This window comes from Podarcis melisellensis (assembly GCF_964234715.1).
Source record: "Podarcis melisellensis genome assembly, chromosome: 4".
Taxonomy (NCBI): domain Eukaryota; kingdom Metazoa; phylum Chordata; class Lepidosauria; order Squamata; family Lacertidae; genus Podarcis; species Podarcis melisellensis.
In genome coordinates, this window is record NC_138531.1 from 99,746,763 (window position 1) to 100,216,923 (window position 470,161).

A 470,161-nucleotide genomic window follows, 5' to 3' on the forward strand; every position below is an offset into this window, starting at 1 on the left:
TCAAATGACCCAGAAGCGTCAGGAAGGAGGTCTGCTGTCAACGAAAGGGTGGCAGGCAAGATTTTTGTCTATCCCAAAGAATGATGTGCTTTTACTAATCTGGCACGCAGAGCCTCTTCCGCTGTCATTTGTCAGCAGAGGACTGGGGACCGGTTCCCTGAATTTCCCCAGGGGATGAATCATAGCATTGCAGAGTTGGAAGGGCCCCCCAAAAGCCATCTAGCCCAACCCTGCTAGGGAAGATTTGGAGACCGTTCTGCAAAGCAGCCTTCTTTCCCCAAGGAGCTGAGGAAAAGGGGAAAGCAGAATGGATCTTCTTCGCAAAAAAATGTCTTCCAAGATGTTTTGGCTCAGCTGCACCAAAGCAGCTTCTGTGTGCCTCGAACACTTGCAGAAATCATGGAAAAGCTTCATGTACTCCTCGTTCCATTTACAAGGGCTAGATTTCAGTTTTGCACGCAGAACAGATATTACCACTGCAGTCGTAGTTACTATTATTAGAGTATGAGAAATCGGTAGAAACAATTGGCCAAGTATGTATATTATTCATTATTAAATTTGCACGCCACCCTTCATCTGAAGACCTCAAGGCGGTTCGCAACGTAAAAAATACAAGAGAAAAGCACAAAACACGTAGTAATATGTAGAATGCAGTATGCTCAAACTGTCTTCCTCCAGTGGACAACCTAGTGAGGTTGCCCTCTGACCAAGAGGGAAAAAATCAGGTCCTTCCTACTTCTGTGCTTTTAGAAAAAGTTTGATGGGCAGAATCGTGCCACTGAAGTGTGGAGGGAAATCGAACCAATCTGCCGGTTAATGGAATTCCCTTTAGGGTCAGTCTTAGGCAAGAGAGGCCATCTCAAGAAAGTGGAGGAGGAGTTTTCACAAAACCGCTTTCCAATGGCTTTCTTTTCTTCTCGCGAAAAGCACTCTATTAAATACCCCCAATAAATATTCCTGCATAGCGAGGGGGTTGGACTAAATGGCTCCACAGTTCCCCTTCCCAAGCTTTCTACAAAAGCAGCAGCAGCAGCAGCGACAACTGGGCCTGCCCAGGTTTTGTGTTCAGTCCCACCCGCGATTGTGTTTCACGTTGCTGTGTTGACTTTTTGCAGCTTCCACATTTGCTAGAACCGTTTTGGGTCTTGCAGGCCCCTGCTAATAAGTGTGCATTTGGGGGGGTTGAGAGGCAAGCAGGGCACAGTTACGGCCGCCCCTTTCCCTGGGAGGGAGGGGGAGGAAGGCTGAAGGCATCCCGGACGAAGGGAGCCCTTTGCAAACTCTAGCTAAGCAAACCAGGCGGTCCGTTTTGTAACGTGGTTCCTTTGTACTGTTCTTTAAAGGGGGGGGGGGTAGGAAATCACCTTGGCTTCCTCCACTGTATCCGTGACGTTTTCTGTGTTTTTGTCAAATAAATTATTCTAGTTTATTAATCTTCGAAAAATACAAAGTACTCTCGCAGGGTCCCTGACTTCCTTTGTGTCTCTCTTACTTGAACCGGAGTTGTTTTGCCAGAAATGCCCACGACAGACAGGTATGACTAAAGCAGCCTCCCCCCCCCCCGGCCTGGTGTCTTCCAGATGTTTCTCCCCAACCTCAACTTCCTATCGAATATTTTGTTGCATGTAGTGTCAGCGCTGAAAAAAAAAGAGAAAAGTCCCCATGGAAAACAGTAATGCGGAGCGGCGGGGTGAAATAAAAGCTGCAAACCGTTGAACCAAATTACAGGTATTTTTGACTACAATTCCCATCATCCACAGTATGGCAGCGCTGAATGATGGAGTTTGTAGTCCAAAACTTCTAAAAGGCTCCTGGCTGACTATGAAGTCCACACTTCCCTTATCTCAGTCCATGGAAGGATAGATTCCGAAAGCAAAATGATACTAGCGTTTTGGGAAAAAAACAAAACTTCTTGCAGGTTACATGTACACACACATCACAGGAAACAATAGGAGCAGAGTGTTGTTGCCCCAAATCCCATTCCCTCCATTGAGTTCTCCTGTTTCCCCCTCCATGGTTATTCGTTGCTTCCATGGCAGAGCGCCACAAATTCAAACATCCGTCTCAGCAAACGTCTTCTTCCCTGATGTGGCATCTTGAGTTGGTGGTGTCTGTTGCAATGCGACATCTCCTCATCAATCGCCTCCCTCCAGAGTCCAATTTGTTGCTGTTATTATTGCATTTATATCCCTCCCACCTTTTCCTCCCAGGAGTTCAAGGGGGCGTACACACTGCTCCCCATTTAATCCTCAGAATAACAACCCTGCAAGGTAGGATTAGGCTGAGAGGCAGCGGCTGGCCCAATTTCACCCAGGGAACTTCATAGCTGCGTTGGGATTTGAACCCCTGTCTCCTGTGTCCTTGTCCAGCACTCTAACCACTACTCCACACTGGCTGCCCAGCGTGCCAAAAACATCACGTTTCCCCCCTCCCTCCTCATTGAGTCTGGCAGCTTTCTCTGCTCTAAAGACGGTACGGAGAGAGTGGTTTATTCCTGGCTCAATGACAAAAAACGGGGGGGGGGGACACTTTTTGCATGTTTTGCTAATGGTGAACACTCACTTGGGGGTAGCCCTAGAAGGTGCCACATTCAAAAGGCTTCAGGAAGAAAATTAAAACCTCCCAGCTTAGGAAAACTCATTTATTGTTAAACTTAAGTACGGCATTCCAACTGCCAGGGCTTCACTGATAAGTTGGTCTTTTGTTTTATTCACTGCTTCGGATTGTATGAACAAATAGAGCCATAAAATGGGTACCTAGTGATAAGGGAGGTCTTCAGGAAAAAAGAGTGACGAGGGGGGGGTCTACACCCCATTTTACAGGGCTCTGTGTAGTTTGCACTAGCCCAACGGGCAAAGCTTAAAAACCATCCTGCAAGCAGCCCATAAAACTGTTTGAAGGTGACGTCCTAAGGGCAGGCAAGGACCCTCTGAGACCCCTTCCCCTCTTCCTCTGCTCCTAAGGGGGAAGAACAGAACAGCCCATTTGCGTCCTGGAGGGTCACTAATCTCACGTTGATCTTAGCCACCCCTGAAAGCCAGAATGCAAAGATGACTTCTACTGAACAACTTTGACCGTACCTACAATCTCTTTAAAGGGGGGGGGAGCAAATCCACTGCAGCAATACTTAAGAAGCAGAAGGGGAGGCAGCCCACAAACGGCTTTTCCCCTTTGCTGATGTCAGCAGCTGAGACCTACAGAGCCTAATTCTCTCCCCTGCACAATGCCTGCACCACCAATTTATTTAACTCCTATATTGAGCCACCACCGGATGAAAAATGTCCTCTGGGCGCGTAGGAGCCAACTTCTAGGGGCTGAGGGGTCTTCGCACCTCCATAAAATATTTGAGGGGACCAAGCCCTTCCTAAGTTACTGGGTAATGCCATTCAAATGGGGGGGGGCTGCATGCTACACATTGCAATTGATTAAGGGGGAGTAGGGCTTACCTACTGCCCTCCCCAATATTATAGTCAAGTTGGCACACCTGTCCAGGCGGGTCAGAAGTAAAAACCAGAAACATAAAACAGGACACCGAAATGTAACGCAGGATAAAATCAGAACGACACCGGTACAACAACTGTAAAAAGAAGGACAAACCTGGTACCTTAAAAGGTCATTGTGTGGGCATCAGGTTCTCTTTTGGGGGGGGGCAAGACTAAAAAGACCCCCAGTTTTGTAGCCAGCCTCATTTGCTTCATTTTGCCCACTCTGTCCTGCGTTCCTATGTGACACAACTGGCAGAGGTTTGCAGCCACAAGAGTACTGAAGGTATTGGGTTTGGACCTTCTCTCAAAAGACAAATCTTTAGGAAGAACTGCCGCGCAGGGCGAGCTCCAGAAAGATGCAACCCCCCCCCCAAACCCTTCCTTTGCAAGATATCCAATTACTTCCAGGGGGTGCGACTGGACCCCTTCATTTCTCCAATGTGCAGTGTAGAGAACTGGGCTAGCTGGCCACGCAGAGCTCAGACCAGTCCCACACATGCAGCGACCCATCGCTTGCCGCCGACAGCAACGTCCGGGGCTTGGAGGGGTGCCAGGCATGGGTTGTGACGACCGGGGCTGCGACTCCAGCTTTGCCCGCCCCGCTGAAGACGTGCCCTTTGTGGACGAAGGCTGGTTTGGCGTCCTGCACGGACGGGACCCAGTTGTGTGTGTCGTAGACCCGCACAGTTCCGTCGAAGCCTGCAAGGGGGGGGAGGGGAGAGGTGAGCACTTCCCAGCACAGAGGAGGGAGAAGAGGGAAGGAGCATGGAAGGTACCTAACAGGATCAGGGCCCTGGCAAGGGCAGCATCCTGCTCTCTCACAAGCAGGGCGCCTCCATCGCCTGCGGTTCCCACCTGCTGGTAAAGGTAAAAAGGTAAAGTACCCCTGGATGGTTAAGTCCAGTCAAAGGCAACTACGGGGTTGCGGCACTCATCTCAATTTCAGGCCGAGGGAGCTGGCGTTTGTCCACAGACAGCTTTCCGGGTCATGTGGCCAGCAGGACTAAACCACTTCTGGCGCAACAGAACACCGTGATGGAAACCAGAGCACAAGGAAACGCCGTTTACCTTCCCGCCGCAGTGGTACCTATTTATCTACTTGCACTTTGACATGCTTTTGAACTGCTAGGTTGGCAGGAGCTGGCACAGAGCAGCGGGAGCTCACTTCGTCGTGGGGATTCGAACCACCGACCTTGTGATCGGCAAGCCCCAGAGGCTCGGGTTCAGACCACAACCTACCAGCTGGTATTTGGAGGTGAAACTGCACCCCAAATGCGGAGGCTGAACAGGAGAAGGGGTGCAGGCCCCTGCGGCTGCACCTGAGCATGCGACAATTGGAGAAATGTTGCTCCAGCCATGCTCAGAGATTGTGGACCTGCAGAATTGGAAAGGACCCCGAGGGTTGTCCAAATTCCACCCTCCCTACACATTTTAAAAGGGCATAGGATCCTCACAACATTTAAAATGTTTCTCAGCTTGGAAGCAGCTGCTCTGGAGAATGAAGTGAGGTTTTGCTGCAGAGCATGGCAGCTGGGCAAGAGGCTACTGTAACCCATCCCAAAAGGCGCCTCTCCACTGGATAGGATTCCCATTTTACAGAAGCGGAGAACCGTGGCTGTTTTGCCCAAAGCTCCCCTGTCAAGTCAAAAGTTGTGTCTCCAACCAGATAGGGCCCCTGAGGTGGTTGACTTGCCCCCACACCCCATTCCCTCGGGCTTTCTGTAGCCCTTGAGCCAAGACTAGGACACCGGTGGGGACTTCCGGAGGCGGCGCAAAACAGCAATGGCGGTCCTCTTTACCTAGTGAAGAGGGGCTCCGCGAAAAAGGGTTTTCCGCTACGGCGAAGCGGAGACCCATCCAGATAAACCGCAGGCAGAGTGAGCCTGTGGCCGTGGGACTCGGCGGGTGCCAGAAGCCCCCCCAGAAGCGAGGAAGGGACCTTGTAAGAGGCTCCGGATCGTGAACGGGGGAGCGGCGCTGTGAGTTCATCGCTCTTTTCGCGGAAGTGAAGCCGCGCTGCTGTTGCTGATGAGCGCCGACCTTTCTTCTTGAAAAACATCGAGATTGGCTGCAATTTACCCGTGAGTAAGGGGTACCAAAGAACTGATCAAGGATCAACTTAAATTTGTTTATTTTGGCTGAAAACGGGAGGCGAGTAACAGGAAGTCCGCCTTCCGGTCCTGCTAATCGGAGCAAAGCAAAGAACCCGATGCGGGCTGAAGTGTTAAAAAGAGACTTTGAAAGAAATAAGAAGGGGCATTAATAGACTGTGTGTTTTTAGAAAATCGAAAAAGGGTGAAGAAATAAATGTTTTAATCCAGTGTGTTAGAGAATCTTCCTCCTATTGTGAAGAGACGTGGAATTGAAGGGGACAACCGAGTTATTGGACTGCCAGTGTTGCAAATGAGTACTGTCAGGCTGCAGAAACTTTTCTTTTAACATAAACTGTTGCACTGATGGATACACTATCGCTTTAATACTGTTACTGAAACCTCTCTGTTACCTTGTGGCACTAATTCGAAACAGAACTCTCTGAAATCCTCCTTTCTGAACTTGGGGATTTCAGTCGAAATAGGAGCTTTGATGGTGGAAAAGAAACTTTCTTTCTTTTGAAAACCCCCCCTAGTGGATTTGCGGAGACATAGTAGCCTGGGAACTGTATCTTATTGGGATTTTTTGTGGTTTAATTGTTTATATTCTGGACTTGCCTTTCTCATGGACTGAAAGACTATTTGACCTTGAACAGCAGCTGGGGAATGAGTGGCCCAGCGAAAACAAGAGCAGCTAAAGCTAAGGAAGCTTTAGCTGAGGAAGTTAAAGAAAAGAAAAAAGACAAGAGAGCTGGGCAGCTGGTCCAAACAACCTTGATTCACCATCGTAGATCCTCGGTGCCTACTGTGTTGACGGCGCAAGAGGAGGAAGTTGAAACGCCTGCTACAGAAGAAATGGCAGCTGGAGGAACTGATCCAGTCTTGAAACAAATTTTGGAACAACTGGCACTTTTGAATAAGAAGGTGGACGATCAGTCATCTAAAATTGATAGAGCTACATCTACTATCAGCAAGTTAACAGATCAGGTTTCGCAGCACACCCAGGCTATTGAGAAACTGCAAGGAGCTACGGCGGAGAACTACAAATTAGCTGCGGAAGCCAATCAAAAAGCAGAGCAAGCGTGCAAGAAGGTGGAAGAGATCAAAGGGGAAGTAAGACCTCTGAGAAGACAGGTAGGAGAACAGCAAGCCTACCTGTCAATGGTGGAACTGAAAAGTAAGGAATGTAATCTTAGGCTGAGGGCTGTCCCAGAGTTGGAACAGGGCAACCTAGAGAAATTCTTGACGGAGCTGTTTTCTAAATTTTGGGGGGTTGAAGAAGATAAAGACTTCAAGATCGTGACGGCCTTCAGACTGGGAAGATCGGTTAAAAAAGATAAGTCCAGAGACTGTTTGGTTTGTTTGAGAACAAGAGAGGAAAGAGACAAGATATTAGGCCAACACTTTAAAAAATCCCTGGAAGTCGAAGGTAAAAGGGCAGAAATTTATAGAGATATTCCTAAATATTTGTTGGACCTTAGAGCCACATATACAGACTTGGCCAAATTGTTAAGATACAACGCAATCCCATACAGGTGGGAATTTCCTCAAGGTCTGTCATTTACCTATAAAGGAAAGAAGGTAAGAATCAAAACGCCAGAAGACCACCAGAAGTTCCTACACGATAACGAGGAGGACCTCCAAAAGAGAGCCGCAGATTCTTGGCCTCCACCACCGGGATTACCACCAGGATCCATACCATCTGGAGGCGGCCCGGCACCACAGCTTCCGGAAAAGGAAGACAAATTAGATACCCAACTGTGATATCCAAGAAGTAGACCGGGATGTCTCTGCAGCTTCTTAGCTGGAATATAAATGGCGGGAATTCTCCAGAAAAACGCAGAAAAGTATTTCATATTTTGAAAAAAGAACAATTGGACATTATTTGCCTGCAAGAAACACATGTGACAAGACTCCATAGAAAAGTGCTAATTAATAAAAGGTTAGGCCAAGAATTTATTTCATCGGATAAAGTTAAGAAAAGAGGAGTGGTGATCTATGCAAAGGAGAACTTGTCCCCAAAATTTGTATTTAAAGACGAACAGGGCAGAATTTTGGCAATTGAAATCCAGACACAAGGAGAAAAGTTTTTAATTCTAGGAATCTACGCCCCAAATGATGGAAAATCGGAATTTTTTAAGAAGCTGCATGAGATTATGCTGGACTATTTGGACTATAACAACATTATCATGTTGGGAGATATGAACGGTGTCGCCTCAGTGAATATGGATAAGTCACAAAGTGCTAATATAACGAAAGATGGCAGACTTCCAAAAACCTTTTTTGAAATGACTGACAATTTGGATTTGATCGACATATGGAGGATCAAGAACCCTCTAGGGAAAGAAGGAACTTTCTTTTCTGAGGCCCATATGACATGGACGCGAATCGACCAAATATGGATAACTAGAGGGCTGGCACCTAAGACCAGAAAAGTGGAAATCTGCCCAAAAACCTGCTCCGACCACAACGCCTTGAGAATGGAATTGAGACTAAATACAACCGGATCGTTCAGATGGAGAATGAATGACGCCTTGTTAAGAGATCAGGAGATTGTTAAGAAGGCCCAAAAAGTTTTAAAGGACTATTTTGAAATAAACTTAAAGACAAATGTGGAAAAAAGAATAATTTGGGACGCAAGCAAAGCAGTGATAAGAGGGTTTCTAATACAACAGAACACGATTAAAAAAAGACTCTGGAATGAAAAGAAGGAGAAGATCTTGGAGAAAATAAGAGAAGGAGAGAGAAAACTGAGATCCAGGCCCAAATCGAAGGAAGTATTGAGAGAAGTGAAGTTTTTCCAGGCTCAATATTCGAAACTGATAAATCAAGAGGTGGAATGGAAAATTAAACAAATGAAACAAAGATCCTTTGAATCTGCAAACAAATGTGGAAAATTGTTAGCCTGGCAGTTGAAAAAGAGACAAAAACTTAACACAGTTACAAATCTAGAGATTGAAGGGAAAATGGTTCAGAAACCCGAAGAAATCAGAAGGTCCTTCCAGAAATATTTTAAAGAACTCTATTCTCAAAGGCCACAAAAAAGCTCAGAGGTGGACCAATTTGTCATAACTAATGGATTACAAAAAATACCCCAGGAAATGAGAGCAACCCTGAACTGTAATATTACAACCCAAGAAATTGAATGCGCCATTCAGAACCTCCAACTGGGCAAATCTCCGGGACCTGATGGGCTTACTTCCAAATATTATAAGGTACTGAAGGACTCATTGACACAACCATTGTTGGAAGTTTGCAATCAGATTATGGAGGGGAGGAAGGCACCGGAAACGTGGAAAGAAGCCTTCATCACGTTGATCCCGAAACTAGAATCTGAAAAAACTCAACTTAAAAACTACCGTCCTATCTCACTCCTAAATGTGGATTATAAAATTTTTGCAGACATTTTGGCAAGTAGGTTTAAGAAAGTCTTAAATGAAGTTATTCATAAGGACCAAGCAGGCTTTCTCCCTGGTAGGCATTTATTTGACAACACAAGAAACATCATTGACATTTTGGAGTTTTTACAGATTAATTCAAACACAAGAGCGGTGTTGATTTTTATTGATGCGGAGAAGGCCTTTGACAACATTTCTTGGCGGTTTATGAAGAAAAATTTGGAAAGGATGGGAGTAGGGCGGGGGTTTGAAAATGGAATAGAAGCAATTTATTCAGAACAAAAGGCTAAATTGATAGTAAACAACGTGGTGACAGAGGAGTTTAAAATTGAAAAAGGGACACGACAGGGGTGCCCTCTATCTCCTCTGCTGTTTATTTCAGTTCTGGAGGTGTTACTGAATATGATCAGAAACGACCAGTTGACACAGGGAATTGTGGTCGGAGAGAAACAATATAAACTGAAAGCTTTCGCAGACGATTTGGTATTAACATTACAGGAGCCAGCCTCTAGTACTAAAAGAGCGTTAGAATTAATTTCTGATTTTGGTCGGGTGGCGGGATTCAAGCTGAATAAACAAAAAACTAAAGTTTTAGCAAAAAACTTGACAACTACTGAAATAGAGGAGTTCAGAAAAGAAACAGAACTAAATGTGGTTAAAAAAGTAAAGTACCTAGGGGTCCATTTGACCTCCAAAAATTTGAATTTATTTAAGGACAACTATGAGAAATGTTGGTCAGAGATAAAAAGAGATCTGGAAACATGGTCAAGATTAAAACTTTCCTTGTTGGGCAGAATAGCTGCTATAAAGATGAATGTATTGCCGAAAATGCTATTTTTGTTTCAGTCCCTCCAGGTCGTGGATAAGGTGGAATGTTTTGGAAAATGGCAGAGGGATTTATCCAAATTTGTCTGGCAGGGCAAAAAGCCCCGAATAAAGTTTAAAATACTAACAGATGCGAAAGAAAGAGGGGGGTTTGCCCTGCCGGACTTGAGGTTATATTACGAAGCTGCAGCCCTCTGCTGGTTGAAGGATTGGATCTTATTGGAGAACACCGATGTCCTTGACCTGGAGGGATTTGATAATGCTTTTGGGTGGCATGCATATTTGTGGTATGACAAGGTTAAAGTTCATAAATTGTTCAAAAACCATATTGTCAGAAGGGCAATTTTCATGGTCTGGTCAAAATATAAAGACTTATTGGAGAGTAAAACTCCGAGGTGGCTCTCACCGATGGAGGCCAAAGCACGTAAAAGACTCAATATGGAGGCCCACTGGCCTAAATATTGGGAAATAATTGAAAAAATTGGAGATAAATGGAGGTTACAGAGTATGGAAAAGTTAAAAAACAAGGTGCGAGATTGGTTGCATTATGCTCAAATTCAGGAAGTTTTTAAAGCAGACAAAAAAGTGGGTTTTCAGGAGGAAAAATCGAAACTAGAAACAGAGTTGCTTGAGCCAAAATCCAAGCTAATTTCGAGAATGTATAACTTGCTGCTTAAATGGAACACACAGGATGAGATTGTCAAATCCTCTATGATAAAGTGGGCACAGGATTTGGGGCATAACATTATGTTTGAAGACTGGGAAAGGTTATGGAACACCGGAATGAAATTCACGGCATGTACTGCCTTGAAGGAAAACATTATGAAAATGATATACCGGTGGTACATGACCCCAGTCAAGCTTGCAAAGATATATCACCTGTCTGACAATAAATGCTGGAAATGTAAGGAAGAGGAAGGGACATTTTTACACCTCTGGTGGACCTGCCCGAAAGTGAAGGCCTTCTGGGAAATGATACATAATGAACTAAAAAAGGTGCTGAGATTCACCCTACCTAAGAAACCGGAGGCCTTCCTTCTGGGCATGGTAGACCAGAGGATGGTCAAGAAAGATAGAACTTTCTTTATGTACGCTACTACAGCAGCGAGGATTCTGTTGGCAAAGCACTGGAAGACACAAAATCTACCCACATTGGAAGAATGGCAGACGCAGCTGATGGACTATATGGAGTTGGCTGAAATGACTGGCAGAATTCGAGACTCGGGAGAAGAAGAAACGGAGGAAGTTTGGAAAAATTTTAAGGACTATTTGAAAAAGCATTATAAGTTGTATGAATGTTAAAAAATGCTCCTTTCTAGGAAGGTATAGCTTCAGTATCGGCAAATTTTTGAATTGATAAATAAGACATTATAAGACAGAAGTGAGGTAACGAAATATTTTTATTGTGTGGAAATTAAAAATTAATGCAATTGTATCGAAATGTTTACATCAGATAACACGATAAAATGGAAGATATATTGTTATGTACAAAACAAGTTAACAATTTGCTGAGGTTTTGGTTACACAGGGAATGCAGTGCTCGGGAGATGGGGGAAGTCCATTGGATTCATGGAAGTATGTATTTGAAAGTGGAAATTTGTTTATTAAAAACCTAATAAAATATTTAAAAAAAAAAAAAGACTAGGACACCGGTGGCACTGTGGTCTAAACCACTGAGCCTCTTGGGCTTGCTGATTGGAAGGTCGGTGGTTCAAATCCCCGCGATGGGGTGAGCTCCCGTTGCTCTGTCCCAGCTCCTGCCAACCTTGCAATTCGAAAGCACACCAGTGCGAGTAGATAAATAGGTACCACTGCAGTGGGAAGGTAAATGGTGTTTCTGTGCGCTCTGGCACTCGCCATGGTCCTCCGTGCGGCAGTAGCAGTGTAGTCCTGCTGGCCACATGACCCAGAAAACTGTCTGTGGACAAACGCTGGCTCTCTCGGCCTGAAAGCGAGATGAGCACAACCCCCGAGTTCCCTTTGACTGGAGTTAACCGTCCAAGAGTCCTTTACCTTTAAAGCCTAGGCAGCATGACACCAGCAGCTAAATTTCTCCCCACCCTCCAAATTCTGGCACAAACAGGACCAAAGAATTACCGCGATCTCTGCCCCGCAGGCTTACCTGAGACGGCCAGGTGTTCTCCAAGCAGAGGGGCAAAGGAGACCGAGAGGAACCCTGCCCCACACAGGCCACCCGTGGGCACACAGCACTGAGCCATCTTCACAGCTCTCGCGGGGTTTCTGAGGTCGGTCAGCATGACACGGCCGGCAGAGGAGAGGCGGGCCACCAGCCGCCTGTCCCCAGAGGATGGCAGGGGACCGCAGCAAACTCCAGCACACCAGCTCTGCCCAGGCAGCGCCTCAGAGACCTGGGCATCCTCAGCGACCCGCAGGAGACCCTGCGGCTGCCTGGTGTCAGCCAGGAACAGCTGCCCCGTCATGCCGCAGGCCAGGACGGCGGCTTCGTCCAGGAACTCCAGGGTGGCAACCTCATCGGTGTTTGTGGAGCCTACAGAAGGAAACAAGAGCACAAGGGGATCGTGGAATTGTAGGCTTGGAAGGGACCCCCAAAGGTCATCCAGTCCCACCCCCAGCAATGCAGGAATCTCAGCTAAAGCATCCAGGACAGATGGCCGTCCAAACTCTGCTAAAAACCTCCAAAGAAGGACAGAGCACCATCTCAAATGGCTCTTCCCGTCAGAAAGTTCTTCCTGATGGTGATTCGGAATCTCTTGTAACGGCTTCAGGCCAACTTTTGAGGGTCGGATCAGTAGCTGGGGCATGGGACTCTTAAGATTAAAAGGAGACTTTTTTAAAAAAAAAAAATATTGATTTTCCAATAAAAAAAAATCCAATTAATACCGTATTTTTCGTCCCATAGGACGCACCTAGTTTTTTTGGGGGGAAATAAAGGGGGGGGGAAATTCCTTTATTTCCCCCCCAAAAGCAGGTCGGGGAAACCGAACCAGGTCGAGGAACAGCGGGATGGCGGCGCTGCGCCTCCCTGCTGCCCCCCGAGCTTGTGGGGCTGGCCGATGTATGTCCGGCGCGCGGGGCGCTCTGCTTCAGGGTGCCCTGCGCGCCGGGCGGCAGGCTGCTATTCGCAGCGTGGGGAGCCCTGCGGGGAACTCCTGCAGGGCTCCCCACACTTCCGATGTCTGTCCGGCGGGCGGGGCGCTCTGCTTCAGGGCGACCCACCCACTGGGCGGCAGGCTGCTATCTGCAGCGTGGGGAGCCCTGCGGGGAACTCCTGCAGGGCTCCCCATGCTGCGGGTGTCTGTCCGGCGGGCGGGGCGCTCTGCTTCAGGGTGCCCTGCGCGCCGGGTGGCAGGCTGCTATCCGCAGCGTGGGGAGCCTTGCGGGACCTCTCACAGGGCTGCCTAGGCTGCGGATGTGTTCCCGAAGCGCCGGGCGCCCTGAAAGCAGAGCGCCTGGCGCTCCGGGAAGCAGGCTACTATCCGCAGCCTAGACAGCCCTGCAGGAACTCCCGCAGGGCTGCCTAGGCTGCAGATGTCTTCCTGAAGCCTAGAGAGCAAGAGGGGTCGGTGCGCACTGACCCCTCTCGCTCTCCAAGCTTCAGCGAAAGCCTGCATTCGCCCCATAGGACGCACCCAGATTTCCCCTTCATTTTTGGAGGGGAAAAAGTGTGTCCTATAGGGCGAAAAAAACGGTATATCCAATCATAATTCTCCAATTAAAATAAAAAACTAAAATAAAAAAGACCAAATTATAGTCCAGATTATAATTATTAATTTTTCGGGGCTCTCCGCGGTCTCCGAAGCGTATCTCTGCATCTCAGTGCTGCCTCTCCTCACTGTTTCCATATTTTCCACATCTGCTTTTTAATTCTCTGTCCCTGAGTCCAGGATTCTCGATCACGTCAAACATCATCTAGAGGGGGGGAGAGTGCGATCTCCAAAGGCTGATCGATCTCCAAATGACTGATATTTGTGGAATACGATTTATCTATATTGCAAACAGCTTTGCCTAACATTCAGACCGTGGGAAGTCAAAAATATTAAGATTACAATTTGGAAGACAACTGGACTTTTTATTTTTGTTTTTATTGCGTCTCCACCCCCATCGTTCAGCCCAGACACTGAGGTCCAGCTCCGAGGGCCTTCTGGCGGTTCCCTCATTGCAATAAGTGAGGTTACAGGGAACCAGACAGAGGGCCTTCTCGGTAGGAACACCCTCCCTTAAGAAGTGAAGGAAATAAGCAGCTATCTTATTTTCAAAAGACATCTGAAGGCAGCCCTGTTTAGGGAAGTTCTTAATATTTAATGCTGCATTGTTTTTAACACTCGATTGGGAGCCGCCCAGAGTGGCTGGGGAAACTCAGCCAGATGGGCGGAGTATAAATAATAAATTATTATTATTATTATTGAGGGTTTTATCCCGCAAGACCGAAGGCTACCTGCCACGAAGATGGTTCTCCTGGATTCCATCTCAGTCACCTGAACATCGCTGACCCGCAGGCCATGAAGGACCCACGCCGATTTGGAGAAAGCGGTTGCAATCTTTGCCCAGCAGTGCGCCTCTCCTCGTGTGGTGCAGACAGTGTAGAGCGGCTTAATAACATCTAGTGGGGAGGAAGGGAAAATACAGTTATCCTCAAGATATGGCTGCGTGTGTCTCTACGCTCTCTACAACCCCCACAATCCCTGAGCACTATCTGTGCTGGCTGGCGCAGGTGGGAATTGAAGTCCATCAATATTGGGGCAGGGTCTCTATACAATCACCAGCAAACTGGAATCTGGAACCCAGAAGCGCCAGCTAAGGCCGAGCGAAGACGGTCGGGTGCGAACTGGAAACTCACCGCTCTTGCGGTGCGCGTTTAAGGAATCCCGATTTAACGGCTGCAGAAAGGGAGATGTAATTGTGGATTGGAGAATCTTATGACATGGAGGAATTGGATAGAGGAAAGCTCTCCTGTAGGGGTGCAAATATCCAGAGTGTGGGGGTCAGGTGGGATTACTATGAGGGATTGTGAAATATGGAGCAAGCCATTGTGTCCGCGATGACTGGGTTTGATTCATTGACAATAGTTTCTGATCGAATCCCACAAGCCCCCGCACCTCTGCCATTTGCTTTCTCGATGCCTGACAGGCACGTATAAGCATTCTAAATACACAGACCAGTTGCCGGTTGCTTCATCAGGCATCCTGGGTCATAAAGATAGAAGGCAGCTTCCTTGACGTAGCTATTGTTAGTTTTGTTAATCTTAGGGCCAGGAAGAGAGTTCACAAAGAGAAGTTAAACTCTACCCATCCTTCCTCTCCTGTTTACTGCTGTTTATGACCTCTGGAGTTTGCTAAAAGCATTCCTCCTTCCTTCCTATTTTATTTACTTTGAACTACATATGCATGCTCAAGTAGGAAATAAGTTTCTTTGTAGTTAAAAGAATTTCTTCTGATCTGACTTTGTCCCACGTGGGTTTTTTTGAAATCCTCAGAGGAAATCTGAACACTGTGTAAAAAGTTCTTTTGTGAATAAAATGACCTGGGCCAAGGGGTGGAGAGAGAATTATACACACTCCTCCCAGAGTCTTGCTGGTCAAGCCCCGTATGTATTTTATTAATCCTTCCTTGCTTTGGGAATGCTACACTCTCCTCCCTCCTTTTATAACACATGACCTCGCAGACATTCGGTGAATGTCAGAGAACTCAGGGCATGCAGCAGAAAGCTGTTCTTCAAGAGTTAAACTGTGGAACTCCCTGCCACAGGAGGCAGCCATGGCCACCTGCTTGGGTGGGTTTAAAAGAGGATTAGGCAAATTCAAGGAGGAGGAGAGGGCAATCGAAGGCTACTACTCAGGATGGCTCTGCTCTGTTTCCAGAGTCAGAGGCAGCAATGTTGCTGAATCCTAGTTGGCCGAAGCCACAGGAGGGGAGAGTTGTTCTTGTGCTCAGATCCCACTTGTGGGTTTCCCAGAAGAGGCATATGGTTGGCCCCTGTGAGAGCAGGAGGGCTGGACTAGATGGTCCTTTGGCCTCATCCAGCAGCCTGGCTTTTGTCACATTATCATGCATCAGAGACCCCCTTATGTTAATTATAAAGTAGAAAATATTAGTTTCAGCCTTTCAGGCACGTGGCAAGCCTCACGGTGCAGTGAAAGGAAAATAAACTATGTAGGTTTTCTTTTGAATTAGGGTTTTTTGTACTGGAAACTGCCCTGCAATCTTCAGATGCAAGGCACTATACAGGTGAATTTAATTAATAAATAATAATAATAATACATCAAGCAGTGACTTGCTGATTGACGCACCTGTTTCATCCTGCCCCACGTGCCACACCTGCAGGGAGCCGTCTGATGGGCCACTTGTCACCAGCAAGCTACAGCCCCAGCAAAAAAGAGTTAGGAATGCTTGGGAAAGGCGCAGGACCACTCACACACAAACCCTAGAAAGAGGCATCCCTGACATATTGTCAATAGAGAACCCCAGTTCAGGATGACCAAGGCTCCAGGCTCCCAAGGCTGTCTGCACAGTCCGCTCTGCACTGCAAGGACACTAGAACTATGTTTCCGTGTATAAGACAAGTATTTAATACATGTTACGGAAAAATCTAGGTGCGAGGTTGCTCAGTCCCCCAGCTGGTTGGGCAGAGCCCGCGAGTCCCTGCGGAATAAAAGAAGGAGTCCAGCCACCAACCGGAGCAAATAGCTGTAGACCAAAGTTTATTGCGCAACAGGTTCAAATACAAGATGGGTGACACCTGGCTTGAGAGCAGTACATGTGAAAAGGATCTAGGAGTCTTGGTTGACCACAAACTTGACATGAGCCAACAATGTGACGCGGCAGCTAAAAAAGCCAATGCAATTCTGGGCTGCATCAATAGGAGTATAGCATCTAGATCAAGGGAAGTAATAGTGCCACTGTATTCTGCTCTGGTCAGACCTCACCTGGAGTACTGTGTCCAGTTCTGGGCACCACAGTTCAAGAAGGACACGGACAAACTGGAACGTGTCCAGAGGAGGGCAACCAAAATGGTCAAAGGCCTGGAAACAATGCCTTATGAGGAACGGCTAAGGGAGCTGAGCATGTTTAGCCTGGAGAAGAGGAGGTTAAGGGGTGATATGTTCAAATATATAAAAGGATGTCACATAGAGGAGGGAGAAAGGTTGTTTTCTGCTGCTCCAGAGAAGCGGACACGGAGCAATGGATCCAAACTACAAGAAAGAAGATTCCACCTCAACATTAGGAAGAACTTCCTGACAGTAAGAGCTGTTCGACAGTGGAATTTGCTGCCAAGGAGTGTGATGGAGTCTCCTTCTTTGGAGGTCTTTAAGCAGAGGCTTGACAACCATATGTCAGGAGTGCTCTGATGGTGTTTCCTGCTTGGCAGGGGGTTGGACTCGATGGCCCTTGGGGTCTCTTCCAACTCTATGATTCTAGGTTCAAAGAGGAATTTTGAACCCCGAGGATGGGGTGACAAGGACTTTTAAAGCTTTCCCACCATATCCCAGAATACAGTTCGTACAGCATCATTGCTAGATCACTGACATGTCACCAAAGGGGAGGGGTAGACAGGGGTTACACTAGTTTAACCTTGGCAAACATGTCCAGACAAGTCCTTGGTACAAGATTAGCATAAGCAGACATGGCAGGGCAAGACCCAGGTATAAGATCAGCATAGGCAAACACCTCTGAAGTCCCACCACCCAAAGTCCAATAGAACTTCCTTTGCATGTCTGGACCCCCTGGCAGGTCTGGTGATGGGATTAGGCTTCCCTTGGAGAACAATTAGCTCAGCTCTGGGAACTTCCTGGGGTAGGAGGTATGGGCAAAACAGGTCCGCTGGTTATTGGCTACTGTGGCAATTGGGTGGGTGATTGGCGATTACGTTTTGCAAGCGTGCAGATGATTGGTGGCTTTGCCGATGTGTGTGTGATTGGCTGTTGCGGTCCTGCAGGAGAGGGATTTTTGGCAACCCCCCCCCCCAAGAAAGCTCAACAACTCTGTGCAATTTCTCCCCCCCCCATTTTCTCTATTTTGAGTCTTATACATGGGGGCGTGTTATACACGGAAAAATACGGTAATTTAGGTACCACTTCTGTACCGAATGCTCTAGGCAGGCTTTGCACATCTAGATAACCAACAATCAGAAAATAAGGATTTTCTTAATCTTATTTTTCTTTCTCTTTTAACCTATTTTTGTTCTCTTTATTTCTACCCCCCCCCCCGGCTTTTTGTGCTTTTATTGTATCTAGATAATATTCCTTTAAGAAAAGGAAAGGATATTAAGTTCTGTATTTTTCTCTATAAACCTTAATAAAATTAATATATTAACCAGCAACCGAGAGGCCAAGTCCTTTTAGCACCACTGACCTGGTCTTTGGCACGTGCTTCAGCATGTACACCGGGTGATCGGAAAATCCACCATGTTCAACCTTGAAATCTCTTTCTGGACATAAGCCCTGTTTAAAAATAAATAAATTAAGGGTTCCACCCGAAAACCACCCTGCAGCTAAGGATCCATGCCTGGGCCTCAGCAGAAAAGAGACCCAGGAGAGCATTTGCACAAACATCTATCTCTTCTGAAGTTGGGGTGTGGGCCCAAATGGGGAAGGGAATCGCCAAAGTATTATCATTAACATTACCTGGTTCTCCTTTGCGTAAAGCCTCTGAGGCAGGAGAAGCTGGAGGATTTCATTCCTTCTTCCATTTTCATACCCGGCCACACATATACCTAAAGAAATCAGACCAACATTGTTCCTTTTTAAAACATTAAGTTTTTTTTAAAAAAAAAATATGGGGCATCAAGAAAAATATGGGGCATCGTGCCCAAGTGTCAGCTGGTAAAAGCTAAAGGTAAAGGACCCCTGAAGCTGGTAATTGATCAAATTACTAGGAATCTGAATTCGTAGAAAACAAAACAAAAAGTGGGAGCAAAAAAATGCCAAAGAGAAAGAAAACAAAAACCTCACTTTTTTCTCCCGTCCACTCAATGACTCTGGTGGGATCGTGAAGCTCAAACAGGTGGAGATCGTTGTACCTGGAAAGACGGGAAAAGAGACGTGGGAGAGAAATGCAATGAATGGGTGGATGGACAGACGGATGGACACTGAGTGACTGGCATGGCTCAAAGGGGCAGGGCAGCCCTTGCTCCCCAGTGGCCACGGAGGCAAAGTGGGGGCCCAAAGGAGGAGCCACCTCTTCTACCCTCCCAATCTCCCCTCCCTTTCTCTTCCCCCTCCCCTCCCCCTCCCCTCTTCTTCTCCCCCCTCCCCTCCTCCCTCCCCTCCCTTTCTCTTTCCTTCTCCCTCCTCTTCCCCCCTCCCCTCCCTCTCCTTTCCCCTGCCTCTCTCCCCTCCCCTCTTTTTCTCCCCCATCTCCTCCCCGATCTCCCCTCCCCCTCTTCTTCTCCCCCTCCCCTCCTCCCTCCCCTCCCTTTCTCTTTCCTCCTCCCCCCTCCCCTCCCTCTCTCCCTCTCCCCTCTTCTTCTCCCCCTCCCCTCCTCCCTCCCTTTCTCTTTCCTTCTCCCTCCCCCCCCCCTCCTCTCCCTCTCCTCTCTTTCCCCAGTCTCTCTCCCCTCCCTCTCCCCCTCCCTCTCTCCCTCTCCCCTCTTTTTCTCCCCCTCCCCTCCTCCCTCCCCTCCCTTTCTCTTTCCTCCTCCCCCTCCCCTCCCTCTCCTCTCTTTCCCCTGCCTCTCTCCCCTCCCCTCTTTTTCTCCCCGATCTCCCCTCCCTCCCCTCCCTCTCCTCTCTTTCCCCTGCCTCTCTCCCCTCCCCTCTTTTTCTCCCCGATCTCCCCTCCCTCTCCCCTCCCCTTTCTCTCCCCCCCCCCGCTGACTCACAGTTTCAAGGACTCCAGCAGCCACTCCTCCTCTCCCTCTTCTTCCTGTTCTCCTTCTCCCTCCATCCTCCTTTCCTCCCAAAACTTGCAACCGGCGCGGAGCCAGGGCGGCCCGTCACGTGAGAGCGCCCCGTCACGTGAACCGGCCTCCTCCACGTGTCCGCCCGCTTCCCTCCAATCGCCGGGCGCGCGGGGTGGGCGGGGCCTCGCTTGGGGAAAGCCCCTCCCCTCCCGGCCAGCTGCCAGCGAAGGAGCCGCTCGACCCAGGCGGGACCTCCGCGCTGTCCTCTGGGGGCCCCGCGGCTTTCGTGGCCTTTGGGGAATCGGGGGGGGGGGGCTCGCGTGACTCTCCCTCCCCCGCCCTATTTCATCCATCACAACAACCCTGCAAGGTAGGCTAGGCAGAGAGGCGGCGACTGGACCCCCAGGTCTCGCCTCCTGGGGGGATTCGAACCCGGGTCTTTCCCAGAACCGCTGCTCCACACTGGCTCTCGGTGGGCTGGGTGGGCCTTTGCCTCTTCTCGGGGTCCTGGGTTCAAGGTGTTGCAGGAATTTATGTATAGGTTGGGGGGGGGTTGCCCCTCCAGCAGATCTCATGCACATGCAGCCCACTACCAAAACCAGCACAATCGCTTTTGTGACTTTTGTGATTTGTCCCCACAAAACAATTCATCAGTTTCTTCCTATCGATTCAAAGGGCCTCTGCTGCAGAATATCAAATGTAAGAATTCACTGATCAATGTACCTGTGTACTGGCTCACTGGGAAAACTTCAGAAATTCATATAGACATAGCAAAATAAAAAAATTCCTTCCAGTAGCACCTTAAAGACCAACTAAGTTAGTTCTTGGTATGAGCTTTCGTGTGCATGCACACTTCTTCAGGAAGGAATTATTTTATTTTGCTTTGACTATGGCAGACCAACACAGCTACCTATCTGTAACTGGTCTTCTAGACATGTGAGCTCATCTACTCAGCAGCCCCTCTGCCTGAGTGATAATCCCTGGCATCCTGATACCTGAGTGCCAGACAGGTAGCCATTCCAGAAATAACAAACCCAGATGAAGACAAAAGGGTGTGATGAACTTGGCTGGGAAAGAGGGAAATGTAAATATCTCTTTTGTTACACTTGATGGGTGTTTGGTGGAGGGCAAGGGGAACCATGGGGCAGGGTCCAGGATGCTCAGATTACGGCCACCAGACCTCCCCTTTCATGATGTCACCATGATGTATAAGTGATGTAGTTAGGGGGGTGTAACATGGGGATGCAGGTGGCGCTGTGGGTTAAAGCCTCAGCGCCTAGGACTTGCCGATCGAAAGGTTGGCGGTTCGAATCCCTGCGGCGGGGTGCGCTCCCGCTGCTCGGTCCCAGCGCCTGCCAACCTAGCAGTTCGAAAGCACCTCCGGGTGCAAGTAGATAAATAGGGACCGCTTACCAGCGGGAAGGTAAACGGTGTTTCCGTGTGCGGCTCTGGCTCGCCAGAGCAGCGATGTCACGCTGGCCACGTGACCTGGAAGGGTCTCCGGACAGCGCTGGCCCCTGGCCTCTTAAGTGAGATGGGCGCACAACCCCAGAGTCTGTCAAGACTGGCCCGTACGGCCAGGGGTACCTTTACCTTTACCTTTAACATGGGGATGAGCAGCTAATAAAAAATTGGGGGCTCTTTTGTTTGGGGCTTCCATCTTGTTCCACCTTGTGGCAGGTGGAAGTCCTGTTGCGACAGTCTTCAATCAAGACAAGCCAACTGGCTGCTGTTTTGCTCTGGTATTCCTGGCTGGTGTCCTTGTTTTTTTGTCCAAGGGAGCCTTCAGATTTCTCCGTTAACAAAGGGAAAGTGTTCCAGTTACAGATAGGTAGCTGTATTGGTCTGCCATAGTCAAAACAAAATAAAAAAATTCCTTCCAGTAGCACCTTAAAGACCAACTAAGTTAGTTCTTGGTATGAGCTTTTCGTGTGTATCTGAAGAAGTGATGGTGCCCACCGTGGGTGAGAAGAATTTAAAACCATATGTTTTTAAAAAGTACAACAATTTAAAATGCCGAAGCAGATTGAAATTCACATCAAGAGTCTCAGCATCTGGGTGGTTGTTGTTGTTTAGTCGTTTAGTCGTGTCCGACTCTTCGTGACCCCCTGGACCAGAGCACGCCAGGCCCTCCTGTCTTCCACTGCCTCCCGCAGTTTGGTCAGACTCATGCTGGTAGCTTCCAGAGCACTGTCCCACCATCTCCTCCTCTGTCATCCTCTTTCCCAACATCAGGGTCTTTTCCAGGGAGTCTTCTCTTCTCATGAGGTGGCCAAAGTCTTGGAGCCTCAGCTTCAGGATCTGTCCTTCCAGTGAGCACTCAGAGCTGATTTCCTTCAGAATGGATCAGTTTTTTCTTCTTGCAGTCCATGGGACTCTCAAGAGTCTCCTCCAGACCATAATTCAAAAGAATCCATTCTTTGGCGATCAGCCTTCTTTATGGTCCAGCTCCCACTTCCATACATCACTACTGGGAAAACCAGAGCTTTAACTATCGGACCTTCTTAGCGTGGGAGACGTTAAGAGGGGCAAATTCTTGGAGGAGGCGGCGGACATTCGGTGGCTCCTCGCCAGGGCGGCTGTGATCTGCGGCAGTGCTTCTGGCTGTTGGGAATCCCAAGCAGGGAAAGGGCAGCTGAGATCACGTCTCGCTGCAGGCTTCCCACCATTATTATTTCATTTACTAATTTGCACACCGCCCACACTGTGAGAACAAGAAGCTGGACTAATGATTCATCAGTATTGCATTCAGGTGTCTTTTGCACAACAGCCCTGCAAGGTAGATGCAGCCGAGAGATTGACTTTATACCTACTGATGTGACTCAGTTGTTTGCCAACCTGGTGCCCCCTCCAAATTCTGATGGGGGACTGTCCCGAAGTGTCTGCAGTCCTTTCCTGACCCAGCACCTCTCCCCACCTGCCCCCATGCCCCTTTTCTCCCCGCCATTGCAGCCACTTGCCAGCATTTAAAACAAAAATGGAGAAAGCGGGAGCAGGTACAATGCAGGGGGTTGGTCTAGATGACCGTCAGGGTCCCTTCCAGCTCCACAATTCAATGGTTCTTTGTGCATGGGGGAAAGGGCAAAGATGCACTCATGTACCAGCTAAACCAGCTTTCTTCTTCCTCTTCTGTGGGATAGCTCAGTTGGCAAAGCATGAGACTCTTGATCTCAAGGTCATGGGTTCGAGCACATTGGGCAAAAAATAATAATCCTGCATTGCAGCGGGTTGGGCTAGATGACCCTCAGGGTCCCTCCCGATTCTATTATTCTTTCCTTGGGTTCTGCTTCAAGTGGCGCTTGGGAGCAGGGTTTGTCTCTTCGTAGGCTTTGCACCACCGTGATCTGAATGTACACCCTGCCTATTTTTCAAATCCGTCTGAAGCAGTAAAACGACGAAATAATATATAAAGTGTCTGCGGTACATAAAAAGTAATGGTGTGAAACTTTGGTTAACGTAGCAAGCCCAGAAATCAATTAAGCAAACGGAAACAGCAGTTCATAAAGCAGCGATTTAGAAAGAGAGGGAGAGCGAAAACAGACAAAGGAGCACAAAACACTCCTCTAGAGGTCTTTCTTAAACAACCAAATGCCTGGCGATGGGTTTCATGCGGAAGGGCATTGCACAAGGCAGGCGCCATCACCGAGAAGACCCTGTTGCTTATCATTGCCTGCCGTCCCTCTCACCTGGAGCCAGGCCTCAGATACTGGATGGAGCAAGCAGATAAAAATGGATGAAATAAGGTGGGCTGCAGGGTCCTCAGCTCCTAAGCTGTTTGGGGCTTTAAAGACACCATTTGAAATAAATGACACACATCTATTTGGTCCTGCCTTCCAGCATAGGGTTGGGGCATGTGGTCTTTTTGGCCAGGACTCAGGCAGAAGCCTAGAACCAGTTCACTTTCCTGGCAATTCTCAGGGCCTGGGAAAACAAAGAGTGACCTTTGAGCAGTAGGGTTAGAACCTTTTGACCCCCCCCCCCCAAAAAAGATGATTTCCTGTATCATAAAGGGATAAATTTATGCTTAAAAGGGGACTGATTCCTCTCAGTTGTGAAAAAAGGGCACCCCAAAATGAAAAGTTGGAATCACCATATAGGTAACATTACTACTCATAAGTATAAGCACTGCAAAAAACAACAACAACAACTTAATGGATCTGTTTAGAACTTTTACATCTGTCTGGAACTTCCTAAAACTGTATTGGAGCATTGCCGGATCCATCCATCCAGATCGCAGGAAGTAATCCGTGTGCATCACACAATCAAAGCAAATTTTATTGCAGCAGAAGCAAAGGCCAACTGCAACCTCGGTTTATTCTAAGCAACAATGTACAAAACGTTGTGCGAGTATTAGAGAATTAGCCAGCTCTATTTTTCCTGTATTATAAGACGCGCTCTGCATATTACACAACACGTTGTACAGTTACATATACAAACACCGATTGATTTCGAAGTGAGCTTTTTCCAAGAGATTTGGAAATGACAGTTCATTCCTTTGTTTTTTTAGGCAAAAGTGCACAGAGGAAGTGTGCCGGCCTCCAAAAGGCTACACAATAGCCATAAATTTCGCCAAAGGTTATGGGGGTATCAGCAAACGCTTTGAAGCTGATGCCCAGACGTGCCGGTGTGTGTTGAAGCCAGCCGAACAGAAGCTGGAGCCAGCTGGAGGTCCTGCCTGACGGTTCGGAGGCAGAGGAACTCGCTGGGAGAAACTGGTCTGCTGAGTCGGGTGCCGGAGAGCTACTACTGGTTACGTGAGTACTCTGGGCCCCGGGGGAGAAGATGGCAGACGGCCATGAATCGTACGCAGTGCCCTTCGAAAAATTGGACGGAAAAAATTGGGGGAAATGGAGCCGGAAGCTGAAGGCCTGGCTGATAGCCAAGGGCTTGTGGGAGGCAGTCCTAGGGCCTCCACTACCCCCACCAGCGGCCGGTGCTTCGGCAGCAGACATTGCATCTGCTCACGCTTCGCAGAGAAAAAATCAGAAAGCCCTGGGAGCTATTGTGCTCAGTTTGGAGGGTTCGCAGCTGCCTTTGGTGGAAGGGCTGGACACTGCTCATGAAGCTTACCGAGCATTGGAAAGAGTGCACCACAGGACCACAGCTGGGGCAAAGATACACACTACCAGGCGCCTGTTTGAGATGAAGCTGCGTCCTGGTGACAGCATTAGAAAGCATGTGACTGAGATGCTCTCTGTGTTCAACCAGCTGAGGTTGTTGCAAGTGAACTTTTCTGAGGAGCTGAAGGTTTATATTTTGCTCAGCTTTCTGGACAAAAGTTATGACAATTTGTGTCTAACTTTGGAATCGATGGATCCTCAAGCGCTGACGCTTTCTTACATCACAGGACGTTTGGGGGACGAGGAGGAACGCCGGATCAGAGAGGGCAGGGCTGGCACGGGGGGCTCTTCCAGTTGGAGGGGGGCCAGGCCAGCGGAATGCACGGTTCAGGCTTTTTCCACTCGTCGATGCTTTGTTTGCAATTCTCCTGACCATCTGCGTCGCTCCTGCCCCCAGAGAGCCAGAGAGGCTGTGCAGGATGTTTCCAAGGTTGTTTCCCATGGGAACCAGCCATGGCAGCCAGTCCAGGAGGGGAGGCAAGCGTGGGAAGGTGCAAGGAGGACGTGACTCAGGGAGCGAAGACGGTCCTTATCACTTAACAGCCTCCATGGCAATATTACGGGACAACTCCAGTGAGGAGAGAGTGCTGCGCTGGGTCATAGACTCTGGAGCCAGCCGGCACCTGATAACAGAGACACCTGCTGTCGAGATGTGGAACTGCAGGGCTGTTTCAGCAGGGAAAAGAATGGAACTCGCTGATGGGACGCAAAGTCGTTATCTAATGTGGCAAATGTTTATTTTTCTGTCTTGCAGGCGGAGTTGGAAGTCTACGTGGCACCTGGGATGAAACATTGTCTTTTATCTGTCCCTTGTCTCTTACAGGAGGGGTATAAGGTGTGCTTCGAAAACAATGTCTGTACAATTTTCAGAGGGGGGAAGCAACTGGTCAGTGTTGCAAAAGGGGAGAACAACCTCTTTGTTCTGGAAATGCCTCTGAAGGGTGAGGAAAATGCTGGGAAAGCACAAGCAAAGTGTGCAACCGATCCCACTCATGTTTCATGTGCTTGTGTATGGCACAAGAAAACGTCACATGGTTCTTTAGAAGAGATCCAGATGTTGCAAGAGTGCACTAAAGGGTGCAAAATAGTGGAATGTGGCAGATCCCTAAATTGTAGGGCATGCAAAATGGCAAAGGTAAAAGGGTGCAGTTATCCCAGGGTGGAGAGGGTAACCACAAAACCTTTTGAGCTTGTGCACACAGACCTTTTTGGTCCCATGCCAAAGCCAAGTCTGGGAGGGGCCAGGTTTCTGCTGACGCTGCAGGATGATTTCAGCCAAGTTACTTGGTCTTATGCGCTGAAATTGAAAGAAGATGCACCACAACTGATCAAAGACTGGGTTGCAGAGGTGGAACTAAGGTTCTCCACCAAGGTGAAGGGGTTCAAGAGTGACCAATGTGCAGAGTTTACTGGGTCTGCTCTGCAGGAGTTCTTTCGCCAGAAAGGGATACGTCACAAGGTGACGGCTCCTCAGGAGAGGGGCGTGGCAGAGCTCAGATGTGAAGCTCTGGTTCAAGCAACAGAGGTTCTACTGTGTGACTCTGGTTTGCCTCAAAGTTTTTGGTGGGAGGCGATGAGGACGGTGACCTTTACGACTAACAGGTCCTACAATTCAGTGGTAGGTGAAACCCCACATTTTGTGCTCTACGGAGAGAAGCCGCAGGTGCATTTCTTCCGTGTGTTTGGGTCACCAGCCTTGGTGCCGGTGCCAAAAGCTCAACAAAAGCAGGGTGGCCCTAAGTTCCAGAAGATGATTTTCTGTGGCTATGAACCTGCGACAAAGGGGTGGAGGTTTGCATATCCAGAAGGTGATCAGACCAAGCTTCTGATCAGCAAACGTGCTGAGTTCTGTGAGCAGGATGGTTGGTCAAAGCGCAATGCTAGTCCTAAAGTTCTCTCAGAATGTCTGTCCGATTCTGAGGATGAGGGAGAGCCAGAGGCTGAACCTGTTGATGAGGACCAGGTCGATGACCAGGATCAAGAACAGGGTTGGGCATCTCCACAGGTTGTTAAAAGAGAGCCCAAGAGTGAGCCTTCGTCTCCTGTTAGCATAATGCAGAAAGCCCGAAGACGCACTAAGTCAGAGGGGGAGTCCTGTGATGTAGAGGACACACTTGCTGGCCCCAGCGGGTCAGAAGAAACACCTGAATTTGTGCTCAGACGGTCCACTCGAGCAACGAAGGGAATTCCACCTGAGAGGTATCAGGCTACCGGTGTGTGGGTTGGTTTCGCACAGTGCGAACCTGGGAGTTTTGAGGAGGTTCAACAGTTGCCTGACAAAGACGCCAGGAAGGGGCGAAAGGCAGTGGGAAAGGGATTGAACTCTCAGAGGTCTGTACATGTATGTTCACAGTTTCCCTCAGGATGCGATACGAGAGGGGGTGTGGAGAGAATCAGAACTTACAGGGTTAAGAAGTTCTGAGTGACGTCTCACATTCCTGAGGCGTGGCCAGTTTTCACAGAGGGGAGTGTTTTCTCTGTGTGTTCAGTTTGTTCTTCCGTTCTCTGACGGTGAACAGCAAAACGTCAGCGCGTTCACCGGGTCTGATCTATGTCTGATTTATGTTGTTTTTCTACACGATTAAAGACTGAGAAGAGATAAGCCAGAACGCTCGTCTGCAGTCTGATTGATCACACACGCACCGCATCAGTTTCTACGCTGCGTTAACTCTGCTACACGTAGCTGACGGTAATCAGAGCTGCACAGAGGAGGTGTGCCGGGCTTAGAAGGCTTCACAACAGCCATAAATTTCATCTAGCTAAGCTACAGGAACACGAGGTTGTTAAAAGTTGCAACCCTAGTGGGCAGCTTGTGGGGCAGATGTGGGTCGGTAGACTGAGGAGCCAGACTTCAGCTCTGGGAAGGAGTGTTGCGAAAGGACCTTGTTGTTGTCCCAGCCTTCATGCTGCAAGAAGGCCACTTTGGAGTGATATAAGACCATAGCGAGAAGCCAAAATCTCCAAAGAGGAAAGTTAAATTTAACGTTAGAAGAAAACGGACATGCGGGGCACTTGAGTGAGGTTGATGTGTGATTTATTTCTCAGAACTGAAGTGTCGATTTGTGCCTGGAGCAGACCAGTGACAAATATATACAGCATTGGAAGACAGCATTGTTCAAAGGCAAATGATGAGATTGGGCAAAGAAACAAGAGATTCAGTAGCGGAAGAGGATGCTGGGTGAGCAGCCGGGAAAGCAGCAGGCAGAGGGAGCGCCTTCCCTTCTCCACCACAGGCTCCTCTGCAATCTTCAGGTATAAGAAATGTTAGCCAGACTCAAGTCCGCAGCAGAGCAACATGCCCTCTGTTGATTGTTGGCTCTCCGTTGACCCCTAAAAGATGAGAAAGGAGGGGTTATCCTGGACTAGGTGGCTTTCTGTCACAGGGGAGTTCCGAGTTCTTTACAACAACAACAACAACAACAACAACAACAACGCATATCTAACTCTTCTTGGGGACGCGGGTGGCGCTGTGGGTTAAACCACAGAGCCTAGGGCTTGCCGATCAGAAGGTCGGCGGTTCGGATCCCCGCAATGGGGTGAGCTCCAGTTGCTCGGTCCCTGCTCCTGCCAACCTAGCAGTTCGAAAGCACATCAAAGTGCAAGTAGATAAATAGGTACCGCTCTGGCGGGAATGTAAATGGCATTTCCGTGCGCTCTGGTTTCGGTCATGGTATTCCATTGCGCCAGAAGCAGTTTAGTCCTGCTGGCCACATGACCCGGAAAGCTGTCTGTGGACAAACACCAGCTCCCTCGGCCTGAAAGCGAGATGAGTGCCGCAACCCCATACAATGGTACCTCGGGTTACAGACGCTTCAGGTTTCAGACTACCCACTAACCCGGAAGTAGTACCTCGGGTTAAGAACGTTGCTTCAGGATGAGAACAGAAATCGCGTGGCGGCAGCAGCGGGAGGCCCCATTAGCTAAAGTGGTGCTTCAGGTTCAGAACAGTTTCAGGTTAAGAACAGACCTCCAGAATTAATTAAATTCTTAACCCGAGGTACCACTGTAGTCGCCTTTGACTGGACTTAACCATCCAGTGGTCCTTTCCCTTTACCTTACGAGGCCCTGAAATTTGCCTGACCTTCCGATGCAAGCCACGATTTGCAGGATACGCAGAAGTCCCTGTGGCCCCCTTCCCCCCCTGCTGCCTTGGTTCCTTCCTGGGTACTGACCTGGGCAGCGTCCTCCGCAAGGTTATAGAGGGATGGTGTGTCAGTCGCTCTGTTCCTCCTCATCGCTGAGCTGCTCCTGGAATGAGGAAAGTGGGCATGAAAATCAAAACACGCCCCCCCCCCCATGTGGGATGCCACACTCCACAACTCCCCATTTCGCCCCTAGTATAGGCTAGGTAGTCCTTCAGCTCGGATGTAGTTTTCACTGTGCCCCCCCCCCCAGCAGACCCATACAAGGGACTGAAAACCACACGCCAGACCTCCAGTAATTTGACTCTGCAAAGTGATGCAAGCCGTGAGAACAGGAAGCTGGACCAGTTGGGCCCTTGGCCTGATCCAGCCGGCGCTTCTTATGTTCTTAAGCCATTGTTTGCCCAGATGCGCCTGAAAGTAGTGATCTGGGAAGGGGGGAGGGACCTGACCTCCAGGGTAATGATGGACAGATGCTGTGTCTCTCCAACTCCCATCACCCCTAGTCAGCAGGATGAGTGGTCAGGGATGATGGGAGTTGTAGTCCTGCAACAGCTGGGACCCCAAGTTTGAGAAACACTGGAAGGGCTTATTCACACATACGTTTTTCATTTTGGCCCTGTGCTTCCCTCGTGGAACAGCCCTCTTTAAAGCTGAATCGGAGCAATTTGGGTTTTCCGCAGATGGAGGTTTGCTCCGATTCAGCTTTAAAGCACTGGTTTTTATAGGGAGAAAGCATGCCTGGCCAGAGAGCTTTGAATCGTGAACTGTGCCTGGAAAAAGCAAAGGGAAGTGTGGCCAGGCCCTTAGTCCGCTCCATCCCTTTTCCGCATATACCCAAACTTAATTCATTGCACCCCACTTCTGCATTTAATGTGCAGCTTAATAATAATCATAAGATTAAGATTTTAACATTTTACATAACAGGAGACCTGGAAAAACACAATTGTCACTTGCTCTGGCTGCACCCAGTGAAAATGGGGCTGGGAATGCCCCCGGGAAGCAACAGGATGTGACCATGTCCCATTGCTCACATGGACACCCTACAGCAAAAAAGACGACTAAACCCATTTGGGGGATATTTTTTGAATTAGGTGGGCGCTGTATGGCAAGGAAAGGGAAGGGGGTAGGTATTTGCCCAGGCAAGTGACAGGGTGCCATCCTATCCAGTCACTTTTGGGGCAGCATTTGTGACCCCCATTTAACAGCGCATGGCAGTAACCAGTATGCAGTCATGGTGTGGTTTTAAAAGAGGATTAGGCAAATTCATGGAGGAGGTGAGGGCTACCAATGGCTCCTAGTCACAGAGGCTCTACTCTGCCTCCACAGTCAGAGGCAGCTATGCTTCTGAACACCACTTGGTGGAAACCACAGGAGAGGAGAGTATTGCTCTAGTGTGGTCCTGCTCCGAGGGTCTTCTGGCGGTTCCCTCCCTGTGAGAAGCCAAGTTACAGGGAACCAGGCAGAGGGCCTTCTCAGTAGTGGCGCCTTCCCTGTGGAACGCCCTCCCACCAGATGTCAAGGAAATAAACAACTAACAAACATTTAGAAGACATCTGAAGGCAGCCCTGTTTAGGGAAGTTTTTAATGTGAGACATTTTAATGTATTCTTAATCTTTGTTGGAAGCCGCCCAGAATGGCTGGGGAAACCCAGCCAGATGGGCGGGGTACAAATTATTATTAATAATAATAATAATAATAATAATAATAATAATAATAATAATTGTGCAGGCGTCAGCAAACTTTTTCAGCAGGGGGCTGGTCCACTGTCCCTCAGACCTTGTGGGGGCCAGACTATACTTTTTTGGGGGGGGGATGAACCAATTCCTATGCCCCACAAATAACCCAGAGATGCATTTTCAATAAAAGGACACATTCTATTCATGTAAAAACACACTGATTCCTGGACCCTCTGCGGGCCGCAGTTAAAAGGCAATTGGGCCAGATCTGGCCCCCGGGTCTTAGTTAGCCTACCCATGCTCTAGTGCTTAGATGCTCTTCCATTATATATTTTTTTAAAAAAAGAAAAGAAAATGGAAAGCCCAGCGAGAAGACCTTCTGCTCTCGAAGCTTCTAGGAACTTACAGTACTTTCCGAAGCAGAATCGATAGGTTTCGGAGATATTCTATCACTGACTAGTCTTCCAAACCTGTTGTGGCGAAACAAGAAGAGTTGAATGGCCATTGTGACTGTTAATCAGTTAATCCCTGCAACAACCCTGTGAGCTCTTTAAGAGACTGGTGACGGACTCCAAGGTCTCCAGTGAGCTTCATGATGGAGTGGGGATTCGAACCCTGATCTCCCACATCCTAGCCCCACACTCTAACCACTACTCCACACTGGCTTCCTAGAGGACTTCTGCTGTGGGGCAGCACTATAAATTAAGTAGGCAAGTAAATGTGGGGACAGCAAAGTGTCACTTAGAGAAGGATCTGAAATATTTTCCTTGAAGATGGAAATTGCTTTTTTTCTGGATTGTTTTATTGGATGCTTTATGCTTTTTTCTTCTTCTTTGAAATATAAGGCAGTACAGAAGTGAAAATAATACTAATAACAACAACAAAACCCCACTGGAAAAAAGGCACCTAGACCAGTGTTTTTCAACCTTTTTTGGGCAAAGCCACACTTGTTTCATGAAAAAAATCACGAGGCACGCCAACATTAGAAAATGTTAAAAAATTTAACTCTGTGCCTATATTGACTATATATAAAGTAATTCTCTTGAATAGGAATCAAATAAACACAAAGAAAGTATTTTATAATTACTTTATTATGAAATAGTAAGTAAACAGAAATATGAAAAATTATAAAATACTTTATTTTTAAATCTTTCCAATTTTTCCCACGGCACACCAGGCAACATCTCACGGCACACTAGTGCCGCGGAACAGTGGTTGAAAAACACTGACCTAGACATTTGTTGTGGCAACCATAACCCAGGTTTAAGGCGCCATTTGGCGACTATCTTACATATCTGAGTTTCTAACATTGGCGGCGCAGACATGTTTTTATCCCATGGAGAAAGAATGGAGGAGGCTTTTCTTACCAGGTCTGTATAGAGTTCCTGAACATTATAACAGTAGCCAGGAAAAGCACACCAATCCCAAGCATAGAGCTCAGCATTACAACTCTCCTAGTGTCTGAGAGAAAGAGGAAGAAGAGAGGGAATTAGTATTCTGCACTTCAGTGCTAAAGGACAGATCACACACACACACACTTAAGCCATCAGCAATCCTGGATCTCCTTCGTGTACTTCCAAAGTGGAAGGGCTCATCCCTCTTCCCTTCCACTTTCTTCCCGGAAAACCCACTCTTTAGCACTTGAAAAGGTAAAGGGACCCCTGACAGTTAGGTCCAGTTGTGGATGACTCTGGGGTTGTGGCGCTCATCTCGCTTTACTGGCCGAGGGAGCTGGCGTTTGTCCGCAGACTGTTTTTCTGGGTAATGTGGCCAGCATGACTAAGCCGCTTCTGGCGAACCAGAGCAGCGCAAGGAAACGCTGTCTACCTTCCCGCCAGAGCGGTCCCTATTTATCTACTTGCACTTTGACGCGCTTTGGAACTGCTAGGTTGGCAGGAGCAGGGACCGAGCAACGGGAGCTCATCCTGTCATGGGGATTCGAACCGCCGACCTTCTGATCGGCAAGTCCTAGGCTAAGTGGTTTGGACCACAGCGCCACCCGTGCCCTCTTTAGCACTTAAAGGGTAAAGGGACCCCTGACCATTAGGTCCAGTCGCAGACGACTCTGGGGTTGCAGTGCTCATCTCGCTTTACTGGTCGAGGGAGCCAGCATACAGCTTCCAGGTCATGTGGCCAGCATGACAAAGCCGCTTCTGGCGAACCAGAGCAGCGCAAGGAAACGCCGCTTACCTTCCCACTGGAGCAGTACCTATTTATCTACTTGCACTGGTGTGCTTTCAAACTGCTAGGTGGGCAGGAGCTGGGACAGAGCAACAGGAGCTCACTCCGTCGTGGGGATTCGAACCGCTGACCTTCTGATTGACAAGCGCAAGAGGCTCAGTGGTTTAGACCACAGCACCACCTGTGCCCTCTTTGGCACTTAAGTTGCAGCAAATGCCATTCCGGAGAAAACCCAATTGACGTTTGCTCTGATTCAGCAGTAAGCTGCATTCACTTGTGCTTTATCTTGTATTTTATTCTGTGAACTGCTCTGATACCTTTGGATGACGAGGGGTATATAAGCCTAACAAATAAAATAAGCTGGGGGGGGGGTGTCTTGGGGGCAAGCGAAAGTGCAGAGGAGCCCACTGTATCACCTGCGAGCGTCTCATGGAGACAACGAATTTCAAAAGCCCCAAGATGGATGGAACATGTTGCATCCAGCAGGACACCAACTGTAATGTAATTTATATAACTGAATGCAAAAAAGGGGGTGTTGTTCCAGTGCACAGGCAAAGCTGCAACTGACCTACGGGCATTTTATTAGGAACCGCAAATCGGCATTTTAGACAAAAAATATATATCAGAGGAATCTGTTTCCTTCGATTCTGAGAGCTGCAGCTTGCGAAAGAGATACCAATGGATCCAGCAATGTTTGCAGAAAGGGAGAACTTCTGGAGAAAGTTTGGGAACCACTCCTTTAGGAATCTAGGATGGGTCTGATGCAAGATGTGTCAGCGGTCCAGAGATTTATTTGGACTGTTCAGGGAAACAGCACAGGTGCGAACCTCTCTGCCGTAAGAGCTGCAGCCAGTCCCTGGGGATGACCACAGGAAGAAGATACTCACTCGATAGTTCCGGAGCGGGACCGCTGTCCAGGCTTCCCCCAAATCCCTTGCCAGCACAATAGGGAGGGGCCCATCCGTAACTGCAGTGGCAATTCTTGTTGCTGTTGCAGAACTGAAATACATCAGGCATTTGAGCAGCAAACAAAGGATTTATTTCCGAGGTGTTTTCCATGTTCTACAGCTCCGACGCAGGAGGCTGCCTTCTCCTGAGTCAGACCGCTGGGTAGCTCAGTATTACCACAGCGATGGGGATCACTGGGGTTTCAGGCAGGGGGCCTCTTCCCCAGCTCTACCTGGGTTTGCCGTTGGGGAATTGGAACCCAGGACCTTCTGCTTGCAAAGCAGCTGCTCTGCCACTTAGCTACAGACCTTCCACAGCATCCTATCTCAGGTGGTGCAATGGGACAGAGTGTCTGGCTGTTGACCGAGGATTCCCTGGTCCTGAATGGGGTAACTGTGCCTCTGAAGGACCAGGTGTGCATTCTGGGAATCATTTTGAACTCACAGCTGCCCATGGAGGCGCAGGTCAGTTCTGTGTCCAGATCAGCTGTTTACCAGCTCCATCTGGTACGCAGGATGAGACCCTCCCTGCCCGCGGACTGTCTCGCCAGAGTGGTGCATGCTCTGGTTATCTCCCGCTTGGACTACTGCAATGCGCTCTCTGTGGGGCTACCTTTGAAGGTGATTCGGAAACAGCCATTAATCCAGGATGTGGCAGCTAGACCTGGTGAGTGGGAGCGGCCGCTGAGACCACATAACACTGGCCTTGAAAGACCTACACTGGCTCCCAGTATGTCTCCGAGCACAATACTAAGTCTTGGGGCTGACGTTGAAAGCCCTAAACAGCCTCGGTCCAGTAGACCTGAAGGAGCGTCTCCACCCCCATCGTTCTGCCCGGACACTGAGGTCCAGCTCTGAGGGCCTTCTGGCGGTTCCCTCACTGCGAGAGGTGAGGTTACAGCCAGGCAGAGGGCCTTGTCACTGGTGGTGTCCACCCTGTGGAACACCATCCCATCAGATATCAAGGAAATAAACAGCTGTCTGACTTTTAGAAGACATCTGAATGCAGCCCTGGTTAGGGAAGTTTTTAATGTTTGATGAATTATTGTATTTTAATATTATGCTGGAAGCCGCGGCGTATAAGTAAATTATTATTATTATTATTATTATTATTATTATTATTATTATTATTATTAGGTTGGTGGTTTGAGCCCACCCAGGGACAGCTGTGGGCATCATTCCTGCATTGCAGGGGGTTGGACAAGATTACCCTCTGGGTGCCTTCCAATTCTATGATTCTATAATCCACTTCACTGCTGTTTGTGAAATTCTGTATCCCAACGCAATACGTTACATTTAAAAATTGTATAATGTATTTACATATGCCTATTTCCCCCTGTTGTTTTAAAAAATGCTTTGTTATTACTTTCGTGCTACATCCTTCCTCCCAAAGAGGCCCAGGGCACCAAGCGCACAAAAACAAGGAAACGATGAAAACATCGAAAAGCAATTCCGCAGAAGCAGGCTGGGAAAGACCACCGCGTAAAACGCTTGTTGGAGGAGGAGGAGGAGGAAGGTCAAAACACAACACTGCTACTGCGATTCTACTTATATATAATGCAATCATCTGCTATGATACCAAACATATGGTATGGGCGCTTTATTTCCTGTAAGCATGAGCATTCAACTTTTAGCCTGCCGCTTCTCAAGACATTACAGCCTTCTTCGTATCTTTACATTTCGGCAGCAAAAAAGAACTAGATATTTCTACATGTAACTTCTGTTTCATGTGCGTTGTAAGAGGGGATCCTGTTGATATTCCTGCCTTGCAGGGGGCAGAGTAAATAACCCTGGGGGTCCCTTCCAATTGTTTGATTCTATGTGTCCCCTGCCCCAAAACTGTTCAGGGGTGTTTTTTTTGTTTGGGTCACGCTTCTCTTTGAATGCCACCCATTGCCTTGGGTAAGGAATCGCCGGTTTGGAAGGCAACTCACAAATGCCATCATCTAACTCTGGAAAGTCAGCTTATTTGGAACGGACTCCCTCCGAAGGTTGTGGACTCTCCTTCCTTGGAGGTTTTTAAGCGGAGGCTAGATGGTCATTGGTGCTCTGGTCCAGGGGGTCACGAAGAGTCGGACACGACTAAACGACTAAACAACAAGGTGGCCATCTGTCATGGATACTTTAGCTGAGATTCCTGCATTGGTTTCCCTTCCAATTCTATGATTCTGTGCTCCTATGATACTTACCCCCTGGTTGTTACATCTTGTGAAATTGCAATCATAATTCAGAACTTTCAGATCAACGCATTCTCTTTTTATGCATATCTAGGAAAAAGGATATTTCAATGTGTTAATAGGCAGCAGGAAAGCCTGATTTCTTCTACTTTTGCAGACATCCAGAAAACTGCTGAGGAGATGCATCCTGTGGCAGATGGTTGTGTTGACATTTCCATTCCACCTTAAGGAACAGGCATGAGATTGTTGTGTGTCTGTTTACATTCCAGCATAGTATGCTGGGAACTTCCGCTTGTGTATAGCTTTTGCTTTTGCTGTTCTCTCTGAGACAACATGAGGGAGAGACGACATGTTTCTTTGTTCTGATTTATGTTTAATAAATCTGTAGTTAAAGTATGACTTCACAAGCCTCAGGCCAATTCTGTGTGCGCAGTACACTCGGCTAATAGCGTGCCCTGGCTTCTGAAGTCCGGGTCGCTGATTTACGTCGGAGCATGGGCCCTCAGACCTTGTGGGGGGCCGGACTATATTTTGGGGGAAAAATATGAACGAATTCCTATACCCCACAAATAACCCAGAGATGCATTTTAAATAAAAGCACACATTCTACACATATAAAAACACCAGGCAGGCCCCACAAATAACCCAGACATGCATTTTAAATAAAAGGACACATTCTGCTCATTTAAAACACGCTGATTCCCGGACTGTCCGCAGGCCAGATTGAGAAGGCGATTGGGCTGGATCCAACCCCTGGCCCTTAGTTTGCCTACCCATGCCCTAAACCCTTCAGCCCTGCTCAGAGGTAACCGACGTCACCTTGTTGTCCCCACACACTGATCCGTCTGCTATCGCTCCAGCGTCATGCATGTCATCCCCTTTGTGGGAAACTATGCCCCAACACAATAGATTGTCCGTGGGAGTCTGAACTACAGATTGTTCGGCTGCAAATCTTGGGATTTTGTTGATATTGATGCACTGGACCCTTCCGCAAAGAACATCTCTGCAATGAAAAGTGAGAAGGGAAAGAGAGAGTACATGCAGCTCCTTCTCCACTCAGAGGGACCGTCCCGGGATGCCTTGTCGCCAAATTCAACCTGGCTTGTTAATCTCACTAAGGGCAAAACACAAACAGTGAACCCCCCCAGGCGGCTGATACATTGGGTATACATAATCAATAATAACATATTCAAATCAACCATATGTACAATTCTGTATACGTTAACACTCCTCCCTCCACAAGGTTTATTTAACTTTTAACATTTTAATTGCCCCTAATTGTTCAAACCTACCCAAATAATTCAATATCTTCTCGAACCAATCCTCTTTCTCACTGACCTTAAACCCTTTCATTTTATGTATCTTCACAGTTAGATATTCTAAAATTATAATATTATTCCATTTTTTCCTCCATTGGTTCAACCCTAGCTCTTCTGCATTTTTCCAATTACTCGCTATAACCTGTCTGGCTGCAGTTACCATCAATTTTACCCATTTACTTTCCTCTTTTGTTTTTAGCTCGGTGCTACTCAGGTTAATAAGAACCACTAATTTAGATATTCTTTTATCAGCTCTTCAGGGACAGCGCTGGCTCTGTACCAGGAGAAATGGACCCTGAACTTTCAAGGTCACCCTAAGGAAAGGGAGCTTTAGGCTGGCTATTTTTACCAAGGCCCAACAAGATATCCCTCCTGCCTCCAGTGTCGATGACGATGATGTGTTTTTAAAGGTTAATGACTTATTTTCAGAATGGTTCCATCTTCATGGTTTAAGTGGAAAAATCCAGTCCCCTTAAGATGGATATATCTGTTGCCAAGAATCTGGGTCCTAAAACTGAGTAAAAACATGAAATTCCAAAAAACGATAAGCAGCTACAGTTAGATTTCTCTAGGAAACTTCCTAAAGGAGTCGTGCCTTAATTTAAGACCACTGGCCACTTGGAGTCAATATTTTCCATGCACCATCTTCCTAGTAACTTCCTCCACCCCTTATTTCATACGCTGTATAACTTAAATGTATGAGTATGCCTTTTTCTTGCTAACTGTATTAAATCCGAGAGGGGATTAAAAAAAGTTCTCATGTATATATTTGTTTTTACCCCTCCTTTTTTCCCCGACAGGGACTCAGGCAGCTAACAGATAAAACTAAGAACAGCTAAAAAAGAATCTTTCAGAAAATAAACTCTGATAAAATGGAAGCTATATGCATATCTGCCACAGCTGCAGCTGCCCACCAAGGAGAACCAGCCAGGAGCTTGCCGAGCTGAGAGGGCGAACACAGCGACTGGCAGGCGACCACCACAGGGGCACAGCAAAGTCTACCTGTTGCCTCGCACGTGACGCCCCCAAGAAGGTTAGGGGGCACAATCCTTGTCTCGCCCTGGGCACTGGCAACACACGCTATGCCACTGATCAATCGCCCCCTTTGCATCGGACTCATCAGGTTGGACCCCTGCCCCCAGGTAGAACCTACTCTTCTTCGCATTTCTTGTACCCAAATTTATTCCTGCCGCAGTTGCCAATCCGATCTCCTCTCACGTTGACTTTTTTGTAGCAACTCAGCGGAGCACTTTTTGCACCTTTGGATTTGGGAGAGAGAGGAGACAGAGAAAAGAGGGGGGGGAAAGGGCATCTGTCAGGAGCAGAGTGTGTGTACGTTCACAAATAAGACAAGGAAAGCATTCCCCACCCCCACCCCATCCAAATAATCTGAATTTATTAAAATGGCTAGCTCTTAAAATGGTTGGCCTCTCTTCTTTCGCATCACATCTCTAGCAGGTAAACGGTGATAGCCAAAAGCAGACCCACCAAAATCAACAAACTTAAGATATTGAAATTTGGGACATAATTGCAGCTTGACCTCCTGAACATCAGATTGAAGTCCCAAACAACCCTGCTTGGGCAATAGCCTCCAACGTAGGGTTGCCATACATCCAGACATAGCCGATATTTGGACCTTGCAAACAGCATCCGGCCGGAAAGTGTAGGGTTTTTTTGGTGAATTTCATTAAAAATAGCTCAAGAACTTTTGAGATTTTGCAGGAAAAGTGCAACAACATTCACCTTCTGAAATATGGCAATGCAGGTGGCGCTGTGGTCTAAACCACTGAGCCTAGGGCTTTCTAATCAGAAGGTTGGGGGTTCGAATCCCTGTGACGGGGTGAGCTTCCATTGCTCGGTCCCTGCTCCTGCCAACCTAGCAGTTCAAAAGCACGTCAAAGTGCAAGTAGATAAATAGGTACCACTCTGGCGGGAAGGTAAACGGCATTTCTGTGAACTGCTCTGGTTCGCCAGAAGTGGCTTAGTCATGCTGGCCACATGACCCAGAAGCTGTACGCCGGCTCCCTCGGCCAGTAAAGCGAGATGAGCACCGCAACCCCAGAGTCGGGGTCCCTAATGGTCAGGGGTCCCTTTACTTTTACCTTTTTACCATGGAAGAGCATTGGTCATCATGTGCATAGGAGGTGCATATGGTTCTATACCACTTGCATGATTTGGGTAAGTTACAACCAGATTCCTTTAAGGACTTGGGTGGAATGTCTCTCTCCCTTCCATAACAATTTAAGAAACTCCAAAGCTCCTCCCCAAAGCATAGCCAAGTTAGCTGAAAGTTCTACTGCGGCAGTTTCCTCCATGCAGCTAGAATAGTATGTGTACAATCTGTGTCATCGCAGCAGCTCAGCCCGTGGCTGAAGGAGCTGGTAAGCACAAAGGCTGTTTCAGTATTTGTTGATTTGTGCACGAGAGGGAAAGATTCGCGAGCAAGAAATTCAGTGTGAGGTTGCCAGAGGGAACCTTATCGATACAGCATTTGTCCCTCCTAGGAGAAGACTCACAAATTCCTGATCACAGAGGTGGAGATGGGGTAGAAGTTCCTTAAAGTCCAGTTCGCCCTTAAATGTGAACCTACCTAAATCACACTTTCTGAAATGAGGGGCAAACAGAAACACAACCATCCATCAAAACACACACCTCTCTGGAGGTTGCAATGCACTTTTCCCACCAAGGAGGAGAAAATGCATGTGCTCTGGCAAAGTGTGCATAAAAATTAGCCAAAATATGCAAAACTGTATTATGCTAAGGGAAATTACTTTGCAAAAATGTATATTAGGAGAAAGTCGCTCTGAAATGCTGATTAAGTTTTGTGAGGACCTGGAAGAAATAATAATAATAACAACAACAATTATTATTATTCTTCACAAGCTGAAGTGGAAATGTGGAGACCCGAAGATTGGAAAACTGAGAAACCAACAAGGCACATTTAGGGACACTCTGTACAGGACGACACAAAGCTGCTAGCTATTTTGTATTAAATCATGCCAGCCTTGCCTTTGCCAAAGATCTCTTCGCACTGCTGGTGAGCATTGAAGCATTTCCCCGAATAGCAGATGTCATTGGTGCCGCACGGCATCCCGTTTTGCTTGTACACATCCGGGGGGCATTTGGAGGAAACCCCATTGCAGTATTCGGGGAAATCACATTCAGAAGCCGCTTCCCTGCATTCTTTCCCTTCGGTGACAATCTGTTGGAAAGAAGAACCAAACCCCACAATGTGGCTGCTTTCTCAGAGGATGCAGAAACATTTATTATTGTTACTATTACTGTTCAAATTATTGACTGCCTACATACAACAGGCTCTGGCTTTGTAACACCACATGGAAATATGCACATAACAGACAAGATGTGGAATAAAATGTTCCTGGCATCTGTCTGCCTTGAGAGACAATGGAGTGCGCCTCGGGAGGGGAAGCCAAACTGCTGGGGAATCACAGCGTCTGCTGTGGCCGCAGAGGCCAGTAACTTGTAGCTGCGGCCTCCCGCTTTGTTTTTGCTGCCTGGGCTGTGTGTCTGGAGGTCCTGGGCTGCCCAGTTGACAAGACCCCCCTGTTCGCTTCGCTGATGGGGTCCAAAGGAAAGCGGACGTTTGGCACCAGCTGGGCAGCAGCTGGGCAGCAGGGGTTGCTGGAAGGAGGCGTACAAGGTGCCATCCAGCTGTCTCAGGGACTCTCAAAGGACCTGTTGATGGCATTTTACCACTGTATTGTGGAGAGTGTATTAACTTATGGTGTGTGTGTGTGGTTTGGGAGCTGCATAGTCAGGGAAAAAACAATGCTGTCCAGGGTTGTAAAGGCTGCGGAGAGAATAATTGGGTGCACTCTTCCCACCTTGGATCAAATCAATGCTTCCAGGTGCCGTAAGAAAGCTGCAGAGATAGCGCAGGATAGTGCACACCCCGGAAATTATCTCTTTCAGCTTCTGCCTTCTGGAAGAAGGTCCAGGGTTATAAAGACTAGGACTAGCCGCTTGAGAAACAATTTCTACCCAAATGCAATTTTGGTTTTAAACGCAGTGTAAGGTAGTCCATAATTAAATACAATATACTCCCATAGGGAGTATCAGAGTTTTTAGGGGGCTAACCAGGCTGGGATAGCAGGCTTGTGGGTTTTTGAATGTCTGGTGTAGATTTTTTCAATTTTGTTGTTCTGTATGGGACAATGACAATAAAGATTATCGTATCGTATCATTCTGGATTTGTGTAGGGTTTGTTCCTTAGCCTTTTCTTCTCCTGACGATGTCCCGCAAGGCAGCGGAGGTTTAGGATCAGAGTTTTCCTTCTTGGCCTTCCTTCCCAGGCGGACGAGCCCCATCTGCCCCCGTCTTCCCTCTTCATCTTGTACAGAAACTGCCTTCTTGGCTGTAGGACCCACTAATGGTCTAGTCCGCTCAATCTGCCAGAGCCCAACTTTGCAAATAAATATAAATAATCATGCAAATAAAAGAAAGTGCATCAGTGTGGGATCTATGCAAACCTGGGTTCTCTAGCTCAGCAAGTTCCTTCCTGGCTGACAGCGTTGGAAAACAAGGCTCTTAAAAATTATATTGCCTACGATGAGCGCATTTTGTCTGTAAAATGGTGCTGTGGTGGATGTAAACACAAAATAAAACGAGGATGGGTAAGTATTGAGGGGTGCTAAAGAAGAAAGGCATAAAAACAGATAATGCAGCGTATGTTTGGCCTTCCCCAACTTGAGATGGAGAAGAAATTCGACCCGAAGAAAGAGACCACATGCATTATCTAATGCAAATAAGCAGCGAAAGGCATCATGAGGTTAAGAGAACTATCTGCACAAGGATGTCACCAAAGCATTTGTTGGAGATTTCGACAGACCCAGAGTAAGGATTTTAAGCACCAAACCAGAGGCTAATGGCAGCTGCTGTGGCAATCTTACCTTGCAGTTGTCACAGCAGAGTCCATGAGTACACACTGCGTTTGGTTTCCGCCTGCAATCCTCTTGGCAGCAATCATTTTTCTGGCACTCCTGTCAGAAAAGATTGTAGGCTAGTTAACAGCTTCTTGGACCTAAAGCACCTTCCAGATCTGTTCCTTTCCTCCTTCTCCTTCGCCACCCCCCCCCCCTGGGAGTGTGAAGGAGCTGTCACTCCCAGTGGGCCACTCGTCATACAACAAGGGGAAGATCTACATTAGACTTTGCAGGATCTGTGCAGTGCTCTTGAATGACAGCGACAAAGGGCAGTTGGTTTTAGCCACAACTTACCTCCAGCCTCTTCAGTTCTTGTACTCTGCTTTCTGATAGCGAAGCAATGTCCCGCAGTTCTTTTAGGTCCTTTTCCAAGAAAAGAAAAAGAAAATTAAAGAGTCTCCCGTTTCACCCACGCTTTCATCCTGCCAGTTTTTAAATACAGTGGTACCTTGGTTCTCAAATGCCTTGGTACTCAAACGCCTTGGTTCCCAAACGCCAAAAACCTGGAAGTCAGTGTTCCGGTTTTCAAATGTTTTTCGGAAGCCGAGCATCCGATGCGGCTGTCGGCTATTGTTTCCGGGGCGCCGGCACCAATCGGAAGCCATGACTTGGTTTTCGAACATTTCAGAAGTCAAACAGACTCCCGGAATGGATTAAGTTCGAGAACCAAGGTATGACTGTATTCTGCGCTTTTGTTTTTTATATTTATTTTGCGTTTTTGTTTTTTAGGCTTTTTTGGTTAATTTGTTCTTGTGACTGTGTGGAACCCAGTTCAGCTGACTGACTGATTGTGTGACTGCAGAAATGGATAAAAGCCCCCCCCCCATACAAAACATGAATATCATCAGTGCAAGTAAGGGGGGGGGAAATAATTTAAATTTTTATCATCTACAATACTGTCTTATTTATTTTATAGTACAGTACATTGATTATTGCTTTCATTTTATGGATCAATGGTCTCGTTGGGTAGTAAAATTCATGTTAAATTGCTGTTTTAGGGGTTGTTTTTAAAAGTCTGGAACGGATTAATCCGTTTTGCATTACTTTCTATAGGAAAGCACGCCTTGGTTTTGGAACGCTTTGGTTTTGGAACGGACTTCCGGAACGGATTAAGTTTGAGAACCAAGGTACCACTCTCTATATTTATTTTTAAAAACCTTGATCATTCTGTACATCGGTTTGTGAAACAGAAAAACAGGAGATACTTGTGATCATTCATCTCGGTTGGTTTGGATAAAGTTTGTAGGGAGATTCTACTACGTTTGCTGTTTAATGGGCATTCATTCTGATTTGTGGATGTGGAGATCATTTTACAAAATTTATTATACTGCTTGATTGTAAATGAACAACTCCTCCTTGCCAAAAATATAAAACGAAGCATTAATATTCCAAAGATGATTAAAATCAACAGTAGCCAAAACGTATTCCAAGTTCTTATCTGCCATCAAGTCACCAGAGGATTCTCAACCAGAGAAGACACATTCAATCTATATGCTCCCCCTGGAATATATTCCAGGATTTGGGATTTTAAAATGGAAATTAAACTGGAGATAATGTGCCTGGGAAGCAAAGTTAAGTTCATGTTTTAACGAAAGGAGTTGTTAATTTGCTAACAAAACAGGATGCAAGAACCTTAGGGCAGATTAAAAAGCAAGGAAACTCCATGCCCGTCAAGGCAGAAAACATATATATTTAATAACACCCTCTGCTCACATATGCTCTAACCTCAGGCCTACCACAGTCACATTCTTCCTCGCCTTCCACCACTCCGTTTCCGCACATCTTTATGTTAAATGTATTATCAGAGTAGCTTTCAAATGAGTCCCTAGGCAGATTCAGCAAACAAAATTTCCCCCGGTTTGCTAGGAATTCGTAATATGCATTTTTGCTGCAGTTACTGAATCGGTGACACCCTCTGCAATAAAAGACAACAAACTGTTAGCAGAACAGCAGTCCTTTTATTTTACTTTTTATTTCCACACTGCTCGTTAACAAACAAAAAGGCTTCCTGGGTGCTTGACAAATGAAAGTTAAAATTGCAGCATGTAAAATGGAACGCGGCCATAAAATCCAAAATGATTAAAAGAGCCTGAGAATAAATCAGGCAACGGAAAAAGAATGGTGCAAAGGGCATAAAAATAACTAAAGCCTGGGGAAATGAAAAGGACACTTGCCTGCTCCTGAAAATACCTTGTTGGGGAGGGAATTCCACAACCTGGGGGCCACCACCGAAAAGGACCCTCGGCCTAGGACCCTCGTACCTACAGGACCGCCTCTCCCAGTATGCCCCATGGAGGACCTTAAGGTCCATAATTAGCAACACCCTGGAGGTCCCGGGCCCTAAGGAAGTCAAATTAGCCTCAACCAGGGCCAGGGCCTTTTCAACACTGGCTCCAGCCTGGTCGAACTCTCTTGTTCTTAAGTTGAACTTTAATCAATTGTTTTTATACCTGGTGTTAGCTGCCTGGAGCCCGGTCTTGTCTTGGCTGGGGAAGGCGGGGTATAAATAATTTTATTATTATTATTATTATTATTATTATTATTATTATTATTATTATTATCTGGTGGAGAAGAGGCTCTGGAGGTGATCTTGAGACTCAAGCAGGTATATACAGTATGGGACAATCCTTCAGGGAATGTGGACCCAAAACGTTCAAGGTTAAGACCAGCTTTGGAAACAGACTGGTGTGATATGATCATATTGGTCAGTCCCAGTTACCAATCAGTTCAACTGAAATCATTGGGTCGTGCTCCCCCCCCCAAATAAATATGTCTGAGGGGGCGTTGACTGGTCAAGTTAAAGGACCCCTGGACATTTACGTCCAGTCTAATTCGGCTATAGGGTGTGGCGCTCGTCTCCGCTTTCTGGCCAAGGGAGCCAGTGTTTGTCTGCCGGCAGCTTTTCAAGGCTGACTGGAGAATATAACCAACAAAGATGCTGTATTTCCAGGGTCAAAACTACAGCGGTCGAAAGAGCGCTGACCCCCTACTTACGCAACAGCTGAATGCATGATGCAGCGGCCACGCTCCGAGATGCAGGTGCAGTCACACCTTCTGCCTTTAAGCTCTGGAAGGTCGTCATGGACAAAGCCAAAGACCGCGTGGCCCAGCTGGTGGGCGGCTGATACGCCGTCATTTGTCAAAGACAAGGATGTCTGTATGCAGGGAAGGAAAAAGAAGGTCAGGGAATTGTGTTGCTATCAAAGGGTTAAAAGAGTAGCAGAAACGCTCTAATCACTGAGCAGCTGGAGGTCATTAGGCTTCCAGGAACATGAGTCTGTATAAATAGTCCCCCTGTTTGTTTGTTCTTTCCCCTTCTCCTTTTGGGTGTGTGTTTTGCTGAGATGTGTGATTCGTCGCCAGGATTGTTTTTTGGTGTTTTGTAAATAAACCTTTTTTTTTGATTTACAAACCGCATGCTCCAGGACTCTTTTTTGGGAAGCTGCTGCCTCTCCTGCCCTTCTTAGCTGCTGCGCGAAATCCTCTGCCGTGGTGAGACTTTTAAAGAAGGAAGTGCACTGGGCATTTACATTAAACTAATTAAAGTTTAATGGGACAGGTTATGGATGTTTGTACGTCAAGAAGGAGATAAGGAGAGCAGTTCAGAGTGATTTATGCAAGGACTGGAGTGAAGACAGAAGCGGTTGCCGACAACGAAAGCCTCCAAAGCAGCTTGAGTCCTGCAACGTGCCTAGAAAAGTTTTAAAGAGGCACTGCGCAGTTTGTACTCGCTGGAAGACGTCTGATTCCTCAAGGAGCCACCTCAGCAGCTGGGAGACGGTCTACAGGTGTGTGAGTATCGTTCCTAAGCCCCAGGGAGGATGGCAGAGTCCCAGGAAAGTTTTACTGTCCCGTTTACGCGACTCAATGGGAAAAATTGGCAAGATTGGAAGGCTAGAGTAAGGGTTTGGTTGCAAGCAAAAGAGTTGTGGAGCTGTACTGAAGCACCGCCTTTACAGGCAGCTGCAGACGCGTCTGCAGAAGCCAAAGCAGCAGCAGCAGCTTCACAGAAACACGACAGGAAAGCCCAAGGTCTACTAGTTTTGGCAGTGGGACCAGAGCAAATGCCTTATGTTTCTGAGTTAAAGAACACGCATGAGGTCTGGACGGTTCTGCAGCGGTTAAATTCCAGAAACACTGCGGGGGCCAAGATCCATGCTACAAGATGTTTGTTTGATTTACGTCTCCAACCGGGAGCGTGTGTGAAAGAACATATTGCCAAAATGGTGTCTGCCTTTAATCAACTAAGACAGCTGGGCATTCCTTTCTCTATGGAGCAGCAGTCATACATATTGTTGTCTTCTCTTGATAAAAGCTATGAGACTCTAGCTCTAACTTTGGAAGCTATGCCTTCAACTGAATTAACCCTTGAATACATTTCTTCTCGGCTTGCGGATGAACAGGATAAAAGGCAAAGAGAAAGAGGTTTGTCTTTAAAGGGGAGTTATGCTGTGCCTAAGAGTGTTGATGCTGAGTTTGAGCACACAGTAAATGCTTTTGCAGCTAGACACTGTTTTCGCTGTGGTTCCCCTTCCCATCTAATCAGGAATTGCACACGTGAACCTGGTCAAGACAGCAACAAGGCCGTTACCCCTAGTTACCAGACAAGGAGTTCCAGGGGACGTCGAAGAAGAGGAGGAGGTCGTGGCTACTCCCACAGCACCCAGCACATGGCTTCAGCAATGGCGTTGATGCAAGGGCGTGGCCAAGGCAGCAATCTACGCTGGTTGATCGACAGTGGTGCATCTCACCACCTGGTGGCGCCATCTAGTGTCCGTTTGCAGAATTGCAGACATTTGCAAACCCCTAAAGTTGTGACAATGGCAGATTCAACTAAACGTTCCTTAGAGACTGTAGGCACAGTGTTCTTGAATTGTTTGCAAACAGAAATTGATGCCTACGTGCTAAAGGGACTGAAGGGATGTATTTTGTCTGTGTCAGAACTTGATAGAAATGGGTTTAAAACTGTGTTTGAAAATGGGGTTTGCACTATTTCAAAGAATAACGTATCTCTTTTGCAGGTGGAAAGCAGAAATGGGTTATATTATTTTGAGACAAGTCCAGATGAAGTTGAACAGGTTCATGCTGGTTGTGTGAACACGCCTACCCATAATTCTTGTGTTCATTTATGGCACCGCCGTTTAGGGCATATTAATTTTCAGTATGTTAAAAGGCAACCTGAATTATCAGAAGGGTGCAAATTGAACAAATGTACTAAGTATTTGGATTGTACTGCATGCAAAAGTGCGAAGGTTCATAGATGCAGCTATCCCAGTTCAGATAGGAAATCTGACAAAGTATTCGAACTTGTGCATATGGACCTATGTGGCCCAATGCCTGTTGCTAGCATGGGAGGTTCAAAGTATGCACTGTGTCTCTCGGATGACAAAACAAAGGTTACATGGTTTTTTCCTCTCAAAACAAAAGCAGATACTGCAGAAACAGTTAAAAATTGGGTTCATGCGGTAGAACTTGAATTCGGTACTAGAGTACTTGCTTTTCAGACAGACAGAGGGTCAGAATTTACCGGGTCTGTGTTGCAGAATTTCTTTAAGAAAAAGGGAATTAAGCATCGTCTGTCTACACCTTATTCCCCCCAAGAAGGAGGCGTGGCCGAACGTAAAAATAGGGTTCTGCAAGAGTTGGCAAACTCTATGTTGTTTGATGCTAAACTTCCTCAGAGTTACTGGGCGGAAGCCTGGCAGGCGGCTACTCATATTCTGAACCGAGTATATAATTCGGTAATTGATACTACGCCTTATTTTGCTTTATATGGGAAGAAGCCCAAAGTTAATTACTTTCGGGTGTTTGGATCTCAAGCCTATGTACTTATCCCAAAAGCGTTAAGGAAAAAGGGAAGTCCAAGGGCTAGGAAACTCATCTTTTGCGGGTACGAACCACATGCCAAATCTTGGAGGTTTGTGGACCCAGATGGGGATACTACAAGAGTGGTCCTCAGTAGGAGCGCTGATTTTTGTGAGCAGTCCGGATGGACTCACTTACACGCTAACCCTGACATTTTGAGAGATGATTTAGGCATTCATGCTGAGAAAGAAAGTCCAGAGAGTGATGAGCCAGAAAGGGATGGTGCACATGGTTCAGATGCAGATTCTGATCAGGCACGAGGTTCTTCTCCTAAGGTAGAAAAGCCAGAATCTAGGAGTGCTCCAACTTCGCCAGTCAGTAGGCCTAGCAGACAGCAAAAGCAAAGCAGGTCACCTGCAACACCAAGCCCAAGGGAGGTATCTAAACGGAGGTCTTTATCCCTAGGGGCGCGTCCAGACATAAAGTCTGAGACAGATTCTGACAGCCAACGGTCAGAGGGGGCACAAGAGGAGCAATTGCGCAGGTCAAGTCGTGCAACGAAGGGCAAGCCGCCAGAGCGGTTTAAGGTGACAAGTGTATACGTAAATATGGCACAGTGTGAGCCAGAAAGCTATATGGAAGTACAACAGCTTCCAAGCTCAGAAGCCGTAAAGTGGCAGGAAGCAATGGAAAAAGAGATGGCTTCAATGAAGTCTCTCGGTGTGTTTACAAGTACAGAGCTTCCGAAAGGGCAACAAGCTGTAGGTTGTCGATGGGTATATCGTTTAAAGCCCACAACTACTGAAGAGTTGCAATATAAAGCCCGACTAGTTGCAAAAGGGTTTTCGCAGCGCAAAGGTGTTCACTATTCTCAAATCTATGCCCCTACTTCAAGATCGGAGTCATTAAGAATGCTTCTAGCCTCTTCAGCTAAGAAGGGAAATAAGCTGTTTCATTTTGATGTCAATGTGGCTTATTTAAATGCAGACTTACAGGAGGAAGTCTATATGACACCACCACCAGGTTTTGAAGGAGACAAGCCAAACCAGGTCTGGCGCCTACACAAATCCATTTATGGGTTGAAACAGTCCGCCCGTAATTGGAATTCCTGCTTAAACGATGCTCTAGAGAGCATGGGGTTCAGAAAGAGCGCAGCAGATGCGTGTCTTTATCTAAAAGGCTCGGGATGTGAACAAGAAGCAGTTTTGATATTTGTTGACGATTTATTATACAGTGGAAAGGATGATAAACTTGCACAACAATTTGCCACAAAGCTTGGAGAAAGGTTTCAGTTAAAATCACTAGGCAATGTATCTGTTTATCTAGGAGTTAAAATTCAGCAAGATGAAAATGGTAACTATTGGCTTAGCCAAGAAGCTAAAATCCAGCAGTTGCTGGAAAGGTTTAAAATGAACAACTGTGCTGGTGTTAAAACCCCAATGGAGTTAAGTTACACAAAGGATGCTCAAACTGAGCAAAAGGCAGAGTTCTGTAATCCCGGGGTTTACCAGTCAGCGATAGGCAGTCTACTCCACATTGCACAGTGGACTCGGCCCGATATAACATATGCTGTCAACATGCTGTGTAGACAAGCTGAAAAACCATCAATGCATGCTTGGCAAGGAGTAAAAAGAGTTTTAAGGTATCTCCAAACTACCAAAAGCTTTCGCTTAAAACTATCAGCAGAGGGCAGCACACAACTTGAATGTTGGGCCGACAGCAGTTGGGCAGATGCTGGACCAGATAGAAAATCAGTGTCAGGAATGGCGATAAAATTTGGAAATGCACTAATTGGTTGGAGATCAAGAAAGCAATCACTTATAGCTTTAAGTTCAATTGAATCTGAGTTCAATGCGTTATCAGATATATGTAGAGAACTGGAATTTTATAAGCAACTGGTACAAGAATTGTTTGGAGAATGTTCCCTACCTATCAGAGTGTGGGAAGACAATCAACCTTGTATTAAACTAGCTAAATCAGGTCAATTCAAGGCGCACACAAAACACTTGGATATCCGTTATCAAAATGTATGCCAAAGTGTAAAACAAGGTTTAATTGAACTAAAGTATTGTCCAAGCCAAGAAAATCTCGCAGACGGTTTTACAAAAGCTTTGAGTCCGCAATCTCATAAATGTTTCTGTTCAGGTTTAAATTTGTATTAAGGTTGGTACAGCTCAGTGTTACGAGCGAGAGGGGGTGTTGCTATCAAAGGGTTAAAAGAGTAGCAGAAACGCTCTAATCACTGAGCAGCTGGAGGTCATTAGGCTTCCAGGAACATGAGTCTGTATAAATAGTCCCCCTGTTTGTTTGTTCTTTCCCCTTCTCCTTTTGGGTGTGTGTTTTGCTGAGATGTGTGATTCGTCGCCAGGATTGTTTTTTGGTGTTTTGTAAATAAACCTTTTTTTTTTGATTTACAAACCGCATGCTCCAGGACTCTTTTTTGGGAAGATGCTGCCTCTCCTGCCCTTCTTAGCTGCTGCGCGAAATCCTCTGCCGTGGTGAGACTTTTAAAGAAGGAAGTGCACTGGGCATTTACATTAAACTAATTAAAGTTTAATGGGACAAATTGAGCCCAAAGGCGACTGAAACCTTTCTGAGAGTGCGCGGCATTTGAGGAACTTCAGTAACAGTTGCAAGTTAGACATAAGAGCTAAGATATAGTAAGAAAAAGTTAAATGGTGATAAAAGTGTGTATTGGCAATAAGTAATATGAAACTGAAATAAGGAATAGACGGGAGGTCGGGTCTATAGTGTTTTATTGTTTGTTAAGAAAATTTTGTGTTTATTGTTATTCCTGTGTGTAATTCTGTATCTGTGTTTTCTTTTCTTGCTGTATTCAATAAAAAATAAAATAAGGAAACCTTTTTGAGAATGCAGGAGTGCACAGGATTGCCTGCGAATTGTGGTTCCGCAGGGGGAGCAGATTATCCAAAGCTTTTTGCAAAAAAAACACAACCTATTTTGGGTTGCACGATAAAGCAGCAAAACAGCAGCTCCAGGTTTGTGCAGGTTTAACTCTTGAGCCCTTTCTTCTCCCCGGGATGTTCTGCAAGGCAGCCAGTATAAAGAACAGCCGCAGGAAGCAGAGAGTGTTGTTGTACTCGGGTCCTACTTATGGGTAGAAATATGGTTGACCCTCGTGAGAACAGAATGCTGGACTAGATGGGCCATTGGCCTGATCCAGCAGGGCTTTTCTTACATTGTCGATATAAATGTTATCGCAGGGAAAATCAAAGAAGTTTATCACCATGTTGTGACTTGTACACAGAAATTGGAGGAAATAGATAAAATGGTGAGTCGTAAAACAAAGGTCTGATTTTTCAGTATCTAATGGTCATACGGTTTCATTCTGTTCAGTTGGTATTTTGTACTGTTGGACTTGTCATTATTATTATTATTATTATCATTATTATTATTATTATCATTATTATTTCAGACTACTATGGAACATCACTGAAAACCTATTAATTTAAAAAGTAGTATACAGTGGTACCTCGGGTTACAGACACTTCAGGTTTCAGACTCCGCTAACCCAGAAATAGTACCTCAGGTTAAGAACTTTGCTTCAGGATGAGAACAGAAATCGTGCTCTAGTGCAGTATTTTTCAACCACTAGTGTGCTGTGAGATGTTGTCTGGTGTGCCGTGGGAAAAATTGAAAAATTCGAAAGATTTAAAAATAAAGTATTTTATAATTTTTCACATTTCTGTTTACTTACTATTTCATAATAAAGTAATTATAAAATACTTTCTTTGTGTTTATTTTATTCCTATTCAAGAGAATTACTTTGTATACAGTCAATATAGGCACAGAGTTAAATTTTTTAACATTTTCTAATGTTGGCGTGCCTCGTGATTTTTTTCATGAAACAAGTGTGCCTTTGCCCAAAAAAGGTTGAAAAACACTGCTCTAGTGGCACGGCAGCAGCGGGAGGCCCCATTAGCTAAAGTGATGCTTCAGGTTAAGAACAGTTTCAGGTTAAGTACGGACCTCAGGAACGAATTAAGTTCTTAACCTGAAGTACCACTGTACAGAGAAGCCGCAAGCAGCATATGTTAGCAGCTGGTCAATATAGGAACAACTGTCTAGAAACTGGTGCTGGAATTTTGAATTTAATTTCCCCCTTCCCTCCTTGTCCCCTTTGCCTTGTGTATTGTGTTTTTATTAATTTCATTCTTTGTTTATTAGAATGTAAGCCTGTCTTGTTTGGATTTCACGTAAACTGCTCTGGAGGGAGTCTTTTTGGCTGAAAAGTGGGGTACAAATAAATGTGCATCATAGCTTAACGCTAGTGTATAAAAACATGGAACTGGCAAGGTCACATCAAATACTGTGCCACACCACTTACTCTGACAGAAGAAACTGAGACATGATCCTGAAGACAAAAACGTTCTTCCCACGAGTTCCCAAAGGAATTATGTTGACCCACAGCCCTAGAAAAGAGAAGATGTCGAAATTCAGGGCACAACTGGATCCTTAAATTATAGGCGCAAGGATGGGTACAATCAGCACCAAAACCACTTGAACCAGCATCATCTGATGCTGTGCTTCTGCCGTGACACTTATAGCATGGCATTAGTGCGCCAAACGCAGCCAAATTACAACCATGAAGTCAACCGGGCGTTGTTAGACTGTGGCACTCCCTGCTACAGGAGGCAAAGATGGCCACCAACTTGGATGGCTTGAAAAGAGGAGTGAGGAGATGCGTGGAGAAGAGTTCTTTCGATGGCTACCAGCCTTGATGGCTACTCTCTGCCTTTACTGTCGGGGGCAGGAGTACTTCTGAATGCTGGTTGCTGGGAACCGCAGAAGGGGAGAGGGCTCTTGTGTTCGAATCCTGCTTGCGGGTTTCCCATTGAGGCATCTGGCTGGCCCCTGCAAGAGGAGGATGCTGGAAGAGAGGGGCCATTGGCCAGATCCAGCAGGCTCCCATTTTTTAAATTTTATTTTTGAACAGTTTTATTTGAGTTTGGGATTTTTACATACAGTATATTATCTCCTTCCAATTTTTGAATTTCCCATACAATTTTTGAATTTCCCTCCCTTCCACACCACCACCACCCATATGCATTGGAAGGGTTCAAACAATTATCCCCAGCCACGGGCATAGTGTCTTTAGTTTCCACCGAATGTCTTTTGTTCTAGTAGTTTCTATCCATTGAAGATAGAGGTTCCATCTGTTCCTTATCGTGGTGGGCTTGACCTCCCACGTTGTTTCTTGTGACACGACTGAGACAATGTCAGACTGAATAAGTTCAAACCAATAACTATTCCATGCCTCTTCTGTCCATTTTTCTCTCTCTTTCCAACCTAAAGCTATCGTTGCCTTTCCCACTAATATAGCTTTGAAAATAAACTGGTCCCCTTTCTCTATAGCCGTGTTTCCAAGAATACCCATTGTCATGAAATCAAAGTCTATTGAAAGCTTCACTTTAAACAGTTCATTAATAACCTTTAGGATTTTATTCCAGAATTCCTTTACCTCTGGGCATTCCCAGTAGGCTGTCATTATGCACCTAGACAGCAGGGAGCATTGCGCTTAGCGGCACTGCTAGCCAAACACCCAGACTGTCAGGAGTTCATCCTACACTGGAGTAGGACCCTGGCGGAGACGCATGCCCGACTGGCATGTTCCCTCCCCTCCTGACTGATCGTTCGGGAGCTTCCAAAGCTTTCTTCAGCCCGAACATCACAGCGACCGATGCCAACCGACACCGGCACACTTCGGGATCTGCAGAGTTTGTGCGTCATGCGTGGCAGACCTCAGCAACTCAGCATTTTGGCTAATCTACTTTATTTACATATAAACACACACGGAGCACTGCAACATGGCTCCCTCTCTCTCTAGCATCAGACAGCAAAGAGAAAAAGAACAAAGGACAATAGTCCCAATTCACAGAACACAGGAACACAAATATCCTGTCTCCGTCACTTCCCACTCTGTGGAATTAAAACATACACCGTCATGTGAAAGACAACAATCCCATGACTGCAATCACAGAGCAGGAATTCTAACACAGACTGCATCCCCTCCAACACTTTCCCCAGCGAAAACAGGGGAGTCCTATTCTGTTAGATTTGACCAGCTCTGGCCCATCCAGAGCTGGTACAGGCTCATCTTATCTTGAGCCCAAGCAGAATATAGTCCCGCAGACGAAAGGATAAGCAGGTAATGTGCTACATGCTGAAGTTTATTTACAAGCTATGCTGAGAGCAGAGAAGCAACTTCCCTCTCGACACAAACCAAGAGAACACTGAAAAACAGGAAACCAGTGTACGTCACATCCAGTCTCCCATTCCCGTGGGAACCCAACAGTAACTTGAACTGTGGAATGTAAACATTGTCTTGTGACATGCAGTTGCTGCTCAGTGAGGGAAATAGAAACCAACATATTCCTCCCCTCCACCATTATTCCAGCGAAGGGAAAGTGGGACCAATTCCGGGATCCAGTCAGAAAAGGCAGGTTGGGGGAGAGATGATGGATGTTGTGCATGGAGATGGCTAGAGAAAAGTGTGTCTCCCTCTCATAATAGTGAAGCCCAATGGGACCATCCTGTGAAGTGAAACGGCTGGGGCTGGATTAGATGACTCTTGGGACCCTTCCAGCTCAACAATTTTCTATGCTTTGTAGGAAGGTTCAGAACAGGCCAATGAGTACTTCACACAGGGCATAGTTGTTGTTGTTGTTCAAAAATGTATTATTAAATATAGTGCCCATAATCTATAATATACTATACATTCAGATATTGAATTACTAACAGAAATGGGGGAAATGTTGATATTTCTTGGGGCACAGGAGGCGGGTGGGTGTGGAGGACTCCCTGGTCCTGAATGGGGTAACTGTGCCCCTGAAGGACCAGGTGCGCAGCCTGGGAGTCATTTTGGACTCACAGCCATCCATGGAGGCGAAGGTCAATTCTATGTCCAGGGCAGCCTCCATCTGGTATGCAGGCTGAGACACTGTCTGCCCACAGACTGTCTCGCCAGAGTGGTGCATGCTCTGGTTATCTCTCGCTACTGTAATGCGCTCTCCGTGGGGCTACCTTTGATCGGGACCAGGAAACTGCAATTAATCCAGAACACGGCAGGTAGACTGGTGACTGGGAGTGGCTGCCGAGACCACATAACACCAGTCTTGAAAGACCTACATTGGCTCCCAATACATTTCTGGGCACAATTCAAAGTCTTGGTGTTGACCTTTAAAGCCCTAAACAGCCTCGGTCCAGTATCCCTGAAGGATCCCATCGTTCTGCCCGGACACTGAGGTCCAACGCCAAGGGCCTTCTGGTGGTTCCCTCATTGCGAGAAGCCAAGTTACAGGGAACCAGGCAGAGGGCCTTCTCGGTAGTGGCGCCTGCCCTGTGGAATGCCCTCCCACCAGATGTGAAGGAAATAAGCAGCTACCTTATCTTTAAAAGACATCGGAAGGCAGCCCTGTTTAGGGAATTTTTTAATGTGTGACATTTTGATGTATTTTTAATCCTTGTTGGAAGCTTCCCAGAGTGGCTGGGGAAACCCTGCCAGATGGGCGGGGTACAAATAAATTATTATTATTATTATTATTATTATTATTATTATTATTATTATTGATATTAGCAGCAGAAGGGCAGGCAACGCAGGGTGACCAAACACTCCCAGCAACGCAAATGGGGAAGAGTCTCACGTGAACAGAGAGGCGTGGTCGAAATGGACTTGGGTCCGAAGCTCAGAGGTGACGTAGTCGTGAAACGCTTGCAAACCGGCATCGCTGCCTGCCAGATCTTGCGTTGTCCACACCTCTATTCCTGTCAAAACAACGTGAAGACCTATGTCGTCATATATCTGAAAACAGAAAATAGGAAACCGTGTGCTTATAAAAACATACTGATAATATATATATAGAAAGAGAGATGTGCATAAGACAGCGTGAGACTCTTAATCTCAGGGTCATGGGGTTCAAGACCCGTGTGGCGCAAAAGACCCAGCCCCCAGGGTCTCCTTCCAGCTCTATGGTTCTATAGGCAGACACAGTTATAATAATGCTGATCTACCTTACAGGGTTGTTGTAAGACAAAGCATGTCTTAAGTGCTTTGAACACATTACCATCAATCAGATGTTCATTATTAATAATATTTATTTACAGTGGTACCTCTGGTTGCGAACGGGATCCGTTCCAGAGGCCCGTTCACAACATGAGCAGAATGCAACCCGCGCCTGCACATACGTGGATCGCGATTCGACGCTTCTGCGCATGCGTGTGACGTCATTTTGCACGTCTGCGCATGCATGAACGGTGAAACCCAGAAGTAACCCTTTCCAGTACTTCTGGGTTGCCGCGGGACACAACCTGAAAACGCGCAACCTGAATCAAACGTAACATGAGGTATGACTGTATTTATTTATTGTTATTATTATTAAATACATTTCTATGCCTGATGCCCTGGCAGTTCACACCAAAGTAATCAATTTATGTGTTGAGAGTCTCTCCCACCTGCTACGCTGCAGAGCTCAGTCTTCTTGTAGTTTGACTACAGAAAGTCCCCAAGCTACAGGAAAGTGGTGTATCGAGTCAAGGCTTGAGACACGCAAGGCAACTTGTTAAATCTTAGACTCATAGAATTGTAGGGACCCCAAGGGTCATCTAGTCCAACCCCCTGCAAGGCAGCAATAACTGCTTACTACTTACCCTATGCATTAGGAGAGACTCTCACCCATTATGCAAAAGGTGTGGCAGGAGTCTAACCCAGGTCACACCAGGGACATTTTATTTGATTTAATTCACACAGAAATGGGGAACTACTTCCTTATTAATGAAGGTTTAAAATCGAAAATGCTTAAATGGTGTATCGCTAACACTGGGTTTGCCCCACAGTAGAAAACTACTGTGGACTCTGAGCTCTTGCCGAGCTGATAATTAACTGTTGCTTGCTGCTAGCTAACAGGTGAGTGTTGTAACCTTAAATCAGCTGAAAAAGGCATTGAGCTGCAAATTTGCCTTCTTGAAAGGGTTGTGACTGTTAGTTTTTCTCTGAAAGCAACAGAGAACAGAAGTATGTGATAATGGCTCTCCAAGAAACTGGAATGAGGGAGAGAGACACATTTTGATTTCTGGAGTTATCTTTTATTATAACATGCTGAGCCTGTGCTGGACAGCACAGTACATCATAGGGATGTTTTGGGTGTATATTTGATGTTTTAATTCTGTTATGAAGAAAGTTCTGAAAGTTCTGCAAGTGAAAGTTTGGATAATGTTTTTATGGGCCAGGACAATGATTTCTTCCAAAAGGAGCCAGTTCTTATGCTTCCAGTTCCTTCAAACTGCACAGTATTAATACCTGCAATATGTTCAGCTTATCACCCTTTTCATTTGACTATTACGGCAAGAAAGTTTCGCTCCCGCTAACACATAAATCCCCCTTCTCCCTCTTTGCAAAAGGGAAACTCTTCCCCAAAGACCAGAGCCTCTTACAGTGCCTTTGCATGCAATGTGCCCTTTGTCCTCCGTTCTTGAAGTTAAGATTGTGCTTTTCACCTCTTTTCTCTCCCAGGCAAAACAAAGAACATTATTGAGAAACTTCCAATAAACATACTTACATTGTGAAGGACAGATAGAATCTGAAGCACCATCAATATCACCTGAGTCACGTTTTTCTTTTTCTGCTGATACTAAAATAAAAGAAGTTCTTTATAAGCTAGGGCGGACATCTTTCTTTATTGCGTTTGACCCCCCTCCAACCCCAGGCGACACCCAAGTGGAATAATGACTCAAGGCAGCGTGTTATGGGATTAAAATTTTGGCCACAACTTTATTAAAAATTCAGATGTAGGAAGACCTTGGCTTAGGCATTGGGCGTTTATTCCTCCCAGTCCCTGGCTGGAGATCTGGGGAACATCAGGGCTATCCAGAATGTGTGGGGATTGGGTTGGCTCTGGAGAAAGTCTGTTCAAGCAGAGAGCCCATCCCCCAATTTGCCGCTACATGGGGGAGACCAATGACAGCCTCTCGGCTTATGGCCAGTGACTCCCCTCAAAACAACCACTTTAACGGGGAACCCTGGGATCGATGCCACAGGGGGGGCGTGGATCACCGCTTCACGCCCCCCCCCATTTAGGGGAGATAAAGCAGGCACATCCAACAGGTAGATCGTGATCTACCGGTAGATCACTGGACGTCTGTGGTAGATCACTGGTAGATCACTGGCTCCCCCCAAAGAAGCTCAACAAGTTTGACTCCCCTAAAAAAAGCTCAACATTTTTGCCCTGCATGGCTTTCCCCCTCTCTAAAAAAAAGGAGGTCAACAACCTTGACTTGAACCCCCCAAAAGGGGGTAGATCACTGTCAGTCTCTTGGGAGTTGCCACCCCTGGACTAAAGGATTCCGCCCAAGGCCTGAAACCACCAAAGTTGTGACGTTTTGCTACGGGGAAGGCAAAACCTGCTAATGCAGGAAAATCCCTTTCCGGCCCTTCAACAGCGACCATAGCGGAGCAGTACCTGCGTACCTGTGAAGAAGAGGTTAACCTGCGAAAGAAGGCTTTACTGAGGAAGGGCAGGGTGGGAGAAGCTCGACTGGGAACTCCCAGGTAAGTTCCGCCCACTATTGTGTGGGCAGGGCGATCCCTCCCCTTGCCAACTCTCTCCTGGCAACACCTCCCCAGCTGGGATTGGGTAACTGGCAGAGTGTCCAGCCTGGGGTGGGGCGCAAATCCAGGCTGTACTGCCGGGAGCCATATGGGGTCGTGGGGACTGTGCACAACCACGCAAAAGGTGTCCCCCCATTTGATGTGGGGAGCGGTCATTCTATTGCATTTTATCTTGAAATGCTTTTGAAGACTGCCAAAACATGCCACACCACAGGGCATTCCAGGCAGGTGCTGTCTTTCGATAAAATTCCACTGTCAGGGTAAGTAATTAGGCTCTCTTCAGCCAGTGTGGTGTGGTGGTTAAGAGCGGTAGTCTCGTAATCTGGGGAACCGGGTTCACGTCTCCGCTCCTCCACCTGCAGCTGCTGGGTGACCTTGGGCCAGTCACACTTCTCTGAAGTCTCTCAGCCCCACTCACCTCACAGAGTGATTGTTGTGGGGGAGGAAGGGAAAGGAGAATGTGAGCCGCTTTGAGACTCCTTAAAGGGAGTGAAAGGCAGGATATCAAATCCAAACTCTTCTTCTTCTTCTTATATTAATTTTTCAATCCGCTAATCAGTGAGAAGAATTGCTTGTCCTCTAATCTGAAAGTCGATATCCCTCTTTCTTAAGCCTATGATGTTGAGTGGACTTAAGCACTGCAAGGAAGCTGCTATGCTGGCAGACAGACATGCATCATCATCATCATCATCATCATCATCATCATATACGCCCATCTGGCTGGGTTTCCCCAGCCAGTCTGGGCGGCTTCCAACACAATATTAAAATACAGTAATGCCTCAAACATTAAAAGCTTCCCTAAACAGGGCTGCCTTCAGATGTCATCTAAAAGTCTGGTAGTTGTTGTTCTCTTTGACATCTGGTGGGAGGGCGTTCCACAGGGCAGGTGCCACTACCGAGAAGGCCCTCTGCCTGGTTCTCTGCAACCTTGCTTCTCGCAGGGAGGGAACCGCCAGAGGGCCCTCGGAGCTGGACCTCAGTGTCCGGGCAGAACGATGGGGGTGGAGACGCTCCTTCAGATATACTGGACCGAGGCCGTTTAGGGCTTTAAAGGTCAGCACCAACACTCTTTGAATTTTTGCATAACTCTCACAGGCGGAAAATACAGGTTATCGCCACTTACGATGGAATTGTCGCAAACAGCAAAATACTCTAGGTATCTGGACGGTGCATCAGCTCCGGGGAACTCTGTCTGAAATGAAATGCACACAGCTCTGGGTTTGTGGGAGGCAAATCAAAGCAATGTAGAGCTGCAGACATTGTACCTCTTCCACAGGCAATTCATTGGGCTGGAAGCGGAAGATGCAGCTGGCAAATCTGATGGATCTAATGTTGGGTCCACCCCAGTCAAGTCCATCAGGAAAGAGTAATGATACACTGGGTGTAATATACAACTTATAGCATGGGAGAAGTTATGGAACTGGGATTTAAAATTCACAGCGTGTTACACGTTGAAAGAAAATTATATGAAAAGGATGTATCCAAACATCCTTCACGTTAGAGAGGCATAAATGTTACTTCATGTACCTGAGGCTCCTTAGACCATTGTTTCCCAAACTTGGGTCTCCAGCTGTTTGTGGACTACAACTCCCATCATCCCTAGCTATCAGGACCAGTGATGGGATTTGTAGTCCAAAACTGCTGGATGCTCAAGTTTGGGAAGCCCTGTCTTAGAACATGGACCCCCCCCCCCCCCCGGTGGAATAGAGTTTCCACTGACTCCTCAGGTTTCGTGGACGAAAGCTTACCTTCTCCTCGGTGGACACTGTGGCTGGAGTAAATTCTATCTCATGCCTTGGCAGCTGCTTCTGGGGATCAGGGATCCCTCTGCATGGCTCCTGCTGCTCTGGGGCCATGCGGTAGAGAAAGTGTTGGTGCGTAGAGGAACCCTCAAAAGGATGTATCTCATACTGCAGTTGTCCAATCTGTATATGTCCCCTGAAAACCAAAATGAAAGGATAATTAGGAGTGGTTCGGCAAGCTCTACAGTCGTACCTTAGATCCCGCGTGCCCTAGAACTCAGATGTTTTGGCTCCCAAATGCCGCAAACCCAGAAGTGCTTGTTCCGGTTTGTGAATGTTGGAACCAGAATGTCCGACAGGGCTTCTGCGGCTTCTGATTGGCTGCAGGAGCTTCCTGCAGCCAATCAGAAGCTGCAATTTGGTTCTTGAATGTTTTGGAAGTTGAAACGGACTTCCGGAACAGATTCTGTTTGACTTCCAAGGTATGACTGTACAAGGAATCTAATAATTATAATAATAATAATAATAGCTTATTTTATTATTATTGTACTTTTTCATGCAATGGATAAGGGAGAAGCTTTTGTGAGACCTTGAGCTCCGCTGAGGAAAGGTGGGATACATAATAAAAGCCTGGTCGGTCTACATAAAAGCACAACAACATTCAATACAATGAGATGTGAGACAGAAAACAGATACAGGCTTGTTGGCAGGCGGAAACTGTATGTGGAAGTTTTGGTTCCCACCTCAAAAACAAGTTCCAAAGGACTTTCTTAGAGAGACGAAAGATGCTCTGCCCATTAGCCGCAATGTGGGAAGCATCTTCCCCCTAAGTACTGGTACTTAATGCCTCCTTTATCCTAATTCCCCCCCCCCCCCATCAGCCGCAATATTTTCAACGCCTTGGGGAAATGGACATTACCAAAGCCCATGGCAGGTAGACAGGATGACGTTGGAGTCTGGCAGGGATTCCACATATCCTCCATAATAACAGTCAACCTGCAAGGTTCAAAAACAGCACTTTGGAACGGGTCGGAACAGAACTGAATTGACCAGGGTTCCTTCTACGCAAAGGAGCCACTTAATAATAATAATAATAATAATAATAATAATAATAATAATAATAATAATTTATTATTTATTTATACCCCACCCATCTGGCTGGGTTTCCCCAGCCACTCTGGGCAGCTTCCAACAGAATATTAAAATACAATAATCTATTAAACATTAAAAGCTTCCCTGAACAGGGCTGCCTTCAGATGTCTTCTAAAAGTCTGGTAGTTGTTTTTCTCTTTGACATCTGGTGGAAGGACATTCCACAGGGCAGGTGCCACCACTGAGAAGGCCCTCTGCCTGGTTCCCTGCAACTAGGCTTCTCGCAGCGAGGGAACCACCACTGGACCTCAGTGTCCGGGCAGAACAATGGGGGTGGAGATGCTCCTTCAGGTATACTGGACCAAGGCCATTTAGGGCTTTCAAGGTCAGCACCAACACTTTGAATTGTGCTCAGTAACATACTGGGAGCCAGTGTAAGTCTTTCAAGAGTGGTGTTATGTGGTCTTGGTGGCTCCCAGTCACCAGTCTAGCTGCCGCATTTTGGATTAGTTGTAGTTTCCGGGTCACATTCAAAGGTAGCTCCACATAGAGCGCATTGCAGTAGTCCAAGCGAGAGATAACCAGAGCATGCACCACTCTGGTAAGACAGTTCGCGGGCAGGTAGGGTCTCATCCTGCGTACCAGATGGAGGTGATAAACAGCCGCCCTGGACACAGAATTGACCTGCACCTCCATGGACAGCTGTGAGTCCAGAATGACTCCCAGGCTGTGCACCTGGTCCTTCAGGGGCACAGTTGCCCCATTCAGGACCAGGGAGTCTTCCACACCAGCCTGCCTCCTGTCCCCCAAGAACAGTACTTCTGTCTTGTCAGGATTCAACCTCAATCTGTTAGCCACCATCCATCCTCCAACCGCCTCCAGACACTCACACAGGACCTTCACCGCCTTCGCTGGTTCTGATTTGAAAGAGAGGTAGAATCAGAGCTCAGGGCTAAAGGACAGGAATTTTGGCTAAGTGACACACATTGTGGTTCATAACTAACCTACAAACTGTAAAGGGAAAGGGTCCCCTGACCATTAAGTCCAGTCGTGAATGACTCTGGGGTTGCGGCGCTCATCTCGCTTTACCCTTTAATACAGGTTGAAAGCTGCGCAGAATGGCTGGGGCAATCCAGTCATATGGATGGGGTATAAATCACGCAGTAGTAGTAGTAATAAAACTAGGAGGTCACTATTTTCATTGGAGAGGGACTACCTGAAAAGACTGTGAGGGACACTATGATCCCATCTTCCACAGTGGTTACATCTTACACAGATGGCGCATATAAGCGCATTGAACCTGCACAAGCATTCTCACCCTTCTGGAACCAGCGCACTGCATGGGCTCTGGGCTGCTCTTGCGAGATCTCGCCAGAGATTTTGCGGGCCAGTCCCAGGCTCCCAGAGCCAACACGCTGAGAGGGCTCTTTCCATGCTGGAAAAAAACTTTGCATGCATTTAATTTGCACAATTCCAATCACACAAGGTTGAAATGGCACAGGTCAAATGCGTGTAAGACGTGATCGTGCTGCGTTGCATTTTGACTACTGCAAGCTACATGGGGAGATCACCCTTTCCCGGAAGAAAAGAATGCATGAGCCATTGGGAAAGGTAAAGGCCAGTGACACCGACTTGGGCCCCAGACTCCAGATATTAAATCTCTCTCTCTCTATATATATATATATATATAAATAATCCATGTTTAATGTCATCTTTGCCCTTCTAAAAATATGAATAAAATGAACCTGAATATATGGGTTCTGCACTTGACGTTTTCCTTCTGTATTAAAGGAGTAAACAGGCATATTTCGAAATATAAAGAATCTGCAAATAGAAAGCTTGCATTAGAAACGCTGGGTGTACTTGCAAAATGCTGCGTCTAGACTCAGCACACGATTTCTGATTATTGCCACTTCTGCTTGTCATTCCAACAGAATGTTCCTATTGACATTTTGCTATGAAAAAAGCAACCACTTACTTCTGTCGAAGGTGAATAGTTCTGTCAGATCCTTCAATTCTAATTACATAAGACACTTCTCTCTAAAGGATTCAAATGAAATATATATATATATATAGTTAAAATCTGAGACAATTTACCTCTATGTATATAATGAGTCTATTCTGTATACTTCCACAATAGATTTGCTACTATTCTTTAGTTCCCTCTCTTAGTCTTAAAAAAGCAGTAATACACACTCAAAAACTGTTCTTCATTTTGGATTGAGGTTTTTCTTTTTTTCTTTCTTTAAGGGGTTTGTATTGCAGATATTGGGAATGTTATTAATTGCTGTCTTCCCCCATCTGGGCATTGTGTGATACCGCCCCCTTGAGTCCATATTTAGAACTGCTGCTTTTAACAACTGATGAAGTCTTAGCATCTAGAAGCAGGGCATTGGTTGGTCGGCCCAGTACAGAATATCGAATGCTATTTAGATCACCTTCCTCAGAAAAAAAGAAAATAAAAGCCTCCTTCTGGCTTTGTCGTCTGTTTGCTGCCAGGAACTGTATTCTGGAGGGCAGGGCAGGATCGTGCTGGGGGCAGTGCTGGATTTAAGTATAAGCTAAACAAGCTCTAGGCTTGCGGGTGGCACTATGGGTTAAACCACAGAGCCTAGCAGTTGCCGATCAGAAGGTCGGCAGTTTGAACCCCGCAATGGAGTGAGCTCCCATTGCTCTGTCCCTGATCCTGCCAACCTAGCAGTTCGAAAGCAGTTCAAAGTCCAAGTAGATAAATAGGTACCGCTCCAGCGGGAAGGTAAATGGCGTTTCTATGCACTGCTCTGGTTCTCCAGAAGTGGCTTAGTCATGCTGGCCACATGATCTGGAAGCTGTACGCCAGCTCCCTCAGCCAATAAAGTGAGATGAGCGCTGCAACCCCAGAGTCGGTCACGACTGGACCTAATGTTCAGGGGTCCCTTTATCTTTAAACAAGCTCTAGTTTAGGGCCCCACTGTCTTGGGGACCCCAAAAAAATTTAAAGGAAAAAGCAACTGGATGTACATTTCCAAAATATAAGATATAAAACAAATAAAATAAAACCTACATAGAGCAACAGTGCTTTGTGTTGTGTAGGCTCCTACAATGTCATGGGACACGCCTGCTAGCCTGCTCCCTAAAGTATCTCTGCTTTGCTCCTTTCTATATATAGGGTGCCTACATTCTGCATGGACTGGTTGCAGGGCAACATGTCCAAATGGTTTGAGATACCTATTAGGTCCATAAATTACCATCTAGCATATATATTCAACACATCACCTTGCCAACAAAGGTCCATATAGTTAAAGCTCTGGTTTTCCCAGTAGTGATGTATGGAAGTGAGAGCTGGACCATAAAGAAGGCTGATCGCCGAAGAATGGATGCTTTTGAATTATGGTGCTGGAGGAGACTCTTGAGAGTCCCATGGACTGCAAGAAGATCAAACCTATCCATTCTTAGGGAAATCAGCCCTGAGTGCTCACTGGAAGGACAGATCCTGAAGCTGAGGCTCCAAGACTTTGGCCACCTCATGAGAAGAGAAGACTCCCTGGAAAAGACCCTGATGTTGGGAAAGATGGAGGGCACAAGGAGAAGATTACGACAGAGGACGAGATGGTGGGACAGTGTTCTTGAAGCTATGAACATGATTTTGACCAGACTGCGGGAGGCAGTGGAAGACAGGAGTGCCTGGCGTGCTCTGGTCCAGGGGGTCACGAAGAGTGGGGCACGACTAAACAATAACAATATATATTCAACACAAAAAACAGCGACCATTTGTTGTTGACAAAGGACAGCTGGACATATAAATGGCGCTGTTACCTTCAGTAGCTTAGGGCCTCATCAAACCTCAATCCGGCCCTGCCCGCAAGGGAGCCATCCTTCCAATACAGGGGCTTGGAGTTGTATGCCCACAACTCTACTGGTACCCTCCCTCATCCCTGTCTCGCAAAGATGTTGGGAGCAGGGCTCCCCCCAAATCACACCTGCTGCTCCTACTTTTCACCTCAAAATCATCACGGCCTCAAAATGTGAAGGGAGCATAGCCATAGCGGCTAGTCACCCTCGATAGCCCTCCCCTCACCCCTTGAATTTGCCTAATCCCCTTTTAAAGCCATCCAAGTCGGTGGCCATCCCTGTCTCCAGTGGCAGGGAGTTCCGCAGATTACACGCCGCCCAAAAAAGCAGTCAGTCACCCCTGGGGTATTACGAGGTCAGGTAGGCTATCGATCGATGAGTTCGGACAGGTGGCGTGTCAGCAAAATTACCTTAGTGGAGAAGCCAGACTTCGGATCGAGCGTTTGTGGGATCACCACTTCAGAGTAAAGGTATTTAGAGGCTTCCATCAGTCCTGGGAAGAAAAGCAGTTTTTCAAAGGGCAAAAAGTGTGTTGAGAGACTTGCCATAAGCACACTGCCTTCGGAGCCAGAGAGCCAGGGCAGATGATGCTGAAAATTGCTCGGAACGCCCTTCCTGATTGGCCGGGAGCTCTGGACCAGTTCACCCCTATTTCTTAATTATATAACGCTCTGTAGTTGCTCAGAGACACTCTTGGGTTTCTTATTTTATCTGCTCCAGAGTCAACACAAGCTAGCAGTGGTGTGGTGGTTAGAAGTGTTGGGCTAGGACCTGAAAGACCAGGGTTCAAATCTTCCCACTTGGCCGTCATGAAGCTCTCTGGGTGTGACGTTGGGGGCCAGCGACTGCCTCTTAACCTAGCCTTTTTTTGGGGGGGGTATTAATATTTTATTGAAAATGGTTCAATTTTAAAGAAATAAAGTGATACAAAGAGAAGAGAAGAAAGATTAAATGGCACAAAAATGTGTAGAAATATATATATATGAATACAAATGAAAAATACCCTAATCCATACATTATTTTATAAATTTGATATTATTATCCTAATACACACGTAAATTAAGGTTACCAGATTTTTTTCAATTAATCCACGGACACTTTTCAACGTCAATGAATTTTGTACGGGGACTGATTTGTAAATCTGGGGACTGTCCCTGGGAAACGGGGACGTCTGGTAACCTTAATGTAAACATTAATAGCCTACTACATTTTGTATAAACTCATTCCAAATACTGTCACATTTATCCAAACAAAGTCTAGCCCGGTAAGCAGTCTAATTATTGTTGTTGTTATTTTGTTGTTTATACCCCACCCATCTGGCTTTGTTTCCCCAGGCCACTCTGGGAGGCTTTCAGCAAAATATAAAAAATAATAATGAAATGTCAGAGATTAAAGACATAAACTGCAAGTATCAGCAGATTGTTGATCCATTTATTGAGGGGGATCCTATCTAGGCCTATCTGCCTAGCCTAGCTCACAGGGCTTTGTGTGGGGATTACCGTGTTTTTTGCTCTATAAGACTCACTTTTCCACTCCTAAAAAGTCAGGGGAAATGTGTGTGCGTCTTATGGAGCGAATGCAGGCTGCGCAGCTATCCTAGAAGCCAGAACAACAAGAGGGATCGCTGCTTTCACTTCTGGGATTCAGAATATTTTTTTTCTTGTTTTACTCCTCCAAAAACTAGGTGCGTCTTGTGGTCTGGTGCGTCTTATAGAGCGAAAAATACGCTAAATGTTGAGCTCGTTGGGGAGGAAAAGGTGGCGCATATAAATGCAATGCATAGGGCAGGGGACAAATAAACAAACAAACTGGATTCGGGGACCTGAGCATGTATGGACCCCTGGAGGCCACATCTGCTGGGACCCACAGAGACAGGGGAGGGGAGGGGTCTCCCCCTTGAACCCCCCCACTTTTTACCCACCTGTGCCAAGGAGGAGAAGGAGCAGGGGCAGCACCCCCGGGACCGACATGCCCTGCCCTGGCCGAGGCAAAGGGGGCCACATTCCCGGCCTCCAGCGGCTTTTGCCCCCCTCGGGCGTCTCCCGGCAACGGGCCCCTCCCCAGAGCTCCAACTGTCACTCGGTTCCGATTCCGAACCCTCCGCCGCCAATCAACCCCCCACAAGCCCCGCCTCTGGTCCCAGGGACCGTCCCCTGAAGCTGCCGCCAGCCACTCAGGCTGTGTGCCTCTTGGGACGTCTGGCTGCCCATTAGCCCAAACTCCTGCCCCATCCCTCAAGCCCCAACCCTCTGACAGCCAACAGCTGCCAATCAGTGTCAAGCCCCGCCCTGTACGTACTGTGGGGTGTATAACCTATAGCAGTCAAGTACAACATTCCTACAGTGGACATGTTAGGGGATGTTTTGTACGACAGGTGGATATGTCGAAATAGATGAAGAAATAAAAAAATTGTCAAGTAGCAGCTTAGAGACTAAGTTTGTTCTTGGTATAAGCCAATGGGCAGGCAAACTAAGGCCCGGGGGGGCCGGATCTGGCCCAATCACCTTCTCAATCCGACCCGCGGATGTTCCGGGAATCAGTGTGTTTTTACATGAGTAGAATGTGTGCTTTTATTTCAAATGCATCTCTGGGTTATTTGTGGGGCATAGGAATTCGTTCTTTTTTCTTTCTTTCCCCAAAATATAGTCTGGTCCTCCACAAGTTCTGAAGCACAGTGGACTGACCCCCTCCTGAAATTTTTTTGTGAGCCCTGGTATAAGCTTTCGTGTGCATGCACACTTCTTCAGATACACACAAAAGCTTATACCAGGGTCAGCAAACTTTTTCAGCAAGGGGCCAGTCCACTGTCCCTCAGACCTTGTGGGGAGCCAGACTATATATTTTTTGGGGGTGGGATGAATGAATCCCTATACCCCACAAATAACCCAGAGATGCATTTTAAATAAAAAGCACACATTCTACTCATGTAAAAACACCAGGCAGGCCCCACAAATAACCCAGAGATGCATTTGAAATAAAAGGACACATTCTACTCATGTAAAAACAAGCTGATTCCCGGACCATCCGCGGGTCGGATTGAGAAGGTGATTGGGCCAGATCCGGCCCCCCGGGCCTTAGTTTGCCTGCCCATTGGCTTATACCAAGAACAAACTTAGTTCCCATAGCTTGTACCGAGAACAAACTTAGTTGGTCTCATTGGTGCTACTGGACATATTTTATTTTTTTTATATCTATTTCGACTGCGTCAGAGCAACACAGCTACCTGCCTGAAGGTGGATAAGTGTTTATGTTTTGGGATGGACCTGTTGCATGGGGTAGTTATAAACAGAACTGTGTAGCATTGTTTTCCACAGAAGCAGAGTATGTCGCAGCTACAAAAGCATCCCGAGAGGTTGCCTGGCTGGATCAACTCGTGAAGGACTTTGGGTTGGTGAGCAAGGGACCTGTTAAGCTGCTAGAGGACAATCAGAGTTGCACGAAGCTGTCTCTGACTGAGACGTTCCGTGCAAGGATGGAACATATTGGGCTGAAGTAGCACGACATGCTCTCCTTCTGGGAATCTTGATACAATACAGTTCATTGCAGTCTAGATCTCTTGCCCTGATGAATGAAGCTCGCAATCTTTTTTCCTTTTTTGCCTTTTCTTGAGGGTCTTTGCTGAAATACATATGGGTACAGTTTGGAACGAAAATAATTTTTTGGGCAATATCATTTTGACTGACTCTGCCTAACTCACCCAAGGGATAGAAATCTTTTGACCATCTTTCAAGATCCCCTTTAACACTTTTCAGCACGGGTAAAAAGTTAACTTGAAATAATTCTGCCCATGATTTTGTGATGTTGATTCCCAAATATTTACTATATTGTGGGCAGAGTTTAAAACTCATATCAGTTTGTTTCTCGGCTTGTGCTTCTGAGGGGACATTCAAAGAGCTGTTTGACAGTGGAATTTGCTGCCAAGGAGTGTGGTGGAGTCTCCTTCTTTGGAGGTCTTTAAGCAGAGGCTTGACAACCATATGTCAGGAGTGCTCTGATGGTGTTTCCTGCTTGGCAGGGGGTTGGACTCGATGGCCCTTGGGGTCTCTTCCAACTCTATGATTCTATGATTCTATGAAACCTACCTCACTGTACTGGTCCCGTGGGTTACGCAAGAGGTGAGGTCCAAGTCCAGTCCATGGTCAAAGGTGCAACGTGGAGGCAGTCCATAGTAGCTGAAGCTGGGTGCGGGGCAGGGAGTTGGGTGAAGTCAGGATCAGGCTTCCAAGCTGGGAGCTAGGGCGGGTCAGGAGCTCAGGCAGGAACTAGCAACCAACAATATTGCTCTCGCAACTTGGGACTGGAGGTGGTCGGCTTTTATCTGCCCCGAGGCACAGTGCGGCCCCGATCCTCTGGTGACTCGCCTCTCTATCCCTGAGCCTCTGCAGCTCAGGAGAGGCTGGAGGGTTACCGGACCCAGAGGCAACCTCAGCTTCCTCTGACAGGAATGAGAGTGGAGCACCTGCAGACAATGGGTCCTCCATCACCTCAGGAGCCAGAGCAGACTCAGCTGGTGCCTGCACCTGAGGGTCCAGCACAGGTGAGGACCCTTCAGGCTCCAGCCCCAGCCCTGGCTCAGCTGGTTCTGGAGGCGGGGAATCCTGTGCAGGCTGGGATCCCTCAGGTTCAGCATCTGAGTCCGAATCCCAGGCCATCACACTCGCAGAGTTGTTGTAGGGATTAAATTAGGAGAGTGGGAGGCCCATGCACAGTAAGTTGAGCTCCTTGGGAAAAGGGGCAAGACGTGAATGCACTGAATAAATAAGGACCAGAGACTCCAGAGATCTGCATATGAAATTTATTAGGAAAAGAGAATCTTCGTTTTTGCCCCTTCACATCTATTCAGGGGAGGAAAAGGAGGCAGCCCAGCCCCCCCTCCCAAAAAACCCAGAATGAATCAACTATCATTAAGAAAAGACAGGAAAGCAAATTGGAAATATTTTTTAACACGGTCACCCCCGCCCCACGCAAAGAGAATATCCCTACTGACCTGACTCTCTCAAACAGTATCTACATGTTGGGATATATATTGTGTATATATATATCTGCAGATACACACACACACACACACACACACACACGTGACAACACACCCACCCACATTAAAACCAGTAAGGATATGGCCGCAATGGGCAAACACCAGTGTCACACAGGACACCTCGGTGTTCCTCTTTGTGTTGTTGTTATTAAATACAGGACAACTATGCAGCAGGATTCTCACAGACACTCCTGTCACTCGCGGGGAGGCAGGGAGGGGCAGCGGATCTCCATTTTTATTATTATTTTTATTTTGTAATAAATGTGTAACACTTGAATGGTTCTCGGGAGCCCTTGCGTTGTTGTTTGAGTGAGAGAGGACTGATACCGAAAAAGACCCGTTTTTTCCCAAAGATAGAAACTGGCAGTGATGACGGGAACCAGCCGATGCAGAAAGCCAAGGGAATCTCGGCAAAGATTCGTGTGAGCCGCGGTGCAAAAGGGACCGTGCGCGAGTGCGAAATGAAACCGGACAGAGAGAAAACGTGGAACTAGGGCAGCCATTGCCAACCAGGCGCCCTCCAGGTGTTATGTACTACAAAGCCCATCAGCCCCTGCCAGCGCAGAGGGGATGGCTGAGGACGATGGTCATGGTAGTCCCAAACTCCTGGTGGGCAAAGACTGGTCTAGCGTGTCAATGCTCGAGGCTGTAAAGATGACGTTGTCAATGGACAGAGATCAAATATCCGATTGAGAAGGTAAACTTTGACATTCCTGCACTGCAGGGGGTCGGACTACGTGGCCTCTGGAGGTCCCATCCAGCTCTACAATTCTGTGATTCAGAATGTCCAGAGTTACAAACAGGATGGGTATGGAAGGGGGCTTTCTCTTCTTCAAGCGAAGGAGGAGACCCCACTCTCTAACTTTGATACCCTTTTTGAAAACAGCTCATTTGAAAGTAGCTCGTTCCTGCTTTGCATGGGGTACGACTAGATGAGCATTAGGGGGCCCTTCCAAGTAGACAAATTCTATGACGCTGCCAAAAAACTCCACCGGTGCCCATTTATGCTCCTTCTCCGTGCCATGTCCCCCCCTCTTTGCCCTCGAGGTGGTTCTCGGCCTCATATTCCCACACTGCGATCGAACCTCCATGGCCCAGGTAAGCCACGGGACTTTCTTTGCAAACGCCTCGGCAAAAAAAAGACACGTGGACCGCCGTATCACCAGCAGGCAGAGAGGAGCCCGCGGGGAGAAGGGAGGTGGTTTGGAGAAGTGCCAACATCTTTGGCGCAGAGAGATGCAAAGAAAGCAGGGGAGACAGGGATGGGGAGGCGGTTTTCAAAACTTTCCCAAAGCAAGGCCAGTTTCAGCGGAGACCTGGTTTTTAAAATTTGGTATTTTGAAGGGAACCCCCCGCCCATGTGCTTTGGGCACTCGCACAGCCACCAGCTGCTGGCAAATGCAGGAGGGGAGGGAATTGCTCTTGAGTTCGAATCCTGCCTGCAGGCACCCGGCTGGCCACTGTGAGAAGAGGGTGCTGGACTAGATGGGCCATCGGCCTGGTCCAGCAAGTTCATCTTAGGTTCTTAAACAAGTTTTCAGGAGTGGCACCCTACAGCTATCATTTCCAGCTATTCATCACTCTGTTCTTGTGTTTGGTCCAGAGTGGAGACTCAAGCAAGGAATCATCCCTCTGCCCATCACTTTTAAGAGAAAGAGGGGAGAGGGTGGGAATCGCGCTGCCTTAGCACTGCTGCAACACGCCTCTCTGGCTTTGCTCCTCGTCCTGAGATTCTCTGCCAAGCGGCTTTCAAAATGGCAATTTAGTGAGCGCAAAAGGACTTCAGCAGCATCAGGAATGCAAATCACACCCTTCTTCTTTTAGCCTGGCATCCTTCAACCCAGAAGTCCCAGCCGTACTTGGGTGCTGGATAGTTAAACTATGGAACTCTCTGCCACTGGAGGCAGCGATGGCCACTAACCTAGATGGCTTTAAAAGAGGACCAGACAAATTCATCGGTTCTGTTGGTGCTATTCTAGGCTGCATCAACAGAAATCTAGTGTCCAGCTCAAACAAAGTCATAGTCCAACTCTATTCTGCCTTGGTCAGATCACACCTGGAATACTGTGTCCAATTTGGGGCACCACAACTTAAGAATGATGTTGACAAGCTGGAACGGGTGCAGAGGAGGGCGACCAAGATGATCAAGAGTCTGGAAACCAAGCCTGATTAGGAACGGTCGAAGGAGCTGGGGATGTTTAGCCTGGAAAAGAGGAGACTGATATGACAACCATCTTCACATATCTCAAGGGCTGTCGCATGGAAGATGGAGCAAGTTTGTTTTTTCCTGATCTGGAGGGTAGGACTCGAACCCACAGCTTCAGGTTACAAGAAAGGAGAGTCCGACTCAACATCAGGAAGAACTTTCTGATGGCAAGAGCTGTTCGACAGTGGAACTGTCTCCCACAAGACCTGGTGGCCATCTCCTTCCTGGGAGGTTTTTAAGCACAGGTTGGAGGGCCATCTGTCATGAACGATCCAGTTGAAATTCCTGCGTTGGAGGGGTTGGACTAGATGGCCCTGGGGGGTCCCCTCCTGCATTCACAGTTCTATGTTTCTATGAAATCGAGCCTGACATCCCTCAACCCAGAAGTCCCAGCCATATTTGGGTGTTGGATAGCTATCTATGGAACTCCCTGCCACAGGAGGCAACAATGACCACTATCCTAGATGGCTTTAAAAGAGGATTGGACAAATTTGTGGAGACAGCTATCAATAACCACTAGCCTCGATGGATGTGGTCTGCCTGCAAGGTTAGAGGCAGTGATGTTTCTGAACACCAGTTGCCTTTGCAGTTGGCTTAGTGTGTCATCTGAAGCTGGGACAATAGTTTAGATCTCTCCACCTTAACAACCTGTAACCATCGGTCAAACCTTGGCTACAGATTGTGGTTATGGATGAGTAGGGGTGAGGGAGAAATTCAATTCACATTGCAAGGTGAATCTACTTAATTTACAGTTTCCAAAGCAATACCTAAACTGAAGCACAGCTGCCTTTCGAAATCTGCACTTCTCTGAATTTTGCAGATCCACTCTCCAGCCAAGCGTTGCATACAAAGATCCCCACGCTCAGCCGGCATGCGCTTCAAACTGTGTATATCGGTGAAAATAATTTGCAAAAGTGCACGATAGGCAAAATCACGTACAAAAATATTCACACGGGGGGGGGGGAATCTGCGCTGAAATGGCGATGGCTTTTCACGAGGACGATATTGCAAACTGATGTGAAAATGCGAGGAATTGAAGATTGGGGGAAATGAGAAATTAAGAGAAGCTGGAATTGTCAGACTCGCCCATCCCCAGGGAAGAAATGCCTTAATCAAGATCCTGGGTTTGGATGGCATGCTAAGCCAAACCATGGTTTAGTTTTTATGCACCTAGCAAGTTTCCTGCATTGATTTCCCGATAACCTGCTAACACCCTGCCCCACAAGCACCCGCAGCCCAGTCCATAAAGGTTTCAAATTGTCAACGGGACCCCAGCTACTGCTCCCACGGAGTCGTGCAATTCAGGGCCTGCCAGGCGCCGGAGGCTTGTTCCGGACCCAATCCAGGAACAGCAATACCTTTCTGGGGGTGAAGGAGATGCCCGGGGAATTAACCTCAGAACTCCAAATTATTTCGAGACTATCTAGGGTGGAAGAGACGGCAGCCCACCACTGACTCGACTGTTTGGGCCCTGTACTCCAAATGGCTTAGCAACCTGAAGGTTCAATGCCAGGAACGAGAACACGATATTTCAAAAGAAGAGGGAGAAGAAACTGGAAGCCTGAACTCAGTGAACCACAATTTGCTAAAGGGGGATGAATGGATCTCCTTCGACTACAGACCTGGCTGGTTCGGTTCAGAATGCCGAAAGAGAAAGGTGTCCCTTCAAGCCTAGAATTGGGCCAGAACAGGATTTCCCAAACTTGGATCTCCAGCCGTTTTTGGACTACAGTTCCCATCATCCCTGACCACTGGTCCTGCTTAGCTAGGGATGATGGGAGTTGTAGTCCAAAAAAGATGGAGACCCAAATTTGGGAAACTCTGGACTAGATAGTCCTTGGGGTCTCTTCCAACTCTGCAATTCTGTGGTTCTCCTTTGGCAGCGGGTGGCAAGTGCCAGGTTCAACCCTGGCATCTCTAGGTAGACCCCTGGGTAGGTCACTGCCAGCCAGTGTGGGCATTACTGAGTGTGTGGGACCAGAGGCGCAAGACAGTAGTTCCATGTGAAAGAGCTCTCAGCCCTGACTATGAGAAGGAATTGCATTTCTGGGTATAGGAGAGAGGGGTGAGGTGGGCTGCATTCTGCCAGGGCAGTTTTACCTGTTGCTGATCACATTTAGCAATTAAAGCCCTAAAGGACTCTGCTACCAGAGCTGGGGAACACACGCACATCTCACCAGGCTACCCAAAGATGACTTTGCCTGACCAGATGCTGACGACGAGTGGGTGAGTCAAGTGGGTTGGAGTGTGTGGGGCGGGGCGGGGGGTTCGTGCATTCATCCCACTCAACTGCGCGAGGAAGCTTAGAAACGACAGCAAGCTGGCAGGCTCCTAGTCCTCATGGAGGAAGCGGGTCTGCGAGGTGTTGAGGGGTGAGGTGGGGTGAGGCGTAGGTGTCTGACAGGAGGAGCATGGAGAGTGGGGAGAGGGAGGTGGGTGGCGATGGAAGGAGATGCCTGCGGCGGGGAGAGCACATTGTATATATAAATAAGAACCCCCCCTTTTTTTTTGTTTCCAAAATCAGCCCCGTTGTTTTTCCCGGAAGGGAACAGGGTTGCAAAGTTGCACTTGTGTGTGTCCGGATTCCTCCCCAAGCGGGGAGGTGCCTGGGGGCGTCATTCTGCCTCCATGTGCCCGTCTTCCGAGTCCAGGCACCCGTTCATCTTGAGGCCGTTGTTCTCGCCCATCGTTTGCAGGTCGTATTCCTCGTCCAGAAAGTCCAGGGAGTTGTTGCTGGGAAGGCCCCGGATGGTGAACTTGTGCGAGACCTTCATCCAGTGCTCCCGGTTGCTGGCCACCCTCTCGTACAGCTCGGCCGATTTGGGGAAGAGGTCGTTGAGGACCCTGGGGAGGGCGGGGGAGAAAGAGAGACACAGAAGGTCCAACAACATCCATGTCGATGAACGGACACTCTGGAGTTGTAGCTATGAGCTGATAATAATAATAATAATAATAATAATAATAATAATAATAATAATAATAATAATACAGTCATAAAGGTAAAGGGACCCCTGACCATTAGGTCCAGTCGCGGACGACTCTGGGGTTGCGGCGCTCATCTCGCTTTATTGGCTGCGGGAGCCGGCGTACAGCTTCCGGGTCATGTGGCCACCATGACTAAGCCGCTTCTGGCGAACCAGAGCAGTGCATGGAAACACCGTTTACCTTCCCGCCGGAGCGGTACCTATTTATCTACTTGCACTTTGATGTGCTTTCAAACTGCTAGGTTGGCAGGAGCAGGGACCGAGCAACGGGAGCTCACCCCGTCGCGGGGATTCGAACCGCCGACCTTCTGATCAGCAAGTCCTAGGCTCTGTGGTTTAACCCACAGCGACACCCGCGTCCCTTAATACAGTCATACCTCAGGATAAATGTGCTTCAAGTTAAGTATTTTCGGGTTGTGCTCTGCGGCAACCGGGAAGTAACGGAGCGTGTTACTTCTGGGTTTTGCCACATGCGCATGTGCAGATGGTCAAAATGACGTCACGCGCATGCGCAGAAGCGGTGAAACGCGACCCACACACACGCAGGCGTGGGTTGCGTTCGCTTCAGGAAGTGAACGGGGCTCTGGAACAGATCCTGTTTGCATCCCAAGGTACCACTGTAATAATAAATTTTATTTATACCCCACCCTCCCCAGCCAAGACCGGGCTCAGGGCGGCTAACAGCCAATATAAAAACAAATTGATTGATGCTTTAAAACAACATTAAAATGCAGCCTCATCTCAGCAGAAACTCAAATCAAAAATTTTTTTGGGGATGAAAACGTCAAGTCTTCACCAAGGCCAGCTATCCAGACTGGTCCTACGTGGGCCAGAAAAAAGCCAGGGAAGTCCCCAGATAGGAGTTCCATCACAGAAGGAGAAAGGAAAAAGGAAAGTGGGGAAGGGGATAAAGTTGATTCCAAGCCAAAGGCCAGGTGGAACAACTCTGTCTTACAGGCCCTGCGGAAAGAAATCAGATCCCACAGAGAGAACCAGAGCATGCACCACTCTGGCCAGACAGAGCTTTACTTCAGATTGCAGCCCCTCTCCCTCCACGATCCTCTCCCGCCCCCCAAGGACTCACTTGTAGATGGGCATGGCAATGTGCTCCATGAAGCTGATCTGCAGCTCCGGGATGTAGGCTTTCTCCCGGTCCATCATCTCCATCGGCCGGTTGCCCATGGCCTTCTCCTGCAGAGAAATCGGGGTGTTCAAATTGACAAGGCACAGCTCATTTCCCTGCTTTCCTGTGAGCCCAGAGAGCTGAGGAATGACACCCCCTGACTTTCCACACTCTCGGGGAGAAACAGAGAGCCTACCACCTCCATTTGTTGAACCCTAGCACCCACCAGCCCCGGCCAGAATGGAAGTTGTAGTCCAGCGACAACTGGATGACAAAAGGCTCCCCTTTCTTGCACCATGGAATAACCAACGGACTCCCTTGGAAGATCATGAAGTCTCCTTCATTGGAGGTTTTTAAGCAGAGCTTGGGTGTCCATCTGTCCAGGATGCATTAGCCATGATTCCTGCATTGCAGCAGGTTGGGCTAGATGACCCCTGAGGTCCCACCCAACTCTAGAATTCTGTGACCCTCCGATCTTTCCAAAGCCAGCCCAGAGCAGGAGATAATTCTCAGTCGTTTTTGAATGTGGAGACATCATTGCAATGTTTCCACGTGATGCTGCAATGCAGGAGAACTCTTGTGAGCATGGATGAGTTGAGATCGTAACTCATCAAACGCCCTGGTCTGGATGTGCTGAACTAAATTCAGATGAATCCCAAGTTGGGGGGGATTTTGTCTAAGCAGAAGAGAGCCCTGCCTTAGCAACAGTCTTCAAAAAACGCTAAGCATCTCCTGTGAGTGAAATGATGTCTCTAATTTCACCGTCCGTGGAAAACCTAAGGCTGTACATACTGCTCTGTAACCAGTGGCGTAGCGTGGGTTGTCAGCACCCGGGGCAAGGCAAGTATTTTGCGCCCCCTAACCCATGGATTTGCGCCCCCTATCCCTAACCCCCAGATGTTGCACCCGGTGCGGCCGGCCCCCCCTGCACCCCCCACGCTACGCCACTGTCTGTAACCAAATGTCTGTGAGAAGTTTGTAATAATAATAATAATAATAATAATAATAATGATGATGATAATAATAATAATAATTTATTTATACCCTGCCCATCTGGCTGGGTTTCCCCAGCCACTCTGGACGGCTTCCAATCGAATATTAAAAACAATACAGCATCAGACATTAAAAACTTCCCTAAACAGGGCCTTTCAGCTGTCTTTTAAAGTAAAATAGTTGCTTATTGCCTTGACATCTGATGGGAGGGTGTTCCACAGGGCGGGCGCCACCACAAGAAGGCCCTCTGCCTGGTTCCCTGTAACCTCAATTCGGGCAGCGAGGGAACCGCCAGAAGACCCTCGAAGCTGGACCTCAGTGTCCGGGCTGGATGATGGGGGTGGAGATGCTCCTTCAGGTATACTGGACCAAGGCCGTTTAGGGCTTTAAAGGTCAGCACCAACGTTTTGAATTGTGCTTGGAAATGTACTTGTAAAACCCTGAAAGTTAAACTTCCTGGAAAGAATACAAGCTCAGAGGCACAGAGAGATCTGCTATCATCCAGTGTTGAATCAGGAGTTTACTGTTGCGATGCACAGTCAGGGAGGTGTATCTGGTGGCAATGAGCCTCCTGGTTGCCTGGTTTGGAATCCAAACCTTTGCAACTCAGAAAGCCTCCAACTGGAGAGGTGCAGGAGGACCCAAGAGTTCTCTCCTGGTTCAGATTGCCATCTAATTCATTCCCTCTCATTTACCCATCTAGGATCTGCATCAGCAGGAGAAGTGGGAGCAGGCAAGGTCTTTTCCCCATCTCTCCATGTCAGCTTAGATGATGCTTAGCAAGATTCTGGGCACCCTGGGAAATCTGATTTTCCCAGGGCACCCGATGTTCTTTCTACGAGGGAGACCTGGGATCTGCAGCAGCAGCAGGAAAAGTGGAAGCAGGGAAGATGGTTTCCTCCTCAGCACACTCTCCCTCTCTCCTTGACAGCTTGGATGAGGTTTAGCAAGATCCCGGGCACCCTGGGAAATCTGATTTTCCCAGGGCACCCAATGATCTTCCTACAAGGGAGACCTCCCCACCACCGTTCCTAGCTCTGTCAGGCCTGGTAAGGGTCAGCAAGGATTTGGGCAAGGGGCTTATGGGGGAGAGGTTTACATACGTTGTCTTAGGAGAGTTTTCTTACGTACCAGATCTCCTTGGGAGAAGAACTCCTTGTAGATCAACTCCTGGAAAGCAAAAGTCACGGTTTAGGCAAGTTTTAATTAATTTCCTCAATGTGAAGTCATCTGGCCACCTTCTTCCCTGCTCAGGCGAGCCAGCACCCTTGGCGGCATGTGCCCTCGACTGTTTGCCCAAATTTCAGCCTCCGACTCTGACCGTTGGTACACGCAACCCACAACTGTTTCCTCTGCCGGGAAGTGGAGCCCCAGAGTCTTGGGAAGGGTTTTTTAATAATAATAATAATAATAATAATAATAATAATAATAATAATAATAATAATAATTTTTTATTTATACCCTGCCATTCCTGGTTCAGAAAACCGGGCTCAGGGCAGCTAACAACAAATTTAAAACACTTAATTGATGCAACAAAAAACAGCATAAAATACAGTATAAAACGTGAATAGCAATAAATTCAGAATTCAAAAATCAATTTAGGGGGAAATCCATCCAATAAACATTAGATGATCACCAGGGCTAGCTGGCTAAATTAGTCCTATTTGGGCCAGCGAGGAGATCAGGGGAGAATTAGCTGTGGGATCCCAGAGTAGGGAATCTTCATAAAAAGGGGAGGGAAGGAAGGGGAATAAAAGATCAGGTTGAATTCAAATTGAAAGCCAGGTGGAATAGCTCTGTCTTACACTTGTTGGAAAGTAAAACTCCCAGGTGGTTGTCACCAATGGAAGCTAAGGCGGTGAAAAAACTTAATATGGATTCTAAATGGCCAAAATACTGTGAAATCCTAGAACAAGATGGTGAGAAGTTTAAACTTCAGAGTTTTGAGAGACTAAAGTTCAAAGTTAGAGACTGGTTACACTACCGTCAGATAAATGAGACATTTAAGCAGGACAGGAAAATAGGATTTCAGAAGGAGAGGTCAAAGTTAGAAACAGAACTGTTAGAACCCAATACTAAGAATTTGTCTAGAATGTACAATTTGCTGTTGAAATGGAATACACAGGATGAAACGGTGAAGTCAGCCATGATTAAATGGGCACAGGATATTGGTCATGACATTATGTTTGCTGACTGGGAACAGTTATGGACCACTGGTGTCAAATTTACGGCATGTAATGCCTTAAAAGAAAACATAATGAAAATGATTTACAGGTGGTACATGACCCCAGTCAAGCTTGCAAAAATTTACCATTTGCCCAATAACAAATGCTGGAAATGTAATGAGACTGAAGGTACCTTTTATCACCTTTGGTGGACCTGCCCAAAGGTTAAAGCCTTTTGGGAGATGATTTATAATGAAATTAAGAAGGTCCTTAAGTGGACTTTTCCTAAGAAACCTGAGGCTTTTCTCCTGGGCATGGTTGGCCAACTGGTGCCAAAGAAGGATAGGACTTTTTTCATGTATGCTACTACAGCAGCAAGAATTCTTCTGGCAAAGTATTGGGAAGACGCAAGAACTACCTACTCTGGAAGAATGGCAGATAAAGGTGACAGACTTCATGGGACTAGCAGAGATGACCGGCAGAATCCGAGATCAGGGGAAAGAGACAGTGGAAGAGGACTGGAAGAAGTTTAAACTATACCTTAAAAACTGTTGTAAAATTGAGGAGTGTTGAGATGTCAAGGGGCAAGAAGTAGAGAAATACAGTTGTAATTATTAAGTTTAAAGAAATTTCATAAAGGGGAATCAATAGATAAACTGATCGAAGGGTTGCTAAAGAACTTTGGAATAAGGATGCAGCGAAAGGGAGGTATGGGGAAGTCGGTATATGTTTAATGTTGTGTATGTCTTTGTTTTGTAATGTGTTTGTCTTTTATTATGTGTTTGGAAAATCAATAAAAATTTCTTTTTTAAAAAAAAAAATAGCTCTGTCTTACAGGCCCTGTGGAAGGAAGTTAAATCCTGAAGGGCCCTGATCTCCTGGGACAGAGCATTCCACCAGGTCGGAGCCCTTTAAAAACAGAGACGCCGTGATTTACCCTGGCACATTCTGCATGCAAAATTCAGGCTACTAGTAGAGTGTCAATGTGGTTCAAACAATAGCCAAAGATCCCTAAGCAATTAGGGTAACTCCTTTTCTAACCTCCTGGCAGCAGTGCAACAGGTAAATATTTTCTAGGCATGGAGAAACAGGCACCCAGATGTCTGTGGGAAGTTCACGGTCCAACAGCACCCTACCCTCTTCTAAGCTTTCCAGCAAAATTAAATTAAACAGCAAAATGAAAGTATGACTGCCTCTGACTGTACAGGCAGAGCATAGCCTCTCTCATGGCTTGCAGCCACCAACAGCCTGGTCCTCCTTCAATAATTTGTCCAATCTTCTTTTAAAGCTTTCCATGGTGGTGGCTGTCACTGCTTCCTGTGGCAGGGAGTTCCACAGTTTCGTTTCGTTTTGCTTTTAATGTGCATGCCGCCTTTCTATATTGCTACACACAAGGCGGTTTACAAGCTGCAAAAAAACCACAACAAAATGGGCAGCAAAGAACACACACCTAATAACAATACAGTGGTACAGTACAAACGCTTTGGTTCTCAAACTCCGAAAACCCAAAGTAAGTGTTCCGGTTTTCAAACAACTTTTGGAAGCCGAATGTCTGATGCGGCTGTCGGCTATTGTTTCCGGGGCGCTTCACCAATCAGAAGCTGCACCTTGGTTTTCGAACATTTTGGAAGTCAAACGGACTTCCACAACGGATTAAGTCTGGTGCTTTTGTTTTTGGTATTTATTTTGCGTTTTTGTTTTTCAGGCTTTTTCGGTTAATTTGTTTTTGTGACTGTGTGGAACCCAGTTCAGCTACTGATTGATTGATTGATTGATTGATTGATTGTGTGACTGCGGAAATGGATAAAAGCCCCCCAACCAACCAATGACTGTCATCAGTGAAGCGAAGGGGAAAAATTTTTCCCTCACTTTTATCATCTACAATACTGTCTAATTTATATTCTTGGCCAATAAAGTGAGCTGAGCACCACAACCGCAGAGTCGTCCATGACTGGACCTAATGGTCAGGGGTCCCTTTAACTTTATCTTACATTGATTATTGCTTTCATTTTATGGATCAGTGGTCTCATTAGGTAGCAAAATTCATGTTAAATTGCTGTTTTAGGGGTTGTTTTTAAAAGTCTGGGACGGATTAATCCATTTTGCATTACTTTCTATGGGAAAGCACACCTTGGTACTGGAACGCTTTGGTTTTGGAATGGATTTCCGGAGCGGATTAAGTTTGAGAACCAAGGTACCACTGTACAAAAAAGCCACAATAACTTTAAAATAAACGACTTATATCAAATAAAGCAATATTCAACAATCCATTAGAACATAATGGTAAGCAGCGAAATTACATATCAGCAAATAATAATGAAACAGTTTACAGTTTACAATAAATTATAATCAATAAGAATATTGGCAAGTCACAATGCATAAAATACCACAAAACATATAGAAAGAAATCCTGAATCTTCCAACATTCCCCGAGTTCTTGTGCAGGCATAGGCAAACTCGGCCCTCCCGATGTTTTTGGGACTACAACTCCCATCATCCCTGACCACTGGTCCTGTTAGCTAGGGATGATGGGAGTTGTAGTCCCAAAAACATTGGGAGGGCCGAATTTGCCTATGCCTGTTCTAGTGTTATGAGAGAGGCAGAAAAACCCTTCTGTTCCTTACATGGCACGTGTGATTTTACGCACCTCTGACTTGCCTTTCCCCAGAACAGAAAAACCCTGGAGGTGGCGACCATTCCTCATGAGGATGTAGAGGTGAGAAGGCTACCTTGTCATGTATGATCTGGTCGAGATTCCTGCATTTCAGGGGGCTGGACTGGATGACCCTGGGCCCCCCTTCCAACTCTACAGCTCTAGGATTCCCTCACTCACCGCGATCTTGCGGGTGGTCTTCCAGCCTTTGGTCTGGTCCGAGAGGTCGCATGAGGTCATGAGAAGGCAGAGCAGGAGGCTGTGGTGCTGCTTGTTTTGGGGGTCGTAGCCAACTGGAAAGGGCGAGAGATGGAGGAGGTCTCCTTTTTTGGACTCCGCAGAGACAGCACAAAGCCAGCAAGACACTCTCCCCAAAGAAACAAGGCCTGGAAGGTGTGGGGTCTCTGTTCTATCCCCCCCCCATGGCCCTTAGGAGAATCACACCTTGGTTTTAAATGCAGTGTAAGGTAGTCTCAGGGATGTGGGTGGTGCTGTGGGTTAAATCACAGAGCCTAGGACTTGCCGATCAGAAGGTCGGCGGTTCGAATCCCCACGAGGGGGTGAGCTCCCATTGCTCAGTCCCAGCTCCTGCCCACCTAGCAGTTCGAAAGCACGTCAAAGTGCAAGTAGATAAATAGGTACCACTCTGGCGGGAAGGTAAACGGCGTTTCCGTGCGCTGCTCTGGTTTGCCAGAAGCGGCTTAGTCATGCTGGCCACATGACCCGGAAGCTGGCTCCCTTGGCCAGTAAAGTGAGATGAGCGTCACAACCCCAGAGTTGGCCACGACTGGACCTAATGGTCAGGGGTCCCTTTACCTTTTAAGGTAGTCTCTATGGGAGTATATTTAATTATGGAAGTATCAGAGTTTTTAGGGGGTTAACCATGCTGGGATAGCTGGGATAGTAGGCTGCTTGGTTTTTGAATGTTTTATGTAGATTTTTCAATTTCGTTGTTCTGTATGGACAATGACAATAAAGATTATTGTATCGTAAGGGATTCAGAATCACACTCCATTGCCTGTGATTGAATCCCCACCCCCCAAAAAACAGAACTGGGTAAAAATAAGTACTTGGAAAAGTAATCACTTTTTGGAAGAGGGCCATGAAGATTTCTAATGCAGAAAGACTGGAAATCTAAACAAAATATACCGTATTTTTCGTCCCATAGGACACACCTGGTTTTTTTGGGGGGAAATAAAGGAAAAAAATTCCCTTTATTTGCCCCCCAAAAGCAGGTCGGGGAAACCGAACCAGGTTGAGGAACAGCGGGATGGTGGCGCTGTGCCTCCCTGTTGTCCCCCGAGCTTGTGGGGCTGGCCGATGTCTGCCTGGCGTGAGGGCGCTCTGCTTCAGGGCGCCCCGCCCGCCGGGGGGCAGGCTGCTATCCGCAGTGTGGGGAGCCCTGCGGGGAACTCCTGCAGGGCTCCCCACGCTGCGGATGTCTGTCCGGCGCGCGGGGCGCTCTGCTTCAGCGCGTCCGGCGCTCCGGGAAGCAGGCTACTATCCGCAGCCTAGACAGCCCTGCCTAGGCTACAGATGTCTTCCTGAAGCCTGCATCCGCCCCATAGGACGCACCCAGATTTCCCCTTCATTTTTGGAGGGGAAAAAGTGCGGCCTACAGGGTGAAAAATACGGTAAGCCATTGTAGGAACTTTTGTTACTTCTGATTAGATGTTATTTTTATTAGATTCTTTTGTGATTTTCTCTCTCTTTTGTCTCAATAAATGGTTTTTAATGTTGCATTTCAAATTGTTGCAAGCTGCCCCGGGTCCTTAGCACAAAGGGCAGGTAATAATTAATAATATTATTAATAGCACGAGACTCTGAATCCCAAGGTTGTGGGTTCAAGCGCCACATTGGGTGAAATATTCCTGCATGGATGACCCCCAGGGTCTCTTCCAACTCTACAATATTTTTTTTATTTCGTGATTCGGCGCTTCAAAATCTGGTTTCTTTAGGACTTTGCCTTTTTTTCTTTCTAGCTCTCATACCCTTAGGGATCATAGTTTTCAACTTTTTTCCCTTTTCTTGCGAGGAATCCTATTCGGAATAAGGGAATTTCCCTTAAAAAAAGGGAAACGTTGACAGCTATGCTAGGGATGTGTCTGAAAAGACAAAGGAGGAGAGAGCAGTGTGTTTTCAATTTTTGTGGGTCACTGGAAAACCAAACTAACTTCTTCTATGGTTCATACCTAATATTTCCTGTGGGCTAGACTGAATTGTGTATTCGAGGAAGATATTTCAACACAAGAAAGCCAATAGATCCCAGCCCCGGATTCTGCTTCCTTGACATAAGACAGGAAGAAGTTGTTTGTGTGTGAGAGTTTGTAGCTTTTATGTAAGGAGACTCCAGTCCAACTTTAGAAATCTGGTGGCCATGCCCTTCACATCTGGCTCCACCTGGTGGACTGGTGGACCCCTGGTTACCTTCTGCCATTTTCTGGAGGTCTTTGAAGATCCTCAAGTGGTGAGCAAGGTCTGTAGCCAGGATAATGTCTCTCATCAAGTCCAGCATCCTTTGGTAATCCTATTGGGGCAACAAGACTGGAAGTTGTGGGGTGTAACATCACCAAAGCAGTCAAGTACAGCATTCCCTGTTTGCCTAGAGTGGAAACACAGGGGAATGTTGCTCCAGCCAGGAGGACTTCCTGTCACACCTGGGCCAGAGCATCCTCCCCCTCCGTGTGACCAGGTAGATGGGCGTGGCCCTGGCAGACCCTATAAAGCTGTCTGCTGTCTCTGAAAAATTTCACACATCACTTGGGAAGACAGGCAAACTAATGCCAGTGTACTGGAAGAAGCAAAGATCACCAGCGTTGAAGCAATGATTCTTCAACATCAACTTCGTTGGGCTGGTTCTATATGACAACCTCCTGAAATGATGTCATCTGCTGGTGACACGCGAGACAGCTGCCAGTCATGCTGGTTGATGCTGATGGGAGTCGTGGTCCTGGAGTGCACCAGTGTTGAGAAATGACCGGCTTTAACCATCAATGCTTTTTGCTATGAGACCCCGGGAACTCTTGGCCGTCTCCTGACTCACCTTCCGAGAGAAATGATCGAAGATGTTGCAGCCGTGGGTGTTTAAGATGGCGATGGCCTGAGCAAAATGGTGCCTCTGTGCAGAGAGAAAAACATGCTCCTTTAGTGTCCCAGCTCCAGCCCTCTGGAATCAGTTGCCAGCTGAAATTAGACAGGCACCCCGCATCATGGGGTTTAGGGGCATACTGAAGATATTTTTGTTTGAAGGAGCATCTCCACCCCCATCGTTCTGCCCGGACACTGAGGTCCAGCGCCGAGGGCCTTCTGGTGGTTCTCTCGCTGTGAGAAGCCAAGTTACAGGGAACCAGGCAGAGGGCCTTCTCGGTAGTGGCACCCACCCTGTGGAACGCCCTTCCACCAGATGTCAAAGAAAAAAACAACTACCAGATTTTTAGAAGTTTTTAGGGAAGTTTTTAATGTTTGACGGACTATTTTATTTTAATATTTTGTTGGAAGCCATCCAGAGTGGCTAGGGAAACCCAGCCAGATGGCAGGGTATAAATATATTATTATTATTATTATTATTATTATTATTATTATTATTATTATTAATGCAGCCAGTTTGCTTTCTGCTGCTCCAGAGGGCAGGAACCTCGACACGGTTTTATTTTTCAAGAAGGAGCCAGTTCACATGCATCCAGCCGCTTCAAACTGCACAACATTGATATCTGTAATAGTTTTACCTCCATCACTGAACCTTCTGAGCTGTACAGGGCAGCCAAGACCGATTTCTGAAAAGAGAAAATAAAGAGACATCACGCCAGGGAACCCAAGCTGCTGTCTTAATCCAGGACGATACGAGACCCCAAACCTCTCCCTCCCTTTCTTGAAGACGGTTTCTGCTTGAATATTTTTGTTTCCCCTTCACATGGTTGCAAGGAATGTTCTTTTCGGCAGGGACACCGGCGCGTTTGGTTTGGAAAGACTGCAGAAACATTTTGAATTGGCGCCATCTGCATTGTTATTTTGCATTTGCAATATTGCATTTGTACATTTGTTCTCGGGAGCCTTTTGGGCTGAAAGGTGACATATAAATAAACCGTAATGCGGGATAAATAAATAAAAAGTCGTACCGAAGCCACCTGGAAGGAGTTGTTGGTGCCTCTGTGGTCCAGGTCGTGACACATACAGGAGATGAACAAAGCAAAGATTTCAATGTCTCTATCGAAGAGAGAAAAAAAAAGGAAAAACCACGCATGAGCTGCGGAAGGGCTCTGAGATGCCTGGGCTGCTCCCAAATTTGGCACTAGAGGAGGCACCCCATATGCAAACCAGCCCCAGGGGAGTTGGAGGTGGCGTCTTTGCTCAGCCTCCCCAACCTGGTGCCCCCCTGCCAGCCAAGAACACCCTCAGATCCGAAGTATTTAATTTTCTTAAAGCAGAGGGGGAGGGGACCTTGGCAAGTAGCCAGGGAACATGGGAGCAGGGAGGGTCAAAGAGCAAGAGGTCAGTACTGGATCCGGAGTCAGGATGTGGGTCCTTAGCTCAGCTGGTAGAGCTTGAGATTCTTAATCTCAGGGTTGTGGGTTTGAGCCCCATGACTGGTCATGTTGTGTGGTTGCCTGATGATCGTCTTCCAAAGGAACTACTCCATTCCAAACTTAAAAATGGAAAGCGTAATGCTGGTGGTCAGCAGAAGAGGTTTAAAGATTGTCTTAAGGCAAATCTTTAAAAATGTAGTATAAACACCAACAACTGGGAAACAGTGGCCTGCGAGCGCTCCAGTTGGAGAACAGCCTTTCCCAAAGGTGTCATGGGCTTTGAAGACACTCGAACTCAGGACTCAAGGGAGAAACGTGCTAAGAGGAAGGCACGCTTGGCAAATCCACACCGTGATCAACTCCCGCCCGGAAACCTATGTCCCCACTATGGAAAGACGTGTGGATCCAGAATTGGCCTTCACAGGCCTTTACGGACTCATTGATAAAACCATGTTTATGGAAGACAATCTTGCTTGGCTACGAGGGATCGCCAAAGAAGAAGATACCCCACCAAGCTCTGCATCGCCTGGACACCCTCCCCTGTCCCTGCCTCCATGCGCTCTGCGGCTGATCCCCGGCGTACACTCGGCCCCCCCTCCCTTTGGCGAGCAAAGCATCGTTAACCTACTCCAAGTAATTGACCAGCTCCAGATTTTTGTAGAGCAGGTAGCAGAAGTGGGAGACCGAGAAGGCATGGGTCCAGTTGTGGTATGGGGGGTCCCTGTATCCCTTTTTCACCATCAGGCAGAACCTGTGAGGAAACCCCCCCAAAAGAAGCCCATTGGTGAGAATGACACTGGCTATTTTCATTTTCATTTAATAGATTTTGTACTTCATTTGGTCATAACAAGAAGCCAACTACTAAGTAGTTTACATTAAAATTCAGGATAAATTCAAACATTAAAAAAACACCAAAGTTAGTCTATTCCTCTCCGCCCCCCCCCCCTCAAAATATTCACGATAAAATGAAGTAGCATATTAATCACGTGTCTGGGTAGGCATGTTTAAACAAAAAGTTTTTTTTGGTTTTTTTAGCCAACGCTGAAAATACACCGGCAAAAGGCCCTGATATCAATCGACAGGGAGTTGCAAAGTGGGGGTGCTGCCACACTGACATACCAATTTTGTGCCACCCTTGGCTCCTTCGGAGGAAATGTGCGGGATTTAAATGTATAATGGATTTATACATTTGTAATAATGGTGATAAGTCTGGAGTGAAAATTATGTGCCACTCTAAAACGCTTGGCGAGTGAAACCCAGCCATTTGCAAGACTGTTGTTCCTTTAAAAGTGGGCACCTCTTGAATTGCTCTTTCCAAATAACTGAGTCTGCACAGCCAGTTTGGGGCGTCTGGTTTAGGCGCTCTCGGTCGCAACATAGGGGCCAGGCAAGCCCCAGCCTTCCTCCTCCCAGTGGCGGACTGGAGAGTGGAGGGGCAGCCACTGGAGAGAGACCCAGGGCCGTCTTACCTATAGGCACCACGGGTGTGGGGCACCCGGGCGCTGGGCTCTCAAGGGTGCCAGGCTGAGAGTCTGGGGCCCGAGAGTTGAGTCCGGGGAAGAACCCGTGCGTTGGCCGCAGCAGGCTCTTCTGCTGTGGGCAGCTCTGCGCCGTGAGTTCGGGGGCAACTGAGCCAGCGAGATGCTGAGGGACCTTGCTAGCTCAGCCCTCCTGCATGCCTGGGAATGGGCCACCTGGGGGGGGGGGCGCCAGGTGGATCTTTGCACCCCGGCGCCACATATGCTTAAGACAGCTCTGGACAGACCCTTGCTCCTTCTGCAGCTCCGAGGTTGTGGGGATGGCTGGGGCTCATTGGGGCTGCCAGGCGTGGCCACAGGTGTGGCAAGTGAAAACACGGACCCTCCTGGCTCTGACTTTGTTCCCAGCGATTGAGTTCAATGGCTCAGCTTCGTCGTGGCCCCGGCTCACGCTAAGCCTGGTGTGCCACAATGGAAGGGCCTTCTCTGTGGTGGCTGCTCCCAGGCAACTTTGGAACTCCCTGCCTAGTGAAGCCAGACCCTGTCCTTCCGCCAGCAGATAGTTATATTCCTGCAGGCAGGGCCGGGTTGATGTTTGATGAGGCCCTAAGCACCTGAAGGTAGTGGGGACCTTTCTATGTCCAGCTGTCCTTTGTCAGCAACAAACGGTCACTGTTTTTTTGTGTTGAATATATGCTATATGGTAATTGATGGACCTAATAGGTATCTCAAGCCATTTGCACGTGTTGCCATGCAAATGGAGGTACCCTATATATAGAAAGGAGCAAACCAGTGATATTTTAGGGAGCAGGCTAGCAGGCGGGACCCATGACTTACATCCTAGGAGCCTACACAACACAAAACACTGTTGCTGTAGGTAGGTTTTATTTTATTTGTTTTTTATCCTATGTTTTAGAAATGTACATCCAGGGGGGTTTTTTTATTTATTTTTTTGGGGGGCCCCAAGAGAGTGGGGCCCTAAGCTATAGCTTGTTTAGCTTATATGTAAATCCGGCACCGCCTGCAGGTCTTTGGGATCTGGCTGGTTTTTGTTTTTAAGGAAAGTGCTTTTAATAGCACTGTGCTGTTTCTGTTTTTTGATGCTAACTGAGTTCAATTACCTTTTAATAAATATCTTGTACATTTCTGGTCTTTTGTATTTTATCTGTGTTGTTTTATTATCAAGTCCCAGTCTGGGGGAAAAGCCGGGTGCAAGCAGCAGCTCAGTCGGCAGAGCACGAGACGCTTAATCTCGGGGTTGTGGGTTTGAGCTTTACGTTGGGCAAAAATATTGCAGAGGGTTGGACCAGATGACCCTTAGGGGTCCCTTCCAGCTCTACAATTCTATGATTCTAATGTGTGAGTCTATGAAAGGGAGAGAAAAAAAAGACAGCCCTCTTGACATCCTACCTGACAAGGGTCTGGCGGTTGATTTTGTAGCTGCTGATGAAATTCATGTCCTGCAACATGCTCAGAATGGCCTGTGGAGAAGAGAGAGAAAGAGGGTGTGCATTCAGGAGGTGTGCAGAAGCAGCCAAACCCAACTTGATGCCCTCCTTTGGACTACAACTTCCATCAGCCTAAGAGGTAAAGGTAAAAAGGTAAAGGACCCCTGGAAGGTTAAGTCCGGTCAAAGGCGACTATGGGATTGCAAAAAAAATTCCTTCCAGTAGCACCTTAAAGACCAACTAAGTTAGTTCTTGGTATGAGCTTTCGTGTGCATGCACACTTCTTCAAAAAAATTTTTTGTTTTGACTATGGCAGACCAACACGGCTACCTATCTGTTATGGGATCGCAGTGCTCATCTGGCTCTCAGGCCGAGGGAGCCGGCGTTTGTCCACAGACAGCTTTCCGGGTCATGTGGCCAGCAGGACTAAGCTGCTTCTGGAGCAACAGGACACCGTGATGGAAACCAGAGTGAATGGAAACTCCATTTACCTTCCTGCTGGAATGGTACCTATTTATCTACTTGCACTGGTGTGCCTTCTAACTGCTAAGTTGGCAGGTGCTGGGACAGAGCAACGGGAGCTCACCCTGTCACAGGGATTCAAACCACCGAACTTCTGACTGGCAAGCCCAAGAGGCTCAGTGGTTTAGACCACATCACCACCTTTGGACTACAATTCCCATCAGCCTAAGAAAGCACAGAGGGCATATGCTGTATGGGTGGAGATCTCCCTCACAAAATCTGGAGCCAATTTCTAAGGATCCCTGTGTTTTGCCTTGTTTTGGAAAGTACAAAATAGGTTCATCTCTCATTAAAATGCAAACCCAACCGAATTTCTCCTCTGCCCGCCAATGCTCACCATAGACGTGTCATCCTCCGGAAGGGAACGCGGGGTGTAGGTGAATTTGGCAAAGTTTGGGTCAATTTCTGAGACGGGCACGATCCCTTCGTCGAGGAGCTTGGTGTATTCATCATCTGAAACCTGGAAGAAGAAGCAGCGCTTAGCTTTTCAAAAGGTAAAATAGCTGGTGTTATTATTATTATGTGGAGCAAGCTGTTTTGAGGAGGAGAAATGGTGACGATCAAGACTGCTGGGGGTTAGACTAGATGACACTTGGAGTCCCTTTTCGACTCCGCATGAAGATGTACCTGCAAACTGGCCACATTCCCAACTTTAAGCTAAACTGCCAATACTAAGTCACTTGTGTTAGCATATTCATTTACCTGTTTACCAACACATATGCAACCTGGTGTCCGCCGGAGGTTGTTGGAGCACAACTCCCCTCAGCCCCAGCCACGGTGGGAGCTGTAGTTCAACAATGCAGGGTGCCAGGTTGCAAAGGCTGCCATAAACTGAAATAGGGTGACAGGAACCTAGGCAGCCGGCAGGTACAGAGTCAGAGTCTAAGTATTTCCTAGTATGACTGGCAGCAGATTTCTGCCTTGCAGGGGGTTGGACTCGATGACCCTTGGGGTCCCTTCCAAGCCTAAGATTCTAACTCTCCGAGGCCTTCCACAGCCCTACCTGGGCGGTTGGAGGATGGATGGTGGATAACGGATTGAGGTTGAATCCTTACAAGACAAAAGTACTGTTTTGGGGGGACAGGGGGCAGGCAGGTGTGGGGGACTCCCTGGTCCTGAATGGGGTAACTGTGCCCCTGAAGGACCAGGTGCGCAGCCTGGGAGTCATTCTGGACTCACGGCTGTTCATGGAGGCACAGGTCAAGTCCGTGTCCAGGGCAGCTGTGTACCAGCTCCATCTGGTACACAGGATGAGACCCCACCTGCCTGCAGACTCTCTCACCAGAGTGGTGCATGCTCTAGTTATCTCCCACTTGGACTAGTGCAATGCGCTCTACGTGGGGCTACCTTTGAAGGTGACTTGGAAGCTGCAATTAATCCAGAATGCGGCAGCCAGACTGGGGGCGGCCGCCGAGACCACATAACACTGGTCCTGAAAGATTTGCATTGGCTCCCAGTATGTTTCTGAGCACAATTCAAAGTGTTGGTGCTGATCTTGAAAGCCCTAAACGGCCTCGGCTCAGTATACTTGAACCCCCATCGTTCAGCCCAGACACTGAGGTCCAGCTCCGAGAGCCTTCTTTGGGTTCATCCCTGCGAGAAGTGAGGATACAGGGAACCAGGCAGAGGGCCTTCTCGGTGGTGGCGCCTGCCCTGTGGAACGCCCTTCCACCAGATGTCAAGGCAATAAGCAACTATTTTACTTTTAAAAGACATCTGAAGGCTTAGGGAAGTTTTTAATGTTTAATGCTGTATTGTGTTTTTAATATTCTGTTGGGAGCTGCCCAGAGTGGCTGGGGAAACCCAGCCAGATGGGCGGGGTATGAATAAATAAATAAATAAATATTATTAATATTATTATTATTATTATACCTGAAGATGCTGCCTGGGTTCGAACTCAGAACCTCCTGCATGCCAAGCAGATACTCTGCCTCAGAGCTATGCTATCAGTATATTGATGCTGGAGATAGCTCAGGTCTACCCCCCTCACACGCCCCCAAGAGGAAGGTGATGCAGCAAGAGGGAGTCAGCTTGTTATCTGGCGCTCTATAGGGAAGGACTTGGACCAATGGATTCAATTAACCAGAAATGCAACTGAACATTAGCAAGAACCTTCTGAATGTAAGAGCTGCTCAACAGTGCAATGGTCTCCCTCGGAAGGCGCTAGACTCCAATGGAGGTTTCTAAACAGAGGCTGGATGGCCACCTGCCAGCGATTCTGGAGCTGAGATTCCTGCATGGCAGGGGGTTGGACTGGATGACCCTTGGGGTCCCTTCCAACTCTACAGTTCTATGATTCCATGATGCAAAGGCAAGCCGGCCTTACCTTCATATGGTACATCATCATCTCGTTGGCCAGGTGGCTCCGATACTGGGCTTCGTGGACCTTCTTGTAGAGCAGAGACTGGAGTGAAGGAAAACAAGAGGTGGGTAGGGAATATGTTAATGCAGGGGTCGCCAACCCGGTGCCCACGGGCACCAAAGCACCCATGAAGGCTTCCAGTGGTGCCCCCTGTTAGAATTCCTGCTCCGTGATTGCAGTCATGGGATTGTTGTCTACCACGTGATGGTGTATGTTTTCATCCACAGAGTGGGAAGTGATGGAGACAGGATGTTGGTGTTCCTGTGTTCCATGAAGTGGGACTATTGTCCTTCCTTCTTTCTCTCTTTGCTGTCTGAGGCTAGAGAGAGAGGGAGCCATGTTGCTGTGCTCCGTGTGTGTTTCTATGTAAATAAAGTAGATTAGCCAAAATGCTGAGTTGCTGAGGTCTGTTACACAAACTGCGAAGACTCTGTGGATCCCTAAGTGTGCCAATGTCGGTTGGCATCAGTCGCTGTGATGTTTGGGCTGAAGAAAGCTTTTGAAGCTCCCGAATGAACGACCAGGAGGGAGAGAACATGTCAGTTGGGCATGTGTCTCTGCCAGGGTCCTACTGGACCCTGAATGGATTTTTTTGACGTATCTTGGATGCTTTTGTTTTGTTTTGTTTCTCAAGAAAGCTCTGCAGGTAAAAGCTTAAAAAACGCATCTCTGTGTTAATGGATCAAAATCTAGTGATCTTCAGCAAGACGGCTGGCTTTGCACCCTCTTTCCTGGAAAGAATACAGTCCATTGCAGTCTTCCCCAACCTGGTGCCCTCCCAGCTGGCGCAGTCATGGAAGCTGCATCCAAGGCTTCTGGAGAGCACTAGGTTGGAGAAGGCTGGCCCACTGCGCAAGGGAGGTGTACAGCTCTACCTTGAGTGGAGAAAAGAGCCAGGGGAACCCAAAGGATCCTGCTTACGTGGGCGATGCTGATGCCGCAGTAGATGGAGAAGGCGGTGGCCAGATCCTCGTCAAATTTGCTGAACCAAGGCCCGTTTATTTTGTTCACCAGCTCAGCCACTCCAATGACCTCTGGAAAAAGTGGAGAAGAAGACAACAGGTGAGTTCTTGCATTAGAAGGGCAGGAGAAGGCGCACACCCGATTGCTGTGGGATGCGATACACAGATAGCAGTCAAGTACAACATTCCTTGTTTTCCTAGAGTGGACATGCAAGGGGATGTTTGGTCCCACCAGTCGGAACTTCCTCTTTCCTCCTGGGCTGGGACATACTTCCTTTGCATGTGACTAGAGGTGGGCGTGACTTTACCTGTCCAGGTAACAAAAGCACAAGGCACACAACACTCTTTTCCTCTTTCCTCTCTTTGACTTCCTCCGTCGTTGGAGCAGCTTTTTAGCTAGAGATGCTCTGTTGGCTTTCAGCCACCAGAGGACACTGGGATTATCCCCATATGGAATAGATCCACATGTAATTAAGTCTGCCTTCGGGGATTCAACTGTGAACTGATGATGTGAGTAAACTTCTTTTATATACTTTAAACAAGATTGTGGTGTGTTTATTCTTTTAAGAGGGATATAAGGGAACTTAGGTAAAGGTAAAGGGACCCCTGACCATTAGGTCCAGTCGTGGCTGACTCTGGGGTTGCGGCACTCATCTCACTTTACTGGCCGAGGGAGCTGGTGTACAGCTTCCGGGTCATGTGACCAGCAGGACTAAGCCGCTTCTGGCGAACCAGAGCAATGCACGGAGACGCCGTTTACCTTCCCACCAGAGCAGTACCTATTCATCTACTTGCACTTTGACGTGCTTTCGAACTGCTAGGTTGGCAGGAGCAGGGACCGAGCAACGGGAGCTCACCCCGTCGCGGGGATTCGAACCGCCGACCTTCTGATCGGCAAGTCCTAGGCTCTGTGGTTTAACCCACAGCGCCACCCGTGTCCCTTATAAGGGAACTTACCAGGAACTTAATAGTGAAAGGCTTACACAAGCCTGCAACCAGCTATCTGCTGTGTGTTTAAAAGGGGAATGTAAAACTACAATTGCACTGCATAGTTAGACTATGGAACTCTCTCCCACCAGAGTGAGTGGCTTTCAAAGAGGATTAGATAAATTCATGGAGAAGGAGAGGGCTATCAGCTGCTACTAGCTAGGAGGGCTCTGCTTCTGAATGCCAGTTGCTGGAAAAGAGCAGGAGGGGAGAGGGATCTTGTGTTCGAATCCTGCTTGCGGTATTCCCATAATGGGCATGTTGTTGGTCTGATCCAGCAAGCTCTCCTTATGTTTGCCTTTCTTTCTCCCTTCCAAAGGATGCTCCAACGATGTGCCGCCTTTTTGGCACGTCAAGAGGCAAGGGAGCTGTCAGTTACTCTCGAGTAAGTCGGTGAGCCCAGGTGGAGGCGAAAGGGGAAGGGACGTAGATCCTTCTCCCACTTGGGGGAGCATGGAAGATGGGGCACGAGGGGCTTCTCAAACATCTCACCCGCGTGGGGCATTGCGCACACCTGGCGTTGCGCTTCTTCCACACACTCACCCTGGTTCTCGTCCTTGATGGGGAAGCAGAGGATGTTCCGGGTGCGAAAGCCGGTGCTGTCATCCACCCCGCGGTAGAAGAGCGGGTGTGAATAGGCGTCCTTGATGTTGAGGATCTTCCCCGTGGTCGCCACATGGCCCGCGATGCCCTGATCGGCCGGAATCCGGAATTCGTGGCTCTGAGAAAGGATGCACAGCAGAAGGAAGGCGGGTTACTCCACAGTCTTGTGTGTGTGTGGAACTACCCGCCACCAACCAGCCTTGTTACTGGAAGGGCATCGTTGAGGACTGAGAGGAAGGCCAGCCAATACTCGGCCTTCGGCTCGAAGACAACAGACATTCTGCCTCAACAGGAAGGAAAGGAGGGGATGGAAGCACAAACTGGTTGGGAGGAGAAGGGGGGAAATTGATAGAATAAAAATAACAGACGTTCAAAAAAAGCAGTGTGGTTTATCTGGAAAACACGTAATATTAACCAGGAGCAGACTATTAAAAGATACTGAAAATTTATCTGCTTGAAATCTAAAGGGATAAATATCTTAAACCAGTGACTTCACCACTGCTTACTTTTCTAATAAAGTGTTATCAGTCGGTAGAGCATGAGACTCTTAGGTTTGTGGGTTTGAGCCCCACGTTGTGCAAAAGATTTCTGCATTGCAGAGGGTTGGACTAGATGACCCTCGGGGTCCCTTCCAACTCTGCAGTTCTACGATTAGGCTGGTAGACTGCATAAGACCATCAGGAAAGCCAAATTTCATGTTGCCCTGTGGGGAGGGAGTCCTGGGTGTCTGTATTTGCTGTTACAGATAGGTAGCCGTGTTGGTCTGCCATAGTCAAAACAAAAAAATTTCCTTCCAGTAGCCTACAGACAGCCACCCAATCTTAAACAACTCCTAACCCACAATAATACTACAACCAGACTTAACACGGACACTGGCACCAGAGCCTGCAATAAACCCAGATGCCAACTTTGCTGCCACATACAGCTGGACAACACCATTACTGCCCCCAACAACATCACACATACCATCTCGGGACTATTTAATTGCTCATCGTCTAACATTGTGTATGCCATCAAATGCCAACAGTGTCCTTCAGCTCTCTATATTGGACAAACAGGCCAGACCTTACGCCAAAGAATAAACGGACATAAATCGGACATCAGGAATCACAAGACAGAGAAACCAGTAGGAGAACACTTCAATCTCCCAGGACATTCTATACAAGATCTCAAAGTAGCTGTTTTACTACAAAGGAATTTCAGAAATAGACTGGAAAGAGAAGCTGCTGAATTGCAACTTATTACCAAACTTAAAACCATGGAGAGACCTGGTCTGAACAAAGACATTGGATTCTTATCTCATTATACATGACAAAGCCATTTTTCACCTTCTCACCCCTTGCTTTTTCCTGTAAGACCTATTGCGGTCGTTAAGAGTCGTCAACAGGCTCATCACAGCTATCTGCCAATCACCCATTCCCACCACCCTTCTGAGTAATACCCCTCCCCACCTTCTCACTATATAGGAGGGTCTGGAAACTTCTGTTTCAGTGTATCTGAAGAAGTGTGCATGCACACGAAAGCTCACACCAAGAACTAACTTAGTTGGTCTTTAAGGTGCTACTGGAAGGAATTTTTTTTGTTTTGTATTTGCTGTATTTAAGATAAAATCCCACCAAACAGCTTAGAATTTATCAGGGTCCTCCAAGCCTTTGGCAACATGCAATATATGACTTGTTATCTTTCAGCTAGTGCTAAATGTCACCTACTTTTGCACCAAAGCGAAAGTCACAAGTGAGGTTTTCAAGTTAGGGGGCAACTGAGGCTCTCACAGCCACCAGAAATTTGGAGAATTCCTGCGCAGCATTTCTTTCCATTTTTCCAAAGCGTTGGTGCAAAATTGACTTCTAGCTTCCACCCAAAGGTCAGCTACTGCCAAAAGCTTGGCTTGAATGTGCTGGGATTTGAAATGAATTCAAATTCTCCCAATTCTTTTTATTTCATTTTTGCAAGAATCTCTCCGGATTCAGACGGTGTAAGAATAAGAGAAGGGATGGGAATTGAGTTTGGCAAAAGATACCTGGAGCCTTAAAAAGCACACCGGTGCCAAATTCTCGAGACAACCAAGAAACGAAATATTAAGAGCAGTTTAAAAGAAGTTACATGGATAAAAATAAGGTGGGCTCCCACAATTATACCCCCATTCCTTTAGTTCAGGGGTGTCTAACCTGCTGCCTTCCAAATATTGTTAGACCCCCCCATCTCCCAGTAGTCCCAGTGTGGCCACTGGTCAGGGATGAGGATGGTTGGAATTCTGATACAACTATATCTGGGGGACCAGAGATAGAGATATGAAGCGGGGGTGGGGACTTGGGGGGGAGTTTCCCTTCCCCATTTTTCCTCCCCCCCCTTTAATTTGTCCCTAAAAAACTGGAAAAAAGAATGGGAGAAACTGGAGAAAAATGACCCCCATTTCTCCACTCCCACTCTCACAGTAGTCCCCCCAACTTTCCTTCTGGCGTCCAGGGCCAGATTTAGGTTTGATGAGGCCCTCAGCTCCTGAAGGTCATGGGGCCCTTTATATGTCCGGCTGTCCTTTGTCAACAACAAATGGTCGCTGTTTTTTTGTGTGGAATATATGCTATATGGTAATTTATGGACCTAATAGGTATCTCAAGCCATAACAAAAGATGTATTTTATCAAAGGAATTGTTGAACTGAAATACAATTAAAAAGTATATTAATGGTGAAATACAATTAAGAAGAAGTATATCAATAGTGAAATAATTATTAAGCTCTAACTTAAAATGATTTTTTTTATGCATAACAAACACATTGGCATTTGGCAATAACAAAAGTTCCTTTAGAAACACAATTTACAGCGACTCATAATCTAGTCTCTAAAAACCAGTCTCTGTGCAACCAGTCCATGCAGAATGTCGGCACCCTCTATATAGAAAGGAGCAAACCAGTGATATTTGAGGGAGCAGGCTAGCAGGCGGGGCTCATGACCTACATCACAGGAGCCTACACAACACAAAACACTGTTGCTGTAGGTAGGTCTTATTCTATTTGTTGTTTATCTTACATTTTGGAAATGTACATCCAGGTGTTTTTTATTCCCTTTAATTTTTTTGGGGGGGGGGCCCCCAAGAGAGTGGGGCCCTGAGCTAGAGCTTGCTTAGCTTACACGTAAATCTGGCACCGCCGGTGGCCCTTACCTCATCATCGACCACGCCCCCGTCAAAAACCTTGGCCACCAGTTCGTGGCTGCTTCTGTCCAGCAGGAATACAGAGCATCTGCAAAAGAACAAGCCAAGGTGAGATACGGGCCCGATAAACCACCGTCGCCGGGATCCTGACCGTTCTCTGGGACAAGCGAGGGGGAACGCAACCTCTGGGCTTGCGCACGGGTCAAAGTGGTGGTGGTGTGAGAAACGGCGAGGTCCCAGAAGCATAATGAGACAACCACGTATCTGATAAAGGATGAGATAATTGCCCCCATAGCAGGGACACCCAAGGGTGGCACTTTAGGGATGGAATGAGGGCGTGAGTCAGCCCCACCGTGTGCTAAAATTATAGTTTCGATGGGGGTGGGGTTGGTAACTTGGGTGTTGTTTATTTGGGGTGGTTTTAAATTGTTCTCTTGTATTTGTGATTTGTACCTTTTGGTTTTGTAAGGTTGGTTGATATTCTACAGCCTTTTAAATGTGTTGCGGGAGAGGGTGTTATTGCCTCATTGTTTTTGCTTTCACCGTTTACTGGAATGTGTTTTTTTAACCTTGTATTATTATCCTGAAATCTTGTGACAATATATACCGTATTTTTCGCTCTATAAGACATACTTTTCCCCTCCTTAAAAAGTAAGGGGAAATGTGTGTGCGTCTTATGGAGCGAATGAAGGCTGCGCAGCTATCGCTGAAGCCATAACAGCAAGAGGGATTGCTTTCACTGAAGTTTTGCCTTGCTTTCTTCAACAACATTTGATTCAGAATATTTTTCCCTCTTGTTTTCCTCCTCTAAAAACTAGGTGCGTCTTATGGTCGGGTGTGTCTTATAGAGCGAAAAAACCTCTAAAGATAAATACAAAAATCTAAATAACTGGGCTGCAGCCGTAAGCTGTTTATTCCAGTTTCCCCGAAAGGTTTCCCTAACTGTTCATTTCCGCATTCTGCCTGAGCCTTTGCATCGCATGAGTGCCACTTCCGGAAATATAGCAGAATACAGTCGGGGCCAGAGTTTGGTCTTTCAAATTCTAGCAGAGCCCTGTGCAAGCCCAACATTTGGTGCCTCTCGCTTTCTGTTCTGCTCAGTTCCCTACATCATAGTTGCAATGCCCTGTGCAGGGGAACACATCTTGCCGCCCTAAATCCGTTTCTGATACAATACGATCACAACTTACCGTATTTTTTCTGTGTATTAGACGATGTTTTTTGACTAGTACGAAAGTGGCTGCCCAGCATTCTCACAGGCCCATATAAGATCAGCGTACACAGTTAGACCTGGTGAGCATTTACGGTTCCCTGCGGAAAGCCATCTAATTCAGATTTTAATTTTATCCTGTCTTATTTTTAAGAGGTGATTTAATTATTGTTTGATTTTATATCAGTGTTTATATTTGATGTTAGCCGCCCTGAGCCCGGTCTCAGCCGCAGAGGGTGGGGTACAAATAGAAGTTTATGATGATGATATCAAAAAAACTGGGGTCATCCTATACATGGGGGAGGAATCTGTGCACCCACCAGCCAGCTGTTTGGTGGGCACGCAACCCCCCCCATGCCGCTGCAGGAGGCGCATGCCAGCAGTGGCGAGGGGAGAGCAGCTGCCCACTTTGCCAACCCCCAGCAACGGCCCTGCTGGAGTGATGGCGTGCATGCAATTCCCCCTAAAAGCTCAGCGACTTTGGGCCCCCTCCCCTCATTTTCTTTAAATTTAGTTTCCCCAAATAGGGGGCGTCTTATACATGGGGCGTCTTATACACGGAAAAATATGGTATGCGGTGGTTCGGCTGCAGCGGTTCCATGCCGTCACAAATACTGTGTATACCCAAACCGTTAGATCTGCCTTGTGGCTAGAAGCTGAGGAGGAGGAGGCGGAAGGAGGAAGAATCCCCTGAACCTCCAGAGTCCACATGCTGAGTGGACCTTGCCCACCAAGCAAGGTGGAGAACTTAAAAGCTCATTTTGCACCAGGTAACCCAAGAAGACCTGGCAGAAAAAACACACACCTGCTGAGCCACCTGCAGGGCTGGATTTAGGTTTGATGAGGCCCTAAGTCAGGCATCCCCAAACTCAGCCCTCCAGATGTTTTGGGACTACAATTCCTACCATCCCTGACCACTGATGATGATGGGAGTTGTAGTCCCAAAACATCTGGGGGGCCCGAGTTTGGGGGTGCCTGCCCTCAGCTCCTGAAGGTAATGGGGCCCTTTATATGTCCAGCTGTCCTTTGTCAACAACAAATTGTTGCTGTTTTTGTGTGTTGAATATATGCTATACAGTACTGTAGTATCTTGGGTTACAGATGCTTCAGGTTCCGGACGCTTTAGGTTACAGACTCCCCTAACCCAGAAATAGTACCTCGGGTTAAGAACTTTGCTTCAGGATGAGAACAGAAATCGTGCTCCGGCAGCGCAGCGGCAGCAGGAGGCCCAATTAGCTAAAGTGGTGCTTCAGGTTAAGAATAGTTTCAGGTTAAGAACGGACCTCTGGAACGAATTAAGTTCTTAACCCAAGGCAGTGGCGGGTGGGGCGCGGCCGCACCGGGCGCAACATCTGGGGGTTAGGGGGCGCAAATCCACGGGTTAGGGGGTGCAAATCCATGGGTTAGGGGGCACAAATTACTTGCCTTGCCCCGGGTGCTGACAACCCACGCTACGCCACTGACCCAAGGTGCTACTGTAAGGTATTTATGGACTTAATAGGTATCTAAAGTCAATTGCCCATAACAAAATATGTATTTTATCAAAGTAATTGTTGAACTGAAATACAATTAAGAAGAAGTATATTAATAGTGATTTTTTGGGGGGGCCTCAAGAGAGAGGGGCCTTAAGCTATAGCTTGTTTAGCTTAAATGTAAATCCAGCACTGGCCATCTGCCTTGCTTGTGGAGCAAGCCTCCTCAGGATCCCAGCTTTGGGAGGCTAGGGATCTCGTGCAAAGTCTTGTGGGAATCCAGTTTGTCCTGTGGGATCTTGCACGAACATCCCAGGGTTGGTGCTGTGAGCAAGCCAGGCTTCGCAAGTGAGGCATAGAGCTTTTAAGCTCTTTAAATGCCCCGTAACCCCGAGTGTGGCTGGAGCAACCCAGCTAGATGGTCAGGGTATAACTAATACAATTATTATTATAAGCAGAACCGGAGCAAAAGGAGCTTTTAATCTCTCTGTCTTGCTTGGATTTAATTTGTGTGGTTTCAACCACCCTGCCTTCAGCTGTGTATGGTTGATATAGCGCAAGTTACACGGGTGCAAGAGGTGACTGTGCTGCCTGGTGCAGGTTAAGCGCTCATTTCCACGTTATTTAGAAATGGATTTTTGCCGGAAGCAAATAGCGCAGAAATGCATGCCAAACTTGTGCTATATTCCACTTGATTTCCAGAAGCAACTTCTGCATCACGTGAAAGTTGGAACAGGATGCGGAAACTAAGAGATAGGGGAATATGGGTGCACTAAAGCCTCCTTTAAAATGCAGGTGGCGCTGTGGGTTAAACCACTGTGCCTAGGACTTCCTATCAGAAGGTCGGTGGTTCGAATCCCCGCGACGGGGTGAGCTGCTGTTGCTCAGTCCCTGCTCCTGCCAACCTAGCAGTTCGAAAGCACGTGAAAGTGCAAGTAGATAAATAGGTACCACTCTGGCGGGAAGGTAAACGGCGTTTCCATGCGCTGCTCTGGTTCGCCAGAAGCGGCTCAGTCCTGCTGGCCACATGACCCGGAAGCTATACACCAGCTCCCTTGGCCAGTAAAACGAGACGAGTGCTGCAACCCCAGAGTCGGCCACGACTGGACCTAACGGTCAGGGGTCCCTTTACCTTTACCTAAAGCTTCCTCTAGCTCATTTCTCCAAAACAACCCCAAATTCATTTAAAAATAAACAAAAAAACAGGGAGAGGGAACAAATTCCTTGTGGGGGTGAGGCATTGGGAATCCAAAGTCAGTCCAAACCCGCACGGCTAAATTCAGAAATGTATTTGTCCCGCTGTTCCCAAACCATCTTGGAGGCAATTTTCCGGGGTGGTGTGTGTCTGTTCTAAATATACCGACCCATGAAAAGACCCGCCTGGGATCCGTCCCTTGGCCAGAGGGTCTGGTGTCTCAGGGCGGGGGCTTGCTTTCAGGAATGTCAGCCCCCCTGGCTTCACGTTGCACCAGAGGGAGCTCTGTGCGTCACCGTCGCAGCGGGAGACTCACATTTCGGCGTTGCTGAGATTCCGGGCCTCTGTGATGATCTCTTGCAGCAGCACCGAGACGTCATCTGCGAAGGGTCAGAGAAGCAGTCGGTTAGGAGACCCAAAGGCTACCGAGTGGCTTGTGGAAGATTGTTCTTATTCCTGGTAACGGCTAATCTTAATTATATACCGGCCGGGACTCAAGGAGGGTTGTAGAAATTAAAAGTAAGTCAGAATACAAAAAAGCTGGAAGCATATCGAAGGTGATTGTCGAAAAACAACTGGACTGCCTTAGAGCTAAAGCAATATAAAGATCTGTGAAAATACAGTGGTGCCTCGCAAGACGAAATTAATTCGTTCCATGAGCTGTTTTGTCTTGCGATTTTTTCGTCTTGCAGAGCGCGGATTCGCTGGGTATTAACAGCATTGATTTATTTATTGGAGATAAGAATAGGACTGGGATAAATTGTGTTCGCTGAGCCCGTATTTTATACAGTCTGTATATGATGTTTGATTGTTAATGTGTGGTGTGCTATAAAGGATTCTTGAATTTAAAGAAAAAGGAAGCAAACTCGCAAGACATTTTCGTCTTGCAAAGCAAGCCCATAGGGAAAATCGTCTTGTGAAGCAACGCAAAAAACGAAAAACCCTTTCATTTTGCGAGTTTTTCGTCTTGCGAGGTATTCGTCTTGCGAGGTACCACTGTAGAGTGAAAACGGCTCAGCGCTGTTGAAAAGCCTTTGGAAAACAGGCAGTTTTCCAGGCCTGCCAGAATAAAACAGTCTCCCCTGGCTGTTCGCACGACAGCAAGGAAGGAGCCAGTCTGGCTTCTCCAGGGAGGGAATTCCAAAGTTGTCTGGGAGCAGAAACCACCGAGACGGCATAACCTGCCAAGCGCCCCAGAAAAAAATGGGGTTTTTTGCACAAGAGCACTGTGGCCATTTTGGGTGCTCTGATTTTGCACAGTGCCCCAAAATGCATATTTTGGGGCACCATGTGAGATTTTGCCCTGAAAAAGGCATTTTTTTGGGAGGGAGGGAGCAAGAGTGAGGCATGGGTCACATGACTCGCCTGGGAAGATGTCCTGGAAGACAGGCATCCTGGTTTTGGGAAGGTATGAGACGGCCCTCTGCCACGTCCCCACCAAGCGGGGATTCAGAGCTTCTCTGAATATCTCAGAGCCCAGGAAGGAGAAGGCACATCTTGGACCTAAGCCATACAGGACTTCCCTGGAGGGGGGAGAGTGCGGTCTCCAAAGGCCAAATGACTGATATTTGTGGAATACAGTTTATCTACATTGCAATATTGCAAACAGTTTTGCCTAACAATTTAACTTGGAAGGTACTGGTTCAATAAAGCTCAAAAGGAAGGTTTGGACAATTAATGATTGGGAGTTGCTGCGCCATTAAACTCCAGATAACAGACTTGGACAACATCCCAGATTGGAACGGAGTCAGAGGAAGCTGCGCTGATAAAAAGACAGTTGGAAAAATATACACTAACAAAGCTGTCGTCGACGGATGAAAGTACATGATGTTTGACATGATTGAGAATCGTGGACTCAGGGACGGAGAATCATAAAGCATCAAAATCGAGATGTGGAAAATATGGAAACAATGAGGAGAGGGAGGACTGAGATGCGGAGATATGCTTCAGAGATCCGGACCGTGGGGAGCTCTGAAAAATTAATAATTATAATTTGGTCTTTTTTATTTTAGTTTTTTTTTAATTTTATGATTGGATATATTAATTGGATGTGGTTTTTTATTGGAAAATCAATTAAAAATGATTAAAATAAATAAATAAGCCGTGTAGGACTTCCATCACATCTGCTGGATACTCCAGGCTCAGTTTCTATCCCATCATCTTCCTTCGCTCAGCACAAGAGAGTGCGTCAAGCTGTGGCGAGTCTCAAATGCGGAGAGAATTCTGGGGTCCAGAAAGGCACCCCTTTTCCCCATTTTACCCTCCCGACAACCCTGTGAGGTAGGAACAGTGGATGGCTCAAGGGCACCTGCAGAGGTCAATGGCTCAGCGATGGCCTGACATGGTCCATTGAAAATGTTACTCATTGAATATCATGACTGCAGGGGCACACAGAGGCCTTTTTGGCCCTTCAGGATTTCATTGCAAAGCTCCCCCATTGTTTGTTGTTGTTGCCGTTATTCCCATTTTACAGATGGGGACTGAGTCCCAAGGCTACACTGGGGGCAGCTATGGAGGAGGATACCTACCGAGGTGTGTGAAGAGATTCTTGGCTACTTGCAAAAGAGCCTACGGGGGAGGAGAGAGAGAGAAGGAGAGAGAGAGATGAAATATATAAATCTTGCTCCATAATTCTGAAATGAAAAGCAGGTGATACCTCCCTTCTTCATTATTCATACGACGCAACATCAAAATGACAATGTAATTAGAGTTACAACAGTATGTAATATATAAGGTCCTCTCGACCTTATATATTTATATATACCACAGTTCAAGAAGGACACTGACAAACCGGAACGTGTCCAGAAGAGGGCAACCAAAACGGTCAAAGGCCTGGAAACGATGCCTTATGAGGAACGGCTAAGGGAGCTGGGCATGTTTAGCCTGGAGAAGAGGAGGTTAAGGGATGATATGATAGCCATGTTCAAATATATAAAAGGATGTCACATAGAGGAGGGAGAAAGGTTGTTTTCTGCTGCTCCAGAGAAGCGGACACGGAGCAATGGATCCAAACTACAAGAAAGAAGATTCCACCTAAACATTAGGAAGAACTTCCTGACAGTAAGAGCTGTTTGACAGTGGAATTGGCTGCCAAGGAGTGTGGTGGAGTCTCCTTCTTTGGAGGTCTTTAAGCAGAGGCTTGACAACCATATGTCAGGAGTGCTCTGATGGTGTTTCCTGCTTGGCAGGGGGTTGGACTCGATAGCCCTTGTGGTCTCTTCCAACTCTATGATTCTATGATTCTATGACCTTGCTGGCGTGGTCCAAAGGAATGCAGAACAATACGTTTGGTACCAGCTTGGCTGCCTGACAGGGCCGGATTGAGGTTTGATGAGGCCCTCAGCTCCTGAAGGCAATGGGGCACTTTCTATGTCCAGCTGTCCTTTGTCAACAACAAATAGTCGCTGTTTTTTGTGTTGAATATATATGCTTGATGGTATTTTATGGACCTAATAGGTATCTCAAGCCATTTGCACAGGTTGACCTGCAACCCGTCCATGAAGAATGTAGGAACCCTATATATAGAAATGAGCAAACCAGTAACATTTTAGGGCAGAGGTCAGCAAACTTTTTCAGCAGGGGGCCGGTCCACTGTCCCTCAGCCCTTGTGGGGGGCCAGACTATATTTTGAAAAAAATAATAATGAAAGAATTCCTATGCCCCACAAATAACCCAGACATGCATTTTATGTGTGGAGGTTTTATTTTATTTATTTTTTATCTTATATTTTGGAAATGTACACCCAGTTTTCCCCCCTTCAAATTTCAAGAGAGTGGGGCCCTAACCTATAGCTTGTTTAGCTTATATGTAAATCTGGCACTTCTGCTGGAGTTGCTGGAAAGAGGAGTATAAAATACGCCATCCCACCGTCTTTGGGACGCCACTCCAGATTTGCGTAGGGTTTACTCCTGAGCCTTTTCTTCTCCCGAAGATGTCCCTCAAGGCAGAAGACATCTAGCACCAGAGTTTTCCTTCTCCCAGATGGGTCCCCTTCCAGGTGGATGAGCCCCACCTGCCCCTCACTCTATAGCACTTGCAGAAACAGCTTTCTTCACCATTGGACCCACTCTTGGTCTTGTCCCATCAATCTGCAAGAACCTGTCTTCTCATTCAGGGGAGGTCCCCAACTCCCTGAGGGTTAGAGACCCAGCGGCTGCCTTCACCTGGTTTAGCTGACAGCTTCTAGGAGACACAGGTGACAGCTGAGTTCAGGATAGGAACCAAAGGTGGACAAACCACCCCAGAAGGAACACAATGGTTTTTTAAATCCAGCAATCGGTGTATAAATTTTATGAACCAAACAACAAATAAATCCTTCCACGCCAAATCAATTTCCATGTGTAGCAGTATTAGCAATAAATCAGCTTTGCTTCTCAGCCAGTGCTATTTATTGCCCTGCAGCACCAGCTGGTGCCACAAGAGGGTGCTCTTTGCACGCAGCTGGCACAGAAATATTTTAGAGTTGAGAAAGCCGTCCTTTAATATTTTCCTTGATTTTTGCCACCTGTTTGCTCCAAGCGACAGTGAATGGTTCTCCTCCACCCCTCGCTTTATCTCCACAACAACCCTGCAAGGTGACTGGGCCCAAGGTCATGCCCAATGAGCTTCATGGCTGAGTGGGGGAGGGATTCGAACCCAGATCTCTTCCTGGTGCACTCTAACCACTGCACCACTGCAGCGGGTTGGACTAGATGATCCTCAGGGTCCCTTCCACCTCTGCAATTCTGCGTTCCCATGTCCTTGCTGTATCTATGCTCCTTGGAACCTAACTTGGAAAAACTTTCAAACCAGAGGTTTCCAAACAGAGGTTGAGCTGTGATTCGAGCATAGCGCGTGGGGGGGGGTAGGACTGGATGACCTCTGGGGAACCCTCCCAGCTCTAAGGTTCTAGGATTCCTCGATTCCTGCCCCCTCTTCCGCAGCAGCCTCCCAGGCTCTTTTCATCTCAGCTTGCTTCCCGGAACCTGCTTCCGTCCTTCCCTTTCATATCGTCACCTGGCTGGCTCTAATGAGGCCGGGGGCCTTTGAGAAGGCGACTGCCTGCGTCCCCCTTGCTGCTTGAGCTGAGAAGCCGCTCTGTGGGTTGCGCAGGATCCTGCAGAGAGCATCCCTGCTGAGCTTTTGCTGCTGCTTCCAGCGTCAGAAGGCCAGCGGGTGGGGAAAAGGAAACCAGCAGGATCTACAAGAGTTTCAGTCGGCAGGTCAAAAACTTTGCATGGCTCCGGCAAAGGAAAGTTCCCCCCATGCCGGGCGGGCGTTTGGCAGTAGGACCAAGGAAGGTGAAGTTTCAAGGGTGGGGGGCAGATGAGAGTTCGCTAAGAAGGTGGACGTTCAGAAAAGGGCAACCTTTTGGACACAGTAACCCTGGGGTCAGCAAACTTTTTCATCAGGGGGCCGGTCCACTGTCCCTCAGTCCTTGGGGGGGGGCGGACTAGGTTTTGAAAACTATAAATACCCTGCAAGCCAATCCTGAAACTGCCTTCAGACCTGGAGGAGGAACGCATTCTGCACGCGCGCAGGAGCACATCTCAGCGCTGCCCACTCACCGGCATTGTTGACAGACAGCAGCCGCTCCCATCGGCCTGTCCCTGCGGAGCTCCTAGGCGGCGTGCACTATGCGCTGCAGCCTGTCGTCTGAGGCCAGGTCGGTGGACAGGCCGCGCATGCAGAGCACCGGGCAGGCAGCGCATAGCTCACCCTCCAGCTGCTCCAGCGCGGCCGCTGAGAGCGCCACCAGCAGCAGTGCCGACATGGGTGTCAGGGGTGGGGCCAGCAGGCACACCAAGCTCTGGCTGAAGACCCACGACGTGCCCATCACGATGACAATGGTGCTGCCCAGACCCACTGCCCAGTGCTCTGGCAATCCGAAGCCGTGCTGGCATCACCATCCACCCAGAGCTGCCCGTGATTCGGATGGGCTGCAGGAGCTTTCTGCAGCTGATCCGAAGCCTCGCCAGTGTCGGCGCCTTCCCAGAAGCCTTGCCAGCGTCGTGGACGTCAGTCCCCGTGTGGCGAGGTATCTGCAGTACATGGGGACTGACCAAGTGGGCAGCAGGGTCCGCGGGCTGGATTTACGAGCCTGGGGGACCGCATCGCACCAACCCCTGCTGTAACCACTACACCGCACTGCCCTGCCACATCAACAAACTACAGTGCCTTTGTAACAGTTAAACTGATGCAAGCACGTTGTCTGGAGATGCCCTTGAGATGCAGAGCTCCAGACCCACCTCTCCAGCGCTGCCCTAGAGGACCCCAGGTGTGCCCGCCTGCCTGCCCCTCACCTGACACTCGCATTTCAGTTTCTGCTCCTTCTGGAAGGCCAGTGTGCTGGTCAGCACCGTGGAGGTGTAGCAGAAGCAGTGCTGGATCTTGTGCTCGTCCATTTCTGAGTAGCTACAGGGAGGAGGGGGAAGAGAAGAACAGCAACCATGTTAATTCTGTACTGCGGAACTACCCGCCACTGGAGTCGCATTTGCCACCATCCCTCCCCACTTCTGTAGCAAGCTTCCATAGAAAGAAATTTCAATTGCGCTTTTGTGGAAGCTTCCCCCCCCCCAAAGAAAACAGCAACCAGGTCACATCAGTTATGATTTTTGTTGCAAAATATATTCCTGGCAGGAAGGGGGTCTAGACTGAGAGAGCATCAAACTTTGCGGGGGAGAATTCTTGGCAGCGGCTCTGTACCGGCTCCTGTCCACAGCCGGCACGGAGCCTCGAACTCACCTCTCTCCACCGAGCTTGTTGAAGGCACAGGCCAACGCCACGACTTGCGATGTGGCTCTGCTGATCACCGGGACGCACAGCATGGCGGTCACCTCAAAGCCCAGCATACTGTTCAGCTGCTTATGCTCTTCCTGGGGGGAGAGACCAAGGGCTGGTCATCCGGGGGACGGGAGCAGAGTTGGCAGGTTCCCTTCCATCTGTCGTTGGCTTGGTGGGGTGGGGCGTCTCGAGGGTTGAAACAGACCCTGAGATACTAGGGCCCAAACCTGAGACCCAGGGAACTCCCCTGGCATAGCCTCCAACATCCCTCAGATAAATGCTGGGATATGGTTGCCATATTTCAAAAAGTTTTTGAGCTTTTTTGGGGGGCGGGTGACAAAGTTGTTGGTTTTAAAAAAACTATTTTTAAGGAAATTTGCCCCCAAATCAACACTTCCGACATGGGTTCCCATGTGCCCAGATTTTCCTGGGCATTTTACCAATACAGTCGTACCTTGGAAGTCGAACAGAATCCGTTCTGGAAGTCCATTCAACTTCCAAAAGGTTCGGAAACCAAAGCACGGCTTTTGATTGGCTGCAGGAATCTCCTGCAGTCAACAGGAAGCCCTGTCAGATGTTCAGCTTCCAAAAATAGTTCGCAAAACGGAACAGTTACTTCTGAGTTTGCAACGTTTGGGAGCCAAAACGTTTGGGAACTAAGCCGGGTAGCAACTAGTTCTATTTTCCCCTTTTAATCAAACCCAACCCCGTCACAACCGCCAGAGCCAGCCTGTGGCACCTCAGCAAGCTCTTTTGCTCGGCCGATCCGTCATCCATGCCTCAGTCAACAAGTAGGGCAGGACGGGGAGTTAAACACATTTCTGGCTGGTCCAAAATCGTGGGATGCCAGCCTTGCATGGACACTGCCTGGCAGCCGACTGCCAAAGCAGAAAAAGGGAGAGGGCTGGCACCCTTTCCCTGACCCGCCAGATTTCCCTGCGTCCAGCCAAGCCACCGCACGATTGAGACGCGATATTAGTCCACCCTGGAGCGTGACAAATCTAGCCGAGAGAGAGGAGGTCTGGGGCGCGAGAGGGCTCTTTAACTGGGCGCGGAGAAGACAGATTGAGCCAAAGTGGTTTGAGCTGAGCAAATCGCGCTTAAGGAAGAGGTGCAGGCTGAATGGATCAGTGGTCTTGTGAGATAGTAAAATCCATGTTAAACTGCTGTTTTAGGGGTTGTTTTTAAAAAGTCTGGGACGGATTAATCAGTTCTGCATGACTTTCTTTTTTTTTGAATTGTTTTTATTTTCAATGCAGAATCATAACAAAAATTACAAACATTGAATCCAAAATAATACTATACAAAAAAAACAACCCCGGAACATACAAAAAAAAAAAAAAACCCGAAAAGAAAAAGGGGGGGAAGCAAAGGAAACAAAACTAAACTAAACAAAAACGAAAAAGCACACATCTACCGAAAAAAACCATATCATTACGTACATAAACACAAATTGACTTCCTCCTTTGTTCTAAGACCTCAAAAAATTTACTCTTACTGTATTGTTGTGTCTAATTAGATTACTTCCACCTTTGTACTTTTTTTATTATTTTAAAGAAAAAGAAAAATTGTGTAAAAAAAAAAGTTCTGCATGACTTTCTAAGGGAAAGCGTGTCTTGCTTTTGAAACGCTTTGGTTTTGGAACGGACCTCTGGAACGGATTAAGTTTGAGAACCAAGGTACCACTGTGTGTGTATATATATTCCAGGAAGATCTGCCTCCTTTTTGCAAACTGAATATGAAAGGGGACATTCCAAAGAGCCCCTGCTGGCTTGGCGGTTCACATGTATCTCTGTAATCTTGGCTTCATTCAAGAGCAGTCAGCCGGAGAAGTAAAATGTGAATCGTGCTGGAGCCACAGCATGGGAGCCCCAGTGACACGCATCACACGTACTGAAGAAGCCCAGGGCAGACTCGGCCGCACGGAAAGACCTACCAAGCTGATGTCCTGCAGTGTGATCGATTTCTTCTCCTCCACAACCTTCCCCAGACGCCCAACCGTTAACTGCATGGGAGAAAGAAAGAGAGAGCGATGGGAAAGAGGCGAAGGCTTCAGAGAATCACAGAATTGCAGAGTTGGAAGGGGAAATATGGACACTCAGCCAGATGGGTGGGGTACAAATAATAAATTATCATTATTATTATTATTACTTAGATTGTAAAACTGCAATACCACCTCAAGTCACCTTGAGTCCCTGTCAGGGAAAAAGGCGGGATAAAATAAAAATACCGTATTTTTTGCTCCATAAGACTCACTTTTCTCCTCTTAAAAAGTAAGGGGAAATGTGTGTGCATCTTATGGAGCGAATGCAGGCTGTGCAGCTATCCCAGAAGCCAGAACAGCAATAGGGATTGCTGCTTTCACTGCACAGCGATCCCTCTTGCTGTTCTGGCTTCTGAGATTCAGAATATTTTTTTTCTTGTTTTCCGCCTCCAAAAACTAGTTGCGTCTTGTGGTCTGGTGTGTCTTATAGAGCGAAAAATACGGTAATTAGACAGAGGCTCATGATCTTCAGGAGAAGAGATGCCTCCTAAACTGCAAGGCACAGTTTTTTAGGAAAAAAAGCACTGATGATGATGATGAGCCACTCACAGGGAAGCTGATTTCTTCCTCCAATACTTTGTCTCCAACAACCTGCAAGAAACAAGAAAACAGGGATGTGGGAAACAGGAATGAATCAAAGGCTTTTCCATCTTCAAAGATGCAGCAGCATTTAAATCTCAGGTGCTGTAGGAGCCACAGGTCGTTTCTTAAGGCTTATAGACCAACATCTCACCGAATGGTCGGCTGGGAGGAAGGGAGCAGCAATCACTTGAAATATTGTCCACCTAAAGATAACACACAAGTAGGAACTGCAACGAAATGTTGCAGCGTAGAGCGATCCCATCCAACTACTCCATTCTGACAGCTCTCTGTGGCCACAAAGTATGTTCAGCTCTCACTGGTGTGATTTTGGGGTTCCTCTCTTAATTTTCCCCACCCCAAATTTTGGCACTTCTGAAAATCTCAGAGGTTGTCCAGACTTCCTGAAACTACCCCTTTTTTTGCATAGATTATCCAGTTTTGGCTACATAACCAATGGTGCCCAATCACCAGAAACAGAGGGGATGGAATATACTGTTTTAGGTTTTTAAGGGGGGGGTCAGTCTTGGACAATGCACCAAGTCCCTTCCAATTTTGGGGGTCCTCTACCCAGTGAGGGATAAAATCTAATGGAAGAGGTGGCTGCAATGGTCCGACAAATTCTTCATAAGACAATGACCTTAGGGAGGAATAAGTAGTTCCATAAATTCATCCCCAGTACCCCCCACCCTACAAAAGACATTATTCAGAACAGGGGTTTCCATGACCCACCAAGACAACAACATAGAGAAACTCAAAACAGTGACAAAGCTATTTAGTTTCAACAAAACCGGTAAACTTGAACTTTCGATTCCAGCTTTTCAAAGTCTGATAGTCACAAATGTCCTCGTCTGCGCCCATCGCTGAGCCTGCAGCCATGCATCCAAAATGCCTCCTGGCAGGGCCGGATTGAGGTTTGATGAGGCCCTCAGCTCCTGAATGTAATGGGGCCCATTATATGTCCAGCTGTCCTTTGTCAACAACAAACTGTGGCGGTTTTTTGTGTTGAATATATGGTAATTTATGGATCTAACAGGTATCTAAAGCCATTTGCACAGGTTGCCCTGCAAGCAGTCCATGCAGAATGTAGGCACCCTCTATATAGAAAGGAGCAAACCAGGGATATTTTAGGGAGCAGGCTAGCAGACGGGGCCCATGACTTACATCACAGGAGCCTACACAACATAAAACACCGTTGCTGTAGGTAGGTTTTATTTATTTGTTTTTTATCTTATATTTTGGAAATGTACATCCAGTTTTTTCCCTTTAAATTTTTTTTGGGGGGTCCCAAGAGAGGGGGGCCCTAAGCTATAGCTTGTTTAGCTTATACATAAATCCGGCACTGGAAGTTGGGATTTGTGGGTTGTCTGGCACGTTTCGTAACACAGAGAAAAAGCTTTCCGGTACGCAGGACGTGACTTTGCTGATGTGATGCTTTTCTCCAGCCTTGTCCAGGAGAGATGCACTGATCTTGCTGTCCAGAGAGCAGGATCCACCCCTTTGCTACTTATAGTGGACGCTCAGATTGCGAACATGATCCATGCAGGAGGCACGTTTGGAACCCGCAACATCCGTAAACCCAACATCCGTAAACCCTAACCCTAACCCCCAAAAAACACAACTTGAAGCGTCTGTGACCCGAGGTATGGCTGTAATTGGAATGAATAATCCCAATCAACTTTGTCAAAAGCCTTGTGAACTGAGGCTATTACACAAGGTCCTCCTATATGATTTTCTGGATTTTCTGGGTCTTTACTTGGTCTTAATATCCCAACAATTCTAGAATCTTTTCACAACTTAGGCCCTGCCGTTCCAGCTGTCTTTGCACACGGGGCAATAGATAATAATAATAATAAATAGGCCATTCATGGTGCTCTATGTGGTTTAGTCTGATCTACAGCATAGCTCAAAAATTAGGCAGCCTCGCAAAATCTCTGCATAGGGGAATAATCGGGAGCAGTGATTCCCTTAGGGCAGGAAGCTTCTGGGTCGAAGGCACTGACCTGGCAGAATAGCTGGTGGTTGTCTTCAGAAACCAAGAGGAGGCAGCAACATGGCGACTGGGTCTCTTGCTTCAGCTGCGAGAGAGGGAGAGAGAAAAGTGAGCCATTCCCAGGAGAGGGAAGCCACCCACATCCCAGCCGCTCCCAGACCTTCCGACTTCTGTTCTCCATAGAATCATGGAATTGGAAGAGACCCAAAGGGGTTATCTGGTACAACCCACTGCAATGCAGGAAATGAAGGTTGTCACAGCCATAGGGCGTCATTCCCTTCTCACTTAGCTGGAAACAGCTTCCCAGGTGTCTGTGGAAGACAAAAGGACCCCTCTTCCCCAGCAGGGATCAAGCAGGAAATAAGCAACGACTCCTTTTTTAAGCAGAGGTCCTGTATGCTTTAGCTGAGATACCTGCATTGCAGAGGGTCAGACTAGATGACACTTGGGGATCCCACCTCGGCGATTCTATGATTCTGACAGCCAGGCTCCAAAATACTCACGTAATTAATAACTTTGAGCTGGAGTGAGGCTGCATCCAAGTCGTACAGTTCGCCTGCAAAAGCAACAGATCGGGAGCTGTGAGTTCCTGCTACGAGATTAACAAACGTAACCAGAACTGCTTATTTCATTTCTGAATCACTTCTGCTGAGGAACCCGGAACTGATTCATAAAAAACATGTAGAAGAATATGTGTTTCAGGCCAGCCTGGTCTCCGAGAGGTGAGAGTCTCCAATGCTTTCAGGCGTTTGCTCAGCTTCGGTTTCCCTGGAATGAAGGTCAGCACAGACTGCAGTGTTTTTAAGGTTTATGGTTTTATTTGCAACCTTGTCATGGGATGGAGGAGCTCACTGCATCACCGCCGCAAAAGATCTTTCCTCTGCATGAGCGGGAGCTTTGGGTCCAGTACAGAGCGAGCAAGTCTCTGCATCTCCAGCTCCCAGCCTGCTTTCAATCCCAGCTCTCACACACTTTCCTGTTCCAGTGATACCTTGCTTCTCAATAGCCTTGGTTCTCAAACGCCGAAAACCCGGAAGTGAGTGTTCCAGTTTTCAAACATTTTTCGGAAGCCGAACATCCGATGCGGCTGTCGGCTATTGTTTCTGGGGCGCCTGCACCAATCAGAAGCTGCGCCTTGGTTTTTGAACATTTCAGAAGTCAAATGGACTTCCGGAACCGATTAAGTTTGGCGCTTTTGTTTTTGCTGTTTATTTTGTGTTTTTGAGGCTTTTTTGGTTAATTTGTTTTTGTGACTGTGTGGAACCCAGTTCAGCTACTGATTGATTTATGAGACTGCAGAAATGGATAAAAGCCCCCCATCCAAACAATGACTATCATCGGAGCAGGTAAAGAAAAAAAAATATAATTTTAATTTTTATCAACTACAATACTCTCTTATTTTATAGTACAGTACATTGATTGTTGCTTCCATTTTATGGATCAATGGTCTTGTGAGATAGTAAAATCCATGTTAAATTTCTGTTTTAGGGGTTGTTTTTAAAAGTCTGGAACGGATTAATCAATTTTGCATTACTTTCTATGGATAAACGCGTCTTGGTTTTGGAACGCTTTAGTTTTGGAATGGATTTCCAGAACGGATTAAGTTTGAGAACCAAGGTACCACTGTAGTGTTCTCCTAGCTAGCAGATAGGCGAGGGGGTGGAGGAAAGGCCCACCTGGGTGGCCCCCTCACTTAGTTGTAGCTCTTGCAACTTGGCTCCTTCCTTTGGGATGTAAATGAGGATACTTAAGCAGCCAGCTAAGGTCTTACAAGGAAACTGGTCTGACCAGTTCAGTGATAGCATTCTCCCTAACCAGCACTTGGGTACAGGAACCTCCCTGAATTGGGAGGGACTCGGGGCATCATCCAGACTGAACCCGCCTCCCACAGTATATAAAAATAATTAAAATAATTGCATATATAGATATATATAGGGCTGCCATATGTCTGAGTTTATCTGCCCAGGAAAATCCAGTGGGAAGTTTCAGAAATCAGCAAAATGTCCGGGCGGGAGGTGGGGAGCGCAGTAACTCTGTCCGGATGTTCACTTTTGGAAATATGGCATCCCTAAATATAAAAACAATGGTTGAAGATGATATATAAAAGAATGTACAGTATATTGTTATCTATCTGCATCAGAGCACATCGTTGGCTGCCTTGCACCCCTTACCGCACAGTTGGAGGATCTTGCGGTCCAAGTCGCTGTAGCTGTTCTTGGGGGGCCCCTCGGTTTTTGCTAGAGAATTCTGCGAGGAACTGGTGGACAGGCTGACCTGCGGCCAGGGCTGCAGCTTCTGCAGGGCTTGGATGCGCTTGTAGGAGACCAGGATCTGCAAGGAATTGCATTTTGCAAGCAGGCAAGGGAAACGGATGGAGCAAAGAGCTCTGGGTGCGAAGGACAGAAAATTCGCAGTGGAATGAGGCCCAAAGCACAACCCCACCCCCATTTAACTTGCCCTTCTCCCCTTATCATTATAAAATGTTATTATTATTATTATCATGATCATTCTTCAGAGGGCCTTCTTGGTAGTGGCTCCCTCCCTGTGGAATGCTCTCCCGTCAGATGTCAAAAAAATAAACAACCATCTGAATTTCAGAAGACATCTGAAGGCAGCCCTGTTTAGGGAAGTTTTTAATGTTTGATGAATTATTGTATTTTAATATATGGCTGGAAGCCTCCCAGAGTGGCTGGGAAAACCCAGCCAGATGGGCGGGGTATAAATAATAAGGTAGCCCCACGTAGAGCACATTGCAGTAGCCCAAGAGGGAGATAACCAGAGCATGCACCACTCTGGCAAGACAGTCCGCAGGCAGGTGGGGTCTCAGCCTGCGTAGCATAAGAAGCTGGTAGACTGGTGCCCTGGGCACAGAATTGACCTGTGCCTCCATGGACAGTTGTGAGTCCAAAATGTCCAAAACCTTGATGATCAGAGGATGAGGTTTCTAGGCAGGCTTGAATCCTGCAACCCGCCCCCCCCCCCAGCACTAGCACAACTTCCTGGGGGGTGGAGCTCATCGTTGCAACAGCAGCGCCTTGTCTCTTGAGTGGCAGGTGGGCTCCTCATTATCACGGCATCAAGAAAATGCAGGCAGATGGAGAGGGAGAGCGGCTTTGAACGCTTCCATCTTCGCAGCAGCCTCCCACCCGCTCCACCTGGCAGGGTTGGCGTTCCCTTGCAACACTCCCGCACAGGTCTCTCCGTGTCAACTATTCTAGTCTCTCGTTGCCGGCTGATTAAGCTGGACGGGAGTTTTCAGATTTGCGAGGCAAGAGCGGGGCTTGTGTGTGGCTAGCGATGTGGATGGATGGATTTTTACTGTTCCCCAAGAGGCTTGTTAAGAGGGAAGGTGCTCTAAGGAGGGAGACAGGGTGAGGATGAATGAGACGTTGGGTTTAGGATCATAAAGTCGGAAGGGATGCGAAGGGTCACCTATTCGAAATGCCTGCAATGCAGGAATCACAGCTTATCTCATAGGAGTCCTGTGTTCAATTCTGGGAACCCCAGTTTAAGAAGTGTGGGATGTAATCCTCTGGAGCAGTCAAGTACAACATTCCTTGTTTGCCTAGAGTGGACATGCAGGGGATGTTGGTCCAGCAAGTAGAACTTCCTGTTGCACCTGGCTGGAGCATCCTTCCTTTGCATGTGACCAATAGGTGGCTGTTACCTTTCCAGACCTGGTAAAAGGCCAAGTCGTGTAGCCATCTTCCCTTCTCTTTTTTGTCCTGCCTGCTTCCTGCTTCACCTGGACCGAACTCTCAGCCAGCAGTCCCTGGGTTATCTCCCATACGGGGTAAACCTATTTATACATATTTGTAACCTTGAGCCTAAAGCCTGCCTTCAGGAATCAATCACACTGTGCTCTGCCTGATCGTGAGTAAACTTCTTCTTGTTACTTCTGAGCAAGACTGTTGTGTCTTTATTCTTTTAGGAGGGAATCAAAGGGGTCTTACCAGGAATAACAGAAGTTAAGAGATTCTAATGAATCTGCAACCAGATTCCTGCTGTGTAACAGGGGAATACGCTCTGCTATGTAAAGAAACTTGGTAGCGCAAGTTAGGAAGGAAAATATTAATCAATATATCCTCTTCTGTGACCCACAACATTCCCAGAAGAAAGATATCATAAAAGCTGGAAAGTGGAAAAGAGAAGGCTGAGAGGTGAAGTGATAAAAAGGTAAAGGACCCCTGACAGTTCAGTCGCAGACAACTCTGGGGTTGTGGCGCTCATCTTGCTTTATTGGCGGAGGAAGCCGGCGTTTGTCCACAGACAGTTTTTCCAGGTCATGTGGCCAGCATGACTAAGCCGCTTCTGGTGAAACAGAGCAGCACACAGAAATGCCGTTTACCTTCCTGCTGGAGCGGTACCTATTTATCTACTTGCATTTTGACGTGCTTTCAAACTGCCAAGTGGGCAGGAGCTGGGACAAAGCAAGGGAAGCACACCCAGCTGCGGGGATTCAAATTGCCGACCTTCTGATCAGCAAGTCCTAGGCTCTGTGGTTTAACCCACAGCGCCACCCGTGTCCCCTGATACTGGACTACCCAGGGGGAATTGTCCTGATTCTGAAACCAGGCTCTCCTTATATTTTTTATGTTCAATGTGGTAGATGAGATGCTTGGTAAATCTCCACCCGCTCATAAAGATGGCATATTATCCGCTAACACATGTAAATGTCTTCCAGGGAGAAAGATGATGGAAGGTGAGTCTTCAGATATGGCAGCAGAGTCCCCACATTAAAACGGTGTCTAAAGCAGGTCGACGGGTAACAAGGACAAGGGTAAAAAATATCTTGATCAAAGTGCTGTTGGTAGCAGCAGACACACAAAGAGTTTAAGGTATAGTGGTACCTCGCAAGACGAAATTAATTCGTTCTGCGAGTTTCTTCATCTTGTGGATTTTTCGTCTTGCGAAGCACGGATGCACCCTGGTATTAACGGTTTTAAGAAAAAGGAAACAAACTCACAAGACGTTTTGTCTTGCAAAGCAACTCAAAAAACGAAAAACTCTTTCGTCTTGCGAGTTTTTCTTCTTCCGAGGCATTCGTCTTGCGAGGTACCACTGTATTCCGTACTGGTGAGTAACATCACACAAAGATAACAACAACAACAACAACAACAACAATAATAATACTTACATGCTTCTCTAAAGCACGAAGGTTCAGCTCATCCGATTCAGAGAGTTGACTGCAGTGTACCTGAAAAGGAGAAGGGAAGAGTGTTAAAACAACAATTTCAAGGTCAGCTTTCATCAGGAAGATGTTTCTGAAAGTACGAGTTGTTTGTCAGCAATATCTAGGGAACACGATGACCATGTACGTAAGCAAGAGATAATCTTTATAGAATTCTTTCAAACCATAATAAGTGCAAGATGAAATCGTTAGTCTCAAAGTCTCTGAAAATCTGTAAATGAAGCGAGATGGTCCGGGAATCAGCGTGTTTTTACATGAGTAGAATGTGACATGTTATTTAAAATGCATCTTTGGGTTATTTGTGGTGTTTTTACATGAGTAGAATATGTGCTTTTATTTAAAATGCATCTCTGGGTTATTTGTGAGGCATAGGAATTCGTCTCCCCCCCCCCAAAAAAAAATATAGTCCGGCCCCCACTAAGGTCTGAGGGACGGTGGACTGGCCCACGGCTGGAAAAGGTTGCTGACCCCTGGGTTACGCTTTGGGTGAGTGCCTTCTCTGCTTCCCTGCGCGAGGCGAGCATCCCTCAGCAGAGAGTTAGACACAAATGAGTTCGAGAAGGCAGGGACAGATAGCTACAGTCCCAGGGAGATAAGGATAATGAGATGCAGAGGGGGGGGGAGTGTGCAATTCGCTCCCCGTCATCCCAAAGCCCTTGCCTCAAGGTCCTTTTGCCTAGCAGAAGCTCCCACATGCTAGAGTTCTCTCTGACTCGTGGAAGGAAAGGCCCATGCCAGCCAGCCAGCCAGCCAGCCCAGAAAACGGGCTCTTAACAGGGGCTGCAGAGGTGGAGGGCTCCAGCAGTGACATAGGATAGTGACAGAAGCCTCTGGTTCGGATCTGGCCTTGGACACGGACTCGTGAGGCAGCAACAGGCACTTCTCCCAGCCTTATGGCCACTGATGCAGCCTGGGGGCAATATAACTTGGGTCTGCTTTATGCAGCTGTTGGAAGCTGAGCTTGTGTCGCCGTTTATCACCCCATTTTCTCAGAACCTTGACAACTTATCCAAACTACGCAGCAGTAAAAGTGCTGCAGCAGACCATCGATGCAACCGTTTGAGAACGAAGGACCACAAACAGCTGATCGGCTGAACATTAAGAGCTCTCTCTCTCTCTCTTCTTGATAGCTCAGTTGGTAGAGCATGAGACTCTTAATCTCAAGGTCGTGGGTTTGAGCCTCACGTTGGGCAAAAGGATACTATATTCCAGGGGGTTGGGCTGGATGACCCCCGGGGTCCCTTCCAATATTACAATTCTGTGATTCTATGTCTAGTTCTGGGCACCACAGTTTAAGAAGGATGTTGACAAGCTAGGAAGTGTGCAGAGGAGGGCGACCAAGATGATCAAGGGTCTCGATACCAAGCTTCCGTACGACCGAGCTGTAATGGCACTCCTCCTCGTCGTATCTTTGGAATCCATCAACCTCTGCTCCGACGGTGATTAACGACCTAAGCCTTTAATGAGACTTCAGGTACGCTCCCATTACGCAGAGTACCCAAACAGAAGAGTTTGGATTTGGATTTGATATCCCACTTTATCGCGGGTGGCGCTGTGGGTAAAAGCCTCAGCACCTAGGACTTGCTGATCGAAAGGTCGGCGGTTCGAATCCCCGCGGCGGGGTGCGCTCCCGTCGCTCGGTCCCAGCACCTGCCAACCTAGCAGTTCGAAAGCACCCCCGGGTGCAAGTAGATAAATAGGGACTGCTTACTAGCGGGAAGGTAAACGGCGTTCCGTGTGCTGCGCTGGCTCACCAGATGCAGCTTGTCACGCTGGCCACGTGACCCGGAAGTGTCTGCGGACAGCGCTGGCTCCCGGCCTATAGAGTGAGATGAGCGCACAGCCCTAGAGTCTGGCAAGACTGGCAGGGGTACCTTTACCTTTACTATCCCAATTTATCACTACCCGAATGAGTCTCAAAGCGGCTAACATTCTCCTTTCCCTTCCTCCCCCACAACAAACACTCTGTGAGGTGAGTGGGGCTGAGAGACTTCAGAGAAGTGTGACTGGCCCAAGGTCACCCAGCAGCTGCATGTGGAGGAGCGGGGAAGCAAACCCGGTTCACCAGATTACGAGTCTACCGCTCTTAACCACTACACCGAGCCAGAAATATGTGCTACATTGCTACGTTTATTTCTAACTTCGCAGGACAGAAAAGAATATGCGTCTGCTCTCTGTGAGAGACAGAGAACAACAAGAGCAAAGAAAACAGGAAACCAGTAACTCCAACATCCGTCTCCCATGAGACTTCCAACAGTCTGGAATGTCAACAGAGTCTTGCGACTCCATAAACTGCACAGTGGCATAACAGAAATCTAACAGAGGAATGGTTGAAGGAGCTGGGTGTGCTTAGCCTGGAAAAGAGGAGACTGAGAGGAGATCGGGATGCCATCTTCAAATACCTAAAGGGCTGCCATGTGGAAGATGGAGCAAGCTTGCTTTCTCGGGCTTTGGAGGGTAGGACTCGAATCCATGGCTTCAAGTTCCAAGAAAGGAGGTTCCCACTAAACATCAGGAGGAACTGTCTGGCAGTAAGAGCTGTTGGACAGTGAAACAGTCTCCCTCAGGAGGTGGTGGACTCTCTTCCATTGGAGGTTTTTAAACAGAGCTTGGGTGGTCATTTGTCATGGATTCTTTAGCGGTGGTTCCTGCCTGGAAGGGGGTTGGACTAGATGAGCCTTGGGGGTCCCCTTCCAATTTTGCTGTGCTGTGATTCTATGAGAGGTGTTATGCCACTGGAGGACCCAATGGATGGTCAGAATCTCCTTTATTTTATTTTTTCCTTTTCAATATTTTTTTAATTTAAATTTTTATTGAATTATTATGCAGATGCAAATGAAACAAAGTATACAAATATTTCAACTGAATAAAAAAACAAAAAAAAACCAGAGCAAACGCAAAAAGTCAGAACATAAGTATAATACAAGATAACTATAATAGACATCCCTGAATGTCATTTCTCTACCAAGAAGCTGACCCTTTTAGAGTGGATTTCTTTTTATTATTGGTTTTTTTGACTTCCATCGACCTCATGGTGGTTCATTTCCTGTAACTAAAACAATTTCTCTGTATTTCAATATATTCCTCATCTTGGTATAAGGAGACATTTCCCCACTTACGGGTTTATTCTAAACACAACCAAATCTTGGTTGGTGAACCTTGACTCGATAGGTAGGTATTTAGGCATTCCCATTCCTTCTGGGCTATTTTATTTGACTTGCTCCTTAAGGCTTCAGTCAACTTAGCGAGTTCCCAGTACTCGCTTGGCTTTTGTAGCCATTCTTCTCTAGTTGGTATATGGTTACCCTTCCAGTACTTGACTATTAATATCCTAGCCGCCGTCACTGCATAGAAAAATAATTTTAATCTTTCTTTTTGAATATTGCCAGTTAGAATCCCAAGAAGGAATGATTCCAGTTTTTTTTTTTTGTAAAACCAGAATCTCCTTTACTGCCAGTTCAATGCACTGGTTTTCCCTTCCATGTGACAGCACTTCCGATCTTTGAAGATGGCTATCACATCTCTTCTCTTTCTTCTCTTCTCCAGGCTAAACATACCCAGCTCCCTCAACCAGACAGACCTCGCACGCTTTCTTTTTTCATTTTTATATAAATGACATTGTTCGAGAACTGAGAGGTCTAGAATATTTTCCTCTTCCTATTCAGGATGTCAAACTCTCAGTTCTTTCGTATGCTGACGATACTGTTTTGATTTCTGCTGCCTTAACTGGAATGCGGAGACTTTTGAGGAAATTGAATGTGTTTTGCACGAAAAAGCAGTTAACAGTCAGCCGTTCTAAAAGGAAAGTGGTGATTTTGGGGAAGAAGAGAAAACCTCACAGATGGGAGTTTGGACATTAAACCGGATAGTGCGGAGTGTTAGCTTCCTCTGCCATAAAATGAATGTATGTATGTTTGTGTGTGTACAGGGCCGGACTGAGGTTTGATGAGGCCCTCAGCTCCTGAAGGTCATGGGGCCCTTTCTATGTCCAGCTGTCCTTTGTCAGCAACAAATTGTCACTGTTTTTGTGTTGAATATATGCTGTATGGTAATTTATGGACCTAAAGATAAAGATAAAGGGACCCCTGACTGTTAGGTCCAGTCGTGGACAACTCTGGGGTTGCGGCACTCATCTCTCTTTATTGGCCGAGGGAGGTGGCGTACAGCTTCCGGGTCATGTGGCCAGCATGACCAAGCCGCTTCTGGTGAACCAGAGCAGCGCACGGAAACGCCGTTTACCTTCCTGATGGAGCGGTACCTATTTATTTACTTGCACTTCATACTTTTGAACTGCTAGGTTGGCAGGAGCAGGGACCGAGCAACGGGAGCTCACCCCGTCGCGGGGATTCGAACTGCCGACCTTCTGATTGGCAAGCCCTAGGCTCAGTGGTTTAACCCACAGTGCCACCCGCGTCTCAATTTATGGACCTAATAGGTATCTAAAGCCATTTGTACAGGTTGCCATGCAACCATGCAGAATGTAGGCACCCTATATATAGAAATGAGCCAACCAGTGATATTTTAGGGAGCAGGCTAGCAGGCGGGGCCCATTGCTTACATCATAGGAGCCTACACAATACAAAGCACTGTTGCTGGATGTAGGTTTTATTTTATTTGTTTTTTATCTTCTATTTTGGAAATGTACATCCAGGTTCTTTTTACCTTTAATTTTTTTGGGGCCCAAAGAGAGTGGGACCCTAAGCTAGAGCTTGTTTAAAAAGGTAAATGGACCCCTGACCATTAGGTCCAGTTGTGGACAACTCTGGGGTTGCGGCGCTCATCTCGCTTTACTGGCCGAGGGAGCCGGCGTACAGCTTCCGGGTCATGTGACCAGCACGACTAAGCCGCTTCTGGTGAACCAGAGCAGTACACGGAAACGCCATTTACCTTCCCGCTGGAGCGGTACCTATTTATCTACTTGCACTTTGGCATGCTTTCGAACTACTAGGTTGGCAGGAGCAGGGACAGAGCAACGGGAGCTCACCCCGTCACAGGGATTCGAACCGCTGACCTTCTGATCGGCAAGCCCTAGGCTCTGTGGTTTAACCCACAGCACCACCCGCGTCCCAGAGCTTGTTTAGCTTATATGCAAATCTCTCTCTCTCTCTCTCTCTCTCTCTCTCTGTGTGTGCAAATTAAACTGTAATGCCCCCTTGCCCCTGAATTATACTAAGAATGCTTCCACAGCGATCCTGGCAATGAATGCACAGCATTCTTCTCTTTCCCTACTTCATCCCTTCCATTTGCAGTTCTCCCTAGAAAAGTGCCCCTGTCATAAATCTCCGGTTAATTAGCACCGAGTTTTCACCAGCCTCTCGGAGACCTTAGCCAACCCCACCAAGCCTGCCAGGAACAAATGCAACACAAGCTCCCTGCTCTGCAATTCTGACAAGCAAGCAAGCTGCTAAAAGCAGGCCCAGTCCAACAACTGGGGAGCGTGAGATCCTGCAGAAAGGAGCCCAGTTCTCCCTGTCAATCAAGCCCAGCCACATTCACACCATCCCTTTAAAACACAATGATGCCAGTTCAAACAGCCATGGCTCCCAACCCCCCGTAAAGAATCCTGGGAGTTGTAGCTTGTTTAGGGTGCTGAGATTTGCTAGGGGGTCCTCAATTCCTCTCCCAGAGCTACAATTCCCAGAATTCTCCATGCGGAGGGATGGATAGTTAAACCCAGGCATGGGCAAACTCAGCCCTCCAGGTGTTTTGGGACTACAATTCCCACCATCCCTGACCACTGGTCCTGTTAGCTAGGGATGATGGGAGTTGTAGTCCCAAAACATCTGGGGGGCCGAGTTTGCCTATGCCTGGTTAAACCACTCTGGATAGTTTATACTGCCATCCTTTTGCTGTCATACTTGATCTTTATTTATTTGATTTTATAAAATCTGTACACCGCTTGATTGTTAAAAAAAAACACCTCAAAACTGTTCACAAAAAAGAAAAAGCGATAAGATTGCCGATAAGAAAACAACAACAACAATTTAAAAAGTTTTTTTTAAAAAAAACCCCAAAACAGATTAAAACTCACCATTTCTAAAACCGCTGGACTGGCTTGTCAAAACAGGGGTGTTTTTAGCAGGAGTGGAAAAGAGGACTCTGAAGGTACTTGCCTGATTTCAAGTGGCAGGGAGTTCCAAAGTATATAGTAAGCACTGCCACACAAAAAGAGCAAATTCTTACGAATGTGGAACAGGTGATACTTGGGTCGCTTGCAAGAGTGCCAGTCCTGCCAGTCAAAGCAGCTGAATGGGTGTATAGGGGGCGAGGTAATCTCACAGGTAAACCGGCCCCAAGCTTTTAAGGGCTTTATAGCTGAGTTTCTTGCATTGCAGGGGGTTGGACTAGATGACCCTCTGGGTCTCTTCCAGCTCTTCATTTCTATTATTCTAACACCCAGTTGCAAAGCGGCGGCCAGCGCCAATCTCTGAGCACAGATGTTGTTCATCTGAAGGCAGCCCTGTACCGGGAGGTTTTTAATGTTGGTCGTTTTATTAGTCTTTTGCATTTGTTGGAAGCCTCCCAGCTGGGGCTTCCCAGCCAGAGGGGCAGGGTATTATTATTATTATTATTATTATTATTATTATTATTATTATTATTATTATTATTCTGACAAGGCCTCACTCCTGCCAGCAACTGTAAAGGCGAATGCGGCTTTGTGGAAACGAAGGGCGCCTGCCATGTGGTCCCATCTCTCTGTGCCAGCAGGGAAAGGTCAGCGCCTCTTAATCATCTTAATTCCTTTTTAATAAGCGCTGGTGCGAATTTCGCAGATGCGGCACCAGAGCACCAGGCGCTAATCCACTTAAGCCCTTATCTCCCCGGCTGCCGACTCCGTCGCCGCAACCTTACGGGGCGCTGGCAAGAGAAGTCGGGCAGCTCCAGGGCTTGGTTAACCTCGCCACTCGCCTCGCCGCCTCCGTGAAGGGAAAGTTCTGCAGAAATCGCATCCCGGTTTGACCCTCCGGCTCTTGGGGCTTGAACGAGGCGGCTTAATTGGAGTGCCGATAATGGCCGTGTCAGAGAGGCTGCCACGAATGACCTCTCTTGCCACACACCGCTGAGCTGCCAGTCTGGGTTTTTGGGTAAAGCCCTCTCTGGGCAGCCCGGATAAGCAATTAAAACCGCAAACTACGGCTAAAATAATCTCGTTACAGGTAGAACAAGCTGAAAGCAGCAGTCTGAAAAAACGTTACAGAGCCCAGCCCAGCAATTAAATGCAAAACAGCCCATTTAAATCAGGCTTCCCGGTGCCAGCTTGCCGCTGTGGATGCCAACTGGAGCAAGGCCTTTTTGGCATCTAATTGCTGCTCAGAGTTCTACACTGGGCACCAATCTGTTGCCAAGCCAAGTTCAATGTGTTGCTATTGGTATCTAAAGCCTTTTGGGACCAGTTTACCTACGAGATCACCGTACCCCATATACCTATTGCCCACTCGACTGCTTCAGTTGGTAGAATTGGCATGGCCACAGCTGCTACATAATACCTGCTGTGCATTTGTAAGAACTCATTTGCTTAGTGTGGCAGCACCTGCCCTGTGGAACTCCCTGCCTCTTGATTTCAGGCAGGAGCCTTCCCTGTATTCTTTTCGGTGCCTGCTAAAAACGTTCTTGGTCAGACAAGCCGACTCAGTTGTTGAGAATGTGCGCTTTCTTCGCTTCTTAGGTAAAGGGACCCCTGGCCATTATGTCCAGTTGCGGACGACTCTGGGGTTGTGGCGCTTATCTCGCTTTATTGGCCGAGGGAGCTGGAGTACAGCTTCCGGGTCATGTGGCCAGCAGGACTAAGCCGCTTCTGGCGAACCAGAGCAGCGCACGGAAACACCATTTACCTTCCCGCTGGAGTGGTACCTATTTATCTACTTGCACTTTGACGTGCTTTCAAACTGCTAGGTTGGCAGGAGCAGGGACCGAGCAATGGGAGCTCACCCCGTCGCGGGGATTCTAACCGCCAACCTTCTGATCGGCAAGTCCTAGGCTCAGTGGGTGAAACCCACAGCGCCACCCGCATTCCTTGCTTAGGGACCCACTTCTTAATCGACTGCTATTTTAACATTTTGAAGGTTTACAATTATGGGTTCTCGTTTTTCGTCGTGATAATTTAACTGCTTTAGCCTGTTCGTAAACCGCTTTGAGGTTGTGGTTTCTTTTTAAAACAACAACAACCCAGAGGTGTATACATTTTGTGAAATAAATAATGCCTCCGTCCACAAAGACCTGAGTAGACCTGCCTCCTTCCCCGCAGACCCTCGTAGGTGCGAATACCTGTGGACTTACCAAGATGACACAGACTACGGTCCCTGCATCCTTGTCCGCCAAGGGGATGATCAGCACTGCAAGGCAAAGAGGAAGGGACCCCATCAGGGCGAGAGTTTAGCAAAGGGGGAGGCAGGAAGGAGACGGAAGCAGGAAGACGGGGGGGGGGCTGGAGATAAGGGGGGAAGAACCCTTTGCACCCCACGAGATGGAGGAGAAAAGCAGCGGGAACAGGGCAATGCTACCCAGATTTGAGAAATGGGCAAACCTTCAACTGTCACCTGGGTAGGGCAGCCATTTTGCCAGGTTGACCTCTTTGCCCCTGAACCGAGCCAGCTGTTCATTATAGGAACAACTGCTTAGAAACTAGTGCCTGGCTTGAGGTTTTGTTCTTCCTCTTCCCTCCCAGTCCCATTCCCCTTGCGTGTCGTGTTTCTGTTCAGATTACAAGCCCGTGTTTGTTCTGATCGTATGTAAGCTTCTCTGATATTTTGGGCTGAAGATCAGGGTATTAATCCTCCAAATAAAATAAAAAATAAAAAACAGTTCCTTGTTTCCCCGTTGTTCCGTATAAACTGAGCCGTGCCCCAGCTGTGCCTGCGTTAAATAGGGCAGGGCACACCCCCAGAGCCAGCGAATTGGCTGGCCAGGGGGTGACGCAGCCGGGGATTTCCCCAATCATGCGGGGGCTTGGCTCTAGCCCCCGCGCGCGCGTGGTGGGGCTGTGAAGCCCGAAGAATGCGGCAGCTAGACTGGTGACTGGGAGCAGGTGCCGGGACCACATAACATCAGTCCTGAAAGACCTACATTGGCTCCTAGTATGTTTCCGAGCACAATTCAAAGTGTTGGTGCTGACCTTGAAAGCCTAAATGGCCTTAAAGGCCCAGTAGACCTGAAGGAGCGTCTCCACCCCCATCGTTCTGCCTGGACACTGAGGACCAGCTCCGAGGGCCTTCTAGCGGTTCCCTCCCTGCGAGAAGTGTTACAGAGAACCAGGCAGAGGGCCTTCTTGGTGGTGGCACCCGTCCTGTGGAACGCCCTCCCACCAGATGTCAAAGAGAAAAATAACTACCAAACTTTTAGAAGACACCTGAAGGCAGCCCTGTTTAGGGAAGCTTTTAATGCTTAATAGGTTATTGTATTTTAGTATTTTGTTGGAAGCCGCCCAGAGTGGCTGGGGAAACACAGCCAGATGGGCGGGGTATAAATAATAAATTATTATTATTATTATTATTATTATTATTATTACCCCACCTCCTCTGCAGGGCGGAAGTGGCTTTCCCAAAATAATAAAGCATGAAATTCCAAAAAAGAAAAAGGAAAGAGAAAAGGAAAGTGTCCCCAGATTCCTTGAAAGAAATTTGGTAACCATAACGTCAACCCGCTTCCAGCTCTTTCCCAGGACGGTTCTTACCTTGCTTATCCGGGGCTAACGGGGCGGCCAGGCCAACCATGGGCTTGCCCTGCAACTCCGCCGACGGCAGCCCTTTGCAGTCCACCCTCTTCTGCTGCAGGACGGCATCTCTGAAAGGACAATTAAAAAAGAAAGCAGAGCTGAAGGAGAGCTGGTACAAGAACGAGGCGAAAGGCTAGAGTGCCCCGCAAACGTAAAATGGTAAATTTCCAGGCACCTCCTTCATGAGAGGTTCAGAGGGTGGCAACACGAGAACGGAGCCTTTTCCGTAGCGGCTCCCTGGAGGGTATGGAGCTATAAGTAACTAGACAACCATTAGAAGACATCTGAAGGCAGCCCTGCCTAGGGAGGTTTTTTTAAAAAATGTTTAATGTTCTCTGATGTTTTTATATCTGTTGGAAGCTGCCCAGAGTCAGATGGGTGGGGCATTAATAATAATAATAATAATAATAATAATAATAATAATAATAATAATAATAATAATTTTATTTATACCCTGCCCTCCCCAGCCAGAGCCGGGCTCAGGGCAGTTAACACCAGTAAAATTACAGTAAAAACATAATGGGGGGGGGGAGGGAACCAATTTAAAATACAGGTTAAAATGCAATTTAAAATGCAGCCTCATTTTACATAGATCAAAACCATAAGGGGGGGGGGACATATAATAATAATATAGGGATACTTTAGAGAAACAGAGCCCTGGTGTTCTCAAAAAAGCTCTCAAATATGCGATGAACACTGTTTGAGCATAAAGAAAGGGGACCTCTCCAAGCTGAGGGTGGGGTGCTCAGAGGCGCCATTCAAAAGCCGGGAGCAAGTCCCATTAGCACCTGCCTGTTGGCGCTTCCCAATAAAGAACCTTGGGTTAGAATCTGAGTGCTAAGTGGTCATTCTCACCAAGCAAAGATTTTTCTCGGCTGAGTGTGAAGGGGAAGCGAGAAACAGCCTCCTGCCAGGACCAGGACTTTAAAACAGTCCAGCTGAATGTAGCCCCTCTGCCCTCAGAGGCTATGGGGTGGCGGCAGCCTCAGGGGAAGAGGGTCTTCTCTGTGGTGGCCCCTAATCTGTGGGACTCCCTCCGCAAGGATTTGTAACTGGCACCTTCCTTGAGTAGTTTAAGGAGGATGCTGAAAACCCCCCTGTCCACTTTTGAACCTCGAGGCGTACGCTTTAAATTGTTTCTAACCATCAAATTGCTGAGTTGAAAGGGACCCCTCAAGGTCCTCTAGTCCAACCCCACGCAATGTGGGGATCACAGCCAAGCATATGTATACACCAAGCAGCTCATGTTTAGTGTCAGAGCAGGCTACACAGGTATAAGAACGAATCCCAGGTAGAGAAGGAAGGAAGCTGTACAGCCAATTAATTTATATCTGTTTATTTATTAGATTAAAATACCACCCTTCATCAAAAGATCCCAGGGCAGTACACAAGATAAAATAATAGATTATAATCTGGGTTTTGGAAGAGACATGGTCTCAGCCTTTGCAGATTACAGTAGATTGCTGCTCAGATCCGGAGATGTGGATGCCATGCAACCTTGATAATGATGATGATGATAACAACAATAACAATAACAATAATATATTACTTATACCCTGCCCATCTGGCTGGGTCTCCCCAGCCACTCTGGGCAGCTTTCAACAGAATATTAAAAACACGACAGAACATTAGACATTTAAAACTTCCCTAAACAAGGCTGCCTTCAGATGTCTTCTAAAAGTCAGGTACAGTGGTAACCTCTAGATATGAACAGGATCTGTTCCGGAGCCCCGTTTACATCTAGAAGCAAATGTAACTAGTGATGGCACGTCTGCGCACGCACGTGCTGCTTTTCGCAGCTTCTGCGCATGCGCATGGCGTCATTTTGAGCGTCTGCGCGTGCGCAAGCGGCAAAACCCGGAAGTAATGTGCTCCGTTACTTCCGGGTTGCCGGGGAGTGCAGCTCAAATGCGCTCAACTCAAAGCGTATTCAAACCGAGGTATGACTGTAGTTGTTTATTTCCTTGACATTTGATGGGAGGGTGTTCCACAGGGTGGGCGCCACCACCGAGAAGGCCCTCTGCCCAGCTGTAACCTCATTTCTCACAGGGAGGGAACAGCTAGAAGACCCTTGGAGCTGGACAGAATGTCCGGGCAGAATGATGGAGGTGCAGACGCTCCTTCAGGTCTACTGGGCCTTTAAGGCCATTTAGGGCTTTCAAGGTCAGCACCAACACTTTGAATTGTGCTTGGAAACGTACTGGGAGCCAATTAAGATCTTTCAAGACTGGTGTTATGTGGTCTCGGTGGCCTCCCCCAGTCACCAGTCTAGCTGCCGCATTCTGGATTGGTTGTAGTTTCCGAGTCACCTTCAAAGGCAGCCCCACGTAGAGCGCATTGCAGTTGTCCAAGCGGGAGATAACCAGAGCATGCACCACTCTGGCGAGACAGTCCACGGGCAGGGAGGGTCTCACCCTGCGTACCAGATGGAGCTGGTAGGCAGCTGCCCTGGACACAGAATTGACCTGCGCCTCCATGGACAGCGGTGAGTCCAAAATGACTCCCAGGCTGCGCACCTGGTCCTTTAAAGCCCTGGTTTAGGGCTTTAAAGGTCAGCACCAACACTTTGAATATATAACAATTTTTATATATATTTGCTGCTGGGACATACTGGCCATTGCGTTTCTCCTTCCCACCTGATTTCCCTTCAGCTAGCAGAACAGCTTGTGATGTGTGTGTCCCTCCCTCCCTCCCTCTTGCTACCTTGTCAGGATTACTGCCAAATCCACCCTGGCATTTCGGAGGATTTGACGGTAAGCTGCTACAGCTGCCCACAAGATCCAGTTCTCCCTTTGGAGAGGTGAGACTTCCTGGTGAATCAGAAGCTCCCTAAAAGAAGAACAGCAGAGCTGGAAAAGAGACTGAGGCTCCTAGATTCATAGGATGGTCGGGCTGGAAGGGACCCCCAAGGATCATTCCGTCTGTTATGTACTGAGCTGAATCCTAGAACAAGAGGATCCAGAATGCAGCAGTCTGATTGGTCCGCAGGAGCCACCCAATCCAGCTCCAGGTGGAAGTAGATCAGCAACCTGATTGGCCTGCAGGAGCAGCCAATCAGGCTTCTGGAGGAGGTGAATCCGCAACCTGATTGGCCTACAGGAGCAGCCCTGAATTAGCCAATCACGCGGGGCCCGTTGTGTAAATAATGTATACAGTCATACCTGGGTTGAAGTAGCTTCGGGATGAATATTTTCAGGTTGCACTCCGTGGCGACCCAGAAGTAATGGAGCGCGTTACTTCCAGGTTTCGCCACTCGCGCATGTGCAGATGCTCAAAATGACGTCACATGCATGCGCGGAAGTGGTGAAACGCGACCCGTGCATGCGCAGATGCGCAGTCGCGTCTTACGTTCGCTTCAGGATGCGAATGGGGCTCCGGAACAGATCCCGTTCGCATCCAGAGGTACCACTGTATATAGCTAGACGTTTTGGGGAAAGTTTCATTCATTGCTACTATGAGCTGAATAGAGAGCATAAAATTCACACAGTCCCACCCCCTGCAACACAGGAACAGAAGATAAGGGGTTGTTTGTTGCTGAAGGAAAGGCAGGGAGCCCCATGCATTTCTTGTTGACTGCACCAGGGTCTGTTATGAGCAGAGAGTGTGGCAGGTGGGCTACCCTGAGGGGAGCAGGCCCCTGCGGAAGACGCCGCTCCAGAGAGCTCTAGCAAGGAAGGCAAGCTGCATTCTATAAGAGATGTCAAATAGGAGAAAGTGGGAAAGAAGGATGGCTGAAGGTGAGAGAGGGCAGAGTAAAGAGGATTAGGTTCTATTTCACTGTGATTCCTGCATTGCAGCGGATTCGACCAGATGACCGTTGTGGTCCCTTCCAACTCTGCAGTTCTATGATTCTGGAAGGAAGGGGCTGAATTCCTGATCAAGAAAGAAGGGGGAGGGGGAACCAGCATAACAGATCTTAGCAGGGCATAAAAGGCAGGGAAAGGTCCCAACGGGTGGTTATGAATATTTCTTGCTTGGCTCCACCATTCATTCATTTAATCCTCTTCATTAATCGCGTCCCACAAATTATCTCAAAGCTGGTTCACAGCAAAGACACCAATGGTTAAAAACGATTCCATAGATGGAAGCAGTTCCCTATGTTTAAAAAATCAGTATATGCAAATGGTTAGAAACAAATTCATATACGAAAACAAATTTGAATCCAATACAGCTGCAGGCTGGGTAACCGATGTAAAAATACAATATTGCAATCAGTTAAACCAAACTGCAGTCAAGAGAATAGGGTGGATCCTAAACATCTATCTATCTCAGGTGCCTTGGGGCAAACTTTTGTGGCTGTCAACAGCACACCCTCCAGAGACAGAGGAAAGTTAGTGCCTCTTCCCTGCCCCATATGGCAAATTGGTCTCTTTTCCCCTCTGACTCCACTGTTTACAAACCTCCCCTCCCCCCATTGTGTGGGAAAAGAGGTGCTGGAATTCACCATGAACACCTCCCTTGTTCTCTTGTAACTGCAATGCTGCCAACCTGAGAGGTGCCAGAACTGAGTTCTGGTACGTTCTGACTGGAAAAAAGCCCTAAGTGGCACACCTCCTGCATGTTCAGCTGGCAGTCTTTTAGCTCCACACTTATATAATATAACCGTATATTTCCCATAATGATCCTGCAAAGGCCATCCCCAGGGGGAAGATCCTGATACATGTTTCCTCATAAGTACTCCTCTTTGACTTAAATCCCTGTTTCGCTGCAGGCCTTTGAATGAGCCATCTCCTCTTGCCTCTATTCCTTTAAATCATTTTCGGCTCCCAACGCTACTTCCTCTTTAATTAGTGGTTTCCTGTTACTTCTGGCTATGGGATTATTGAATCATCCCATTAAACAGTTCCTTACTGCTTTTTCATTGCTCAGTTAATCCTTGCACATCCGGATCACTGCAAAGCCCACGACAGGCCAGAACAGGACGGACAGCCCCTATCCCCCCACAGCACTGACCAGGGCTGTACAGTCCAAGGGCTCCATCTGTTGGGCAACTGAACTTTTTTTTTTTTACAGAGAAGGGTGATGGGTTTCCCAGCCTATCTCTGTAACCATGAGGACTGGAAGCAGACTTTTATTTAAACCAAAAAGCAAAGATGAAAGCTTGGACTCTCAGGATTCTGGAGCCTCGGGAAGATTCTGCAAAATTCTGTGCCGTTGGACAAAATGAACTGCATGCCTCCTTCACAATCCACGGGGTTTGTTGTTGTTTAGTCGTTTAGTCGTGTCCAACTCTTCGTGACCCCCTGGACCAGAGCACGCCAGGCACTCCTGTCTTCCACTGCCTCCCGCAGTTTGGTCAAACTCATGTTTGTAGCTTCGAGAACACTGTCCCACCATCTCATCCTCTGTCATCCCCTTCTCCTTGCACCCTCCACCTTTCCCAAGGTGTTTTCCAGGGAGTCTTCTCTTCTCATGAGGTGGCCAAAGTCTTGGAGCCCCAGCTTCAGGATCTGTCCTTCCATTGAGCACTCAGGGCTGATTTCCTTCAGAATGGAGAGGTTGGATCTTCTTGCAGTCCATGGGACTCTCAAGAGTCTCCTCCAGCATCTGTTTTTAGTTTATTACTGGTTTTATTTATCTCAATAGTTGCTTTTACTGATAATTTTATTCTCCTAATAAACCGCTCCGGTGTGTTTTATTTACTACCGAGCAGTGTATAAATTCTGTGAAACAATAGATCATGAAACAATAAAATAATGTACGCTCCTCTCCAGAGGTAGCTGCATTTCAATCACACCTATTCAGAGTTTTGTTTGTGCAGAGGTTTCTCAGTTCCCCAGAGAGAGCTGGTGTTTCCTGGGAGCAGGAAATGGTCTTTCAGAGCAAAGCTCCGTGGCTGCCGGCATCTGCTGTGCCTCATGGAAGCAGAAAGGGAATGCAGAATGAAGAACCCACCGAGGGGTTACTGATAGCAGCTGGCCATGGAAACAGACATCTCTTCTGCTGGAGAATATCTGCGGGAGGCATGGCAAGTCCCCCAGAAACCCACAATGAGCCCTGCATTTGATATCCAGCTACATTTTGATTTATGGCTGGCGGAATTCCTCCTCCTAAAGCATCTCTCAGTCGCTGCGCATCCTTATCTGTGGCATGTCAATGGAAACTGATTCAAGCTGTTCCTTCCCTCCTCAGTAGGCCTGGGGTGAGATAGGAGGAGAGCTTTCAGGGACAAAGAACATTGGAAGCAGCCTCAGACAGAGGTGGAACATCAGTCCATGTAACTCAGTATTGTCCACACTGACTGCCAGCAGCTTTCCAGGGTGTCAGACTGGGAGTCCTTCTCAGCCATACCTGGGAGGTGACTCTGGGAACTTCTGCATGTAAGGCACGTGTTCTAGCTAGCCGTTCTCCTCCAAATTATGAGCCACGTGGAGAACACAGGAAGCTGTGGCTGATCTTTGGTCCAGCTGGCTCAGTAACGTCCACACTGGCTGGCAGGGTTTCAGAAAGGGAGCCTTTTATAGCCTTACTCCAGTGGTGGCCAAACTTGGCCCTCCAGCAGTTTTGGGACTACAACTCCCATCATCCCTGGCCACCGGTCCTGTTAGCCAGGGATGATGGGAGTTGTAGTCCAAAAAAAACAAGTTTGGCCGCCACTGCCCTACTCGAACTGTGTTGCACCTGCTTCTGCTTCCTTGGAGATGATTCTTCCGAGGGTCCTCAGGCATCTCAGCTCAACGATCCCTGACAAATGGCCATCCAACCTCTGCTTAAAAACCTCCAAGTCAGGAGAGTCCACAACCTCCCGAGAGAGACTGTTCCACTGCTGAACAGCTGTTACTGTCAGAAAGTTATTCCTGATGTTTTGTTGGAGTCTCATTTCTTGTAACTTGAAGCCTTGGGTTCAAGTCCCACCCTCCTGAGCAGGAGAAAACAAGCTTGAGACGGTAATAATGTTATTATTTATTCCCTGCCCATCTGGCTGAGTTGCCCCAGCTGGTCTTTCCTGTGACAGCCCTTTAGATTTCTGAAGGTGGCTGTAATCTCTCCTCACACTCTCCTCTTTTCCAGGCGAAACATTCTCAGCTCCTTCAACGGTTACACACAAAGACACACATTTGTGGTGCTGACTGTAGTTTTACAGGCCCTCTAAGTGTCCCTATTTTCCAGGGACAGTCCTGGTTTTACAGAAGCTGTCCCTATTTGCATTGGAGGGTTTGGCGTTATGCGAACCCTGAGCCAAGGAGATAAGTAACTGTACATCCCTGTATAGTTGTTGTTTATTATTATTATTATTATTATTATTATTATTATTATTATTATTATAAAAACGTATTTTGGAAGCTGCTCAGAGTGGCTGGCGCAACACAGTAAGATGGGTGGGGTATGATGATGATGATAGAATAGGACCACCCCATTTTCACCGGAGAAATGTTGGAGGTTATGGTTTTAGATGTATTTGTAAGCTGCTTTGCAGAGAAGTGCATTTGAGGAAGAGACGGGTTAAATGTATCAAATAAATAAACAGATAGATAAATATGGCCAGGCAGGGCTGGATTGAGGTTTGATGAGGGCCTCAGCCTCAAACAAGGTAATGGGGCCCTTTATATGTCCAGCTGTCCTTTGTCAACGACAAATGGTCGCTGGTTTCTTTTGTGTTGAATATATGCTATATGGTAATTTATGGACCCAATAGGTACCGGTATTTAAAGCCATTTGCACATAACAAAATATGTATTTTATCAAAGTAATTGTTGAACTGAAATACAATTAAGAAGAAGTATATTAATAGTGAAATACAATTAAGAAGAAGTATATTAACAGTGAAATAATTATTAAGCTCTAACTTAAAATGATTTTTTATTCATAACAAACTTAATAATGCAAACACATTGGCATTTGGCAACAACAAAAGTTCCTTGAGAAACACAGTTTACCAAGACTCATAGCCTCGTCTCTAGAAAATTGCTATAACATGAAATAATGATAGGTGTAAATATATGATGCAAACTACTAATAATGATAAATAGCAGAATGTAGGCACCCTATATATAGAAATGAGCAAACCAGTGATATTTGAGGGAGCAGGCTAGCAGGCGGGGCCCATGACTTACATTGTAGTAGCCTACACAACACAGAACACGGTTGCTGTGTGTAGGTTTTATTTTATTTGTTTTTTTTTATCTTATATTTTGGAAATGTACACTCAGTTTTCTTTTCTTTAAATTTTTTGGGGCCCCCAAGAGAGTGGAGCCCTAAGCTATAGCTTGCTTAGCTTATATGTAAATCCGGCACTGTGGCCAGGAGGACAAGAGCTGATGGCCTTCCTTGGCCATCTGGACAGGAAAAGGATTTTTGCCGAATGCTGGGAGGGTGGGGACCAGCCAGGTGACTTTGTAGGAACGTGGCTCCCGGCTCTCAGCCCATCCCTGTGACTGATGGCCCCTCAAGGGCACAGCGCACCTCGAGATAGGCTCTGCTTAATGGGCTTCCTTTCCTGGCTGTGTGAGAATAATGATGTTCTGATGGATGTCTCAGGTGCTGACATCAGTCACTGCCAGTGGCTATGGGTCCCTGCTTAATGGCCTGGAGAGTCATGAACTCATCTCTCCTCCAGGCCTGCTGAAGCTCTCCATCACAGACAAATGGCAAAACACCGGTTTGATGGCTCTCGGTGTCAGCCTCTCTGTTTATGCTGAGATGATCTTATTGCCTCGTTGTTTTTTTTAAAAAGTGACAGCAACCCCTCTGCCTTCACGCAGAGCAAGGTTGGGAGGCTTTTGGAAAAGCTTCAATAGCTATGTCGTACCTCTGCTGTCAGGGACGCGGGTGGCGCTGTGGGTTAAACCACAGAGCCTAGGACTTGCCGATCAGAAGGTTGGCGGTTCGAATGTGACGGGGTGAGCTCCCGTTGCTCGGTCCCTGCTCCTGCCAACCTAGCAGTTTGAAAGCACGTCAAAGTGCAAGTAGATAAATAGGTACCACTCCGGCGGGAAGGTAAACGGCGTTTCCGTGTGCTTCTCTGGTTCGCCAGAAGTGGCTTAGTCATGCTGGCCACATGACCTGGAAAACCTGTCCGCGGACAAACACCGGCTCCCTCGGCCAATAAAGCGAGATGATCACCACAACCCCAGAGTTGTCCACAACTGGACTTAACTGTCAGAGGTACAATTACCTTTTTACCTCTGCTGTCAAATGTTGGGTGATGGTTGCTGCGGTACATAAGAACAAAAGAAAAGCCTGCTGGATCAGGCCAATAGCCCTCCCTAGTCCAGCATCCTGTTCTCACAGGGGCCGGCCAGATGCCTCTGGGAAACCCAAAAGCAGGATTCGAACACAAGAGCACTCCCCTTGTGGTTTCCAGCAACTGGTTTTCAGAAGCATTGCTGCCTCCAATGGCTATTAGCCATCGATAGCCCTCTCCATGAATTTATCTAATCCTCTTTTAAAACCATCCACATTGCTGGCCATCCCTGTCTCCTGTGGAAGTGAGTCCCACAGGTTAACTACAACAAGGCTGGCCTAGACAGGACCAGCTTCCTGGCTGCAAGTTTTCAGATTATTTCACTGCAAAGAGGGTTTCATCTGGAGTATTCCGAAGACCTCACCTGCAGTGGCGTAGCGTGGGTTGTCAGCACCCGGGGCAAGGCAAGTAATTTGTGCCCCCTAACCCGTGGATTTGCGCCTCCTAACCCGTGGTTTTGCGCCCCTAACCCTAACCCCCAGATGTTGGGCCCGGTGCGGCCAGCCCCCCCTGCACCCCCCACGCTACGCCACTGCTCACCTGCTGAAAGACTGAAACTCTCTGCAACCCTTTTTGAATAACAAGAATGGGTGTATTTCTAAAAACCAAGATCATCTGGTGTGCTCTGGAGGATCAAGCAATTGAAATGCAAATAAAAGAAACCCGAAATGCATTTTTTAAGGGAAAAGGAACCCCACGACATAGGAGTCCATTGTTTGAACATGCAGGGACCTGATGAATGAGATCTGGCTGTTTGTGTTTGGCAGCTGGGGATTTTGCTTCTCCTTCATAGAAGAGTGAATCTAAGTATGCACAAAAGTACATAAAAAACCCAGGAACTGCAGCATAGATTTCCCCTTGGAGAGGAGAAGGAGCCCACCTTCTTCCTGTGCCTTGAATTCCAATGGCAGACATACTAACCGAACACTGATTCAGTTTACTGCCCAGCCCTCTTCACACGCTGCCTCCTTTTAAAAAGAATAAGAATTTTAAAAGCACAGCATGTACACTTGATTCAGGTTTGTTCCTCCTTGGGGAAGGGGGAGGGAATAGGTTTTGCAAAAGTTTGAAAAACAGCTCCAGGGGAAGTGGCTGTGGCAACATAGGGAGGTAACAAATCAGCACTGTGCACGGCCAGATTCAGCTGTGAGCCGGCCAATCAGGGCTGTGGCCAGCCAGCTTCAGCTGCCAACAGGAGGAATAGGTCACCTCTTCCCTTTCTTCAGCAGTCATGAAATTAAAAGACACCTGCTTCTTGGGAGAAAAGCAATGACAAGCCTAGACAGCATCTGAAAAAGCAGAGACATCACCTTGCCAACAAAGGCCCATATAGTTAAAGCTATGGTTTTCCCAGTAGTGATGTATGGAAGTGAGAGCTGGACCACAAAGAAGGCTGATCGCCAAAGAATTGATGCTTTTGAATTATGGTGCTGGAGAAGACTCTTGAGAGTCCCATGGACTGCAGAAGATCAAACTGATCCATTCTTAAGGAAATCACCCCTGAGTGCTCCCTGGAAGGACAATTCCTCAAGCTGAGGCTCCAAGACTTTGGCCACCTCATGAGAAGAGAAGACTCCCTGGAAAAGACCCTGATGTTGGGAAAGATGGAGGGCACAAGAAGAAGGGGACGACAGAGGACGAGATGGTGGGACAGTGTTCTTGAAGCTACCAGCATGAGTTTGACCAAACTGCGAGAGGCAGTGGAAGACAGGAGTGCCTGGCGTGCTCTGGTCCAGGGGGTCACGAAGAGTCGGACACGACTAAACGACTAAACAACAACAAGCCCTTCCTTCCTTCCAAACCATTTCATAGAAGGTTGAACATCTGAACAAAACTAACACAACAGATGCACCACTCAAATTATATATGTCTGGATGCACCCATGAATTTTGAGATCTGGTGCCTATTCTGGTGCCCGTACTTTCAAGTTTGCTGATGGCACCAACTTGTTCAGGATAGTGAAAGCAAAGAGGGCTTGCAGAACCTCTCCAAACTGAGTGGATAGGTAGTAAAACAGCAAATGCAAATCAATGTCAGCTGGTGCAAATTTATGCATATTAGGGCAAAAAACAACAACCCCAAAATCTTAGTTTCACCTCTGTACTCCTGGCGTCTGAACTGGCAGCGACAGACTAGGACTGAGACCTTGGGGTCAATGAAATGATTGGCGCAGCATGGAGCAGCTGTGAAAAAGGCAAATTACATGCTAGGGGCCATTAGGAAAGGAACTGGAAATAAAACTGCCAATATCATAATGCTGTTACAGTGAATAAAATTAAGCACTGTGTGGGAAAAAGCAGATGGAGAGCAGCTTTTCTCTTCCACATAATATTAGAACTCTGGGACAGACATCCAATGAACCTGAATGTTCACATAGTATCTTCACATAGCACAGAGTTTAACTATGGAACTCACTCCCACAGGAAGCAGTGATGGCACCTATTAGGGTGGCTTTAACAGAGGATTAAGCATACTAATGGAGGAGGCTGGAAACTGCAAGGAAGGAAGGCTGTTGTGCCCGAATCCTGCTTGGGTGCTTCCCACAATGGGCATCTGGTTGGTCACTGTGAGATCAGGATACAGTGGTAAAGGTAAAGGGACCCCTGACCATTAGGTCCAGTCGCGGACGACTCTGGGGTTGCGGAGCTCATCTCGCTTTATTGGCTGAGGGAGCCGGCGTACAGCTTCCGGGTCATGTGGCCAGCATAACTAAGCCACTTCTGGCGAACCAGAGCAGGGCACCGAAACACCGTTTCCCTTCCCGCCGGAGGGGTACCTATTATCTCCTTTCACTTTGACGTGCTTTCGAACTGCTAGGTGGGCAGGAGCAGGGACCGAGCAACAGGAGCTCACCCCGTCACGGGGATTCGAACCTCCGACCTTCTGATCGGCAAGTCCTAGGCTCTGTGGTTTAACCCATAGCGCCACCTGTGGCCCCGATACAGTACTGGCCTGATCCAGTAGGCTCTTCTTATGTTCTTGTGTCAGTGACCGGGAGGGACATCGGTCCAGGATAGGATAGGGTGGTGGTGGAACCTGTAGCCCTCCAGAATTGCTGTTGCACTCAGGTCCTGAGAGTGGTCTTGCCAGAAGAGACATCTGATTGCCCACTGTGGGAACAGGATGCTGGGCCTTTAGGGCTCATCCGGAGTTGCTTTTGTGCTGCATTTCTGGGCACACCCCCATGCTCTAAAGATCCCTTTCCAAGCACACACACACCCACTTCACTTTCCCCACAGAAATCTCCTATATGCCACTGAATAATAATGATTTATTTATACCCCACCCATCAGGCTGGGTTTCCCCAGCCACTCTGTGCGGCTTCCAACAGAATATTAAAATACAATAACCTATGAAACATTAAAAGCTTCCTAAACAGGGCTGCTTTCAGATGTCTTCTAAAAGTCACATAGTTGCTTATTTCCTTGATATCTGATGGGAGGGCAGGGGCCACCACTGAGAAGGCCCTCTGCCTGGTTCCCTGTAACCTGGCTTCTCACAGTGAGGGAATTGTCAGAAGGACCTCAGCACTGGACCTCAGTATCCGGGTAGAATAATGGGGGTGGAGATGCTCCTTCAGTGCTGTAACTCCCTGATGGTTTGACTTCACCCCCAAAGGAACACTCCTCCATTGGGATGATGCCCTCAGTGCAATCCACTGGGCACCCCCTTGCGTTCTCAGGGGCCGGGTTGTGGTGCCTTGGCTGGACAGCTGCTGAGCTACTTCAGCACCCTGGTGATGCTGGACAGCTCCCTGGCCTTGCCGATCAGAAACCAAGCCCCACTGCGGAGGACGGGGCAGAAAGTTAGAGACAACTGCAAGTCCATTCTGAGCCTCCCTCCCTTGACGTTCAGGAGCTGGAAGCTCCCGAATTTCCATGATCCTAGGGCTGGTTTTTCACGCTGCCGATCAAAAGACATGTTCTGGCTGTCTCTGGCGGCTCTTGTGCTTGAATCCTGCTTGATGGCTTCCCAAAAGGGGCATCTGGTTGGCCTGTGTGAGAACAGGAAGCTGGACTAGATGGGTCTCCTTTGGCCAGATCCAGCAGGCTGTTCTTAATGCACTTATTTGGAGAGCACCAGGTTGGCAAAAACTGATTTTTAGCATGTTATTAATCTCTCCCTCTCCCTCTCTTTCCCACAGGCCATTTACTCATCCCAGCCAATTAATCATCTGCCTGTCAAACAGCATCTGCCACAAATCCCAGCCACGCAGGACATCCAAAGTGGCCATATTGGGCCCACAGACCGAGGCAGACCAACTGTCGTCATTCCGCAGCGCTGAGAGCCTCCTGTCTTCTTAGGCACAGGTCTCTGGGCACAGATGGTTGCAAACCGAGAAACAAGACTTTTAAAGAAGTTTACATTTCTGTCTCAGATCGAAGGATCGTTATTCCCTGCCCCCGCCATGAAAAACAACCGCTCAGAGTCGTGACTGATGTGGATCTGAGAAGGAAACCAAGTGACAACTCAGCCTATATGTTTTCCATATGATGAAGTGGCTCACAATAGCCCCTTATCTTTTCCACCAACAGCCGGAGAGGAGGAAATCGATTCCTTGCTGCATTAACAGAAGAAGAGCCATCTGGATGATTGCAATGGCCCACCTAGTCCAGCACCCTGTTTCCACAAGGGCCAACCAGATGCCCGTTATCCTGCAAGCAGGATTCGAACACAACACCCCTCTCCCCTCCTGTGGTTTCCAGCAAGTGAGATTCAAAGCATTGCTGCCTTTGAACATGGAGGCAGAGCAGAGCCCTTGTGGCTCATGGCCCTCGATAGACCTCTTGCGCTCAGTGCTTGGCTGCTCCTTCTGGGGGAGAAGAAAGCCCTCCGCAGTGACCAAGTCAACCAGAAGCTGAAATTCAGGCTGGCCAGGCCAGCGCCATGATCGAGGGCACCAACTCTCCTTTTTTAGATTTTTATTTATTAACTTTTCACAAACAAAAGACAATTAATCAAACATTTCCCAGTAAACATTCACTTTGAAAAGTCGAGTTCCTTCCCCCCCTTCCACGTTTTCTCATGGTTAACTTTTGCTGCAGTGTATCAAAATGAATCTATAACTTCTTTTCTCAGCTTTATTGCAAAAGAACTTTAACTGCTGAACTTACTCCAAACCTGCTAGCATGCCAACATGTTTACAATATTTTTTTAAAAAAATAACCTACAAACATTTCCAGTCCTCCTTGAAATCTATTTCATTTTGCTCTCTGATTTTGCAAGTTAAACTTGCTAATTCTGCATATTCCATCAGTTTCAAATGCCAATAAGGGGTGCCAACTCCTAGGGGCACAGGTCCCTTTGTCACCCCCACCCCCGAACAAGGCCAGATTTAGGTTTGATGAGGCCCTAAACTATGGTAATGGGGCCCTTTATATGTCCAGCTGTCCTTTGTCAACAACAAATTGACGCTGCTTTTTGGGTTAAATATATGCTATATGGTAATTGATGGACCGAAAGGTCGGCGGTTCGAATCCTCATGATGGGGTGAGCTCCCATTGCTCGGTCCCTGCTCCTGCCAACCTAGCAGTTCAAAAGCACGTCAAAGTGCAAGTAGATAAATAGGTACCGTTCCAGAAGTGGCTTAGTCATGCTGGCCACATGACCCGGAAAAACTGTCTGCGGACAAACGCCAGCTCCCTCGGCCTATAGAGCGAGATGAGCACCGCAATCCCAGAGTTGTCTGTGACTGGACTTAACAGTCACAGGGTCCCTTTACCCCTTTACCTTTACCTTTAATAGGTATCTAAAGCCATTCCCACATGCAGAATGTAGGCACCCTATATATAGAAATGAGGAAACCAGCGAGTGTTAGGCTAGCTGATATCTCTCTGGAGAGGGGCAGGAGTTACCGTATGTGGGGGCAGGGAGAGGATCCCATCTCAGGGCCCGGCAAATTCCTTGACAAGGAGCTGAGCTCAACAGATTCCCAGATCTCATTTGGTTTTTCTGGCCGTCAATGGATCTGCAGCGAGACAGTCTCAAACAAACGCCCAAAGCATCCCACTGCTATGGAGGACCTGCAGTTCCTAAATGCTCCTTTGTCGAAAGATCTGAAACCTTTCAAGCAGCAATTGCAAACTCCGGGAGTCCCGGGGAGCTGGGTTAAATGTGCAAACCCGCCGTGCTAATGAAATATTCCCAAAGCACCGTGGCGGCTTGCAAATCACACCTTTTGCAGAGAACGGAGAAACAGCAACCTTAAAAAAAAAAGAAAGGTTGCAATTAAGAGATTAGAGAAAGCGGTTTGTTCCATTTTTCTTCCCTGCCAGTTTGTTTTTTCACTGCTCCATCTCAGCAAAGTTGCGGAAGGGGGGGGCTGGCATTTAACTACAAATGGCATTGGATGAGCGCAGAGCAAACTCTCTTGAACCTGAGCTGTGTCACCAGCTTCGCCAGTTTTTGATTGGGTGATGATGGGAAAACTTTTTTTTTTTTAAATGATGTTATCAGTTTTTCGGGAGGTGGGCAGGAGTCTGTCTGGCTGATGCCCTAAACCCCTTGCCATTCCTGGAGTCTTGTACCCAGGGAGGGTTAGACTCTAAGAGAAGATACTAGACTGGTGACGGGGGGCGGCCGCCGAGACCATATAACACCGGTCCTGAAAGACCTACATTGGCTCCCAGTATGTTTCCAAGCACAATTCAAAGTGTCAGTGCTGACCTTTAAAGCCTGAAACGGCCGCGGCCCAGCAGACTTGAAGGAGCTTTTCCACCCCCATCGTTCTGCCGGACACAGAGGTCCAGCTCCAAGGGCCTTCTGGCAGTTCCCTCACTGCAAGAAGTGAGGCTACAGGGAACCAGGCAGAGGGCCTTCTCGGTGGTGACGCCAGCCCTGTGGAACGCCCTCCCATCAGATGTCAAGGAAATAATCAACAATCGGACGTTTAGAAGACATCTGAAGGCAGCCCTCTTTAATGACTGTTTTAAAGTACAGTGGTACCTCGGGTTAAGAACTTAATTCGTTCTGGAGTTCCGTTCTTAACCTGAAACTGTTCTTAACCTGAGGTACCGCTTTAGCTAATGGGGCCTCCTGCTGCCACTGTGCCACCACCATGTGATTTCTGTTCTCATCCTGAAGCAAAGTTCTTAACCCGAGGTACTATACTTAACCCAAGGTACTATACTTAGGTTGCATACACGTGCAAATAAGGAGCACGTATCCTAAAGGCACCACTGAAGGAAGATGAACCCTGATGAAGGGCCTGGGAACCCTGGATTCTCTCACTGCTCAAAGGTTAGGGTAGTGTAAAACACTACTATAGGGTTTTCCTGTTTTGCTAGAGTTCCAATTGACTACACTAAATTAGCACACAAATCTCATCTGGAGTCACCATCTAAAATTAATATCTAGTTAGAGAGATAGGACTGACTTCCGTTCTCACACTTCCCAAGCCTGGAAAGTAAACACAGACATGTGATGTAACAATCACACATCCATCAACGGAGGAGTGAAATGCTAACAAGGGGAGCGCAAGGGTCATCTAGCCCTAAACCCCTGCAACACAGGAAGCATCCCTGACAGATGGCTGTCCAACCTTGGCTTAAAGCCTTCTAGGTTGATACTCGTCACTTCCTCCAGTGGGAGTGAGTTCCACAGTTCAATTCTGTGCGGACGGACCTTTTCCTGCCCGTCTGCTTCTGCCAGGCAGGATGGCACCCCCAGGATTTTTCCGGGAGATGAAAGCAAAGCCTACACTGCAGGAGCCCACAAAGTGTGTTTCGAAGGTGACAAAATAAACCCGCGGCCAACAACCTTGAGGGCACCGAAGGAAGGCGCACGTGTGATACAGAGGCATGGATCTGGCTGTCTTCCTTTTCATGTCAGTCTCCATTTCCAATTTATCTCCAGTTCCGTTTGATGTGTTTCGTGGATGCAATTAACAGCGGCTCGCCACGCAGCTAAACGAGATGAAATATGCCTTGCTGGCAAAGGCGGGGTTGGCATGAATCATCTCCGTCGGTTTTTAAAAGAATGCAAATCATAAACACACACACACACCCTTTGAAAGTTGAACAAAAATGATCGCGCTGTATTTTTGCGTTTTCTCGCCTCCTGGGGTAGCACTGCCATCCCACACACTTTGAAAAAAATCCAAAATCAGATGCGTGTTGGATTGCCTGCCCATTGTACTTCACTGCCTACATGCCTGCCCCCTGTGTGTCAATCTAAAGCGCAACATGCTTTTCTTGACAGCGCTTCAGAGACAGGTTTTCCTCCGCCCCTCCCTCTCTGCAAAAGCGACAGAAACAAATCAAATCTCTCCCCCTCTCTCTCGGTCTCTAATTTGTTGCTATTATTATTCCCAATATGCGCTTATTGCCGTGCTGCACAGAAATGGGCCCTGCCGTTTGGCGGAGGGGTAATTCGCCGCTTTCCTGATCGCCCACGGCGAGCAGCGATTACCCCCCAAGCGAGCGAGGAGTGGGGCCTCCCTGCTGTCCCTGCCCCTCTCCTTTTATTCGGAGAGTTTAGTGGTGGCCTTAACCTCTTTATAACACAGGGAAGGGGGAGGAGAGTGGCGCAAGCCCCATTCTGGCCCTTTTGATCCCTGGGGAAAGATCACCCCTGCCATTACAGGACTTGGTGGCTGTGAGCCATTGACACCATTGGACTTTTTAAAGCTTGGCTGCATCTTTTGGTCCAGGTTTTATTTTGCAGGGTGATGGGGAGGCGACAAAGACACCCCACGAAATTGGGAGGCAGTCAAACCTCAGGGTTTCGGAGATTTGGCTGGCCTTAGACAAGAGGTCTGAGGGCATTTATTTTTTCCTATTTTTTAAAAAATTTGACTTTTAAAGAAATGGGTGGGCAGTTGGTTGTCTGAATCCCAGGGAAGTTTGCATGCACTTTGCACACATGGTATTATCTCTCCCTTCCCAAGGGGAAAGGCTGTAGTTCAGTGTCAGAGCAGCTGACACTGAAGGTCCCAGCTTCAGTCCCAAATGACTTTTCTATGTAGGGCTGAGAAAGTTCTCAGTCTGAAACCCTGAATGCATTTAGGCAGGAAGAACCAGCTGCACAAATATAGGATAGGGGACACCTGGATTAGTAGCAGTACATGTGGAAAGGTTCTAGGGGTCTTGGTAGACCACAAGCTGAACACGAGTCCACAGTGTGATGCAGCAGCAAAAAAGGCTAATGCTATTCTAGGCTGCATCAACTGGAGTCTAGTGTCCAGATCAAAGGAAGGAATAGTCCCACTCTATCTATTCTGCGTTGGTCAGAGCACACCTGGAGTCCTGTGTCCAGTTCTGGGTGCCATAATTTAAGAAGGATGTTGATAAGCTGGAAGGTGGTAGGCAGAGGAGGGCGACCAAGATGATCAGGGGTCTGGAAACCAAGCCTGATGAGGAACGGTTGAAAGAGCTGGGTATGTTTAGCCTGGAAAAGAGGAGGCTGAGAGGAGATATGACAGCCATCTTCAAATATCTGAAGGCCTGTCACATGGAAGAGGGAACAAGCTTGTTTTATCCTGCTCTGGAAGGTAGGACTCGAACTCATGGCTTCTAGTTACAAGAAAGGAGATTCCGACTAAACATCAGGAAGAGCTTTCTGACAGCAAGAATTGTTTAGCAGTGGAACAGTCTCCTTTGGAAGTTGGTGGACTCTTGTTCCTTGGAGACTTCTAAGCAGTGGCGTAGCGTGGGTTGTCAGCACCCGGGGCAAGGCAAGTAATTTGCGCCCCCTAACCTGCCGCCGCTGCCAGCTTCTTCTTGCTGCTGCCTGGTCTGGTCTGGTGTGGTTCTCTCCCGTGCTCAGCGCTGTGCTGGGCGGCCGCTGCACTGTCCCTCCCCCAGATAGTCCCTCGCTCTCTCTCCGCACCGCACGCCTGGCACCAACCCCCTCCACAGTGGGCGGCGACCCGGCGGCTCGGCTCGGATTTGCACAACCAGCACTGCAGTGAGAGAGAGTGAGTGAGCCAGGTAGGGGCAGAGAGCTGCAAGTGCGAGCGCCCCCCCAGATGTTGCGCCCGGTGCGGCCGGGCCCCCCCTGCACCCCCCACGCTACGCCACTGCTTCTAAGCAGAGGTTGGATGGCCACCTGTCACTGATGCTTTAGCTGAGATTCCTGCATTGCAGGGGGTTGGACTAGATGACACTTGTGGTCCCTTCCAACTCTGTGATTCTATGAGAGCTTCTGCCAGTCAGTGTAGACAATACTGAGCTAGGTGGACCAAAGGTCTGACTCACAGAGGGCAGCTCCCTATGGCAGAGAAGAGGCCATGGCTGGATGAGATAGCATCCACCTTGCAGGCAGATAGTCTCAGGTCTGGCCTGCAATGGCAACTCCAGGCAGGGTGGAAAGGCCCTCAAAGCCTGCACAGATGCTGCCGGTCAGAGCAGGCAGTTCTGAACTAAGTGGTCTAAAGGTTTGATTTAGTACAATGCAGTTTCCTGATTAACGTCTTTTGCAAAAGAAGCCGTCCCTGAAACGAGGGGAGCAGTTTCATCCAGGTGCCAAGAAAGGGTGAAGAAGGGAGCTCCTCTCCACCCCCCACCCCCCGCAGCCTCATTTGCTATCTCCAGAAAAAAGTGCTAAAAGGCCCTATGAACAAACAGACCTTAAAATGAATAGCAGGCCATAAACCTCCGGCAGCTCCCGTGTGTGCAAGGCTATAAAAGCACAAGAAGTGTCCTGATAAGCAAACATTTGCCACCGGAATAGTGGCCGTGCAACTGAAGGACTGTTAAAATCACTCCTGCAGCTGCACCCCAGCTGCAATGTCTCCGTCAAGGGATGGCCGTTCACCATTCCTTTAAGAGCAATTCATTAGCCAGCTAAGTTCTTTGCTCCCGTTTGGGCTGGCGGCCCTGGAATCCCAACCTGCGATGGAGAGATGGTGCCGCTTGATCAAGGTGCCAGGGCAACTGTCAGGCTTTTATAAGGCCAGTGAGATTCAGGTGGGCTCCTTCCACCATCTGACCCCTCCGAAGCTGGTGGTTGCAGTACCACCTGCCAGCCACATGCAGCGGTGGCGCTGCAGCATAGCCAACATTCATATTCCCTGATCCTGCCAGGCAGTGTGTGGTTATAGAAATCGGTTTGCTCTGCTTATCATTCAGTTCTTCCCCAAGCAGGGAGTTTCTGCTTGCCCAGCCAAGGAGGCTCTGGGACCCTCATGACCACGGGCAGCTAGAAGCAATCTGACTTAGCTGGACTGCAGATTTTAACCTACATTGCAGGGGGTTGGGCTGGATGACCCGTGGGACCCCTTCCAAATCTACAGTTCTGTGATTCTAACATAAGACGCCCTCAAGTCTTAGGAAACCAAGCCTTATGAGGGAACCTTGCCGACCCCTGCTCTAAGTTGAGCGCTGCTTGTCTGTTTATACGGTCGATTTGCAACTTGCCTGGGCCTTACATCCTCGAACCACCCCCTTGGAACCGCCCCATCCGAGCAACCTCACCTTTCTTAACCTGCCGCCCTGGAAAGGTCTTCCACAATTTGCAAGGCAGAGAGCTTTTAAGTTCTCCGCCTTGCTTAAGAGGCTCTGGAAGGCTCTCACAACATCTCACAGGACCAGCCGAGATCTCATGGGATTCGCTGGATGTTTTTAAGCAGAGGTTGGATGGCCACCTGTCACGGGTGCCTCAGCAGAGATCCCTGCATTGCAGGGGGTAGGACTGGATGACCCTCGGGGGTCCCTTTGCAACTCTACAATTCTATAATTCTACGATCTCACGAGAGCCTCGCAGAGCCCAGTGTGCCAGTCCGAGAGCTGCAAAGGAGCTGGGTGTGAGCAGGCTGACTCCTGGCCGACGGAGGCCATCTTATCCTCTGAGGCAGCGGCGCAATATCCACAGAAAACGATTTGTCTGCCTGCCGCTGACTTGTTTGCAGTAGATAACAGCCAGGGGCTGTAAACAGCCTGGGGAGGGCATTAATCTGCCGCTGGCAACTGGCACCTCTCCCAGACTGGCTGTCGGGTTGCAGCCGAGTAGCCGCAAGTGCATCAAAAAGGGCTGGCGCTAAGGAGGGAGAAGCAGAGCAGCTGCCTCTGGTCATTGAGGAGCTGTGGTTCATGCAGCGCTACGGGATGCTGGCGCTGATGGGAATTATAGCGCAAAGCATCTGGAGGGTGCCAGGCTGGGAAAGCGTTCTCTAAACCTCCTCGGGGAGATTTCAGCTCTTAGATTTCTCCTTTCTGTCCTAGTCCCGCAGTCATTGCAATAGAGCAGGGCAGCTGAGCGGGCATTAGCGGCATATGTAGTTTAATGAGCGAAACAGAATAAAAGATTTTGAGTCATGGGTGTGTGGAGAGTATGGTCTTTTGGTTGCTATTTTGCTAATGCTGTTAATTATTGTTTCATCGATCGTAAATGCCGTCTTGATTTGTTAATCATATAACAAGACTTTTGCTTTAATTGCGACATTTAGCTCATTTTTTGGTTGTTGCTTTCTTTGCAGTATTAATTATTCTATATGATTTGTGGCGTACTTGTGATGCCCTATTATGTTCTACCTGTTATTTCTCATAGAATCACAAGAGTTGGAAGGAAATCTGAGGACCATCTAATCCAATTCCCTGCAGTGCAGGAATATGTCATAATCACACTCTAACCAACTACCGTAAGTTATTATAAGGTGCTTTGGGAATCATTTGAATGAAAAGCAGCATAGAAATATAATCGATTGATCGATCGATCGATCGATCGATCCATCCATCCATCCATCCATCAATCCATCAATTCCTCTTGCTTTCTGGTCTCAGTGGTGGTGTAATAGTTAAAAGTGTCAGTCTAGGGCCTGGGAGACCAGGGTTCAAATCTCCACTCGGTTGCTTAAATCTCACTGGGTGACCTTAGGTCACAGTGGCTGCCTCTCAGCTTAGCCTACCTCGCAGGGTTGTTGTGAGGGGGAAACGGGGAACATGAAAACTGTGCATGCCCCCTTGAGCTCCTTGGAGGAAAGGTAAAGGTAAAGGACCCCTGACAGTTAAGTCCAGTTGTGAACAACTCTGGGGTTGCGTCACTCATCTCTCTGTACTGGCCGAGAGAGCTGATGTTTGTACACAGACATTTTTTCTGGGTCATGTGGCCAGCATGACGAACCCGCTTCTGGTGAACCAGAGCAGTGCACGGAAATGCCGTTTACCTTCCTGCCGGAGCGGTACCTATTTATCTACTTGCACTTTGTGCTTTTGAACTGCTAGGTTGTCAGGAGCAGGGACCGAGAAACGGGAGCTCACTCTGTTGCGGGGATTCAAACTGCTGACCTTCTGATCGGCAAGCCCAAGAGGCTCAGTGGTTTAGACCACAGCGCCACCCGCGTCCCTTGGAGGAAAGCTAGGGTATTAGTAAAATAAGTAAATGAAATCAATAGCTACCTGAGAAGGCTGCCCTTGACCTGCAGTGGCTTTGACCAAGAAGACTGCATATTGTACTTGGGTTGAACAGACCCTTGGCCTGTTCTTGACAGGCTTTAGTGAAGGGTTATAAAACTTCATATCTTGTATCCACACAGCGAGAGTGCCTTTATGGGCATCTCTCTATCTCTGTGAGGTCACTGAAGTGGATGCACTTTATAGGTCCAGATGGGACCAGGAGAACATGCTGCAGTCGAGTGAATCGTAACTCAGATAACAAGTTATTTTTGCAGAGGGAGAGCCATCGCCTTCGCCATAACTGGTTTGTTGATGGTGGCAAGTTGATTTGCAAGTGATCGACCGGCAGCCGCAGATAAAGCAGGGCAATTTGGAATCATTATGGGCAGTTTTGCATCCTTTCCTCTTTCCAGCAGAAACACAAAGCCTCTTATTTTTAATAAAAATAATAAAAACCCTCAATAACATCTGGACAAAAACAGATTTAACAGTTACAGCGGAGGAGCAGGTTTGGAACCACCACTTCCTTAATTGCACATGCATTTTTTTTCCCTCACCAGGGTCAAGCTAAAAATAAACAGGTTCTTCAAATTGCTGCAAAACCCAGCTGTGAAGGACCCCAATTGACTAGCACCTGTGACGTCACACAAACACCTGCACCGTGTTCGGCTATTGTACATTCTCCAGTCAATATGGGGAATTCTCTCTGCTCTGTATGCATAGCCTTCAAGGAAAATGCTCTTTCCCTGTCCTGGAGTTCAGAGGAGTGTAGTCTGTGGCACCCACCCCGCAATCCCAATCTGTAAAAATAAAGTAAAGGTAAAGGTAAAGGTACCCCTGCCCGTACGGGCCAGTCTTGACAGACTCTGGGGTTGTGCGCCCATCTCACTTAAGAGGCCAGGGGCCAGCGCTGTCCGGAGACACTTCCGGGTCAGGTGGCCAGCGTGACGAAGCTGCTCTGGTGAGCCAGAGCCGCACACGGAAACGCCGTTTACCTTCCCGCTGGTAAGCGGTCCCTATTTATCTACTTGCACCCGGAGGTGCTTTCGAACTGCTAGGTTGGCAGGCGCTGGGACCGAGCAGCGGGAGCACACCCCGCCGCAGGGATTCGAACCGCCGACCTTTCGATCGGCAAGTCCTAGGCACTGAGGCTTTAACCCACAGCGCCACCTGCGTCCTTGTAAAAATAAAGTAAAAATAAACAAATAAAAGGGACAATCAGAAACCACCACCAAGCATTAGCTGTTGTGAATTTGACTGACACGGCTGTGGCTGAGTGAGCTTGTGAAAAGCGAAAGGCTTTGTGAAAGGAAATTTGAGAGTGATCAGACCGGCATGTTCACGTTAAGACCGAGAGGAAAGAAGGCAGCAAATGGGCTGAAGTTGGTGGGGATTTTTTTTTTTTTGTATTAGAGTGCAATCATAGAATCATAGAATTGTAGAGTTGGAAGGGTCCCACAGGTCATCTAGTCCAACCCCTGCAATGCAGGAATCTCAACACGCTGTCCCCCTCCACTTAGAAACCATACCAGAGCCAGCTTAAAGGTAAAAGGTAAAGGGACCCCTGGCTGTTAGGTCCAGTCGCGGACGACTCTGGGGTTGCGGCGCTCATCTCACTTTATTGGCCGAGGGAGCCGGCATACAGCTTCCGGGTCATGTGGCCAGCAGGACTAAGCCGCTTCTGGCGAACCAGAGCAGCGCACGTAAACGCCGTTTCCCTTCCTGCTGGAGCGGTACCTATTTATCTACTTGCACTTTGACGTGCTTTCGAACTGCTAGGTGGGCAGGAGCAGGGACCGAGCAACGGGAGCTCACCCCGTTGCAGGGATTCGAACCGCCGACCTTCTGATCGGCAAGTCCTTGGCTTTGTGGTTTAACCCAACAGAGCCAACTTAGCTTTGCCAATATGCTAGCAGTTTCATTGCTGCACCGCTAGGACTATATTTGTAGTATATTAAAAGATGGGAAAATAATGAGAACGTTACACCCGATACGATCTCTTTCTTGACTAATAAAATCAGCATCACATTCTCCGCTATAGCACAACTCTTGCGGAAGATGGTAACGCTGGTGTTACACTGCGATCTCTTTATATGAAATCCACCCCCCACATAGAGATGATATAGCTTACCCAAGCTTTCCCTCCTGTGGCAACTCATGTGGTGGGTCGTTGCATGTCAGCCGGGTTTCCCCATCCAGGAGGTAGACATACACTCTTTCCTGAGGGTTAAAGAGCACAGATTGTTATGCTGTGTTAAGCCATTGCAGAATAAGTCACAGCGACTATCAATTAGCTACTGGGCTAAGTTCATGTTGCTGGTTTGCGTGAATAAAGCCCAGTACAGCTTGGCACCAGGACATCAGAAGAGCCCTATCTTCCTATATACATAAAAACATAAGGTTGTCGTCACGCAGCACCCAATGGAGGATTTGCAGTGCCTCCTCCGAATCCTAGATCCACATGAAGCTCAGGCACCCGAAAAAGGAGCTGGCTGCTTTTCCCAAGATTTAACAGCGCTGCTTCTGGCTCCAATTAACTCTGATTTGGACATCCGCATGAGCCTATTAAGTGTGTCAGGGAGGCTGGCAAAGGCGCCCAGGAGACGCCAGGCCATTAGCGCCGAGAGAAGAGGGGGATTGTGGAGGGCAGGCGACAGGCCACAGTACTGAAGCGCTGTTGGCACAGCTTTCCGGAATAAAAACCCAACTTCCTGTGTGCCTCCACCCCACCCCATGCCCCAGATAGCCAGCGTCTTGCAACCTCCCGGAACAGATTAATACTATTTTGCTGCTAATTGTCTCCCAATGTCTTCACCACTGAGGAGCCTCACAATTAAATCCTCTTCAGGGGGGCTTAGCTGAATGGGCTGGTGTGGCTGTTCTCTCGACAGACTGGCTGTTCTTACCTCCCTCTCTTCTTATTCAATTGCATTGTTTTCCACTGCAGATGAAAATCATTTTCCCCAAAACAAATTTGGGAATTGCCGGGGGTTGGACTGGATGACACTTGAGGTAATAAGAATAAGAATATTTATACCCCGCACATCTGGCTGGGTTTTGCCAGCTACTCCGGGCGGCTCCCAATGGAACACTAAAAACGGAACAAAACTTCAAACATTAAAAGCTTCCCTAAACCGAGGTCCCTTCCAATTGCACAATTCTAAAATCCTAATGGTCCAGGGCATGCATAGGCAAACTTGGCCCTCCAGATGTTTTGGGACTACAACTCCCATGATTTCTAGCTAACAGGACCAGAGGTCAGGGATGATGGGAATTGTAGTCCCAAAACATCTGAAGAGCTGAGTTTGCCTATGCCTGGTCCAGGGTGTGGCCAGAAGATGCTGGGCGCCCCAGACGCAATGCCATCTCTGTGACATACAATTGAAGAATTTTAAAATTGAATGGGACCCCATGGGACCATCTAGTCCAACCCGCTGCAATGCAAGGATCTCAGCTAAAGTACCCACGGCAACCTCTGCTTAAAAACCTCCAAAGAAATGGAGTCCACAACCTGTTCCACTTTGAAATAGCTCTTGCTGTCAGTAAGTTCTTCCCGCCACAGTGGTACCTATTTATCTACTTGCACTGGCGTGTTTCTGAACCGCTAGGTTGGTAGGAGCTGGGACGGAGCAACAGGGGCTCAGCCCGTCGCAGGGATTCAAAGCGCCGACCTTCCGATTGGCAAGCCCAAAGCCCTGTGGTTTAACCCACAGCGCCACCAACTTAGATGGCTTTAAAAGAAGATTGTTACTGAGACTTCCGGGTCGGCGCCATCGCCGAATGGCGGGCTCCCTCCGAGCTCCGGAGGGAGCCTGCTCGGCAGGGGCTGGGTCCTACCGCACCGGCGATGCGGGGACCCTTAAAAACCACGGCCACGGAGGCCGTGGACATGGAGACTCGGCTGGCACCGTCAGCGCCCTCTCGATTCGTGAAGGAGCCTTTTTAAAGGCTACGGATCGGGTGCCGGGGAGGAGCGTGGTGCTTTGAGTCCTCTGCTATCCCTGCCGAGCGCAGCCGCATGCCATCCGGCGGAGAGCGCTGACTTCTTCTATTGAAAATTTGGACCCAAAAGAAGAACCCGTGAGTAATTGGAATATGGACTAAAAAGAGGGATAAATTTTTAGAATTTGGAGCGAACGGGGGAGGTGGAAAAAAGGAAGTCAGCCCCCCCCCCAATTGTAGAAGAGCCAAAACAAAGGACTGGATAACTAAGATCGAGAAGAACCTTATCTTGCCGAACTAGCAACTTCGCGAGGGAAATTTATAAGATTGAGCTGGAGGAGAAAAGTGGAATTTGTATTAAAAAGTAACCCCCCCGGAATCCCTGGAGCGATTCGTGAAAATGCCTGGAGAAGAACAACGGAGGTTTTGACAGCTGTCAAAGAGCTGTCAAAACGGAAGAATGAAATTGAGACTTTGTTATGAGGACTTTGCCGGCTACATTTGTTATAAATTGGAGATAAATTGTTTCAAATAAGGATTTATAAGTTATTTGGACTGGCGGATGTGATCTGGAAGGGAACTTTGTTATTGTAATCCACCTAGAGGAGCTGAGGGACATTGCATGTGTTTTCGACGGGAAACTTGAACAGTTGGATAGAACTTTTAATCTCCTGGGAAACTGCAGAAATGGAACATTATTTTGTCTACAGAGGCCTACACTTTACTGGAAACAATGGATTAATCTGTTGAAAAATGAAAGGAACATGATGTAATGTTTTGCTCCTGAATAACAAGCCTCTGTAGAGACACTAGAAGCCTTTGGAAAAAGAACATTTCTGTGAGGGAACAGGGAAGTAAAAAGGAGGAGAGTGATTGACAAGAACAAGGAAACAACAAGAACTGGACAGAATTGGAGTGGGAACATTTGGGATATCCAGACTTGACAAGCTTATGGATATAAAATTGGAGTTTATACTCCTGGATATAAAAATCTGGATAGAAGAAATGGGCCCCCTTTGATAGACTCCTTCTATGATTGGACATCTGTAATTTTAAAAATGCCAGAAGTTTCCAGAAGAGACCGGTAAAGAACCAGAGGGATGTGGGTTTAGTGAAAGGTGGGTTCATCAGGAAGACACTAGAAGTGGAGGGATAGGGGGAACGCAACAGGGAAAGAGGGGAGGGAAATTTGGAATCCAAAGGTTGTAAAATTATTGTTTGTTTTTATTCTATTTTCATCTGTATTATATTTGAAAGGGGGGAACTCGTGGAAGGGAATAGGTCGACCTTAGGGGATGGAAATTTGGATAAATTGAGTTATTGATGATGAGTGTATTTTGGGAATAAGAATTTGTTGAATATTATTGCTTTTTTGGAAGATTTGGAACACAAGAGGGGGTGGGGAGGGGAAGTCCTGGATATTGGAAAAAGTTTATGAATTGGATTTTATTTGTTTTAATTTGGAAAACCTTAATAAAAATTATTAAAAAATAAAAAAATAAAAGAAGATTGTTACTGTTACCCCTGGACAGTTAAGTCCAGTCAAAGGCGATCATGGGGTTGTGGTGCTCATCTTGTTTTCAGGCCAAGGGAGCCGGTGTTTTTCTGCAGACAGCTTTCTGGGTCAGGTGGGCAGCAGGACTAAACCGCTTCTGGCGCAACGGGACACCGTGATGGAAGCCAGAGCTCATGGAAACACCATTTACCTTCTCACCACAGTGGTACCTGTTTATCTACTTGCACTGGTGTGCTTTCAAACTGCTAGGTTGGCATTAGCTGGGACTGAGCAATGGGAGCTCACCCCGACGCGGGGATTCAAACCGCCAACCTTCCAATCGGCGAGCCCAAGAGGCTCAATGGTTTAGACCACAGCGCCACCCGCATCCCTTGTGTATGCCCATGGGTGATGCACATCGCTGCACCATAGCTGTGGGCAGATGGGGTCCCCAACCCCAGAACTCCAGGCCTGCCACAGACAACGAGGCAGAGAGGCATGCTGAAGTCAGTAAGCACAATTCATGCCAGTCGAGTGGGACGCGGAGCCATTATCTTTAGCTAATATCGGAAATAATGCAGTCGCCGCTGAGTGATTTGGCGTCCTGGTGCCACAGAAACACGCCCTCTGTTTTGTTCCGCCTCAGCTGTTCCCGATCTCTGAGGCCCTGTTTTGTCTAAATCACCCCTTCCAGACAAATGAAGGGTTCAGGAGTCTCCCTCCAGGCAGAGCAGTGCCTGCAAATTGCTCGCTCTCCATCCGTAATTGCTCGCTCTCCATCCGTAATAGTAACGTTCGTAATGAAGCTGTGCTTAATTTGGCCACGGAGACGGGCACTTTGCGACAGGGGAGCAGCGAAGCCGAGTGTTGGAGGCTGGGTGGGAAGGAGGCAGCGGACGTGACGCTGCCACGCTGGGGGTAGAGGGAGGTGGAGATTGCTCAGGATCGAACCATCAGGACCTTGGTCCATCTAGCTTAATACTGTCTACACGGACTGGCAGCAGCTCTCTGGGATTTCAGGCAGGGCTCTCTCCCAGCCCAACCGGCATAAGCCCCATGGGACTGAGCAGAAATAAACACCATCTATTTATTTATCCTATCTGTATAACACTTTTCAGGCAAACATGCATTGCTGTTGTTTAGTCGTTTAGTGGTGTCTGCCTCTTCGTGACCCCCTGGACCAGAGCACGCCAGGCACTCCTGTCTTCCACTGCCTCCCACAGTTTGGTCAAACTCATGCTGGTAGCTTCAAGAACACTGTCCAACCATCTCGTCCTCTGTCGTCCCCTTCTCCTTGTGCCCTCCATCTTTTCCAACATCAGACATCAGGGTCTTTTCTAGGGAGTCTTCTCTTCTCATAAGGTGGCCAAAGTCTTGGAGCCTCAGCTTCAGGATCTGTCCTTCCAGTGAGCACTCAGGGCTGATTTCCTTCAGAATGGATCAGTTTGACCTTCTTGCAGTCCACGGGACCCTCAAGAGTCTCCTCCAGCACCAGAATTCAAAAGCATCAATTCTTCGGCGATCAGCCTACTTTAGGGTCCAGCTCTCACTTCCATACATCACTACTGGGAAAACCAGAGCTTTAATTATACGGACCTTTGTTGGCAAGGTGATGTCTCTGCTTTTTAAGATGCTGTCTAGGTTTGTCATTGCTTTTTCCCCAAGAAGCAGGCGTCTTTTAATTTCGTGACTGCCTACAAAGTGGTTTATGGCAACAAGTAAAACATTCCAGAATATATTTTTTTTAATGCAGTTACGGCTACCACCTCATGCCGTCCTAGAATTGTAGAATCAGGAGGGACCTCCAAGGGGCATCTAGTCCAACCCCGCTGCAATGCAGGAATCACAGATAGAAAATCCCTGACAGATGGCCAGCCAGCCTCTGCTTTAAAACCTTCAATGAAGGAGAGTCCACCACCTTCCAAGGAAGACTGTTCCACTGTTGGACAGCTCTTACCCTCAGAAAGTCCTTCAAATGCTTAGTCCGAATCTCCTTAAAGCCATGGGTTCGAGTCCTACCCTCCAGAGCAGGAGTAAGCAAGCTTGCTACTGTATCATATATCCTCTTTCCCAGGCTAAACATACCCAGTTCCTTCAACCGTTCCTCATCAGGCTTGGTTTTTCCAGACCCCTGATCTTCTTGGTCGCCCTTTTCTGCACACCTTCCAGCTTGTCAGCATCCTTCTTAAATTGTGGCACCCAGAACTGGACACAGGACTCCAGGTAATCTTATTGTATTAACCACCTTGGTGAATTTTATGGATCTCACACCATGTTGCAATCTTCAAAAAGCAGCACAGCTGTCTTTTTAAACTAATAAATGGCCTAAGCAGGAACCCAGGTCCTTTGAGAGTAGGGACAACATTCTTCTTGCAGTTTTGTGTGACACACAGACATTGACTGTTCCTGGAGCATCACCAGAGTGCAAAGCAGTGTCTCTGGGCTTTGTGATTTGTGTCAGTGAAAATAATAGCACAAATGTCCCTTTTCTGAAAGGCCTTTACTTTGATAGATGAACTTTGCAGCGTATGCCTTAAAAACAACTGCGGTTTGTTTCAGATGGTTTCCCCCCACGATTTTTTAAATGTTTCATGTATCGATTGGCAATTGCCACGAGAGCCTTTCTTTTCACTGTCTTGCAACTGAAGTATTGCAACGAAAGGGGAAAAGCTAAATAAGGCTAAAAGGATTCTTCAACACCTGCTGGATAGACCAGGCGGAGCAACAGAGAAGAAATGTGTTATTAAAAAGAAGATCTCTCCAAATTTCTCTAGCAAGTGAGCCATGCTGCACTCTGGGAACAAGTTTTGATCTTTTTGCTTTAGATTTCTGGGGGGTGAGATGGGGGCTAAGCCTTAGAAATTAATAAATAGTAGGGTTTTGATTATTTGGGGCATGAAGGGATAAATACAGGTTGAGGGAATTCCTGGGTTAGCCTACGCAAAATGACCTGGCCAAGATACAGCCGTTAAGAAACAAGAGAGGGACTTGATGACAAGATGAAATTGCATAATCGAATATAAATATCGGTTGGAAATGGCTGTGTATACTGAATACTTATCTACTTATAACATTTTCACTTTTGATCTTTTCCTCCTACTTCTTTATTTTCTCTTTGTTCTTTTTCTCTTATAATTTATCTTTCATTTCTCCTCTTTATTGTGAATAGTATTTTATAGAGGTATAAATAACTGTAAATATGAAAAGAGGCAACATGTTTTCTAATTTTTCCCTTGGTTACATGCATTTTCTCTTTCTTTTGTATTTTCTCTTTTTGTATATTTGTATGTTTTTCTAATTTGTACTCAATAATATTTATATGAAGAAAGAAAGAAAGAAAGAAAGAAAGAAAGAAAGAAAGAAAGAAAGAAAGAAAGAAAGAAAGAAGAGAGGGCCATTGAGGACCATTGGCAAAGCGGGAGAACTGTCCTCCCCACTTTCCCTGAGGTGTGAACAGAGACTGGAGGTTTGGAAGGTAGCCAGGGTAACTGGGTGTGAAGTGACAGGAAAAGACAGTTCTTAGCAAGGTGTGCTGGAAGAGGAAGTAAGAGGAAAGACTGGCCTCCATCTTGGGCAGGCTGGCTGAAGGCTGGCTGGCTGGAAGAGATGCCCTGGACCCCAGGACTGCACAAGCCCCTCTTGAAAGGACCATGCTGTAAAATCAAGGCTCCTTCCGTGCAAACTGAAGGTGTAAATAGGGGACTAAGCCACATTTCTTAAAGCTAAGAAAGGTTCAGGGTGCCCATATGATCAAGGAGATGGAGAAAGTCTTTCTATGAAGAAAGTCTGCTGTGCCTGGGACAGGATAGAAGTTTATGACACGAGAAAGTAGACAGAGAAAAGCTTTTATCCCTCTCTCGTGGTCACCCAATGATGCTGAATGTTAGTACGTTTCCGAGCACAATTCAAAGTGTTGGTGCTGTCCTTTAAAGCCCTAAATGGCATTGGTCCAATATATCTGAAGGAGCGTCTCCACCCCCATCGTTCTGCCCGGACACTGAGGTCCAGCTCCGAGGGCCTTCTGGCGGTTCCCTCCCTGCGAGAAGACAAGTTACAGGGAACCAGGCAGAGGGCCTTCTCGGTGGTGGCACCCTCCTTGTGGAATGCCCTCCCATCAGATGTCAAAGAGAAAAACAACTGCCAGACTTTTAGAAGACATCTGAAGGCAGCCCTGTTTAGGGAAGCTTTTAATGTTTAATAGGTTATTGTATTTTAATATTCTGTTGGAAGCTGCCCAGAGTGGCTGGGGAAACCCAGCCAGATGGACGGGGTATAAATAATAAAGTTGTTGTTGTTGTTGTTATATTCAGGACACATAAAAGGAACAACTTCTTTGTGCATAGACTATGGAACTCCCCGCCACAGGAGGCAGTGATGGCCACCAACATGGGAGCCTTTAAAAGAGAATTGGACAAATTGATGGAGGAGGAGAGAGCTTTCTGTGGCTTCTGGCCACATTTGCTTTGCTCTGCATCAGCTTGACCCAGCAGACTCTTCTGACATTCCCATCCCGCCCACCCCATATATATCACATGGGGATTATTAATAGTGACCTACCTTACAGGGCTGTTGTTAGGATTGCAAGAAAATACTCTAAACCTCCCTGAAGTGCTTTATCAATTGCCGCTGTCATCGTCTAACAACCTCCAGGGCAGCGTGCTTAAATGACGGCGATGGCACTACATCTTTCTGAGGAACGCGGCTGCATCTCTTGTCTATATTTATCTGAGCCATTGATTTATTTGGGAGCTGACAAGGACTTCCGCTCAATTTCACGCTCAATGAAGCTCATTACAGAAGAGGCGCTTTGCCTCCACCCGAAGGAGGAGACGATAACCGAGTGGCGCGATGCCAGAGTCCCAGTTGGCACCGACGGGGACAACCTGGGGAAGATGTTAAGCAGGTGGGAGACGGGCAATTTGGGGTGATGCTCACAGGCGGATGCTGAACCAGGTCGCTGCCTTTGCAATTGAAGTGGGAGTCCCCACTGCTTAGGGCTAGTCCTTCGCAGTCAGTGGGCAAACCTGTGTCATCTTCCAATATCAAAAGGGCTGCAAAGTGGAAGGTGGTGCAAGTTCTGCTGCTCCAGGGCGGAAGATCTGGAGTCAATGGAGTCAAATGATAAGAAAGGCGATTCTAGCTAAAGTATAGGATAAACTTTAGGGCGGTAAGAGCTCGCTGACAGTGCAACATCTTGCTCTATAGGCCGAGGGAGCCGGCGTTTGTCCGCAGACAGTTTTTCCGGGTCATGTGGCCAGCATGACTAAGCCGCTTCTGGCAAACCAGAGCAGTGCACGGAAACAACGTTTACCTTCCCGCCGGAGCGGTACAGAGCCTACGGCTTGCTGATTGGAAGGTCAGCAGTTCGAATCCCCACGACTTGTTTGGTCCCAGCTCCTGCCCACCTAGCAGTTTGAATGCACACCAAAGTGCAAGTAGATAAATAGGTACCACTCCGGCGGGAAGGTAAACGGCGTTTCCATGCGCTGCTCTGGTTCGCCAGAAGCGGCTTAGTCCTGCTGGCCACATGACCCGGAAGCTGTCTGCGAACAGACGCTGGCTCCCTCGGACTATAGAGCGAGATGAGCGTGCAACCCCAGAGTTGTCCGTGACTGGACCTAACAGTCAGGGGTACCTTTACCTTTTTAAACAAAGGTTGGATGGCCGCCTGTCAGAGATTATTGAGCTGTGATTCCTGCATTACAGGGTGGGGTGGGGTTGCAGACTAGATGACCACTGGGTTCCCTTCCAACTCTTCTATGATGAGCTAGGAGTGGGTTGCAGCAGGACCAGAGGGCAATTTTGGAATTGTCTGAGTCTGTTCATATGGGAAGAAGCGGCCCTTGAGGTCTTGCCGTCCTGAGCCGTTTAAGGCTTTATAGCTCAAAACCAGCACTTTGAATTGGGGCTGGAGACTAATTGGCAGACAGTGCGGTTGGGCCAGGATTGGTGCAATATGCTCTCTATAGATTAGTGTGACCTTTGCCAAGGACCTCTGAACTTCCCTGGAGTGGAGAGAGGATGTTTGTGGCACCACCCGTGCTTTTTGACTTATTGTGGCAAGAGGCCACAAGAATACTCCTGTGCAGTGCATTTTGTGAGCCAATAATTGAGTGGTTTCAGATTTAATTGTTTTTTTTTACCTTGTTCTCTAAAATGATTAGCTTAAAAGATCTGAGAAGGGAAGAGATACTCTGCCTCCCTTTCCAGTAGTCTTTGTCGGTGTTTTCCCCTTATTTACTCTTGTGCTCGCAGTATTTATAGACTGCCTCTTGACAGATGTTCTCAAGGAAGTTTGCAAAATGGCATTAAATTGGAGAAGGGAACTATTACAAATTAAACGTCTTTGATAAAACCGTTTCAAAAGAAGCATCGCTGGCAGCAGAATACACTCCCAAGGCCTCAGTGGAACAGAAACATCTTTGTGCACCTCTCGGAGAAAAGGAGAAAAGGCCATTCTTCCCCAACCTGGTGCCCTCCAACTGTTTTGGACTACAACTCCCATCAGCCCTGGCCAACACAGCCCTTTTGGACTACATCTCCCATCCGACCCAGGAAACACAGCTGTATGATGTTTTGCCATTGGGTGGCAGGATTAAGAAGCTCAGTGGTAGAGGATCTCCCTTGCAAGCAGAAGGCCCTGGGTTCAAGTCCTGCTGGCATCTCCTGGAAAGGCTGGGAGGAGGGACTCCTTGCCTGAAACCCTGAAGAGCTGCTGCCATTCCATGTAGACATATTAGGAAGAACTTCCTGAGAGTAAGAGCTGTTTGACAGTGGAATTTGCTGCCAAGGAGTGTGGTGGAGTCTCCTTCTTTGGAGGTCTTTAAGCAGAGGCTTGACAACCATATGTCAGGAGTGCTCTGATGAGTTTCCTGCTTGGCAGGGGGTTGGACTCGATGGCCCATGTGGTCTCTTCCAACTCTATGATTCTATGATTCTACAATACTGAGCTGTATGGACCAGGAAAAACTTTCTGACAGCAAGAGTTGTTTGACTGTGGGACGGTCTCCCTCGGGTAAGCTGGGATCTGTGTGGCTTGTTGGTGGGAAGGTATACAGAGGAGGGTGGCCACGGTGGAAACTGAGCCTTATGAGGCTTATGAGAGAGAGTTGAAGGAGTCGGGTATGTTTCATCTGGAGAGGAAAAGACTGAGAGGTGATCACCATCTCCAAATATCTCAAGGGCTGTCACACGGAAGGTGGAGCGAGCTTATTTTTTTGCTTCTCAAGAATAGAGGACTTGAAGCAAGGCGTCAGGAGTGCGTTCAGGAGCCAGGCCCTGTGACCAGTAGGGCTTCGCAGGACTGGGGCCTTCCTAAGTTTGTTCTGAAGAGGCAAGGTGTGGCCGCACAGGTGAGGCCGCTTGGTAACCTGGTGGCAAGAGCCGGGAAGGGATATAAGGTCTACATTTCCCTTCAACTCTTTGCCACAACAACACGTTTCCTGCCTTGCTGTGTTTGGCTTCTTACTTCCTGATCCTCGGACCTCGGTTTCCTCACTCCCTGCTTCTTGACCCTCGGACCCTTGACTTTGTGACTCCCTACTTCCTGACCCTCAGACCCCTGGCTTCTGGACTCTGGTTCCTGCTCCCACCCCGCCATCTTAACCCCGGTCCCGATGTCCTCAGCTGGGACTTCGATCACCCGTAGACTGGACCGTGACACAAGGGCTTCAAGCTACAGGAAAGGAGGTCCCAACTAAACAGGAAGAACTTTCTGACAGCAAAAGCTGTTCAGCAGTGGAATGAACTCCCTGGGGAGGTTGTGGGCTCTTCTTCCTTGGAGGTTTTTAAGCAGAGGTTTGTGGAGGTAACGCTCCGCTTTGCGAAGGCAAACCTCGCACCAGACATGCAACAGTATGGCAAGGAGTGTTGCTCCTGCTTTCCCTGACATTTTGCCTTCTTGGCTAGAAAACAGGGTTTCCCCCCTGACCTTTTGAGCCAGTGTGGTGTAGTGGTTAAGAGCGGTAGTCTCGTAATCTGGGGAACCGGGTTCGCGTCTCCGCTCCTCCACATGCAGCTGCTGGGTGACCTTGGGCCAGTCACACTTCTCTGAAGTCTCTCAGCCCCACTCACCTCACAGAGTGTTTGTTGTGGGGGAGGAAGGGAAAGGAGAATGTGAGCCGCTTTGAGACTCCTTCGGGTAGTGATAAAGTGGGATATCAAATCCAAATTCTTCTTCTTCTTCTCTAGAGGCAAGGAAGAAGGGCTACCCATATGCTATCCATATAATCAGTTATCAGTAATCAATATATTCTTATATGCTCACACATAATCAGGGCTTATAGTATTTTATAATCCATTTTTGAATCAAAGGGAAGCCGTGCTTTAGCTAACTGCATACTGCTTGAAACAGCAAAATTAGGAGCCGACCTTTCCCCTGCAAACATCCATGTACCCTGGACATGGGGAAGACGTGAATCAGAGATTCTGGTACAAAATCCCCTCAGATACAGGCTAAATTAATCCACAGAACAGGAAGAGCAAAACCACAAAATCTCCAAACTCCCTGTCCTGTCATAACTAGGGGAGAGGTGAAACAGAGCGTCACTGCAAGCATCGGAAAGCAGAACTAGAACTCCGTGCTTGACCAGTGCTTGACCAGGAGCTGGTAGCATGGCAAGAAGCTTGCTAATTGGCTAATTTTCGCTGGCAATATCATGACTGCCTCGTGGCTGTATCATGATCTATGATTTGCTGTGATCTGCTCAGGTATAAAGACCTCTGGATTTCTGTCAATCGGGGTCCCAGTTCCTTTTGGAAGAGATTCCAAACTGGGTCCTTATTGCCTGGCAATAAACTTCACCTTCTTGTTCTCCATTGCTGAGTCTGCCTGGTCCTTATTTAACACCAAGCGAGTACCTGCTTATGTTCATGTGCTTCACTCTCACAGTTTGTTTGCTAGACATAATGACTGGCTGGAGCATGACCGGGGATGCAGACGTAATCAAGTATCAGGGGGAACATCTGAGGGAAACACCCGCTGACACGTGTATTTGCCAACGCTGGAAATGTGCGTAGATGGAAATACCCTGTTAAGTTCAGGCTGGTTTCACTCCTGTTTCCAATTGCTGACTTCTGCTAATAAAAGGAGCCTTGACAGAGCTACTCGGCAGCTTGCTTGGAGCATGCTTGCCAGTGTGCTTCTGCACAGCTCACCTGCATTCAACCTCCTGTTGTCTCCACTATTCTTACAGAGGTTGGGTGGCCATCTTCCATGGATGGTTTAGCTGAGGTTCCTGCAATGCAGGGTGTTGGGTGATGCTTGGGGTCTGTTTCCGCTGTGCACTGGACTCTCCACTATTGCTGACCAGGGTAGAGGGTCTCCAACATTTATTTATTCCATTTACATCTCACCTTCCCTCTGAGGAGCTCAAGAGAGCAGGCATAGTTCTCCTCCTCCTCCTCTCCATTTTATCCTCATGTGACTGGCCCAAGGTCACCCAGTGAGATCACCATGGCCAAGCGGGGGATTTGAACCCTGGTCCCCAAGTTCCTGGTCCAGCACTCAAACCACTGCACTGCACTGCCTCACTTTACATCTGTACAGACCTCCCCCTTGCTGGGCGACTCCCTTCAACCAATCCCTCATTCATAGTCCCACATATGCTGTGGGGCAGGGGGAAAGGAGAGGGAAATTCCCCCTTTGGAGGTGAAATAAAAAAATTAAGGTCTTATATATATAAAATAAAGCAAACACGTACATCAATATATAAACCACATGTCTGAAGCAGCACAGGAAAACAGCCCTGAAACCATTTTTGACTCCCAAACTGACCAAATGATTTCTCTGCAAGGTCAAGGAAAATGGAAAAGCCTCCCCATTGTCTTTTCCTTCACAAATCGTGTCTTAAGGGTATGTCTGTGTATGAATAGGGTGAGCCTGTGACCTGGCTCAGGAACTAAGTATTTGTCATTACAAAAGACTGGCCAGGCTCCCCAGCCTATCCAATCAAGTAAGCATTAACAGGTATCCTGCCAGGCAGGAGGTAAACAATGCACTCAGATTTCTGTTGTAGACCACCCTTTCTGTGATGTAGACATGATGTTTCTGGGGGTGGTCTTAGACTCCAGGGCAGGCAATTTAAAATGTCTTATAAGGGTGGGCACACCTGTTTCTGGGTCTTCCTCCTTTCTCCTGCATGTGAAGGGGGAACCCTGTTGCAACAGTTCAATGAAGATCAGGCTTACTAGCTGCTTTGCTTCTCAATAATCTCTGGTTGGCCTCTGTTATTTTCTCCAACCGATGGAGAACCTGCAAAGGACTCTCTAAGAGCTCTTGTGTCCCCCATAAGGGAATAAGGGCAGATTTCCGTTTATTACAGAGGTCACCAAAATCTTGGCACAGGAGATTCCTGCATTGCATGGGGTTGGACTCGATGACCCCCGGGGTCCCTTCCAACTCTGCAATTCTATAGTTCTATGATTTGAAGCCATTCCCAGTTCCTTCCCTTCTCCATCTGCGCTTTCTTCTACCTTCTCCCCTCCCAGACGCCTTTCGGAGTCCGTCTGATGACGGGTTCTGCAATCTGCACAATGCACACCAGAGGGGAACATGGTGGGCGGACACTTAGGTTGACCAGCTTCAAAGAACCGGTCATTGTTTTGCCGCCTCGATGAAATGAGAGGGCTTGGAAGAGGCTTCGGGAAGCTGTTAATCTCTCCTTCTGCACGGAGGCAGGGTTAATTAAAGCTAAGCTCTGCCTGTCCAGTTGAGGAATGGAAGCCCCATTTATAATCTGATGTTCTGCCGTGTGACATGTGAGGAAGGAAAATGCAACAGCAGCCCAGACCAGTCATTTCCCACCCTAATGATTCCACAGGCGGAAAATGTCGTTATACAAATCTGTAGATTACACCATTCTGCGGCGCGACTGCGTTTGGCATATTATGTCCTGTCCTGACCTCCTCCTCTCAGAAAGGACTCCATTATAGCCAGGGCCGGATTTAGGTTTGATGAGGCCCTAAGCTCCTGAAGGTAATGGGGCCCTTTCTATGTCCAGCTGTCCTTTGTCAGCAACAAATTGTTGCTGCTTTATGTGTTGAATATATGCTCTATGGTAATTTATGGACCTAATAGGTATTTAAAGCCATTTGACACTGTAAGGTAAAGGTAAAGGGACCCCTGACCATTAGGTTCAGTCATGACCGACTCTGGGGTTGCGGCGCTCATCTCGATTTACTGGCTGAGGGAGCCAGCGTACAGCTTCTGGGTCATGTGGCCAGCATGACTAAACCGTTTTTGGCAAACCAGAGCAGCGCACGTAAACACCGTTTACTTTCCCGCTGGAGCGGTACCTGTTTATCTACTTGCACTTTGACGTGCTTTTGAACTGCTGGGTTTGCAGGAGCAGGGACTGAGCAACGGGAGCTCATCCCGTTGCGGGGATTCGAAGCGCCACCCTTCTGATCGGCAAGTCCTAGGCTCTGTGGTTTAACCTACAGCGTCACCCACGTCCCTATGTGACACTGTATGTAGGTTTTTTTTTATCTTATATTTTGGAAATGTACATCCAGTTTTCCTTTCCTTTATTTGGGGCCCCCAAGAGAGTGGGGTCCGAAGCTATAGCTTGTTTAGCTTATACGTAAATCCGGCACTGGTCATAATGCTGGGGGAAGCTCACAAAAGGGCAACCAAAATTATCAAGGGGAAGCCCCCCCGAAAAGGAAAAGCCACGGGATTTTAGTTTAGAGAAGCTGCAATGTCCCACAGATGAACACTTGACTCTTTGCCTTTACGTCCTCAAACACAACATGTTCCACTGAGGTGGCAAACAAGTGATGAGTGTCCGGTCCGCTGCAACTCATTGTCACTTAAAATGCCACCACTGGGTGCTGTGGTTGTCACATGAGGAGTTGCGGCAGCCATCATGTGATAAGCGCAAGCCAGCCCTTTGTTGCTGTTCCACATGCGGTCACCCACTTGGCAGTACCAGGCAGGTTTTCCTGTTGGCATCAAGCCTGTATGGAGTGACAGGTGTTGCTAATTGAGCCATTGTGTGGAGCAACAGTTGTTCCATAGACAGGCCAGCTAACCTGCCTGCTTCCCCCCCCCCCTTTTGAACAGGTGATCAGTACCTGCGCTGAGAGCTTTGCGCATTGGTTTCTGGCAAACAAACGCTCCGTGCATAATGCCTGCTGAGCACAGATGCTAACCCAAAGGATGGAAAGGAGACCACTGATTCATGCCATTGCTGTGTACTTGGTGGCTAAGAGATGTGGGTGGCACTGTGGCCTAAACCACTGAGCCTCTTGGGCTTGCCAATTGGAAGGTCGGCGGTTCAAATCCCCACAACGGAGTGATCTCCCACAGCTCTGTCTCAGCTTCTGCCAACCTAGCAGTTTGAAAGCATGCCAGCGCAAGTAGATAAATAGGTACCATTGCAGCGAGAAGGTAAACAGCATTTCCGTGCGCTCTGGTTTCCATCACGGTGTCACATTGTGCCAGAAGCAGTTTAGTCCTGCTGGCCATATGACCCGGAAAGCTTTCTGTGGACAAACGCCGGCTCCCTCGGCCTGAAAGCGAGATGAGCACCACAACCCCATAGTTGCCTTTGACTGGACTTAACCGTCCAGGTCCTTATACCTGGTGGCTCCAGCCTCGGGCTGGAGAGGCGCGATGGAGGCAGAACTACAGGACTAGCAACAACCCAATGCCTCTCTCATCAATCTGCAGCCCAAGGCCTCTTTATTATTCGGGTTGCAAGCTTAAATTAACTGATGAGTGCAATTAACTGATTAAGCTCAGATGCAGGAAGGGTTTGATGTGCTAGGAATGATTGCCTCTTGATCAAAGATGTTGGGCATATTTTTTGCATTGTTTCCAAACAGAGCTGGCCCACCCATGAAGCTAGTGGAAGGCATTGTCTCAGGCTGGGGACTCTTGGGAGGGGTGGGAAGAAGGCTCAGAGCCAGGGGATTGGTGGTGGGGCGACAATGAGTGGTGGGAGGGAGAAGAGGGGGCAGACTGGGAGAAGAAGGCGTCAGAAGCTGAAGGAGTAACAGGCTTAGGGTGAGCAGGAAGAGGCTGGGGCAGAGAGCAGTTCAGACTCAGCGGCAGGAGCAGAGGGACCAGGAGACAGAGATGAGGCCGGTTGCTTAAGGGTCACCCCGCCTGCTGCAAAGAGGGAACAAACTTGTTTTCTCCTGCTCTGGAAGGTAGGACTTGAACCAACAGCTTCAAGTTACAAGAAAGGGGATTCCCACTAAATATCGGGAAGAACTTTATGGCAGTAAGACAGGGGTCAGCAGACTTTTTCAGCAGGGGGCTGGTCCATTGTCCCTCAGACCTTGTGGGGGGGGCAGACTATATTTTGGAGGAAAAAAATGAACGAATTCCCATGCCCCACAAATAACCCAGAGATGCATTTTAAATAAAAGGACACATTCTACTCATGTAAAAACATGCTGATTCCTGGACCGTCCGCGGGCCGGATTGAGAAGGCTATTAGGCCGGATCTGGCCCCTGGTCCTTATGTTGCCTACCCATACAGTAAGAGCTGTTTGACAGTGGAACAGTCTCCCTCAGAAGGTTGTCAACTCTCCTTCCTTGGAGGCTTTTAAGCAGAGGTTGGGTGGCCGTCTGCCGTGGATGCTTTGTCTGAGATTCCTGCATTGCAGGGGGTTGGACTAGATGACCCTTGGGGTCCCTCCCACTCTATGATTCTATGACCCACCCCTTGGATTCCCAGGACACACAGAGGGATGAAGAGGACAGAGCAAAGAGAGACTTGACAAAGGAGACTTCATGAGGCATCAGTGGTTTTAGTAAAACACCAAAATAGGTCCTTCAAGCCCACCCATGGCCTGCCCTGACTGCCAGCAGGTCTCCAGGGTCTCTTAGGCAGAGAACCAGGACAGCGCACTTTCCTTTCAACTGTTATCCGACGACACCTTCTTAATTGGAAATGCTGTCAGAGATCACACCTAAGATCTAAAAGGTAAAGGTAAAGGTACCCCTGCCCGTACGGGCCAGTCTTGACAGACTCTGGGGTTGTGCGCCCATCTCACTTAAGAGGCCAGGGGCCAGCGCTGTCCGGAGACACTTCCGGGTCACGTGGCCAGCGTGACATCGCTGCTCTGGCGAGCCAGAGCCGCACACAGAAACGCCGTTTACCTTCCCGCTGGTAAGCGGTCCCTATTTATCTACTTGCACCCGGAGGTGCTTTCGAACTGCTAGGTTGGCAGGCGCTGGGACCGAGCAACGGGAGCGCACCCCGCCGCGGGGATTCGAACCGCCGACCTTTCGATCGGCAAGTCCTAGGCGCTGAGGCTTTAACCCACAGCGCCACCTGCGTCCCACCTAAGATCTACTGTGTGTAAAAAATGTACACTATCTGCTCAACTTCTTTTTCCCTTTTCCCCTTCCTGCTTCAGTGTACAGTGGTACCTCGGGTTACAGATGCTTCAGGTTACAGACGCTTCAGGTTACAGACTCCGCTAACCCAGAAATAGTACCTCGGGTTAAGAACTTTGCTTCAGGATGAGAACAGAAATCTTGCTCTGGTGGTGCGGTGGCAGCAGGAGGCCCCATTAGCTAAAGTGGTGCTTCAGGTTAAGAACAGGTTCAGGTTAAGAACGGACCTCAGGAACGAATTAAGTTCTTAACCCGAGGTACCACTGTACAAGTTTAACACCCAGTGGTCTATATGGGACTGGCTCTCTCTCAAGGACCTCCACAACCACCAGCTGCAGACAGGAACGCAAGGTGGTCTCTCTATGGAGGGCTTTCCACCGCGGATGAAAATTTCCTACAGAGGAGGTGCCTTTGTTTTTGCAAAAGACACAGCTCTCATCTTGAAGACAAACTTTTTCACAGCTTCCTCCAAAAGGGTGCTACAGTGTGTACAAGTTTTGCAAACGGCGTTAATTAAATGTATTTAATTGGGCAAGGGCAGGCTGAAAGATCTGCAATAATTAGCTGGCACGGACCCAATAACACATTCGTTATCATTAATTATTTTGGCACCCAGTTGCCAGGAAGTGAGTCAGAGCATGAAAGCGACGTCTGCCGACTGGAGGGGGAAGGGGGGGATTTGAGGGAGTTGCCCGATAATTGGTGGGTTGAAAAACTTCCTATTTTACATTTGTCTGGCGCTTGCGAGTGTTCTGGCCACTTTGCACCGCCGTTGTCTAGCTGCAGAGCTTACAACAACCCTGTAAGGTAGGTCAATATAAGAATCCGAAGGACCTAGGAAGAGCTTGCAGGATCAGGGCCCCTGCAGCCTTGAAAGTGCCTCTGTGCTTCTCTAACACAAGAACAGCCCCTGCAATTATCTTTTCCAGCAACAAGGCAAGGGGATTTCACTCCCACCCCAATGCAGCAAACGAGTCTCTCTCAAAGCTGCAAAGCGTGGATTTCTGTTTTACAAAGAATAGTCATTCTGATCTTGGCTTTTTGAAAAGAATTTAATTAACATGCGCACTCACACAAAGCTCCCTTGCTAACAGGCGCTCGGCAATAATTGCACTGCGTGAAAACAGCTAAGGGGAGAATGAAAACGTCCTGATTTATTTCTCTCCCTTTCTATGCGTGTGTGAGAATCGAGGACAGAGAGAACAATTTTTTAAAATTATTATTATTATTATTATTATTACAACTTATTACCTACCTATCACTCCAAAGTCTCAAGGCAGGTTACAACAAGGGAAACACATTCAGCATGATATTACACAATATTCTGAAAACAGTCTATACTACACCCCACCTCAACTCCTGCTGACTTTTTTTGAAATATTTCTGAACAAACTTTAGTCCCCTTGGCTTGCGTTTGGACACTATCTCCTTGCCCGCTGGGGAAAAGCAAGGACCACTTTCAAAATCATTTATTCTCTGAGAAGCAAGCTCTGTCTTCTCTCAGACACTTTTTCTGCACTCGAAGCATTAATGCGGTTTCCTCACTTCGTTATTTTGGGGTTTTTTATGGCAATACATGTGTGTGTGCTCCTTCTGGAGCTCTCTCCCCCCACCCCCCGATCCCCAAATATTTTAGTTTTCCCCCTTATTTGCAACGGTTATATTCTCAACGACCCCACCCACCACAGAAGCATCAAATGTCTATGTTGAAACAGCTTAAATTAACAAGAAAAAGGTGGGTGCTAAAAATACACACCTCAAGCGTCAAAAGCGAGGCTGAGAAGGTGCAGCTTCAACAGTTGCTGAAATCTGTACCATGAAGGGGCCAGAGGCATCTCTTTGGGGTGGCCGTTCTACAGCTCAGGGGCCACCATGGAGTAGGCCATAGGTAGGCAACGTAAGGCCCGGGGGCCAGATCGCCTTCTAAATCCGGCCCATGGACAGTCTGGGAATCAGCATGTTTTTACATGAGTAGAATGTGGGTCTCCCCAGCCACTCTGGGCGGCTTCCAACAAAATATTAAAATACAGTAATGCATCAAACATTAAAAGCTTCCCTAAACAGGGCTGCCTTCAGATGGCATCTAAAAGTCTGGTAGTTGTTGTTCTCTTTGACATCTGGCATGAGATCAGTTTTTAAAAATCATGCATTGCATGGTAAAAGTGGATAGAGATTCCCCCCCCCCCCTCTTAATACGTCAAATGAAGCTGGTTGTTGAAGTTTTACAGCAGCGAGAATGTTGATTGCACAAAATTGGAAGACTGGAGAAATAGCAGAACAATGGCAAGAGAAGTTGATGAACTATGCAGAACTGGCAAAAATGACAGAAAGACACACACACACACACACACACACACACACACATATATATATATAGTTTTAGGCCAGCTAAAAAAGGAAGTCTTCCTTCATATTGTTGTCATTTCATCGTGTCCGACTCTTCGTGACCCCATGGACCAGAGCACGCCAGGCCCTCCTGTCTTCCACTGCCTGCTACAGTTGGGTCAAATTTATTTTGGTAGCTTCGAGAACACTGTCCAACCATCTCATCCTCTGTTGTCCTCTTCTCCTTGTGCCCTCCATCTTTCCCAACATCAGGGTCTTTCCCAGGGAGTCTTCTCAGGAGGTGGCCAAAGTCTTGGAGCCTCAGCTTCAGGATCTGTCCTTCCAGTGAGCACTCAGGGCTGATTTCCTTCAGAATGGAGAGGTTGGATCTTCTTGCAGTCCATGGGACTCTCAAGAGTCTCCTCCAGCACCAGAATTCAAAAGCATCCATTCTTCAGCGATCAGCCTTCTTTATGGTCCAGCTCTCACTTCCATACATCACTACTGGGAAAATCAGAGCTTTAACTAGACGGACCTTTGTTGGCAAGGTGATGTCTCTGCTTTTTAAGATGCTGTCTAGGTTTGTCTTCCTTCATGTAAAAAAGGTAAAGGGACCCCTGACCATCAGGTCCAGTTGTGGCCGACTCTGGGGTTGCGGTGCTCATCTTGCTTTATTGGCCGAGGGAGCCGGCGTACAGCTTCCGGGTCATGTGTCCAGCATGATTAAACCGCTTCTGGAGAAACCAGAGCAGCATACGGAAATGCCGTTTACCTTCCCGCCGGAGCGGTACCTATTTATCTACTTGCACTTGACATGTGCAGTTCAACTGTGGAACTCCTTTCCGAGGAGGCAATGAACTATTGATGGCTACTAGTCATGATGGCTGTGCTCTGCCCCCACAGCTGGAGGCAGCAAAGCTCCTGAATAAAGTTGCTGGAAACCCCAGGAGGGGAGAGGGCTCTTGTGTTCGAATCCTGCCTGCTGATTTCCAACACGTATCTGGCCGGCCACTGTGAGAGCAGGATACTGGACTCAATGGACTCCCATGGGCCTGATCCGGCAGGCTCCTCTTATCTTTCTAAGGGAGCAGCGTCGGTACAGCCGCAGCGCGGCCGCCCGTGCCGCCTTCTGGAGGAGCTCATAGCTGAGATTAAGCGCTAATAGACTCTCTGAGGGGGAGGGGGCCTGCGCAAGGTGTTATTATTATCCTGCGGCATTAATGCTGTAATGCCAGGAGATTAGGAACACAATAGTTTGGAGACGCAGCAGGGATTTGGCATTGTTGAGCGCTGCGCTATCGGGGAAAGAGGGAGGGAGCGCGCGGGCGATTAGCAAATGTCAGAAAGAATGATTTCATGTTCTGAAATGGCTAACAGCACATCAAAGCAACATGCCCACAAGGCAGAGGACGGGGATGGATTTAAAGTGGTACAAGCACATACTCACGCCGTCACTTCGGGAGGTTTCCAAGGTGACCTTTGCTTTTGTGTCTGGCATTCGGAAGATGCAGGAAACAGTCTTAAACCAGGCCTGTCTCCCCATCTATCATGCAGTCCACCCATCTGCATTTAGAGCAGGGCTGGCCCAAGACATTTTGACACCTGAGGAGGACCACGAAATGGCCCCTTCCCAGGAAAGATCTAGTCCAGGAACAGGTGGGGAATAAACTTCTACAGGGGTGGGTGGGGGCCTCGGTCTAGAATATCTGAAGGAGCGTCTCCACCCCCATCGTTCTGCCCAGACACTGAGGTCCAGCTCCGAGGGTCTTCTGGCGGTTCCCTCACTGCGAGAAGCCAGGTTACAGGGAACCAGGCAGAGGGCCTTCTCAGTGGTGGTGCCCACCCTGTGGAACACCCTCCCACCAGATGTCAAACTTTTAGAAGACATCTGAAGGCAGCCCTGTTTAGCGAAGCTTTTAATGTTTAATAGGTCATTGTATTTTAGTGTTTTGTTGGAAGCTGGGGAAACCCAGCCAGATGGGTAGGGTATAAATTATTATTATTATTATTATTATTACCTCAAAGCATCTCACAATCTGCTTTCTCTTCCTCCCCCACAACAAACACTCTGTGAGGTGCGTGAGGCTGAGAGACTTCAGAGAAATGTGACTGGTCCAAGGTCACCCAGCAGCTGCATGTGGAGGAGCGGGGAAGCGAACCCGGTTCACCAGATTATGAGTCCACCGCTCTTAACCACTACATCATCCTGGAAACCTGGGTTGTGCCTTATCAAGCATGGCTGCTACAGCAAACGCAGGGGATGAAGCAGACAAGGAGGAGAGGAGGAGGGAGCCAAGAAGGGGGAAACAGTGGGATAACAACAACAACAACAATAATACAGTGGTACCTCAGGTTAAGTACTTAATTTTTTTCGGAGGTCCATACTTAACCTGAAACTGTTCTTAACCTGAAGCACCACTTTAGCTAATGGGGCCTCCTCCTGCTGCCGCGCCACTGGAGCATGATTTCTGTTCTCATCCTGAAGTAAAGTTCTTAACCCGAGGTAATATTTCTGGGTTAGCGGAGTCTGTAACCTGAAGTGTATGTAACCTAAAGCATCTGTAACCTGAGGTACCACAGTACAGTCATACCTCGGGTTACAGATGCTTCAGGTTGCGTTTTTTCGGGTTACAGACGCGCCAAAACCCAGAAGTACCAGAACGGGTTACCTCTGTGTTTTGGCAGTCATGCATGCGCAGAAGCGCTAAATTGCACTTTGCACATGTACAGAAGCACTGAATTGCAACCTGCATGTGCACAGTTGCAAATGCTGCGGGTTGCGAACATGCATCCTGCACGGATCACATTCGCAATCCGAGCGTCCACTGGAATAGGCATGGGTTGGCCTCAGACGCATGGCAAGCTGGCATGTGCAGGTTTTAGGAACAGGCGGGGCTCACTGAACTGCATCTTCCTTTGGTAGTCAATTGCTTTGCAAGACAACCTGAGCAGTTTCTCCCCTGTGTGGCACACATTAGCTCAGGAAAGACCTGAGCAGCCACGCAGCATTGCTTTGCTTTGAACTGGCCAGCTGAACTCCGGGACCTGAATAATCCCCGAGGAGTTGCTGGATCAAAGCACAGCCTCACAGCTTGCACTCTGCTGAACCCGAGCTGCTTCTGAATCCAGCTCTAAGGTCACGCAGCCAGATCCTCCAAGAGGTGCCACGCTCGGAAGAGAGGGAGAAGAGTGTTTTCTGGCTCTTCAGCCTCGCAGTCTGGCCACGGGAAGTGTCTTGGAACATGACAAAATGCAAATATGAAAACGCCGTGACTAATTTTTTACTTTCATCATGGGTGAACAGCCGGGTTGTCAATCATTCCCAAGAATATTAGTGCATTTATCAACTGAGATTTAATATGCATGTTTCTAAACAGTCAACGGAAGCGTCTTTTTCAGATGTAGATATATGAGATATTACTTAAAATTTAAAACACCAAAGCTACCACTTATTGCTTAAAGGAGGAGATACGGTATCTCTAAACCCCCCCCCCTCTCCATTACCTGCTATGGAAACACACCTGAATTGAAATGGAAAGACAGGTCGAAATAAATAAAAAATTGTCCAGTAGCACCTTAGAGACCAACTAAGTTTGTTCTGGGTATAAACTTTCATGTGCATGCACACTTATACCCAGAACGAACTTAGGTGGTCTCTAAGGTGCTACTGGACATTTTATTTATTTATTTATTTCAACTGCATCAGACCATCACGGCTACCTTCCTGAATCTAGAATCATGAAAGACAGGTGTGCCCTTAACCAAAAGCCCTGCAGAATAAAATTAGCCCCCACCAATTAATCAACACACATTTCAGCTGATTAAGCTGCTGGCCCTTATTGAGGAGAGGGAACAAGAAGAGGAGGAAGAGGAGTTGCTGCAGGTCAGTGGCAAAGGGAATGCCAGGTTTGTTTCGAAGGTCCCGGGTTCAAATCTCGACACCCCCAACTGAAAGGATCTCGGGTAGCAGGACAGCAAAGCCCTCCAGCGTTGAGAAAGCAGCTGTCCATCCCAGCAGACAATGCTGTTGTTTGCCACCCCAGTCTCCAAGCAGTGAGAAATTCCAGGGCTTCCAGGAGCTTGCCCTGGTGTTAGGTTTCCTTGGAATGGAGGTCAACAGAGACTGTGGTGTCTTTAGGATATCTGGATTTATTTACACACCCACACACACAACCAGAGCATAAGATGAAGGTGTTCCCAGCATTGACACCCCAACAGATCTTGCTTCTCCATTAGTCAGATCTTTGGATCCAGCACAGATCACACGGGTCTCTGTGCATCCAGCTCCCCGCCTGCTTTCAAGCTCAGCTCACACATATTTCCCACAATAGTTCTCCTACTTAGCAGGCAGGTGAGTGGGGTGGAAGAAAGCACACACACACACACACACACACACACACACACACACCAGCCTGGAGGGCACCATTCCTTAGCTGTAGCTTTTGCAGCCTAGCTCATTCTTTTGGGATGTTGAGGACACTTAAGTGGCCAGCTAAGGTCATTGTCTCCCCCAAAAACCTGCCTGACCCGTTCAGCAACAGCATCCTCTCTTAGATGCTAACTCCCACTGGGTACAGGACCCCAAGACCTGCAAGGGGCTTGGGGCATCACCCAGACTGACCCCCTCCAAACCCACAACAATACTGAAGAAGATGGATCTAAACATAACCGAGTAGAAGGCAGTTTCCTGTGTTCTAGCCAGGAACATGAAGGCATGTAAATGAAGTTCCGTGGTTCAGAATCTCCAAAGATCTGCAGACAAAACCTCCAAAGATGCTTCAAAGCAGACTGGGACCTACACCTGAAAGCTCAGTTTCTGTCAAAAGGGAGCCCCCTCCTCCCTCTGGCCATTTCAGCTGCACAGATTAAGCTAGAAGGGAAAGGAAGTTGCGCATCCTCGGGCCACCCCCCCTCCCAAAATAAAAGCTGGCTGCTCTACTTACCACTTTGGGGAGCACCGAGGCGATGGCATCTTTGATGACTTCCCGGAGGCTGGAGACATCAAGGACAGAGCCCAGGCTCAGCAAGGCATCCTGGGAGAAAGGGGAAAACAGCAAGAGCTTTAGCACAGGAGAACTGCCCTGCCGGTTCAAAGACCCATCCATTCTTTATTATTTTTAAGAATTATTCATTTACTGCACGTCTATCCTGCTTTTTAAACCAAGAAGCTCCAGGTGGAGTCTATGGTTCTTCTCCCCCACCAGTAAAGCGAGATGAGCGCCGCAACCCCAGAGTCGTCCACGACTGGACCTAACAGTCAGGGGTCCCTTTACTTTTACCTAGTAGTGTATACAGTCAAAAGTCGATTCCTGAATGCTGAAAACCCAGAAGTAACTGCTCCGGTTTTCGAATGATTTTTGGAAACCAAACATGCTTCCTGGCTTCCATTTTGAGATTCCCTATTGTATTGAGGCTTCCGCTTTCAGATTTTGGTTGTCAAACGTTTCAGAAGTCGAAAGGTATCCCAGAATGGATTACGTTCTACAGCTGATGTTTGACTGTACAGTGGTACCTCGTTTTATGGACTTAATCTGTTCCAGAAGTCCGTTCTTAAACCGAAACCATTCTTAAACCGAGGCGCGCTTTCCCTAATGAGGCCTCCCACCACCGGTGCCCTTCCACTGTTCAGATTCCGTTCTTAGACCGAGGTAAAGTTTGCAAACCGGGACACTACTTCCGGTTTTGCAGAGTTCGTAAACCAAATCTTTCGCAAACAGGACTTTTCGTAAACCGAGGTACCACTGTACTCAATTCTGACCAAACCAGACTTCCTTGAGCACAATATACATCAGTAGGCATAGTCCGAATCAAGTAGAGAATCAAGTCTCAGGGACTCTGCTCTGGATTTATGTTGATTTTACACCTTGGCCTTTTCTTCTCCAGAAGATGTCCTGCAAGGCAGTGGGTAAATGAGAAATTGCTGTGCTGCATTATCCAAATATGATGGAGTGTTTGCCCAGTCCCTGGCTATGACGCTCAGCCTACACTGTCCCAGAAGGGGATCTGAGTTCATCAGTGTTGCCAACGCTGGTTCGGGGCCTTGTTATCAGTCCCCACAAGTGGATGACAACCTCTTGCTGAATCCTGCTGTCCACAGAAAGGCCACCCCGGGGTTTGATCCCAAAGCACAGCATTCCCCTCTAAAATGAAACTATTACAAAATGCCACCAGAGACACTCTCATCACAAATCCCCCTAGCCCTGATGGACAGAATTACACTGCATTAACCACAATCTCCACTTACATGCAGGGGACAAATAAATGAAATAAAACTATTGTATATAGCAAATGCAAACTCAAAACAGCGGAAGCTGCCCTATGCGGAGCCAGACCTACTGCCCCATCTAACTCAGTAGTGCCTGCGCTGACTGGTAGCAGCTTCACACAGTTTCAGATAGAGAGTCTCTCGCAGATGCTGTTGGGGATTGAACCCAGAACCGTTTTGCATGCAAGGCGAATGCTCTGTCACTGAGCTATGGCCCTTGAATTTCTCCTCCATCCCTAAACATGACAGAGGCTCGGCTTGGAATTACGAATCGGAAACCAAAGAACAACCCTCTGCCTGCCTCTAGCTTGCTGGGGACAGTTATTACTTTTCATTTTCTGGTACTGACTTCTTATTTCTCCTTTTCTTTTCCCCCTCTCTAGTTTATAAGCACCGAGAGCCTGCAGGAACTAAAAAAGAAAGGGGCGGAGGATTGCTGTTCGGTTTGGTTTTATTTCTCCTTGCACACAATGTCCCCAAATCAGTATCTTTGGCTTCTACCAGAGATCCTCTCACTGCCTGTGGCATTTCGGCCACAGCGACTGTGATTGATGGTGTTGCAGCAGCACACGAGATTCTTACGGGCGTTTTACCAACGGCAACATAAAAGTTTGTGAGTCCATAATGCTAACTCTCTCGGTTAGCATCTGCCAGAGATGAACAGGGACTGAGAGGGGGTTTCACAGAGGACCAGGAGAAACAGCCACACAAACCCACAATGACAGAGAATAGAAACAGATCTGTCACTTTGCTGTGTTTGGGATTTATTGATGCATTGCATTCATATTCCGCCTTTCCTCCAGGGAACTCAAGGTGGTGTGTGTTATCCTTCCCCGCCCCCCTCCATCCTCATTTGACCTCCGCAACAGCCCTGTGAGGTAGGTAAGGCTGCATGGCCAAGTGGGAGGATTTGAACTCTGGACTCCCAGGTTCTCTAACCACTGCACCATATTGGCTGCACGCATGCCATGCATTTAAAACAGCCCTGCAAAGAATAATGGGAACTCTAGTTTACCCACCACAATGCTACAGTTCCCAGGATTCTTGGGGGGTGCACTTTATTCTGTGTCCAGGGTGGCTGTCTCCCAGCTCCATCTGGTACGCAGGCTGAGACCCTCCCTGCCCGCAGACTGTCTCGCCAGAGTGGTGCATGCTCTGGTTATCTCCCGCTTGGACTACTGCAATGCACTCTACGCGGGGCTGCCTTTGAAGGTGACCTGGAAACTGCAACTAATCCAGAATGCGGCAGCTAGACTGGTGACTAGGAGCAGCCGCCGAGACCATATAACACCGGTCTTGAAAGACCTACATTGGCTCCCAGTACATTTCTGAGCACAATTCAAAGTGTTGGTGCTGACCTTTAAAGCCCTCAACGGCCTCAGTCCAGTAGACCTGAAGGAGCGTCTCCACCCCCATCATTCAACCTGGACACTGAGGTCTAGCTCTGAGGACCTTCTGGCGGTTCCCTCATTGTGAGAAGCAAAGCTACAGGAAACCAGGCAGAGGGCCTTCTCTGTGGTGGCGCCTGCCACATGGAACGCCCTCCCATTAGATGTCAAGGAAATAAACAACTATATGACATTTAGAAGACATCTGAAGGCAGCCCTGTTTAGGGAAATTTTTAATGTTTGATGTTTTATAGTGTTTTTAATATTCTGTTGTGAGCTGCCCAGAGTGGCTGGGGAAACCCAGTCAGATGGGTGGGGTATTATGATTATTAAAATATTTGGAGTGTAGCGCTCTGTCTCTCCTGCTGTCCTCTTCCTCTCTGCACTAGGAGTCCCTATTTAGCTGGGGAGTGACTGGAGGAGAGCATCCCTGCTTTGAGATGCTGAAGGTGCGCATGCAGATCCCTAGCAAAATGATTTTTGAAAAAATCTTGATTTGTTAACAACCAAAACCTATCAAAAAGAAAGAAAACAAAGAATCAGACATTTGAGCCATAAAGCGTCAGAACTGAGAAGGACAAAAGTCGAAAGACAGCGCGCAGCATAGAGTATTAACTTGTACAAAGATTCCCTTCTCAAAGAATAAAGAAATACAGAAATGGAAGCATTATCCACCTGTGAGTTCATTATTGTGAATAAAGGTTCTATGTGGTCGTAAATGAGCCAGGCATTTGCTTCTGCTGTGGACACTGAGTGGCCGTGTGCCTCATTTTGGTACTGTATAAGAAATGAATCCATGCCATTAAAAAAGAAAAACCCAGTTGTTCAAGCCCTGCTCTCTGGAGACATTTAGTCATTGAGATATATTTTCAAAAGGGGCAATTTGCCAAACCCTTGAATGCCAGCTATCTAAATTACTGATATTAAAGGTAAAAAAAACCCACCATTTTGCAAGAAATGGACTAACGCAGGCAAAGTGCGCTAATGGAGATCGGCTTTTCAGAGGTGGCCTCACTCTGACCCACAAGAGGGCAGAGAGGGCTCTCTCTTTCCTGCCCTGCTTAAAGGATTGCAGAATGGTTTGATAGAGGAGGCTTGCTTCCTGCTACTCCACAGGGATTGAATACACAAGCTTTGTGTATTCAACAATGATGTCCAACACTGAACAGTAATTCCAGATGTTGACTACTGTTTTGTAGAATTCTTCATCAGCGTGGTGGGTGGATATAGGTAAAGGGACCCCTGACCGTTAGGCCCAGTTGTGGACGACTCTGGGGTTGCGGCACTCATCTCGCTTTATCGGCCGAGGGAGCCGGCGTACAGTTTCTGGGTCATTTGGCCAACATGACTGAGCCGCTTCTGGTGAACCAGAGCAGCACACAGAAATGCCGTTTACCTTCCCGCCAGAGCAGTACCTATTTATCTACTTACACTTTGACATGCTTTCGAACTGCTAGGTGGGCAGGAGCAGGGGCAGAGCAACGGGAGCTCACCCCGTCGCGGGGATTCGAACTGCCGACCTTCCAACTGGCAAGCCCTTGGCTCTGTGGTTTGACCCACAGCGCCACCCGCGTTAATAGCCATCTTCAAATATCTGAAAGGCTGTTGGACAGAGGAGGCTTGCTTCCTGCTACTCCACAGGGAAGGACCTGAACCCAGTGGTTTCTTGCAGACAACTTCATTGTCCAGAAAGTGGGAGAAGCAACAAGAGGAACAGCCATTTTAGATCTGGTCCTAACCAATGTTGATGACCTGGTTAGTGGGGTAGAAGTGGAAGGATCATTAGGCGCGAGTGATCATGCTCTTCTGAAGTTTACTCTACAGAGGAAATGAGCAGCCAGGCATACTAGGACTCAATTTCTTGACTTTAAGAAAGCCGACTTCATAAAACTTAGGGAAGTGCTGGGTGAGATCCCATGGACAGTAATACTAAAAGGAAAGGGAGTTCATGATGGCTGGGAGTTTATTAAGAGGGAGATAGTAAAAGCACAACTTCAGGCAATACCAATGAGACGGAAACATGGAAGGTGCCTAAAGAAGCCAGGGTGGCTATCTAAAGAACTTTTAACTGAGTTAAGATTAAAAAAGGATGTGTACAAAAAATGGAAAAGGGGGGAAACCACCAAAGAGGAATTCAAACAAATAGCCAGCACATGTAGACAGAAAGTCAGAAAAGCTAAAGCACAGAATGAACTCAGGCTTGCTAGAGAGGTTAAAAGCAACAAAAAAGGCTTTTATGGGTATGTTTGTAGCAAAAGGAAGAACAAAGAAACAGTGGGGTCACTCAGAGGAGAAGATGGTGAAATGCAAACAGGGGACACAGAAAGGGCTGAACTCCTCAATGCCTTCTTTGCCTCCGATAAAGAAAACAATGCCCGACCTGAAGAATTTGGAGCAAATGATTCAGCAGAGGAAACACAGCCCAGAATAACTAAGGAGATAGTACAAGAATACTTGACTAGTTTAGATGTATTCAAGTCTCCAGGGCCAGATGAACTGCATCCAAGAGTATTAAAAGAACTGGCAGATGTGATCTCAGAACCACTGGCAGTCATCTTTGAGAATTCCTGGAGAACAGGCGAAGTTCCGGCAGACTGGAGGAGGGCAAATGTTGTCCCTATTTTCAAAAAGGGGAAAAGAGAGGACCCAAATAAGTACCGCCCAGTCAGTCTGGCATATCAATACCAGGGAAGATTCTGGAGCAGATCATTAAGCAAACAGTCTGTGAGCACCTAGAAAGGAATGCTGTGATCACCAATAGTCAGCATGGATTTCAGAAAAATAAGTCATGTTAGACTAACCTGATCTCGTTTTTTGACAGAATTACAAGCCTGGTAGATGAAGGGAATGCAGTGGATGTAGCCTACCTTGATTTCAGCAAGGCATTTGACAAGGTGCCCCAGGATATTCTTGTAAAGAAGCTGGTAAAATGCGGTCTTGACTATGCTACCACTCAGTGGATTTATAACTGGCTGACTGACCGAACCCAAAGGGTGCTCATCAATGGTTCCTCTTCATCCTGGAGAAGAGTGACTAGTGGGCTGCCACAGGGTTCTGTCTTGGGCCCGGTCTTATTCAACATCTTTATCAACGACTTGGATGATGGACTCAAGGGCATCCTGACCAAATTTGCAGATGACACCAAACTGGGAGGGGTGGCTAACACCCCAGAGGACAGGAGCACACTTCAAAATGACCTTGACAGATTAGAGAACTGGGCCAAAACAAACAAGATGTATTTTAACAGGGAGAAATGTAAAGTATTGCACTTGGGCAAAAAAAAAATTAAAAAAAATGAGAGGCACAAATACAAGATGGGTGACACCTGGCTTGAGAGCAGTACATGTGAAAAGGATCTAGGAGTCTTGGTTGACCACAAACTGGACATGAGCCAACAGTGTGACGCGGCAGCTAAAAAAGCCAATGCAATTCTGGGCTGCATCAATAGGAGTATAGCATCTAGATCAAGGGAAGTAATAGTGCCACTGTATTCTGCTCTGGTCAGACCTCACCTGGAGTACTGTGTCCAGTTCTGGGCACCACAGTTCAAGAAGGACACTGACAAACTGGAACGTGTCCAGAGGAGGGCAACCAAAATGGTCCAAGGCCTGGAAATGATGCCTTATGAGGAACGGCTAAGGGAGCTGAGAATTTTTAGCCTGGAGAAGAGGAGGTTAAGGGGTGATATGATAGCCATGTTCAAATATATAAAAGGATGTCACATAGAGGAGGGAGAAAGGTTGTTTTCTGCTGCTCCAGAGAAGCGGACAAGGAGCAATGGATCCAAACTACAAGAAAGAAGATTCCACCTAAACATTAGGAAGAACTTCCTGACAGTAAGAGCTGTTCGACAGTGGAATTTGCTGCCAAGGAGTGTGGTGGAGTCTCCTTCTTTGGAGGTCTTTAAGCAGAGGCTTGACAACCATATGTCAGGAGTGCTCTGATGGTGTTTCCTGCTTGGCAGGGGGTTGGACTCGATGGCCCTTGTGGTCTCTTCCAACTCTATGATTCTATGATTCTATGACGAGGAAGGAGATTTCAGACAAGCATTAGGAAGAACCTTCTGGTGACAAGAGCTGTTAGACAGAGGAGTGGACTCCCTCGGGAGGTGATGGACTCTCCTTCCTCGGAGGTTTTTAAGCGAAGGTTGGGTGGCCATCTGTCAGGGATACTTTTAGCTGTGGTTCTCCCATTGTAGCGGGTTGGACTAGATGACCCTCAGGGGTCCCTTCCAACTATGAATGCTGTGATTCTACAAACTGATTCCCCCCCCCCCAAAAAAAATCTGACAGCTGCTGCTGTCTCTTTTGAGAAGGATAGTAGGAAAGCTGACAGGCATCAAAGAGAAAGATTGAGAGGGACTATACAAATTGGAACACATTCCATGCACAAAGGAGAGGGCATTGCATGGGTGGGGAGCGGCTCCCCCCACAGCTGGAGAGGGCATTTTCTTACGTCTACGCCTGCCCCGACCTTTTGCCTTTGCGTGGAGCTGCTGTTGTTTGTTCCCCAGCTGTGATTGATGCTGTGCTATTGTGCCCTCCGAAAATGTCACCGCGGGAGCACTGCGAGATCAGCAATGCTGGCAGATTGAAATCGGAGCCGGGAGCCGATGTGCCCATCACAGCTGGGAATCAGTGCAGATTACTAAGGAGCCGCCATGTACAACACTAGCACCCCTATAAGGCTGTCGGGGAGACTCAGGGTACCCCATGGCAACCCGAGCGAGACCCCTCCAGACACAGATTATATCAGTAGCTACATCAGTATGAACAGATCTACACAAATCTATTTAATGTGCCTAATTCAGGTGAGAAACACAGAACGGAAGGGTCCCTTAGGGGGAACTATTTGGGTTTTTATTTTTGTGGGATGTGAAACACAAGAGCATTCAAGTACAGTGGTACTTCGGGTTAAGAACTTAATTTGTTCTGGAAGTCCATTCTTAACCTGAAACTGTTCTTAACCTGAAGCACCACTTTAGCTAATGGGGCTTCCCGCTGCTGCCGTGCCGCTGCTGTGCAATTTCTGTTCTCATCCTGAAGCAAAGTTCTTAACCCAAGGTACTTTTCTGGGTTAGCGGAGTCTGTAACCTGAAGCATCTGTAAGCCAAGGTACCACTGTACAACATCCCTAGAGTGGACATAAAAGGGGATGTCTGGACCAGCCAGTTGGAAATTCCTGTATCTCCTGTCTGGGACAGACTTCCTCTGCATGTGACTAGAGCTGTGCAGGTAACAAAAATATAGGACTGTCCACCATCTCTCTCTCTATGACTACTTTCGTCGAAGAAGCAACAAAGGGACTGTCTCCTTATGAGATAGTTTCCAGGTGTATGTTACTTTTCTAAGCTAAGTCTGCCTTCTGGGATCCAACTGTGAACAGAATGTGAGTGAGTAAACTCTTTTTATACTTTTATAGAAGACTGTGTCGTGTCTTATCTTTTATGAGGGAATAAGGGGAAAATACCAGAACAGTTATTATAAGGGCTTTAGTGAGCCTGAGCAAACGCATCCGCTGTTAGTTTTAAAAAGGGGAATGTTACTCTGCTAAATTGTGGAACTTGTTGGAAAGGCTGTAATCAAGCAATATATCCTCTCCTGAATCCCTGAACATTCCCACAATTTTTGCAGAGCTCACCCAAACAGCCAGGGGTGCTTTGAAAAGGATCTTGGTTCTTTTTTGCTCTCTTTCCAACTCTGCAATCTGGTCCGCTTAGCTGCTCTTGCATTCCTTTTTCGAAGATGGAGGTTCCTGTCGCGACTGCCAGCTATCGAAAGCGTCATCCTCCATGAATTTGATCAACTCCCTTTGAGAGCCATCTAATCTATCATCCAACTTCTGCAGATGAACTATGGCTGTATCCACAACTGGTATTCAGAAGTATTCACTGCCTCCTGATGTCCAGCAGCCATCTCTAGCCCTCTCCTCTTCCATGAATTTGTCCAGTCCTCTTTTAAAGTTGGTGGCCATCGCTGCCTCCTGTGGCAGGGAGTTCCATAGTTTAACAATGTGCTGAAAGAAGGAGGACTCCCTTTTATCTGCCCTGAATGGTCCAGCAATCAGCTTCATGGGATGCTGACTAGTTCTAGTGTTATGAGAGAGAGAGAAAAACTTTTCTCTCTCCGCTTTCTCTCTGCCATGCATAATTATATCTTATTCTTTGGCGATCACTCAGAGCCAAGTAAGATTGTCTTCCATAAACACGGTTTTAATAATGAGTCCATAAGTGACTGTGGAAACCAATTCTGGATCCACACATCCTTCCACATTGGGGACATAGGTTTCTGGACAGGAGTTGATCACGGTGTGGATTTGCCAAGTGTGCCTTCCTCTTGGCATGTTTCTCCTTTGCGTCCTGAGTTCGAGTGTCTTCCAAGCCCATGACACCTTTGGGAAAGGCTGTTTTCCAACTGGAGCGCTCGCTGGTGAGTGTTCCCCAATTGTTGGTTTTTATACTACATTTTTTAACATTTGCCTTGAGAGAGTCTTTAAACCTCTTTTGTTGACCACCCGCATTACGCTTTCCATTTTTAAGTTCAGAATAGAGTAGCTGCTTTGGAAGACGATCATCAGGCAGCCGCACAACATGACCAGTCCAACGAAGTTGATGTTGAAGAATCATTGCTTCGACACTGGTGATCTTTGCTTCTTCCAGTACACTGGCATTAGTTCGCCTATCTTCCCAAGTGATGTGTAAAAATTTTCGGAGACACCATTGGTGGGATCTTTCAAGGAGTTGGAGATGGCGTTTATAAGTGGTCCATGTTTCACAAGCATAAAGTAAGGTTGGTAGTACAATAGCTTTGTAAACAAGCATTTGGGTTTCCCTGCAAATGTCCAGGTCCTCAAGCACTCTGCACTTCAATCGGGAGAAAGCCGCACTCGCAGAGCTCAGGCGATGCTGGATTTCGTCATCAAGATTGGCCCTTGTGGAAAGATAACTGCCAAGGTAGGAGAAGTGGTTAACATTTTCCAACGTTATATAAGCTTCTATCATGTCACCTCTTTCTCACTTTCCCAAACGCTGCACAGCTTTTCGCTCCATCTCCTTGAGCATTCTGTTTGCTCTTTTCCAACTCTCTGCCACCTCCGTTTTGAAGAGAGGTGACCAGACCAGATCTATCATCTGCACCCAAAAAACAGGCTTGCTGTTGCCCTCTTCAAGGACAGTGCTGCATATTGCAATGGACCCACGTCCCCTTCTCAAGAGGCGCTGCTCTCTGTGTGTGAGTTTGACCCCATCTGACAGAGAACCGGAGTTCTCCGCTGACAGTGCACACCGCTTAAGGCAACTGTTAATTTTTTAAGACGCTTGGATGAGACCGAATCCAAAATGTACCTTTTGCGTTTTGAATATTTACTGGTAGGTTGTAACTTTCCAACTCCCCATACTCCTCGACGAACGCAAGATGCAATATTCATAAGACTAGCAAAGAGTGTAAGAGCAGGTAACCACACTTAAGTTGGAGAGGGAGTGAAATAGAACCAGGCTCCTCTTTGGAAACGGGCTGGCAGGGTTTTTTTGGGGTGGGGGGCATATAACCGAATTACACACTAAGGAACTGCTGAGTGTTGCGTCTCAGGCCTAAATCGTGCACATTAAATTGATTTGTGCGTATGTGTTCAGACTGTAATCATCTGCTTCTGATATGAGGTGGAGGAGATTTAATTGCTGTTTTCCCTGCATATCCCCCCTCCCTTTATTTCTTTTGTCACATCTTGCAACAGTAAACTCAGATGCAGACAGGATTGGAGCCATTGAGGGTCTAGGGGGAAGCAAAAGAATTCTAAGGGGAACTTCGAGGTTTACAGGAGTACAATAAACAGTAAAAAACAAACAAACCCTGTCTATGCACTGTGTGAAGAAGGCTTTAATTTTATCTGAATCTTATATGCTTAATAAAGTATTAATGTCACTAGGTCAACTGTGTAATGCAGCAGCAAAAAAGGCTAATGCTATTCTAGGCTGCATCAACAGAAGTCTAGTGTCCAGATCAAGGGAAAAAATAGTACCACCGTATTCTGCCTTGGTCAGACCACACCTGGAATACTGTGTCCAATTCAGGGCATCACAATTTAAGGAGGATGTTGACAAGATGGAAGGTGGGCAGAGGAGGGCAACCAAAATGGTCAAGGGTTTGGAAACAAAGCCTGATGAGGAATGGTTGAAGGAGCTGGGTCTGTTTAGCCTGGAAAAGCGGAGACTGAGAGGAGATAGGATAGTCACCTTCAAATATCTCAAGGGCTGTCACATGGAAGAGGGAGCAAGCTTGTTTCCTCCTGCTCTGGAGGGTAGGACTCGAACCCATGGCTTCAAGTTAGAAGAAAGGAGATTCCGACTAAACATCAGGAAGAGCTTTCTGACAGCAAGAGCTGTTCGAAAGAGGAACAGTCTCCCTCGGGAGGTTGTGGACTCTCCTGACATGGAGGGTTTTAAGCAGAGGTTGGATGGCCACCTGTCATGGATGCTTTAGTTGAGAGTCTTGCATTGCAGAGGGTTGGACTAGATGACCCTTAGGGGTCCCTTCTAACTTTACAGTTCTATGATTCATTGGCCCTTTGGGAAATTTTGCAGGGGTGCAAATCCTGCTTGAATTCTCCACCAGCAGCAGAGTCCCAGGTGAAGCTCCACTCAGCAATTATTCCTTCCTTAAAAGGCTGCTCCATCTCTATCCATTTGCAACCGCCCTCCATTTCCAGGTTGGGTTCAATGACCCGTGCATTTCCTCTAACTGCTCGCTGTCAAATCTTGTGCATTAACAGCCTACGACCTTGACTCCAAAGCTGCCTCTCCAAAGAGCGAGACGTCATTGGTGAGCTCCATCCGATGCAGAGTTAGGAATGCCATGAACAACGGGCTAAGTTGTCGTGGCTGAGATGAAAGCAGGGGTTATCAGGCTGGCTTCCAACAGGGAGAGGAGCTGGCAGCCAGCCGAGCTTGGCAAGGGGGAGGTCAAGGTCCTCTCAGCATCCCCACAGAAGTCTCAAGGCTGGGCTGGGCCATAAGAACATCAAAAGAGCCCTTAAATGATCAGGCTAGCAGCCCATCAAGTCCAGTATCCTGTTCTCATGGTCGCCAATCAGATGCCCATTATGGGAAACCAAAACCACTAGAATGCCTATATTGTGCAAATCCATACGATTTAGAACCATCCACAGCTGATGAAGCCCCTTGTGGCGAAACAGGGGAATATCCAGGAATCCTTGTCTTGCCTACCTGTGCCAACATCTACCAGTGCCAGTTTCTTATGTCCAACAACCTTATCATCTTCATTAGACACTTAATGTGCAAGACGATTTCATGGTACTCTTCTAAGAAATACATCAGAGAAAAATACAAGAGAAGATGAAGAAATGAGAAAGGAATGCACTATGGGGCTGACAAAATAGGAATCTCATTTTGTACATACAGTGGTACCTCGGGTTAAGAACTTAATTCGTTCTGGAGGTCTGTTCTTAACCTGAACCTGTTCTTAACCTGGAGCACCACTTTAGCTAATGGGGCCTCCTGTTGCCGCCATGCCGCCATCATGTGATTTCTGTTCTCATCCTGATACAAAGTTCTTAACCAGAGGTACTATTTCTGGGTTAGCGGAGTATGTAACCTGAAGCATATGTAACCCGAGGTACCACTTGGACTTGGTGGTTAACTGAATAAGCTACCGGTACATTTTAATATGTTAGGTCACGATGTTGATTTTGACATGAGAAAAGGTAAAGGGACCCGACCGTTAGGTCTAGTCGCGGACGACTCTGGGGTTGCAGTGCTCATCTCGCTTTACTGGCTGAGAGAGCTGGCGTACAGCTTCCGGGTCATGTGGCCAGTATGGCTAAGCCGCTTCTGGTGAACTAGAGCAGTGCATGGAAACACTGTTTACCTTCCTGCCGGAGCAGTACCTATTTATCTCCTTGCACTGTGTGCTTTCAAACTGCTAGGTTGGCAGGAGCTGGGACTGAGCAACAGGAGCTCACCCCGCCGTGGGGATTCGAACCGCTGACCTTCTGATCAGCAAGCAGTTTCCAATTGTTATTATACAGCCTATTACATTTACGTCATTATGGGAAACTAGCAAGCAGGGCTCAAGCACAGGAACAGCACTCTCCCCTCCTGTGGTCTTTGGCAACTGGGGTTCAGAGGCATCGCTGCTTCTGACTGTGAAGGCAGAGCAAAGTCATTGCGCTTAGTAGTCATCGATAGCCCTCTCCTCCTCCACGAATTTGTCCTGTCCTCTTATAAAGCCACCTGGATTGGTGTTTGTCATCACTCCGTCCTGTGGGAGGGAGTTCCGCAGTTTAACTATGCGCTTTCCTTCATCAGTTCCAAATCTTCCAACAAATATGAGTTAGGGGGAAATATTGCAGGCAGATCTATCCTTGGCTACTAGCCAGAATCACCCAAAGGGCAACTGTCAACATTTCAGCTTTGCAGGCATAATGACAGAGGGCGGATGTACTGATCTTTCCCTGTTTGTAAGACTTCCTGGGGACTCTCCTGTCTGCCTGGCCGCTGTGGGTGGAGAGAACAACGAGCCAGAAAGGCAGGCCTGTCACATTTGTCCTCTTCTTGGCAAATTGTTCGTCTTGAACTTGCAAATTTGACATTATTCATGAATTATTCCCTCATTTGCAATGTCACACAATCTGCCGTTCTGTCACAGGGTGTTTTCTTTCCTTATTTTCCTGTTCTTTCTCCCTGTTTTCTAGGCCACTTAAGGCTACTGTGAGCCCCTCCTTGGGATGTCTGCCACTGAAACTTTGACATCTCTCAAGCCAAGGTGGGAACTCTCAGGATGTAGTTTGTTTGTATTTAAGATCTGGAATCAGCATGACAAACTGCTTCAAAAGGACTGGAACAAATTTATATTTTACATGGAAGAAAATTGTAAACATCTGAAAACGTTTGTAGGCTTGAAATGAAATGTTTTGTAATGTATACATAAGGAACTGATTTACTGATAACAAGGTGAAATACTACAATAAGATAGAAGGTAAAATAAGTGATTATAGAAATGCTAAGAATATAGGCAAACAAAGCAAAGCAGAGACATCACCCTGCCAACAAAGGTCCGTCTAGTTAAAGCTCTGGTTTTCCCAGTAGTGATGTATGGAAGTGAGAGCTGGACCATCAAGAAGGCTGATTGCCGAAAAATGGATGCTTTTGAATTCCGGTGCTCAGTGGCGTAGCGTGGGTTGTCAGCACCCGGGGCAAGGCAAGTAATTTGCACCCCCTAACCCGTCGATTTGCACCACCTAACCCTAACCCCCAGATGTTGCGCCCAGTGCGGCCGGCCCCCCCCTGCACCCCCCACGCTACGCCACTGCTGGTGCTGGAGGAGACTCTTGAGAGTCCCATGGACTGCAAGAAGATCAAACCTCTCCATTCTTAAGGAAATCAGCCCTGAGTGCTCACTGGAAGGACAGATCCTGAAGCTGAGGCTCCAAGACTTTGGCCACCTCATGAGAAGAGAAGACTCCCTGGAAAAGACCCTGATGTTGGGAAAGATGGCGGGCACAAGGAGAAGGGGACGAGAGAGGACGAGATGGTGGGACAGTGTTCTCGAAGCCACAAACATGAGTTTGACCAAACTGCGGGAGGCAGTGGAAGACAGGAGTGCCTGGCATGCTCTGGTCCAGGGGGTCACTTAGAGGCAGACACGACTAAACGACTAAACAACAACAACAAGAATATAGAAAGAGGTGTGGAAGTCAGAAAGAGGGAGGGAAGGAGGTCAATGCTCTTATAGAGTAATGTATTAAGCTATAGAATTATGCAACAAAATGTGAATATGATAAAAGTGGAAAACTCAATAAAAAATATTTTTAAAAAAGAAAAAGAAACTTTGATGTCTCTCAAGCTAAGGTGGGAACTCTCAGGATGTAGTTTATGTGTGGATTTAAGGACTGCAACTGTGCCAAAATTCCCCAGAAGGCAATTTTCTGAGCTGATTTTTCAATGCCAAACTGTTCCGACTGCCCCCAAGGAATATCCAGCAAAATGCCCCCAATGTCACAGAATGGTAGAGTTGGAAGGGGTTCCCAAGTGTCATCTAGTCCAACCCCTTGCAATGCAAGAATCACTGCGTGCAAAAAGGCTGGAGAATTCGGGGAGGTCACATTTGTATGACACGATACATTACAGCTGCTGCTACAGCAAAGCCCACACGCCGGTCATTGCTTTTCACCTGCCAGCCCATCTCAAAGTCACTCTCTCCCACCATTGGCTGGATTGCTGTGATGTCTTGGCAGGCTCACAAACACCCCAACTGCTCAGGACAAAACTCCCAGAAAAAGAATACTTGCAAAGAGTTCATATTTTGTGTGAGAAGCTTGAAAGTTGGGTGAGGTGGTGTTTATGCATGTGGGCATGTGGTGGGGACTAATTTCACACAACTGTTGGGTCAGGAGATTATTTACTAACTTACTTTTTTATTTTAAAAAAACTTATATTCTACCCTTCGTCTTATGACCTCAGGCAGTTTACAAGGTCACAGACTCATAGAATTGTAGAAATCTCAGCTAAAGCATCCATGAAAGATGGCCTTCAACCTCTGCTTAAAAACCTCCAAGGAAGGAGAGACCGTCAAATGACTCTTCCCAATGTTTAGTCAGAATCTCCTTTCTTGAAACTTGAAGCCATGGGTTCGAGTCCTACCCTCCAGAGCGGGAGAAAGCAAGCTTGTTCCATCCTCTGTATGCCAGCCCTTTGGATATTTGAAGATATCTCCTCTCAGCCTTCTCTCTTCTGGGCTAAACATACTGAACTACATAATACAATTGAATAAAACACCAGCTCTCTGTAAAATACCAGTAATCAGGCCAATTATGAACCGCTTGTGGAAAAAAGAGAGGATTTCAGGCAGCACCCAAGGGTTAGCAGAATTTGTGCCAACTGAATCTCCAGGAAGTGGATTTCATGACTGGGTCACTATTGCTAGAAGGTCACAGATTCTGCTGAGAAGTTCTCCCCAGCAGATCTCGAATCATGGGCATTTATCCTGGGGGAAGAGCTCTCTTATTTAAATGGGCCCGGAGGCATCCAGGGCTTCATGTCAGCAGAATAGTTTGTGGACAGGTAGGAAGACGGAGAACTGAGAAACCAGAACTCTCCGTTTTGCTTTAGAAGGGTCAATAGTCTTTGAAAGTGCCTTAAAATCACATCTTCTGGAAAGCAAGCCCTGCTGAAGTCAAAGGGGCTTTTGCACTCAGGTAAGCGGGGTTAGGATTGCGACGTCAGATCTCTCCATCCTTGCTGACACCTGTTTTGCAGCTTTCCGTTTGTTGCCCAGGAAGCGTCAGGTGGGAGAGAAAGTGGCGGCCGCAGGCAAAATGGGAGCCTCCTTCTCCCAAAACACACATTGACATTCTCCTTTGCATACGCCTGCCCAGAAGCTATTTTCTCCAGCAGTGATAACAGCTGGCAAATGACGTGGCTCTGATATGCATTATGTAAGACAGCTGCAGAGAGAGAGAGAGAGAGAGCAAGAGGTGACAGGATGAAATGCTGGCCAATCAGATAACTCCAAAAGCCCACAAATAGGGTGACAAAACAGCATATGTCCCCCAGCAACTGATACTCAAGCGGTACACTGTGTCGGAAGAGGGAGGCTCCATAATTCTGTGTACCCCAGTTTAAGAAGGAGATTGACAAACAGGAATGTGTGCAGAGGAGGGCGACCAAGATGATCAAGGCTCTGGAAACTAAGCCTGATGAGGAATGGTTGAAGGAGCTGGGAATGATCAGCCAGGAAAAGAGGAGACTTAGAGGAGATATGAGAGCCATCTTCAGATATCTCAAGGGTTGTCAAATGCAGGGCTATTTTTCTACACCAGGGGTCAGCAAACAGGGGTCCGGTCCACTGTCCCTCAGACCATGTAGGGGGCCGGACTATATTTTGGGGAGTTAATGAACCAATTCCTATGCCCCACAAATAACCCAGAGATGCATTTTAAATTAAAGGACACATTCTACTCATGTAAAAACACGCTGATTCCCGGACCATCCGTGGGCCGGATTTAGAAGGCAATTGGCCCCCGGGCCTTAGTTTGCCTACCCATGTTCTACACAAAGAGGTGCCAGAACTCACCATGAACGCCTCCCTTGTTTTCTTATAACGGCAGTGGCGCCCACCTCAGAGGCGCTGGATCTGAGTTCTGGCAGGTTTTGTCTGGGGAAAAAGCCCTGGTCATGTGGAAGATAGAAGAAGCGTGTTTTCTCCTCCTCTGGAGGGTAGGACTTGAAACAATGGGTTCAAATTACAAGGAAGGAGATTCCAACTAAATATTAGGAAGAACCTTCTGAAGGAGAGTTGTTTGGGATGAGAGCTCCCACCAGCTCTGGCTTCTGCTTGTTTGTACATTGTCAGGTATATGGCACTTTTAAAGCAGAAAATGCCTGCCAAATTCAAATATCTTGGCATTTGGAACCGGACTTAGTTACTTTCTCCTTCATCAGGCCAGATGGTTCGGGCAATCAACAATGTGCAGACAGTTTGAAGTTGGAGCTGCCAAACAATGAATGAATAATGAAGAGGGGAAGGAACGAAACCACGGGAATAACTAACACCTAAGTTTTCAGCCTGAGAAAATGCTTCTTTGCTTGCGAGCGCTTCAGACTGAGCATCACAAACGCAGCAGACGGAAAGTGCTTTAAAAAAAAGAAATCTAATAAAATAATGATTTGTCAGAGTTGTTGTAGCAGCAGCGCTGAGGAGAGTAATTCAGCAAGGTTTCACAACGAAGCAGACTTTCTCGCAGGTGCCAAGAGCAGAATATTCAACGCAGCCAAAATATCCATCAGGGATATTAAGCCTCGTGCGTTAAAATGTCATTCATGTTCCTGGGATGAAGTTGCTCCATCGAAGCTGGAAGGAGAAGGGCTTTAAATCAGGGATGCCAAGGAAACCAGGCTCTTCCCCCACCCCCGCCTGCCCCCTGGCTAATGTCCAACACTATCCACACAACAGCTAAGCTGAAATCCTTGGCCCTCAATTGCAACTCTGCAGCCATTCCGTGGTCTGATTCTGCTGTTAGATTTTGGTGCTTCCTCGATCTCTTTCCGAAGTCACTGCAGTCTTCAGTATGCTTGTGAAACACGGACCACTTATAAACGCCATCTCCAACTCCTCAAAAGAGTCCATCAACGGTGCCTCCGAAAAATTTTACACATCACTTGGGAAGACAGACGAACTAATGCCAGGGTACTGGAAGAAGCAAAGGTCACCAGTGTCGAAGCAATGCCTGATGATCGTCTTCCAAAGCAACTACTCTATTCTGAACTTAAAAATGGAAAGCGTAATGATGGTGGTCAACAAAAGACGTTTAAAGACCGTCTCAAGGCAAATCTAAAAAAATGTAGCATAAACACTGACAATTGGGAAACACTTGCCTGAGAGTGCTCCAATTGGAGAACAGCCTTTACCGAAGGTGTCATGGGCTTTGAAGACACTCGAAGTCAGGACGCAAGGGAGAAACGTGCTAAGAGGAAGGCGCGCTTGGCAAATCCACACCGTGATCAACTCCCGCCTGGAAACCAAAGTCCCCGCTGTGGAAGGACATATGGATCCATAATTGGCCTCCACAGTCACTTGCGGACTCACTGTTAAAACCGTGTTTATGGAAGACAATCTTACTCGGCTACGAGGGATCGCCAGAGAAGAAGAAGCCCCTCTCTTTGTGCAATGGACATCTGCCCGCCTTAATGGCCTTGTTCTCACATGTAGTCATCCATGTAACAATTTTTGCTGCCCAATGGACTTTTTTCTCCCCCCCCCTTTTTAAGTCATGCTACATAATGCTAAATTTAGCACTCTCCCCCAGATCCAGCATTTTTTTGGTACAGCTGAAGTAGAAACAGGAGTTTCTGCACAAACCTCAAGTTCCTGGCCCACACCAGTTTTCTGCAGAGGATGAGAACATTTGTTTACTGCAAAGGGGATGCTCAGTAAACTGTAGCTGAATTGTGAAACGGACTTTCTCTACCCAGAGACATCCTTCTTGTGTTTAAATATATTTATATATCTTATCTCCTTCCAAGGCTGGTGTGCATCTTACAAGGACTGATCCGTGTGTTGATTTCCTCCCAGGCATTTAAGGAAAAAAGGAATCTGTTTACTTAAAACGGGAGGCAATCTCAATTTTGCTTTACCAGAAGCAAGGAAGCATTGAGGGAGGTGCATTTCAGACCCTATAAGTGTCCCTATTTTCCAGGGATGTCCCTGACTTAGAGAAGCCATCCCGGTTTCTGATTTGATCCCAGAATGTCCCACTTTTCCTTAGGACACCCTAATTTTCCTTGGAGAAATGTTGGAGGGTCTGGAGTTATCTGACCCCGAGCTGTCTGAAGGCTATCCTGTACAGTGGTGCCTCGCAAGACGAAATTAATTCGTTCCGCGATTCTCTTCGTCTAGCGGTTTTTTCGTCTTGCGAAGCAAGCCCATTGACAGCTTAGCGGATTAGCGCTACAGCTGTCAAGCGGCTTCCAGCGATCAGCTGTTAAGTGGCTTATCAGCAGAACAGCTGATAAGCGGCTTAGCGGCTTAAGAAAAGGGCGAAAAAAGCGAAAAAAACCCCGCGGGGGAATGCAAGATTTTTTTCGTCTTGCGAAGCAACCCCATAGGGGAATTGGTTTTGCGAAGCGCCTCCAAAACGGAAAACCCTTTTGTCTAGCGGGTTTTTCGTCTTGCGAGGCGTTCGTCTTGCGGGGCACCACTGTATAGGGGTTGCTTTTTGAACATTTAACGTTTTATTGTGTTTTTATATATGTTGGAAACTACCCAGAGTGGCTGGGGCAACCTAGTTAAGATGTGTAGGGTATAAATAGTAAAAATATCATTATGAAATGGGACATCCCTATTTTCAACGGAGAAAACTTGGAGGGCCTGTCATTTCAGACGAGGGTGGTTTGTTTACAGGACTTGAAAAAGCCTCGAGGAATTTTGCATCGTCTCAGTGCAAGAGTCTTCCATCTTCCCCCGAGTTCAGAGAGTCCATCTCCTCACAAGTCTCTTAAAATATCCCCCCAGGAGAAGCTAAACCGGAGGGCTGCTCCTGTGTTCTTTGAGCTCAAGGTGCTACAGACCTTCAGCTGAGGATTCTGACTGCTGGGCCCAAAAGACTCCTTGCACAACTGGGATAGCCAACAGACAAAGAGAATCGTCTACAGTGGTACCTCTGGTTGCGAACGGGAGGCCCCTTCACAACATGAAAGGAATGCAACCCGCAGTGGCGCATCTGCGCACACACAGGTTGCAATTCACTGCTTCTGCGCATGTGCGTGGCATCATTTTGTGGGTCTGCACATGCGCGAGCAGCAAACCCTGGAAGTAACCCTTTCCAGTACTTCCGGGTCACCGCGTGACGTAACCTGAAAGAACGTAACCTGAAGCAGACGTAACATGAGGTATGACAGTATTATTTTTATAATTTGTTGGAAGCTGCCTGAGTGGCTGGGACAATCCAGTCAGATGGGTGAGGTACATATAATAAAGTTGTTGTTGTTGTTGTTTACATTTATATAACACCTTTTCTACAAGGTTCCTGATCAACCAGTCATCAATTTGAGCCAAGCAAATTTGTGCATCATTCATAAAGATACTCACAAACACATGGCTTCCTTCCTTCCTTCCTTCCTTCCTTCCTTCCTTCCTTCCTTCCTTCCTTCCTTCCTTCCTTCCTTCCTTCCTTCCTTTCATTCTCTAAGGAGCTCAAGGTGGCGAGCATGGTTAATTCCCGCAACAACCCTGCGAGGTGGGCTAGGATGAGAGGCCGTGACTGGCCCCCAAGGTCACACCTAGTGAGCTTCATGTCTGAGTTGTGGGGATTCGAACCCTGCTCTTCTCCCAGGTCCTAGTCCGATGCTCTAACCACTACGCCCAGCCACCGTGTTATGAATGATGTGGAGGAAAGAAAGAGAGCGAAATGAAGCCTGTCTGCCTCTCTCACCCACACACTAGAGCTGAGGACAATCCAGGTTCTCTCTCGAAGTGTAATTAGCCAATTAGCCTATCAAATCCATCATCGTTCCATGACAAGAGGCTTTTAAAGGGATTAGCTATGTTTGTGGAGGATACGTCCATCAATGTATATCAGCTGCCGCAGCTCCAAAGAGCTGGTTAGCAAAGAGCCAGGGCAGCTCGGATTTCCAGGTGTGGTGGATGATGAACGTCCTGAGATATCAAGCTTTGCAGAGGCACCTGAGCAGCCACTGTCATGAGGCTCTGGTGGCTGGGTTAGATGGGCTTCTGGGAAAAACCACGCACAGATGTTCTGGTGTTTTCAAGATTCTGTCTCTGAACCATCAATGTGTTGGAAACAACACATTTGCAATATGAGAAATGCTCTGCTCTTCTGCGGTTAAGATCCATGGTTCCCAAACTGCGGTCTGCGGACCACCAGTGGTCCATGACCTTCATTGGCGAGAAAGGAGTGACAGGGTGGAAATCTCTAAAACATGCAACGATTCAATGGGCAAGAGATTGTAGATATATCCTACAATTGGCAGCATGGGAAAAGCCACTGCAAGAAAACTATATGAAGATGATGTGCAGCGGGTATTTAACACCCAGTAAGTTAGTGAAAATTTGTAGGACTGTTATGTACTGAGTTGAATAGGATCCAAAATGCAGCAGTCTGATTGGTCCTATAACAATAGGATCCAAAATGCAGCAGTCTGATTGGTCCTATAACAATAGGATCCAAAATGCAGCAGTCTGATTGGTCCTAGAACAATAGGATCCAGAATGCAGCAGTCTGATTGGTCCTAGAACAATAGGACCCAGAATGCAGCAGTCTGATTGGTCCACAGGAGCCACCCAATCCAGCTTCAGGTGGAAGTGAATCCGCAACCTGATTGGTCTACAGAAGACTCCCGGAATTAGCCAATCACGTGGGGCCCATTGTGTAAATAATGTATATAAAGCAGACATTCTGGGGGAACTTGCATTCCTCCTCACCACTATGAGCTGAATAAAGAGCATGAAATCCACTCTTGACTTTGAGTATATTTCAAGGACTAACTCACATGTCTGTTGGAAACGTAAGGAAAGAGAGAACACTTTTTACCACATGTAGTGGAATTGTAATAAGATAAAGGAATTCTGGGATATGATATATAATGAATTTTTTTTTGGAGGGGGGACCCATTTAAAATAATCTTTCTTAAAAGACCAGAAGCCTTTCTTTTAGGAATTTTAGGTGCAGATATACTGAAAGACTTGAGAAGACTGTCCATGTACAGGACTATAGCTGCAAGGACGCTGTTCACCCAGGGATGAGAAGTGGACAAGATGCCAACCTGGCAGGTGAAATTACTGGACTATGCAGAGATGGCCAGATTGACTGGGAAAATCAGAAACCAGGAGGATCAAAATTTCAACAGAGAATGGGATAAATACAGATTGTATCTAAAACTGTAAACACAGATGGCATCTAACACTGTAAACACCTGAACTGTTTGGCAGGCTTTCAATAACTTGCAACATTACAAAGATTTTGAAAATATTGGAGGACTATAATTTGGATGAACTATAAAATGCAGTTGATTGTGATACTGAAAGGACCCATGGAGGGGAGGAGGGAAGTTTTAAGATTCGGAAGAATTTTAGTTCTGCTTTAAAATGTAAATGTGTTAACTGTGAATTATTTTGTAAAACTAATAAAATTTATTTCCAAAAAAGGGAGGAAATTTCTAAAATGATGCATGACAGGGAGAAAGTGGGCAGAGAAAATGTTTTCTCCCTCCCGCCTAACACTAGAACTTGCAGACATCCCATGAAGATGAGTCTTGGTAGATTCAGGAGAGATGAAAGAAAGTCCTCCTTCACGCATTGCTGAGTTAAACTGTGGAACTCCCTGCCACAGGAAAAGTGACAGCCACCAACAGAGGATTGGCCAAATTCATGGAGGAGGAGAGGGCTATCAGTGGCTACTAGGAAGGATGTTTTAGCTCTGGCCCCACACTTGGACCCCTCTCCTCCGTGAATTTGGCCAATCCTCCTTTAAACCCAGCCAGGTTGGTGTCAATTCATGCTCTTGTGCATGAATCCTGTTTGCTGATTTCCCACTGGGGCATCTGTTTGGCCACTGGGGGAACAGGATGCTGGCTTGAGATGTGTTCCAGCAACCTCCTCTGATCTTATTGTATTCTTAAGGCAGCCTCACATAAGCACTGCAAACATTATTCTTCATGTCTTGTGTATTCAGCGTCACAAAGGATGTAGCTCCTGTTCTTGTTTCCGTTAACTGAGTTAAGATTAAATGGTCAAAGGCCTGGAAACGATGCCTTATGAGGAACGGCTAAGGGAGCTGGGCATGTTTAGCCTGGAGAAGAGGAGGTTAAGGGGTGATATGATAGCCATGTTCAAATAGATAAAAGGATGTCACATAGAGGGGGAGAAGTTTGTTTTCTGCTGCTCCGGAGAAGCGGACACAGAGCAATGGTTCCAAACTACAAGAAAGAAGATTCCACCTAAACATTAGGAAGAACTTCCTGACAGTAAGAGCTGTTTGACAGTGGAATTTGCTGCCAAGGAGTGTGGTGGGGTCTCCTTCTTTGGAGGTCTTTAAGCAGAGGCTTGACAACCATATGTCAGGAGTGCTCTGATGGTGTTTCCTGCTTGGCAGGGGGTTGGACTCGATGGCCCTTGTGGTCTTCCAACTCTATGATTCTATGATTCTACATACTTTATGGGTTTCATTTCGTATTTTTATGTTGCAAACTGCCCTGACATCATCGGATGAAGGCTGGTATACAAACTTAATAATAATGATGATAGGAATGGCATTATATGCAATTTGACTATTCTCCAAACCTGCCCTACCGCACCATTGAGAAAGTCTTTGCAGAATTCAGCTGCACCACAACTCATGTGTGTGTGTGTGTGTGTGTGTGTGTGTTTGTTTGTTTGTGTGTGTGTGTGTGTGTGTGTGTGTGTGAAAAGGTAAAGGTAAAAGGCAAAGGACCCCTGGATGGTTAAGTCCAGTCAAAGGCAACTATGGGGCTGCGGCGCTCATCTCGCTTTCAGGCAGACAGCTTTCCTGGTCATGTGGCCAGCAGGACTATACCACTACTGGCACAATGGGACTCCAAGGCAGAAACCAGAGTGCACGGAAACACCGTTTACCTTCCCGCCGGAGCGGTACCTATTTATCTACTTGCACTGGTGTGCTTTTGAACTGCTAGGTGGGCAGGAGCTGGGACAGAACAATGGGAGCTCACCCTATTGTGCGGATACGAACCGCCAAGCTTCTGATAGGCAAGTCCAAGAGGATCAGTGGTTTAGACCACAGCGCCACCCGCAGCCCTTGTGTATTTGTAGCAGCCAGGGAATGGCCTCATCCACTTTCTGCTCTGCCCAGCTGAGAATAGAGCCCTTCTCTAAAAACACCTATAAATCAAATCTCCCCTATATCAATGGCCACAGAAGACCTGTGAGGCAACAGTGTGTACCTGGAGGTGCGCCACAATTTGGTTGCATAACCACAGATATCCTGGGGAGGTGGATTGGCGGGGGTGGGGAATAAGAAGCTTTTATAAATGGCTCAGAGCAATTTTTCTACTTTTAGAGGACAATGGGGCTCTTGCTATTTTCAGAGCATCCTTTTTCTTTTCTTAGGACAGGAGCCTATTTGGGAGCAGAAAAAAAGAACGAAAGTAATTTTTCCATGATCGCTGGCTCCAATTTTTCATAACCAGCCAGATATAGCAGGGCAAAAATAATGGGCTTTCCTTCTGATATGAGAAAGAACCTTCTCCACGGACCGCACGATCTTGGAGTTAAGTTTGACGCACAAAGTTAACTCTTCTCTGCTTTGCACATGCTTCTAATTTGTGGAAATTGAAGGCGCTCCTAGGCAGGGATGGTGATAAGGGGGGGGGAGGTGGAACAAATTATTAGGGCCTGGGGGTCCAGAAGGAGGCTTGGGGTCCAACTAGATCAGGTACCCCCAAACTCAGCTCCTCCAGCTGTTTTGGGACTACATTTCCCATCATCCCTAGGTAACAGGACCAGTGGTCAGGGATGATGGGAACTGTAATCCCAAAACAGCTGAAGAGACGAGTTTGGGGGTGCCTGATGTTTTATGTAATTCCTAATAATATATCTATTTATTTCCTGTTCAGTGCATGCACAGTTCTGAATCACGGCGTGCAAACTTTTGCTGTGAACTGAGTACTTCCAACTCTCTAGGAACATTCACTCCTGCGTTTTGATCCGGCGCAGTCTCATCTTGTTATTCACAGTCACATTTGCATGCAAACCCTGTGCAAATTCAACAAGGTGTGATGTCCACTACGTTGTGGTACACATGCACATTCAAAATTTAAAGCGTATGGTTAGTTCAGCTGCGATCGTGTGAGCACTTATATTATTGATATCAGTCCCTAGGATCTTAATATTCTCAACAGGTAAGAATATTATCACATGAATTCTCAACACAAAAAAAATGAGATTTGGATGAGTTTTGGATGACCATGTTTCAGGGGTGCTTTATGTGTGATTCCTGCATTGCAGTGGGTTAGACTAGATGACCGCTGGAGGATCCCTTCCCTGCAACACTTTGATTCTAAGACCACACATTTACTTGATATCCCATGTAAAGATTTCTAGTCGGTTTACCTTTGCAGGAGGGTTATGGACTACTGTTGCAGTGGTGGTCAGGAGGGAACAGATATTGCATTGATAAGCAGTGGAGGGCAGGCCCCATTTGGACTTGTGGGGCAGAAGGCAAGAGCTTGTAGGCGGAGCCAGAGCCAAGGAGAGGCGGAGCCAACAGATTTCAGCTTCCCAGATGCAATGTTTCCTTCCCCACACATCGCACACTCTTCCAGAGGGTTCTCCTCACACCCACACACCCAGGGAGCCAGCTTTGCTTCTGCATGGTGGAAATAAGATTCTGGCAGATTCCGTTACTTCTGGGTTGTCGCAGGATGCAAGCTGAAAACACTCAACCTGAAGCATCTTTAACCTGAGGTATGACTGTTTTGAACACAAAAAACAGCAACCATTTGTTGTTGACAAAGGACAGCTGGACATATAAAGGGCCCCTTTACCTTCAGGAGCTTAGGGCCTCATCAAACCGAAATCCGGCCCTGGGAACATCCTAAGGAACAGTGGGACGTTCCAGTATCAAATCAGAAACCAGGACGGCTTCTCTAAATCAGGGACATTCCTGGAAACTAGAGACACCTGGAGTGTCTGCCAGATGCCCCTGGGGGGTCCCTTCCAACTCCATGATTCTTTGCTTCTTTGTCCAGAGTGCTTTCCCCTCGCCATTGATTAACTGCAGCCATAAGCCATAAGCACCTGAAATTGAAGAGAAAGGCTTCGAACGAGCTCCGTCTCTCTCGCACACCCTCCTTCGCTTTTCTGCAAGCATCTGCAGCCTGTGAGCATCTTTGCTGTCCCTCGAGGCCGGGTGTCATTGATCATCAGGACATACTTTAGCTGTGTTGTGATGCTTATGGACGGATCGATGCAGCTCACAAGCCCATCGCAGGGCCCACTAATGAACTCAGAGAGCAGGGAGGGTGTGGATTATAGCTTAGCTAGTGAGGAGATGCTGAAAGGTGGCAGAGACTGGGGGAAATATGTAGAGGGCAGGAGAGGAAAATCCGCAGCAGGGAGGCAGGGCACCCTAAATATTTTGGCACACCACCCCAATCTCCAGGTGGGGTGAGATTCCAGGGGTTCCTGACGCTTGCCCAGGGTTTGGATTTCCTTCTGGGAATGAGGCACAGAGGAGACCGCAGTGGCTCAATGATATATGGTTCACTTACACCATAGTTGGCAAACTAAGGCCCGGGGGCTGGATCAGGCCCAATCGCCTTCTAAATCCGGGAATCAGCGTGTTTTTACATGAGTCGAATGTGTCCTTTTATTTAAAATGCATCTCTGGGTTATTTGTGGGGCATAGGAATTTGTTCATTTTATTTTATTTTTCAAAATATAGTCCGGCCCCCCACAAGGTCTGAGGGACAGTGGACCGGCCTCCTGCTAAAAATGTTTGCTGACCCCTGATTTACACGCATATACAACCTGAGATGATGGAGGGGTTCACAGCATGGAGGGGTTCGAGAGCCAGTGTGGTGTAGTGGTTAAGAGTGGTGGACTCGTAATCTGGTGAACCGGGTTCACTTCCCCGCTCCTCCACATGCAGCTGCTGGGTGACCTTGGGCCAGTCACACTTCTCTGAAGTCTCTCAGCCCCACTCACCTCACAGAGTGTTTGTTGTGGGGGAGGAAGGGAAAGGAGAATGTTAGCCGCTTTGAGACTCCTTAAAGGGAGTGAAAGGCGGGATATCAAATCCAAACTCTTCTTTTTCTTCATTAACACCCCAAAGCGTCTTGCTTCTCTCACAGGTGCAGCCTTGAATTCAAGCAGAAATCAGACATGGCTCCCACTTCCTGGCTTCCCAGCCTGCAGCTTGTTTATAGCTTGCACACAACTGAACTCTCCGTTTTGGCCTTTGTCTTTCGAACTACATGACAGGTGAGAGAGGGAGGGGCACCCATTTCTTTTTTACTTCTGGCACAGAGCCCCTTCCTTTGTTGCCTTAATGACCCCTGCTTAGGCCATTACCTCACCAGGAAGCTAGCCTGGCTATTTCAGGAATTTGAACCCTTGTTTAGATTTTAGCACTTGCTGGAACCAGGAATTAGAAGGGTCTCGGCATACAGCTGACTATGGGAGAAGCAACATCCTTTTGGGCTGTTGATGCTGCGAACCCCTCCATCGTAGCCTCAGGTTGTATATATGTGTAAATAAACAACCTCTTCTCCAGACACTGTAATCTCTGCTGTGCCTCAATCTCAAAAGGAATCACAAACCCTGGAACCACTGGAATCTCACAGAACTCGGAAATTGAGGAGTGGGACACGCAACAATTTATTTCTTGTTTGTGTCCTAATGGAAATGTTCTTGCAGACCCTTTGGGCTCTGCCTGTGATCCATCACTAAATAAAGTCTGACCACTTGGGAATGGTGTGAGCCTCCATTCTCAAACCCCAAAGGGGAGCTTCCCCCACACCGGCCCCTTTCTCCCCACCCCTAACCCCCCACCCCATTCCATGGGAATGTTGTTATTCCTGTCCCACAGCCCAGTGCCTTGCCCCAATGTCCCAATATTCCTAAAGGGCCCTGGAGCATCCAGTTTGAGAGGAGAGGCAGAGTGGTAGTACAGTGGACTGTACAGTGGCCTGGCGTGCTCTGGTCCATGGGGTCACGAAGAGTCGGACACGACTAAACAACAACAAGTACAGTGGACGCTCGGGTTGCGAACGGGTTGTGATTTGGCGCTTCTGCACATGTGCTGTAACCCGTTCCGGTACTTCCAGGTTCAGCACAGTGCGCAACCTGAAATCACGCAAGCCGAAGCATCTGTAACCCGAGGTATGACTGTACTACGAAGTTCGCTCTGGCCTGGACTCACATTCTACCATTTCCCCAATACTCAACAACATGTCTACATCTACTTTGGCAAAGCAGAGAAGAAGCTGGACCGGCCCATCATGCTATGAATAACGGCACGAGGCTGAAAATGGAAGAGATGCCTTGTACTAATTTTGCATTTGAAAATGGGTATGTATTTTTGCTTTAATTATTCAGCATATAATCAGTCTAATGTGTCGGTGAGACCATATTTTAAAATATTAAGTCGACCAGCTGTGTGTCATCTAGCCTGTATGCCAGCTGTACGTCATCTACTCCTTCCCTCTAAATTATGGGTCAGCCTCCTTAGAGTGCAGCAAGAGCACTACCAGAAGCATTGTTGCTGGTTCACTTTTGTTTTACTTTATGTACTTAAACATTGATTTGGCGGGGTTTGTTTGTTTGTCTTAAGGCAGCCCTGTTCAGGGAAGTTTTTAACGTGTGATTTTACTGTATTTTTGGTTTTTATGGAAGCCGCCCAGAGTGGCTGGGGAGGCCCAGCCAGATGGGCGGGGTATAAATAAATTATTATTATTATTGTTGTTGTTGTTGTTGTTGTTGTTGTTGTTGTTTTGGTAACACTGATTTATTCTGCATTTGCTGAATGGTTGGAATTTGTCATTTGACTTTATTAACATGTTCTGTAATTTGTACAGTGGTACCTCGGGTTACATACGCTTCAGGTTACAGACTCCGCTAACCCGGAAATATTACCTCGGGTTAAGAATTTTGCTTCAGGATGAGAACAGAAATCACGCGGTGGCAGCAGGAGGCCCCATTAGCTAAAGTGGTACCTCAGGTTAAGAACAGTTTCGGGTTAAGAACGGACCTCCGGAACGAATTAAGTACGTAACCAGAGGTACCACTGTATGTTTGTATTTTCAATGTTTTGGTGTTTTTGAATGTTTGCTGTGAGGTGCTTTGGGCACAGCACGTTGTGGAAAAGCAGCAAATAAGTAAACTAAATCATCAGTCAACGTCATCAGTCCCACTGCAGATACCTGAGAGACGGATCCCTTTGACGCTCTTGGCTCTGGCTGTTATTCCGACAGGGCCGTATCTCCAGCTGCTCAAAAACACTGGAGACACATGCACTGTAGAATACAGCCAGGCCTTCCTTGCCGGGGGCTCCGTCAGGTGCTGCCCGTTTGGGGGCTCTCTTTCTGGGTGAGGCTCCATCCGAGATGCTGCCTATCCCGTCCCCAAAGCCTGCCTAGGGGACCCGGAGGCACCAGCAACAAGAACCCTGAGGATTTGCACCCATCCTAGCCCAACCCGATGCTTTGCAGAACATTTTCGGGAGAAGAAGAGGCTCAAATCCATCGGTTGGGTGGCTCCTCAAATGCCTCCTTCCAAGCTGGTGCCCAGCATCTTGCTCTGCTTTCCTTTGGACCACATCAGGGAGGCCCAGAAGGAGGGTCTTGCCATCTGGCCAGCCCAGGACCCCCAGACACGCTGCTCAGGAGGTCACTTCGGTGCGCAGCAAAAGCAATGCGGGGGGGGGGGGGGAGCAGTGAGGAGCGACTGGTCTCTGCAGTCACAGCAGGCATTGGGATTCTCCAGTAGTTTGACTTGACCCCAGGGACAAACTCTGTTGTCTCTCAAGACAGACAGATGCCAACACCAACCCAACCCAGGGGTAGCATATGGCTGGACTGAGCTACCTTCAGATGGAAGGATGTGATCCATGAGAGGCAGTCAAGTACAACATTCCTTGTAATGCTAGAGAAGACATGCTAGGGAAATGTTTGGTCCAGCCAGTTGAAACTTCCTGTTCCTCCTGGCTGGAGCATCCTTCCTTTTGCATGTGCTAGAAGGTGGGTGTGACCTAACCTGTCCAGGTAACAAAAGGACGAGTCACACAGCACACCTGTCTCTTTTTGACTTCCTTCGCCGTTTGACCAGCTTCTAGCTAGGACTGCTCTGCCAGATCTCAGCTAGCACAAGCACTGGGATTATTCCCCCATATGGAGTAGATCCACATGTACATATTTGTAACTAAGTCTGCCTTCAGGAATCCAACTGTGAACTGATGTGAGTAAACTTTTATCATCTTTGAATAAAATTGTGGTGTCTTTATTCTTTTTAAGAGGGATTCAATAGAATTTACCAGGAACATACAGTTCAGTCTGAGGCAGAATTAATTGTATAATAGTGAGAGGCTCACACAAGCCTGCAACCAGTTATCTGCTATGTGTGAAAAGGGGAATGTAAAACTCTGCTAAGTAAAGGAACTTCCTAGTGCAAGTTAGGAAGTATATTATTAAACAATATATCCTCTCCTGCCTCCCTGAACATTCCCACAATAGAGACTTCAGGTCTCTCCGTAAGTTTTCTTTTTCTTTATTTTTTAAAAAATACGCAAGCAGAGGGTAAACAAAGCAAGGGCAACCAGCTTGTTGAAACAGCACCTGATTTGCTAACAGAGCAGTGAATCCCCACTTGGCCATCATGGCACTTGCTGGGTGTGGCCTGGGGGGGGGGGCAAGTTGCTGTCTCTCTCACAGCCCCTCAGGGCGTCAGTGAGGAGTGGGATGGAGAGCTGAGTAATGCCACCCTGAGCCCCATGGAGGTAAAGGTGGGGTATAAATGCAATAAATAAGAATTAAATAAAAATGCTGGGCTGGATGGATAACGAGTCTGAGCCGGCATTAAAAGACATCTGAAGGCAGCCCTGTTTTGGGAAGTTTTTAATGTTTAATGCTGTACAGTATTGTGTTTTTAATATTTGGTTAGGAGCCGCACAGAGTGGGCAGGGTATAGATAATACAACATTATTATTATTATTATTATTATTATTATTATTATTATTATTATTACAAATACTTTGGACAATATGGATAGATTTAAAATATGGATGATGAAACAATATGCAGTTGAAAATGCTGACAATAGGACCCCTGGAGGGAATGGTGGGAAGTCTATAGAGATTCAGAGAAATCTCTAAATGAGTATGTATTTGATGCTGTTGTAATTTCACACTTGTAAAATCAAATAAAAATTATTTACAGGGGGGGAAAGGCAGATTCTGGCGCAACAAAGGTGACCTGATTCTAAGTCCTTTGAATCAAATGCACACTACCTCCCTTAGCCCTTAGGAGTGCGCAGATTGAAATGGAAGCAAGAAGTCCTAACATTAGGGGTGATCCCTGTACTTCCATCAGGATGGCTGTAGTGAGCCCTGCCACAACACATGCAAATAATAATAATAATAATAATAATAATAATAATAATAATAAAAATAAAACATTTTATTTATATCCCGCCTTCCGAAGCCGGGCTCAGGGCGACTAACAACACTAAAATAGTGCAACATTCTAAAAACAAAATCCCCTGTCCTCCTAATGGGGCGAAGACTTCTTCATCTCACTGCACAAACCCATGTTTTTTCAATCCAGTCTGGCAGTCAGGGATGGTTAGGGAGCTTGTTTGAGTATCTGCTCCCCATTAGGGACCCAGCTAGATGGAAAGGAGGAAGGAACACAAGGGAAGGCAGGAGGCTGTCCGTAAATAATGAAGCTCACCGTTCCATTTCTTGGTGCACAACGGAGGCTGTCCAGGAGAGAACAGGCGCTCGCTCTCCCGTTGTTGCAGAAGGATTTATGGCCTATTATATTTGGGAACAGGCAGGCTCTGAAAATAAGGTGCCGTTCCTCGCCGCCCTTGTCTTTTGCCATCGCATTCCTGTGCCTGGAGGGATAACGTCTGCGCCTGCTTCTACCGCTAAGTTTATTCCAACCTTTTCCCCACAACAATTTATACGTCACTTAACTTCATAGTCTCTAAACAGCGCCCTGTGAGTTTACAAAAGGTAAATCAACTAGGAAACTTGCTTAAAATGCCTGCTTCCATCAATAAGTCGCCAAGCAGCAGAGGCTGGACTATGGAAGAAGGAAGCAGTGGTGGACATCAACTTGGATAGACTTTAAAGCAGATTAGACACATTCATGGAGGAAGGGCTTTTGATGGCTAGCAGCCACAATGAATGTTATGTTCTGTCTCCACATTGAGAGGAAGAAATGCTTCTGAATACAGTGGTGCCTCGCTAGACGAAAAGAATCCGTTCCACGATTCTCTTCGTCTAGCGGTTTTTTCGTCTTGCGAAGCAAGCCCATTGACAGCTTAGCGGATTAGAGCTACAGCTGTCTAGCGGCTTCTAGCGATCAGCTGTTAAGCGGCTTATCAGCGGAACAGCTGATAAGCGGCTTAGCGGCTTAGGAAAAGGGCAAAAAAAGCGGGGGGAAACCCGCGGGGGGACGCAAGATTTTTTCGTCTTGCGAAGCAACCCCATAGGGAAATTCGTTTTGCGAGGCGCCTCCAAAAAGGAAAACCCTTTTGTCTAGCGGGTCTTCCGTCTTGCGAGGCGTTTGTCTTGCGGGGCACCACTGTACCAGTTGTTTGAAACCGCAGGAGGGGGGAGGGCTTCTGTGGTCAGATCCTGCTTGCGGGTTTCCCATAATGGGCATCTGGTCAGCCACTACGGGAACAGGATGCTGGACTAGATGGGCCCTTGGCCGAATCCAGCAGCTTCTTTCTTACTCTGCTCCTAACTTCAACAGGGAGGAAGGCCTGTCCGACCTCATCAGCTCTACCTCTCTTTTAAATCAGAACCAGTGAAGGCGGTGAAGGTCCTGTGTGAGTGTCTGGAGGAGGTTGGAGGATGGATGGCGGCTAACAGATTGAGGTTGAATCCTGACAAGACAGAAGTACTGTTTTGGGGGAGACAGGAGGCGGGCAGGTGTGGAGGATTCCCTGGTCCTGAATGGGGTAACTGTGCCCCTGAAGAACCAGGTGCGCAGCCTGGGAGTCATTTTGGACTCACAGCTGTCCATGGAGGCACAGGTCAAATCTGTGTCCTGGGCAGCTGTTTATCACCTCTATCTGGTACGTAGGCTGAGACCCTCCCTGCCCGTGGACTGTCTCGCCAGAGTGGTGCATGCTCTGGTTATCTCCCGCTTGGACTACTGCAATGCGCTCTACATGGGGCTACCTTTGAAGGTGACTCGGAAACTACAACTAATCCAGAATGCGGCAGCTAGACTGGTGACTGGGAGCGGCCACCGAGACCATATAACACCGGTCTTGAAAGACCTTCATTGGCTCCCAGTACGTTTCCGAGCACAATTCAAAGTGTTGGTGCTGACCTTTAAAGCCCTCAACGGCCTCGGTCCAGTATACCTGAAGGAGCGTCTCCACCCCCATCATTCTGCCCGGACGCTGAGGTCCAGCGCCGAGGGCCTTCTGGCGGTTCCCTCATTGCGAGAAGCAAAGCTACAGGGAACCAGGCAGAGGGCCTTCTCGGTAGTGGCGCCCGCCCTGTGGAACGCCCTTCCAGCAGATGTCAAAGCAATAAACAACTACCTGACATTCAGAAGACCTCTTAAGGCAGCCCAGTTCAGGGAAGTTTTTAACGTGTGATATTTTACTGTATTTTTGGTTTCTATGGAAGCCGCCCAGAGTGGCTGGGGAGGCCCAGCCAGATGGGCGGGGTATAAATAATAAATTATTATTATTATTATCATCATCAGGAGAGGGAGACTTCTGCAGAATTAGGCCCATAATGTTGAACGGGTGAGCAGGTATGCAGCTGACAAATGCTGCTTCTTTCCCTGCATGAAACCAAATGCACATTTTAGAATTTTGCAAAGCAGGCATTAACCCGATGTGAAATAGAATGCACCTCTGAGCGAGGATACGTAAGGGTCAGAGCTGCAGCTAGATAGTTTCAGATCCTGAATTTTGTGGGGTGTGATATGTAAGTTGTTGAATAGTGGGAAAGATGGATGAAGGACACAGCTCTGTCAGATTCACAGCTCTTTATTACAGCAGGTAGAACTGCTCCTGGAGTCAGGATGCTAATACTAAGTAGCTTGTAACAGTAACAATGCCCAACTAGCTAACCAATCAGTGAGCGACAGTTCTCAATCCTTCATTTGCATACTGGTGGCCCTGAGTGAGAACTGCAGCTAATCTTAATACATAAGGTAAGTAGCAGTCAAGCACAACATTCCTTGTTTTCCTAGAGTGGACATGCAGGGGGACGTTTGGTCCCGCCAGTCGGAACATCCTGTTTCCTCCTGGGCTGGGACATACTTCCTTTGCATGTGACTAGAGGTGGGCGTGAATTTACCTGTCCAGGTAACAAAAGCACAAGGCACGCAGCACTCTCTCTCTGTCTCTTTGACTTCCTCCGTTGTTGGAGCAGCTTTTTAGCTAGAAATGCTCTGTTGGCTTTTAGCCAGCAGAGGACACTGGGATTATCTCCATATGGGATAGATCCACATGTAACTAAGTCTGCCTTCAGGGATCCAACTGTGAACTGACGTTGTAAGGAAACTTCTTTTATTGACTTTAAATAAGATTGTCATGTCTTTATTCTTAAAAGAGGGATAAAAAGGGAATTTAACAGGCACATAAAATTCAATACTGAATTGTATGATAGCGAGAGGCTTAAACAAACCTGCAACCAGCTACCAGCTGTGTGTTTCAAAGGGGAATGTAAAACTCTGCTAAGTAAAGGAACTTGCTAGTGCAAGTTAGGAAGGCTATTAATAAACAATATATCATCTCCTGCCTCCCTGAACATTCCCACAAATTTAGTGATCTTACAGGGGTAGGGGGAGCCCTTTAGATGCCCACGGGCATTCATTCAGCTGTGAAGCACTCAGAAGCATCCTGCCCGCTGCTCACCATCTTCCTGTGCCATGATTTGCAAGAGCCACTATATTCCTAGAATTATAGAATTGCAGAGTTGGAAGTGAGCTCAGGGGTCATCTAGTCCAATGCAGGAATCTCAGCTCAAGAATCCCTGATAGGTTATCCCTCATACAATAGAGCAACAAACAAACAGTTCCCCAGCCCTGGTTGTTTTTTTTAAAAAATCATTCCCCAGAGTTCAGCAGCCTTTCCTGGCTCCTCTCAGCCAAGGCTACAGACCCTTCCGACTAGGTAGCAGGGTTGCCACCTTTGTTCTGGCAAAATACAGGACATGGAGGGGCGGTTAAGAGGGGAGATTCCCCCCCCCCCATCTAGTGTTGAAGAAGCTTCAAGGCAACCCCTTACAACTACTGCAGCCCAACAGGATAGCCCCTCTGGAATTTGTCACACACATGCACATGAATGTGTAGATCTGTCTGTGCTTGGCTACTCAGAGCTTAAATACATGAACTTTCACAAACCCCTTCAGAATCAGAAGAATCTTTGTTTGCATCAGGCACTAGCCATAGCAATAAAATAAAATAAAGTGTACTGAAAATGGAGGTAAAAACTTAACTACCGTATATTCTCGAGTATAAGCCAACCCGAATACAGTGGTACCTCAGGTTACATACGCTTCAGGTTACAGACTCCGCTAACCCAGAAATAGTACCTCGGGTTAAGAACTTTGCTTCAGAATGAGAAGAGAAATTGTGCTCCGGCGGCACGGGGGCAGTGGGAGGCCCCATTAGCTAAAGTGGTGCTTCAGGTTAAGAACAGCTTCAGGTTAAGAACGGACCTCTGGAACGAATTAAGTACTTAACCCAAGGTACCACTTTATAAGCCAAGGCACCTAATTTTAGCACAAAAAACTGGGAAAACTTATTGACTCGGGTATAAGCCGATTCACCACACCACAAACCTGGTGGTGGCGGCAGCGGTGGAGGAAGAATAAGCAGCCGGAAAGGGCTCCTTTCAGGCCATTCGTCCCTCCACCGCCCTCCTCACTCAAGTATAAGCCGAGGGGGGCTTTTTCAGCATAAAAAACGTGCTGAAAAAGTCAGCTTACACTCGAGTATATACGGTATAGAAAATACATTTTGGGGTTTACATCAATAATCAAAGAATAGATCTAATTCTAAAATCCCTGCAGTTTTTGCTGTCACCTGATCATCTTGATCTGCTAAAAGACAGGGCACAGTAGCAATGGCTGAGTGACCTGGCATGTCCAATAATAGAGGGGTAATAACCTCACTCCTCAAATCTTTATAATGGGTGCAAGCCAGAAGCACATGAGCCATTGACTCAATACTGCCATCTCCACTGTTTTTCCAGTGGAATTTTTTGAAACCCCTTCAAACACATGCAGTTGGAAAGGATCCCTAACTTGGCAGAGAGAGGGGGGGGGAGGGAGGGAGAGAGGACAGACTTGAAATACAGGACAAAACCGTATCAATACAGGACGCAGCATTTTGCATCAAAATACAGGATACAGGACAGGTGGCAACCTTACATGGTGGGGATAGAGAAGGTCTTGCTTCCCTTAAGCCCTTCTTGCTTCCCCTCCACCCTTTTGTGGGGCAGCAGCGGCTCCCTAAATCACTCCCCCCTTGCAGGGCCGACCATAAATTTGGAGGATTAAAAGGATGCCAGGCTTTTCCACCAGAGCTCTTTCTTCTCCATCGAACTCATCAGCCAGGGGAAAGGTCATGGCTGGCGGCTCAGAACAACCCGAACGTGCTGGATGCCTTCAAAGCTGACAGATGCTTTGAAGAAATCATCAAGCCCCAAGGTTTGTTCACAACAACAACACCACCACAACACACAGCCCTCGGCTGCCCGCGCTCACAGCGGAGAGGAATTGCTGGTGACAGCCTGGGAGACGACAGCAGGCATGCAAAGCCTGTAACCCTGCCCTCCCTCCCTCCCGACAGCTGGGGAGCCCCGTAGGGAGGAGGAAGTGGGTAGTGCGGCCTAGTGAGCTAGTCGCAAAAATGGGGCTATGTCTTCAAGGACACGAGAGAGAATCCCTGGCTCAGATCAAGCTCTGTTTAACTGGGCTTAAGCAGGACCGGTGCGGAACAGGACAGTCTGGCTGGACCTTTTCATGGCTGTATTGAGCATGGGCAGATTGCCAGGGTACGTGCAAAGATGCTGAAGGCAAAAGTGGCCACCTGTCAGGATGTCCAGCCCCCACCGTCACCTGTCTCTCTTTGAGCCCTGGTCATCCCTGGCTGCTGAAGGCAAAGGATATAAGAACAGCAGGAGAGCACGTTCTGGATCTGACCAGCAGCACATCTACACCCCTGTGCAAATTAATTGAAACAAAGCCTGCTTTCTATCTTACTCGTAATCCTGTACTCAAAACAAACACGAAAAGTCAGTTGGTCATTATGGTGGCGGAAGCCTGCAGCCAATAGAAGGAATGATGCGCTCGCCACAATATATTGAGGTTCTACGAAAGAGAGTTATTCCAGAGCTGGAAAAGAGGTATCCTGACGGTACTGGGATATTGCTGCAGGACCTAGCCCCCTGTCACACATCAAAAGTCGTGAAGAAGTTCATGTCAGAGCAGCAAACACAGGTACTTGATTGGCCAGGAATTCCCTGGATGTAAATCCCATTGAGAATTTGTGGGCTGTATGCAAACGTTGCCTCCGTTCTGTAGACTGTATGACTGGAGGCTGATTCAAGTGTGGTCCAGGGATCCGAAAAACAACAGTGACTGTTCGAAACTATTAAACTCCATGCCAAACCGTGTTCAAATGCTGCTTAAAAATAGCGGAGGTCATATCCATTACTAATGTATGTATATGTGAGATTTGTACATGTATATGTGAGATTTATACAATAAACTACATTGTTTGTTTCAATTAATTTGCACAAGGGTGCAGCTCGATGCCATGGACGCAGAGGAATGGTGGGAGGAAGCAGCTGGGGGACCCCCAAGGGAAGAAGGCTCAGAGCCTGGGGAGTGGTGGTGGGACGAGGATGGGTGGTCAGACGGAGAAGAGGGAGCAGCCTGGGAAGAGGAGGTGTCAGAAGCTGAAGGGGAAACAGGGCTTAGTGAGCGGGTGGAGTCTGTGGCAGAGAGCAGTCCAGGATCAGAGGCAGAAACTGAAGCAAGAGAGTGGGAACAAAAAAAATTCCTTCCAGTAGCACCTTAAAGACCAACTAAGTTAGTTCTTGGTATGAGCTTTCGTGTGCATGCACACTTCTGCACACGAAAGCTCATACCAAGAACTAACTTAGTTGGTCTTTAAGGTGCTACTGGAAGGATTTTTTTTTGTTTTGACTATGGCAGACCAACACGGCTACCTATCTTTAACAAGAGAGTGGGATGAGGGAGGCCAAGAGGCAGAGAAGAGTCAGGCCAGTGAAGAATCATGGATGTCTCCCCCTCCTGCTGTGACAAGCTCCATGCCTCCCTGGTCTCCCAGAACAAGGCGAGGCATGAAAAGGGCGGAGGAGAGGTTGGCTTCACACAGGCACAGTCTCCGAATGCTTGGGAAAAGCCATGGGGAGGAAGGGACTTAGATTGCTGGGAGGAGATGGGGACTTTCAGTCTTGGCAACTTATTTTCATGGAGGAAGTCCACCAGGAATGCTCTGCTGTGCTCATTAGGACTGACACTCAACCAAGGCTGTGAAAAAAATTGGTAATAAAGATTTAATTCCAACTTTCATGGTGCGATTTACTGTTGGCTTGCTCTCAACACCCAGCATCCTGTTCTTTTAGTGGCCAAACAGATGCCCATCATGGGAAACCCAAAAGCAAGACTTGGTTTCCAGTAACTGGTATAGAGAAGCATTGCTTCCGTTGACTGTGGAGGGCAGAGCGGAGCCATCAGAGAGGGATGTGTGTGTGTCAGAGAATGTGTGCATGCATGCTGGTCCATGATAGTGGCTGAGAGAGGTACGGAGACCGAATGTGTGCCATGAACTTGTGAACCTCTAGGGGTGTAAGGAGGCTCCATCCTGTCCTGGGTTCAGCACCATCAGCGCTGCTTCCATTCAGCTCCACTTCAGCTTCCACTAAGACCTGCGTCATTCATCTCACTAAATGAGCATCATGGAATACGAATTTCCATGGGAAAGGAAACTTCAAAAACAATGCAGAAAACAGTGTGTAATTTTGCAGACTGATGAAAGAAAGGCAACAAATCTCTCTCCTGTTCGCCTCCGTGAGTTTCATTCATGACCTCGGACACAGAACTGCAGCCATCAGTTGGCCACTGGGGGAAGTTTGGCTAGATGGGCGACTGGCCTTATCATAGGAAATCATAAAATTATAGAGTTAGAAGGGACCCTGAGAATCATTTTGTCCTCCCCACCCCCTGCAACGCAGGAATGTGCAGATCAAACTTGCAACCTTTGCGTTATCAGCCGCCCATTCTAACCCAAACTGACCAGCTATTATGTTCTCTCTTTGCTACTTTCCCCCCTCCCCACATGAGGGAAAGAAAGGAAAGAACTCCCGGAAATATTTGCATCACTGGCTGCAAATATTTCAAGGAGCTGCAAACACTTGCTTTGTGCCAAACCTGCAGAGTCCGCGGAAATCTGCCCGAAATCCAGAGAGTTGCCCTGGATCACTTGGGGACACTGCTGGGGGTCAGCAGCTCCACAAACACACCAGCGCGCCAGCCCTGCTGGTCTGGGCCCATTCTCAAGTGCCTTGCCAGGGGCTCACATACGCCGATAAAGGTGTGCCCGTATGTCTCATGCGCACTCCTTGAGATTGTTATTGATGGAGCCATTTAGGAGATTAGAGAAGGGAGAGGAGGAGAATCACGTCCTCCGAGTGGGTGGCAAGGCCATGGCAGCAGCAGCAGGTGGGGAGGGCGCTCCGGCAGCGACGCCTGCCCCATTGACAGCACGGTGACAGCAATACTAGCAACGACAGTCTCCCGGCTAGCCTGGATGGGGCAGCGAATGAAAGGCAGCGCTCTTCCTTTCATAACCTCCTATCTGATCTCTTCTCCAAAGGGTGGCGTTGATGGCGGCGGGTGATGCTCGGCGCCAAATAAGAGGACACAATAGCAGCCTGATCGCGGACAAGATAGGGCCCTGCTTTCATTAGGAGGGACACAATGCGGGAACATGTGTCCACTTGGGGAGGGGAGGGAAACCACCCACCCGTTTCAATAGAGGACGTGCTGCATTTTCAGAGCATCCATGCCGGGTTAATGGGAGCAGATGGAGAAGCAGAGAGGAGACAGGAATCATCAGTTAAGAAGGAAAGAGCCTAAGAAGGGCCAGTGGCCCATCGAAACCAGCACCCTGTTCTCACAGGGGCCAACCAAATGCCTGAGAGAACCCTGGAAGCAGGATTCAAACTGTTACGGTAAAAATCTGAGTGCGAGACTGCTCTGCCACCCAGCTCGTCGGACTAAGTCCGCGGGTCCCTGCGGAGGAAAAGGAGCTCAGCCGGAGACAGGAGCAAGCTGCAGAAGATCCAAGTTTATTGCGCAACAGGTTCAAGGCGAGATTGAAGAGCGAGAAAGGGGTGACATGAACTTTTGAAACTTCCCTCCATGTCCCAGAATACAGTGCAAAATACATCCCAGTTACATCATGAATATATTAAGAAGAGGTTGGGTTACACAGATTACATCATGAATACATTAAGAAGAGGTTGGGTTACACAGGATTAACATATGGAGGAGGGAGGGGGGAATATGCAGAGCTGGAGATATGCGCAGATAAGCACATCCTGAGTACCGGTGATGAGAAGACTCATAGTCTGCCACCTGGCATTGCCCGAGGAAAGGCTTGGCAGAGTGATTTGACAGGATTAGGGTCTTGACACCTTGCTTGAGGGATTATGGAGGACAGGGGAGGTGTCATGGAGTCCTAGAGAAATTGAGCAAATTGGCATGTTGATTTTCTATGAATTTTATAGATTTTAGTCCCTTTTGACATTGACAATTGGAAATAAATTGATATATTGTAGCGAAGAAGAAGGTGAAGATGACATGCCCCTCCTTCCGTATCAGAACACAAGAGCCATCTCCAGCCCCTGTGGGATTCAGCATTGCTGCCTCCAACCATGGAGAAGAGCGCAGCCAGCTTGGCTTCTCGCCATCAATAGGCTTCTCCACTGTGCTGGGCCCGGGGGTAACCTGAGCAACGCAGTCCAGGTCCGGTCCCAAATCCAAGGGTTCTGCGAGGAGTCAGTCCGACAGGGCCAAGGCAGGAAACCAGGCTAGGTCAGGCACAGGATCACAGGCAGGTTCTGGCCAACAGCAATGTTGCTCCCGCAACCTTTTATCAGCAGCCTTTTATCTTTGTTGGGGTAACAGCCGGTCCTGATCCCCGGCGACTCATGTCTCGCCCAAAGGCGAGCACTTCTCTTGCGAGTACTCAGGTCTCTCCTTCTTTCCGACCTGAGGCTCTGCAGCTCGGGAGACGTCGGTGGGTTACTAGACCCAGGGGCCGCCTCAGCCTCCCCTGACCCAACCGGTAGTGGAGCAGCTGTAAGGGATGGCCCAGCTGGAGGCAACGAGGTCATCCCCACATCTGGAGCCAGGGCAGGCTCAGGCCCCTGACTCGGCCCAGCTGGTGCTTGTTGCAGGGGAACCTGTGCAGACTGGGGCTCTTCAGAATCAGGCCCCAGACTAGTTTCAGCTGCCGCCTGAGGCAAAGGGTTCGGTGCGGACTGAGACTCCCCTGGCTCCGAGTCCGAGCCTGAGTCCCAGGCCATCACATCCTCCAGGAATTTGTCTATTCCTCTTTTAAAGTAATCTAGGTTGGTGACCTTGACTGCCTCCTGTGGGAGGGAGTTCCACAGTTTCTCCTCACTGTGTGAAGAAGGACTTTCTTTCGCCTGTCCTTGATCTTCCAGCATTCAACTTCACGGGATGTCTGCAATTTCTAGGGACAGCCCATGAATTTGTCAAATCCTCTTTTAAAACAATCCAGACTGCTCAAACTGCTGGTCCTTGCCTTCAAAGACATCAAAGCCTTTCAATCTGAATGCCTTCACATGGGGTTGCCAATACATCAATATATTCTTTGGAGCTGTCTCAGGTGAGGTGGTGCAAATGAGACCTGCGGCCTTCTGAGTAACAGGCCAAAACTGCACCGGTTGGACTAGATGACCCTCGGGGTCCCAACTCTACAATTCTATGAAAAAGCAACATTTTAATTTTCCCAGGCCTTTTATCACTAACCCTTGATAACACAGCTAGGGTGGGTCATAGGCCTGATCTATCAGTCTCTTCTTAGGTTTTTAAATTCATTCATTCATTCCCTGGCTGCTAGTCAACTGATTCTCCACCTTGGCCAATTATGCCCGGCTATTGCTATGTGATCCCTTCTGCTTACCTGCCTCTCCCTGCTAATTTTTAAAAAGAGCGCACACTTGCAATGCTCCTTGAAAAATCACCCTTCCCCAACCTGGTGCCCTCCATCTGTTTTGGACCACCTCTAGCGTCAGCCATAGTTCATCCAAAACAGATGGTGGGCACCAGCTTGGGGAAGGCTGGCTGAGATTGTGACGCTTGCGGGTTAGCTTGATAAGTCCTTGACATCCGACAATCCAATCAGCCTTCATCAGCCTGTCTTTCTGCTCCCTGCCAGCTTCTCAATCAAGGAGAATAGCAGGAGACGCCAGAGGGCAAAGGAGGAAGGGAATGACTCAACCGCACCCCTAGACGTCAATTAAGACAAGCAACGCCATGGCTGGAAGCAGGCAGCGCATAGATGCTCCACCATAGCATCACACCCTGGTGTTTTGTTTGAGCCAGTCCAGACTGACTACCTCCCCCTGCTCCCAATCCTGAACGTAAGAACGATCATAAGAACCGAAGGAGAGTCTGCTGGATCAGGCCCAGAATCATAGAATCGTAGAGATGGAAGGCCAATGGCCCTTTGTCCAACTGGAGAAAATGGCAATTCAGATTCACATTTCATAGAATCATCCAATTGCAGAGTTGGAAGGGACACCCAGGGTCATCTAGTCCAACCCCCTGCAATGCAGGAATCTCAGCTAAAACATCCAGATGGCTACCCAACCTCTGCTTTAAAACCTCCAAGGGAGTAGAGTCCACTGCCTCCTAAGGGAGTCTGTTCCCCTGTCAAACAGTTCTTACTTCCAGAAAGTTTTTCCAGATGCTTTAGTTTTGTAATTTGCAGCCATGGGTTCGACTCCTACCCTCCAGAGCAGCAGAAAACAAGCTTGTTCCCTCTTCCATGGGATAGGCCTTCAGATATTTGAAGATGGCTATCGTATCTCCTCTCAGTCTCCTCTTTTCCAGGTTAAACAGACCCAGCTCCTTCAACTGTTCCTCATTAGGCTTGGTTTGCAGAACCTTGATCATCTTGGTCTCCCTCCTCTGCCCACCACCTTCCAGCTTGTCAACATCCTTCTTAAATTGGACACACTATAACAGCTGTCTGACCGAGAGAGAATGTGACAGCCCTTGGGATATCTGTAGGTAGCTGAGATCACCTTGCCGACAAAAGTCCATATAGTTAAAGCTCTGGTTTTCCCAGTAGTGATGTATGGAAGAGAGAGCTGGACCATAAAGAAGGCTGATTGACAAAGAATTGATGCTTTTGAATTCTGGTGCTGGAGGAGACTCTTGAGAGTCCCATGGACTGCAAGAAGATCAAACCTCTCCATTCTGAAGGAAATCAGCCCTGAGTGCTCACTGGAAGGACAGATCCTGAAGCTGAGGCTCCAAGACTTTGGCAACCTCATGAGAAGAGAAGACTCCCTGGAAAAGACCCTGATGTTGGGAAAGATGGAGGGCACAAGGAGAAGTGGACGACAGAGGACGAGATGGTTGGACAGTGTTCTCAAAGGTACCAGTATGAGTCTGACCAAACTGCGGGAGGCAGTGGAAGACAGGAGTGCCTGGCGTGCTCTGGTCCATGGGGTCACGAAGAGTTGGACATGACTAAACAACAAGCTGAGCTGTTTTGGGACCCCTCCATATTTTCGGGAGGGGGCCCACCCCCCCCCCCACATACAGGACTCAGGGTGCTTCAGCATGCATTTCAGCAACTGGCTTTCTCCCACCAGCAGGGTGTGGGGTGCTTCGACCTGGGGTGCAAAACCGTGCCCAGCTTTCTCCCTACTGTGGCGCACTCTGGGGGGGCATGGGGGGCTTGGTGTGTGGCACAGGGCATGTGGCTGCCTTCTCCAAACCACACCAGTCATGTCACAAGCACTTTGTGCACGTGTGGGCAGTGATCGACAAGAGGCAGTCAAGTCCAACATTCCTTGTAGTGCTAGAGAGGACATGCGAGGGAATGTTTGGTCCAGCCAGTCGGAACTTCCTGTTCCTCCTGGCTGGAGCATCCTTCCTTTTGCATGTGATAGAAGGTGGGCGTGACCTCACCTGTCCAGGTAACAGAAGGACAAGTCACGCAGCACACCTCCCTCTTTTTGACTTCCTTCTTCGTTTGACCAGCTTCTAGCTAGGACTGCTCTGTTAGCTCTCAGAAGCACTGGGATTATTCCCCCATATGGGGTAGATCCACATGTACATATTTTTAACTAAGTCTGCCTTCAGGAATCCAGCTGTGAACTGATGTGAGTACACTTCTTTTATTGACTTTGAATAAGATTGTGGCATCTTTATTCTTTTGAGAGGGATTCAAGGGAATTTACCAGGAACGTACAATTCAGTCTGAGACAGTGTGAGGCTCACATGAGCCTGCAACCAGCTATCAGTTGTGCATATAAAAGGGGGAATGTGACTCTGCTACGTAAAGGAACTTGCTAGTGCAAGTTAGGAAGGATATTAATAAACAATATATCCTCTCCTGCCACCCTGAACATTTCCACAAAGTGATGTCACAAGGGCTCATTGCATGCCTGCAACATTGGACCTCCTCAATCTTTGGCTCAAATTGGCTTGCCATCATTACGATTGGAAACTGGTCCTTAGGGGTTTGAGAACTAAGGATGAACCCAGTTCCCCAGCCTGTGTTATGAAACTTCTCTCTCGACTTTTGAGTCCTCCATCTGCCTGTCTCTACATGTTGACGTACCTGATGGAGAGCAGCCCAGCCCACCTGCTTTCTGTCTCCGCTGTCTGCCTGATTAGAACTGGCTGTCTTCAAGGCTGGCAAGGCTGACATGCAGCCACCAGCCAAAGCTAATTCCTTGCAGCTTCTCCTTGCCAAAACTTTGAGTGATTACAGTTGACTGCTCCTCAAGTTGCACATATCACTATTAAGCCGGCCGTCCATCTGCAGCCTCCCGCCCAGCGGTGAGATGATTCTTAGCACTCTCTCTCGCGCTCGCTTTCCTGGACTTAAATCTGGTGCAGAAGTGTGGTTAAATCGCCTCCCTGATGGCAGGACGGAGGAAGGCAAATAGTTTGCCAAGCGCTCGCAAATGGTGCACGTCAAACACTTAGCAAATGAGTGCCTGTGATCTCGTGCGATGAGCGTGGACAGCTCTCCATCGACTGGGCTCTTTTCTCCAGTCAGCAAAAGCGCAAGCAAAGTGCTACCAATGAGTTGACAGGGTGCAAGCAAAACGCTGTCCCCTCGCATGACTCAGCAGGTGACAAAACTGTCTCCTGTCAGTCAGCAGAGTTTGAGAGAATGATCTCCATCTGCAGCAACCTTCATAAATGTCACAATCCAAGCAGTGAAAGGAGCTGAACGGTATCAAGGAAACATACAGGCACACACAAAGAAACACAAACAGTTTCGCAATTGCAAAATGTTTGGGAGTGGTCAGTCTGGATGGGATCTAGGTGCCCTTACAACAAACCTTCAATCCTCTACCTGCGAGGATGGAGTGTATATGAGGAAGCCTTTCAAACTGCTCCCTTTGTCGAGGTATGGTCTTAACTCAAGGTGGCGTATAATAATAATAATAATAATAATAATAATAATAATAATAATAATAATAATTTATACCCCACCCATCTGGCTGGGCTTCCCCAGCCACTCTGGATGGCTCCCAACAAAATATTAAAATACAATAATGAATCAAACATTAAAAGCTTCCCTAAACAGAGCTGCCTTCAGATGTCTTCTAAAAGTCTGGTAGTTGTTCTCTTTGACATCTGGTGGGAGGGCATTCCACAGGGCGGGTGCCACCACCAAGAAGGCCCTCTGCCTGATTCCCTGTAACTTGGCTTCTCGCAGCGAGGGAACCGCCAGAAGGCCCTCTGCACTGGACCTCAGTGTCCGGGCAGAATGATGGGGGTGGAGACGCTCCTTCAGGTATACTGGACCGAGGCCGTTTAGGGCTTTAAAGGTCAGCACCAACACTTTGAATTGTGCTTGGGAGCTAATGTAGGATATGTGGTCTCGGCAGCCGCTCCAAGTCACCAGTCTAGCTGCTGCATTCTGGATTAGTTGTAGTTTCCAGGTCACCTTCAAAGGTAGCCCTACATAGAGTGCATTGCAGTAGTCCAAGCGGGAGATAACCAGAGCATGCACCACTCTGGCGAGACAGTCCGCAGGCAGATAGGGTCTCAGCCTGCATACCAGATGGAGCTGGTAAACAGCTGCCCTGGACACAGATTTGACCTGCGCCTCCATGGACAGCTGTGAGTCCAAGATGACTCTCAGGCTGCACACCTGGTCCTTCAAGGGCACAGTTACCCCATTATGGACCAGGGAGTCCCCCACACCCAGGTCTTTCCCTCCTCTTTAATTGTCACAACAACCCTGTGAGGTAGGTTAAGCTGAGAGGCAGTGATTGACCCCAAAGGTTGAGTGAGGATTTAAATCCAGGTTTCCCAGTTCTGACACGCTTTTAGGACATTGGCTCATCTGAACACCACTCTCATTTACAGGCTTCTTTTCAGTTGAAGGAAAGGGCAAAGGGGTTAGACAAGTGGTTTGCAAACTTTTGGGGGCTACAGCCCCCCGTTGAAAGAAAAATACCGTATTTTTCGCACCATAGGGCGCACCGGACCATAGGGCGCACCCATTTTTTGGGGGGGAAATAAAGGGAAAAAAATTATTTCCCCCCCCCAGGCGCGGGGCTGGGGCGGGGGAAGCTCGAGCTTCCCCCGACCCCAGCCCGCAAACAGGCAGCTCTCTGCAAGCCGTGGGAGCACTCCCGCTGCTTGTGGAGAGGTCCGCGAAGCCTGGGCGCGCTGAGCTCAGCGCGCGCAGGCTTCGGCATGCCGGCAACTCCCCGCAAGGAGCCGGAGCGCTCCGGCTCCTTGCGGAGAGGTCCGCGAAGCCTGGGCGCGCTGAGCTCAGCGCGCGCAGGCTTCGGCATGCCGGCAACTCCCCGCAAGGAGCCGGAGCGCTCCGGCTCCTTGCGGAGAGGTCCGCGAAGCCTGGGCGCGCTGAGCTCAGCGCGCGCAGGCTTCGGCATGCCGGCAACTCCCCGCAAGGAGCCGGAGTGCTCCCGCTCCTTGCGAAGAGGTCCGCGAAGCCTGGAGAGCGTGAGGGGTCGGTGCGCACTGACCCCTCTCACTCTCCAGGCTTCAGCGAAAGCCTGCATTCGCACCATAGGATGCACACACATTTCCCCTTCATTTTTGGAGGGGAAAAAGTGCGTCCTATGGTGCGAAAAATACGGTAAATACATTTCCTTCCTCTTGAACTAATGCATGTGCTACACGAGGGCACTGTTTGTCTAACTCAGTGGTGCCCAAACTTTTTTCAAAGAGGGCCAGATTTGATGAAGTGAAGGGCCGTGAGGGCTGACCAAAGGGTTAACCAAAGTTAACCTTTTTTTAGGACTAAATTGCTGAGGTTTTAGGATTTTACCCCAGGAAATAAACTGCCACAGGGGCTGGATTAAACCAACCGGTGGACCAGGTTAACTCCCCCCCCCCATGGACTTTGGACATGCCTGGTCTAACCTGCTTGTAGCCTCTTCATCAAGGTTACCTCCGCCCCTAAAAGCTGAGTCATGTTTTGGTTTTTCTCTCTCCCAACTTGTTGAGACAAGATGTCTGTTATTTCTCTCTTTCATCTCTACTCAACCTGTGAATGCCTCCTGCATGAATAAAGCCTTTGAACCCCGGAAACTGCAAGTGATCATTTCAATCCAATTCACCAAGCTGCAAGCTCTCCTAACATCCCATTCACTCCATTAACTCATCCCCAGCGCCCCCTTACCCTACCCTATAAAAACCATTGTTCAGAAGAGCGGGTTGCAAGACCCACTAAGGAAGATAGGAATGAAAACAAATGTCAAAACAGCAACAATTACTTATACATTTATTCAAAACCAAATTAAAACTATCTAGTTTAATTCATTAAAGAAAACAGATGGATTGGATGCAGTGCTATCAGTGAAAGTCATTTGCACTTCTAGCTCTCTGCAAGAATCTTGGTTCTCCTATCCGCAGCCTATGGCAGGGCCACTGGCTCTGAATGACAGCATGCACCAGTGCGCTAATATGGCGTTCTCTGGCCCGCTTTCATTCCTCAACATCATGCCTTCTGTCATTCCAAACCGAGATCACACCTTCCTCCTCGCCAGCTCCATCATTCACACCCTTCAAGGTTTGACAGGAGAAAACAGACAGTGTTTTGCATCCACTACGAATTTACAGTATGGCAGGGAGCGAGCCGCTTCTCTATTAGTCTGGGGGTGGGCGGTGGGGGTAGGGACAGATTGCTGTTATTTCAGCACGTGTCTTCAAAGGCAAGCTACAATGATGGGCATCTTTTAAGAACATAGGAAGGGCCCGCTGGATCAGGCCAGTGGCCCACCTAATCCAGAATCCTGTCCTCACAGTGGCCGACCAAATGCCTGCGAGAAAACTGCAAGCAGGATTCGAACACAAGAGCAACTCTCCCCTCCTGTGGTTTCCGGCAACTGGTATTCAGAAGAAGAGTTGCTCCTGGGTTCAAATTCTGCTTGCAGGTTTCCCCCCTGAGTCATCTGGTCGGGCCACTGTGAGAACAGGATGCTGGACTCAATGAGCCATTGGCCTGATCCAGCAAAGGCTCTTCTTGTGCTCAAAAGCCTTCTGTGTCCTCTCAGCCAAAGGGAACCAGACCCTGCCTAACGCCGCCCTTGCAAATTCCTATCGCGTGGAGAAATGGCGAAGCATGCAACAATATCTGCGTACCATCGGCTGTGGTGAGGACTGCAGGGCCTGCTCCCTTCCAAGGCCTTTTCCAGGCCCTCACACGCCCAGCTACAATAGGACTCCTGGGGCAATGCCTAGAGAGTGGGGCTGGACTCGTTTGGAACAAACTCTTGGGGAAGTCCGGGGTTCTTCTGCTATTGCCTCCCTGTTCCAAGTGTCTAATGTGGCTTAAAATGTCCTTAAGCAGTCGGTGGCATTTTAAGCATCTCACAGGGGCCAACCAAATGCCTGCGAGAAAACTGCAAGCAGGATTCAAACACGAGACCCTCTCCCTTCCTGTGGTTTCCAGCAACTGGTGTTCAGAAACATTGCGGCCTCTTCAGAGGCGAAGCAACCTGCTCCAGTACCCGGAGCGGCGCTCGTCCCAGAGGGCAAGGCGTGCGTCCCGGAGGGTGCCGCCCATCAGGGGTCAGTGTCAATTACTTCCTCCTGTGGCAGGGAGTTCCATAGTTTAACCATTTGCTTTCTTTTATCTGCCCTGAGTCTTCCAAAATGCAGGTGCACGGGATGTCCATGAGTTCTACTGCTGCAAGAGAAACTTCTCTCCAACCTCTCTCTCTAGGCCACACATTTTAGTCCCTTCTATCATGTGGCCTGTTACTCGCCTTTTCTCTAACCTGAGAAGTCTCGAATGCTGCAACCTTTCCTTGACCAAGTGTATTGCATGTTGCAACAGATCCACAATGTGGGGAACATTAATGGCACAAAAATGGAAGCAAGACGAACTGCCGACGAAAGAAGAACGGAGGGTGAAGTTGATGGACTATGCAGAACTGGATATATTGACAGGAAGGATTCGAGACCTGCGGGATCAGAGATTCTTAGAAGACTGGAGTAAATATATGAATGATCTGAAAGGTAAATGTGACGAACAGATTGCGCTAGCAGGACTGCAAGAACTTTTGTAAGGTGGATTATTTGAAATATTGCAAGAAAGACTACGAAGAGAATTCTTAGCTAAGGACAATGAAATGCAATAGGAAAATAAGAAATGCAGAATAAGTGATAAAGAACGGAAAATCATCAGAGGTGTTGACGGAAGTCAAAAATATTGTATAAGATGTGAAGATGACTGTTGGAACTGATATGTTAAAAAAATCAATAAAAATGTATATATAGATATTTAAAAAGATCCATAATGGGGGGAGGCTCCTGCATGGATTGATGATGCACAAAGCACAAGTCTCCCCACATTATGGATGTGGGGAGACTTGTGTGTTGTGCACGTTCAATCCATGCGGGAGCCCCCACTCCAGGGAGGAAAGCCCCTTCCCCTGCAGACAGAGGGGGGAAGCTCTTCTCACCTGACGGATCGCTCTCTCCATCCCTCGAACATCAGATTCAGATGCTGCTTCCGTGCGAGAGCTTGTCTGTGAGCCGGGTACACGGAGAGCCACGTATTCGGGATCACAGAAAGGCCACGGCAAAATGCCACTAAAATGCAGCACTGATCACTACCAGAAAGGTTCCCTGCTGCCGGCACCTTTCTTAAAAGGCAAAGCCGTTGGTTAGCACTGGAAATGTTATTCCGCAGCAAGAAAGCTGTCAGCCCCATTGTCAAGGTTCCCAACGGCTCTCAAAAGTGCATACCCTCGAACATTAAAATAGGGACAGCCTATTCAGTTGTTGTTGTTGTTGTTGTTGTTAATACTCTGCCCATCTGACTGGGTTGTCCAACATACAGTCATACCTCATGTTACGTTTGCTTCCTGTTATGTTTTTTCAGGTTGCGTCCTGCGGCGACCCGGAAGTACCGGAAAGGGTCACTTCCGGTTTACACCGCTCACACATGCGCAGTAGCGCCAAATTGTGCTTCGCGCATGTGCTCAAGCACCAAATTGCGGCGCGCACCTGTGCGGATACAGCGCTTCAGGTTGCGGGCTTTTCACATTGCGAATGGGCCTCCTGAACGGATCCCATTCGCAACCAGAGGTGCCACTGTACAGTCGTACCTTGGATCTCGAATGCCTTGGCTGCCGAAAAAATCGGCTCCCAAACGACTGAAACCTAGAAGTGACTGTTCTGGTTTTTGAACATTCCTTTGGAATGTTCGGCAGGGCTTCCGCAGCTTCCAATTGGCTGCAGGAGCTTCATGCAGCCAATCAGAAGCTGTGCTTTGGTTTCCAAAGGTTTTGGAAGTCGAACAGACTTCCGGAATAAATTCCGTTTGACTTCCAAGGTATGACTGTATATAAAAACATAATAAACAAACATTAAGCATTTCAAAAGCTGTTTGACAGTGGGACAAATTCCCTCGGGAGGTGATGGACTCTCCTTCCTTGGAGGTTGTTAAGCAGAGGTTGGATGGCCATCTATCCTGGGTGCTTTAGCTGACATTCCTGCATTGCAGTGGGGTGGCCTAGATAACCCTCAGGGTTATCTATGATTCCCTGGCAGGGAGAGACATTTTGCGGTTCACCTCTGTCTTGGGTTGGCCCTGATGGTCCCCATATATTTGCTGCCCTCCCCCCTTTCAGGTTTGCAGTTCCACGGGGAGTATGAAATCCTTGAATGCCTTTTTAACCTTTTCTCTAAATGATGCCAGAAACCTGGGAAGGCAATTTGCCAGCATCTTGACTCCGGCACCCACTGAGAGGCAAAATAGACAGAAAGAAGGAAGCTTAATTCTTTGTTTTCAAACTTCTGTAACTACTTTCATCATCACCATTAACCATTAATCATGTGTTGCTTCCGCAGAATTTTCAGCCTGCGCAAAAGCGATTTGCCAGCCTCCTCTCCGACACCCTCAGAACGCAACTCCTTGACAAGTTTCATTAAGTTTCCTATTTTACAGATGAGGAACTGAGAATTGTAAAAACAGAGACATGGAAGGGACTCGTCGGGAGAGCCTGACTGCTGCATCAGGCCAGTGGCCCACTGAGACCAACATCCTCTTCTCAAAGTGACCGACCACATGCCCCAAAGCGAAACCCGCAAGCAGGATTCGAACACAACTCTCCCCTCTGGTGGTTTCCAGCAACTGGAATCAGGAGGTGGGAATGCGGGGATAAATTCAAGTCAATTCGCATTTAAATATCAACCTGCCTAATACACCTTTCCTGAAATAAAATGCAAACTGAAAGACAGACGCCCTTTGAAATCCGCCCTTTTCTGAATTTTGCAGCACAGTCCTGTAGCTGAGTAATGTGCACGAAAATGCATATACTTGGGGTACTGTGGCGCAGTGGTTAGAGTGCTGGACTAGGACCTGGGCGAACAGGATTCAAATCCCACTCAGCTATGAAGCCCACTGGATGGTCTTCTTTCAGCCTAGCCTACCCCACAGGGCTGGTGTGAGGATAAATATGGAGAGAGGCAGAAGAACGACACTTTGAGTTCCTTGGGTGTGAAAGGTGGGATATAACTATGAATAATAAAAATAAATCAAGTGTGTGGTAAAAAATGCATATGCTAGTGAAAAAGTAACATACCAAAATATTAGGGGAAATTGCATACCAAAATGTGTCTACTAGAAATCTGCACTAAAATGCTAGTGTTTTGTGTTAAATGTATTTTGTGTTTTTATATTGTGATTTTATGTTGCGACTACCCTGAGACCTGCGGTTATAGGGTGGTATACAATTTAAATACATGCGTACATTTTCATGAGGACTAGCAGCCCACAGTATAGTTAAAGCTCTGGTTTCCCCAGTAGTGATGTATGGAAGTGAGAGCTGGACCATAAAGAAGGCTGATCACCGAAGAATGGATGCTTTTGAATTCTGGTGCTGGAGGAGACTCTGGTGCTGGAGGAGACTGCAAGAAGATCAAACGCATCCATTCTGAAGGAAATCAGCCCTGAGTGCTCACTGGAAGGACAGATCCTGAAGCTGAGGCTCCAGTTCTTTGGCCACCTCATGAGAAGAGAAGACTCCCTGGAAAAGACCCTGATGTTGGGAAAGATGGAGGGCACAAGGAGAAGGGGACGGCAGAAGACGAGATGGTTGGACAGTGTTCTGGAAGCTACGAACATGTGTTTGACCAAACTGTGGAAGGCAGTGGAAGACAGGAGTGCCTGGCATGCTCTGGTCCAGGGGGTCACGAAGAGTCGGACACGACTAAATGACTAAACAACAGCAGCAGCAGCCCACAGATGATGCGAAAATGTAGAGGACTGAACTTAACACTTGGGAAATGAGAAACTGGGAGAGCTAAAAACAGATGGATCCACCATCCTTAGAATCAGAGGCCGCATGGTTGAAATGCTTGCTAAAATAGGTGGTCAGTGCCCCTGTTCCCCTCTCCCCCACGATCAGCCCACATCATTCATGTCACTGGCTGCCACACCCCAAAACATCAAACAACACCTGTGAAGCAAACATGTCCTGTGATGACCCACAGATATGGGCCACAGGATTGTCACTAAAGGTAAAAAAAGGTTTAAAAAGTAAAGGATCCCTGGATCCCAACAATGACTATGAAGTTGTGGCACTCTTCTTCCTTTAAGGCCGAGGGAACTGGCGTTTGTCCACAGACAGCTTTCAGGGTCATGTGGCCAGCAGGACTAAACTGCTTCTGGTGCAATGGAACACGGTGACAGAAACCAAAGCACACAGAAACGCCGTTTACCTTCCTGCCACAGTGGTACCTATTTATCTACTTGCACCGGTGTGCTTTTGAACTGCTAGGCTGGCAGAAGCTGGGACAGAGTAATGGGAGCTCACCCCATCGTGGGGATTCGAACCACCAACCTTCCGATCGGCAAGCCCACAGGGCTCAGTGGTTTAGACCACAGTGCCACCCGCGTCCCTTAGGGCTGTCACTAGCCCTCGCTGATCCCAGCTATGGTAGTCAGCTGGGCCACTGAGTCGTCTCAAGGGAAAATATTGCTGAATTACCAGCCAGTAGTCGTCCTTTGCAAAGCTCAGCGCCGGAGCCCCCGGAGCAGCGCACATGCCGTGCACCTGGGGGCGGGGCGATCACACTCGGGGGGGTTTTGTTGCCCCCCCCCCAGGATGACCCCTGGGGTGGCCCGCCCCAGCCCCCCCCTCCTACACCCCTGGAAAAGCTTATCTTCGCCATCCCTTCTTTTCTTTACTTTTTTGGTATGCCGCCTTCCCACAGTTAAAACAATGTTCAAGGCAGCTTACAAAATGAAAAGACTTAAAAGGTAAAGGTAAAGGTACCCCTGCCCGTACGGGCCAGTCTTGCCAGACTCTGGGGTTGTGCGCCCATCTCACTTAAGAGGCCAGGGGCCAGCGCTGTCCGGAGACACTTCCGGGTCACATGGCCAGCGTGACATCGCTGCTCTGGCGAGCCAGAGCCGCACACGGAAACGCCGTTTACCTTCCCGCTGGTAAGCGGTCCCTATTTATCTACTTGCACCCAGAGGTGCTTTCGAACTGCTAGGTTGGCAGGCGCTGGGACCGAGCAGCGGGAGCGCACCCCACCGCAGGGATTCGAACCGCCGACCTTTCGATCGGCAAGTCCTAGGCGCTGAGGCTTTAACCCACAGCGCCACCTGCGTCCCTTATGAAAAGACTTACATAAATGCAAATATAGCAAAGTAGTCATAAAAATGAATAAAACTCATTGAAAAGCACATAACCCAACTGAACAATTTCCACATAAAAAGAAAGACACAAAAAGTTAATATCAGTAACAGCAGCAAAAACTCCTGACCAAGCGTCCCCCAAAATACCCCAGTTCTTGCTGGGCAGGCGCTGTCGCCACAGTCCTGATGAGCCCTGCCAGACCCTGCCCCAGGCCAAGAGGAACAGTTGCTTTCTCCCCTCCGAAATATCACTGCTCCTTCCACCTTCTCACCGAAGGTCCGATAGAGTTTCTGTTGCCACGGTGTGATGCCGGTCGCCTAGCAACCGACGAAATTAGTTCTGCAACTATTTATGGGAGGAACAATACTCCCGGCCACCTCGGTTTGGGTGGGTGTGCCTGGGAGGCGGGTGCGAGTGGTGGAAGGTGCTAGGGATCGTTAGGAAAGGAATCGAAAAATATAAGCACCGGGATCATAATCCTGCCACTCGGATCTCTGGCGCGGCGGCATTTGGAGACGGGTGTACCTCTCTGTTCGCCTCACCTTAGAAAGGTGGGAAAGGTTTGGGAAAGGGCGACCAAAATGATCAAGGCGGTGGAGAGAAAAGTTGCAGCATTTGGGATGTTTTAGTAAAGCGGGAAGCAAAATGATAGGAGTTCATAAAACCATGGAGAAAGCAGATTGAGAAAAGGGGTCCCCCCCCCAACATTATAACTGGTGGAAGCTGAATGTTGGAAGAGTCAGCACAAATAGAATAAAGGACACAGTTAACTGTGGAACTCACTGCCACAGGAGGTAGTGGTACCCACCAAGCTAGATGGCTTTAAAAGAGGACTGTACAGTTGGGAGGGACCAGAGTCTGGTCCAGCCCCCCTTGCAAAGCAGGAATCTCAGCTAAAGCATCTACGGCAGAGACCATCCGACTTCTGCTTAAAAGCCTCGAAGGAAGGAGAGTCCACCATCTCCCGAGGGAGACTGTTTCACTGTCAAACAAAGCCACTTCCACCCTGCAAAGGAGGTGGGGTTGCGGGCTTCATGGCCTGACTGCATGCGCGGCAGCTGGAGTCCAGCCCCCGCGAGATTGGGGGAATCCCCGGCTGCGTCACCCCCAATTGGCTAGCTCTGGGGGTGTGGCCTGCCCTATAATTAATTTTATAATGAATGTTTTTAGAATGTTGGATTATTTTGATTGTTGTTAGCCGCCCTGAGCCCAGCTTCGGCTGGGGAGGGCGGGATATAAATAAAATTTATTATTATTTTTTTATTATTATTATTTAAGGCAGCTGCAGCTGGGGGTCTCCCTTTTTTGCCACCTACCAGCTGTTCCTGTTTTTCCACCCTCCCGCCCTCTAAGGTTCTTGTTCCTTGACCTTGCTATGGACTTCAGTTGGTCGCCGTTGAGGGGCCTGGTAGGAATTTTTCCACTTGGCAAACTGGCACCAGCCACTTGGTTTTCGCCTACCTCATAGCAAATAGTCACAACTTTCTGGTTATTGGCGGTTAGGCATTGGAATAGTTCTGTAGATGGAAAGAGGGGAGGTAGCGCCATCACCTGCCCCACATATTGAAGGGTGGTCCGGTAAAGGATTCTGGGGGGCGTGGCCCTGTCCGAAGGCATGCCCCCTATCACACGCCTAAGACACGCCCCCTATCGGTGACCCTGGGGGAGTTCCTAGTTGATGCGCATCAGCAGGACTCCCCCTACTGGTGGTTAACCCTTCCCGGACTTCAAGCGGACGGGCTGAAGTCGGATATAGTCAATTAAGACCAATGCCTAAGCCAATACTTGTAACCAATGAAGTTGTGGCCTTTTTTAGCCCATTAACCTTAATAATTGTTTCATGTGTCTTTATTTCCACTGGGGGGGGGGGGACTTGCCACGCAACTCTGAGTGTCAGAAGGGTTTTCCTGATGTTTAGTCAGAATCACCTTCCTTCTGACTTGAAGCCATGGGTTCGAGTCCTACCCTCCAGAGCAGGAGCTGACTATTGATGGCTCCTAGTCATGATGTTTCTGTTTTACCTCCACAGTCGGAGGCAGCGATGTTTCTGAATGCCAGTTGCTGGAAACCACAGGAGGGGAGACGACTCTTGTGTTCGAATCCTGCTTGCAGGTTTCTCATAATGGGCATCTGGTTTGCCCCTGTGAGAACAGGATGCTGGACTGGAGATGCCACTGGCTCTTTTGAGGTTCTCATGTGGAATGAAGTCCCCTTGTCTCATGCAATACTCCGTTCCTTCTTGACGGAAAGCTTTGCCACCGAAAATGAACTCCTTTGCTCTCGCATACTGCCAGCCAGCTGCTGCTGCTGCTGCTGTTGCTCCCAGCCACCACCTGACGGAAAGTGTATCTGATCTACCCTGTCAGCTCTTTGAAATGAAGTGTCCCGCACTGCCGTGAATTGAAAGGAAACATGAAAACGGCAACTCCCAAAGGGAAGCAACGAGGAAACAAAGCCCTGAGACATGCCTGTCAACAGCCGGTTCTTACAAAAAAGGCTGTGAACAGAGAGGATCCACTGGCGTCAAGAGGCCAAGCCTGCGGGGACCGGGGGACAGGAGAACCAGCCAAGGGGATACTTCTGGATCTGACCCCGTCACTGTCGACTCAGCCAGCCACAATGGCTAGGAGGGCCTTTTCCCAGTTCCAGCTAGTACACCAGCTACAACCCCTTTCGGATGAAGATGTCCTGGTCGTTGTACACCAAAGAATCACAGAACTGTAGAGTTGGAAGGGACCCCAGGGGTCATCTAGTCCAACCCCCTGCAACCCAGGAATGCATGCTCTGGAAACGTCCAGGCTGGACTACTGCAATGCGCTGTGCGTGGGGCCACCTTTGAAGATGACTCAGAAATTTGGTCCTAAATGGAGCAGCCAGGTTGCTGCCTGGGGTTCTGTGTTGATCTCCCTGTTGTTGTTTTTTTAAAAAGGTTGTACCCATTGCCAGCTCATTTTCAGGCCCAATTCAAGGTGCACATATTGGTATCAAAAGCCCTAAACCAGGGGTCAGCAAAAAAATTTTAGCCGGTCCACTGTCCCTCAGACCCTGACTATATTTTGAAAAAATAATAATGAACAAATTCCTATGCCCCACAAGTAACCCAGAGATGCATTTTATTTTTTTATTTTTTTGTAATATATTTTATTAAATTTTGACATAAATATATTTCACAAACGTACAAAAGACAAAATGAAAAATAAAAAACAGAGAAAAAGAGAAAAAGAGAAAAAAAAGAAAAAAAGAAAAACACGAAAAACATACAACTTTAAATGACATTGATCGACTTCCCCTTATCTCGATTTCGGAAAATATTACCTTGTTTATCTATCTGCTGTGTCTATTCCTTAATAAAACTTTTTACGTAGTAAGGGTTATCTCATGCCTACTGTGATTTCTGTAAGTACATATATGTTTCTGATCAACATTTTGATTTTCCCTTTATCTCTATTTCCACATATATCCTAAATTTATCCCATTCATTATTAAATTTTGCACTTCTTTGATTTCTTATTTTCTGTGTCAATTTAGCCAACTCCAAATAATCGGATAATTTAAGTTGCCACTCCTTTAGTGTTGGGATTTTTGGTGTTTTCCAGTACTGTGCTATGAGGGTTCTGGCGGCCGCCATTGCATATTGAAAAAAGGTTCTATCTTCTTCTTTGATATCCTTACCAATTATCCCCAGCAGGAAGGCTTCGGGTTTTTTAACAAACGTATATTTGAGAATTTTTTTTAATTCATTATAGATGGATTCCCAAAATTTTTTGAGAATCTCGCACGTCCACCACGTATGGATGAAATCGCCCTCCTTGCTCTTACATTTCCAACACAATTTATCGCCTGTTCTATACATTTTATGTAGTTTTACCGGCGTTATGTACCATCTGTACATCATCTTATACATGTTTTCCTTTAGTGTCGTGCATGCTGAGAAATTCATATCTTTACACCACAATGCCTTCCATTTGTCAAACTCTATGTTGTACCCTAGGTCTACCACCCACTTCACCATCACATCCTTTACTTCCTCGTCCTTGGTGTCCCACTCAAGCAACTGGTTGTACATAGAGATGCATTTTAAATAAAAGCACAAATTCTACTCGTGTAAAAACACGCTGATTCCCGGACCGTCCTTGGGCTGGATTGAGAAGGTGATTGGGCCGGATCCTGCCCCCAGGCCTTAGTTTGCCTACCCATGCCCTAAACGACTCAGGCCCCAAATATCTGAAAGCCCAGCTCCTTCCCTATAGATGACTGTTTCTCAACCTTGCATCCTCAGCTGTTGTTGGACTACAAATCCCATCGTCCCTGACTGCTTGTTCTGCTAGCAAGGGATGTTGGGAGTTGTACCCCGATGACAGCTGGGAACCCAAGTTTGAGAAACACTGCTAGACCCTCTCAGGTGCTGAGATTGGCAGAGGGTGGCCTCTTGGTAGTTCTTCCACCCTTAGAGACTTAGGGGGGCAACCCAGGAGGGGGGCATTCTCTGTGGCAGCCCCTGTGGACCTCCTTCCCCATGGAGTTCCCACCAGGAAGAACTTTCTGAGGTTGGATAGCCACCTCTCATGGGTGCCTTTAGCTGAGAGTCCTGCCTTGCAGGGGGTTGGACTAGATGACTCTCAGGGTCCTCTTCTATAGTCTTCTATAGCCTTTATAGCCCTATACAGCCTAGGACCCTCGTACCTACGGGACCGCCTCTCCTGGTATGTCCCACGGAGGACCTTACGGTCTTGAAACAAAAACATCTTGGAGGTCCCGAGAGACAGGAAGGTTAGGCTGGCCTCGACCAGAGCCAGGGCCTTTTCAGCTGTGGCCCCGATCTGGTGGAACGCTCTGTCATGAGACTAGGGCCCTGCGGGACTTGACATCTTTCCGCAGGGCCTGCAAGACGAAGCTGTTCCACCAGGCCTGACCCCCTCCTTTGGCAAGCCTTACAGAACTCTAGCCCAATGGTTGCCATTAATTTGATTCTGAACTGATTTTAGAAGGTATTTCAATTAATTGATTGTGATTTTATGTAAACTGTGGTTTTTTTACTGTTGTCTGAGCCCGGCTTCGGCTGGGGAGAGCGGGACATAAATAAAATGTTGTTATCATCATCATCATCATCATCATCATTATTATTATGAAGAAGAACACAACTGGGGGTGCAGGGCAAGTCAGGCCCAGCCTGAGACCTTCCGTCCGTCTGCCCCACAGAGGAGGAGGAAAGGATTAGCACATCCTCTGGCCCAGGAACCTTCTGAAGTCCAGCAAATAGCAGGACCACCAAGCATGCTCTAAAATTATTTGGTGAAACAGCTCCACAAGGACGTTCTTCTACCAGCTTTGCTGACCCATCTCTGGTCTGATGATGGATCCAGACTTCCAGAAGGGAATCAAGTGGTTTTATTTGTATTGCATGGCCTCCCACAGCAATGGGGAAGCCTCGGAAAGGGACCACCAATAACTTTTGCCATCGCCCAGCTCATTTGGCGCTGTGTGTGTGTGTGTGTTTGTGGCAGCAGCCCTGAAGAACATGCAATCCGGCCTCTTTCTCTCTCCAAGGCAGCCTCCCTACTGATTTCCTGATTCAATGTCATTTTCTTGACCCACAGACCATTAAATTGAAAGAACATGAGAAGCATCACCCAGCCTTGCTTTTAATGGAGAGGGGACCCCCCCTTGCTCCCCAAATGGCCAGGAATACCATTCTTACATTTCGTTTTTTCTTCTTTTCCGGCCGTTGAAGCTTTGCACGTTGATACGAAAAAGCTATTTTTTCACAAATGGAAGGAAGGCCTACAAAGAGCAACTACAGCAAGTTCTGGGACAGAACAAGCCAAACTTTACTAAGTTGTCGCCTCATACGCCAGCCAGGAAGTCAAAGAATCATAGAAGTGTAGAGTTGGAAGGGACCTCCAGGGGTCATCTAGTCGAACCCCCTGCAATGCAGGAATCTCAAGCATCCGTGACAAAGGGCCATCTAACCTCTGCTTAAAAGCCTCCAAGGAACCTTTGGAGGGAGTCCATTCCACTGTCAAACAGTTCCTACCGTTTTTAAATTATTTATACTTTCCAAGTTTATACATTTCACTAATTTTACAATCCTTTTGACATTTCAAAAACTGGCTTCCTCCCCCCTCTTTCTGCAGTTCCTTACATTTATCTTTAACATCTTCTGCATATCCAAATTAACTTAACTTGCTCATTTATTCATCTTCTTTAAATACATCTTCAGAAACTGCAGGTTATTACAATAGTCCTGCCAATCTTTTTATCTGTTTACCATTTAGCTGGAAATATTCAATAAACTATTTCCTTTATTTTATATATATATAAAAGTTATCTTGATTTCTTATTCTTCTGGTAAGTTTTGCCATTTCTGCATATTCCATAGGTTTTTGTATCCCTTCTTCCTTTGCTGGGACTTCTTCCTCTTTCCATTTTGGGGCAAGTAACATTCTTGCTGCTGTAGTCGCATACATGAATAAATCTCTATATAATTTAGGTAGTTCTGTCCCTATAATTCCCCAAATTCTCTTCTTCCTTTCTCTTACAGTATTGCACAGTACGGCTTATGAACATAGTTGTACATGGGGCAGGGACTTTTTTCACTTGCTTCTTCTCTTGAGATTGGACCAGGTTGACTCATCAGAGTGATAAACATAGAATTATAGAATCATAAAGGTAAAGGGACCCCTGACCATTAGGTCCAGTTGCGGACGACTCTGGGGTTGTGGCGCTCATCTCACTTTACTGGCCGAGGGGGCCGGCGTACAGCTTCCAGGTCATGTGGCCAGCATGACTAAGCTGCTTCTGGCGAACCAGAGCAGCACACAGAAACGCTGTTTACCTTCCCGCCGGAGTGGTACCTATTTATCTACTTGCACTGGCATGCTTTCGAACTGCTAGGTTGGCAGGAGCTGGGACCGAGCAACGGGAGCTCACCTTGTCACAGGGATTCAACCGCCAACCCAAGAAGCTTATTGGTTTAGACCACAGCGCCACCCGCGTCCCATAGAATTGTATAAAATGCGCACAGGACAGGGCGTTTGTTTTTATGGGGCAATGCCTCAGAAAGCATTGAAGATGCTTATTTTACCTAAAAAGTTGAGCATCATTTAAATGCAGAGCTTCTCCGCGCGTTTTTTTCCAAGACACCTGTGCGAAAACGGGATATGATGCTTTAGCACCGGTGAAACGGAAAGAGAGGCTGCCCAGTCCCTCGCTGGTGTCAAGTGCCATCCCAGAGTCAATCCACACCTCAGCTCATCTGACAAAGAGGAGAGACTCAGAATTAATCAGTGGCTGCCAGTCAAACGGAGGGCTCTCTGCATTATTGCCACTGCGGCAGGCCACATAATCTGCTCCCTTCTCTTACCCTTTGACGGCATCCCAGCAGTGTAATAGCAGAGAGTGTCAGTGTCACCTACCTCCGACACCTCTGAAGGGCCGAGACGGAGGAGTTCAGCTGCCAGTTATGGGATGCGACACACTGACATCTCACCCACCCCACCACCTCCCGCCGGCATGTGTCACTCAAGAAATGACACCTTCCTGCTCTGTTTGCTGATGAAAGGAGGCAGGCGGATAATGCAGGCAAGGTGGAACTCCCATCCACAGGTGCGCCAAACCCAACTCACAGGTGGCAGAATTGCAAGGGACCCCCAAAGCTCATCTAGCCCAAGGCGGAAATCACAGCTCATGCAAATTTCTTTCAGTTGAGAAATCGCCAACTTCCAGAGAGGAGTCAAGGAATGTACCGATTATTTCCGTGTATAAGACGCCTTTTGGGGGACTCATGTTTAAGAAAATGGGGGGAGATGGCTCAGAGCTTTTGGGGGGAGATTGCCAAAAATTGCTCGCCTGCACGCAGAGCAAAAGCTACCTCACGCCTGCCCCCTCGCTGGCAGAAGCTGCCAATCGCCCACCCAATTGCTGCAGTGTCAGCCAATCAACACCAGCCCTTGACGCAACAACCAACAACAGGCCCAATAGCTGCTAACAGCCATGGCAGCAATCAATCAAATGTCCATCCTATGCACTATCCATGTATAAGACGACCCCCACTTTTTAGCATGATTTTGGAAGACAAAATCCTAGTCTTATACAGTGGTACCTCGGGTTAAGAACTTAATTCGTTCTGGAGGTCCGTTCTTAACCTGAAATTGTTCTTAACCTGAGGTACCACTTTAATAATAATAATAATAATAATAATAATAATAATAATATATTATTTATACCCCGCCCATCTGGCTGGGTCTCCCCAGCCACTCTGGGCGGCTTCCATAAAAACCAAAGATACAGTAAAATATCACACATTAAAAACTTCCCTGAACAGGGCTGCCTTAAGATGTCTTCTGAATGTCACGTAGTTGTTTATCGCTTTGACATCTGCTGGAAGGGCGTTCCACAGGGTGGGCGCCACTACCGAGAAGGCCCTCTGCCTGGTTCCCTGTAGCTTTGCTTCTCGCAATGAGGGAACCGCCAGAAGGCCCTCGGCACTGGACCTCAGTGTCCGGGCAGAATGATGGGGGTGGAGACGCTCCTTCAGGTATACTGGACCGAGGCCATTTAGGGCTTTAAAGGTCAGCACCAACACTTTGAATTGTGCTCGGAAACATACTGGGAGCTAATGTAGGTCTTTCAAGACCGGTGTTATATGGTCTCGGCGGCCGCTCCCAGTCACCAGTCTAGCTGCCGCATTCTGGATTAGTTGTAGTTTCCGAGTCACCTTCAAAGGTAGCCCCACGTAGAGCACATTGCAGTAGTCCAAGCGGGAGATAACCAGAGCATGTATCACTCTGGCGAGACAGTCTGCAGGCAGATAGGGTCTCAGCCTACGTACCAGATGGAGCTGGTAAACAGCTGCCCTGGACACAGATTTGACCTGTGCCTCCATGGACAGCTGTGAGTCCAAAATGACTCCCAGGCTGCGCACCTGGTCCTTCAGGGGCACAGTTACCCCATTCAGGACCAGGGAATCTTCCACACCTGCCCGCCTCCTGTCCCCCAGAAACAGTACTTCTGTCTTGTCAGGATTCAACCTCAATCTGTTAGCCGCCATCCATCCTCCAACCGCCTCCAGACACTCACACAGGACCTTCACTGCCTTCACTGCTTCTGATTTAAAAGAGAGGTAGAGCTGGGTATCATCTGCATACTGATGAACACTCTCCCAGTGGCTGCATGTAAATGTTGAAAAGCATGGGGGAGAGGACAGAACCCTGAGGCACCCCACAAGTGAGAGCCCAGGGGTCTGAGCACTCATCCCCCCCCCACTTTCTGAACACGGCCCAGGAGGAACTAATTTAACTAATGGGGCCTCCTGCTGCGAGCCACCACTCGATTTCTTAACCCAAGGTACTATTTCTGGGTTAGCGGAGTCTGTAACCTGAAGCATCTGTAACCTGAAGTGTATGTAACCCGAGGTACCACTGTACACGCAAAAGTACAGTACGTTATTCATTCATTCATTCATTCATACCCTGCCCATCTGGCTGGGTTTCACTCATCTGACTGGCTTCCATCAAAATATTAAAAATACAATAAAACACCAAAGATTAAAAACCTTCCCCAAACAGGGCTGCCTTCAGATGTCTTCTAAAAGTCAGACAGTTGTTTCTTTTCTTGACATCTGGTGGGAGGGCATTCCACAGGGCAGACGCCACCACTAAGAAGGCCCTCTGCCTGGTTCCCTGTAACCTCGCTTTTTTCAGTGAGGAAACCGCCAAAAGGCCCTCGGAGCTGGACCTCAGGGTCTGGGTATTAGTTTGATACCATCCCCTCAAATTGCACTGTTAATAGACTGTCCTACCTCCAATACCCATCACTAAGTGACAGGGGCAGCCAATTCTTCGCTGGGGATGAGCAAATCTGCTTATTTTGGTTTTTCTCAGTTTTTCATCTTTCCAGGCTTAAACTCAGTTCACTGACCAATTCAGTTTGTTTTTTTTAAATTGGCACGAAAATTTCACCAGCATTTTCCTGCGAATTTCTCCTAATGCTGAGGTTCCCAACGTGGGGGCACACAGCCCACGGGGGAGGGCGGCAATTTGATTTTTAAGGGGGGCAATTTGAGAATGAGTTAGACCAAGTTGAAGACCTTTTAGGCTTCCTCCACATGAATAGGAGTTCACTTTTTGAATAATAAGAATTATATGTCACAAGGAGGGGGCATCAGGATTTTAGAGATGCTGAGCTGGGGCTTGGCCAAAAAAAAGGTTGGGAACCACTTTCCTAATGTGATGCATTTGTGTGCAATTTTCCCTAAGCAACACATTTTTTGGACAGCAAGATCCCCTAATACGATGCATTTTTTCTATATGCTCCACAATCAATGCGTTTTTATCTACACTTTGTCCCAGGAGATGCATGTTTGCCTGCATTTTTGGAATGGAGAAACCCATGTATATGGAAAGAGCAAAACCATTTTTGTGTTTCTGGCTGTCAATCTCTGCTTGCAACGTTTGGCCAGTTAGCAGGCTTACTTCAGAACTAAAAGCAGAGAATCGCCTCCAGGCTGCCCAACTTTCCTTCTAAGAGAAGTTGTTCGTCAAGAAAACATGCACATAAGTCTTATTCCCTTGGCAAAAAGTATCAATACCAAAGGGCTTATCCCTGCTTTCGCTTGTGCCATGCCTAGAAAGTGGAGGTGTGAGCCGTTTTCGCCTTGCTCTGCTCTTTTCCAAGGGAAAACCCACTCCTTAGTGATAGATTGAAAAAATGCAGGAAGAACCAGATGCAGAAATATAAGATGGGGAGATCTGGCTTACTAGTAATACAGAATCATAGAATCATAGAATCATAGAATCATAGAGTTGGAAGAGACCACAAGGGCTATCGAGTCCAACCCCCTGCCAAGCAGGAAACACCATCAGAGCACTCCTGACATATGGTTGTCAAGCCTCTGCTTAAAGACCTCCAAAGAAGGAGACTCCACCACACTCCTTGGCAGCAAATTCCACTGTCAAACAGCTCTTACTGTCAGGAAGTTCTTCCTAATGTTTAGGTGGAATCTTCTTTCTTGTAGTTTGGATCCATTGCTCCGTGTCCGCTTCTCTGGAGCAGCAGAAAACAACCTTTCTCCCTCCTCTATGTGACATCCTTTTATATATTTGAACATGGCTATCATATCACCCCTTAACCTCCTCTTCTCCAGGCTAAACATGCCCAGCTCCCTTAGCCGTTCCTCATAAGGCATCGTTTCCAGGCCTTTGACCATTTTGGTTGCCCTCCTCTGGACACGTTCCAGTTTGTCAGTGTCCTTCTTGAACTGTGGTGCCCAGAACTGGACACAGTACTCCAGGTGAGGTCTGACCAGAGCAGAATACAGTGGCACTATTACTTCCCTTGATCTAGATGCTATACTCCTATTGATGCAGCCCAGAATTGCATTGGCTTTTTTAGCTGCCGCGTCACACTGTTGGCTCATACACGTGAAAAGGATCTGGGAATCTTAGTAGACCACAAGCTTAACGCAACAGTGTGATGCAGCAGCAAAAAAAAAGCTAACACTATTCTAGGCTGCCTCAACAGAAGTCTAGTGTCCAGATCAAAGGAAGGAATAGCCCCACTATTCTGCCTTGGTCAGCCCACACCTGGAGTCCCGTGTCGAATTCTGGGTGCCATAATTTAAGAAGGATGTTGACAAGCTGGAAGGTGGTGGGCAGAGGAGGGCGACCAAGAATGATCAAGGGTCTAGAAACCAAGCCTCATGAGGAATGGTTGAAGGAGCTGAGTATATTTCCCCTGGAAAAGAAGAGGCTGAGAGGAGATATGATAGCCACCCTCAAATATCTCAAGGGCTGTCACATGGAAGAGGGAGCGTGCTTGTTTTCTCCTGCTCTGGAGGGTAGGACTCGAATCCATGGCTTCAAGAAAGGCAATTCAGACTAAACATCAGGAAGAACTTCCTGACAGTAAGAGCTGTTTGACAGTGGACCAATCTCCCTCAGAAGGTGGTGAGCTTGGAGGCTTTTTAAGCAGAGCCGGATTGAGGTTGGATGAGGCCCTAAGCTACTGAAGGTAATGGGGCCCTTTATATGTCCAGCTGTCCTTTATCAACAACAAACGGTCGCTGTTTTTTGTGTTGAATAGATGCTAGATGGTAATTTATGGACCTCATAGGTATCTAAAGCCATTTGCACATGCAGAATGTAGGCACCCTATATATAGAAAGGAGCAAACCAGTGATATTTGAGGGAGCAGGCTAGCAGGCGGGGCCCATGACGTACATCCTAGGAGCCTACACAACACAAAACACTGTTGCTGTATGTAGGTTTTATTTTATTTGCTTTTTTTATCTTGTATTTTGGAAATGTACATCCAGGGTTTTTTCCTTTAATTTTTTTTGGGGGGCCAAGAGAGTGGGGCCCTAAGTTATAGCTTGTTTAGCTTATACATAAATCTGTCACTTTTTAAAGCAGAGGTCATCTGTCATGGATGATTTAGTTGCCCTGCAGGGCATGGACAAGATGATTCTCAAGATCCCTTCCAACTCTACACTTTTTTAATTCTGTGATCTCAGGACTATTGTCGCTCACTCTGCTGAGGTTTTTGCATCGCGGAGGGCTGGACTAGGAGTAGCTAATCCTTGGGGTCTGTTCCAACGCTACATTTCTATGATTCTATAAAATGTCAATATGAGGAAAACCTGAATTGCTGTTTGCTCTGATTGAGCACTAAAGAGCAGTTTCCCCTGGGGAAAAGTGGGCATGCGGATAAGCCCTAAGTTGCACTTTAGCCGGGGACTGCCTCGGTTTCCCCAGTGGGGGAGAATCGATCCCTGGCCATTTGGAAAGCACGCAGGTTAACTAATCACCACCAAAGCAATTTCAGGTGCTTGGCTGGCAGTGGCTGGATAAACCGATTTGGACGCAGATGATGTTTTTCCTCGCCGCTTTCGATTCAGCTGTCAGAATGAAACGTTCAAATCTTTGAAGGGCACTGCATTGGCTCCCGGAAAATATACCAGGTAGGAGGAAATGCTTTGCAAAAGGAGGTGGAATAAGGTGCAGCGATTGCAGTTTTTTAAAAAACATGAAAATTGGAGAGCCATGGTATTTAAACACACGCAGAGAGAGACAGACACACACATTGTGGCTGCTATCTGCAAAGCCTTGGTGCGATGCAACTTGACCTCTATTAAGCATCTATTCAAATTCCTCCAGGATGCCAAAAGAAAGGTGAGCACTTTGCTTCTGATGGAAGGCTGAGTAATCTCCCTTCTCCCAGCTGGGCCTCTCTCCAGAAGTGCTCGCAAAAGCCAAGGGACAAAGCCAGAAAGAAAGAATAGCCCATCTATCGCTCCTGCCTCCCCTCCGGTGAGTTTGTAGGAAACTTCCACTCCGTTGCAAACTCGGCGTCTCAAAGGAAGGGCTAAGCAGAGCCGCAGTTAACCAGGCTGCTTCACTGCAGCAGCCAAATCCCTTTTCGGGTTACCCAGAGAGACGGTATTTGTGCTCCTTGAACTGGAAGAGGCCAGCCTCGGTTGTCCATGCTCGGCTGCACTACTGCAATGTGCTCCCTGTGGGACTGCCCTTGGAGACAGTCTAGAGCAGTGGATCCCAAAACAGGCAGTGGGGTTACCTGGGGAGATGCTATGGGGCAAGGAAGCAGCAGGAGGCACTGGAGCCCCCCCTCCCCCCAGTTGATCACATATACAAGTAAAGCTCTGGTTTCCCCAGTAGTGATGTATGGAAGTGAGAGCTGGACCATCAAGAAGGCTGATCGCCAAAGAATTGATGCTTTTGAATTATGGTGCTGGAGGAGACTCTTGAGAGTCCCATGGACTGCAAGAAGATCAAACCTCTCCATTCTGAAGGAAATCAGCCCTGAGTGCTCACTGGAAGGACAGATCGTGAAGCTGAGGCTCCAATACTTTGGCCACCTCACGAGAAGAGAAGACTCCCTGCAAAAGACCCTGATGTTGGGAAAGACGGAGGGCACAAGGAGAAGGGGACGAGAGAGGACCAGATGGTGGGACAGTGTTCTCGAAGCTACCAGCATGAGTTTCACCAAACTGCAGGAGGCAGTGGAGGACAGGAGGGCCTGGCGTTCCCTGGTCCAGGGGGTCATGAAGAGTCGGACACCACTAAACAACTAAACAACAACAACAGCTGACCAGGCTAGTTCCTAGAACAAAACATCTCCCTTACTTCGTATTTAACGCTTTCCTGCTCTTATCACTTTGAAAGCTATTGCCTTTGCTCACATTTTCTTTGTATTTACAAATTGTCACAAGATGGCCAATTATTGTTCTTCTTATTAAACCGTACATCTGCGTCAGGGGACAGTTTGTGCATATTTGGTAAGCAGTTATGTATGTATAAACATGTTATGCTAGAAATTTCCTTCACCCTTATGTTTGCGTTAGTAGCAACGCGTATAAATACTTTTCACACGATATTCTTAGCTGTGCGTTCTTTTTTTAGCTACAGGGTTAGACCAGAGCACATATTTTTGTTTGCATGTATTTATTTTTGCATAAACGTGCAGTTAATTGTTACTGCTTTGAATTTAATGGTGTCGTTGTCTTCATTAGCCGGTCATGCAAACTGCTGTTCTGCATAATGCTTTCCATAGGGTGGGGTGCATTAGGGATGAGTTTATGGAAACAAAGCGAGGGGTTGCCCCCCCCAAAAAAAAGAGTTTGGGGAATGCTGATCTTGAGGCTGCTGATAGTGCAGAATGTGACCGCTAGCTTGGAAGTGGGCAGCCCAATTGAATTATGTGTCACTGGTCCTGAAATCGCTATACTGACCACCGGTCAGCTAATGAGCCCAATTCAAAGTATTAGTAGCTATGTGGCCTGGAACCTGAGTACCCGAAAGGTTGTCTCTTCCAGTATCAACCATTTTGGGCCTTATGATAGACAGGAGAGGGCTTATCACTGATGTCTCCTGCCCAGTTGTCTGCCGCCATTCTGGGTCCTTGGGTCCTGGAGCTGGAGCTTGGATGTGCGGTGTGATGCTGTGTTGCGGTGTGCGGCAGACAGCTCAGCAGGATCCCACCTTCGTCGCCAGTGAAATACACTCGGAGTCCTGTAGTGATTTCATGCTCTTTATTGCAGCTTGTAAAACAGTGGTTGAATTGCCCTCCAAACCTCAGGCTTTTATATACATTATTTACACAATGAGTCCCATCTGATTGGCTGATTCTGCTTCCCTCCTGGAGCCTGATTGGTCTTTTCCTGCAGTGCATTCTATGATCCTACCAGCCTAATAGGCTGAATAACTTCCTCTTGGAGCCTGATTGGTCTTTTCCTGCAAGCCAATCAGTTGTTGCATTCTAGGATCCAAGCTTAGTACATAACACATGGCCTTCTAGGTGGTGGCTCCCCATTTGTGGAATAGGCGTGCTGCATCTGCCCCTTTCTTCATTAGCACTCAGGAGAGACTTCATAGAATTATAGAATCATACCGCTGTAAACATGGAAGGGAGCTCAAAACGCTTCAGTGCAGCTAAAGAATCTCCAACAGAAGGTTATCCAATTGAAAACCTCCAAGGAAGGAGATATTGAGGAAAGATAGTGTGATGGCCTGGGAATCCGATTCAGAGGCTGAACCAGAGGAATCCCAGTCTGCACAGGACTCCCCGCCTCCATGGCCGACTGAACGGGGGCAGGGCCTTGATTCTGAAGTGCCTGCACCTGTGCCGGATCCTCGGGAGCAGGCACCAGGTGAATCCACTCTGGCTCCAGAGGTGGTTGAGGACTCAGTGCCTACAGGTGAGTCTCCCCCTGGGTCCAGTAACCCTTCAGCCTCTCCTGAACTGCAGAGGCTCAGGGCAGAGAGGCAAAGGGAACTGGTTTCTCCCAGGAGGAGTGCTCGCCTAAGGCCAGGAGAGGCGGGTCTCCTGGGGGCCAGGACTGCCCCTGGCCTCAGAGAAGAGAAACCCCAGTCAGCCCGGTCCCAGGTTGCGGGAGCAACGTTGTTGATGAGCTGTTTCGGCCAGCATTCAGTCCTGTTCCCGCAGAGTTCCTGTCCTTGCCCGGCTTCTCGCTGTGGACCCCGCTTCGCCCGAGGAGGACTGTCTGCTGACCCTCAACTCAGGTCCTGGACCTCGTCCCACGGTAACCTCCCCCCTGGACCAGCACAGATAGAAAGAATGGATTTCTTCATGCAGTGCACAGTTAAACTATGGAACTCCCTCCCTCAGGAGGCAGCAATGGTGGAAGCCAGAACAATCCTGATATCTTAAAATCTTACCAGTTGGAAGGGACCTCAAAGTTCATCTAGCCCCAAACCCCGACAGATGACCACCCAGCCTCTGTTCGAAACTTCCAGTGAAGGAGATCATACTACCTTCTGGTGAAGTCCTCTCCAATGTCGAAAGGCTCTCCCCCTGCTGAAACACTGAGGTGAGCGATCTCTCTGCTCTTTCCCCAGCAATGAACGTCCTTCGTTCTAAGGGCCCAAGGTGGCAGTTTGCTGTTTGCAGAGCCAAAGGAACAGAGGACATAGTTTATATTTCAACGCATGGTGTGTGTGGGGGGGAGCGGCTACATCTTGTCCTGCTGTAAAACTTTCTCTCCAGTGAAAGTTCTTGGGGCCTTCTGCTGACATCAGCCCCTGCTGTGCCCCCAGCCGGAAATAGGATTCATTTTCACTTCCTCCACCTGCCTCCTGACATTTGACAGATGGAAATAGGTGCCTTTGTTTTCCATTATCGGAGCGCAGCTCATCATCTTGTGTGGAGCGGAAACGACACTCCAGCAGGGGCCGAAGGAATGAATTCTAGTCACCTTCGCTCCGAAACATGCTTGTTCTTGCCATGCTCAAAGGTGTGCGGCATGTCTGGAGATAGGCTTTTGTTCTGAGCTGGATAGCAGTACATGTGAACAGGACAGAGGGGTCTTAGAAGACCACAAGCTTCACACGAGCAACATATTGCAGCAGCAAAACAAAAAAGTCAAATGCTATTCTAGGCTGCATCAACTGTGGTAATAATGTCCAGATCAAGGGAAGTCATGTTGTTGTTGTTTAGTCATATCCGACTCTTCATGACCCCCTGGACCAGAGCATGCCAGGCACTCCTCTCTTCCACTGCCTCTCACAGTTTGGTCAAACTCATGCTGGTAGCTTCAAGAACACTGTCCCACCATCTCGTCCTCTGTCGTCCCCTTCTCCTTGTGCCCTCCATCTTTCCCAACATCAGGGTCTTTTCCAGGGAGTCTTCTCTTCTCATGAGGTGGCCAAAGTATTGGAGCCTCAGCTTCACGATCTTTCCTTCCAGTGAGCACTCAGGGCTGATTTCCTTCAGAATGGATAGGTTTGATCTTCTTGCAGTCCATGGGACTCTCAAGAGTCTCCTCCAGCACCATAATTCGAAAGCATCCATTCTTCGGCAATCAGCCTTTATTCTGTCACACCTGGAGTCCTGTGTCCAGTTCTGGCTGCCATAATTTAAGAAGGCTGTTTGACAAGCTAGAATGTGTGCAGAGAAGGGCAACCAAGACGATCAAGGGTCTGAAACCAAGCTTTACAGAATCACAGAATTGTAGATTGGAAGGGACCCCAAGGGAAATCTAGTCCAACCTCCTGCAACAGAGGAATCTCTGCTAGATTATACACGACCCATTAGCATCTCACCTCTGATTAAAGAAGGAGAGTCCACAACCTCCCAAGGGAGACCGTTCCACTGTCTTTCAGAAAGTTCTTCATGATATTTAGTTGGATTCTCCTTTCTTGTAACTTATGAGGAACAATAGATTGAGTTGGGTATGCTTAGCCTGGAGAAGAGGGGACTGAGAGGAGATACGATAGCCACTTTCAAACATCTAAAGGGCTGTCATATGTAAGATGAAGCAAACTTGGTTTCTCCTGCTCCAGTGGGTACCAATGGATTCAAGAAAGAAGATTCCAAACAGACATAAGGAAGAATCTGTTAAGATTCCTGCTCTGTGTTTGCAGTCATGAGATTGTTGTCTATCACATGACGGTGTATGTTTTCATTCCACAGTGTGGGAAGTGATGGAGACAGGATGTTTGTGTTACTGTGTTCTGTGAAGTGGGACTATTGTCCTTTGTTTTCTCTCTTTGCTGTCTGATGAGAAAGAGGCGGGAGCTAAGTTGGAATGCTCCGAGTGTATTATATGTAAATAAAGTAGATTAGCCAAAATGCTGTGCTATTGGTTTTGTTACGCAAACTGTGAATACTCTGCGGATCCCTAAGTGTGCCGATGTCTCTTGGTATTAGTCGCTGTGATGTTTGGGCTGAATAAAGCTTTTGAAGCTCCCGAACGATCAACCAGAAGGGAGAGAACATGCCAGTCGGGCATGTGTCTCTGCCAGGGTCCTACACGAGAGTAGGACGCTCCTAACAGAATCTTCCAACATTCAGCTTCATTGTACATCCGCAACTTCCAGTTTTAGGACAAAGGGAGAAAAACTTCAAAATACCAGTTGCTAGAATCCATGGGCAGAGAGGGTGCTCTAGTGCTCGAATCCTGCTTATCAGTTTCCTATGGACATCTGCTTATCCACCCTGAGAAGAGGAAGCTGGATTAGATGGGTCATTGACTGTTCTCATGTTCCCTATCCATTTTCTCCTTGCCGTGCAATAGTTTTATGGACTTTGGTCATTTCTGTAAAGTGTCAGCTTTGACTAAAGCTTCCAAATGCTGTCCTTGCAGGAATGCTTCAGTAAGTCCTCCTCCCCCAGCTCTCTCTTGCATGCCCACCCAACCATCTTCCAGCCACATCATCCATTATGGTCTGGGGAGGGCTACTCCCTTTCTAAAGAAGGGGATAATCAGCTGGGCTGCATGGATTTACCAGCTCAGAGACGGAATCCCTCAGAGATCAAACGCTGCCAGGCCAAACCCCGCAGCTACGGACGCTCATGTCAAAACTTGGAAGGAGCTCTTTGCTGCCTTCAGGTAATCCAAGTCGGTGTGTCCAGCTCTGAACTGCCTTGCACTAAAGCTCTTGTCACTTTGCCGGCAAAGATAAGGCAGGGCCTAATCTCTCCATACAATTGAACAAGCAAGTGCTAAATTGGCATGTAGAGTCTACTGCGTGTGTGTCTTAAAAATGGACTGAAAGAGATTTCCAAGGAGCTTTTGCCTGTGGCTAATTTGCTGTTTTCAAATGTTCATTGCCGTCTTTTTTACTTAAAACATTTAATTATTTGCTGTCTATTTACTTAATATTTCATATCCCGTCTTTCTCCCGAGATGGAGATTCAAGGAGAAGCTTCCAGCATTTTAATGAAGCAGTGAAAGACAAGAGCTAAAACCCGCTGGAACATGTTTAGAACTGGCGACTAAAATACAGTTCGCCCCGACAGCAGCCAGGCGGTCGGTCTTAGTCTCCAAAGGCCTGTCTGAACGAGGACTTAACCTGTAGGTGGGAGGATAACAAGGAGGGAGCCTGTCCCAGGAAGCAGCTATGAAAGAGGCTCTCTCCCTTGTGTCACCGCCAACGGTAGTTTGGATGTTGGTGGTCGCTGAGAATGAGACCCAAAGCTGCCTGGGTTCCATAGTATGGCTGGGTCATGTGCCCTCATTCCCATGCCCTGAGCTACCTTTGATTGGTGGGAAGGAAGTAGGAGGGCTTTGGAAGAGTGTGCCCCGTGTGGCAAGCCACTGAACTGCATGCTTCATCCCCCGCAGCAAGGTGGTGTGTTGGGTGGATGGTTCCACCTCTAGAGTATTCCGTACAGTGGTGCCTCGGGTTACAGACGCTTCAGGTTACAGACTTTGCTAACCCAGATATAATACCTTGGGTTAAGAACTTTGCTTCAGGATGAGAACAGAAATCGCGAGGTGGCAGCGGGAGGCCCCATTAGCTAAAGTGGTACCTCAGGTTAAGAACAGTTTTGGGTTCAGAATGGACCCCCAGAACAAATTAAGATCTTAGCAGGAGGTACCACTGTACTGAATACTTATTGCAAAGTATTGGAAGACACAAGATCTACCCACCCGGGAAGAATGGCAGATGAAGGTGATGGACTACATGGGACTGGCGGAAATGACTGGCAGAATCCGAGACCAGGGAGAAGAGTCGGTGGAAGAAGATTGGAAGAAATTTAAAGTTTATTTACAGAAACATTGTAAAATTAAGGAATGTTAGAAGGATGTTGGAATGAAGTTACGTGGTTTTAGCAGAAATGTTATAAAAGATTAAGAAAAAATAGATTGTTAATTGGTGAGAATGTAAAGTTACATTATATTAAGATAAATTATTAGGATAAAAATAAAGATGGAAAGGATTTGCTGAAATAGCTCATTGAACTAGAACACAAAAAAGGGAGGTGTGAGGAGGTCAAGGAAACAAGCAAATGAAAGATAAGTTATGGAAAGATTGATTTGTTGTTGTTTTTTTCTCTTAATTGTTTTTATTTCTCTGTGTTTTTGCTCCTTTTTTCTTTTCTTTTTCTTTAATTTTGTAATCTTTCAAAACCTTAATAAATATTTTTTTTAAAAAAAAATGTACTGGACTCCGCAGCACAAGGCAGGGACAGTCCTGGATTCACAGACTTCTCGAAGTAGAAGAGACTAAATCACAGCCCAGTGCTTGGGATGGGCATCTGAATCAGGGCCTGGTTAGATTTCCACTCTGTAACTGTGGTAAAGCAGCTTTCTTTGCAGAGCTCAGGGCAAAGCAAACCCTTTCTCAATCTCCCGATACATCTGTATCTGCCTGCTGTTCTCTTTATCCCGCATGCTGAGCAGCAGCAGCTCAAAAAAACTTAACAGAGATGTCCAAGACGCTGCTACAAAATTTCGTGTGCTTTTTATAGACTGCTGTTTGGATGGCTTTCAGAGAGGATTAGGAAAATTCCTGGCTATAAAGGCTATCAATGCTACTAGCCATGGCAAAGGCTGTGCTCTGCCTGCACAGTTGGAGGCTGTGATGCTTCTGAGTAGCCGTGGCTGGAAGCCAAGGAGGGGACAAGAGGGCTCTTGCCTCCAAGTCTTGCTTGTGGGGCTCCTGCAATGGGCACCTGCTTGGCCAACGTGAGGACTAGGTAGGCCAGTGGCCTGATCTTGCAGAATTCTTTTCACGTTCCTAATACTTGTCTGGAGAGATGCTTTGCAAATGGCTGTGTTTCAGTTCATGAATTGTTTGGGGAAATGTATTACAGTGGAACCTCGGGTTATGTACCGTCCTCCTTACGAACACTACTCGGAAGAAGATGGTCCTGGTTGCAAACTTTGCCCTGGGATGAGAGCAAAGGTTGTGCGCCAGCGGCACGGTTGCAGCGGGAGGCCCCATTAGCAAAAGTGCGCCTCATGTTAAGAACGGTTTCAGGTTAAGAATGGACCTCCAGAATGAAATAAGTTCGTAACCGGAGGTTCACTCTATTAGTTTTGCCTTTCATTGTGAGAGGAATCCGATTTCTACCCGACTAGATATCAGGAAGAACTTTCTGACAGTAAGTTTTTCAGTGGAACAGGCTCCCTCGCGATGCGACGGACTCTCCTCCCTTGGAGGTTTTCAAGCAGAGGTTGGACGGCCATCTGCCAGGGATGCTGTAGCTGAGTGGGCTAGAGGACTCTACAGTTCTGTGATTCTACACCCTCTCAATACCAGCCACTCACAGAGATGCTCATTTGGACCCTGAGTGAACATTTCAGGTGATGAAGCTGGCTGCCCCCAGATCTGCAAGGAAACCGTGTCAGCCCACAGGGCAGAGCGAGTAAACACGTCTGCTTGACTGGCCCCTTTGGATAACCATTTCTTGAATCATCCTTCCTGTCATTCTCATATTCCGGTGGGTTGGACTAGATGACCCTTCGTGTCCCTACAATTCCGTGATTCCTTCCTTCCTTTTCAGCAAAGCAGCAGGTGATGCCCTGCTCCGGAGCATCTCCTCCTGACTGACAGCTCCTCATTTCACTAAGAAGAGGGTGGGCGCCGAGTTCAAATCCCTTCACAGAATGGCAGCTCCCCTTAATTACAGGCTTTGCATTGGCCCCTGCTCTCATTCCCTCCTTCAGGTCTTTCAGGTGATAAAGCTGGCTGCCCCCAGATCTGCAAGGAAACCATGTCAAAGCTGCTTGGTCGGCCCCTGTGAGAAGAGGACACTTGAATAGATAGGCTCCCTTTAGTCTGACCCAGCAGTCTCTTAACTTTTTCTGCTTTTATGAATACACCCTTTACAAGACGGGGCTGGGAAAGAGACCAGCATCCTTTTACATGCTTTGTCTTACCAGCCTGGGGAAGGCTGCTTCTCTCAGAAGATGCTGCTGGCTGAATCTGAGACTTCCGGCATTCAAAGTATGCATGCTGCAACCACTGAGTCACGCTGCCCAGCCTTTTGCAAAAGTTCGGCTGTGATTCACTTTGCAACCCATCCCATGGTGCCGGCACGCTTGTGGCTCCTTGCTCTTCAATTATCTGCCGGCGTAGCTGGAAACTTGCAGTACGTCAGAAACAATTGGAATTTGCCCATTCCATGCTGGGCAAAGCACAGTGGGATGCCGGGGCCCCGAGTGTGCGCGAATTCATTCTTGGCGTTGCATGAGCCATCTGCCTCTGGAACTCAAAATGAAGTACGTGACACAAGGCAGTGGAGCTGAGTGCGTTTGGGGCCCACCTTCCACTTCGGAAGGGGTATACAGGGAACACTTTTAGCGCAAGAGCAGGCACGCCACTGCTCAAATCCCATAAGATGAATGAATTGTAGAGTTGGAAGGATCCCAAGCCCCTCCAACGCAGGAACCCATGATCCAACCTCTGTTTAAAAACCTCCGAGGGAATCCACCACGGCTCTTGCCATCAGAAAGTTCTTCCTTGTCATTTGAATTCTTTCGTTTGAAAAGGAAACAAGATTTTCAAGCAGAGTTTGGAGCGCCATGCGTCTGAGGTTCTTTAGCTGGGATTCCTGCATTGCACGGGGTTGGACTAGATGACCGCTTGGGTACCCCCAATGCTACAATTCTACCATCCTACCCTCCACTGCAGGAGAGTTCACCACTTTCCAAGGTAGCCTCTTTCCTACATTGAAAGACCTACATTGGGTCCTGGGACGTTTCCAAGCACAATTCAAAGTGTTGGTGCTGACCTTGAAAGCCCTCAACGGCCTCAGCCCAGTACACCTGAATGAGTGTCTCCACCCCCATCGTTCTGCCCAGACACTGAGGTCCGTCTCCGAGGGCCTTCTGGTGGTTCCCCCCCTGCGAGAAGTGAGGTTGCAGCGAACCAGGCAGAGGACCTTCTCGGTGGTGGCGCCCGCCCTGCGGAACGCCCTCCCATCAGATGTCAAGGAATTATACAGCTATCTGACTTTTAGAAGACATCTGAAGGCAGCCCTGTTTAGTTAAGTTTTTCATGTTTGATCTTTTATCGCTTTTATTATTAATAATAATAATACAGTGGACCCTCCGGATACGAACTTAATTCATTCTGGGGGTCCTTGCACAACCAGATAAGTCCGCAATGAGATGCTGCTTCTGTGTGTAGCGAAACCCGGAAATATACACTTCCGGGTTTGCAGCATTCACAACCCAAAAAGTTACATTAGCCGAAGGTAACGTAACCTGAGATACTACTCTATTCTGTTGGGAGCATCCCAGAGTGGCTGGGGAAACCCAGCCAGATGGTCAGGTTATAATAGTAGTTGTTATTATTATTATTATTATTATTATTATTATTATTATTATTATTTCCTCTGTCAAATGGCAGAGAGATCTACATTCATTTCCCCACTCCACCAACACAACCAGCAAAGCAAAGTTTTAAAAAATTCAGATGCACGATGCCACAATTTCCATATTCCATTCAGTTTGCAGAATTCTGTAGGTCTCCCATCTTTTCTCCAAGGGGCATTCGATTGAGAGGGGGGGTGTAACAGGGCGTAAAACCAAGATGCCTTTTTTCCTTTTTCAGCAGGAAAAGCCCTGACTTCTGTCACAACCAAACCCTCCAAGTGGGGGGGCTGAACATCCTGGAGTCCCCACCCCACCCCGGCCACGGACCTGCCTCTTGCAAGGCCACCTCACAGCACCGCTCTTGGCCTCTGTCCCGGCAGGAAAGGACCTTCCTTCTGGCATCCTGAGCTTGATGGGAATGGGAAAGGGAAACGATCCATTAACTCAGCCCCTGTGGCTGTCCTGGGACCGCGGAGCTGAAAAAGAGGCTTATGCAGACCCTCCGAGCGTCCCTGTCTTCCAGGGGCGTCCCTGATTTAGAGAAACAGTCCCAGTTTCTGATTTGATCCTGGAATATCCCACTTTTCCTTAGGACGTCCCTATTTGCATTGGAGAAGTGTTGGAGGGTATGGAGTTATCTGACCCCCGAGGCATCTGAAGGCAATCCTGTATAGGGAAGGAGTTTTTAAATGTTTTATTATGTTTTTTATATATGTTGGAAGCTGCCCAGAGTGGCTGGGGCAACCCAGTAAGATGTGTGGGGCCTAAATGGTAAAAAAATATAGCTATGGAATGAGACCTCCCTATTTTCATCGGAGAAATGTTGGCGGGTATGCACATGTGAGGGGGAAGGACAGTAGCTGAGACGGAGAGAGGAGGAGGGATGGGAGGAAGACCCCAAACCATGTCCCATGATTTACTTTACTTATCTTTTTTTCATAAAATGTATACACCCTTGATTGCAAAAAAAAAGGCCTCTCAAAGCTGTTTGCGAAAAGATAAAACCAAGAAAACATACGAAAAGTTGAAACGTTAAAGCAGATTAAAATTCACATCCCAGTGGATTGCTTGGTTAGTTACAGCCTGGTGCGGATAATGCCAAGGGTGCAAGTTCTGTTCCCGTATGGGACAGCTGCATAGTCCTGCATTGTAGCCTGTGATCAAACTAATGCCAGTGACATAATGGCGAACTAATGCCAGCAAACAAGAAGTAAAGATCACCAGTGTCAAAGCGATGATTCTTCAACATCAACTTCATTGAAATGGTCGTGTTCTGCAGATGCCTGATTGTCGTCTGCCAAAGCAACTACAGTGGTACCTCAGGTTAAGTATTTAATTCGTTCCGAAGGTCCGTACTTAACCTGAAATTGTTCTTAACCTGAAGCACCACTTTAGCTAATGGGGCCTCCTGCTGCTGCTGCGCCACCGGAGCACGATTTCTGTTCTCATCCTGAAGCAAAGTTCTTAACCCGAGGTACTATTTCTGGGTTAGCGGAGTGTGTAACCTGAAGCGTATGTAACCTGAAGTGTATGTAACCCGAGGTACCACTGTACAGTGGATGCTTGGGTGGCAAACGTGATCCATGTGGGAGACACATTCGCAACCCGAAGCGTTTGCAACCCACAGCATCGCGTCTGCGCATGCACAGTTGTGATTCGGTGCTTCTGCGCATGCACGACCACCAAAACCTGGAAGTAACCTGTTCCGGTACTTCCGGGTTTCGGCGCATCCGTAACCCGAAAAAACACAACCTGGAGTGTCTGTAACCCAAGGTATGACTGTACTCTATTCCAAACTTAAAAATGGACAGCATAATGCTGGGGGTCAACAAAAGAGGTTAAAAGACTCTCTCATGGCAAATCTAATAAATTGTAATATAAACACTGACATATGGAAAACAGTGGCCTGCTCCAGTTGGAGAACAGCCTTTCCCAAAGGTGTTATGGGCTTTGAAGACACTCAAACTCAGGACGCATGGGAGAAGCGTGCTAAGAGGCAGGCACGCTTGGCAAACCCACACCGTGATCAACTCCCGCCCAGAAACCTATGTCCGCACTGTGGAAGGACTTGTGGATCCAGAATTGGCCTCCACAGTCACTTACAGACTCACTGCTAAAATGTGTTTATGGAAGACAATCTTACTTGACTACAAGTGATCACCAAAGAAAGAGGAGGACACGGATTAAATGTAAGGTATTGGTTGTGTTTAGAATAGATTTATGAAAGATTTAGAAAACTTATTGATAAGACAAATAATAAATGTTGGAAATGTAAAGAAAAAGAAGGAACATTTTATCATATGTGGTGGGAATGTAAGAAAGTAAAAAACTTCTGGGAAATGATATATAATGAGATGAAAAAGATGTTGGAATATACATTTTTTAAAAACCAAGAAGCATTTTTACTTGGTATTATAGGTGAGGATATTAATAGACAAGATGTTAAATTGTTTTTATTTGCAACAACAGCGGCAAAAGTATTGTTAGCTCAGAAATGGAAGCAAGAAGAAATTCCAACGAAAGAAGAATGACAGACAAAATTAATGGACTACACAGAATTAGATAAAATGACAGGAAGGATTCGAAACCTGCGGGACAGAGATTCACAGAAGATTGGAAGAAACATATGAACTATTTGAAGAGCAACTGTAATCAACAAATTACATTAGTAGGACTACAAGAAATATATGAAATATTGCAAAGTAGAGAAAGAATAGAGATATTAGTTATGAGATTTAAATGTAATAGTGAAAGTAAGAAATGTATATTAAGTGAATAGACTGGAACATTTTCAGATGTGATCGATGGAAGTAAAAAAAAAACTGTATAAGATGTAAAAGTATGTTTAATTATTGTTGAAAATGATATGTTAAAAAAACTAATAAAAATTTATATATATAAAAAGAAAGAAAGGGAATTCATTCCAGGCCCTGTGATGATTTATTTCCCAACGTAGCTTAGTTTGCAAATTAGATTCCTGGAATCAAATCAGGCGGCCACAGCCTGCAGCTGGAGGTACCACTCCTAATTGCGTAACCTTTGATAATAGGATAACGAGAACCAGTGCCAAGAAAACTCTTTCTGCCTGGGGTCCATCTGCCTCGCAATGCCATTTCTCTGGGCTCAGTGACCAGACTCTAAATGCTGCCCCGTCTGCCAGGAGAGGGGCTTAACAATACAGCCCCCATTATTTGGGTCAACTCTCTTATATTGCCTAGGGAACCTCAGGATCTGCTCTACATACGGTCCCTCCTCTCACTTCCCAGCCATGAGTGGAGCTGCTGTGATGTCACAGAATGCATTACGTTATGTGATGTCACATGAGCATTCCAATGCTGCCAGGCGGTGGAGAGTGGAAAGGATGAGCTGTGGAATGTTGGCAGGGTGTTGGGAGACCTGGGTTCGAATCCCCACTCAGTCATGAGGTTCACAGGGTGAGGCAGTCACTTGCTCACAGCCTAGGTTGTTGTGGGGGTAAATGGGAAGGAAAAGAGCTGCGTATGCCACCTTGAGCTCCCTGGAGGAAATGTGGGGTATTAATATTATTAATAAGTCACCTAACATCGCTCAACACCCTTGAAAAACAGAATTCCCAGGATTCTGTGAGGGAAGCCATGACTATGTAAAGCCATGGTGCTTTCAATATATGGAGAGGTCAGTGCTCCAAATGTCAATTTCCCACAGCTCCTCTACAAATCTCAGCCTTTGTGGCAGGTTCAGCAATTTTCATTAAACTCAAAGCACACCTGCCACCTTTCCAAACAGCTGAAGCTGACACCCAGCTTACTTAAGAACCCGAGACCCTCCAAGTTTCCCTATTTTTCAGGGACAGTTCCAGATTTACAGAAGCCATCCCGGTTTCTGATTTGATCCCGGAAGGCCCTGCTTTATCTTAGGGCAAGACTCTTGATACCACAAAGATGGAAGAAAGAGGAAACCCCGACAAAAGAACAGTGGCAAGAGAAATTAATGAACTATGTAGAACTGGTGAAACTGACATGTAAATTGCGAGACAAAGACAACCGTGACTTTAAAGAAGAATGGGAACCTTTTGCAGTCTATTTAAAAATACAGCAAAATGAATTGGACTCTGTGGCGGGTTTTGAATAAACATACACAAATCTATTGGGTCAATATGGTGGATAGATAATATAAGGAAGTATACAATTTTATAATATGCAGAGAAAAATATGAGATGAGAAAGCAGAGAGAGGAGCTGAGGGAAGTCCGGGGGGGGGGGGAGGGAGGGAGGGTTTGTTGGGGAGGTGGGAGGGGGGGAAATGGGAGGGGGAAAACAACGAAGATGATTTGTATTGTTGATTTGTTACACTGAATTTGTTAATAAAAAAAACACTTTTTAAAAAGGACACCCCTATTTCCATTGGAGAAATGTTGGAGGGTATGGAATAATGTGACCCGCCCCCCCCCCCCAGCCAAGGAAACTAGACAACTAGACAACCTTTAGAAGGCAGCCCTGTATAGGGAAGTTTGTTTTTTCAATGTTTAATGTTTCATTGTGTTTTTATGTATGTTGGAAGCCGCCCAGAGCGGCTGGGACAACCCAGTCAGATGGGCAGAATATAAATAACAAAATTGTTGCTGTTATTGTTGTTGTTGTTGTTGTTGTTGTTGTGGAATAGGATGTCCCTATTTCCATCGGAGAAACCTTGGAGGGTATGTCACCGTGCCCGGATTGTGGGAGGCTGCGTCAAAAGAAGGCATCTGTCAGATCTCCTGCTGCACATTGTGTCCTCCCCTGAGGGCAGGCAGAAGCAAACACGTGCGCCTACGTTATCTGGATGTGCCCATTTGGCACCTCGGGGGGCCACTTCCTCCCGCCCTCCCCTTGCAGCCTTGCCCCAGCTGGACATCGCCCGCGTCAAGCGCCCAGCTGAAGAAAAAGCCTCGAGGGCAGCGATTAAGAAAAGGGAAACAGAGAGAGCCCGTGTCAAGGCCGCATCCTGTTGATCCTCAGCTGTCGGAGAGGACAAATGGTGCGGCGGACGCCTGGCGTCCCTCTTCAAGGATTTCCCATTGCGCAGAACATTGCGCTCTCCCTGGAAGTGAACACTGTATTATTATTTGCCGCTCACAAGACGGGGATAAGGCGGAGGCATTGGGGTGGCTCTCCGAAAAGGGACAGGAAGTCGTAGATTTAAGAGGTAAACAAAGGATGGAGAAGAGACAAGTGGTTCTGGGTGCGAGAGGCGTGCCGTACCTCCCCAGCCCTGGACATCAAAATAAACTGTTTGCCTGGCCTTGAGAAGTACTAAAGACATTCTTTGCGCACATGCAGCCCACTCCAGCCCAGTTCACGCCCAGCTGCGAGCCAACTTTTGTTTTCGGGAATTTCAAGCGAAGCAATTCATCGAGAATAAAGCTGTCAAGAATCTAGGCAAGGCCATGGTGGACGGGACTAAAGGTTAATCTTCCCCTGTGCTGTGACTCCCAACAGGGGCCAGCTGCCAGGGTGTAAACAGGAGGTGATGGCCAAGAGGTGATGTTCGTTCCCAACATCCTAGCTGTTTTGCTGGGGAACAAACGGGACAAGGAGCACAATCCTTCTTCTCTTCGGAGGTGTGATTTGATGTCTTCTGCAGGTCGTCTAGTTCCTTATCTCCATGCTTCAGGGGTCGCATAACTCCATACCCTCCAACCAATCAGAAACCGGGACAGCTTTTGTAAATCCGGGACTGTCCCTGGAAAATAGGGACATCGGAGGGTCTGGGAGAGAAGAGGGAAGGCCATGTGCTCCTCTCTGTGCGAGTGTCAGTGCGCAACGATCAGTGGTTTTGCAGATGTGGCCAAAGCAAGTACACACTTTCCCCTTGGAACCGCAAAAACATCTCTCCCACACACACAACTCTCCACTGGCTAGCTTGTGCACAATGAAAGAGGGAGGGGATCACACACAATGCCAAATGAAGTTGTTTATCCGTGAGCGCATTCCCAGGAGAGTGCAAGTTCTCAGCCACATCAAAGGCAGCACGTCCAGCCCCAGCTCAGGCGGCGCAGCTAGAAACCGGACAATTATTCTGTTTAGCTGGCAGGGCTGCCCCCATTGTACGGCAGGGTAGCTTTCAGAGGTTCCCAGCCGGGCTAAATCACAACATGATCCCACTGGAAGCTCTCCGATATGAGCCCTCAAGCACTTTCTTCCAACCTTGATTGATTGATTGCAATTATTAGTCGCTGTTTTTTTATTAACAGAAAGTAGCTCAAAAAAAGGGACATACATTAAAACCCACATGAAGCTAGAACAGAATAAAAGCTGAAAATACATTCCTACTAACACGCCCACTAAACAAGGTCACAGAGGTCTGGTAGGAGCCCGGTGCCTAAAAACAGATAGTGAAGGTGCCAGGTGTACCTCGCTGGGGAAAGGGTTGCCCAAGCAGGGAGCCACCACCGAGGAGGCCTGTTCTCATGTCATAAAGGTAAAGGTAAAGGGACAGCATCCTAAAAAGCAGAGACATCACCTTGCCGACAAAGGTCCATATAGTTAAAGCTCTGGTTTTCCCAGTCGTGATGTATGGAAGTGAGAGCTGGATCATAAAGAAGGCTGGTCGCCAAAGAATTGATGCTTTTGAATTATGGTGCTGGAGGAGACTCTTGAGAGTCCCATGGACTGCAAGAAGATCAAACCTGTCCATTCTGAAGGAAATCAGCCCTGAGTGCTCACTGGAAGGACAGATCCTGAAGCTAAGGCTCCAAGACTTTGGCCATTTCATGAGAAGAGAAGACTCCCTGGAAAATGCCCTGATGTTGGGAAAGATGGAGGGCACAAGGAGAAGGGGATGACAGAGGATGAGATGGTGGGACAGTGTTCTTGAAGCTACCAGCATGAGTTTGACCAAACTGCGGGAGGCAGTGGAAGACAGGAGTGCCAGGAGTGTTTTGGTCCAGGGGGTCACGAAGAGTCGGACACGACTAAACAACAACAACAAAGGGACCCCTGACCATTAGGTCCAGTTGTGGCTGACTCTGGGATTGTGGCACTCATCTCGCTTTACTGGCCGAGGGAGCCGGTGTACAGCTTCTGGGTCATGTGGCCAGCATGACTAAGCTGCTTCTGGTGAACCAGAGCAGCGCACGGAAACGCCGTTTACATTCCCGCCAGAGCGGTACCTATTTATCTACTTGCACTGGTGTGCTTTCAAACTGCTAGGTGGGCAGGAGTAGGGACCGAGCAACGGGAGTTCACCCGGTTGGGGATTCAAACTGCCGACCTTCTGATCAGCAAGTCCTAGGCTCTGTGGTTTAACCCACAGCACCACCCACGTCCCTTCTCATGTCATAGAATCGTAGAATTGTAGAGATGGGACCCCGAGAGTCATTTAGTCCAACCCCCTGCAATTCAGGAATCGTTGCTGAAGAATCCCTAATAGGTGCCCATCCAGGCCTCTCTTTAAAAGCCAGAGGAGAGCCCACCACCTTCCAAGGAAATTCATTCCACTCTTGAACAGCTAAGTTCAAATTGGAGAAATTGAGAGAGAGAGAGCCACACCAGCAGCATATCTCTTCTTTCTCATATCCAAGAATGCAAGAAGGGCTTTTACACTCGCCAGAAGCTCAGCTCTGCCCTCACAGGTCCTGGAAGCATCCTTTTAAAAAGTCCCACATACTCAGAGACTTTGGGCCTGATCATTGGGGGAGATAGGAAGCCCAGAGCACTTGTTCTTTAGATGTCCCTTTTACGAAGAGGCATCTAGTAAGATCATTGATCCCCTGCTGGTGAGGCTCTCTGACCTCCCGGAAAAGCAAAAATTTGACCTTCTCCTGTTAGGCAAAGGTCATAAGACGACCCGGATGGTCGCCAGATTTTGTGTCCAAATCTGTAGGCGCAGACCATCCCTCAACCCAAACTAGTTCGTTAAGAAAATCCCCCAACTCGGTTCCATGGGTGACTCTGGGTCATCTCTCTGCAGTGGCTTATCTTAAAGTTTAAGTGTCTATACGATTATCGCATTTATAAATTTCAAATTTATTGTTGTATATTGTGTTAAATGTTTGTTTTCCTTTTGGGATTGTACCCCCAAGTGTGTTTTATAAACTGGTCTCCGACTGTAATAAATTATCTAACAGCTAAGTTCTGTTTAAGGGCATTCAATGACGGAGAACCCAACATCCCCTGTCGAACGGCTCTTAGAAAGTTCTTCCTAATGCTTAGAATCCCCTTTCTTGCCCTTGAATCCATTGGTTTGGGTCCTCCCCAATGGGGCAGCAGAAAACAAGCCCTTCGGATATTTGAAGGTGGCTCTCACATCTCCTCTTCTCCAGGCTAAACATTCCCAACAACTCTCTCAACTTTTCTTTTGTAAAAATAAAAATAAATTTTATTAGAGTTGTTAAAGAGAAATACAAAGACAATTGTCCATTGGTTTGGGTCCAAGCTTGTTCCCTCTTCCATGTGAGAGCGCTTTAGATATTTGAAGACAGCTATCATATCTCCTCTCATGCAGGTGGCACTGTGGGTTAAACCACAGAACCTAGGACTTGCCGATCAGAAGGTCGGCGGTTCAAATCCCCACAACGGGGTGACCTCCCATTGCTCAGTCCCTACGCCTGCCAACCTAGCAGTTCAAAAGCACGTCAAAGTGCAAGTAGATAAATAGGTACCACTCTGGCGGGAAGGTAAACGGTGTTTCCGTGCGCTGCTCTGGTTTGCCAGAAGCGGCTTAGTCATGCTGGCCACATGACCCGGAAGCTGTACGCCGGCTCCCTCAGCCAGTAAAGCGAGATGAGCGCCGCAACTCCAGAGTCGGTCACGACTGGACCTAATGGTCAAGGGTCCCTTTACCTTTTACCTATGATATCTCCTCTCGATCTACAAGCTAAATATCCCCAACTACCTCAACTGTTCCTCATAAGGCTTGGTTTACATCTTGTCTCTGCATCTTCCAGCAGAGAAGGAACAGTGCTGGTTGTGATAAACACAGAGCGAGATAGAAACCTCCTCACCTCCCTCCAGGCTTCAACAGTTTGCAGCAATCCCCACCTGTTCCTAGCTTTTTTCTATTGCTTATCAGATGAAGAGATGGGAGGGGCACATCAGGCAATGGAGACGATGGCTTCAGAGCGAGCCTGAGAGATTTGGCCAAATCTGCCGATGCAGCTGGAATCCAGAGAGCGTGAGCACACAAGGCCTAATGAGAAATTAGAGAGCCCAAGATCAGGAAGGAGGGAATGAGAGCAGGGGGCAATGCAAAGCCTGTAATTAAGGGGAGCTGCCATTCTGTGAAGGGATTTGAACCCGACACCCACCCTCTTCTTAGTGAAATGAGGAGCTGTCAGTCAGGAGGAGATGCTCCGGAGCAGGGCATCACCTGCTGCTTTGCTGAAAAGGAAGGAAGGAATCATGGAATTGTAGAACTGCAAGGGACACGAAGGCTCATCTAGTCCAACCCCCGGGATATGAGAATCACAGGAAGGATGATTCAAGAAATGGTTATCCAAAGGGGCCAGTCAAGCAGACATGTTTACTCGCTCTGCCCTGCGGGCTGACATGGTTTCCTTGCAGATCTGGGGGTAGCCAGCTTCATCACCTGAAATGTTCACTCAGGGTCCAAATGAGCATCTCTGTGAGTGGCTGGTATTGAGAGGGTGTAGAATCACAGAACTGTAGAGTCCTCTAGCCCACTCAGCTACAGCATCCCTGGCAGATGGCCGTCCAACCTCTGCTTGAAAACCTCCAAGGGAGGAGAGTCCGCTGCCTCGCAAGGGAGCCTGTTCCACTGTCAAACTTACTGTCAGAAAGTTCTTCCTGATATCTAGTCAGGTAGAAATCAGATTCATCTCACAATGAAAGGCAAAACTAATACTGTACAGTGGTACCTCCGGGTAAGAACTTAATTCGTTCCGGAGGTCCGTTCATAACCCGAAACAGTTCTTAACATGAGGCGTGCTTTCACTAATGGGGCCTCCCGCTACAACCGTGTCGCCGGCGCATGACTTCCGCTCGCATCCCGGGGAAAAGTTCACAACCAGGAGCATCTACTTCCGGGTTAGCAGAGCTTGTTACCTGTAGTGTTCGTAAGGAGGATGGTACATAACCCGAGGTTCCACTGTAATACATTTCCCCAAACAATTCATGAACTGAAACACAGCCATTTGCAAAGCATCTCTCCAGACAAGTATTAGGAACGCGAAAAGAATTCTGCAAGATCAGGCCACTGGCCTACCTAGTCCTCACGTTGGCCAACCAGGTGCCCATTGCAGGAGCCCCACAAGCAAGACTTGGAGGCAAGAGCCCTCTTGTCCCCTCCTTGGCTTCCAGCCACGGCTACTCAGAAGCATCACAGCCTCCAACTGTGCAGGCAGAGCACAGCCTTTGCCATGGCTAGTAGCCCTGATAGCCTTTATTCCCTAATCCTCTCTGAAAGCCATCCAAACAGCAGTCTATAAAAAGCACACGAAATTTTGTAGCAGCGTCTTGGACATCTCTGTTAAGTTTCTTTGAGCTGCTGCTGCTCAGCATGCGGGATAAAGAGAACAGCAGGCAGATACAGATGTATCGGGAGATTGAGAAAGGTTTTGCTTTGCCCTGAGCTCTGCAAAGAAAGCTGCTTTACCACAGTTACAGAGTGGAAATCTAACCAGGCCCTGATTCAGAATCAAGGGAAGTTGCAGTGCCAATCTATCATGCCTTGTTCCGACCACATCTGGAGTCCTGTGTCCAATTCTGTGCGGTACAATTTAAGAAGGATGTTGATAAGCTGGAACGTGGGCAGAGGAGGCAACCAAGGTGATCTGGGGTCTGGAAACCCAGCCTTGTGAGGAATGGTTGAGGGAGTTGGTCAAGTCTAGCCTGGAGAAGGGAAGACTAAGGGGGTGATACGATAGCGATCTTCAGATATCTAATGGGTTCTCCCATGGAAGATGGAGCAATCTTGTTTTCTCCTGCTCCAGACAGGACCCAACCCAGTAGATTCAAGTTACAAGGTAGGAGTTTCCGAATAAACATCAGAAAGAACTTTCTGAAAGAGCGAGTTGTTCGAGAGGTGGGATGGACTGTCCTTGGAGGTTTTTAAGCAGAGGTTGGATGGACATCTGTCGAAGAGGAATATTTATGCCCTGCACCTAGGCCCTAAAGGTGTATTGCAGACATAGGTAAACTCGGTCCTGCAGATATTTTGGGACTACAACTCCCATCATCCCTAGCTACCAGGACCAGTGGTCAGGGATGGTGGGAATTGTAGTCTCAAACATCTGGAGGGCCGAGTTTGCCTATGCCTGGTGTATTATGAAGCGCCTCATGAGCCTCTCTGCACAGACGGGGAGCCACTGCAGAGAAGGCCTTCTTCTCGTGTTGCCTCCCTCCAGACCTCTGGCAGATGAGGCACATGAAGAATGGCCACAGAAGATGATCTCCAGGTCCAGGTTGGTGCATATGTTCCCATGTACTTTCAAAGAGAGACATGAGCTATCTCCCTTGCCATACAAGCAAACAGGTTGCTAAAGGCAGCTGATGCCACATTCAGATGTAACAGGATCTGCCCTCAAGGCATTTATTTCTGGCTGGAGGGATTACCGTCCTGAAGCAGAAACCCTGAGATTGTAGCTGTGGAATGCAAAGCATTAATCTCAGCTGTTCTGTTCCTGGAATCTTGGGACGGGTAGAGCATGGGGCTTGGGGCTTTTCTGGGGAGAGCAGAGGGCTAGCATCTTATGGGCTGCATGCTATATGTGGGATAAAAAGCTATGCTGCAGCATTCTAGGGCACGGGCATTGTTGTCACAGGAGACAAAAGGATTTTTCTCACTTTGAAGGGCAACCAGCGCCCAGACAGCAGAGTCATATTTATTCTGGCACATGTACTTTGAGGTCTGTGCAAGATCAGTTTCCCACACCTCCTCTACAAATCTCAGCCTTCGTGGCAGGTTCAGAAATTGTCATTAAACTCGAAGCACACCTGCTACCTTTCCAAACAGCTGAAGCTGACACCCAGCTTGCCTAAGAACCTGAGACCCTCCAAGTTTCCCTATCTTCCAGGGACAGCCCCAGACTTAAAGAAGGACATTTTGATCCTGGAATCTCCCACTTTTCCTCAGGGTGTCCATCATTCCATCGGAGAAATGTTGGAGGGTATGGAGTTATGCAACCCTTGAGCCAAGGAGGTCAGTAACTAGACAACCTTTAGAAGATATCTGAAGGCAGCCCTGTATGGGGAAGGTGTTTTTTTTTTTTTTAAAAAAAAAAAGTTTAATGTGTTATTATGTTTTTCTGGTGTTGGTGCTGGAGGAGACTCTTGAGAGTCCCATGGACTGCAAGAAGATCAAACCTCTCCATTCGGAAGGAAATCAGCCCTGAGTGCTCACTGGAAGGACAGATCGTGAAGCTGAGGCTCCAAGACTTTGGCCACCTCATGAGAAGAGAAGACTCCCTGGAAAAGACCCTGATGTTGGGAAAGATGAAGGGCACAAGGAGAAGGGGACGACAGAGGACGAGATGCTTGGATGGTGTTCTTGAAGCTACCAGCATGAATTTGACCAAACTGCGGGAGGCAGTGGAAGACAGGAGTGCCTGGCATGCTCTGGTCCAGGGGGTCACGAAGAGGCGGACACGACTAAACGACTAAACAACAACAACATGTTTTTCTATGTTGGAAGCTGCCCAGAGTGGCTGGGACAACCCAGTCAGATGGGCAGGGTATAAATAATAAAAATTATTATTATTATTATTATTATTATTATTATTATGCGATAGGATGTCTCTAGTTTCATCGGAGAAACGTTGGAGGAGATGTGAGAAGCGTCTGCTGGATCAGGCCAATGTCACATCTAGTCCCACATTATGTTGTCATAGTGGCCGACCAGATGTCCCCAAAGGAAACCTGCAAGCAGGATTCGAACACAAGGTTTACTCACTTCATTCAGAAGGTTCTTGAGTTGGTAGGGCACTCATAAAAGCTTGCTGCCATTCTACTCCACCCCTAGCCCTCCTGGGCAAACTGAAAATGGACAGAGTGAGGAGGAGGAAGAGAAGAGAGCAGATCCTAGACTCCTTGACAGAAAGACAGGATGGGACCGGTGGGGAAAGGAAAGGGGGGCTTGGCAGTGCTGGAGAGAAGGGTCTCGCAAATGCCTGGCTGCATCGGAAGAAGGAAAAGGAGGTGGGGCAGTGGATACTCAAGCTGTGGCCCAGCGTGGCAGCAGGTGGGGTGGCACAAACTGGGCAAAGTTTCTAGTCCTTAGAAGCCACCCTGTGAAAACAAGACAGAAAGGGCTGCAGAGAACAGGGAAAAGCGGATCAATGTGGGCTGTTTTTGTGTGTGGTTTTAAATGAAACCCCTACAAGAATGAATCTGCCTTGATTAAAAGTAATTATCAGTGACTGTCGATGACGGTTGCTAGGCTCTCCATCTGCTTCGGGGGAATGAGTCGCCAAGTTATCTTTTATTAGATCTTCGCCGGACAGGCTGGATTGTTCTGTGTCTGGGGAAAGCAGCAACACCCCCCACCCCATTTAAGCCTTTTGCCTTCCTTGCTTCCACCCCCCACTGCCCTAGTCTGGCTGCAAAGCGATAAAGCCGAGCTCATTGCTCAGCAACGAAAGAAAAGCGAGCCCAGTTCTGGTCGGATTCAACAAAAGTATTGGGGGAAGGAACAGCGCCTTGCACCATGACAGAAGATGCTGGACCCTCCTTCATCGGAAGGTTTTAAACAGAGGATAGGTGGCCCTCTGTCAGGGAGGCTTTAGCTGGGACTCCTGAATTGGAGGGGTTGGACTAAATGACCCTTGGAGTCCCTTCCAGCTTGCAATTCTAGCATTTTAGGGTTCTGCCTTGGTCGGACCCCCATCAGGAGCATCTGCAAAAGCGGTGGCTTGATCTCTCCCAGATCTGCAGGTAATCACCGGTATTGATCAACCGCGTGTTACAAGAGGCAGGCAGAAAGCTAAGTTTCACTCTCCACTCTGGGATGTGATCCATGAGAGGCAGTCAAGTCCAACATTCCTTGAAATGCTAGAGAAGATATGCAAGAGAATGTTTGGTCCAGCCAGTCGAAACTTCCTGTTCCTCCTGGCTGGAGCATCCTTCCTTTTGCATGTGACAGAAGGTGGGCTTGACCAGCACACCTCCTCCTCTTCCATCTTCCTTTCGTCATGTGAACTGCTGGACTGCTAACCTGCAGTAACTGGGATTATTCCCCAGATGGGGTAGATCCACATGCACATAGCTGTAACTACCATATTTTTTGCTCTGTAAGACTCACTTTTTCCCTCCTAAAAAGTAAGGGGAAATGTGTGTGCGTCTTATGGAGCGAATGCAGGCTGCGCAGCTATCCCAGAAGCCAGAACAGCAAGAGGGATTGCTGCTTTCACTGTATGATTCCTCTTGCTGTTCTGGCTTCTGACATTCAGAATATTTATTTTCTTGTTTTCCTCCTCCAAAAACTAGGTGCGTCTTGTGGTCTGGTGCGTCTTATAGAGCGGAAAATACGGGTAAGTCTGCCATCAGGGACCCAACTGTGAACTGTTGTAAGTAAACTTATTTCATTGCCTTTGAATAAGACTGTGGCATCTTTATTCTTTTAAGAGGGATTCAAGGGAACTTACCAGGAACGTACAATGCAATCTGAGACAGACTGAATTCTATAATAGCGAGAGGCTCACACGAGCCTGCAAGCAGCTCTCTGTTGTGCATGTAAAAGGGGGAATGTAAACTCTGCTACATAAGGGAACTTATTAGCGCAAGTAAGGAAGGATATTAATAAACAATATATCCCTCCTGCCACCTTGAATATTCCCACATCCACTTGTAGCCAGAAAAGACATGTCCACCCTCAGCATCTCTGGAGAACAGAATAAAAGACCTCAGGCTGCTCTTCATGCGAATAATGAGAGTGAAGAAGTGGTCCCTCAATATTCCCCCGCCTCCTCCGCTCCTTACTGGGAGCTGAATGGGATTTAATTTGATCACCTCCTGCAACTGAAATGGGTTTGTTTTTTTCAGTGAAGAGGACGGGAGAAGAAAGGTCGGTCCAGCGACCTTAGCTTTTTCTATATATTCTTAAGAGGACGGGTGCTCTCTGCAAGTAAATACGCAGCATAACTTTGGGGAAACTGGACATTAACGTCAGAAGAGCCTCCTGGATCAGGACAATGGCCCACCAAGGCCAGCATCCTGTCTCCACAGATGCCTATGGGAAACCCGCAAGCAGGATTCGAACACAGGAGCACCTCTCCCCTCTTGCTTTTTCCAGCCACTAGTATTCAGAAGAATTGCAGCCGCCAACTGTGGAGGCAGAGCTTAGCCATCATGGCCTGTAGCCATTGAAAGCCTCACCCCCCCCCCATGAATTTGTCCAGTCCTCTTTTAATGCCATCAAGATTGCTGGCCATCCCTGCCTCCAGTGGCAGGGAGTTCCATAGCTTTAAGAGGGACTTTCTTCTTTTGTCCTCAGTCTTTCAGCGTTCAGCTTCATTGCGTGCCCACAAGTTCTAGCACCATGAGCAAGGAAGAGAAAAAACTTTTCTCTCTCTGCTTTCTCCCTACTTTGCATTATTTTTTTAAACTTCTACCATGTTGCATCTTCCTTGGCTGTTCTCAGAACTGAAAAGCCTCAAATACTCCCCATTCTTCACAGGGGAGTTCGCTCCTTCCCCTGGGTCACTTGACTTGCCCTTTACTGAAAAATTTCCAACTCTATAATATCGTTTTTGGGGTGATATATCTTCCCTAAAACTTTTGCAGCTGCAAATACTACTGAAAGTGTTGTTGTGTGTAATTGCTCTGACACCATCTTGAGCACAATTTGTCATAAGGAGAAGGGCTATCTGGAGGGACCCTGGGATTTCCTTTTATATATATAATTTTTTAAATTTGATTTAAGTATATATATATAAACATACAACCAAAAACAGTTCTGAATCCCAATATCAAGAGTGCTCTGAATCTTTTGACTTTCCCCCTATCCCTTTTGTCCCTTGGGTCCTAAGGGTATTATTTAGTACTATTACTACTAATAATAATAATTTGTTATTTATACCCCGCTCACTCTGGGCAGCTCCTAACAGAATATTAAAAATAGAACCAACCATTAGAAACTTCCCTAAACAGGGCTGCCTTCAGATGTCTTCTAAAAGTCAGACAGTTGTTTATTTCCTTGACATCTGAAAGGAGGGCATTCCACAGGGTGGGCGCCACCACCAAGAAGGCCCTCTGCCTGGTTCCCTGTAACCTCACTTCTCGCAGGGAGGGAACCGCCAGAAGGCCCTCAGAGCTGGAACTCAGGGTCTGGGCTGAACAATGGGGGTGGAGACGCTCCTTCAGGTATACTTATCAATGCTTATCAAAAAATGTAATCCTTCTAAATTATCCCTGCTTTCCATTACTTTACAAGTGTGGTTAAAATCCTGCTAATGTTTTCACCTGCTTGCAGTGGTCTCTTAAATAAATTATAAACTTTCCCCATTCCTTGTCAAAGTTCTTGTCTTCTTGATTTCTGAGCTGCCCAGTTAATTTTGCCATTTCGGCATAGTCCATGGGTAGGCAAACTAAGGCCCAGGGGCCAGATCCGGCCCATTCGCCTTCTCAATCCGGCCCATGGACGGTCTGGGAATGAACGTGTTTTTACATGAGTAGAATGTGTCCTTTTATTTCAAATGCATCTCTGGGTTATTTGTGGGGCATAGGAATTTGTTCATCCCACCCCCCAAAAAATATAACCTGGCCCCCCACAAGGTCTGAGGGACAGTGGACCAACCTCCTGCTGAAAAAGTTTGCTGACCCCGGCATAGCCCATCAACTTGGTTTGCCCGGGACTCTGGGACCTCCAAGCATGAGTGCAATACTTCTCCCTTCCTCTCCAAAGTGTCACTGAGTCACAAAACGAGCCAGCAAAGCCCTCCTTGCCAAAATAAAGTGTTTCTTAACCTCCCCCCCTCCTTTTTTCTCCAGTTCCTCAAATGGCAACAACTGCACAGCCCAGAGTATTTTCACTTTCCGCAGCTCATTTCTGTGGGGACCTAGTTCTCCGCGGGTGGTTTAATCACAGTGATTATGAAGACGCAGGCGCCTGGTGGAAAACATCAGGAATATGAAGAATTGCTCAACTGCGGCCCTTGAGTTGGAAAGAAAGGCGATTAACTCCTTCCCAACCTGTGCCTGCAATAATATATATAAAACGCGGTCGCCTGTTGCTGTATCAGGAGATTAAGCCCATCCCACTTAGCAGTGGCTGAGAGAGCAAAAAGCAGGAAGAAAATAAAAACAGACGGGTAAGTCAACACGAAAGGGTGGGCCCAAACTGTGCCAAAAAAGACTTAACGTATGAAGTTGTTGTCTGCTGAATCGGACCGTTCATTGCTCCCCTCCATCACTGCCTCACCTCCTTGGGGCCTCAATCAGAAACAGCATCTTCTCCATCCCTGCTTCTTGAGATGACTTTTCAATCATACAATTGTAGAGTTGAAAGGGACCCCTAAGGGTCATCCAGCCCAACCCGCTGCCATGCAGGAGTCACAGCTCAAGATTCCCTGATGGATGACCACAAGCCATCAACCTCTGCTTAAAAACCTCCACCGCCTTCTGAGGGAGTCCGTTCCGCTATCAAACAGCTCTTGCCTTCAGAAAGTTCTTCCTTGCAGGACTCTCCTTCCTCTGCCGTTTTTAAGCAGAGGCTGGATGGCCACCTGTCAGGGATCCTTGAGCTGTGATTGGTGCATTGCTGGGGGTTGGACTGAATGACCCTCAAAGGTCCCTTTGAACTCTACAACGCTATGATTCTGTGATGAGGACTGTGGCATACTGTGAGCCGCAGGACCTTTGCACAGCTGCTGCTCACCAATTGGCCCAGCCCTGGACCCAATGACGATGCAGGTAAGTTTGTCTTCTGGATCAGGCCCCAATCCCCTGTTCCTCGTCTTCCTCTTCTCCCACGTCACTGCTGCTTCAGTCTCTGCCCACTTGCAAATTTCCATCCCTTCGTTTATTTAAATGCTACATGCTGTTCATCCCACTAAGATTCTCGCTTCCCACAGTATTAAAAAAAACCCCATATATAAAATATCAGCTCCCCCCCCCCAAAAAAAAACAAATCTAAGAAGAGCTAGCACATCAATACAAGCAGAAGAAGAGAGATTAAAAACAAGGGCAGCAGAGCAGATCCATAATTCAGGGCTCAGCTCCGTGTAACAAAGACATCTTTAAGATGCTCCCGGGAAAATCCCAGGGGTTCGACCAGGCAGGGGAGGTAGCAGACAGCTACTCACATCTCCTTGCAGAGTTCATTCCACAAAGGTGCTTTGGACTAGAGAAGTGGAAACCCTTTTTGCCGAAGAGACACAGTCGGTCCTTTCAAAGGTCACCTAAGAAGAACCTGCAGGATCAGGCCAATGGCCTGCATGTACAGTAAAGAAAATGAGTTGAGCTTCCAAGGACTGTGGTGGGATGAAAGATGGTGGGGCGAAAGAGTGCTAAGTTCATGTATATTTTTCCTATAGAGAGTGTATCATAATGAAGTGATCTTGCAGACTTTGCCCTGTAACACATTCCTCTGAATAAAGCCGAAGAAGTAGAGAACTTGGGGTGGTTATACTGAACCCCCAAAGGGAATACCCCTGCCCTACTGCCATCTCATGGGTGGCCCCACTGTGGGAATGTTGTGGGTAACAGGAGAGGATATATTGATTAGTATTACCCTTCTTAACTCGCACTAACAAGTTTCTTTATACAGTAGACTGCTTTCCCCTATTACACACCAGGAAGCTGGCTGCAGACTCGTGTGAGCCTCTTAAGGCAATAAGCAATTCAATCTGGCTTGCCCAGATTGAGATATGTTCTATTATTCCTGGTAAGACCCATTTGGTCCCTCCTAAAAGAATAAAGACACAACAGCCTTATTCATAAGTAACAAAAGGTAAAAAAAAAAAAATCCTTCCGGTAGCACCTTAGAGACCAACTAAGTTTATCAGAAGGCTGATCGACGAAGAATTGATGCTTTTGAATTGTGGTGCTGGAGGAGACTCTTGAGAGTCCCATGGACTGCAAGAAGATCAAACCTCTCCATTCTGAAGGAAATCAGCCCTGAGTGCTCACTGGAAGGACAGATCCTGAAGCTGAGGCTCCAATACTTTGGCCACCACATGAGAAGAGAAGACTCCCTGGAGAAGACCCTGATGTTGGGAAAGATGGAGGGCACAAGGAGAAGGGGACGGCAGAGGACGAGATGGTTGGATAGTGTTCTTGAAGCTGCCAGCATGAGTTTGACCAAACTGCGGGAGGCAGTGGAAGACAGGAGTGCCTGGTGTGCTCTGGTCCAGGGGGTCACGAAGAGTCGGACACAACTAAATGACTAAACAACAACAAAGTTTGTTATTGGTATGAGCATTTGTGTGCATGCACACTTCTTCAGATACCTTTTTGTGTGCATGCACATGAAAGCTCATACCAATAACAAACTTAGTTGGTCTCTAAGGTGCTACTGGAAGGAATTTTTTTATTTTGTTTTGACTACAGCAGAACAACATGGCTACCTGCCTGCAACAAAAAGTAGTTTTACTCACGATCGGGCAAAGCACAGTGTGATCCCTGAAGGCAGACTTTAGGCTTAAAGTTACAAATACGTACAAACAGGTTTACCCCATATGGGAGATAACCCAGGGACTGCTGGCTGAGAGTGCAGTCCAGGTGATGCAGGCAGGACGAAATAGAAGGGAGGTAGCTACAAGACTTGACCTTTTTCTAGGTCTGGAAAGGTCACGCCCACCTACTAGTCGCATGCAAAGGAAGGATGCTCCAGCCAGGTGTAACAGGAAGTTCGACTGGCTGGACCAACATTCCCCTGCATGTCCACTCTAGGCAAACAAGGAATGTTGTACTTGACTGCTCCAGAGGATTACATCCCACACCCACCAGTATAGAACTCCCTTTTTGAAACAATCCATCAGAACCTTGATCTCCCATCCTGCTTTTAGATGGGTTCTAAAAACTTTTATTTCATTATCCCTACAGGCATTTTTAAAGTGCTTTTTTTTTTTACACTGATGATTTAGCTGTTTCCCTGGTGCATTTATTTCTGCTCATTGTCAGGATTTTTTTTAAAAAATGGTTTGTTTGTCTTTTTTGGGGGGGGGATATTGATTTTGTCTTTTTAAAAAATATATATTCATTTTGCTGTATTGATTTGATATGCTCGTTTGGGGGGGAAGCAGCTGAAAATTAATTAGAACAAACCAGAGGAAGTTCAAGAGGTGAATCTGGGCAACTTGCATCCCACTGCCAGGTTTGGGGGTGGGGAGGGAGGAGGGGGGAGGGAGCTCAATCTTGGAGAGGAGCAGATACATCTGGAGTTAGGGTTGTGCCAGAAAATTTTTATCCTGCGTTATTTTTATTCTTTTCTTCCCTCCATGTATTTTTGAGGAAAGGAGCTGCATTTGAAAATTATGAAAGGAGAGAGACAGGCTTTGTGAAATGCACAGGTTGGGATGGGGTAGGTGAGAACCCTTCATGCAGATCCACGTGATGGTCACCTGCAGACTTGATTATTGTAACTCACTCCATGTGGGGCTGCCCTTGAGACTGACCCAGAAACTCCAGCGGGTGCAGAATGCCGCGGCGAGACTCCTTACGGGGTCTTGGCTGCGGGATCACATTCACCCAGTGCTATACCAGCTGCACTGGCTCCCGGTGGAGTACAGGTTCAGGTTTAAGGTGCTGGTTTTGACCTATAAAGCCCTATGCGACCTAGGACCCTCGTACCTACGGGACCGCCTCTCCTGGTATGCCCCACGGAGGACTTTATGGTCTTCAAACAAAAACATCTTGGAGATCCTGGGTCACAGGGAAGTTAGACTGGCCTCAACCAGAGCCAGAGCTTTTTCGGCCGTGGCCCTGACTTGGTGGAACGCTCTGTCACAAGAGACCAGGGCCCTGTGGGACTTGACATCTTTCCCCAGGGCCTGCAAGACGAAGCTGTTCCGCCAGGCCTTTGGCCGGGGCACAGCCTGACCCCCTCCTTTGGCAATCCTCACAGAACTCTAGCCCAATGGTTGCTATTAATTAGACTCTGAATTGATTTTAGAATGTATTTTAATTAAATTATGATTTTATGTAAACTGTTTTTTTTTACTGTTTTTAGCCGCTCTGACCCCAGCTTCGGCTGGGGAGGGCGGGATATAAATAAATTTTATTATTATTATTATTATTATTATTATTATTATTATTATTATTATTGGTTGGCTGGTTATCTCTCATGGAAGTTTTAGTCACAATTCCTGCGTTGCAGGCGTTTGGACTAAATTGGGGTCCCATCCAGCTGTACAATTCCATGATTCTAACACGGGGACATAAAAAGCTGGCTGACCCCGCATCGGACTCTTGCCCCATTTAGCTCTGCATAGTCTGCACTGACTGGCAGCAGCCCTGCAGGATTTCTTAGAGGCCGCCTGCCTGCCTGCCTGCTTTCTTAAGGAACATAGCAGTTCCCAGTTCTCCAACATTGGGAGCACCACCTCATTTGGGAAAGGGGCTTCCAGTTCTTCAGAAAGTGGCAGACTCTCCTTTGCTGGAGGTTTTTAGGAAGAGCTCGGATGGCCACATGTCAGGGATGCTTCCTGCATTTCAGAGGGTTGGACTAGATGACACTCAGGGGACCCTTCCAGCCCTACACTTCTCTGATTCTGTGAGTGCAGCAAGAGCACTTTCCATTCATCCCCAAATGCTCCACGCTGTGTTATGCCCGCCTCCCCTCTCTGCATTTCAACCCCTGACGTGTGGAAGGCGTGGAATAAATGCCCTATTTCTGCCACTGCCCTTTGTCTCCCTCCAGGCAGAAGCTCTCCGACTCTTCGGTGTAGGCAGGAAGAGGAGACCCAGTGACCTCCTTTCTCTTCGGGAAACAAACATCTCTGAAAAGCACTTGGGGATGGGTCAGAGGTCAGGATGCAGAGCCTGCCACGGCAGGGCCGGCTTGCATTCCCCCCCACTTCCTCTTGACAGGCAAGGAGATCACGAGAAAGCGGTGTTTGGACGGGGGAGGCAGAGAGAAAGCACGCCTGTCATTTCAAAACAGAAGTACCTAAGAAGAGCCTGTTGGATCGCCCAGCATCATGTTCTCCCAGGGCCTGACCAGATGCATCAGTGCCGCTAGCAGGATCCCAGCACAAGGGCAATTCTCCCCCGCTGTGGTTCTCAGCAACTGCAATTCAGAAGCCTTGCTGCCTCCGACTGTGCAGTGTTGTAAACAAAATCTGCACTTTTTCCCTTTTGGGGTATCCAAGAGCCCATATAGAGTCCTTACATAGGTTCCCCATTGGTAGGAGAAAAGAACAGAGACCAACCAGAGAATATTGAGAAGCAAAGCAGCTAGTAAGCTTTGATCTTTATTGATCCGTTGCCACAGGGTGCTCCCTTCACACGCAGGAAGAGGAACCCCGAACAAAAGTGTGCCCGCCCTTATATAGACATTTTAAATTGCCCACCTTGGAGTCCAAGACCACCCCCAGAAACATCATACATACATCACTGAAAGGGTGGTCTACAGCAGAAATCTGAGTGTGTTGTTTACCTCCTGTCTGGCAGGATACCTATTAATGCTTACTTGATTGGATACCCTGGGGAGCCTGGCCAGTCTTTTGTAATGATAAATACTTAGTTCCTGAGCCAGTCACTGTCTCACCCTATTCATACACAGACATACCCTTAAGACAGGCTTTGTGAAGGAAAAGACAATGGGAGGGGGGGCTTTTCCATTTTCCTTGACCTTGCAGAGAAATCATTTGGTCAGTTTGGGAGTCAAAATTGTTTCAGGGCTGTTTTCCTGTGCTGCTTCAGGTACATTTATGAACATTTATTATATATATAAGACCTTACATTTTTTATTTCAGTTGACCCATAAGAACTCACAGCTCATTTTTGGGGAAATACCTGACAAAGGCAAAGAGGGTGGCAAAGTCGGGCATAAGCCTTTTATATAAGGGCAAGCAGAACTATCACAGAATTGTGGAGCTGAAAGAGGACCCCTGAAACCATAAGGGTATGTCGTGTGTATGAACAGGATGTGAGCCTGTGACCTGGCTCAGGAACTAAGTATTTATCATTACAAAAGACTGGCCAGGCTCCCCAGGGTATCCAATCAAGTGAGCAGTAACAGGTAACCTGCCAGACAGGAGGTAAACAACGCACTCAGATTTCTGTTGTGGACCACCCTTTCTGTGATGTAGGTATGATGTTTCTGGTGGTGGTCTTGGACTCCAGGGCAGGGAATTTAAAATGTCTATATAAGGGCAGGCACACCTTTGTTCGGGGTCCTCCTCCTTTCCTGCGTGAGAGGGGAGCACCCTGTTGCAACAGTTCAATAAAGATCAGACTTACTAGCTGCTTTGCTTCTCAGTATTCTCTGGTTGGCCTCTGTTATTTTCTCCGACCAATGGAGAACCTGCAAAGGACTCTCTAAGAGCTCTTGTGTCCCCCATAAGGGAATAAAGGCAGATTTTCATTTAATACACAACACAGCTATCGTTTCATTTTTATGTTACTGAAAAAGAAAGACCTCCCTAACAGGCCCCCTTTCCAGGGGCTGGAGTCACCCTGGTGCCATAAAGTCACAGCTGGACCTTCCTAACTGACAAGGAAAAGATGCCATGAGAGAGAAACATAATGAGCCATCATCACCCAAGTGTGAGCGAGACCCTGAGCGTGGGACGGTCCCCCTGGGTTTTGCGTTGGCCCAGAAACAGAACCCAAACTGCAAGAAGCTTGACAGGAATAGCAACACTCAGGATCAACAGCGCTCATTCATCCAAGGAGCTCTCGACACGGATAAGAGAGCCAGGCAGATATTCCGGCATCGTATCAAGGCAGAAGAATCTGCAGCTCTTCGGTCAGGTGTGCAAGAAGGGGAAAAACACCTAGAGCAGCTGTTCCCACAATGCTAGCTCTGCTATGCTCAGTTTTGTCAGCGCTGAATGGAAGCAGGGAATTGCAAATCAAAAGGAGAACCGGCCCGACCTGGAGATGCCTTCTCCATGCCCAGCGAGTGTTCTGCCACCGAACCACAAATTACCGTATTTTTCGCTCTATAGGACGCACTTTTCCCCCTCCAAAAATGAAGGGGGAATGTATGTGTGTGTCCTATGGAGTGAATGCAGGATCCTTGGCTTCAGCGATAGCAACGGGAGGCCTCCGAAGCGCAGAGGGAGCGCTCCCTACGCACTCCGGTGGCTTCGCGTTTCTTTCGCTGAAGCCTGGAGAGCGAGAGGGGTCGCTGTGCACCGACCCCTCTCGCTCTCCAGGCTTCAGGCAGCTATCCACAAGCCTTCAGAGTGCAGCAGAAGTTCCCGCCACGCTCCTGCAGCCTGAAGCCCGGGGAGCGCAGCGCCAACTCCTGCTGCGCTCCCCGGGCTTCAGGCAGTTATCTGCAAGCCTTAGGAGTGCGCCCCCATCCCCGCAAGCGCCGGGAGTGGTGTCAAGGTTGCACGCAACCTTGCCACCGCTCCCAGACCTGTTCTGGGGGCTGGTGTTGGGGGAAGCTCAGGCTTCCCCCGCCCCAGCCCCACGGCTAAAAATGAAGCCACGTGCAGCCTCTCCCGGCTGGAGAGGTTGTGCGTGGCTAAAGAGGAAGCCAAGACAGCCAGCGGGATGGATCCCGCTGGATGTCTTGGCTTCTTTGCTCTTTGGGGCTGGCAGGGGGAAATTTTTTTTCTTTATTTCCCCCCCTAAAAACTAGGTGCGCCCTATGGTCCGGTGCGCCCTATGGAGCAAAAAATACAGTAGGTGTGACATGGAGAATTTTGCAAGCTGGCAACTGAATTTGGGACTGGCCATTGGTTCAGCTAGCTCTGTAATGTCCACACAGACTGGCAGCAGCTTTCCGGGATTTTAGGGCTCCCCCCCACTTGCATTTGCCCCACAGCTTTCCTTCTGCAGTTTAGCACTGAATCAGAACAAGCAGCAATTGGGTTTTCTGTGGAATTGCCTCTTATTCTAGCCAGAAGCATTTTTGTTAGGGATTGTAGGGAAAGACCTGCCAAGGAAAGTGAAGAATATATTTAGGTATGCAACAATGGCAGCTTGTGTCTTAATAGCACAAGGATGGAAGAACAGTGGCAGGAGAAATGGATGGATTATGCAGAACTGGCGAAATTGACATATAAATTGCAAGACAAGGACAACTGTGACTTTAAAGAAGAATGGGAACCTTTTACAAATTATTATTTTTAAAAAACAACAAAATGAACTGGACTCCTTGGCAGGTTTTGAATAAACATGCACAAACTTATTGTTACTAATATAATAGATAAATAAACCGAGGATCTTTACATTTTTATAACATGCAGAGAATAATGTGTGTTAAAAAATCAGAGAGAGGAGCTAAGGGAAGTCATAGAGAGGGGGAGGGGAGGGGAAAAACGGGGAGAAATATAATGAAGATGATTTGTTGGAATAATTTGTCATGTGAAAGCATTCAATAAAAAAATATTAAAAAGGAAATGCCTCTTATTATGATTTAGCACCAGAGAGCGAATTTTCCACGGCAAAAAAAATTCCCAGTGCAAAATGCATTGCAGGGGGTTGGACTAGATGGCCGTTGGGGGTCCCTCGCAACTCTATGATTCTATGAAAGAAGCAGGGCAAAGGCACAACTGCTCACGTGTGCCCAGAAATCATGGGGAAAGTGGAAAACCACTCAGACCTGCGCTTTCTGGGTCAAGCGGAAGTGTGAATGAGCTGTCAGACAATAATATTTTCCTGGCACTGCCCGGACATGTTGTTGGCGATTGAAGCTGGGATTCCTGCATGCAAAGCATGTTGGAAGATTTAGGGCAGGTAAAATAAAGTCCTTCTTTGTGCAGCACATACTAAGGAACTCTCTGCCACAGGAGGCAGTGATGGCCACCAACTTCAATGGCTTTAAAAGGGGAATAATAATAATAATAATAATAATAATAATAATAATAATAATAATAATAATAATTTATACCTCACCCATCATCCCTAGCTAACAGGACCAGTGGTCAGGGATGATGGGAACTGTAGTCCCAAAACAGCTGGAGGGCCGAGTTTGGGGGGGCCTGATCTACGCCTTCCTCTTTTTAAAAAACACACCATGGCCCTGCATGTTGAGCCTCTCCCGCACTCCACAGCTTCTCTACTCCAAGGCTCCTTCAACCTGAGTACAGTTTGTTTTGCCAGCCCTGGAGGATGAGCCAGGCGCTTATCAGAGCAGCGAATGGGGCTGCTAATTGCCTCTCACTGCAACTATCTCCTCCTGGCTTCAAAAGCTCAGGGAGGAGGAAAAGAGGAAAGCAGAAGGCAATTTGAACCAGGAAGAGTGCTTTGCTCCATATATGTTGTGGGAGGTTTCTTTGGGGGGGGGGGTGTTTTAAAGTTTGATAACACAGTTCATCCCCCATCCCCTAAAAATGTAAAAAATATTCACCATGGTTTTGCAATGAAAAAGCAGCACTAAGGAAAAGTGAGGAGCTCTAGATGGCAGCCAATGGCGTCTCTCTGCTTTCCGATGGGTCTGGACAGCTGCACAGACCCCACTGAATGGGACCATTGTTTGTGCCTCCTGGGGATCAAGCAGGTCAGCTGGGTTGCCACCTACATGAGAAAAGTCACATCTTGGTGCGAAATAGCAAGGCTGGCTGAAAGCACCTAGAGGAATCCGACAGGTTTCCAAAGACATCAAGCCTCCCCAAAATGGAAAGACAGACACACACACACACACACACACACACACACAAACACAAACACACACAAACATAAGAATCACCTGCTGGATCAGGCCAGTGGTCCATCTAGTCCAACATCCTGTTGTCACAGTGGCTGACCAGATGCCCATTGTGGGAAACCTGCAAGCAGGATTCGAACACAAGAGCCCTCTCCCCTCTTGGTTTCAGAAGCATTGTGAAATAAAAAAAATAAGGTCATATATATATATATATATATATATATATATATATATATATATGCAGGTTTTGGTGTCCTCGGGTGTCTTCCCGTGTAAAAGTTGGGGTGTCTAGGCGACGTTTCGACGAGGTCTCACTCGTCATCTTCAGGCTGGTGCTTTCGGCTTCTTGTTACTGGAACAGAGCAGGATCTCAGTGTTTGAGTTCCTATAAATACTGTTGAGGGGGTGTGGTGTATAGCCTCCAATGTTCTGGGCAGAGAGGAAGTTCCCAGGCTAGTGTGCCTTTTCTTCTTTTGTTCCTTAATTACTTGAGGGATATCTTGAGTGATTTCTTGAGTGATATCCTGAGTACCACTTAGGTGGGTCATTAGGTGTGGATTAGTTGCTAAAGTCTTTGTGTCTTGACCTCTTGAACTTTGTGAAGAGTTTTTCTGAGAAGATGGCTGTACTGCACTTAGTTGTGCTCTGGGGGGTGCAGCATCCGGAGGTGCCACCATGGTTTGGCTACTGGATGGTGTCTGGATCTGGTGTCAGTTTTTGCAGATTCCAAATTGCTCTTTAACATGGAACATCACCACAAGAGAATAATCATGGAAGCCATCGAGATAGAGAAACACCCTCACAACATGAACAAGCGTGACGACACATCCCGCTTGCCAGACATCTGGAAATTAGCCCTCCCCACAAAAACTGACACCAGATCCAGAGGCACACAGAACGCTATCACCAATCAACCACACCAGACCCAAACCCAGACCCTCTCCACAGATAAATTACAGACACCATCCAGTAGCCAAACCATGGTGGCACCTCCGGATGCTGCACCCCCCTGCAATCCCTACACAGATCTGGCTGACACAGGCCACAAAACCACAGCTCGCCCCTATACACGAAGCCAAGCCAGAGCACAACTAAGTGCAGTACAGCCATCTTCTCAGAAAAACTCTTCACAAAGTTCAAGAGGTCAAGACACAAAGACTTTAGCAACTAATCCACACCTAATGACCCACCTAAGTGGTACTCAGGATATCACTCAAGAAATCACTCAAGATATCCCTCAAGTAATTAAGGAACAAAAGAAGAAAAGGCACACTAGCCTGGGAACTTCCTCTCTGCCCAGAACATTGGAGGCTATACACCACACCCCCTCAACAGTATTTATAGGAACTCAAACACTGAGATCCTGCTCTGTTCCAGTAACAAGAAGCCGAAAGCACCAGCCTGAAGATGACGAGTGAGACCTCGTCGAAACGTCGCCTAGACACCCCAACTTTTACACGGGAAGACACCCGAGGACACCAAAACCTGCATTCCTGTACCCGTGAAAATCTACGAAAGCAAATATATATATATATATATATATATATATAATAAATGTTCATAAATGTACCAACCAAGCACATACATAGATGTGTGGACCACATGTCTGGAGCAGCACAGGAAGACCGTCCTGAAACCATTTTGACTCCCAAACTGACCAAATGTTTTCTCTGCAAGGAGGAAGGGGGTGAGGGAACCTTCCCATTGTCTCAGGAATTGGGTAAGCACCATCTCAAAGGAATGAGCAGACTACCAGGAAAGGCAATCAGATAAGGCAGTATCAGATAACCTGGCAGACAGGAAAAACAAAAACATTCAAATTTCTGTTGTAGACCGTCTTTCCTGTGGTGTAGGTATGATGTTTGTGGGGGGTGGTCTTGGGTTACACCCCTTCTGTGATGTATGTATGATGTATGTATGATGTATGGAGGGGTGGTCTTGAGCTCCAGGGCAGGCAATTTAAAATGTCTATATAAGGGCGGACACACCTTTGTTCGGGGTCCTCCTCCTTTCCTGCATGTGAAGGGGGCAACCTCTTGCAACAGTTCAATAAAGATCAGGCTTCCTAGCTGCTTTGCTTCTCAATATTCTCTGGCTGGCCTCTGTTATTTTCTCCTACCGATAGGGAATCTACATAAGGACTCTGTATGGGCTCTTGGGTACCCCAGAAGGGAATAAGGGCAGATTTTTGTTTATTACAATCACTTGCACCTGACCATGGAAGCCGAGCTGAGCCATCAGGGATAGTAGACAAGGGTGAAATAGGCTCTCTCTTTCTTTCTTTCCCTCGGGTCAGGCTGGGAGCCTCAATGCCTCTGGAAGCTTCACACAGGGCAAAAAACCTGCCTAGCCTGTCTCTCCCCCAATATAGCTACAATTCTGCTTTCTTGTGGACCAGAACCACGAGACCTTGTCATCTCGGCAGCCCAGGACCTCCAGACACATTGCCCAGCTTGGGCCCCTGTATGGGCAATCTGTCCAGAAGATATTTGTATTTCGAGGAGTTAGCGATCTAACTCGGTTGCCCTCTTCCTGCCCCCTTGTTCCTTCCTTTTCCCTATATTTTGCTAAGCTCTTTGATGGCTGAGAACAGCCTTTAATGTCCTAGTCCTAATCTGTTGGAAGGAAGTGGATATTGGTGGGTACATTCTTTTGATGCTGGACATTGTTTGAAGAAAGTGAGGCATTGGGAGAGGGTGGCTAATAAATAATTTGCACGTAGCTAGTAGCGCATAGCCAGTCAGGCAAGCTCTGCAGGCGAACAGGCTATCTAGCTAGAAATCAGATGATCGATCGCAGGACCGTGAAAACCAAAGGCTACCTGGGGGGGTCACTTTGCCACTTAAGGGCTTCCAAGTAGCAGATCAAAGTGCTTGCTTGGTAATGCATATAATGCTTGCTGTTTAGAATAGAATCTTTAATCTTCTCACTCACTTGTGTTTTGTATTGCCTCTGAATCTCATCTGAGAAGAACCACCTGGCATTTGGCAAGAGAGCCCCAGAGTCGTTATTTTGGTGCTGCTAAGAACAACGCAGGAGGCAGCAGTTATGAGTTGCCGGTCTCTACAGCCACAGCAGGCGCTGTGATTCTCCACCGGTTTGACTTCACTCCTGGGGGCTGTGGGAATGTTCAGGGAGGCAGGAGAGGATACATTGTTTATTAATATCCTTCCTAACTTGCGCTAATAAGTTCCCTTATGTAGCAGAGTTTACATTCTCCCTTTTACATGCACAGCAGATAGCTGGTTGCAGGCTCGTGTAAGCCTCTCACTATTATACAATTCAATCTGAGATATATTGTATTGTACATTCCTGGTAAGTTCCCTTGAATCCCTCTTAAAAGAATAAAGACGCCACAATCTTATTCAAAGTCAATAAAAGAAGTGTGCTCACAACAGTTCACAGTTGCATTCCCGAAGGCAGACTTAGTTACAAATATGTACATGTGGATCTACGCCATATGGGGGAATAATCCCAGTGCTTCTGCTAGCTGAGATCTGGCAGAGCAGTCCTAGCTAGAAGCTGGTCAAATGGAGAAGGAAGTCAAAAAGAGACAGGTGTGCTGTGTGACTCGTCCTTTTGTTACCTGGACAGGTTAGGTCACGCCCACCTTCTATCACATGCGAAAGGAAGGATGCTCCAGCCAGGAGGAACAGGAAGTTTCGACTGGCTGGACCAAACATCCCCTCTAGTAAAACAAGGAATGTTGTATTTGACTGCTCCCAGTGGATTACATCCCACTCCATTGTCTCTTGAGACATATGGATGCCAACCACAAAAAGGTGGCATAGTGGTTAGTGTGTTGGACTAGGATCTGGGAGACCAGGGTTCAAATCCCTACTCATCTATGAAGCTTGCTGGGTGTGAAGCTCATTGGGCCAGCTACTGCCCTACCTCACAGGGTTGTGGGGAGGATAAAACAGAGGGGCGGAACCACGAAAAGACACCTCGAGCTCCTTGGAGTAAAGGGTTGGATATAAACGAGGTGAATAAATAAGATAAATAAATTGTGAATTTGACAGAATTGTTGAGGAGAGGTCAAAGAGGTTAACGGCTGGTGTACATTGCCCCCCTTGGCGGAAGCTGGACATATGCTTCAGGGCATATCTCTGAGGCTCTTTAGCCAGACAGAGGAGACTGGGGGGGGCAGGGAAGTTTAAAGAGGGTTGATTTAAATGACCCCCCCCCCATGGCTGAACAGGCGCCTGTAAGCATGCAACAGTCCCCATGGCAACTCCTTGCAACAAGGTGGGTGTTCTCTTCCTGTCAGCCAAGTACTCCATCCTGCCACATTCATCCAGAACGACTCAATAATTTGTAATTTCCCTAGCAACGCCTTAACTACCTTCAGACAATGCTGGGGGAGTTTTCTTCCCTCCTCCCTTAACCTGCCACTCTCCTCCCCCCAAAGGTTTTGGGGTTTGAGACTGGTGAGAAGGTGGGATCTTTTGGTCCCTCCCAAGCTGCACCCAACCCAACACCCCCAAATTCTCAGGTCCCTTTCAGCTTTGATGTCCAATGCGGATATTTCGGTGCCAAAGGGATGATCTCACTTTTCAGATTCCCGTCCAAGAAGTGTGGGAAGCTGCCTGGTGGCTGGATGGGAGATTCAGAATGGGTTGGGTCTCTCCTAACATGCAGATGGTGGTATGAAACTTCAACTAGCATTTTATTCAGATTTATTTATTAAATTTGTACACCACCCCCCTTCATCCGAAGATCTCAGGACAGAGATATACTGGCCTAATATAATGGCACTGTTAACAAGTGCCACATAACACCCGCGTTTGTTAAAATAAAAATAAAATCACTCTTTTAGCAAAGTGGGACATACACATTGAACCATAGGTGCTGGCTCCCTGGGGTCCTGGGTGCCCACAGAATTCCCCATGAAGGGGCCAGGCACCCACAAATTTTGGCACCAGGGCCATACATGCTACATGACACCCATGGCCCCGGGCACCCACAGTCACAGGGCCATGTTGGCACTCCTGCATTGAACATAAGAATTCACCGGATGAGGCCAATGGCAAGAGCAATTATCGCCCCCACCAACCAGTGTTCAGAAGCCTTGCTGCCTGACCCCCAATGCCGGATTTAAACAAGCTATAGCTTAGGGCCTGACTCACTTGGAGTCCCCCCCCCAAAAAAAAAATTAAAGGAGAAAAAACTGGATGTACATTTCCAAAATATAAGATAAAAAACAAATAAGATAAAACCTACATACAGCAACACAGGGTGAGCTCCCGTTGTTCGGTCCCTGCTCCTGCCAACCTAGCAGTTCGAAAGCACTTCAAGTGCAAGTAGATAAATAGGTACCGCTCTGGCGGGAAGGTAAACAGCGTTTCCCTGTGCTGCTCTGGGTTCGCCAGAAGCAGCTTAGTCCTGCTGCCCACATGACCCGGAAGCTGTACGCCGGCTCCCTCGGCCAATAAAGCGAGATGAACGCCGCAACCCCAGAGTCGGTCACAACTGGACGTAATGGTCAGGGGTCCCTTTACCTTTGCCTTTACCTTTACATACAGCAACAGTGCTTTGTGTTGTGTAGGCTCCTATGATATAAGTCATGGGCCCCGCCTGCTCACCTGCTCCCTAAGATATCATTGCTTTGCTCGTTTCTATATACAGGGTGCCTACATTCTGCATGGACTGGTTGCATGGCAACACGTGCAAATGGCTTTAGATACCTATTAGGTCCATAAATTACCATCTAGCATATATTCAACAGAAAAAACAGTGACCATTTGTTGTTGACAAAGGACAGCTGGACATAGAAAGGGCCCCATTATCTTCAGCAGCTGAAACCTAAATCTCTATAGGACACACTTTTCCCCCTCCAAAAATTAAAGGGAAATGTGTGTGCTTCCTATGGAGTGAATGCAGGCTCCTTGGCTTCAGCGGTAGCAACGCGAAGCCTCCGAAGCGCAGAGGGTGCGCACCGACCCCTCTCGCTCTCCAGGCTTCAGGGATAGCCGCCTGAAGCCTTCGGAGCGCAGCGCGAGGTCCTGCTGCGCTCCAAAGGCTTCAGGGATCTTTGAGGCTGGCGGTGAGGGAAAGCAGCGCTTCCCCCCGCCCCCAGCCCCACAAGCTTCTCCATTTCTCCTGCCGCTTCGCTGAAGGGGTGCTGAGCAGAGAGGGGGAGAATTTTTTTTCTTCTTGTCTCCCTCTAAAACAAGGTGTGTCCTATGGTCCGGTGAGTCCTATAGAGAGAAAAATACGGTAAATCTGGTCCTGCCGCCCTGTCCCGCCCCGCCCTGCCCTGCCCCCACCTCTGGCCTGGAAGAGATCCTGTATTTCAGCATTTACCACAATGCTAGACATTCCCCAACTTTTTCTGGCAACTGCGCACTTGGTTCAATAAACATATCCTCAATGCCCCCAACCCTATTGGAGTAATTTTAATTTGTTTTATCGTTTTAACTTTTGTATGTTTTAAAGTATGGTTGTGGTTTTTCTTCTTCTCAGTTTTATTGTTTTATCTTTCAAAAAAAATCGCTTGGAGGTGTCGTTATCAAGCAAGTGGCACATAAATTTTCATGAAATAAATAAATAACTCAGAACAGCAATCCGCACAACCCGTTCAGGAATATAGTAACATAATAAAATTCAAAACAGCAATAATTAATTGCACCCTTATTCAAAACCCGATTTGTAGGTATAAGTTCTCAGAAAAACTAACTTGGATAAATAAATTTATGCTCTGATCTGATCTTGCAGCTTTTTTTAAAACAAAAAAGGTATATGCAGCAAAGAGGATTGCATGAAAAATATTTTTACACATCCTTGCGTAATTTATAGCCTGAAACATTCATATAAAACTACTTACCGAACCTTCATCTGTACAGAGATGAACAGTAACTAATTTATACAACATTGAGCAAAGGCAACAGCTTTGAAAGTAAGAAGAGCAGTAAAAGTTTAAATAAGGAAGATGTTTGGCTCTGGGCTCTAGGCTGGTGAATGGAAAATAATTGATCAGTGCACTTGGAGGAAGCCATTTCCAGTGCCCCCCCCCCCCCCGCTGCCTCCTTGCCTCTAAAGCAGGCATAGGCAACCTCGGTCCTCCAGATGTTTTGGGACTACAACTCCCATCATCCCTAGCTAACAGGACCAGTGGTCAGGGATGATGGGAACTGTAGTCCCAAAACAGCTGGAGGACCGACTTTACCTATGCCTGCTCTAAGGGCCCACCCAGGTGATGCCACTGTACCCCCAGGGGGTGGGACTTCTGAGCAACTGCAGAGGCTTTGTGGAAACTGAGCTCTTCCAGTTTTTATCATGGCATCCCCAACCGGCAAAGCGACCAAGGTTGCGGTGACCGGTTGAGACGGCCACTAGTTCCTCATTTGTCTCTCCTTAAGCAACATCTTAAAAAGCAGAGACATCACCTTGCCTACAAAGATCTGTATAGTTAAAGCTCTGGTTTTCCCAGTAGTGATGTATGGAGGTGAGAGCTGGACCATAAAGAAGGCTGATCGCCGAAGAATGGATGTTTTTGAATTCTGGCGCTGGAGGAGACTCTTGAGAGTCCCCATGGACTGCAAGAAGATCAAACCTCTCCATTCTTAAGGAAATCAGCCCTGAGTGCTCACTGGAAGGACAGATCCTGAAGCTGAGGTGCCAATACTTTGGCCACCTCATGAGAAGACAAGACTCCCTGGAAAAGACCCTGATGTTGGGAAAGATGGAGGGCACAAGGAGAAGGGGACGACAGAGGACGAGATGGTGGGACAGTGTTCTCAGAGCTACCAACATGAGTTTGACCAAACTGCGGGAGGCAGTGGAAGACAGGAGTGCCTGGCGTGCTCTGATCCATGGTGTCACAACTAAACGACTAAACAACAACAACAACAACAACAAAGCACCATTTCCTCTCATGACTCTTCAGGCTGGTGATAAATGAGAGGGGAAGGGCAGCCAGGGAGCCTGTGACTTCATACAATGACATGGAAAGCTTGGTCTCTTCCTGGCTTCCCAGAACTGGGTGCGTGCGGTGACCCCACATACTGTAAAAAGGGATGATGGGAGTTGTAGTCCCAAAACATCTGGAGGGCCGAGTTTGGGGATGCCTGTTTTAGAATATTCATTTAAACACCCAGAGAATATCAAAGACTTCCCTTCTTCTCTTTCCATGGTTCCTTTTGCATAACATAAATCCCTGCATATTTTACAGAAACTATACCACTCAGTATTCCATTATTACATCCATCACAACTTATTTACACCATTGAATTTATCTTAATGCTGCCAGTGTTTTCAGCTGTGCACAGTTATTTCCCATACATTTTCCAATCTTCTCTAAACTTATGTTCTTTTATTCTTTATGTTAGGTCTGCGAGTTGTACATACTCAGTCAAAGTTCTTCTTTGGTTGGGACCTCACTTGTTTTCCATTTTTGAGCTAGCAAAACATGGGCTGCAGTGGTGGCATACATAAATAACCTTCTTCTTTTTTGACACTTGGGAGTTTCAATCTGAATTATCTGAATTTCAATCTGAATTATCCGCAACAGAAAGGACTCTGGGTTTGGGGGGGGGGAATTACTTTTAAACATTTTTTTCCCAATTCATTATGGATCATCACTTATCACTTCTTCTGAAATGTAGCAGTAAGCTGCCTTGAGTGCCTACCAGGGGGAAAGGTGGGATATAATAATAATAATAATAATAATAATAATAATAATAATAATAGAGAGAATGATGAGGAACATAGCAGAGAGGGACTTACTTCTGAGTAAAAAGGCTTAGGACTACAGTGTAAGGCTGCACAGTCTTTACTGGGTTACCTGGGAGTAAGCTCCATTGAATACAGTGGGACATACGTCTCGGTAGACAGTGTCAGGCTCCACTTACAATAAAGGAATAAACACTCTATGCATTTCCTAAGAGATGGCTGGCTGCGGAAGCATTGCAAAGAGAGGATTTAAAGTGGATTGCTGATGTTTCCCTTCAAAATTATAGGAAGGACTTATTATGCCAGCGTCACCATTTCCTCCATTTGGTGCAGGGATTTTATGTTCAGGATAAACAGGACTCCGGTCTTGCACCTACAAAAGCAATTTTTCATTGTTCTCTGAGACACGGAGGGGAGGGGAAAGGAAAAGTGGGACATTCCAGGATCAAATCAGAAACCGGGACGGCTTCCGTAATTCCGGGACTGTCCCTGTATGCTGGGCAACAGCAGGCAACTTGGAAGAGTATTCAGCCATACTGGTACGTAGCGTAAGACCATTTTTCAAGGGGGGTCTGATATGGTTTCAATTGGCTGTGGGACCGTGTGTCAAAAAATATGTTAGAAAAACAGTTTGGTTTGAAAATAAGTTTTTTTTAAAAAGTTAGAAATCTGGGAATCTGGCTCACAGTAAGAAATCTCAACTTCTTTGGAAATAATTATGTTAAACTGTGGAAAGAGATTAAGAAAAAGTTGGAGATCTGGGAGAGAGAATGAAGCTCTCCTTGCTTAGCAAAATCTCAGCCACCAAAATGAATCTACTGCCCAAGAAATCTCTTCTGAATTATTGTAAATAATTCAGGCTGCTTCAAAGAATGGAAGGAGGATATTTCCTATTTCTTCTGGCAGAGGGGGGAAAGCCAAGAATTAAACATAAAATTATGATAGACATAAATGGAAAAGGAGGCTTTGCCCTGCCTGACCTGCAAATGTATTATGAGGCAGCCTGCTTGTGCTGGTTAAGAGAATGGATTACATTGGATAATGCACACATTCTGGACCTGAAGAGTTATGACTTAAAATCTGGCTGGCATTTGTTGAGATTCATACATTTCAGGGAGTTAGAGGACCCTTGCAGTCCCTTTCCAACTCTTCAACTCTATGATTCCAGAAACCTGCTTAATCAGGTCAAAGGTCCACCTGGTCCAGCCTCCTGTACTCACAGTGATGGAGGAACTAATGGCCACAGGAAACCCACAAGCAGGATCTGAGCACAAGAGCAACTCTCCTTCCTGCAGCTTCCAGAAGCTGGTATTCAGAAGCATCTCTGCCTCCAGCTGTGGAGTCAGAATGTATTCACCATGGCTGGTGGCCAGATAGCCCTCTCCTCCTCCATAATGTTGTCTAATTCTCTCTCAAAGCCATCCAGGGTCATGGTCATCCCAGCTTCCTGTGGGAGGGAGTTCTGCAGTTTAACTACGTGCTGCATGAAAGACGGACTTGTTTTCTCTGCCTGGAACCTTCCAACTTTTAGCTTCCTTTCGGGAGGTATCTGGCTGGCCACTGTGAGAACAGGACGCTGGACTAGATGGGCCTCCTTCGGCCCGATCCATCTTCATAGCTTTTGTGGATTTATGTTCCTAAGTCAAGTGCAGATGCACTAAGACAGCCTTTCTCAAACCTGTGGGTCCCCAGATGTTGTTGGAATACAACTCCCATCACCCCTAGCTAGCAAGGCCAGAGCTCAGGGATGATGGGAGTTGTAGTCCAACAACATCTGGGCACCCGCAGGTGGAGAACTGCTGCTCTAAGATAACCAGGCAGCCACCCACATGGCTGTTTTACACCTTGCAGCTGCCGAGTCCTGTTCCGAACTGTTGTAAAACCTTGCAGAGGTCAATTACGTTTTTCTAGCATATCATCAACCCAGAAAACAAACATCCTCTGGCTTTTAAATTGGCAGGAGACAGATTACTGTTCAATCAGCAAATACAGCTAATACAAAACAAGGGTGTGGGAGGGGAGCAGGGAGGAACTGGTTCCGGCTCGTGAATGAACCTTGCCTTGTCGCCATAGAGCGCTCCCAGATTCTCGCTGCTTGCGGGTGGATTCGGCGACCGCAAACCAGAAAATTCAGTTTGTGCAATTATTCCCAACTGAGTCACAGAGCTGTAGAGCTGGAAGGGAATTGTGGAGCTGGAATTTTGAGCAGTGCTTCCTGCGTTGGAGGGGGTTGACTAAATGGCCCTTGTGTGCCCCCTTTCAGCTCTACAATTCTACGAGTCGAAGGCTGGAAGAGCGTCTCTGTTTTCAAGAGCCTGAAATTAAAGTCTGGAGCCTGAAATTATAGTCTATACCATGGGTAGACAAACTAAGGCCCGGGGCCCAGATCCGGCCCAATCGCCTTCTAATGGTCTGGAAATCGCCACGGATGGTCTGGGAATCGGTGTATTTTTGCATGAGTAGAATGTGTCCTTTTATTTAAAATGCATCTCTGGGTTATTTGTGGGGCACAGGAATTCATTCATTATTATTTTTCAAAATATAGTCCAGCCCCCCACAAGTTCTGAGGGACAGTGGACCGGCCCCCTGCTAAAAATGTTTGCTGACCCCTGCTCTATACTATTCTAATGATTGTTGAATATTACATTTTTTTTATGTAGGTTGCTTATTTTAAAGTTATGTTTTATTATCACATTTTTGTATTGCATTGATTGTTATAAGATGTACATTCCTTGTTTCTGCAGTTTGTAAACTGCCTTGAGTATTGTAAGACAGAAAGATGGTACTGTATACAAATTAAAAGTGATGATGGTGATGATGGATGCTCTCAGGGTCTGCACAGCTGAAAGGCGGGCTTCAACATTGCAAGCTAAAGAAATTGATTTTTCTATGGAGGTTTTGTGTTTGTGTGTGTGTGTGCAAGGACAACAAGAAGCCTTTCCTCTCAGCTGCCTGCACCTCTGTAAGCCTTGTTCCTCTCCCTGGGATGAAATTCAAACCCAGGTGTCCTGCTGCCATGCCTGCTCTTCACACACTTCTGCATAGCAGGGACTAGATGACCTTTGGTGGCCCCTTCCAATTCTATGATCTGCTGCTAAGTCCATCCTCACCACCCTCCTTCCCTTAACAAGGAAAGCCTCCTCCTCCTCCTCCTCCTCGATAGGCACCATATTGGCAGAAGGGCTAATTACCGAGGCAGGCGACAATTCACCACGATCATTAGATCTGCTAAGGAAGCGCATTTGTAACAATCATGTGCAGGAGGAGACGGCTCACATTTCAGTTAGTCATGCCGCAGTAGGACGCCGTTTCACTGAAGAGGAGCTGCCTGCAGTTCAGGTCGCAACTGTAGAGATGGGTGGGAACCAAAGGGTCTCCTCCTCTTTACACCCATCGTGGGTTTGGCGGACCGTTCACAAGTGCAGCTCACACCTGCAGAGGATTCTCTTTGAGTCCTGGAGGTGTGCACATAAGGGTGGAGAACAGCCTTTGACAAAGGTGTTGTGAGTTTTGAAGACGCTCAAACTCAGGACGCAAGGGAGAAACATGCTAAGAGGAAGGCACGCTTGGTAAACCCACACTGTGATCAACTCCCACCCAGAAACCAATGTCCCCACTGTGGAAGGACGTGTGGGTCTAGAATTGGCCTCCACAGTCACTTATGGACTCACTGTTAAAACCGTGTTCATGGAAGACAATCTTATTCGGCTATGAGGGATCACGTAAGAAGAAGAGAAGTAGTTTGGGACACTCTGGAAGGCAAGAGAAGCTCTTCTAAGCCCACAAGGAGGAGACAGTCCATCAATTCCGCACCAATCTATGAGGACCAGATGACAATCATGAGCCAGCTGGTTAAGGATGATGCAGCGATTGGAGGTTTGTTTATTCGCTCATTTGCAAGTTCTCTTATCCAACCTTTGCCATAATGTCCCCAGAGTGGGATACCAATATATGATATAAGGATCACAGAATTGTAGAGTTGGGAGGGACCTGAGGGTAATCTCCTCCAATCCCCTTCAATGCAGAAAACTCAGCTAAAGCATCCATGACAGATGTCTACCCAACCTCTGCTTAAAAACCTCCAAGGAAGGAGAGTCCGCTGCCTCCCAAGGGAGACCATTCCACTGTCCACCAGGAAAACTGCTCCAACTGTTATGTCCTGAGCTGAATTCTAGAACAGTAGGATCCACTGTTCTAGCCACCCAATCCAGCTCCAGGTGGAAGTGAATCAGTGACCTGATTGGTCAGCAGGAGCAGCCAATCAGGCTCCTGCATGAAGTGAACAGCAACCTGATTGGCCTGCAGGAGCAGCCAATCAGGCTTCTGGAGAAAGTGAATCCGCAACCTGATTGGCCTACAGGAGCAGCCCGGAATTAGCCAATCACGTGGGGCCCATTATTGTGTAAATAATGTATATATAGCTAGACTTTTGGGGGAAAGTTTGATTCATTGCTACTACAAGCTGAATAAAGAGCATGAAATTCACACTCGGCTCCGAGTATATTTCACCAACCGAAACAGAACGGTATAAATTCAGCAAAAGACGCAGGTCTGCCAAAAAGCAAAGCATCCTCCTGGATCCTAACTTAATGATTTCCCCCCACATCTTTTTTGATGATCCAAATCTTTTACTTCTCCATTGTCACATCCCTGATACAGCTGTGGGTTTCACTAGGTGGCCAAGACAGGTAAAACAAAAGTCATTTGTGGGGAAACTGATCCCCCATTAACCCCGTTATTCTTGCGTTGCAAATGTTTGGACCCATGGGGATCCCTTCCAACCTTGCTATTCTACGATTCCGTGATTCTAACCCAGGGGTCCCCAAACTAAGGCCCGTGGGCTGGATAAGCCCCGAGGGACTCGTTTATCCGGCCCGCGGTGACCCCCGCCGCCCGTGCTTACCGGCTCTGTGCTGCGCGGCTGCCCACTTCCGGGTTGGAGGAGCACCAGAAATAGCTCGTGCGCATGTGAATGCATTAGTTGCGCATGCGCAAGCGTTATTTCTGTTGCACATCCGGGTCGGAAGAGGCCCATGCCCATGCGTGCAAGCTATTTCCAGTGCTCCTCCAACCCGGAAGTGCACCGTAAATAGTGTGTGCGCATGCGTATGGGCACGTGCTCCCCTGCCCTCCGGCCCGCCGTGCCATCGGTGCTGGAGACACCGGCCCGAGGTGCGGTAAGTTTGCTGACCCCTCAAGTAATAATTCATACATTTTTGATAAAATTTTAACATCATTATTCACAATTTCTTTTTGAAATCTAGATTTTTCATCTTGAAAACCTCTTTCCAGCATCTCTTTTTAAAACATCACATTCAGTTGGAAGTAAATTATTACTTGAGTGGTTACACCAGTAAAACTTGGAAAGATGTATAAAGTGAGTAATAAATGTTGGAAATGTCAGGAGAAAGAAGGAACATTCTATCACATGTGGTGGGAATGTAAAAAAATGAAAGGTTTCTGGGAAATGATTTATAATGAATTGAAAAAAATGTTGAAATACACCTTTGTTAAAAAACCAGAAACTTTTCTGCTAGGAATACTAAGAAATGACATAAAAAAGAAGGATGAGAAGTTGTTTTTATATGCAGTAACAGCGGTAAGAATTTTGGTGGCTCAAAAATGGAAACAGGAAAAATGCCGACGAAAGAAGAATGGAGAATGAAGTTGATGGAATACGCAGAACTAGACAAGCTTACGGGGAAAATTCGGAACCGGCGAGACCAGAGATTTACCGAGGACTGGAATAAATTTACAGAGTATATTAAGAATATATGTGAAGCTCAATTAACATTTGTAGGTTTTCAAGAAGCTCTGTGATAATAATGGAAAGAAATATTGTTTTATAATAATTGTTAAGATTAATTTAGTTTTTTTAAAAAAAAATTCAGATGCAAGAAATGTGAACAATTGTGAAAACATGAAAATTTCCAGAAAGGCTGAAGGAAGTCTGAAAGTGGAAAGATTAGAATTGGATGTATAATTCAAATGGAATGTTTTTCTTTTATTGTTAAATTTGAAAATTTTATAAATACTTTTTTTTAAAAAAAAGTTTGCTGACCACTGTTCTAACCGGCAAGGTCAGGGAATGAGGCAAGGCAAACTCCAGCTTCAGCACAGATGTGGGGAAGCCACACAAACGCCCTTTCCCAAGGGAACGCCCTTTCGGAGCTGCCCCTCTCCTGTGCCACCCATTTCGAACCAGACCTGTGAGCAGCGCTCTTGCCAGCACTGGCAGAGGCACGCTGATCCCTTAATGACTGCAACATCACATGGCAGGGCTGGCAAGCGTCCAGTTTGCTTGCCAAAGACAGAGCGTCGCTGTCACCCTACATCGCCCTCAGAGGCAGCACACTCAGTGGAGACTGTTTACATGGACAGCCTGAGTGATGGTGCCAAGGAGGATATGAGCAGAAATCTGGGGAAGGAGCCAAGAAGCGGGTAAGGTCCTCCTCCGTCCTGGAAGGCATGATGATATAGATGGAATGCTTTGCCAAGTGGTCGGCAGCAGGAACCTCTATACACCCTCCCCCCTTCCTTCCTTCCTTCCTTCCTTCCTTCCTTCCTTCCTTCCTTCCTTCCTTCCTTCCTTCCTTCCTTCCTTCCTTCCCCTACCTCTTCCCTTTCCTCTCCTTGCAGTTGATCCAGAAGCTGCAGTCCATGCAGAATGCTGCAGTCCAATTGCTGAACAGGTGTGAGGCCTTGCCAGCAAATAACACCTGGGCTCAGAAATCCGCACTGCTTGCCGATTTGCTGCAGGGACAAGTTCAGGGTGTTGTTATGGAGCATGTAAAGCCTTTAGCAGCTTGAGACCGGTTTACCCATGAAATTGACTGACCCCCCCGTATGCACCCCCCCGAACCCTTCGATCGGCAGAACTGGCCCAGCAGCCGCATTTTGTTCCACATTTGTGAAAACGTGACGTTTCATTCCACTAGGCAGCACCTGCACTTTGGAACTCCCTGCCACTTGAACGCCAGACAGGAGCCTCCACTGCTTTTGGCACCTGCTGAAAACATTTTACCCAGATGTAGAGAAAGCTGATGCAATCTTTAATCCGCTTTTACTCTATTGGAAGTATTAAACCATTGGATTAGATGGGCCTGATCCAACAGGGCACTTATATGTTCTTAAGACTTTAGTTCTGAACCCCATTTCCTGTGGGGTTACCAATGTCAATAAATCGCCAAATCCATGTTTGGAATCTAGCTATATTTAGGAAGTCACCGCAGACCACCCTTCCTGACCTGGTGCCCTCCAATGATCTTGAACTACAACTCCCATCTATCTGCCCCTGGGAGTATGGCCATGCTGGAACAGGAATGATGGGAAATATAGTGCAAAACATGAGGGGGGAGGTCGACTTTCTGCTGTCCATCAGGCAATAGCTTTTCCCACCTGCCCTGCCCCACCCTCCAGCCTTAGGAGTCTTTCCCAGACCACAGCTTTGGAAACAGTAGAAGCAGTTCAGGGGTATTTAAAAAAATATTTTTATAAGTTGTGTGTCCTTGTTTCTCAATTTGATCCTTTCACATGGTTTTGGATGCTTTGTGGTATTTTATGCACTGTGACGGGCTATTGTTTTTATTGATTATACTTTAGTAATTATTTATAGCAAAGGACAAGTGTACAGCGGTACCTCGGGTTACAGACACTTCAGGTTACAGACTCCGCTAACCCAGACGTGGTACCTCGGGTTAAGAACTTTGCTTCAGGACGAGAACAGAAATCGCACGGCACGGTGGCAGCAGGAGGCTCCATTAGCTAACGTGGTACCTTAGGTTAAGAACAGTTTCAGCTTAAGAACGGACCTTCAGAACGAATTACGTTCTTAACCCAAGGTATCACTGTAAACTGCTTAAATATTATTTGCTGATGTCTAATTTTACTGTTTACTATTACATTCTGATGGATTAAGTTGTTTATTTTGAAGTTAATGTGGCTTTTTGTTTTGGGTCAGATTGTTATGAAGAGTGTGACTTTTGCTGTCTATTTTGTTGTTTCTTCAGCTTTGCAAGCTGCCTTGTGCATAGTAATATAGAAGAGTTTGAATTTGATATCCTGCTTTATCACTACCCGAAGGAGTCTCAAAGCGGCTAACATTCTCCTTTCCCTTCCTCCCCCACAACAAACACTCTGTGAGGTGAGTGGGGCTGAGAGACTTCAGAGAAGTGTGACTGGCCCAAGGTCACCCAGCAGCTGCAGGTGGAGGAGCGGGGAAGCGAACCCGGTTCCCCAGATTACGAGTCTACCTCTCTTAACCACTACACCACACTGGCTCTCCATATAGAAAGGCGGCATACAAATTCTAGTTCTAATTATTATTTTTATTATTTATTTATACATGCATGCATGCATACATACATACTCCGCCCATCTGGCTCGGTTTCCCCAGCCACTCTCTGCAGCTCCCAACAGAGTATTAAAAACACCAAACATTTAGAAACTTCCCTAAAAGTGAAATGAAAGGAACGTCTTCTTTGGGAAAGGCAGCCGTTCAGAATCTGCTAAACCTTTGGAAGTTTCAGATACAGGAAGTCTGGCTGCCGCTCAGAGCAATTTACATCTCTGCCCCTTCTAGGTGGGTGTGGCTTACAGTTAACCTCTAGAACAGCGATGCCCAAACTCGGCCCTCCAGCTATTTTGGGACTACGACTCCCATCATCCCTAGCTAACAGGACCGGTGGTCAGGGATGATGGGAATTGTAGTCCCAACACAGCTGGAGGCCAAGTTTGGCCATCACTGCTCTAGAACAAAAAGAGAAGGTGGTGGTCAGTTGGTCCTTCCCTTTGTCCTTTTGACATGCTCTCGCTCTTTCTGTGCTCCCCTGGCTTGGAAACAAGAAAGGAACCGCAGCAGCAGCAGCACCAGGGACTCACAATCAGATTATTTCCCATTTAGGCAGGCTGCTAACACGTATCAATTAGGGTGTGATTTATCGGAGTGTCACTGACAGTGGATAATTGCATTGAGCTGCAAGCCGAGAGATCTAGCTTCTAGCCAGTGGCTGAAGAGACTAAAGTCATGGGCTGCGGAGAGAAGGAGGGGAAGGGGGAGAGAGAGAGAGAGAGAGAGAGAGAGAGAGAGAGAGAGAGAGAGAGAGAGAGAGAGAGAGATGGACTATATGCAACTATATGCAGCTGATGGACTATATGCAACTAGCCGAGATGACTGGCAGAATCCGTGACCTGGGAGAGGAAAGGGTTGAAGAAGACTGGAAGAAATTCAAGACTTATTTACAAAAGTACTGTAAATTGGTTGAATGCTAACAAGGATGTCAGAGTAGAAACAACTGTCTACCACCAAATTATATTTTATATTTGAGTTTAATCTAAATTATTGGATTTAAGATTATAAACAAAATGATAATTTGCTTGGAAAAATTTTCTTTTTAATGATGCAAGTGGAAGCAGGAGGCGTGAGGGAGTCCATAGTAGAATGAAAAGATGTTATAAAACTTATTTTGTTTGTTAAATGTGTATTTGTATGAAAAAACCTTAATAAAAAATTATATTAAAAAGAGAGAGAGAGAGAGAGAGAGAGAGAGAGAGAGAGAGAGAGAGAGGGAGGGAGAGGGAGAGAGAGATTCATCCCATTAAAGCATGACTTTCGACTGGCGGTCTCCAAAATTATGGCCCCAAAGTAGGTAGGAAATGACTCCCTTCGCAAGTGCAAAGGAGGGAGAGTCCCTCTGAGCAAAACCAAATCCATCCAAACCCATGGATGCCTTCCAGGATATGCTCTGGTTGTTGGTGATAGCCAGAGGTAGCACCGTACATTGGTTCCCAGTACATTTCCAAGCACAATTCAAAGTGTTGGTGCTGACCTTGAAAGCCCTAAACGGCCTCGGCCCAGTAGACCTGAAGGAGCATCTCCACCTCCATCGTTCTGCCCAGACACTGAGGTCCAGCTCCGAGGGCCTTCTGGTGGTTCCCTCATTGGGAGAAGCAAAGCTACAGGGAACCAGGCAGAGGGCCTTCTCAGCAGTAGCACCCGCCCTGTGGAATGCCCCCCCCCACCCCGATGCCAAAGAGAAAAACAACTGTCTGACTTTTAGAAGACATCTGAAGGCAGCCCTGTTCAGGGAAGCTTTTAATGTTTGATGCATTACTGTATTTTAATATTTTGTTGGAAGCCGCCCAGAGTGGCTGGAGAAACCCAGCCAGATGGGCAGGTTATAAATAAATAATTATTATTATTATTATTATTATTATTATTATTATTATTATTATTATTATTATTATTACTACTACTACTACTATTATATTATAACCTCAGATGTGGTTCCCATCTGCGCCAGCCAGCATGGCCAGTAGTCCAGGGCAATGAGAGTTTCTGTTACCTTTGTTTATATCCTGACTTTCCCCCAAACCCGAGGCAGCTTAAAGACATTAAAATGATGCAGGGAAAATACAAAAAGCTGAAAACAGGGAATTCATTACAAAGGTGATTAAATTCGAATAGAATTGAAACAATATTAAAAACAAATCTATTAAAAGGCAGATAATAAAAGCGTTGCGGTGCTTCTAAGGCCCTTTCCTAAAACCCAGTCTGCTCTCCCTAAGGTTCTTGTTGGCATACATCTGTCCTAGAATACAGAATCGTAGAGTTGGAGGGGACCCGGAGGATCATCCAGCCCACCCCCTGCAATGCAGGAATATTCAGCTGTCCCATATGGGGATTGAACCTCCAAACCTTGACATTATCAGCACCCTACTGTAAGCAACTGAGCTGCCCAGGGCGATAAGAGACATTGCTTTATTGTGACAATGGAGTGAGCCTCCAGGGGAGAAGTAAGAATGCCACCTGGGAGGCAAATGTGGCCCTCTAGACCAGTGTTTCCCAACCGGTGTTCCGCGGCACACTAGTGTGCCGCGAGACGTTGCCTGGTGTGCCGTGGGAGGGAGGCGGGCGAGTCGGATCTCCCCCCGAGAGCGCAAGGCTTGCGGGTGGCAGCTGGCAGCGCGGAGCACGGGGCGCCCTTCGGAGGACGCCCCGTGCTCCGCGCTGGTGTCGGCAAGCCTTGCGCACCCGGGGGATCTCCCCCCAGGAGCGCAAGGCTTGCGGGCGGAAGCCGGCAGCACGGAGCACGGGGCGCCCTTCGGAGGACACCCCGTGCTCTGCGCTGGTGTTGGCCAGCCTTGCGCACCCGGGGGATCTCCCCCCGGGAGCGCAAGGCTTGTGGGCGGCAGCTGGCAGCGCAGAGCATGGGGCGCCCTTCGGAGGACGCCCCGTGCTCCGCGCTCGTGTTGCAAGCCTTGCGCACCCGGGGGGCGCGTGGGGCGCCCTGAAACAGAGGGTTCCCCATGCTGCGGACTGTAGCCTGCCGCCCGACGCCGGGGCGCCCTGAAGCAGAGCGCCCCTCGTGCCAGGCAGACATGGGCCAGCCCCACAAGCTCGGGGGACAGCGGGGAGGTGCAGCACCGCCATCCCACTGTTCCCCGACCTGGTTTTTTTTGGGGGGGGAAATAAAGGGGAAAAAATTTCCTTTATTCCCCCCCCCCCAAAAAAAAGTAGGTGCGTCCTATGGGACGGAGCGTCCTATGGGACGAAAAATACGGTACTTACTATTTCATAATAAAGTAATTATAAAATACTTTCTTTGTGTTTATTTGATGCCTATTAAAGAGAGTTACTTTATATATAGTCAATATAGGCACAGAGTTAATTTTTTAAACATTTTCTAATGGTGGTGTGCCTCGAGATTTTTTTCATGAAACAAGTGTGCCTTTGCCCAAAAAAGGTTGGGAAACACTGCTCTAGACCTGTCTATGCGGCCCTTTGGATTCTGGCCATGCCCCCTCTCCCAGGGCCCCCCATCCCTCTCCCCCCCCCCCCGGCACTGCCTTGTTCTGGCTTGGCCAGATTGCATCCTTGGACTGCATTGCTGCTTCTTGCCTGCCTGTGTGGGGAGAGGAGTCTGTAGGGGGAGGCCTCTGACCTTTGCATGCTTGTGAATGCACTGTACAGTGGTACCTCGGGTTACATACGCTTCAGGTTACAGACTCCGCTAACCCAGAAATAGTGCTTCAGGTTCAGAATTTTGCTTCAGGATGAGAAAAGAAATCGTGCTCTGGCGGCGTGGCAGCAGCAGGAGGCCCCATTAGCTAAAGTGGTTCTTCAGGTTAAGAACAGTTTCGGGTTAAGTGCAGACCTCCGGAACGGATTAAGTACTTAACGTGAGGTACCACTGTATTGTACAAAAGGAATAATAATAATAATAATAATAATAATAATAATAATAATAATAATAATAATAATAACAACAATAATAATTTGTACCCCCGCCCATCTGGCTGAGCTTCCCCAGCCACTCTGGGCAGCTTCCAACAAAAGATTAAAAATACATCAAAATGTCACACATTAAAAACTTCCCTGAACAGGGCTGCCTTCAGATATCTTCTGAAAGTCAGATAGTTGTTTCTTTCCTTGACATCTGATGGGAGGGCATTCCACAGGGTGGGCACCACTACCGAGAAGGCCCTCTGCCCGGTTCCCTGTAACCTCACTTCTCGCAGGGAGGGAACCACCAGAAGACCCTCGGAGCTGGACCTCAGTGTCTGGGCAGAATGAGGGAGATGGAGATGCTCCTTCAGGTCTACTGGGCCAAGGCTTTTTAGGGCTTTCAAGGTCAGCACCAACACTTTGAATTGTGCTCAGAAACGTACTGGGAGCCAATGTAGGCTCTGGTACTGCTGTACCCATTTTCGCCTCTGGCCCTGACTGGCACATGCCCCCTAGAAGATAGCCCATGAGATAATATGCCCCCAGGCCGAAAACATTTCCCTCCAGCTGTATGGTGGGGGTCCAAGAATATCTGGAATTAACCATGCTGGTTCCCCCATTGTAGAGACTGGAGGCCTCTGGAGACTGGCCATCTTTTTGTGTTGCTGGATCAATTTATTTGCAGGAGAGAGGTTGCGGTGGATATTTATCTTTCTAAAATCATTTCTGTTAGGATTTTTTAATGAGCTGGAGATTTAGAACATTGCAGAGCTGGCGCATGAGGAAAGAAGGGGGAACAGGTTAAACAACAAACCAGGAGGTCCCCAGTTTGAATGTCTCCTCTGCCGTGGGCTCCCTGAATGGCCATCAGAAAGCCCTTTTCTTTTCAAACTTTGGCAACTCTGAAATATGGGGAGATCATCTGACTGACCTACGCCCCATTGCTGTAAGGATTACAAGGTACTATACATGAGAAGTCTCAAAAACACAAATGAACCCTGGGGACCTTGATTCTCTTGCAATAAAACAGAGTTTTCTCCCTATTCATGAGGACTAGGAAGTTACTTTTGTAAGAGACTGGAGGTCACAACGAAATCCTCGTGATATGGTGAAGAATAAGGACATCAGCAGTTGGGCTGGAGAGATGTTAAGAGTGGCATTTCCACTGGAAGTTTGGTCACTAGTCCCCCCAGAACACATGCAATGTGCTCATTCAGCCTTCCCCAAGCTGTTGTCCTCAGGATCTTTTGGACGCTGATGGGAGTTGTAGTCCAAAGTGTCTCTCTGGCATGTGCTAACTGGGACTTTTCTGAGTTGCAGTCCAAGTCACCCAGAGGGCACCAGGTTGGGGAAGGTCCTGTGCTAACTCCTAGGCCCTGCTGCTTATTTTCAAGAGCAGAGAACAAGCAGCTCGCCGGCACCTCTGCAAGATTCAGTGGGGAACTCTAATTTCTCCTGTCGCAGGAAGAGGTGGCACCTTCTGCCTCTTCCTGGCAGGGAAAACGAAGAAATTCTGCAATGAGTGTTGCAGAGAAGCAGGGAAACAGGAAGTGTGAGATCCTCATGCTCAAACACTCAGCGTCTGCAAATTTTGCATTTCCATTTCATTTGCCTCTGCTCTGACCATACGGCTTGCAATTCCACCCCACCCTCACACAATATGCATCTGAGGATCACACTTCACACCTCTGAGGAAGGCCGACTCCGGTCCTTGGCAGTGTGGGATGTGAAACACAGAGCAGTCAAATAGAACATTCCTAGAGTGGACATAAAAAGGGGATGTCTGGACCAGCCAGTCAGAACTTCCTGTTTCCTCCAGGGCTGGGACAGGCCTCCTCTACATGTAACCAGAGGTGGGCATGACCTCACCTGTGCAGGTAACAAAATAGCACAGGGAAGGCTGCCATCTCTCTCTCTGCCTCCACTGTTCGAAGAAGCAACATCTTCTTACCCTGAGAGGACAAAGGAACTATCTCCTCATGGGACAGATTCCAGGTGTATATACTTTGTAACTTAAGTCTGGCTTCTGGGATCCATCTGTGAACAGAATGTGTGTGAGTAAACTCTTTTATACAAGACTGTGTCGTGTCTAAACTTTTATGAGGGAATAAAGGGGAATTGACCAAGAAACTTATTTTAGAGGCTTAAACAAGCTTGGCAAACACGTTATCCACTGGTACAAGTTTAAAAGGGGAATGTTACTCTGCTAAATTGTAGAACTTGTTAACACAGGTTGGGAAGGATATAATTAAACAATATATCCTCTCCTGCCTCCCTGAACATTCCCACAGGCAGCATGAATATGAGAAGAGCCTGTTGGATCAGCCCAATGGCCCACCTAGGTCAGCACCCTGCTCTCACAGGGGCCAACCAGATGCCCCAATGATAAGCACCCACCTCCACCCCACAGGGTAGCTGGCATGAAGCTGGCATCAAGACACTGAAGGACTTTGGGAACAGATTTATAACGAATTGAAAAAGATATTTAAATACACTTTCCCGAAAAAGCAGGAAGCTTTCTTGCTAGTCTTGATGTGAGGGGAAATAAAAAAAGCAGACCAAAGGTTATTTATGTATGCTACGACTGCTGCCAGAACTTTTGTTAGCCCAAAAATGGAAAGTACCAGAATTACCAACAATAGAGGAGTGGCAGACAAAGATGGTTGACTATGCAGAACTAGCAAAACTGACCTATCAGGAGGAAACAAAATTCCAAAAAGTTTGGAGTAAATTTATGGAATACATAAATAAGAACTGTAGAAATTTGAAGACTCTGGCAGGACTGAAATAAATCTTACAATGTCAATAGGTTTGGATACAATAAGAAACTGTGGAAAAGTAACTGACATAAGAAAACCTGTTGAAGGGAGGGAGGGAAGTCAATGCTCGGCAGAGTTCAAATGACTGTTGAATTTTACTGTATTCTGTTTGTTTGTATTAAATGAAACACCAATAAATAGGATTTTTTTAAAAAAAAAGACACTGAATGACTCCAACTCCCATCAGCCCCAGGCAGCAGGGTCAAGGATGATGGGACTTGCAGTCCCATAAGCTCCAGAGGGCGCCATGCTGGCTTCTTCAGTCACAGGCTATCCAAGGGTGGTTCTGAAGAAAGGGGCAGCTGCATGGCATCATTGCACCTCAAAAGACCGACAAGACTTCACTCAGCAGGCAGTTGACCTATGGAACTCCCTCCCACTTGGAGGGTGATGGCCACCAACTGGATGGTTCTAAAAGAGGATCAGACAAATTGATAGAGAAGGAGAGGGCTGTCGAAGGCTACTAGCCAGGATGGCTTTGGGCTGCCTCCACAGTTGGGGTCAGCAAAGCTTATGGGTCACAGTTGCTGGAAACCACAGGAAGGGAGAGGGCACCTGCTCTCAGATCCTGACTGCAGGTTTCCCACAACAGGCATCTGGTTGGCCACTGTAAGAACAGGATGATGGACTAGCTGGGTGGTTGACCTCAGCCAGCAGCAGCCCCTTCTTATGTTTTTGTGGAATGAATGGTCAATAAAGTCTGGACATCAGCTAATAGTCTGACAACAAAGTAAGCAAATCAGGATAAATACTGAATAAATCAGTCTGAAGTAGCCCTGGGTGTGTTTCATGTGGCAGACATCAGCAAACCACCCAGGCTCCCTTAAAAAAAACCCCACGAAGGTCAAAAAGAAACCAGGGTTTAATGCCATCGTTTCTCACTATAGTTATCACACAAGAACATGTTTAAGAAGCCTCAAAGCTTTTCTTTAAATGTCAAGCGCAGAAGCGATGAGAGATTGGGAAGGGTGGGGGAGCGAGAAGACGAGCTGTAAACCCTTTTCCACAGCCACTGTCCTACCCCCCCCAAAAAAATCATGTCCCCACACCCCTTGACTTGGTCCACAACTCCACACACACAAACTCCAGACCAAAAAGAGTGCCCTTTCAGTAGCCGAGTCCCTTGGAGGTTTGGCATCTCCAACAGCTTCTAGGATTGCAGTCAGATTATTTATCAATTTATTTTTATTATGCACACCTATTTCCACCCTCAGATTGCAGGCCAGGTTATGACACCAAATGGCGTAGACAAGAAACACAGTCATCAGCAAGCTAAACCGCGGGGACCTCTAAAAACCAGCTGGGTCGTGGCATTTCTCTGTTTCTGGCATCTATAAAACAGTGGTGTGGTAAGTACCATGATGTGATAATAGGGCGTGGACCATCCAGGTCTCTCTACAGGACTCTCCCTAAACCAAACCACATCCCTTCTTCCAGGCAACCCCCCCCCCCCGACCCCACCCCAATCCCATTGGATTGAAGTATGCCTCTTGGTTTCATAAATGCAGAGCCAGGGATGTGTAGAAACCTCTGGCCCATACATGCGCATAGGAAACTGTGTTTTACAGAGCCAGACCATCGGCTCACCGAGCTCCGATTGCCAAGAGTTTCTCATACTTGAGTCTCCAGCAAGTGGCATAGCATGGGGGCAGGGAGGCCACGGGGTGGTTCCCCTGGGCGCAAAATTCTTAGGGGTACAAAATTTCAAAAGACAAAAAAGTAGGAATAAAATATAGCACATCCTCCCCCTCACAGAGAAAATCTACAGAAAAGTAGGAATAAAAAATAGCACAGAGAAAATCTCCTGACGATCGCGTGGGCAGATGGAGGAATGAATTTGAGTGACGGCCGCTTTGCTAGGGCACCCTCTGCACAGACTTTAGAAAGGTAATCACTCTGAGCAATCTCCCATCCCACTCTCCTCCATGCTCATGGGGCACCTCGGCTGCCACTCAGGTCAGTCGCTGAGCTATCGCCCCTCCCTTTCACCCTATCAACAGGCAGCGCTGAGGATCCTTGCCTTGCTCCGGGTGCTGGCAACCCACGCTAAGCCACCGTCTCCAGCTGTTTTGGGGCTACCACTCCCAACATCCCTGGCTAGCAGGACCAGGGATCAGGGATGATGGGAGCTGGAGTTCAAAATCAGCTGGAGTTGGGGAAGCCCTGGTCTACCCTGACTGGCAGTGAAAGTTCCAGGAGTTCAGGCAACATTCTTTGCCAACCCTACCTGGAGATACCGTTGGGCATTGAACCAGGACCTCCTCTGAGCTATGGCCCATCTGTATGGCTGAAATGGCAGCTGTAGAAAGGTGAGAGTGACAGCTGTCACTCTTCCTACTTTTGCACCCAGCCCCGCCCACAAGTATGACGAATGTTCCCCACCGGTGAGTGACAGTTGCTCATTCATAATGATACACATGTCCGCTTAAGCCTTAAAAAGGCTTTGCCAACCCGGCGCCCTCCAGACTCCAGATATTTCGGACTACAACTTCCAACAGGTTGCCAAAGGCTGCCTTGGAAAGCTACAGCTGCTGCTACAGAGCTGCTTCCTCTTAACCTCGCACCTCGCCAGCACTGACCAAAAGCACGTTGCATGTATACGTTGCAGTAAATGAACATCTCTGCCACAATCACACAATCTTGGTCCGGAACGGGACTCTGGTCAGGAAATCAGGGAACTGGAAGAGATCCACAGCCAGCATGGCTTCCGCCCATCAATTCACATCACCCACAGGCTGCTGCTGCTGCAGGCAGAGAGCAGAAGGGATGGCATTTGTGCCAAGATGTTCCAGCGATCAGACCATTTTTCAGAAAACAGGACTGAGCCACGTGCTGCTCCAAAGAGCTTGAGGAGGCACAAGCGCAATTCTCTCCCCCTCTCCATGGTAACCTCACAACAGCCCTGTGAGGGAGGCTGGGCAGAGAGATGGGGACGGGCTCCAAGTCACTTGGCGGGCTTCATGCATAGCTGCCAACTTTCCCCTTTTCTTGTGGGGAATCCTATTTGGAATAAGGGAATTTCCCTTAAAAAAAAGGAAAACATGGACAGCTCTGGCTTCATGGCTGAGTGGGGATGAGAACTCTAATCTCCCTAATGCTAGTCACACACACTAATGACTGTAACATGCCGGTGCCAGAGCACAACAATGGGAATGGAACAAATAAACGCACCCACCCTCCGATAAATAAATAAATAAAACCACAACAGCCCACATTAGCAGTCTAAAAAGTTAACAGGGTTTCAACGGGAAGTGCCCCAGTTTGGAAAAGTCGCAGTACACCCGCCCTGAAACTTTTGCAAGCTCAAACAGAATTAAAGTGGGATTGCGTTTAACCTCCCTGATACCATCAAGGCGCAAATCATGACAACCGTACGATAAAAGAGGCATCTAGGAGGAGGTCTCCCCTGGCAGACGTTTCATCCCCAACCTGAAAGGCAGCGCAGAACAGGAAGGACCCAAGTCCAAAAACTTTTACGCTCAGAATCATTTTCAGAGAATCTCAGGGCCAACGGCGAACAGTTATTTTCCTGTTTTAGGCATAGGGGGTGTTTAGCTGTGATGCCCACGCGGAATCGGAGAGATCTGGGGGCAACAGCGGGAATATGCCCTGGCAGGGCAGAGTGAGGTTTAAGGTGGGTGGATCTGCCGGGATCCCTGACGGATCATGCACTAAGGAGCAGCCGTTCTCGCTCCCAGAAGACAAGGAGGAAATGTCCTGAAATGCTCAGCCTCGCCACCCACCATGCTCCGTAATGCTCGCTGGTGCTCAGTCAGTCACCTCGACTTCCCCAGCAGGAAAACGCACACGCAACCGGAGCACGGTTGTTACGCTTGCACACGTGCACAATGCCCTAAAGCAGAAAGGCAGGCGGGAAGCAATTCCGGAGCCCTCTCGGGAACAGGGGACCCCCTCAGCAAGCTAAAGTCGGGCGTTCCTTCTCCCCGAAAAGGATGTGAATCGCAACTATAAGAGACGAGGGACAAGGAAAAGAGGGAGGCAGGGTTGCAAGCTGGAGAGGCAGGGAGTTTGGGAGGCGCAGCCGAGCGCCCCTCAAAGCGCATCGAGTAAAAACGGGTCCTTACACTCTCGGAGAAGGTGCCCATGTCCGGAGCCCATCACCTGCGATCCGGCCAGCCTGCTGGGTCCCTGGAAAGTGGTGCTGAGGCTGCGGGGAGACGGGGCTCAGCTCGCCTGCCCTGGAAGAGGGAGTCTCGTCCTGCCCATTTCCTCCAAGCTCCGGCTGGAACCGCGGCGGTCTGCAAGGCGGCTCTCCCTCGGCGCGAGAGCGCGCGGCTGCCTCTCTCTGTGCGAGGATGGTGCAGGAGTGTGTGCGCCCGGGCGAGGGAGGCAGGAACGGGGCGCCGAGCCAAGCCAAGCCCCCCCCCCGCTCCCCAACTCAGCAGCCGTGCCTCGCGCGCGAGCCTCGCTCACCAGGACCAGCCTGGGTTTTTTGCGTGAGTTAGGAAGCACGGTCCACAAGCGCTTTAGTGAACAGAAAGCGAGAGCGCAGCTTCTCTCCACCCGCCTCTCTAAGTGAGATTGAAGCTCTCTTTCATATTGCAGAAGGAGCTGTGGCTCAGCTGCTTTGAATGCAGAAGGTCTCAATAATATATCCAGGCAGGGCGGGGAAACCCTGGGCAACCTGCTGCCAGCCAGAGTAGGCATTACTGAACTAGATGGACACCATGGCTCTATATCATAGAATCATAGAGTTTGAAGGGGTCCCCATGATCATCTAGTCCAACCCCTGCAATGCAGGACTATGCGATTTTACCATACGGGGATCAAACCTGCAACCTCGGCATTTATCAGCACCACGCAACCAATTGAGCTACCCAGGTATAACTCAGAACAAGGCAGCTCCTGCTCAATTCAACTCTATTTTCTTTTTGTAGAACCTCAGAGACTAGAATCTGTTGTTGTTGTTGATGATGATGATGCTGTTGTTAAGGGGAAGGTCCCAAGTTCAGTTCCACCGCTGGCCTCTCCAGACAGGACAGGGAAAGAGCCTTCTCTGATACCCTGGAGAGCTGCTGCCCGTCTGTGTGGACAACACCAAGCAAGATTGACCAGGCTTCTGATTCAATGTAAGACACTTACCTCTATTCCTATGAAATCAGTGGCTTGCAACCAGCCCCTTCTGACAGAGGCACATGGCAGCAGGGGTTTTGTAGGGCGAGATGTCAGCCAAGGACTGCTCTGTGGCCTGACTCTGAAAGCAAAAGTTGGCAGCTCACAGAAAATTCCCCTCATCCCTACCTGGCCCCTATTCCTGGGTGGTCTAGGGCCAGTCACTGCACCTCTTGGGTTGTTGTGGGGATTAAATGGGGAGGGGGGGAGAAGAGGAGACCCACCTACGCTACCTTGAGCTCCCTAGAGGAAAAGGTTGGCCAGAAATGCAATACAGTGGTACCTCGGATTACATACGCTTCAGGTTACAGACACTTCAGGTTACAGACTCTGCTAACCCAGAAATAGTACCTCGGGTTAAGAACTTTGCTTCAGGATGAGAACAGAAATCGTGTTCCAGCGGCGCGGCGGCAGCAGGAGGCCCCATTAGCTAAAGTGGTGCTTCAGGTTAAGAACAGTTTCAGGGTAAGAACGGACCTCTGGAATGAATTAAGTACTTAACCCGAGGTACCACTGTACTAATAATTTTGTGGCATAGAAGGGGAGGGGGCTGACTGCCTGAAATCAGTTCACCATCAACTCCCTGCATCATAGAGTTGGGAGGGACCCAGGGGTCATCTACCCAACCCTCTGAAATTCAAGAATGCATACTTCTCCAGGTACTTGTCTGAAATGCTTCTTCACAGAATAAGCCTGCAGAACTCACTGCCACAGGAGCACACATGAGTGGAGATCATTTTGCTGCAACAGAAATCTAGTTCACTGAAAGGTGTCCCTGTCCATAACTTGTGCTCAGACCAGGCATAGGCAAACTCGGCCCTCCAGATGTTTTGGGACTCCAACTCCCATCATCCCTAGCTAACAGGACCAGTGGCCAGGGATGATGGGAACTGTAGTCCCAAAACATCTGAGTTTGCCTATGCCTGGCTCAGACACACATCCTTATGAAATAACCCATGCTCTTTCTAGAGAAAGTTGGGGGGAGAAGTGACTTTTATCATCTCCCCCAATGCTACAATTTGGGGTCACTCCAGGCCTCTTTAAGGGTGCTTTTATTATCTTCTTGTCCTGATGCTATGAGCACCAACTAGTTCCTCAACACTGCCCCTGTCAGTGGAAACCGCCCTCCCTGCAACGTCACTCACAAGGTTGGCCAGGGGCTTGGCTATCCGTCCCATGCAATGTCAGGGGCAGATCTATGTGAAAGGGCATGTGTGTAAAATATCTAGGTTCAAATCCCCACTCGGCCAAGGTGGCCAGTGAATTTGGGCCAGTGACAGCCTCTCAGCCTTGTGATATATTCTCAATTCACGTTTTGCTATTTCCTCCTTTCTTCCAAGCCCTTGTTAAATCTCAGCTGGTCTGTAAGCTCCTTATGCAGCCACACCGGTTTCCTTAGATGCCTCCCACTTCTCTTTCTTGCTGGTATCATCTGCATTTGGGCCTTCAATATTTCACCCATACTCCCATCCATCCTGAATGAGTCTATGGTGCCATGTTACATATGCACATGACGGGAGCTGAAGCTCGCAGAATTTTCCTGCTAGTTTGCTAGAGAGAACTCTGCGAGATACTTCTTTTGTGCCCTGACTGCAGAAGGACTTAGCTGTAGCTTCTCTTACCTGCCTGGGCAAAACCTCTTCTGCTCTGCCAGCAGTTTAGTCTAGGTCCATGTCTCCTCTGCCACATTAAAAGAGTTTGTTTGGATTTGATGTCCCGCTTTACCACTACCCGAAGGAGTCTCAAAGCGGCTAATATTCTCCTTTCCCTTCCTCCCCCACAACAAACACTCTGTGAGGTGAGTGGGGCTGAGAGACTTCAGAGAAGTGTGACTGGCCCAAGGTCACCCAGCAGCTGCATGGGGAGGAGCGGAGACGCAAACCCGGTTCCCCAGATTAGGAGTCCACCGCTCTTAACCACTACACCACGCTGTAGTCATCTGGTCAAGAGTCATCTAGTTAAGCCCCCTGCGATGCAGGAACCACGGCTCAGGAATCACTGACAGATGCCCATCCCACCTCTGTTTGAAAGCCTCCAAGGAAAGACAGTCCACCACCTTCCAAGGGAGCCTATTCCACTGTCAACACCATCCCGGAACACCAGGAAATCCAAAAATGGTGATCTCAGCATTGCCATGTATCTTCTACCTTACCACCCTGTCCTTTTTCAGAGACCTGTCCAAGGTCAATAACCTAAGGTTACCAGATTTTTTTCAATGAATCTGGGGGCTAAATGTATGTATGTATGTATGTATGTATGTATGTATGTATGTATGTGATGTTGCTGCTGCAGCAATGGCAGTGGCAGAGGGACGGCCAACGCCTTGACCTCAACCACCATGTTTCCCCTTCCTCTGAGGCTTCTATCTCCTTTCTCCATGAGCCTGGATGACAACAAGACTTGGGCAGCGCAATGCCTCCTTTCCCATCGGAGCAGTCCCAATCTCATTCCTACTTGCGTGCAAGTGGGAGAGGGCAGGGATCCCTCAGCTGGGAAGGTAGACTTCCCGTTGCCTAAGTGAGAGGTCCCTGTCCCCTCCTACTTGCACTCAAGCTCTGATAGGCAGCGTGAAGCCTCCCTTCGCAGCTGAGAGATCCCCGCCCCGCTTGCACGCAAGGAGGAGTTGGGAGGCTGCTCCGATAGGCTGCATGAAGCCTCCCTTCACAGCTGAGTTGCTGGGGTCAGGGAAGGTGAGGCAGCCTGGAAGCTGCATCTTTGAGCCCCTGCACCACCATCACAGGGGGACTTCCTAGCAGCTCCTGAAGCCAGCCAGAGCCAACTCCTCCGGGCTGCTGAGACTGCCGCCGCTGCGTTTCCCGGGGACGTTAGATGAAATCCGGGGACATTCCAGGGATGGTATTTGTCCGGGGACTTATTCGCAAATCCGGGGACTGACCCCGGGAAACGGGGACACCTGGTAACCCTACAATAACCCAGCCTGTGTTCCTCCAGGTACAAGAGTGTGTCAATATCACAGATGTGAGATTTTTCAGAAGGCTCTTCCCAGGCCCCTCTGCTAACAAAGTGCTTCTCAAAGTGGGTGCAAAGCCATTTATTTAAGAGTGGATAGCCCAGCTCTGCTCATCTGACCTGCCTCTCTCTCTCTCTCTCTCTCTCTCTCTCTCTCATTCTCTCTCTCTCTCTCTCTCTCTCTCTCTCTCTCTCTCTCTCTCTCTCTCGGCATTGCTTTTTCTGCCTGCTAAACTAGAAGCAACAGGAGCGGCGCCACGCTGCCTCCCAGTGTGCGCACGACCCCTGGATGGTGAGCAAAACACCACCAGAACCAAGCATGGGAATCTTTGCCTCCCGGCTGAGATCAAGTTGGAAAAGCTTCAGGGAAGAGCAAACAAGATGAGCCAGGAGAGGGAGCGATTCCCCTGCGAAGAAAGGTTGCAGCATTTGGGAGTTTTTAATTTAGAGGAAAGCAAGGAAGCAACCTGATAGAAGTTTATATGTTGGAAATGTAAAGAGAAAGAAGGTTCTTTTTATCATATGTGGCGGTCTTGTAGTAAGATTAAAGCTTACTGGGAAATGATATAGAATGAATTGAAAAGGATGTTTAAAATAACATTTGTGTAAAACAAAGAAGAAGAAGAGGAAGAAGAAGCTTTTCATTGGGGAATTATAGGGACAGAACTACCTAAACTGTATAGAAACTTATTCATGTATAGGTGGCAAGAATGTTACTCACCCAAAAATGGAAAGAAGCAGAAATCTCAGCAAAGGAAGAATGGATACAAAAAGTTATGGAATATGCAGAAATGGCAAAACTTGCCAGAAGAACATTGGCAGGATTATTGCAATAGCCTGCAGTTTTATAAGAGTGTATATATTTAAAGTAGATGAATAAATGAGCAAATTAAATTAATTTGGACATACAGAAGATATTAAAAATAAATTTAAGGAAATGGAGAAAGAGGGGGGAGGAAGTCAAGTTTTGAAATGTTAAAAAGATTGTAATTAGTGAAATGTATAAACCCCGAAAAATATAAATAAATTTTATATATTAAAAAAAAAGTTTATAAGATTGTGCGTGGCAGAGAAAAGAAAGGAGAGCGAAAGGTTTACCTTTGTCTTCATAGCACTAGAACTCATGGGCTTCCAATTAAGCTGAACATTGAAAGAGTCGGGACACAGAAAAGGAAGTGCTCCACACAGCACATATATAAACTGTGGAACTCCCTGCCACAAGAGGCAATGATGGCCACCAACATGGATGGATTTAAAAGAGGATTGGACAATTTCATGGAGGAGGAGACAGCTATTGGGTGTGCTGCTTCTGAATACCAGTTGCTGGAAACCACAGGAAGGGAGAGTTGCTCTTGTGCTCAAAACCTACTTGCCAGTTTCCCATATAGGTATCTGAGAACAGGATGCTGGGCTAGGTGAATCTAGCTGAGTGTCCTGCATTGCAGGGGGTTGGACTTGATGAACCTTGGTGTCCCTTAAAGGTAAAGGGTCCCCTGACGGTTAGGTTCAGTCGCAGGGGTTGCGGTGCTCATCTCGCTTTACTGGCCAAGGGAGCCAGCATACAGCTTCCGGGTCATGTGGCCAGCATGACTAAGCCGCTTCTGGTGAACCAGAGCAGCGCATGGAAACGTGGTTTACCTTCCCACCAGAGCGGTACCTATTTATCTACTTGTACTTTGACGTGCTTTCGAACTGCTAGGTTGGCAGGATCAGGGACTGAGCAATGGGAGCTCACCCCGTCGTGGAGATTCAAACCGCCGACCTTCTGATCGGCAAGCCCTAGGCTCAGTGGTTTAACCCACAGCGCCACCCGCGTCCCCCTGGTGTCCCTTACAACTCCAGAGTTCTATGATTCTATGAACCATCACCTGATCTAGCAATGCTGCCCATTGGCCTAATCCAGGAGGCTCTTTGAATGTTCTTCATTTATCCTGGATGAAATACCACTTACAGTGGTACCTCGGGTTAAGAACTTAATTCGTTCTGGAGGTCCGTTCTTAACCTGAAACTGTTCTTAACCTGAAGCACCACTTTAGCTAATGGGGCCTCCCACTGCTGCTGCATGATTTCTGTTCTCTTCCTGAAGCAAAGTTCTTAACCCAAAGTACTATTTCTGAGTTAGCAGAGTCTGGAAGCTAAAGCGTCTGTAACCCAAGGTACTACTGTAATACGTTTGCTTGGGAAAATCCACCTGTGAGAATATATTGCATGAAAACAGTGGGTTTCCCTGGACTATATGGAACTGGCGGAAATGACTGGCAGAATCCGAGACCAGGGAGAAGAGACGGTGGAGGAAGATTGGAAGAAATTTAAAGACTATTTACAAAAGTATTGTAAGATCAACGAATGTTTTAAAATGATGTTGGAATGAATTTATGTGACTCTAGCAGAAATGTAACAAAGATTTAAGAAAAATAGACTGTTAATTGGTGAAAGGAGGGAAAGTAAAATTATATTAGCATCAAGATAAATTCTCAGGACCAAAATTTGAAAAGAGGGAAAGGATTTTCTGAAATGGATAATTGACTTAGAATACAAGAAAGGGAGGTGTGAGGAGGTCAGGGAAACAAGCTAATGAAAGGAAAGTAATGGGAAGATTTGTTGTATTTCCCCCCCTCTTTTTTCCTTTTTGTATTTTATTTTTTCTTGTTTAAAAGGATGTTTTCTGGAGTTCTTTTTTTGTACTTCTAAAACTTTAATAGATATCTTTTTTAAAAAAAAAAAAAAAACACCAGTGGGTTTCCCCAGCAGTCCCTCTTGACACCTCCAGAGTCTGTTCAGTCTGGCTTTCTGCAGATAAAGCTTGCCAGTCGTGCCCCCTCGGCCAGCTGCAAGAGCAATAAAATAGCCACACATCCCATTAAGCAGAACAAACAAGAACACCTCCACTCTCTGCTGCCACCGCCTGCCTGCCAGCCCCGCTGTCTTCCTGAGGTTCCAGTTACTCTCCCCAGCAGAAGGAGAGAGCGCAGCGTGTGCCTGTTGCCAGAATAGAACGGAATTCCTGACAACCAGGCAGGGCCCGCCTTCCAGGGCTGCTGTGAGTCTCGGATGCCGACAAGCCACACGGGCGGGTGACCTTCTCAGCTGACTGGCGCTGCCTCCTCTCATGCACATAGCACTCCTTTTGTGGAACAGAACATTTGCCTGCCATAAAACCAGAGAGGCGCAGCCAACAGGAGGATGTCGCCGGTGCAATTTGCCATTTTTTAATTGGCAACGCGCTTTAGGAGTCTTTAGCAACCCTTCGAGGGCAAAGTCAATTACTCTCATCTAGCAGATAGCGGACTTTATTGCTCTCTGTTACTGGTGCTGTGTGCCGCCAACGGGGATGGCTTGCTGGAAAGGATAAGGACATAAAAAGAGGCTGCTGGATCAGGCCAGTGCCAGCATCCTGTTCTCACGGGCGGCAACAAGATGCCCAGGCTGAGGAACTCCCTCCTGCAGAACTTGCCTGGCACCTTCATCATGCAACTTCTGGGGCACGCAGAAGGCTTTTAAACTCTACTTAATGTTGTGCTATAATCTTGCAGCCTGCTCTGATGCCTTAGGAGGAAGAATGAGCAATGCATACATGCAGAATGATCTGGAACAAAGAACCATAGAACTGTAGAATTGGAAGGGACCTCAGAAGTCATCTAGTCCAACCCCTTCCAAGGGCGGGATTGCAGCTAAAGTATCCTGTATACCAGAAGGAGCGTCTCCATCCCCATCGTTCCGCCCGGACACAAAGGTCCAGCTCTGAGGGCCTTCTGGCGGTTCCCTCCCTGTGAGAAGTGAAGCTACAGGGAACCAGGCAGAGGGCCTTCTCGGTGGTGGCACCTGCCCTATAGAATGCCCTTCCATCAGATGGCAAGGAGATAACCAATTACATGAAGGCAGCCCAGTATCAGGGAGTTTTGAATGCTTGATGTTTAGTTGTGTTTTTATATTATGTTGGAAGTCACCCAGAGTGACTGGGGAAACCCAGTAAGATGGGTGGGGTACAGATTGATTATTTATTTATTTATCCTGCATTGCAGAGGGTTGGACTAGATGACCCTCAGGGTCCCTTCCAACTCCAGGATTCTATTGTTGTTGTTGTTAGTAGGAATAGGAGTATTAGACTTGAGAGGTGGGTACCCAACCTCTGTTTAAACACCTCCAATGCATGTTTAAAAACCATTGCTGAATGTCACCTGCTTCCAGACAAGGTACCCCTTGATGCTATCAAGGCCAGTCTATTCCACTGGCAAATAATCCTTCGGAAGCATCTGAACATCATTATCTCCTCTTTGGAGATGAGCCAGTGGAGGACGACAAGTCCCACGATTTGAGGTTGGCGCAAACATCCTCGAAACCTCAAGCCAAACGGTTGCCATCTGGACGAATTGATGAGGTGCAGAGCTGGGGTGTCTCGCTCCATGTGAAGGGGACACAAAGTCCAGACCCAGTTCTGCGGCACGGAAAGGTTATGAGCACAGAATGTTTTCAAAAAATATTGACAAGCTGGAAGGTGTGCTGAGGAGGGAGACCGAAAATGATTTGGAAACCCAGCCTTATAAGGAATGGTGGAGGGAACTGCGCATATTCAGTTTGTGAAAGAGGAGGCTGAGAGGAGATGTGATAGCCATCTAAAGAGCTGTCGCGTGGAAGATGGAGCAAGCCTGTTTTCGGCTACTCCAGAAGGGAGGATTTGAACCAATTAATTCAAATGACAAGAAAGGAGATTCTAACTCAGCATTGGGAAGAACTTTCTGACAGTGCAGCAGACTCTCTCAGAAGGTGGATTCTCCTTCGTCCGAAGTTTCTGAGCAGAGGTTGGATGGCCATCTGCCAGGGGTTCTTTAGCTGTGTTGTAGGGGGCTGGACTAGATGACCCACGGAGTCCCCCTGCAACTCTACAATTCTATGGGGAAAAGATGTTTTCAAAAGTGCTAGGAAAATGTGCAGCACAGAAGGGAGAAATCACAGGGACTGAGTTGGCTGGTGGTAACAAAGGGAGCGCTGAGCAGAGATGCTCAGCAACAAGAGATCTAAAGTAGACAAAAGTGTTCTAGGTCTTTGTTCACCTGATATCATTGAGTAACATTGAATTAATCTATGGAAAAACTTCTGGGAAATGATATGTAATGAGATGAAAAAGATGTTGAAATATACATTTATTAAGAAACCAGAAGCATTTTTACTTGGCATTGTAGGAGATATTAATAGACAGGATTGTAAGTTGTTTTTATATGCAATGACAGCAGCGAGAATATTATTGGCACAAAAATGGAAGCAAGAAGAACTACCGATGAAAGAAGAATGGAGGTTGAAGTTGATGGGCTATGCAGAATTAGATAAATTTAATTAACAGGAAGGATTCGAAACCTGCGGGATCAGAGATTCTTAGAAGACTGGAGTAAATATATGAATTATTTGAAAAGTAATTGTGATGGACAGATTATGCTAGTAGGACTGCAAGAGGTTTTGTAAGGCAGATTATTTGAAATACTGCAAGAAGACTATGAAGAGAATTATTAGTTAAGGATAATTAAATGTAATATAGAAATTAAGAAATGCAGAATAAGTGACAAAGAATGGAAAATCATCAGAGGTGTTGACGGAAGTCTAAAATATTGTATAAGATGAGAAGATGTGTTGTATGACTATTGGAACTGATATGTTAAAAAATCAATAAAAATGTATGTGTATATATATAGATAGATGAATTAATCTATGGAATTCAGAAGGCGTGACAAGGGCTGATAGCTGAGGAGGGTGGGAAAGAATGTTTGTAACACCAATTCATGGAGAAAAGGAGGAGGAGAATATCAATGGTAATCATCAATTATAGCTTTGTAGAATCCCCAGAGTCAGGGGGAATCTTTCACTGAATACCACCTGTTAGAGGGCAAGGAGTTATTTATTGCTTGTGGGCTTCCTGGAGACACTGGACCAGCCAAGAGCAGTCAAGTACAACATTCCTAGAGTGAACATGTTTACACATGGGGAGGAATGTTTGTCCAGCTAGGAGGTAAACTTCCTGTTTCCTTCTGGGCTGGGACAGACTTCCTCTACATGGGACCAGAGGTGGGCGTGGCCTCACCTGTGCAGGTAACAAAATACCTGAGCGGAAGCCGCCATCTCTCTCTGACTCCATTCGTCGAAGAAGCAACATCTGCTTAGCCTTGGCTTCCAGCCAAGAGAGGACAAAGGGACTGTCTCCTTATGAGATAGTTTCCAGGTGTAGGTTACTTATCTAAGCTAAGTCTGCCTTCTGGGATCCTATTGTGAACAGAATGGTGTGTGAGTAAACCTTTTTATACTTTAAAGAAGACTGTATCATGTCTTATCTTTTTATGAGGGAATAAGGGGGAAATACCAGGACAGTTATTATAGAGGCTTTAGCGAGCCTGAGCAAATGCATCCGCTGCAAGTTTTAAAAGGGGAATGTTACTCTGCTAAATTGTGAACTTCTTAACACAAGTTGGAAAGGCTATAGTCAGACAATATATCCTCTTCTGCATCCCTGAACATTCCCACAGCCTTTAGGTCTCTTCCAACTCTACAACTCTATGAGAAGCAGGCATGGCTTTCGATTCCTAGAACTCTTCTGCCGGCAAACGTTGTAGAACGCCTTTGCATTCAACGCCTTTGCATTGTGGCTGGAATCTACCCAAAATAAACTTGCATGCACTACCCCACATGCCAAAGGGTCCAGTTCTGATTCCTTATTTAAAATAATAAAAAACCCTGTATTTTATTGATATTCAGATATAACAGAACTAAGAAAATAATAACATTATTCCCAGTCCACTCCCTCCCCCAAAGTACAGAGACGGCATTAAAAAATAGTACATTGGAATCAAGATGCAAAGTGCTGCCACACAGCAAGAAGAAATCAACACAAAATGTTCTTCCACATAGTCCCGTGAGAAGCTAGTGCACGGAAGCCACCTTCAATAAAATATTGAATAAACTTTAATAAAATTAAACCACACCATACAGAAAGCGGTGTTTCTCTTTCCAATATGGGGTTCTCTCTTTAGGATGATGTTAGCTTATCTGTAAGAATTAACTACTGACCAAATGGCCAACTCCCTGCGCACAACACAACAGCTTTCAAGAAAGGCCAAAGTTTTGCACCAGCAATGCAGAATCACAGAATTTGACGATTCACCCCAGGAACCAGCCTGCGGGTTTCTAAAGACCCAGAGCTGCCTGTGGAGAGCCAGCGCGGCGTAATGGTTAGAGCATCAGATTATGACTTGGGAAACCAGGGTTCAAAACCATGAAGTTTCCTGGGTGTGGCCTTGGGGGGGGCAGTGATAGAATCACAGAATTGTAGAGTTGGAAGGGGACACACAAGGGTCATCTAGTCATACTTCGCCCAACGTGGGACTTGAACACACAACCCTGACATTAAGGGGTCTCATGCTGTACCAGTTGAGCTATCTGTCCCTGCCTCTCAGCTTAACCTACCTTGTAGGGTCGTTGTGGGAACTAAATGAGGAGGGGAGAGAACCGTGTACACTACCTTGAGCTCCTTGGAGGAGGAAGGGAGGGATATCAAAATAATAATAATAATAATAATAATAATAATAATAATAATAATAATAAAGATTTGCCACCCATCATGCACACAGCTTTGGGGTGCTGACGGGTAGAGAAGCAGGTGCTTGGAAATAAAAGAATGGGGTGTGTGGGTGTGGGTGTGGGTGTGGGTGTGGGTGTGGGTGGCCCGCAGAGTCCTCTGGGTGCTTGCAGAGGAGGAGAGGGAGATACAGACGCCAAAGCCAATGCTCTGAAGCTGCTTCTCTGCTTGCCAACAGCAGCCAGCAACTTTCAGAGACTTCCAGGGCTGTGCTCTGCTCTGCTCGCAGGAGCGGTGCTGTGCAGAGCACGCCTGCATTGCAGCGAGTCCGCTCTGCCTGCGGCTGGCAGGAGCGCGCCACGCGCCTCCCGGGCCCTGCCGAGCCGCCGCGAGGGTCGTGGCTGGCAGCCTCGGTGCCCCGCGAAAAGGGGAGGGGGGCATGCATGGGGTGGTCCTGCCCGCGGCGCAAAGAACTCCTCCAGTGACAAACTCAAGCAGGGGAAAATCAGGCAAGGAGAAGAGGCGACGGAGCCCCATGGACTGTCCAATAAGAGGAGAGGGAGGGAGGGAGAGTAGGAAGGAGAAGACATAAAGGAGAAGGAAAGGATAAATAATGGGAATAAAAGGTGTTTTAGCCAACAGAGAGAGAGAGAGAGAGAGGGAGAGAGAGAGAGAGAGAGAGGGAGGGAGGGAGGGAGGGAGGGAGGGAGGGAGGGAGGAAGGAAGGAAGGAAGGAAGGAAGGAAGGAAGGAAGGAAGGAAGGAAGGAAGGAAGGAAGGAAGGAAGGAAGGAAGGAAGGAAGGAAGGAAGGAAGGAAGGAAGGAGAGGGGATGTTGTTGGTCAATTACAAACAGGACTTGGTCGCTTCTGAAATAGCAAGAGAGCGCACTCCCCCTACTCAAAACTCAACCGGGCAGAGATGGAGACACCAGCAATCCAGGTCTTTTCCCTTGCTTAGTTGAGAACAAATCTTTGGGCGCTGATATGCTAGGGGGACAACAAAACTGTCAAAGCTTCGCAGTGCCTCTGGACGAACCCTGCTTTGGGGGCCGCGTTAACAAGCGCCCCCCTTTGTCCCAGCCAGCTACGAAATGATCTATTAGGGATGGGGTCAAAGGATCGCCTTCAGAAGAGTTGCTTTCTGTTTATGCCAGCATGACCTTCACTGTGCTTGCGCCATGTCCATCAAAGAGTTGGAAGGGAGCCCCCCCCCCCGCAAGGGGCGTTCAAACCGCCTGCAATGCAGGAATCACAGAGAGTTTCCAAGTGCTAAGATGCTTTGGAATATATTTTGAGACATCCCAAAGTCATTTGCGAAGTTAGCCGCGAGTTGCTGGATGGGAGGAAGGATGGAAGTGGCATTCGAAAGGGACATTCCCTTATTCCGAATAGGATTCCTCGCAAGAAAAGGGAAAAGTTGACAGCTATGCTTAGAACACAGTAAAACGAGTTAATTTTGGGGGGGTCGTGGGGAGACCAACTTGGCCGATCGCCAACCAGAGTTCCTCAACCGCAATCAAGAGTTCACCGGGCCACGTACAGAGCGCCGCGGGAACATGCAAAAGGCGGACATCCCGAGCACGCGAAGAGAGTCACCACCGTTGGGGACCACCCTGCCCCACCCCCGAAAAAAAAGGGGGGAACCGAAAAGAGCCACCTACCTGTAGCGTGTCCGAGCCTCGGGCCGCCGCCTCCTCCGCCTTCAGGAAGACCTGCTGGCCCCGTCTGAAAAAGTGAAGGGCAGCAATGAGAATGTGCGGCAGGATCAGGACCATCCTGTCCCCACGCCGGGCTTGCAGAAGCAGCCGGCTGAGGACCGAGCGCGGCCGCCGCTGGAGCCGGGAGACTTTTGCAAGCGAGAGACAGAGAGAGAGAGAGAGAGATACAGAGAGCGCGCGCCCGTCCCCCCCCCCCTCCCGGTGGCCGGCCTGACTCTGTCACACACACACTTGGCTTGTCATGCACACCTGCTCCCGGGAGCGCGGCTGGGCATCGCTCTCTCGCTGCCACGCAGAGGGAGAAGCAAAGAGGAAGACATCGCAGGCTTGATGCAAGAAGCAGCAGAGCCCAGGGGCTTCTCCGGGTCCTAAAAACCTGGAGAGACGGAGAGAGGGGCTGCCTCCATCCCCCAGACCTCAGCGCCTGCTGCTGTAGAAGTCCCGTTGCTTATATTTGTTTTTTTACACCATGGCTTTCTTACTGATCGCTCATAAGCAGCGATTCTTACGCAGCTTTTTATTTTATTTTGACTACCCCGCCCAGAAGCACCCAATGTCTCTTTAACTGCATGCAACTTTTCACGTTTTGAACAATGGCACCCTCTAATAATAATAATAATAATAATAATAATAATAATAATAATTATACCCTGCCCTTCTGGCTGGGCTTCCCCAGCCACTCTGGGCAGCTTCCAACAAAATATTAAAATACAGTAATGCATCAAACATTAAAAGCTTCCCTAAACAGGGCTGCCTTCATACGTCTTCTAAAAGTCAGACAGTTGTTTCCTTCCTTGACATCTGGTGGGAGGGCGTTACACAGGGCGGGCGCCACCACCAAGAAGGCCTTCTGCCTGGTTCCCTGTAACTTGGCTCCTCACAGCCAGGGAACCACCAGAAGGCCCTTGGAGCTGGACCTCAGTGTCCGGGCAGAACGCTAGGGGTGGAGATGCTCCTTCAGGTATACAGGACTGAGGCCGTTTAGGGTCACCACATCCCCCCAGAGGCCTAGGACCATGGGCGTAGCCAGGATTGATTTTTTTGGCGAGGCAGCACTTACAGAAATGAACTAAGAATATTCAGTCCAAGCAAAATAGAGACTGGGAGGCAGTCCTTCCAGAAACTAGCAGAGACTTTTTTGTGTGTGTGTGACCACACACTGACCACCCTCCACTCCAGATGTCTTGGCCCACAATTCCCATCCCCCTCCCCCGCCAGCTTGGCCATGCTCCCATTTGTGTGGGACTTGTAGTTTACAACACCAAGTGGGCACCAGGTTGGGGAAGGCTGTGCAGTGGAATGGCAAAGAAGCGAGTAAACCGGGGAGTCAGGTCGACAGTTCCCGAAAGGATTTTGTGAACGTGTGGTTTTGGATTTCCTTGATGGGGAAATGGTGCTCAGGAAGAGGTGTAACGACAGGTGCTAGTCTAGATCTAGTATGGACCATGGCATCAGTGCAGCTGATCTCCAACCCTGGTACAAGCTCTTATCTCATACATGACCTGCAGAGAACAACTAGCTTCTGGACAGCCTAACAGTTCCAGAAAAGATCAGCGTGCTAATCCTTGCCTTTGCCAGGAAGATCTAGTTATCAGACTCCTGTAGGCAGGAACCAGGCCTCAAATGGAAATGGAAGATTGCTTTTAAGGTCAATTTACGATTCAGGAACTGCAATGATAAGACGCGGTCTTCCGTAAATTAAGGCTGCGCCACCCTCACTTCAGACTTAATCTTACAGAAAGGCAGTAGTAAGCCAGAAGGAACCAGCAGCAATTCAAAGCAAGCCTTTCTCCATAGAAGTTCAAATTTAATTTAGTATATGTAAACCTGAGAGGGGGTTTTCCCCCCAGTGGTTAGCTAGCTCACAGCTCCAGTGAAGAAGAGGTTTGAGGTGGTTGCTCCAGCTCAACTGCATGCACTCACAAGCCACTCCTGAGTTCCTATACCAATAAATTAAGAACTTTCATCACTTTGTACCTAAACAAAGTTTTACTGCCTGTGCAACTTTTTCTGAATGCTGTGTGGAAAAGCACATGAATCTGACCTTTGGAGAGTTTGTAAGTGAACCATGTTTAACTTATCAAACATGGTCTTTTTCCATACTAGGGGAAGAGGGGGACTTTGGAAAGAAACTTTTAAAGGGGGGGTCTTCATCTGTTTTGGACCAACTCTCATCATCCCTAGCTAGTAGGACTAGTGGTCAGGAATGATGGGAATTGTAGTCCATAAACTGTTGGAGACCCAAGTTTGGGAACTCTGCTTTATTGTGTATAAGGTTTAAAGGTATACATGCATTTGACAGGAACACGAAAGGTTCCATTGGCCTGATTGCCTTTGCCTTATCTAGTTCTAGCCTAAACAGCTAGTCTAGAGATCATTTATAACCAAGTTAAACATACAGTATTTCCTATAATATATTAATTTCTCTCTCTCTCTCTCTCTCTCTCTCTCTCTCTCTCGTGTGTGTGTGTGTGTGTGTGTTTGCAACAGACAAAGGCTACTAACCATACAACGCTTACTCGCATACTAAAGAACTCCAACAGATAACTGGCCCAGTCAATCAACAGGGAAGATGTGTAAACACACCGCAAGCAAATCAGGATGATTGTAGGATGAGTGATCATTGTTTAACCACCCTGTAAGCAAATCAGAACATATGCTCAATAAAGGCTGGGCATAGTCTAAGTAATGCACAACGCTTTCTGCAGGCATATAAGATGAGCGGGGGAACAAACACGTCAATGGAGGATGCCTGAGATGAAATAATAAACCATTTGACTCTAAAACTAACAACATGCATGTTTTCCATGTGTCCTTAGAAGGAAGTTCCACACAGTCCAATAGTTTTGTGCATAGGTTTGCAGTCAAACATTAGAGCATGTGGAGCTGAATGTTAGAAGATTCAGGACAGATTAAAAAAAAAAAAAGATTTCTCCATGCAGCACGTATTTAAACTATATGGAACTATTGTCTTTATTTACATTATTTATTTTTAAAAAATAATATTTATTGAAATTTCAACAAAATTACAAAAATAAAAGAAAATAAAACAAAAAATACAAAATACAGAAAAATAAAAACAATTAAAAACAAATCAATTTTTCCATATCTTATCTTTCATTTACTTGTTTCCTTGACCTCCTCACACCTCCCTCTTTTGTATTCTAGTTCAATTAGTTAATTCAGCAAATCCTTTCCATCTTTGTTTTTATCTTAATAATTTATCTTAATATATTGTAACTTCACATTCTCACCTGTTAACAATCCATTTTTACATACTCCTTTATAACATTACTGCTAAAACCACATAATTTCATTCCAGCATCCTTCTAACATTCCTTAATTTTACAATGTTTCTGTAGATAATCTTTAAATTTCTTCCAATCTTCCTCCACCGACTCTTCTCCCTCTTGGATTCTGCCAGTCATTTCCGCCAGTTCCATGTAGTCCATCAACTTCATCTGCCATTCTTCCCGGGTGGGTAGATCTTGTGTCTTCCAATGCTTTGCAATAAGTATTCTTGCTGCTGTTGTTGCATACATAAAGAAAGTTCTGTCCCTCTTTGGCACCAATTGGCCGACCATGCCCAGGAGAAAGGCCTCTGGTTTCTTCAGAAAGGTATATTTAAATACCTTTTTCATTTCATTATAGATCATCTCCCAGAAAGCCTTAATCCTTGGGCACGTCCACGAAAGGTGAAAGAATGTACCTTTGGAACTATTGTCTTTAAATGAGGTCTTTAAAAGAGGATTAGACAAATTCATTAGCCTTGATGGCTGTGATCTGCATCTAGGGTCAGAGGAAACAATGCTTCTTAATGCCAGTTACTGGAAACCACAGGACGGCAGTGTGCTCCTCTGCTCAAATCCTGTCTGGCCACTGTAAGAAGAGGATGTTGGACTTAGTCTTAGAGCTATTGCATGTGAAACTGAACATATCAAGCTGTCCAGTTCTAGCTCAGCATTGCCTGTTGTAAACAGCAGCCGCATTCTCTGCAGATCCCCTGCGAACAAAGTTCTTTCTCCCCATCAAGTGAAACCTGGTCCTTTTCACCAAAGATGCCCAGGTTCACAACCTGGGTCCTCCGACATGCAGAGCAGGTGTTCCCGCCTTCAGCTCTGGCCCAAAAACCCTATTTAAACCAACAGATACCACATCTAAAGTGGAATTATTTCTATGGTGTTAAAGAAGGATAGAACCTTCTTTATGTATGCAACAACAGCAGCAAGAATACTCATCGCAAAGTACTGGAAGACACAAGATTTGCCCACCCTGGAAGAATGGCAGAAGCAATTGATAGACTACATGGAACTGGCAGAAATGACTGGCAGAATCCGAGACACGGGAGAAGAACAAACAGAAGAGGATTGGAAGAAATTTAAAGACTATCTGCAAAAACATTGCAAACTATTTGAATGTTAAAGTGATGCAGGATATAGAGATAGTGCGGCATTAGTGACATAGTTGAAAGGAATATGCAAAGATGTTTTATGAGTAACAAGTAAAGAAATATAGCAAAATTAATCAATGTTAAAATGATGGGGGATTAGAAGATAAGTGGTTAGTAACGGTAATGGTTAATTTAAAAGAAATTAAGCAATATTAAAATTAGTCAAAAAAGAGGAAGGATTTGCTGAAAATAAACTAGAAATTGGAATACAGAAAGGGGAGGTGTGAGGAAGTCGGGAAAGTAAGCTACAAGAAATTAAGATTTGAATTTATATATTTCTTTTTGTCTTTTATGTTTTATACTGTCTTTTGTCTGTTATTGTGTTGTTTTGTTTTGTTATGATAAAATTTGTTTAAACTTTAATAAAAAAAAATTTAAAAAAAATAAAGTGGAATTATTTCTAAATGTGCTGAGGATCAAACGTAGCTTCGCTGGAATTAAAAGCTAAAGAGGAGAGCTCTGGAAGTTGACGGATGGAATTTGGAAAGTTCCCAACCTGGTAAAGTTAAGAAAGCTAAAGAGAATGGGGAGTACGGGACTGAAACATATAATAATTCAGAGATATGATGCCTCAGTTCTTTAAGGTGTCTATAGGTAAAGGTAAAGGGGACCCCTGATCATTAGGTCCAGTAATGGCCAACTCTGGGGTTGCGGCGCTCATCTCACTTTGCTGGCCGAGGGAGCCGGCATACAGCTTCCGGGTCATGTGGCCAGCACGACTAAGCCGCTTCTGGCGAACCAGAGCAGCGCACGGAAACGCCATTTACCTTCCCGCCGGAGCGGTACCTATTTATCTACTTGCACTTTGACGTGCTTTCAAACCTCTAGGTTGACAGGAGCAGGGGCCGAGCAACGGGAGCTCACCCCGTTGTGGGGATTCGAACCAGTGACCTTCTGATCGGCAAGTCCTAGGCTCTGCAGTTTAACCCACAGCACCACCCGCGTTCCCAAGGTGTCTTTGTACTCGATTCCTATTCCAGATTTCATCACCAAACAATTGGTTTCCAGCTATATGAGCCTGTGAGTTATCGTACATCCAAAACAAATTCAATTACTATTAGGAAAAGGAGGGCCAGATTGCAACATGCAACGCACTAGTTCCTGAAATTTGTATGTGCCTGGCCCCTTCATGGGGAATTTTGTGGGTGCTCGGGCACCCAGGACGCTGGCACCTACGATTAATCACATAAGAACCACCCTGTAGCTGGATCAGACCAATAGCCCATCTAGTCCAGAATCCTGTTCTCAGATTAGCCAAGCCAGGTACCCTAGTGGGAAATCTGCAAGATGGACCACAGCACAACAGCGACACTCCCCTCTTGTGGTTTCCAGCAACTGCTATCCAGAAGCATTTTTGCCTCTATCTGCGGAGGCAGAGCAAAGCCATCCTGCCCAGTAGCCATTTATGGACTTCTCCTCCATGAATTTTCCAATCCACTTTTAAAGCCATCCAAGTTGGTGTCAATTGCTGCCTCCTGTGGAAGCGAGTTCTGTAGGCTAACAATGCATTTTCTTTTATCCTGTCTGAATTTTCCAACATTCAGCTTCATTGGATGGCCCTGAATTCTAGTTTTATGAGAGAGGAGAATTCCTCTATTCCCTTTCTCCACACAATACCTACTTATCTACTTGCACTTCGTGCTTTCGAACTGCTAGGTTGGCAGGAGCTGGGTCAGAGCAATGGGAGCTCACCCCGTCATTGGGATTCGAATCCATAGCTGTCAATTTTCAGATTTGAAAATAAGGGATCAGCAGCCTCACCTCTCCCGGGGACAGTCTACGGGATATCTAACAATCCGGGATAGCAGCGGGAAATGGCACTGGAATGAGGGAATTCCCCACAAAAAAGGGGGGAAAGGTTGACAGCTATGTTCGAACCACCAACCTTCTGACTGGCAAGCTCTAGGCTCAGTGGTTTAGACCACAGCACCACCCGCATCCTTGACTAGCCAGGATACATGAGCTTATATCTGAAACTTGTACTTCAGAATGCAAACCTATGATGATAGCATACTTGGAATGTAGCGTACAATTCTGGTTGACTTGCCTCAAAAAAGGATATTGTGTGGCTGGAAAAGAGGGTGGAACAGTTACAGCACTTGGGGAGTTTTAGTTTAGGGGGGGAAGCAATTAAGGAGGCCCTCAGGGGGTAAAATTCTGGCCTGAGGTCACCCAGTAGGGACGTGAACCTGGTTCCCCCCAAGAGCTTCACTAATGAAAGAAGAGGGTGACTAAATCGCATGCAGAGTTCCTTTGCCTCATCATAGCGCAACAAGCACCGCAGGGGGTTGGTCTGGATGACCCCTGGAACCCCGTTCAACGCTACAGTTCTATGTCTCTATGAAGCAGTCCTCTGCGCAGTGGGGATTACGAGGCGGGGCACCACGTCAGCCGGGCTCTAGTTCCGACATTTTCATTTTGTGAAGATTACGCACAAAAGGATCAAAACCAACCTCGCGTTTAAATTATTGCTGCCCCTCTGAGCCTCGGGGATTGCAAATAAATAATTCTTTTTCAAAAGCAGGAAGCAAGGATGTGAAATGGACAGGGGAAATCATCCTCAGGTACTGGGGACAAGATGACAGCCGTGTCCACTCCGCCCGTGAGTGAGATCCCTTTTAATCATGCAAATCAGCTCGTAGAGAAACACCCTGTACCTCTCGCACAGAAAGCTGGCGAAGTTGATGCAGCCAAACTCTTTGCAAAACAGCACACACAACCCCTCTGGAACAGTCCATCTCGCCTTGGGTTCAAATGGTGAATTTTCCTCTCCATTTTGTTTGTTATTCATTGAATCGAGACAATACAAAACGAATCACCCTGAGCGCACAGGTAATCCAGCGTAATCAAGATTAAATGCTACAAATGAGCCCAGAGTCCCGGGTTTGTGTTCCTTTCCTACGCAGCAAACAAATTTGTCAAACTCTGCAGGGAGTCTCGGCCTGATAACTTGAGGCTGAGCTTCCATTTCATTTCAGAGTTATTGGTTGGCCGTTGAGCCTCTCGCAGATGCTAACTGCATTTGTCAGCCTGGCCACCTGGGCCAAGATCCACGCTTCCTTTCATTATTTACTTTGAGCGGGGATGTTTGGCAAGTGATTGCTACCCTAAGCAAGGTTAATATGCAGTAATAATAATAATAATAATAATAATAATAATAATAATAATAATACGTTTTTATTTATACCCCACCCTTCGCGGTTTAAAAACCGGGCTCATGGCGGCTAACAACAAATTTAAAGCACTTAATCATAAAAGCAGCATCAAATACAGTATAAAAACACAAATAACAACAAAATTCAACAATCAATTACCGGTAGATAATCCCCAGGGCTAGCTGCCTGAATTGGTCCTACTTGGGCCAGCGAGGAGACCAGGGGAGAATTAGCTGTGGGGTCTCAGAGTGGGTGATCTTCATAAAAGGGGAGGGAAGAGAAGGGAAATAAAAGATCAGGCTGAATTCAAATTAAAGGCCAGGCGGAATAGCTCTGTCTTACAGGCCCAATGGAAGGAGGTTAAATCCTGCAGGGCCCTGGTCTCATGGGACAGAGCATTCCACCAGGTCGGAGCCATCACTGAGAAGGCCCTGGGGAGGATAGTCTGACTTCCTTAGGGCCCAGGAGAGGCAGAGAGAGATCTGAACACAGGGAAAGTCTGCTGGATCAGGCCAATGGCCCATCTGGTCCAACATCCTCTTCTCATGGTGGCCAGCCAGATGCCTCAATGGGAAACCCATTAGCAGGATCCAAGCACGAGAGGCCTCTCCCTTCCTGTGGTTTCCATCCATATCCACTGGCATTCAGAAGCACTCCTGCCTCTAACTAGGGATGCAGAGAGCAAAGCCGCTGTGGCTAGTAGCCATCAACAGCTCTCTCCTCTTTTGTGAATTTGCTGAATCCTCTTTTCAAGTCATCCAAGCTAATGGCCATCACTGCCTCCTGTGACAGTGAGTTCCATAGGTTAACTATGCACTGCACAAAGAAGGACTTTCTTTTATGTGCCCTAAATCTTCTAACAGCATGTGCCCAAACCTTAGACACACAGAAGACTTTACAACATATTTTTTACATATGCATGAGGGTAGAATGAACGACAGGTCCTGAAGTTGACAAAGGTCTGTATACTTAAAGCTCTGGTTTCCCCAGTACAGTGGTAGCTCGGGTTACAGACACTTCAGGTTACAGACTCTGCTAACCCAGAAATAGTAACTCGGGTTAAGAACTTTGCTTCAGGATGAGAACAGAAATCACGCGGTGGCAGCAGGAGACCCCATTAGCTAAAGTGGTGCTTCAGGTTACGAACAGTTTCAGGGACCTCTGGAATGAATTAAGTTCTTAACCTGAGGTACCACTGTAGTGATGTATGGAAGTGGGAGCTGGACCATAAAGAAGGCCGATCGCCGAAGAATGGGTGCTTTTGAATTATGGTGCTGGAGGAGACTCTTGAGAGTCCCATGGATTGCAAGAAGATCAAACGCATCCATTCTGAAGGAAATCAGCCCTGAGTGCTCACTGGAAGGACAGATCCTGAAGCTGAGGCTCCAATACTTTGGCCACCTCATGAGAAGAGAAGACTCCCTGGAAAATACACTGATGTTGGGAAAGATGGAGGGCGCAAGGAGAAGGGGACGACAGAGGATGAGATGGTGGGACAGTGTTCTTGAAGCTACCAGAATGAGTTTGCCTAAACTGCGGAGGCAGTGGAAGACAGGAGTGCCTGGCATGCTCTGGTCCAGGGGGTCACGAAGAGTCGGACATGACAAAACAACAACAACATAATGAATGAGGAAGCTTTCCAAACCAGTTCCTTTGTCTAGGTAGTTAAGTACCGCAAATTAGCATCTCCAAAGAAGTTGCTCTGTTGCCACAGAAACAAATGGGTGGGTCCTTTTTCCACCCATTTCACCAGGTTAGTAGGTAGAAGAAAAATAGCCAGAGGTGTTGAGTGTATGTGAGCCCAAAGATGGATACTGGAGAGAGACAGAAATACAACTTGATCCGTGCTGAGCATAAACTAGACTTGGGGGCTCCCCTTGAAACCAAGGCAAGATCTGCTGGGGTGTTAATGCCGTGAGCCCCTCCACCCTGTGCTCAAGTTGTATACAGTATAAAGAAACCCACATATCCTAAAGACACCACAGTCTCTAGTGACTTTCATTCCAAGGAAACCAAACTCAGAAAAAGCACTTGGAATGCCAGTGGGAGACCCGTAAGCATCTATTCAAGATACAATATAAATTCAATCAACAAAAAGCCTAGGGGTCAGATGTGTTCTCATAGTTTTCCATGTCTACTCAAGCTCCAAAATGCTGGAAAATCACACCTCATAAATTAATCAATCAATCAATCAATAATAATAATGTTTTAGTTTATACCCTGCCCATCTGTCTGTGTTGTGGTACTAAGAGCCGCAACTGCAATATTGATATAGGGCAGCCTTTCTCAACCGGTGGGTCCCCAGATGTTGTTGGACTACAACTCCCATCACCCCTAGCTAGCAAGGCCAGAGCTCAGGGACGATGGGAGTTGTAATCCAACAACATCTGGGGACCCACAGGTTAAGAACCTCTGATATAGGGTGTGGTATTGGTTCTCATAGCTCATTGGTTTTCAACCAGTGTGCCGTAGCTCCCTGTGGTGACTTGAGGAGTGTTCAGTGGAGTCCTGGGGGAAGGCATTCCATTCATTAACTTTCAGCCCATATCTTCCTGCTTTCTCTCTCTCTTTGAGGAACATCCACATGGCTTCCTAGGTTCCTACGATGGTTTGTCATTTATAAAATTACACCAATATTCCCTCAAACCCCTTTTGCTTTCACCTCCCTCCCAAAATGTCTTATGCTACATCAACACCCTGTTCGAAAGACTTTTCCTTTCCAGTCTAATAATAATAATAGTAGTAGTAGTAATAATTTATGACTTATACCTCGCCCATCTGGCAGGGCCTCCCCAGCCACTCTGGGTGGTTCCCAACAGAATATTAAAACACAATAAAACATCAAACATTAAAAACTTCCCTAAACAGAACTGCCTTCAGATTTAGAAGACATTGAGAAGACATCTGAAAGCAGTCCTGTTTAGGGAAGTTTTTAATGTTTGATGTTTTATCGTGTTTTAATATTCTGTTGGGAACTACCCAGAGTTGTTTATTTCCTTGACATCTGATGGGAGGGCGTTCCACAGGACAGGTGCCACTACCGAGAAGGCCCTCTGCCTGGTTCCCTGTAACTTGGCTTCACGCAGTGAGGGAACCGCCAGCAGGCCCTCGGCGCTGGACCTCAGTGTCCGGGCAGAACGATGGGGGTGGAGACACTCCTTCAGGTATACTGAATAACAGAGGAATGAACACTCTGCGCATGCTCAAGAGTCCTCCTGTTCGTATCTTCCAGCACTGAATTGTGGCACTTGAGGCCTAGGCGCAGCTCTCAGCCCAAGTTCACTCTGGCTCATCGAAAACACCGTCTCTCTTCCGCTTTGCCAATATCTCACCTGTGAGACACACGCTCACACTCTTCCAGGGATGAGGTCGTGCGTGCAAAGCAGCTGCTGCACATCAACTTGATTTGCATGCTTATCTGCCCACATGACGGCGTCCCAGGGATCCTGCATGCTTGTTATGGAAATGACCGCATCGCGCAGAGGCTCCGGCGTGTGGATCATCCGTGTGGTCCAAGACCCAAGACCCAAGGCCAAAGTGCAAAAGCAGAGCCAGGGAGATCTCGTTCTACTGCTCACTCTTCAGCAACTTCTCCCTCCCTGCAGTCAGGCCAGGCCTGTTCTACCAACAGGGACAAATCCTGCACTCACACAGGAAGAACCCGATGCACAAATAGAAGATGGGAAGTTGCCCAGCTTGATAGCCGTGAAGAGAATCTAGAGGGTCTCAGTAGACCACAAACTTGACATGAGTCCTATTCTAGGTTGCATCAGCAGAAGTCAAGTGCCCAGATCAAGGGATAATAATAATAATAATAATAATAATAATAATAATAATAATAATGATAACAATAAACCTTTATTTATATCCCGCCCTCCCCAGCCAAAGCCAGGCTCAGAGCAGCTAACAACAGTAAAAATAGTACAGTTTACATAAAACCACAGTCAATTAATTGAAATACATTCTAAAATCAATTCAGAATCAAATTAATGGCAACCACTGGGCTAGAGTTCTGTGAGGATTGCCAAAGGAGGGGGTCAGACTGTGCCTTGGCCAAAGGCCTGGTGGAACAGCTCTGTCTTGCAGGCCCTGAGGAAAGATGTCAAGTCCCGCAGGGCCCTGGTCTCTTTTGACAGAGCGTTCCACCAGGTCGGGGCCACGGCCAAAAACGCCCTGGCTCTGGTCAAGGCCAGCCTAACCTCCCTGTAGCTCAGGATCTCCAAGATGTTTTTATTTGAAGACCGTCATAGTCTCTCCCTCTCTCTCTTCTGCCTTGGTCAGGCCGCACCTGGAAAGCCGTGTCCAGCTCTGGGCACCACAATTTAAGAAGGATGTTGGCAAATTGGAAGATGTGCAGAGGAGGGTGACCAAGATGATCCAGGGTCTGGATACCAGAGCCGTCTTTCCTAATGGGCTTACTGGTGCATCGTGCCAGGGCGCTGGCCTCTTGGGGCGCCCCAGCGAGTGGGGGAGCTGTGTGGCTTTGCCGGCGGCCTCCCATTCCCTGCGCGCCCACCAGCTGCGCCCCGTCATCCATATGGCGGGTGGGCATGCAGCTTGCCTCCCAAGCCTCCTCGGGAAGAGAGTGATCCACACAGAGGCTTGGGGAAAGGTCGGCAACTCTGGGAAAGGGGTAGGGCGCCGGAGGGGTCTTTGTTTTTTTGTTTTTTTTTAAAATGATATTTATTAAATTTTACAAAAGATAAAAAGACAACAAACAACAAACATCAAAAATACAAACAAAAAATTAAAAAACAAAACTCTGGTTCATTCTAATAGTCTTCAAAACCTTATTTTCCTTACTTCCACCCACCTTCCCTTCTTGTATTCCACTTTAAAAGTTTTTTCAGCAAGCTCATTCATATTCGTTTTATCCTTTATCTTTCCCTTTGTACTCTTACTTATCTTAATCGCTAGAACCCCATCATTTCGTTTACACTGCCCTTAGCACTCATGGATTTTACAATAGTTTTGTAGATAAACTTTGAACTTCTTCCAATCTTCTTCCACCAACTCTTCTCCTTGATCTCGGATTCTGCCAGTCATTTCTGCCAGTTCCATATAGTCTATTACTTGCATCTGCCATTCTTCCAGGGTGGGTAAATCTTGTGTCTTCCAGTGCTTTGCGATGAGTATTCTTGCTGCTGCAGTAGCATACATAAAGAAAGTTCTATCCTTCTTTGACACCAGTTGGCCGACCATGCCCGGAGGGATCTTTGAACCACGGCGCCGGATATGCTTAAGACAGCCCTGCCTTATGAGGAGCAGTTGAAGGATCTGGGTGTGTCTAGCCTGGGAAAGAGGAGACTGAGAGGCAATATGATAGCCAAGGCTGTCACATCTTTTCTGTCACTCCAGAGGGCAGGATCCAAACCAATGGCTTCAAGTTACACAAAAAGAGAGCGGCTAAACATTAGGAAGAACTTTCTGAGACTAGGAGCTGTTTGGCAGTGGAATAGGCTACCTCAGAAGGTGGCCGACTCTCCTTCCTTGGAGGTTTTTAAGCAGAGCTTGGGTGGCCATCTGTCTCAGATGCTTGAGTTGAGATCCCTGCATTGCAGGGGGTTGGACTAGATGACCCTCGGGGTCCCTTCTGATGCTACAATTCTATGGCATGCTCGGCCCAGTATACCTGAAGGAGCGTCTCCACCCCCATCGTTCTGCCCGGACGCTGAGGTCCAGTGCCGAGGGCCTTCTGGCGGTTCCCTCATTGCGAGAAGCAAAGCTACAGGGAACCAGGCAGAGGGCCTTCTCGGTAGTGGCGCCCGCCCTGTGGAACGCCCTCCCATCAGATGTCAAAACGATAAACAACTACCTGACATTCAGAAGACATCTTAAGGCAGCCCTGTTCAGGGAACTTTTTAATGTATGATATTTTAGTGTTTTCTGGTTTCTATGGAAGCCGCCCAGAGTGGCTGGGGAAACCCAGCCAGATGGGCGGGGTACAAATAATAAATTATTATTATTATTATTATTATTATTATTATTATTATTATTATTGCACAATCATAGGGAAGTGGGGAGCTGCCTTCTACTAAGTCAGACTACTGATTCTTCAGCTTCTGGGGCAGGAAACCTCTAGGGTTACAGGGAGCAGATGATGATGATATTAATAAATAAAATAATAATTTATTATTTATACCCCGCCCATCTGGCTGGGTTTCCCCAGCCACTCTGGGTGGTTTCCAACAAAAGATTAAAAATACATTAAAGCATCAGTCATTAAAAGCGTCCCTAAACAGGGCTGCCTTCAGATGTCTTCTAAAAGTCAGGTAGTTGTTTATTTCCTTGACATCTGGTGGGAGGGCGTTCCACAGGGCGGGCGCCACCACCAAGAAGGCCCTCTGCCTGGTTCCCTGTAACCTCGCAATGAGGGAACCGCCAGAAGGCCCTGGGAGAGGGACCTCAGTGTCCAGGCTGGACGATGGGGGATGGAGACGCTCCATCAGGTCTACTGGGCCAAAGCAGTTGAGGGCTTCAAAGTTCAGCACCAACACTGTGAATTGTGCTCAGAAATGTACTGGGAGCCAATAAAGGTCTTTGGGGACTGGTGTTATGTGGTCTCAGCAGCCGCTCCCTTGTTGACAGCCTTGTTGCTACACTGGCTTCTGACCTGTTTCTGGGCACAGTTCAAAGTGCTGGTTATGACCTGTAAAGCCCAATACAGTTTAGACCAAGTCTATCTGAAAGATCATATTCTCCTGTATGAACCTGTCTGGATTCTTAGACCTCAGGGGGAGCCCCTGATCTTGCCGCAGTGGAATAAGTAGTGGTCTGACTTGCACAGCACCCCACACCAGAAGTGGTTCTTCCTCAAAGCAGTTGCTGACCAGGGTTCTGGACTTCACGACTTGTGAATGTCATTGAAAAGAGGGAGGAAGCGGAAGGGCATGGTTTTAAAACTGCAATGTCCATTCTAGCCAGAGCGGGATTTCTATTTATCTGCAGACGCAGTAAATGCAGAAACACAATCGGAAATAAATAAAATAAATAGCAATTTTAAGTAGTGTCATTTAAAAAAACAAAAACTGCATAGACAGACTATGGAACTCCCTCCCACCGGAAACCGTGATGCACAACCAACCTGGGTGGCTTTAAAAGAGGGCCGTATAAATTCATGGAGGAGAAGAGGGCTATCAAAGGCTACTAGGACGGCTCTGAAGGCAGGAATGTATCTGAATACCTTTTGCTGGAAACCACAGGAGGGGAGATTTGCTCTTGTGTTCGAATCCTGCTTGCAGAAAAGGGGCATCTGGTTGGCGTCTTCTATTGCTGTTGCGCTGTTGACAGAAAGAGTTCCTGAAGCTCTGCTACCACACCTTCCCTTTGTAGAAGTTAATGAGGAAGAAGATGGGGACAAGCGCCTGTAGCTCACTGGCAGAACAGCTGCTTTGAATGCAGAAGGCCCCTGGTTCAAACTACAGCAGGACTGAGAAAAGCTCCAATGTCGGAAAGCCTAGAAGAGCAGCAATGCCTGGCTCGTTGGTCCAGCTCGTTGGACACAGCAAAAGGCAATCTGTGACGTTCGGATGCAAATAAAACCCTAACTTTTGTGCAGGGAAACTAGCAGAAACTAGCAGTGCCGTTTACCCAGAAGAAAGATCCATCTTCTACCTGCCTGGTGCTCTGAGCTGTCCCAGAGCGCCCCCTTGTGGCGGAAGCGAGCCTTCCTCCAGCCAGAAGACTAACAAGCAGCAAGTACAAAACTCACCAGGAAGGGCAAAAAAAAGCACCAGAAGAACAACCCCCTCCCTCAAAATCCTATAATCATAGAGTTGGAAGGGACCCCCGAGGGTCATCCATACCAACCCAGGAATCTCAGCTAAAGGCCATGACGGATAGTCACCCAGCCTCTGTTAAAAAGGTCCAAGGAGAGTCCACAACCTTCCGAGGGAGACCGTTACAGCATCGAAGAGCTCTTGCCGTCAGAAAGTTCCTTCAATGTGTTTAGTTGGAATCTCCCTTCTTGCAACTCGAAGCCATGGGTTCGAGTTCTGCCCTCCAGAGCGGGAGAAAACAAGCTTGCTCCATCTTCCATGCAATGGCCCTTGAGGTATTTGAAGTTGGCTATCTGGTCTGTTCTGCCATTGAAGGTTGAACCTTCTGGCAGCTGTTGGACAGAGAAACGGTCTCCCCAGGGAGGTTGTGTGGGCTCTCACTGGAGATCCTTAAGTAGAGATTTGATGCAGATCCACCAGGGATCCTTGAGCTGGGGTTCCTGCATTTTGGGGGTTGGACTAGATGGCCCCTGGGGGTCCCCTTTCAACTTTCCGGTTCTACAATTTTTGTGATTCTAGGGAACACAGCTGCCCTCTAGTGGCTGTTGGGTGGAGGTGAGGCTCCCTTCCTCCTTCCTTCCTTCCTCCCAGCCTCGGCTCCTGTTCCTGTTAATAAGCTGCCTCTTTCAGTCATCTTTCTTTTTGCCAACAACCTGCCTCACCCAGCAATCAAATCAGTTGTCTCTTGAACCCCGGTAGGAAAGGCTTTGGCTGCGCACCAGAATCTGGGGTCCCGCAGAGCCCCCCTAAATCAGCATCAAATTGCCTATCTTCTCTCTGAGCGTCAAGTTCCCTTGAAAACAACTTCTCATCCTTCAGGTGGCATTCATCTTCCCATTAATTTGGGTTGCTGTGTGCTTCTTTTTAAAACACACACACACACAGCCTACAAAACCCATAACTACCGCCTGCGTGGCGTTGCTTTTCTACAATGCTTTGTGGCTCATTATCCTCTCTCGCGCGTTGACTTTCATCTCCACAAGTGGCAATTTCATAACTGAACTCCTTCTTCTCCCTTTTTTCTCCATTCTCTGGTGCAGATCGTTGCCAAGGAAAGGGGAAAGCAGAGTGAGGTCAAACGTTCAGTCGGCTCTAATTAGCTTTCAAGGATGCTGGTTAGTCACTCTGTCGTCACAAATGGACACGGCTGGCTTAGGCAAGGGAGGCTCAGATGTAGCCTTTCACCAAATTCATTGTTGTTTAGTCGTTTAGTTGTGTCCGACTCTCCGTGACCCCCTGGACCAGAGCACGCCAGGCACTCCTGTCTTCCACTGCCTCCCGCAGTTTGGTCAAACTCATGTTGGTAGCTTCGAGAACACTGTCCCACCATCTCGTCCTCTGTCGTCCCCTTCTCCTTGTGCCCTCCATCTTTCCCAACATCAGGGTCTTTTCCAGGGAGTCTTCTCTTCTCATGAGGTGGCCAAAGTCTTGGAGCCTCAGCTTCAGGATCTGTCCTTCCAGTAAGCACTCAGGGCTGATTTCCTTCAGAATGGAGAGTGTTTGATCTTCTTGCAGTCCTTGGGACTCTCAAGAGTCTCCTCCAGCACCAGAATTCAAAAGCATCAATTCTTCGGTGATCAGCCTTCTTTATGGTCCAGCTCTCCCTTCCATACATCACGACTGGGAAAACCAGAGCTTTAACTATATGGACCTTTGCCGGCAAGGTGATGTCTCTGCTTTTTAAGATTAGAACTAAAGCTGAATATTGTTGTTGTTGCTGCTGTTGTTGTTGTTTAGGAACTCTGCTCCCTCTGTTGATTTTTGCACTCTCATCAAAGTCAACCCAGAGGTTTTGCTCTGCAATTCCCAACCTTGTGCTCTGCAGTCGTTTCGAACTAGAACTCCCATGGGCTCCTGGCCCAAGAGAACAGCATTTAAGGGTGCAAGGGTGTAAGAAAAGCGCTGCTGTGATGGAGACTTTTACCATATGTGGTGGACTTGTGACAAAGTAAAAACATTTTGGGAACTGATCTATAATGAATTTAAAAAGATGTTTAGATATACCTTTCCCCCCAAAAAAATCCTGAAGAATTTTTACTAGGTTTGATGGGAGGTTGGTTTGGATTGTGTGTGTGGGTCCCACACATGCCTCTACCACATGGGGGTCTATAGGAGAAACGGAACTAGTCAAACCATTTTCTGTTTCCTAGCTGGCCCAGTTAAGTACCCCTCCCCTCTGTACGACTGAAGAGGTTGCCATAGAGACAGCTGGGAGAAGATGCTCTCAGAGGGGGGGCCGGCCTTCCTTCCGACCTGGCGGGGGACAGCATCTTCTTGCAAGTAGGAGAACAATCTCCAGAGTGAGTGCGCTTCTTCTTGGCCGGGGGCTGAAAGGTGGAAAGGCAGAGAGGCCAGACTTTCTATCTCTGCTGACACCAAAGCTAAGGCTTCAGAGGGATCCCCCCCCCAAAAAAAAAATATCTAACAGAGAAGCAAGATTTTCTGGGATGTTAATGCTGTGAGCCCTTCCATCCTATATATGTGCAAAAAAACCATACGCCCCCAAAGCACTAGACCCTCATTCCAAGGAAACCAAACTTGGGTAAGAGCTGGAATCTCTCACCACTCAAATATTGGAGCGCATAAAGGTAAAGGTCAAAAGACCCCTGACCGTTAGGTCCAGGCGTGGCCGACTCTGGGGTTGCGGCGCTCATCACCTCGCTTTACTGGCCAAGGGAGCCGGCGTACAGCTTCCGGGTCATGTGGCCAGCATGACTAAGCCGCTTCTGGTGAAACCAGAGCAGCGCACGGAACACCGTTTACCTTCCCACCAGAGCGGTACCTATTTATCTACTTGCACTTTGACGTGCTTTCGAACTGCTAGGTGGGCAGAAGCAGGGACCGAGCAACGGGAGCTCACCCCGTCACGGCGATTCAACCTGATCAGCAAGCCCTAGGCTCTGTGGTTTAGACCACAGCGCCACCCGCGTCCCATTGGAGCGCATACAACATTATTAATCAAGAGAGCATGCGCAGAACCTCTTAATGCTCACAGCAAAACCAACATGTGCAAAAAGGGAGGGTGGGAAACCTGCTCCCCCAACCAGGTATTGTTGAACCATCACCAACAAAGCCATAAATTATTTGTTGCCAATTCTCCTCCCCCCCCTTGATAATTTATTAGTGTGATAGAACTGCAGAGTTTTGAGGGACCCCTAAGGGTCCTCTAGCCCAACCCCAGGCAATGCATGAATCTTTTGCCCAATGTGGGGCTCAAACCCACGACCTAGAGATTGAGAGTCTCATAGGCTTGTTTGTTTGTTTACCATCAAGCAGAGTACAAATCCAGTGAAGCAAATAAATGAAATGGCATAGATGGGCCCACCTTGGCAACAGAGGCTGCTCCACTGGGCTCCCTTTTCTTTGAATCATAGAACTGTGGAGTTGGAAGGGGACTCCAAAGGTCATCCAATCCAACCCCCGTCCCAATAAACGCCAGCTCTCCCCATCCCATTGCACCCCAGTCTGACGCTTCAAGGCTGGCCTGACCGCCTTTAACTGCCTGTGATGTTTCGTTTGCCTTGCAGTTGTGGGGAGGGGGGTGTTGGAAGATCAGGCAAGAAAGCCCTAGAGCCCCCCCCCTCCTTTCTGGATTTTCCCAGAGCTGGCAGGTGTGTGGAGCAGTGTTACTCACACTGCAAAGGAAAGCTATCCTTCCCAGTGTGGGAGTGTTCATTGTCAGCGGTGAGTCAATCTGTGCTGTGCTAAAATTAGAGTCCCACCCCCCACCCCACCCCCCGCTTGCAAAAAGAAAAATTAAAAAGGGCGCAATGCTCTTTCGGGTCCAGAGATATAGTACATAGAATCCTAGAATCATAGAGTTGGAAGAGACCACAAGGGCCATCGAGTCCAACCACCTGCCAAGCAGGAAACACCATCAGAGCACTCCTGACATATGGTTGTCAAGCCTCTGCTTAAAGACCTCCAAAGAAGGAGACTCCACCACACTCCTTGGCAGCAAATTCCACTGTCAAACAGCTCTTACTGTCAGGAAGTTCTTCCTCATGTTTAGGTGGAATCTTCTTTCTTGTAGTTTGGATCCATTGCTCCGTGTCCGCTTCTCTGGAGCAGCAGAAAACAACCTTTCTCCCTCCTCTATGTGACATCCTTTTATATATTTGAACATGGCTATCATATCACCCCTTAACCTCCTCTTCTCCAGGCTAAACATGCCCAGCTCCCTTAGCCGTTCCTCATAAGGCATCGTTTCCAGGCCTTTGACCATTTTGGTTGCCCTCCTCTGGACACGTTCCACTTTGTCAGTGTCCTTCTTGAACTGTGGTGCCCAGAACTGGGCACAGTACTCCAGGTGAGGTCTGACCAGAGCAGAATACAGTGGCACTATTACTTCCCTTGATCTAGATGCTATACTCCTATTGATGCAGCCCAGAATTGCATTGGCTTTTTTAGCTGCCGCGTCACACTGTTGGCTCATGTCAAGTTTGTGGTCAACCAAGACTCCTAGATCCTGGATCCAGCTGTGCTGAAGGGGGTGCAGGGGGGCGGGTGGTAGGGCTGTTGTCCGAAATCAGGACTGGGTAGCAGCTCAAAAAACAAAAGACAGGGAGATTGTTAGCTGGTGAGCCAGTCAAATATTTTGTGCTGCCTCACTGTTATTACTTTATGCCTCTGAAAACAGCTGGCAGGTGGAAAAACTTGAGCAGACAATTGTTGCCCGATTGTCTTTCTTGTGAGCAGAAGAAGGAAAGTCCTGGGCACATCTGAGTCCAGGACCCCATTCTCACAGTGGCCAACCAGATGCCCTGCTAGGAATCTGAGCCCAAGAGCAGCGCTCTCCCCACCTCCGGTTCCCATTGCCCAGGGATGCCAAGTGATGGAGCCCACATTCTGATAGCACCCACTGAGGTTGTTTCTGCCCTCAGATATTGCAAAAAAAGAAAGGAGGGGGTCGACATTTCTGCAAATGTGGTTTGCAAATTTGCTTTACTATTGCATTTCTGTCCCTCCCTCCCTGCTTTCCTCACAACAACCCCTGCAAGGTAGTTCAGGCCGACGGTTGGGGTTGGAAATCCTTCCCATTTGACCTTTGGTGAAGTGGAGCCCCCATTTCAGCCCCCCCTCCCTGAGCTGCCTGCAAGGATCTGTGCCTTCTGCAACCATTGCTAGCAAAGCCTCTGGAACTCGTCTTTTTTCGATTTATTTCCTTTTCTCCATCGCCCTTCTATCCCATCTCTTTTTCTCCAAGGAGCCCAAGGTAGCATACATGCTTCTTGTTTTATCCCCATGACAACCCTGTAAGGTAGCTTCATGGGATTCGAACTCAGGTCCTAGTTCAGCACTTTAGCCTCTACACAGGTGGGAGTTGCTGGAAGGAGAGTATTCCTTTCAATTTCCCAAAACTGGGGCTGGGGAAAGCCTGTAATCAGCCCAGCCCCTCCCAGCTGAGAGCTCCATCCCTTTCCCTCCCAGAAGCCTCGTCTTTCTGACTCATAAAGCTGTAAGCCAAGCATCCGAGCAGCAAATGCACCTTTCGGTAATGAGGGAACATGTGTCGAACATCCTTGCTCTGGCACGGAGAGCAGCGGCCTCTTGCCAGCAGCGCAGCGCCACTGCTCCTCTCTTCAAAAGGAAGGAATTCACCCTGCCTCCCAGACAGCTCGCCTGTCAAGTCATTGGCATGCTAAGGAAGGGAGAAGAGTTGGCTGGATCTGAACCACCTTCCAGGGCTGGGTGGCGTCAGAGTCAAAAGTGAGCAGAGAGCATGGAAGGGAACTCGGCAGGCAGGGCGATGCCCAGGCAAGAGGACTCTGGTGCTCCAAGGCTGCTTGTTGGTTTCCCATTGAGGCACCTGGTTGATGTTAGAATTCCTGCTCCATGATTGCAGTCATGCGATTGTTGTCTTTCACATGACAGTGTATGTTTTGACTTCACAGAGTGGGATGTGACGGAAACAGGATGTTTGTGTTCCTGTGTTCCGTGAAGTGGGACTATTGTCCCTTGTTCTTTTTCTCTTTGCTGTCTGATGCTAGAGAGAGAGGGAGCCATGTTGCAGTGCTCCGTGTGTGTTTATATGTAAATAAAGTAGATTAGCCAAAATGCTGAGTTGCTGAGGTCTGCCACGCATGACGCACAAACTCTGCGGATCCCGAAGTGTGCCGGTGTCGGTTGGCATCAGTCACTGTGATGTTCGGGCTGAAGAAAGCTTTTGAAGCTCCCAAACAAAAGACCAGGAGGGAGGGAACATGCCAGTCGGGCATGTGTCTCTGCCAGGGTCCTACTCGAGTGTAGGCTCAACTCCTGACATTTGGCCCCTGGGAGGACAAGATGCTCCATTGGCCTGATCCAGCTGCAGGACTCTTCTGACATTCTTGGGGCCATTTCTCCCAAGAAAGCAAAAGAAGGTTGTGCCAATGTTACCTTTGCACAGCAGGTTCACATACCGTCTCCAGACGAGCAAGAGACAATGTCTGAGTTCAGGGCAAGCCTGCAGGATCAGGCCACTGGTCCATGTACCTCAGCATCCCCACAGGGGCCTTTTATTGTGATGGTCCGAGTTTTGGCAAATATCAGTTGCTGGGTGCAATGGGGATCAGGCTTGTGGACCAAGTGGCGTATCGTCAGTTGCCAGTGCCCGGGGCAAGGAGCAAAAGAGACAGGAACTGCAGCTCACCTGTGCCTGCGTTACGCACTTTGGCAGTGCCCCGCCGTGCCTGCAGCTGCCTGCTCCCGTATGGGGGACTTCCCTGGGAGTTCTGTGGTGGCACCTGGGCAGGAGACAGCCAAAGAGGCTGCCCCGCACAGCAGCAGCCCAGCATGCACAATGGTGGCACCAGCCATGGCATGAGAAGCGGGTGGTGTGCACCGTTCCAAGGTGCTGAAGGGGATGGGCAAACAGAGGGGCTCCGCATGGCAGGCTGCCCACTCTCCAGTCACTGTTAGAATTCCTGCTCCATGATTGCAGTCATGGGATTGTTGTCTATCACATGACAGTATATGTTTAAACTCCACAGAATGGGTAGTGACGGATACAGGATGTTTGTGTTCCTGTGTTCCGTGAATTGGGACTATTGTCCTTTGTTCTTTCTCTCTTTGCTGTCTGATGCTAGAGAGAGAGGGAGCCATGTTGCAGTGCTCCGTGTGTGTTTATATGTAAATAAAGTAGATTAGCCAAAATGCTGAGTGGCTGAGGTCTGTCACGCAAGCTGCGAAGACTCTGCGGATCCCTAAGTGTGCCGGTGTCTGTTGGCATCGGTCGCTGTGATGTTCGGGCAGAAGGAAGCTTTTGAAGCTCCCGAACGAAATATCAGGAGGGAGCAAACATGCCAGTCATGCATGTGTCTCTGCCAGGGTCCTACTTGAGTGTAGGCTGAACTCCTGACACTTACAACCCATCCCACCACCCAGGAAACACATGCGCTATGTTTTGCCAGGCCAAAAAAGGGAGCCACGTCCCTCCCATTTTCGCGGTACCTTCAGGACCACTGCGGCCCAGTTGCGCCCTTCTGAATGTGCAGCCAGGGCAGTGGCCCCTGCTTCCCCCCACCCCACACACGTGCAATGCCTCTGTCAGTGGTGAAACATCTGCTTTTGTTTTCTTGGGAGAAATGGCCCCAAGAACGTGTCAGAAGAGTCCTGCAGCAGGATCAGGCCAAGAGAGCATCTTGTCCTCCCAGGTGCCTCAATGGGAAACCAGCAAGCAGCCTTGGAGCACCAGAGCCCTCTTGCCTAGGCATTGCCCTGCCTGCCAAGTTCCCTTCCATGCTCTCTGCCCTGACAACCAATGCCAAAGGAAAGCTCGTTTTAAACTGACATTCCCCCGCTCTTCATAATCTTCTCTCCAGGTTTTGAGGCTCTCCCCTTTGAATCCTTTTTCTTTTTCCAGTGGCAAAGAAATAAATTGGAATTCTAATCTGGGCGCATGAAAAAAAGAATACTGATGCCAAGCGAAGATTTGTGAAGGTCTTTCTGTATTTACTAGGTTTCGCAGCATCGCTTTGCCCTGTACAGTATGTTTTGCAGAATCCAGCCTCTTCCCTACTTTCAAACGTCTCACCTTCTGAGGGAGCTTCCGGGCTGCTGCTATTTTGGGGTGGGCAGTGATTGGCTGAGCTGCCCTGAGGACAGGGCAAGCAAAGGGAATCTCAGCTGCCATATTGGAACCTTGGTCCAGTATACCTGAAGGAGCGTTCCCCCCCCCCCCGGACACTGAGGTCCAGCTCCGAGGGCCTTCTGGCGGGTCCCTCGCTGTGAGGAGCCAAGTTACATGGAAGCAGGCAGAGGGCCTTCTCGGTAGTGGCACCTGCCCTGTGGAACGCCCTCCCACCAGATGTCAAAGAGAAAAATAACTACCAAACTTTTCTAAAACTTTTCTAAAAGACACCTGAAGGCAGCCCTGTTTAGGGAAGCTTTTAATGCTTAATAGGTTATTGTATTTTAGTGTTTTGTTGGAAGCTGCCCAGAGTGGCTGGGGAAACCCAGCCAGATGGGCGGGGTATAAATAATAATTTATTATTATAAATTATTATCTTCCTTCTGCTGGGTCTTAGCCAGCAGCACACGGCTCATCCTTACAGAGGATGGAAGACACAAGGCAGAAAGTCTGAGGCCTAGCTCAGGCTTCTTTTCTCTACACGTGTACAGTGGTACCTCGGGTTAAGAACTTAATTTGTTCTGGAGGTCCGTTTTTAACCTGAAACTGTTCTTAACCTGAGGTACCACTTCAGCTAATAGGGCCTCCCCGCTGCCTGAGCACAATTTCTGTTCTCATCCTGAAGCAAAGTTCTTATAGCTGAGTCTATAACCTGAAGCGTCTGTAATCTAAGGTAGCACTGTACCTGTAACTATAAGATAAAGTCTGCCCTTCAAGGCAATATTGTGAACTGAATGTAAGTAAACTTTACCATTACTTTTAAAAGAAGACTGTCATGTCGTTACTGGTTTTAAGAAGGAACTACAGTGGTGCCCCGCAAGACGAACGCCTTGCAAGATGGAAAACCCGCTAGACGAAAGGGTTTTCCATTTTGGAGGCGCTTCGCAAAACGAATTTCCCTATGGGCTTGCTTTGCAAGACGAAAATGTTTTGCGAGTTCCTGCGGTTCCCCCCCCCTTTTTCCTCCCTTTTTCTAAGCAGCTAAGCCGCTTATCAGCTGATCCGCTAAGCTGATATGCCGCTAAAAGCCGCTAAAAGCCGCTAAAAGCCGCTAAACCGCTAATAGCGCTAATCCGCTAAGCTGTCAATGGGCTTGCTTCGCAAGACGAAAAAACCGCTATACGAAGAGCCTCGCGGAACGGATTAATTTCGTCTTGCGAGGCACCACTGTAAAGGGCATAGCTGTCAACGTTTCCCTTTTTTAAAGGGAAATTCCCTTATTCCGAATAGGTTTCCTCGCAAGAAAAGGGAAAAGTTGACAGCTATGACTAAAGGGGAATTTGCCAGGAAGGACCCAATCTTGACAAGCCAGACTGGATTGCTCAACTTATATGATGGTAACAAATCCATCCAGCAATGTGCAAAGGAACGTGCTCTGCTACCAGCACACTAGTGTGAGTGAGGAAGGTTAATACTTAATCAATATATCCTCTCCTACTATCCACAACCTTCCCAACAAGAACATCAAGATTCTGGCATTGCAGAGGGTTGGACTAGATGACCTTCGGGGTGTCCCTTCCAACTTCACAATTCTACGAAGAATCTCTTGCTCTGCAGTAACTATGGTCCGCAGGAAGAAGAACTTTCTTTAGCCTATCCCCAACCTTCCAACCTTGGCCTGGCTCTTCTTACGCTCCGATGGTCTGCTTAGCTCAGTAGCTCCCACACTGACTGGCAGCGGCTGTCCAGAGTTTCATTCAGGAGTCTTTTGCAGCCCTCCCTGGAGATGCCAGCCACCCAACCAGCGACCTTCTACATGCCAAAGCAGGTCTGGAATTTAGTGGTGGCCAAGATGCCTGAAGGAAAAGGACTCTCTGGCTACCATTGGCAGAGCTGTTTATTTGTCCAGAAGGGCCATGGGAAGGCGACCTCAGAGACACAACGGTGGAGGGGAAATCTAGGAAGATGGAGGAGCCGTGTTTCCCAGCAGTGCTCAAAAGGCTCTTTTGAAGGATCCTAGAGAACGCCTTTGGCATCTGTCTAGATGCAAATGCGCCGTGGCAGCAGAAGCCGCTGTGATGATAGGGTACAGTAAGTAATAGCTGGGCTGCCGCTGCTTCCCCACCCCTGCTGGCAATGAAAGCCCCCTGGCAGGTAAAGTGTAGCGCTCCAGCTGCCTGAAATAGGCACTTTTCAACAACAACCCAGAGCGGGAAATTGTGGCAGAGCAAAGCGGGCGTTCCTGCTGGTTTTGTGTGCGATCGAGAGAAACTTAAGTGGCAGCTTGGAAGAGGCGTCAACAAGGGGAAGGCACCGGACCCAAATGCGCTGGAATTAAGGAGGAGGAGGAGGGAAATCACAGAATTGCAGAGTGGGAAGGGTACCCTAGGGTCATCTAGTCCAACCCCCTGCAATGCAGGCATCTCAACTAAAGCATCCAAGACAGAGGACCATTCAACCTCTGCTTAGAAACCTCCAAGGAACGAGAGTCCACCATCTCCCGAGGGAGACCATTCCAGTGTCAAACAGCTCTTAGGACTCAGCTATATACAGTGGTGTAGCATGGGTTGTCAGCACCCGGGGCAAGGCAAGTAATTTGCACCTCCTAACCCGTGGATTTGTGCCCCCTAACCCGTGGATTTGCGCACCCTAACCCTAACCCCCAGATGTTGCGCCCGGTGCGGCCGGCCCCCCCTGCACCCCCCACGCTACGCCACTGGCTATATAGCTGCAAAGAAAAGGTTTGGAATGTGCTGTAAAGTGCAATATACAGTTGTGACACTAGATGGCAGCTGAGAGCTATAGCAAATTCAATGCATTTTTTAGAACGATTTTTAAAGAAAGCGTTTTCACAACGCTTTTAGCATGTGTGTAGATTCCACCTTACTGTCAAAGTGTTTCCTGATGTTATGTTAAGGAGGAGGAGGAGGAGGAAAACCCTTTGCATTTTGCCACACATCCAAGGCCCCCAATTGCTGCCACAATAGGGATGGAGGAGGAAATCTATTATGTTTGCATTTCATTGAGAAACCACCAAATTCTCTCTGCTCACACGCAAACACAGACGGAAACACAGACCCCACCTGCTTCACAAGTCTCCATGTGATGCAGCAGCAAAAAAGGCTAATGCGATTCTAGCCATCTTCAAATATCTGAAGGGCTGTCATATGACCTGCTGCTCTGCTCAAATGACAAGAAAGGAGTTCCCAACTAAACATTAAAACACATTAAAATCTAAACAAAACAAAAAAAAGGGGAAAGAAGAATGCAAAGTCTTCACTCACAGGTAGATCTTGTCCAACACAATAAGATGTGAACCGTCCCAACTTTCTGACAGTAAGAGCTGTTTGACCATTGATCAGTCTCCCTTGGGAGGTTGTGGACTCTTCCTTGGAGGGTTTTATACACAGGTTGGGTAACAACCTGCCAGGGATACTTTGCTGTAATTCCTGCATTGCAGGGGGTTGGACTAGATGTCCTCTTGGGGTCCCAACTCTACAATCTATTGTTCTGATCAGGGCACTAAAGTGCTCAGCTGCTGTCGTCTTTGGAGAAACTTGCCTGACTGGTTCCCTAACCTCCCCCAAACTTATAGTATTATGACGAAAAGGGATATGAGTTGGAGGCCATCTCCACCTCCTTAAAAGATTCCACCAACGGTGTCCCCGAAAATTTTTACACATCACTTGGGAAGACAGGCGAACTAATACCAGTGTACTGGAAGAAGCAAAGATCGCCCTTGAATGAGTCTTCAACATCAACTTCATTGGACTGGTCATGTTGTGTGGATGCCTAATTATCAACTTCCAAAGCAACTAATCTAACTTAAAAATGGAAAGTGGTGGTCAACAAAAGAGGTTCAAAGACTCTCTCAAAGCAAATCTTAAAAAATGTAGTATAAACACCAACAATTGGGAAACACTGGCCTGCAAGCGCTCCAAGTGGAGAACAGCCTTGACCAAAGGTGTCCTGGGCTTTGAAGACACTTGAACTCAGGACGCAAGGGAGAAACATGCTAAGAGGAAGGCACACCTGGCAAATCCACACCGTGATCAACTCCCGCCTGGAAACCAATGTCCCCACTGTGGAAGGACATGTGGATCCAGAACTGGCCTCCACAGTCGCTTACAGGCTCACTGTTAAAACCGTGTTTATGGAAGACAATCTTACTTGGCTACGAGGGATAGCCAAAGAAGAAGAAGTGGAGGACCCATCACCCCACACTGGCCTTTCTGAACTGTCCTGGGCAGATTCATGATGGTGGCTTCTGACCCCATTGTGCTCTGCAAAGGTCCGCTAACTGTCAGGAGTCTGTGCAGGATCCAGGCCCTGTGACCGGTAAGGCTTCGCAGGACTGGGGCCTTCCTAAGTTTGTTCTCAAGAGGCAAGGCATGGCCGCCTGGCAAGGTGAGGCCGTTTGGTAACTCACAGCACCTGGTGGCAAGAGCCGGGAAGGGATATAAGGTCAGCATTTCCCTTTGGCTTTTTGCCACAGGAACACGCTTCCTGCCTTGCTGTGTTTGGCTTCTTACTTCCTGATCCTTGGACCCTTGGCTGCTTGACTCCCAGCTCTTTGACCCTCAGACTCCTGGCTTCTGGACTCTCATTCCTGCTCCCACCCTGCCATCTTGCCCCCGGTCCCAACGTCCTCAACCAGGACTTCGATAACCCATAAACCGGACTGTGACACTAACATCTCAAGAATGGCAGAGGTGGGCATCTCCAGGTGAGCCAGCTGTTGCAAATCAATATCCATTGTGATAGGAATTTTATGGTTACAGATAGGTAGCCATGTTGGTCTGCCATAGTCAAAACAAAACAAAATCCTTCCAGTATGTAGCAGGAACCCCCCCACCCCAATCATTCTGTTTGTATAAACTTCACACACACACACACACACCACATTTCTGTTATAAATTCATAGAAAATCAACCATACATCGGATTTGCACTGTTCCATTTTTATTTTACTCCATATGACAAGAACTAACAAAGGGGGGTGGCTTAGTCCTGGTCAGCCATAATCCCTTCACTGTCTCAGCACATACACAGGAGCCCTGCCCATGCCAACCCTGATGGTCCCAGACAGAAGACAATCAAGATCACAAAGAACTTGCATATGGGAGTGGATTCAGCATGGACTGAAACAAAGGACACTGATCAGATCTTCCCTCCGGGGGCAGGAAACTGCAAACTCCCCTTTGTCTCCTGGAAGTTCCTGGAAGTGACTCAGGGGGAGGGGGGAAAGGAGGAACCAGCCAGGTGACAAGACACTCAGGTTACCACCAACTCCTCCCTCAACCCCTCCTTTCTGTAATGTATGCATGATGTTTCTGGGGGTGGGCTTGATCTAGAGGAGGAGTTTTTATAAGACCTTGCACACTATTCTTCTGGTTCTTTCCTCTCTCCTGCAAGTGAGGGGAATACCCTGTTGCAACAGTTCAATAAAGGCCAAGCCTAAAGGCTGCTGTTTTGCTCCAAGTTATCCTGGTTGGTGTCTTTGTTTTGTCCAAGGGAGCCCTCGGATTTTTCCTGTAACACAGTAGCACCTTAAAGACCAACTAAGTTAGTTCTTGGTATGAGCTTTCGTGTGCATGCACACTTCTTCAGATACCTGAAGAAGTGTGCATGCACACGAAAGCTCATACCAAGAACTAACTTAGTTGGTCTTTAAGGTGCTATTGGGAGGAATTTGATGGTCTTAGATATATGGCAATGTTCATAACTGCACATACATAGATCAACACAGGAAGACCAACCTGGAACCATTTTGATTCCTAAACTGACCAAATCCTTTCTCTGCAAGGTTAAACTGGAAAAGCCTCCCCATTGTCTCTTTCCTCACAAATCCTGTCTCAAGGATATGTCTGTTTGAATAAGGTGTGAGCCTGTGACCTGGCCCAGGAAATAAGTATTTTACCACTACAAAAGAATGGCCAACCTCCCCAGGCAATCCAATCAAGTACGGTAACTTGCCAGACAGGAGATAAACTGTGACAGGAGAAAAACAATATTTAAATTTCTGTGATGTACCGGTAGGTGGGATGTATCTGAGGGGTGGTCTTAGGTTACACCCCTTCTGTGATGCATGCATAATGTTTTTGGGGGTGGTCTTGATCTAGAGAATGGGAATTTCAAAAGTCTTTATAAGCCCTTGCACAGCATTTTGGGGGGTCCTTTTTCTCTACTGCGTGTGAGGGGAGCACCCTGTTGCAACAGATTAATAAAGATCAGGCTTAATAGCTGCTTTGCTTCTCAATAGTCTCTGGTGGCCTCTGTTATTTTCTCCTACCAATAGGGAACCTATGTAAGGACTCTATATGGGCTCTTGGATACCCCATAAGGGAAAAGGGCATATTTTTATTTACAAGACCATTCCCCCACTTCCCACAGCAGACAAGTGTGCATTAATCCCCAGCCCCCTTGGTACGCAATGCCCCGTGCAAGACCACGCTCATATATCACATTTCAATTAGGCCTTTCCTTCCGCACAGAACCTGCTATGCTCCCTCTGGGCATCATTTCATCCACCAGCAGAAGCGGAGCTACCAGCCTGATTTGAAAGAATCGACATCTGACCCAGCTGGCCTCTTTGGACTGGGAGGTGGCCCCGAGGGGAGAGGGAGGAAGCCCATTGGGGGAGGCAGATTTGAACTCGGGACCCGCAAAACGGCAGCGCGGAGGAGCCATTTCCAGAAAGTGCCTCTGAGTCAGCCTTCGGCAACCCGGTGCTCTTTGGAGAGAATCAGAATTGCAGAGTTGGATGGGGCCGTAAGGATCATTCAGTCCAACCCCTTGCAATAAATAAAATAATAATAATAATAATAATAATAATAATAATAATAATAATAATAATAATTAATTAATAATTTATACCCTGTCCATCTGGCTGGGTTTCCCCAGCCACTCTGGGCAGTTTCCAACAGAATACAGTGATACCTCGGGTTACATACGCTTCAGGTTACATATGCTTCAGGTTACAGACTCCGCTAACCCAGAAATAGTGGTACCTCAGGTTAAGTACTTAATTCGTTCCGGAGGTCTGTTCTTAACCTGAAACTGTTCTTAACCTGAAGCAGCGCTTTAGCTAATGGGGCCTCCTGCTGCTGCCGCACCACCACTACACGATTTCCGTTCTCATCCTGAAGCAAAGTTCTTAACCCGAGGTACTATTCCTGGGTTAACGGAGTCTGTAACCTGAAGCGTATGTAACCTGAGGTACCACAGTACTGCCCTTCATCTGTAGATCTCAAGGCATTATACAGCATAAACATACAAGATTTAAAAAGCCACACAAAAGACGTAATAATAAAAACAAAAACTAAATAATAACCCTGCCTCCCTACCCATCAACTGCCCCAGAAAAACCGGGACATCCCTTTTTTCAATTAAAGAGCATGGCAGCCATTTGGGGCACCTTGCTCTACCACTGAGATCTCACCCCGAAGAAAACATTTGGGGTTTGCATCATGCGCTTTTTGGGTGTCCGTGATCTCTCGTGGGTCACGTGACTCATGCAGGGTTTCGATTCCGGAAGACGGTGTCCAGGATTTGGGCTGCATCGTGTTGGAGGGTATGCTGTTCCTACACACCACCTACCACAACATCATTTAGAAGGGTATCAGATGCAAGCACAAAATTGGAAAACCCCAAATACCCCGACCGTTAAAGATTGGCAAATTAAATTATTTGAGTATATGGATTTGGCAAAAATGACGCAGAACATTAGAAAGCAAAAAGGTACAATGTTTATTGACGATTGGCCTAAATTCATAACATATATGGAAACAAATTCTAGAGAAATAAAAATCACAGGAGGTTTAATATAACCCTTGTGATGTGTTTACGTTAAAAAATGCAAAACTGCAGAATGGATTTAATATTCACATAACTCAAAACCGAGATGGAGGGAAGTCATTTGTTATTTATTGTTAATTAATGTTTGTTTTTTGGTTGGTTTAGGTGTTTTGTTCTAGTTGATGTTTTTTTTTTTCTTTGGTATGTGTTGGCTATTTTTCTTCTCCTCTTTTTGTTGTTGTTTGGTTATAGAAAATGAATAAAAAGAAGTTTTTTTAAAAAGGGTATCAGATGCAAATCAGCCCAAAACCTGGTTGAAGAGGTACATTTTCGCCTGGTGCCTAAAGACGTATAATGAAGGCACCTGGCGAGCCTCCCTGGGGAGAGCATCGCACAAACGGGGAGCCACCACAGAAAAGGCCCCGTTTTCATGTTGCCACAAAGGTGGTGGCACGCAAAGAAGGGCCTCAGGCTTGCTGAATGTCAGGGAAATCGCTGAGATGTTGTGTGGTTTTGGGTGTAAAAAAGGCATCCGGGAAAATTTTGCCAAATTGGCAACATGTCAGGGAAAACCCAGATGTATGGCAACGCAATGGAAAAAAAACAGAGAAACAACTCAAAAAGCTTAGAATCACTATTTTGGGGTTAGGTTTCCCCAAAAAGCTCCGCAATGTTGAGGTCTTCCTATTAAAAAAAACAATTCAACAACTTATTGGGTGTCAGGAATTTTACCTTTTGAAATATGGCAACCCTGGGAGAGGCAGTTCTTCAGATATTGCAGTCCTGAGCTCTTTAAGGCTTTATAGGTCAAAACCATCACTCTGAATTGCGCCCAGAAACTAAATTGGCAGCCAGTACAGTCGGGCCAGGATCAGTGCAATGGGCTCCAAGCATCTTGTCCCAGTGTTCCCCACATTTCTATGGTTCTATGGAAGTCATAAGAGTCCGCTGCAGGATCAGGCCAATGGTCCATCTTGTCCAGCATCCTGTTCTTGCAGTGACCAACAAAAAGGCCTGTGGGAAACCTGCAAGCAGGATTCAAACACAAGAGCCCTCTCCTGTTATTTCCAGCATGGCTGTTTGAGACCCACGGGGGCGGGGGGGGGGGGCAGAGCTGGTTGCCATCGACCATAATGGTTTAAGTCTTGGGTTAGGGGGATTCCACCAGTCTGAGGAGAGTGAGAAAGCTTTCCATTACCAGCTCCTCTCTCAGATCTAAAGTGGAAAGATGCCGGGAAAGCACTGGAGTCAAATTCTCCTGTTGCTTAGCTACAGGAAAAGGGTAATCAATAGAAGCTGGGTACTCCCTTCTCCCCCCCCCCCCAGGCAATTTCTGCGCAGAGAGTCAGCGGCGCTCCCATTTGCCCAGAGACCACCATCACCTCTGGCCAGAAATGCTTCCTCACAACCCTAGGCTGGGTGGAATTAGTATTTTTATTTATACCCCGCCCTTCCCAGTACAGAAAACCGGGTTCAGGGCGGCTAACAACAAATTTAAAACACTTAATTGATGCAACAAAAACAGCACAAAATACAGTATAAAATGTGAATAGCAATACATTCAGAATTCAAAAATCAATTTGGGGTGGGGGAGTGGGGAAAATCCAGCCAATAAACATTAGATGATCACCAGGGCTAGCTGGCTACATTAGTCCTATTTGGGCCAGTGGAGGAGACCAGGGGAGAATTAGCTGTGGGATCCCAGAGCGGAGAATCTACATAAAAAGGGGAAGGGGAGCGAAGGAAGGGGAATAAAAGATCAGGCTAAGTTTCAAATTGAAACTCTGTCTTACAGGCCCCGCAGAAGGAGGTTGAATCCTGCAGGGCCCTGGTCTCATGGGGCAGAGAATTCCACCAGGTTGGAGCCATCACTGAGAAGGCCCTGGCCCTGGTGGAGGATAATCTGACTTCTTTAGGGCCCGGGACCTCTAAACTATGATTATTCATGGACCTTAAGGTCCTCTGTGGGGCAGACCAGGAGAGGGGGTCCCGTAAATACGAGGGCCCTAAGCCGGTAGCACTGGGCCAAGTTGAATTAATAAAACTAAATAGTTTTAATCATGTTTTGAACATATGCGCAATTAATTGTTACTGTTTTATTCATGTGATTATCTTCTGGGTTGTGCAAACCCCCATTCTGACTGATGTTTTGTTTAGGGGACACTGGGAATATGTTTATGCAATGATGGCCTGAAAAGGTTTGGAATCCACGGATCTGCTCCATCACCACGCCTTTCTCACAGAATCGTAAGGTTGGCTGGAAGGGACCCCCAAGGGATATCTAGTTCAACCCCCTGCAATGCAGGAATCACACCTAAAGAATCCCTTGCAGATTATCATGTCTGCAGATCTCCCTGGTCAAAACTAGCGCACAGTTAGGGTTGCCATATTCCCAAAAAGTGAAAATACAAAGTTGGGGTTTTTTTTCAAAGTTGTGGAGCTTTTTTTTGGCAACATCTACCCAAATATAAAGGGATGCGGGTGGCGCTGTGGTCTTAACCACTGAGCCTCTTGGGCTTGCCGATCAGAAGGTCGGCAGTTCAAATCCCCGCAATGGAGTGAGCTCCCGTTGCTCGGTCCCTGCTCCTGCCAACCTAGCAGTTTGAAAGCACACAGTGCAAGTAGATAAATAGGTACCGCTCCAGCGGGAAGGTAAACGGCGTTTCCGTGCGCTGCTCTGGTTTGCCAGAAGCGGCTTAATCATGCTGGCCACATGACCTGGAAAAACTGTCTGCGGACAAATGCCGGCTCCCTTGGCCAATAAAGCGAGATGAGCACCGCAAGCCCAGAGTCATCCGCAACTGGACTTAACAGTCAAGGGTCCTTTACCTTTACCTTAACCAAACATGTGATGTTGTGGGGCTTTTGGGGGAATTTTTGTGGATTTAAAAATAAAATTTAGCACAGCCCTTTGAACAAGATGTTGCCTTCCTCCGACAGACATATCTCTGCATTTCTGAGGGTTGGGCTAGATGACCCACAGGAGTCCCACCCAACTCTAAACGCGCATGGACGCACACACACTGTGCCTGCACACAGCAGTGCTGAGTTGCGATGCAGCCCTCTTCCCTTCATCGAGTCTTTTAATGCTTTTCTGATTGCCTCTCAAGACCCCCGTGGGGACATGACTGCTGCGCGGCAGCCGGTGCCTCCTCAGAGCCTAACGGATCTCAAACTCTTTGGAGAGGTTCATCAGCCGCCTACGGTCCCCCTGGGGGAGGCCAGCAATTAGCACTTCCCATGAAACCCTCCAGCAGGATCACTTTCAGAAAGTGTGGCAGCCCCAGTGTGAACCAGAGAGAGATTTCAAAGCTTTGCAGGAGACACTTTCCATAAACTCTGCTTCTGGGCTCCCTCGACCTTAGGCGGAACAGGGAGCTGAAGAGATATTAAACAGCGCTATACATTTTAAACTCAGCTTGGAACAACGGTGTGCGGTCCGTGGGCTAGGAGGACTAGACTAGTCCTCTAAATGTTCCGGGCAGTGTTTTTCTTCTAAAAAAATGTTTAGGGGTGTGGGATGTGAAACACAGAGCAGTCAAGTACAACATTCCTAGAGTGGACATGTTTGCGCATGAGGAGGAATGTTTGTCCAGCCAGCGGGTAAACTTCCTGTTTCCTTCTGGGCTGGGATAGACTTCCTCTACATGTGACCAGAGGTGGGCGTGGCCTCACCTGTGCAGGTAACAAAATACCTCAGCGGAAGCCGCCATCTCTCTCTGACTCCATTCGTTGAAGAAACAACATCTATTTAGCCAAAGCTGGAAGCCAAGAAAGGACAAAGGGACTGTCTCCTTATGAGATAGTTTCCAGGTGTATGTTACTTTTCTAAGCTAAGTCTGCCTTCTGGGATCCAATTGTGAACAGAATGTGAGTGAGTAAACTCTTTATACTATTATAGAAGACTGTTGTGTCTTATCTTTTATGAGGGAATAAGGGGAAAATACCAGAACAGTTATTATAGAGGCTTTAGCGAGCCTGAGCAAACGCATCTGCTGTGAGTTTAAAAAGGGGAATGTTACTCTGCTACATTGTGAACTTGTTAACACAAGTTGGAAAGGCTATAATCAAATAATATATCCTCTTCTGCATCCCTGAACATTCCCACACTTGGGACTGTTGGAGTCTCTCAGCACTCTGCGATTGGGGCAGCAAGCGACAATACAAAGCCGAGTTTGGAAGCTGGGCAGAACGATGGGGGTGGAGATGCTCCTTCAGGTATAAAGGACTAAGGCCGTTTAGGGCGTTAAAGGTCAGCACCAACACTTTGAATTGTGCTCGGAAAAACTGGATGGCTTTAAAAGAGGGCTGGATAAATCGATGGAGGAGACAGCTATCAATGGCTCCTTGGCACGTTGGCTCGGCTCTGTCTCCGCAGTCAGAAGGAGCAATGCTTCTGAAAGCCATTTCTGCAAACCACAGGAGGGGAAAAGATGCTCTGGTGCTCAGATCCTGCTTGCTTTCCCCCCATTGATGCATCTGTATGACCACTGTGAGAACAGGATGCTGGAGGAGATGGTCCCTCGACCTTAGGCAAAATATGCACATGAAAGATAAAGGCACAGGCTCTGGGATGACAGCTGCAGGTTCCTTGGATGCAGGTCAGTTCTTTTTATGTTACCTGCCTTTCACTCTAGTCCATGGGTAGGCAAACTAAGGCCCGGGGGCCGGATCTGGCCCAATCACCTTCTAAATCCAGCCTGTGGACAGTACGGGAATCAGCGTGTTTTTACATGGTTATGTTTTACCATTAGGTTTCCCTCCCCTTATGGTTTTGACTTTTAAAATGAAGCTGCATTTTAAATTGCATTTTAACCTGTATTTTAATTTTTTTTCCTTATTATGTTTTTACTGAAATTTTATTGGTGTTAGCCGCCCTCAGCCCGGCTCTGGCCGGGGAGGGCGGGGTATAGTATAACTAAAATTTATTATTATTATGAGTTGAATGTATGTGGTTATTTAAAGTGCATCTCTGGGTTATTTGTGGGGCATAGGCATTCATTCATTATTATTTTTCAAAATATAGTCCGGCCCCCCATACGGTCTGAGGGACAGTGGACCGGCCCCCTGCTGAAAAAGTTTGCTGACCCCTGATCTAAGCTGCCAAGGCACATCACAGCATTTTAAAGCGCAGTTTAAAACAGTTTTTAAAAACTTGCAATTAAAAAAACACAGTCACACAAAACAGGTATATGTGTCAGGTGTCAAAGCCCGTGGAAAAGACGCAGATGCAACGAGAGAAAAGCCTTGTGTGATTGCTAGATGCTGACAGGAAGAATTAGACAGGCGTTGCTCAAAAAACAGGAAGGAGCCCTGACAGGCAAGTATTTCCATCTGCCCGATACGGGGAGGCAATTTTTGTTTTGCTGGGCACCGCTCACCTAGCACAACTTTCCGGTGTTTTCCTGACAGCTCAGACATCTCTCGAAGAGGGGAAAGCGTGAAATCCATTTGCTTCGCTGAGAGGCCGAGGGGAAGAAATCAAGTCTGCGTTTGCTGCAGAGGATGAAGAGAACATCTCTGCATCCTCCGCTAAATTTCCCACCTCAGAGAATAGCATCTTCATAGAATCATAGAAGTGTAAAGTTGGAAGGGACCCCTGGGGTCATCCAGTCCAACCCCCTGCATGGCTTGTATCACAGCTAAAGCATCCATGACAGAGAGCCATCCCAACTCTGCTTTTAAACCTCCACCAAAGGACCTTCTCAGGGAGTCCTAATTCTTTTAGCACCTGCCTTGCAGAGGGTTGGTCTGGATGACCCTTGGGAGCCCCGTCCAGTAATACAATTTGATGACCCACCTCATCTCTGTGGTGCCTAAGCCATTTTAAGCTGCTTTTAGCATTGGGTTTTTATTGTCATAATGTACTCTGGGACCCTAAGGTGAAGGCTGAGCAATCAATCAATCAATCAATCATCTTTCTGCTCAAGTATTTGTATGGCAAAAATTCCATTATGAAATAAAGGGAACCCATTTTCCACGAAGGCAGGCCATTTCTCACCCTCCTTCACTCCCTCTTTGTTAGTCGCACAGCTAATTTACAAGCCTGAAACAGATTCAAAACGTGACCCCCCCCCCAATAACATTTGGCAAAGCCGCTCACAGTCCTAATAGAGAATAGACTATTATGAAAATATCTCTGGCAGCTCTTCCCGGAAGAAAAGGAGGAGCTGAAATGCCAAGGTTTTTTCTGACCTCCATTTACACAACAGCACAGAGTAATGACCTGACATAACTGTATTACTGGTATCTAAGGAAATGATTTTACCACGATAAGCAGAGAGAAACCTAATGCAGTCTTCTTAGGCTCTGCCAGTGCAGGCAGTAAATGCGTCTCCCTGACTCCAGGACACGGTTTTGCTCTTTCCCCATCTTTTAATTATTTTTGAAAACAGTATTCATGACAGATGAGTCGAGAGGTGTAGTTCCAAAAGTTGGTAGTTGGATGGAAATTTCTGGGCAGGATTAGCTAAATGCAAACATATCCTTACTTAATCCTTAAAGGTACCCCTGCCCGTACGGGCCAGTCGTGTCCGACTCTAGGGTTGTGCGCCCATCTCACTTAAGAGGCCGGGGGCCAGCGCTGTCCGGAGACACTTCCGGGTCAGGTGGCCAGCGTGACGAAGCTGCTCTGGCGAGCCGGCACCAGCGCAGCACACAGAAACGCCGTTTACCTTCCCGCTATAAAGCGGTACCTATTTATCTACTTGCACTTAAGAGTGCTTTTGAACTGCTAGGTGGGCAGGAGCTGGGACTGAAAGACGGGAGCGCACCCCGTCGCAGGGATTCGAACCGCCGACCATGTGATCGGCAAGTCCTAGGCACTGAGCTTTTACCCACAGCGCCACCCGCGTCCCTACTTACTCCTTACATAAAGGGAAAAGGGACCTTCACTCAGCCCACTTTTGGTGCCAGAGTCACAACATGCCCCACCCATGCCAGTGGGGTGGGGTGGTTAGGTTGTCAGACTAGGACCTGGAAGGCCAGGGTTCAAATCCGCCACAGCTGTAGAGTCACAGAAATGTAGAGTTGGAAGGGACCCCAAGGGTCATCTAGTCCAACCCCCTGCAATGCAGGAATCTCAGCTAAAGCATCCATGGCAGATGTCCATCCAACCTCTGCTTAAAAACCTCCAAGGACAGTCCATCCCACTTCTCGAACAGCTCGCTCTTTCAGAAAGTTCTTTCTGATGTTTATTCGGAAACTCCTACCTTGTAACTTGAATCTACTGGGTTGGGTCCTGTCTGGAGCAGGAGAAAACAAGATTGCTCCATCTTCCATGGGAGAACCCATTAGATATCTGAAGATCGCTATCGTATCACCCCCTTAGTCTTCCCTTCTCCAGGCTAGACTTGCCCAACTCCCTCAACCATTCCTCATAAGGCTGGGTTTCCAGACCCCAGATCACCTTGGTTGCCTCCTCTGCCCGCGTTCCAGCTTATCAACATCCTTCTTAAATTGTGGTGCCCAGAATTAGACACAGGACTCCAGATGTGGTCTGACCAAGGCAGAATAGAATGGAACTATGACTTCCCTTGACCTAGACACTAGACGTCTGCTATGCAGCCTGGAATAGCATTAGCTTTATTTGCTGCTGCATCACACCGTGGACTTGTGTTCAGCTTGAGGTCTGCTAAGTCACCCTGGATCCTTTTCACATGTACTGATCTCAAGCCATGTGCCTCCCATTCTTATATTTGCACTTTGGGTTCTTCCTGGCCACATGTAGAACCTTACTTTTGTCCCGATTAACAATCATTTGGTTCATTTGGCCCAGTTTCTCCAATCTGTTAAGGTCATCTTGAATCCAGATTCTATTGTCTCACCTTTCCGTCTTTTCTCCAGACTCAGAACACCCAACCATTCCTCATAAGCCACAGTTTCCCTGGTTCCTCTTGACTTCTGGCACCACCCCAGAACGTGGGAACATGAAAAAATGGATGCCGCCTTCTCCTTTAATTTAGACGCCCCCCCTTGCAAAAAAAAAAAGAAACCCTGCTCTCTTGGAAAGCCTCTACCTTTCTGAATTCCTCAGCATGTTCTGCTGCCCTTAAACTGCCACATTTTGCAGTGCTATGCAAATAAACACCTCCGTGCGAAAAAAGAAAAATAAAGGGGAAAAAACCACTCCTGAACAGAAAATGCAGATAAGCGCCCTGGATGATTGGCGTAATCTTTTCACGCAGTGGCTCATTGTCTCCAATTTCCACCGCCCCCAAACCAAGCTGCAGCTCTGAGTTAGCAACAAAACATGGGAGCTGGGTGAGTGATTCTGACTCACAGAATTGAAGAGCTGAAAGGGAACCCCAATGGTCATCTAGGCCAACCCTCTGCGATGCAGAAAAGTGAGGCACTTGAGATGGCAGGGAGAACAGCGCACTCCCAGAAGTCTGCTGCCTGGCTAGGGGTGGCTGTCAGAGTCCTGCGCTGCCCAACATGGCAGAGCTCAGTGGAGGCAACCAGGGGGCATTTACCTGGGGGCAGAGTTCAGTCTTAAGGCTAGGAGTTTCGCAGTTCACATACTCAGACGATCCGGGGGTCAAGAAAGCCAAGGCCACCAGAAGCAGCAAGGTCAGGTCAGGAACAACGAATGTGATTTCCAGCAACTGAGTGAGACTGGAAACGCTGCTTCAGAAAGCTGGAGCCAGCTGGTTCTCATCAGGAGCAATAAAGGCTGATCAGCAACAGGTGGAGCCCCTTCGCCCTCTGCTGCTTCAGGCTGCTGCTCAACAGGTGAAGCCGACTCCTGGCCCATGACAATGGAACAATTCAATTCCATTCGCATTTAAAGGCGAATCAAATGGGATGGGATAGCTCAGTCGGTAGAGTACAAGACTCTGGATCTCAAGGTTGTGGATTTGAGCCCCACGTCAGGCAAAAGATTCCTGCATTGCAGGGGGTTGGTTTAGATCATGGGTAGACAAACTAAGGCTCGGGGGCCGGATCTGGCCCAATCACCCTCTAAATCCGGCCTGCGGATGGTCTGGGAATCAGCGTATTTTTACATGTGTAGAATGTGTCCTTTTATTGAAAATGCATCTCTGGGTTATTTGTGGGGCCTGCCTGGTGTTTTTACATGTGTAGAATGTGTCCTTTTATTTAAAACGCATCTCTGGGTTATTTGTGGGGCATAGGAATTCATTCATTCCCCCTCCCCCATGTGGAAATGTTCTGGGGTGCAGGAGAGGATATATTGACTAATTATATCCTTATCCAACTTGTGCTAACAAGTTCCCAAAATATCAGCAGAGTTTATAGACATTCCCCTTTAAGTTCTCAACAGTAACGTCTGCACAGGTTCGCTAGAACCTCTATAATAATTACTTTGGTAATTTCCCCTTTGTTCCCTCTTAAAATACAAGACACGACACAGTCTTTATAAGAGTATAAAAGAGTTTACTCACATTCTGTTCACAATATGATCCCAGAAGGCAGACAGCTTAAAAAGGTTACATACATTCAGAACCTATCTTGTAGCAAGATAGTCCTTATCTCCTCTCTTGGCTGGGAGCCAAGAGAGCATCCTTAGATGTTTCCTCACTGAAGTAAGATGGCAGAGAGAGAGAGATATGGCTGCCTGCCCTGTGCTTTTATCATTTACCTGCACAGGTGAGGCCACACCCACCTCTGGTCACATGCGGAGGAAGTCCGTCCCAGGAAGTTTACCTGCTTGCTGGACTGACATCCCTCCCCATGTTCTAACATGTACATTCTAGGAATGTTGTCATTGACTGCTCCTGTGTTTACATCCCACACCCCAAATATGGTCTGGCCCCCAACAAGGTCTGAGGGACAGTGGACTGGCCCCCTGCTGAAAAAGTTTGCTGACCCCTGGTCTAAATGACCCACACAGTCCCTTCCAACTCTACAATTCTACAATTCAAATTCACAGGGTTCAAAAGAGTCTCCAATCTGATACCCAGCTGTCCTTTGAAACCTGCAGTTTTGCAATGCAGTTATTTGGCTTGTAGGTTTTGCTTTGCGGCATCTTGTCAGCCACTGTGAGGACAGGATCCTGGCCTGGACAGACCACTGGCTTGATCCAGCAGGCTCTTCGATTCTTATTTTCTCATGTTTCTAAGAACAGCAGCAAGGAACAATAGTGGGCTGCGCCTGCTGGCAAGTTACAGATTGGTATGGAATTATACATTTCAGAACCAACCCCTAACAAATTGCTTTGTTTTTCCGTTTAACAGTAACAGGGTATGGCGCTCCTTCAGTCTGCCCGTTCAGCAACATCACTGTAGGACTCTAAATCGAATATTTAAAACCTAAGGCTGAATTTCACACTTTTTATGCAGGAACAGCCTTGGATGCGGTGAATGCCAGACTGAAATCAGTCAGGCTTTTTCGTCGATGCCCATGACACAAAGGAAAGTATAATACAAAGTGGAACGCTCTCTAAACAAAAACCAGAGTCTCTGGGGTCTTGGCCAATACGGTCAATATCTTCTGCTATGTATTTCTGCTCGGGGTGGGGCTTTTCTCTGCGGGCTGCCAGCCAACAAAAGCCAGACAATTTGTTTTCTCCCATTGTTGAACGTTGTGGTGTCTTCACCCCGCACAAAGGATCGTTCGGTTGTGTGCGTTGTAACAGGGAGGGAAAGTGCTGTGAGTATGGCTCGAATTGTGCCAACTGTATTGCAGACCTTCCAAATGCCCCTTTGCTGCCACCCCCAGGGTGGGTCTTTGGGCACACTAATCAGCTCAGAAAGGTGAAGACGCCAGGACAGTGTGGCTGAAATCCCACAATTTCCTCCCTGGCCTACGAAGGGGCTCCATATTACGAGCCCAAAATAAGCCATCTGAAGGCAGCCCACTCGCGTATTTCCTTTCATCTCCTCCTGGGGAACAGCTGGACCGCAGTCGCCTAACTGGGTCAATTTACATTTCAGCAAGTGATTAGCTCCTAATTTCCATCCCAAATTACCATTTAGGAATAACTTGCCAAGTCCCATTTATTTCCTCAAGCTGGCGCCAAGGGCAGCGGGTTAAAATTGTACAAACTGAACCGGTGGCTCATGGATGCCAAAGGCCTCTGAATGAGGATGGCTCAGTGTCGTCGTTGAACTACCTGTGACTGTACCCCCCACCTGAAGAGGGGGACGGAGAGGGCTGCATCATTTTGGGCAGCAAAAGGGAAAATGTTCTCTTTCATCCCTCCCCCGCCTCAGCCACCCTCCCGCTTAAAAGGACAACAGTCAATGGAGCTCCTTGCAAGAGGAAAGCTAGCAGCTATGGGAGAGTGGCCCTGCTCTGGCTTTCTCTACGTTAAGCTGCGTATTCTAGGATTCCCCTAGATGGAAGTGATGCAGTCAGATCCGCCATCTCGTTCGCACCGCACTCCACAGAAGTTGCAAAGACTTTCTTGGCAACTCAGAGGGATTTAATAGGCTCGTGGAACTGTAGAGCTGGAAGAGACGCCAAGGATGGGGAAGATACCGTATTTTTCGCACCATAGGGCGCACCGGACCATAGGGCGCACCCATTTTTGGGGGGGGAAATAAAGGGGAAAAAATTATTCCCCCCCCCCCAGGCGCGGGGCTGGGGCGGGGGAAGCTCGAGCTTCCCCCGACCCCAGCCCGCAAACAGGCAGCTCTCTGCAAGCCGTGGGAGCACTCCCGTCCGCGAAGCCTGGGCGCGCTGAGCTCAGCGCGCGCAGGCTTCGGCATGCTGGCAACTCTCCGCAAGGAGCCGGAGCGCTCCGGCTCCTTGCGGAGAGGTCCGCGAAGCCTGGGCGTGCTGAGCTCAGCGCGCGCAGGCTTCGCCATGCTGGCAACTCTCCGCAAGGAGCCGGAGTGCTCCCGCTCCTTGCGAAGAGGTCCGCGAAGCCTGGAGAGCGTGAGGGGTCGGTGCGCACCGACCCCTCTCACTCTCCAGGCTTCAGCGAAAGCCTGCATTCGCACCATAGGACGCACACACATTTCCCCTTCATTTTTGGAGGGGAAAAAGTGCGTCCTATGGTGCGAAAAATACGGTAAATGCAAGGCGTGTACATAGCCTCAGTCTCCAGCTTGTGTCATCTCTGACCGCTGGACATGCTGGCTAATGGGAGTTGGAGTCTGACAGCATCCAAAGGACCACATTTTCACCATCTCTTTTTCTTTTCAATTAATTAATTAATTAAGTTTATTTTGGCAAAGTGATAATCATACATAAATAAGAATAAAAAATGTGCACCTCACCACCGAGACCACTCCATTGTAACTATCCAACCTCCCCAAAATTTCAACACCTCTTGCGATGGTTTGGCCCCTTTCTGCAAACACCTTCCATATTTCCTCAAAATCATTTCTGCAGCACATGTTAATTTATCATTTATAGCTATATCCCACACTTCTTTATACCATTCTTCCGTTTTATATTCTGCTTGCCCCTTCCACTTCCTAGCTATCATAATTCATGCAGCTGCCAATAAATTTGTGAGCAAGTCTTTCATAGCCTGTGAACCTTCCCCATCTCTGTCATTTAATCAGCTACAACACACACACAAATCAGTGTGGGACATTATTGAACTCCAGCCAACAATACATGCTTTGCTAGATAGGCACATGATGGAGCTTTCCTGTGAAATTTGCTAGAGAGAACTCTGTAAGATCACTTCCCTTTGTCCATTGGCGGAGGAACGGGGGTGCGGCGGAGGCAGTCCGCCCTGGATGTCATCCCTGAGGGGGGGGGGTTGACATTCGGCACGGCGCCCGCCCATGACCCCCAAGCCGTCAGGGGAAGGGGAGAAGCTGTGCCTCTTTGCCAGCGGCATTCCCGCCTTCCCCCTTCGTTTTGACAGCTGGGGGAGGCTTGGTAGTCACGGGCAGGCGGCGTGCCAAATGTCAGCCACCAACAATTTGTTCCACCCCCATGGGTGGCTTGCTCCGCCCCCCGGCTGCAGGGCGCACACCGCTCCGTGCCCCCAAGTGGCTATCCCACACCTGGGAGGGCGTCCTTTGCGCCCCACATCCCTTGGGAGCTCACCTGCCCTGGGCAGAGCGGGAATATGCTCTGCTGCTGCCTTTGTCTGCCTTGGGGGGAAGTTGTAACAATACATACTTCTACCTACTGGACCGCCCCTCCTGGTCTGCCCCGCGGAGGACCTTAAGGCCCACAAATAACAACACTTTGGAGGTCCCGAGTCGCAAGGTGGTTAGATTGGTCTCAGCTAGGGCCAGGGCCTTTTCAGTTGTGGCCCCGATGTGGTGGAACGCTCTGTCCCAAGAGACCAGGGCCCTGTGGGACTTGACATCTTTCCGCAGGGCCTGCGAGACCGAGCTGTTCCACCTGGCCTTCGGTTTGGACTCAGTCTGACCCTTATGTTTCCCTCCCCTTATGGTTTTGATCTATGGGCTACTATTAAAATGAGGGTGCATTTTAAACTGCATTTTAACCCGTATTTTAATAAAGTGGTTTTTTTTTTTTGTCCCCCACCCCCATTATGTTTCATTGTAATTTTATTGGTGTTAGACACCCTGAGCCCGGCTATGGCCAGGGAGGGCGGGGTATAAATAAAAATTTATTTATTTATTTATTTATTTATTTATTAATAATAATCTTGCCTGGGCATCTATGTCTTTCTTCGTCATGCTTCCAAGCTGAGCCCATGTGTATGTCTGATGTCTGCAGCTCAGACACAAGTTTGAACTTAGATTCTTGCACTTTTGTAACTTATATAATAGTTATGCTATTGTTTAGTTGTGTCTGACTCTTTGTGACCCCGTGGACCAGAGCACACCCAGCACTCCTGTCTTCCACTGCCTCCCGCAATTTGGTCAAACTCATGGTCAAGCTCTGAGTAATAGTAGTTATAAACTTCCCTTAATGTTGCTTTTGTAACTGCTGCTTCGAGACCTCAGTTATGTACGGTAAGTAAATACGACTTTTACTTCTCCACAAAACTGTGTGTGTGTGTGTGTGTGTGTGTGTGTGTGTGTGTGTGAGAGAGAGAGAGAGAGAGAGAGAGAGAGAGAGAGAGAGAGAGAGAGAGATCGTTGTTTTTAAGGAGGAGAAAAGGGATAATACCAGGAATATCTAGTCTGCCTTAAAGCATCCAAAATTACCATTTCTAGAAGGTTAAATCAACCTTGTCTTTTCCAAGTTTAAGCTGCAAAAGATGGAGTGAGCAAGGAATAATAATCATAGAATTGTAGAGTTGGAACAAAATATCCTCTCCTACTGTCTAAATCCATTCCTACAATCAGCTACATGCATCCGACAATGAGGACAATCAGAAGCTAATTGCACTCCAGGAAAAAAAGCAGGAATTCTAATTTTGGAGCTCTGATCCAGCAGACCTGAGTCCTGGGGTGGGTGGCCTGAATTGTGCCACACAAAAACTTCAGGAAATCCCAGAGAAATGTGGAAGGGGTTGGGGCCAGGAGTTGGGGACATAAGAAGAGTTTGCTGGATCAGGCCAATGACCCATCTAGCACAGGCTCCTGTTCCCACAGTCGAAGACCCACGAGCATAATTTGAACAGGAGGGCCCTTTCTCACATACTGCAGTTTCCAGCAACTGATATTGTGATAGGAATTTTTTGGTCTTAGATATGTGGTAATGTTCATAAGTGTACCAACCAAGCATGTACATAGATCAGCACAGGAAGACCGACCTGGAACCATTTTGATTCCTAAACTGAGCCAATGTTTTCTCTGCAAGGTCAAAGTGGGAAACCTCCCCATTGTCTCTTTCCTCACAAATCCTCTCTTAAGGACACATTTAAGATATGAATAGGGTGTGAGCCTGTGACCTGGCCCAGGAAATAAGTATTTATCACTACAAAAGAATGGCCAGGCTCCCCAGGCAATCCAATCAAGTAACCTGCCAGACAGGAGATAATCGAACAACGGGAGAAAAACAATATTCAGTTTTCTGTTTTAGACCGCCTTTTCTGTGATGGAGGTATGATGTATCTGGGGGTGGTCTTAGGTTACACCCCTTCTGTGATGTATGTATGATGTTTCTGGGGGTGGTCTTGATCAACAGGATGGGAATTTCAAAGGTCTATATATGGCCTTGCACACCATTGTTCTGGGTTCCTCCTCCCCAGTGGCGTAGCGTGGGGGGTGCAAGGGGGGCCGGCCGCACCGGGCGCAACTTCTGGGGGGGCGCGCTCGCTGCCTCCGGAGTCGCCCAGAGCCCCATGGCAGCGGCTCTCAGCGCTCGCTGCGGAAGGCGCGCCAGGCAGCCCCTCCTCACCGACGGGCAGCGTTCACCTGCGGGGCTCGGCCAGCGCGCAGGGCTGGCCGCATGGAGTTGCCGGGGAGCCGCCGCCGCCTGCCATGCCGCCCTGGCTGCTTCAGCCGCGTCCGACAGCCGGCTCGAGGCTCCTTCCGGCTGGGTCTCCCGATGGGGTGCTGCGGGCGGAGGCTTCGGCACCAAGCGCCACGCCACCCACCCGCCCCGACGGGGCCCGCCCACCCGCGCCGGAGGCTGGCCAACCCACTGGCCCCAGAGGCGCCCCCTCCCCGCGCCAGAAAGAAGCCGCGTCGGGAGACCGAGAAGGCTGCGCCGCGACGCCCAAAGACGTACGTCTTGGCGCAAAGGGGCCCGCGGCACCCAGACGCGGAAGGGACCCTCTCCCCCTGACCCGCCACTGAACTGCAATTCCCAGCTCCCTTGGCAAATCCCAGTGCCCAATCCCCAAGATGCTTTATTTGAGGCAGGGGTCCTTTAATTGTAAAAACAACACCACGGAGGGCAGTAGTCACTACGAAGTTTGCCCCAGAGTAGAGCCGTCAGTATTAATGACCATGGTTAGGGGTTAGGGGCGCAAATTACTTGCCTTGCCCCGGGTTAGGGGGCGCAAATTACTTGCCTTGCCCCGGGTGCTGACTACCCACGCTACGCCGCTGCTCCTCCCTCCTGCGTGTGGTGAGTGAGGACCCTGTTGCAACCGATCAATAAAGATCAGGCTTACTAGCTGCTTTGCTTCTCAATATTCTCTGGTTGGCCTCTGTTATTTTCTCCTACCAATATGGAACCTATGTAAGGACTCTATATGGGCTCTTGGGTACCCCATAAGGGAAAAGGGCAATTTTTGTCTACAACAGTATTCAGAAGCACTATTGCCTCTGATCGTGGAGACAGAGCACAGCCATTGTGGCTATTGTTGTTTTTCGCAAAGTTTTTTTAAAGAAAAAATCCATTTTATAATGTAAGCAAAACATACAGCACAATTATAAAAACAGATGTAGATTGACAGATGAAAAGCAAAACTACAAAACGGACACGTAGAATGTACACAGTTAAACATGGGTTTTTTTAAAAAAAATCACCTCTAAGATTATCAGCGATATCAGATTATTGAATATTCTTCCAGATTTTCCAGGCCTGCGACGAGGGTTGTTTTGAAAATGGTGATTCTGCTGGAAATGTCATAAAAGAATGCTAAATCATATTAAAAGTGGAAGTGCTAGTCCTTGTCAAAATATCAAATTATGCATAATTTTTTCCATTATACTTCTATTCCAGAATGAGTGGTGCCAAGCGTCCTCCATAGAATTTTGAGATTTCCTCCATGAATTTGTCTTTTAACCCCCCCTTGAAAGCCATCCAAGTTGGTGGACATCAGCAAGAGTATTGTGAGCCCAGAAATGGAAGCAAGAAGAAATTCCGACGAAAGAAGAATGGCAGACGAAATTAATGGACTAAATGACCGGAGAAATTCGAAACCTGCGGGACCAGAGATTCACAGAAGATTGGAAGAAGTATATGAATTATTTGAAGAGCAACTGTAATCAACAAATTACGCTAGTAGGACTACAAGAAGTTTTGTAAGGAGAAATATGCAAAATGTTACAAAGTAGAAAAAGATAGAGATATTGGTTATGAGTTTGAAATGTAATAGGGAAAATAAGAAATGCATACTAAGAGATTAAATTGGAAAATTTTCAGACAGGACTAGTGGAAGTCAAAAAAACTCAATAAGATGTAAAAGTATGTTTAATTACTGTTGAAAATGATATGTTAAAAAAACTAATAAAAATTTATAAATATATTAAAAAGTTGGTGGACATCACTGCCTCCTGTGGCGGTGAGTTCCATAGTTTGTGCTGCATGAAGATGTTCTTCTTTTTCTCTGTCCCAAATCTTCAACATTCCTTGGATGTCCACAGGTTCTATTGTTCTGAGAGAGGGAGAATGACTTTCCTTCCTTCTCTTTCTCCCTGCCATGCATCATTTTACAGTGGTACCTCGGGTTAAGTACTTAATTCATTCCAGAGGTCCGTACTTAACCTGAAACTGTTCTTAACCTGAAGCACCACTTTAGCTATTGGGGCCTCCTGCTGCTGCCACGCCACCGGAGCACAATTTCTGTTCTCATCCTGGGGCAAAGTTCTTAACCTGAAGCGCTATTTCTGGGTTAGCGGAGTCTGTAACCTGAAGCGTATGTAACCTGAAGCATATGTAACCCAAGGTACCACTGTACAGACTTCCCTTAGATCGTCCTCTACTTGTCTTGTCTCCAAACGAACAAGTTCCAAACTCTGCAACCTTTCTTCATAGGGGAGTCGCTCCAGTGCATTAATTTGTTCTCCCCATTTGCACCCCACGCCCCACTGGCTAACATGAACTCTCCTTCCCGGTAAACCACTTAGAAGACGTAAATTAGCATTCAAAACAGCCAGCCAGGTCCTGTTCTTCCAAAGGGACTTATGCAAATTGTGATAAGACGCTGGCGATATCACAAATAATACTCGACTATAATTACATCAGGTAGTTGTACCAGGGGAGAGCATCCTGGGGAGGAGGGACTAGCGCATCGAAAGCAACCGGCATGAATACAATGAGTCACGGAATGACAGTCCCTCCCAGGGAATAGGCTAAGGATGCAGCTCAAGAGCCTTTGGGAATGCTGTGTACAGTTCTGCTCGCCTCACCTCAGAAAGGAGTTGGAAAAGGTTTGGAAAAGGGAGACCAAAACTGTTATGTACTCTGCTCTCTGGCACTAGACCACGATTAACCTTCCCTTGCGATGCAAATCAGGTCCCTGCTGAAAATCTCCTGTTGGCTACTGCCTCAATCTCAGCATAGGTTAATTCAAGGTAAAAGTAAAGGAAAAGGTAAAGGACCCCTGGATGGTTAAGTCCAGTCAAAGGCAGCTATGGGGTTGCAGCGCTCATCTCACTTTCAGGCCAAGGGAGCCGGCGTTTGTCCACAGACAGCTTTCTGGGTCATGTGGCCAGTAGGACTAAACTGCTTCTAGTGCAACAGGACACCGTGACGGAAACCACAGCGCATGGAAACGCTGTTTACCTTCCTGCCACAGTGGTACCTATTTATCTACTTGCACTGACATGCTTTTGAACTGCTAGATTGGCAGGAGCAGGGACAGAGCAACAGGAGCTCACTCGATCAGGATTTGAACCGCCAACCTTCTGATCAGCAAGCCCAAGAGGCTCAGTGGTTAAGAACCCCCTGAAATTCACTAGCCACCACCCCCACACCCCGGGCAAACATTATGGCTATGTAGCTTTAAACTGCTTTGGTAACCAGAGTTGTGGGCTTCCTACTCATTTTCCTGATGCAAAAAAGGCTCAGCTTCCAGAAAGGGAAACTCACAACCGAATAGCTCTCGTTTTGTGGGAAGAAGACTGCAACTCCTCTTACTTGCTTGAATGGGCTACTCCATCCTCGCCCACAGTCTCTCTATTCCCCTCTGTAAAATCTCTTTGCAGCTGAGCCTGGATCGATTTCAGGAAAGCTGCAACTGTTGTGGAGACAGGCAGGGTACCAAGAGGGACTCCTTTTGTTCAGCTGCTGGTGGAAAGGGGAATAACTCTTCTCTAGCCTCTTTCTCCAATGCAAGGCATAATTCTGTAAGTTTCTATCGTGCCATCTCTCACCTGCCTTTTCTCTGAACTAAGGAGTCCCCAACGCTGTGCTCCAAATCTGGCCAAACCATAGATTTGTATAATGACCTTAAGATTATTAGCAGTTTTATTTTCAGTTCCTTTCCTGGTGATCCCTAGTCTAGAATTTGGCTTTACGATTTACACGGTGGTGGGAAGAGAGGCAAGTGCAGCCTCTCACCTTTTCCATGAGCGCATGAGCACATTTTTGGAGCCTTATCTCTTCTTAAAACAAGGGCTTTTTGATCCTCGAACTGTATTTAAGAATTCTCTCTGCCCGCAGGCAGCGTGGCGATGTACATCGTTACAGCACAGAACATTGTGTTGTACAAAAGACCTGCTCCGGGTTGTTTCTCAGGCAGATTCGAGGCTGCTGCTTGTTTCAGGTGGGATTCAATCCCAATTCAGGCAATTCAAGTTCACAGGGAGCGCTTGCAGGACAAAAGTGGATTGGAAAATGCACCGGAACATGTTGTACGCTGAAAGAAAACTATATGAAAATGATGTACTGGTGGTATTTGACGCCTACTAGAGTCCCATGGACTTCAAGAAGATCAAACCGATCCATTCTGAAAGAAATCAGCCCTGAGTGCTCACTGGAAGGACAGATCGTGAAGCTGAGGCTCCAAGACCTTGGCCACCTCATGAGAAGAGAAGACTCCCTGGAAAAGACCCTGATGCTGGGAAAGTTGGGGGGCACAAGGAGAAGGGGGCGACAGAGGACGAGATGGTGGGACATTGTTCTCGAAGCTACCAGCATGAGTTTGACCAAACTGCGGGAGGCAGTGGAAGACAGGAGTGCCTGGCATGCTCTGGTCCAGGGGGTCACGAAGAGTCAGACACAACTAAACAACTAAACAACAACAAACAACGAGACCATCAATAAACAATGTACTGCAGTCACACAATCTATCAATCAGTAGCTGAACTGGGTTCCACGCAGTCACAAAAACAAAACAAAAAGAGTCACAAAAACCGCAGAATAAATAGCAAAAACAGACAGAACTCAGTGTAACACTCAAAACGGAAGTGTGGCTCTCAAATCGGAACCATAACAATCAAAATGGAGCACGTTCAGCTTCCGAAAAAAGTTCGCAAACCGGAACGCTTACTTCCGGGTTTGCAGTTTTGGGTTCCAAGTTGTTTGAGTACCAAGGCGTTTGAGAACCAAGGTACCACTATAAATAAATATTGGGGGGGGGGGGAGAGAGAAAATGCACCTGGAAAGTGTGGTATAATATTTGCTTGATGCGATGTCATTTTCAAAAAAGTCAGAATGGAATTTGCATGCTTGGCAAAGAATTTGCATAATATGCAAGTTAGGCCTCCCAGATTCGTGGATGGGGAATATGGTGACCCTCAGCACAGACCTGAAATGGATTAAATGGGATTATGTGCTCTGTACATCTGCCAAAAGCACAAATTCCTTTGCTTCCGTGCAAGGCAGGGCTGTGCCGTGCTGATAATATTGCCAGAGCTGTTTTTATTTTAAATTTTTTTATTTACTGGGGGGTTTATTTGGCCGCCCCCATGGAAGGAGTCTTTCTGGACGGCTCACAAAGCAAACAAGGAACAAAAACAACCCCCTGTTTTACAGTGTAAAACAATAAAACTAATTTAAAAACCAAAACACAATTATGACACTCGTTTTAATGCTATTAAGATATTTTTTTTAAAAAAATTCACCATATTCTTAAAATAGACCACTGGACTACATTTTAACCCTAATGCTTCTGTGTTCTTTCCTCTGCTTCCAAATCTGCAATGGCAGCCCGGAAATGAAACCCAAGCGTCAGAATGTTGAAGGTGCCATTCTTGAGCAAATCACTGTGGACATTTTAGCAGTTCAGACCTTTGGCTTCCCTGTCCATCTTTATGTAGTCAAAGAATAAAAGTAAACCTAACCAGTATCTCAGAGATGCTTCCCATTGCTCATTTATATTTATTCGTATATTTCATAAAATTTGTACATCACTTGTATGTAAAGAACTATGGTAAACTAAACTAAAAACAGATTCCCCCCCCCCCCCCCGTTTATTCATGCTTAAAGGTAAAGGGACCCCTGACCATTAGGTCCAGTCGTGGCCGACTCTGGGGTTGCGGCGCTCATCTTGCTTTATTGGCCGAGGGAGCCGGCGTACAGCTTCCGGGTCATGTGGCCAGCAGGACTAAGCCGCTTCTGGCGAACCAGAGCAGTGCACAGAAACGCTGTTTACCTTCCCACCAGAGTGGTACCTATTTATCTACTTGCACTTTGACGTGCTTTCGAACTGCTAGGTTGGCAAGAGCAGGGACTGAACAACGGGAGTTCACCCCGTCACGGGGATTCGAACCGCCGTCCTTACGATCAGCAAGTCCTAGGCTCTGTGGTTTAACCCACAGCGCCACCCGTGTGCCTTTATTTATGCTTACGCACCAACAAAATGCACAAAAAGAAAGTATTTACGTCATTTGTTACAAATTACACCATTGACAAAAAAGGATAAATTTATATAACTGACAATAAATCTTCTTGTAATTCATTGACTTCCCATCTTCTCCATACTTCATTTCTAGTTTACTAACTTTTTGCACAAACCTTTTACAGTAGAATATTCGTTCTCCTGCATCCTTATTTCTTACTTGGTACAACTACAGAGGTTATTCAAAAGCAGCGACCAAGTTCAGACTTCCACAGTTGTTCTTAAACTAAAAACAGATTAAACAGATTATAGTTTGGGATCTGTTTGTCTTTGTTTGAACCAGTAATTGAAGGCTCCCGTTAATGAGTACGCTTTGGGTTCAGCCAATTATGGTAACCAGCTACCAATCCACCTAACAGTAACCTCGCTCAATCCACATTTTACCAGTTTCCCCACAAGAATATCAGAATACCAAAAGCCTTGCTGAAATCAAGATACACTATGTCCACAGCATTCCCCTGCATTACCAAGCATGTAACTCCATCAAAAAAAGAAGAAAGGAGATTCGCTTGACAACTTTTTTTGAGAAACCCATATCTGAGATTCCTACATTGCAGGGAGCTGGACTAAATGATCCTTGGAATCCCTTCCAACTCTACAATTCTGGGATCCAAGAGAGCTGGGGGGGGGTAGCCTACAGAAGAGAAGATGGAGAGCTCAACATGAGAGCCACCTTCAAATAGCTGAAGGGCTGTCACATGGAAGATAGAGCAAGCTTGTTTTCTCCTTCTCTGTAGGACCCAAACTGATGGATTCAAGTGAGAAGAAGGGAGATTCTGACTCAACATCAGGAAGAACTTTCTGAGCATAAGAGCTGTTGGACCGTGGGATGGATCCCCTCAGAAAATGGCAGGCTCTCCTTCGTTGGGGGTCTTTCAATTGTTGTTGGGATGACCACCTATCAGGGATTTTTTTAGTTCTGATTTTGGCATGGGTTGGACTGGATTGTTAATATTTTCACCCCTCCCATTGACAGAACCTCCTGATCTGATGTTTAGAGAAAGGAAGGGGCGGGAACTGCTCTTCTCCTCATCCACTCCTGACTGACTGCCTGACTCTGTGTGTGGAGAGAGTCTTATCTATATAGTGACCGGATGGCTGAGGGGGAGCTGTAACACTCATGCAAGCCGGTAGTTCGTTAGTTTGTAGTAGCTACAGTGGTACCTCGGGTTAAGTACTTAAGTCGTTCCAGAGGTCCATTCTTAACCTGAAAATGTTCTTAACCTGAAGCACCACTTTAGCTAATGGGGCCTCCTGCTGCTGCTGCGCCACTGTTCTCATCCTGAAGCAAAGTTCTTAACCTGAAGCACTATTTCTGGGTTAGCGGAGTCTGTAGCCTGAAGCGTATGTAACCTGAAGCGTATGTAACCTGAGGCACCACTGTATTAGAAATAAAAGGAGTTGCGCTTCTCAGCTAGCTTCCCTGTTGTTTATACTCTGCTGAGTCTGGTGCTCACGATGCACAGTTGTGAGTCCAGTGCACTGGGACCCTTTTTCCAGGATTGGAAGGTCTCTGGAAGTGCTCCAGTCACCTAGCCCAGTCGGGGCAGAACCAGTGATTGAGCCCAGTTGAAAGGCGTACTGACATGGATTACCTATGGGATGTGAAAGGAGGTTTTAAACAGAGGTTGGACAGCCATCTGAACTGTGTTTCCTGCACTGCAGGGGGTTGGACTCTTTCAACTTTACAATCCCATGATTTGAGGAGGTTAAAGAACTGCTAAAGAACTGAAAAAAGCAGAGACATCACCTTGCCAACAAAGGTCCGTATAGTAAAAGCTCTGGTTTTCCCAGTAGTGATGTATGGAAGTGAGAGCTGGACCATAAAGAAGGCTGATCGCCGAAGAATGGATGCTTTTGAATTCTGGTGCTGGAGGAGACTCTTCAGAGTCCCATGGACTGCAAGAAGAACAAACCTCTCCATTCTGAAGGAAATCAGCCCTGAGTGCTCACTGGAAGGACAGATCCTGAAGCTGTGGCTCCAAGACTTTGGCCACCTCATGAGAAGAGAAGACTCCCTGGAAAAGACCCTGATGTTGGGAAAGATGGAGGGCACAAGGAGAAGGGGACGACGGAGGACGAGATGGTTGGATAGTGTCTTTGAAGCTACAAACATGAGTCTGACCAAACTGCGGGAGGCAGTGGAAGACAGGAGTGCCTGGCGTGCTCTGGTCCAGGGGGTCACGAAGAGTCGGACACGACTAAACGACTAAACAACAACAACAACAAAGAACTGCTGACAAGGGTACATGTATTTATTCCATTTCTATCCCACCTTCCATCCAAGGAGCTCAAGGTCCCTTCCAGGGACCTGCACTTCTGTGCTTTCATTTAACAGCAACAGAGACCTCATGACACCACACATGGTCTCTCTCCTCCCTCCCTCTCTCCTCTTCTAACGCTTTGCCAAGCAGTTCAACCTGGATTAAAAAGGGATCATTTCTCTCCAATTAATTCATTCAATATTTATATTTCCAAATTAATTTGCCGGGGTGTCGTGCTGAGAGGAGCTGCGGAAAGGGGATCGCATTTAATGAGACCAATGCAGGAGCCTTGGGAAGGAAAGCGAGCAGCAGAGAGTGTTAACGATCAGATTTTCTTTCTTTCTTTCTTTAGACATGACCAGAATGATAGGGCTCTGCGGTGTGATTGGCCGCTGGCTCTCTGGAAATGGAGGGGGAACCAGAGAGCCAAATTTGTTCCACGAACATTTGCTCTCTGTTCTCCACGGGCTTCGGCAGAAGTCCTTTTTATTGCTCATTTGCCATGATTTGTGCTCACGATGCTATCAGGGGGGGTTATATATACCGGCCTGCTTTTAAAGCAGTTTGCACTTTGCAGAAATTATGGGATGGAGGCAATGATTTGGTCCCAATTGGTGCATATGCCCAGGCCAGCCCATACCTGGAATAACTACATGGGGGTGGGGGGAGGAGATGCCATCATATGCCTTTAATGTGTTTATTTACGACAGCTATGTGCCTCCCAATAACATAGGTTTTCTGGACAGCTTCCAATAGGAAATTAGAAGACAGATAAATGCAACGAGAAGCATGAAATCGAAATAAATGAATCTATGACTAGGCAGACCCAGGCAATGCCGGATTTACGTAAAAGCTAAACAAGCTATAGCTTAGGGGCCCAATCTCTTGGGAGCCCCCCCAAAAATATAAAGGGGAAAAAATGGGTGTACATTTCCAAAATAGAAGATAAAAAACAAATAGAATAAAACCTACATACAGCAACCGTGTTTTGTGTTGTGTAGGCTCCTGTGATGTAAGTAATGGGCCTCGCCTGCTCCCTAAAATATCACTGGTTTGCTCGTTTCTATATATAGGGTGGGGACGCGGGTGGTGTTGTGGGTTAAACCACAGAGCCTAGGACTTGCCGATCAGAAGATTGGTGGTTCGAATCCCCGCGACGGGGTGAGCTCCCGTTGCTCAGTCCCTGCTCCTGCCAACCTAGCAGTTCGAAAGCATGTCAAAGTGCAAGTAGATAAATAGGTACCGCTCCGACGGGAAGGTAAACGGCGTTTCCATGCGCTGCTCTGGTTCGCCAGAAGCGGCTTAGTTGTGCTGGCCACATGACCCGGAAGCTGAACGTCGGCTCCCTCGGCCAGTAAAGCGAGATGAGCGTCGCAACCTCAGAGTCGTCCGTGACTGGACCTAACGGTCAGGGGTCCCTTTACCATTTTATATATAGGGTGACTACATTCTGCATGTGCAAATGGCTTGAGATACCTATTAGGTCCATAAATTACCATATAGCATATATTCAACACACACACAAATTGTTGTTGACAAAGGAGAGCTGGACATATAAAGGGCCCCATTACCTTCAGTAGCTGAGGGCCTCTTCAAACCTAAATCTGGCCCTGGACCCAGATTCAAATCAACGCTCAGCCATGAAGCTCATCTTGGGCTAGGCTTAACCTAGTCTACCTCACAGGGTTGTTGTGAGAGGGAGAAACACACATGGGACACAAGTGTGATAAAATGCACATTTCCAACATTTAGAGGGGGGGTTCCTCCCTTTGGGGCCTGACGGAGCTCTACCTTCCCTGTTTCCACCAAAGGGTTAACTTGCGCCGAGGGTGCACTGTGGCAGCTAAAAATATACAGTGACTTTTCTGTACTTGCTGTAATGAGTCATCCCTTTTAAGTCATTTACTGCGAGTTATATAAATGCTTTAATATGCAGTGCCAGAAAAAGGGGGGGCTGAATTAAAGGGAGGGGGAAAATATTTTTAAAGGCAATTTAGACGCTCTTCTATCAAAATAATAATTACATGCTTTCCATCTTTTGTGGTGCCAAATCTACTTTTTTCATATTTTCTTAAGGGAGAAACACCTTTGGGAAGGAAGCAAATAGTTTCTGCTATGAGACAGGGAAGGAAGGTCTTCGCCTCCATTAGCAAGGCAGCCTTTTGCTCGCGTTAGGAAGAAGCTATTTCAAGTTGGTTCCACTTAACTAAGGGCTGAGCAAAGTCACCCCTCTGTCTCCAGGTTTCAGCATCTGGTTTCCAGCTTCTGGCTCGCACACCCACAACCACCTTGGCTATTGTTCTTCTGCCTTCAAGACAGGTGAGTGGGGTCTCCATGGCAACAGAGCAGCCTCCTTGGTGATGCTAAATCACGGTACTTAACTAACCAGACCTGTTCGACAGTGGGACCGGCTCCATCAGACCATGGCGGGGGGGGGGGCCTCCATTGGAGGGGTTAAAGCAGAGGTTGGATTCTTCTGCTGTGACCCCTGTATTGCAGGGGGCTGGTCTGGATGACCTTTGGGGGTCCCCTCCCAACGATCCGATGAGAGATGGAGCTGGTGCGTAAAGATGCACGAGAGCGGGGAGACTCTCCTCCCATTCCCACGCTCATTTCTCCGTCTCCCGCCCGGCCGCCCACACTTAATAAAGACGAGCGAGGCCTCTCCCTGTCTCCCTGCCACAGAGATGTCATATTTCACGGTGCGCTTGGCCTCGTCAGCCGCGCGGCACAAGCCCGGGGAGCCAGTGTGCTGGAGCAGCTGCCGTGGCAGGCTGAGCGTCGCTGGCGAGAGAGCGATAGAACATCCAGCTGACAGCTCAGCCACGGCGGCCGGCATGCCAGCCTTGTCATTATTACTGTAAGACGCGATGAGCTGCAGCAAATCGCCTTCCTCTCTCTGTCCCTGCAAACACGAACCTTTACAGCCGCCGTATTTTATCCTGAGACGAGGAGCTGTAAAGAAAGTGGAATCCAGGGCGACCGTCTGGCAAAGAGATAGAACCATCACTGACCCAGCCCAGAGCTGCTATCAGGGACAGGAGGATCATAATCCCGAGATCATGGAATTAAAGAATTGGAAGAGTTGGAAGGGACCTTGAGGGTCTTCAACCCCCTGGAGTGCAACAGAAGCGTCCATGAAAGTTGGCCATCCCAGCTCTGCTTAAAAACCCCACCACCTTCCATCCCACGGTTGAACAGCTCTTATTGCCAGAAAGTTCTTCCTGATGTTAATTGGAATCTCCTTCCTTGCGGCTTGAAGCCATGGGTTCGAGTCCTACGCTCCAGAGCAGGAGAAAACAAGCTTGTTGCATCTTCCATGTGACAGCCCTTGAGATATTTGAAGGTGGTTCTCATATCTCCTCTCAGTCTCCTCTAAACTCACCCAGCTCCTTCAACTGTTCCTCATCAGACTTGGTTTCCAGACCCTGGATCTTCTTGGTTGCACTCCGCTGCACACCAAGGCAGAATAGACTAGAACAAGACACTAGACTTCTGTTGATGCAGCCTAGAATAGCATTAGCTTCTTTCGCTGCTGCATCACACTGTTGACTCATGTTAAGCTTTTTCATAACATACGTTGTTTAGACCACAGGGCCAACCGCACTTACACCAACTGCACTGGCTGTCGGCATGCAGAGGGTCGCAAGGCCAGCTGGCTAGCCCCAGCTGGGTTCTTTCCCTCCAGCCGTCCCACTGTGAAGACCATTGGCCTCTGCTCTGATGTAAATAAGCGACCCGGGCTTCAAAGCCAGGGCACATTATCAGCAGAGCAAACTGCTCACACAGAATATTAATCATAAATCAGGACAAAGAAACATGTCGTCTCTCTTTCTCTTCGTCTCAGAGAGAACGGGGAAAAGCAAAATCTATACACACAACGGAAGTTCCCAGCAAGCTGTGCTGGAATGTAAACAGACATGCGACAAGCAGCAATTCCACACGTCTGCTCCTTAAGGTGGAATGGAAATGGCAACATCGGCTAACGGTTAGTTTCCGGGCCCAATTCAAAGTGCTGGTTTCGACCTATAAAGCCTTAAACAGCTCATGACCGCAATACCTCAAGGACTGCCTCTTCCCATATGAACCCTGAGATCACCTTCTGAGGCCCTCCTTCGTGTGCCTCCTCCTCAAGAGGTGCAGAGGGTGGCAACACGAGAACGGGGCCTTCTCTACAGTGGCTTCCCGTCAGTGGAATGCTCTCCCCAGGGAAGTTTGCCTGGCACCATCATTGTATACCTTTAGGTTTTTTTTTTAAAAAAAACAATATTTATTAAAATTTTAAAGGTTACAAAATTAGAAAAGAGGAGACACCAAATTAAACAAAAACAAAACAACACATCACAGTAAGTAGAAAAAAGAAAAAAGAAAAAACAGAAAAATAGAAACAATTAAAAAAGACATCAAACCTTCCCATAACTTATCTTTCTTTTGCTTGTTTCCTTGACCTCCTCACACCTCCCTTTTTTGTATTCTAGTTCGGTTAGCTATTTCAGCAAATCCTTCCCATCTTTTCCAATTTTTGTCCTGTAATTTATCTTAATATCAATGTAACTTTATTTTCCCTCCTTTCACCAATTAACAGTCTGTTTTTTCCTAAACCTTTGTAACATTTCTGCTAAAATCACATAAATTCATTCCAACATCATTCTAACATTCATTCGTCATTGTACACCTTTAGGCACCAGGCAAAAACGTTCCTTTTCAACCAGGCCTTTGGTTGATCTAATCAAGATCCTATACCCTTTTAAAATGTGGCTCTTTTTGGGGGGGGGGAGTATTGTTGGGTTATTGTTTTCATTTTTATTTTATATATTGTGATTTTTTTGTGAACTTCCCTGAGACCTCCGAGTATAGGGCGATATAGAAATTCAACAAATTAAATAAATAAATAATACTCCCTACACTGACTTGAAGAGAAGACTCCCTGGAAAAGACCCTGATGTTGGGAAAGATGGAGGGCACAAGGAGAAGGGGACGACAGAGGACGAGATGGTGGGACAGTGTTCTCAAAGCTACTAAAATGAGTTTGACCAAACTGCGGGAGGCAATGGAAGACAGGAGGGCCTGGCGTGCTCTGGTCCATGGGGTCACGAAGAGTCGGACACGACTAAACGACTAAACAACAACAACACACTGACTAGCAGCTGCTCTCCAGTCGCCCCTCCCTGCACTGAATGGTGAACCAAGGAGTCACTCTGGCGTGACTCCATCCAATTTTGGCGTGACCGGCCCAAACTCACAATTTACACTATCGATTTAGGAATCACAATGTTTCTGGGTTTCTTAACATTTCTGGACAGCGCTGGGCACTTGAATCAAGATGCCAGACCCAGGCACGACTTTGATGTGACACCGCCCATTTTTTGGCCACCGGTGATATATCGTGATATAATTTTTGTTTCTGAAGATTCACAGGCAGTGCCAAGCACTCCCGCTATTGCTTAAGCATTGTACAGTGGACGCTTGGGTTGCGAACATGATCCGTGCGGGATGCACGTTCGCAACCCGCAGCGTTCACAACCTGCGTCTGCATGTCTGCACATGTGTGGGTTGCGATTCGGCGCTTCTGCGCATGTGCAAAGCATGATTTAGCGCTTCTGCGCATGTGCAACCGCCAAAACCCAGAAGTAACCCGTTCCAGTACTTCTGGGTTTTGGCAGTCCGGAACCCGAGAAAACGCAACCTGAACAGGGTATGACTGTACAGTGGTACCTCGGGTTAAGTACTTAATTCGTTCCAGAGGTCCATTCTTAACCTGAAACTGTTCTTAACCTGAAGCACCACTTTAGCCAATGGGGCCTCCTCCTGCTGCTGCTGCTGCTGCTACGCTGCTGGAGCACGATTTCTGTTCTCATAGAATCATAGAATGATAGAGTTGGAAGAGACCACAAGGGCCATCGAGTACAACCCCCTGCCAAGCAGGAAACACCACCAGAGCACTCCTGATATATGGTTGTCAAGCCTCTGCTTAAAGACCTCCAAAGAAGGAGACTCCACCACACTCCTTGGCAGCAAATTCCACTGTCGAACAGCTCTTACTCTCAGGAAGTTCTTCCTAATGTTTAGGTGGAATCTTCTTTCTTGTAGTTTGGATCCGCTTCTCTGGAGCAGCAGAAAACAACCTTTCTCCCTCCTCTATGTGACATCCTTCTATATATTTGAACATGGCTATCATATCACCCCTTAACCTCCTCTTCTCATCTTGAAGCAAAGTTCTTAACTTGCAGCACCGCGAGGTACCACTGTACAAACAAATCAGGATGGATTTCCAAGAAACAGGAAGTTCTGGAGGAGCTCCTGGTGCCACGGAGACCCTGATCCCTTAACATAGAGGGTGCTGGGTACTTGTGGTTAACCTGCAGCTCAACGCCTTCTGCATTTACTCTGAAGTCACCTTGATTTCAATGGGATTTGCTTCCCTGCACATCTAGAATTGCCTGCTTAGTCAATGAGGCTAAGTGTAAAGTGGGTCCTTATGGCTCCATTAACAGGTCTGCTCCTAAAGAGCTAGGAGCTGCTTTCAAATTCCTTGTATCTCTTTTGTCATCAATAAAGAAAAAAGGCCACATGTATCATTAATTAGTCTATAAAAAGCCAGGTCCTTGATGCAGAGAGAGGCTTTGCAGGATGTCCTCCTGCTGTGAATAGAGAATCCTGGAGAGGAATTGGAAGAGGGAGGAGGAGGAGGAGGGAAAATGAACCTTTCTAGCGCTCTTCTTTCTCCTCCGCCAAGCTCAGCAGTTGTTTTTTTATCCAAAGAGATTTCTGCACGCTTTTAAAAACATAAAACGAGCCCTGCTGGGCCCAAACAGTGATCTATAGGGCTGGGCAAGATCTCAATATATCACGCAAAACTGGTTTTAAGTCCTTATGTTGGTTTCATAATCTTTGACCTGGCAATATATCGCAAATCATGATGGAAGCCGAGTAACATTGTCTTCCATAAACACAGTCTTAACAGTGAGTCCGTAAGTGACTGTGGAGGCCAATTCTGGATCCACACGTCCTTCCACAGTGGGGACATAGGTTTCCGGCCGGGGGTTGATCACGGTGTGGATTTGCCAAGCGTGCCTTCCTCTTAGCACATTTCTCACTTGCGTCCTGAGTTCGAGTGTCTCCAAAGTCCATGACACCTTTGGTAAAGGCTGTTCTCTAGGTGCTAATTATTAATGGTCAGCTTCCCTGCTCCCTCTACTTCATGGTTCTTTCCTCTTTAAGCTAGACTTGGCGCTTATCCACTTTTCTGTTTGCCCCTTGATTTCTAGCCATGATTTCTTTTGTCCCACGCCTTTCCCCAGGGAGACCCTCTGTGAAGAAGAAGAAGAAGAAGAAGAAGAAGAAGAAGAAGAAGAAGAAGAAGAAGAAGAAGAAGAAGAAGAAGAATAGTAGTAGTAGTAGTAGTAGTAGTTTGGATTTGATATCCCGCCTTTCACTCCCCTTCAGGAGTCTCAAAGCGGCTAACATTCTCCTTTCCCTTCCTCCCCCACAACAAACACTCTGTGAGGTGAGTGAGGCTGAGAAGAAGAAGAAGAGTTTGGATTTGATATCCCGCCTTTCACTCCCCTTCAGGAGTCTCAAAGCGGCTCACATTCTCCTTTCCCTTCCTCCCCCACAACAAACACCCTGTGAGGTGAGTGGGGCTGAGAGATTTCAAAGTGTGACTGGCCCAAGGTCACCCAGCAGCTGCATGTGGAGGAGCGGAGACGTGAACCCGGTTCCCCAGATTACGAGACTACCGCTCTTAACCACTACACCACACTGGCTGTAGTTGGAAAGGAGCCAGTAATTACAAACTGGACTTCTATCCTGTCTATCCCCTGTCTCAGATGACTCACTGCAAATCTAGGACTTTGTCCTTGTCCAGATCTAGGCACTTAGAAAGGATAAATTGGTGATTGCCTTTTTGTGCTGCATTAGTTGGATGTTGGATGTTTACTGCTGAATTGGAGCAACCACCAGTTGGGTTTTCTGTGGATTGGCCTTCGTTCTGACCCAGTGGGAAACAGCGGCTTTTCCCAGGAAAGCGGCAAAAAACCCCCAAAGAACCGGAAATTTGTGCGGCAATAGACCACCTCTGCGCACGCATGCGCAGCGAAACACTTCCGGGGGTGCCGGTAATATAACCCAAAGTTTACATTACCCAAGGGTAACATAACCCAAGGTTCCACTTTATAAGCTAAACAAGCTATAGCTCAGGGTCCCACTCTCTTGGGGGCCCAAAAAAAAATTAAAGGGAAAAAACTGGATGTACATTTCCAAGATATAAGATAAAAACAAATAGAATAAAACCTACATACAGCAACAGTGTTTTGTGTTGTGTAGGCTCCTGTGATGTAAGTAATGGCCCCTACCTGCTAGCCTGCTCCCTAAAATATCACTGGTTTGCTCCTTTCTATATATAGGGTGCCTACATTCTGCATGGACTGGTTGCATGGCAACACGTACAAATGGCTTGAGATACCTATTAGGTCCATAAATTACCATATAGCATATATTCAACACAAAAAACAGGAAAAATTTGTTGTTGACAAAGGACAGCTGGACATATAAAGGGCCCCATTACCTTCAGTAATGGTAAGGGTAATGGTAAATAATGGTAAATAATGGTAAGGGATGCGGGTGGCACTGTGGGTTAAACCACTGAGCCTAGGGCTTGCTGATCAGAAGGTCAGTGGTTCGAATCCCCACGACGGGGTGAGTTCCCGCTGCTCGGTCCTGGCTCCTGCCAACCTAGCAGCTTGAAAGCAAGTCAAGGGCAAGTAGATAAATAGGTACCACTCTGGCGGGAAGGTAAACGGCGTTTCCGTGCGCTGCTCTGGTTCGCCAGAAGCGGCTTAGTCCTGCTGGCCACATGACCCGGAAGCTGTACGCCGGCTCCCTTGGCCAATAAAGCGAGATGAGTGCCGCAACCCCAGAGTCAGCCACGACTGGACCTAATGGTCAGGGGTCCCTTTACCTTTACCTTCAGTAGCTTATGGCCTCATCAAACCTAAATCTGGCCCTGCTTCCCATAGCTATCAATTGTCCCTTATTTGGCTGGAAAGTGCCTTATCCCAGCGCTGCTGTCCCTTATTGATGATGTCCCTTAAATTTCCTGGGTTTCAAAGGAAGCAGCTCCTCTCCTTCCCTCCCTGCCGGCCAGGGACTGTGTTGCTTGGCTGCGTTGCTCACCCAATAAGGAGTCTAAGAACGACTGGGGGGTGGAGCTTGCATGCCTTGTGCCGATCAAATTGGTCGCGTTGCCTGGGGACTCGCCTTTGCTCAGCGCTTCCCAGCAGAGAGGTGATGGTGGTTTCCTTGCTGCATCCCCTTTGCCGGGTTGCTGCGCTGTGGGAACCACCGTTTGAGGCTTCGTTTGGCTGCTGGCTGGGCTTTCTGCCTTTGGCTCAGAGGGGCTCAGAAGTTGAACATACCTGTGCCCAGAAAATCCCTTATTTTGGCTGCTGATCCCTTATTTTCGTGGCTGCTGGTCCCTTATTTTCAAATCTGTAAGTTGACAGCTATGCCTGCTTCCAGCTGCTGGAGTTGCAATAGCATATGGAAGAATTTAAGACTTTGTGAGGTTCAGCTAGGCAGCTCTACCATTTGGCTCACAGCCACAAGGTGTGCGCATCCTCACACTCGCAAACACACCCTTCACTCGCCTGAATTCCAATTGTATTTACTCACCCTCGGTTAAGCCGTTTGCTTTGTGCTGTTGTTAAGTTGGAGGGGAAGCATAAGAAGAGAGAAAAATCTGCCAGCTCGCATTTGCAGACTAGGAATTACAAGGCTGAATGTTTTATTTGTACAGAAATGTAATTATGTTAATTAAAGCTTAGCTGCAATTACCGCATTTAGTGGCCCATACGTTCGTGCACTATTGCGGCGATGAGCGCAAGCACGCGCCCTCTCTGCAGATGGAAGGTGGCAAGGCGTGAAGGAACCCGGCGCCCAGTCTTTGAAAAACACTTTCCCATTCTCAATTTGTGGAAGATTAGGCTTTCGATGGCCACAAGCCACAATGGCTATATATGCTACCCCTACAGAAGCAAGCACCATTCCTGCTGGAAAAGGGCCATAGCTCAGCGGCGGAGCACCTGCTCACATGCAGAAGGTGCCAAGTTAGATTACTGGCATCTCCCAGCAGGGCTGGCAAAGACTCCTGGTCTGAAATCCTGGAGAGTCGCTGCTGCTGGCCTGTGTTGACAATACTGAGCTAAGAGGTGAGCCAAGGGTCTGACTCTGCAGAGGGCAGTTGCTGCTGTTCCTCTGCAAGCCCAGCCACACAACCCACAGCTGCCACAGGGCTCTTGCCAGGCCCAAATGCCATAAGCCCATGTATGACGTCCTGAGCTCTTTGGAAAGGGAATATCAACAGACTTGCTAGCGGTTCCTTCTTTCAAGGAAGAGCCATTAAGCAGCATTCAAACGTAATACCAAATGAGGAGCTACTCCGGGGAACAGCATGAGGCCCTGAATGTCAGGGTTGTGGGTTCAAGTCCTGGGCTGGGCAAAATATTCCTGCATCACAGGGGCTTGGGCTCGATGACCCTCGGGGGTCCTGTGATAAGAATTTTAAAGTCTTAGAAATATAATAAATGTTCATAAATGTACCAACCAAGCACGTGCATAGATCAGCACAGGAAGACCGACCTGAAACCATTTTTTATTCCCAAACTGACCAAATGTTTTCTCTGCAAGGTCAAAGGAAAATGGAAAAGCCTCCCCATTGTCTTTTCCTTCACAAATCCTGTCTTAAGGGTATGTCTGTGTATGAATAGGGTGAGACAGTGACCTGGCTCAGGAACTAATTATTTATCATTACAAAAGACTGGCCAGGCTCCCCAGGCAATCCAATCAAGTAAGCATCAACAGGTAACCTGTCAGACGAGATAAACAACGCACTCAGATTTCTGCTGTAGACTGCCTTTTCTGTGATGTAGGCATGATGTATTGGGGGGGTGTCTTGGGTTACACCCCTTCTGTGATGTATGTATGATGTTTCTGGGGGTGGTCTTGATCTACAGGGTGGCAATATCAAAAGTCTTTATAAGCCTTTGCATGCCATTTTTCTGGGTCCGCCCTCTCTCCTGCAGGTGAGGGGAGCACCCTGTTGCAACTGATCAATAAAGATCAGGCTTATTAGCTGCTTTGCTTCTCAATATTCTCTGGTTGGCCTCTGTTATTTTCTCCTACCAATAGGGAACCCACGTAAGGACTCTATACAGGCTCTTGGATACCCCATAAGGGTGAAAAGGGCAGATTGATTTTGTTTACAAACAGTCCCTTCTATGATTCTCCAAATTAATGCATTCATAAATAAAAAAAATCCTAGGGAAAACTTCTGCACTTCAAGAGTGCTATAGTAGTGGCACATCTTGGCTAAAGGGATATAGCTTAGCGACAGCATCTACTTTGACAGGATTGAACCCCCTTAGCACCTCCCGGTAGGAAAGACTCCCTGCATGCATTCCTAGAGAGCCGCTGCCAGTCCGTGCAGGCAGTACTGAGTTAGGTGGCCCAAGGGTCTGAGTCAGCACACAAGGCGGTTTCTGCTCTTCCTCTGCGAGACCCACCATGCTGCTGCTGCCCACACTCTTCAAGTTGCCTCCGCGCAATTATCTCAATGTGCAAAGCGCACAGCTGTCAATGTTTCAAAACCCCAAGTAAAGCAGCTTTCGCATTCTCCCCTTGGCTGGCGCTGAATGCAAACCCCGGGAAAGTAGGTCAGGAATCGTAATGTGGGTTTTTTTCTGCCATCATTCGGATCATGTATGCAGGAGAGAGAGAAACATGTCTGGGAATGGCCTATTTCGGGCAGCAAATGAGTGTTTTTTTGGGTTCAGTGGGGTGTAATTTGCACAGCTAGGCGAAAGGCTCTGGGAGGAAGTTTGGGCAAGAGCAGAAGCCGGAAAACACAACAACAACAACAACAATTTTATTATTTATAAACTGCCCATCTGACTGGGTTTCCCCAGCCACTCTGGGCAGCTTCCAACACATAGAAAAATATAATAAAACATTAAACATTGAAAAAATTCCCTAGACAGGGCTGCCTTCATACGTCTTCTAAAGGTTGTCTTGCTATCTCCTTGGGTTGGGGGTCGGATAACTCCATACCCCCCAAGAATTCTCTGATTAAAATAGGGACGTCCTAAGGAACGTGGCGGCCTATAGAGTGAGATGAGTGCACAACCCTAGAGTCTGGCAAGACTGGCCCGTACGGGCAGGGGTACCTTTACCTTTAAGGAACGTGGAGCTTGGACTACCGCAATGCGCTCTACGTGGGGCTACCTTTGAAGGTGACCCGGAAACTACAACTAATCCAGAATGCGGCAGATAGACTGGGGACTGGGAGCGGCCGCCGAGACCACATAACAATGGTCTTGAAAGACCTACATTGGCTCCCAGTATCTTTCCGAGCACAATTCAAAGTGTTGGTGCTGACCTTTAAAGCCCTAAATGGCCTCAGCCCGGTATACCTGAAGGAGCGTCTCCACCCCCATCGCTCTGCCCGGACACCGAGGTCCAGCTCTGAGGGCCTTCTGGCAGTTCCCTCCTTGCGAGAAGCCAAGTTACAGGGAACCAGGCAAAGGGCCTTCTCGGTAGTGGCGCCCTCCCTGTGGAACGCCCTCCCACCAGATGTCCAAGAGAACCACAACTACCAGACTTTTAAAAGACATCTAAAGGCAGCCCTATTTAGGGAAGCTTTTAATGTTTGATGGATTACTGTATTTTAATATTCTGTTGGAAGCTGCCCAGAGTGGCTGGGGAAGTCCAGCCAGATGGGCAGGGTATAAATAATAAATTATTATTATTATTATTATTATTATTATTATTATGAAAAGCGGGACATTCAGGGATCAAATCAGAAACTGGGACGGCTTCTGTAAAGCCAGGACGGTCCCTGGAAAAATAGGGACCCTGTAACTTGGCTTCTCGCAGTGAGGGAACCGCCAGAAGGCCCTTGGAGCTGGACCTCAATGTCCGGGCTGAACGATGGGGGTGGAGATGCTTCTTCAGGTCTACTGGACTGAGGCCGTTTAGGGCTTTCAAGGTCAGCACCAACACTTGGAATTGTGCTCGGAAACGTACTGGGAGCCAATGTAGGTCTTTCAGGACCGGTGTTATATGGTCTTGGTGGCCGCCCCCAGTCACCAGTCTAGCTGCTGAATAGTTAAATAGCTAAATAGTTCCTCTCTGAGCATCTATTCACACCCCAATATTCAGTTATGGGCACAGCACCGCAGAGGTGGGAACCTGGCCTTGCAGATTGACTTTGGACCTCACTTGTTGTATTGGACCAGTATTTGACCTGTTGGACTGCTCTCTATCTAGTATTGCCTTTGTGTGCACTGACTTACCCCAGGGTATGCCAGGGTTCAGGACACACTGCTGCCTCCATCTGTGGAGGCACAGCATAGCCATTGTGGCTATTAGCCCTCAATAGCCCTCTCCTCCCAGAATTTGTCTAATCCACTTTTAAGCCATCTTTGTTGACGGCTGGTCTCTGCCTCAAGGGGAAGTGAGTTCCACAGTTTAAACTATTCAGTCACAATAAAAAAGGAAGCAAGCAGGAAAACCAGTGAGAGACCCAGGAGCTCTTAAAAGCTTCAGTTGCTTTGAGTCTAAAAAAGAAAGGAAGAGAGATGCTGAATCAGATCAAAGGGCAGGTTGGTTTTCCATTTGTTCCGATTTAGCACTAAAGAGCATGTTTTCCGGCAGAGAGCAGCAGGGGCAAAGGCTAAACCACTCAGACCTGTGGCTAGAAAGAACATAGCAAGTGGAAATTGGTTTGGATCCGTGCTTTGCAGCATGTGCAAAGTTATGGTAAGCTCAGTGGTGAATTTCTGGACCTGCCAACCCGCATTTGAAAGGCACAAGGATTCTGCCAAGAACACAATTTGGGGCTGAGCCAAAGAGCTTAAGTCAGGAGCCTGTTTTCCAGAGTAAAGGCTTGAACGACTTCCATTTTCACAATTAGCCGTGCCTCTTGGGGATTTTTCACCACTCCTTGCAAGAAACCTCCGCTCCTTCATTTGCACCGACCGCAATGACTTCATTGCCTAACTAGGTCAGCATGAGGTCAGCGCTGGGACCTGATGCTGTTGGCAGCGTGATTCCTGGTTGTGTGGGATCATCCATGCAGCTAATTCAGGAGTGAGGCAGGAGCAGTTACCAGAAAGCATGGGGGCGTGTACAGCAAAAGCAACAACAGTACCAGCCGGGATCGGGGCGAAATGGATCTTTCCAACACTTGAACCCCACCTAAACTGACCTTTTCCGCTTGAAGGTAGAATTAGGGAAGAGCAGAAACATGGCTGCTTTATTTTCCGAATGGCTGAAAAAAATCCTGTTAAAGGACAGCATGTTGGGTCATGATTTGTTAATAGGTGTGAAATAAAAAAAAATAAGGTCATATATATATATATATATATATATATATATATATATATATATATATAATGTTCATAAATGTTCCAAGCAAACACGTACATCAATATATAAACCACATGTCTGAAGCAGCACAGGAAAGCAGTCCTGGAACCATTTGGGCTCCCAGACTGACCAAATGTTTTCTCTGCAAGGTCAAGGAAAATGCCAAAGCCTCGCCATTGTCTTTTCCTTTACAAAACCTGTCTTAAGGGTATATCTGTGTATGAATAGGGTGACCTGGCTCAGGAACTAAGTATTTATCATTACAAAAGACTGGCCAGGCTCCCCAGGCTATCCAATCAAGTAAGCATTAACAGGTAACCTGCCAAACAGGAGGTAAACAACGCACTCAGATTTCTGGTAAACAACGCACTCATGGAGAAAATGAAGGATAAAGTGCGAGACTGGTTACACTACGCTCAGATTAAAGAAATTTTTAAAAGTGACAAAAAGTTAGGATTCCAGGTGGAGAAATCGAAGTTGGAAACAGAATTGTTAGAACCTAAGACTAAGGTACTTTCAAGAATGTATAACTTGCTGTTGAAATGGAACACACAAGACGAAATGGTTAAGTCGGCTATGATAAAATGGGTTCAGGATATTGGGCATAACATTATGTTTGAGGACTGGGAAAGGTTGTGGACCACTGGGCTGAACTTCACTGCATGTAATGCTTTGAAAGAAAATGTAATGAAAATGATATACAGATGGTACATGACCCCGGTTAAACTTGCCAAAATATACCATTCGTCTGATAACAAATGTTGGAAATGTAAAGAAAATGAAGGAACATTCTTCCACCTCTGGTGGACTTGCCCTAAAGTGAAGGCCTTCTGGGAAATGATATATAATGAGTTGAAAAAGGTATTTAAGTATACCTTTGCCAAGAAACCAGAGGCCTTTCTTCTGGGCATTGTCGACCAGAAGGTGTTAAAGAAAGATAGAACATTTTTCATGTATGCAACAACAGCAGCAAGGATACTACTTGCTAAGAATTGGAAAACCCACACTGGAAGAATGGCAGATGCAACTGATGGACTATATGCAACTGGCGGAGATGACTGGCAGAATCCGAGACCTGGGAGAAGAAAGGATTGAAGAAGATTGGAAGAAGTTCAAGACTTATTTACAGAAATATTGTGATTTAGTGGAATGTTAAGAAGGATGCTTGGTTATAAATAATTGGCCATCACTAAAATAGTTTAGAATTTGATGATAAGAGAGATTAAGAGAAATAAATTGGTAGGAGAATTATTTTATTGTATTTAAATAAGCGATTACAAATTTGGAAATAAGATGATAATTTGCTGGACAAAAATTTATTAATGATGCAAGTGGGAGCGGGAACGTGAGGAAGTTCAAGGAGGTTATGACATTTTGTTAAAACAAAACAACATTGTTTATTATCATTGTATTTTTTCTTCTAAAAACTCCAATAAATATTTTTTTAAAAAAAAAACAACGCACTCAGATTTCTGTTGTAGACCACCCCTTTCTGTGATGCAGGTATGATGTTTCTGGGGGTGGTCTTGGACTCCGGGGCGGGCACTTTTAAAAGTCTATATAAGGGCGGACACGCCTGGGTTTGGGGTCCTCCTCCTTCTCCTGTGTGTGAAGGGGGCACCCTGTTGCAACAGTTCATTAAAGACCAGGCTTATTAGATGCTTTCCTTCTCAATATTCTCTGGTTAGCCTCTGTTATTTTCTCCAACCGATGGAGAACCTGCAAAGGACTCCATAAGGGCTCTTGTGTCCCCCATAAGGGAATAAGGGCAGATTTTCATTTATTACAGGTGAAAACACCCCAAACTACTGGAGCAGGTCTTCTGGACTACAACTCCCATCAGCCCTAGCCATGCTAATCTCAATGGATACAGGATCACAAGCCTGAAATGTACCCATGGATATAATCCAAAGTGACACCCCTCCAAACTTTTAACAACATGAAACAGAGTGATTTTCCAGGAGAGGCACCTTCCATTTCAGGGCATGGAGCCAAGAAGTCCTCCTTGTTCTTTGCTATTGAGGGATATGCTGCTACTGGCTATGGAGGTTCCACTTAGCTATCATGACAACCGGATACTGACAGACCTCTCCCCTCCTCCATGAATTGGTCCAGCCCAGTCTTCCCCAACCTGGTGCCCTCCAGAACGTAACTCCAATCGGTCCCAGGGGGGGTTGTAGTTTGAAAGATCTGGGCAGCGCTGGGTGCAGTGGATGGGAGTTGCCATCCAAAAGATCTGGGAGGGCACCAGCTTGCAGAAGGAAGGTCGCACTGAAAGCATCTTCGAGTGCTGTTACGGAAATTACGGGGGGGGGGCTCATCTTTAAAGTTGTTAAATGTTACAAATATTATGCATAAAGGTACCCTTTCGACTTGACAGCTCAAGGAAGTTGCCAAGCTTTAGCAATCATATAAAATCAACTCCTTTGCCAGTTTCCTCCATTTCAACACTATTTTGCCCTGGGGGGAAAACGACTCTTTTCCCTGCCACCTCCCCAAGTGTGAGGACCTCCTACCCCAGGAAATGCCCAGAGGTGACAATTGCTGGACTCATTGTTCTCCAAGGGAAGCCTAATCCCATCCCCAGACCTGCCAGAGGGTCCAGACATGCAAAGGAAGTTCTATTGGACTTTGGGTGGTGGGACTTCAGAGGTGTTTGCCTATGCTGATCTTATACCTGGGTCTTGCCCTGCCATGTCTGCTTATGCTAATCTTGTACCAAGGACTTGTCTGGACATGTTTGCCAAAGTTAAACTAGTGTAACCCCTGTCTACCCCTCCCCTTTGGTGACATGTCACTGATGTAGCAATGATGCTGTACGAACTGTATTCTGGGATATGGTGGGAAAGCTTTAAAAGTCCTTGTCACCCCATCCTCGGGGTTCAAAATTCCTCTTTGAACCTGTTGGGCAATAAACTTTGGTCTACAGCTATTTGCTCCGGTTGGTGGCTGGACTCCTTCCTTTATTCTGCAGGGACCCGCGGGCTCAGCCGGACGAGCTGGGTGACTGAGCAGCCTCACACCTAGATTTTTCCGTAACAAGCGCAAATTACACACAATTTGCTCACCATGCGCATAAATAGAGCCTGACCTAGTGGCCTGAGCTCTGGAAAATGTCACCACCGCCTGACCTCCTACAGTCGAGGAGGTCAAATAAACCACACGAAGGCTTCAAAGGGAGTCTTGACTGTGTCAACAAAAGCCGGCAAACTTCTCGCGGCAGCCCTCCAAGGAGGAGAAAGAGCAAAGGCCAGTGGCAATTGCGTGGGAAGAATGGGACCGTAACACCCGAGGCTGTGCCAGTTGCTCGAAGGGTCAGGCACTGTGTCAATGCCAGCGTGAGTTTTGACCTTGGAGGCTGCAACCCTCCATCTCCTGAGATTCTTCCAAAACCTACTTGCTCTGTGTTACGGGGTTGGAGAGGCTTTCTCGTAATGCAGCTCATCTCTGGGACGAAGCTGCTGTTGCACCAATGGCCAGCTCACTGATAACCTCATGGAATCATAGAATCGTAGAGCTGGAAGGGACCCCTGAGGGTCATCTAGTCCAACCCCTTGCAATGCAGGAATCTCAGCTGAAGAATCCCTGACAGAGGGCCGCCCAACCTGCCTTTAAAAACCTCCAGTGAAGGCTCAAATCGGAAACTGCGACAGCTTCTGTAAATCCAGGATTGTCCCTGGAAAATAGGGACACTTGGAGGCTCTGAGATATTATTATTATTATTATTATTATTATTATTATTATTATTATTAATAATAATAATAATACCTCGCCCTCCCCGGCCAAAACCGGGCTCAGAGCAGCTAACATCAAATGTACAACACATTAACATGAAATCAGGCAATCAAATACATCGTAAAATCAGATCAGGGTCAGAATAAAATCCCATCAGATGGCAACCTGCAAATTAGGGTTGGGAACCTTAAATGCTCACCAGGCCCAACTTTTGGGCTGGAACCAAAGTGGCTAGAAAAAGGTTTGGGAACTGGAGCCTTACATTTTATGGTGCTGCAGAATTCTTGGTTGCCTATTATTATTATTATTATTATTATTATTATTATTATTTTCACAGGGGCATCAGATCAGTAGATCTTCGTTCACCCCTTATTCCATGGCTCGGCGGGCCATTTTGTGGTTCGTATCCGGTGCCAAAATGTCTTGGGCCAGCCCTGCTTTATGGGGAAGTTCCCCAAGAGCCCCTGGACCAGAACTTGCTCGGCTGCCTTGCCTGGGTTGGCAGCTGTCAATCCTGAAGATGTTTGCCAAGGATGCAGGGCTGCAAAACATGCTGGAGGCAGTGCCGGTGAGCGCAGCACCGTTCCCGATAACCCACGGCCGCCCAGCCCACTTAATTAGGTTTCAATTCTTGCCGAGAGACAGCCTGAGCATTAATTAGCCCTCGTTTCCTCATCAGCCTAACGGCCTCGCTCCCAGCCCTGCCCCTCCCACCCTGCTCCTTTGCTGGTGGTTATTAGGAATAATCTCTCCCCACAATTTCTTGGGGATTCAGGGTGGATTGTGCAGAGAAATTAAGCACTAGAAAGGTCTGTTCTGATCAGACCAAGGCTCCACTCCGGCCACCTCACCTCGAAAACGATATCGTAGAGTTGGGGAAAGGGTCAGAGAAGGACAACTAAAATGATCAAGGGGGTGGAAAGACTCCCCTGCAAAGAAAGGTCTGGGGCTTTTGAGTTTAGAGAAGAACAAGTAAGAGACTCCATGAAGATTAGAGCCATTGATGGAGGAGGAGAGAGATATTGAGGCCTACTAGCCCTGACGACTATGTTTTGCCTTGTGAAGGAAAAATTCTGGGGTGAGAGACTACCCACAGGTCCATGCAGTCAGTAAAAGAAGGAAGTTCCAGCCAAGTAATTTGGAGCAAAACAGCGCTCAGTAGACCACGATATTTATTGTTGCACAACAGGTCCCCACACAGAGCAAGAACCCCAAACATGAGTAGACATCCTCTTTTAAAACTTCCCTCTTTCCCCCAGAATACATTTTGAGCAGCACCATTGATACATCATCACTACATCACTGAAAAGGTAAAGGTACCCCTGACCGTTAGGTCCAGTCATGGACGACTCTTGGGTTGCGCGCTCATCTCGCTCTATAGACCGAGGGAGCCAGTGTTTGTCCGCAGACACCTTCCGGGTCATGTGGCCAGCATGACTAAGCCGCTTCTGGCGAAACCAGAGCAGTGCACGGAAACGCCATTTACCTTCCCACCAGAGTGGTACCTATTTATCTACTTGTACTTTTGGGTGTGCTTTTGAACTGCTAGGTTGGCAGGAGCAGGGACTGAGCAACGGGAGCTCACCCCGTCACGGGGATTCAAACTGCCGACCTCAGCAAGCCCTAGGCTCTGTGGTTTAGACCACAGCGCCACACGTGTCCACTCACTACATCACTAGCATGTCACAAATGGGGAGGGGTATACAAGGGTTACACAAGTTCAACATTAGGCCACTTTATCAGACACCTTTCCCAACACCTCTTAGGTAAAGGTAAAGGTAAAAGGTAAAGGACCCCTGGAAGGTTACGTCCAGTCAAAGGTGACTCTGGGGTTGCGGCTCTCATCTTGCTTTCAGGCCAAGGGAGCCGGCATTTGACCGCAGACAGCTTTCCGGGTCATGTGGCCAGCAGGACTAAACCGCTTCTGGCACAACCAAAAACCATGATGGAAACCAGAGCGCACGGAAACGCCATTTACCTTCCTGCTGCAGCGGTACCTATTTATCTACTTGCACTGGCGTGCTTTCAAACTGCTAGGTTGGCAGGCGCTGGGACAAAGCAATGGGAGCTCACTCTGTGGTGGGGATTCGAACTGCCGACCTTCTGATAGGCAAGCCCAAGAGGCTCAGTGGTTTGACCACAGCACCACCCGCGTCCCAACCTCTGAAGGTACCCATCACTGAAAGAACAATAAAACTCTTTACATCTCCTTGCCCTCGGGACTTGTCTGGGGACGTGCTCTCACGCTTGGGGAATTATGGCGTGATGCCATTTCATGCTCTTTATTCAGCTCATAGTGGTGAAGAGGAATGGAAGTTCCCCCAGAATGTCTGCTTTATATACATTATTTACACAATGGGCCCCACATGATTGGCTAATTCCGGGATTCACCTGTAGGCCAATCAGGTTGCGGGTTCACTTCCACCTGGAGCTGGATTGGGTGGCTCCTGTGGGCCAATCAGACTGCTGCATTCTGGACCCTATTGTTCTAGGACCAATCAGACTGCGGCATTCTGAATCCTATTGTTCTAGGACCAATCAGACTGCTGCATTTTGGATCCTATTGTTCTAGGACCAATCAGACTGCTGCATTTTGGATCCTATTGTTCTAGGACCAATCAGACTGCTGCATTCTGAATCCTATTGTTCTAGGACCAATCAGACTGCTGCCTTTTGGATCCTATTCAACTCAGTACATAACAAGGGGGGAGACGGAAACCCGATCTTAAAGATGTGCCCCCCCTTGTCATTTCCGTAACACCGTCACAGAATCATAGAGTTGGAAGGGACCCTGCAGGTCATCTAGTCTAACCCCCTGCAATGCAGGAATGTTTTCCCCAATGTGGGGTTTGAACCCACAACCCTGAGATTAAAAGCTCTCAATGTTTCCGAACCCCAGTTGCTGGAAACCATAGGTGGGGAGAAGCCCCCATGTACCCGTGTCCTACTTGTGGGTTTCCCATTAGGGCATCTGGTGGTCTAACGGGGTTTGTGGTCCAGAACACACAGAGGGCGCCAGGTTGGCGAAGGGCCATCTCCTGCCGCTTCTATTTGGTGACTCTGAGTTCCAATGCGATACGAGTGGGAGGGAAGTTTCCCCCTCGATAAATTTGCAAAAGCCCCTATAGAGAGGCGTCTTTTGAATCTAAGCCTCAAAGCCTCAAAGGCTGCAGCTGTTCCCTACAGAGAAGGTGTTCCAACTCCTTGACTTCCAGTGTACTTCTGCTAGCTGCGTGGAACTCGCTATCGGAGATGATTTTGCCTTGAAAGCCGCAGGATCAAAGCCATGTCATTTAGGAGAGGGGTGTAGGCAGTTCGCAACTCTTTCTTTCTCTCTTCCAAATAATCAGCAAGGAAAAACCCCAGTCCGGAAAAGTCAGAACGTCTCAATGGGGAAAGTTAAGCAGGGGCTTAACTAGATCTCTCCGCTCAGTACATTTTGGGGGGCTGCCAAAGAATTAAATGGGCTTGTAGTAAATAAACGGATTTGTGAGATGCAAATCTTCAGGTTGTGGTTGTACGACATAACATCAGAAGGACAGGCAGGATCAGGCCAATGGCCCATTTGGTCCAGCATCCTGTTCTCGCAGGGGCCAACCACATGCTCCAATGCGAAACCTCACAAGCAGGATTTGAGCAACTCTTCTCTCCTGTGTTTTCCAGTGTTATGGGAATTCTAAGGTCTCAAGTATAGAATAAATGTTGATAACTGCACAAGGTAAACACACATATATAAGTTTGTAAAACACGTGTCTAAAATAGATTCAGGTAGGTCTGACACAGTTGAAATACATTAAAAAATTGTCCAGTAGCACCTTAGTGACCAACTAAGTTTGTCTAAAACAGTGTCTGAAATAGTACAGGAGGGCAAGCTAAAAACCATCTCGGCACTCCTAAATACTCTAAATATTTCCTCTGCCTCCTTAATCCCCCTTGCCTGAGAACACTTAGGCCAGGGGTCCGCCTGCTGCCGCCGCCTGCTCTTACCTGTGCTGCGCGGCTGCCCACTTCCGGGTCGGAGGAGCACTGGAAATAGCTTGTGTGCATGTACAAGTGTTAAGTTCTGGTGCACATCCGGGTCGGAGGAGGCCCATGCGCACAAGCGATTTCTAGTGCTCCTCCAACCCGGAAGTGCGCTGGAAATAATGTGCGCGCACGCATATGGGCACCCACTCCCCCGCCCTCCAGTCCACTGTGCAATCGGCGCTGGAGACACTGGCCCGAGGCACAGTAAGTTTGCTGACCGCTGACTTAGGCAGATAGCAATCAGGGGAAGTTCCTGAGGAGATTCCTCTCTTATATCTATGAACCTCCTCGGTATTAATTGCCATTAAAGTTACCAGATTTTTTCCCCCAATGAATCCGGGGACACTTTAAATAAATACATACATACATACATACATACATACATACTACATGTTCGGGGCATTGATGCTGCAGCGATGGTAGTGGCAGAGGGAAGAGAGGTTTCACCCTGCCTTCCAGAGCAGCCCCATCCTAACTCCAACTTGCATGCAAGCAGGAAGGGGTGGGGATCTCTCAGCTGGGAAGGGAGGCTTCCCGTTGCCTAACTGAGAGATCCCTGCCCCGTCCTGCTTGCACGCAAGCTCTGATAGGCAGCGTGAAGCCTCCCTTCGCAGCTGAGAGATCCCCGCCCCGCTTGCACGCAAGTAGGAGTTTGGAGGCTGCTCCGATAGGCAGCATGAAGCCTCCCTTCACAGCTGAGTTGCTGGGGTCAGGGAAGGTGAGGCAGCCTGGAAGCTGCATCTTAGAGCCCCTGCACCACCATCACATGGGGACTTCCCAGCAGCTCCTGAAGCCAGCCAGAGCCAACTGCTCCGGGCTGCTGAGACTGCCGCTGCTGCGTTTCCTGGGGACATTAGATGAAATCCGGGGACATTCCGGGGATGGTATTTGTCCGGGGACTTATTCGCAAATCCAGGGATGTCTGGTAACCCTATGGTAGATTGCTAATAGCAATGTTCTTAACTTTAAAGCAGGCATAGGCATATTCAGCCCTCTAGATGTTTTTGGGACTACAACTCCCATCATCCCTAGCTAGCAGACCAGTGGTCAGGGATGATGGGAATTGTAGTCCCAAAACATCTGGAGGGCCGAGTTTGCCTATGCCTGCTTTAAAGAGCCCGCAGGAGTAGCGCTGCGGGCGTTGCAACTACAAAGACCCGCATGACCACAGCCGCAACTCCTTGTTGGGAAGAGAGCGCTGGCGGAACGCTCCCGCTTCATTCATGAAAACGGCGAGGGGTGGAATTTGTTTATTTTTTAAAAAAATCTTGAGTTAGTGTAAGCCACACAAAAAAAGAGGACATTTTGCCAAATTTTAAAAATCTGCCTGAACAGAAATTTTTAATTCTGTAAAAAGTAAGACATGTCCCAGAAAAAGAGAACTTATGTCAACCTACCATCTAGGCAATTATCTTTATTTTCATCTCTTCCTACTCTTCCCTTCTTCTGCTGAAGGGATCTCTTAATTGAAAGATGAACAGGCAGGTTCCTAAATGTTGCATTTATTAAACCCCCGGTACATTCGCAGCAGGGAGGAGAGGAATTAGAGGTAATCAGGCACCTCCATTATCTCTCCTCGAAGGACGTATCCTGAAGCAGGGCCTGCCATGCAGAGAAGTCCCCTCGCTCCTCTCCCCACAGTCGCAGCTCAGAAAAGCACCTTTCTCACATCCCTCAAGTCCCACTTATTTATTTATCCACCTGAGCGTCCTCATTAGAATGAATCAAAGCGGGCGAGACGGCTGGTGTTTGAATCCCAATATTTATACGGAGCTGGCGCTGTGGGCTAAAGCCTCAGCACCTAGGACTTGCCGATCGAAAGGTCGGCGGTTCGAATCCCTGCGGCGGGGTGCGCTCCCGCTGCTCGGTCCCAGCGCCTGCCAACCTAGCAGTTCGAAAGCACCTCCGGGTGCAAGTAGATAAATAGGGACCGCTTACCAGCGGGAAGGTAAACGGCGTTTCCGTGTGCGGCTCTGGCTCGCCAGATGCAGCTTTGTCACGCTGGCCACGTGACCCGGAAGTGTCTCCGGACAGCGCTGGCCCCTGGCCTCTTAAGTGAGATGGGCGCACAACCCCAGAGTCTGTCAAGACTGGCCCGCACGGGCAGGGGTACCTTTACCTTTACCTTTACTGTTGCCTTCTCTCCCCACTTCCTTCCAGGTTGCTGCCGTCGGCTGTTTTCACGCTCCTGGGAAAGCATTCATCATGTATGCATTTATGATCAGAAGCATAGCAGTGATCAATGGGGCTCTTGGCCAGTAAGGAACCCTGGAAACTGCATTATACCAAGTTGGACTACTTTGGTCCACTTCGCTCCATATTGTCTACTCTGACTGGCAGGGTCTCTTCGGGGTTCAGAAAATGTAAGAACATCAGAAGAGGCTGGTGGATCAGGCCAATGGCTGATCTAATCCTGCTTCCTGTTCTCACCGTGGGTAAATGAAGGCGGTGAAGGTCCTGTGTGAGTGCCTGGAGGCGGTTGGAGGATGGATGGTGGCTAACAAACTGAGGTGGAATCCTGACAAGACAGAAGTACTGTTCTTGGGGGACAGGAGGCAGGCGGGTGTGGAGGACTCCCTGGTCCTGAATGGGGTAACTGTGTCCCTGAAGGACCAGGTGCGCAGCCTGGGAGTCATTCTGGACTCACAGCTGTCCATGGAGGCACAGGTCAATTCTGTCTAGGACGGCTGTTTACCAGCTCCATCTGGTAAGCAGCCTGAGATCCTACCTGCCCGCAGACTGTCTCACCAAAGTGGTGCATGTTCTGGTTATCTCCTGCTTGGACTACTGCAATGCGCTCTACGTGGGGCTACCTTTGAAGGTGACCCGGAAACTACAACTAATCCAGAATGCGGCAGCTAGACTGATGACTGTGAGAGGCCGCCAAGACCACATAACACTGGTCTTGAAAGGCCTACATTGGCTCCCAGTATGTTTCCAAGCACAATTCAAAGTGTTGGTGCTGACCTTTAAAGCCCTCAATGGCCTCGGTCCAGTAGACCTGAAGGAGCGTCTCCACCTCTATCGTTCTGCCCGGACACCTGAGGTCCAGCGCCGAGGGCCTTCTGGCGGTTCCCTCGCTGCGAGAAGCCAAGTTACAGGGAAACAGGCAGAGGGCTTTCTCGGTAGTGGCGCCTGCCCTGTGGAACACCCTCCCACCAGATGTTAAAGAGAAAAACAACTACCAGACTTTTTGAAGACTTCTGAAGGCAGCAGGCAGCCCTGCTTAGGGAAGCTTTTAATGTTTAATAGATTATTGTATTTTAATATTGTGTTGGAAGCCGCCCAGAGTGCCTTGGGAAACCCAGCCAGATGGGCGGGGTATAAATAATATATTCATATTCGTATTCTTATTATTACTGGATATAAAGGTGATCATAAACTACTTTTGGGGGGTATTCGCCTTAAGCACCCTTTGGGTCATAGAGGAGCACCCCAAAATCTCTCGCTGCAAACATCTGCTGGTATGCAGCTCTCTTAAAGGATGGCGCTGAGAATGCCATGCATGTTCCTAGTAGGAATTGGAGGGGAAATTGGTTCAGTTTGTATTTGAAAGCAATTTTCCATCATTCTCACTCCCTATATGCGACGCCACTCTCCTATGGTATTCACACTTTTCCCAATTTTGCAATGCCACGCGCATCAGTAATGTATATAGGAAAACTCTCACCAGGGTAAACTGTGTGCAGAATGCATATGCAAAGAACATAGAAAAGTGCATTGCATTAGGATGAATTGCTTTGCGGTAATGGGCAGATGAGGCAATGGTGTAAAAAGGTATGCATGTTTGGATGCAAAATGCTGCTGAATATTCACGAGATCTTGCGTTTCTCAAAATTTGCAGCTGATGTTGAGAGCCGGACTTAAAACTGAGAGGAACCAAAATGGGCATATTTGCCTCAGAGGCAAGCAAAATATCTCAACTTGCCAGCTCTGCTGCTCCTTCAAGAACTCAGGCACATGCCTGAAGGATCTCAGAGCAGCCCAAAATCAGAAAGGCAGTCATTTCCTTCTCCAGCATCTTCACTCCCGATCTAAAAGGCAGAGAGGTTTCTCCTCTGTGAGCACCTGCGGCTCAGCCTTCTCCAAAGGAGTCGGCAACACGTCGTCTTCCATTAGGCCCCGGCCTCCAAAGCGTTTCGCTGAACTTTGGCGACAAACGGCCCCGCGTGGCAGGAGCTGAAGGCAGCCAAGAAATGTTCTGCAATTAGCACCAGCCTCGGATTCGACCCTTGCTCTTTCGCTGCGCAAATCAGGCCGCTTCCTGAGCTGGCAATTAAAAGGGAGAAAATAAACAGGTGGGTTTTTGACACAGCCTGGAAGGGAACAGAATGCAGCTCAGCTGCTGGGTGTTTTTTGTTTTTTAAATCTTGCTTCACACTCCTACACTGCCATGAATCTCAAAGAAAAGGGAAAAGCCCCCTCCCTTTGCAGGGGCAACTCCCAGCATACCTTGCTGCAGCTGATGCTCAGGCAGCATGACAGAGCTGAAAAACCACAGGTTCAGACCCTCCAAGTGCCGCCATTTTTCAGGGACGTCCCTGATTTAGAGAAGCCATCCCGGTTTCTGATTTGATCCCGGAATGTCCCTCTTTTCCTTAGGACATCCCTATTTTCACTGGAGAAACTGGTTTATTTGACACTGAAGTTGGACTGTATATTGGTGAAAAGGTTTTAACATGGCAGTTTCCCATGGGGCTATATTAAAAGTAAAAAGAGCTGTGTCTGAGCTTTAACTAGTTGATAATTAACTGTTGTTGTTTCCTGCTAGCTAATACATGAGTAACCTTAGATCAGTTGGTGGTGGTATTTGGTTGCAAATCTCCATTTTGAAGGGAGTAATCCTTGATCCCTTTTTCTCAAGACGTTGTGAAGATGCAAGTGAAGCTCTCAAGGAAAACAGCTCCAGGCAAAATGGGTGCTGAAGGAGAGAGACCTTTGCTTATGGGTCTGTTTGGATTATTTCATATTTTCTAAGATGCTGAGCCTGTGCTGGGCAACACAAGAAATTCTATGGATATTTTTCTTGTACATTTGATGCTTTAATTGTGCTATGAAGAAAGTGTTATGAGAATTATAAGGTCTAAGATATAAAATAAATGTTCATAAATGTACCAGGCAAACAAATACATAAGGATATAAACCACATGTCTGAAACAGGACGGGAAAACAGTCCTGAAGCCATTTTGACTCTCCCAAATTGACCTCAAATATTTCTCAACAAGGAGGAAGGAAATGGGAAAACCTCCCCATTGTCTCTTTGCTCACAAATCCTGTCTTAAGGGCGTATCTGTGTATGAACAGGGTGAGCCTGTGACTTGGATTTAGGAACTGAGTATTTACCATCACAAAAGAATGCCCAGGATGCCCAGGTAAAAGCAATCAGTGAGCATTATCAGCAATCAGTGACCATTATCAGGTATCCTGGGAAACAGGATTTCTGCTGTAGACCGCCTCCTCTGCTATTGACTGCCCCCTTCTGTGACATATGTATGATGTTTCAGGAGGGTAGTCTTGGGCTACAGGGTGGGCAATTTCAAAAGTCTATATATGAATTTGCACACCAATGTTCTGGGTTCCTCCCCCATCCTGCACAGGGAGGTGAGCACCCTGTTGCAACAGTTTGATAAAGATCAGGCTTACTAGCTGCTTTGCTTCCCAATATTCTCTGTTTGGCCTCTGTTCTTTTCTCCTACCGATGGAGAACCTACAGAAGAAATCTATATGGGCTCTTGGGTACCCCGTAAGGGAAAAGGAGCAGTTTTTCTTATAACAAAATTTCTGCAACTAAAAGTCTCAATAGTATTTTTATGGGTCTGGACAATGATTTCTTCCAAAAGGAGCCCGTTCTTTGCTTCCAGTTGCTTCAAACTGCAGAATATTAATATCTGAAATATAGATCACCATTGGGGTCTCTTCCAAGTCTACAATTCTATAATCTGTGGTTCAGATAGCACTCCCTTGAGCCAGTTCCTCCTTCTCCTCAGCGGGAGCAACTCAGATCCTTGGGAAGATGAGCAAGAATGAAAGAAGTAAAAACAGGAAGAAACTTGCTTTGGAAAAGAACATGGAGATTTCCTAGGTGCTGAATTCTGCACCTTCCCACTAATTTCTAAGCTCCATGAAGTGATGAGATCTATTCCAGCCCTGTTTTTAAAACTGCATGTAGCTGATGCTGCTCTGCCTTTCTCATACTGGCCTGCTGAAGGCGATTCACTGCTCTGGAACGGCAGACTGAATGTCTGGCAAGCTTTGCACCAAAGCCTTTCTGGCTTCCAGGGGCTCTAGCTGTGATCCTCTGAATTATGGAAATCTGAAAGAGTCCCACATCTCCTTGCCCCAGGTGGGATATTAACCAGGACTTTGATTGAAACAGTCCCTTTGGGCGAAACATGTGCTGCTTCTGATGCTGGGGCTGCCTCAGTCAAGGCTTTGGATAAATGGGGTGCAGGGTTCAAGCCCCACATTGGGCAAAAAGATTGCAGGGGGTTGTCCATGAGGATGCTCACGAGGTCTAGCGTTACAAGAGAGGGAGGAAAGTTTCTCTCCATCCCAGGCAAAATTTCACAAACTTCCATCATGTCGCCTCTCACTTGCTTTTTTCGCAGGAGAGTCGCTCCCTTCCCTTCATCACGTTGGCTGCCCTTTCCAGCACCTCTCTATAATAGCCCTTTTGAGGTGAGCCCAAAGCGGCCTGCAAGCTTTGATATAATTAGCAGCATTTAGAGTTGTTGTCACCAGTAATTTTACAAGCGAGAGGCCAGGTACGATGAACCTTCTCATCTCATCAGCGGTTGTTTTGGGAGGAAAGGGGAGGTGGGGGGAAGGGGGGGCTGTACTCACAAGGACGGAGCAGAGAATTTGGAAAGGTCTGCAGCTCGGATCGCGGATACAATGGGAGGCAACGGTTGCTGTGCTCCAAAGATATCATTGTAATTAACGCACTGCCATGCGCTTCCAGAGGAGTTTAAGAGATTAATGCGATGCAAAGTACAAAAGGAGAAATATGGGGGGCAAGAGGAGACACCTAATAAAGACTTGATTAGCAAAACTCATTTGCGCTCTTGTGAATTCATAAAGGAGCCTGAGATTGAGAAGCAGCTTGGCTGCCGGTCTGTGGCCTGGATGGGATGCAGATCTGAGGATTTGAGGGCTGGCATCCCAGTGATTATGCCCATCGTGTTGCTGCTGCCTCTAGGCTCCTGTTCCATGCCCCGGTGGACCGCAGTGAGTGAGGAGAAGAGACACCTGCATCCTTACACTTGCCAGGGATGCTGTGCGGGATATGCCACAGGCACCCTGGGGCGCTGCATGCGAGTCACTGTGGATATATTTACCAAACAAACTGGTTCAAATGCTCACTCGCTCTGTCTTCCCAGGGAATCAAAAGAAGGTAAGCAGAGCCTGCTGGATCAGGCCAAGGTGGCATCTAGTCCATTTCTCACAGGGGCCCACCAGGTGGCACCCTGGAAAACCTACAAACAAGAACCGAGCACAAGAGCAATTCTCCCCTCCTGTGGTTTCCTGCAGCTGGTACCCAGAAGAAGAAGAGAAGAAGAAGAGTTTGGATTTGATACCCCACTTTATCACAACCCTAAGGAGTCTGAAGGGACGCAGGTGGCACTGTGGGTTAAACCACAGAGCCTAGGACTTGCCGATCAGAAGGTTGGCAGTTTGAATCCCCGCGACGGGGTGAGCTCCCGCTGCTCGGTCCCTGCTCCTGCCAACCTAGCAGTTTGAAAGCACATCAAAGTGCAAGTAGATAAATAGGTACCGCTCCGGCGGGAAGGTAAACGGCATTTCCGTGCGCTGCTCTGGTTCACCAGAAGCGGCTTAGTCCTGCTGGCCACATGACCCAGAAGCTGTACGCCGGCTCCCTCAGTGAATAAAGTGAGATGAGCGCCGCAACCCCAGAGTCGTCCGCGACTGGACCTAATGGTCAGGGGTCCCTTTACCTTTTAAGGGGGAAATACCAGAACAGTTATTATAGAGGCTTTAGCGAGCCTGAGCAAACACATCCGCTGTAAGTTTAAAAGGGGAACGTTACTCTGCTAAATTGTGAAACTTGTTAACACAAGTTGGAAAGGCTATAATCAAATAATATATCCTCTCCTGCATCCCTGAACATTCCCACATTTCCACGTAGGGATGGGGGAGATCCATGCCAGAGCCTCTGCCAGTCCGTGTGTAAACAATGCTGAGCTAGATGGACAAACGGTCTGACTCAGAATAAGGCAGCTTCCCGTGTAGCTATACAGCCACGTTCTAAGAAATGATCTTGAAAAGCGCAGACCTCAGTTTCTGAAGGGCCGAGAGCTCGAATGATGTGCGGATGGTGTGGCTGAGAATTCAGAGGCACCAGGAATCCAGAGTCCGTGGCGAGATCAAGAGACAAAAGGTTGTGCCCCAAGGAAGAACTCTCCAGGTCTGGGAGCTGCTTCCTCCTCCTCCTCCTCCTGAGAGTCCTTGCCCCCCCCACCTTCCCACCCCCTTCTTCCAAAATAAAACGGAGCTTTCGCAACTGGTATTAGCCAGCCACTCTGGCAGGAACCCTGCTGCCAGAAGCTATCGTGCAGAGCCTGTGAAATGCACAAGATATCCAGAGGGAGCCCTGGCATCTTAATCCCAGCTGTCTGCCTGGGAGATGTGAGTCAACTGTCCGGTAAGCCCATGCGCAGTGATATTTCCGTGGTGCCAACAGGGGAGAGAGAGAGAGATGCCACCCACAGGGGTGGGGACAGAAGCCCCTCCAGGGGCGCAGGCTGAGGGGTTGTGGCTCCCTTCTGCTCTCACCTGGGTCCACTGTTAGAGCATCTACCTTGCATGCTGAAGGACCCCAGGCCAACCCCCAGTGGCATTTCCAGGCAGGGTTGGGAGAGACTCCATGCAGGGTTGCTGCCAGTCAGGGAAGACAATATTGAGGTAGATGGACCAAGGTGAGCATTGGTTCGCAGCTTCCTCTTTGCACATTTCCACCCTTCGATTCACCAACTTGGTTATCATCTTGGGGAATAAAAAAATTGTAGCACCTTAAAAAAAGATAGAGAATCCCTGTCAGTTAAGTCCAGTCGCAGACAACTCTGGGGTTGCGGTACTCATCTTGCTTTACTGGCCGAGGGAGCCGGCGTACAGCTTCTGGGTCATGTGGCCAGCATGACTAAGCCGCTTCTGGCGAACCAGAGCAGCACATGGAAATGCCGTTTACCTTCCCGCCGGAGTGGTACCTATTGATCCACTTGCACTTTGACGTGCTTTTGAACTGCTAGGTTGGCAGGAGCAGGGACCAAGCAACGGGAGCTCACCCCGTCGTGGAGATTCAAACCACCGACCTCCTGATCGCCAAGTCCTAGTCTCTGTGGTTTAACCCACAGTCCCGGGTAGATATAGAATGCTTCATAAACCCATCTGCAGCGACTACATTATTACATGAGCTCTGTTCCACAGCATTTGATATTTTCATTTATATACGTTCATTCGAAATAAGATGGGTTTGACAGTGGAACAGACTCCCTTGGGAGGTGCTAGACTCTCCTTCATCAGAGCTGTTTAAACAGACATTGCATGGCCAGGGATCCTTTAGTTGAAATTTCTGCATTGCAGGGGGTTGGATTAGATGACCCTTAGGGGTCCCATCCGACTCTGCAATTCTATAAAAAGATTCCCATTGCTTCAGCCTCTGAAGATGAAATCTGGGCGGCTTGAGTTTTAAATGCAGTAGGTATGAGGAGGAGAATCGACAGGAAAGAAATGGGGAATGCAAGCTGGGAATGGGGCGGAATGGATTCTGAAAGCTCCATGCATTCCCACCCCCTCCATCGCTTCTGCCCATCCCCTCTGAAGGTGCAGCCACAACGGCCTCCTCGCCGCTGCTCCTGTCTGGGCTTCTCCAGAGAGACTCCCGGCAGCTTCCTCCTCACCAGCCCTGGCGAAGGCCCAACACACCCATCAGCCGGCCACGTGGGAGCCGAGAAGTAGACAGAGGAAAAGGCAGAATAAAAGCTCAGATGCTGAGAGGTGCCGGGAGGGAGAAGGGGATAGATTCCTGGAATTGGCGGCGTGAGATCATTAGTCTCTGCAGATCCCTCCCTCCTTGGGAGGCAAAAAGCTATCGGCTTCCTTGGACAGTGCAGTCAAGTACTGTGGTACCTTGGTTCTCAAACTTAATCCGTTCCAGAAGTCCGTTCCAAAACCAAGGCGCGCTTTCCCATAGAAAGTAATGCAAAAGGGATTAATCCGTTCCAGACTTTTAAAAACAACCCCTAAAACAGCCATTTAACGTGAATTTTTACTATCGAACGAGACCATTGATCCATAAAATGAAAGCAATAAACAATATACTGCAGTCACACAATCAATCAGTCAGTAGCTGAACTGGCTTCCACACAGTCACATACACAAAAAGAGCCACAAAAACACAAAATAAATAGCAAAAACAGACAGTGTAATGCTCAAAACGGAAGTGTGGCACTCAAACTGGAAGTGTAAAAGTGAAAAATGGAGCACGTTTGGCTTCCAAAAAAAGTTCACTAACTAGAACACTTATGTCCGGGTTTGCAGTGTTTGGGTTCCAAGTTGTTTGAGCACTAAGGTAAAGGTAAAGGTACCCCTGCCCGTACGGGCCAGTCTTGCCAGACTCTGGGGTTGTGCGCCCATCTCACTCAAGAGGCCAGGGGCCAGCGCTGTCCGGAGACACTTCCGGGTCACGTGGCCAGCGTGACATCGCTGCTCTGGCGAGCCAGAGCCGCACACGGAAACGCCGTTTACCTTCCCGCCGGTTAGCGGTCCCTATTTATCTACTTGCACCCGGAGGTGCTTTCGAACTGCTAGGTTGGCAGGCGCTGGGACCGAGCAACGGGAGCGCACCCCGCCGCAGGGATTCGAACCGCCGACCTTTCGATCGGCAAGCCCTAGGCGCTGAGGCTTTAACCCACAGCGCCACCCACGTCCCCGTGTTTGAGCACTAAGGCGTCCCAAATTGTTGAGGGTTTTAACTTGGCCAAGTAGAAAATTGGCAACCAGGTCAAATTATGTGTTCTGTGCTGACAAGGCCTGACTCTCATCAGCAATCATGCTGCAGCATTCAGCACCAACTACAGCTTCCGGATCAGGCGCGTGAGAAGCCTCACACAGGAGCACATTGCAGTGAAGGTGACCCGGAAACTACAACTAATCCAGAATGCGGCAGATAGACTGGTGACTGGGAGCAGCCGCCAAGACCACATAACACCGGTCCTGAAAGACCTACACTGGCTCCCAGGACGTTTCCAAACACAATTCAAAGTGTTGGTGCTGACCTTGAAAGCCCTAAACGGCCTCGGCCCTGTATCCCTGAAGGAGCGTCTCCACCCCATTGTTCTGCCTGGACACTGAGGTCCAGCGCCGAGGGCCTTCTGGCGGTTCCCTCCCTGCGAGAAGTGAGGTTACAGGGAACCAGGCAGAGGGCCTTCTCGGTGGTGGCGCCTGCCCTATGGAACGCCCTCCCACCAGATGTCAAAGAGAAAAACAATTACTAGTCTTTTAGAAGACATCTGAAGGCAGCCCTGTTTAGGGAAAGTTTTTAATGTTTGACGTTTTATTGTGCTTTTAATATTCTGTTGGAAGCCACCCAGCGTGGCTGGGAAAACCCAGTCAGATGGGCTGGGTATAAATAATATATTATTATTATTATTATTATTATTATTATTATTATTATTATTCCATCTTGATATGGAATCAAAGAATCACAAAGCTGGAAGGAACCCCAGGGGTCATCAAGTCCAATCCCCTGCATTACAGGGATCTTTTGCCCCATGTGGAGCTTGAGCCCATGAACCTGAGACTAAGAATCTCGTGCTCTACCAGGTCAGCTATTCCAGAACTTCATTTTGGTCCAAAGGAACCAGCGCATGAACAGCTTTCCCAGTCTAGTAATGGCCATAGCTCTCATACCACTTGTAGTTGGCAAAAGGCACTTTTAGCCACAGAAACCCTCCCCAATTTGCTTCCCAGAACAGGGTCGTAGGCTGCATTCAAACACAGTAGCAGCAGCAAAGCCTGTTTGCTCCAGGTTCCTTTTTGACAAAGGACTCAGTTAAAAAAAACACAAATTATAAATGTGATATAACACCGTGACACCAGATGGCGCTGTAGAGCTGAATTCGGAACTCGATGAAATTTTCCATTGTGAGCTTTAAAACGTGTGGGGTTTTTTCAGAGCGGTGTTTTTTACAGCTGTGTAGATGCAGCTAAAGATGGCCCTCAACGACTATTACTAACGATAAATGCCTTTAGGACCATGTCTGTTTAAGTGAACAAGCAAATGCACGCTTTCCAGATCACCTGGGTTGTAATAGCCGTAACCCAGGGACATTCCAGATTGCATTCCTGCAGGCAAATGCCTGCCATTTATTTTTATCTTCGACCAGCACCTTGCCAACCCTTTCTTGGACGCTTTATAAATAAGAATATATCTTTTAAAAGATGATATAGTTCACATTAAAAATTCATGTTCCCTGTACTATATCGAGTCAAGCTTTTTAGGGGGAGGAAATATATGCCGCAGACAAAAATGACATTTGTAACATCACTTATGAAAGTGACCTCCCTGCTCCAGCGACACTGTCGCACGCCACCCCAATCTCTGAATGGGGAGGGGTTCTCGATTTCAGACACTTACACAGGTTGGGTTTCCTTGGAAGGAAGGTCAGCGCAGACCGTGGTGTCTTCAGGAGATATGCTTTTATGCACAGGTATATACGACCTGGCAAAGCATCTTAAAAAGCAGAGACATCACCTTGCCAACAAAGGTCTGTATAGTTAAAGCCATGGTTTTCCCAGTAGTGATGTATGGAAGTGAGAGCTGGACCATAAAGAAGGCTGATCGCCGAAGAATGGATGCTTTTGAATTCTGGTGCTGGAGGAGACTCTTGAGAGTCCCATGGACTGCAAGAAGATCAAACCTATCCATTCTGAAGGAAATCAGCCCTGAGTGCTCACTGGAAGTTCAACAACCTCTTCCATTAGAAGCTAACCATCGCTGCACACAGAAGCCCAAGAACTGGAAGGTGTTAGAATTCCTGCTCCATGATAGCAGTCATGGGATTGTCGTCTATCACATGATGGTGTATGTTTTCATTCCACAGAGTGGGAAGTGACGGAGATAGGATGTTTGTGTTCCTGTGTTCCGTGAAGTGGGACTATTGTCCTTTGTTCTTTTTCTCTTTGCTGTCTGATGCTGGAGAGAGAGGGAGCCATGTTGCAGTGCTCCGTGTGTGTTTATATGTAAATAAAGTAGATTAGCCAAAATGCTGAGTTGTTGAGGTCTGTCACGCGCATGATGCGCAAACTCTGTGCATCCCTAAGTGTGCCAGTGTCGGTTGGCATCGGTCACTGTGATGTTCGGGCTGAAGAAAGCTTTTGAAGCTCCTGAACGAAAGACCAAGAGGGAGAGAACATGCCAGTCAGGCATGTGTCTCTACCAGGGTCCTACTCGAGTGTAGGATGAGCTCCTTACAGAAGGGACTCGGGTTATCATCCATACAGGCCCCCAAACTCATAACAATACAGTCTGACACTTGGCCAGCACTTTCCTTTAGGTTTCTCAAAGCCAGGCGGGCAGATCTTGAAATTGCCTCTGCTTGCGGCCACATAAAAGCCATGTGCTCTGCTGAGCAATATCAGAGTTAACCAAGGCTTCATGTGATTCAGTCTTTCCCCTGAACTGAAATAGTAACTGGTTGCATGGAAGAAGAGCTAGGAAGTCTTCGCAGGCAAAGCAGCTCAACACATCTCCTCTTGATCCTTCTCCTGTGTGTGTTTTCCTCTCTCCGAGTCTATGAATCAAAGGCCTTTGTGTCTGACTCTTGCCCAGCCACCATTTAAGAACATAGGAGCATAAGACCTGCAGGATCAGGCCAGTGTCCCATTTTGTCCAGCGTCCTGCTCTCACAGAGGCCAACCAGATGCCTGTGGAAAACCTGCAAGCAGGATTCAAGCACAAGAGCAATGGTGGAGTCAGAGCAGAAGCCATTGACAGCCCTCTCCTCCATGAATTTGTCTAATCATCTTTTAAAGCCATCTAGAATGGCGGCTGTAGCCGTCTCCTGTGGGAGGGAGTTCCACAGTTTAACGATGTGCTGCCTGAAGAAGGACTAACTTTTATCTGATGTGAGTCTTAATATTGTGCTGGGTACGCATGGTAGCTGATGGATGGATGCTCTCATGAGCACCACAAATTCAGGGGTTGCATTAGGAAACTGGAAAAAAATGATCTCATTTTGCAGGCAGGAAAGCAGACAGGGTGAGGCTTGGCAAGGAACAATTTCAGGTGTCCTTTCTGCATCCGTCAGGCTACAACAAAGCCGTGAGCAAGTCACTGCTGCTCCTCTGGCTTCTCTCTTCGGATGGGAAGTGAGAGCAATAATTAAGGGTGCATTGCTGGAGGGCATTGTTGTGGCATCTTCCTAGTTTTGAGTATGCATGAGATTCAGGAAAGATCCAAAACAGAAATAAAGAGCGGAGAAGTGAATTCAAGCATGGGGAAGGCGGGTGCAGAGCTCAAGGAGATCTGAATACTCCCAGGCGGACACTCATGAACTCATTCCCCTTGACATCAGAGTGACTAAGTTTGTCTTCTGGCAGCAGCTAACTACCAACCTGTTTCAGGATCGGTGATTTGGGGAAATGTAGAGATTTCTCGAGGCACTGGTTCCCGGTGGAGTACAGGGTCAGGTTTAAGGTGCTGGTTTTGACCTTTAAAGCCCTATGCGGCCCAGGACCCTCGTACCTATGGGATGGCCTCTCCTGGTATGCCCCGCAGAGGACCTTAAGGTCCTCAAATGACAACACTGTGGAGGTCCCGAGCCTCAAGGAGGTGAGATTGGTCTCAACTAGGGCCAGGGCCTTTTCAGCACTGGCCCCGACATGGTGGAACGCTCTGTCACAAGAGACTAGGGCCCTGCGGGATTTGACATCTTTCCACAGGGCCTGCAAGACAGAGCTGTTCCGCCTGGCCTTTGGTTTGGACTCCGTCTGACCCTTATGTTTCCCTCCCCTTATGGTATTGATTTATCGGCTATTTAAAATGAGGCTGATTTTAAATTGCATTTTAACCTGTATTTTAAATTGGTTCTCCCCCCCCCCCCATTATGTTTTTACTGTGATTTTATTCGTGTTAGCAACCCTGAGCCTGGCTCTGGCCGGGGAGGGCGTGGTATAAATAAAATTTATTATTATTATTATTATTATTATTATTATCACTAAGAGAGTGAAATGAAGTGTGTCAAGTTACTGATGAACGGGGCACAGCATCAAATTCATTTTCTCAACAGGTTTGAACCCATTGCTTCCCAAGTCATAGAACCATCGGACTGCAGAGCTGGAAGCAGGGCCAGCTTTACCCAGGAGTGCAAGGGGTGCAGGGCACCCGGGCGCCGAATTCTGGCGGGTGCCAGGCGCCTGCCGCTGAAGCCGCCTAAGCTCTTACTATCTACCTGTTATGAAGTAATAAATAATTTTGATCAAGCTAGAAAAGCAAAATACATATACAGTGGTAGCTCTGGATGCAAACGGGATCCGTTCCGGAGGCCCGTTCACAACATGAGCAGAATGCAACCCACGTCTGTGCATCTGCGCGTGCGCGGGTCACGATTTGCCACTTCTGCGCATGCGCGTGACATCATTTTGCGCATCTGTGCATGCGCGAGCGGCGAAACCCGGAAGTAATCCTTTCCAGGTCGCCGCGGGACGCAACCTGAAAATGCTCAACCTGAAGTAAACGCAACATGAGGTATGACTGTATACCTAGGTATTACCAAAATGTATACCTACTGTTTCACTAAAGGACTTTCGACTTTGTGCACTTATTTACCAAAGACGCGCCACCCCAGCAGCGGCACTTGTCAGACTCAACGACGGCGCTTGTCATTCACAATGGTGTGCAAAATTAACTCTTACATCAAAATATTATGTTACGTATTGTATTGAGCTGCTATTCAGCTGCGGGGTTAGTGGCCCTTTGACACGACTGATGTTTCTCCTAAGTAGGTACCTAAACAATACTTATAAGTTTAAGGGTGGTGGTGTTGTATACTTAAGTACAGTGGTACCTCGGGTTAAGAACATAATTCGTTCCTGAGGTCCGTTCTTAACCTGAAACTGTTCTTAATCTGAAGCACCACTTTAGCTTCAGGGCCTCCCGCTGCCGCCGCGCCGCCGGAGCACAATTTCTGTTCTCATCCTGAAGCAAAGTTCTTAACCCAAGGTACTATTTCTGGGTTAGCAGAGTCTGTAACCTGAAGCGTATGTAACCCGAGGTACCACTGTACAAGTGCATTGTAAACAAATGAGCAAATAAAAAAAGTTTGTTTCTTTTTCCTCCCTTCTTTCGTAAACAAGAGATAAGACGTAAGCGTGGTGTTTGACATAAGCATAATAAAAGTTAATTTGGGGGCTAAACTAAATTTGGGGGCGCTGGGTGGATCTTTGCACCCTGGCGGTGGATATGCTAAAGACAGTGCTGGTTGGAAGGGACGCCAAGTTAGGGTTACCAGACGTCCCTGTTTACTGGGGCCAGTCCCTGGATTTGCAAATTTGTCCCCGGACAAATTCCATCCCTGGAATGCCCCCAGATTTCATCTAATGTCCCCAGGAAATGTGGCGGCGGCAGGAGCAGTCTCAGCAGCCCAGAGCCAGCCTGGTAGCTCAGTTGGCTCTGGCTGGCTTCAGGAGCTGCCCACTGCCATGGCGTCCGCCATTTTGCCTCACTGGAAGTCCCCATATGATGTGTTGCACACAAGACACATCATATGGGGACTCGGTGTATGTGTGACTCGTCCTTTTATCACCTGGACAGGTAAGGTCACACCCACCTCTAGTCACATGCAAAGGAAGTATGTCCCAGCCAGGAGGAAACAGAAAGTTTTTGACTGGCTGGACTAAACATTCCCCCACATGTCCACTCTAGGAAAACAAGGAATGTTGTATTTGACTGCTACTTGTGTATCACATTCCACAGCTGTGAGGCTTCCACTCAGTAAAAGTGACCTCACTGGTTGACTGAAGTACTAAAAATTGAGGCTGTGTATGCTGTCTTGAGCTCTTTGGAAGAAGAGAAGAATGTAAATAGGCTCTCCATCCCACTTGTTCCTTATTTCAAGGAACAGTCCCTTCTTTAGAATCATGGAATCATGGAGTTGTAGAGTTGGGACCCTCAAAGGCCAACTAGTCCAGCCCCCTGCAATTGAGTAACGTTAAAATGTAATGTCAAATAAGGAGACATTCCTTCAAATCAGTGTCAAACCTACTCAGTACAAATAAGTACTTTAAACCTCCAAATCAATACATTAATAAATAAAAAATACTAGAGCGCACTTCTCCTCTCCAAGAGTCCCGTAGTAGCAGAGCGCTTTAGCCCTGAGCACAGGGAGTGTATCTCGGTGAGGAGATCATCTGCTTTGTGTTCAAGAGGTCCCAGGTTCAAGCCCCACCATCTCCAGTAGGTCTGGGGGACACCTTTGGCTGAAATCCTGGAGAGAGAGCCTGCCAGTCAGTGTCTGCAATGCTGATCTAGATGTGCTTCCTTTGCTCTGTTCTTGCAGCAGGAGAGGCTAAAAAACAACCACCTGGCTCCATCCCTGCCCCTTCGACAAAGCCTGATCCACACACAAAGTCGGTCTTTTATTTTTCTTAGCTTCAAAGCAAGCTGGTGTGGAAGCCTTTATTCACTCAATGTCTACCTGCTGAGCACCTGTTAAAAGTTGCACAGGTGTAGGCTGCATATAAAGGAAGCTGGACTGGCATATGAGACATGCTTTGTGAACTGGTGTTGGACAAAATGGAATATGGGGTTCCTTCCAAGCCACATGATCCTATGGATCTTTGAACAATGCGCTCTGTGTGTGTGTGTGTGTGTGTGTGTGTGTGCGCGTGTGTGTGTGTGTGTGTGTGTGTGTGTGCGTGCCACAAACGCTCTCCATGGCAACCAAAGGAAAGCCAAGAAGAATGGGTTTAAATTGCAACAAGGTAGACGTTAAGTTATGTTCTTTCTTCCGAGAGCCCTCGAGGGAGACGGCGGTGCCTCCGCTATGAGGAGGTTTAATAAAAACAGGCTGGTTGGAAACTTGCCGCTGAAATAAAGCACCTATTGTCTTGTGAAAGTTAGGCCTGTATTTTAAGAGTGGGACTAAAGCGGAGGTGGGACAAGAAGCTATGTGGGACAAGAAGCTACAGTTAGAACTGGATATGGAACAACTGATTGGTTCAAAATTGGGAAAGGAGTACGACAAGGCTGTATTTTGTCTCCCTGCTTATTTAACTTATATGCAGAATTCATCATGCGAAAGGCTGGGCTGGATGAATCCCTAGCCGGAATTAAGATTGCTGGAAGAAATATCAACAACCTCAGATATGCAGATGACACAACCTTGATGGCAGAAAGTGAGGAGGAATTAAAGAACCTTTTATTGAGGGTGAAAGAGGAGAGCGCAAAATATGGTCTGAAGCTCAACATCAAAAAAACGAAGATCATGGCCACTGGTCCCATCACCTCCTGGCAAATAGAAGGGGAAGAAATGGAGGCAGTGAGAGATTCTACTTTCTTGGGCTCCATGATCACTGCAGATGGTGACAGCAGCCACGAAATTAAAAGACGCCTGCTTCTTGGGAGAAGGGCAATGACAAGCCTAGACAGCATCTTGAGAAGTAGAGACATCACCTTGCCAACAAAGGTCCGTATAGTAAAAGCTCTGGTTTTCCCAGTAGTGATGTATGGAAATGAGAGCTGGACCATCAAGAAGGCTGATTGATGGAGAATTGATGCTTTTGAATTCTGGTGCTGGAGGAGACTCTTGAGAGTCCCATGGACTGCAAGAAGATCAAACCTATCCATTCGGAAGGAAATCAGCCCTGAGTGCTCACTGGAAGGACAGATCCTGAAGCCGAGGCTCCAATACTTTGGCCACCTCATGAGAAGAGAAGACTCCCTGGAAAGGACCCTGATGTGGGGAAAGATGGAGGGCACAAGGAGAAGGGGACGACAGAGCACGAGATGGTGGGACAGTGTTCTGGAAGCTACCAGCATGAGTTTGACCAAACTGCGGGAGACAGTGGGAGACAGGAGTGCCTGGCGTGCTCTGGTCCAGGGGGTCACCAAGAGTCGGACACAACTAAACGACTAAACAACAACAACAAATCAGAGGTAGACGAGGGGTGGCTGCGATGTCACGTCTGCACAGAGTCACAGAGTTGGAAGGGACCCCAAAAAGTCATCTAGTCCAGCCCCCTGAAATGCTGGAATTTCAGCTAAAGCATCTCTGACAGATGACCATCCACCCTCTGTTTAAAAACCCCCAACAAAGGAGAGTCCACAACCTTCCAAGGGAGACCGTTCCACTTTTGAACAGCTCTTACTGCCAGAAAGTTGTTCCTGGTGTTTACAGTGGTACCTCGGGTTACAGATGCTTCAGGTTACAGACACTTCAGGCTACAGACTCCGCTAACCCAGAAATAGTGCTTCAAGTTAAGAACTTTGCTTCAGGGTGAGAACAGAAATCGCGTTCCGGCGGTGCAGCGGCAGCAGCAGGCCCCATTAGCTAAAGTGGTGCTGCAGGTTAAGAACAGTTTCAGGTTAAGAACAGACCTCTGGAACGAATTAAGTTCTTACCCCGAGGTACCACTGTAGTAGAAATCTCCTTTCTTGCAACTTGGAGCCATTGGTCTGACTAAACATCAGGAAAAGCCTTCTGACAGTTAAGAGCTGTTCAGAAGTGGTGGGCTCCGTTTCACTAGAGGTTTTCAAATGGAGGTTGGAAGGTCAGGAGTTGTTTAAATGCCTGCCAAGAATGTGAACTTGTTTAAGGATAACTATGAAAAATGTTGGATTGAAGTGAAAAAGGACTTAGAAATATGGTCAAATTTGAAGTTATCATTGCTAGGCCAAATTGCTGTGATAAAAATGAATGTCTTGCCAAGGACGTTGTTTTTGTTTCAAACATTGCAAATTTTGGACAAGATGGATTGTTTCAAGAAGTGGCAGAGAGATATTTCCAGATTTGTCTGGCAGGGCAAGAAGCCTCGAATAAAATTTAAGATATTAACTGATGCTAAAGAAAGAGGTGGATTTGCCCTGCCAGACCTTAAACTTTACTATGAATCAGCTGCTTTTTGCTGGCTGAGAGAATGGCTGCTTCTTGAAAACACTGATGTGCTGGACTTAGAAGGTTTCAACAATGTATTTGGTTGGCATGCATATCTGTGGTATGATAAGGTAAAAGCACATAAAGCGTTTATAAACCATATTGTTAGAAAAGCACTGTTTAATGTCTGGACAAGATATAAGGATCTGCTAGAAAATAAAACCCCAAGATGGTTGTCACCAATGGAAGCGAAGGCACAGAAAAAACTCAATATGGAGGCCAAATGGCCGAAATATTGGGAAATTCTAGAACAAGATGGAGACAGAATAAAACTGCAGAGCTTTGAAAAATTGAAAAATAGAGTGCGAGATTGGCTCCATTATTACCAAATAATGGAGCATATAACTTGGACAAAAAAGTTGGTTTCCAGGTGGAAAAATCAAAATTGGAAACAGAATTGTTAGATCCCAAAAGTAAGAATTTGTCAAGAATGTATAACTTGCTGTTGAAATGGAACACTCAGGATGAAACGGTGAAATCTGCAATGATTAAATGGGCACAAGACGTTGGACATAACATTATGATGGCTGACTGGGAACAGTTATGGACCGCAGGTATGAAATTTATGGCGTGTAATGCCCTAAGAGAGAATTTAATGAAAATGATTTACAGGTGGTACATGACACCAGTCAAGCTTGCAAAAATTTATAATTTACCTGACAATAAATGTTGGAAATGTAATGAGACTGAAGGTACATTCTTTCACCTTTGGTGGACATGCCCAAGGATTAAGACATTCTGGGAGATGATTTATAATGAAATGAAAAAGGTATTTAAATATACCTTCCTGAAGAAACCAGAGGCCTTTCTCCTGGGCATGGTCGGCCAATTGGTGCCAAAGAAGGACAGAACTTTTTTTTATGTATGCAACAACAGCAGCAAGAATACTCATCGCAAAGTATTGGAAGACACAAGATCTACCCACCCGGGAAGAATGGCAGATGAAGTTGATGGACTACATGGAACTGGCGGAAATGACTGGCAGAATCCGAGACCAGGGAGAAGAGTCGGTGGAAGAAGACTGGAAAAAGTATAAAGACTATTTACAGAAATATTGTAAAATTAATGAATGTTAGAAAAATGTGGGAATGAAGTTATATGGCTTTAGTAGAAATGTTATAAGGAATTAAGTATAAATAGATTTTTAATGTATTAAAGGGAAAAAATAAGGTTAGAATAAGTTAAGATAAATTACAGGACAGAAAACAGAGGAAGATGGAAAGGAATTGCTGAAACAGTTAATTGAAGTGGAATACAAAAAGGGAGGTGTGAGGAGGTCGTGGAAACAAGTGAATGAAAGATAAGATACTGAAATTATTGGATGTGTTTTAAATTGTGTTTGTTTTGTGTTATTAATTCAATGTTTTAGTGTTAGTGTAATGTAGTTTTTGTTTTTGTATTGTATTGTATTGTTGAATTCTTTTTCTTTCTTTTATAGTCTTTAAACTGTCAATAAATATTATTATTATTATTATTTAAAAAGAGTTGTTTAAATGCAATTCCCATACAACTCTACGATTCTATGAGTACACCAGGAACTCTCCCTGTGGAGCTACCATCCCAAGCGCGCCCATGTCTTCCTGTGGAAACAGAGTCATGCTTGCAGCACCCCTGTTCCCAGGCCAGTGCTGACAGCTCCCTCTGAAGCCATCGCCAAAGGCTCTCCTCTTCTCGATTTGCGGGAGTCATTGCCTCTGATAATAGCTTGTCTTCCACCAATTCAAAAGACAAGGTAGCTAAGGATGCAGCAGGAAAACATCGCTGCCTGACAATAGGCAGCCACACTTCAAAACAGCTGCAGTGTCTGTGCTAATAATAATAATTATTTTATTTATTTATTTATTTATTTATTTATTTATTTATACCCCACCCATGTGGCTGGGTTTTCCCAGCCACTCTGGGCGGCTTCCAACAGAATATTAAAATACAATAGTCTATTGAACATTAAAAACTTTCCCTAAACAGGGCTGCCTTCAGATGTCTTCTAAAAGCCTGGTAGTTGTTATTCTCTTTGACATCTGGTGGGAGGGCGTTCCACGGGGCAGGTGCCACCACCGAGAAGGCCCTCTGCCTGGTTCCCTGTAACTTGGCTTCTCGCAGGGAGGGAACCACCAGAAGGCCCTCGGAGCTGGACCTCAGTGTCCGGGCAGAACGATGGGGGTGGAGACGCTCCTTCAGGTCTACTGGGCCTTTGAGGCCCAGGTCAACACCAACACTTTGAATTGTGCTCAGAAACGTCCTGGGAGTCAGTGTAGGTCTTTCAAGACCACAGCAATATATATATAGTTGTATTATCAGCAGGGTGGATTATCAGAGCCAGCTTAGTGTTGCGGTTAGAGTGTCAGACTAGGACCTGGGAGAGACTAGGGTTCAAATCCCCGCTCAGCTATGAAGCTCCCTGGGTGGCTTTGGGCCAGTCATTTCCCCCTCAACCTAGTCTGCTTCACAGGGTTGTTGTGGGGAACAGCGTATGCCCCCTGGAGCTCCTTGGAGAAAGTGGGATATAAATGAAATTGTGTGTTTGAGCACCTTAAGCCCTTAAGCTCCTGGGGGGTGGGATTGGGAGTGTAAATGAAATTCCCATGCATTGAAGGGGGTTGGACACCCGGTGTGGTGTAGTGGTTAAGAGCAGTAGACTCGTAATCTGGTGAACCGGGTTCGCTTCCCCGCTCCTCCACATGCAGCTGCTGGGTGACCTTGGGCCAGTCACACTTCTCTGAAGTCTCTCAGCCCCACTCACCTCACAGAGTGTTTGTTGTGGGGGAGGAAGGGAAAGGAGAATGTGAGCCGCTTTGAGACTCCTGAAGGGGAGTGATAAAGCGGGATATCAAATCCAAACTCTTCTTCTTCTTCCCTGAAATATACTCTGAGTCGAGATTGGATTTCATGCTCTTTATTCAGCTCATAGTGGTGAGGAGGAATGGAAGTTCCCCCCAAATATCTGCTTTATATACATTGTTTACACAATGGGCCCCACATGATTGGTTAATTCCGGGATTCACCTGTAGGCCAATCAGGTTGTGGATTCACTTCCACCTGGAACTGGATTGGGTGGCTCCTGTGGACCAATCAGACTGCTGCATTCTGGACCCTATTGTTCTAGGACCATTAAGACTGCTGCATTCTATGGCGGAAATGACTGGCAGAATCCGAGACCACGGAGAAGAGTCGGTAGAAGAAGATTGGAAGAAATTTAAAGACTATTTACAGAAACACTGTAAAATTAAGGAATGTTAGAAGGATGCTGGAATGAAGTTATGTGGTTTTAGCAGTAATGTTATAAAGGGGTATGTAAAAATGGATTGTTAACAGGTGAAAATGTAAAGTTACAATATATTAAGATAAGATATCAAGATAAAAGCAAAAATGGTAAGGACTTGCTGAAACAACTATTGAACTAGAATACAAAAAAGGGAGGTGAGGGAAACAAGCAAATGAAAGACAGGACATGGAAAGACTGATTTGTTTTTAATTGTCTTTATTTTTCTGTACTTTGTATTTTTTGCCTCTTTTTTCTATTTCTTTTCTTTTTTTCTTTGCATTTTTTTGTAACTTTTTTGAAACTTTAATAAATATTATTATTATTATTTTTAAAAAAAGACTGCTGCATTCTAAATCCTATTGTTCTAGGACCAATCAGACTGCTGCATTCTGAATCCTATTCAACTCACTACATAACATTCCCGATCTACAGTTCTATGAGCATGAACTCTACAAGACGACAACAACAAGATCCACCACCAGCATATGAATCAATATGGCTGATTCAAAAACACCCACCCGCCCCACTCACACACAAAAACAAAGTTCACCACAGCAACTCGCAAACAAGCAACCGCACCTTAGGCCAACCCCTATTTCTCTCACCACCAAAGCAGCACAAGCAAATAGCAAAGAGAACCCACACAAACGGACACTGACACCAAACCCCACACATACATTAAGCAGATTAGAAACATCACCTCCCAACCCCAACCCCACTCACCTTGCCCCCTCCACCTCTCCCTCCCCCTTTTCTTCCTAATGTAACCCTAAAGTCTCAACAAATGAAACTGACCTATGGAAAATGTAACTTGAAAAAAGAGACATTGCGCATACCTTTGTAAACCAAGAAAACTTTAATAAAAATATTTTAGAAAGAAAGAAGTGAGGCATGCTGTTTAACTTCTAGGAATCCAGGGGGCGAAGGAATTGGACCCTGAGAGATACCAAGTCACTCACAAGGCTCTTAGAATTCCTGCTCCATGATTGCAGTCATGGGATTGTCGTCTATCACATGACGGTGTATGTTTTCATTCCACAGAGTGGGAAGTGATGGAGACAGGATGTTTGTGTTCCTGTGTTCCGTGAAGTGGGACTATTGTCCTTTGTTCTTTTTCTCTTTGCTGTCTGATGCTAGAGAGAGAGGGAGCCATGTTGCAGTGCTCCGTGTGTGTTTATATGTAAATAAAGTAGATTAGCCAAAATGCCGAGTTGCTGAGGTCTGTCACGCGCATGATGCGCAAACTCTGCGCATCCCTAAGTGTGCCGGTGTTGGTTGGCATTGGTCGCTGTTTTGTTTGGGCAGAAGAAAGCTTTTGAAGCTCCCAAACGATTGACCAGGTGGGAGAGAACATGCCAGTCGGGCATGTGTCTCTGCCAGTGTCCTACTCAAGTGTAGGCTGAACTCCTGACAAAGGCATCACATTTTTTAACAAGGCCAAAACAGGGACAGCATTTCACGTGGCATAGCAGGTAAGAGATCACACAGGAAACTGGGCAAATGGGGGCAGGTGGAATGTGTTAAGTCTAGCACAGAGTGGGATGGGTGGGTTTGGGCAAGAAGGTCTCAGCAGAGCCCCCTCCCAGATTTAAGCCCAGCAGCGTGAAGCAGCAGGGGAGAAAGCTGACGCAATTCTAGGTTGCATCGACAGCGGTCAAGTGTGCAGCTCAAAAGTGCTGGTCTTGCTACTACATATCTAAAAATGTCCGTAGGCAGAGGCAGCCTCTGAAGCCAGCTGACATGAACACCACAATTGTAACCCGTGCCTGGCGTTCGGTGGTGGAATGATGACCATGGCATCAGAGGCCGCGAAGGGCAGCCCATTGCAAATAATAAACCCCATTGTTTCCCCTCCTGTTTCATGAAGAGAGCCCCATTGCGGAGGCTGCCCTGCATTTCTCGCAGCAGAAATGCATGCACAGAGGCCTCGCGGAAATATCCCTACCCCATCGTGTTTTGGAAATCCAAGCATAGGTCTTTTCTGCAAAGGACAGGGGGCTACCGTCCCCCAACGCTGCATGCTGTGGCTCCGCTCTTTCTGCGGCCTCTGCGCCGCAGAAAGAGGCAGCGTTGTGCATTTGCTTAGATGCCAGAGCCATAAAACACTCGGATAACCAGATAATCAGGGAGGAAAATGTCCCCCACGGAGGGACAAAACTGCAGGGTTAGCTAAGAGGCAGTGATTGAGGGCTGAATCACAGACTGACAGTGAAGCAGCGGAAAACAGCAGGAGCCAAGGCTATGGGTCTCCTTTTTATTCTCCCCACCCTCATGCACAGCACAATGCAAATCTCCAGCTGCAAAGGCACACAGAATCATAGAATTGTATAGGAGGGACCCCGGGGGGCATCTAGTCCAACCCCCTGCAATGCAGGGATCTCAACTCAAGCATGCATGACAGATGGCCACCCAACTTCTGCTTAAAATCCTGCAAGGAAGGAGAGCCCACCACCTTGTGGACTCTCCTTCCTTGGAGGTTTTTAAGCAGAGGTTGGGTGGATCCTTTAGTTGGGATTCCGGCATTGCAGGGGGTTGGACTAGATGACCCCTGGGGTCCCTTCCAACTCTATGATTCTGCGAATTTAATCCTCTTTTGAATTCATTCATGTTGGTGGCCTTCACTGCCTCCTGGGGGAAGGAGTTCCTTAGTGTATCTACGTATTGTGTGAAGAATGACTTCTTTCTATCTTGCCCGAATCTTCCAGCATTCATCCATCATTGGATGCCCATGAATTCTAGTGTCGTGAGATGATAGATTAGATAGATTAGATAGATAGATAGATAGATAGATAGATAGATAGATAGATAGATGATAGATATATAGATATAGATAGATAGATGTTTCTCTATTCACTTTCTCCATGCCATGTACACTGGTACCTCGCAAGACGAATGCCTCGCTAGACGAAAAACACGCAAGACGAAAGGGTTTTTCGTTTCTTGAGTTGCTTCGCAAGACGATTTTCCCTATGGGCTTGCTTCGCAAGACGAAAACGTCTTACGGGTTTGCTTCCTTTTTCTTAAAGCTGTTAATACCCAGGGAATCCATGCTCCGCAAGATGAAAAAATCGCAAAATGAAGCAACTCGCAGAACAAATAAATTTCGTCTTGCGAGGCACCACTGTATAATTTTATACATTTATATTGTGCCACCTGTTACAGTGGTACCTCAGTTTTCGAGCAGCTTAGTTCATGAACAGCTTGGAACCAGAACACTGCAAAACCAGAAGTAAGTGTGCCGGTTTTTAAACTTTTTTTGGAAGCTGAACGTGCCCCATTTTTCATCCCCCTGTGTTTCCTGTTGCACTGCTAATTTGCGTCCCACCCATTGTAATTCAAGCCTTCCGTCTCCGATTGCAGTCTTCTGAGGTGAAATTTGGAGCTTATATTTGGTGCTTTTGTTTTTGCTATTTATTTTGCGTTTTTTTGTTTCAAGGCTTTTTCAGTTAATTTGTTTTTGTGGCTGTGTGGATCCCAGTGCAGCTACTGATTGATTGATTGATTGATTGATTGATTGTGTGACTGCAGAAATGGATAAAAGCCCATCATCCAAACAATGACTATCTTCAGTGCAGGTGAGGAAAAAAATTATTTTAATTTTTATCATCTACAATATTGTTTTATTTATTTTACAGTACAGTACATTGTTTATTGCTTTCATTTTATGGATCAATGGTCTTGTTAGATAGTAAAATTCATGTTAAATTGCTGTTTTAGGGGTTGTTTTTAAAAGTCTGGAATGGATTAATCCGTTTTGCATTTTGGGAAAGCGTGCCTTGAGTTTGGAACACTTTGATTTTTGGAACAGACTTCCGGAATGGATTACGTTTGAGAACCAAGGTACCACTGTACTTGCCTTTTCTCTAAACTAAAAAATTCTAAACATTTCCTTTATCTTCCAGGGTTCCTTATTTGGGCTTAAGCCATGTTCTTCTTTGGACATTTGGCTTTTTAAAAAAATCTTTTGTCAGTCCTCTGTACTCTTTTCACAGACTGAAATCACCCTGAGGCCTGTGGGAGACATTTTGGCCTCCCTCCGCACCCAGGCAGCTTTGCAATGTCACAGGCAGAGCAGACACAAAAGGATACCGTTTTCCTCTTTTTCTATTCTAGGAAAACCCCTCTGGGGTTTTTGACACGCTGTCAGTCACGGCCTGTGAACCAAGTATGGGACAGTAACTGTTCCCCCCCCCCCAAAAAAAAAACACTCTTGAAAGCTTGAAGGAGTTGCATTTCCATCACTTACGTTCTGGTGAATTTGCAGTTTCCTACGTAAGCAAGGCAGTCAAGCCTTAAACTAGCTCTGGGTATGGCCCAGTAAGGCAATTATTCACTCTGGGGTCTCTGTTGTCTTGCAACTCATTTATTAAGCATAATTGCTCTGATAAGATGTGCCTCCATGCTGCATAAATACATGATAAGCTGCCTTGATATTATGTTCCTTTTATCACACCATGTCAACCGATATTTCAGCATCCCATCCCACAGTTGTTCCTCTCTCTCTCTCTCTCTCTCTCTCTCTCTCTCTCTCTCTCTCTCTCTCTCTCTCCTCTCTCTCTCTCCCTTTCTCTCTCATCCCGTCAGTCAAGCAGAGAGAGGAAGAAATGAAGGGATTGTCAGAATATCAAGGATGTGTCTATATCAATAGAAGGACGCATCTTCAAAGCAGACTTCTGTGAGGCTGTGAGCGAACTCATGGGCACCTAATGAAGCTGAATGCTGGGAAATTCAGGACAGATAAAGAAACTGCACGGTTAGACTACGGAACTCCCTCCCACAGGAGGCTGTGAGGGACACCAATTTGTATGGCTTAACAGAGGATGGGTTCAAAACCGGTTCAAACATATGTTAGAAATGTAAGGAAAAAGAAGGGACTTTTTATCATATGTGGTGTGATAAAATCATATGTGAGGTGAAATTTAAAAAATTCTGGGAAATGATATACAATGAATTGAAGAAAATGTTCCAATTAACATTTGTAAAAAAGCCTGAAGCATTTTTGTTAGGGATTGTAGGAAAAGACTTGCCAAGGAAACTGAAGAACATATTCATGTATGCGACAATGGCGGCAAGTCTTAATAGCAGAAGGATGGAAGAACGAGGAAATCCTGATCAAAGAACTGTGGCAAGGGAAACTGATTACCTATGTGGAACTGGAGAAACTGATGCACAAACTGCATGAAAAGGACAACTGTGACTTTAAAGAAGAATGGGAACCTTTAACAAAGTAGCTAAAGAAACAACAAAATGGACTGGCCTCCGTGACAGGTTTTGAACAAACAATCACAAATTTATTATTGGCAACATACAGACAGATAATTTAAGGATTTTTACAATTTTATAATATGCAGAGAACAACGTGTTGAAAAACCAGAGAGAGGAGCTGAGGGAAGTCCGGGTGGGGGCGGGAGGGTGGGTTTCTCTTGGGGAGGGGGGAGAGAAAAGGGGGGGAATGAGGATGATATGTTTTTGATAAATTGTTATGCTGAAGTTCCTAATAAAAAATATTTTTTTAAAAAAAAAAGAGGATGGGAGAAATTCATGGAGGAGGAAGGGGCTATTGATGACAATGCTCTGCCCTCCACAGTCTGATTCTGAATCTTGGTTGCTGGAAACCACAGGAGGATAGTGATGCCCTTGTGTTTGAATCCTGCTTGGGAGGTTTCGGACAGGCATCTGGTTGGCCACTGTGAGAAGAGGATGGTGGACTAGATGAGCCACCAGCCTGATCTGGAAGGCTTTTATGTTCTTACAGATATAATAATAATAATAATAATAATAATAATAATAATAATAATAATTTATTGTTTGTACCCCGCCCATCTGGCTGGGTCTCCCCAGCCACTCTGGGCGGCTTCCAACAAAGATGAAAGATACACTAAAATGTCACATATTAAAAACTTCCCTGAACAGGGCTGCCTTCAGATGTCTTCTGAATGTCAGGTAGTTGTTTATCGCTTTGACATCTGATGGGAGGGCGTTCCACAGGGCGGGCGCCACTACCGAGAAGGCCCTCTGCCTGGTTCCCTGTAACTTGGCCTCTCTCAGTGAGGGAACCGCCAGAAAGCCCTCGGAGCTGGACCTCAGTGTCCGGGCAGAACGATGGGGGTGGAGACGCTCCTTCAGATATACTGGACCGAGGCCGTTTAGGGCTTTAAAGGTCAGCACCAACACTTTGAATTGTACTCGGAAACGTACTGGGAGCCAATGTAGGTCTTTCAAGAATGGTGTTATATGGTCTCTGCGGCCGCTCCTAGTCACCAGTCTAGCTGCCGCATTCTGGATTAGTTGTAGTTTCCGAGTCACCTTCAAAGGTAGCCCCACGTAGAGTGCATTGCAGTAGTCCAAGCGGGAGATAACCAGAGCATGCACCACTCTGGCGAGACAGTCCACGGGCAGGGAGGGTCTCAGCCTACGTACCAGATGGAGCTGGTAAACAGCTGCCCTGGATACAGATTTGACCTGTGCCTCCATGGACATGGATGATGAAGAGATCAAGGGAGCCTGGATAGCTCTGTTGGTTAGTTAGAGCACGGTGTTGATAATACCAAGGTTGCAGGTTCGATCCTTGCATATTCCTCATTGCAGAGCGTTGGACTAGATAATCCTTAGGTTCTTTTCCAACTTTATGATTCCAAGTGGTAAATGTGGACAAGCCTTATTGCATGATACAGATCCTAACCTTCCCCACGCATTAGAATTAATTGCAAAAAATAATAATTAAACAAATGACACCACATTTTAATTAATAGAGATGACCAAGCAAAACCACTGTATGAAACTTTACTCCTGGGTAAATCAGGCATCTGTACTGCCTGGGTCTGCAACAACCTCAAGGCTAATGGAGAACACCGTACCCTACTTTTTCAGGTTACGTGTCCTCTCCTCTGTTGGTAGGTAGGAGTCCACATGGGCCCACAGGAAATTATGATGCAGTGGTGTCAGAATAGGACCTGGGAGAACAGGGTTCAGATTCCCTCTTGGCCATAAAACTCACTGGCTCAACTTGGACCGGTGGCTGCCTTTCAGCCTGGACTACCTCACAGGGTTGTTGTGATGATGAAATGGGAACCATGACCAAAGGAGGCCAAGGTTCTAATTATCATTTGGTGATGAAGCTCACTGGGTGGACCTGGAGGAGCATCCATGGCCATACAGCCTGACCTACCTCACAGGGAAGAGAACCACGTGACCCACCCTAAGTTCCTTGGAGGAAAAGGTGGGATAATAATAATAAATTTTATTTATACCCCGCCCACCCCAGCCAAGACCGGGCTCAGGGCGGCTAACACCAGGTATAAAAGCAATTGATTAAAATACAACTTAAAAACAAGATTAAAATGCAGCATTAAAATGCAGCCTCATTTTAGTAGAAACTCAAATCAAAAACTTTTTGGGGGATGAAAATGTCAAATCTTCACCAAGGCCAACTATCCAGACTGGTCCTACGTGGGCCAGAAAAAAGCCAGGGAAGTCCCCAAATAGGAGTTCCATCACAGAAGGAGAAAGGAAAAAAGAAAGAGGGGAAGGGGATCAAGTTGATTCCAAGCCAAAGGCCAGGCGGAACAACTCTGTCTTACAGGCCCTGCGGAAAGAAATCAGATCCTGCAGAGCCCTGGTCTCTTGTGACAGAGCGTTCCACCATGTTGGGGCCAGTGCTGAAAAGGCCCTGGCCCTAGTTGAGACCAATCTAACCTCCTTGAGGCTCAGGACCACCAAAGTGTTGTTATTTGTGGACCTTAAGGTCCTCCGTGGGGCAGACCGGGAGAGGCGGTCCCATAGGTACGAAGGTCCTAGGCCGTGATAAGTATAGAAACGTGATAAGTAAATAAATATACAGAAAGAAAAGGAGAGGAAAGAGAGAAAGAGTTTACTAAGCGGGGACAAAGGACCAGTCAATGGAAGGCGGAGGAGCAATTGTTGGTTGTCCTGCAATGACCATGCAGTGAGTTTCAGAGGAAGACTCATGCAGTGTGACCTACTTCCATCCAGCAGCCGCTGGGGGTAAATAAGCAGATCAAGACTCAGAGCACAAAACACCTTGGGCTGGATATTTAATATTGCCAGGCTGCTGGCTGCAAGAGCCGGGGAGACACCCTGCTTCAGCAGCCGGCATATGATTTTCGAAAATGGTTCCAGTGGGTTTTCATTTGCAAGGCAGGGAGACTAGCGTCATCGTGCGAAAGAGACACCGAGAGAGTTGCACCAATGGCCTCAAGGCTTGTGCACAGAAAGTGAGCAAGGCACTCCAATATTTGGAGGGAGCCTAGAGAGATGGGCCCTCTCCTCGTGAGACTAAAACCTCACCCTGCCCCACAGTTTAAGGAGGGTGTGGATAAGATAGAAAGTGTGCAGAGGCAGGTGGTCAAGAAGATCAAAGGTCTGGAAACCAAGCCCTATGAGGAACGGTTGAAGGGGTTGGGGATGTTTAGCCCAGAAAAGAGCAGATTTAAGGAGGCGATATGAGAGCCATCTATGCCTCTCCTCGTGTGTATGTTTTGTGTGAGAGAGAGAGAGTTTAGTCATGGCTAGAAAAAAATAGCTAATTCTCTCAAACCAAAGAAATGTAGACATTTGTTGCTGGGCAGCTCCCCATTGCAGCAATGGATGTCTATATTTTGATGTTGCATGCGTGATCCATGAAGATTATCCCTCTATTAAGATGCGTATGAGTGTCAGTTTCGGTATAAATCTGCCAAGAAGAGACACTTTTGCTGCTGTCTGAGGTTCGTAATTCAGGAGCCTCTTATAACACCTTTATGCCAACAGTACTTTCTGCAAAAAGAAAGCACCTCCTCAAAGCTAATAATAATAATATCTCAGCTTTCTCCCAAACCAGGACTGAAAGTGGCTTCCACAAACCATAACCACACAAGTAAAACACAAATAGCTTAAAATATATCAAACAGTACCGTTAAAAGAATTAAAACAATATATTTTTAAAAAATCTATTTAAGTACAGATAATAAAAATCAGCACAGCACTCTTTAAACTCGCTTTCCTTAAAATGCAGTCAGTTGCCAAAGACCTGTTGGAATAAAACTGCCTTCACCTGTTGGTAGAAGGAAAGCCAGGAGGGAGCCAGTCTGGCTTCTCTAGGGAGGGAGTTCCAAAGTTGTTTAGGAGAAGCCACCACTGAGGAGACCCTCTTCCACATCCCCATCAAATGTCCCTGTGAGAGTGGTGGGAGAAAGTCTTCCTCAGAGCCCAGGTAGGTTCATATGAGGGAATACGGTCTTTCAGATAGCCTGGACTTAAACCTTAAAGGGCTTGATAGGTCATATCAGCACTTTGAATTGTGCCTCAAAACAGACAGGTCACCAGTGGAGCTTTTGCAACATGAGAGCCATGTGCTCCCCCTAAACCAGCTTTTGAGCCCATGTTGTATGCTTTGGCCACACAACTCCTGCAGGATCGACCATGGGACAATGGATCAATGATCCAGACTCAGGAACTATCCTCCCACGGTGTCTCCATCTCGCCAGGATTCAAAATCTCTTTACTGGCCCACATGCAGCCATCGCTGAGTCCAGGCACCGTTCCAGGCCTTGCACAGCCTCTTGTGATTAAGATGCTACAGAAAAAGAGATCTGGGCATCGTCAGTGTGCTGATGACACCTTGCCCCAAATTGCCTAGTGAGATGACTTCATATATGCATGAGCTGAACTGGTTCTTGAAGTTTAGCTGTCATTTTAACAGTCTGATGTGTTTCTATTTATTCCCTGGCTGTGTGTTTTGCTCTTATATATTCATAAAAGGAGGTGGGGGGAGGACAACATACCTACTTCGCCTAAAGGCTTTACAAGAGTCTACAAGCACAGCAGCTGGTTTACGTGACTTATGTAAATAGCGGAAGAGCAGTGATGACATCATTAGCACAATGGGTCACACAACGGGTTTTTGTGCCACTCCCACAACCCCTAGCATGACTGCCAGAGACCTGACCATGGTGTGCCCCCACTTCTCACGTTATATTTTCCACAATGCGCAAGTCATCCTAATTATCTGGAAGATGTAGGCAAGCCAGGACTTTCACGTGGGCTCAAAGTATCAAAGCATAGCACAAAAAGTAGGCTCTTGAAGGCCTGTTCAACATAGAAGGGATAATGAGGATGGTTCTGTTCAGTGTCTTCAGTGGGTACCATTTAATGGGGCCTGCCTGCCTTCTTCTAGAGGACTAGCTGTGCTGGCAGGCTGCCAAGCTTCAGAGCAGCACAGGACTCTTCCTCAGCCATCTGTGAAAATTGTCACCTGAACCACTTGAAAACTTCTGAGATTTTAGTTTTATTCTATAGGGCTGTTGGTGTGCAACTGTTTGTACTTTGTGCTGCAATACCTACTCAGCATCCTGTGGTCTGTTGCACCTGTGGGTCTTGGTAAGAGGCAGTGTGGCATAATGGTTAGAGTGTAGGCCTAGGGCCTGGGGGACCTTGGGCCAGTCATGGCCTCTCAGCCTAATCTACCTCACAGGATTGTTGTGGGGGTTAAATGAGGAAGGGGAGAACCATGTACACCACCTTGAGCTCCTTGGAGAAAAAGGAGGGATATGAATGCAACAAATAAATCATCAGTGTATTTTGTCCTGCTCAGGACTGGAGTTGCTGCTGTCACTCCTTTGACTTGTGTCTTCCCACACCCTCTCACCCTCTTCCTCCCCATTTTGCACACTTGCACCAGAGCATTTGCACCACTCGAGGCAGAGCAACTCCCTGGGTGTTGCACCAGTGCAACTCCATGCCATGCAAAGGCCTGAGCCATTCCACTTTTCAACTGGAACAGCGAACCACACCATCAGATCATGGAAGATCACAAGAGCATTTGCTCCTTCAGCTTAAAAGATAAGAGGGGAGAAGTTTCTTGATCCAGGGCACTGGATAGCAAGTAATGTATTCCATTTCCATCCTCTGCCTTTCATTGAAGACCATCAAAGTGATGTGTCTCTTCTGAAGCAAGCCACATACTGCAATCTAAGCAGAAATAACAATATCTCGGTCTTCCTCCCTTTAGCCCAAGAGCACACAAAACCAGCTGGGGGGTGGGGGTGGGAGAGACCTTCGTTTATAGCCCTAACCAAACTGAGGCTTCTTCTCAACATGGTGCCAACCATCCAGCGCTCTGGATGAAATAGATGCAAAGCTTAAAACCACAACAAGGTTGCAGCCACTCACTGGACCACTTTCACCTTTCACTCTTTATGACATGTCACTTTAAATGCTTGCAAACATTAAATGACCACTCTTAGGGGAATCCGACTGACCCCCCACAAGCAACCAAACTTTGAGGAATGTGGCTCCCTGTATCAACACGACAAGGGGAGCTCTCCTTACCGGTGGAACACTTTTCAGGCTCCTGTTCCCTCAGAGTATGTCCCCCGCCCCGCCCTGCGCCAGCATATCCTGGAGGAAACGGAAGGCAGAACTTGACCAAAACCGTTTTACCCCCACCCACCCCCACCCCAAACTGTTGCCTTCTTTGCACCCGGCCAGCCGACCATCACAGTGACACCGACTCAACCCCGGAGGAAGGAGCAGCCCAGCTCAGCGAGGGGAATCCCAGCTACCTGCCCAGCCGCATCCTCGGGTGTCTCCGCACCTGGCAAAGTCGCCCATGTGGAGCCAGCATCTTCCTCCCTCTCGCCCTTCCCCTCGCCAGGCGCTGCAGGCGCTCCGCCTTGCTCCGCGCAACCTCCCGCCTTCAGCACCACGGACAGCGCTCGCCAAGAGGTACCCAAGGGCGGCCGGCGTGGGATGCAGGGATGCTCTAAGGCAGGCGGAGCACAGCATCCCTCGGCGTCGCCCTGGCAACCGCTTGGGGAGGGGGATGCCGCGCGCCCCACTCCCTTCTACCTTGGACAGGTGTGCCTGCAGCCGAGGGACCAGCCCAGAGGGGAGCAAAGCCCTCTTGGCTTTTTTTTTTTTGGTCCAGCTCAACGCTTTCCACCCGGCTGCAGGCAGAACTTTTCTCTCCACACACCCCCTCCAAATCCCCCCCTTTTACCCCCTCTTTCACCTTCCACATTCCATCATCCTTTTCCCCTCTATCCCCCCCCCCCCCCGTTCCCATCTCGGTCTATTCACTCTTCCCAGCGCTTCTGTGCGCGCGCGCCCCTCCCCGCCATCTCTCTCTCTCTTTCTCCAAAGCCTTTTGTTCTTCCTGGCTGCTATTTCCGAACTGCCTGCATTCCTTTCCAACTCTCTCCAGCTCCCGATTTCGCCTCTCTGTCTCTCTCCCCCCGCCTCTCCGCCAGCCAGGCTCCTTCGGCTCCGGTCCCGTCCGCCTCCCTCTCCCCCTCCCGCCTCCCAAATTCCCCATAAGTCTCCGAACTCCTGGCGGCGGCCAGGGACTCCGAGGGAAGGACGAACCACTCACAAGTCAGATGCCGCCGGCTGGTACTGCTGGCTCCGGCAGAGGATGGAGTGGCCGCAAGCTTGGCCCATGACTCCTCATCCTTTCGTCAGCCTCGCCAGAAGGAGGAAGAGGAGGAGGAGGCGGCGGGCGGGCGGGAAGGCAGGGGCCGGTGGCCAGGGATGCCGCCCCAGTGGCCCCCGGGGCGAGGCAGCCGCCGCTCGCCTCCACCGAAGAAGGCAAATGATGGAGCTGTGTTAGGGACTCTCCTCTCGCTCGCTCGCTCGCTCTGCTCTGCTCTCAAGGCTGATGCTGTAACGGATCCTAATGCAGGTTGCCGAAGCATGCAGAAGGAGGGGGGAGTGAGCGAGAGAGAGAGAGAGCGTGGATGTGTGGCGCGTGAACAAGCGAGCGAGGAGCCCGCTTTGGCGAACCCGCGGGTCGGTTTCGTGGCAGCTCTTTCGTGGTGTCGCAAAGCAGAGAGGGTTAGAGGCGTGTTGTCGCCTCTGCCAGGACTAGGCGGTGCGGAAAGGCTGGCTCTTGCTCACTGACACATCTGGGTTTGTTTAAAAAAAAAAAAGGAAAAGTGGGGTATAGAATATGCACCACCGCCCTGAGCTGTTGACAGCGAGCCCAGCAGCATTTCACAACACTGCAGGGGTGAAGGCGCAAAGGCTCGTTGGAGATCAGCCCCAAAACCTGAACACAGGAATCAAGGAAACAGCAATACAGAAGCGGGGGGCCTCTGACACTCTAAGGCAGCCTTTCTCAACCAGTGGGTCCCCAGATGTTGTTGAACTACAACTCCCATCACCCCTAGCTAGCAAGGCCAGAGCTCAGGGATGATGGGAGTTGTAGTCCAACAACATCTGGGGACCCACAGGTTGAGAACCGCTGCTCTAAGGGATGCGTTTCCTCGAGGTGCTGCCGCCCAGCCTCCCCATCTCCCCACATATCCAGGATGTGGGTCTTCCAGTTGTGGGGTCCAGGACAAAACTGGTGTTTGCTCCAGCCCCTCTCTGTTGGCCAGTGAGTAAGCAACACTAGGTGCATGAGCTTTATAGCATTTATAGCATTTATATTCCAGCTTTTCTCCAAAGACCTCAAGGTAGCTACACACATTTCTGCCGCCCCCTTCATTTTTATCCTCACAAGAACCCTATGAGGTAGATTAGGTTGAGAGGGAGAGTGACCAGCCCACAAGGTCACCCAGTGGACTTCATGGCTGAATTGAGGATTTGAACCCTGGTCTCCCAGGTCCTAATCCAGACTCTCACCACTATACCACACTGATTCTCTTCTGTCACTGAAGCAGCTCTGTGGGATAGTTAATAAGGAGGCTGCTGTGCTTAATGAGAACATGTTTATGCTCCAGAGCAGGTGTTGGGAGCTGTTTTCATGCTGAAGACCACATTGCCCCATGAGGAACCTACTGGAGGTGGTCGTGTATCAGGAAGATTTTCATGTCTGATGTTTTAGTACTCTCTTATATTTGTTGGAAGCTGCCTAGAGTGGCTGGGGCAACTCAGTTAAATGGGTGGGGTACAATTATTATTATTATTATTATTATTATTATTATTATTATTATTAGTCAAATGCCAGATGTGGGGGGGGGGAGGCAAAAAAAAGTGGATGGAGAAAAGGCTCTTTTAATTTATTACATTTATATCCCACCTTTCCTTCAAGGAGCTCAAGGTAGTGTACATGGTTCCCCTCCGCCCCATTTCATCCTCCCAACAACCCTGTGAGGTTGGTTAGGCTGAGCATGACGGACTGGCCCAAAGTCACCCGGTGAGCTTGATGGGCTGAGTGAGGATTCGAACCCAAGTCTCCCAGATCCAAGTTTTACCCTCTAAGCACATACTCATTACCTTTGCACAGCAGGTGACCTCTAGAGTATGCAAATTAGGCAAATTGACACAGGCAGTGTCAGTTGACCGATCAGCAGCAATTAGCCAAAACAGCCAGAAAGTTGCCTCTCTTTATGAAAATGTTTTATAGATGGTACATCACACCAGTAAAACTTGCAAAAATGTATAAAACATGTAATAAGTGTTGGAAATGTAAAGAAAAAGAGGGAACGTTCTATCATATGTGGTGGGAATGTAAGAAAGTGAAGAGCTTCTGGGAAGCGATATATAATGAATTGAAAAAGATGTTAAAATATACAGTACTTTTGTTAAGAAACCAGAAGCTTTTCTTTTAGGGATTACAGGAGAAGAAATAAGAAGAAAAGACTGTAAATTATTCCAGTATTCAGTTACTGCAGCAAGAATTCTACTGGCCCAGAAATGGAAACAAGAGGAAATACCGACGATTCAAGAATGGAGAATGAAATTGACAGATTATGCAGAACTGGATAAACTGACTGGGAAAATAAGATATGTTCGAAACCAAAAGTTCATCGAAGATTGGGGGAAATTTGTAGATTATCTGAAAAATGTGTGTGATGTGCAAACAACGCTAGTGGGGTTTCAAGAAGCTTAAGAGGTATTGTCAAAAGAAATAGAAAAGGGAGGGAAGACAAATGGCAATGCAATCAAAGGAATGTGTATTAAAAGAGTAATTACGGATGATTACCAGAGAAGCTGAAGGAAGTCCAAAAAGAACAACCTGTTAAAATTTGTTAAGATTTGGATAATAATTGTATGATTGGAAAACTAATAAAAAATTATTTTTTAAAAAAAAAGAAAGAAAGTTGCCTCTCTGTTCAGTAGCAATATGCTACATTGGCAAAACCAGGTGGGGACAGACACTCTGTCCTGCCTCTTCGCTGAGCTGTCTGGCTAGTCTGTACTGGAGATCACAGGACTGACCAAGCAAGGTATCTCTGTTTGGGCTCTTGAGTGCATCTGCTGTGTGTTAGAGGCATCGAAAGGTGCTTTGAGGACTTCAGGTGAAAAGTGGGGTAAAAATCTCCCAAATAAATAAATCCCAGCCACACCTGAACCACAGGTTTCCAGGTAGGAGGAAGAGGCAGGATCACAGTTCAAGAGCACATGGCGCTCAGTCAAATGCGCCCAAGGAGAGCAGAGGGCAGGACCAGTGGGGGGCATGGCCTGGGGAAAGTCCCAAGGGGCCACATGGAGGGCTATGGAGGGCCTCATACACCCCCAGGGGCTGAGGCCCTGCCTTGGAGGTTGGAAGATGCAGCGATGGCCCCCAACTTGGATGGCTTTGAAAGAGGGTTAGACAAATTGATGGAGGAGGAGAGGGCTGTTGATGGCTTCTGGCCAGGATGGCTCTTCACCTTCAGAGGCAACAAGTCTGAACACCAGTCGCAGGAAACCTTGCGCTCAGATCCTGCTTGTGGGTTTCCCATTATGGCACCTGGTTGGCCCCTGCGAGGACAGGATGTTGGGTTTGCTGGGCTCCCATTGGCCTGACCCAGCAGGCTTATGTTAACTCTACTTAAGCTGTTGGGCTGGGTTCAGACATAATGCCAGGCCGCGGTTTGATGAGCCTTAGCTTAGCCCTGCATGTGAACCAGGCCAGAGAGTGGATTGGATTACTGTGAGAGGAGGCAATGTTTCTGAATACTAGTTGAAGGGTATCTCAAGTGTGCTACTCTGCCCAGGGCCTGCTTGGGGGCTTCTTTTTGGGGAATTTGCTTGGCCACTACAAGAAGAGGATGTTGGACTTGATGGGCCATATGACTAGTCCAGCAAACCTCTCTTACAGTGTGTGTCTGTTTATGCAGAAGCTGGTTCGTGTGTGTGCCCAATAAATCCTCTTCTCTGGCTGGAGCATCTGAGCCATTGGGTTTATTCAGTGGCAGAGCTTCATGCTCCAGAACCGGGGGGGTGGAAAGCAGGCAGGGGCAGAGCTGGCATGCAGCCCAGGGGCATGGCATGCGTCCTGGGGGCGGAGCATGCTGCCTGCAGGGGCGTGGCGCCCAACGCAGGCGGGGGACAGCCATGATGGTACCCTACCAGGATCGCGCTGCTGGGGGCTGCGCGTCCCCCCCGCACTCCTCTTCCTCCGCCAGTGGGTTTATTTACAGCACTTTGCAGCTGAGAGTCAAAATACACAGGCAGGCAGAGACTCGCTATATTACCCTATGACCGTCTTCTTGCACTTGGTCTCCAGCCAAGCCCTCCCTGCACCCCCCACCTCCCCGACTCCCGGTTTTTATTTCTCCCGGAGGACCCTTCTTGAATATCTGGTCCCCTTAGAACAGGGTTTCCTAAACAGCTGTTTTTGGACTACAACTCCCATCATCCCTAGCTAGCAGGACCAGCAGCCCGGGATAATGGGGCTTGTAGTCCAACATTCTGTATTCACAGTGGCCAACCAGATGACTGCAGGGAAGCCTGCAAGCAGGATTCGAGCACCAGAGCCCTCTCAGTCCTGTGGCTCCCACAACTGGGAATCAGATCTTACCCACAGAGGCTAGTGGTGTGGGGCACCAGGGCGCCAAGTTCTGGAGGGTGTCAGGTGAGAGTCCAGGGAACACCGAACGAGCGTGCTGAGTGAGCGAGGGTGTGTGCACCACTCTCACTGAGCGTCAACTCGGTTTTTTCCCCTTTTAGCCTGCAGGCACTGATTCTGCAGGGCGCCAGAAGACTAAAAGGGAAAAAACCGAGCCGACGATTGGCGGGAGTGATGCACGAGCCAGGAGGTGCCGCTTCCAGACTCCACCTTTTCCCCATCATAGAAGCCGCCCTCCAGCAGCTGCCCGCCTCCTCCAGCCCTAAAAATGGTCAACTCTGGGAAAGGGGGCAGCGTCGGACGGATCTTTGGACCATGGCGCCGGATATGCTTAAGACAGCCCTGTTCAGAAGTGTGGCTGCCTCCAACTGTGAAGGGTTCTCTCCTCTCCTGTCCCATTTCAAACTGGTGTTCCTTCCCTCCTGCTGGGATCAAGGACCCTGCAGGAATCCTCTCACAGCCCCTACCCACATCTCCAATGCACACACACCATCGCCCATGCAAGCACACCATTGCCAGTGCGCCAACCCATCTCCCTCTCCCCAAAGCAGCCGCCTTGAGCCTGGCTTGGGCCAAGAATGCCTAATTGTGGCTAATGAGTGAGCTGGTCGATTTGGGGGCTGCTGTTCCACTGCTGAAATCGTTCTAGCTATTATTAGCCGGGTGCATGTTGGTAATTTAATTCGCGCAGGGTTTTTTTTTCTTCTTCTCCTCCTCGCATTGCTACAATGGAGAGGGAAAGGAGCCGCTGTGTATGTTAATCCGTTTTTCGCTGGCAGACTGTAAGAAACAGAGGGAGCCTCGGAAATCGGGTCAGGATGATTCCTGATCACAAAGGCCGGTTGGGGAGAGGCAGCTCAAGCTGCGGGAGCAAATTGGGGTTGTGGTGGTGGGGAGTAGAGGAGCCAGACGACATCGGATTAAGCAAAAGAGACATCAGGGCATAGGGAGAACTCTGCCGGATCAGGCCAATGGCCCTCCTAGTCCAGCATCCTGTTCTCACAGGGGCCAACCTGCAAGCAGGATTAGAGCACATGAGCATCTCTCCCCTCCTGTGGTTTCCAGCAACAGAGTTCAGAAGCATTGCTGCCTCCAACTGGGGTAGCCATCGACAGCTTGAGCCCGTGGGGCTGCCCTTGAGACTGACCCAGAAACTCCAGCGGGTGCAGAATGCAGCGGCAAGACTCCTTATGGGGTCCTCACTGCGAGATCACATTCACCCAGTGCTATACCAGCTGCACTGGCTCCCAGTCTAGTACAGGATCAGGTTTAAGGTGCTGGTTTTAACTTTTAAAGCCCTATACGGCCTAGGACCCTTGTACCTACGGGACCGCCTCTCCTGGTATGTCCCACGGAGTACCTTACGGTCTTCAAACAAAAACATCTTGGAGATCCCGGGCCACAGGGAGGTTAGGCTGGCCTCGACCAGAGCCAGGGCTTTTTTGGCTGTGGCCCCGATCTGATGGAACGCTCTGTCACATGAGACTAGGGCCCTGCAGGACTTGACATCTTTCTACAGGGCCTGCAAGACGGAGCTGTTCCGCCTGACCTTTGGCCAAGGCACAGTCTGATCCCCTCTCTCCTTCTGTAATCCTCATAGAACTCTAGCGCAATGGTTGCCATTAATTTGATTCTGAACTGATTTTAGAATGTATTTCAATTAATTGACTGTGATTTTATATAATTGTGCTATTTTTACTGTCGTTAGCCACTCTGAGCCCAGCTTTGGCTGGGGAGCGCGGGATAGAAATAAAAAATTATTATTATTATTATTATTATTATTATTAATCATCCCCTCCTCCATTAAGCTGTGCAGTCCTCTTTTGAAGCCATCCGAGCTCCTGGTCCTCGCTGCCTCCTGTTGCAGGGAGTTCCGTAGTTTAGCTCTGTGCTGTATGAAGAAGTCCTTTCTTCTCTCTGCCCTGAAAGGCTGCAGCTTGCTGTGACAAGGAGAGATCAGGGCACGTACGCTGTGCTTGGCAAAGAGGGCTCTCGTCCAGTCAGCCGGGTCCTGGCGAGTCTGTATGTGAGCTCAGCCTCTTTCTGGGGATGACACAAGCTCTATTCAGACTCTGCCTTTATTTAATCATGAGTGTGTTTTCCCCTTTCTCTTGATTTGATCATCAGGCAGACGATGAGCCAACCTCTCCCCACCAGGCGTCAGTGTGATCAGGGCAGTGCTGGGCAGAGGACAAGAGGATCTTAGCCAGGGGTCAGCAATTTTTTTCACCAGGGGGCCGGTCCACTGCCCTTCAGACCTTGTGGGGGGCCAGGCTATATTTTGAAGGGGAAATATGAATGAATTCCTATGCCCCACAAATAACCCAGAGATGCATTTTAAACAAAAGCACGCATTCTACTCCTGTTAAAACACGCTGATTCCCGGACCGTCTGTGGGCCGGATTGAGAAGGCAATTGGGCCACATCCGGCCCCCAGGCTTTAGTTTGCCTACCCATGATTTTAGCCCTCAAAGGGCCCCTCAGATGCCATCTAGTCCAGCCCACTGCCAGCTGCCAGGGATCCACTGCTGCAACATCCCTGGCAGGTGGCCACCCAGGCTTTTGTTTCAAGAGCCCTAACCGAGGCTGCCTCCCCCATGACTGAACAGCTCTTACCTTCAGCAAGTTCTTCTCTAAGTTTTGTCTAAGTCGTAGGATCACAGAATTGTAGAATTGCAAGGAGCTCCCCAAGGTCAACTGGGCCAGTCCCCTGCAATGCAGGAATCACGTCTAAGGAATCCCTTTAACCTTTGCTTAAAGACCACCAACCAAGGAGAGCCCACCACCTTCCAAGGATGTCCATTGCACTGTCTAATAATAATAATAATAATAATAATAATTTATTTATACCCCACCCTCCCCAGCCAGGCTCAGGGCAGCTAACACCAGTAAAATTACAATAAAAACATAATGGGGGGGTGTCAGGGAACTGCCATCGGAGCCAGAGGCGGAGGGAAGGCTCCAGAGGGATGCCGGAGAGGGTCCCAGTAGGGAGAGAGGCAGCCCATCTGCTGGGGAAGGAAATCAGTGTAGCACCAGTGGAGAAGGGGGGCAGATGGGGGAAGCGGAGAGGAGGCTCCAGGACTCCTCGCCGGAGACCAGCGGGGAGAGCACGGGTCCTCCGCTGCCCACACCCTCCCTGCGCAGAAGACTTCCGCGCAGGGAGAGTAGGAGGAGACTTGGCGTCAAAGAACTTCTTTGCTGGAAGAAGTTCAAGAAACGCCCACTGACGGATTCTGCCAGCGACTGAGACAGCCACGGGTGAGTGGCTGTCCGGACAGAAAGGGTTCAACCAGGTAACCTAGCCAGGAGTGGCGGCAACTTACGCACGAGCAACCCCTGGAACCATTACAGGGGAGGAGGGCCAATTTAAAATACAGGTTAAAAATACAATTTCAAATGCAGCCTCATTTTAATAGTAGCCCACAGATCAAAACCATAAGGGGAGGGAAACATAAGGGTCAGACTGAGTCCAAACCAAAGGCCAGGCGGAACAGCTTCATCTTGCAGGCCCTGTGGAAAGATGTCAAATCCCGCAGGGCCCTAGTCTCTTGTGACAGAGCATTCCACCAAGTTGGGGCCAGTACTGAAAAGGCCCTGGCCCTAGTTGAGACCATAGCTGTCAATGTTTTCCTTTTTTTAAGGGAAATTCCCTTATTCTGAATAGGAAAAGGGAAAAGTTGACAGCTATGGTTGAGACCAATCTAACCACCTTGCGGCTCGGGACCTCCAAAGTGTTGTCATTTGTGGACCTTAAGGTCCTCTGCGGGGCAGACCAGGAGAGGCGATCCCATAGGTACGGGGGTCCCAGATGACACTTACCTTCCTAATATTAAGTCTGAATCTCCTTTCTTGCAATTTGAATCCTCCGGTTTGTGTCCTGGCTCCGCAGGAGAAATCCATTGCCATAGCACAATTCAAATGCTCCTCTGTTCATTTCCCCACTGAGCCGTGTTGTTTTTCAGCAAATGGACACGAGCAAATTTTTAATATATCGTCCGTCCCCCCCAAAAAACCCACATCACTATGGCTCTACTTTGTTCTGTGGGAAAGCCATCTAGAGCTCTTCCTTTCATTGGGCCTGACTCAGTTTTAAAGCCCAGAGGCTCTATTTAACCCAAAGTGTGGCCATTATGGCAGAAACTCAGCAGTGAAAAGCCTTGATGGAATTGAAGCCAATTTGGGGCACTTTGTGGAGAGGGTTCGACCTCCCCTTCGTCTTCTTCTTCTACTCTCTCTCTCTCTCTCATTAGGTCCCTAGTCCAGAGAAAAGCCCCATGGATTATACATTCAGCACCTTGTAATGCTGCAAAACTCGATGCAATTATCCTCTGAAACGTCTTGAGAGCAGAGCTAATACCAAACTGGTTTCACTTAAGTGTGCAGGCACCCAAAAGGGTGTATTATGTCATTAAGTGATGCTTCAGCTCATCAAAATGTGATTAATTCCACATCCCTCCTTGAGTAAGGAGAATATTTTATTGTGCTTCTGGAAGCCTGATCTACGGCTTCTGCTGTTCTGACTGCAGTTTTCCATGTTAATTGCTTTATTTAAATTACCTCGACTGATTTATATCTGGACCTTCCCCCCCGCCCCCCGGCTACAAACTGCCAGTGAAAAAGCAAAGCCTCCTGGCAAGGTGTGCGCACGTTTCCAGTTAGCAAATTCAGTCTTGCCTAGAACGCTCTTCCCCATCCTGGTGCCCTCCATATGCTTTTTGGACTACAACTCCCATCAGCCCCAGCAAATGTGCTCACAGGCCTGAAAAGAGCAGCAACTCCTCTTTCTGCTCACTTCCCTGTTTAGGGAAGTTTTTAATATTTAATGCTGTATTGCTTTTAACACTCGATTAGGGAGCCACCCAGAGTGGCTGGGGAAACTCAGCCAGATGGGCGGGGTATAAATAATATGTTGTTTGTTGTTGTTGTTGTTGTTGTTGTTGTTGTTGTTGTTGTTGTTGTTTGTTGTTGTTGTTGTTGTTGTTGTTGTTTTCCCAGTCTTGCAGTCCCTGCTGCCTTCCAGCATTACATCCCTCCATAAGTTTTAGTGACATCACAGCAAGTGAAGAACTTAAGAAGAGGATGCTGGATGATGAGGATGATAATAATAATAATAATAATAATAATAATAATAATAATAATAATAATAATAATAATTCATTTGTACCCCGCCCATCTGGTTGGGTTTCTCCAGCCACTCTGGACGGCTTCCAACAACGATTAAAAATACATTAAAATGTCACACATTAAAAACTTCCCTAAACAGAGGTCTTCTAAAAGTCTGGTAGTTGTTTTTCTCTTTGAGATCTGCTGGGAGGGTGTTCCACAGGGCAGGCACCACCACCGAGAAGGCCCTCTGCCTGGTTCCCTGTAACTTGGCTTCTCGCAGCGAGGGAACCACCAGAAGGCCCTTGGCGCTGGACCTCAGTGTCCGGGCAGAACGATGGGGGTGGAAACACTCCTTCAGGTATACAGGACCGAGGCCGTATACTGGGATGAGGCCAATGTCCCATCTAGTCCAACATCCTGATCTCACAGTGGCCAACCAGATGCCCCCGTGGGAAACTCCCGAGCAGGATCCAAGCACAAGGACCCTTTTCCCCTCCTGTGGTTTCATGCAGCTGCTACTCAGAAGCATTGCCAGTAGCCAGGGACAGCTCTCTCCTCCATGAATTTGTCTAATCCCCTTTTAACACTATCAAAGCTGGTAGCTATAACTGCCTCCTGTGGTTGTGAGTTCCATAGGTTAACAATGTGCTGCATGGAGAATGACTTCCTTTTCTTTATCCTGAGTCATTCTAGTGTTATGGGGGGGGAGTGTGATTTTCTCCATGCAAGGCATCATGGTTGGGCTGTGGTCTAAACCACCGAGCCTCTTGGGCTTGCTGATCGGAAGGTCGGCAGTTCAAATCCCCACAACGGAGTGAGCTCCCATTGCTCTGTCCCTGCTCCTGCCAACCTAGCAGTTCAAAAGCACACCAGTGCAAGCAGATAAATAGGTTCTGCTGCGGTGGGAAGGCAAACGGCGTTTCCATGCACTCTGACACTCGTCACAGTGTTCTGTTGTGCCGGAAGCTGTTTAGTCCTGCTGGCTGCATGACCCAGAAAGCTGTCTGTGGACAAACACCAGCTCCCTCGGCCTGGATGAGTGCTGCAACCCCATAGTCGCCTTTCACTGGATTTTAACCATCCAGGGGTCCTTTACCTTTACCTTTTTACCTTATAAACTTCTATCATGTTGCCTCTTCCTGGCCTTTTCTCTAAACTAAAAAGCCCCAAGTGCTGCAACTTTTCTTCCTAGAGAAGTTGCTCCACCCTCTTGAACATCATCATCATCATCATTTATTTATATCCTGCTCTCCCCAGCCAAAGCCTCTTGGTTGCTCTATTCTGGACCTTTTCTGGACTTTGCAATATCCTTTTTGAGGTGTGGCAAGCAGAACCACCCACAACCAAGGGCTGAGGAGCACTGCCATACCAACACACGACAACAGCTCTCTCTCATAACTGTGTTTCCTGCATTGCATGCGGGTTGGGCCAGGTGACCCTTGGGATCCCTCCAATTCTATGATTGCTCACATAAACCTGTGCCTTCCTAGTTTGTGTCTTTTGCTTTCTGCAGATAAAAACATAGGCTATTCCTTCTCCGCTTTTATCTGACATGTCACTTAGAGCTCCAGCCATGAGAAGCTCTCACACAGATGAACATCCACACAAATTTAGAAATAGGATATAGATTGGATGGCTGCTCATAGCGCTTTCTGCCTGTCAATTTTGCTTTTGATGTGTCTCTGTGCTGATGTAGCAAGAAAGAAAGGGTAGATCTTTATGTATGGTTCCCCCCCCCCGCCTTCTGCACTGTAACAGATCAATTTAGCTGCACCCATTCTGCCTATATGACAAATCCTGACGCAAAAAAAACTCTCTGCATTTTTGCTTCCTCAAATCCTTTCATTTGGGAGATTGCAATGCCCTGCTTGGCTTGTGTGACAAATGGCTATCTGTTAATCAGATCCAATCCCCCACGTGGATGTTCCTAATCTGAGAGGCAAAACAGTATAAATGCCACCAAAAAGCAAATGCAATTATATTCTATCCGTCAGGGGTTTGGGGGAAATGTGTTATCCTGGAGGGAGGATGAGGTGAAGTCACAAGTCGAGGCTATTAAAAGACTCTTAAATCGCCTTTTACATCCCACATTGTCTCTTTGATGGCGTCACTCCAGGCTTCATTATGTAGAGACAACTGTCAATGGCTACAAGTTCTGTTTTAAAAAATAAAAAGGCACATCCATGGAGGACAAAGAAGGTTTCGGAACCAGACAAATATTGCCAGCAGACAAGGTGAACCGCTGTAAAGACGCTGTTTCGAAATGTCTTGAAAACCAATGCCTGTGGTAAAGAAAACTGGATAAACAGTTAAAAACAGCAAAACCTGCCATTTCCTATCCTGAGAGAAACATCACGCCTGCTTCTGTACAGCATCTGTCATGGATGTTTTAGATGAGGTTCGTGCATTGGAGGGGGTGGGACTTGTGGGAGTGTTCAGGGAGGCAGGAGAAGATATATCGTTTATTAATATCCTTCCTAACTTGTGCTAGCAAGTTCCTTTACTTAGCAGAGTTTCACATCCCCCTTTTTAAATGCACAACGGGTAGCTGGTTGCAGGCTCTCACTATCAGGTTCCTGGTAAGTTCCCTTATATCCCTCTTAAAAGAATAAACACGCCACAATCTTGTTTAAAGTAAATAAAGTAGTTTACTCACAGTCAGTACACAGTTGGATCCCTGAAGGCGGACTTAGGTACAAAGTATATACATGTGGATCTATTCTATCCCATATGGGGATAATCCCAGGGTCCTTTGCTGGAAGACAACAGAGCATCTCTAGCTAAAAAGCTGCTCCAACGACGGAGGAAGTCAAAGAGAGAGAGAGTGCTGCGTGACTTGTCCTTTCGTTACCTGGACAGGTAAGGTCACGCCCAACTCTAATAATAATAATAATAATAATAATAACAATAATAATAATAATAATAATAATAATAATAATAATAAAATTTTATTTCTACCCCGCCCTTCCCTGTTCAAAAACTGGGCTCAGGGCGACTAACAACAAATTTAAAACACTTAATTATAAAAGCAGCATAAAATACAGTATAAAAACATGAATAACAATAAAATGCAAAATTCAGAAATCAATTTAGGGGAAATAAGCATTAGATAATCCCCAGGGCTAGCTGGCTGAATTGGTCCTACTTGAGCCAGCGAGGAGGCCAGGGGAGAATTAGCTGTGGGATCTCAGAGCAGGTAATCTTCATAAAAGGGGAGGCTGAATTCAGATTGAAAGCCAGGCAGAATAGCTGTGTCTTACAGGCCCTGCAGAAGCAAGTTAAATCCTGAAGGGCCCTGGTCTCCTGGGACAGAGCATTCCACCAGGTCGGAGCCATCACTGAGAAGGCCCTGGCCCTGGGGGAGGATAGTCTGACTTCCTTAGGGCCCGGAACCTTTAAACTATGATTATTCATGGATCTTAAGGTCCTCTGCAGAGCAGACGAGGAGAGGCAGTCCCATAGATATGAGTGTCCTAAGCCACATGCAAAGGAAATATGTCACAGCCAGTAGGAAACAGGAAGTTTTCAACTGCTGGACCAAACATTCCCCTCCATGTCCACTCTAGGAAAACAAGGAATGTTGTATTTGACTGCTACTTATGTATCACATCCCACAGGACTAGATACCCTTGGGGTCCCTTCCAATTCTGCAATTCTGTGACTCTATGATCATCACCAACGCCGGCTGGGCACGGGCGGAGAGAGGTTGGTGGCTTTCTTTCAGCGGGAAACAATATCATTTGGCAATAGGGCATCTCGCAGTTCCTGTCCCGTGTCATCCGAGCTGGGGAAAGATTCTGAGTCAGAGGGCCACATTTGCTTCTAAGTGGCCTTCTGGGGGGCCACATCCCAGTGGCTGGCAGGGACAATGCATGAGAATTTTACTTTCCTATGATCGGCTGGTTTCTACACTATGATTACCAGATTTTTTTCAATGAATCCGAGGACACTTTTTTTCTTTGAACCTGAGTAGCAACAGGGAGTCAATAGTGGGGATGGTGAGGCAAAAGACCCTGGGCCCAAGCACACATGCATATTGTCTAAAGCAGTGTTTCCCAACCTTGTGCCTCCAGCTGTTTTTGAACTACAACTCCCATCATCCCTGACTAGCAAGACCAGTGGCAAGGGATGATGGGAATTGTAGTCCAAAAACAGCTGGAGGCACAAGGTTGGGAAACACTGGTCTAAAGGTGCAAAGCCCTTCTTTTGCACCCAGTGAAACATCCCCGGTTCCCCTTCGGCAGCAGTGGCAGTTAGCAGCCCGAAGCTAGCCTGGTAGCGCTGTTGGCTCTGGCTGGATTCAGGAGCTGCTCGCAGCCGTGGCAGCCACCATTTTTCCTCTCTGGGAGTCCCCATATGATACGTTGCGCACAACACACATCATATGGGGACTTCCGGAGAGGAAAAATGGTGGGTGCCACGGCCGCGAGCAGCTCCTGAAGCCAGCCAGAGCCAACAGTGCTAGCTGCCACTGCCACATTTCCCAGGGACAGATTTGTAAATCTGGGGACATTCCGGGGATGGAATTTGTTTAGGGACAGATTTGCAAATCTGGAGACGGGGACAGATTTGCAAATCTGGGGACAGGAACCGGGGATGCCTATTCTACACCCATCAACTGCTCTCTGTCCTTCATCCAGGCAGGCCAGAAGAGGAAGAAGAAGAGTTTGGATTTGATATCCCGCTTTATCACTACCCGAAGGAGTCTCAAAGCGGCTAACATTCTCCTTTCCCTTCCTCCCCCACAAGAAACACTCCGTGAGGTGAGTGGGGCTAAGAGACTCAGAGAAGTGTGACTGGCCCAAGGTCACCCAGCAGCTGCATGTGGAGGAGCGGGGAAGCGAACCCGGTTCCCCAGATTACGAGGCTACCGCTCTTAACCACTCCACCACACTGGTGTAGGGAGACATCCCACCAAGGCAAAAAAAACCACCCGTGCAAGATTGCAAAGTGGCAAGGGGCGTGGCCTGGGGAGGGGTGTGGTTGAGAAAGGGGGTGTGGCCTGGGAATAGGCCCAAGAAGAGCAGCCAGGAGGGATGGCCTCATCTGGCCCCCAGGCAGGAGGTTTCCCAGCGGGCTCCTCTTATATTCTTAATGTTGGAGGATTCAGATCAGGTAAAAGGAAGGACTTCTTCACACAGTTAAACTATGGAACTCCCTGCCACGGGAGGCAGTGATGGCCACCAACTTGTATGGCTTAACGGGACAAATTTGCAGAAGGGGAGAAGGCTATTGATGGCTCCTTGCCAGGATGGCTCTGCTCTGCCTTCACAGTTAGAGGCAGCGATGTTTCTGAATCCCAGTTGCTGGAAACGACAGAAGGGAGAGGGCACTTTCCTTTGGCTTAATGGGGTCCATGTTTTGTAACCCTGTCTTGCTTAACCCTGTCTATGTTATGAATACTTCCAGGCACTACTTTCTCTGCATTCACATACATCTGGGTTATTTGCAGTCTTATTTTATGTCGTTTTTGATCCATCGGGGCTCTATACAGTGGTACCTTGGTTTTCAAACATACAGTAATCCATTCCAGAAGACTGTTCAAGTTCTGAAGCGTTTGAAAACCGAAAATTCAATATGGAAAACACAATACGGAAAACTCAATGTGGAAGCTGCATGGCATGTTCAACTTCCAAGGTGAGTTTGAAAACCGAGTATTTACTTCCAGGTTTATGGCATTCAAAAACCGAAATGTTTGTTCAAAAAACTGAGGTCCCACTATAATTGTATATGGACCATGTACATGGTCACCAAACACTAAATTTTGTATAACCTCTCTCTTATTTTGAAAATTAATAGATTTGCTTTATAAACAAACCAACCAGATACTGGAAACTGCAGGAGGGGAGAGTTGCTCTTGTGTTCGAATCCTGCTTGTGGGTTTCCCAATAGTGGCATCTTTGGGGCATGTTGTCAGCCACTGTGAGAACAGGATGCTGGACTGGACAGCCAGTGGTCTGATCCAGCAGACTCTTCTTATGTTCTCACCTGACACTGCGGCCAGTTGACTCCCCAGGGAACTTGCAGGTTTCTTGATGGGCATCCCCAGCTTGCTCCACCACCTCGGAAGGCAAGTGGGTACCCTTTGGCCAAACCTCACAGCTCTGTTGCCCTCCTTGGCCTGAGACTCTCCCTGGGCAATGGGCTTTCCTTCCCCTCCTCAGCCAATTAGCACTTGAGGGGGTGTGGCTTAGCAGGGAGCTGCTTTGGTGTTGTTTAGTCATTTAGTCGTGTCCGCCTCTTCGTGACCCCCTGGACCAGATCACGCCAGGCACGCCTGTCTTCCACTGCCTCCCACAGTCTGGTCGAACTCATGCTGGTAGCTTCGAAAACACTGTCCCACCATCTCGTCCTCTGTCGTCCCCTTCTCCTTGTGCCCTCCATCTTTCCCAACATCAGGGTCTTTTCCAGGGAGTCTTCTCTTCTCATGAGGTGGCCAAAGTACTGGAGCCTCAGCTTCAGGATCTGTCCTTCCAGTGAGCACTCAGGGCTGATTTCCTTCAGAATGGAGAGGTTTGATCTTCTTGCAGCCCATGGGACTCTCAAGAGTCTTCTCCTCCAGCACCATAATTCAAAAGCATCCATTCTTCGGCGATCAGCCTTCTTGATGGTCCAGCTCTCACTTCCATACATCACTACTGGGGAAACCAGAGCTTTAACTATATGGGCCTTTCTTGGCAAGGTGATGTCTCTGCTTTTTCAGATGCAGTCTAGGTTTGGGGAAGCTGCTAATGAGGACATTCTTTCTGGCATTCTTTCTGTGTATCTGAAGAAGTGTGCATGCACACGAAAGCTCATACCAAGAACTAACTTAGTTGGTCTTTAAGGTGCTACTGAAAAAAAAATTTTTTTTTGTTTATTCTTTCCGGCAGTTTGGCAAGGAAATCAGAGCACAATCACAGGCTGGCAATATGCGCAGACAGCAGAGCGCCGGCACCTGATCTGAGTGCAAGATCCCCCACGGGGGCAGCAGTGTCCCACGTGATCCTGCCTGCCCTCTTCAACTCAAGCTTTGGTGTGACCCACTTTTCGCTCCAGGCAACAACTGGTTTCAGAGCTGGATTGGGAGACATGGGGGAGTGGGCTGTGTTGAAGGGGGGGATTCCGCTGCCACCCGCTCTCCCCCATGCTTTTCAACATCTACATGCAGCCACTGGGAGAGATCATCAGGGGGTTTGGACTGGGTGTCCGTCAATATGCGGATGATACCCAGCTCTACCTCTCTTTCAAATCAGAACCAGCAAAGGCGGTGAAGGTCCTGTGTGAGTGTCTGGAGGCGGTTGGAGGATGGATGGCGGCTAACAGATTGAGGCTGAATCCTGACAAGTCAGAAGTACTGTTTTGGGGGGACAGGAGATGGGCGGGTGTGGAAGACTCCCTGGTCCTGAATGGGGTAACTGTGCCCCTGAAGGACCAGGTGCGCAGCCTGGGAGTCATTCTGGACTCACAGCTGTCCATGGAGGCACAGGTCAATTCTGTGTCCAGGGCAGCTATCTACCAGCTCCATCTGGTCCATGGGCTGAGACCTTACCTGCCCGCAGACTGTCTTGTCAGAGTGGTGCATGCTCTAGTTATTTCCCGCTTGGACTACTGCAATGCGCTCTACGTGGGGCTACCTTTGAAGGTGATCCAGAAACTACAACTAATCCAGAATGCAGCAGCTAGACTGGTGACTGGGAGCGGCCGCCGAGACCACATAACACTGGTCCTGAAAGATCTTCATTGGCTCCCGGTACGTTTCCGAGCACAATTCAAAATGTTGGTGCTGACCTTGAAAGCCCTAAACGGCCTCGGAGCATCTCCACCCCCATGATCCAGCCTTGACACTGAGATCTAGCCTTGAGGGCCTTCTGGTGGTTCCCTCACTGCGAGGAGTGAGGTTACAGGGAACCAGGCAGAGGGCCTTCTCGGTAGTGGCACCTGCCCTGTGGAACACTCTTCCAGCAGTTGTCAAGGCAATAAACAACTATTTCACTTTTAAAAGACAACTGAAGGCTGCCCTGTTTAGGGAAGTTTTTAATGTCTGATACTGTATTGTTTTTAATATTCGGTTGGAAGCTGCCCAGAGTGGCTTGGGAAACCCAGCTAGATAAGTGGGGTATAAATAAATTATTATTATTATTATTATTATTATTATTATTTCTTCCAACCCCCACCCATCTGGCTGGGAAACTGAGAGGAGATATGATAGCCATCTTCTGATATCTCAAGGGCTGTCCCAATGAAGGAGAAGCAAGCTTGTTTTCTCCTGCTCTGGAGACTTGAACCCATGGCTTCCAGTTACAAGAAAGGGCTATCTCTCATGGATGCTTTAGCTGAGATTCCTGCGTTGTGAAGGGGTAGGACTAGATGACCCTTGGCCGTCCGCTTCCAGCTCTACAGTTCCATTATTCTATGATGGGGCCTTTACAGATTCCACTGAGTCACCCTCCAATTTCTTTTAGAAGAATCTGTTTCCTCGCAGGGAAATGTCACCTTGTTGTGACACCGTGGCAGCGTCAAAAATAGATTATGTAAGCTCGCCCTTAAAATTCTGTGCCGGGTAATTGCCTTCATGTCAGACAGTGTTGCCCGCACTCCGCAGGGAGAGAGCGGGCGGGAGCCAGGCAGCACCGCACGCTCTCAGGCCCATCGGACGACCCACCCCAACCCCCATGCCGGAAGCCCCAGAGGACTGATTGATGTTTGCTGATGTGGCACCATGTTTGGACCAAGTGAGTCAGCTGCAGCTGGTCAAAGCACCAATTGCCATAATCAGAGATGTTAAAACGAGAAGTGATTATGGTGTGTGCACAGAACCTGGCAGGGCTGCTGGTTCGTTGGGGGTGGAGGTGGGGGTGGAGAGCCTGGTTAGCTGAGCCAAAGAAGGAAGAACCAGGAAGATAAAGAAGCTGAGAAGTTGGATGAGAAGCCAAGTTCCAATTTGCCACAAAAGACAGACTGTTAGAAACAGCTTGCTCCACATGTGTGTTTGTGTATTTCCCTGTACTTCCAGAAGGAGGTGTAAGCTGGAAATAAAAATGCCCCTGGCCAAAATAAGACCTTTCTTATTGGTGTAGTGGTTAAGAGCGGTAGTCTCGTAATCTGGAGAACCGGGTTCGAGTCTCCGCTCCTCCACATGCAGCTGCTGGGTGACCTTGGGCCAGTCACACTTCTGTGAAGTCTCTCAGCCCCACTCACCTCACAGAGTGCTTGTTGTGGGGGAGGAAGGGAAAGGAGAATGTTAGCCGCTTTGAGACTCCTTAAAGGGAGTGAAAGGCGGGATATCAAATCCAAACTCTTCTTCTTCTTCTTCTTCTTCTTTAGGGATACAGTATATGGGTCAGTGTGGTGTGGTGGTTAGGTCAAAAGGTAAAGGACCCCTGGACGGTTAAGTTCAGTCAAAGGCAACTATAGAGTTGCGGCGCTCATCTCGCTTTCAGGCCAAGGGAGCCAGTGTTTGTCCACAGTCAGCTTTCCAGATCATGTGGCCAGCAGGACTAAACTGCTTCTGGAGCAATGGGACTCCGTGATGGAAACCAGAGCACACGGAAACACCGTTTACCTTCCCACAGGAGCGGTACCTATTTATCTATTTGCACTTTGACGTGCTTTTGAACTGCTAGGTTGGCAGGAGCTGGGACAGGGCAACGGAGTAGGTGTTGTGGGGATAGGCCACAAGAGTGAAGTTTTTGATAGACTGTTTTAAGCCAGGCACTTTTATGGGAGTCTTGAAATACTAGGGATAGTAAACGGGGGGGGGGGGATTTGAGTTTAGGCGGAGCCAGAAGTTAAAAGTTCTTTGCCAAGTCCATACTTCTACTGAAGGGAGACTTGCCTCCAGTCTCAATGATGCATTTGGGACGCATGGTAGTACAGAAAAAATCTGCCTTAGAAACTTGATTGAACAGCTTCCAAAGTGCTAAGGTGGTTACCAGTCCAAATCTGAGCCCCGTATAGTAGCTGTGCTAGGGGTTGAGCTTGGAAGACTACTAGGGCTGATGGTTTATGTTTGCCACCCGACAGGAAGGGAGATTCTGGACTTACCTTTCCTCCAAGCTTTCCAGGCATGAACTACATGCCCGTTTGGGTCCCTCCCAACTCTACAGTTGAGTGATACTCAGTTGTTTCCTTTTGACCCAGGTGTTCTGCAAAGAGGGGATAAATACGTCCTCAATCAAACCATCTTTGTGCTGTCAGCAAGCCCATAATTGCTTTCTTGATGGCTTAGTAGTTTTGCTGAATTAATTTCCTGGAAGCTGCTTTCCTCCACAGCCTTCTTCCCGTGCTCCCTGCCTTCGCCTGGAGGCAATGGGCTAGGAAGAACACCCACTCTGGGCGAAGCCCATTTTGTCTTTCCCTCCGATTGGAAATCTCTACAGCAATTAGCGCTGGAAAGTCACACTGCGGTGAATTGATTTGTCCGAGGATCAATGCGGGAGGCATAGATGCTCAACGAGGTCAGCTGTTTATTTAACTTTGCAGCCTGAGCCAAAAGACAATGGGAGTCCAGAGAGGGCTGTGTTTGCATCTCTTTCTCCCCAGGAGAAGCCAAGCCACATTGCTACCTGCCAATCACCACCATGCTGGCAAAGAGGACACTTCTGGGCTTAAGTTAAGATCCCACACTAAGTCGCAGGCTGCGGAGAAGCCTCTGTCCAGACCAGATGCCCTTTGGGAAGGCCCCATGCAAGGCAGGAGGGCCACACATATTGCAGAAATTAATATGAATATTGCACAGTTAGAAGCGAAGGTGCTGGGCTCTCCTTCTTTGGAGGTTTTTAAGCAGAGGTTGGATGGTCACCTGTCAGGGGTTCCTGTGATAGGAATTTTGAGGTCTTAGATACATGCTAAATGTTCACAAGGGTACCAACCAAGCATGTACATAGATCAGCACAGGAAGACCGACCTGAAACCATTTTTGATTCCCAAACTGACCAAATGTTTTCTCTGCAAGGTCAAAGGAAAATGGAAAAGCCTCCCCATTGTCTTTTCCTTCGCAAATCCTGTCTTAAGGGCACATTTAAGATATGAATAGGGTGTGAGCCTGTGACTGGCTCAGGAACTAAGTATTTATCATTACAAAAGACTGGCCAGGCTCCCTAGGCAATCCAATCAAGTGACCATTAAACAGGTAACCTGGCAGACAGGAGGTAAACAAAGCACTCAGATTTCTGCTGTAGACCACCTTTTCTGTGATGTAGGTATGGTGTATCTGGGAGGGTGGTCTTGAGCTACACCCCTTCTGTGATGTATGTGTGATGCTTCTGGGGGTGGTCTTGGATTCCAGGTAGGGAATTTAAAATGTCTGTATAAGGCCTTGCATGCCATTATTTGAGGTCCTCCTCCTTTCCTGCGTGTGAGAGGAGCACCCTGTTGCAACTGATCAATAAAGATCAGGCTTACTAGCTGCTTTGCTTCTCAATATTCTCTGGTTGGCCTCTGTTATTTTCTCCTACCAATAGGGAACCTACGTAAGGACTCTATATGGGCTCTTGGATACCCCATAAGGGAAAAAGGGCAGAGATTTTGTTTACGACATTCCTCAGCTGTGATTGGACGGGGTTGGGCTAGATGACCCTTGGGGAGCCAAGCTCTACAATTAGATGATTCTGCGGTCCATTGTTTTGGAAAGTCACTCTGGATGATTCACGGAAAGTGATTCATAAAAGCAAAGAGGTAAAGAAAGACAGGCATACATAAACATTAGTCATCTGCACTAGCTGAATGACCATTAATGTTATGTACTGAAGATCACACCCTGGGCCAGCAGGAGGATACTGTAGATAGTTATGCAAATGAAGGATCGAAAAGGTCCAGTGATTGGATAGTTTTGTATGCAAATGAAGGATCGAAAAGTGACGTTCAGTGATTGGATAGTTTTAGAATGTTGCAACAGTTACAATTGTTCTGTAGCTCTATATAAGCAGGCTGACTGAGCTCCTCAGTTTAGTTCTATTCCAGCTTACAAAATAAAGAGCTGCTTTGGAGAAATCACTGTGTCGTCTGCTATGTCAACCCACAACTTAACAATTAACATCCCAGGCAATCGCTCCTGCTACTGTGATCAGGAACTGGGTCTCTGCTCCTGTGTGGTGAGCCCTGGGCTCCCGGTGTCCTATTTGCACCCGCCTCTGTGTGTGTGGATAATCTCTCTGTCAGCCGAGGATAAACTGCACTCCTATAGTTCACAAAAGATGCAATAAATCTGCTTGATCGAGGTGCTGCCACCAGTTGCTTTGTTTCCTTCTTCCTGCTACAAGCCGGCATGAATGAGGACCTTTGATACACTTTGATAAGTATGTCTTCCTGTTAGGGCTGGTGAGGAGGGGGTTTTCCACCTCCCAGGATCTTCTTTTTCTTCTTTGGTGATCACAGTTTTAACAATGAGTCCGTAAGTTACTGTGGAGATCAATTCTGGATCCACATGTCCTTCCACAGTGGGGACATAGGTTTCCGGGCAGGAGTTGATCACGGTGTGGATTTGCCAAGCATGCCTTCCTCTTAGCACGTTTCTCCCTTGCGTCTTGAGTTTGAGCATCTTCCAAGCCCATGACACCTTCAGTAAAGGCTGTTCTCCAATTGGAGCGTTAGCAGGCAAGTGTTTCCCAATTGCTGGTGTTTATACTACATTTTTTTAGACTTGCCTTGAGAGAGTCTTTAAACTTCTTTTGTTGACCACCAGCATTACGCTTTCCATTTTTAAGTTCAGAATAGAGTAGTTGCTTTGGAAGACGATCATCAGGCAGCCGCACAACACGACCAGTCCAACAAAGTTGATGTTGAAGAATCATTGCTTCAACACTGGTGACCTTTGCTTCTTCCAGTACACTGGCATTAGTTTGCCTGTCTTCCCAAGTGATGTGTAAAATTTTTCAGAGACACCATTGATGGAATCTTTCAAGGAGCTGGAGATGGCGTTTATAAGTAGTCCATGTTTCACAAGCGTACAGTAAGGTTGGTAGTACAATAGCTTTGTAAACAAGCATTTTAGTTTCCCTGCGAACGTCCCAGGGTAATCCAAACCTGATTCTACTTCAGGGAGCCATCTAGGAATGAAAGAAGTTCAAGAAAAGATTGCAATGCTTTTTTTCTTGGGTGTTCCTTTGCAACGTTCCGTTTGTTATCCACACATGCACACCCCCCGCTAATGTGCCCAAATTCTTTGGGATCCCTTTAAGACTTGCTTTCTGCTCTTTGCCGTTACAATTTGCACCATTTCACTGACTTAAAACATAAGAAAAAACCCTGCTCCTTTCCCCTTATGGAGTATCCAAGAGACCGTATAGAGTCCTTAAGCAAGTCCCCTATCAGTAGGAGAAAATAACAGAGGCCAACCAGAGAATATTGAGAAGCAAAACAACTAGTAAGCCTGATCTTTATTAACTGTTGCAACTGGGTCCACACTCACCACACGTGGGAGGGAGGAGAGAACCCCGAACAATGGTGCGCAAGCCCTTATATAGACTTTTGAAATTGCCCACCCTGCAGCCCAAGACCACCACCACCCAAAAAACCCCCCAGCATACGTACATCAGAGAAGGAGGCGGTCTACAGCAAAAATCCTGTTTTCCAGGATACCTGATAATGGTCACTGATTGCTTGACCTGGGCAGCCTGGTCATTCTTTTGTGATGGTTAATAGTTTAGTTTCTGAATCCAGGTCACAGGCTCACCCTATTCATGCACAAATGTGCCTTTTAGACAGGATTTGCAAGACAGGAAGGTTTTCACCATTTGCCTCCCTACTGCAGAGGAATATTTGAGGTCACTGGGAGAGTCCAAATGGCCCCAGGATTGCTCTCCTGTACTATTTCAGACACATGGTTCATATACTTTGCCTTGTACATTTACGAACATTTAATTTATATTTGAGGCCTTAGAATTCTTATAACAATGTCAAGAGGTTTAGTGCTGACAGGGGCTCTCCGGGATGTCAGAGAGAGATCACAGAGTTGGGTGGGACGTCAACTAAAGGATCCAAGAGAGATGGCCATTCAACCTCTGCTTAAAAACCTCCAAGAATAATAATAGCAATAATTTGATTATTTATACCCCGCCCACCTGGCTGTGTTGCCCCAGCCACTCTGGGTGGCTTCCAACACATAGAAAAACATAAAAGAATATCAAACAGGGAGGTAAAAAGAAATTATATAAGAAATATGTAACTGTGCGGTATGAAGTAATGGCTAGATAAAGTACAGTGAGATTAATTGGAAGTCAGTTTTAAATTTCTTCTCTATAAGTTTCATAATTATGTTCAGTATCAGGAGTATAAAAGGTAAAGGTAAAGGGACCCCTGACCATTAGGTCCAGTCGTGGCCGACTCTGGAGTTGCGGCGCTCATCTCACTTTACTGGCCGAGGGAGCCAGCGTAGAGCTTCCGGGTCATGTGACCAGCATGACTAAGCTGCTTCTGGCAAACCAGAGCAGCGCACGGAAACGCTGTTTACCTTCCCACTGGAGTGGTACCTATTTATCTACTTGCACTTTGACGTGCTTTTGAACTGCTAGGTGGGCAGGAGCTGGGACCAAGCAACGGGAGCTCACCCCATCGCGGGGATTCAAACCACTAACCTTCTGATTGGCAAGTCCTAGGCTCTGTGCTTTAACCCACAGCGCCACCCACGTCCCTATCAGGAGTATATATGATGATAACTATATTAATCTTCTTGTATCTTATAGTGTGGTGGTTTGTTTGATTTTTCTGTTATTTGTCTGTTTGTTTGATTGTATGTTTGTTTACTTGCATGTACGTCTGTTTTCTCATAAATGTATTTATTTTAAATTAATAAAGATATATTTATAAAAAAAAGAACATCAAACATTAAAAACTTCCCCTTACAGGGCTTCCTGGGACCTTCTGAATGCCAGAAAGGGTCTCTACCATAGAGTTATGACTGCTTCCTCATTTTAGAGGTTGATCTGTTGAGTCATTCCTGGCAAACATTCCTCTCCCCAGGCCTCCAGACACCCTGAGAAAGATGAAATTCTCCTTCTCCAAACAGTCCCGCTGTTTGCTGGCCCGTTTTTTCATCACCAGTTTGTGTGATGGCAACACGTCCTTGAAGATTCGCATTTATTGCTGTTATTGAAAAGTTCCATTTAGAGCTCTTTGGGTGCAGAGCACTTTCCTTGCGCGCCACTAATGCTTTTCGCAACTGGGAGATTTAATTAAAAACCTCGGTGAAAATGTTCAGATGAAAAACGCACAGGCTCTGCGATGGGGGTGATGACGAGTGCCTCTGCCTGCCCTCTTCAGGCGAGCGAAGGAAGCGTGGCTTCTCAGAAAGGAAGCTAGTCTTTAAATTACCGTATTTTTCGCTCCATAAGGCGAAACCAGAAGGCGCACCTAGTTTTTAGAGGGGGAAATCGGGGCTGCCAATTCACCCCCCAGCCCCAAAGAGCGAAGAAGCCAAGCCAGCGAGCGTGATCCATCCCGCTCGCTGTCTTGGCTTCCTCTTCGATTCCCCCACCTCCCACAAAAGCCCACAGGAGCCATGCACCCTTTAAGGAGCGCGCAGCTCCTGTGGGCTTTTCTACGAGGAGGGAGAAGGGACTGACTGGCCGCGTCAGTCCCTTCTCCCTCCCGGGGAAAAGCCCGCAAGAGCCACGCGGAGCTTGTGTGCGGCTCTTGGGGGCTTTTTCTGCCTGCCTCCCCCCTGCATTCGCTCCATAAGACGTACACACACTTCCCCTTACTTTGTAGGAGGGGAAAGGTGTTTCTTGTGGAGCAAAAAATACGGTAAATAAAGGCAAAGTTTCTGGAGCTGAGAAAAGAAATCCGGAACAGGTGTTTCTTATGGAGCGAAAAATACGGTAAATAAAGGCAAAGTTTCTGGAGCTGAGAAAAGAAATCCGGAACAGGTCCTTGTTTGAGACTCCTGCCTGTTCCTGTGGAAGAAAGAGGCAATGCAACCTGTTGTGGTGTGGTGGTTAGACTAGAACAGGAGTAGGCAACCTAAAGCCAGGGGGCTGGATCCGGCCCAATTGCCTTCTCAGTCTAGCCCATGGGCGGTCCAGGAATCAGCATGTTTTTACATGAGTAGAATGTGTCCTTTTATTTAAAATGCATCTCTGGGTTATTTGAGGGGCATAGGAATTCATTCTTCTTCTTCTTTTCAAAATATAGTCTGGTCCACCACATGGTCTGAGGGACGGGGGACCGGCCCCCTGCTGAAAAAGGTTGCTGACCCCTGGACTAGGACCTAGGAGGCCTGGGTTCGAATCCCGACTCAGCCATGAAGCTCACTGGGTCACCTTTGGAGCCAGTCACTATGTGGGTACATACACAAACAGTAGAGGTTTGCACTGAGCATAAGCTTCAGTTCAGATCCTACTTCAGAAAAGAGCAAAATTTAGTAAAAGGACTTTGGGGGTTGCCCAGCTCAGCTCAAAGCCCAAATTCTAATCCTAATTCAGAATAGCAAAGCTGTTTAGGGAAGTTTTTTAATGGCTGATGTTTTTAATGTATTTTTAATCTCCTGTTGGAAGCTGCCCAGAGTGGCTGGCCGCCCCAGCCAGATGGGTGGGGTATAAGTAAATTATTATTATTATTATTATTATTATTATTATTATATCTCCCCTATAAACTTTTTATAGGGTTTGTTTACTTTTAAATAAACATGTTTTGCATGCTTTGCAGAATTGGATGAAATTTGCAGGCACATTATACCCTCCATTACTGAATAATACCTGCCAAAAACCAGACAAATATATCTTCTGCTGGACACTTTTGAAATCTGAAATCCCACCCTGATTGGGGGGGAAGGGGACCTTTCTCATATTTCTTGGAAGAATTGGGTAAAAATTGCAGACTTATTAACATCTTCTGGAGCAAATGAATCCTGTCAAATTTCATAAAGGTATCTGCAGTTTTGAAAGGAACCATTTAAGATCTGCTATTGTTTTGTGGGTGATTTGTATGAAAATAGCCTACTGAGAGAGGTGCCCCTAGGTAAGAAATCTCACAAATTTTAGGTTTAAGTTTTTTGCTAGGCACTTTTAAAGTTGAGGGAAGAAAGTACTTTTTTAAAAAAAAAAATTGGAATTTTATTTACAACATAATATAAACCCCCCACCCCCCCAATACACAAATCCAACCTCATTAAACATGAACATAACACACAGTGAGCATAACCTACAACAATACAAACAACCAAATAAAAGACTTCCTTTATCCTGTATCTGGCCTCCTTATTTACTTCCTATAAACTGTTTCCTTTATGAATAATTATTGAGATTTTTCTAATTATAACATAAATATCCACAAAGTCTCCTGCAGACATTAATCGAAACAAGTCCAGGTATGTATTTTAGGGCACTGTTTTGCGAAGTATTCTCTGCATTTTCCCCATGCTTTTTGAAACTCTTGTCTAGTGTGATCTCTCATGGCCTCTGTTACTCTTGCCAGTTCAAGATACTCTAACAGATTGTCTTGCCATTCCTTTTTGTTGTTGTTGTTGTTGGCACAGTTCCTTTTTCCCAGTTTTTGGCAATTAGGATCCTTGCTGCTCCTGTGGCGTAGAGGAATATTTTCGGATCTTCTCTTGCTATACCTGTGTCCATTATCCCTAGTAGAAAAGCTTCTGTATTTTTTATAAAGTTATACTTAAACATTTTTTTAAGCTCCTCATATACTGTGTTCCAGAAGCTTTTGATTTTTTCACACCAAACATGTAGAAGTGTCCCCTCTGTTTTACCACACCTCCGGCACAGATTTGTTTTCGTCTTATACATTTTAGCTATTTTGGTAGATGTTAAGGACCATCTATAAAAGATCTTGATTAGGTTTTCTCTCAATACTTCACAGGCTGTAAATTTCCAGTTCTTTCTCCATACTTCTTCCCATGCTGTTAAGTTAATGGTTTTCCCAATATCTAATGCCCACTTGATCATTACCTCCTTGACCTGTTTGTCTTTGACCTCCCACTCCAATAATGTATCACACATTTTTGATATTACCTTGGTTTGGTTTTATAATAAACTGTGGAACTCCCTGCCACAGGAAGCGGCAATTGCCACCAACTTGGATGGCTTTAAAAGAAGATGCAGGGAGGAGGAGAGGACTATTGATGGCTTGTAGCCAGGATGGCTATGCTTTGCCTCCATGTCTGGAGGCAGTGATGCTTCTGAGTCCCAGCTGCTGGAAACCACAGGAGGCTTCCCTTGTGTTCGAATCCTGCTTGTGGTTTCCCATGGGGGCGTCTGGTTGGCCACTGTGAGAACAGGATGCTAGGATAGATGAGCCATTGCGCTGATCAAGGAGGCTCGTCTTAAGTTCTCAAGAACTCGAAACATGTGTCTTTATTTTTTGCCTTCCCTGTGGTTTTGTGGGCAATGATTTCATTTCTAAAATGGCATACATCGTGGAGGTGCCCCAGGAGCAGAGCCTGCAAAATGAGGTCAGGGGCTGGGGAGTGACGGGGAACGAAATCAGCTGCTGCAGGCTTGCATTCTGCTCAGTTTGGCACCAAATGTCACATAAACCCTGTGCAAACTTGATTTGACAGGTGTGGATGTTCGAGGCATATGGCAGTTGGAAGGACGTGGAAGCCCAGCTTTTCCTAAGTGAGCACAGCTAGCGAAGAACGTAGAAGAGGCAAAATTGATATATCAGCATCCCTTCCCAAAGGCACTGCGATTGGACAGCCCTGGTGAGATCAGTCCTTCGGATAGGATGCCGTTTGTGTCAGTCACAAAGAAGCTCCACGCCCCCTTTCCTACCCCTCTGGTGCTCTCCTTACCTGGCAAGTTTGGAGCGATAGATGTAATTTTTTTGCAGACACACAACAGCATTTTTCTCCTTGATGTCCAAATCTTCCTCACACCCTATTCATATCTTAAATGTGCCCTTAAGACAGGATTTGTGAAGGAAAAGGCAATGGGGAGGTTTTTCCATGACACCAGTCAAGCTTGCAAAAATTTACCATTTGCCCAATAATAAATGTTGGAAATGCAAAGAGACTGAAGGTACATTCTTTCACCTTTGGTGGACATGCCCAAGGATTAAGACTTTCTGGGAGATGATCTATAATGAAATGAAAAAGGTATTTAAATATACCTTCCTGAAGAAACCAGAGGCCTTTCTCCTGGGCATGGTCGGCCAATCGGTGCCAAAGAAGGACAGAACTTTCTTTATGTATGCTACAACAGCAGCAAGAATACTTATTGCAAAGTATTGGAAAACACAAGATCTACCCACCCGGGAAGAATGGCAGATGATGGTGATGGACTATATGGGATTGGCAGAAATGACTGGCAGAATCCGAGACCAGGGAGAAGAGTCGGTGGAAGAAGATTGGAAGAAATTTAAAGTTTATTTACAGAAACATTGTAAAATTAAGGAATGTTAGAAAGATGTTGGAATGAAGTTACGTGGTTTTAGCAGAAATGTTATAAAGGATTAAGTAAAAATAGATTGTTAATTGGTAAGAATGTAAAGTCACATTATATTAAGATAAATTATTAGGATAAAAACAAAGATGGAAAGGATTTGCTGAAATAGTTAATTGAACTAGAATACAAAAAGGGAGGTGTGAGGAGGTCAAGGAAACAAGCAAATGAAAGATAAGTTATGGAAGGATTGATGTGTCTTTTTTTAATTGTTTTTATTCTTCTGGTTTTTTTGTTCTTTTTTTCTTTATTTTTGTAATCTTTCAAAACCTCAATAAATATTATTTTTTTAAAAATCTCTGAGCGCTTTGGAAAGATCCCACTTCAGTGCAGAAAAGTCCCAAATCTGTTTCAAACAGCTTTGTTTATTGATCTGAGATTCATACAAATATTCTGCAGCCCCTAATAAGGGTTGCCAAAGGTAATTGAGTCCGTTGTTTGTTGTTTAGTCGTGTCTGACTCTTCGTGACCCCATGGACCAGAGCACGCCAGGCACTCCTGTCTTCCACTGCCTCCCGCAGTTTGGTCAAACTCATGTTCGTAGCTTCAAGAACACTATCCAACCATCTCATCCTCTGTCGTCCCCTTCTCCTTCTGCCCTCCATCTTTCCCAACATCAGGGCCTTTTCCAGGGAGTCTTCTCTTCTCATGAGGTGGCCAAAGTCTTGGAGCCTCAGTTTCAGGATCTGTCCTTCCAGTGAGCACTCAGGGCTGATTTCCTTCAGAATGGAGAGGTTGGATCTTCTTGCAGTCCATGGGACTCTCAAGAGTCTCCTCCAGCACCAGAATTCAAAAGCATCAGTTCTTCGGCGATCAATTCTACAGATGATGGCGATCAGCTCTCACTTCCATACATCACTACTGGGGAAACCAGAACTAGATGGACCTTTGTTGGCAAGGTGATGTCTCTGCTTTTTAAGATGTTGTCTAGGTTTGTCATCACTTTTCTCCCAAGAAACAGGCATCTTTTAATTTCGTGGCTGCTATCACCATCTGCAATGATCATGGAGCCCAAGAAAGTAAAATCTCTCACTGCTTCCATTTCTTCCCCTTCTATTTGCCAGGAGGTGATGGGACCAGTGGCCATGATCTTCGTTTTTTTGAGTCCAGCTCCCTGCAATGCAGGAATCTCAACACGCAGTCCTCCATCCAATTTGAAACCAAACCGGACCCTGCTTAGCTTTGCAAATCTGCAAGCAGCTTTATTGCCACACCACAAAACTGAGAGGAGGTACAATCACCATCTTCAAATATCTGAAGAGCCAGCCACCACACGGATCATGGCGCGAGCTTGCTTTCTTTTGCTCCAGAGGGAAGGACCTAAACCAATGGATTCCAGTGACAAGGAAGGATATTTCAACTAAACATTAGCAAGACCTTTGTACCAGTAAGAGCTGCTCAATGGGGGAACAGAGTCTCTTGAAAGGTGAAGGTCTTTAAGCAGAGGTTTGGTGTGTGGGATGTGAAACACAAGAGCAGTCAAGTACAACATTCCTAGAGTGAACATGTTTACACATGGGGAGGAATGTTTGTCCAGCCAGCAGGTAAAGTTCCTGTTTCCTTCTGGGTTGGGACAGACTTCCTCTGCATGTGACTAGAGGTGGGTGTTGCCTTACCTGTGCAGGTAATGACAAAAGCACAGGGCAGGGCAGCCATCTCTCTCTCTGTGATTACTTTCGTCGAAGAAGCAACATCTGCTTAGCCAAAGCTGGAAGCCAAGAGAGGACAAAGGGACTGTCTCCTTATGAGATAGTTTCCAGGTATATGTTACTGCCTTCTGGGATGCGATTGTGAACAGAATGTGAGTGAGTAAACTCTTTTTATACTTTTATAGAGGACTGTGTCATGTCTTATCATTTATGAGGGAATAAGGGGAAAATACCAGGACAGTTATTATGGAGGCTTTAGCGAGCCTGAGCAAACACATCTGCTGCAAGTTTAAAAAGGGGAATGTTACTCTGCTAAATTGTGAACTTGTTAACACAAGTTGGAAAGGCTATAATCAAACAATATATCCTCTCCTGCATCCCTGAACATTTCCACAGGGTGACCATCTGTCAAGGCTTCTTCTGACGTGATTCCTGCACTGCAGGGGGTTAGATTAGATGACACTTGAGGGTCCCTTCTCCTCTGCAATCAGTGCCAAATTTACGTATAAGCTAAACAAGCTACAGCTTAGGGCCCCACTCTCTTGGGGGCCCCCAAAAAAATTAAAGAAAAAAACCCCTGGATGTACATTTCCAAAATATAAGATAAAAAAACAAATAAAATAAAACCTACAATTGCATTGTACAGGTTATAATGCTTAATTTCATATTAGTAAAGCTATTCATAATTATTACTAGTTTGCATCATACATTTACACCTATTATTATTTCCAGAGTTTCCAGAGACTAGATTATGAGTCTTTGTCAATTGTGTTTCTCAATGAGCTTTTGTTATTGCCAAATGCCAATGTGTTTGCATTCTTAAGTTTGTTATGAATAAATAATCAGTTTAAGTTAGAGCTTAATAATTATTTCGCTATTGATATACCTCTTCTTAATTGCATCTCACTATTAATATACTTCTTCTTAATTGTATTTCAGTTCAACAATTACTTTGATAAAATACATACTTTGTTATGTGCAAATGGCTTTAGATACCTACTAGATCCATAAATTACCATATAGCATATATTCAACACAAAAAACAGTGACCATTTGTTGTTGACAAAGAACAGCTGGACATAGAAAGAGCCCCATTACCTTCAGTAGCTTAGGCCAGGGGTAGGCAACCTAAGGCCCAAGGGCCAGATGCGGCCCAATCGCTTTCTAAATCCGGCCCACGGACGGTCCGGGAGTCAGCGTGTTTTTACATGAGTAGAATGTGTGCTTTCATTAAAAATACATCTCTGGGTTATTTGTGGGGCATAGGAGTTTGTTAATTATTTTTTTCCAAAATATAGTCTGGCCCCCCACAAGGTCTGAGGGACGGTGGACCAGCCCCCAGCTGAAAAAGGTTGCTGACCCCTGGCTTAGGGCCTCATCAAACCTAAATCCGGCCCTGCCTGCAATTCTACATTTACTGTATATGATTCCCTGTAGGTTTTAAAACAGAGGCTGGATGGCCATCTATCAGAGATTCATTCTTCGGGTGTGATTCCTAGATGACTATTGGGGTCTCTTCCAGCTCTACAACAGTGGCGTAGGGTGGGTTGTCAGCACCCGGGGCAAGGCAAGTAATTTGCACCCCCTAACCTGTGGATTTGCGCCCCCTAACCCGTGGATTTGCGCCCCCTAACCCTAACCCCCAGATGTTGCGGCCGGTGCGGCCTGGCCCCCCTGCACCCCCCACGCTACGCCACTGCTCTACAATTCTATGATTGTGCACCCATCCCAAATCTGGGATCCCATGGATTCTGGTGGGCATTCTTGCCACAGGCTGGGATCTACTCGGTGCTTCCAGTTCCTGCTCGAAGGAGTCTGAGAGCAGCCAAAGTGATTTTTCCTTCCGCTGATTCCTGTGGGGCTCCCAGGCCAGAGAGCCATCAGTGCTCTAAGTGCTCGTGTCTCTTTCTTCGAATACAAGAGGCTTTATCGGCACGGCTCCGTGTAATGCGTCGGCTGATCAGCTCCGCACAAAGGCCTCCTTTATGCCGCCTGGCATTGATTCCAGGCAATCCATTACTGCCCTCCTGCAAATTTAATTGACGGCTCAGCACTGCGCCGATTGAGCTTTTTGTTTTCTTGGACAGCGAGTGAGCAGGGAGGAAAGGAGGGAAACAGCTATCCTGCAAACCATGGAGACGCCGGGATTTTGGACCAAGAGCCAGCATGGTTAGGGTGTCAGAATAAGACCTGGGAGAGACCAAGGTTCAAATCCTGCACTCGGCCAAGAAGCTGACGTGGGTAGTCATGGTCCAGCCAGTGCCTTCTCTCAGTGTCAGATATAAAAGCTAGGTGCCAAATGGCACCTGAAACTTAAGTTACAGTTGCCACAATGGAATGGGGTTGGATTAGATGGCCCTCGGGGGTCCCTTCCAATGCTACAATGTGTTGTAAATGCTTGGTGCCTCCTCCTCACTCTGCCGAGTGGCAAGAGTGTCAGGAGCTCATCCTATGCTCGAGTAGGACCTTGGCAGAGACACATGCCCGACTGGCATGTTCTCTCCCTCCTGGTCAATTGTTCGGGAGCTTCAAAAGCTTTCTTCAGCCTAAACATCACAGCGACCAATACCAACCAACATCAGCACACTTAGGGATCAACAGAGTCTTTGCACCTTGCGCGACAGACCTCAGCAACTCAGCATTTTGGCTAATCTACTTTATTTACATATAAACACACACGGAGCACTGCAACATGGCTCCCTCTCTCTCTAGCATCAGATAGCAAAGAGAAAAAGAACCAAGGACAATAGTCCCACTTCACGGAACACAATAACGCAAAAATCCTGTCTCCGTCACTTCCCACTCTGTGGAGTCAAAACATACACCATCAATCGACAACAATCCCATGACTGCAATCATGGAGCAGGAATGCTAACAAAGAGTCCAGGGGGTTCCAGGCACTCACCCAGGGTCTGTGGTCCTTTGGAGAATTGAGGCACGGCGGAGACTGTCTAAGCTTTA

The 470,161-nt window shown here is 47.5% G+C and overlaps 3 protein-coding genes and 1 long non-coding RNA gene across 9 annotated transcripts; all 4 read right to left on the minus strand.

Moving 5' to 3' along the window:
- Positions 1-2,627: 2,627 nt before the first annotated feature.
- WDR73 (WD repeat domain 73) lies at positions 2,628-19,744 on the minus strand. Its single transcript, XM_081909999.1, has 8 exons — positions 19,597-19,744; positions 18,728-18,795; positions 18,401-18,489; positions 18,129-18,217; positions 16,067-16,134; positions 14,216-14,380; positions 11,921-12,307; positions 2,628-4,184 (listed from the first exon to the last, which is right to left on the minus strand). Exons 1-8 carry the CDS (start codon positions 19,659-19,661, stop codon positions 3,946-3,948), a joined length of 1,170 nt encoding a protein of 389 aa, XP_081766125.1. The 5' UTR covers positions 19,662-19,744; the 3' UTR covers positions 2,628-3,945.
- Positions 19,745-27,754: 8,010 nt separating this feature from the next.
- Positions 27,755-67,299, minus strand: LOC309369094 (disintegrin and metalloproteinase domain-containing protein 21-like). Of its 2 annotated transcripts, none has more exons than XM_081909746.1 (23): positions 67,141-67,299; positions 65,630-65,712; positions 63,367-63,428; positions 63,134-63,212; positions 61,216-61,292; positions 60,303-60,492; positions 59,678-59,746; positions 57,506-57,577; positions 55,595-55,752; positions 52,279-52,363; positions 45,120-45,280; positions 43,851-44,040; positions 42,420-42,488; positions 42,093-42,182; positions 40,192-40,384; positions 38,357-38,441; positions 36,683-36,866; positions 35,876-35,953; positions 33,627-33,738; positions 31,926-32,019; positions 30,965-31,028; positions 28,910-28,985; positions 27,755-28,067 (listed from the first exon to the last, which is right to left on the minus strand). In XM_081909746.1, the coding sequence occupies exons 1-22, from the start codon at positions 67,220-67,222 to the stop codon at positions 28,950-28,952; spliced, it is 2,313 nt and encodes a 770-aa protein (XP_081765872.1). In that variant the 5' UTR covers positions 67,223-67,299; the 3' UTR covers positions 27,755-28,067; positions 28,910-28,949. The 2 variants fall into 2 exon arrangements, with proteins under 2 accessions (XP_081765872.1, XP_081765871.1); XM_081909745.1 differs by having other exon boundaries at positions 38,336-38,441; positions 67,141-67,298.
- Positions 67,300-70,000: 2,701 nt separating this feature from the next.
- PDE2A (phosphodiesterase 2A) lies at positions 70,001-437,056 on the minus strand. 5 transcript variants are annotated; one of them, XM_081909635.1, is made up of 31 exons: positions 436,663-437,056; positions 323,818-323,881; positions 178,147-178,236; positions 153,220-153,308; positions 128,532-128,641; positions 127,139-127,194; positions 118,808-118,867; positions 115,842-116,001; positions 114,174-114,226; positions 113,681-113,755; positions 111,648-111,689; positions 110,991-111,059; positions 109,016-109,146; positions 108,574-108,685; positions 104,821-104,860; positions 102,609-102,672; positions 98,425-98,503; positions 95,204-95,381; positions 93,633-93,745; positions 92,676-92,753; positions 90,687-90,809; positions 89,790-89,860; positions 87,530-87,652; positions 86,494-86,581; positions 86,104-86,151; positions 85,422-85,496; positions 84,806-84,905; positions 82,559-82,671; positions 78,692-78,730; positions 76,529-76,635; positions 70,001-75,304 (listed from the first exon to the last, which is right to left on the minus strand). In XM_081909635.1, exons 1-31 carry the CDS (start codon positions 436,728-436,730, stop codon positions 75,076-75,078), a joined length of 2,847 nt encoding a protein of 948 aa, XP_081765761.1. In that variant the 5' UTR covers positions 436,731-437,056; the 3' UTR covers positions 70,001-75,075. The 5 variants fall into 5 exon arrangements, with proteins under 5 accessions (XP_081765761.1, XP_081765762.1, XP_081765763.1 ...); XM_081909636.1 differs by lacking the exon at positions 436,663-437,056 and adding an exon at positions 435,854-435,882; XM_081909637.1 differs by lacking the exon at positions 436,663-437,056 and adding an exon at positions 324,357-324,398.
- LOC309369398 lies at positions 226,123-233,524 on the minus strand. The gene is made up of 2 exons (XR_014168091.1): positions 232,662-233,524; positions 226,123-226,420 (listed from the first exon to the last, which is right to left on the minus strand). It is a non-coding gene; the product is annotated as an uncharacterized lncRNA (long non-coding RNA).
- Positions 437,057-470,161: the final 33,105 nt, after the last annotated feature.

Excerpts from the sequence above, each read along its gene's own strand:
- WDR73 (XM_081909999.1), bottom strand. The coding sequence starts at position 19,661 with ATGGAGGGAGAAGGAGAACAGGAAGAAGAGGGAGAGGAGGAGTGGCTG. Across the intron at positions 18,218-18,400 it reads TTTACGCAAAGGAGAACCAG|GGCTTATGTCCAGAAAGAGA; the intron begins GTAATGTTAATG and ends ATTTTTAAACAG. Across the intron at positions 4,185-11,920 it reads AGAACACCTGGCCGTCTCAG|GCTTCGACGGAACTGTGCGG; the intron begins GTAAGCCTGCGG and ends CCCCCCTTGCAG.
- PDE2A (XM_081909634.1), bottom strand. The coding sequence starts at position 324,194 with ATGTCTTCCTCTTTGCTTCTCCCTCTGCGTGGCAGCGAGAGAGCGATG. Across the intron at positions 153,309-178,146 it reads CCTCGGTGCTCCCCAAAGTG|GAAAGAGTGTATGTCTACCT; the intron begins GTAAGTAGAGCA and ends TTTAACCCTCAG. Across the intron at positions 75,305-76,528 it reads ATTGCCATGCCCATCTACAA|GGTCCTCAACGACCTCTTCC; the intron begins GTGAGTCCTTGG and ends CGCCCTCCCCAG.
- LOC309369094 (XM_081909745.1), bottom strand. The coding sequence starts at position 67,222 with ATGTGGCCCCCTTTGCCTCGGCCAGGGCAGGGCATGTCGGTCCCGGGG. Across the intron at positions 52,364-55,594 it reads GACCACGCCTCTCTGTTCAC|GGCTGTGGGTCAACATAATT; the intron begins GTGAGACTCTTC and ends TCTCTTTTCTAG. Across the intron at positions 35,954-36,682 it reads CAGTGTGTGGGGACAACAAG|ATATGCATAAAAAGAGAATG; the intron begins GTGACGTCGGTT and ends CCTTTTTCCTAG.